Consider the following 576,716-nt stretch of genomic DNA (forward strand, 5'->3'; position numbering starts at 1 on the left):
TCCATTCGGCTGACTGGCTGAAAAGTCACCCCTTTGCTTGTTGTGATAGAAAGTTAGAGCAGAATAAATTCAACATTTATAAATCTTAAGCTATCCGATAAATCACAAAACCGGTTGTTTGTCAAAAGTGTTATGCAATTAATCATCATCTTTTGGCTGAAGGTTTTGATTAATCCGTTTTGATGCCGGAATCAACATCGATATATCATAACTTTTGATCCATCGGGCACCAAATTTTCAAAACTAGGACTGAGTGTTAGAAGATGTGGAAGTGTTGTTTATGAAAAAAGTTTGGTTACATGTTTTTTTTTTTTTCGATGAGCTGCATTTTTCAAAATATTTGTTATTATACAGAAAAGTCATACTCACTGACACCTTATTTGATACAGATACGATTTTTTTGTAAAAAAGAAATAAAGAAGAAATTTGTTCGTTTCAAACTTCTGCAAGAAAATTTGGTTCAAACCGTTAGGAAATTACAAATTGCAGATGACTTTCGCTTTTATCAAGATAACGACCCTAAGTACAAGTCACAGACAATAAAAACATGGTTAATATATCAATGCACCCCCTATTGTTGAAACTCCTGCACAATCAGCGCATTTGAACGTCATAGAAAATGTGTGGCCGGCACACATAAAGACAAATAGTTATAAGAAAATTTGACATCCATAACAAATTTGATCATAAAGAGGCGTTACTTGAAGAGTGGAACCAAATTAGTTCAGAATACACAAAAAACTGATTGACTCCGTGCCACGTAGACTTCAAACTATAATTGAGGCTCTTATGAAGCGCAGGATTGGTCTAATCCCCGCGCTAGTTCGGTAAGAGAATTGAAAAAGTGTTTACCTAGAAAACCGGCTCTGATTTTAGCTAGGGCTGGATAATTGCAAAGGAAGTACTCAACTGTTTCTTCCTCTTCCTCATCTCTACAACTTTTACAATATTCATGGGAGAAAAGTCCTAGTCTCCAGGAATGCCTGCCAAATAGCCAAAGACCGGTGACACAAGCCACGACCTTCGAGATATCATCTCTTGAGAGACTAAGCAATTTCTTGGTATTTTTATTGTTGATTTGTGGCCATAGTAGCCTAGCTGTTAGACACGTATCTTCATCTTCCCATGACCTATTGACCTCTTGGATAATTTCGTTTTTTATTATTAGTTTACTCGTGGCCATAGGTATCCCAATGATACTTTTATCACTGAACAGTACCTTTCCACGCTAGCTCATCAGCTCTATAGTTTCCCTCAACATCTCCGTGTCCCGGAACCCAAATAAGGCTGACCTTGAATACGACGCTAATATAATTTAGGGCTGCCCGGCATTGCTGTGCAGTTTATCCGCATTCATTGATTTAATGGCCGCTTGGCTATCCAAGAATATATTTATAGTTGTTTTTGTTATGGCATGCGTATTTAGATATGTAGCCACTTCTTTTATAGCTAGAACCTCTGTCTGATAGACGCTGCAGTAGTCTGGTAGTCGAACGGATAGTTTCAGTCCTAGTTCTTTCGAAAATACTCCATAGCCAACTTTATCGTCTAGCTTAGAACCATCTGTATAAAAATTTTATTCCAGCCTTCTCCATGGCCTTGGTGTCTGTCACTCTTTTCTTAACGGTATACTTGTCTTGAAGAGCTTCTCGAAGGTAAGTCTAGGAATAGAATATTCTATTTCTTCTTTGTGACTATTCAGAGTATGCAAAATACAGGCGTGGCCAAACCGTCGTCCTTCCATAGCGCCATACTTTTGAATCTAAGCGCCGAGGCGGTGGCCACGTTTTTCTCTACGAAATTTAGTGCAGGCAAATTGATTAGCACTTCTAGCGCTTTGTTTGGGGTAGTCCTTAAAGCACCAGAGATGCATAAAATAGCTGTTCTCTGAACTTACTCATGATTTTAGCGTAACTCACCTTTAGAGCAGATGGCCACCATACAAGTACTCCATATATTAAGATTGGTCTAACTACCGAAGTATATAGCCAATGAATAACGCGAGGTGTTTACCCCCATTTAATACCGACCGCTCTTTTGCAAGTATGTAATGCAACGTTGGCCTTTTTTACTCTTTCCTCAATAATAGGTTTCCATGTGAGTTTCCTATCTAATATGAGTCCTAAGTACTTGCCATTCTCTCTCAAAGGAATCTCCAAACCCTTAAAAACCAGCGGGGAGATTAAAGGAAGCCTATGTTTCCTTGTGAAGAGAATTATTTCCTTTTTTTGCGGGATTTGTAGCGAGTCCCCTTCTATCAGTCCAGCTCCTAAGCGTGGCCATGTTAAAGCGCAGAATGTCCAAAAAAATTAGAAATAAATAGTTGCTCTTTTTTAACTGCATCATTTAAGCTGCGGCGTGAATTCTCTGTATATTTTTGTTTCTTTTTCATTACAATGAAATAAGTGGACACTTTTTGGTATTTTATGTTGAGAAATGAAGTAAAACAAATTAAATTATCTTATTATTTTTTTTATTTATTATTATCTGGATACTCTGTTTTTTTTTCATTTTCGCGAAGTATTATGAAATATAGAACCCTTTATAAAAAAAGAGGTTGTCTGTAAAGTCGGTTCACTGACAATAGTTTAACGTGACAACGTCATAAAAAAATATTGATGGAATGGTTGCAATTTTCAAAACAAAATTTTAATTTTATTTGTTTGATAGATATTTTGTATGGATATAGAGGAGGAGGTAAATGGAATTGCAATGGAATAGGTCAAATTACATTTACACAAAGTGAAAAATGACGAAACATTTATCAAATTCATGAAAGATATCTTCAATTTCGATTGTGCATCAGACGTTAATAAGTCAACTACACTAAGAGGCATCATCAGCGATTTGCCTTTTTCAAGACACTTTACACTCGAAACACTCCCTTTCATTTCCTACTTTTTCTATCATCGTCCTATTCTCAACAGAGAAATGGTTCATTACCATGCACACAGGAAGAAGGCATATGCAAATACAAGTATGTGAATTTATATGCCTACATATGCGCATATACATACATACATATATATGCTCACTCAAGTAGGACAAAGCCAGATGTCGAACGTTGCCGAACGCGGGGGCCGATTGTGCTCTTTGTCGTTCGTTCCGCGCTCTCGCTTGCAGTTCAAGCACATTAGCTTACATTTGCTTGCATACGGAATAGATTCGTATATTTGATATGTCCATATGATTTGTATGCATCTTTACATATAGATTTGTTCTTTTTGAAAATTGCGCGAAATTGTATATGTATATGCATGTTTATATACATATATTATAATAGTATACAACATATCTTATAAGGTATGTGGTAAATATTACCATACAGTTTTTCCTTCATATATAATAAAAAAATTAATAATAATAACATTAAAACAATAGGTATTATTAACAAACTTGGTTTTATTTTAAATTCTTCAAGTAAATCAAATTAATAATAATCAATAAGAAGGCATATGCAAATACAAATACGTGAATTTATATATGTACATATGCGCATATACATACATATATATGCTCACTTAAGTAGGAGAGAGCAAGATGTTGAACGTTGCCGTTCGTTTGCTTTGTTTGCTTTGTCGTTCGTTCCGCGCTTTCGCTTGCAGTTCATTCAAGGTAACGGCAATGAGCAAGGTAACGACAAATGAGCAAGGTAACGACACATTTTTTCGTGCGTGCAGCTGGCTAAATCGAATTATAAGACGTTATCACGTCAAAAAAATCGTATCTGTATCAAATAAGGTCTATTCTTGTTGAAGTGGTTGAGTTTTTCTACTGAAATAATCCTAATTAGCGGCCAGCATCGTTTTACTACCACTGTCCTCGTGTGATGATGTCTTATTTTTTTTTTTTGCTTCTAAGTCAGATCTATCTTGTGTAGAATCTATCTATCCAAGTATGGCAGCAAATTCTTTATCTCGATGTCTGAGATGTCATTAATTCGCTGAAGGAAAGGCTTACCGAGAGAGCGAAGCCGTGCCCTAGGTAGCCCTGGACATTCACATAAGTTGTGGAAAAGACTTTCTTTCACCGCTTGGCGGCTTCTGCCGATGGGATCCCCTACTTTCCAATGAGCAGTAAGGATTGTAGTCATGCGTGAAATGTTTGATCGAGAGCATCCTAACAGGTGATTCGTCCTTTGGATTTTGTACGACGGCCATTTTTTTATTGTAATACATGTAAAATTTAATTATCTTAAACCTCCGCCCTCATAAAATCACTAGCAACCAGTTATGGCCTATGTGAAATCGCAGTGGATCAAACAAGTTAACCAAACTTAATTGTGTCCGCAATTACTACAACAATTTCGCTAATGAGCAGTACCAATTCTATTTGTGAAGATTAACTGTGGCGTTAGAAATACTTATGAATGCCTTTGCAACAGAACTAGGCGTAATACGGAAATCTGTTATTATTATTATTAATTAAAAATGTTATCCACTAATTTGCTGCAGTTGAAAAATTTATTTTGGAAGCACTTTATTGGGAGAATAAGTTCATTAATTCTCTCCTAGCCATAAACTCCGAACTAAGCATTCCATATATTCACAAATATGCACTCGCCTTGCATTCTACTTACAATTTCCATTTTTCAAGTTTATCACACACACAGCGACATCTGTGGCTATGGAAATAGAGAATAAGTAGACAATTTTGGATTGTCGATATTTGACGTATTGCCAATTTTCATTTTATTGTGTGGGTGCTGAATGCGAATGCAATTGAATTCCAAAGCAGATAATTTCTTGCATTAGCATATTAAATTTGCATAATTATAAATGTGAAATATGTACGTGCAATAAGTATGTAAGTGTGCATGTAAAATTAAAAAAACATAATCGCCAATTACAAATCTCGCTTGATTAATAAACGACTGGGGCGCGTCCACATGGGCGTCATTATAGATACCTCTCCTAGCGTACGGTTGCGTACATATGTACAACTATCCTGCAGGAAAAACCTGAGCTAGTGAAACAAACTTCTGGCTCAGTTACGCCAGTCCTCTACTCACGTTTCAAGTAGCGGCATCTGTCCTCAGAACTTAGCAATAGCGGCTTTCGATTCATTACTTCTATGGCCGCCAGAGAATTCTGCAGGTTGCTTAACAAAAAAATTGTATGTGAAAACAACAACAATTTAGGGATGTTTGGGCCACTTTGTTTTTAACCGTTTCGCTTACAAGCGACGTGCTTTGGAAAGTACTCCCCAGTATAAATAAGTGGAGATATTTTTTTAATTATTTTTATTCGCATACATTAATATTATTTTTAATATTTTCTAGTAAGCTGCTTTGAAAACCAATGTAATTATTTTATTTCTTATTTTTAGCCGAATGAGTTGGTGCGTGATTACCATTCGGAATTCACAGAGAGGTCGTTGGTTCGAACCTCGGTGAAAGCAAAATTAATAAAAACATTTTTCTAATAGCGGTCGCCCCTCGGCAGGCAACGGCAAACCTCTGAGTGTATTTCTGCCATGAAAAAGCTCCTCATAAAAATATCTGCCGTTCGGAGTCGGCTTGAAACTGTAGGTCCCTCCATTTGTGGAACAACATCAAGACGCACACCACAAATAGGAGGAGGAGCTCGGCCAAACACCTAACAGAAGTGTACGCGCCAATTATTTATTTTTATTTTATTCTATTTTTTATTGAAATATAAATTTAGCCTCTGTTCGTAACAATCGAAAAAGTATTCAGCGCGAGAAAACTGACACCTCCTAGGAAGATTCTGCGGAAGATTTTTACACGTTGGTGACGGCGAGTAGACGACGGAACAATGAGCTGTATGAAGATCCAGCGGCTGCGCTGGCTGGGTCATGTCGTTCGAATAGATATAAACGCTCCGGCTCTGAAAGTATTCGATGCGGTACCAGCTGATATTAGCAGGGAAAGAAGAAGGCCTCCTCTGCGTTGGAAATATAAGATGGGCAAGTACTTGGCTTCACTTGGTGTTTCCAACTGGCACAGAAAGAAACGACTGGCGCGCTTTGTTGAACTCGGCTAAAATCGCGCAGGCAGTTATCGCGCCAATGAACAAGAAGAATATCTTGAATATCTAAGAAATATTTATAACTAATTATAAAAATCAGATATTTATTTTAATTTTTATTATTGAAATGAACATCTTTTTTCCACGTTTTGTTAGAGTTTTACAAACGGAAATGCACAAAAATTTGAATTTTTACACTTAGCGTAAAATAGCAAATAATTCGTCCACACTGACTAACGCCAGCCACTTCAATTGGTTACAATTTTTGGCTGTTATGGCTATCTCCGTTTCTAAGGCTCTTCTCCAGGTTAAAGATGGTCTGCCCCTGCTTTGGGTTCCTTCCGTGCTCCAATCGATTGAATTCTTGGTGATATCGTTCGAATCTTTTTCTAAAATCTCGTAAACTGTGGAATTAACGGTGAACAAAGTAATTACTGCCACAGAGGCGGCAAAATTTCATCTTTCGCAGCCATATACTACAGTAGACGTGACGTTCGAGTTGAAGATTTTAATTTTGGTGTTACGAGTTTTATTTATGCGACTTGTTATAACTTCTTTTGAGCCTTCGCTTGAAAATATAATGCTATCCAAGTAGCAAGAGAAGCTGACTTCCTCAAGCTTCATTATTATAAATTCCTAGAGTTTCAGTGGTGGACGTGGGTTGCAACGAATTGCTTCCATTTGGGTCTATTTTACGCCAGTCTCTTAACTTCATTCCACCTACGTTGCATGGCGCGGGTTTCTGACTTCAGCAGTCGTCTGGAATTCCCAGGTATTCGCTGGCCTTCTGCGTCTGCGGCTTGCTTAGCGATTCAAGTCAATGGCGGCCCTTGTTGAGTCACCATTTTCTTAGCGTAGAACATGACCAATCCACCACCATTTTTTCTTCCGGGTCTCTAATTGTATATCTTCGTGATCGATACCATTGGTTGAACATTTTTTCGTATTTCCTACGTTTGAACGCATGACTTCGGTTTTTGGGATATTGATCTTCAGTCCTGGTTTCTCAACCTTAGTACCATCGATTCAAAATGCATTGCCGACATTTTTTTCGAAGTGTACTTTCGCTGTTCTCTCTTCTCTTTTACCAGCGTTAATTTTTGTGGACGAACTTTTATGCGATTTTGGCCGAGTTTAACCAAGCCATAACAAAGCGTTACCATAAACGTGTAGCAAATACTGCAAAAAGTATCGGCCCCGAGTACCAAACTCGAAAAATGTAGCGCGTACAGAACGACTTGCTTTCAGAAAAAAAGTGTCGACTATTTAATCGGGGGCGGCATAACGGCATGTACGTTCCTCGATTTGCGCAAAAAAGTCGGAACGCAAAGCAAAAATAGGGGAGGAGTTCGCCAAAGACCCAACAAATGGTGAAAGCGCCAATTATTTATTGTTATTAATTCTATTATGTTCAAGGTGTCGAGAAATCACTAGCCATGGTGCGAACCACTTGGTACTCGAGGTTTTCCCAGCGGGGTATTTAAATGTATGAATACGTCGGTGTAAACTAAGAGTATTTTGCATTCAACTATTTTTATGTGTTTTGTTTTACATTTTTTTCTTTTTAGTTACGTTGTGCAAATTCTCTAAACTGGAACTGACGACACCCATAAACATAGCCATGGGCACAGTGCCCAATAATATATGCTTGTTCAAGTACAAAATACATTACAGATACCTATAATAAAGCAATCATAAAGTATTTGGTATTTGCCCACCCACAAATTGCTTGCTTTGACAATTAAAAATCGTGTTCGATATTTTGCATTATCAAACAAAGTTTTGATCGATTGACGGAAATGGGTCATCAGCGAAATTTGTGTAGAGTGCAGAGTCTGGTAGAGTTCAGTGAGGTGTTTGATGTTAATCAATCGACTGAATGGAGGTGAAGAAAGCTTTGCTGCTACTAATGAAAAAAAAACGATAAAAAGTTTGCAAAAAGGGGCGAGAATTTGTTTACATTTTATGCGGTGACCTACTATAATGATTGATTGGACTTTGAGTTTTTGAGGTTTTGTGGATTTCATTTAATTGCTTTTGTTTGTTTGTGGTAATTTTGCATGCATTCATTTTCGTATCTCATATGAAAGTATATTAATTTTATATATGTATAGGGTGGCCAGATGAAAATCATAGGAAACGAGATTTAAATAAAACATCAATGGTTTGAGACACCAATGGTCATGAGAAATCATTTCGAAATTAAATTCCTGCCATTGCGTATTAAACACCGTCAGCTTTGAAGGCAGTGCTTCAAAAGGTAGGCACAATTTTTGATAAATGCGGTCCAATATGTGCGGCGTTATAACGACGATAGCATCGCAAATGTTGTCCTATAGCCCGCCCAAAGTTAGTTAAAGGTTCCGCCCTCATAAAAGAGGTGTCGCTGCTGATACTATATTTGTGTTCGCTCTAGTAATACACAGGTAATTTGAAGGTGTATATGTGAAGTCTCGATCGCAGTAGTTGACATTCGTTTGAAGCGTAAGGATCCTTTTTTATTTGACGTCAAAAATGTCTAAGTACGTCCCGAAAAAGCAACATTTGCATGCTTCACTATTACCTTTTAACAAAAAGTGCAGCTGAAACGTGTCGTATATTCATCAATATTTACGGTAATCACGCTCCATCAAATCCCACTTGTAAATAGTGATGTCAATGCTTCCAAAGTGGTAATTTCGACGTGAGTGATAAAGATCGCCGAAAAGGGGCATCGGAATCATTGAAATTTTGATACTCCACTACAACAATTATTGGCTGAAGATGCATGTCGACAGATCAACTGTCGGTAAAAGTTTGCACGCTTTGGAAATGGTCCAAAAAGCAGGTAACTGGGTGCCACATCAATTGAAGGAGAGTGATATCGAGAGACAATTGGTGACGTGTAAGATGCTTTTTGAACGGCAGAATGAAATTTGAATTGGTCGAGCCAAGGAGCACCAAGAGATTTGGAGGCTCCTAAAACATTTAGGCTAAAAAGCCCATTGTATTTAAAGTTCTGGAAAGGGGGTAGATAGTCAAGGAGGGAACGAGAAAAGTATCAAAAAAGAGATAGGAAAGAATAGAGACAGAGACATAGACAAAGACAGAGGTAGTTAGTCCTGTGAGAATTTTCCAGATTCTTTGGCAATTGTGTAAATATCCTCCAGTTTTACAGAACAAATATTACTCATTCTCATGACATCGGAAACCAAAATTCGTAGCTGTGGTCTAGGAAAGGCAGGGCACTCACAGAGAAAGTGTTCAGTGATATCCGCCTCCTCTAAGCATGACAGGCACACTGGGTCCTCAATGATTCCATTGGTGGTCATATACTGACCCCATGGGTTGTGTCCTGTAATAATACCGACCATCAACCGAACGTCTTTCCTTCCAAGTTTTAGTAGAGAGTTTGACAGTATTCTGTTCGGACTTGTCACAAAACACTTTGCAGTTCTGCAGCGTTTTAAACCGGACCATCGCTCTTTATGTAGATTGCCTACATAATCGCTGATCCAATTCATGATTCCTGTAGAACTGATTCCGATTATTGGCGCTGGCCCTTGTAGGGGCACCACTGATCCACGGTTGGCCATTCCTTCGTCAGGAATTTCGTTTCCTTCAACACCGGAGTGTCCCAAAATCTACATATATAAGTACAAGCCTGTTTTGTCTTGCGACAGAATTAAGCCTCTTCTTACATTCTTGAACAATCTTTGAGGTTTGCTTCGCGTTCCCCAGGGCCTTCAGTGCAGCCTGACTGTCACTGAAAATCCCAATCTGTTTGCCGCTCCATCTCCTCTCGATTACCCATTCGGCTAATTTCAGGATGGTAAAAACTTCTGTTTGAAAAACAGTTGCCATTTCCCCCATAGCATAGTGATACTTAATACTATTGTTTAAGTACCATCCGGCTCCAGACCCTATTTCATTCTTGGGCCCGTTGGTAAAGAAAATATCCGTCAAACCTCCCTGCATGCATTCTGGATTGCTCGATTGCTCACGCAATGGAAATCTGACATCAAATTTCTTTCCAAATGAAACTGTGGGTATCAGGTCGTCTTTGGGTGCCAAAAACAATGGATACTGCTCAGATAGCAACTTAAAGATTTCTCTATGTCCCGTCTTCGTGCAGAAAAGAAAAGGTTTTCTGCATCGCATCGTCGATGGCGATGAAAAATGGATCTATTATGATAACCCTAAGCGTCAAAAATGTTGAAGTCTGCCAGTCTGAACCAGGTCTATCGACAGCGAAAAAAATTATTCATGCTTCAAAGGTTATGTTGTGCATCTGGTGGGATCAGGAGGGTGTCATCTATTATGAACTCCTTAAACCATCGAACCCATCACTGGTGATCGCTACCGACTATACAGCTAATGCGTTTGAATCGAGCTCTCAAAGAAAATCCGCCGGAATGGTACGGCGGACATGACAAACTGTTTTTGCTGCATGACAACGCCAGGCCACACATTGTTAATTCGGTCCACAAATATTTAGAGGGACTGAATAGGGGGAATCTGCTCTACCCGCCGTATTCACCAGATATGGCATCTTAAGATTACCATCTATTTCGATCAGTGCAGTCAGCCCTTATTGGAGAGCGGTTCACTTCTTACGCGAGCATTGCAAACTGGCTCAATGAATGGATCAAGGCAAAAGAACTCGAATTTTTCGTCAGAGGAATCCGTATGCTGCCTGAAAGATGGAGTAAAGTTGTAGCTTCCAATGGCATTGTTTAAATAATTCGTAACTTTGTCTGAGAAAAAACGGAAACTTATTCCCATACCAAATACTATAGTTGATTTGTTAGCTTAGACTAAGAACTTGACAGACAGGGTTTGATTGAAAAGTAATGAGCCGTTTTATTAAACCTTTTGGCTTAAACAACTAATATTCTTCAAAATAGAACCCTTAAGCGTCAATACACTGCTAGTAGCGGTCCTTCCACTGCAGGAACTATTTTTTAAACTCATCCGCCGGAATCGCGTTCAATTCGGCTGTCACAGTTTTTTGGATCGCCTCGATGGAGTCGAAATGCCTCCCCTTCAGCTTTCTTTTCAGGCGCGGGCACAAGAAAAAGTCCGGAGGGGACAGGTCTGGGCTGTAGGGAGGGTGGGGAAGCACCGGAACCCCCATCTTGGCCAATGCAGAGGTGTAGAGGAAGGCGGTGTGCGCCGGCGCATTGTCGTGATGAAGGGTCCAATTGTTGACGAGGTCGGGCCGAACCCAGGCGACGCGGTTTTTCAGCCGAAGGAGCACTTCTTTGTAAAATGCCGCGTTTACAGTGCTTCCTGGAGGTACAAACTGTTTAGCTTTACGCAAAATTTGATCGAGTAACGTTGTTCCAACGATCGCTGCATTTTCGCCACTGCAAAATCCTAATACACTTTTAAAACAGCTTTCATGCGCGGAGCGATGTTGACTGCACCGCTGTTGCTAGCGAACTGGGACCGGTTTCTAGTGGAAAGGGAAGGTCCAACGATCATTTTAACCCACCAGCCGATTCGGTTGATCGCTTGGCAGACGCTCCACGCGGGAAGGCTCATTACTTTTCAATCAAACCCTGTATGCCTGAAGAAAATAATCGAGCGTGCCAAGTAGTATAATCAAGGCGGCTAATTGATAACCGCTTGCCGTCATTTAGTCATCAAATCTCTCTATCAACTTAGAGCATTGCGTCGCTTGTGTTGCTTACAGCACCTCCTTACAGCGTACCCTTTCGGAAGATAAATATTCAATTAATTATCTATATACCTACATAAAAATTCAGCCATTTTTAGCGTTGTGATGAACTTTACGGAGAATGGCTCAACCAATTTTAACCAAACTTTGCCAAATTGAAGAGACACATGTGGAGAAGGTTTGTGTTTTGAAATTTTAAGAATCGGATACCAGGGTCTCGAGAAATAGGCCAAAACGTGGACCCGGGTAACCCTAGGATGTGTTTGTACAATATGGATATCAAATGGAAGCTGTTGGTGAATGCTTTAGTACAGAGTATTTTTCATGCCGCTCCGTGACTGGAGTCTCGAGATATAGGTCAAAACGTGGACCCGGGTAACCTTTGGTTGTGTATATACAATATGGGTATCAAATGAAAGCTGTTGAAAAATGCTTTAATACGGGGTATTTTCATACCTATTGATGACTAGGGTCTCGAAATATATGCCAAAACGTGGACCCGCCGTATCTTTGCACCGAATTAAACCAAACTTACGCACATTGTTAAGTAAGTATTGAAAATGGGTTTCGTAAAGTTTGGTTGTAATTTGGAACACCGCCAACGCGTACAGCGTTCTTTTGAACCAGCTATAATGTCGTTTACTTTTTTAAAGCTTGGGGCGGAACTGAACTGTCAAATTGACAGTGTGAGTTACAATGTGTCAATATTTCTTTCTGATTTGGACGCCATAAGGGGAATACGTAAGTGCAAAGTGTAAACATTTTTTGTGAATTTTTTTGGAGTGGATTTTGAAACAGTGAATAATTTCTTACGAAATTTGAGAATTTAATGTGAAATCCGAAAGTTCAAATGAAATTATGTTTTGTGGATTTATTTTTTTGGTTCATATACGATAAGCTACGATACACCATGAGTGAAAAAAATGATAAAAAAAAAATGAAAAAACAAAAGAAATTGTTAAGGGATGCAAAAGAAGAGCACGAAAAATGCGTAACTTTGATGAAAAAATTAATAGTTATCATGCAAATTGTCAGAAATTGCCATTTGAATTCAAGCGTTTGCAACTGCCCATTCGTTTAGCATTTGCAATTACTATCAATAAATCACAAGGGCAAACTTTAGAAATATGCGGGATGAATTTAGAAGAACCAGTATTCACCCATGGTCAACTATACGTTGGCTGTTCACTTGTTGGGAAGCCAACAGCATTATATATTTACTCAAGAACAAATAGAAAAACAAAAAATATTGTTTATACCAAAGCGCTTGAATAAAGAATAAAGAAATAAATAATATGAAAATCATATATTTTCTGTTCTAAACCATATCCATTCTATTTAAGTGTGCCCAGCGAAGCGGGCCGGGTTTGCTAGTAATTTATAAATTTTTTCCTCCAATATTCAAGTGTGTTTAATGTCTTCTCATACTGGTTTTTTACACAGCTTTCTCGCTCTTTTCCCACAACGCAACGTTAGTTCTCTAAATAGATTTTGCGAAAATTTGGAAACTAAATTTATTTTGTTTTGTTGTGTCACCTTAGAAGCAGACGAAGATAACTGTGAGGCACAATTGGTTTGTGCGTTTGAGAGAGGACAATATCGACCATTTTAATAATCAGTAGGCCAATTTACTTAAAATTTAGAGAAACTGGTTGTTTTTCAGTTTTGGTCGCCCCTTAGCAGGCAATCATCGAGCCCCGAGCTCCAATACTGGCATAAAAATACGATCAAAAGCCCCGGCAATATTGAGGGACGAGCAGCTGTAAGGCCATTGTTTTTAGAGAAAATTGAAGATGCAAACACAAATCGATGCATAGGTATGATGGACCTAAGAACGACAACATTTCTGAATCAAAATCTGGAGAAAAGCGTATTAAATGTGCGACTGCATGACGAAACGACTGCATAGTCACGAGCGACTTTGTGATTTATATCCACTTCATTAGGACAGCTAAAACATGCCACCATGTAATTTAAATTACTACATAACTCATGCCGAATGAAACATTTTCAAGAATTTAAATTTCTATTATATTTTGTTTTATTTGCTTGTATTAAAATTCATTAACACTACGCATTAAATTACAATAAAGAAACGGTTATTTTCCTCTTAAAATAACACGATTTACAAGTAATTTGAGAAATTTATGGTCTGCTTTAATACATCGGCATTTCTTTGCCGATACAAAGGTTCCACTCTATTGCCCATAAGCTTCTTTAAGCTGTAAATGTTGTTGTCAAATATCCAAACATTCTGTTCGCAGCGATTCGCACGTCACAAGTGGTCGATGTGCTTTGCATTCATAATCACTTGGGTGAATGGTGAACCTTCATGTAGAAATTTGAAGGCACCAATAAAATTTTGTGAATGCCATGGATTACCAGTACAATTGAAATTATTTCAATTCAAATCCTTTAAGTGGCATAATGATTAGCTTTGCAAGTGTAGAAGCGAATGCAAGAAAATGAAGGCAGAAACAGATATAAAATAAATAATTAAAGGGCCTGACTATTAGCATTCCCAGCAATGCATAGGTGTTGGTAAAAATATTCACTCTAATGCATTGGCGTATTCTGAGTTACCTCAAGCCAGAATTTGTATGCAGAACAGTGTCTGCGTGATAGTTAGTTAAATATTTATTTTACTTGAATTTTTGAAATAGAATTATGGAATTGCCTGGTGAAAAGCCAGTGCCAGGGTTGGTTGAAAATAAAATTTAATTTAAATCAAATCGAGACAATCGTAAAAGTCTCTCATCACGTAAGATGGCAACTTCACTCTTGAAATGTTCCAGTGGCTCCACTAAACTCGACTAGGCTACTTACTGCCTCTTTATTTAAATAGGCTTCATGTTTGGCTGAAAATAATTAAGTGAAATAGATTTCATTTAGGAGTCAATTAGCGCATAGAGGACAACACATGGATAATACCTCAAAAGTCTTTCGGGTGTCAAGCCTTGTTTTGTTTTATAAAATTGCTCACATAAATAAAATTAAATAATTGGCGCAAGGTGTTTGGCCGAACTCCTCCTCCTATTTGCGCCCTGCGACCTGATGTTGTTCCGCAAATAGAGGGACCTACAGTTTTAAACCAAATCCGAACGGCAAATGGTTTTTTATGATAAGCTTTTTCATGGCATAAATACACTCCGGCGGCTTGCTGTTGCCTGCCGAGGGGCGACCGTTGTTAGAAAAAACTTTTTTTTCAATTTGCTGTTTCTCATCGTCGTCTATTGAAAAATCCCAAGAGTTTTATTTGTCGTACCACAAACATCACGAGCATCGTTTCCGCGCTATCATTTAGAGGACAGTTGCGGCAGGTTTACTGAAAATTAAGCGAAACAGAGTATTTGGCCTTCATCCGATCTCTCATTTACCTTTAGCCCTAGTTAGTATAAAAGAGATGACCATCGGCAGAGGCGCTGACTGTTATTTCCAATTTGCATTTCCATAACCAATTTATAGTGCCGTGCCACTTGGGAAATGCGCATTCATCAACTGTGGATCCATAGATATTGACGTCGCTGCTCGAACGAAAGATTGCTCCAGACCCTCCAAATTTCTGTGAGACCTTCGACACGCCATGTTCTCCAATTCTCTCCAGAAACTGTAATCCAATGGATTCAGATCTGGACTTATAGACAGCCAAACTTTTGCGGGTATGAACCCAGAAATATTGTTTTCTAGCCACTGCTGGGTAGTTTTTGCATTGGGTCTAGAGCGGAATCTTGCTGGCAGATCCAACGCTTTCCATTGCTGAGAGACTGCTTTACTATGCCTTCTAAGACATCAACCTGATACACTTTTGCCCCGGTCTTAACCCATTTTTCGCAGAAATGAAGAGATATAACGCCTTTACAGAACACTCCCCGCTAAACCAACCATTAAGGAGGCTGGATGGTGGCCAAGCTGAAACCTTGGAGCAACATTTTTCGCGTCTTTAGAAGTTTTAGCATACATTTTGTCGTTTTGTTTATTAAAAACTTATTCAGCAGTGAAAATTTACTCATCTGTGAAAAGAATATTCCATTTGCCGTTGATTGCATGCCATCGAAAAACCTGCTTGCAGCTGAGGAGTCAAATTTTCTTCAAGAGCGTTGTCAAAAGATGAGCAACTGAGCGACGGAGATCGCCTCTAATTAGTCTTGACATAGAGCTAGTTGCTACATTCATTTCCCTGGGCATAATTTTCTGCTTTCTAAGGGGATTTCAGCGAATTCTTTCCCGAACGGCTTTTATGGTTGCACTGATTCGAACCACGCGCGGACAACCACTTCTTTTTCTGTCTGCCTCTTCAGACGTTTGGGAAAACGATTGATCGAAATATTAAGTTCTTCAGCAATTCCTCAATCTCACTTGCACTTTTACCACACTTTTGTAATGCAATCACTGCCATGCGATTTTCCTTAGTTCCCCCTTCATTGTTAACAAGCGAAATTTGATACGAAACTAAGTACATATATTTTATGAGTAGACAATGCATACGAACAAAAGTAAAAATAACGGAATTTTTTTTATTTCCCTTTTTAAATTACAATATGTTAAATTTAAACAATAAGTAATTATTTTTAAAGGAGTATTGGAGTTCTTTGTTCTCTAACCAATGCTAGATAAAATACATTATATTATTTTCTTAGTGTTATAATAATAATTATTATTATTATAATATTATTAATTTTTTTTTCTTTATTGTTTTGTTAAATTATGAGTTCTGTTGGAATTAATCGTTTTAATCTTCGTTTTCCCGCTTTCTCCGGTTGTGGTAGTTTGAGCATTTTCATTTTGATGATTTGTTAGTCGTTGTATTATATATGCTTGATGCTGTATTTTCTAATTGTGTCATCTATTGTGTCGATATTGAGGTCGCTGTGGATCACGTCGTTTGGTATATACCAGCCTGCTTTTGTTATTGTTCGAAGTATTTTAAAATGGGTCCTTTGAATTATTTTGATAATGGATTTTTTTGCTGTGCCCCAGATTTCTAACCCATATTTCCAAATGGGTGAGATTATAGATTTATATATCACTACTTTGTTGTTAAGGCTTAGTTTTGAATTTTTAGCCAACAGCCAGTATAGTTGTCTGAACTTGTGTTTGAATTCATTTCGCTTGTTTTCTATATATCGTTTCCAATTTAGTTTTTCATCTATAGTTATGCCAAGGTACTTTGCACTAGGGTGGATTTTTATTTCATTGATTTTTATTGTTAGTTGGTGTTTCTTAGGCTTTCTATTTGTATAAATTACTTGTACCGTTTTATCTTTGTTGACCTCTATTCCCCATTTATCGAGCCATGATACAGTGTCGTTTATTGTTTGTTGAAGAATGTCAGTAGCTTTTTTTCTATTTTGTCTGACGCCATTAAAACCGTGTCATCCGCGAATGTGGCTATCATGCAGTTTTTTGTTGGTGGGATCGGATATCTGCTGTAAGTATCAGGTACAATGGAGGGCCTAGGACACTACCTTGAGCATTCGTCTTCAAACTTTATAAAAAAATGTCGGTTTTTCAGATAACTTTTGAGAATGGTGAAATGATTCCGTGGCAATATTTCGCTTAGCTTGTGCAGTAGTCCTTTATGCCTAACCCTGTCAAAAGCTTTTGCAATATCTAGGTAGACAGCTATGCAGAACCTTTTATTATCCATATCTTCTAATATTTTGTTTATAACTCTGTGGACTTGTTGCACAGTTGAATGCTGTCGTCTAAATCCAAATTGATGGCTTCGTATTATATTTTTTTCTATCAGAATTTCGTCTAATCTGGCAAAGAATATTTTTTCAAATTTGAAAGCATGGGCAAGAGACTGATGGGGCGATATGATGTCGTTTCTGATGCATTTTTACCTTATAAACTGTTGATTATTTGTCGTATATATGTGATTGCTACATTAGGTAGTTCTTTTAGTATTTTACCATTTATTAGATCGTTTTTTTTCTGCGAATTCGTTCTCGTCGTATGCCTTGTAAAATTTGTTATAGAATTTATGGCAAGACTGAGTAAATATATAAAAAAATGTATAAAATTAATTAAAAATAAATATAATTTACACCCTAAAAAAATTTGTGAACCAATATAATTAATTGCTTGTGGGTGTTCGATATTCTTACAACTATTCAAACCTTGCAATACATATGTACGAATGTATGTATGTATGTATCAATATTAATTACTTACATACACTTGTATGTTAAGAACTTTTATGGAATGCGCAGCTAATGAATCCAACCACATTTTTTTTTTTAATTATTCTCTCGAAGATGCGACACACCTGGCGTTGCGATCATCAATAACGCCCGCGAAAAAGAGGAGGTTGTGAGTTTAGAAAGAGTATTGTTATTGGCAAATATAAGTTCATCCATGCTCTACATAAGTAAAAACTGTAGTTAGCAAATTCTTACATTTGTATAAAAAATACCAAAATGATTTAATTTATGAGTATTCTAGAACCTACGTGCAATGTTTGTACTTAAATATTTTAGCAACTAATATAATATTCTAGAAAAAAGTCTTAGGAAATATTTAATTATTTATTGCCATCTACCATCGACTCATACCATACCAGCCGCTATTGGTACAGATCTTAAAACAAAAACAGAAAATATGAGGAGCTATAATAGATCGCCTTACATAATTGAAATGCGATCCACATGTAGGCGCAGAATGATCGTGTGGATTTAGTGTAGCGAGAATCACTTGCATTCATTAGGTTACTACAAACTCTACTACCCGAAGCTTACATACATTTTAAATTTACCATTTGAGGTATCAAATCAGGAACAAAAGAACTTTTATTTCCTACTTTGACTGTAAAAATTTTAGGAATGAAATATGCGCTTGTATGTGAAGATGGCTAAATATTATGCTTGCCGCTATTTTCTTTATTATTTATTTAATCCTATTCGTACGATTTCTATTTTTTAATGAAAATATAACAACCAAGAACCATATAATACATACATAATTTGAAGCTTTTTTAAAAAATTTTTCAAATATTTACGAAATTTCAACTTTTTGACTAGAATTTCTATAACTTTTCTGAGTAAGCAGTTTTATAGCCAATTTAATTTTGGTACAACAGAGTATAAGGTTTAACTGAACACAAAATACTGTTGATTTTTAACAATTTTTTTTAGCTGAGGTGTCACGCCATTTCTTTCATACAAAGTAGATACTCGAATGTTTTATATGGAGGAAAAACCCTGGCAACGTAAACAAAAAAAAACTTGCCAAAAATCAAATGTATTTTGTAGTTCCTTGAAATTTGGCTATAAAATTGTATACTCAGAAAAATTCTAGAAATGTGGTCAGGGGTAGTATGGGGTCAGGGGTAGTAAGAATTAAAAAAAAAATGGATTTTATCGCATTTTCTTAAAGTAAAATATCTTTAAAATATTGTGTGAAAATTTGAAGTGAATCCCACAAATTCATTATTCGCTATTCAACAATTATCAAAGGGCGCCCGGGCGCTCCGGAGCTCGATAGCAAGACTTTAACTTTCTCTCAAAACTTTTCTCAAAACTATTTTTTTTGAACTGGTGATCACTGTTACTTAAAATCCGCTTGGTAGATTTCAATAAAATTTATATTGCTACTGAAAAACATAAAAAACTCGTATCTGATTGAAATGTTTTTTTTTTTTTTTTTTCGATTTAATTGTCGTTTTATTCTCGAAAATTTGAAAAATATTTCCTGAGGCCACCCTACTGTAACTTTTGGAAATAAAAAAGCTTTGATCAGGCAGAAGATTATCTATTAATACAATTAATTTCTCTTGTCCGATCGATTTTAGATGAATCTCCAAGGAATAGTGATGATCACCACAAACAGCGATACCTTTAACAATTACTTTTCTTTTTGTTGAATTTTTGCTAAAGCCAAGTCGAAACATGATGTATTAATGCTATGTTTTATTTTTGTCAAATAAAGCAACTGACCAGCAAAAAAAAAAGATTGAATATCATCATTTTTTCGGGCCTCTGACCACCCCTAACCAAGTAAACAAAGAAAAAAAATTATGAAAAATAATAAAAAATTGTACAGTTCCTTGGCTGTAAAATTGTATACTTAGAAAAATTCTAGAAATTCTTGCTAAAAGTTTAAAGTTCTGATGAAATTTTGAAAATTTTTTTACAGAATTTGGAACATTGGGTTGTCTGGTGTTTGTTGTTGTATGAAAAATACTATTTCCATATTCGACGTGCCTTCTACCGTGGCAGGCGGATTTTCCACATTTCCGATTACATCCATAAGTTACAAGCCTAAAAAAGAGCTGATAAGCTCCTCGGGTAAGATGACCACATACTCAAAACCATGACAAGTCTGAAGCACAGACGCCTTTTGCAGCCGCTCGTTCCGAGACAGATGCTGCGAACTTCGGGAAGCCTTTCATTTGTATATGCCAGAGCAGCCCCCCAGAAGCTTCCCCTCTCGTTAGCCCTGACCATGCCTCCCACGTGGATACCTCGTTGTTGTAACAGTTCAATAGGCTCTGTCAGTGCGCGGTAGTCAGCGATAGGCATTGCTCAACTCATCTAACGGTAAACCCAGGAAACATGCTGTTTCGTCAGGTTGGGTGCAAAAGAAAAGAGGGCGCTTCTGGTTAAGTATTAGTTTAGCCTGCTACAGTATCTAGAACATACGAGGTATGTTCAAAAAGTATCGCGAGTTTTGAATTTTCGCAGGTTATGTATATTCGATTCTTTTGTGGTGAGTTCGGCCTTTTTGAATGTTCAGTTAATTATTGACAGCTGCTTTGCTTGCACGTGTTTCGGCTGGTCTTCGATTTTTACCTTTTCAAAAAAATTGCATCAAAGAACCTGTATCAAATTTTGTGTGAAAAACGAAATTAAGTACGCGGATGCACTCCGAATGTTGACTGTGTCATACGGAGAAGCTACTTTGGACCAAAGCAACGTTTCTCGGTGGTACAAAATGTTCTCAGAAGGCCGAGAGGCCTCAGAGGCTCGACCACTTCAACAACCACTTCAACAACTGAAAAAATTTATGAAGTGAAGAAAATGGTATTGGCCTATCGTCGAATCACCGTTAGAGAAGTTGCTGAGGACCTAAACATATCGATTGTCTCGTGCCATTCGATTTTTTTAATGATTTGGGTATGAGACGGGTCGCCGCAAAATTCGTACCAAAACCGCTTAATTTCGACCAAAAGCAGCATCGCATGAACATTGCCAATGAGACGTTGGACTCTGTCCGTGACGACCCAAATTTGCTCCAGAGGGTCATAACTTATGACGAATCGTGGGTTTACGGTTCTGACGTTTATGGCGTGGAAACCAAAGCTCAATCATCTCCATGGAAGCTGCCGCACGAACCAAGACCGAAAAAAGTTGGCGCGCTTTCGGTCGAATGTAAAAGTTTTGCTTACCGTTTTCTTCGATTGCAGGGGAGCTGTGCATCATGAGTTCTTGCCAAAGGTTTAAACGGTCAATAAGGAATATTGCCAGCAAGTTATGCGCAATTTGCGGTAAGCAATCCGATGCGCGAAGCATCACGATAACGCCCCTGCTGAAATATCGTTGCTTGTGCGTGACTTTTTGGCCAAAAACAACACACTAATGATGCCACAGCCTCCGTATTCCCCAGATCTGGCCCCCCTGTGACTTTTTCTTGTTGCCGAAACTGAAGAGGCCAATGAAAGGACGACGCTACGCTACGATTGACGAGATAAAGGCGGCATCGAAGGAGGAGCTGAACAAGGTAAAAAAAATGACTTTTTGAAGTGCTTCCAAGATTGGAAAAAACGTTGGCACAAGTCTCATGGGGATTACTTTGAAAGGGACCAAATAGATTCTAATGAATAAACAAATAATTTTTGAAAAAACACAAAATTCGCGATACTTTCTGAACACACCTCGTATGGGAGTTAATGTTAGGTGGGTCTCACGAGGCAGCTGAAGATCTGCAGTGGGTGGTGGTTGGACTCCGATAACGGCTTTCGTTGGTCGGGAGCCTAGGAAGGTGGTTAGGGTCTCCCGATGAATTTCGTTTAATGTTTGTCTATATACTCGTACTGTCCGGTCCAGTAGTTGCCGATACGTTTGGTCATAGATTCCGTCGGTGTAGTCGAAGAGATGAAGAAGTCCTCTCTCGACGAATAAAACTAACACTCTACAAGGCTCTCATTATGCCCTTCCTAACGTATGGCGCAGAAGCTTGGACGATGACAACATCCGATGAAGTGACGCTGGGAGTGTTTGAGAGAAAGATTCTGCGTAAGATTTTTGGACCTTTGCACGTTGGCCACGGCGAATACCGCAGACGATGGAACGATGAGCTGTATGAGCTTTACGGCAACATAGACATAGTCCAGCGAATAAAGATCCAGCGGCTACGTTGGCTGGGTCATATCGTCCGAATGGATGCAAACGCACCGGCTTTGAAAGTATTCGATGCGGTGCCAGTTGGTGGTAGTAGAGGAAGAGGAAGGCCTCCTCTGGGTTGGAAAGATCAGGTGGAGAAGGACTTGGCTTCCCTTGGTGTGTCCAATAGACGCCCGTTAGCATGAGAAAGAAACGACTGGCGCGCTTTATTGAACTCGGCCAAAATCGCGTAAGCGGTTATCGCGCCAATTAAGAAGAAGAAGTCTGCAGTTGCGTTTCGTCGGTGTAGTCGAAGAGCTGTCTCCTGGTTCGCCTGAGAGGTGGCTCAGGCTCTAGCATATGTCTGCAAGATGATTCCTCACTGTACTCACTGTTCATACCTAGAAACAAATTCTGTTCCACCTACAACTTTAAGATACTAGCAGAAATCCATTTTTCATCACTGAAAACGAGGAGCCAAAACACAACAAGATATTGTGACTGACAGTAATTATACAAGCAATGAAAGACTGTAACGCCTCAGCGAATGTGCGCTGACCCGGCAACATTTAATGACAAATTCTGACTTACAATCATTGCAGTAAAAAAAGAAAAAGTAATGGTTGCGTATTCAAGCGTTAAAATGTGCAACTCTCAACTATTGGCTGAAAAATTACTGAAAATCTTTGTCTGCTGTTGAATAATAAGATTTCAGATAAGCTTCGAAAAGTACAAAGAAATGGAAATAACTATAATGGTGAGCTTAAATTTTATTTTTCCAATAAATGCTGTATGTTTTACTAGATAAATTTGTTAACTAGTAATTAAATTAGTCAGCATTTATGGCGCATCATTAATTATTATAAAAAGCAAGCAACAATTTATGTGGCATAAGCAAAAGATGAAGTGAAGCGCAAATAAAAATACTCTGAACAGTTCTCATTTTGCATCATTAATTTTGCAATTCTTATTTCCCTTACTCGCATACTTACATATGTAGGTGTACAAAATGTAGTTTTAAAGAAAAGAACATAATTAGATCGCGAATTATGCTTGTGCTCACAAACTACTTAACGCGCAGTTGAAATCTTTTGGGTGCGCCAAGAGGCCACTTAGGTGACTATATCAAGCCTTGGTTTCGCCTAGCGTAAAAACAAAAAAAAAACAAAAATAATTTGTACTTTTTTAAATTTTCAGTTGCTGATCTCTGAACGCTCAAATGTTAGTGCTTTCACTAGAATTAGTCCAATGTCTGCCATTAGTTGAACTCGTGAAGCTTTTGCAAGGCGAAGAAGAAGAAGGGTGAAATGTCGACTAGTTAGAATGGAGATTTATGGTGGGATTTGGCACAAAAGACTCAAAACATTAGCAATAAAAGACAGCTTACAAAGAGTGGACTATTAAATTATGATGCTGTCACTGGCTAAGAAGCACAAATATTTTGATTCAATGTTTGGTTTTATCAAGCAAAGACATAATAATGAAGAGGAAAAAAATTCAAATTTAACAGAGGAACAATAAAGATTTTAACAATGGCTGGGCGATGTCATTGACTTGCCGAAAAAGCAACTATTCATGAGATTTACAACAACACAAAAATATTCTTTCAGTCAATTTTTTTCATTTAAAAGGCAAGGGTCACTGTAGAAATTTCGAAATGTCCATTGCTTTTGCTTAGAAGTGCTATTGCGGTCGCCGTAGACGAATGAGTTGGAAACCTGCTGATTTTGAAACGAAGTGGTAAGCAAAATAGTCGACACACTCTTCCCAACACACTGTTTCGAGAGGGAAGAACTCGAGTATGAAGCAACGGAACCTGCCCCATTCACAGAAGAAGAACTTATGGATGCTGCAAAAGCAATGGAATGCAATAAAGCGCCAGGACCTGATGGCATAGTTGCGAAAATATTGAAACTATTGGCAATCGAACGCCCTCTTTTGCTAGACAAATACAACGCAATGCCTAAAAGAAGGAATTTTTCCAGAAATATGAAACAAACCAAAACTAGTAAGGGAAAGGGAGACCTATCATTAGCAGCCGCTTATATATCGCTATGTATGCTGGATAGCGCAGGAAAACTCATGGTTTTAGAAGTGGCAGATCTACCTTAGGAGCCATCTCAGGCAGGTAATCGATGCTCTACCTCGAACCAATGCGGAAGCAGTCCCGGGGTGGAGGGAAAAATCCAAGAGAAGAGGAGCAATATTTTTAGTGGAATCACCACACACGTAGGAGGGATGGTTACTACAGGGTAGGCCATTTAAAGCGGGCCCATCGGGCAACCCTATAACTTTTGACAGGAACGTCAGATCGACTAATGACATAGCGCGTTGGAAGCGTCAGTCCAAGACAATTTTTACCATGGAGCAGTACACTCCAAAAGAACGCGCTGAAATAATTCAGCTTTACATCCAAAATAACTTCTCAATTGTGAAAACTCAACGTGCGTTTAAAAAAAAAAATAAAGTTAAAAGTGCGCCATCCAAAAGCACTTTACAGCGTTTATACGCAAAATTTATTAACCACGGTAGTCTCAGCAATACCAGCCACGCATCCAGACAACGTACACGACGTTCTGCTGAAAATATCGAGGCTGTACGAGCCAGTGTTGAGGAGGCTCCGCGAACATCGAGTTATCGTCGTTCTCAGGAATTAGGCATCGCCAGGACAACACTCAGGCGCATAATTCGCATCGATTTGAAAATGTTTCCGTACAAAATTCAAATGGCACAAAAATTAAAAATTAAATTTGAAGCCATTGTTCAATGGAAGGTTGATTTCGAAAAATGGTGATTTTCCGTGGCCACCGAGATCACCAGATTTGACGCCACCGGACTTTTATTTGTGGGGTTATCTGAAATCCAAGGTATACATCAACAAACCAAGGACTCTAACTCAACTTAAAAACAATATCCGACGCGAAATCGCCGCCATACCGGCCGAAATATTGGCCAAAACGATGGAAAACGCCGAAAAAAGGACACATTTGGCCATCAAGGCCAGAGGCAAACATTTGAAGGATATCATTTTCAAAAACTAGCTGGAACAAATCTCCTTGAATCAAAATAAATGATTTTTCATATCAACACAAAAAAAAATGTTTTTTTCAATGTTTTTTTTCAGAAACAAATGGGCCCGCTTTAAATGGCCTACCCTGTATGTGGTGCGAAGGCATCGCTGAAAAAAAAATACTAAAAATAAAAATTAGTTGGTGTGTGGCTGCCATTAGGGAGTGCGAAGGTTTGAGCCTTCGTGCATGAAACAGCAAAGTGATAGAAAATCCTCCGAGTGTATTTCAGTCATGAAAAAAGCTCCTCATAAAAATCATCAGAGGCGGCTTAAAACTGTGGGTCCCTCCATTTGTGAAACAACATCAAGACGCACAACACAAATAGGAAGAGGAGGAGCTCGGCCAAAAGTTGACGCCATAATTATTTAGTTATTTATTTATTTTATTTTATTTATTTATTTTTTTAAGTATTTTATTTTTAAATATTAAATTTTAATTTAAAAATAATAAGTCAATTTTTTTCAAAAATGCAAAGTTTTTTTTTAATTTTAAATTATTTTTTGTTTATTTAATATAATATTTTATTTAACAAGCCATTTAAAAAAAAAATTATTTTTTTACATATGTTTTTACAAAATTGGAGCTTATATATATATTTTTTATTTAATATTTTATTTAGCAAGTCATTTTTGAAAAAAATGATTTTTTTAAATAGTTTCTTTTTTACAAAATTGGAAATGGTTGTTTTTTAGTTTTAATAAATTATTTCACAAGCCATTTTGAAAAAAATTGATTTTTTTTAAATAGTTTTTTTTTTTTAATTGGAAAAGATTTTTTTCTTTCATTTATTATTTTTTTATTTACTATTTTTAATGCATTTTATCAAACAATGGGTTGTTACATTGTTTGATAAAATGGATTTTTTCATAGTTTTTTTTTTACAAAATTGGAAATGTTTTTTTTTGTTTTTTATTTTAATGTTTTATTTAACAAGTCCTTTTTTCAAAAATGCTTTTAGCTTTTCTTTATTGCCGGAGATGTATTTTTTTTCTTTTTGTTGTTTTGTGTTTTTGTTTTGTATTTGGAACTTATTTCCGTACGTAGTAGGAGGTGTATCCCATCTATCTATGTGCAGAGATCAACTTAGACAGGAATTTCCGTAATGAGCGAACTGCCATTCTGTGCGATAGTCAGGCGACACCCAAGACTGCGTCATCCTTAAGATTAAGTCCTCACTGGTCCTTAAGTGTATCGAGAAACTGAGTCTTTTAGGCATGCACATTTACATCCGCCTAATTTGGGCCCCCGGACAGGGGGGTATAACGGGGAACGAAGTAGCGTACGCATTTGCAAGAGCGGCTGCGGTCTCGTTATTAATAGGACAAGAGACCTTCCTTGCTATGGGACAACACAACATCAAGAAGAAGTTTAAGAGTGAAGAGCTAAGGCTAAGGAAGGCTAGCCGGTGCCAAATTATGGCGAAATCCTTACTGGGTGTGATACAATTAAAAGAGGTGTGGAAAACTTATAACCCCCGCTAAGGACAAACTGAGAATGCTCACGGGCATTATATTAGGCCATTCCAGGCTTCGTAGTCAGCTACACATAATTTTATGAGGTCCACTGATTGTTTTCGTTTCTGTGACCAACTCCAAGAGACTTCAATTTGCCTTCTTCTTGAATGCAGCGCTAAAGCGTGGAGACGGTTGAGACATCTAGGCCAATAGTAGCCAGCAGAAAGGCTCATACGCTCAGCCCAACGCGGTTCTACCTTAAGTTTAATAAGGGAACTGGGTCTGGATGAGGTACTGTGATGATGTACACAAAAGACCTGAGGCCGTAGTGCAAACTTCAAATCAATCTAATCGAATCTATATTCAAAGTACATTTTCTATTCTAATTTTTTTTTATTTAATTGAATTTTTTTTATAAAATCGCTGCCCAATTCAGATTTATTCGAAGAAGTATTCCAAATTGGGCTGATGGAATGGACCAACTCGTACATCCAAGGAATCATCTTCAAGAAATAAATGCCAAAAAATTGTCTACCAGAATAAAATATACAAAAATTCATTCTAAAAGCATTTCTGTTTTGTAAAATTATTTTAAGTGGGCTGGTCATGCTCTGAAGATGGTCCCAAGCGAAGTTTCAAAACAGGTATCCAATAGTAAGCTGCATGTACCTTATAAAGGGGTCGCCCAAGAAAAGCCTGAACTGATACAGTTAATGTCACCGTCACGATCTTTGGACTGTAAAACTAGAGGATGTTTTCAAAGGATCGAGATTCTTGGTCGAAGTTATTGAGCCAAAGTTCAACTCAGACCGTCACTCCAACAATGATGATGATGATTATCATTTTAAGTTCTCAAGCTCTTAAAAAAACAACCAAAATCACTTTGGTATATTTATTAACTTATAGCATGATCACAAAAGATTTTTTTTTTTTTGACAATTTTGATTCATTGCTTAGTCCTGCTGAAAAAAATCACAAATTCATTTAGTGACCATCGAAATGTCTGAATTGAAAAATATTTTCGTGTATTAAAAATTCCCATAATTCACTTGCTTTACTTATTAGGGAACTACTCTTATGCGCTTTTGCACTAACAGTACCCTAATAAGTACAGCTAGTATGTATTATCAAAATATTGACTTAGGCTATTATGAGCCAGCTTCATATTAATTATAAAAAATATACATATTATCGGAAATTCTGCTAAATTTGATAGTGAGAAAACTACTGAGTGTCATAAGTATACGCGCCTTTGTGGACAGTAGAAAAAGTAAAAAAATATTTTAGGAAACAATTTTTCTTATTTTTAACTAATTTAACGACATTAAATTTATAAAATAAATAGTATAATTATTTTTTAAATCACACCAATTAACAAATATTTAACAGATTTTATTTATAAATTTATACTTCTGACGGCATTTTCTGGTGATCTTTTTTGCGGACGCGCGGTCATTGTACTTCATTCATGAATAGCACACTTAATACTATTTAAGTTTTTCCACCTCATAATTCAAAAAATTCTCAACGCATATCAGCTTATTCAAATTAAACACCTCCAGTTTACAGACGTATCCTATTTCAAATGTGCACTTGCCAATCATTCATATTTACTCGTACTACAAGAAACACTAAATCAAAAAAATTTACGACACACACACAAACATTCATTCTCTTGCACATTTCAACTTTTCTCATTTATGGGTTTTCGGAAAAAAATGCATGACAATTGAATGAGTTTTCTGTAGCTCCCTCCTCATCTATTATTGCACACAAGCACGGACATAAATTTATGCTATGTGCGTAAAGTAGGGGATGTGGGAGTGCTAAAACCCCTTAAATTAGCAGATTTGAAATTGTTCGTACTTCATAATGCAATAAACGCTTCATTTGTGATCTAATAGAGTTCAAAGTGCTTGCAATTGCTTTACCGAACAAAAGTTGGTCTATGACACTTTTCAAGTGATCAGGATTCGAAATTTGAAATAATGAATAAATGAAATTAACAAATAAATAAATAATTCATTTCACTTTTTTTAATTTAATTGTTAATTCCTATCCTCTTCACCCTCAGAAAAAAATGCTTGACTGCGACGCTGCCTCTCATAATTTCAGTTCTGTGACACATTCGTCTGCATGACATCAGCTATAAATACAACTTTTGGTTGATTAAGTAATGCAACATTGTTGCCAATAAGTACGGTAGACCGAAATCCAAAAAAGCTGGCCAAAAATGCACAAAAAAATACATTTTTGAACTCTTTCCACTCGGAATCATTTAATGATGTAGGTCGGAGTTCTTCCCTATAATAAAGGATTTTCTAATGAGGACGTTTGAAGTTTAAAGGCTGTAGTGTTTTGACTGTCAAATCTGTTGTTTAGTATTTAGTCACTGATGCCAAATCACCATGAAGGTGCACGTACATGTTTGAGCAGCATGACAGCAATGATACAACTTTATTATGAGAGATTTAAGGGTACGACTAGGTTTTGTGATTTGGTCACATTATAATTTTGCTTGAGGGGTTTTCTAAATGTCAATGCGATAAATCGATACTTGCATGGTCAACATATCCTAGTTCATTTCTCAAATTTAGTCGGATGTATGAGACATTTCTTTTAGAAATATTTTAATTTTTTTATAGTTTCTGAGCTCGCTGTGCGTATTTGAGTATAACTGGAAAAGTTATGTGAATGTCACTTTAAAACTTTGAATTAATACTGAGCAAAGTTTTAGCTTTTAATGATAAATAGGAAAAAATCAGAAGGGAGTGCATTTTAAACAAGTGATAAAAAAAAATTTCTCAAAAGTTTTGGGGGAAAATAATATTGTTTTTGTACAAATTTTTTTTTTTAAACTTCATATATTTTTTATCAAAAAATAAAAAAGAATGTAATAATAAAAAAAATCAAATAAAATATAGTTATTAAAAAGTTTTTTTTAGAACGATTTTAGGTTTTTATAGTTTCGCTGTACGTATGATAAAAAAATTCCCAAAAATTTTGAGGAAAAAAAATTTAATACAAAAACTATAATATGTAGTTTCAAAATTAAAAAAAATTTTTTTTTTTTCAAAATTTAAAAAACAAAATATTTTTTTTCTTAATTTTTTTTTTTATGTTTTTCTTCAAAATTTTTTTTTAAACTACATATATTTTCTATTAAAAAGTAGAGAAAATGTTAATAATTACTAAAAATATTTCACTTTAAAAAACTCAATGCCAAAGTTGGTTTCATTAAATGAATTTGAGAGTCATTTATTATTATTTTTATCAAAATTTTTCCGGTTTACTTCTTCTCAAGCCTGCAAATAAGCAAATTTTCAGAAAAATTTACGATAGTGTTCAAAATACTAGAATCTCTTGACATGGCTTCACCTATCAGTAACAGAAATAATTATTTTTAATACACAGAGTTTTAAAAAGATTGGAAAACGTTTCGCTCCACCTTTGCTAAAAGTTGGATTCAAAGACATAAAAACGAAATGGGTTAACGATTTAAACAAAAAAGGGCCAAGCTCTCACTGATCAAATATATTTACTAATAAAAAAAATCAAATCAAAACTTCAAAAATTCGAATTCAATATCGCCATCAGCGACCTTTAATCCACCATTTTGAAACCAACAATTCAAATTTTGAAACTCTGATGCCCGATTTTACCAATCAGCTTAAAAAATTATCAGGCTGTACAACTTAAAGTTATATAATTTCTCTACGAAGCTTTCCTATTTCAATTTTAACAGTCTGATAAATTTATTCAGAGTACAAATATGCCGATTTTCAAAAAGATTGAAAAGCCTATTTAGGAATAGACATTTATCTTGAAACTGTCAGAGCCAATTTTGAAAATCTAACTTCAGAGTCATAAGTAAACTGAGTTGAGTAGTGAATTTAAAAACGATTGTTCGAGTGTTAGTCGCCAATTTGAAGATCTGCACTCATCATCGTAATAAATTACCACCCATTTACAAACTAAAAATCAACGCATTTCGCCATTCATTTTTCTTCCATATTTCGACTACTCGTTCTTCCCTGGTGCACCATTGCTTCATTCACAACCTTGCGCCATCTGTCTCTATCTAAGGCTACCTCCTTCCACCGCCGCACATTTAGCTTTTCAAGTTCAACTCCCACGTCTGCGAACCATCTCTTTCTGGGGGGTCCTCTTCTTCGGCCTCCAACAGGGCGTAATTCAACTGCCTTTCGAGTTGTTCTCTCCTTGTTCCTCTCCTCACGTGTCTGAGCCATCTTATCTTCGTGGATTTTATAAATCTATTCAAAATTTCGTTTTTTGCGAATAGTTCAAGCTCATGATTATATCTAATTCGATAGGTACCGTCTTGCAGTTTTACAGGTTCATATATTTTTCCCAATATTTTTCTTTCAAATACCATGAGCTGATTAATGTCCAGCGTCCATAGCTCGGAACCATAGGTAAGCACAAGGCAAATCAAAGTTTTGTATATCCTTAACTTTTGGTCGCGAGATAATAATTTAGACTTAAGCAGGATAATAGATACCAGGTTTCCTCGTTAGGTATGGTGAAAAAAAAATTTGAGGGTGAACTTTGGTTTCTACGACTTTTGTTTTCTTTTTCACAAAATTTAGCTTTAGCTTAGTGAAATTTAGCTTTAGCTTAGTGAAACACAAAACGAATGGCGTCGGCATATCAGTGAAATTCTCTCAGAGCCGAATAACGGTCTGCTAGGTAGTACACCTCTATTGTCAATGATGTATCCTTAATGACTAATATTTTGATACCCATATTTTGACTAGTTTTTTTTCTAATTTTTATTACTGTGCCGCGGCAACAAAAAACTGCCAAAAGATTTAAGCAAAAAGCGAAAAGACGTGTGAAAATGTGTTTGGTGCTTTGCACGTAATCGCGTGGCGACGACGTCAAAATACAATGTGACTACTTTTTCTAGGACTTCAAAACGTAGTTGCTGCACTTTGCATTTGTGGGTTTTGGGGATTATAAAGAAAAAAGTGCATAAACAAAAACACAAATGCCTGCTTATTGGGTCGCAAATGTTGGTGTTTAAACACAATGTGTATATGTATGTATATATGTATGTGGGTATATATAAATATCTACAAATAAATATATGCCTATCAATACATACAAACATGCATTTTTACCACGGAATATGCTCTACTTGCCAAGCGAGGCAGTCAATTTGTCACACATGGCCGGTACTCGTAATAAAATTTTGTGCGAACTCATTTGCCGATTGTCTACGTAATTAAAAGCAAAACTTGTAAAACTGCATTAAATGGCTCATTAAAAAACTAAGAATTACAATTATGAGTATTTACTAGTGCACAACGTTTTGAACTTGTCAAACCATTCATTATGCACAGACGAGTTATGTATTAGTATAACTGGTTCACTTATGGGGCTCAATATTTTGTAACTACCTGTAAAGATCGCCTTGAGATTTATAAAAAAAAGCCATACCTTAATAAAAACATATTTTAAAAATTGGAATTTTTATTTATGCTTCGAAAATGAGCAATGGCAAAAAATGCAATTTTCTCTCCTTAAGAGTATCTTTCACTTATCACTTTGCATGCATCTCCCAGGCAGCGGGTCGTGCCCATGGGGTGTTTGGCAAGATTTGCAAAAGATACGGCTTACAAAGGCTCTATTCGTTGGCATCGAAAAGAAAAAATTAAGCAATATTCATGAATTGCAAGTCTATGTTGAGCTCGATGACCGAATTAATAGTATTGGAGTAATTAAGAAACAACTACATTTGATATTCACACAAATGACTGATTCAAAGTAGAACAAAGAACAGATTTGGCTCCCTTATGACCACTCAAAATTAAAATACCTAAACAGGCAGCTGCCGAAGCTGAATGCATCGATATGTGGATACCACTCGGAAGTGCATAGGCTCAAAATCCCGTGCACAAAACGCCAGTTGCTAGAAAAAATGTTTTCTAATAGTGGTCGCTCTTCAGCAGATGATGGCAAACCTCCGAGTGTATCCCTGCTATTTTTTCATAAAAAACACCCTCTCATAGGGTTTCTTTCCCGGGATTTCCCGTTCCCGATATCCCGGGTAATCCGCAAAAATATCTATTCCCGATTTCCCGAAAAAAAACGTAAATTCCCGGGATTATTTAACATTTATTATCATTTAAAATGAAAAATTCAAATTACTTTTTTTATTTAAAAATATTCAAAAACAAAGTAAGCTAAGCAAGCATTGACTTTCTTGTTTTCGTGATTATACAGCTGTGCAACACAAATATTTGAAAAGTCATAGGTTTGGGTGTCTTTACTTTTTTTATTTTAAAAAGTTATATATTAAAAGTGGTTAAAAGATTTTTTTGTGAATTAAAGTAAGTTTAATTGAATTTTAATAACAATTAGTTATTATTCCACTGATATTTTAAATATTAAAATTAAAGGGTTATTAAAAAATACGAATGTCGTCAGAAAGAAATTGGAGATTTTATTTTACCATTGATTCTACTAATAAGGACAAAGCAAAATGCAATAAATGTAATCAAGTGATTATGAGAAAGGGAGGTCCCACAAGTGGAATAAATCGTCATATGCAAATCCAACATGGAACAGATTTGGTTACCAAGAACAATAAATTCGACGCTCCAAGTACTTCATCGCCGGACAAATCTGATAAATCAATTTCAGGAAATCAAAATTCCATTTTAAAATATGTAAAGAAACAATCATTGGAAGAAATTCTTGCAAAACTAGCAGCTGTAGATGGAATTTCCATCAATGTTATTTCGTTCATTCGTGAATCTATTTGTGCGAAAGGATATTTTCTTCCTAAAAATCCTTCACTCATAATGAATCTTATATTCAACTATTATGCCGAAGTTAAATCAAAACTTAAATATAGATTTTCAACTATTCTAAATGCAAATCAAAAATTTTGCTTAACTGTAGATGAGTGGGATATTTGAAAATTTGGGATTAATAAGAATTGAAGGAAGTTGTGGAGCTGAAAAAACATTAGATTTAGTTAATGAGCGGTTAAAGGAATTTAACTTCAATTTATCTACAGATATTATTGCAATCATAACTGATGGCCGTTATGGTGAAATTTGGAAAGTTAGCTCCTGCCTTCCATTTACAATGCTACACACATGGGATTCATTTGGCTGTTCTGGATACCCTTTTTGGTTCTACTAAGACAGAATTATTATTGCAAAAAAATCAGCAGCACCAAGTAGACCAATTATTAGATTCAGATGACGATAGCGACATTGATAATTATGATTGTCTTGACAAAGACGAAAATACAACATTTGAAGGGATGTCATATGAACATGATACAAATATAAGTGACCTTAAATTCAAAGATCTAAAACCTCATATCCAGGATGCAATAAAACAAATCCGCAAGATAGCATCATTTTTCAGAAAATCGCCAGTACGTAACACAATTCTTCAGCAAAATGTCAAATTAGAATATGGTAAAGAATTAAACCTATCATTAGACTGTACGACAAGGTGGAATAGCTTATTAGATATGTTGGAAAGATTTGAGCAAATAAGAATTCCGATTAAAAAAGTCTATGCGAAGTTAATGCTACACATCTACTTGAAAAGGAAGATCAGCTGTTCCAAATTGTAAGCACATTAATTACTTGTTTACGTCCAGTAAAATTAGCGTCCGATGCATTATGTCGACGTGATATGGATTTAATAAAGAGTGAGGGAATACTATCGTTCCTAATAGAAACGTTAAATGCGTTAGATAATTCAATATCTCGAGAATTATTACAAAATTTTAAATTCCGTATGACAACTCGAAGATCCAAAATTTTAATTTCATTGGTAAAGTACCTAAATAATTCAAGTTTATTGTACTCCAATCAAGATGATATGTTTTTTGAAATGTCGTCGAAGTCTGAAATGGTTAAATTATCTAAAGAATTGTTACACCGCCTATTTCCAGTTAATATCCTTGAAGACACCACTGTACTTGAAAATGAAGAAAGCGTATTGATTTCCGAAACGGAAAACAATATAGAAGCAGAAATGCCCGCGAATGTTTTGAAACGAAAGCTTGAAAGTGCTATAAATAGTATGAGCGCCAAAAAACAAAGTACTGGAGATACAGAATATAAGACTATATTAAAAGGATTTAATTTATTTGAAGCTAGTGGAAAGTTAACCAAAAATTTTAAAATGCTCTTAGATGCTCTTCTTTGCATTAAACCAACTTCAGTGGAAAGTGAAAGAGTATTTTCGACTGCTGGCCTTTTTGTCACCAAAATTAGGACAAGACTCAACGACAATTCAGTTAATGCGCTAGTTTGTCTCAGAACTCATTTTAAAAACTCTTCTAATAAATAACTTTTTTTTTGTTTTATGAATTTGAATAAATATGAATTTTTTTGTTTTGTGAATATGCATAAAATATGTGAAAATGAATTTTTTAATTGTTTTTAAATTAATGAATTTATTTTAATTAGTAAATATAAAAACTCGATTTTCCCGGGAATCCCGGGAATATTTTCGAAATATTCTCGTTTCCCGGGAATCATTATGTGACGGGAAATGAGAAACCCTACCCTCTCATCGGCCAAACTGCCAATAGAGGGTGTAAGCGCAAATTACAGGGTTTGATTGAAAAGTAATGAGCCTTATTTTTTTAAGCAGTTTTATTAAACCTTTTGGCTTATACAACTAATATTTTTCAAAATAGGACCCTTGAGCGTCAATACACCGCTGGTAGCGGTCCTTCCACTGCAGAAAACATTTTTTAAACTCATCCGCCGGAATCGCGTTCAATTCGGGTGTCACAGTTTTTTGGATCGCCTCGATGGAGTCGAAACGCCTCTCCTTCAGCTTTCTTTTCAGGCGCGAGAACAAGAAGAAGTCCGGATGGGACAGATCTGGGCTGTAGGGAGGGTGGGGAAGCACTGGAACTCCCATCTTGGCCAATGCAGAGGTGCAGAGGAAGGCGGTGTACGCCGGAGCATTGTCGTGATGAAGGGTCCAATTGTTGACGAGGTCGGGCCGAACCCAGGCGACGCGGTTTTTCAGCTAAAGGAGCACTTTTTTGTAAAATGCCGCATTTCCAGTGCTTCCTGGAGGAACAAACACCTTGTGGACGATGCCTCGAGAGTCGAAAAAGATGATCAGCTGAATCAGCAGATGTTGACTGCACCGCTGTTGCCAGCGAACTGGGACCGGTTTCTTGTGGAAGGGGAACGTCCAGCGATCATTTTCCCCCACCAGCCGATGCGGTTGATCGTTTGGCAGACGCTCCGCGCGGGAAGGCTCATTACTTTCCAATCGAACCCTGTATACAAGGTGGCACAAAATTAATCATCTCAGTGAAGGATGGGATCGATAAGCCGCATATATTTAAAAGCATGTGTCTTGTTGATAAACCATTTTTAGCAAATTTTTAGGAAAATCAAATTGTACGTAGAATGTTACATTTATTTTATGTGTCTCATATCTTTGACCGAGTAAAAAAGTGGAAAATCCAATCCATCAGGGTCAGTTAAGTGCGTTTCATGAACACTTTCGGAAAAGTTCTTCCGCATTTTAACGAAGTTTATGGCCGCAATCAATATTACTTGAGTTTCCTATGAGTTTCCCTTATGAGTTTTCTAAAATTAGCCATGGCATCGTAAAAACAGTTTTTTAAATGTCATCGAATGAATGAAGCTTTCAAGCCCAAGAAGATGGTGGAAATCTACTTATTTGTAGCATAGGTAGCCATAATCAATGAAGCAGCTGGTTGGCTACTCACTACCGATAGCCAAGCGGCAATTAGGGCTCAATGACAGTTCAATCAAAACTGGTCAGAGAATGCCTAGTTTTACTTTAGATTGCATCCGAATTCTTTGACATAAAGCTCATCTGGCTGCCTGGATGATCTGGCCAGACAAGGAGCCTGTGAGATATTTTCCACGCAAAACGAAAGTATTGGGATCTCCTTAACCAGTTCCAGTATACTTTTGGAAAGATGGGATTCGCGTCGACTCAATGAGCGCTGGGTAAGTACACAAACTTGTAAGGTCGCGAAATCCTTCTGGCCACGTGTGCATCGGAGGCATTGGAGGGATCTTCTGAGCTTGACGAAATCCCAACTCTCGAATTTCGTGCGTGTCCTCACAGGACACTGTCCATGAGGTATGCATACTGTAAGACTTGGAATTACTTCGAATCCTCTTTACGTCAGCTGTATGGAGGAGGAGGTGGAATCATCTCATCACCCTCTACTTGGCAGCTCTGCTCTCGGGCGGCTAAGATTTAGGCATCGTCGTTCTCACTTCTTTGCTACGCCTGCTAATATAGAGGACCTTAATACTAAAAATAGGATGAACTTCATCAGCAGGATAAAGCGATTAACACAACTGTAACTTAGTCATCGTTCGTAATCGCAAACACTATTCTCTCTCCTTCCGTCCTATCGGTAGCCTTCACTTTATTTCCTTTGCAGTTATCACAAAGGATGGATTTGATATCTTTGTCCAAATGTGCCCACTCTTTGGGCAATCATTTCAACCCAACCTAACTTATTTGTCTAAGAATTTCTCCAACTTCTATGTAGCGGCATAATGGAGTCCCACCGCTCATTTAATATCCTATCCAGGCCATGAAAGTTAGTTGTTTAAGCGAAAAACTCGGTGGCCCGTTGGGATTGCAGCTTCTCGATATCAAGCTGAGAGCATTTTCTCTTTTTACACAGGGGCACATTCGTAAATAAAGTGCTACCAGTTATTGCTACAGGTCGATATTGGGTCCGCGCAACAAGCGCACGTCCAACATAGCTGAAGCATAACTTTTGCCTATCAGTTAAGTTATAATACCCAAATAGTTTTTAGATGAAGAGATGCTTGTGTCTAGTGCTATTCACTTTAGTCTTACGTGTCAGGGCAAAATCGCCAAGGCTCTCTTTGTTTTCAGCGGCATTACCATAAGTGCTGGTTTCCCATTCTGCTATAGAAATATGCAGCACTGAAGGCGAGAATTCGAATCGGAATAAAGTGGGGAGAGTGCCGCTTAAAAACTTACTCTAGGCGCTCACATAACCGATTTTGGTTTCATCTTTTTCTTCTCTTTAGAGGTGCTCATACAAACTAGGTTCATGTGGTTAAATCTAGCTATGATATTCATTTTGATGTATCGTTCAGGCAGATGTAACTTCGAGCCTAGTTGCCGGAGTAACCTCATAACCACGAGTTCCGTTTGATAAACGTCACATATCGCATACTGCTTAAAGCCATATTCCAATGCCTCGAGACTGTTTCAAGCAAACGGCGCATAGCCTAGAAGGATATCTGTTTTTTAGTGAGCTAAAGTTTGCCCTCGTTGGAGTTACTTGTGTATATTTCGCTTAAGGGCTCATCGGAGGCGTTGAAGACTCAGACCACCAAAAACTGCGACAACCAGTGGGAGTCTGTCTTGAAGCAAGGAGCTTTTCATATAATCGCGTTTCATTTCAAACCATCAGAACAGCGTTATGTGCTGGGCTGGGCAGGTGCTACATAAAAACCGGCGTAATGATTTCCATTATTTGCATTCGCATGCAAGTTTTGTGAGTATAGAAATGGATTTTTACTATATTAATTAAAGAAATTATTGGAGGCTCAAAGCGAAAAAAACCTAGTTGTGTTTTGGTCGAAAATGTTAACACTTTTAGATAAGAAAGGTTCAATACATAATTGTTCTTAAATTTAATTGAAACGCATTTGAGAAATATTATATATACCTACGTCATATAACCGGAAAAATGTGCCCCATATGGTAGAGTGAAAAATTGAAATGTTAATGATGTTGAATGTTGAATGTTGAATGAATGTCGCCAGTATTCAATTTACTCGTAAAGCAAGCGCCACAGGAGATATCCGCTTTTAGAAGAGTTTCATAAAAGAAATAGCACCAACAAAAGAAAACGCATTTCTCTTTCTAACAGTTGTTTTGTGGAGAAAGGACACCATGTGGCTGATGTGTTAATGTGCGCATGGGGTGAAAGGGATAATCTAAGGTTCAATGATTAGAGCGCCGAAGTAGGGCAACATAAAAGGAATCAAACATCTGTTTTCATGAAAATGCTCCCACCAGGCGAAACAATGAAGAAGGAAATAAAATGAAAAGCGACAAAATTCTTTCCATGTCTTGCTATGTGACTACTGAAATGCATATGCGCACTTATGTATAATTAAGTGCATACTTTTTATGCTTAACTAAATGCTTTAAACCGCTAAATCCTAAATACGATTAGGTTAAAAATATGCCGATTTTCGCAATTATTGTCGATTAAATTCACCAAAATGCGCTTACTGACAGCTCAAATGTAGAAATCCGCACAATAATAAATCGCTTTAATACCCTTAAAAATCGCAGTAGCCCATCAGCTTTGCTTTATTTAGTGTGAAATGGCATTAGCAAAAACAAAAAAACAAAAAATACAAAAAACAACGCAAAAAATAGCTCACAAGCGGCAATAAGTATCTCTAAGCAGTACTTAGCTGCATGTTGCATGCAACAAACTGCGCGTGCGTGTGTGTATCTGGATATAAGCCACACCGCTTAACAAATCAAATGCTTGACAATTCGTCAAAGTGACAATCGTGCCGTTGACATCTGTGCGGTGCGCGGCTACAAAACGGTAAGAAAGGTATGTGGCACGTATGTTTGTATGTAGATACTCCGCCGCTGGCGTCAGTTTGACAGCCAGTCATGCCAAAAAAGGGAGAATAATGAATGGGAAATCATTACAATAACGAAGTGCGGCGCAAAAAATGCATGACTGAGGGAAAAAGAGTTCATTGCGTCAGCTGATGCGTAATAATTGCTTGCAGTCTTCGATAATGCAGCACAAAAAGGCAGGAAAGCACGAAAATGAAAATGAAAGTGAAAATAGTAAAGAGCAAAAAAATGTTAATTAAAATGAGGAAAGTATTCACGTGTGCGCACGCGCCTTACAATGCTGCAGTATCACACACACACACTTGCAAAACAGTAGCCCGGCGGCAAGAAAAATTAATTGAAGCCCATGAAAATTTCAACAACAACAGATGTTGAAAGATACGTAATATTGCTTTTGTTTTGCCTATTAATGCAACGGAACGCAAACAATGGACAGATTTCACACGGAAGAACGCACTTAATTGCGAACAGCCCAGCGACTTGTCCAAAATACTTGCATAAAATGTATGTAGAGGCGTAGTGTAGCGGCACAGTGCTTGAGAAGTGAGCAAAAATGTATGCTAATCTCTTTAATAATATACTATTTTTGAACATATTTAGTAACTCATATACAAGTTAGAGTGGGGCGAGTGAACGAAGTTATTGGGTTGGGGAATACGAAAATGAAAATGAAAGTGAAGTAAAAGTAAGGTGAATTTATTTGTCAACTTCGCGGGATTAAAATTTCGCTCTAGTTATTTTTTCATGAGTTGGCAGCACTGTTAATAACATCTGGGCCAACTTTCGTGTGAATGTCATTATCAGCAATATATTTACGCTTGGGTTTACCAAACGACCAAGAGTGCATTTTTCGATTTTTGCAATGTCTGATTTGATTGAGCAGAAAAGTGTCATCAAATTTTGTTTGCGGAATGAAAATTCGGCTGTGGAAACGTTTAGCATGTTGCAGAAGGCATTTGGTGATTCGACCATGTCGCAGAAAAATGTTTATAAGTGGTACCAAGACTTCAAAGAGGGTCGAGAACGTGTTGATGACTTGGAGCGCTCCGGACGACCATCGACGTCAACAGATGGCCAACACGTCAATAAAGTGAAGGAGTTAGTGCTCAAAAATCGTCGGTTGACTGTTAAAGACCTTACTGATATGATCGGAATATCAGAAGGATCTGTTAAAACCATTTTGAAAGACCACTTGGGCCTACGAAAAGTCAAATCTCGTTTGGTACCGAAAACTCTCAATTTCTTGGAAAAAAGTCGTCGCGTTGATGTGTGTGAAACAATGCTTTCAGACTATCAGGACAAGCTCAAATGCATCATTACGGGAGATGAGACTTGGATTTATGCTTACGACCCTGAAAGAACCGATCAATCAAGCGAATATCGTGCTAAAGGCGAGGCCAGACGGAAAAGAGCACGTCAAAGTCGTTCAAAAATAAAGGTCATGATGATAACAGTTTTTTTCGATTTTCGTGGTGTGGTGCACTATGAATTCCTTCCACCTGGCCAAACTGTTAATAAGGAATATTATTTGAGCGTTATGCGTCGTTTACGTGAAGCAATTCGTCTAAAAAGACCAGAATTATGGGCTAACAACTCTTGGTTTTTGCATCACGATAATGCACCCTCTCACACTGCACTCGTTCTTCGTGACCATTTCGCCAAAAATTCCACGCATATCGATCCGCAACCACCGTATTCGTCTGATTTGGCTCCGTGGGACTTCTGGCTATTCCCAAAACTCAAGAGACCACTCCGGGGAACGCGTTTCGAGGCGATTGAGGAGATAAAAGCTGAATCAAAGAAGGTGCTGATGGCTATACCGGAAATGGACTATTTGGCATGTTTCGGGGATTGGAAAAATCGTTGGCATAAGTGTATTTCATCGAGAGGGGATTATTTTGAAGGCGATAAAATTGATTTACAAGAATAAATAAAGATTTTTCATTTTACAACCAAATTCACCTTACTTTTTGCCCACAGTACTAACGATTTATGCAATAAAAAAAATCGATTTTTTGATCGATCTAAACCGGTTTCCCCCCTTAAGCTCTGTTTTCTTGTTTCTGCAGTTCCGTTTTTAACTTTTTAACTTTTCATGAACATTTTTGAACTGCCTTTATTATTTGGGTACCAGATTTTACAATTATTTCAAATAAACTCCGAGTGACAATGGATTTTTGACACCATTTATTATATATTCGCCCACTGTGCGAACGGAAAACATAAATGGACTAACAGCAGCAGCAGCGGACTATCTCGAGAAGCGACATAATCGAGCGGGTGGCGTACACAAAGGCAGTCAGGTTGGCAGCTGTCAGTTATGTGAGTGCAGCCACGCAATACAAATGAAAGTGCCACAAATGGGAAGAATCCGCGTTTTCACACAATATATGTTGCAATATAAATGCACAGTAACAATAACAATAAAAATAACAACAATACCAATACTCTATTTTAATACCTGCGTATATGGAATATTTTTCTACTTTTGTGCAATTCATAAACTTTAGGTAAACAAACCTGCATTAAATTAGAAATCTTCACGCAAACGCAACAGTTTCTGCTCTAACCCCCAACTCATGCCTAGTTTAACTCGCAAATGTGCCAAGTATTTGTACTTCAAGCGCCGTTTTTGCATTGAAATTCGTGCAATGGGCTCACTTTTATACGCCTGACTGCGCTTTCACGCATTCGCACAGGCACACGAACATGCACACACACACACATACACATGTAAATGCATTTGGTTTATTTATTTTTGTATTCAAATATTCATTGTACACATTCGAGTGTTTACGAATAACAATGCAATATTATGCAGTTTTGCAATTTCCGTTGAATTAACTTCCGTTTTGGAGGGAGGGTTAAATGGTAAAATGCAAATTCGCAATGCAGCCTTTTGCCCACTTCAATTGTTTCCGGTCAATTTTCAACTAAATGCGCTTAACTGCTTAACACTGGGGTTCGATTTTGATCTACATAGCTACACATATACATACATACATACCCATATTTGTTTGTACACTACGCTTTTCATGCGCCTCACATTGAGTGCCACAACGAATGCATGCAGCGGCAGTGATTATGGTTTTCAGATACTTCAGACATTGAAAATTAAATCGTATTTACGCTTGCAATGTATAACCGATAATTTGACTGCATTTGTAATTAAATTGTTGGTCAATGTGTTTGCCTCCGATTATAGTCGTCGAATAGCTGCGCAGTAGACAAAAGACTTTGAATGCGAACGCGAATCCAATTGAGTGAATGAGATATGCATGGGAAATATACGAGTGCACACATAAAGCATGAATAGGAAAACGCAATTTCGAAATGAAAATAGTAATTTTACTTACAATGCAATGGAGGGGTATTGTAAATTGAGAAGCGGTCGAAAAAAATTCATCTGTAAGAAAAATTCGAAAATATCTAAGCACTAATTTGAATTATTTGACAAAACGTAAGTTCATGTGTGCTTAGATTACTTTCTTGCATTGCATTATATTCTTTGTAAAGCTTCTTTTTTTTAACTAATAGCAAAAAACTGCTTAATGGAATTGACCGGTCGGATCTGTGAGTCGGACCAATTACACAGTGCAAAAACGCTCTGTCAACAGGGCAACCCCTCAGGGAGGGTTCCTATCCCCTCTGCTGTGGTTACTAATTGTCAAAAATATCCTTATCAAATTCAACCGAAAGGGAATTAAAGTAGTGGCGTACGCGGATGACATAGTGCTCATGGTTTCAGGAATGTTTCCAACCATGTACAGTGAGATTATAGAAGGAGCTCTGGTCTTACTCAGCAATTGGGCCACAGACTGTGGCTTAAGTGTAAACCTGAGCAAAACTGAACTGATGCTATTCACTAAGAAAACCGAGATACCAAACTTTAATCCCCCAAAACTAAACGGCGTTAGTCTTACGCTAACCCAACAGGCAAAATACCTAGGTGCTATCTCAGATCCCAAACTCAGCTGGAGGTCCAACGTAGAGTACAGGGCAAAGAAAGCGAATATAGCACTTTACATGTGTACGAGAACGTGGGGTAAAAAATGGGGTATCGAACCAAAACTATCCAATTGGTCCTACACAGCCATTGTAAGGCCAATACTAACATATGCGGCACTAGTCTGGAGGGTGGCCCGCAACAGAAAAGAGATACAACAAAACTAAGCTGAGCAAGCTACAAAGAACAGCGTGTATCTTAACTACAGGAGCGCTTAGCACCAGTCCTACTGAAGAGCTCAATGTACAAACTCATCTATTACCATTAGACTTACATATAATATAAAGGCAATCGCTACTTCAGGTGCGGTGAGACTCAAAGACATAAGAAGGTCGTACGGACAACCAGGTGGTACGGTCACACCAAAATGCTCCTATAGGGACCCTCGCTGCTCAAAAACAGATCAGACTACACAGTCCCCGACCTTAACTTCAAGAAAGACTTTACGGTACGTTTTCCACCGAGAGCCGAATGGAGCAAAGGGAAGGTGATTGGAAGATACGATATTGAAATCTATATTGACGGTGCTAAGATGAACTGTGGTGTGGGAGCTGGCTTCCATTCGGAGCCACTCAACCTATCTCAGTCAATTCGACTTGCTGACTATGCCAGCGTGTTCCAGGCAGAACTTTTAGCAATCAGGGAAGCATGCAAATCAATAAAACTGTACAAGGAAGAAGGAAAAAAAAGACATCATCACACGAGGACAGTGATAGTAAAACGGTGCTGGTCACCAATTAGGATTATTTCAGTGGAAATACTCAACCACTTCAACAACAACAACAACAACAACAACGCAGTGCAATATCGTTTTTAGCTACGGAATACTTCCTACTCCGAAGGAATGGCCTAAACTCATTTGGTAGAACCTCCAAATCCTCTTGCATTCTCATTGTTTGCCTATATTAAGTTTCCATTTTTTTTTGCTGAGTATTTTTAGCATAAGGGGAACAAAAGGGTTAAACATCGTTTCGCAGCGAATTCGTAGTTTGGGTAGATGTAATAAAATTGAACAAGAAATAGAGCACTACGAACTATTTCCCTCGAAAGGGTCGTTTAGACCCCTTATTTGGAAAATCTAAAAAATGGCATTGGAGGTCGTTAGAGGGCTAAAATATCTAGAAAATTATATTTAAAAAATAGAGTTTTAAAAAGTTCTAAAAAACTAATTGGGTCACTTAGACCCTTTATTTGGAAAATCAAAAAAAAATGGCAATTTGGAGTTCGCTAGAGGGCTTAAATATCTAGAAAATTAGATTTTTCAAAATAGAGTTTTAAAATGTTCTAAAACAGTAATTGGGTCGTTTATACCCCTTATTTTGAAAATCTAAAAGAGTGGCAATTTGGATTGGAGTTCGCTAGCGGGCTTAAATATCTAGAAAATTAGATTTTTAAAAAAGCTTTTAAAATGTTTTAAAAAACTAATTGGGTCGTTTAGACCCCTTATTTGGAAAATCTAAAAAATAGCATTGGAGGTCGCTAGAGGACTAAAATGTCCAGAAAACTAGATTTTTAAAAATAGAGTTTTAAAATGTTCTAAAAAACGAATTGGGTCGTTTAGACCTCATATTTGGAAAATCTACAAAAATGGCAATTTGGAGGTCGGGAGAGGGCTAAAATATCTAGAAAATTTGATTTTTAAAAATAGAGTTTTAAAATGTTCTAAAAACTAATTGGGTCGTTTGGACCCCTTATTTGGAAAATCTAAAAAACGGCATTGGAGGTCGCTAGAGGGCTGAAATATCTAAAAAATTTTATTTTTAAAAATAGAGTTTTAAAATGTTCAAAAAACTAATTGGGTCGTTTAGACCTCTTCTTTGGAAAATTTAAAAAAAATGGCAGTTTGGAGGTCGCTAGAGGGCTAAAATATCTAGAAATTCAGATTTTTAAAAATATATTGTAGTTTTAAAATGTTCTACAAAACTAGTTGGGTCGTTTAGACCCCTTATTTGGAAAAGCTAAATAAATGGCAATTTGGAGGTCGCTAGAGGGCTAAAATATCTCAAAAATTAGATTAAAAAAAAAAGTTTTAAAATATTCTAAAAAACGAATTGGGTCGTTTAGACCCGTTTTTTGGAAAATTAAAGAAATGGCAATTTGGAGGTCGCTACTGGGCCAAAATATCCAGAAAAAAAAAGAAAGTGTGTGGTAGTTCACGGAACCCGCACGATTGAAGTGAAACTTCTTTTATCAACAAATCAATAATTTAACTATTATTTCAATATAATGCATGCAGAAGTCATGGAAAGCATGGAATGGAATTTTATTAAACAGAATTATTTATTTATTTTAATATAAAAAGAAATGAATTTATTGTACTCAATTACATTTGGTTCTCGGCATTGTCATTATCATTATTGGATTCGTTTTCCAAAAATGAAACAAGGGCTTTATGGTAACTGAAATACGTAAAAAATGATCTACATTCTAATCTATCAAGGTATCGATGAAATACTGCATCAATGGTAGTTCCGCATCTTGTTGTTGGTACTACAAATTATCACTTATCGTACAACCGGAGGATTCACTGTCACGGTGTTCAACAGTAGCTCTTAATTTTTTACGCTCCAAATACTCACGTTGCCGTTCAGCACCTGTTTTCGGTTTCCGTTTTTGTTGATTTGATGCCATATTTAACAGAAATCAATCAACAAAACAAAATATGTTTGTAAGATTTGCTCAAAACTACACACACACTCTATGACGAGTCTCGCGTTACTAATATAATATTGTGTTTGGGATAACTGTCAACTGTTTCCACCGAAATGCGTTCGCAAAGTGTATGGTCTTTGGTATGGTAAACAGATTTATGATACATTATTTTGCGGCGACAGCACAGCGCGATAGCCCAGCGGCTAGCAATGTGAGCTTCCGATCCGAAATCCTTGGTTCGAATCACAAGAAAATTTTTTTTTTTTTTTTTTTATGCATTTATTTCATTTTGTTTTATGATATGTTTAAGAGCAGATTTTTTTCATGGCAGAAATACACTCGGAGGTTTGCCATTGCCTGCCGAGGGGCGACCGCTATTAGAAAAATGTTTTCATTAATTTTGCTTTCACCGAGATTCGAACCAACGACCTCTCTGTGAATTCCGAATGGTGATCACGCACCAACCCACTCGGCTACGGCGGCCGTCAATCAAATGTCATATTTACAAATTACATTCGATAAGAATGCAATAATAAACGACCGCATTACATTCACGACGACACGCCACGCCAGTCTTTTAACAGATGGCGCTGGCATAGCGTGAGTTTTACGTAGTTTAGCGTAGTTTTACTCCTCACAGCGTTTCATCCACGCCACGCTTTTAACAGATGGCGCTGGCGTGCGTCACATATCGATGAAACGCTATGGTTTTACTCCTCACAGCGTTTCATCCTTCGAGACAAAAGAAGTTTCACTTCAATTAGATTTTTAAAAATAGAGTTTTGAAATGCTGTAAAAAACTAAATGGGTCGTTAAGACCCCTTATTTGGAAACGCTAAAAAAATGGCAAATTGGAGGCCGCTGGAAGGCTTAAATATCTAGAAAATTCGATTTTTAAAAAAGCTTTTAAAATGTTCTAAAAAACTGATTGGGTCTTTTATACCCCTTATTTGGAAAATCTAAAAAAATGGTAATTCGGAGGCCGCTGGAAGGGTAAATTGTTCTAGAAAATTATTCGACGCAGAGTCTCACTTTGGCTATTCTGAGACAAAGAATTTATCCAAAATGTACAAAAATTCAAAAAAAAAAAAATACCAGTCTAACGGTTAGACGCGATAGAAGTGAAACCTTCCGTAAAACAAACTGAGAGAGAATAAGACGAAAGCAGCATTAAAGTTCATATTTTATTTTCTTCATTTTATTATTATTCATCCTCAATGTTTTCAATTTCAACAAATGATACGAGTGGCTTATGATAGCTAAAATATGATACAAATGCTATGTTGTCAACATATCTTTGAAATACCGCGTCAATTGCTGTTTTTGATCGTGTTGTCGATTCAGTGCGATTGTTACACATTTTTAAATTGAATGTTGTATTGAGAACGTCAATTAAAGGAACCGCTGTGTCCAATGCAAAATTTACGTTAAAATCGCCACTTAAAATCATTAGAACTTTATTGTAATCTTTTCTAAGTATCCGCGATACTTCTGGTGTATACTTTATTAAATTTTCGTGAATGAATTCCGTGATGCTATTTATTGATTTTTTTTTCTGTCGATACTCACGACACTTTTCTGTATTATTTTTCGGCATAATTGCGGTAAATATTTAAAAATGAAAATATTTACGAATATAAAAATACACACGCGGTTGCTATTATGAGCGTCCCCAGCAAAACCTGCGTGACCGAAACTCTAACACAATTACACATATGCACTCGTATTTGTTTGAAAATCGACTTTTTTTTTGGTTCTCCGTCACCTTTGGAAAATGTGTAAACAGTAAGCAAACTTTATTCATATATTTTTCCTCATTTTTGCATCAGTAAAATTAAACAAACGCCGTAGCCTAGGGACGGGCAGCAGAGTGGCACGCTCGCAGCAGAGCGTGCTAGCAAAGTGCTAGATGAGGGGGCGACAAACTTACTTTAGAAGGGTAAGCAATAGGCGTGTACGTATATTAATCACTTCTGAGCAACGCATATGTGTTTGTAAAAAAGAGAGTGAAGCTTTGCCAATAGCAAAGTTACCAGATAAGGGTACTTCATTCCATGTTAGGGGATTTCGAAGTGTTGATCGTTCATATTAAATAATAAAATTCTTTTGGTTTTTTTTATTGGAAACGCTTTTTTGAATATTAACATCATCTTTGCAAATATCTATTTTATTTACTTTTATAATTTTTGTAATCAAGAAGCATAGGCGACTTTACAATCAAGAAGTTTGAGCATTCGCATGTCAAAGTTTCATAGTTGCTAAACTCTGTGGAGAAAAATTTGTACTGACAATCGGTGTATATTTTTCTGAATGAAAAAATTGTCTTCGTTTACATATAAGTATGTACATATGTATATCGTATGTTTTTATGTTAGTGCATTTTTTTAAAGAATGCTGGTCACAACAGCGAACAGTAATCTCAACCAGCCATGTTTTATTCAAACAATGCATGTTATACATTTTATTTTGTTAAAAAGGACAATTCATACATGTTTCCATTAAAAAAATAGAGGATTTTTTCAAAAAACATTGAGGAAATTATCATAGCAGAGTGGGTATTCTTGGTGAGTACTTAGTTGCTCTCAAATTCAAATCACACGCATATGGCAATGCGCACAGTATGACAAAATACACAAAAATTATTAGAGAAATTTGTTTGCATCCGCTCATGGATTTCGCACCATCGGTGGCAACGCAAACCACTTTTCGCCATGATACACCCATGCGTTCAGTACATTCATTAACACATTGAAATAAATCTTCACCTTTAGTCGTCCCTTTCATTGGAATAATGTCCAAAGGTTCTTCACATATATTTAGGTGGGCATCAACTCCTCGGATAAAAATCGCTAATTGGGCTATGTCGGATATATCTGTACTTTTGTCAAATACATAATATACAAGACTTCACCAATTCGCCATCCGAAAATGCACGATTCTCAAAAGAAAGGTTTAACGCGATTTCATAAGTTGCACGCTTTGCATCTACAACGTAATCTTCGCTTTCCTAAGAAATTAAAAAAATTTTTTCATAATTTGAATTATTCCGACCTTCTGTAATTTGGCACATCGAATTGGGCTCTTCGTTTAGACTTAAGGATTTGTATATAATTTTCCTTTCTTCTCCTACATATTCATCATATTCACTCCTGTGCAGCTCATAATGTCTCTTTATGTTAAAAACCTTACACACCACACGCTTTTCACATACAAGGCATTGTGATTCTCCGTCTACATATTTGCATAAAAAAGTTACACTCCACTTCGGATTCAAATTAAACAATGTTCTTTTATTTGAGGTCATGCTGAACCAAATGTTTTATATTTAATATTTTATTTAACTTTGCTTATCTAAATTAAAAGTTAAAACAGAATAATATATTACACATTAGAAATTTATTTATGTTTTTGTCGGCAGTTGAACACTGTGCACTTTGTTTTGACGTTCGCCGTTTCAAATTTTTAAATAGAATTTTCAGCACTTTCACTGCATCCACACCATACAAATACACTTAATATTAGTGGTTTTTTATGCGACAATAGTATGTAACTTACGGTCTCAAAAAATATCGTCGAAAAATGAAGAAATCACGAAAAAACTGATTTTATTTATGAAATGTCAAAACTTATGAGTAAGAGTTGCCGCAGTTGTTAAATGTGGGAATCAATTTTGGAAATTGTTGATTTTATTATTCATGATTTGTATACATATGTAAGTACATATATACTATTGGTTGTTTATTTTTATTTGCAGTTGTGCATTTCAGAGTGTATTGGATTTAAATGGGCGAAATTAGTTTTCAATCACGTCCACTTTTTATGAAAAATATAAGAAAAAATGGTATCATATAGTAGCTAAAAATTCTGAAACATTTGACAAACTTCGGTAGCTGAAGAGAGTTTGCAATTTTATAAAGTAATTTGCTAAAAAATTTGATTTTCTGGATTTCTTAGCTCAATTTAAAAAACATCAATTTAAAAAAATATAACCGATCTCAAAAAACATTTAAGTAATCATAAGATAAGTGTGAATAATTTACAGATTCGTCAGTATATGCAGTGATCAATATTATTGAAGATTTAACTGTCATTGCTTTCCAATATGTAAGATTTTAATTTAATCTCAAATTGAATATTTTCAGAGGTCTTAATATTCTTTACATCTAGCAATTAAAAAACAGTATTACGGGAACTTTTGAAATGTTTAATTGCTTGTTTATTGTTCTTCATTATCTTAATTCATTATTATAATAGAAAGTTTAATATGTATATTATTAAATTTAGTTATTGAAGAAAAATCTACCAAAAAAACCTATTTTTTTAGAAATTTGTTGATATGAAGTTAAAAGTTGGCATCCCTGGTAAGAATTCATGAATAATTGCTCTCTCATTCAGGGTACAATCACAGACACAACTCGCTCAATTTTTCCGTTTCTTCCCTGTGCTTTGTTATCCCCCTTCACCTAGCACTTTTAAGCACGCAGAAGCACACGCTGCCGCACAGTGCAAATGTGCTGAGTTTGCCCATCACTACCGTAGCCGAATGGGTTGGTGCGTGACTACTATTCAGAATTCACAAAGAGAACGTCAGTTCGAATCTCGGTGAAAACACCAAAATTAAGGAAAACTATTTTTCTAATAGCGCTCACCCCTCAGCAGGCAATGGCAAAACACCGAGTGTATTTCTGCCATGAAAAAAAGCTCCTCATAAACATATCATAAAATAAAATAAAATAACTGTATAAAAAAATTTTTTTTCTTGTGATTCGAACCAAGAATTTTGGATCGGAAGCTCACATTGCTAGCCGCTCGGCTATCGCGCCATGCTGTCGGCGCTGGCCTAAAAGTTATTTAGTTCGTCGCTACGTTTATATGTAATATTCGTAGCCAAGAGTGTCGCTTTTTTCGTTTCACTTTTTCTCAAATCACTCCCAACGATTCTAAAGAAGTTTTCACTTCAAAATAATAATTTGCCCCTGAAAGAACATAGTTGCTACACTATTTTTGTCTAATAACCCCCGAAAAGATCTGGAGATTATGAAAAATATATAAAAGAAAACGTAAAGAAGTGGTGGTATATCTCAATAACCTATTTGTTGTTTTTTTTTTTTTTGTACTTTCTATGGACATTCCTTGCATACAAATTTTGTCTAAGAATATTCATAGTGAGACTTTGCGTCGAACAATTTTTTAAAACATTTTAATCTTCTAGCGACCTCTCAATTGCTATTTCATTTAGACTTTCCAGAACGTTACAAAAATATTTCTAGTGAAATTTTATTATAGATTTTTAGCCAAACTACATATATTTGGGTGTTCTAAAATTATATAGGGGTATAGGTTTTTCATCCTGAGTTCGAATCATTCCGGCCCCAGACAGTGAGCCTGAAATTCTTGATCCAAAGATCTTTTTATTCAAACTTCTGCTGCGTGAAGTCTTTATTATCTTATAACATTCATAAAGAGAAACTTCCTATACTTAGTTAGCAATGGTCGCTGACTGTGGCTTATTTCTGAATGCTCTCAAGATCTAGCTCACCTTATTTACGATTAAACAAAAGATACGCAAATCCCAATTCTCCTCAATAAAGAGTATTCTGTTAGTGTTTTCTGATGTCATGAAGCACCTTGGTCTATATTCGGTTTAAAGATAGCATAGAAACTCTATATTAAGAAAAGTATCAATAAGTTGTCAATTGCCTTGGATGGTAGTCCCTCGCCAAGCCAATTATGTTGTAAGAAGTCCCATCTGAGGAACTCGCTAAAGAAGATGGCATTGGTTGATCAGCTGGAGACAATTCAAAGTTCAGACCTCATTGGACTCCGCAAGAAGCTTCGGCTCCCTCTTACTCTAGCATTTAAATCAATACCAAATATAGTGGCCGCGAATATCCCAAGCGCAAGTGCTGCTGCTCGCACCTCAATCAGATATTCAGAAATTTCGAGTTCACCTTCGTCATGACAGATCAGTACACATCATCGCTGGGCTCACTCGAGGATGGAGTGGCGTGCAATATTTTAAGACGGAGCTCAGTGAACCTGTTCACAGATGCCTCGAAATTGAACAGTAAGCCTGGTGGAGAAGTCTCCCGCGAGCAACAGGAGTTGTAGTAGTGTTCGTAGCCATGTTAAGAGTGAGATCCTCGTTTAGTGATTTGTTGCCACATTCGCATTCCCATAGCTATTTCCATCCACATCCACATCCGTTTCCATTTCCGATGCTGCTGTTGCCGTCCCCGTCACCGTCCCCTTCGGCGCTTCATCTCACGCAAAGTTCCCGTTCCTCACAAATTTCCAACGTTGTGTCTCTAGCGCAGAATTACAACGATGAGCGGTGACGCCATGCTCGTGCTGATCACGTGAGTCCAGACATACGTTGAGCTTATTGTGACGCAGGAAGCCACCTTCACGTAATGTCCAGCGCTGATTCTCGGAGCTGTCGCACTCATATATCACCACTTCGGAGCCGCATGCGAACTGTACCAGCTTAACTAGCTTAAGTTTAGACTACCGCATCACTGCGATGTGCTACAAGAGGAGGTTGATTGACTGCTCATTAGTGTAAAAGTTTTCAAGGAGATAAACATCGACTCTAAAAGATGAGTGACAACCAGAACGCTGGACTTGCTGGGGGTGCGCTCGAAACTACTGGGCGAATGCTTGACTTCCCTTTCGGTCTCATACGAATACTTTGATATGAAGCTTATGTGGGCATCTAGTCACAGGGAGATATGCAGAAAATTGCCTGCCTGATGAGCTCACTACAACTGGGAGATGGGCTTACCGCGCAAAAAGAGTATTGCTGTTCCGTTGGGTCTGCTACTGCAAACTTGGGCGTGCCCTGAACAAAAACACTAACTTTTATTGTAGTGAAAGTAAGCATTGCTTCAAGTCTACTTTGCGGTAGATGTATGAAAGAAATCATCTCAAGCAGCTGAGCTTTGGTTGATCTGTTTTCGTGGGACTAAAATGCCGGCATTTTTGTTGTAAATAGGTAATCACAAACCTGTGGAAATAGCAGCACGAAGCGTTTACCACATCTGTGAATAGTCATCGTTGAGCTATTCATGCTTACATCTCGCTCCTCACCTAACTATACCCGATCTGATTTTGCGCTATTTTATTATATCCTCTTTTGAGCTTCTTATCTCTTTACCTATCCGCTTACCAATACTTTCGTATCCTTCACTTTGCTAAAATCTTATCTGTGCTATCTTCCATTATCTCCTCCCATCTTATCCTTTCCTATTCTAAATAAGCTATTAACTTTTAACAAAAAGGCGCTACTCAAAGCTGGTGATGAGATAAAATCACGTTTTGTCATATTTGTAGAGATGACGAGCGCATTGCACATCATAAATTTCATTATGAAATCATCATTCACCCATTTATTGACTCACCGGTGGCGGCAGTTCGAACCTCATCAATGCCACCAACAATGGGCGCAACTGCTCAAGTACCACAATCAAAAACACCATCAATAAGAGCACCGTCCCCGAGTTAGGCACTTCAACAGCAACTACAAAAATGGGTTAAAGGGTTACCCTTCCGATTTTTCCACTTAAATGTATTAATGCATTTACAACAACAATAACAACAATAAACTCAAAGTGTAACAAAAATGTGTCGTACTGAAGTGAACAGACAAAAATTACATAAATCAAAATCGGGTGATAGAGGAAAAAAGCGTAAATGCATACACAACTAAAATTACAATGAAAAAGAGCGGAAGAGCGGGTTCATCATTCGAAATTAGGAATTAGGGTTGATGTGTAGCACATGTGCGCAACGGTTAAGGGTTGTAGGGTAACACTCAATAATCGACACATTGCGTTCTGAAGTGCTGCGGGTGATGCAAATTTATTGCTGTATTCCATACAATGGTAGTGGTGGTGGTGGTGGTGGTGTTGGTGATAATGTGTGATGCGTGCCTCAGACAATATTTCTCAAAACTAGGCGATGCCACAGAGGAAGTGCACATTTGTTTGCTTTTGTTATTGCATTGCTCCAATTTTAATTAGTATTCACAGCAAAACAGCTTGAAAATTAATGAAAAAAAAACTTAAAAAAAAAAAATTAAAAAAAAAAATAAAAACCCTGAAAAGGTTTGCCTCATTTGGTTTGTTTTGATTCTTGGTTGACTCACTTCAGCTGGGTAATAAATTCTATTCATAAACAGAAAATATAAAATCAAAAAAATTGAATTCATTAATTTTAAAACAAGTTTCTACAGTTGTGCCTTTTTGCAAATTCTCATTACCGCTGGCTCATCCCATGGAAACAAAAACAAAAGTTATACAAATATGGAACTGTATTGTGTTCTGCTGATTTTGTGAGTGTGCAACGGTAAAGTATTCTTTTGTGTAGGGGGAGTTCCTATTACGCGAGTCATATATTCATACACTTGTGTTCACAATAATAGCAGCGCAATGTTTTGAGTATTTATTTATTTTTTATAATTTTTTATTTATTTCTTTATGCGAATGTCGAGTGACAGTAGAATAGATTCTTGTCGATTGAATCAGTTTCATTCTATTTTGGTTTTGTGTAACTTGATCGAGAAAAATTTAGTCTATTGTGAATGGTCATCTAAATTGTAAACTGCCTGTGTCACTTTGTTAACATTTTTACGGAATTTAATGTACTTTTTATAACTTTGAAATAAAATTTGTTTTTTTAAAACAACCAAATAAGTGGATAGTATGGAGTGGGTACTTCGAACAAATCACTCTGCCAAGCTTCCTGCTCACCAGTGCTTCTTCCCAATTCACCTTGCAAGTCGCTGATTGCAATATCATTTCCCAGTGGATCGAAGCCAACAGCGTATTTTAAGAAGCAGTGAGCTGAGTGAGTGGGTTTTTTTCAGAGATGTTTTTTGCCCCTTGTTCACTTGTCTCGAGAGCATAGGCCCTCGACAAGACTCAGTCTTGCGTTGGACTTATTAATCTGTTTTTGATTTCTGACAGGGTAGGTGATTAGCCTGCCGCTACCAGTCATAAAAAGTGGGAATGAATGCTCACCTGTCCTTGCTTAGGAACAACGTCTTCTGACTGCTTGAAGCGCCATCTGTGTCTCACATTTTTGTGCCAGAAAGAGCGCACAGAAGGTTGAGGACTTCGTTAAATTTCGTGTGTCTGCGCTATTACCGCGGTCGCCCGCTTCCTCTTGCTGGCGCCACTGATGCAATGCGTAACTGTGTGTTTTTCTTTGTTTTTTTGTTGTTTTAGCAGCCACAATGCAAATAATGCGCAGACTATTGTGCGGAAGGAAGAATGCACAATAATAGCGCCTAGGGCCCTAATTGCCGCTTGGCTATCGGAGTAAATATTTACCTTCTTAACAGTTATTACGCAAGTAAGTAGGCAGTCAGCTGCTTCTTTGATTGCGGCCACCTCTGCTTGGAACACACTCAATTTGTGTTTGATGGGGAGCTCTTTGCAGAATACTCCTCCTCCAATCCTACCGTCCAACTTCGAGGGGTCATCAATGAACAGGTTAACCAGGCCTTGTCCTGAAGTGTTGCCCCCGGTCCACTCTTCCCTTGATGGAATAGGCATGGAGAAAGTTCCGCTTGGACTAAGCGAGGGCACACACTGATCCGTTGACAAGGGGATGAATTCAAAGTTTCTGAGGATGTTTGAATGCCCATAAGTGAGGTTGAGCTTATAGCCCAAGCCGCTCAGTCTGATTGCGGTACGTGCAGTGGCAACTCTGCCGGCGATGTCTATATGTACCACATTTAACATTACATTAAGCGCTAGAGTAGGAGTAGTTCGAAGCGCCCCACTGATTCCAATGAGTGTAGACCTCTGAACCCTCTCTAGCTTTTTAACTGATGTCGTCCTCTCCAGTGAGTTCCACCAGACAACTACTCCATGAAACAAGATTGGCTTTATTATGGTATTATAGAGCCGAAATACAACTCTAGGCGAGAGGCCTCATCTTTTGCCAATTGCGCTCTTGCATCCATACAAGGCGATTGTTGCCTTCCTTACTCTCTCTTCAATGTTGGGCTTCCATTAAATTTATTTAATTTAATTTCATTAATTTTTTATAATTTTAAATACAAATAGCTCACTTTTTTAATTATTTTATTACTTCCTTTGCGCATTTACTTTTAACGCCTAAGAAATTTTTGTAAAGGGTGGTTAAGTTTCAAGGGCCGGTGTTGATTTTGAATAAAATACAATTTTTTTAAGAAATTATTGTCATTTTTCTGTATTATGATAATATTGGTATGGCTCAATTACGTATAGAACAAAATATCGGCCAAATGGCCGCCACAGCCTCGGCGGCACACCTCCATCCGATGGTCCAAAGAAAGAAGTCCAACGGTGTAGTTGACGTTTAGTAGTGGTTCACATTCAAAATCGGCCCTTGAAATTTAATCACCCTTTAGAACAATGAGCGATCGAAAACTGTTCACAGTCGCCGTTGTATCGAGCGATAGATAGTCACAATTGCAGCGATAATCACTCAATAGTCGCTTCAAACCTTGTACAAAATTTAAAAAAATTCTCTACAAAATTTCAACATTTTTAGAGAAGTTCTAGGTATGCAGTTTAAGGTTCATTTAGTTTGGTTAAAGTGCAAGTAGCTCCAAATTTGCGTTAAAATTTTAAATTTTTTTTTATCGGCGGTTTTAATCATTTTCTCCATATAAACCAAATTTCAAGCGTTCGCTATATGGAAGAAAATGCATAGCACTGTCAAGATAAAAAATTGTCAAAAATCAACCCAAATTTTGAGCTACTTGAAACTTGCACAATTTTATGTTAAAATTCAATGAGCTATAAATCTGCAATTATTCTTTCTAAAAAGCTTGACATTTTGTCGATTTTTTTTTAAATTTTTTTCTTTACTTTTCTACAAGCTTTGAAATTCTAAGTTAAATGTTTTTTTGTTGTAATACAAACTTTTTTTATTAAAAAACAAAAATCAAAAAAAAAAAAAAGTAGTCAAAACTTTGCTTTAGCTCGCGCTGCTATTATTGTGCACACAGGTGTATGTGAGAGCATATATGCCGATACACACATAGATATGTACATAAGTAATTGCACGTAAGAGCTCATTAAAATTTCTTTCAGCCTTTTAAGGAGTTCAAAAAAAGTTAGATAAAAGCATTTTTAATGAGGATGCAATTTTTTGATTTGCTAAATTTATGTACTTACCGCGTTCTCGGCACTTATTCGTTTATGGAAGTATTGCGTTGGAAATCACTGCCAAATTTAACCATTTTCAAATATTATGCGAACTCGTTATGTCTTTCTTCGTTTAGAAGATCTGTAAAATAAAAAAAAACATAAGCAAGTAATTTTTGGTATTCTGCGTCACTAAGTGAAAAGTAAAAACGAAATCTTGAGAGATTATGCTTCAATCTATCATCTTCCGAAAAAATATGTGAGATTATTTAGTGAAAAATTTAACTATAAACTATCAAGGTCAAATTCAGCTTTCATACACCTCAGCTCTTCATATACCCAGCTAACCAGCGGAGTTCGCAGGATGCGAAATTATTACTACCTATGCGGTGCGTTGACTCTCCTAAAGAGACTTCGAAAAGGAATCAAAAAAGCATATCCGGCGGAAATGAGGGGTTTTTTAATATATTAATATACATAAAAAAGTGTGCTTGGGTTCCCTAATGCGCAATTTCGGCATGTCAAAAAGCTCACTCAGATGACCCGCAAAGACTCTGTGCGTACTTCTCTACTCACCTGTTATTTTTTAAGGCACCTATCTGGTCTAGAGGCGTGAAAACTGAAGGCGTAGAAAATTGACGAAAAAATCGGTATCAATTGAAACCCATTTTATATTCATTAGCTTAATTCTTTATTTACAAAAACCAAAAAATATTTTTTTCAAAAAACAATAATAAAAAAAATTGCTTCCCCTGGCGTAACTGATTGGGCTGCTCAGGTACGTCTGTAAAAAAAAAATTCGGTCGATTATTCATCAGGAGATATGTTGCTATGGTGGGTAGCAGATTTACAAAAAAAAATGTTTTTTCTAGATATTTTATCTGTTAGTTGAGAAAACAGAAAAAACGATTTTTTTCGCGTTCTTGTTCTTAAAAAAAAAAAATTGATTATAAAATTTTAATTCTGCTACCCGCGAGAGCCACAAGTGTGCTTAAAAACATATGAAAAATTCAAATCAATCGGTTCAATACTTTTTGAGAAGTTACCAACGCCAACTCGGAAAAAATAGTTTCGAGAAAAACACGGTTAACCCTTTCGGTACGGAAAGCCGCTAACGGAAATACAAATTATTTTATATGTTTAATAGTTGCAATGGGTGAAATAAAAGTCTTTTGTCCCATCAAAATTGTAGGTATCTTCAAACATTGCCGGGACATATAAGTCCCGTTCGGACCGAAAGGGTTAAACGATCTTGCGCGATATCGCACTCGTAGTGATTGATAAGCACATAGACAGATAGCAACATGTATGTAATGATGCCATAACAAGAATACAAAGGTGGTTGCATAACGCCAGCCTGGAACTAGCTGCCCAAAAAACAGAACTGGTGCTGATCAGCAGGAGCAAGGAGAAAGAAAAGCTGCCAATATCAGTTGGCGGCCACGATATATCATAAAATCCCTGAAGTGTATAAAACATCTTGGCATAGATGGCAGACTAACATCCAGGGAACACCTTACAAGGTGAAGGCGACAAAGGTTAACAACGTACGCACATAGGACGACCACAGGACGCGAGGAGAAAAATTATTTCCACTGTGACAGACTGTATAATGCTGTACGCCTCTCCAATCTGGGCTGAGCAAAAAAGTGCCACTTGTACTAAAGAAGTACTGCAGGTAAGTAAAACAATTGCGCTGAGGACCGCCTGTGCTTATAGAACGGTGTCGGACGATGCAATCTGCGTCATAGCTAACAAAATGCTTATAAACATCCGGGCAAACTCACAGTAGAGGTTCAAGGTACGAAACCGACAGAGGAACTCAAACAAGCAGAACGTTCTACCTCGATGGCTGAATGGCCAAAACGGGACCAGTCATCAAAAGGCCGGTGGACGCATAGGTTGATCCCACGGATTAACGAGTGGATCTGTCGATAACACAGAGACGTTGATTTCTTCCTAACGCAGCTATTAAGTGGACACGGATGCTTCCAAAAATATCTGCGCCGCCTAGACTTGGCTGGTACTCTTTATTGTCCAGAATGCTTGGACGAAGAGGAGACGGTCCAATATGTAGCTTTTTATTGCAGCAGGTTCGTAAAGGAACGCGATGACCTAGCAAGAACAACTGGTGTGTTTCTGTCGCCCAATAACCTAGTTCCACAAAAGCTTGAAAGAATGAAAAATGGAGGGCGGTACAAACTTTTGCATACACGAATCATACACTTCGCAACATTCATAGAAGGCGAAGGATTGATGCGAGACGAGCGCGGTAGAAACCACAACTGCCGCTTTGATAAAATGCAGCAAGACAAACAGCAGAATAATATAACTGACGATTGAGCTTATTGCTCACAACGGCCTCCAGACGTAATTACCGAAACGGTATCCCTCCCTATAGGATGAACCGTCGGACTTGAAGTGCTTTTTGTGGCGTTAAAGTCCCCACACTGACTAAGGCTTTCGATTGCTTTTACACCTCTTTAAAAAAACAAAAACACAAAAAAAAAAAAGATGTCGTAAACTACGGCGAAGTATTGAGGAAGCATCGCCATTTCTCTCGTGTTTGAGAGTCTTTGAAATAGACATACGCTTAAGTTTTCGTGAAAATAGGAAAATAGGGCAAAAGCTGCACATCTCCCTCTCACCTCTCCCTGTGCCCAGGGTCGTCAGCATCATACTGTCAACTCATGCCTTCGTTAAATAGGTGTGATAAGGTTAGCATGTCGGGTAAGCAACTCTGTCCAAGTCAAATTTTTTAACGCGCAAGATGGACGCTCAATTGACGTTCCATTAAGTTGCGAACTTAAAATTCCCATGCATCGCCTGCTTCCGATGGGACCTCCGATGTTAGCTATTAACCTTACTCTTAGTCGGAGTAGGGGTTTCTCTAAATTAGCCAATTTATCTTTTTTATTAAGGGGGTATTCTAGTGTAAGGGCATGAATTTCGCCCGGGTTTTTGAAGCGCTGTACATAGGAAACAACACAAATTTTTAGTATCCATTTTTTTATCATTTATTTTTTATTTATTAATTTTTACATTGAAAAGTAACTCAAAAAAATAAAAAATTCCAACTCTCCTGGTCATCTGAAAAATATAAACCAAACGGATTCTTATGATGCCGCTATCGAATGAGCCTTGGACAAGTAAAAAAAAACTTTTTTCACAATATGGCAGCTGTTTGAAAAAAAAATTTTTTTTTACATATTTTTTTAACACTTCCTATTTTTTTTTTTTTTTTTGAAAATGAAAAGTTACAGTCTCGAGGTAGGGTCATCCGATGAAGGACTGTATAAAGAACATCCTTCCCAAATTTCAAGTAAATCAGTTCACTAGAACTCGAGACATCCTAACAGCCAGCTCGAGAAAAATTGTGTTGAGGAAAACGCGTACAAATTTTTCGGACAAGACGGATTGGCTATGAAATAATAGAAATTAAAATTCTCTTAATAACAAGTTCTTACAAGTCTAAACTTTGAAAATATGCAAAAAAAAATTTCGATTTTTTTCACAATTCTACACTATGTACAGGGCCATATAGCATTTGCTTTTTGAACCACCTATTTTTTTGAGAATGGTAACACAAATGACATGTCAAATGCGTTCATAATTTACTTAAAGGTTTAACATTTACGAAATGGGACGCCACACGCTTGAACAAAATTGGGAAATATTGAAAACCTAAAGAGGTGAGTCTTCTTCTTCTTCCGTGGTTACAGTAAATGGCGAGCGTTACCGTGACATGCTCAACGAGTTGTTTCCAAAAATTGAAGAGGGTGACATGGACGACATTTGGTTTCAACAGGACGGTGCAGTAACACTCGAACTTTTGGCTACCGTTTTTGAAAACCGAATAATCAGCCGAAATTCCGATATCAATTGACCGCCTCGGAGCTGTGATTTAAGCCCGTTGGGCTATTTTTTGTGAGGAGCCGTTAAGGATAAATGATATGCGAACCATCCGGAGACGATTGATGCTTTAGAACACGAAATCGAAGTTGCCATTCATGAAATTGGAGCCCAAACAATCGAAATGTGCTTAAAAATTGGGTTGATGGAATGGCCTACAGTAAAGCCAGTCGTGACAGTCATTTGAACGATATTATTTTTCATTCATAAATGGCAATGTTCAATCTTCAAAACAAAAAAAAAGTTTGAAAAAATATTGATTAGTTTTTTCTTTATAGCCGATTCAAAAAGCAATTTTTACCTCGCTCACCCTATATTTCTTGAGAGAATAGCGATGTCATCTGCATAAGCACATATTTGGGTTGTTTTAGTTATCAGGGTACTACCTTTGTTGACTTCCCTTACGACAAAGTGCAGCATCAAATTGTGTGCTTCCCTTGAATGATCACTTTTGCTCGTGTATTTGTGAGCGTTGCGCTAACGAGCGTTACCCAAACTAGGCAGGTATTCCAAGCATAAGCAATATGTTCTGGATCCTATCTCTTTTAACACTGTCGAAGGCTTGTTTGAAATCAATGAACAGGCAATGAACATCTAGCCCGTAATCATAGGGTTTTTCAAACATTTGGCTGAGAACAAAACATTGGTCGATTGTGGACTTGCCTCTACGAAATCCGCATTGGTAGTCTTCAGTACCGTTAGCATTTAAGTACCTTACACACATTTTATTTACGGTATTTTATCTGTGCGCAAAGTTATGTAATAAATACACTGCAGCCTATAAAACTGTCACATTACTTTGTCTAGCAGCTTTGCTTTACTTTTTTTTAGTCAAAAACTATACGAAATGTATCGAGTTTCCAGCTTAAATGAACGACCTACACAACAACTGCATAATAAAAGCGCGCAAAAATGGAGCAAAATGCATAAAACTGCATGACTCGGGTATATCTTTAAATGTTCATTGCAATGTTTCTTTAGAAGACCTGTGTATGTGCGTGTATGTATATCTCACTGATGCTCAAAGAGCACATTTTTTGCGCTATAGACATTCGTAGACGCATAAAGTAAATGCAAACACGCATGAAATCGATTTGCAGCGAGGCAAATACACTTCAATTGTTGACAAGTGCACCGACGCATGCGCACTCGACTACAAGGCACGCACACCCACACGCACGCATGCACTCGTAAGCAAAGAATGAAAGAATATTTCTTACATTTTACACTTTTGTACTATTTATTTTTATATTTAGTTACAAAACCATTTTTTGATGCGTCAGTGCGTAGTTCTGTGGAAATATCGGCCAAGCGGCAATAATTGCAGCCTTTACCTGTCGTAGGCAGTTATGGGGAAACCTTAGAAGGCAAAAACGAAAGAAAAAAGAAACACTTGAAGTGGGTGCCACTTTTATGCTGCCCCGTATACATATGGATGTGTGAATGAAAAATAATGACAGACAACAAATTATGAATGGAACAGCAAAGCATATACATGCATACAAGTACATATGTATGTATGTCTGTAATTATGGAAAACATCTTCAAAATATTTTCACTTTTAAATTTTAGTCGCTTGTTGTGTCATTCTTTTAGTTGCGTTGAGTATTTTCAGTAGTAATTTTCTATTCATATTTTGACAATAATTAATTACGCACCATCTTTGTTTAAATTCGTAGCTTAGCGTCGTAATGTCACCGCAGCGGTTCAAATCGATAAATGAACAATACCTATTAGGTGTTTAAAACAAATTAATTTAGAAAAAATATTTGTGGGTGTCTGTCTGATTTTGGTTTTTGAAAACAACACCAGCCGCATTTATATGTTTCGCTAATCAGCTAAAAGTTTTTTTTTTCTTAGTTGCCTTTTTATACACGTAAACAAATATGCCCATATAGAAGAGGGCGAGTAGTTGGCAACGCCACGAAACGATCAAACTGTTGGTTGTATGCGCGCGAGTTGCATTCAAACAGCTTCGAACTTGTGTTATTTTGAAACGCTACACTCGTACTTGGGCTGTTTAGTGAGTGGCATGAAGCATTTAGTATTTTCGTTTTTTGAGATTTTGCGGTATAGATGCACAAATTTTCAGCCATGCTAGGCTGTCATGCAGCCTGACGTCTAACGAAAACAGATATACTAATAAATTTCGCTGAAGTTTTAAGGTCATAACAAATTTTTTTTTATGTAAGACGCCTTCTACTTGTCACTTCGCTGCTCGCTATGTTTGGGATCTGCTCGCTTGATGAAAAATTTTCATGTGAAAGCAACAACAAAGTTAACGCGCAAGATTCGCCGCAAATGAGAATGGTAAGAAATTCGCTGTCGAATAGAAGTAGCTAGAACGACCTGGTACAACTACAGGGAGGTTCTCTGTAACAGGAACTTATGTATGCAATCTACATAAAGAACGATGATCCGATCTAGAACGCTACAGAACTGCAAAGTGTTTTGTGACAAGTTCGAACAGAAAACTGTCAAACTTTCTACTAAAACTTGGAAGGAAAGACGTTCGGTTGATGGTCGGTATTATTACAGAACACAACCCATGGGGTCAGTATATGACCACCAATGGAATCATTGAGAACCCAATGTGCCTGCCATGCTTGGAGGAGGCGGATAGCACTGAGCACTTTCTCTGTGAGTGTCCTGCCTTTGCTAGAGCAGGGCTACAAGTTTTGGGTTCCGATGTAGTGAGAATGAGTATTATTCGTTCTCTAAAACTGGAAGATCTGGAAAATTCTCACAGGACTAACTATCTCTGTCTCTATTCTTTCCTATCTCTTTCTCTGATACTTTTCTCCTTCCTCCTTGACTATCTACCCTCTTTCCAGAGCTCTAAATACAATGGGGTTTTTAGCCTGGGGTTTTAGGACCAACTCTCCTGGTGCTCCTTGGCTCCGCCTTTTCAAATTTCAACAGGAACTCAAACTTAAAATTGCGTCTGCGGTATCTTAAACGTCTGTTTCGCTATATGGTGCTGAGTCTGGGACACTGAAAGCTACGTCTATGAATAAATTAGAGGTTTTTGAAATGTAGTTCTATCGAAGAAAGTTAAAACTATCTTGGACACAAACGATTAGCAACGCAGAAGTTTTAGGTAAACTTAATAAGGAAAGAGCGATAGAAAACGATTCCTGTTAGACTCTGCAAAAAGGCACAAGAAACAGCAGAGCATATTCTATGCCGACTAAATTACCTGGGAAATGGAGTTGTAGATCCAAACCTTCTGCTAGGAATTAAGCCTACAGCAGTTTTAGGATTTATTAACAGCCTAAAACTGTTTGAGTAGGCTACATGGCTGCACAATAGATCTCTTCCGGTCGCGGTGCACAAACAGCCAATCAGTAATAATAATAATAAGGAAAGAGAGCTTTTAACACCAATAAAGCGTCGAAAGGTCGCATATTATGGGCATATCACGGATGGACGCGAATACGAATTGTTGCAACTCATTGGGCAAGGCAAAATTGAGGGTAAACGTGGCATAGGAAGGAAACAAATGTCTTGGTTAAGGAACATAAGAGAATGGACTGGACTTCAAATAATTGAACAACTCGTAAACGCAGCGCGAAATCATGAAGATCATTGTGATGTAGTATCAAGAATACATTAAAGTAAATTAATAGTTATGGACTTCCAATTTTTTAGAAATTTTGGCTAAAACTATAGTGTTGTGTTCGCTAACATTCTGTAAGTGGAAAAGGCCAATAAAGAAGAAGGAAAAAATGGTTATACCCCAAATGACTGGTATAACTCACTATTTTCAAGGTTGATAAATCTTTTTTCTGATATAAGGCAAGTTTCATTAGACCTCGTTCATACAAAGAAACTTTATTTGCTTTAATTTTGTGAATTCACTTATGGTGTTCCCATTGGCATATCTTCCAATTGTTAGCTTTTATTCTACACAACAATACAAGGTGAAGTCAAAAATAAATCAGACCGGCGTCATAAAAATGTTCTTGTCTATCTCGTGCCAAAGTTCATGAGTGGTTTACACGTTTCAGAGATGGTTGTGAGGACATAAATAACAATGAACATGCGGGCCACCCAAAATCAGTAATCACCGAAAACTCCATCAAAATTGTTTGTAAATTTATCAAAAATGAACCGAAATCATCGTTGAAATTCATGGAATCGGAGTTGAATATCTCTAAAACATCGATTTAGCGCATTTTAACTGATCATTTTAGCATACGAAAGGTTGCACGTTTCATTCCGCACAAGTTAACTCAGAACCAAAAATTGCTCAGAATTCAACATTCGAAATACCTCATTAAAGAGGCGAGAGAAGACGAGAACTTCCTTTACAACATTGTAACTAGTGATGAAACGTGGTGTTCTCAAAATGAACCTAAAATTAAGCATCAAAGTGCCGGATGGAAGGCCCCAGACGAGCCACCACCCAAAAAATCGCGTTTGGACTAGTCAAAAATCAAGTCGATGCTCATTTGTTTTTACGATTCCAAAATAATTGTCCACAAGGAGTTCGTGCCAACGGGTCAAACCGTCAATGCAATTTTCTATATTGGCGTTTTGAAGCGTTTGTTGCATCGCATTCGTCGAATTCGTCCTGAATTCCGCGAAGGTTGAATCTAGCGCTTATTACATGATAATGCACCATCTCATCGATCCACTCTTAAGACTGATTTTTTGACTAAAAGTCGCATTTTATCCATCAATCACTCACCGTATTCGCCTGACATGGCTCCCTGTGACTTCTACCTATTCGGAAAATTGCACTTGGCCATGAAAGGAAAACGTTTTGCGTCCGTAGAGGCCATCTAAAAGGCTTGTACCGACATCCTGAAGGACATTCTGATCAATGACCTGAAACACTCTTTCGAAAAGCTTTTAGATCACGCAAAATAGTATATCGAGACCAGAGGGGACTATTTTGAATAAATATACTCGAAGTTATTAGAACAAAACTTTGGACTTCACCTTGTACGTAACGCAAAGGGTATTGATAGAGTACGATCATCACAAACAATGAGTTGAAGCAATCAAAGTTGCCCTGTATAAACACAGTCTTACTAATTAAGTTTTTCCAAACAAATGTAATTATTGGCGGTTCTTTTCCAGTGCTCCCACATATGACTGAATAATAGAAAAAATCCCCTGCCAACAACTGATCAAATTAGCTGTCAGCCAGTTCAGAGGTTTACATCTTCTTCGTCACAGCCTTTAATGTTGACAAAATTTTTGGGGAAATATTTGTCCTTTGGAGCAAATTCGCGGAATAATTCTGTGTTTGTTTTTAAAATGTCGTAGAACCCTACACCCGAATATCTAATGACCATTAGTAAGACCGCGACCAAGCAACCAGACATTGTTTTGTCAAGTCATTATTTGTGATGTTCGCGCTCTGTCAAAGGATTTCGTGTTCTCGTTCTATTCCATGTTGTTGTTCACTGTAGGCTAAAAACTAACAACTGCAAGGTTTGTGAACATAATGGGCAACACCAAAAGAGAATTCGTAATGTTGAAGGGACAAAATTCTCTTTGTATAAACTTAGTCTAATGAAACCCTCTTGAAAGATAGGTGGCAGCATTGAAAATAGTGAGTTATACCAGTTTTACGAGGTATAACCATAGTATTGCTCGGCGAGTATTGCTCGATAACTTTGTTTTTGCTTCCATATGCAAATTTTTCATCAAGTGAGCAGAGCCCCCACATAGTGAGCAGAGAAGTGTTGAATAGAAGGCGCCTAATATTCACTTGTTTAGTTAGGCCATGGCAGCAGTAGATCTCAATATACCCACCAAAAAAGTATGTGGAACCGTCTCCTTGGAATTTATTATTCTTAAAATGGTTTATATAAGAAAAAATATTTATATGGTAAAAAACAGGATTTATGGAGTATAATTTTCACGGTATAGGCTAAGGTTAGTTAAAACACACATACTTCATTCAAATAACAGTTAGATGGAAAGCTTATTCATACATGTTAGAAAAATTAAAAAATACTGATTGTGCTTAAAAATTACTTATTTAATCAGTATCAACTGCCTTTTCATGCGATATTAAGATGGAATTTAGTTAAATGAAGTTGTGTAATGATATTCTTAATATTCCAGCCTTAATTTTCCTGAACAAATCGATGGTTTTCGAGGAAAGTGACATGATTCAAGAATACAAAATACTGAGTTGGGCCAGTTTTCTAGATAAGTGATGCGCCAATTCGATCACCTGACAAAACGACACTAACGCCATCTCTCAGAATTGCTTCAAGATTCGCTTGTGACGCTTTTCCAGATAAAAATATATAAACTCTGTAGTTGATTTTTGTTTTTTAAGTAAACTCGCAACTCTTAGTTATAAGTAAATGTATTTTAATCTTAATAATACTCTTCAGTACTAAAAAAAACGTAACAATAAGTCTTCGGCGGCCGCCGTAGTCGAATGGATTGGTGCGTGACTACGATTCGGAATTCACAGAGAGAACGTCGGCTCGAATCTCGGTGAAACCCCAAAATTAAGAAAAAGTTTTTTCTAATAGCGGTTGCCCCTCGGCAGCCAATGGCAAACCTCCGAGTGTATTTCTGCCATGAAAAAGCTCCTCTTAAAAAAGAAAATGTCTGCCGTTCGAAGTCGGCTTGAAACTGTAGGTACCTCTATTTGTGGAACAACATCAAGACTCATGCCACAAATAGGAGCAGGAGCTCGGCCAAACACACAAAACGGGTGTACGCGCCAATTATATCTTTCACTAGCAAACCCGGCCCCCTTCGCTGGGCATACTAAAATAGAATAGATATGGTTTAGAACAGAAAATATATGGTTTTCATATTATTTATTTCTTTATTCTTTATTCAAGCGCTTTGGCATAAACAATATTTTTTGTTTTTCTATTTGTTTTTGAGTAAATATAAAATATAAATTGAAAATCAGGAAAAAAGAAGATTGTTTTTAAATTTCAAATCAACGCATATGAGTAAACAATCGTCTTTTTTCCTGATCATCCATGAATTTTTCGTTTCAATTTATATGTTTTATTAAGCATTGGAGCTTTTTTAACCATTATCCATTTATATTAAAAAAAAAAAAACGAAAACAATTTTTTTTTCCACGAACACATAATTTCATTCGGATTTCACATTAAATTCTCAAATTTCGTAAGAAATTATTCACTGTTCCAAAATCCACTCCAAAAAAATTCACAAACAATTTTTACATGTTGCACTTACGTTTTTTCCTTATGGCATCCAAATCAGAAAGAAATATTGACACATTGTTTGTTGTAAGTTTGGTTTAATTCGGTGCAAAGACACGGCGGATCCACGTTTTGGCATATATTTCGAGACCCTAGTCATCAATAGGTATGAAAATTACCCCGTATTAAAGCACTTATCAACAGCTTTCATTTGATACCCATATTGTACATACACAACCAAAGGTTACCCGGGTCCACGTTTTGACCTATATCTCGAGACCACAGTCACGTAGCGGCATGAAAAATACTCTGTACTAAGGCATTCACCAACAGCTTCAATTTGATATCCATATTGTACAAACACATTCTAGGCTCCACGTTTTGGTCTCTATCTCGAGACCCTAGTCACGGAGCGGCATGAAAAATACTCTGAACTAAAGCATTCACCAACAGCTTCCATTTGATACCCATATTGTACATACACGTCCGAAGGTTACCCGGGTCCACGTTTTGACCTATATCTTGAGACCCTATCTACCAATAGGTATTCAAACTATACGGAAATCATCTTCAATACCTACTTAACAATGTGTGTAAGTTTGGTTTAATTCGGTGCAAAGACACGGCGGGTCCACGTTTTGGCATATATTTCGAGACCCTAGTCATCAATAGGTATGAAAATTACCCCGTATTAAAGCACTTATCAACAGCTTTCATTTGATATCCATATTGTACAAACACACGGCGGGTCCACGTTTTGGCATATATTTCGAGACCCTAGTCATCAATAGGTATGAAAATTACCCCGTATTAAAGCACTTATCAACAGCTTTCATTTGATATCCATATTGTACAAACACATTCTAGGGTCCACGTTTTGGTCTCTATCTCGAGACCCTAGTCACGGAGCGGATGGAAATACTCTGAACTAAAGCATTCACCAACAGCTTCCATTTGATACCCATATTGTACATATACATCCGAAGGTTACCCGGGTCCACGTTTTGACCTATATCTCGAGACCCTATCTACCAATAGGTATTCAAACTATACGGAAATCATCTTCAATACCTACTTAACAATGTGTGTAAGTTTGGTTTAATTCGGTGCAAAGACACGGCGGGTCCACGTTTTGGCATATATTTCCAGACCCTAGTCATCAATAGGTATGAAAATTACCCCGTATTAAAGCACTTATCAACAGCTTTCATTTGATATCCATATTGTACAAACACATTCTAGGGTCCACGTTTTGGTCTCTATCTCGAGACCCTAGTCACGGAGCGGATGGAAATACTCTGTACTAAAGCATTCACCAACAGCTTCAATTTGATACCCATTTTGTACATACACATCCGAAGGTTACCCGGGTCCACGTTTTGACCTATATCTCGAGCCCTATCCACCAATAGGTATCCAAACTATACGGAAACCATCTTCAATACCTTCTTAACAATGTGTGTAAGTTTGGTTTAATTCGGTACAGACACGGCCGGTTAGCGAACACACACAAAAAGTTGACTTTATTTTATATATAAGATTTTTTTCAGTTTGTGTCCGAAAAATCCAAATATCTTACGGAACCCTATTTTTTTCCAAAATAAAATGTAATCCATGTTACTCGTGGATAATGTAGTTTTCGAATGCTGAAAGAATTTTTAAAATCGGTCCAGTAGTTTTTGAGCCTATTCGTTACAAACAAGCAAACAAACAAACAAACAAACAAAGTTTTCCTCTTTATAATATTAGTATAGATATATAAAGATCTTGTAAAAATTGCACTACTAACCTACTAATAAATATTACAAAATTTCTCAGAACCCACCACTGCCGACTATAGCTCGCCAAAACATATTCATTAGTTCGTTGCGTGTTGTAAGCACAAAGCCGACTACAGTGTTAATCTTCGGTTTCAAAGCAGCCACTATCACCACTAGGCCCACCACCACCAGCAACACCATCATCAGCGAACGACTACGCAGCCTACCCAGCCAATAACCGGTGGTGACGCGCAGCAACACAAGTGCCGAGAAACAACCAACTGCAGCATAATTTCTAGCGCTGCTATTCAGTACGATTTAAGCCGCCAACCGAATTGAATCGTTCGAAACGACGTCACGCAGCATACCTGTGAACGTTTACGAGTTATTACAACGTCATCCTATAGTCGAACTGCTGCATATCACAGCCAAAAGTGCAAGCGCAAACCCTCCTCGTGCGATATTATTTCGGAGTGCGAGTGTGTTTTTTTTCACTGCTTTGAAAGACGAATGTGAAAAACGAAGCAAGGAAGAAAAGGGTGCAATCAAATTTGTGCGCATGTTCAACTGATGATAACGAGAAAAAAAAAAACAAAAACAAACACAAACGAAATAAAAACGAAATCGAATAAGTCAACGAAGTGAAACAATAATAGTCGCCCATAAAATACCAACAAAGCAAAATAAACCCGAGAGAATTTATTTCCTTTTCAGCACGCACACCGCACACCGCAAATTACACACACAAGTGATGCGGGCTTGTTTACATTTTTCGGTTACTCAAGTGCAGATTTCCTGTTTGTTTTTGTGCCGTATCGGAAGTGAATTAGAACGTAAAGAATAGTAAAATAGATTGAGAAAAAATTCCAGCAGATCAAAGCTGAAGCCGGCTTCGAAAGTGGGAAAACGACTGTAGAAATTTGAAAATAATTTGCTATGCGCAATTTTGTCGCAGTGTAGCTGGAACGAAAACAGTCTTGCGGTTGTGAAAATAAGAGAAAAACAAAAGAAAAATTTAAAAAAATACTGACAGCGAGAATTTTGCAAGTAAATTTTCGAAACGTTAACGGCAATTAGCTGTAACGGTATTGCGAAATATTTTAAACGGTTGTTGTTTTGACGGGTTACGCCACTTTTAAAGAGTCAACAATTTTCGTCAAGCATCACTTCGTTGCTTTTGTTGTTGCGTTTTTTCGAATTCACAACCACCCGATGGTACGCGAAATGGCAGGTGCTTAGCGGTGACAAGTGATTTGATGCGTTGAATGTGCGCAATTGAAAGTGATTTACCGAATTTTGAATGGTTATTGGCAAATCATTAACTGATTATTGGATTTCGCAATTTGAAAGGTGCACAAAAGTAGGAAAAGCAGTGAGCAAATTAAAAGCTTATATGATTTGGTAAAGTGCGCATAAAAAGATTTTGAAAATAGGAAACAAATTGGAGTGATCAAAGAAGTTTTCGACTTGAATTGCTTTGTTTTTTGGTGAGTAATAAAAAAATCTTATAAATTTGCTCATATTTCTTTTGTTGCTTTGTATAAGTTTCTGGGTGAATGGTAGGTAGTTGAAATGCTTGAAGTACCACTCTGGCACTAAGGCACTAGTAGTAGTAAGGCGTCGTTTTGGTACCATTAGAAGGCCTCTAAGGGGCAGATATCTACTGCCAGTCGGAGCTGTTTATGTAATGGAGAAGATTGATGCGATTTAGGTTGGCGCACTGTCCCAGGCTGTCGAAGAAAAGAGCACCCAGTGGCGTTAGTCGTCTAGCTGCCAAGCCCGGACATTTGCAGAGAAAGTGCTCAATAGTCTTCTTCGCTGAATAGTCCCCACAGCATCTGTGTAAATATTAGATTCAGATTTTTTTAAGGAGTAGGTTCCGAATGTGTTTCCAAAAAAGTTGTAATGCTCTAAATTGCATATACAAGTAAAGTACTAAATTATTGGATATTGCAGAAAATTGGAAATTGCAGGAAATATAAATTTGCAAGAAATATAAGCATTATAACCACATTAGGATAGCTCAAAACCATTTTTTTCTCTATACTACACTCCAAATTTATCCTATGGCCAAAAAAATGGGGTATCAATTTTAAATTTTTTTTAATACGCTAGTTAAGGAATGATTTCATTCAAAAATAATAAATAAAAATACTTAAGGAAATTCTAAGTATGTATAATCTTGCAGGATTGAACAAATCCAAACATATTTTAAGAATACCAAAAGACAAACATGTTTTTCCTAAACAGCAAACAAAGAAACTAATATACAAGTCGTGTACCTGTAACAGTGAGATGAGATATAAGTCAAATGTGTTGGCAGTCAGTCCAGTATTAACATAGTGTTAAGAACTACCCGAAAATTAAGTTCACAAAAAATAATTTTTATATTTTTCCAAAGACAAGCAAGTCTTTAACTATCTTCCAAGTCTTTAACTCGCTTCGAAATTTACCATTAAAGTCTCTTAGAAAAATTTTATAGATCGATTTTATTTAATTTCTTTCTAACTTTTTCTTCTCAAATGCTCCACAAATGAAACCCTTTGCTTTATCCGAATGTATTTCTGCTATGTAAGACGCACAGCACAAATAGGAGGAAGAGCTTGGTCAAACACCCAAGGCTATACGCGCCAATTATGTTATTTAAAAAAAATATTTATTGCTTAAATTATATTTATTATTATTATTTAAACCGAAGGCCCAAGCAGCTAGTGTGCTCTTTTTTTTTGTTTTTAAGTTAGTGTAATATTTTATTGTATATTATTCTAATATTGTAAATAGTAATAATATTATCTAAAAATTAAAATTTTCTAGAAAACCCTAAATTTTTAAATTTTTGATGGCTTACAAGATGCCTATAGTTTCATAATTTTTTTTTTTTATAAAATTTTTTTTTATAAATTTTTTTTGTCATATTTTTTTATAAATATTGTTTTATTACATTTTTTTTATAAAATTTTTTTTGTGTAATTTTTATAATCTACCAGGCGTAACTACGCAACCTCTTTCAAAAATCGAGTAAAAATGCCGCCGTTTTCAAAACTTGTCAAACAGCATAACTCAAAACCTATTCAACCAAGTTTAGGGAACGTGAATTCATTTTAGTTGTTATCAAGGCCTTTGCGTGCCCCTTAACCCTTTACTACATGAATTATTAAAGCGTTGAAAACAAAAAATTGTAGCACGGTGAAAATAACTTATAAAAAATTATAAAAGTTATATATTTTAAATTATAAAAGTTATATATTTCTCCATGAAAATATTTTATTTTTGTCAAAAAGTGCGCACGTTTCACTCTGTTATCGTTTTTTTGAAAATTCATCACTCGCATGTAAATTCTGCTTTTTCACCCTTCTGTGCTGGGTGAGGTTATTTCGAAATGGCATATATCCATGAATAATTTTTTCAATTTTAGTTCTACTTTTGCACCTACTTGCACAAAAGTGAGGTCATTTCGACAAGGTACAAGCGCTATCAGGCTACCTTTTATTTTATTTTTTTTATATTTTTTTATTTTATTTTATTTTTTAATTTTGGAGAGAATGGAGAGTCAAATTTCAAGACCATGCGACGTTTAGGCTATTTTTCCTGAGTTTTTCCTTGTGGTTGCTAATTTCTAGTGAGAAATAACAATGCTTACTTTTTGACGCTTGTTTGTTGGTGCAAACTTGTAGGAAATATATTTTTGGCGTTATATTTCCTTGATGCCTACTGTTTGGGGCGTTTTTTGGTCGCAATTTTTTTGGCGCCTACTTTTTGGCGCTTATATCCGTTTCCTGGCTAGTGCTTGTGCGTACTATAAAGTGCTATCCATTCCGGCGTCGGATTTATTGGTATTGCCTTACGGTAATTTGTGCCGTTGCTGCGGTCCTGTAATTGCTGCGTTTATGTGGGTGATAAACGCTCGGAGTAGTGCGCGTTGTTGCCACAGTTTGTGTCTGGCGTTTACCTACACCGGTCGACCCTTCTCCGTTGTTTGTAAATTTTGTCTATTTGTATTCTCTGCAAATGTTGTGCATTTATTTAGATATATATTCTTTCTTTCTCTCTCTCTCATTATCTCTCGGGTTTCTCCCTCTTTCTTTGTTTGCCTTGAAAGTTTCAATTCTGTTATGTGTACTACGCTATATGCACTTTTTTTTGTAATCTTCAAAAGTTTCCTAATTTTACATTTTTTTCCAATTTCATTAACCGAGAGCAAAATCCAGGAGTAGTAGTTTTGGTCCTTTGCCGATGGTCCTTTGCTGACTGCAACTCTGTAGGTGCCATTCACTAAGCAGCCTACGCACGGCTAATCACACACAAAATTTATGCTTCAGGGATTGTGGATTATTTGCAAAGTGGTAAAACAATAAATTTTGAATGTTATTGTAAGCTTTCAGACCAGCTGAATGAAAAAAATTGCGAAAAAAGACCCAGTTTGCTACAGAAAAAAATTATTTCCATCACGACAGGGAGACTACTACTATACCTTTTCAATTTTAAACGTTTATTAACAAAAAATGGTTACAAATTTAATCTTCAAAATAATAGACATAGCCAGCGGCACATTTTTCCTATCTCTCAGGCAATTTGTGGATGCCGCGCCAAAAAAATTGGCCGCCTTTGGCCGCAAACCAATCATCGAGCTCTTTTTTTGGCTTTTTCGTGAGAATTGAAGCGCTGCTCGGAAAGTGCGTGGCCCATCGATGCAAACAAATGATAAACGGAAGGCGCCAAGTCTGGTGAGTAAGCCAGTATGCACTAGCGGTTCCCAATCGTACGTCACGGGTCACTCCCAACTGCTCTGCCATCATTTCTTGCGTTTGATCAGCATCTTTATCCAACAAGGCTTGCAATTCGGCGTCCTCAAACTTTTTCGGTGGCCGGCCACGGTTATAAGCATTTGATGAGCGTTTTTCTTCAATTCATAACAGAAAATCAACGATGTCCGCAAATCGTAGTTTGAAGGCACGAAGCTCGACATTTTTAAGAGCGACAAAAATTCATTGATTTATGAAACGTAACAAACAATGAACTGAATATTGTTGACGATGACAGACGAAAAAACAAGACATTTGGGAAGGTTTAAAAATAGTTCTAACGACATCTATGGACTAATAGCTGAAAGTCTCATTTCATAGGTATGTGCCAAGGACTGTCACTTCATATATGGGGAATATTTATGCTGATACAACAGCAAAAACAACAAAACGTCCGCACTTCTGGGGTAAAACGATTTTGCCCAGCAGACCAATGCAGCGGCGTAAGAGTCTGCTCTCGCATGCAAGATATCTTCCAGATTTAATCCCGCATCTACTTCCTGTTTCCAAGTTTTATTAAGCCGATAACTAGTGTGTCTTAAGCCCTGGTAGCTAGTGCGTAATTTTAATTATATTTTAATAAATAATAATAATAATATTAAGTTTGAGTAAATGGCTCGGCAGTAAGGGATTACTATAGTTGACCTCTTAACGCAATTCAAACTCAACTTACCGCTAAACCACTCTTTCATATTTGCGAGTCTCAAGAAATCATGTTACTTGGAGAACACCAACAAATTAGAGAAATGTCGAGCAAAGTGTATTGAAAAATTTAACTTACCGCATACAGCGTTCCCTATTAAATTCTCAGCTAGCAGCACTCTGTACTCAATTTTCCACACTCAGTTCTCGCTATAATCATTTCTCCAGTCGTAGACAACTCTAAATAGCGCACTTCCCCCCTACTCACATGTAATATGGCATAACAACAAAACGGAAATCCCGAAATTTACTCAATCATAAAAGTATACCGTTGTCAAACTGGTATCAAACGATCTTTACCGCTTACAAGCCATTCGCAAGCAACTTATCAATGCATTCAAATCATTCATTCATTCTTACAACGATATTCTAGTAGGATTTCTTTGAATTTCGAATCAATTGTTATGCCATACCCATACCACTAATGAGATTTCGTAACGAATCAACGGCATACGTAATGCCAACAAAGATTCTTATAAGTTTGAATAAGATAATGTCGTCTTCATTGGCATTCGACAATTACCATAACAAAAGCTAAGGTGTGTATTTGTGTTTTTGTTATGGTCTTAATCACTAAATTTATAACAAATGGAAGAGTATTAGAATTTCGGCATTTCGTTGGCGAGTTGAAAGACACTTCAAGTTTGTGGTGGAAAGAAAGAAATGCTCAAATTTGTTCGACTTCAATGAAGTTCCATAGCAAATCAACGTGTTTCTAGTGTCGAAAGAATCTAAGTTTTCATGAATGTAGTAGTTGCACATACAGCAGCATTCATATACGTAAGTTATATATTATAAGTAACTTTCCCCTTTCGCTCTCGCTCTCTTCATTATCTAACTGGAATAATTATTATAGCTATGTAAGTTATATATTTAATTGTTGTAATTGTTGTAATAGTAAATGGGGAACTCTTTCTCTCTTCATTTTAAGTATAAATCTAACTGTTAAAATAAATTGAATAAGTATAGTTTTTAATGTTAAAAGTAGTCTTCAAAGTCACCTTGAAGAGTAAAGAACAAATTATTTTGAAGTGTAATCAAACTTGTTCCATTTTAATAAAAATAAAACTAATAAAAATAAAACTTTAACAAATTTATTTTATTTTCAAAAATAAATTTAACTGGCGACGAGGATGGGATATGTTAGTTAAAACATATCCAGTGATAATCGGCAAAAGAAAAGGTTAAAATTTTCAACAAACCGATGTGAACCGCAAATAATTCAAGTGGACATTACTAAAGTGTGGCAAAAAGCGAAATTTTTGTAAACTTAAAAACTAAAAACTAAACCAAAAAAAAAAAAAAAAAAAAAAAAAAAAAAAAAATATTTCGTGTAATAACTAATCCGAAAGAATAGTTCTAACAAATTTATGATCGTTGAAAATAATTTGAACTTAGCGCAGTTGAGTGCAAAACGGCAAATTTGTGCATAATTTGTGAGCAATTTTACTGCCCAAATTGATATGACTACTGTACATATATATATTTAAAGCGGACAAAATCTTTGACAAACAAGAAAAAAGATTGGCTTCGTAAAAAAACAAAAAAAAAAAAAAGGAAAAGAAATTACTAGAAGTTAAAAGTTAACGGAAAAAGAGAAGAAAGTGTACGGTGTGCATTCCAGTGCTAACGGCGTGAAAGACGAAAGAGAAAGCAAGCCAGCTATCATTAGAGAAAGAAGCAGAGCAGCGTTTGCTTAGAACAAACAACAACACCCACAATGGCTTTGACGCTAGCTGAGAGCTTGCGTGAAGCGAGGAGCTTGCCTGCATTTAACGGGAGCAGTGAATATATGCTCAGCAACTACCTGAGGGACGTCGCAACTGTGTTGCAGCTAACGCCAGCAGAACATGTACAGACAATAAAAACAGTATTAAGCAACAGACTGCAAGGTAAGGCGTTAAAGGCGGTTGAAACCTTATTTAACCCTACATGGGAGGGTATAATAGTTAAGCTTAAGGAGGAATTTGGAGTAAAAAGAAGTTTTTTTTAATTTAAGAAGTGACGCTCTAAACGAAGAAGCTAGAAACATTGAGGAATTACATTATAAATTAAGTAAAATTTTAAGTTTAATGAACACAAAGTATAGCTTAGAACCTGACATTTTGTATACACCTGAAAATAATGAAAAATTAATTTTTGATATTTATGTAAACTACTTACCTATTAGTATTAAATCTCTTTTGCTACAAAATAATATTAGATCTATTAACATAGCTTATACATTTTATTTAGAAAATAATTTATTAAAAGATATAAAACTAGTAAATAATAAACAAGCGAATAGTTTTGCGTATAAAAGTTTTCAAAACAATAATGATTTTCGAAATAACAATACCTTTCCAAATAATAACTTTCAAAATGCAAATAATTCATTAAATAGGAATGGTTTTCAAAGATTTCAAAATTCAAGCACCTTTCCTAATTATAGTAGCCGTAATAACAGAAATAATAGTGGTGGTTTTAATAATTGTAACAGAAATTTCAGAAATTTTCAAACGCAAACTTTTAACACTTTTAACAGAAATAATCAGCAACAACAAACCCAAAATTATGACTTAGAAAATTTTAGTAATTTACGACAAAATCAACAAAATTCATATAATAGACATTTAAGTAATAATGAAGAACCAATGGAAATTGATGCAATTCACGTTACAGAAAATTTTCCTGTGCAGCCTCGAAATTATCATTACCCATAGTAATATTAACTATAAATAATACAAAAACAAGATGCCTAATCGATAGTGGTGCTGCTACTACCCTCGGAGATTATAATTTTTTTTCCAATATAAGAATAAAGAAAAGTTTAATAAAACCAATTTTATTAAATACCCTGGTCGGTAATAACATTATTAAAGATGAAGTGATAGTAAATGTGCCGGATGAATTTAAAGAAAAAAATAGCACCATGTCTGTTAAATTAATTAATTTTATTGATAAAAAATTCGATTGCATAATAGGAATAAATATTTTACAGCCCTTTGGAGCTATAATAGATTTTCAAAATAATACTCTTAAAGTAAATAATAACGAAATAAAACTAATTGACTATAAATTTAACATTTCTTATGAGGAAATTAATTATATAGAAAAATTTGAGCTGGATAAATTCAAAGATTTAATGCCTACAAACTTAAATAAGGAAGAAAATAAGTTATTAGAAAATTTTTTACATAAAAATAAAAAGACGTTTTATATTAAAAACCAAAATTTAACTACAACTACCTGTGTAAAACATAAAATAATAACTACTTCTAATAAAATAGTATACTGCAAGAATTATAGGCATCCACAGATTTTAGAAAATGAAATAGAAAAGCAAATAAATGAAATGTTAAAAGAAAATATAATACGCCCCAGCAAATCGCCTTATAATTCCCCTTTGTGGATTGTTAAAAAGAAGTCCGATAATTCGAACCAGCAGAAATGGCGATTAGTTATAGACTTTAGGAAGCTAAATGAAATAACTGTGGATGACAAATTTCCTCTGCCAAATATAGAGTCATTATTTGACAAGTTAGGTAAGGCGCAATATTTCTCGTCCTTGGACCTTGCGAAAGGCTTTCATCAGGTTTTGATGGAGGAAAGCGACATTGAGAAAACGGCTTTTTCAACGCCCCGTGGTCACTTCGAGTTCATTCGAATGCCCTTCGGTCTCAAAAACGCGCCCGCTACATTTCAGCGAATGCTAAACTACATTTTGGCTGATTATATAAATAAAATTTGTATAATTTATATGGATGATATACTAGTCTTTTCAACCTCGCTAACCGAACACTTAGAAAGCTTGCAAAAAGTATTTAATAAACTGAATGACTACAATTTAAAGGTTCAAATAGATAAGTGTAGATTCTTATCGAAAGAAACAAACTTTCTTGGTCATATCATAACAAATAATGGGATAAAGCCCAACCCCGAGAAAATTAATATAATACAAAACTTGGAGCTACCAAAGTCAGTAAAAGAAATTAAATCGTTTTTAGGTTTAACCGGATATTACCGGAAATTCATTAGAAACTATTCCTTTGTTGCTAGCCCTATAATAAAATATTTAAAAAAAAATAGTAAAATTGATATTAATGACAAATCTTATATTGACGCTTTCGAAAAATTGAAGAAAATTTTAACAAATCCACCAATATTATGCTATCCAGACTTTAATAAAAAATTTGTATTGACCACGGATGCAAGCAATGCTGCTATTGGCGCGGTGTTGAGCCAGGATGGCAAACCAGTAAGTTATGCCAGTAGGACTTTAAATGGACATGAAAAAAACTACTCAACGCTAGAAAAAGAATTATTAGCCATTGTATGGTCAGTGAAATATTACCGTCCATACCTTTTTGGTCGAAAGTTTCTAGTTCAAACTGATCATCAGCCTTTGAAATGGCTTTATTCACTTAAAGAGCCCAATTCTAGAATCATCCGATGGAAAATATTATTAGATGAATTTGATCTCGATATTGAATATATTAAGGGAAAGGAGAATAAGGTAGCTGATTTTTTGAGCAGAGTTGAAGTAAATCATAGTACGGAAGAAAATGTAAATATTAATTTCTTTAGAATAAATAAAATTGTTAATAAATATAGGACGCAAATAAGAATAGTTAAAAATAAAAATAAAGAAACCGAAATACTTTTTAAAAAATATAAAATAATATATGTGTCTGAGAATGACTTAAATAATACTCATTATTTGAATGATTTATTTAGACGTGAAATAAAAAGAGGAAAAATTGGGGTATACTCGGAGCTTGACAATAATAAATATAATATAATACAGAACAAATTAATTGAATTATTTTCTAATAACAATAAAATAAATTTCATAAATTGTACTAAAGTTGCAAGTGATATTGAATCCGAGGAATCTTTATTGAATATCATTGATGATATTCATATTAAAGGTAACCATAGAGGAATCCAGGAGAATTTCGAAGAATTAAAAGATAATTATTATAATCCTAAATTATTAAAATTTATAAATAGATATTGTAATAACTGCAGAATATGTAATGAAAACAAATATGACAGAAAACCAATAAATAAAATATTTCAACATACTCCAACACCAGAAAAACCAAATGAAATAGTACATATCGATATTTTTCAGATACAAAAGACTAGTTTTTTGACAACAATAGACAAATTTACGAAATTAGGAACGGCACATAAACTAAATGACAAAAATATGGTAACAATTAAAACTAAAATCGAAGAGCGAATCGCATTTTTAGGAAAACCTGATAAAATTATTATGGATAATGAATTTAATAATGCACTTATAAAGCTGTTCTGTCAAGAAAATAATATAGAAACTCATTTTACAACACCGAATTCGCACACAGGAAATTCAGATGTAGAAAGAATGCATTCGACTCTCTTAGAGCATATAAGAATATTAAAAAACGCTGAAAATATTAATGACTCTGAAGAATTAGTACTAAAAGCAGTTAATTTCTATAATAATACAATTCACAGCACGACTAAATTAAAACCAATTGATTTTATAAATAAGTTACACATAAATTTAAAAGAGGTTAAGGTAAGATCTGAAGCAATTAAAAAGAAAACCATTGATAGAGAAAATATTAAAAGAGAAAATATTACACTTAATTTACAAAAATCTAATTTATATATTAAAAATCCTACTGCAATTAGACAAAAAACTGCTAAAAGATTTAACAGATACCACCACAGCAACCCTAATAAAGTAGACACTGCACAATTTAGACGCCCATTAAAGTCTATAAAATAAAATAAAAATAAATAAAAAAAATAATAATAATAAAAAAAATGAAATGGATTTGTAGAGCAAAACATGGAAAACTATTCGTTAATATTTTTTTTATATTAAATCACACTATATTTATTTTTTTAAAATGTAAACTATAGAATAAGAAATGAATATTTATGGCTAATATAGTTTAATATTTATCTTGGAAAAAAAACCGCTAAACAACTTAAATATATTTCAAGTTATTAGTTAAGTGTGATTTAAATCTGTATCACTATAAGAAACTATTAAATTTTCGGATTGTATATTATATTTGTAAAAGATTCGACGAGACTCGAATTCTTTAAGGAGAGGCGAGTTATATATTATAAGTAACTTTCCCCTTTCGCTCTCGCTCTCTTCATTATCTAACTGGAATAATTATTATAGCTATGTAAGTTATATATTTAATTGTTGTAATTGTTGTAATAGTAAATGGGGAACTCTTTCTCTCTTCATTTTAAGTATAAATCTAACTGTTAAAATAAATTGAATAAGTATAGTTTTTAATGTTAAAAGTAGTCTTCAAAGTCACCTTGAAGAGTAAAGAACAAATTATTTTGAAGTGTAATCAAACTTGTTCCATTTTAATAAAAATAAAACTAATAAAAATAAAACTTTAACAAATTTATTTTATTTTCAAAAATAAATTTAACTCGTACATGTGTGTGTGTATGCATGCGCCCTTCCTTGGCTTCCTGTTTCTCATCGGTTTACGTGACTTGCTTGCAAGAATGGAGTTATGACATTCTACTTTTATATGGATGACATGGAACGATCACGTCTATTTGCGCAAATGTGACTGCTAAGTATGACGAGTAGCTGTTGAATAAATTTGTTGTACTCGCATATGAAGGCATGTATAGGTATGTGTAGTGTGTTGTTGTATGTCAGCACTAATTGCAAGAAAGGTTGCGCGGCTTGGAAGCGAGCTGCTGTCGTTAATCGAATGAGCATTTCATTCATTGGAAATAAAACGACAGATGATGAGATAGAAAAATGATTAATTTTCATACTTATGCAGGTATGGTGTAAGAATGCAGTATGTGCCAAAAAAAATAATACCAGACATTAGACGTAGATATAGAAATATTATTTTATTATATTTGTTTTATTATTATATTTATTTTTTTGCATTTGCTTTTGAGTCAAATAAAATGTTAATAAAAGGTGTGGAGTAAATTCATTGGCCATCATCCAAATCTCATATATTCATAATGTGTGCAATCATTACATAAATTATCGACTTTATATATTCGTACATATTTTCTTGTCGCCCACTGTACATACTCACGTACGTAAATGACTTATTTGGATTGATACTGGAAAGGCGCGGAGAAAATGCAATAATTTATATGAGAATTCTGAGTGGAATATTGAAAGTCTGCTAGCGTCATAATAGGGGAAGCATTGGAACACCTGGCTATGAGTGGCTGCGCCACCTGATGTGATGCTAATAAGATCATCAATACGCCAATATATGTATGTACATATTGAAATACAGATAAACGCTTAATAATTGCAATTGCATTAGCAGATCTTGCGGTGGCATATTTTTATTGTTTCTTTTGTGCGTTTTTTTGTTTTGTTTTTTTAATAATTTCAGACACAAAACGCGCTCTTTCGGCGCACTTATAAATTTTATAGGAAAAAACGAGTATTTACTGTAGTTGTATGATTACTCATCTGTATAGGTGACAGACCACCACTCAACGAATGCTATTGACAGCGCAGCTTAGTAGGTTTTGCAAGGGCTCAAGTAGCTGGGAATGACATTGGAGAGCATAAGTTCTAAGTTGTTAAAGATAATAAAAATTTTAATGACATTTAAAAGTATAAGAGTTAAAGCAAAGCGATTGCTTCTTCTTCTTCATTATAGGATTAAATCCTGTTCTTAAACAATTTTTCTACAAGAAATACAATTTGTTTACCATAGATTACATTTTATGTAGAAAAATTTTATTAAACGATATTTCAGGATATCCAACACCATTTCCAGCGTTTGCGCGAGTGTCCGGGTGGCCTTGTAATCATCAGCTTTCCCGTCATTACTGGTTTAAGGGGGTATTCTGGTCTAGAGCCCTACTTTTTGGGTATTTTTCAAACTAGGATAAAAGAAAAATTAAAAACATTTTTACTATCCATTTTTTTATATAATATTTATTGATGTTTAAGGTATATAAAAAAAATTTAAAAAAAAAAAGTCAAAAATTCATCCAGTGACAGGTCGGTGAAGTAGGGGTTGCTAGTCAAACAGTGCTCCCTGGTTGACATGATTCCAACCCTTGTAGTGATCTAAATCGAACAAACAAAGAAAATTCTTAATTAGTAAAGATGTCGCTACATCTTGAGCCTCGGCCGAAAAAAAAAATAAAAATTCACAAAATGGCGCCTACTTGAAAAAAAAAATTTTTTTTTTACCCCTGTTTTTTGACCTTTACGAATTTTTTAAAAATACTTCAAATTAAAATTTTTCAAAATCCAATGCTCCAGTGATAAAGAGATGTATGAAAAAGATTCTCACCAAATTTCAAAGGGATCGGTCAGATAGAACTTCAGATATCGTGTCAACCACCTCAGCAAAAGGAGTTTTGAGAAACACGCGTTTAAAGTTACGGGCGTCCCCTCAAACCAGTTTAGCTGCCACGTCACTAAAATAGTTGTAGCTTCGAAAATAATTCGAATTTTGAAAAATCCTTTTAGGGAGATATTTTTGAATAGTTAAACTATCAAATTTTGAAAAAAAAATTTTTTCGACTTTTTCAAATTTCTAGACTAGAATACCCCCTTAACCAACCTTTTGTTGGGCATGCTCAGGACGTAATTTTTCCATACCCTTCTTCATTTTTGTTGTTGTAGCAGCATAAACATTCCCCATACTTACATACGGGCAATGCTGCTGGAGTGACAGTATTTGGCCGGATATAAATCCGGGTCGTTTCGGCAGAATCCCTTCTTCGTCTTCGGCTCCACCTAACAAAGCCTTGCGTTTCGCACATCCCTCTAATATATTCATTTCGCATAAGAACTCTGCGACTATGTCCTGTGATTGATCGCAATGTTGCCATCTCAACTTTATTCATTGCTTCCTGTGTTGCAGTTGTATCCAACTGTGGATCAGCGGTTACCCTACAGGGACCAGAGCCAATAATCAGAATCAGTTCTGCAGGAATCATGAATTGGATCAGCGATTATGTGTGCAATTTATATAAAAAATGATGGTCCGGTCTAGAACGCTGCAGAACCACAAAGTGTTTTGTGACAAGCCCGAACAGAATACTGTCGAGCTTTCTTCTGAAACTTGGGAGAAACGACGTACGGTTTATGTTTGGTTTTATTACAGGACACTGCTCATGGGGTCAGCATATGACCGCCATTGGAATCTTTTGGGACCGAATTTGCCTATCTTGCTTGGAGGAGGCGAATAGCACTGAGCATTTTCTCTGTGAGTGTCCTGCCTTTGCTAGAGCAAGACTATGAATTTTGGGTTGCGATGTCTTGAGAATGAGTAAAATTCGTTATCTTAAACTGGAGGATATTTTCAGATGTACCAAAGAATCTGGAAAATTCTTACAGGTCTAACTACCTCTATTTCGCTAATCTGTTCTATCTTTTTCCTTCTGTTTCTTTACTCCGTTCTTCTTTGACTATCTACCCTTGAGTGTTATAGAAATTAACAAATCTCTCGGGGCTTCTTGGCTCGACTTTTCAAGTTTATTTTATATATTCGGACTTTTCCTTTTATGATTAAGGTATATACCTATGAAATGAGACTTTCAGCTATTAGTCCATAGATGTCGCTAGTAGTATTTTTAAAGCTCCCCAAATGTCTTGTTTTTTTTCGTCTGTCATCTGTCAACAATATTCAGTTCATTGTTTGTTACGTTCCATACAACAATGCATTTTTGCAAAAATGTCGAATTTCGTGCCTTCAAACTACGATTTGTGGACATCGTGAAACCACTTGTGAAATGCTGCTCTTCCGGTTCAAAAGGAAGTCTCTTTTGCATCGAATCGTTACGGGTGATGAAAAATTGGTGTATTTCTCCAATCCCAAGCGTAAACGATCGTATGGTCCGCCCGGCCACAAGCCAAAAACAACGGCCAAACCAAATCGCTTCGGCCGCAAGGCAATGCTGTGTGTTTTCTGGGATCAGCGTGGTATGATTTGGTACGAGCTATTAAAGCCAGGTGCAACAGTTGACGGTGCACTCTACCAACGACAATTGCTCGATATGAACAGCGCTATACACCGAGATACACGCCCAGAATATGCCGATCGGCCTCACAAAGTCATTTTTCTTGATGACAATGCACCGCCACATCGAACAAGAGCGACACGGGAATTGCTGGAGACGTACCATTGGGTACCGCTGGTGCATGCGGCTTACTCACCAGACTTGGTGCCTTCCGATTATAATTTGTTTGCATCGATGGGTCACGCACTTTCCAGGCAGCGCTTCAATTCTCATGAAGAAGCCAAAAAATGGCTCGATGATTGGCTTGCGATGAAGTTTTTCGTCGTTTGATGTACTTGATTAGTTTTGTCTGTCGCCGTGAACTCTTCGCAACACTTCTTCATTAGAAACGTGGGCGGTCCATGGTATCTTGAGCAATCTCCGGAGAAGCCACATTTCAAATGCTTTCAGCCTATTCATGTTTGTGTTATTTATTATGAACTGTTAAAACCAAGCGGAACCATCACTGCGGATCGGTATCGACTTCAATTGATGCGATTGAGTCGAGCAATACGTGGAGAGGCATGAAAAAGTGATTCTACAGCATGACAAAGTTCGGCCTCACCTTGTCAAACCCGTTAGAACCCACCTGGAAGCACTTAAATGGGAAATCCTACCCCATCTGGCTTATTCTCCAGATATTGCTCCGTCCGATCGATGGCACATGGGCTAGCTGACCAGCAGCTCCATTCATATGAAGACGTCAAAAAATGGCTTGATCCGTGGATAGCCTCAAAAGATGAACAGTTTTACCGCGACGGTATACGAGATCTACCAGAAAGATGGAAAAAGTAGTAACCAGTGATGGGCAATAGCTTCAATGATTCACTTGTAACCATTTTTTCAGAAAACAGTTGTATTTTCATCAAAAAAAAGCAGCGAGAATTTAGTTGCGCACCAATAATTAACAAGCAAGTCAAGTCTGTACTAAATTTTCATACGAAAAGGCAACAGTAAATAATAAAAAAGTTAGTAAAAAGGTATCACTAAAAAGATACTAATAACAAAATATCAATACGAAAAAAATTATAAATAAAAAAATATTAATACAAAAAATTTAATTTGGAGCATTTCACCGAAATCTCAAATTATTTCATTTAATTCGAGCAAAAATTTTAGCAAACTTTCACAACTACGGTACAATTGATTGGAAAGCGCTTAACCGTTTCACAGAGCAAAACCAAACAAAATAAAAATAAAAAGAAAAAAAAAAACGAAATCAGCGCAACAAAACATGAATGCGCGCGCATGCGCAGAAAAACTTAAAACTCATGTGGCGCTAAAAAATAGATGAAATGGTTTAAAGCAACAAATGGGGGAAATGGCATAAAATACAAATATTATGAACTAAGAAAAAAAGAAATTTTTAATGACAATAATAAAATGTGAAAAAACTTAAACCATAACTAACGCTTTGAAAATTGAGGAGCTGATTATAGCTGTGTAAAAAAATGTAAATTTAAAAGAAAATGCCAATTTAAAAGGAATTTCTTACAACCAATAGGTGAATTTACTGTTAGTTCGGCATTTTTTTTAAGATTTTTAAACGAAATTCAAATGGAGGGCAGGCTCTGTAGAGGCTACAAAATTGTTTTAATATTTCCACTGCTGGAAATATGTACGTATGCATACATATATGTATATTCGCATAAGTTGCGCTAACTCTAACTCAAATTACTAAATGCGCTGCCTTTATAAGTTTTTTATTAAATTTTTTTAACAGATATTCTTTTCACAAAAAAAAAATTGTTTTGCCCTACAGTCAAGGTTACTATAAATTATAAAAAAATAGCTTAATTTCACACCTCTAACATTTCTACATATATACCACATATACATACACATAAACCATGTAAATAATTTAAGAATTTAATAAACAACAGATAATCTACAGATTTTGATAAAAACCTTCACTTGAGCTCTCAAAAATTCAGTTGTATGATTAATCATTTATTTATTTAAATAATAAAATCTGTAAGCTGCTAAACAATATTGATCAAGAATATTTTTGAAAACTATCGAAGCATCATTTAAGCCCTGAAGCAAGTATTCGCTGGCTTTTGAATATTAATAAGTCTTCTTCTTCATTGTCTTGATTGGCGCGCAACCGCCCAGCCGATTTTGGTTGAATTCGACAAAGCGCGCCAGGCGTTGTGCTAATTGAATAGTAATATTTATATCCAGCATGTTCATACATACATACACACCCATATAGGTACTATGCCTGACACAAAGACCGCATTTTCCGCTTTGTTGCTTGAAAACTGACACAAAAAAGCAGCTGAGTGAGCGCATCTTCTTTCTGGCTTCTGGCTGAATGACAGCACAAAACTCGTAAGAATCTAGTTGACACGCGATTCTCTCAGACAATTGACGGCATTGCTTACAGATGTGCATATACACACACACTCATACATACCTTCTTGTGTGTACTATATTCAAGTATCTGCAGAATGACTTGCCAAAGCGTTGGAATGATGAAGGTAATGAGCGATTCAAAAATAATAATACTCGTACAAGATTTTCATGAACTTGCAGGCCAAAAACATTGAAAGAAAAATCCAAAAAAAAATTAATATTTATTTAAAATTTAAAAATAACTTAACACTTTAAGAGCTGTGGCACATATTTATCCCACCTACAAAAGTAAGCATAATTTTATTAAATCAGGTTGCATTTTATTCAGCTTTCGTCTATGATTTTGTAGAAGGCTGTGGCAAATCAGGAAATTTTTTAAATGGATATTAATTGTGTATTATAAATTTTTACATAGTAGGAGAGAGAACTTTTTTCCAAATCTGAAGGGAATGAATCAATTTCAAATATAATGGCAGTCTGTCCAATAATACAATATTTTTATTTCGCTGAAAATTTAAACTTTAACTTCATTACAGGCCTGCGGCTGCAATAAGCCTTAAATAAATTGGCAGTCTTCTAATAGTATGGGGATATTGGCTCCCAGTGTAGCGAAAACAAATAATCAAAATTCGAGGTTACCAGGTGGGTAGGTAGGTAAGATGGCAAGAGTACCCCAGGCATACTTCAATTAGCACTAACGTGCCGTTTTGATACCATAATGTGGACCACTACCTGTGAAAAGATTTAGGGAGGAGAGAAACCCGTCTACAGCCATCCAGTGCTGTTAATGTAGTGGAGGAGAGAAAAGGGATCTGGGCGAGGCTACCAAGTGTGTAAAGATTTCTGTAGCCGCTGATGTCGAGTACGGATCAATTTTCCAAACCTAAAATTAGGTTTATAAAAATCTCATTATATATTATATATTTTTTTTAAGAAGTAAAAAATTTCAAAATAATTGTGAACATTTTGAATAAACCTTAACAAATATTTAATATTTTTTCCGATTTCTTGTTAGTTGATTAGTTGAAAAAAATTTGATTTCGCAGTAAAGCACATTAAATTTTTGTATCACAACGAGCAAATTTGAAGTGGTTTGAAAATTTCATTGATATTTGATAATTTTCCGCCTGACGGTGTTCCATATTTTTGCATACAAAAAAAATCGTGAAAGTTCTGATTAAGAAGTTAGAAATTTTTATGAAAATTTGAAGTGGCTTGAAAGTCTCATTAACTTTTTCCCCTGACGGTGTTGCGTATTTTCTCCATATAAATAAAAATCATCAAAATTCTGATTAAGAAGTTAGAAAATTTTATGAAAATTTGAAGTGGCTTGAAATTCTCATTGACTTTTTACTACTTTTTGCCCCTGGCAGCGTTGCGTATTTTCTGCATTTAAAAAAAATCGTGGAAATTCTGATTAAAGACTTGAAAAATTTTATGAAAATTTGTAAACATTTTTTAATTTTTGTATAAATTTGAAGTGGCTTGGAATTCTCATTGATTTTTTACTACTTTTTTCCCCTGACAGTGTTGCGTATTTTCTCCATATAAAAAAATATCGTGGAAATTCTGATTAAAGACTTCAAAAATTTTATGAAAATTTGTAAACATTTTTTAATTTTTGTATAAATTTGAAGTGGCTTGAAATTCTCATTGATTTTTTATTACTTTTTCCCCCGTACGGTGTTGCGTATTTTCTCCGAATATAGAAAATTCGTTAAAATTCTGATTAAAAAATTGGAACTTGGTATGAAAATTTGAGCTGGCTGGAAAAATTTGTAAATTTTTTTTAATTTTTGTATGGAGTTGAAGTGGTTCGAAATTGTCATTGATTTTTTATTACTTTTTTCGCCTGACAGTGTTGTGAATTTTCTTCGTATAAAAAAAATCTTTGAAACTGTGATTAAAAAGTTGAAAATTTGTATGGAAATTTTAAGTGGCTTAATGCTCATTGATTTTTAATTACTTTTTTCTCCTGACGGTGTTAAGTATTTTATCCGTATAGAAAAACTTGTGGAAGTTCTGACTAAAAACTCTTGATTTTTGTATAAAATAGCTTGAAGTGGCTTGAAATTCTCATTGATTCTGACTAAAAACTTCGAAATTTTTATGAAAATTTGTAAAATTTTTTTTAATTTTTGTATAAAGTTGCTTGGAACTCTCATTGATTTTGTATTACTTTTTTCAACTGACGGTGTTGCCTATTTTCTCCATATAAAAAAAAAATCGTGGAAATTCTGATTAAAAAGTGTCACATTTTTGTAAATATTTCTAAAATTTTTGTATAAACCTTGAAATGTAAATGTGTATGGCAATGTGTTTTGTTAGGCAATGAGCTATACTTTTGCAAAAATAAAAATAGTGAACATTAAAATAAAAATTGTCGAAACTGGTCAAAATGTTAGGAGCTACATATACTTTTTTCGCGGGCTGTTTTTTCGGCAGTGAAAGCCGAAAAGTGTGAGACTTGTCTTTCGACTCACCCACTAAAACCCCATCCCAGCTCCATTTCGCTCCCTCGGGACGACTGTTCAGAAATATTTCACGGGAGGGGCAGCGGCCTATATATGCATATATGTATTGCACATCTATGCTTCTCATTGCTCTCACATGACTGCTAACAAGCAACAACACAGTACAGATTCCAGAAAACTTCGCTAAATTCAAAATAGCCAGTCCGCATGGAACACCCATTAAAAATGTAAGGCCTTAATTCTCTCAATTATCTAAAAGTTATTACACTTTTAATCTTTATAAATATTTTAAAAAATATTTCTGCCGTAGAAAGTTTTATTTGTGCAATTTTTTTTATTTTTTTAAACGAATGTGTGTGTGCGTGTGAGTTTTTGTATTTTTCTGTACTGTAGTAATTTGTTCAATACAACAACGATAAATCAAGTACAAATATGGTTAACATTAATCACTCGTTAAGTTCCACAGGCGTAAATATTTTTTGTAACGCCGGCAGTCATTTCTCATGAGCTTCTAAAGCGAATGGCAATTAGAGCGCCACTTATGTTGTCAAATGGGCCCACAAAATGTACATACATGCATACACACACATGTATATACAGATTTGTATGGGAGTACGTATGTATGTATGTATGTATGTATGTATGTATGTATGTATGTATGGCAGTAGACAATGTGAGGCTATTGTGCTTACTTGGCCGCCTTAGCGACAGACTGACTATTTATCTGTTCAACTAACAGACCCACTAAATAACCGCTAGTCGGCTACTGCCGACCCAGCTATGCTCCCATAACTATCTAACTAATAGCATATCTGAACTAAAGCAAATGAATGACTTCTTGATATCACTCCGGCTGGGATTGTGCATGCACTCAGCAGCACTGAACAATTGCTTTTAGTCAATTTTAACTGTGACTTTTTGTGTGCGCTGCACTTTGGTACTTAAACTTTATTTTATCTTTTTTTTTTGTGTTTTGTTTTCCTAATTCTAAGTATGTATTTTCTTTGTCACTACTTTCCGGTGCACTAATTATAGTTGTGCATTGCGTTAGCGACACAGTTTATTGCAATGAACCGTTGACACAGTGCGCACTGGATAACGTTAACCAATCGACGAAAAATTGTAGTGCAGTTAAACAGGCAGAGCGAAAATTGGATGTATTAGAAAGGAGTATAATTTATGAAGGATAGAAGGAGAGAAAATGATTTTTCAAGGCGAATTTATACAGGGGGAAGTCACTCGAGCAACAACAACATTTACATATGCAAGGGAATCGAGACAGCTGGATAGCTCGATAAGTGGAAAATTGCCATAAATTGTAACAAAGTCACGACTCAGGGAGATTTCGCACAAAATATAAATTCGTAATTTCGTTTCCTCTATAATGCGTATTTCGATCTCAGCCGACTTGTTAAATTTTTTCTAGTCTTTTCGTGTCTGATAAATATAACCTACAAACCATATTTAAAGGGTGGTTAAATTTCAAGGGCCGATGTTGAATGTGAACCACACCTAAACGTCAACGAAACTATTGGACTTCTTTCTTTGGGGTTATTTGAAAGAAAAGGTGTACGTCGATAAGCCAGCAACAATTCAAGAGGTAAAGGATGAGATAGTTCGGCACATTAACGGCATAGAACCTCAATTATGCCTCAGCGTCAACGAAAATTTGGACCATCGGATGGCCGATATTTGGTTTATGCATAATTGAGCCATACCAATATTATCACAATGAAAAGAAATGACAATAATTTTCTCAAAAAATTTTATTTTATTCATGTGTATTTATGTGTAATGTGTAAATGGCCAAATAGTTAAAAATCTTACGTCGCTGTACGTTACTTTTGCTTTCGGTCTTGCAAAAATGGAAAATAGTTGATAGCATCTTATAATTCGTAGTGTCGCTAGCCCGAAAATCGAGATATAAATATAATTGGCGCTTACAACTTTTTGGTTATTTGGCCCAGCCTCTTCCTATTCGTGGTGTGCGTCTTGATATTGAGGGAGGAACCTGCAGTGTAAGCCGACTCCGAACGGCAGGTATTTTTTTGTGAGGAGCTTTTCCATTGCAGAAATACACTCGGTGAAATAGATCTGTTACTGCCTGCAGAGGGGCGACCGCCATCAGAAAAAGCTTTTTCTATAATTTTGGTGTTTCATGCACGGATATCCGAATCTACGAAGTTCCGAGTCGTAGTGAGACACCAACCTATTCGGCTAAGGTGGATCGCTTTGATTACAGTTATCGCGATTCCGCTGTATTTTGTTGTTTAAATGCCAATATTATAATCAGCATGTAAAGGCAATGAGAAAAAAGCAGATCACTTTGACATTCAAGCCATCAAATCGCAAGAAATAAGCAAATCGGATATTCTATAATAGTAACAAAATCTGTGCGGATCCTCCCAAGAATTGTATGTACCAGCAATACAGGATGTTTAAAGTTCGATTTTTTTTCTTAGCTGTATTTTGTTTTGACAGTCGTTAGACTTGTTAAAATTTTTGTTGGCAGGTATATGGTAAAAAAATCTGTATTTCTCTAAAATATGTTGACATTCGTATAAAAATAATTAAAATCCAATGCGAAAGTGGTGAATATTTTCAGTCGTTCTAATCATCCAACAAATCACAGAATCAAAACAAAGTACCTGTATCGAAAAGTTTCAGTCAACTGGTTGGGCACAAGATATCAGAGCATACTCGTCCCCACTATTCGATTGAAAATATCGTTAAATACGTAAATAGGTAATAAATAAATAAATAAATAATAAATAAATGAATATTGAATAGAAAAATAATACTTTTTTCGAGCCTACTCTCTTCCGAATGGTAGTCACGTACCAACCCATTCGGCTACGGCGACCGAAACTATCGTTACTGTGACGAAAAACATTGAAGAGGATCAACATTTGAGAGATAAATTTCGTTCATGAGCCCATCTACAACCACTACATGGGACGTTATTTTCTAAGGAGTTAGCCCATAAGGCTTTCAAGGCAGTCGGTGTGAGAATTGAAGCTATGTGACCATCGGTGTTCGTTAACAGCTCGCTAATTTCATGCAAGATCAACTAAATGGTTTTATAGAAAATATCCCTTTCTTAGATGAACCTCATTTTGATTTGAAAGAGTGCGTAAATAAAAAAATAATACCATAGGCGGGCATTGAGAAATTCGCTGCATTATGTTGACCCGTCTTTTCATTCCATTCCTTACGTTCCTTTCGAACTGGTGACAACTGTACTCTTAATTGCCCCAATGGCAAGCACACAGTACAAAATTCTCACCATCGGCTACATCAGCGAAATCAGTGCATGCGTCGTGAATGGAACGCTGATGCTTTTATTCAACAAATCACAATAGCTTTTTCATTTGTAGGGAGCGAAACATGCACAGTATCACAGTTATTATTATGACTATTCCTTTTTTGTTGTTTTTTGTTTGTTTGTATATTTAGTTAATTATTAGCTACTCAATTTGAAGTCATTATTGTGTAATAATGCATTTTCTATACACGCATACACACATCGGCATACGTGAGCACACATTTGAGAGTAGGCTAATTCACTGAGTTTCCAGTGTTAGAAATTTATAACAACAATGCAAATCAGAGAATATGAAAGCATACAGAGAAAATAAGAAAATAACTTAAATAATAAATTCATTTCTACTTATAAGAATATGAAGAAAATATTAAAATACAGTTGATTCAAATAAACATAGTAAAAGTTTTACATTTAGCTGTTAAATTATTAGCTTAACAAGAAAGTATTTTCGGTTTTCACAAATATTTGTTTATCGAATGTTACCGCTATGAGTAATTTTGAATCTTAAGCGATTAAATTTCATTTTGTCTAGAGACAAATGAATAAGACAATAACAATGTGACAAAGCCGCGGAGACACTTTTACTCTCAAGCACCGAATTTACATACATACATACATACATGAAAAAGAAGAAAGTGTTTACGGAAGAAAAGAAAGATATTGAAAATAGGCAACAGAAAGTTTGGGCAGTCAAAATGCAAAGATCAATCAAATGTAAAGCAAAAGTATTGTAAAATATTTTTTACTGCTTAACGGAGTTGTAGATTAAGGAAGATTAAAAACAAAAAGTTGTGAATAATGGAAAAAAATTGTCGAATAATCGGCGGGCGCTCATAATTGGCAAGCCTCTGAGTGGATTTTTGCTAAGAAAAAGTTACATGTAAAAACTATTTGCTATACGCAGGCGGTATAGAGCTTTAGGGTTCTCTGTAAAAGTCAACCTGAAAAAACAGCTAAACAAATTGAGTAGAAATTCGGCCAAAACAAACTGAAAGCGTAAAAGTTGTTTTCATATTTGATAAAAAAATATAAAATTAACTTCCAGATATGAAATAAATACACGCATAGGCAGTAGAGCGGACGTGATATGCGTGTTATTTGCCAAAGTGTTTTTGTGTTCGCTCTCCGTGAATGTTCGGACAGTTTGAAAATGAAAAATTTGAACCGTGAAAAAATCTGGACATCTGTAGTGGGAAAAGGCCATTCGATTTTGACTTAATTTTCAAAAATTTATAAAAAAATTCATGCGTGGATTTATGGAAAAATATCAATATAAGCACTTTTATGTAAAATTAAACTGGTAATATTTTTCTCATATAAAGTTCTGATCTACAAGTGTTGGTTCTTTGGGTTTTAAGTGGTCAGAGGAAAGTTTTGTTTGGAAATGAAACTTCTTAGGCGTCGATGGACGTTTCGTTCCGCGAGAGAGAAAAAAAATATAACGTAGAGGAAAATGAGAGAGAGAGCTATACCTTATATACTTATATATATCTTAGATACACTTTAAGCTATTTTTCCTGAGTTATTCCTTATGGTTGCTAATTTCTTGTGAGAAATAACACTGCCTACTTTTTGGCGCTTGTTTGGTGCAAACTTGTATGAAACATATTTTTGGTGCCTACTTTTTAGCGTTATATTTCCTTGGTACCTACTGTTCGGGGCGTTTTTTGGTCCCAATTTTTTTGGCTTTTGCTGTTCTGGCCGTTGCTGCGGTCCTGGAATCGATGCGTTATCTACAATTAGTATTACCGTCTGCTGATCCACCAATTTCTTACTAGATCGAAGTGAGATTTTCAGTAACTTGTAGATTTTTCACTCAACAGCTATCAAATCGATATGCGATAGCTGTTAAAATAGAAAAAGCACAAACAACGAAAAAAAAGGTCAAACTTGAAGGACCCTATGTGTGTAAAAGAGAGACTGGCTCATTAAAATTCTATCTGTGGTTCCGTTACTAACAATTCCAATTTCAATTCCAGCGAACGTCGCGAGAGAATCAGCAGCAGTCCCGAGAGGTCAAAGTTAGTCGTCAGTTATCAGTTGAGGTTTGTCGCTACTAATCGATTCGTGTCGTAGTATTTTCGCGCATTTAGTTAAACTTCAAATAAAAAATGGAACTTCTTTTGAACTTAATTAATAAATATTTTGTATTTTACATGTAGACGCTAGTATATACGTAAAATCTCAACACTCATGAAGCGGTGATTTGTATGATTCCACAACTTCGCGACACTCAAAGCCAGCTTAAATGGAATTTTATGTGATTGTCAATCGATTAAAACTGGCAACAGAAAATCGACTAAAAGTAGCAGCAGTTAATCTCAGACTTTTATTGGCTCAAACGCATGCGATGAACCCTTCTTCAATGCGGCCGCTAAGAAAAGCGGTGCGTTTGAGGCTCACATGCATACATACATATGGAATTTATTTACTGTGAATGAGCAGTAACACCGCCGCACTTGCAGTTATACGAGTAGAACGTAAATCCTACAGACTAAACGAGTGGAGCGCAATCCAGTGACAATGAATGACAAAAGAACAAATCTCCATACAAACTTCCACACAAGAGACTTTGTAAAGTATTTTGTTAAGCCACATACATGCATACACATATACATATATATACGAGCATGTGCGTTTATAAGTGCGTCAATGCCTTTATAAGTCCTCGCATACTCAAATGTACGTTTTGGCTCTGGGCGCATGCATCGAATTTCAATTAATTTCCAAAACAAACCTTGAATTAGAAAAAACTCTACTCACACTAGCACAATTTTAAAGTACGCGCACACTAGGGGTGGCAGTCCCGGCATTCCGGGATCTCGGATTTCTTAAGCCCCGTAAAATTATTATTTCCCAACAATCACGGAGTTAATGGAATTTTGCACTTTCTTAAAAAGCATATGAAATGGACTCAAATAAATCCCCTTTTATAGCAAAAAAAAAAACAACCTTCGAGTGTATTTCTGCCCTGAAAAAGCTCCTCTTAAAAATCATTTTCCGGTCGCAGTCGTCTTAAAACTGTTGATTCCTACATTTGTGGAAAAACATCAAGACGCACACCGCAAATAGGAGGAAAGGCTCGACCAAACACCTTACAGAAGTATAAGGCCGGGAGGACGTCAAAGACGAACAGCGATCTGGAAGGCCTTTGACGACGCAAACAGACGAAGATGTAAACCGGGTTCGTGAATTTTTGAACATGTCGAAATCCAAGGTCAAAACCATGCTGATCATCTTTTTCGACTCTCGAGGCATCGTCCACAATGAGTTTGTACCTCCAGGAAGCACTGTAAACGCGGCATTTTCGTCACTGCAAAATCCTAACACACTTTTAAAACAGCTTTCATGCCAGGAGCGATGTTGACTGCACCGCTGTTGCCAGCGAACTGGGACCGGTTTCTAGAGGAAGGGGAAGGTCCAACGATCATTTTCCCCCATCAGCCCATTCGGTTGATCGCTTGGCAGACGCTCCGCGCGGGAAATCTCATTACTTTTCAATCAAACCCTGTACGCGCCAATTATTTATTTATTTATGTAACAAACAGGACACAAACGGAAGGCCAGACTACGTTGTTCCTCCTAGTAAACTTTGACAACAGGTCTGGTTTTGTAATAGAGCAGAATGGCTGGCAGAAAGGTTTGGAATCCGACCACCACGCATACAATTTCTTTACAGATGGATCCAAAAAGACCGAATAGGGGCGTCTGTCTTTTGCCCGCAGTTTGAACTCCAAAAGTCTTTCAGGTTTCCTAATCACTGTAGCATATTTCAAGCTGAGATCTATGCTGTAACCAAAGTAGTTAAATTAGCGTTGGACTTTACTCGCCTCGTCTCTCGCGCAAACATCTTTATCGATAGTTAAGCTGCTATTAAAGCAATAATGACTATAAAGGCCAGCTCGGAATGCGTACACTGTAGAATTAAAATGGACGAGCTCTGCGAGAATAGACAGGTCACAATTTGTTGTGGCCCAAGGCACAAGTGAATAGAGGGAAATGAGGGAAATGATGTAGTTGCTAAGGCAGGTACCCGCTTGCCTAGGATGACTACATTGAACATACTCGTGTAGAGTGAGAGACTCTCAATTTTGAGGACGGAACTAGAGGAACAACTAACTCTGGAATCATAGTCCATATGGGAAACCTCGACCTACCACAGGATTGCCGAAAATAATGCTACGAACCTTTAACACGAAAGCAATCAACTTTATTCAGGAATGTAAAATATTGGTTGGAGTACTGACACCATCAGTAACGACGCACTGTGGAGATTAACGAACGAGAAACCCATCCTTAGGCAAATCACAGGCAGAAAGTGGCGATACATAGGTCATACATTGAGAAAACCACCGGATAGCATCACGAGAATGGCACTGGACTGGAACCCGCAAGGAAGCAGAGGTCGCGGTCGACCAAAAAACACTTGGGGAAGGGGGAATGTTGCGCGAACTAGCAGATGCCGACATCTCATGGGATGGTGCAAAAACACAACAGCACAGAACAGTGTACGATGCAAGAGTTTTGTCGAGACCCTATGCTCCCGAGAGGAGTGAATAAGGAAAAAAGAAAATAAAATACATTGTCTCGCAGCCAAAATGGGATTGGTCCAGAACGACGTATGTAACTTATGCGCAGAAGAAAGTAGTAGAACACCTAACTTCTTTGTCACTACTCTGCTCCAGGCAGAACTCGTTGCAACTGCCTCGGATCGGTAAACTTTTCATCTCTTACGGATATTTCTGGCAAAAGTTTAAACTGTTCATTAAAACTCGCCATGGCAAGTATCACGAACTATGTTAAACACAACTCCAACAACACTGATAACACTACTGCCAGAACTAAAAGGTTTTCAAATCAGCGGTGTTATTTTGATATTCAAAGAAAAATGCTACTTTTGTAATATAAATGATCGGATGTTTATTTCATTATAAAGAGGAAGGTGTGTCGTTAATAGTGGAAAATAACATCAAGCAAATGACCACCACGACCACCCTTACAGGACGATATCCTTTTCATGAAATTTTCCATAACCGAATTGCAAAGTGGCTGGCTTATGTCCTCCATAGCCTCACGAATTCCATCTTTGAGGTCTTGAATTGACTCTGGGCTGTTGGCGTAGACCTTCTCTTTCACGTGGCCCAAAAGAAAAAAGTCACAAGGTGTAAAATCACAAGGTGTGATCACCTCTTCGAGAGTTAACATGGTCCGGAAACTTTTCCCGTAAAAGATCAACGGTTTCGTTACTTGTGTGGCACGTAGCGCCCCGTCTATGTATGTTTCTTCTTCTTCTTACTATTAAAATAATATCTAATATTCTAGTAATGACATCCCGAAATTTGCGGGATCGTAAGAATCGTAAAAGTTAACACCCCTAGTACACACATTACACATACATACATATACTCGTATATCCATACATACATATGCATGTAAATGCTTACAGCTACACAGGCGCAATCTCTATATGAAAAAGGACGCGCACACGTTGCCACTCTTCGATGGGCGCCCTCTTCTCTTCCCTTTTATAGTTCACGCCTAACCTTTGTATTCAAATAGTCTGCCGTTGCCATAGCCAACAAATAGTTGATAATTGAAATTAATTACCAATAAAGTGATCGAGTTGCAAGCACTAAAGTTGTTGTTGCTCTTACCTTTGCCAGTAGCCGACAGTGAATCGAACCTGGAATAATGAAGTGTAAAGTAGTGCATTAAAATTCAGTAATTTATGCGAGAGTATACAGCAGCGTAAGTCTTCGAAAGGTACATCAATGGTTGTGTTCTTGCTGCATTTGTAACTTGAGAAGATGAGCTATGTAAATGAGGTTTTACGCTTCACTTTTTTGATGCTTTTAAAATGCATGCAAATTTGACTTATCGCCGATATTGCGCAAGATTAATGGACATCGATGTTTTATTTGGAGCAGACGTGCACAAAAATATTGATGAAATATGAGATTGACGCTTGCAAGATTATAGATTTGTCATAATGCAAAAAATGCTAGAGTGACGCACGGAATTATTGCAGATTTGGCACGAGCTTTTTTTATGTTGTGTGTAACACAATCGTAGGTTTTTATGTCAGCTGTCGGCAGCCTTCGCTAAAATTCATTTCCGCCTGCAAGTTTGCAGCGGTTTGCGGCTTTTTTATCATTTCATTTGCCTAGCAGATCGCATGCCTTTGAGAGATGGGCTTATAAAGTTGTACTCTGCATCCATATTGCAGGAAGGACGACTGCTCAACGGCATAACATGACCCTTTCAATAAGACTCCTCTCAATAAGATACACAACCTTGTGGTTCGGGTCAGTTCTTTTATAACTCAATCTCTGTTTCTCCCATTTTCCCTAAGACTAATGATGATATCTAGGAATGATATGTGTTTTCAGTGAGAACTTCTTTTCTGAAAATGTAAGATTTTTCTTGGAAAAAAATCCATTAAAAACTGATGGATACTTCTCCTAAGCACATAGTTCAATCGTACAACTATGATTTCTTTTCACATACACCCCGTTTAAAAATTATAAAGACATTACTAATATTTTAGAAATACATAGCTCTTCTCCTTCATTGACGCGATAATCACTTACGCGATTTTAGCCGAGTTTAACAAAGCCCGCCAGTTGTTTATTTCTTGTGCTAACCGGCGTCAGTTAGTGAAGCCAAGTCCTTCTCCACCTGATCTTTCCAACGCAGAGGAGGCCTTTTTCTTTGAAAATACCCAGGAATGAGAATCGACACACACCATTTTTTGTTGCTTTTAAAGCTGCATTCAACAACACGAAAAGGAGTTGCCTATATGCCACGATGTCGGAATTTGGTATCCCCGCAAAACTAATACGGCTTTGCAAAACGACGTTACTCAATACCACCAGCGCCGTCAGAATTGGGAAGGACCTCTCCGAGCCGTTCTTTAACTTGATGATGAAAAAATCGTGCGAGCAGCAGAAATTAATCGCCCAAACACAGTTTTTTATAAGAGCGTACAATTTTTGGCGTATCCGACGATATTGACAGCATCGGCCTTAGCACCCTAACAACGTGCGTTTTCCAAACTGGGTAAAGAGGCAAGGCGAATGGGACTGGCGGTGAATGAGAGCAAAACGAAGTACCTCCTGTCATCAAAGAAACAGTCGGCGCACTTGCGTATCGGCACGCCCGTCACTGTTGACAGTTATAATTTCGAGGTTGTGAGATATTTCGTTTACCTAGGAACCAGCATTAATACCGATAACAATGTCAGCCTTTAAATCCAGCGCAGAATGTATCTTGGCCACAAGTACTACTTTGGACTAAGTAGGCAGTTGAGTCGTAAAGTCCTCTCTCGTCGAACAAATCGCGGAGAAGCTTGGACGATGACAATATGTCGTTGAGGCGTCTCCTAGAGTGTTTAAGAGAAAGATTCTGCCGAAGATTTTTGGACCTTTGCACGTTAGTGACGGCAAATATCGTAGGCGATGGAGCAAATCTATATCGCTCACACCACAAAAATTATTTAATGCAAAATTTCAAACTTTGTACAAAATTTTTAAATAAAAGTTTTGAACCAGAATTTGTATAATGCTTCGGCGTCTGCAGTTACATAGCCTATAGAATTTTAATAAACGTTAAATGGCTGGTGCACTGCTGGTCCCACTGCTGGTCCCGATGCGTAAGTACGAGCAAGAAATTTGGCAACTTTTTCATAGATAATTGTCATCTTCATCACTAACATTATGAGCTGAGCAATTTGTAGCGCGTCTGCACTTCCGCTGCTTTCTCGAAATCTCTAGTAACGCCTTCATTTGAACGTTCGGATTCCTCCATCTATACAACACAGTCTGGGTTTCCTGCTGAGATACTTACTCACTAAAATTCACTTCGACAGATAGTTTTCTTTTGCTCTTATATATAACGACCTAGCCTAAGTCTGTTCACTTCAAAAATAGTGTCGGGCATTTCATTAACTTCTTGGAAGCAACCCTATAAATTTGTCTAAATTCGATTTTAGAAGATCTCATCCCTAATTTCTTTCTAGTCCTTTCTGCAAGAAACGGCTTTAATCACTCCAAAAAGTTCCTGAACTTTAATACCAACAAAGACTTTGAATACCCCCAGACAAGTGCTCCCTCCTAAGCAGCTGGCTCGATTCCTCACAATACTAAATAATTAAAATTGAGCACAATAGTTCAGTATGGCCGCAGTGCACAAAGGCCTTAGTCTAACCCGTACAATCATTATCATTAAACCATCATGCCAAATAAGAGTTTTGCATTAAATTATTTTTATAAAAAGTAATATTTTTGTAGTAGGCAAAGTAAATTAAAAAAGGCAGTTCTGCTACCCTTGCCTCCTGTGAGGATTGAACTCACGACCCCTGGTTTACAAGACCAGTGCTCTGCCACTGAGCTAAAGAGGCGCCTGAAGAAACATCTTCACATTTATAGCAAAAGAATTGCAAAAGGTGGCGAAGAATTGAGGCAATAAAGCAATCTTGAAAGTTATCAGTTAAGAAGAAAAAAGTTGTGATACAAAAATGTACGATAAAAAGTGGTTACAAGCAAGAGAGGCATAAAACGACTCAAAAAGTTATTAAATATGCTGCCCTATTTTGCTACCAAAACAATATACTTCGTATGAGTGAAGTTGTCTTAGTTATTAATAAAAGCAATTTCAACTTAAGCGATTTTTGACTGCAGAAATCTGCAAATTCAGGCCCAACTGAACTTCATTTGATTATCTTAAAAATTGATAGCACAATTATTGTCTATCATTCTAATATTTTTAAGATATGGCCAGCCATCCAGTGAAAGTGGGGGTACAACAGAAGAAGTCAAGAAAGTTTGGTTCAGTCTGATCAGAGTATAGAAGCTTTGCCTATCCAAAAGAGACTGCACCTTCTGCCGGCAGATATCACAAATATTTAAATATTGTCTAAATACAGGGTGATAGAAAATAATTGCGCGCAATACTTATAAATAAAAACAAAACTTCATTACACTACAGAACAACATCCAATTTCGCTGAAAAAAAAATAGTGCCTCGCCTCTAGAATATATTCAAGGCATTCATATACATAAGTTCCTCCAGTTGGAGCGTAGGGCCAGGAATAAGTTGTATCAATCCTGCCACGTTTCTAAAATTGACGGCTGAATTTTTTTTGCAGTGGCTGAATTTTCATCTCTTCTTGGGATGAAATGGCATACAAAATCACAAGTCCCTTACATTTGAGGTGTGAAATATGTGCAACAAATTTGTGTGAAATGCTTCCAGAATAATTTTTTGGAAAAAATTAATCCTCTAACTCCGTTAATTATGTGTTGTTTTGTGCTTTACCGGCTAAATAAAAAAAATAAAAAATTTTGGAACAAATTAACCCTCTAACTACTTTACTTATGTGTTTTGTTTTTTGTGCTTTTCCGGCTAAATATGTAGTTAGAATGATAATATTTTGGAACAAATTAGACCTCTCACTCCTTTACGAAAGTTTTTTTTTTGTTTCCTTTCAGCTAAATAGAAAGAATAACAACTGTTTGGAACAAATTGACCCTACAACTCCATTACTTATATGTTATTTTTTTTGTTTTACTCGCTCCCGGCTAAATAGAAGAAAGCCTCATATAGCAGGCGCACAACGGCTAAAATATTGTACGTAAATGTAAGTTATAAAATTTCTTTTAAACGAGCGATTTTACCTTTTTTTTAGTCCAAAAAAAATTGTACATTTTTTTTAGCTAGATTTTGTCCTTCAAACTAGAAATGAAATTTTATGAAATTCCGAAAAAGAACTGAATTTAACATTTGAATGCCATTAAATTATCTCACAATTATTAACTTTTTTCAACATTTTTTCAATTTAGGTCTTATCATATTTTCGCCTACGTTGTCCAAACGACCCGGTTTTCTATATAAGGTCTAGAACTGCAGCTTCAATAGCATTCTTAAACATTTATGGAGAATATTTATGCTGTTGCCACAACAACAATAAAGAAACATTAATAAACGAAGTACAATTAATAAATAAAAATTATTCAGACATTCAGTATAAATACAATTAGAGAAAAAATAAAGAAAGTCATGCTAAAATCAACTTTTTTCCCCTAATAAATATTCGCATCAGCATCAGCTGAGATCATCACAAAGCATATTAAATAATGAGAAACGATAATTAATAAACAAAAAGAAAACAAAAAAATGTTAATGCAGTAAATCAATGTTTCATTTCACTTAATTTTTCAATGCATGCAAAGCAGCAGCAATGCACATAAACAACAATAAAAAGGAAAAGAAAAAACATCACGCCTGTGTAAACAAATAATGAATTGAAATTCAAACAAACCATTCGACACGGCCAACGAAAATCACCGGAATTAAACAGCAAACGGCAAACGGCAACCGTCAAGCGTGTGGGTTGTTCTCAGAGGTGTAATTTTCTTGCTACATACTCAATATTTTGTGTTTGCTTGTTGCGCAGTTGTCATTGTCATTACAACACCTGTTGCTGGTGTTGTTGGTACAGTTGTAAATCTATGTTATTCAAAAATGACGCAGCCCATTCAAAATGCATTCGACACGGGCACAGTGACATTTCCAAGTGTCTGCTATGGAGTAAATAATGTAAACAGCTGTAAAATGAATGCATTTCGTTGGCGGTGGAAGAGGTGGCTTTGGTAAAAAATGAAGAAATTTTCCTATATCTCTTCTCCTATAACTGGCAAAGCATTATTTATGCATTTGTTGTTGCGCTCATTTGCTTGTGTTTCTGCTTTACTCTTTTTTTGTTTTTGGTTACTTGGTTTTTATCACCACTTCGTGCATCTCTCTTTTTTCGACGTCTCGCAACCATCTCCCACTCAACCTCTTTAAGGTTGCGCTTGAGTGATGATTTTCCCCTATTCACTCCACTGCGATTGCGGCAGATAACTGGAGCAGAAAATGTTTGTCGTTATTGAGATTTCTTTAAAATTTGTTCGGTTTTTTGCTTTGCATTTCGTTTCATAATGTCTTGATGGAGTTTTATAGCTGTTGAGAGTGTGTAATTACAAGCGCAATTTAGAAAAGCTTGAAATACATATCGGAATAATGAAAGCATCAAATTTAAGTATAAATTGTGTTTTTGGAGACGAAACCTTTTATTCTGAATGAATGAATGAATCTAAAAGCCAAAGATGAGAAGGAGACTGTTGAGCACTTTCTGTGTAAATATCCGGGTTTGGCAGCTAGATGATTAAGATTACTGGGCGCTCCTTTATTCAACAGCCTGGGGCAGTGCACCAACCTAAATCCAATCAATCTCCTGCCTGTTGGAGGTCTCATAAAGGTATCAAAACGGCGCTTCTTTCATTTGATGGCATTTTTTACCAGGGATTATTATGAACAATTCCTTTTTAAATTCTCTTGGCATTCTTTTTCATTTTGGTACCCTTACGTCTTATAGAAATAGGACAATTTTTTATATGCGGGGTCCTAGCTAAAACTTTGAAGTACTTAAGGGAACAGATACCTGTAAACAGCCATATTTTCCCTGATTTTCATTAAAATTATTTAAAATGAAGAAGTCAATATATTTTTTTCAAAATTGGCATACAGTTTATTTATACATTAAAATAACATACAATTTTTTTTTTAATCATTTAAAATGGCGGATGTACACCCAATTCTTCCAGGAAGGTCGCAGCGGGGATTCTCAATCGGCGGGCATTGTAGCATCGGCGTCAGTGACCTGAATACAAAAAACTAAAATTTTTTTTGGTTTATTAATGTCATAATTTCTATATGAGTTAAAAAAATGGAAAAAAATATTCCCGGAATAAAATGGTTCAAAAAAGAAAGGAATTTTGGGTCAAATTATCCTACTATTTTTGCTTCGAAAAAATTATTTTTTCGAAAAATTTGCGAAAACTTAAAACACATAGAAAGCTATATCATAAAAAAGATTTGTGCAAAATTTCAGGGAGATCGGTGAATAACTTTTCGAGTTATCTGTACTCCAATTCGAAAAATATAGTTTTGAGAAAAACGCGACTAAAGTTTGAATACATGAAAATTCAATCTCTCCCAGCGCTCGAACGCAAAGAATAGAGTCGTCACGGTTGACGATCTATAATATAAGAAATACTTAAATTTACGTTCTAAAAATTTTTTTTTACATATTCTTAAAGGATTACATTAACATTTTATGAAAAAAAAATTTTTTTTCGAACTGAGATTTTTTGAAATCGAATTATGATTATTTAGAAAAAGTGATTTCGACCTTTCAATGCAATTTTTCCCAATACTTTATTAAAAATAAAAACAACAAAAACTGAGTTTCACAGACTTTTTGGCATATAATTCTGATTATTTAGAAAACACGGGAATTTGACCTTTTCTCAAAATTTTCATTCAAAAAACAACAAAAACTGATGCTCACAGCATTTTTTGAAATCGAATTCTGATTATTCAGAAAAAAAGTAAATTCGACAATTTCTCCAAATATTTATTTAAAAACAAAATTTAGGCGTACAGATTTTTTTGTAATCGAATTCTGACTACTCAAAAATCATAAATTCCACTTTTTCCCGAACCTAGTAATTAGAGAGTAAACGAAGAGTATTTTCTTAAACAGAATAAAATGTCTAGAAGAACAGGAGTGGATAAAAACACATTTATTACAGTTGTTTTTGTTCGGCAAACGTAAAAGTAAAAACCAACAAGTAAGGAAGGCTACATTCAGTCTAGACTGAGTTTTATATACGCGCGCACATTTCATTAAAATTTTATTTGGGCTGGCTGATAATATTCGGAATCAAACGAACTCATAGACAATGAAGGTTTTAACTTGCAACATCACACGAACGGACGGAAATTTAGTCTTAATACATAAAAAGAGCCTAAGACTAAAAATAATAACTAAATTCTCAGTTTATATTATAAATCAAAGTACCAGACTTTGTACAAAATTCACAGAAATTTAACAAAGGATGACAAAAAAATGTCAACAGAACTCTCATTTTTCTAAGCTCCAGACTTTGTAAAAAATTCACAGAAATTTAACAAATGATGACAAAAAAACGTCGTCAAAAATCCAAATTTTCGAATCTTTAGAAAATTTCTAAGTATGCAGTTTCATTTTTGTAAGTTTAAATTTTGCTCAAAAATCGCCTAGATTTAAATTTTTTTTTTTTGCATGAGGTCGAGCATTTTCTTCCATAGAAAAGGCATTCGAATATGAACCAAATAAAATTCCTATTACTCAAATATTCTAAATACACTCAGTTCCGTTATTTAAAGTAAACAGGAATTACGATTTCATTCAAAAAGCACTTGTAGGTAGGCAAGGAAATAAACCTACAAAGACTGGGAAATTATACAATTAAAAAGAGAGCCGAATGCATGTCAACAGCTAAGCTCCAGTATGAGTATTCTGAAAATATGTACGAGTACAAAGCACTTCTATTATGCCTACATACATACATACATACACACATGCTTACATTCATGTATTGTATTTGTAATATACATAAACAATACATTTCTCTCTTTTTATCATTATTAGTGTGGATTATGGGCCACTAACATAATTACACCACCGACCAATGCCGGCTGACTAACTGACATACTTGAGTAAGTAGAATAGACAAAACCGGTGTACAGCTATAACCTAAAAGCTATTAAATGACATCTGTCAATGAGGTCACTGAGTGGTGGCGGCGGCGGCGGTGGCAAGAATTTCAAGAGCAGATTCAAATATTCTTGCCAGAAAACATTACTTGATTTTTGTTCGCCGAAAATATCATTAGTGCCGCGAGAGAAAAACAACAAAAAGGAAGCCTTCGGCCAGACCACGCTTCAGGGGACAATGCTGGCTCTCCAAAATTTTCTAACAGTATTTGCGCAATATCGAATGAATCAGATGAACGGCTAAATGATTAAAGAGAAAATATGTAATATTAAAAATGAGCGAAAACAACAGCAATCCAGAGAAAGCAACAATAAGCGCACAGCAGCAAATGAGGATGGGTTGAACAACCCAAATGCGTAAATGCAAACGAGTTCGACTAGAATTGTGTAGCTATTGCGAATATCTTGATTTGTTGTTGATATTTTTATTTTCGCTTTTTGGTGTTATTTGTGGAATACAAAAAAATGTACGCACTTTCTGGTTTCTCCCAATTTTCATTTATTGGAATTTGCCATTTGCCACAAATTTGCCATTCCTACAATGTTTAGGCGTCCGCTTGGCTGATCGGCCAATTAAGATATCCGGAGCAAGTGGAAATTCCTATGTCAGGCTGTACAGGAAATAACTATTGCAAGTTATTAAAAAAATACTTCTCACATTTTAAACATTTTTACTAGGCAATAATCTTTTACTGGCTTTGTTGGGACAGGCTGAGTTTTCTACATCACGCAACTAAATATTTAATATCATTCGTTTCTTTAGCGCCCTTCGAAGAATTATCAAGCCGTACTCACTTTACATTTTATTTATTTATTTATTTTTTTTTTTTTCAAATCACTTTTTGCTTTCCCTTCTCCCTACTACCATAAGCACTCTAATGAAAAGTCCATTTGTATTAATTGCAGCGAAAAAAACGTCGGATATGCATGTATTAAATTAATCTACACATATGTGCATATGTATAAGTGTTTTTTTTTTTTTTGTTTTTGTGTTTTTACAAATATAGGTACTTTTCGTATACTAACATACACAGTTTTATTTGTCCTCTGTACCTGTGCTCACATGCGAAACACTCAAGCGAAAATTGGTGCCACTGAAATCACCAACACTTTAGTGGTTGCGGTTCAGTGGCTCAGAACAATCAACAAGCCAACTACTTACATGCGTACATACAGGCATAGAAAACATTGAAATATAGTCACACAACATTTACAAACATTAGCATATACAAGAAATCGGAGATAAAATAGAGCCGTGTCGAAATCAGCCAGCCAGGCCACAGCGCGACACTCGCATAGATAGGGACTTAAATATGGAAATGAAAGAGAATTTTACACCAAAAAAATGTAGGAAATGTTCAAATAAATTGCTTTAACAAATCTTCACCCTTTACATGCGAATGTATGTAAATGTGTCTAAAAGTTGTATTAGACAAAAGAGTTCGCTCTCAAGCTTGGAGCTTAGTTCAGTTAAAGAAACTGAAGAAAGTTAAAGCACAATTCTGTAAACATCTATTTATTATGAAATGAAGCTCAACAAAGCGACTGCCGACCCGCAAATATCAGCGGAAATTCTTCAACCCCACATCACCGCAGTCTGGACCAATAAAAACCTGCCTCCGTCCTGGGCAAAAGGCATCGTAGTGAAGCTACCCAAGAAAGGAGACCTGCGTGACTGCGGCAACTGGCGAGGAATAACTCGACTTAACACCATCTACAAAATTGTAGCAGGCTCAAAGATATCGAGCAAGCTGGTTTTCGCCCTCACCGAAGCTGTGTTGACCAAATCAACACACTTCGGATTTTTTCAAAAAAACACACGTAAAATTCAGAAAAATGCATGAAATTTTTATTTAAATCGATAGTACAGTCCATATAATTTAATATTTGAAGATCATTTCATGCAAATGTGACCGCGACTGCGCTTCAAATGGTCCATCCGCTTAGTCCAATTTTGGCATTCTCTTTCCAATGTTTCGGCCGGTATCTCACATATAAATGCTTTAATGCTGTCTTTCAATGCGTTAATTGAAGCAGAATTTTCTGAATAGACATGAGCTTTAACATAGCCCCACAAAAAATAATCTAAAGGCATTGTATCGCTCGATCTGGGTGGCCAATTGACAGGTCCCGAACGTGAAATAAAATGCTCACCGAACTCGCCTCTCAACAAGTCCGTTGTTAGGCGTGCTGTGTGGCATGTGGCACCGTCTTGCTGAAACCACATGTAATGCAAGTCAAGATCTTGCATTTTGGGCAAAAAAAAAAGTTGGATATCATTTCACGGTAGCGCTCACCATTCACAGTTACGTTACGGTTCGCAGCAACTTTGAAGAAGTACGGTCCAATGATACCTCCAGCCCATCAACCGCACCAAAGTGTGACCTGGATACATTGGTAGCTCTTGCAATTCTTTTGGCTGAGCTTCACTCCAAAATCGACAATTCTGCTTATTTACGTACCCATTGATCCAAAAATGAGCTTCGTCGCTAAACACAATTTTTCGGCTTTAAACTTTCTTAACAGAACACGCATTTTTATAACAAAATTCAATGATTTGCAAGCGTTGTTCGTTTGTAAGACGATTCATGGTTAAATTATAGACTAAACTGAAGATGTTTGACAGTGAAACAAAACACGAAACCTGCGACAGCTGTTTAAACCAACTGTTTAAAAAGATAATAGCTAAAAAATCACCCGTTAGTAGAACAATCATGCTGTTCGTAGACTATAAGAAGACGTTCGACACTATCCAACGAGGCGCAATATGGCTGGCACTGAGTAGGAAGGGAGTTCCCGCCAAGATAATCCGACTCATCACAGCCTTCTACGAGAATTCCGAGGTGGCAGTGCTTCATAAAGGCAATATCAGCTATCCATTCACTACCAACGCAGGCGTAAGGCAAGGTTGTCCCTTGTCGTCCCTTCTCTTCGCCACCGTTCTTGATGACGTCAAGGGCAACTGACCCTGCACAAAAAGGGTATCGTATGGAGTTTCACCAGACATCTTGAGGACCTGGACTTCACCAATGACATCTGCCTCTTCTCTCACAAACTCTCTGACATTCAAGCGAAGGCGGACAATCTAGTTGCGGCGGACTGGAGGTAAACTACGCCAAGACCAAGGCCATGAAAGTTAACCATGAAAATTTTGCGATTTTTCATAAGCCTTTTGCAAAGTTTCATTTATGCGATATTTGCTGTTGAATGGACTTTATTTTTTAAAAAAAATTAATAAAAATTGAAAAAACTAAAGAAAGTTATTCAAAACTGGTCAAAATGTTGTGGGACCATAGTTATTTCGCCGGCTGTTGGTAAGGTACGTTTCATAATCCACTATCCACTATCACTATTAATTCAAATGTATATCAAGAGTTGCTTTCGTTGTGATTGCACCCCAAACCATAACAGAACCACCACCGAGCTGCGCTTGAAAAATAAGAGGGGGGCTTTTGCGCAAAGCTCTCCAATAATTTAAAAAAACCGTCGGGTTAAGGTTCAATTTTTTTCAACCGAAAATATAGCCTTTTTAAAAGAAAAAGTGAAATTAGACAACATTAAAAATATTCCAAACATCTTACTGTGTCCCAGTTGGTGTCTATGTATTTTTCTGCAAACTGAAGATGCGCCAGCTTGTGCCGTGGCAAAAGATGGGGTCCTCTTCTTATTTTTGATAATTTTAAATGATTGCATCTCTGTAATGTGCGCCAAACTGTTGCTTTTGAAACCTTATTTTGAACAACAACGGCCAAGTTGGCGCGATACTTAGACAAGCTTTTCTTATGATTGCTCACTGTTCTCGACTTGATAGAGTGATCATTTTCTTCCAACGGGCTTCAAAATGTTCTAATTCTTAGGCCTCCGTAAAACATTCCGGATAGCACAACTACTTCTGCCTGTTTTTGTTTTTTGCAATTAATTTGATTGACAAGCCTGAATCCTTGTAGGCCTAAATTTTTCCACGCTCCTCTTGTGGTAATATTGAATCCCTCGCCATTTTAGGTTAAATTGAATAAAATTATAATTAAAGTCATCCAAAACAACAATCAGCACCTTCTATCTCTTCAGAAGCTTATTTTCGAATAGTGTCTTAGCATAATGAAACGCCAAAAAGACTAGCAAAAATGCAGTTTCTGGAAAAAAGATAAGGGTTCTACAAAATAGAGTGAGTTTCCGCCCCAGAAACAATTGATGGAAGTCTTAAGTCAATAGCTTTTAAAATGACGCCAAATAAAACCTACTCTGGAAAGTAAAAGCGAGTTTATAGTAGTTCCAAAATTGTATACCAAAGGTGTCTTATGATTATGAAACGCACCCTATATATATGCACTCGTGCATCTGCTATCAATGAATTGCATAAAGTAAATGAATTTTAAAAGTAACATCAGAAATATATCTCAAATCAAATTGAAACATAAACTCACTTTCAAATGCAGCCAGGCATAAATATGATTTATTGGTCAAGTAAAAAAATGCTATATTACAAAAACAAAATTGATATCAATATTGAACTAGCCGCACGCTATCAGTTTCAATTTCAAATTCGATTTCAGTTTCATTATATTTTCTTCATATTCTTATTTTTCATACTGCTATGCGCAAACACTTTTATTTTTATGTGTAACAATTTTCACGTTTTTTTCTCTTTGGAGGCAGCAGTGCGTGCAAAATAGATCAATGATCTTTATGGTCCAAAACTGTTGCGCAGTTGCCTAGCAATCGGCCAAATCTCCAAGTGGCGGCACTAACGAAGGCAACTTTTCAAAACACTAAAAAAATTAAAAAAAAAAACGGTAAAAAAACAAAAAAAAAATTTTAGTCAGAAAAAACACAAAAAATTTAAATCAGAAACAAAGTTATAACTCAGCGTCTCATTACATGGAGTGCTAAAAGCATTCATAAGCCCCTTTGGTATGAGCAAACCAAGTAACTGAGTCACAAGTGCATTTATACATACAGTACGTGGCCACTGAATTATGACCGATGATAAAAATTACATACTTATGGCTTTGAGAGCGAATAAAAAGCAAACGGTTTTAAAGCATTTAAAAAAATGTACATGTTTTTTTTTATTAAAAGCTTCTTGACATTTTTTCATTTAAAATAGTTATTTTAAACTATTATTTCGTGGCTCCTCCGCTTGCTGTTAAGACGGTCGCAATTCGTTAAGGCATACTGGCTATGCACTGTGTTATCTTCGTCCTAAGATTTTGGTCATTATACCACACATCTTCGATGTTTTCCTTAAGCTGCTGTATTGTGGTATTATTCCGCTGCTATACTGCCGATTTGAGGTATGCCCAACAATTTTCAATGTGGTTAAGGTCCGGTAAATTGCCAGGCTATGGCAAAACCATTATTTCGATTGAATTCAGACAATTCATGCTCATCCTGGATGTGTGCCATGGAGCTCCATCGTGCATAAAGGTGTATTCGTCTCTCGGACACTTTAGGGTTTCTAAATATTACATCAAAACGTTTTCCAGCACCTCCACATACTGGACAGAGCGCATTGCTGCCTCAACAAAATATAGTGGACTTGGTCCCTCTGAGGTTATACAGCCCCAAACCATAACACTGGGGGGGGGGACGTTTGACCCTTGGAAGCACACAATCTTCTGAATATCGTTCTCCGGCTCTTCTGCGAAGAAAATTTGCTGTTTTTGTGATCGCCTCCAATCGGCATTCATCGCTGAAGATGATCTGTAAGAAGCAAAAAACACAACCACAAAAAAGTGTGAATATTCACATCTTCTTACTACTGCTACTTGCGAAACACATGGTTTTTTAAACTTACTTTTTTCCAATATTCCGCGCCAAAGTCCCTGTGAAGTTGTGCCCGAAGTTTCCGCCGATTTCGCATGCAGGGTGTCCATTTTCGTATATGCGTCGTCGTAACGGTCTTTCCGAAATATTTACTCTAGATTCCTGAACCTCTCTTAAAATCATCCGACTTGAAGCATTTCTGTTCCAGAGAACTGTTTGGACGATTTTGCGATCCTGCCTGGTTGAGGTGATGCCTTCTCGGCGACAATTTTGGCGATTGTTTGAAGTTACCGCTAAAACGTTGTTGGTATTTTTCAACTTTTTGGCAACATTTACCACAAACGCCTTGGATATTCCAACGTTTCTTGCTTTGTATGCAAAACTCAGGTTCTTGGCTTTCAAAAGAACTGCAATTTGTTGCTTTTGTCCCGATGTCAAATCCGACTTTCGGCCCACTTTCTAAAAAAAACTGGTTAAATTGAAAAATCAAGGATTGACAAATTCAAAAGATATGTATATTTTGTACTTACTGTGGTTATATTTTAGATATATGAATATTCACTATTAAATTCTTTCACTTTTCAGACGATCTCAATTAGTTTTTTGATGCTCCTCACACAAGATCGAATTAATTCGCACTGGCACTTGCACACTTAACTTTTCACTTATAAGCAAAAAAACTGTTCCTTTCATAATCGTCGTAGGCTAATTTACCGGAAATTCTTAAAAACATCTAAGTACAGGTTAAAAACCCCGTAATAGCCTTTTTTATTTGGAAAACCCCAAATTAGATTGAAAATTTTACCTGATATTTGCAGTTTTCAGAAAAACTGCCATCGGTCATAATTCAATGGCCAGGTACTGTATATGCCTACACCCCTACCTATGTGTGTATTTGTACGTACGTTCATACACTGGCGCTGATTTCTCTGACACGCATCGTTTGAGCAGCAACTGTCAGTAACTCAGAAATATAGAAGTTCAAGTGATTTTCTACTAAGCTGAACTAAGTATGTAAAACATGAACTAAAACCTACTAAATTGTCTGCGGTATAAGTGACCGGTATACACACAGATATCAATATATACATACATACATACATGTTCACATACTCACATACAGCTTCATAAAATTGTGCCTCATTTAAGTCATTTCCTATGAAGATCGTCGTATTTCGCTTTGCGGCTCATAGCTTAATGGATATTTAAAATGTTGTAGAATTAGATTAATGGCTGCGCATACCGAGAAATGTATGTATATACGCGTACATTCATAACTATTCATATGTTATATATTCTCTATATACGCATATAATTTTCATAATTTGTGTACTATTTGTGTTGCTGCCAGAACAAAGTCCCATTGCTTGAATGCCCACAACAATTATATCTATTATGACTTGTGCTGAAAATGAGCTTGACCAGTTGATCTTTTAATTATTGTGCTACTTTTGAAAACCCATTAAGTCGCTGACAGTTGATGGAGAATCACAATTATAAGAAATTAAGTCAGATATAGAACGCGTGCATATATAATTGCGCTACATATAGGCACACACATACATACATACATACGTCACACATATTAAAAAAAATATTAAAATAACTACATATGGAAATAGATAATTTTCATTGTTTAATTTCTTCAGCAAAATGCATGGCGATTGACACAGCCCGAGCAGCACAAAAGACTTTAGACACAAACTTGCCAAGCAAATATATAATTAATAAAACCAGAAAAAAAGCGAAACTTTAGTAATTTTAGATTTACAATTTTTTAAATTTATATTGTAAATTATTTTTTACTTCAATCAAAGCAAATAATAAATAATGTGATAAAAAAGTAATCATAATTTTTTTTATGAAAATACCACTTTATTCTGAAAAAATGGTTACAAGTGAATCATTGAAAGTATTGCCCATCGCTGGCTACTACTTTTTCCAATCTTTCTGGTAGATCTCGCATACCGTCGCAGTAAAACTGTTCATCTTTTGCGGCTCTCCACGGATCAACACATTTTTTGATGTCTTCATATGAATGGAACTGCTGGTCAGCTAGCCATCGGTCGGAACAGGTGATAATCGGACGGCGCAATATCTGGAGAATATGGCGGGTAGGGTAAGATTGCACATTTCAGTGTTTCTGGGTAGGTTTTAACGGGTTTGGCAACGTGAGGACGAGCGTTGTCATGCTGTAGAATCACTTTTTCAAGCCTCTCCGCGTAGCTTCTCGCGCAGTGCTAGGCTCAATCCCAACAACTGAAGTCGATACCGATCCCCAGTGATGGTTTCGCTTGGTTCTAACAGTTTGTTATAAATAAAACCAACTTGGTTCCACCATAGCATAACCTTCGCAGCGTGAATATTCGGCCGAGGCGACGACGTAGAAGCATGACCGGGCAGTCCCCATGACTTTATTTTCTTTGGATTGCTGTAATGAATCCATTTTCATCCATTGTTCACTGGCGAAATGTCGAAAAAACGACGCCCAACATCCCTTGGTTTTAACTCATAAGGAACCCAAGTCCCCTGCTTCTGAATCATTCTCAAAGCAAGCAATCACCTGGAAATGGATTGGCGGGTATCTCCTAATACTTAAGCAAGCTCTTCTTCGATTGACACGGATCCTCATTGAGCAATGCCTCCAATTCAGCGTCTTCGAAGGTTCTTGGACTGCCTTCAGGCGGCGCGCGGACGGTGGTCAACATTAAAACCACCGTCTTTGAAGCGACGGAACCAATCTCGGTACGTTTTTTCACTTAAAGCAGCATCTACATAAACTTTTTGTAGCTCTCGATGTTCTTCAGCCGGCGTTGTTTTCGAATGTAAGAGGAAAATCAACACTTCCCGCAAATGACAATTATTCGGCAAAAATCAGACACATACACAAAACCAAAAGTATATGATACCAAAACAAAATCACTAATGTGTCGAAGCAGTTTGTTAACCATATATCTAAGCTTGGTTTATAACGTTTAGGTTATGTTAGAATCGTCCAGCACACACTGCTAGCGGCATTTATTGACAAACAGCGAGAACTTAGTTGCGCACTTAATAATTTAATTGGAAAGCATTTGCTTTGCCTCAAAGTGGAGAAGAGTCTTACGAAACAGAGAAAAAAATTCAATAAACTTTATTTTATTTGAACACTTTCAAAACTTTTATAAAAATAAATAATTGGCATACACACTTCTGTTAAATATTTGGCCGAGCTCCTCCTTCTATTTGTGGCGTGCGTCTTGGTGGTGTTCCACAAATGTAGGAACCTACAGTTTTAAGCCGACTCCGAACGGCAGACATTTTTCATGAGGAGCTTTTTCATGGCAGAAATCCACTCGGAGGGTTGTCATAGGCGACTGCTATTAGAAAATACTTTGTCTTCATTTTGGTATTTCACCGAGATTCGAACTTGCGCTCTTTCTGAATTTCGAATAGTAGTCACGGACCAACAAACATCTATTTAAAACAACCGATTGGTGCGACCTATGGGCTGGAGGAATCATCGGCCCATATTTCTTCAAAGACGAGGCTGGCGCCAATGTAACAGGCGAACGCTAGCGCACCATGATAAACGCCTTTTGGATGCCGGAAATTGAAGCCAGAAAAATCCACAACATTCGGTGCCAACAAAAAAATAAATATCAGGAATGGCTCTACACAAAAATAATAAATATTGCCCAATGAATTTGAAATTTCGTGGTTTTATTTCAATTTAAAATCCGATACCACTAAAATGATCACCCTTTACTATATAATTTTGTATAATTTTAAACAATTTTTTGCCCTTAATTATAAAGCACTTCTAAATAAAATTATGACTTTAGAAATAAATTATTGGAATTTTTTTAATTATTTCGCTGTAGTCATTAAATGCAATTTTTTCCAAGCAAATATGAGCGAGAACAAATACTCAACATACGAGTTTATGGGTATTCCATCACGGCTAAGACACTCCCAACATGTCATCGGCATTCATTCATTCCTCATCATCTGAGTTGTGTGTAGTAATAAACAAAATGTCTGTATGTGAATGCCAACTCCCCCACTAAACGTGGGATTGAAGAATGGAAATTTGTAAGAATAAGAATGAGAACTCTTGCAAACTGAACATGCCGCTAGTGCGTATTGTGTGTGTGTATGTGTGTCGATAGGAACATTTATACATAATTAACCGGCTGACAGGCAAGCAGGGATCAGCGGAGAGGTGGCAGACAGGCTGTAAAAGCGCAGGCGTATGGGACAAACCACAACATGGCATGGCTAGAAATTGCGCTGTGCAAGTGGAGGAAAGAATCACACGAACAGAATTGTTGGATTCCAAGCGTAATTGTTCTCATTCAACAGACCGTGAAGAAGAAAATGAGACCCACGTCCGTTTTATGTAGCTTCTTATATGTATACACTTACACACTTACCTAATTGCACCAACAAATCCACATACAAATTTTCACCAAGTGCGCGGTGGTATTTAATATTTAATATGGCTGCTATAGCGCAAGCGGGCTTCTGGAAGAATGTGCCTACGACAAGATGACGTTCAGTAGAGGAATTTCTTGTAAATGCTAGCTGCTGGTTAATGGCAGTCATACGCCCAGATTGAGAAGCTGAAGGAAGTCGACTGTCAAGTCCAATGGGTTGATAGATATTTATTTATCTATGGGAAATAATTAAACTCGAAATTAAAATCGTCGAGCAACAACAAATGTTGCAAATTTATAAGTAATGTGAGTAAGCGGCGGTGATGCATTTCACGAATGCATTGTTAACAGCTGCCAGGTTCAGAGGCCATGAGTCGTCGGTGGCGGTAGGAAGTGCTGTGGGTGCAGTAGGCTTGCGCTGCCGACAAGCAGACAAACAGACGCACAACACATACACACAATTCAAGACATTTTGCGAACTACTCATTCCCACTATTGCAATTGTCTACTTTGCATTTGCAATTTGTTGCTGGGGCGCAACTTTGTTGTTATCTGCTCACTTAAGCGTATCTGTTGAGAAAGATCGTAGCAACGCTTGGTAGTGATGCGTGGTAGTTCCGGCGCATGAATGGGTGTGCGTGTGTATAATTTGTACTGATGAGCGCAATTGTAAAAGCTATGCGACGATGATATAGTTATTTCACGATGATATCAAACAACTTTCTTGCGCAGAATAAAAAAAATTATAAACCAACAGTTCGTTCGACAAGATTCGAAACGCTTTTGGGACTGTTACCGGGACGACCGGGGTTTATATTCCGTTGAGGAGCGTTAGCTTAGCAGCTATAGTTACATGGGGAGAGTCATATCTCGAAGCAAGTCTTGGTTGGTTGGTTTAAGTGGTTTAACCGGTATGTGCGATTGTGAAGCCTTATAAGGTTGTTTATATTTGTACCAGCCGAGGTTCTCAAAAAGCGGTTTGTCAAGGGTTAACAACCTCGAGTTCCATAGGGTAGAACATTCACATAGGAAATGGGAGATAGTTCCCTTTTCTCCTGTTGATTACAGCTATGACAGTGTAAATTGTAAGGGATACCCATTTTGGCTGCTTGCTCACCTATAAATCAGAAAACAATTATCACCGCCGTGAGTCTACAGGCATCCCTTCGTTTCATATTTAGCAATTTTGATGTTTATTTGTGGTTGTAGTTGTTTGTGGTTGTTGTTCGTCTACTACAATCCGCGATTCGTAGATACTTTAAGACTGCATTCTTAATTGCACCCAGTGGTGTGAAAACCAATTCTGGTAGATCCCCTTCTTGCCAGTTGATCTGCTTTTTCATTACCTTCAATGCTCCGATGTCCCGGAACCCAGATTAAGGTAACTGTATGGTTTACACTCAAGGTGGTAAGGCTATTCCTGCTTTGTTCCACCAGTTTAAAGTTGTTATAACTGATTGCAACTCGGTTATGTGAAAGAATAGAGCTTAAAAGATAAGCCTGCGATTAGTAGTCTACCAGCTTCCCCTATTGCCAGTATTTCCGCCTGGAGGAGACTTCAAGTATTAGGAAGACGCACAGATTTTTCAATTCTAAATCCATGAGAATATACCTTCTGCTCAAATATGAACGAGACGGTATCAATAAAACGGTCTGCGGATGACATATGGCAAAAATAAATTTTTTGTTTTTTGGTAGGACTGTTATAAGCTTACACGCCAAATTTCAGCGTGATATGTCACATAATTTGTTTTCTGTGCTACTGTAAACAAGTCAAGCTCGAGTGTGTGCTTCGAATTCTCTTTTATGACTTCAATTATTTCAAAATGTTTTCCACGGAGCGGCAACTTGAGTTTGGGAAACAGCAAAAAGTCACATGGAGCCATATCAGGCGAATACGGTGCTTGCGGAACGATATTAACATTATTTTTGTTCGAATAATCGCGAACAAGACGTGATGTGTGAGCTGGTGCATTATCGTAATGCAAGAACCATGACTTGTTGTCCCACAATTCCTTCCTTTTAAGACGAATGTTCTCGCGCAAACGCCTTAAAACGTCTAAATAATATTCAGCGTTAACCGATTTTACGACTTGTGCGATTTTCAAGCACAATTTCCTTTACTTTTCCTATGTTTTCGTCGTTTACTGATGTTGCTGGACGACGTTCATGAGGCAAGTTTTCAACCGATGTACGGCCCTCTTTGAACGATTTGTACCACTGGAAAACACGTGCACGCGATAGAGCAGAGTCCCCATAGGTTGTCTGCAACATTCTTAAGGCGTCTGAAGCCAAAATTTTGTTGGAATAACAAAATTTCAAACAAATTCTTTGTTCAACTTGAATTTCCATCGTTAAATTCGGAAAACACACTCGAGCTTGACTTGTTTACAGTAGCACAGAAAACAAACTATGTGACATATCACGCTGAAATTTGCCATGTAAGCTTATAGCAGTCCTACCAAAAAACAAAAAATTTTTTTTTGCCATATGTCATCCGCAGACCGTTTTATTGATAACGTCTCGTTCATATTTGAGCAGAAGGTATACCAGCTCCAACACCATTATCCATTTTTGAACCATCTATGTAGAGTATACATAGTGTCGAAGTTGTTTAGGAAACTGGAATAGGCCAGGCCATAAGTTTTTTCCTTCCACCGAGCCGCTTCATTTAACCTTAATGCTTCTTGATATGGAGATATTCCAGAATAACGTGTGTTAGTACATTAAGAGGCTCTGCAACATAATTTGATAATTTGATATTGTAACACCTTTCTAGGACTTTTCACAAAACTACCAATCCGTATGAAAAAATTGGTCTATAACCGCCTTATACAACCATAAAGTGTACTAGAGTTGAAGGCGGCTTCTCTTTCAAAGCAAACATTTACAGGTATACAGAGCTATTTCCGATTTCCTCACCCGTTCTTAATTTGGGAGTCGAAAATTACCCCTAAGTACTTTGCGCTGGGTGAATTTGAAAGAGTACTTCAGTAATTCAAAACTCGAACACCACCTAAGCCACATGCGTCTTTATATTTCCTTAGTTTTATGGCCAAAAGTTTTACAAAATATTTTCATACTAAAATCTCACCTACAGAGTCATCACATAGCGGCACCAGAGACCTTTTAAGGCTTACACTTTTTCTTAGTTATATGTAGTTGACAGGACACATGAATTCCTTGCAAGGTTTAAACCGAACTTCACCTCAAAGCGCCGTACATAGACTCTGGACAAAGGCCTCGTATGACATGCCCACACCTTCTAGGTAGGTAGGTAGTGAGTTAGCCAAATAGTGTTCTTTGAGGTCCTAGCTAAAACATATCACTTACCAAGTTAAGAAAGTTATGCGCGTGGAGACCAAAAAAGGGGATTTTTAAGAATTTTCTGGAAATGATATGTACATTTTTCAAAAGACCCTATACGCTTGCACAAAATTGGGAAATATTGAAAACCATTATTCCAAAGTGGTGAGTCTTCTTCTTCTTTTCTGATCATCACATCGGTGGCTACGTCAATAAGCAAAATTGTCGGATTTGGGGCTCAGAAAATCCACACGTTACTGTATAGAAGCAAATGCATCCACAACGAGTCACTGTTTGGTGCAGTTTTTGGTCTGGCGGCATCATCGGGTCATTTTTTTCGAAAATGAGAGAGGAGCCGCGGTTACAGTAAATGGCGAGCGTAACCGTGACATGCTCAACGAGTTGTTTCCAAAAATTGAAGAGGATGACATGGACGACATTTGGTTTCAACAGGATGCTGCAACTTGTCACTGCCAAAGTTACACTCGAACTTTTGGCTACCGTTTTTGAAAACCGAATAATCAGCCGAAATTCCGATGTCAATAGACCGCCTCGGAGCTGTGATTTAAGCCCGTTGGACTATTTTTTGTGGGGAGCCGTTAAGGACAAATGCTATGCGAACCATCCAGAGATGATTGAAGCTTTAAAACACGAAATCGAAGTTGATCGAATGGCCTACTGTAAAGCCAGTCGTGGCAGTCATTTGAACGATATTATTTTTCATTCATAAATGACAATGTTCAATCTTCAAAATAAAAAAAAAAAGTTTGAAAAAATATTGATTAGTTTTTTTATAGCCGATTCAAAAAGCAAATTTTACGTGGCCAACCCTATACTTTGAAATTTGTATGGAAATTTTGTTATTGTGTTTTTAAATTTGCACAAATTTTCAATCTTGGTTTTTTATGGTTTTTGTAGGAGAATGAATTATATTTTCATAAAGAAATTATTAAAATTAAATAAGAAACAAATAACTTGGCACAAGTTGTCACTATGTCCCTGCGCTATAGCTATTGAACCCACTGTATGCCAGTAAAAGGTGGCGCAAAATTAATTAACCTATCGGAAGAACGGCTGTGGTACACAAACAGACAAGCAACAGCAAAGACAAACAAGCTCATAAAGGCCGAAATAAAGATTTCTTTCACTCAAAATAATTTTCTTTCGTTTAGTAAAAAAGTTGCTCGAAAACGAAATAAATAAAAAAAAATAAATAATTGGCGCGTACACTTCTGTTAGGTGTTTGGCCGAGCTCCTCCTCCTATTTGTGGTGTGCGTTTTGATGTTGTTCCACAAATGGAGGGACTTACAGTTTCAAGCCGACTCCGAACGGCAGATATTTTTATGAGGAGCTTTTTCATGGCAGAAATACACTCGGAGGTTTGCCATTGCCTGCCGAGGGGCGACCGCTATTAGAAAAATGTTTTTATTAATTTTGCTTTCACCGAGATTAGAACCAACGATCTCTCTTTGAATTCCGAATGGTACTCACGCACCAACCCATTCGGCTACGGCGGCGGCGAAAACGAAATGGGATGATTAATTTTACGCCACCTTATAAAGGGTTTTCCAATAACAGGTGTTATTTTGAATAGCCCGCTATTTCGGTAGATGTTACTTTTCAAGCTTTCATTTTTTGATATTTGGCAAGTAGAACCTACGCCATTAATAAAAAGGGAACGATACACGCTTAAACAACGCATTGAAATTATTACAATTCCCTATAAAAATGGTGAAAATTGGCAGAGACTGTTCGAACATTTTTGGGTCATCGTGAAGCACCTTGTCGGGCCGCAATACAGAAATTGGTGAAAAAATTCGAGCTGTTGGGAGAAGTTAGTGATGTGAAGAATAAAACCCGTACCCGTCGCTCAAGAACAGACGAAAATATTCCTGTTGTAGCCGAAAGTGTTGAAGAAATCCCAGGTTTGTCCATTTCTCGTCGTTCTTTGGAATTAGGCATTCCACAAACGTCATTACATTTTGCATAGAGATTTGGGTCTTAAGGCTCATAAAGTCCAGTTAACACAAGAACTCGAGCCGGCCGATCATCAACAACGTCGTGTCTTTGCTGATTAGGTCGTTGAAATGCATGAAAATGATCCGGAATTCCATCGAAAAATCATCCATTTCCACCTCAGTGGCTTCGTCAACAAGCAAAATTGTCGAATCTGGGCTCAGAAAATCCAAGAGTTAGTGTTGAAGAGTAATATTGGGTAGTCAAAAAAGTCTTTTCGTATTTTGTCAATAGATCTCGTTGGAGTCATCTATCTCCAGTGCTACCAATCACATTGTGTCATATCATATGGTGTTAGAAAGGTGACATTTTATACTTCATTTAACCAAAAAAAAATAAATTCGGAGAAGTTGAAAAAAGTTATTGAAAAAATTAGTGAAAATAATGAAGAAATTCGCTATATTTTGAAATTTTTGTATAAAAAAGGGAAGAATGCCAGGCAAGCCACCAATGAAATTTGTGAAGTTTACGGAGACGATGCTGCATCAGTTCGTGTAGCACAACAATGGTTCGCTCGCTTCCGTTCTGGAAATTTCGATGTGAAAGATGCACCTCGTTCCGGTCGACCTATCGTTGAAAAAGTCGATGAAATTATGGAAAAGATTGACCAGGACCGTCACATAAGCTGCCATGACATCGCCAAGGTACTAATCATTCATCATCAAACGGTTTTGAACCATTTAAAAAGGTTGGTTACAAAAAGAAGCTCGATGTTTAATGGACCGAATTAACATCTGCGATTCGTTGCTGAAACGAAATGAAATCGAACCATTTCTGAAGCGAATGGTAACGGGAGGCGAAAAGTGAATCAAATACGACAATAATGTGCGAAAAAGATCATTATGTAAGGGTGGTGAAGCTCAACAAATCGCCGCAAAGCCAGGATTGACGCCTCGAAAGGTTATGCTGTGTGTTTGGTGTGATTGGAAAGGAATCATCCACTATGAGCTGCTCCAGCCTGCTCGAACGATTGATTCTACACTTTACTGTCAACAACTGATGATATTGAAGCAATCAATCGAAAAAAAACGGCCAGAACTGATCAGCAGAAAGGGCGTCGTCTTCCATAAGGACAACGCTAGGCCACACACATCTTTGATGGCTCGGCAAAAACTGGGAGAGCTTGGCTGGGAAGTTTTGATGCATCCACCAAATAGCCCTGACCTTGCACCATCGGACTACCAATTGTTTCGGTCAATGCAGAACTCCCTTAATGAAGTAAAGTTGGCTTCTAGAGCTTGTGAAAATTAGTTGTCGCAGTTTTTCGCCGAGAAACCACAAAAGTTTTACACTGATGGAATAATGTCTCTAGAAGAAATATGGCAAAAGATGGACGACCAAAATGTTACATATTTGGTTTAATAAATTTCATTAAAAATATAAAAAAAAATGAGTTGAAGTTTGATTAGAAATACGAAAAGACTTTTTCGACTACCAATATTTCCATCACCGAAAATAATCTTTTCTATTTATTAAAAAAGGTACGCAAAATGAAATTGGATGATTAATTTTCCGCCACCTAATATTACATGAATAAATTTCATTTTATTAGGCATTCGTTTTCGGAATTACGTTTTGCATAGAATTAAGTTTTTGTTGTTTTGAGTCGTGAGAACGAATATTCTCTGTAAAAAATGTATGGGTTATTCAACCAGGTTTTTACAAAATTGTGTGTATACGAGTATATGTATGTATACACATTTTTCTAAATGCATTTCTATGCGTTTTTTGTTTTTTTTTCTTTATAAAAATGTTTAGTGGTATAGTAAAAGATGTCTCATATTTTTTTCGATTTTTGTATTCTATACTAAATTCCAAAAGTTATATTATTAAAACTACCGAAAAAGTCAGTAAGTACGCACATAAGCCCCGTAAGTCATAGGTAAATATTTTAATTTGTCGTTTTCGGCGTTCACAAATATCTCTTAAAGATAACATTTATTTGAACCCGCCTTATTTACACAATTTTTCTTTACCTTGAGCCGCAGCCTTACGCCGCTTTGAACTTGCCATCCTCGGCGCATCCAGCGCCCAACGCACTATACTATGCCACTATTGCTGGCTGTATTGGTGTAAACAGCACCACCACCACCACCCGCACTTACAACAACACCACCGCCACCGCCACTAGCGCTAGCGAGAGACAAACAAGCAACCAGAAACATCTTCTTTGCGGGCAGTCGGCAGTCAGCAGCCAGCAAACAACAACCAGCAGGTGAAAGATAATCCGCACAATTGTTTCGTAGCTTTGTGTGTTGCCGCAAGCAGCGACACTCATTCGCACATTTGTGTCTTGGCATTTGTACACTTTTAATGAGCCGGTGTTGCATTACCTAATGCATGTTTTGCCTTCCCCCTTTCGCTGTCGCGCACCGTGCCTTCTGTGCCAGTAATCTTTATGGTTATTTAGCCATGCTCATGTACAAACTTTTTTCTTACTTTTCTGTGCTTTTGTTTTTTTCGCCACATTTAAATTTTATGGCATAACATGCCGGCCAATGTAACTGTCTCGAAGACAAAGAAGTTCATTTATTGCCAGTGTCGTTTGAGTTGGGAGTTTTTTATGTTGCAACTCAAAGTAACTATGAAATAATTTGTTTGCTTCGCCTTGTGACATGTCACCAACGGCAGTAGTGAAGCGTAAATGTACACACATTCATACAAATGGATTTGGCCACTAAACTGTGTGCATTTATGAAGCCTCTGTCGGTACATAATCATAAAAATATAAAAATTGCGCAATTTTATTTCGGTTAATTGCTCATGTGCACTTTATACTGGTGCTGATTTGAAGCTATGAAGACACCGTCTGTTCCACAAAAGACCAAAATATTTTATGATTGTAAAGAGCTAAGGCGCCTCTTTTGGAAGATTTCAGAGTTCTATACACTGGTACTGTGAAAATGTATGACTTTTGGATGTAGTTCCTGCGTTATATTTCTTAGTGTGTCTAATCTTGCGGTCGAAAAATGATTCTCCAACAAAGAGCGGCATTTAACTTTTGTGTTAAATTTGGCAAATATTTTACCGAAGCGCGGGAAATGCTTCAAAAAGTATTAGGTGGCGTACGAAAATGTATCCGGTACAAAAATGTATGAGCAGCGATTTAAAATTTGTAGATCTTCCCCAAAATGAATTACCTACAGAGCAAAAGCCAAGTAAAAGCCAAGTAGCACAATTTTATAAAAAATAACAAGAAATCGTCTTTGAAAGTAATTGAAATGGAGTTGAGGATTCATCAGGCAATTATTTAGTATCGCATTTTGAACGCGTATTTAGGTCCTTTTAAGCTCAGTTTAAGATCTATGGGCGATCGCACGTCAAGTGATCAAAGTATTTTAGATATTGCCATGATTTTTTTGGAGATGAGTGATTTTCAGATTTATTCAATATTGAAAATTTCGGGATAGAGCTCTTAAAGTGAAATGCCTTCGTTTATTTTTCATATAGGTACTGAAAACTTTTTTTTTTACTTTTTTAGACTATAATGTACTTTTTAAAAAAATGTTTAACCAAATGTAAACTATATTTTTCATTTTCTTTTTAAACAGAATTTAAGGGGTTATATACAGTTGGAAGGCAGAAAAAAGCGAATTTTCCAGACATTTTTCTGAGAAAAATTTTAAATTTATTTATCTAAAAGTTGGTACACATACCTATAATGATATCTTTTAATTGTGTTTTAAGACTTAGTATTAGTAAAAATATTTATTTGGATCAGCTGATCTTCGGGAGCTTCTCTCAAAAAAGACGTATTGCGGTGACCACTATATCTCCGAACTGGCTTCTCTGAAATTAAAAAAACCAAGCAGATTTCGTTAAGGTAATGTTAAATCTAGTAATTAATCGACGGAATAAGCAAAAGAAATTTTTTTGGGCAAAATGGCGGTTTCTCACAAAAAAATTTATTTTTGACCAAAATTTCGGCAATAAATTATTTATAAAAAAAATTTTTATCGGTGAGTAAACATCTTCTATTAATTACTACAAAATATATGTGTTTAAGAAGCTCGTGTTACAATTTGCGACTAATCAGATTAGCTGTATATAACCCTTTAAAAAAATGCGCAGTTTTTTAGCCCATTCAATTCTATTACAATAAAGTGCCAGCTTGCAGTAGTTGAATATTCTCGTTGATTTTTGGTAGCATTTGCTCTTACAGTGTGCGCATTTTCTTCATATAAATGCACGACATTTTGATTTTTACCAAAATATGATGAACTATAAAAATTATAATGGGCTATGCGGCCTCGGTAGTCTAGCGTAAGTGTACTAGCCCAGAGGTTGTGGGTTTGAATCCCACGTAAAGCACAGTCTTCGCACTTTTCCTAATTTACCTTCTTTCCTGTTTCTAAGAAAACACAAAAAAAAAAACAAAAAAATCCTCCACTTCCATTCCTCAACCCCAAAAGGTTATCCTTTCCATACTTACTCCCACACAATATTCAGGGCATTGTGGTAGCTAAAACAAGCAAAAATTAAGAAGAACACACAGTTACACATTGCATGATTGGCGCCAGCAAGGGGAAGCGGGCGACCGCAGTAATACCGCAGACACACGAAATTTAGCGAAATCCACAACCATCTGTGCGATCCTTCTGCCAGAAAAATGTGAAACACAGATGGCGCTCCATGTAGTAAAAAAGGCGTTGTTCCTAAGCAACGACAGGTGGTCATTCCCATTACTTAGGGCTGGTAGCGGCAGGCTAATCATCTATCCTGTCAGAAATCAAAAACAGATTAACGAAACCAACGCAAGAATGAGTCTTGTCGAGGCTCCGGAGAGGAGTGAGCAAGGAAAAAAAAACAAATACCATCATCAGTCAGCGCTTACCCTGGGGTGAGTTCTGGCTTGCCCCACTATTCTCTTCCAGGCCAGTTTCACACGTTAATTAGTTTCAAATCATCTTCGACGCAGTCTAGCCATCTTTTGCGCGGTCTTCCCCTTTTTCTCTCCGCTATTGGCGTATAGTCCAAAATGGGTTTTTTTGAGCGATTGCTTGCCATTCTTATGACGTGTTCCAGCCAGCTTATCCTCTGTCATTTAATGAATGTGACTATATGTTCTTCGTTCATTAGACTGAGCTGTTCCGAGTTGCTTGGCAGCATGTGCTCGCCTCTCTCATTCCGCTTCGGGCCAAAGATTTTGCATAGTATTTTCCTTTCAAATACTTGTAGTAACTCTTCTACTAAATTCGTCATGCACCATACTTCGGAGCCATATTTTCCACTTGGCCGGACTATTGTTCTGTACATCTGCATCTTACTTGCTCTGGATAAAAGTTTTGATTTAAACAATTCCAAATTACAAGAGCATAATAGCCTTTGTTTGCTGTAAGGAGACGCTCTTGTATGCATTCCATTTTACTCTGGTCGCTTGCCACTAGGACGACTAGGTGTTTAAATTTATATAGTCGGTTTTATTGTCGGTTGACACACCTAGGCCTGCTATAGGCTCATTATGATACCACCGGGGCTGTCCCCTCTATGGGCTATATTTTCTTAAAAAAAATTATTAAAAGTAATTTGAAAAAATATATAAATTATCACAACTTATCAATGGCATAATGATGAGGCCACCGCATTTATTATGTCACTCACTTTACACAGACCGTCTCTTTTTTTACTTCTAAAATGTTCGGGGTTTTTATGATTAGAGTGTGCAAGTAAAGGTTGCCATGGTAATAAACGATTAGCTCAACTTTTATACTGAAAATATTTTATGTACTCAATATCGTATACCTTTCGCTGATATAAGGGGTTAGGGGTAGTCAGAGGCCCGAAAAAATGATGATTTTCAATATTTTTTTTTTTGTTATAAATATAAATAAAAATATAAAATTAATCGGGCAAGAGAAATTAGTTTATTGTTGTGCCTGATCGAGCTTTTTTTCAAAATTAACAATATAGCGGTCTCAGGAAATATTTTTCAGATTTTCAAGAAAAAAAACGACAATTAATTGTTTAAAACAAGTCGAAATTTTTGAAAAAAATACTTCGATCGGGCACGAGTTTTTTATGTTTTTCAAAAGCAGCATAAATTTTATTGAAATCCACTAAGTGGATTTTTAAGTTATCATGATCACCAGTTCAAAAAACATAGTTTTGAGAAAAACGAATTTAAAGTTTTGCTATCGAGCTCCGGAGCGCCCGAGCACCCTTTGTTAATTCTTGAATAACTCGAAAAGTATTTGTCTGCTTCACTTGAAATTTTCACACAATATTTTTAAGATATTAGACTTTAAGAAAATGCAAAAAATATCTAATTTTTTGAAAATTCTGACTATTCCTAACCGCATAATAATATAATTGCTGTTATTAAAACCATTGATGCACGAACATGAGGAGTGTTTTGGGTCATCGAAATGGCGTATTCTCCTCAGAAAATGGTAGCATTACTCCTTGAAGTGTGTCCTTCAAATTTGTCCTTTATATGATGAGAACTCTTCTCCTTTAGGACGCCTGACAGTTCGCCCAGCCTTATTTACAAATAAAATTATTTTTGCTTCATCGCTCTAAAGTATGTTATACCATTTTTTTATACCTTCTGGTCCACACCAAGACTTGTGCTTTTGAGCAAACATTTCCTCTTCCTTAAATTTAGTACCTTCAGCAGAGGAACTTTATAAGCTATTCTGCCTGGTAGGTTCATGTTGTATTTTACAATTGACGTCTTCAGTTCCAGCTGATACTACGTAGTTGATTTCATTTACAATGGCCGTTGATGGCTTAAAAGCAAGCCTCTTGGCAAGAGTCACAATTAACCCCTTGCCGTGCTTTAACGAATCTAGCTAAACATGAATATGACGAGCCAGGCTCGTGAATAGATCGTCGGGCGAAACGTAAATATCACGAGGAGAAATCGTGTACAGATAGTCGGATCAAACATAAACAATAAACATCATGAGCCTGGGTCGTTATTGAATGCTAGTTTCTATCTGTATGCCACCAGAATTAGTCACGAGTCTCATAATTGCTGTTACATCATCTCGCGCATCAGTCTGATCTGTTAACCACGCGTTGATGCTCAACACTTGGGCCCGAGTTTTGTCGAGCTAAGTGTCACGGCAAGGGGTTCAATTAACTGTAGTGGAAGTCGTTTTGTGTTTGTCCCCATGTGGTTCTGTGGATTTTTTGGCCTTTAGGTTATTTACAACAAAATTTTGGACCGTCCAATTGACACAGCGATAAATTTGTAAAGCTTTTTTTCGAAGATTGACAACAAACCTGAGCTTCCCGACTATGCAGTGCTGCGCTCGAACCTTCTTTGAGAGGAATTCATATCTTTTAAATTCTCAACGAAGGAATGATGCCATTTTTAAAAAAGCGAAATTTCAATACTAGCTTTATGTATTTTTATTTTTCCGAGCGGCACCAGGAAATCGATAGATAAAGGCAGCGTACCTATTTTGGTGGCCATATGTGTATATCAAAGAGGTATGAAATGATATTGCGTTAGCTTTTGAAATTTAAAAACGGCTTTGTTTCACTAATATCCACTTATCAACTAATGACTAAGCTTGCAATGCGAAATTCCAGAGGTAACATTTTTGAGAAGTATTTACTGCCGTCTGTGCGCTCCATTTGTAAACTCAGCAATTTTTTAAGCAGCGTTCGTTTCTTTATTAATGGCTATCAACTGAAAACTGTAAGGGACTGCAGAAGCAAATTTGTATTTCTTCTTTAGATATTCGGCCGTTTGGTGCTTTAGCCAACCAAATACAGCGCAACGGATCTTTCCGCTAGGAAGTAAAAGAGAAGTGGAAGATATGCAAATGGATATGCCGGGCACTGCTTTGTATTGTAGTGAATGAAAAATTTGAATTCATATTTCTAAATCCAAAAAAATTAACTACACACATACATATATACAAATGTAACACCTTATATGTATTCCCCTCAGTCACTCAACCGTAGACATGCCTCATTTAATGCCACATCTTTAACAGTCCATTACGCACACTCCAAGTTGCAATTAACACTCAGCGCTAATAATACCGAAGACCCAAAGATACATTTACAATTTCACTTTTTAAGATGCGCATATATTCGTATACTTACAATTTGCTTTTTATGCAAATTACTAGTTACGTTTTTTTTGAATCAAGCAATAGAATCGACCGCACAATGGGAATTCATATTAAGTATCAGCCGAAAAGCACCCCACTGTGCCTAGCGTTGTAAGTGCAAATGCAATGTGAGCATGCTAGCCGTGCTTGTGGTTGTGCTGCGACTGAAATGCAATGTATGATATGTATGTATGTATTTTGATCGGATTTCATGCGCTGGTAATCGAAGCACGTCTTTACGAGCGTGTAGTAAGACGCTTGTAACTCGACGAGGGTAGCAATGCATACATATTGGCAAGGGGCATAGCTGCAGTTACTGTGCAAACATTCTGTTTGTAGCTGATAAACTGATAAGTGATGAAAGAAGTTAAACTGGGTTTAGAGTGACTAGTTGTGTACTAGTTGCAAAATAACCAGTTCGAGGTGCATATAAAATAAGTATTCTTCTATTAAAAAATAATGCATCAAACGTTAAGACTGCACGCATGGAATTAATCGTCTGCGGATAAACTGGTTTGGGAGTGACTAGTTTTGTACTAGTTACAAAATGACCGTATACAAAATAAATATTCCTCTATTGCAAAATGGAAAGCCTAAAACGTTAAGACTGCACGTAATGCGGATTAGAGCAGCCTAAATGTTGATGGAGTTAATCTTCAGCGATTAAACTAGTTTCAGAGTGACTAGTTTTGCACTAGTTGCGAAATGACCAGTTGGAGATGTATGCAAAATAAATATTCTTCTATTAAAAAAAAGTCCTCAACGTTAAGACTGCTCGCAATGAGGGATAGACCAGCATAGATGTTGATGGAGGTTGATGTTGTTTTACCCTAGTTGCAAAATGACCAATTGGAGGTGTATGCAAAATAAATACTATTATTTTATTTATTAAAACAAGACCTTAAACATTATTGAGGACTAGAACAATTGATATGTTGATGGAGTTAATACTAAAAGTTGACCTTATTATTACTTCAAAAATTTTTCATGAAATCACTCGAGACTAAACTATAAGATAAGGGATTAAATTGTAATTTATTGACATTTGAAATTTTGAAAAATGAAATCTTATTAAATCGGAAAGAAGTTTAAAAACAAGAAAAGGCTTTGTGTAACGCACAATGAAATATTTTTAAGACTTTCATTTATCAATTTTCCATTCATTCAAAACTGGTAATTTTGGACACAATTTGAACCAGAATTTTTTGGCTCTATTGAGATTTAGATCTTTCTTTCTAGTTAAGATTTAGTTCTTTTTTTCTTTATAAATTTTTATTTACTTTTTTCACTAATCCAATTGAACTAGAAATTTTTGATTTTTCTTTTCCAACTCATCCAAAACTGGTGATTTTCGATACAATTTGCCCCAGAATTTTTTGTTTCTATTGAGATTTAGTTCTTTCTGTCTAGTTCAGATTTAGTTCTTTGTTTTAGTTTTTCTGTCTTTATAAATTTTTATTTACTTTTTCAACCAATCCAATTTAACTAGAAATTTTAGGATCTATCATTTATCAAATTTTATTTACTCTTCCAACTCATCCAAAAGTGATGATTTTCAACACAAATTGAACTAAGTTTTTTGGATCTATCGTTTATCAATTTTTATTTTCTTTTCCAACTCATCCAAAACTGGTGATTTTCGGCATAATTTGAACAAGATTTTTTTGGGTCTATTGAGATTTAGTTCTTTCTCCCCAGTTCAGATTTAGTTCTTTGATTTATATCTTTCTTTCTTTATAAATTTTTAATTATTTTTTCAACTCATCCAAAACTGGTCTTTTTTGACACAAATTAAATCAGAATTTTTGGGTTTTTCGTTTATCAATTTTTATTTACTCTTCAAACTCATCCACATGTTGAACTAGTATTTTTTGGATCTATTACTCATAAATTTGTATTTACTTTTTCAACTCATCCAAAACTGGTGATTTTTTACACATAATTTAACTAGATTTTTTTGGGTCTATGCAGAGTCTAAGTAGTTCGTTTACTCATATAAATACACTTCTAGCCACTCGTGGACTGGTTCATGACCTGGCATGTTTTTCTGCTTTTCACTGCAGGGTGCATATAGACATAAACGCATGGGCAATAACATTTTTTGGTTTTTGTTTTTTTTTTAATTTTTATTTAGGGTAATAAGCACGTTTTTATGTTTATTAAAATATTGTAATAATTGTATTTGATTTAATTATAGGGCTTCCTATGGTGCATCTTGCTCTCCAGTGGTTTGCACGTTCGTTAATTTTTTTATCACTTTTTTTGCTTTGTACTTCTATATCAGTATATCTGCATATGAAAATTTTACTAACCATTTTTTTCTGTTTTCTTTTTTTTTATAATTTTCAGTTATGTTTAAAACCATTGCCACTTGCGAACATTGACGACTGTACTCCAAAATCACAATGAATACTGGCAGTGTTATTAGTGAACCGATTTCGGCGCATCATCGCGCATTTGCCAAACAAAAATCGGCATCAATGGTGAGTAAATCAAATGAAAACAAAAAAGATAAGCAAAAACTACATAATTATGTTGTAAAGTGTGTAATATAGTTAACCCTTTTGCATCACCGCTCGAAATGCGCGATATGCTCAAAAATACGATGCGCTCAACTGCTCGCCTGTCCATAATACTTTGCATCGACAAGACTTTCACTGTTTGTTCTAATGAAAAAGAAATGTTACAGGTTTACCAAAATTATTATTTTTCCTTGAACAAAAACGTATGTAATTTGATTCCAAAATAATAAAATTTTCAAACGATATAACTTTGAGACGCTTTGCTGTGTATCACATATAAGTAGAAAATTATGTATCTCATTTCCATGTTGTGACCTAAGGAATCATGCCTATGGAAGACCTCCTCAATGCCTTGCTGCTTAATCAAGGTGCTCTTAATATTCACCGCGCCTTTTCATTTCATTCGCGTAGAACAAATCTATACATCTCAACTGGCTCATGAAATTACACTATATGGCAAAATCAACTATTTTTCTGGGTATTGAACCAAACGGCCGCGGTAGTCTAGCGTAAGTGTAGTAGCCTGCCATCCCAGAGGTTGTGGGTTCGAATCCCACGTAAAGCACGGTCCTCACACTTTTCCAAATTTATCTACTTTCCCTTTTTCTAAAACAAAAACAAAAAAACTCTCATTCCTCTACCCCTAAAACAAGCAAAAACAAACACACAGTTACACATTGCATCAGTGGTGGCAGCAAGAGCAAGCGGGAAACCGCGGTAATAGCGCAGACACCTGAAATTTAGCGTAGTTCCCAACCATCTGTGCGATCCTGCTGGCATAAAAATGTGAAGCACAGATGGCGCTCTAAGCAGTATAAAAGGCATTATTCCTTAGCAAAGACAGGTGTGCATTCATTCTCACTATTTAGGACTGGTAGCGACAGGCTAATCACCTACCATGTCAGAAATCAAAATAGATTAACGAAGCCAACGCAAGAGAGAGTCTTTCGAAATTCGAAACAGAGACTTAAGTAAAAAATTATTTAGAAATAATATGTGTAAATGGCTAAAAAAGGAAAAATATGGTCGTTATCTGCTTGTTTCACCTATTTGAACACATCTTCGAAAAATTAAAATCCTTATATCTAAAAAAATTTCACCGATTTTTAAAAAAATGTTGCTGTTGTAAAGGGTGATTAAACGCTCCACAATATATGTTAGGTGCTCCATAATAATAGAATTTTTTCAAAGAAAACCCCGAGCCACAAGATTCATTCATATTCAGACGCCAGGAGATTTGGTGGCTCCTAAAACACTCAAGCTAAAAAGCCCATTGCCTTCAAAGCTCTGAAAAGTAAAAGGGCAGATAGTCAAGGAGGAAAGGAGAAAAGTGACAGAGAGAAAGAGATAAATAAAATAGAGACAAAGGCAGAGATGATTTCCTTCCAAGTTTCAGAAGAAAGTTCCACAGTTTTCTGTTCGGGCTTGTCATAGAACACTTTGCAGTTCTACAGCGTTGTAGACTGGACCATCGTTCTTTATGTAAATTGCATGCATAATCGCTGATCCAATTCATGATTCCCGTAATACTGATTCCGATTATTGGCTATGGCTCTTGAGGGGGGAACCGCTGATCCACGGTTCGCTAATTCATCGGCAGTTTCGTTTCCTCGAACACCGGAGTGTCCTCGAACCCATATAAGTATAAGCCTGTTTTGTCTTGCGACAGAATTAAGCTTCTTCTTACATTCTTGAACAATGTTTAAGGTTTGCTTCGCGTTCCCCAGGGACCTTCAGAGCAGCCTGACTGTCACTCATCAAACTCCAACCTCTTTCCCGATCCATCTCCTCTTAATTATCCATTCGGCTACTTTCAGGATGGCAAAAATTTCCGTTTGGAAAACAGGTGCCATTTCTCCCATAGCATAGTGATACTTATTACTATCGTTTAAGTACCATCCGGCTCCAGACCCTATTTCATTCTTGGACCCATCGGTAAATAAAATATCCGTCAAGCCTCCTAGAATGCATTCTCAAATCTGTCATCAAATTTCCTTCCCAATGAAACTGTGGGTATCAGGTCGTCCTTAGGTGCCAAAAACAGTGGATATTGGTCAGATAGCAACTTAAAGATTTCTCTGTGTCCTGAATTTCCGTCTTCGTGCCAGAAATCATATTTATGGAGTCTACACATTGCTTTATTGTTTCCTGTTGTATCTTAAGATCCAGGGGGAGCAAATTAAGCATAGCATTTAGGGCATCACCAGAGGTTGTACTCATGGCACCCGTGATGCATAAACATACACTTCTTTGCAGCCTGTATAGATCCCGGCATGTGGACTTAACCATGCTCCGTCGCCACCAGACCATAGAGACGTAAGTGCTGATTGGTCTGATAAGTGCTGTGTATATCCATAGGACCACAGCAGGTTTCAGACCCCAGGTTTTACCAAAAGATCCGCGGCATTGCTAAAAAATCCTTAATGTGCGATTCACCTTCAGTGAAACGTGTGTCTCCCAAGTCAGCTTCTTATTCAAGATTAATCCTAGATATTCAACTTCGCCCGAGATCACTTGCGGGTGCCCGTAATTATCCATTTTGTGTTTCTTTCGTCAGTTCTTGGGCTGTTTTCTTTTTCTTTACTATACACAATCGATTTCAGTGGAGAATCTGCGCTAGTTTCAAGACTGACATTTTTAAGGTTGTAATTGCGGGCCTATTCTCAGAATAAAAAAAACAGCGCCACTTTTGAATTATTTGGTATGAAAATCGCATTAGGAAATTAGTTCTGCAGCTGGAATGCAATAATTTAAAACCAACAACTCCACTTCTGGTAATAAGGCAAAGGCAAGAAGCAAATTACCAATCGATTATAATCCAATTTTTTTACTCCTAATCTACTTACATATACGTGCATTTATCTTCATTACCAAATGTCCATTTCTATTTCCGCTCAACAAAAAGTGGCAGTGCAAAGCCCTTTGATGTCGCACAAGTAACAGCTGTTTGCCTTCCGCCTCGCTTTGAGCCAACTTCCCAGCGCTTAATTAGTCTTAAATTTTTTTGACTTTGCCTCAAATGAGGTGCGGTCACTGAACCTTTAACACATACATAAACAGCACATATCGATAAAAATATATAAATTACCTATAACTGAAGCATTGCTGCTGCTCATTAATTTTTTGTTTGCACAACTGCATGAAGGTAAAGAAAGTTTTTTGATACTTTAAGTTTTATATTGATTTCGCTTTCGATTCGGAATTTCATGTTCGAGTCACACAAAAACAAATACTTTCATTTATTCACGTTTTCTTGCATGCAACAGCAGCCACATGCAACAATTTGCTGCTCGAGCGATGAAATGAATAAATGTAATAAAATACTTAATAGCTAATAAATGGCTGGAATGTTTGTATGAATTAGTGGCCAACTCATTGAATAGATGACTGAATGCAAAGCAAAATTATATTGTGGAAAAATATAATGCAGAGGCGTTTGTGTGTGTGTGCGTGGGAGGCAGGGAAATTTGATGGGTAGTGAAGCTAAATAATTTTGATGCGGAAAATAATGTAATTTTGTTGTCGTTTTATCTTCTTTCTCTGTGACAAAAACCAAAAAGAAACATTAAAATGTATACAAATTGAAAAAATTTTATTTTCCTTATTGGCAAAGTTGTTAGAAATCAAATATATGCAGCGCATTTCATAATTGAAGCACATACGCTTATTGCCAATTTTTTTGTTCCTTATTTAAGGGGCCAAATACCTGCAAACGGCTATATTTTCACTGATTTTCATTGAAATTATTTAAAATGATGAAGTCAATATATTTTTTTCGAAATTGGCATACAGTTTATTTATACATTAAAATAATATAACTTTTTTTTTATTTTAATCATATAAAATGGCGGATGTACACTCATTTCTTCCAGGAAGGTCGTAGCGGGGCTTTTTAATCGGCGGGCATTGTAGCATCGGCATGAGTGACCTGAACACAAAACACCAACAATTTTTTTCGTTTATTAATGTCATAATTTCTATATGAATTTAACAAAAATGGAAAAAAAAATCGCGGAATAGCTTAAAAAAAAGAATTTTGGAGCCAATTTTCCTACTATCTTTGCTTCGAAAAAATTATTTTTTCGAAAAATTTTCCAAAACTTCAAAATTCACATAGAAAGTGATATCATAAAAAAGATGTGTGCAAAATTTCAGGGAGATCGGTCAATAACTTTTCGGGTTATCGTGTACGCTAAATCGAAAAATATAGTTTTGAGAAAAACGCGTCCAAGTTTTGAATACAACGTAACTTTACCTCTCCCAGCGCTCGAACGCAAAGAACAGAGTCGCCATGGTTGACGATCTATAATCTAAGAAATACTCAAATTTACGTCCTAAAATTTTTTTTTACATATTCTTAAAGGATTATATTAACATTTTAAGAAAAAAAATTTTTTTTTTCGAAATTTTACAGCCATTTTAATTTTAAAACCATAAAAAAAAAATAAATAATTGTCGCGTACACTTCTGTTAGATGTTTGGCCGAGCTCCTCCTCCTATTTGAGGTGTGCGTCTTGGTGTTGTTCCACAAATGGAGGGACCTACAGTTTCAAGCCGACTCCGAACGGCAGATATTTTTATGAGGAGCTTTTTCATGGCAGAAATACACTCGGAGGTTTGCCATTGCCTGCCGAGGGGCGACCGCTATTAGAAAAATGTTTTTATTAATTTTGCTTTCACCGAGATTCGAACCAACGACCTCTCAGTGAATTCCGAATGGTGATCACGCACCAACCCATTCGGCTACGGCGGCCGCCGGATAGTTTTAAAACCATATAAATAATATACAAAATTCCCACTTTGTGAAACTTAAAACAAAGTCAAGAAATGTTCATAAAAATTTCGATTATGCAGTTTAAAACCAAGTCCTTTAAAATGGTGTTTTTCGGGTGTTTCTTTAAAAGCGTGTAAAAGAAAAATGAATGAAGATTTTTTATTTTTGTTTTGAGCATTTTATTTTTTGATCGATTATTAAAAAATAAAAATTTTGTTTGGCCACACGAGGTTTGGTGGTTTTGCAGGTTTTGACATTTAGGACTGGCAGGTGTCGGAAATAAAAAAAAAAAACAAAGAGGTTATTTTTCAGTATAAATGGCGTTACCGTGTGAACTACGAACTTACAAAAAAAATTGACAAAATGGCGGACCTTCAAAGATACAAACCCGTTTTTTGACTATTTGGTTTTACTGAAAGGCCCGAAAAAAATACTAAACACAATAGTTTTGTCTGTCAAGAAAACAAAAAGATTAATTTTCAGTATGAATGTCGCTATCTTGTGAACTACGGACTTGCAAAAAAAGAAATTTACAAAATGGCTGACGTACAAAGATGAAAATCCGTTTGTTGACCATTTTTTTAACTTTAAAGGTCCGAAAAAAATACTACAAAATTTGTTTCCAAATAATCCTAGTTTACACGATAATCATCTTAATTTTATTTCATCACAATCGGTTCAGTAGAACTGACTATATCCGTGTCCATTGACCATGTGAAGACCATTCTTTGAAGGCTGCCAAATTTTTTTAATAGACCTCGTATCTCCAACAAAAACATGTTGGTTTTTAACAATGAATCAGAAAATAAAATACTCAAAATAAAAATAAAAAAAAAATTTCGTTTCCATTTTACACGCTTTTAAGGGGTTACATACGTCCAGCAGCGCCAAAAATGTGTTAAAAGAAAAACCGTTTTTAGAAGGGATAACAATAGAAATAAATATAAAAAAATTGTATACCTTGTTTATAAGTAATTAAACTTTACAAAAAAAAACGTGCGTGTAGCGTTGTACACATAACAGAAGTGAAACTTTCAAGGCAGACAAAGAAAGAGTGAGAGACCCGAGAGAGAATGAGAGAGAGAGAGAGAGAAAGAGAGAGAGAGAGAGAAAGAGAGAAAATATATATATCTAAATAAATGCACAACATTTGCAGAGAATACAAATAGACAAAATTTCCAAAAAACGGAGAAGGGCGACCGGTGTAGGTAAATGCCGGACACAAACCGTGGCAACAACGCGCACTACTCCGAGCGTTTAGCGCTCGCACAAACGTAGTGATTCCAGAACCGCAGCAACGGCACAAATCACCGCAAGACAATACCAATAAATCCGACGGCAAAAAGTGGGCACAAAAAAACACGCCAAAAAAATTGGGAGCAAAAGGCGCCCCAAAAAGTAAGCACCAAGGAAATATAACGCCAAAAAGTAGGCACCAAAAATATATTTCCTACAACAAACAAGCGCCAAAAAGTAGGCAGTGTTATTTCTTACTAGAAATTAGCAACCACAAGGAAAAGCTCAGGAAAAATAGCGTAAAGTGTATCTAAGATATGTATTAGGTATAGCTCTCTCTCTCTCCTTTTCCTCTACGTAATATCTTTTTTCTCCCTCGCGGAACGAAATTGCCCAAAACGTACATGGCCTTGAAAGTTTAGTCTCCATTCTCGTTTCACTTCAAACATTTCTTTTAATTTTTCTTTACAAAAATTAGTATATAAAAAATCACGTGACCCAAAGTACAATGAAAAAAAGTTGCTTCACGATCTGCATCGTTTCTCCTTGAAATTTTGATGGATCTGTAAAAAGTAAAAAAATTCTTGTAAAATAAAGTTGTGGTTATAGTCTGTCGAGGCGGGTTTTTAAATTCCGAAAAATTTTGCGATTTACGGCATTCTAAAAAAAAGTATGCTTTTACTTCATAAATGTCACACTTAAATTATGTTTATAAAAATATCAAAAATCCGGCTCGACTGACTATAGAGAAAACACTTTAGAATTAAAAAAAAAACCGCATCGAAAAATATTAAAAACTATATAAAACTTTAACTCTGCCGGAAAAAGTAGTTTCGAGGAAAAAAAGTTCCAACTTTTAAGTGTGCATCAAGCTCTCGTCGGGCAGTTACATTTTCTACCATAACTTTGTATCTATGGAGAATTTTTACAAGCGACTTCCGCAGAAATACGCCTAAAACTATAAAGAATAATAATTAGTAACAAAAAACAATCGATTTTTTTTAAGTTCTGGACGTATGCAACTCCTTTAATAAACACCCAAAAAACACCATTTCAAATGAGGGCAGGGCCTTAAGTGGCCCAAAAATATTTAACAATTTAAATAAGTAACTCAAGGAGACAGGATTGGAATAAGGAAAAAATCTGTGCCGCTGCTTGTATCTCTGCCTTCACTGACGGCTTCAAGCTGGAATCGTAAGTCGAGCTGGAGGTTTCTCTAAATCGGACAATTTTTCTATTTCTACTTGTATACATAAACTTTTTTTTTTAACTAAAATTGTCTATTATGAAGATACGTTTGCTTGCAATTGAAACCTCCATGATCTCAGACCAATTAAAAGCTAAACATGATGAACTAAACGCTAGCTATTTTAGCTGTCGATTACGACACTCCCGGCTGGGTAGACAATTACATGAAATCATCGAAGTGTAGCGCTTTAAATTTACAGCTTTTTGCCGAACAGAAATTACACAAAATTAAATAAATACCTGCGCGTGTATTATTCCATGTATTTGTCTCTAACCAACTTTTGCTATTATTTCAACAATACGCATGTGTGTATGTGTAGCACACCGGTGTGAGGCGCATGCGTATGAATTTGAGGGTAATTTCCTTTATTTTACATTGAAGACGCAGCAGGCTGTCATGCGTGAAGAAACTTGGTTAGTTTATTTTTTATTGCGTCTTATATTATTCTTGTTTATTATTATTATTTTTTTTTCTTTTTTGATTAAAAAAAAACACACAAAAACAAGCAACAAGAAAACTGTCTGTTATGTAATGGGGTTCACTGTACATTTTTTGACTCATTGCAAAAGTATTACCAAGTGGCAATGTGGCTATCAGTAGATAAGTCGTACTTTTTAAATGGAAGCAAATGCGACGAGGCTCGTTCGAAAAAAAGTTCATGCAAGAAAAAAAAAACGTTGGGGGTAAACGTTTGGGGTAAACCTTTTTTATATTTCAACATTGTCTTCTTTTAAGCTGATACACTTCGTTTGACACTGCACTGGTTTATTGATCCCTTCCAAATAATAGAATTTACCCTATTTTGCTCTTAAAAATAGCCATTCGTTTCTGCAATCCCCTCCTCGTTTGCATAAAATCTTTTTCCCGCCAGCTATTTCTACAAATTGAGGAAGAAATAGTAGTCCCAGAAATCCAAGGGCGCCAAATTTGGAGAGTAGGAGCGACATGAATCGAGCTAAATCTCAATTTCCATTAATTTTGCGACCACAACTGCTGAGGTTTAAGCGGTGCATTGTCATGACGGAAAAGGAAAATCACTCGACTTCCTCGATTCAAATGAATGCCAAAGACAAAGAAACAGATCAATCTGGCTAAAACTTGGCGTGTGGTCTTCCAAGAGATGCTATTAACTAACCATAACCTCGATATGCGCCAGTAATGCCATCTCTCTGACATTGCACGGACTTTTCAAACTAGCCTCGTATTACAAACCTACAGTCAAACCTACTAAAAGTAGTTCTGAGCTGCCTTCCAGCCAGTTTACTTTACAGCTGAAATACCATAGTTCGTTGTCTATCGACTTTTAATGCTTTCAATGGTAGCAAGTGGTGCTTTAACATGGCGATGTCCTAAAAAATGTTAGTTTTCAGCCCTCAGCATCAGAACAATACCAGTTAATGAACTTGTTCGAATAAATAATAAATCCTAGTGTAATTCGTGACGAAAATCACCAGTTTTGGGTGAGTAGAAAAAAAAATATAAAGTGTTAACACTAAGAGGACGTTAGAGGGGCTAAAGTTACTAGATTCGTTAACAGGGCACGCCGCAGTGGTGTCCTTTAGCCCCTACTATGGCTGGTTGTTATTGACGAAGTTGTGATAAGACGTTGACGTGGTCCTAATGATATCGGGACCGTTTCCCTCAGTCATGGCTGAGATTTTGGAAAGGTACTCAGTCGCTGGGCTGCCACTTGCAGCCTACGAGTCAACTCTGACAAAACGGAGTTGCTGCGATTTACCAGAAAATATAAACCTCCACCCTTTCGACCTCCCAAATTAAACAATCACGTTCTCCCGCTCTCATCGGAAGTTAGGTATCTTGGAATGATACTTAACTCTAAGCTCCATTGGAAGCTACACATCGAAAATCGGGTAAAGAAGGTCAGTATAGCCTTCTACTCCTGCAAATCTATGTTCGGTAAAAAATGGGTACTCAGCTGGGTACTGTGCTATTTCGAAAACCCTTTGGCCCCAGTACAATATACGGAGGACTCAGAAAGTCCTTTAGACTCCTCGCCATTCAATTTCCCAACTCGTAGCTGTGTTTACCGGTCATTGGGCGATCGGCACACACGCGGAAAAGCTAGGGCTACCATTTAACCCCCATTGCAGAAGCTGTGGGGACCTTTCAGAGAAGGAGACTCTTGAGCACTTTCTCTATAAATGTCCGTGCTTGGCCAGCCTGGGCCAGTTCGCCAACCTAAATCCCATTAATATTCTCCATTATATCAACCGCCCTGGGTGGCTGTAGATATCTGCCAGTTGGAGGTCTCATAATGGTATCAAAACGGTGCTTCAGTGCTACTTGAGGAGTGCCAGACTGGCACTTCAACTATTTCACCTACCTACCTAAGAAGACGTTAAAATTACATATAAAAAAACTGAGCAACGTAAATTTCATTTTCGATCGCTGAATGAATCTGTGCTCTGTTTTTCGAGATTAGGTAATTTTTTTCAAAATATTTCGATTCAAGTTTTTATTGTGTCTCAAGCGATTTATCGATTAGGTAGGTAGGTAAGATGGCAAGAGTACCACAGGTACACTACAAGTAGCACTTAAGTGCCGTTTTGATACCATAATGTGGACCACTACCTGTGAAAAATTAGGGAAGAGAAACCATCTACAGTCATCCAGCGCTGTTGATATAGTGGAGGAGAGAAAAGAGATCTAGGATGGAAAATTTCCTCAGGGCATCTCCAAAGGGCACGCTAAGGAATCTCAAGCGCCTAGTCCCCAGAGCCGGACAGAGAAAGTGTTCCACAGTTTCTTTCTCTGCGGGATCCCGACAGCTTCTGCAATAGAGGTTGTACGGGAGTCCAAGCTTCTCCGCATAAGTTCCGATCACGCAGTGACCAGTGAACATCGCAATTATTTATTATTTTTCGTTATTATCGATTATTTGAAATAAAAAAAAAATAAAAATATCTTTAAAGTTGATGACTTTACAAAATTCGACACTAACATAGCTAGAAGGCTACACATTTTCAGGGGATTACAATTCATTTTTTGACCTTTTTCGACAACATTTTTTTTTAATAAATAATTTGAATTTTGCATTTCTTTTTTTTCCAATTAACACAATTTTTTAGATTGGCTGCCAATTTTATGTTTTTTTTGTGTTATATCGACTAACTGAAATCCGTCGCCTTGATCTTGAGCGACAAAATAATCTTAAAATCGAACTACTTTTAGGAAATAGTTTGCTCCGGAAAAATGAAAGACAGATTCGTAGTCTACGAGCCAAAAGTAAGTTTACGAGTCTCCGCGTCTGTTTTTGTGTCATTTCAGAAGTTCACATTTTACCTCCATTTTCCTAATATGATTCAAAAATATCTTATTATGAATTCAAATATTTCACAAAATTGTTTCTTATCTTTAAATTTGTTCTAAGAACTAATAAAATTCTTAAAATTAAATATTATTAAAAAAAAATAATTAACTAAATATTTCATATTTTTTTTTAGTCTTAAATTAATACTATTTAGTTGTGTAAATATATATGTATAATAAATAAATATTAAATATTGTTATTTAAAAACGCAATAACAATACAAACACAAACATAATAGCATAATACTTGTTTTGCACACACCTCCAATTGATCATTTTGCAACTGGTACAACTGTAGTCATTCTCGTACTAGTGTCAGTTCTTCCATCACCTACCAGTGTTGATTTAAGCTTGCGAGTAGTTTGGCTTACATTTACATATACATATGTATAAACCATAGACTTATATTCGTAAATATATGCGCATACCGAATTCAAGCATCAGTAAGCCGCTCCAGCCGTTGCATGCTTACTTGCACATGAACTTGGAATTGATAATTTGCGAGCACCTAACTAAATGCAATAATTTTATGAGTCACGTACAGTTTGAACTTCAATTAAAGTAAACCGTCGTTTTTATAGTTTCGTTGTAACACATTTTGGTAATTTAATTTAAAAGTCATACCCAACGGCATTAAAAGTGTATGGATTTTTGGATATATGAGTTTTTTGACTCCAGCCTTAATGAAATTGTGATTAAGGTAATTTTCTTTATTTGTAAAACCATCGTTTAAATATATTTGCTGCTAGAAATATGGAATAATACATACAAATATTGAGAGTTGTAGCATCAAAATTATGCGATTTTAGCACTGATTGGGCGATATTAGTCTGAGAATGCCTCATTTGTACTTCAGTCTGAACTGAATTTAACAGCCATAGTAACTGCGACTGTACAGACAACTGTAGAGCTCATAATTCACAGTTTTAGCTGTAAATTATAGTTTTTTTTTACATTACCTGTACTATGAGTTGCAGTGTTTCCGAAATTTCAGATTCGAACCAATAAATCCAAGTATCTTTCATTGATAGTACAAAACACCATAACTTTTTTGGGTGAAATTAATTTTTATTGATTTCAAAGACAAACTTGTTCAAAAATGATTACAATTTTAAAATATATTCACTTTAGCTCGATATGACCACCTTTTGCCTTGACTATAGCCTTCAAACGGTCAAAAAATGAGTTGCATGGTGCAGGAATGTGATCTTGAGTTATTTTGGCCCATTCTCGTATAATCGCTTTTTTCAGCGCATCCATACTCGCATATTTTTTAGTCCTCACCTTGCTCTCCAAAATGGACCAGATGGAATAGTCCATCGGATTTTCGTCCGGCGAATGCGAAAGCCCTTGTGTGGACGAAATGAAGTGTGGAACGTGATTTTTTAACCATTCTTGGTTCACTCGAGTTTTGTGAGACGGTGCCGAGTCCTGTTGGAACGTCCATGGCCTACGACCGAGATGTTTGCGTGTCCACGGCTCTAAAGCAGCTTCTAAAACATTTTCCCGATAATAAGTCGCGTTCACTTTGACACCAGGTTCGATAAAAACGATTGGAGAGCGTCCACCAGCGGTCAACCATTACTTGCGATGGGAAATTGCTTCGAGTGGCCATACGTAGGCTCAAATTCTCGTATGAGCGTTCAATCAAGTAAACACGATCGTTTTGAGTGTTTATGAACTGCTCAATTGGGAAATTTTTTTCATCAGAGAACACAATGTTAGGAAATTCGCCACGTTCGTGCAGGCGCAACAACTCCTTTGCTTTTTCGCACCGAACTTTTTTTGCTGGGGTGAAAGATCGTGTGCTTTTTGGAACTTGGAAGGCTTGACTTCCAGCTCATTTTTCAATATGCGTCGAATGTTGTCTTGCGATATTTTCAGTTCTTTGGCCATTTTTCTTCCACTTCGACTTGGATTTCGTTCAAGTCGAGCGTTCACTTTTCGAACCATTTCTGGCGTTGTTGCGGTTTTTTTGGTCCAAAGCGTTTTGCAATGCTACCAGTATCCTTTGAGCGTTTTATAGTGCGATACACAAACATTTTATTCACTTTGAGGTGACTGAGCTCACGAACAATGGCTGGTTGTGATTTTCCAGCCAAATATTATATAACGCAATCACACTATTACGTTTGAATTCCATCACAGAAAAAAAAAAATTCAACAAAACTGAGACGCTAATGCTTTTGATGGCTTATAAACCATATATTGAACTGTCATTAGAACAATTTTGAAGTTGATGTCATGAGCTCTTTTACAGATACAAGCAGTGTGAAGTTGGTAACACTTCATATCGTTCACCCTGTAAGTAAGTGGCATACATAAGCTTCAATCTGATATTGATAATTTGCATCTCTAGTGTACTATTAATCACTTTTGCTGAACATTAAGAAATGCTCCAAAATCACTTTTGCAAAAATTCATAAAGCTTTGTTGCCTCGGTACAGCATATCCAATGCTCTGTTAGAATCTGTTGATGAAACAAGAAATATTGGCATTATTTTTTCATCGAATTTGAATTTTAATAGTCATATTGATCATATTATTAGGAAATCTTATTCAACACTAGGCTTTGTTAGGCGGAACTGTGCACAGTTCTCTGATCCATATACACGTCTTTCGGACGTTCCAAATTAGAATATGCTTCGCTCGTTTGGAGGCAATATCACTGCAATTCTATTAATCGTAGCGAGAGTGTTCAGAAAGTATTTCGTAAATTTGATTTGCGATCTTTGAATTCTTCTGAGCCTACACCTTTTTATAACTCTCTCTTGCTCTAATAAGCCTTAAGACCTTAGAAGCTTAGAGAAGTGAACTCTCGCTGTCTCTTATGTTTAATATTGTTTATAGCTCTTTAGATTATTCTTCTTCATTCGTATCGTATAGTATAAATTTTAATATTCCTAAAAAAGCCTACGTGTGTTACTTCCTTTTTATGTTGCTAAATGGGAGGCTGAGTATGCACGTAATGCCCCATTGCGCTTGGACTTAGTCAATTAAGGAAGAACTCGATTTCTACGAGTATATCAACTGATTTTTCTTAAGCGTAATATGAATTTGATAAAATTTTGAGCTCTTATTTTTAATTTTTAGATTTCTTAAGTTTTTTTTAATTTGTAATTTTTAGGTCTTTAAATAATAAACTTCAATCTGATATTTACCTAAAGTCTGTATGAAAGTGTATTTTCATAGACTAAATTTATATATATGAATAAATGTATACATTTTTTTTTATTATTTATATTTCAATTTACTTTTTTAATTATATCACATTCTCTCTTTCCTTTACCTTAGAGAAAAATACCTTCCATATGTAATTAACATATACTCATACACATATACATGTGTTTGTACCGCAAATTATTACACAATTTTGCTACCCATCCACACCACACAACACTTTCACACCTTTGAAGCAATATTTCTTACGACAAAATTAATGAGCCATAAAATTATCTGACCCCGCAATTAGTGCCGCCACTAAAGATCCTGAAAAACAGGACGTACGAAAACAAATGTTGCACAAAATGTAAAGAAAGTTGTCTTCAAAAGTGTAACGAATTCATTTAATCGACTTCCTGTATATTTTTTTCTCATTTCCTTCAGCCAAATGCAAATATTAATTGCTTAAAAGAAAAATGTGAGCTGACGAAAGGAGTCAGTAATAATTCTTTTTCCTTTCAAATGGGCAGGTATGTAAGAATGCAGCTGTTGGAAAAAAGGGTTGCTGGGGTAGCTGAACTTAAGAAGCGCACCCAGCGACATTTGTAAATTTGGGAAATTATGGAAAACTTTATTGTATGTTATAGAAAACAGGTTTCTTTGTAAAAAGTTGCCAAGAAGAATAGAAGAATAGAAAAAGTAAGTTTGCATATCTACTTTTGTTTTGGGGAGGCAAGAAAGCATACACTTTATTGACGGCAGCGTTGCTAAATTCGTTGATAGAAACATTTGATGATAAAGAAACTGTATTTGTTGAAAAGCGAATTGGAAAAGGGTAAAAATTGCCAAGAATTCTTTGTGGAACATTAAAGCTTATCCGCTCCAATAGATCTGGACAGTCGACGATGCCATTAACAATACTGAAAATATGCGAAAGAGTAAGGACTGTCCTTCTCTTTTCTAAACATTCTAAATTAATTAGCTTTAGTCAAGCATTAAAGGGTGGAAATTCCAATTTGAAAAGGTCAAGCAAAGGAGCGCCACGAGATTTGGTGGCTCCTAAAACATCAAGCTTAAAGCTCTGGTAAGGGGGTAGATAGTCAAGAAGGAAAGGAGAGATGTGACAGAGAAAAAAATAAGAAAGAATAGAGGCGGAGATAGAGATAGCTTATCCCGTGAGAATTTTCTAAATTCTTTGGCAAATCTGTAAACCTCCTCCAGTTCTAGAGAATAAAAATCACTCATTCTCAAGACATCCGAACTCAAAATTCGTAGCCTTGCTATAGCAAAAGCAGGAAACTCACAGCGAAAGTGCTCAGTACTTTCCGCCTCCCTCAATGATTCCAAAGGTGGTCATATACTGACCCCATGGGTTGTGCCCTGTAATAATACCGACCATCAACTGAACACCTGTCCTTCCAAGTTTTAGTAGAAAGTTTGGCAGTTTTCTGTTCGGACTTGTCACAAAACACTTTGCAGTTCTGCAGCGTTCTAAACCGGACCATCACTCTTTATGTAGATTGCCTACATAATCGCTGATCATCATGATTCCTAATCATGATTCCAGCGGAACTGAATCCGATTATTAGCTGTGGTCACTATGGGGGAACCGCTGATCCACGGTTGGCCAATTCATCGGCAATTTCGTTTCCTTGAACACCGGAGTGTCCTGGAACCCATATAAGTACAAGCCTGTTTTGTCTTGCGACAGAACAAAGCTTCTTCTTACATTCTTGAACAATCTTTGAGGTTTGCTTCGCGTTCTCCAGGGACCTTCAGAGCAGCCTGACTGTCACTCATCAAACTCCAACCTCTTTCCCGATCCATCTCCTTTTGATTATCCATTCGGCTACTTTCAGGATGGCAAAAATTTCCGTTTGGAAAACAGTTGCCATTTCTTCTATAGCATAGTGATACTTAATACTATCGTTTAAGTGCCAACCGGCTCCAGACCCTGTTTCATTCTTGGATCTAGCGGTAAAGAAAATATTCGTCAAACCTCCCTGCATGCATTCTGGATTGCTCCAATACTCACGCAATAGAAATCTGACATCAAATTTCCTTCCAAATGAAACTATGGGTATTAGGTCGTCTTTAGGTGGCAAAAACAGTGGATACTGCTCAGAGAAAGAACACCGCCTTGGGGGCATCCTTGCTGAGCTCTGACGGTGATTAGTTCGTCACTGTTCTCACCAGTGGTTAACAGCCTCTCAAAGAGCAGGGTGGAAAGCGGACTCAAATCGTTCCCACCAGCAGCTTATAGGTATACGGATGAGAAAAATTCAGATGCATTGCGACGAACGGAGCAGAGAACCGAATACGATTTTGAAAGAATAAAATTGATGATCACTGAAGGAAAATTTCGTAGCGAATAAAACTCCAAGATCCTTAAAGGCTGTTACACTTTATGGTATATTATTCGAATAATATAGAATGTATTAAATATGTATTAACGCCGCGAAAATGTTAAATGAAAATGGTTTTTTAATATTCAAAGACAGAAGTGACTTCATGCACCATTGGTGGAGATTGTTCAAGTCGAGTTGAAGCTGCATCCATTGAGTCGTTAACAGATGAGAAAATTTTTAAATTTTAAAATCCCCCATTGTTTCATATTTTTTTATTACTTTTTTATGTTTTGTTTAAAAAATTTGCTTAAATTCTATCTTTTGTGCAGACAACTCCCTCAGCTATAAATCTAGTTGCTAAAATTTTGCAGAGGACTGTTTTACGTATATCAGCTCAAGTATTCCTGAAAATCAGCAAGAGCGGACACTTTTAAACACGTAATCATCCAATTTTTTTTACCAAATTAAAAAAAAACTATTTTGAGTTATAGAAATCTCCATTTTGACCTCTATCGATGGTCTGTTTCATTACTGCAGCTGTCTACTTCGCAGCTCAAGTGTCAAATATGATTGAGGTATGACGCCATTTGCAAAAATTATAAATCTTCTGACAAGGTGATTAATTTTGTGCCACCTTGTATAATATAAAGTTGTCTCTAAATGAGCTGTCGGTGGTTCTATGCCCATTTTCGACGATCGTTATCTTGAAAACTGGGGCAAATCTAACAAAACGGAGGACGTCATTGAATTTAGAAGGGCAGTAAGATTTTAATATAGTAATCTTAAGTAGGATTACCCCCAAAAAAAACTTGAAATTTGGAGCATAGTGTACCACATGCATATTTGCGTGTTGAACTACATCAAATATAAACACCAAATATGCTATCAGCTGGCAGCTGATTCAGTAAAATTCTCATTTTATCAATCATAACTACTGAGCAATAAAGTTTATTCAACTAATCGATCGGATATTACTTTTGATGTAAGGTAGTTTTCAGTTGTAATAATAGGGCAAAGACCCATTAGGAATTTCCGTTTCGAAGCATATAATGGCTTTTTTATGACACCTATGTGACAGTGATATGACACCTTTATGCGAGAGACGAATTGGTTTCATCACATAGGAAATTAGAGAGGGAGAGGGAGTCCAAAGAAGTGGTATCCCAATGCGTCTCTAGGCCTAAGTGAGCGACATCTACACGCTTAGGGAAAGTAGCAAGCACCGTAGCCTTTTTCTTGTTTTTGTTTTTTTTTTTTGTGGAGGAGGGGAAGCATCAAAAGCCTATGGCCGAAGCCGTGGTGTGGAACTTTAACCCAACTAAACCCCCCCTCATGTCCTACGGTATGGCCTCCTGGAACTTCACCGTTAAGTAGTACGCCAGGAGGCCGTTGTTAGTATATTATTATTCATTCGTCTGTTATTGTCATTCTGTTCTGTACATTGTGTTAAGGAGCTCTTTCTAGCGGCCTATGCGCATTTTCCGCATATTGAAGGTTCTTCATGCGGTCACTACACAAGTAATTTTCCAGTTTTCTTCGTTTTCGCACATATTGGGGATAAGATTTGTCTCACTTATGTTTTCACCAAACGCTATCTCAAGCATATTTCGCTCATTAATGAACCGCGGGCATTGAAACAAAATATGCCTCGCCGTTCCTTGTTCTTCGGGGCACTGCGGGCAGTACGGGTCGTTCTCAAGATGGAACCTGTTTAGGTATGCTTTGAAGAAACAGTGTCCAGTCAGCAACTGTGTGATACAAAAATTAATTTCTCCGTGTTTTTGCTCAATCCACCTCGCAATGTTTGGAATCAGTTCAAAGGTCAACCTACCTTTTTCGGATTGATCCCACCGTACCTGCCATTCTTCAATTGTTCGCACCTTTTCTTCTTTTTTAGCCACGTTCGACGGTTTCTGCCCAATGGTAGTATGTAACCTACACATCTCAAGGGCGAGAAGGTCGATAGGCACCATTCCCGTTATATCATGGATTGCGTCATTTGAGACAGTGCGATAGGCACTGGCTACTCGCAGGCGCCAAGTCTGAATGTGGCTCGTATTTGTTGGAGGTACGATGGCTTCGTGTTTGCCCAGATTGGTGCTGCGTTCAGAATCGCTCAGCTCGTGACTGTTAACAGGAGTCTCCGTATACTTGCGCGAGGGCTGCCAATATTACGCATTAGTCTAGTCAACGCGTTATTTATTCTTACTGACTGACTGTAAAGGATGCTTAAAGGTCATTCTCGAGTCACTGAGTACTCCCAGTTATTTGATATATGGCTGCGACCTTATGTCATGGTCAGCTACCGTAATCACTAACTCTTCAAGTACCCGCCGTGTTGTCAGTAATACGACTTCAGTTTTTTGAGCTGCAAGTTCTAACTTCACATTTTTAAGCCATCTTCTAATTCTTACAATTGCATCGTTGCATAACGCTTGCAACACGTCCAGATGCTTTCCCACTACCACCAACGCAATGTCTGCGTCTGCGTATCCAATGAGGATAGCATCTTCAAGAAGCTCAAGCTTGACGATACCGTCAGCCATAGCATTCGAAAGTGTTGGGCCAAGCACCGAGTCTTGTGGGACACCACCAGTTACTTTAAATGTGCCTATTCCGTTGACAGTATTATAAAGCAAGAGCCTGTTTTCAAAGTAGCTTGATATGATTTGGTGGTGCTCTCATAATCTGGGGCCAGCTTGCGGAGTTGAACGCAATTTTTATGTCTAAGGTAACAACACCGCAGTATTTCTTCGTGCCACTTTCCATTTCCTGCCGCTAGTGGCTTGACGAGCAATACTCATTATAGCTTCTATTGCGTCCACGGTTGAACGGCCTTTTCTAAAGCCGTATTGGTTTGGGCAAAGCCCTGTTGGTTTCTCTAGAAACTCTTGCATTTTGTTACATATGATACGTTCTAGTATTTTGCCGAGTGTATCTAGCATACAGAGTGGACGATATGACGATGGATGTTGCGGCGGCTTTCGTGGTTTGAGTAGCATTACCAACCTCTGTTACTTCCACACTTTTGGAAAAACGCCTTCGTTGAGACGTGTGTTTGTTGTACAATTTACCAAAAACCTCGGGTGTTGATTTAATTGCTGCTTTCACAGCTACATTTGGCAAGCCATCTAAGCCCGGAGCTTTGTTATCAGCAATGCGCTGTACTGTGGAAAACACTTCTTGTGTGGTGACTTCTGCACCGCAACCTAACCTTGCACAAGTTGTATGTGTAGTAAGACCAAGAAAAATGTAATGGGTGAAATGTTCGATTTCGATTAATATGAACGACAGCTCACAACTTCGTCTAAGTACGTTTGCACTAACAACCACTACACACGCGCAACTGCCAGCGATGGTTATTTTTACGATTTTTCATTTCATTCAATTCTACTTAGATTCAGATAAGATTTGCACCCAGCAGGCACACTTCAAAGATTGTAAAACTTTGAGGTTTATGAGCCGATAAATTGTGATAAGATTAGATTTACTATTTCGCGAGTATGCCCACAAAATATAAACAAATTCGAGCAAAGGGCGAGCTCATGAATATCTGCAGGTGGTTATGAATTTGAGTTTATCATTATTGAGTAAGTACAATTAGGAATGCAATTTTCGTTTACTAATAAATAATCAATTTCACAATTGTGTATGACAGTTTGGTGAGGCAATAATTTTTATGAAAGATATTTATTATTAAAGCAACCGTATTTGATTTAGTAATCCAAGGTTTTCTGGGAATTCCATTGAAGACTGTACTTTGCTCGAAAATAAACATGCATCAAAATATTATTCCATCTAACACTATTTCGCAGCAGTTGTAGTACTATGCTTGATTTAAATACGGTTGCTTTAATAAACATTTTATTCCCTAAAAATTATTTCCCTCAATCAAGTGAACCAGACTGTACATGCACTTGAGCAAACATAATTCAGCTGAAATATCTTTCTACAATATTTTTCGTGCAAAATTTTGTTCGTAAATTTTTTATGAAAATCTATATAGATTTGCATAACAAAAGCCATAGAAGTCAAAGTTCCACACTTTGTAGAAAATTCACAAAAATTCAAAACAGTACCGTCAAAATATTGTTGATGAAGCTATGGTCCACCACAGACTGTGAAGCTAAGAGAGAGAGAGAGAGAGAGAGACATTAAAATACTAAGTTATTTAATCAAAATGTTTATAAAACTCCTGAGTTTGTAGCTTTATAGCCCATTCAATTTTATTTCAATAAAGTGTAAATTTTAAGTCATTCAAAAGCCGCGGTGCTATTTTTTAACACTACGTTTAGCATTTTCTTCCACATAAAAGACTTCGAAAATGTGCTTTACGCTTTAGCACGAATATATATATATTTAATTGAACTAAGCTCCTTAAAGGTAGTTCCCGTCCGAGGCTTCGTATATATTTATTTGGGGGGATTTGTAAGTGGTGGGTCCCAAACCCAGCGCACGACCTGCTATCCTGGAATGCTTCGCCTTCTCACGTTAGCTCACTCCCGAACGGGCGTACGGAAGCTATCCAAAGGATACGTGAGTTAATCCCCGCAAGCGAATGGGTCTGGTGGTGAACGAGGACAAAATGAAGTACCCCCTGTCATCAAACAAACAGTCGGCGCCCTCGCGTATCGGCACCCACGTCACTGTTGACAGTTATGATTTCGAGGTTGTAAAGGACTTCGTATACTTAGGAACCAGCATTAACACCGATAACAATGTCAGCCTTGAAATCCAACGTAGAATCTCTCTTGCCAACAAGTACTACTTTGGACTAAGTAGGCAACTGAGCAGTAAAGTCCTCTCGACGAACAAAACTAACATTCCACAAGACTCTCATCATACCCGTCATAATGTATGGCGCAGAAACGTGGACGATGACAACATCCGATGAAGCGACGCTTGGAGTGTTTGAGAGAAAGATTCTGCGCAAGATTTTTGGACCCTTGCACGTTGGCAACAGCGAATATCGCAGGTGATGGAACGATGAGCTGTATGAGCTTTACGACGACATAGAAATAGCGCAGCGAATAAAGATCCAGCGGCCACGTTGGCTGGGTCATCTCATCCGAATGGATACAAACGCTCCGGCTTTGAAAGTATTCGATGCGGTACCAGAGGAAGAGGAAGGCCTCCTCTGCGTTGGAAAGATCAGGTGGAAAAAGACTTGGCTTCATTTGGTGTGTCCAATTGGCGCCGGTTAGCACGAGAAAGAAACGACTGGCGCGCTTTGTTAAACTCGGCCAAAATCGCGTAAGCGGTTATCGCGCCAACTAAGAAAAAGAGAAGCCCCTTAAAGAGTTAGGCGAACTTAATTATCTATTGTTCATTTTCTTTTGAACTTTTTTAATATTTTAGAGTATATGTTTTCCTTCTCCTAACTAAGTTGTTTAAGCCACTTAGATCTTTTTAAGAAGGTAACTAGTCCCTCCAGTAAGACATTGTGCAAATTTTTCAGGTTCTCAAAGACCTTCTACTTCTTCTTTGAAGTGCAGGACATTCACAGAGGAGGGTTTGTACCGACTCAATTTCTACTGCAGAACGCATTGTGAGGTACACCCATTCTACTGGCTAGGGGGCCAATAGTGTAATGACCCGTTATAACACCTGTGAGGACATTTTACCCTTTTAAGATTCAATTTTTGCCAGAGGTCTTTGAAGACCCTGCAGTTAATATTCAGAGACCACCTTCGATTGGTTTCCGTAATTACGCTCAAGTCAAGTCGATTACGCTCGCAGTATACAGCTCGTTTAGAAGAATGCTAATGCCTTCTACCACTCGCAGAAGGTCAAGTTCAGTGCCTATCCTTGCACAATCATCCGCCTTTTTCATTTCCGTCCACTCCTGAGTGGCTGAAAACCTAACAAAGTATGGTGTTGTGTTGTTGGATGAGAGAGAGCGACCTCCTGCATTCTTTAAGACATCTTGAATTGAAGCCTCGATCGCTGCTGACCTATCAACAAAAATGGTAGGATTTGCTCATTCAGTCTTACCGTTTTTGTTGCTTGGTCTACAGCGTAGATCTCAGCTTGGAAGACGTTGCACCAGTCTGGGAGTCGAAATGAGCAATTTAAAGATAATTGTTCTGAGTAAACTCCTGATCCAGTGCCATTATCCATCTTTGAGCCATCAGTATAAATATGGTTACCTCTATCGTCTGATATAACTCTGGTCTGTTAATCCTTTCTATCGGCTAATCGTATTTTATAGTCCCTTTTCAGATCTATCTTGGGAACCAGATGGTATGCTTTCGATACGTCTTGGAAGTTTTCCACTGATAGTAGGACTGATGCATAACCGTGCGTGTTTTCTTTTAGTATGCCTGCTACTTTAATCCTGAAAGCAGATTTGGTCGCTATCCCTTTAACATATTTATCAATGGGTGGAATATGTAGAATCACTTCTAGCGCCACCAGATGCGTCGATCGGAGTACACCTCCACCTTATTCCTACACAAGCTAATCGTTGTACTTTTATGAGCGTCTTTAGGTAGGATTTTGTTTGCACCGCCTCCCATCACACGAAAGCTCCATAAGTCAAAACGGATCTGATGATCGTTTTGTGTGCCCAGTGGTTGATATACGCCCATTTCTTGCCAAATGTCCTCTTACATATAAAGAGGGCATCACAAGCTGATAACTGAAAACTCGGTATCTTATATCTTCTAGTGAACAGAACTAGTTCGGTCTTGGCTGGATTAAGCATTAGACCGTTTGAGGTCGCACACTTAGAGAGTTCTCTAAACGTCGATTGCATGAGCCCGCCGATAGGCGAGAGAAACTTCTCTGACAACAGGATGACTACATCGTCCGCATAAGCTACTATGATGATCCTTTCATGCTCATGGTAATAAGCAATTCATTTAAGACTAGGTTCCACAGCAAGGGCGAGATAACACCTCCCTGTGGGGTGCCTCTGGTAACTGTTTTTCCTAGACAAGTGATGCCGAAGATCGCGATGATTACTGTGTTAGATAGCATATTGCCAATCCATCGAATAATCTTTTCGTTCGTACGCTGAATTTACCGATTTCGCATCAACATTGTTGAAGGCTCCTTCGATATTCAGAAAAGCTGCTATAATAATTTCCTTATTTTTAAGAGATTTCTCTATTGTTCCAATAACTTCATGTCGTGTTGTTTCTACATAAAGCTTCCTAGGTTTTGTGGAATTATTTTGACTTTGCAATTCGATTCTTCGTAATTGTAACTGATGGGTCATCTTTGCATAAATAAGAACAAAAGCACGTATTCCCATTATTTCACGTGATTGATTTCATTTATGTAGTAACTTCGATTGGCTTCGCTATAGCGCATTCTATTCCAAGGCTTTGCTGACAGCTTCTGGCTCTATTTCACGAATGGCTGAATAGTGATTCGATTAAAGGACTAGATGACCTCTGCTTATGTGATAGTCAACGGCTCTTTCTGAGAGAATGGAAGAGGCTCCAGCCCAACTAATAGGCCGCCATATTGTGAGGAAGCACAGCCTATGCAGCCATATTCTCGTAGGCATGAATTGTCACTACAGAAGCCATGAGTGTTCACCGGCAGCCAGTCTCACACATTATCTCCGATAATCATGCTCTTGCGTTCCTGACTGACACAGTAAGCTACTACTTAAACAATCTCCTAGTTGGCAAGCTTATAAAAGGTGAGAACAAAGCGCAGTTAACCACATTTCATGGCAGAAAATGAGTAGTCTCTGAAAAGACATGACATATCTATTGCCATCGGAGTGCCCACTGAACACTACTTGTTAGAAAAGCATGCAGAAAGCCAAGCAAATGCCGTTCCAATGACAGTCGACAACCCTACGTTACTGGAAGACCCGAATTTATATCAGGCCAAGGGCTGTTACTCCAGCAGCATTCCCCGTACATGCATTGGGAATGCCTATGCTGCTACTACAACAACAAGAACAAGAACTGAACAATACATTATCGCAGTTGCTCTAGAAGTTGCAGAAATCATGAGGAAGAAGAAATGATTTCATATTTACTCTGTTACTGTCGTGCACTGTACCGAATCGGATTTCACCAAATTGGATCTCCATTTTCAGTAACTTAAAATCAAATAACGTATATGGACTTAAAAGAACTGATGAGGCTCATCAGTATTACTTGATGGTTCAAGGCCGTATAGCTTAGCCAAATGGTGTATCACAGCGTGCCTCCCTGTCTTTAACCTAAATGTGGCCCCAGATTTAACGGCTGTCACCTGAAATTAGCATAACACAAAGAACGAATGGCTACAAGTAGTGAACGCGCATGCAAACCACAAAGATCTCAAGCCCGAACTCCGCCTTTTAGTTGTTGTGGCTTACAACTACGAGACTGCAAAGCGTCGACCTTCAGCGCAAGATTGGCGGTAGAGTCAACGAGCTAACTGACACAAATACTGACTCAACGCACACAAAGCACACGTAAAAAATATGAAAAATTACATCTCCTCTTTTAACATTGTCACCTTATTTTTAGATCGAGCAGCTTCTCTAACCTTAACATAATTAATCAGTGTATTATTAAATAGCAGTGAGTTGCCTTTAACTTAAATAATGGATAACAGCAATACACTTAGTTTTACGCACAGCAAAGGCTATAATTATACCTTAGGTCAAGTTATGCATACATGCCAGTATAAGGTGTTCCATTAAGAGCACTTGTTTTGAAACTTCCAACAAAACGTAGTGCTCTAATAGGGATAGGGAATAGAGATTATAGGTGAAGTTATATTTCTTATTAATGACCGCCTTGTGACTGCACTGGCACTCGAGTGCCCCTTTGACAAAGTTTTCTGTTAAATTTGCCACAGCGCATGTGCAACTTTAGTATGGGAGGTGGGTAGGTTAAGTGGCCAGAGTACCACGGGTACACTACAAGTAGCACTTGAAGGCTGTTTTGCTATCATACCTGCGTAAAATTACAAAATTTAAAGGAAGAAAAAACCATCTACGCCATCCAGGAGTGTAGAGAAGTACAAGCTGCTCCGCATGAGTTCCGAACACCCAGTGACCACCGCTGTGAGTTTAGAAATTGAATGGCGGGAGATCACCAGCCCTTTAAGCGTTCTGCTTCTATCTTACCAAGTGTTTTCGAGATAGCACACGATAAGATAGAACTTCATCTGTCTCAATAGAAGTTCATCTGTCCAGATGTCTGGGATGGGGACAACTTAAACCGGTTATGTCGACCCCTTTTGGCAGCTCTTTCGCATTTTTAAAGAAGAGCCAGTGCTCTATGACATTCGCGAACAGATGTATATATATATATTTTTTTTTCCAACAAATCTTCCTCAATTAGAAAGTGTGATGACTTGCCAAACCTTACTGAACAGAAATGTCAACACAGTTTGGCATTCTCAGCTCTCAAACCCAAGTTATCGATATCGATAGTTCTCATTCAGCTAAAAAAAACACCCGATACATGCATACTAGGGCGCGTCGATTTAAAAATCGCTCATTGCTCTGTTAAAATCGTATTCTTGGGATCAAAATAAGAAACTTTGCCGAAGGAACCATACCTCTAAAACGAATTCTGATGTCCCCCAATTTGGGTCGAACGAAAAATCCCACTTTGACCCATTTAGAGTGCTCCAATCGAGTCCAAATGTATGACCGACCCCCACTAACTTTGGACGGCCGATCCACCCATGCCAGTGGCACACCTCCTGGAACTCCCCTGGGAGGTTCCCCATACAATCATTTCAAAATATCACCATTTCTGGCCTTTACTTGAGAAAAAAAACTAAAAAGTTCGACCCAAATTGGGGAACATCAGAATTCGTTTTACAGGTATGGTTCCTTCGGCAAAGTTTCTTATTTTGATCCCTAGAATATGATTTTCACAGAGCAATGGGCGATTTTTTTGCCTGCCCACAAATCAACCCGGCCTAATGCATACACTATGAAAATTAATTGAAAGGCTAAAGCATAAAACTTTTTATTACGTAAAATGGCTTTATTACTTAAATGCATGTCATTAATTGATTACAAAAATGTCATAAGACTACACAGCAACATACATACATACATACATACGTACACTGAATATAGCAAAAAATATTGCACCTTGTTATACACACAACACATAGGCGTCCTGATAAAAACACCTACACATGTATGCATTTATAAAAAGCTCGCAAAACTGTGAATACTCGTATATAAATATTCAACTTGTTTGCAAAAAATTTGTTATCACTTCCGTTTCTTTTATCACTCAAAAGCACCGCGATTATGCAGCCATGGTAAGACTGCCTCGGCGTGTTTGCGATATCGGTCATTCGTATACATCAGTTTTTTTAATTCCATACCACCTGGTGTGTTGCCAAATAAGTTATCAGCATTAGCCACATCGGTGGGATCGAGCAGCACTATGCCCATGTGACCCGAAACCACAGCAGGACCTGTAAAAGGAAAAAATGATTTAAAAAGGTTTATGGAATATAAGAATGTATTAGGTCCACAATAAAAATAGCGGTTAGTCATTCAAAAATAACAAACATCAAGAATTTTCATTAAAGCTCCACACCTTTTATCGGAAATTTGAAAAAAATGTGTGTGCAGTTTTATAGCCAGCTGAATTTTGTGCAATAAAATGCTAGTTTTAAGTGGCTCCAAAGTCGCATAATCCTTTAATTTTGAGCAATAAAATATATTAACAGAAATAAAACCAATTTTTTTGTTTGAAATCATATTTTATCCTCAAAATTGTAAAAAAAAAAATTTAATTTTAAATTTTTAATTTTTTTTTGTTAATTTTAAATTTTAAAATATTTTTATATTGTTATTTCTAATAAAATTCATTAAATTTTAATAAAAACATACGAATGTTTTTTTCAAAAATTACAAAAAATCCCTAAATTTTGAGCAATAAAATATTTTTATAGAAATAAAATAAAAATTTTGTTTGAAATCATATTTTATCTTAAAAACTTATAAAGAAACGTAATTGTAATTTATTAAAAAAGATTCATAAGAATACAATAAAAAACATAATTCCTAAATTTTTAATAATAATATTTAATATTATTAATAAAATAATTTAAAACATAAAATTTTTTGAAATCATATTTTATCCTGAAAAACTTTAGAAGAAATTTTTTTATGTAATTTTTTTTTCAATTTTTTAATGAAACTCATTAAAATAAAATAAAAATATAAGATTTTTTTTTTCAAAAATTACAAAACAATAAACCCTAAATTTTTGAGCAATCAAATATTTTTAAAGAAATTAAATAAACATTTTTTTTGAAATCATATTTTATCCTAAAATACAATATTAAAAAAAAAATTTTTTATATGTTAATTTTTTAAGAAAATTCATTAAGATACGATAAAAAACATATTGGTATTTTAAACAATGAAAAAAAGACAAAAAAAAAATCAATTAAGCAATAAAATATGTTTAAAGAAATAATATATATATTTTTAAATTATATTTTATTCTAAAAAATTATAAAACATTTTTTTCATGTAAATTTTTTGTTTTTGTAATTTTTTAATAACATTCATTGAAATAGAACAAACACAAATGGGTGTTTTTCAAAAATTACAAAAACAAATAATCCCTAACTTTTGAGCAATAAAATATTTTTGAAGAAATAAAGTTAAAATTTGTTTCAAAACATATTTTATCCGAAAACATTATAAAATTATTTTTTGTATTACGAAGAACCTAAGATATTTCACTTTAACTCTGTACCGAAATTTTTAAGCTTTGACTAATCTCAAAATTATAAATTTTGTTCTCAAAATGTTTAAATTTGCTTGTTATTCTACACAAGCTAAACCAACTTTCAGTGAAATTTCCCACAAAGTCGAAAATTCTTGAACCACTTGACTGTTACTTGACTGATTGTCACTCGCGTCTCATACACATCTTCACCACCCTCCTGTCATACTCACCCCAAAAGTCATATTTGTACAACGCTATGTGTAGATCTTTCAAGGCGGGCAATTTTTTGGGATAGTTCAGCAATTTCAAATTCTCAATCAGATGGTTGTGGTAATACATGATGAAATATTCAAAATATTTCAACTTGATTTCATATTGTGTCGAAGAGAGCAGCACATTGTACAGGTCATGCACCGGTGGTCCATAACGCGACAGCTGAAAATCAACGAAACATGTTTCCCTAATTTTACCGAACGCGTCATATTGGAACATGATATTGTTGGCCCAAAAATCGCCATGATTCAAAACATTAAATTCATTTGGATCGATATGTAGCATCGAACGAAAGTTGTCGAACCTCTTATCTTGGCTCCTTTCCTACAAACAAAAACCAAAAATATATAATAAATTCACGTTTGTATGTATTTGTATATAAATGCGCAACTTAGTTAAGTGATTGATATCGCCTATGATATGCGCAGCTTTTCTAGCGAAAGCTCATTCGCACTGCACTTTTGCACTCACGCACGTACTCACCATGCTTTCTATGTACTCTTCATGCCCCTTATATGTGCGCACACACTCGTTAAACAATTTTGTACTCGATTCATTCATAGCTTTAAAAATCTCTAAAAATTGCTCGGTGAGAATTCCGGTAGCGATAAGTTTTGGATATGGGCCCTTGCTTTCAACGCGCACCGCTGAGGCGGCATGCCATTGTGCTAGCTTTTTTAAAACACATTTAATATGCTCCATATCGAAACCTTCCAAGCGATTGGCATTCTTGAAGCTGCGCTGACGCAAATCTTCCAGGAGTATAGCACCGAATTCGGATGGCGTCTGTAGCTCATAGTATTGTGGCGCGAATTTCACTTTAACACCAACGTCATTATACAGCTGTTCCAATTCGGGTATCACATCACGGTACATGGTGCTTTCGGTGTCGAATATATTGTGACCCATCATCATCTTTTGCACCGAGTCAATTGGCAGTTTCAACATATAGGATAGCTGTTTCGTTTTTCCAGCTAGAATTTCGAGAATAAGTTTAAAATATTCACTTTTTTCATTTTTTATTTATTTTTGTTATTTATTTATTTTTATTATTTATTTATTTTTATTATTTATTTATTTGTTGCTTTATTTTTATTATTTATTTACTTTTATTATTTCTTTATTTGTATTATTTATTTATTTTTATTATTTATTTATTTTTATTATTCATTTATTTTTATTATTAATTTATTTTTATTATTCATTTATTTTTATTATTTATTTATTTTTATAATTTATTTATTTATTTATTTTTATTAATCTTTAAATTTTTAATCAAAACATACTTTCAAGCTCCACTTCCATTTGCACCAAAGCCATTAGTGTGGCATAATTTTCGCCTGCATTTTGAGCTGGCTTGGCGCTGAAACTTTTAATCGCCTTAAAATCCGGCACGTTCTTCTTGAGCAGATCCACGAATAATTCTCCCTTCAGCCAGTCGGGCATTTGGCGCGCAGCAGCCATAGCGGCGGGTGGTGGTACATTAGGTGCTGTTGCAGCTTAATCTCCCGCTTCGGGCGCGCTCTTCACCGCCTCCGATTCTCTTTTTTTACTTGAATTCGCTGACATCTTATTGCTATGCACTCACTCACGCTTTATTACTCTCTTTTCTTTTTCTTTTTATATTTATTTTTTCTCACTTAACAAACTTCTTTAAATGATATACGGTGTGCAGAGCACATCTACCTCGATCAGCGTCCAACGAAATACTATTCTGAAAAAAGCTTTGCTCTTGAATTAATAAACAATGTAATTTATCGGACGACACTTCATAGTTGCCAGCATTAGCTACGTACAAGCAAGCAAAAAGGTTTAGAATAGAGAAGAGCTTTTTGTGTCGACGGTAGATTGCTAAGTTTCGTAAATATTTACTACTTGCCAATTAGTATAATAACTTTTAGACACATAAAAATTTAAGTATTTCGATAGAAATTTACGTGTGTGTGCATATATCAGAAGTTAAAGCTGCATGTCATGTCAAAAATTATGGTTCCACAACATGTTGGCCAGTCTTGACTACTTCTATTCTATACTTTTTATAATTAAAATTAAGGGGGAACGCCACTGTGGGGGGTCAAAAAATAGGCGATTTTTGGGAATTTTTTTTTGTAAGTAGGAATGATTATTCGAGAATCAGACAAAAGGCAATTTATTGTATACTAGCAAACCCGGCCCCCTTCGCTGGGCACACTAGAATAGAATAGATATGGTTTAGAACAGAAAATATATGGTTTTCATATTATTTATTTCTTTATTCTTTATTCAACCGCTTTGGCATAAACAATATTTTTTGTTTTTTCAATTTGTTTTTGAGTAAATATAAAATATATATTGAAAATCAGGAAAGAAGAAGATTCTTTTTTAATTTCAAATCAACGCAAATGAATAACTTAGAAACAATCGTCTTTTTTCCTAATCATCCATGAATTTTTCGTTTCAATTTATATGTTTTATTAAGCATTGGAGCTTTTTTAACCATTATCCATTTATATTTTTCAAAAAAAAAAAAACGAAAAAAATTTTTTTTTCCACGAACACATAATTTCATTCGCATTTCACATTAAATTCTCAAATTTCGTAAGAAATTATTCACTGTTCCAAAATCCACTGCAAAAAAATTCACAAACAATTTTTACATGTTGCACTTACGTTTTTTCCTTATGGGGTTATACGCAGTTATGAAGCAAATAAAAGACGTGTTGTCAAGGATTTATCCTGAAGAAACTTCAGAATATTTTAATTTGAAAATTTTTGGCGGTTATAAAAGCATCCTTCAAGAACGTAACAAAATTTTTTATTTATGAAAATGTTGATTATAGAGCGCGCTGCAGGCGATTTCTGGAACCTCCTTTAAAAAAAGACGATTTACGGTGTACATCGTAACTCAGGATTGGATTATCTGAAATCAAAAAACCAAACAAATTTTGTTAATATATTAGATTATCTAGTAATTAATCGTTCGGCTAATCAAAATAGTGAATTTTCACAAAATGGCAGCTTTTAAAAGAAATGATTTCGATTTTTACGTTAAAATTTGGCCGTAAATTGATTATAAAATGGAAAATAAGTATCAGATTTACAAAAGGAACGATTAATTACTAGAAAATGTATCTTTAAAGATTGAGTTAAAACGGTTGACCGATCAAACAATCCGTTTTCGAGATATCGTGTACACCGACTTGAAAAATGCCGTTTTGAAAAAAACACGTTTAAAGTTTCAATACCTACCTTAAAACGTGCCGAGGCATCTCTACATATTTAAGTATAACTCCGAAAGTATTGCTTAGATCTACTTCAAATTTCGTGCGTATACTTTTGAATATATGTACATTACAAAAATGCAATAAAAAATCGATTTTTTTGAAAGTCATAACTGCGTATAACCCCTTATGGCATCCAAATCAGAAAGAAATATTGACACATTGTAACTCACACTGTCAATTTGACAGTTCAGTTCCGCCCCAAGCGTTAAAAAGTAAGCGATATTATGGCTGGTTTAAAAGAACGCTGTACCCGTTGCCAGTGCTCCGAATTACAACCAAACTTTACGAAACCCATTTTCAATACTTACTTAACAATGTGCGTAAGTTTGGTTTAATTCGATGCAAAGACACGGCGGGTCCACGTTTTGGCATATATTTCGAGACCCTAGTCATCAATAGGTATGAAAATTACCCCGTATTAAAGCACTTATCAACAGCTTTCATTTGATACCCAAATTGTACATACACAACCAAAGGTTACCCGGGTCCACGTTCTGACCTATATCTCGAGACCCCAGTCACGGAGCGGCATGAAAAATACTCTGTACCAAAGCATTCACCAACAGCTTCAATTTGATATCCATATTGTGCAAACACATTCTAGGGTCCTCGTTTTGGTCTCTATCTCGAGACCCTAGTCACGGAGCGGCATGAAAAATACTCTGAACTAAAGCATTCACCAACAGCTTCCATTTGATACCCATATTGTACATACACATCCGAAGGTTACCCGGGTCCACGTTTTGACCTATATCTCGAGAACCTATCTACCAATAGGTATTCAACCTATACGGAAACCATCTTCAATATCTTCTTAACAATGTGTGTAAGTTTGGTTTAATTCGGTGCAAAGACACGGCCGGTTAGCGAACACACACAAAAAGTTGACTTTATTTTATATTACAACTAGCATTTCCCAGTGGGCTTCGCACCACCATACATAAAATGTTTTTTTTTATATCGCAAGAAATTTTTCATATTAAGTTTTCTTTATAGAACTCGTAAAATGTTTAAACAGTTGAATTAGTTAATTTTTTTCATTCAACATACTTTCTAAAGATGTCACAATAGCCTTTTCTGTACTTTTTTAAGATTTGATTGTGGTGGTCACCTATATACAGGTAAGGTGAAAGAGCCGATAAAAACTTGTAATTAAACTTTGATTCTTTAATTTCCATTTCAATTTTTTACGCTAAATAAATTATGCTAAAATAAATAAAGTTAAAAATGTTTTCCAGTTCCTTGAATTCTTCAGTTTTTATTATATTTTCGTCCAAAATTAATATTATTGTAACATAATACACTTACAACCACAACAGTACAACAGAAACGCTCATAAGCGGCTGTGTAGGTATTTGTTGTTGTTTTTCCCATACAGGTATTTCGTATGAAAGGAAACCATTACTCGCATAAAATGTCATAACTCAGGAACGGCTGCACCGATTTCAATCAAACTTCACACAAACCACCTCCTCAAAGATAGAAAAGAACTCTAAAACTTTTGTGTCAATCGGTTTGGCGGTTCTTGAGTTATAAGATTACCAAGGAAATGTAACTTCTTTTTATATATATAGATATAAGATTTTTTTCAGTTTGTGTCCGAAAAATCCAAATATCTTACGGAACCCTATTTTTTTCCAAAATAAAATATAATCTATGTTACTCGTGGATAATGTAGCTTTCGAATGGTGAAAGAATTTTTAAAATCGGTCCAGTAGTTTTTGAGCCTATTCATTACAACCAAACAAACAAACAAAGTTTTCCTCTTTATAATATAAGTGTAGATGTATATGTATTAAATATATATATATTATATATAATTGGCACGTACACCCTTTTTGGGTGTTTGGCCGAGCTCCTCCTCCTATTTGTGGTGTGTGTCTTGATGTTGTTCCACAAAAGGAGGGACCTAGAGTTTCAGCCGACTCCGAACGGCAGATATTTTTATGAGGCGCTTTTCATGGCAGAAATACACTCGGAGGTTTGCCATTGCCTGCCGAGAAGCGACCGCTATTAGAAAAAACTTCGAACCGACGTTCTCTCTGTGAATTCCAAATGGTAGTCACGCACCAACCCATTCGGCTACGGCGGCCGCATATTTATTAAATATATGTATTAAATAAAAACTATTGAAAATTGGCAAATTTATGTAAATAAACGTAACGAGTTAAAAAAAAATTACGTCATCTGGTGGCAGCGATACAGCAATGAATAATCATCTGAAATCAAAAAACCAAAAATTGTATTAACCTACACAATAGTGGCTATCGTTGTACGAGTACGCAGCCAGTTTATTTTATTTATTATTATTATTATTTTTTTTTTTTTTTTTGACAAAATGAGTTTGAGTTTCCATGTGTGTTTTTCACCATTTTTTTTGATTTTCAACAGGCACAAAAAAATAGTTATTTTCAACATTTTGAAAATCGGCTACGTACAACGATAGCCAATGCGATATCAAAAATTAAAAAAAAAAGAAAATTAAAATCGGTTCATTAGTCTTCGAGAAATCGTTGCCACTGCATCAAAAAAAATCGTTTTGAGACATAAGCGTTTAAGGGTACCCTGTGGTCTAAAGCACGAAAATTTCACCTATTTTCACCTATTTTTTTTTTGCCGAAAAAAGTTCGTAAAATCGGGTTTTTTTTTCACTAGTTTTTTAGTTTAAAAAATAGGAAATTATTTAAATAAAATTATGATTCTAGATCCGACGATAGCGATACATGTTGTGAACAACATATCCAAATTTCAAGTGATTTGGTTGAATAGTTTTTTTGTTTTCATCCCCGCCGTGCCGAAAAAAGTCGTTTCGAGATAAATGAGTTTAAAGTTTGAGGTACAGGAGCGCGCGGACCGCTCTCTACCTAGTGAATGTGCTGTAGAAGCTATAATATTGATAATTTCGGCATGAAAAGTTAACTGTATATCCTTAAGACACTATACTTTCAAAATATCGAAAATACAAAAAATCGATTTTTCGAAATTTCTAGACCACCAGGTCCGCTTAAAGTTTTTATTGCATATTCAACAGTTTTGCATGCAGTTACATCTACCTCGTATATCTTAGTAAATTTTTAAGATTTTAAGTTAATAATTTTTTTTACATATTTTTGAATATTTATACTTTCAGAAAATGCAAAAAACAAAATTGATTTTTTTGAATTTTCACAGTGGCGTTTCCCCTTAAATAAAAGATTTATATTATTTTTACAAAAACATATAATAGTTCATTCTGTAAGTTGGGTTAAGTAGTGCTGGCTGATCTGTAAGAAGAACTCACTTTGAGACAGCATCGTCTCCGTAACCTCACAAATTGCATTGGTGGCTTGCGTGGCATTCTTCCCTTTTTTATATAAAAATTTCAAAATATAGCGAATTTCTTCATTATTTTCACTCGTTTTTGAACAGCTATAACTTTTTTTCGACTTCCCGAATTTAATTTTTGAAGTGAAAACTTCTTTAGAATCGTTGGGAGTGATTTCAGACTCGATGAAACGAAAAAAGCGACACTCTTGGCTACGAAGCGTTATATTATATGTTGATATAAACGTAGCGACGAACTAAATAACTTTTAGGCCAGCGCCGACAGCATGGCGCGATAGCCGAGTGGCTAGCAATGTGAGCTTCCGATCCAAAATTCTTGGTTCGAATCACAAGAAAAAAATTTTTTTATACAGTTATTTTATTTTATTTTATGATATGTTTATGAAGAGCTTTTTTTCATGGCAGAAATACACTCGGTGTTTTGCCATTGCCTGCTGAGGGGTGAGCGCTATTAGAAAAATAGTTTTCCTTAATTTTGGTGTTTTCACCGAGATTCGAACTGACGTTCTCTCTGTGAATTCTGAATAGTAGTCACGCACCAACCCATTCGGCTACGGCGTTTGTTTAATTTTACTGATGCAAAAATGAGGAAAATTATATGAATAAAGTTTGCTTACTGTTTACACATTTTCCAAAGGTGACGGAGAACCAAAAAAAAAGTCGATTTTCAAACAAATACGAGTGCATATGTGTAATTGTGTTACAGTTTCGATCACGCCCCAGCAAAACCTGCGTGCATATGTGTTTGTAACATTCAAAAAAATGTAATTGTGTTAGAGTTTCGGTCACGCAGGTTTTGCTGGGGACGCTCATAATAGCAACCGCGTGTGTATTTTTATATTCGTAAATATTTTCATTTTTAAATATTTACCCCAATTAAAATTTAATAAAGTATACACCAGAAGTATCGCGGATACTTAGAAAAGATTACAATAAAGTTCCAATGATTTTAAGTGGCGATTTTAACGTAAATTTTGCATTGGACACAGCGGTTCCTTTAATTGACGTTCTCAATACAACATTCAATTAAAAAATGTGTAACAATCGCACTGAATCGACAACACGATCAAAAACAACCATTGACGCGGTATTTCAAAGATATGTTGACAACATCAAAACCAAAGCATTTGTATCATATTTTAGCTATCATAAGCCACTCGTATCATTTGTTGAAATTGAAAACATTGAGGATGAATAATAATAAAATGAAGAAAATAAAATATGAACTTTATAGCAATATTATAATGAACCTATAATTATCCCGCTCCTAATGCTGCTTTCGTCTCATTCTCTCTCAGTTTGTTTTACGGAAGGTTTCACTTCTATCGCGTCTAACCGTTAGACTGGTATTTTTTTTTTTTTTGGTTAAATGAAGCTTAAAATGCCACCTTTCTAACACCATATGATATGACGCAATGTGATTGGTAGCACTGGAGATAGATGACTCCAACGACATCTATTGACAAAATACGAAAAGACTTTTTCGACTACCCAATATATTTTTTTTTGTTAGAGAAAATTTCCACAATTTGAAAGCGTGATGACTTTCCAAACATTACTGAACAGAAATGTGAGCACAGTTTGGCATTCTCAGCTCTGACACCCAAGTTATCGATATCGATAGTTCTCATGCAACTAAGAAAAACACCCGATACATGCATACACTATGAAAATTAATTGAAAGGCTAAAGCACAAAACTTTGTATTACGTAAAATGGCTTTATTACTTAAATGCATGTCATTAATTGATTACAAAAATGTCATAAGACTACACAGCAACATACATACATACATACATACGTACACTGAATATAGCAAAAAATATTGCACCTTGTTATACACACAACACATAGGCGTCCTGATAAAAACACCTACACATGTATGCATTTATAAAAAGCTCGCAAAACTGTGAATACTCGTATATAAATATTCAACTTGTTTGCAAAAAATTTGTTATCACTTCCGTTTCTTTTATCACTCAAAAGCACCGCGATTATGCAGCCATGGTAAGACTGCCTCGGCGTGTTTGCGATATCGGTCATTCGTATACATCAGTTTTTTGAATTCTATACCACCTGGAGTGTTGCCAAGTAAGTTATCAGCATTAGCCCCATCGGTGGGATCGAGCAGCACTATGCCCATGTGACCCGAAACCACAGCAGGACCTGTAAAAGGATAAAATGATGTAAAAAGGTTTATGGAATATACGAATGTATGAGGTCCACAATCAAAATAGTGGTTAGTCATTCAAAAATAACAAAACTCAAGAATTTTCATTAAAGCTCCACACCTTTTATCGGAATTTTGCCGAATTTTGTGCAATAAAATGCTAGTTTTAAGTGGCTCAGGTATATTGTAGACAATTTTTTTTTTTTGCGAACGATGTTGAGTGTTTTTCCATATAAAAAAAATTATTCTTTAATTTCGAGCAATAAAATATATTAATAGAAATAAAATTATTTTTTTTTTTTTGAATTCATACTTTATCCTCAAAATTGTAAAAAAAAAATTTTTTAATTTTATTTTTCAAAAAAATTTAATTTAAAAAAAATTTTTTTTAATTTTAAATTTAAATTTTTTTTATTTTAAATTTTAAAACTTTTTTTTTAATTTTAAATTTTAAAATTTTTTTTATATTTTAAATTACAAATTTTTTTTTTATTGTAATTTTCTATAAAATTCATTAAATTTCAATAAAAAACATATGAGCGTTTTTTTTTAATTACAAAAAATCCCTAAATTTTGAGCAATAAAATATTTTTATAGAAATAAAATAAAAATTTTGTTTGAAATCATATTTTATTCTAAAAAATTAGAGAGAATTGTTGAAAATTAGAGAAATATTTTGTATTAATTGTTTGTTTGTAATTAACAAACAATCAATAACAACCAATAAAAAATACATAGGTGTTTTTCAAATATGTATAACAAAAAAAAATAATCCCTAAACTTTGAGCAATCAACGAAATAACGTAAATATTTTTTTAAATGATATTTTATCCTAAAAAATTATAAAAGAAATTTTTTTACCTAAAATTCTTTTTTTTTTAATTTTTGAATAAAATTCTTTGAAATACAAAAAAAATGCATGGGTGTTTTTTCAAAAGTTACAAAAAAAATAAATCCCAAATATTTGATTAATCAAACATTTTTAAAAAAATTAAATAAACATTTTTTTTAAATCATATTTTATCCTAAAAACTTATAAAAGAATTTTGTTTAGTAATTTTTAAATAAAATTCATTAATTTCGATGTTTTTCGAAAATTACAAAAAAAAAATTAATCATTGATATAAATATAATATATTAGAAGAAATTTTTTTAGCAATTATTAAATAAAATTAATTGTTATAGATGTTTTTCGAAAAAAAAAAAAAAAAAAAAATTATTCATTGATATAAAAGAAATTTTTTATGTTAATTTTTTTTATGTAACTTTTTAATAAAATTCTTTGAAATACAATAAAAACATATGAGTGTTTTTCAAAAATTACAAAAAATAAATAAAGCCCAAATTTTTGAGGAATCAAATAATTTAAAAGAAATAAAATAAACATTTTTTTTAATGATATTTTATCCTAAAATATTTTAAAAGAAATTTTTTTATGTTAATTTTTCTTCGTAATTTTTTAAGAAAATTCATTAAAATACGATAAAAAACATATTTGTATTTTAAAGAATAAAAAAACTCCCTTAAGCAATAAAATATTTTTAAAGAACTAAAATATTTTTTTTTAAATCATATTTTACCCTAAAAAATTATAAATGAATTTTTTTTATGTTAATTTTTTTGTGGTAATTTTTGAATAAAATTCTTTGAAATACAAAAAATGCATATGGGTATTTTTTTTTTTAAATTACAAAAAACCCCCTAAAATTTAGGGCAATCAAATATTTTAAAAGAAATAAAATAAGTATTTTTTTTTAATGATATTTTATCCTAAAATATTATAAAAGAAAAAAATATTTTTTTTAAATCATATTTTATCCTAAAAGCTTATAAAAGAATTTTTTTATGTTAATTTTCTTTTTTTGTAATTTTTGAATAAAATTCTTTGAAATACAATAAAAACATATTGGTGTTTTTTTTAAATTACAAAAAAACCCTAAAATTTTGAGCAATCAAATATTTTAAAAGAAATAAAATAAACATTTGTTTTTAATCATATTTTATCCTAAGCAATTATAAAACATTTTTTTCATGTATATAACATTTTTTTTTTTTTTGTAATTTTTAATAACATTCATTGAAATAGAACAAGCACAAATGGGTGTTTTTCAAAAATTACAAAAACAATAATCACTAAATTTTGCGCAATAAAATATTTTTGAAGAAATAAAGTAAAAATGTGTTTCAAATCATACTTTATCCGAAAACATTATAAAATATCTTTTTATTATATATTAAAAAGATAAGATATTTTACTTTAACTTTGTACCGAAAATTTCAACATTGACAAAATCACAAAATTATGAATTTTGTTTTCAAAATGTTTAAATTTTCTTCTTATTCTACACAAGCTAAACCAACTTTCAGTGAAATTTCCCACAAAGTCGAAAATTCTTGAACCACTTGACTGTTACTTGACTGATTGTCACTCGCGTCTCATACACATCTTCACCACCCTCCTGTCATACTCACCCCAAAAGTCATATTTGTACAACGCTATGTGTAGATCTTTCAAGGCGGGCAATTTTTTGGGATAGTTCAGCAATTTCAAATTCTCAATCAGATGGTTGTGGTAATACATGATGAAATATTCAAAATATTTCAACTTGATTTCATATTGTGTCGAAGAGAGCAGCACATTGTACAAGTCTTGCACCGGTGGTCCATAACGCGGCATCTGAAAATCAACGAAATATGTTTCCCTAATTTTACCGAACGCGTCATATTGGAACATGATATTGTTGGCCCAAAAATCGCCATGATTCAAAACATTAAATTCATTTGGATCGATTTGCATCATCGCACGAAAGTTGTCGAACATCTTATCTTGGCTCCTTTCCTACAAAAAAAAAACCAAAAATATATAATAAATTCACGTATGTATGTATTTGTAAATAAATGCGCAACTTAGTTAAGTGATTGATATCGCCTATGATATGCGCAGCTTTTCTAGCGAAAGCTCATTCGCACTGCACTTTTGCACTCACGCACGTACTCACCATGCTTTCTATGTACTCTTCATGCCCCTTATATGTGCGCACACATTCGCTAAACAATTTTGAACTCGCTTCATTCATAGCTTTCAAAATCTCTGCAAATTGCTCAGTGAAAAGTCCGGTAGCGATAAGTTTTGGATATGGGCCCTTGCTTTCAACGCGCACCGCTGAGGCGGCATGCCATTGTGCTAGCTTTTTTAAAGCGCATTGAATATGCTCCATATCGAAACCTTCCAAGCGATTGGCATTCTTGAAGCTGCGCTGACGCAAATCTTCCAGGAGTATAGCACCGAATTCGGATGGCGTCTGTAGCTCATAGTATTGTGGCGCGAATTTCACTTTAACACCAACGTCACTATACAGCTGTTCCAATTCGGGTATCACATCACGGTACATGGTGCTTTCGATGTCGAATATATTGTGACCCATCATCATCTTTTGCACCGACTCAATTGGCAGTTTCAACATATAGGATAGCTGCTTCGTTTTTCCAGCTAGAATTTTGAGAATAAGTTTGAAATATACGCTTTTTCCATTTTTCATTTTTTATTTTATTATATTATTTCTTTATTTTTATTATTTATTTATTTTTATTATTTATTTATTTGTTGCTTTATTTTTATTATTTATTTACTTTTATTATTTCTTTATTTTTATTATTTATTTACTTTTATTATTTCTTTATTTTTATTATTTATTTATGTTTATTATTTCTTTATTTTTATTATTCATTTATTTTTATTATTTATTTATTTTTATTATTCATTTATTTTTATTATTCATTTATTTTTATTATTTATTTATTTTTATTAATTAATTTTTTTAATTATTAATTAATTTAATTTATTTATTTATTTTAAACTTTAAATTTTTAATCTAAACCTACTTTCAAATTCCACTTCCATTTGCACCAAAGCCATTAGTGTGGCATAATTTTCGCCTGCATTTTGAGCTGGCTTGGCGCTGAAACTTTTAATCGCCTTAAAATCCGGCACGTTCTTGTTGAGCAGATCCACGAATAATTCTCCCTTCAGCCAGTCGGGCATTTGGCGCGCAGCAGCCATAGCGGCGGGTGGTGGTACATTAGCTGCTGTTGCAGCTTCATCTCCCGCTTCGGGCGCTCTCTTCACCGCCTCCGATTCTCTTTTTTTACTTGAATTCGCTGACATCTTATTGCTATGCACTCACTCACGCTTTATTACTCTCTTTTCTTTTTCTTTTTATATTTATTTTTTCTCACTTAACAAACTTCTTTAAATGATATACGGTGTGCAGAGCACATCTACCTCGATCAGCGTCCAACGAAATACTATTCTGAAAAAAGCTTTGCTCTTGAATTAATAAACAATGTAATTTATCGGACGACACTTCATAGTTGCCAGCATTAGCTACGTACAAGCAAGCAAAAAGGTTTAGAATAGAGAAGAGCTTTTTGTGTCGACGGTAGATTGCTAAGTTTCGTAAATATTTACTACTTGCCAATTAGTATAATAACTTTTAGACACATAAAAATTTAAGTATTTCGATAGAAATTTACGTGTATGTGCATATATCAGAAGTTAAAGCTGCATGTCATGTCAAAAATTATGGTTCCACAACATGTTGGCCAGTCTTGACTACTTCTATTCTATATTTTTTATAATTAAAATTAAGGGGGAACGCCACTGTGGGGGGTCAAAAAATAGTCGATTTTTGGGAATTTTTTTTTGTAAGTAGGAATGGTTATTCGAGAATCAGACAAAAGGCAATTTATTATATATGTATATGTATTAAATATATATATATTATATATAATTGGCACGTACACCCTTTTTGGGTGTTTGGCCGAGCTCCTCCTCCTATTTGTGGTGTGTGTCTTGATGTTGTTGCACAAAAGGAGGGACCTACAGTTTCAGCCGACTCCGAACGGCAGATATTTTTATGAGGCGCTTTTCATGGCAGAAATACACTCGGAGGTTTGCCATTGCCTGCCGAGAAGCGACCGCTATTAGAAAAAACTTCGAACCGACGTTCTCTCTGTGAATTCCAAATGGTAGTCACGCACCAACCCATTCGGCTACGGCGGCCGCATATTTATTAAAAATATGTATTAAATAAAAACTATTGAAAATTGACAAATTTATGTAAATAAACGTAACGAGTTAAAAAAAAATTACGTCATCTGGTGGCAGCGATACAGCAATGAATAATCATCTGAAATCAAAAAACCAAAATTTGTATTAATCTACACAATAGTGGCTATCGTTGTACGTAGCCTTTTTTTTGTTTTTTTTTTTTTGTTTTGACAAAATGCTGGTGGTTTGAGTTTCCATGTGTGTTTTTCACCATTTTTTTTTGATTTTCAACAGGCACAAAAAATAGTTATTTTCAAAATTTTGAGAATCGGCTAGGTACAACGATAGCCAATGCGATAACAAAAATAAAAAAAAATAAAATTAAAATCGGTTCATTAGTCTTCGAGAAATCGTTGCCACCGTATCAAAAAAAGTCGCTTTGAGAAATAAGCGTTTAAGGGTACCCGGTGGTCTAGACCACGAAATTTTTTTTTTTGCCAAAAAAAGTTCGTAAAATCGGGTTTTTGTAATGTATTGTTCCCACTTCCTCGTTACCAACTTGTTAAACGGTGACGACTATATCCTGTCTGCGCGCTTCAGGAACCTTATAAGGTTGTTGACATCTAAGCCAGACAGTTGTTCGGGACTCTCGAAGAACGGCTTGCTCAGGGTTAACATTCTGTCCTTCCATAAAGCAGGGCATTCACAGAGGAAATGGAAGAAACACTAATTTTTTATTAAAAATTAATCAAAACTATTGTAAAAAAACAGAAGAAAAGTAGTCGAAAATGTTCAAAATCTTGCGGCGCTATCGATTTTTCGCGTACTGTATTCACAGATCTACAGTCACCCACACCTTATTTGATACAGATACGACTATTTTCTAAAGCGTTCTCTATTTCATAATATTTTGCGAAAATGAAAAAAAAACGAGAGTATGCAGATATTTTATTTATTTTGTTTTATTTCATTTCTCCACATAAAACACAAAAAAGTGTTCACTCATTTCATTGTAATGCAAAGAAAAAAACCATACAGCGAATTCATGCCGCAGCTTAAATGATGCAGTTAAAAATTAGCGACTATTTTTAAATTTTAAGGTATTGAATAATTTGTTTTTGTCTTTTAGCCACTTTTATCAGTTACAGCTTGAAATGTACGGGGCATGGAGTCAATCCATTTTTTGTGCATTCTGAACTAATTTGGCTCCGCTCTTCAAGTAACGCCTTTATAAGATTAAATTTTTTATGGATGTCAAATCTTCTTATAACTTTCGTATCTGTATCGAATAAGGTGTGAGTAACTGTATATATGTATGCTTTCGTTTGCATGTATGGTACACGCGCCACTCTACGTATACCCTGCAGGGAAAGGCCAACACTGTACAGAAACATTCTAGTGCAGACACTAATATTTAGCAGAAGGAATCATACGAGTTCGTCACTGATTAGAATAATATTTGTATATATATAAGTATATATAGAGGCCACTTACACCCTTTATTTGGTATTTGGTCGAGTTACTCCTCCTATTTGTGGTGCGCGTCTTGATCTTTTTCCACAAATGGACGGGCCTACAGTTTTACGTCGCTTCCGAAAGGCAAAAAGTTTTTTATGAGGAGCTTTTTCAGGGCAGAAATACACTCGGAGGTTTACCAATGCCTGCCGACGGGCGATCGTTATTAGAAAAAACTTTTTCTATCATTTTGCTGTTTCATGCACGAAGATTCGAACCTGTGCACTTCCGAAGTACTCTAAAGTAATACCAGTCAGCAATGATCAATTTATCTACAAATTACTTGATTTTTTTAAGAGAAGAAAGTTTAAGTAACGTAACAACCCGTTCACGAGTTACAGCATGCCGAATAATCTCTTACCAGGTTTCTCTGTTTTCCGCACACCTTTTCAAGCTTCTTCTATTTGGTCTTTCCACCAGACACGAGGACGTCCTTTTCGCCGTCGACCGGCAATTACCGTTTCAAACAGCTTCTTCGCCGGAGCGGTGCCTTCCATATGGACGATATGATCCAACCACATTAGTCGCTGCAAGGTGGCCCGTTTAAATTATGTCAATATCTCTCATAAAGCTCATACAGATCGTGGTGGTTCATTCGAATGCGGTAACCATACGGTACACTAAACAGAGGCGGTAGCCCTTGGCCGGGATAAACCCGAAACATTCTGGTAACGTAGAACCGGCTGCCATTCCCATCTACGCGAGCAGGCCTCAAAATCTTGCGAAGTTCTTTCCTCTCGGAAACTCCAAAAGCGGCTGCATTTCATTGTTTGACTGTCTAGGCCTCAGCGCCACAGAGAGAATGCTTTCGTGTGTAGAAATCCACGCAAGTGAGGAAAGTCTCTGATCGCAATTCACTTGGGAGTAGTCAAAACGATTTTCTGCATACGGCAAAAGCAACTTACAATTTTCCCATCCTCTGGGTAGCTTCCGAACATCCGTTTGAGAGCGAGCTAATGTGAGAAAGCGAAACAGCGCAGGATATTTGTTTGTGTGCTGTACGAAATTAAATTAGCATTAATTTTATTAAATGTTCCTAAAGTGAATACCATACATTTTATTTCTTTATTAGTTTTTTTTAAGAAGCTGCTTTCCCTTTTTGTAAACCAATATTTCAATGTTTAACCAATTACTGCACCAGAAAGAAGTTGCATTTAATTTAAAGAATTTAAAGGTCAATTACATTCTGTATACACTTTTAATGTGCAAGAAAATATTTTAAAACGGTGGAATAGAATACAATAGATGTTTTTTTTTATATTATATTTTAACTGGTCTTAAACTGGTTACTTTAGAAATATATTGGCCCAGAAAGTTTCGGCTGCTATGAATTTTTTTTTTACTAATATTTTGCTCATGCATGACCGGGCAATTGTCATTATCCAGATCAAAGCTGTGTTAAAAATACCGCTCCCTAGCATGGAGAAAAAATAGAGCACCAACTGGTTGAACTGAAAAGAGAACTGGTAGTGTTCTAGTTCACAACTAGTATTTTTTCTCGGAGGATACTCGTATACACATACATACATAAGTAATGTGGCAGTTATACGAAGAGATGTCGTACATCTCATTGGCTACGTGCACTTCCGAAATGAAAGTTTAAAGTCCACTATGAAATCAATTGAGCTGAGCTCATCAATTTTCACACAATGGAAAATATTTGTATGCGCGCACATACATACATGTATACATACATACTTACAATGATTGCAAGCACTGATAGCGACAATGTAATTTGCATTCTCAGTACAGCTGCACTCAGTTGTGCACAGGAAAAGAAGATCGTAAGAGCAGAAATGTCTTCAATGTCCGCTAAAAAGACTGAGTGATGGTTTGATTATACTTTACACTGTGTTCAATAACTATGGCACCTGGATTTGTTGATAAGTTTTGACAATTTACGTATTTGTTTGGTATTTAATTTTATTGTTTTTACAAAGAATAAATCCAACGGATGGATGGATTTAAATCCAACGATCAAACTTTGTGCAAATTAAACAAAAAAAAATTATTAAATTTTCATCAAAATTTACACACTTTTTAATCAGCATTTCCAGAAAAACCTCCAGTATGCAGTTTTTTATTTTGTAAAAAATAAAATGAAAGTTTCAAGTGGCTGAAAATCGCTTTGATTTCCAAAAAAAAAATTTGTTTTTTTTGCGGCGCTCTAGTGCATTTTTTCCATATAACGAAAGTTTGATATTTTTTTTATGAAATAAAACAACGCGAGGACTGTTGAAGATTTAGGTGGCATCTTTCTCATTTCGAGGGAAATGAGATCCAATTGTACCGCCATTCCAAAACCAGTCAATCTTTAAGGATGCATTCATGCTTGGTGGAACACTTGTCGGTTGTGATCGGAACAGAATTGCAGCGAGACGGCAGAACAGCGGGAGAGCAGGTAATGGGTTAACGGCTAGTGATAAGCTGATGCAATTCGGCTGGTAAGTCGGAAACTTGGGTTTGTTTAATACAATTGCGACGGGGATGAAAAACGCCATGCGAAGGAACGATTTTCAGCCGACACTTTTTGGTTACAATAAAATTAATTTTGTAGTGAAATCTTTTCGCTTGCTAAATTTGGAAAGCAACTCGTTGAAGCTCATTGTTACAAAAAAAAACAACTTCTTACTAAATTATTGAATTTAATTAATTTCTTTATTGATTACTCGAATAATATTTGCTTGTTATTTGCCTGCTGTTGCTTGTAAACTAACAAATTGTGACCAAGTAAACAGAAATGCAGCCTTGAGTCTTGAACTCGTTGGAGAAAATAGAAATGAATCTAATTATTTTGCCGCCATAAAAATAACCCACGGCAAGAAATCCGTCTCCATCACAGCAAGCACCCGCTACCCGCTGCAATTCTGTTCAAGGGGTAACATAGCCACTGATCAAAAATAGGAAAATAAAATGTTTCAAGGCCATTTTCATAAAGTACGTATTTTGCACCATCTAAAAGGTGAAGTCCAATAAACAAGTTGGCGTCATAAAAATGTTTTTTATGGCTCCATATTTTGAATGAGTTAGTGCGTTGGAAGTTACATCCCCAGGTGATTTCCAGTGAAAGCTTGGGGGCATTCGGTTCTGTGGAAGCGAAGTAATTGCGTCTAAAGTGTCAGTATGTTTGTGTCATCGGTACAAAAATGAGTTTCGAACGAAGAGCTAATATCAAATTTTGTTAAAAAATCGGTAAAACGGTTACCAAAACATTTGAATTGATGAAAAAAGTTCATGGCGATGATTGTCTATTTCAAGCCAGAGTTCATGAGTGGTTTACGAGTCAGTAATCACCGAAAACTCCATCGAAATTGTTCGTAAATTTATCAAAAATCATCGTTGAAATTCATGGAATCGGAGTTAAATATCTCCAAAACATCGACTTATTGCATTTGAACTGATCATTTGGGCTTACGAAAGGTTTGTTGCCTTAATTTAACTGAGGACCCAAAATTGCTTAGAATCCAACATTCGAAAAACCTCAGTAAAGAGGCGAGAAAAGACGATAACTTCCTTTACAACTTTGTAACTGGTGATGAAACGAGATGTTTCCAACACGAATCTGAAACTAAGCGTCAAAGTGCCGAATGGAAGGCCCCAGACGAGCCACCACCCAAAAAATCGCGTTTGAAGAAGTCAAAAATCAAGTCGATGCTCATTTGTTTTTGCGATTCCAAGGGAATAATCCACAAGTAGTTCGTGCCAATGGGCCAAACCGTCAATGCAATTTTCTATCTTGGCTTTTTGAAGCGTTTGTTGCATCGCATTCGTCGAATTCGCTCTGAATAACGCGATGGAGGAAGCTGACGCTTATTGCATGATGATGCACCATCTCATCGATCCACTTTTGTGACTGATTGTTTGACTAGAAATCGCATTTTAACCATCAATCACTCACCGTATTCGCGTGATATGGCTCCCTGTGACCTCTACCTATTGGCCGATCACTATTAAACAAACTTTTTCTATCACTTTGCTTTATTTCATTTTTCATCACTTACTTACTTGAAATATATTATACTTATAAATTAGCATACAACAAAGTCAAGGCGACTAGCAGCAGAGGCAATCAGGCTGCCATTCATTTTATTTATTTTCTCTTACTTACTTGCATTAAAGTAGATGTTTCTAGAAAAACCGCATTTAGCAATTTTTTTCACTCTAGCCTAGCGATATTCTTATTTGCAACTGAGTAGGAGTTTCGATAACATTTTTTTATAGTTTACACGCGTTCAGAAAGCGTAAAACGACACACGATGAAATGGCAAACCTTACTGAATATTTTGATTGCCGATTAGCATTGGTTACTTCGGCGGTTGCTGAAAAATAAGAATTGCAAGAATTATCATTGCACTCTGGTCATCTTTTAGTAGAAATTTAGCTGCTTGTGTAATGGTTGATATGAGTTTTAAATAACTATACAAAAAATATGGAATTTACTGACTCTTTACTTAACAAATTTTATTTTGTTTTTATCCATATTGGAGGTACATACAGAATTGACCTTCAAATTAATTCGAAAATTAAGAATTCCTCTTTATATTGTGAAAACTGTAATCCTCAAACCAGTCTCAAATCATTTTCAAACGCTTGACGTTTGAGAAAAGGCTGTGATGTCAATTCAGTCGCTTACGTACATACAAATATTACGAGACCAATATAAAAAAAGTAAATTGTGAAAATAAATAATCGCTAATGAGTAGTTACTTACACTTAAAAATGCATAAAGTTACGCAATGCATGAGGAAAAGCTCAGCATTTATTCAAGTATTACATACGAAGGTTGCCTCTTATATTTTGTGCCTTTGCAACACTAAGTGTGATGAGCGCTAATTCGATATTTTCATCAGAAAGTTTGGTATTTTTTAGCATAAACTTTGCATATGACATTTTCACGCACGAGCTTTATTTATGCTTTTTTCAGTGAGCCGAAAAATTAATTTCGATGGAATTAACTGGTGAAAATTTTCGTGCGATGATTTATTACGATTTTCGACGTGGAGTATCGAGGCAGGAGTGCATTGATCAATTTACTTCGACTTTTAGTATTGAAGTATCACACTTAGCCCCTGTGAAACGCAGGTACAACCAGTTCTAAGGTGGCTGTCGATCCTTGCCCGCCATGTCTGTCGTTCTGAGCGATAAGATACGCATGGGTAAAGGAGTCACATTTTCATTCAAAAACATTAGGGGCCATTAGCGATGAAGGCTTATCGTCCTTATAATGTAAAGTTACGATGTGAGACAACGGTAGAGTCAGAACGAATTTCAGTTCTTCGATTCAGTCTCTCAGTTTCACTATTAGAGGAACCAGCAGACTTTTTATATATTTTATCCTACGCACGATGACTAAGCGATCTAGAGATGATACGTCAGATAGTGACAGTTCTGACGAATATTACTTTGAATCGGATAAGACGGAAGGTGATGGCATTACTTGGGAAGTGAAATCCGTGCAATAAGGAATCCACTCAGGCATTTCAACATTAACAGTGATAGCAGTTTGATTAAAATTATTTTTTAATTTTATGAAAATTTTTTCTTGTGTTAAATAAAGCCTTATGTTTTTATAACGTTCAACGTATTTATTTTCTTTACTGCGCACTCCAATACCTCTCGTCTTCAGCAACTCTCGCCCGTCGAGCGGCTCCGTCTCCAAAGGGATAAACAGTTGCAAAAGTGGCAAAAGTGCTTTTAAAATTGGTTTAAGCGAATGCTGAATTGCATTCACTTTCAAGGAGAATATCTTAAAAAACAATAGAGCTTTTTTCATTACTATTTTACTGTGTTCTTGATATTGGGCACAAAATATAAAAGTCAACCCTTGTAAGAGAAAAATGCATGTATACGTATAAAAGTATGTATCTACGTATATTCACAAATACCCATGCACTTGGCCTATTAAATATTCTCCAACTATCAGCTTCTTAATTCAATAGAGGGAGTGTGTGTTTGGAATCGCTTAATAATATCTTATCTCGAGATACGAGTGCATTCATGTGCATACGCAGTCCTATGTATGTATGTTAAGTACTATGCAGTAAATACCGGGCAAGAGACGAAGAGACCCCTGCAGTAAATCGAACTAGCGCAGAACTAACTCATGCGGAGGTTATACTGGGTTTCACTCAAAAATTATAGTAAACAATATTACGCAGTCTGAAGTGGAAAAATAAGCGCAACTTCGTCCATCTTCATCGTGAGATATTGTAGATGCGAGCGGGTGAGTGAGCTAAGAAGAGCGTCAAAATATTCAGCTTTTGAAAAAACAAAAATAAAAGTTAGGTTAATAAACCAAAAAAAAAAAGAAATACAAAAGAGAATGGAAAGAATGGTTTGTACAAAAGAAACCTAAAGAAAACTCTACAATCCAGTCAACTCAACAGCTTTTTTGTTTCTTGATTGACGCGATAACCGCTTATGCGATTTTTACCGAGTTGATCAAAAAACGCGCCAGTCGTTTGCTTCTCGCGCCAGTTGAGCACACCAAGTGAAGCCAAATCCTTTTCCACCTGATCTTTCCAACGCACAGGAGGTGCTCCTCTTCCTCTGCTGCCAGCAGCTGGTACAGCATCGAATATTTTCAGTGCCGGAACGTTTGTATCCATTAAGACGACATGGCCCTTCCAACGAAGTGGCTGGATCTTTATTCGAGGTACTATTTCTATGTCGCCGCCAAGGTGCAAAGGTCCAAAAAACTTCCGCAGAATCTTTCTCTCAAACATTCCAAGGAACGCCTCATCGGATATTGTCATCGTCCAAGCTTCTGCGCCATTTGTTCGTCGAGAGAGGACTTTACCACTCAGTTGCCTACTTAGTCCAAAATAGCACTTGTGGGCAAGAGGGATTCTCCGTTGGATTTCAAGGCTGACGTTGTTATCGGCGTTAATGCTGGTTCCTAGGTAAACGAAGTCTCTGTGACATGTCAACAGTGACTTGGGTGCCGATACGTAAGTTTGTCGGTTGCCGGTGTGTTTGTTTGATGACAGGAGGTACTCCGTTTTGCCTTCGTTCACCACCGAACCCATTCGCTGCTTTTTTAACCCGTTTGGAAAATGCAGAACTATCAGCGCGGTTGTTAAGGTCTTATTAAAAAAAATGTGCCTGAACAATTAAGTTCTGCGGCTCGTACGATATTTTCCAGCATCACATTAAAGAAGGCACGCGACGGCGAGGAACCCTAGCTGATTTTATAAAATTCACTGAGAACCGAGTAGCGGTACCCGAATGCTCGGAATGGGCTAATTTAACACTATTTTGAGATATCTAACTTTTTCATATACTGTATGTACTCGTGTCTTTAAGTTCTTGATCCAATAATTATCTAAAATCCAAAGAAACGAAAAATATTAAGACTTAAAATGGACAATTCCTTCAGAGCATACATTGTCAACGGAGTACAAGAATATGTGGGTTAGATTTCGTTTTTTTTGGAATGTGACATAACAATCGGACTGCTCTTCTGGGCACAGGAAATTATGTGGACAATTGTCAGAGGGATATCCCTGGCTTCTAATCTCAAATGATGTACTTGTACCAGAAGTCTCCTTTTGGAGGTAAACAGCGCCAACCTGACTATAGCGCAACACAGAAATTCTTTTAGGAGATTTGGCAAAACATTTTTGCACGGATGGCTCCGAGACCGAAAAAGGAATTGGTATTGAATCCCATCTGCATGACAATTTCTCTTACTCACCGTCTCTCTACTAGGGTTTTCTGCAATACTTCGTACAGCGGAATGGACAATTGAGAGGAGATGGCGCGAATACCAAATCAAAGTTCTCAGCAATAGTTAGTATGCCCTGAAAGGAATAAAAAATTAAAATGCTAGCATCTTCTCAAAAACTATCCAGGAATGTAAATTGGTGCGAACTGTTGATCTGCAACTCTTCCATTGGAATCTGTGCCAGCTGTCGACTCAGGTTTTGCAGAAATCGATAAATGAATGCCTTACCTAGTGCACTAAGGGAGCATTGGGGCAGCCTCAACACCTGCGTAGCACAACAAAGCTGGACAGAATACAAGCGGAATTCCTTATCAAGCTGAGAAGAAATGAATTAAGTATGACTGCTAGTTGGGCTGACCACAGCACACAATTCGCTGGACCAACCTATAACTACCATAGGTATCGACTGTTGGATCACTGGGTCAGTTTCTTTGTTCCTGTTGGGCGTTTTCGGTTAGATATATTGAGAAAATTTATTGCATAAACAGTCAGGAAAGTTTGAAGTTGAACTTAACCTTGTGATGTGCACCACTCTAGCCGTCTTGCATCCATTCTTTCTGTTATCCCATTGTACTTTGGGTTTTCAATCATATTGGGAATTGGGAAGGAATTAGAACCATTCGATTTATCTAGTTTTAAGGGGTTCATATTTTAGGCATAGCTGAATGGGTTGGTGCGTAACTACCATTCGGAAATGTATGGCATGGCAAACAATGGTAAACCTTCGAGTGTATTTCTTTCCAGTTCATTTGTGAAAAACACACAGATGCACGCCACACATAGGAGGAGGAACTCGGTCATATATATTTCTTAAAAAAATTTTGCACACCACATTCAATTGGAATCACCCTAGTAATGTGCTAAATAAATATTAAATTTTATACTGCGAAACGAGTAGGGAATGGTCATAATTCACGTGCATTTATCTCAAACCAAAATATATTCTCACACAAATTTCAGTATCCCTTGATTGATTTATATATTCTGTCAAAAAAGTACCGGAAATTGTTCAATAAAACGCAAAATAATTGTTGAAGCATCGAAATTTATTTTGTCGCCTTCAACATAAGCTCCATTCGAAGCAATACACATATGCCTACGATTAGTCCAGTCATCAAAGCACCTTTTAAACGCGTTTCAAAAGATCTTCTTCAGCTCCTTCATCAAATTCTCCTTAGACCATTATCGTCTCAAAGAGGTGTGCGCGGCGTGGAAGTTTAAGTTTTGGGAAAAGGAAGAAGTCACAGGGGGGTAAATCCGGTGAATACGGTGGTTGTTCGATGATATCTGTCGAGTTTTTGCTCGAAAAAGTGTTATGAGCCTTGTGAGACGTTGTTGCGTTATCATGGTGCAAGATCCATGAGTTTTCTTTCTACAAATTGGGCCGTTTCCTACGCACATTCTCTATCAAACGTCGCATAACTTCCAAATAATATTCTTTATTTACCGTAGAATTATTTGGAACGAATTCCTAGTGCACAAAACCATGATAATCAAAGGAAACGAGTAGCATGACTTTCACTTTTGACCGACTCTGACGTGGTTCTTTGGGTTTGGGCTCATGTCGATAGCGCCATTTAGCCGCCTGTTGACTGGTTTGCATGTCAAACTCATACACCCACGTCTCATCACCTGTTATGATGTGCTGGATAAACGTTGGGTCCGAATTCACTTGCTCAAGCATGTCTTCAGCCACCTTCTTCCGATGATTTTTTTCAAAGAAATTCAACTCGCTTGGAACGAGTCGAGCAGCCACGCGTCTCATGCCCAATTGATGGTGTAAAATGTTACGAATCGATTTGAGGGACACGCTAAGGGCACGAGCTACCTCCCTCAGATTTAAATTATGGTTTTCCAGCACCATTTCCTTGACTTTGTCGACGTTTTCATCCGTTGAAAACGTTGATAAGCGACCAGATCGGAACAAATCTTCCACGACTTCTCGTCCCTCTGCAAAAGCCTCGTAGACCCGTGTTTTTGATAAAGCACACTCTCCATTTAGGTGAGCTGGACCGAGTTGTAAATAAATAAAATTACTTTAAAAAAAAAAGTAATTTTATTTAAAAAAAACCACCCCAGTTTATAAAAGTATTTTAGCTTATTTAAAAATTTGATCAACGGTAACAAATTAATGGCAAATTCGGAGGTACTTCCAAATCGGTCCAGTTCATATAAATCGTAATATTTTCACAAAATTTGTAAGTGGGAGTTTTAAAATTTAACCAATTTTGTAATTGCTTTGAAAAAAACAGTACCGATTTCTTTTTTATGGAGAATGAATCACCTTAATGTACATATATCTACATACATCTAAATCAATCAAGGGATACTGAAATTTGTTTGGGAATCTATTTTGTGTCCGAGACATCTTTGAAGAAAATTCTTTTGACATGCGAGAATTCGTATTTGGTTTCAATGGAATCGTATAAGTGTTAACATTTTGAACAACACTGAATTATTGTCAATCAAAACGCAGTTTATCTCAAAACGACATTCAAGGGCATCTATGAGTGACTTGTATGAAATAATGCATATAAAATTAGATTTTTCCCCGTAATTATTCATCATTAACCATATATTAAAAATGTTGTCATTGTAAGTGTTTTTAATTGTAACAATACAAATATTTGTAGTAATTATAGAATCAGACATGCGGATGTGTGTGTTTACATAGTTTAATGGGAATTTAATGAATGAGAATTGGTGTAGAGTTCATCAAATTGACTGTAAGATGACGGTGCATTTGTGTACAGGTTATGTAAAATTTGTTCATTGTATCCAGTTATGCTATCGACTATATAAAATTATTACGTTTAACTAAAATTTAAATACTGGCTCGGCCATCTGGCGTTTGGAATTTGAACTATCGATTTCTTCGCCTGTGATGAGCGAACTGAAAATTAGACAGAGTACTCGGCTGAGCGATTCCACGTCAAGTGATCCAAGTAATTTGGACAATGCCGCAGATTTTTCTGAAAATATCGTCTATCTGCTTACTAATGCACGTAGCGACGCTGCGATTGATATGCAAAGGGGCGTAATATACAATATGTTGCGTACGAGCACGTAAGCTAGCGCTTCGCTAGATCAGTATTTTGCAAGGATTTTTCGCTGTTGGCTGTACGTAGTTGAATATGACTCGAATAGATATGAGAATCCCATTATGAAGCTTTCAAGAATTGCTTTGCTTAGTCACAGTTATTAACGACAGAAATAAAAAAAACATCTGAAGGGCCCTTTTTCACAAATGACAAGAGAAAAGCAGAAATTTGCTTCCCAAAAATGTTAAAGAAGTAAAACTTTTTCCAAACCAAATATTAAAAAAAATATATTTTATCGTTAAAAAAAATTAAACAAAAATTTATAAAAATATCCGAAGATATTTCACTTTAAAAAATCTATACTAAAACGTTCCACATTGAACAAATTTCAATGTTACGAATTTATTTTTTAATTTTTTCAGTTTACTTTTGGTTATACTCAAGCCTACAAATAAACCAATTTTCAGAAAAATCGATAACAGCGTCTAAAATATTTGGACCACTTCAGATGAATTCGCTTTACCGTAAAGTCAGCCATGGAAGTTATTTGAATAGAATTGTATTCCATGCTTGAATGAATGAATAGAATTTGGGGCTTGCACTTCGACCGCAGTGTCTTTTGTAGCCTCTACTCATCACAGTACCTGATACAAACCCAGATCCCTCCTCAAACTTAAGACAGAGCTGGTTTGAGCTGAACGAATATGCCTGTACCCTGGCTGCATCTGGCCGAGATGTCTCAATCTTCTCCACGCTATAGCGTCACATTCAAAAGAAGGTTTGTCAGAGTCTACGGGGATTAGTTGCAGAAATGGCAGGAATCAGTGGATCATATCCCGATCCTGTGACTACGCAATCTGCAATAGCCTGTGAGAATGACCGTGAGCTTTCCCAGTTTAACTTTAGGGAGGGTTATGCGTTGTCCAATCCTCATTGGGGCCATTTATTCCAGCGTCTTTGCCTTTTGGTCAAGCGCTTTGCATTATGCCACCAAGAAAGTTCTCGAACTTTCCTCTTCTTATAATTACAACGTCATTCGCGTATCCTTAACAGGCGATGCCGCAGTTTATCATCAAGTGAAGAAAGTCTTGAATTACGAGGTGGTAATATCCTCCTTCCCCCTGCGGGTACCCTTTACTTATTTCTAGTTGGTTAGTACTGTCTGCCATTACGGTTTCAGCTGCCCCTGTATGTAGCAGGAAAACCATTTGCATATAAATCTCTGCAAGTTCCTTTTCCTGTCAGAGAGAAGCGTTGCCGAAAACTCCCTAAATATCAAAGAACTGACTCCTCACAGTCCGAAGCCCCCTGGATCTTCGTAGATACCCGTTACAGCGTAGTGTCCGTAGACCTTTCTGCCCTGTACGTATACTGATTCGAATGGAGAGTGTTTGTTCGCAGAGTGCTTAGGTTTGGTTAGGTTGAAGCGGTTGTCCACTGTGGATCTACCCCTTATGCCTCCTAAAACCAATGTGTACTTTTCAAAAATTTTGTAAGGTCCTTATTTTGGCAGAGCCGAGAGCTTCCAATTCATTAAAGGATTGTCTACCCAAAATAGCGAGACAGTAACACAAAAGGTGCGAGATCGTCTCTTCCTCGTTGCACACCAGAGTGCAGAGGGCTTGATCTGATTTTATTATCAATAGTCTTCTGCATTGATTTCACTATAAAAGAGGTAAGACTAATCGGTCTGAAGGACTTGGCCACTGAGTAGTCTTTTTCCCCATTTTTGACATGAAAGCCACTTGAGCTTTTCTTCACATTTTTGATATGTACTATATGTATGTGTTTTCACGTGGTTCCTAGATGGAGGAAAGGGTCTCAATAAACAAGTTAAAATTATATTTATTTCATGCTAAGAATTTTATTTGTCACCAAGTGCTTCTGCTTCCACTAGTCGTCGTCTCCACGTGTTAAAACTTGAAAACTGATAAAGTTATCTTCGCACTCACATCAGCTAATCCCGTTTTTTCGATACTCAAAAGACACCCAAATCCCGTAACTACAGAATTTCGGGATTGCCAGCCCTAAAAAAATATGATTTTAAACTCTGAGTTGAATCATTCAAAACCCTGCTGGCATATGAAGTTTATCGAATATTTGCCGCGACAGTTGATTTCTTTGCCTTAATTTTTATAAAAAATTGTACTTTTAAATACCTACGCTGGTACCGACGATGTTAAAAAACAAAAGTTGCGATAGTGCGCCAATGGTTTTTATATTTGCTTAAATAAAAATATAAGCACACTGTATATTTCCCCACATACAAATGTACATATGCACATACATAGCAGTGTAGCTTTCGTTCAGTGCGGGCGTGCGAGAAAGTTGAATGTTTGAGGAGGCCGAAATGCAACAAAAAATAATATAATACGAAAATGAGAAACACCAAAAAGCAGTTGTGTGAGCGCACGCTTTGCAAACTTTTATGGGAGCTTTTAGTTACCATAAGAACGTATGACTGTTACTCGTTGCGACATACCTCGATAAGTTGTCGACATTTGGCACTATGCTGGTCGAGAGCACAGCTGTTTTCTTAGAGGAACGTCAATGTTTACTTGCATGCAGACATATTTTGAATTGTGATATATGATTTTTCGTAGTTTTCGAGTAATAAAGTGCAAAGTTTTAGTGAAAAAATATCATAAAGAAATATTAAATATTATAAAAAAAAACCCTAAGCGCATAATTTTGTGAAATCCTGCGTAACCGTATTAGTTTTTTGTGTGTGTGCGGTTGTGGCGAAAGTCTACCACAAGTTGCTTATCAGTGAGTGAATCAATTGGTATGGAAAAGAGGCAGCCATATGTTCCTACAATAAATATATAAATATTTAAATACATAATACGTAATTCATTGAATTTCTCCGACTATTGGAATGCAATTAAAAATATCTCCTAATCATCAATAAACAATTAGTACAAATTGAAAACAAAAACAAAAACCCGCCACGCGTAGGTAAAAACTTGATGTATTAACATATTTATGAGTGTACATATGTATGTGCATATGTGTGATGTGTGTAAATACACCCAACTCTCTTTTTGCACGGTATTTTTTTACTCGATTTTGAAATAACCAATTTACTAATAAATTTTTTTACACGAAATTTTCGTTATTGCACAGGAATCTCAAAACAATAAATGTTTTGCTAAACAATTCGTAATTCCCTAAAGGATATTTTATTAACCCTTTACTGCATGAATTAATAAAACATTGAACAAAAAATTGTTCCACGGTGGAAATGACTTTACTTAATTATAAATAAGACATATTAAAGAAAAATAATGAAAAAGTTGTATATTTGGGATTTTTTTTCTTACGGAGCCATAAATAAAAACTAGTCGTAAGGTATAGAAAACAGTTTAAAAGCGGAAAAATTATTATCTGCCGATAAAGATGAATGTATCGACTCCATGAATTTTTTTTTTTTTTTTTTGTCAAAAAGTACTTACGTTTTACTCGGTTAACGTTTTTTGAAAATGAATCACTCGCACCTCAATTCTGCTTTTTCAACCACCCCACCAAATTCGTTTGCGTTTTATTGATAAATATATTTTTATTGAGGAATTAAAATATTTAGTTTGAACTAATTTGGAAATGAAATTGAATGAAAACTGAAATACCATATTAGGGCTCATATACAGGGGTTAAGGGTTAAGCAAAAAATGTTCGTGTAAGGGCAATAAGTAGATTTTTGAACTAACCAAGTCCAAAATTGCTATGTAATCTTTAAGGTGTTATATACAGTTAGAAGGCCGAAGGCCTCTGAAATTAAAAAACCGAAGAGATGTCGTTAAAGTAATGTTAAATCTAGTAACTAATCGAAGAAATAAACAAAATAAATTTGTTTGACAAAATGGCAGTTTTATCGACTTTTGACCAAAATTTTAGCCTTAAATTGCTTATAAAAAAATATTTATCGGTGAGAAAAAGCTTCAATAAATTACTAAAAGACATATTTAAGAAGCTCGTGTTAAAATTTGAGACTAATCGGTTTAGCCGTTTTCGAGTAATGTTGGTCACCAACTTTGAAAACCTCATTTTGAGAAAAACGCGTTTAAAGTTTACCTTGTACTTTCAAGCACTCTGAAACACTTTTTCAAATTTACGTGTAACTTCGAAAATATTCACCGGAATTTTCTGTGTATATTTCCAAATATATGTAAAAATAAAAAATAAAAAAAATCGATTTTTTGAAAATTCTAACTGTGTATAACTCCTTGAGTCGCATCCAACTAAATAACAAGTGGTGTACAAGGTGGCACAAATTTAATCATTCAGTTTTGTTTTTGATTAATTTTTTTGCTAAAAATTTAGAGTGATGGAATCTTCATTTGACCTTTACGCGCTCTATTGGTTGTCTGCTTGCATATTGCAGCTGTCACATTCACAAGTGCCTAATATGACCAGCAGACGACGTTATTTGCAAAAATTATAAACTTCCCCATTGCTTGATTAATTTTGCGCCACCTTATATAAGCAACACCATCAGCGGCCTGAAAAATGATGATTCTCAACCATTTTTTTTGCTAGTCAATTGCTTTATTTTACAAAAATAAAAACATAGCATTAATACATAATTTTTCTGCTTGTCCTAGTAAAATTAAAAAAAAATTAATAATTGCAAAAGTTATCGCTGTTTGTGTGGAGCCCGTTTCTCCAGAAGTCTCTTGCGGTGATCATCACAAATCCTTGGAGATTCATCTAAAACAATCGGACAACAGAAATTAGTTTTATTAATAGATAATCTTGTGCCTGATCGAAACTTTTATTTTTCAAAATGAACAATATGGCGGTCTCAGGAAATATTTTTCATATTTCCAGAAAAAAACCGACAATTAATTGTTAAAAAAATCGAAATTTTTCAAAAAACAAAAACCCCGCCACAAGTTTTTTAAGTTTTTCAAAAGCAGTATAAATTTTATTGAAATCTCCCAAGCGGTTACAAGTTACAGTGATCACCAGTTCAAAAAACATAGTTTTGAGAAAACCGCATTTAAAGTTTTGCGAACGCTCCGAGCGTATTTTTAAGATAGTTTTGTTTAAGAAAATGCAAAAAACAAAATCCAATTTTATGAAAATTCTGACTATCCCTAATCCCATAATAACTCGAGAAAGCAAAAAACAATGACTAGATGACAGATGGGCTGGACATATCTGACATATGGTATCTACTGACGATAGCATTTTTAGTCCAGTCCAAAAATAAATTTACCCGGTTGTTATCGAGTAGCGAAATTGATTTTTTCCTCGAAATTTGAATTTACTATAAATTCTTATACGTTTTGTACTAATGGATTGAATTTTCACTGTACATTAATTTCAATTTTTTTTAACAAAAATAATATATTTTTGTTTTATAACTACTTATGTAACATGGATTTCATTAATTCTTCTTTTGAACGGGTTTTTTCGCAAAATATTTAGAGTTTTTTTTTTCATCTTACACGATTTTTAAAGCTGTGGAACTTATTCCTAAATTTACCATATGTCGCATGTATTTTTTTTATACAATTCATTTGTTGCACGCATTTCTAAGCAACGTATCTACCGTGTAAAATCAGTGTTGGGTGTATATACAAATTTAAAATTCACTCCACGAAGCGATAATAGTTGGTAGACGTGCATGAGAACATGTGCGCTCCATCTTGATGGCTCTCAAAAACTATTCGTATGTTATATATGTGTATGTACAGCGTTTCCGGAATGCACTAATTGTAATATTCAGTCGCCCTTCCACAGCAAAGTGGAATGAAATTAAAAAACAGCACTGATAAAGAGTAAACTATTCGACCGGCAGCACAAACAATTGGAGAAGAGTCAACTACTCGCACCTACTCATACAAATATAATCGTACATACATATACGAAAATAACAGAGAGCATATGAGTGAGCGTCTGCAACGAAACAAATATATTTGTATTTTTAATTTTAGTTATCATTGCCTACTACGTCGCCCACTTTGCTTATTTATTTACTCGTACGTCGATCATCTCTACACTAGCCGACGACAACTGTTGGCGCTCTGAGTGCACTCACTTATTTACTAACAAAAACAAAATCTTCCTCAACAAGTGTCGACTGGTTAAAAAATAAGCGCCTACGAGAGTAATTGTTTGCTCTCGAATAAAAACTCAACGTTATGCGGTTACCAACACTCAGTACACTAGCGGCCGTCCGCCAAACACTATTACAACAAGTTGAAAAGAGTAAAGTCACACCTCTGCTGCTCCAAGCATATCGCCTAAAACATAGTAATACAAATAGTAAAATGGTTTCGCCGGCGCCCTTCACAAGCGATTTTTTCTTTCGTCAGGTGCGTCAAATAGTATAAGAAGAAAATTTAATAACTGATTAAGTTTTATTTGTTAAATTTGCAAACACCAGCTCTTCGATGAGTCCACCTGGACCTACACATACCTCTTGGCCGATTTGAATACGAAAGAGGCGGTAATTATCGATCCAGTGCTTGAAAAGGCCAAACGTGATGCGAATCTTGTTAAGGAACTGGGATTTACGCTTAAATATGCGAGTGAGTATTGAGTGATATTTGGACATACGAAAGAAAACTGTTTTGTTTTGGTGTGTTTTTGTTGCCATAAAAATGATGTGATAACGACGAAACTTCTAAGCAATGTGATGAAATCTAGCACGAATCGTGTGCTGATGTGTATGTATTAGTGAACTTCTGACAAAACAACTCATGTCGATTTGAAAATTTTTAAATGGCAAGCAATCCATTGCTGGATTTTTAGGCTATGGTTAAAATTTTATTATTCTCAGCCTTAACTTAAAAAAATCAGACTTATGACATCCTGAATAAAAATATAAAAATTTTCTGTGAAAGCTCAGATGTTTATTAATCTTAAAGTAAAATCTGCTCAAGTCTGCTATATTAATTTTCCTAGATATGTGCATAGGTATGTAAGTCTCATTGTTAATATATTTGAACAGTATTTGAGTGCAGGAAGTAGATATCACAAATTTAGCTGAAGAATATTTACATAAACTACGAGTATACTTACACAGTTTACGCAAGTTTACTTGAATTTAAGCTTTCAATAGCAAATAGAGACAAACAAGTCTTGCCATTCTGTTATCTGTAGAGGTGACTTTACATTCTTCTCGAAAAATATTTATTGGCTATGCAATAATATCTATTCTATACCCTTCAAAGCAATGTTCCATATCGTGCCTTTTAAGGCTTATCTATTCTGCAGATCAACAGGTGATTTGTCTTACATGCCTGAGCTAATAAATTTAGGCGCTTTAGGAAGATTATCGATTACCCTTGAATTTCTTCAGTGGCCTTTTTCCTGATATTACGCATTTCATTGCGCTTCCTTATTGAGATGCTGGCTCATATTACAATATTCATCATATGAATTTAATCGCGCTTCGCCACCTCTGAATGTCGTAATGGGGCTATCAATAATAATACAAAGCGTGAACACTAAATTCCTAAGACTGCGAACTTATTAGGCGCCCTTCGTATGCGGCGTAATTGTTATCATTCTACTATTGTTATTAATTGTAATGCAATCAGATACTTGCAGTACCTCGAATTCATGCATGCACGCATACATATCTTGTGAGGCCGATTACGTTTCAACCAGACAACACATTTCAACAAAGCCACGAATTCAATGAAGATTTTGGTTGATCTTTAATGCAGGCCAGGGAGACGCACAGATTTTTCACTTCCAAGTCTATGAGAATATGTATATACCAACTCCAACACCACAATGAAATTTTCTGCCATCTGTATAGACTGTAGTGCCGAAGTTGTTTAGAGAGAATCCCTTATTCCATTCTTCCTTAGATGAAAAAAAGAGAGTGGCAAAATTCCTATGTTACCGTCGGGACGATGTAGTCATAACTCACCGAGATTAACTGAGTTCGCCGCAATAATAGACTAGCATGACCATAAGTTTTTTCTCTCCAGCGACCCGCTTCATTTAACCTAAATCACTCAAGGTTGCCGTCTTCTTGGAATATTGGAATAACGTGTGTTAGTGCATTGAGAGCCTCTCTAGGACATGATCTGATTGCACCGATCGTTATTGCACAGGCTGATCTTTGTATTCTGCCGAGTAGTTTGGTATTATACTCTCTCCCTAGAGCCTTCCACCAAACTACCGAACCATACGATAAAATAGGTCGTATGATCGTCTTAAACAGCCATAATGTATGCTTAGGTTGAAGACCCCATCTTCTTCCAAGCATACGTTTACAGGCATATAAAGCAATTTCTACCTTCCCTACCCGGTCTTCAACATTTAATTTCCAGCTTAGTTTGGAGTCCAGAATTACTTCTAAGTACTTTGCGCTGGGTGATAGTGAGAGAGTTTGTCGGTTAATGTTTGGTAGGGTAAAAGTTGGTACCTTATATCTGGTGGCCTAAGAGTTAAGCTCGCCTAACGCGCTTTGGATGATCCCACTGATCACCTTCCCCTACTTTGCAAGTTTTTTGTATACTCGTATGTAAACAGTAAAACTTGATAATTTGTAAGAAATTATATGCTTCGTGGAGAGACCTATTGTCCGCTTGTAATTTGAAGTAAATTATTTTAATATTAAAAAAAATCATCCCTTGAATTTGATTGATTTTATTTGCGTGCATTTAAAAGTCGTATGAAATAATCAATAGTCAATTACGTGCCATTCAATTAACAAATCATGCAGGTAATAAGAGGTTATTAATAATTTATTATACACAGCTCTTAGAAGGTATTCGATTGAAATGAATAAATAAAGAGTTTGATATTAAATATCCCATGCGCGCTTATAACTCAAGGGAAATAAGAAAAAATCAACTACTCCTGCAATAAAGGCTTTAAAAAGCCTTCTACCACTCTTGATATGATCAAATCATAAATACTCTATCTAATTGAAAAACATTAACAAATTACTAACCGCAATGCAGCTTATGTGGCTAACAATAGTTTGAGAAACCCTACCAATCACCTATCACCTATTCGACCAACATCACCAACGGCAACAAACTCTCCAAAACAAAACAGTTAACAATCGCGAAGAATACAAAATAATAAACACTCACTCACAAATCTACTACACATTTATTATCTCCCAACTGTAAAAACATAGTGAACACCCACATGCACGCAGATCATATCACCGGCAGTGGCTGGCTCAAGCAATTGCTGCCCGGCAGCAAATCGGTAATTGCCAAGGCGAGCGGTGCCAAAGCAGACATCCACCTGACCGAAGGCGATCCGGTTATCTTCGGACGTCATCGTATCGATTCTCTGGCCACACCGGGTCACACCAATGGCTGTATGTCGTATGTGATACATGAGCAGGGCTGCATTTTCACCGGCGATACGGTGTTGATACGCGGGTGTGGACGCACCGATTTCCAAGAAGGTGATGCTGGTCATCTCTACGATAATGTGCATACTAAAATATTTACATTGCCTGAGAGTTTTCGCATTTATCCAGCGCATGATTACAAGTGAGTAAAGGCACACAAAAAAAAAACAAAAAAATGAGAGAGTATAAATCAAAATTTTACGCAATTCAATGCGAAATGTTTTTCAGAGGTACTATGGAGAGCAGCGTTTGGGAAGAGAAAACCTACAATCCACGCTTGACCAAAACGAGGGCGCAATTCGTTGAAATCATGAACAACCTCAATTTGCCTTATCCCAAGAAGATCGGTAATTTTTGTGTTTATTATTATTTGTTTTTTAATTTTATTGTATTTTTGCAGATGTTTCTCTTCCCGCTAATCGCGAATGCGGCGTCTATGATATCCCAAAGGAATAAATATTTGTTGTTTTACGAGAAATTGTGTATGAAAATGTCGCTCAAATGTGGTTCAACTCTTGCTGAAAGCACCAAACCACCGAGTCATGGCGGGCTCAAGTATTCTGAAGGGTACTGCTGTTAGCTGTACAGCAAGCTTTATAAAGATTTCTTCAAAAAATAAATAAAAACTACATTTCAAGACTTACTTTTTTTAATAAAATTGGAAAAATTAAATTGGATTTATGTGATTTTTATAAACTGCGGTGCATACCTGGAGCTATGGACAGAGAAATAGCGCACTTACACTGCCCAATATACGAATTGTTATTTCTTAGAAGTCTAACTGATATTCGCCCATATTTTTATGCTAGTGTTAAGCTGTGTTCCAAGGAAAGGGTGTAGGATCTTTAATAGCAGTTACTGCTTCTGGCTAGAGCCGAGCATGTGCAAAAAAGGTGTTATATTGTTTCCAACTCCTCCTCATTTCTGCAGCTACAACAGGAATTATGCATGTAAACGCCTAATCTCCTTGCGTGATTTCCTATGAGACAATGTCCTGAGAGGGGCCCCTACTAAGGTCCTAATTTGAAGTCTGCTCAATTTTATAATATTCTTGAATAGACGTAAATATAGAGGGAAAATTGTAAGGCTGATGAGCTAGCCAGAAAAGATACTGCTTTTCAATTGCTCAGTGATAAAAGTATCATTGGAATACCTATGGCCACGAGTAAACTAATAATGAAAAACAAAATTATCCAAGAGGCCAATAGGTCATGGGAAGATGAAGATGAAAATACATGCGTAACAGCTAGGCTACTATGGCCGCAAATAAACAAGAAAAGGACAATGGAATTGCTTAGCCTCTTAAGAGAAGATATCTCGAAGGTCGTGGCTTGTGCCTCCAGCATTACACGAGACTACGAGTTTTCTCCCATGAATATTGTAGAAGTTGTAGAGCTGAAGAAGAGGAAGAAACAGTTGAGCACTTCCTTTGTAATTGTCCAGCCTTAGCTAAAATCAGAGCAGCTTGTCTAGGTAAATACTTTTTCAATTCTCTTACAGAGCTGTCGGGCTTGGGGTTGGGGTCAATTCTACGTTTCATAAGAGCCACAAAATGGTTCCATGAAGAAAAGTAAATGGGGTTCCCGTGCAGCACAGCGGTATCACAACGGGCCTGTAAGGTCTAAGTGAGTTGTTCGTGCAGACCGACTATCACCATAGCCTAACCTGGATAGACGTAAGCTTAGCCTTGGACATGTTTGCCTAGCAATTTCACAGGTATTGGCACTAATCCATCTTTGATTTACAGAATTGATTAGTGCGGTCCTATCAAGAAGCTTACAAGTTGCGAGAGGTATGCCCATAAAATTGTTTAAGTTTGGCATACAGGTACCTTCTCTTGCAAGTTGGTCAGTCCTACAGTTCCCTGATAAATCTCTGTGGCCTGGAACCCACCATAAGATAATACGATACTGTTTAGCCATCTTATAATTAGAGATTGGCGACAATAAGACTATTCATGATGTTATTCGGAAGGAATCCAGAGTCCGTAGGCAAGCTTGGCTGTCTGATCTTCTGATGTTATTCTGTTTATATCTAACCATCTTAAGGCTTCATGAGTAGCGTTTATTTCCGCTTAAAAACACTACAGTGATTCGGTAGTTTAAAGGAGTCACTGATGAAAAGCTATTCGCAAGCGCGCCGTATACTACACCGGTATCCATTTTAGATCCGTCCCATAGATCTTAACGGGTGTGTTGTGTGATGGATTTTCTTCCAGCCATTCCAGTCTAGAAGAGACTTTCACTGAGAATTTCCTTTCGAAGCAGAGAATGGGAAGGTAATAATCACAGTCACTGGGTATATCTGTATAGGTCTAGAGTCTAAAATGGTTGAATGTCCATGTGTGACAGCCTTCTGTTGTGAGATCGCTCTGAGCCTTAAAGCGGAACAGGCCGCTGAGTATTTGCAGAAGAGATCTAGGGGTGACAGATGTGACACCAAAGCTATGGATGGCGTGGTTTTATGACGCCACATATTGCTAATTCCGCTCATCTCTGCACCTTCAATAATTTAGAATAGGTCTTTTTCTGCATAGTACGCAACCAGACAACATTTCCATATAGAAGAATGGGTCCGACAACTGTAGTGTAAAGTCAATAAGCAACCTTAGGTTTAATTCTTCAGGTCTTACCTAAAGCTCTCTTCCGGGCATAGAAAGCTAGGCCCGCTTCCCTAACTCTTTCTAAGATGTTTGACTTCCAAGTCAATTTCCTATCTATGGTTAGTCCAAAGTACTTGGCTTCTTCCGAAATCACAGAGTTTCCCCCTTGGGCATAATTGGCCTTAACTGTTTCGTAGTGAACAATATGAGTTGTTCGATCGCGCCATAGTAAGATATTATTCCCTATACCATAACACCACCTTCACGGCTGTGACGTCGACTAAAGTACCTTACCTCCTTTCTTAAATCAGATTGAACATCTTTTCGTCACTAAATAATATTTTTTCCATTCATTGGGATAGGTATTTTTAATAGAACTCCAAGCCATGTGATCCCTTGCAAAATCAAGGCGGCGTTCTTTGTGAAATTTATTGAAAGGTGTTTTTTATTTTGTAATTTTTTAAGCTTCAGAGGTGGCGCTTTTAGAATAGCTCTTCGAACAATATATTTGCTGGCTGCAACATTTGCTATTTCTTTAACTTTTGCTATTGAAAGAGCGAAATTTGATGCAAACCTAAATATTTTGGGGATTTCCTTCGGTGCTAAAGCCATCGCAGGCCTGCCTTTGTGTACATACATACACCCATAAGCAATTGCATTTTATTTATATTTTTTGCAGATGAAATATCTGTTGCTTATACCGTTTCACATAATTCAGTTATATATACAGACACACATTTTAATCTCATTTTATTTATTTTCTATACTTTCAGACCATTCTAAACCCACGATCAAACCGATGCCATTTACACAGCGATCATAAAAATGTCGATACGAAAATGTCCGATGCCGAAGCAAATCTTATCAATAGCGCGCAATCACAATGCGCTACGACCGGACGACGTCGCAAGGTCTCCTCTTTGGCCGGCACACTCTCCGCGCGCTCATGTCGCAGTGAAACGAAGGAACTGCGCTCGGCGTTGCAAGATCGCGAAGCAGTCATACAAAATTTACGCATACAACTGTGCTTGGGCAAGTTGCCACGCCCCACGGGACCACCACTCAACGAGAACGAGAAGCCGGCGGCCGAGCAAAAATTGCAAAGGCTGAAAGCCGAAGCGGAGAATAAGAAAATCAAGATCAAAAACTTGAAAACTGCGCTGGAGAAGCTCGATATAACAGAGTGAGTTGTTGGCGTTGCTGCACTAACTGAAATACGATTTTCAAAACTATTCTTTATATGCATTCATTTGCTTGCTTTTAGTAACATTGACACGCGCATACGTCAAGCAGAATTGGAATATGCACTTGGACGCGAGGAGCTGCAGATGCTGTCGATTGTGGAGGAGGCGCGTGCACTGCAAGCGCGTTTGGAGAAGTCAAAACCTGAATTGCAGACCATTTACAAGTAAGAATTCCCTACCCATTTGAGTTAACACTATTTGAATACTGTTTCTAACACTCTGCTTCGGTTAATAGCATTCTCAACTCAGGCGACGTGCTAAGCTTGCATGCCGTTCACGCGACTACCGGCCGCTGGGCGGCGCACACCAAGTCCGATCAACCCGGTTTCTTTGTCGAATGGGCGCTCGATGGCGACGGTCTGTATAAGGGTGATCGTATACTCGAGATTAATGGCAAGATGATCGCCTGTCGCACCAAAGAAGAACTCCAAAAGATTATAGGTAATTCAGGAAAATGCCAAATAGTGGTGCTGCGTAAGAAGTGTGCGCCCATACCACAGAAAGTCATAGATCAGGAGAAGGAGAACAGCATGCGACTACAGCATCGCATTTCCTATCTCGAGGAACAGGTGCGAGAGTTGCAGACTGCGAAGGAACAACAGCAGCAATCGCATCAGACACAACTCTTGCCGCAGACACCACAAGCACACACGACTGCCGCGCACATAAATAACACCGCCAACAGTCATGTGACCAGCATCAGCATCTCTTCGCCACCTTCCTCGCCGCCCGACAACAAACCATTGGTTTTCCAGCGCGGCAACTACATTACCACTTTAGTTGGGGGCAAGCCAATTGAATTGCTCGGCGAGAATACCGCTGCTGACCAAAATGCATTGAGTAAAAGCAACTCTGTGGCGCATGTTACCAAAACGCTGATCAAAGAGAATACACAAATCGATTTGCACCCACCACGCACACCGCGCGTCTGCGCAACGCCCACCTATCCCTCTATGCCACCCAAATCACTGTCCGCCTCAAAGATTTCAATCAACAGCGATTCGGCGTACATGCAACCCACGCACTATCGACGCAGCGAAAAGGAGCGACTAGCGCGCGAACGTTACGAACGTTCGGCGACTAAAACCAACGCACTACAGCACCGCGCCAATATGCATGCGCGCAGCGTAGAGCATTTGAACCATTACAACGGGTAAGTTGGACAACTTGCGATTTCCCACTTCCCTAATTGAACGCATACTAATTTCCTTCTCTTCACGCACAGCATGGAACGTCGACGCGACTGCTCGCTCGCGGCAGATACGCATGCGCGCATGCTCGCTGATATGCGTAGCGTCAAATCGCTGGACTTTGATAGCGAAAATGAGGTGAAACCCATCAGCGATACGGTGTCGGAAGTGCGCGCTGTACGACCGACGCCACCAAAGAAGCCGCTACGTTTATCGCTGCAACGCGCTCAGAGTCTGCAAACGGTTGAGTTGTTACCCAACTGCGATACGACGGCAGAGAAGAAGCGGCCCATGAAGCGCGCGCACATCAACGATAAGCCGTCCGGCGAGCGTGAGGGTGCGATACTCATTGAGAATTGCAAGCCCTTACAAACGGCGTCGCTGGGCAGGCCGCGTGCGAACATATGAAAATTGCTGAATGTTCTCTTTAAGCGCAACGAAGAGACACATTACTAGTAAAGGGGGTTGGGAGGTAGTGCAGTGGGATGCACATACATACATACATATGCGCGTATGCAATTTGTATGCAGTTTGTCATACTTTAAGATGAAATTAATTTAATAAGCAAAATATTTATACCAAATTAAAATACATCGGGCTGATGTGTGAGGAAGATTTTTGTTAGTTAGGAAAGTTAATTGTGCACCAAATAGTTATTTACATTTCTACATTATAACGGTTAAAAGTTTTAATTCTAGAGATTAAGGCATGCAAGTGTGTGTAAGTGGTTAACATACCTATGTATGTATGTATGGATATATGTACATATATTTATTTACTCCATTTCTATAATTGTATAATTTTTAGCAATATGTTTTCATGGTAATTAAATTAAATTGTACAAACAATGTTTTTAGCACAATTCTGTAATAAAAAAGAAAAATATTGTTCATGTAAATACACAGTTACATAAATCACAACACAAACCGAAACCTGTTTTTTGTTACATTGGGTTGGGGCAAAAGTGATGTCGTGTTTTGTCAATTGAGCGTGACATTTAAACATATTTTGCTTTGTACCTATTGCATCGGGTCACACTAAACGGCGATTTGAAGACGACAATCTGTACTAAAGGGTGTTTTTTTAGAGGTTAGGTTTTCAAGTTGGCACTACTTTTTTCGTAGATGGTCTTTTTGACAGCTGTCACTTGATTTATGCTCAGTTTGGTTTGCCATTTCATAATGAATAGACTTACACCTGAACAACGTTTGCAAATCGTGCAAATTTATTACGAAAATAATGGTTCGGTTCGCGCGGTTCGAAAATAATGGTTTTTGTTCAGCGATGAAGCTCACTTTTGGGTGAATGGATATGCCAATAAGCAAAATTGTCGCATTTGGAGTGAACATAATCCACAAGCCATTGCTGAGACGCCGTTACATCCTCAAAAAGTCACTGTTTGGTGTTCTCTATGGGCAGAGGGAATCATTGGTCCATATTTCTTTAAAAATGAAGCCGGCCATAATGTTACAGTCAATGGAGAGCGCAATAGAGCCATGATTAATGACTTTTTCGTGCCTGAATTGGGCGATGTTGATGTGGACGACCTTTGGTTCCAACAAGACGGCGCTACATGCCATACAGCCAACGCAACAATCGATTTATTGAAGGAAACTTTTGGTGAGCGCATTATCTCGCGCCGTGGACCTGTGGCGTAGCCTCCAAGATCGTGCGATATAACACCGCTGGACTATTTCTTGTGGGGCTATGTGAAGTCGCTTGTCTACGCAGATAAGCCCGAGACGATTGACGTCTTGGAAGAGAATATTCGGCGCGTTATTGCTGACATACGGCCCCAATTTCTGCAAAAAGTGGTCGAAAATTGGGCCTCTCGGCTGGAATTTATTCGAGCCAGCCGCGGCGGCCACTTGCCCGAAATCATTTTTAAAACATAATGGCAAACCCTTATCTTTATAATAAAGCTAAATTCTTGGCCATAACATTAAATTATATACGTTTAATTTCATCTTGAAAACCTAACCTCTAAAAAAAACACCCTTTACAAGTGTCTCCTTGACAGTGTTGTGATCGTACGTTTTAGTCTTAAGTTATAGCGCGTCAAAGATGGAGTCCACCAAGCAAGAAATTCGTCATATTTTATGTTTTTACTACGAGTACCTTAGAGGTAAAAATGCAACGAAGGTGGCGACAAAAATTTGTGCAGTTTATGGGCCTGATACTGTAACGATTCGCACAGCACAGCGTTGGTGCGATCGATTTCATTCTGGTGTAGTAGATGTCGAAGATGCACCCCATACTGGTAGGCCAATCGTCGTAGAGACTGATAAAATCGTTGAAATTATCCAAAGAGACCGGCATGTGAGCATTCGCTCGATTATTAAAGAACTAGGTGTAGACCACAAAACAATTTGGAACCATTGCAGAAGATTGGATTCCCAAAAAAAGGTGTCACACGTGTTGACGCAAAAAAAAATCTCTTGGACCGAATCCACGCTTGCGATTCTCTGCCCAAACGGAACGAACTTGACCCATTTTTGAAGCGGATGGTGACTGGCGATGAAAAGTGGATCACGTACGACAACGCCAAGCGAAAAAGATCGTGATCGAGAAGTGGCGAGCCGGTCCAAACCATCGCCAAGCCCGGATTGACTACCAGGAAAGTTTAGCTGTGTGTTTGGTGGGATTGGAAGGGAATTATCCACTATGAGCTACTCAACTATGGCCAGACCCTTAATTCGGTCCTCGACTGTGAGCAACTTGACCGCTTGAAGCAAGCGATTGACCAGAAGCGGCCAGAATTGGTCAATAGGAATGGTGTTGTGTTCCACCAGGACAACGCTCGTCCTCACACATCTTTGATTACCCGCCAGAAGCTACGGCAGTTTGGATGGGATGTCCTATCGCACCCACCATATAGCCCGGACCTGGCACCAAGTGACTATCATCTCTTCCGGTCCATGCAAAACGCCCTTGGTGACACCAAGTTGGCCTCAAAAGAGCCTTGCGAAAACTGGTTGTCTGAGTTTCTTGCAAATAAGGAGGGGGGTTTTATAAAGGGGGATAATGAAGTTGCCTTCTAAATGGCAACAAGTTTGCGAACAAAACGGGGCATATTTGACTTGACTCGGATAATTCTAAGTACGTTAAATAAAGCGTCAAATTTCGATCACAAATACGACAACCCAATCTTTTTTTTTCAATTTGTTGTGCCAATTTTTCTAAGTAAACTGGAAAAGGGCAGCCTATACTACTTGCGGTAATTCAATTTAACTTTTTTTTTTGCTTTTTCATTGAACTTGAATGCAATTTTGCAAACTCTCTGAAATATGCGATAAACTCCGTAGGTAAATGAGCATTTAACGGCCAATTTGCACGTCGTACAGTTTTTGCACTGGTCGCAGCCGTACGCGCGTGACTTTATATTTACATTTCGTATGTGTACGAATGTTGGTATACGGTTTTGCACTATGCATATTGGAACACGTTGTTTACTAAAATATATGCATACATACAAAAACAATCGCAGGTAAATAAAAAATTTGCACGCTCATTTACCCCTGATTATGTAGTCATTCACTTGCGTGTGCTTCCCTATTCAAGTTTACATAATTTTAACATTGCGTCGCATGAGCACATACTCTGCTATTTATGTAAATGCATACATATACACATACAGGGTTTGATTGAAAAGTAATGAGCCTTATTTTTTTTAAGCAGTTTTATTAAACCTTATTAAACAAGGTGGCGCAAAAGTAACCTTGCGATGTTTTTTGGCTGTAATTAAAAAAAAAATGAAAAACTTTGATTCTTCTTGTGGATTATTTTTATTTGATCTTTTAATTTTTTTACATCAAGTCGAGAATATGATGTCATGTAATGACCGCCGCCACAGTTGATTGCCATTTGAGCCCTTTTTATGGCATTTTCCATCACTTTGGCCAAAACTTCCGGCGATAGGTCATCACATTCTTGACGGATATTGTCTTTAAGAGCTGCAAGAGTCTGAGGCTTGTTGACATAAACCCGCGACTTCAAAAAGCCCCACAAAAAGAAGTCTGGAGCGGTCAAATCAGGCGATCTTGCTGGCCAGTGCAAATCGCCAAAACTAGAGATTAGGCGCCCGGAAAATGCATCCTTCGGCATATCGGTTGTGGCACGTGCAGTGTGTGCCGTTGCACCGTCCTGTTGGAACCACATGTTTTCCAATCCCAATTCATCAAGTTGCGGCAAAAAAAACTCGTTGATCATTGCTCTGTAGCGCTCACCATTCACAGTAACCGTTTGGCCCGCGACGTCTTCGAAGAAAAAAGGTCCGATGACTCCTCCAGCAAAAGCAGCGCACCATACAGTGACTTTGAGCGGGTGTAATGGCTCTTCGTGAGTTATACGCGGATTTTCAGTGCCCCAGAAGCGTAAATTTTGCTTATTTACATACCCGATAAGAAGGAAATGGGCCTCATCACTTATAATTATTTTTGATGAAAAATCATCTTCCTCTTGGTGGTAATTAAGGATGGTTTGAGCGTATGTTAGACGCGATTGGCGGTTAGCAGCCAACAGCTGATGCACCGTCTAGACTTTGTACGGAAACATCTTCAATTCTTGTACCAAAATTCGCTGTAAAGACCGTCGACTGATACCCATTTGCGTGGCACGTCGTCTGGTCGATGTCGACGGCGCTTCCATGACATCCTCGGCTACAGCAGCAATATTCTCTGCAGAACGGCTACTCCGGGGTCTGCCACGCCTGGCAGCATCTCGTGTTGTGCCAGTCTCTTCGAGGCGAGTGACTAAACGTCGCAGTGTTTCACTATTAGGCGTTGGACGGCGAGGAAATCTGCCACGAAATTCACGTTGTGCCAAAGTCCCCGACCGATTATTGGTCAAATAAATAGTCAGCAATATTCCGCGTTCTGGAGCAGTGTAGCGTAACATTGTTTATTAACGTGTATTTCGCATGTGTTTACTACACAAATGTCAAAACAGAACTGACATTAGAGGCCAATCGCAAAATTTATAGCATTTTCTGATAGGAGGATTACTTTAGCGCCACCTGTTACAACTAATATTCTTCAAAGTAGGACCCTTGAGCGTCATTTTTTGAACTCAATCGCCGGAATCGCGGTCAATTCGGTTGTCACAGTTTTTTGGATCGCCTCGATGGAGTCGAAACGCCCCTCCCTTCAGCTTTCTTTTCAGGCGCGGGAGCAAGAAGAAGTCCGGAGGGGACAGGTCTGGGCTGTAGGGAGGGTGGGGAAGCACCGGAATCCCCATCTTGGCCAATGCAGAGGTGCACACTTTGCGCATTTCAAGTTTTCCGGTCACGATTTCCCGCACATTGTAATAAGTTAAATTTAACTCTTCACTGATCTCACGTAGACTAGCACGACGGTCAATGTTCAAAAATTCACGAACCCGGTTCACATTTTCGTCTGTTTGCGTCGTCGAAGGTCTTCCAGATCGCTGTTCGTCTTCGACGTCCTCCCGGCTTTCCTTGAACGACTTGTGCCACCGTTTTACCTGGGCACTGGACAGAGATTGGTCCCCGTAAGCCTCCTTGAGTAGCCCAATGGTTTCGGTACTCGTTTTGTTTAGCTTTAGTATTTCTTTCCTCTTCTTATGTGTTGCTTTGCTAATATTGATTTTAGTTCCAATTTGAATACTTAAGTATCTACAATGACTCCTCGAAAAGAAATATCAGTTGAATTTAGAAATTTAGTTATACAGCACAGAAGGGGAAAAAAATCATATGACGAAATTTCAAAAATCTTAAACTTAAGTCGTGCAACAGTCCAGACCATTGTAAAAAACTTTAAAAATAGTAGTTCCACCGAAAATAAGCCGTGCAGTGACCGCCCGAGCAAATTATCTCGCAGAGACGTCAGCTTGATCCTAAAAGAAGTGAACAAAAATCCAAAAGTTTCTGCTCCGAAATTGGCCGAGGATATATGTAGCAAGCCCATCCAACAAGTGGGTTCATCCAAGAACAATTCAAAGAGCTCTGAACAAAAACGGCTTTCATAGTAGAACACCACGAAAAAAGCCTCTTATTTCTGAAAAAAAACTTAAACTGGAGTTCGCCAAAGCACACAGGGAAAAGGGGATGGATTTTTGACAAAAAATTTTGTTTATAGATGAGTCGAAGTTTAATATATTCGGTAGCGATGGAAGAGCAAAAGTGTGGAGGAAAAAAAATACTGCACTGAGTCCGAAGAATTTGGTATCAACAGTAAAGCATGATGGCAGCAATGTAATGGTTTGGGGAGCTGTTGCTGTATCTGGAGTTGGAAGATTAGTATTTATGGAAGGTAATACGGATTGTTATAAATACAATTCAGTATTGAAAGTCAATCTGATATCTTCGGTGGGGTCTTTCAACAGGATAACGATCCAAAGCACACAGCACTCATTGTGAAGGATTGGCTGCTTTACCATGTTCCAAAGCAATTAAATACACCACCGCAAAGCCCCGATTTGAATATTATTGAACATGTCTGGGAAATTTGAGATCGAAAAATTATAAAACATCCGATTGCAAGCGCTTCAGTACAGGGTTGCCCATATTCGACGGACCCATGTGTTTTTTTTTAATCAAAGAAAAACACAATTCTTTTGATGTTGACGATAATAATCATTTTATTTGGTTCAAGTAGATTTGTTGACATCACTTTTAGAATATGATATCTCTCAAATGGCCGCCTTATTGTGCCCGTTTTGCAGCATTTTCCATAGTTTTAGCTAACATTTCGGCTGGAATAGCGGCTATTTCCTCACGGATGTTGTTCTTGAGCTCTTCTATGATCTTTGGCTTATTAATATAAACCTTTGATTTTAAATATCCCCACAAGAAGAAGTCAGGTGGCGTTAAATCGGGCGAACGCGGTGGCCAGTCAAAATCGCGATTTTTCGACATCAAACGACGAGGAAACAATTTCTTCAAAAAATCGATTGTGGTGCGAGCTGTGTGTGGTGGAGCGCCGTCTTGTTGAAACCAGAACTGCCTCATACGCTTTCGACGAATAATTGGCATTACAAAAGTGGTTATCATATCGCGATAACGCTCCTGATTGACGGTAACAGCTTGACCATCTTCATTTTCGAAGAAAAACGGCCCTATAATCGTTTTCACACTAACGCCGCACCAAACAGGGAATTTTTTAGTCGTAAAGAGATACCTCTTGCATTTCGAGAGGATTTTCAGTGGCGTAAATACGGCAATTTTGCTTGTTTACCGTCCCATTCCCAAAAATAAAGGAGTAATCCGTATTAATCAGGTGTACACCTATGAAACAGAAATTCGCACTTAGAAGTTGCCAGCTACAAATATATGAATTTTCGCACTGCAACAACTACGTTTTATTAGGTCTGTTCATGAAACAAATAATTTGTAACAAGTTTTGGTGTTCATGTTTCTAAAAAAAACGTACAAAGTAGGGGAAAGTGAGAGAGCAAAATCAAATTTAATTTTGAGGGGAAGTTGCAAGATTTTTGGGATTATTATTATTGATTGGGTGTTTGTGCACTGCGACACAGTTTTAGGCTGTTAAGGGGACTGATCCCTGTAAACAACCATATTTTCCCTGATTATCATTAAAATTATTTAAAATGAAGAAGTCAATACATTTTTTTCAAAATTGGCATACAGTTTATATGTACATTAAAATAATATACGATTTTATTTTTATTTTACTCATTTAAAATGGCGGATGTACACTCAATTCCAGGAAGGTCGCAGCGGGGCTTCTCAATCGGCGGGCATTGTGGCATCGGTGTCAGTGACCCGAATTATTATTAATGTCATAATTTCTATATGAATTAAACAAAAATGAAAAAAAAAAATAGTTCGCCGAATAAAATGCTTAAAAACAAATGAATTTCGGGTCGAATTTTCCTACTATTTTTGCTTCGAAAAAATTATTTTTTCGAAAATTTGTAAATTCACATAGAAAGTAATATCATAAAAAAAATGTGTGCAAAGTTTCAGGGAGATCGGTCAATAACTTTTCGAGTTATCGTGTACGCCAATTCGAAAACGCGTCTAAAGTTTGAATACAACGTAACTATACCTCTCCCAGCGCTCGAACGCAAAGAATAAAGTCCTCACGGTTGACGATCTATAATAAAGGGTGGTTAAATTTCAAGGGCCGATGTTGAATGTGAACCACACCTAAACGTCAAGTTTTTTCTGCATTTCATTTGACATTTTTCAATTTCAGATTAACTCAATTTGAACCATGGAAAGATTTATAATCGACCAACGCGTTAAAGTTATTCAGACTTATTATGAAACAGTGAATGACCAATTTTCGGAGAAAATCATCTCCAGTGATGGGGCACATTTTCACCTCAGTGGATTCGTCAATAAGTAGAATTGCCACATTTGGGCAAATGATAATCCAAGAGTGATTGCCGAAAAACCAATGCACCCACAAAGAGTGACTGTTTGGTGCGGTTTATGGGCCGGCGGCATCATTGGGCCGTATTTTTTCCAAAATGAGGCAGTTACTGGGAATAGTGTTCGCTATCGTGAGATGATAACGAACTTTTTATGACCTGAATTGGAAGATACGGATGTGGACGATATGTGGTTTCAACAGGACGGTGCCACTTGTCACACAGCTAACAAAACAATGGTGGTCGCCGCGGCCTCGGGGGCACACCTCCATCCGATGGTCCAAATTTTCGATGACGCTGAGGCATAATTGAGGTTCTATGCCGTTAATGTGCCGAATTATCTGATCCTTTAGCTCTTGAATTGTTGCTGGCTTATCGACGTACACCTTTTCTTTCAAATAACCCCAAAGAAAGAAGTCCAGCGGTGTCGTTGGCGTTTAGGTGTGGTTCACATTCAACATCGGCCCTTGAAATTTAACCACCCTTTATTTTTCTACATTTGACAAAAAAAATAATTATAATGTCATACCAATATTCAAATCTACATTAACTTACAAATTCACACCCCAATGAGAGCTGAGCACCAAACAAGGTTAAATCAATTTCCATTTCACGCCAGTAACGCTTTGCTCAGCGAGTGATGAATTTCTTCAAAACAAATTTTACTCGCTATTTATTGGCATTACAGATTACAACAATGCCTAGTCGAGCTTCCTATTCAAGCTGTAAATTAATTTGTTATCGAAATGCAGGTGCTTCAAATTAATCAGTTAAACATTACTCAAAAGCACTGCACAGCATTGAAAGCTTACTTACTCTTTGCACTGCTCGCACTCTCAGCGCTGCTCAGTTTCACTCACACAAAACAAACTAATCTCACGCATCTCGTTGACCACTTCTTGATGAATAAGTACGATACGGGCATGTTTTTATTACAATTCTTTTATTACAACAACTTTAAGCTCATTTCAGATTAGCACCGAAAGCGTTCGCAAACGAGAGCACGTTTGCACCAGCACCTGAGTGGTTTGCGGGTACTCCCACGAACATATACGAGTACTTGTTTGTACACCTAGAATGCAAGCCAGCGAATTCTCGCGTTACATCATACAGACAGGTCGGTGGTAATAACGGACAAACAGTGCGGTGGGCGGCTGCTCATGATCGCCACCAGATCGAGCGAAAACAGTTTATAAACAGTTTGCATTCCGCAGTCGTGCAGTTCAGTTTTGTGTTGTACCTCGCCAGAGTAGTTGATCTCTACTCGCGTTAAAAACAATTAAAATTGCAAAAGCAAATCTCAAACAACAGCTCGCGCAATAAATAAACAAAAAAAACGAAAAGCTACGGTTTTGAAGTGGAACTAAAAATTTATTGGGTGCCAAGAAGGTGAGGCAATAGGAAATGCAATATTACATACATATGTACATAGGTACCACCGTTACTTGGCGAAACAAAAACAAAATCGCGCGAAAGCCTAGCTGTAACCACCGCGCCCTGCAGCGCTTCAACAGAAGATTTCTGTATTTTTATTTTGATATTAGTAACGTTTTTTTGATTTTGAATTTTATTTTTAAAATTTGCATACCAGAGAATGCTCATGCAAAGTCGTTAAGCCAGTATTTCGTGACTGAAAGTACGCGCATACAAAAATGTATAATACTTTGAAGTGGTTCATGAAATGGTTGAAGTGCCAGTCTGGCACTCCTGAAGTAACGCTAAAGCGCCGTTTTGATAAAAGTAGCTCATAGTCCTTACAAAAAGAAAAAGAACAACAAAATAAAAAAAAAACGGTTCTGCTTTTCCAAGCCAATTGTAAAACTCGACACATTAGCGATTCTCCATGTCAAGTGATCCAAGTATTTAAGCATTGCCGTTAATTTTTTTTTAATTATTGTAGTTTATTAGTAGGCTTGAGTTTATTGAGTATTCAAAATATTCAAAAGACAAATTATTTTGTAATTTTGAGTTTATTCAATGCCGAAAATACAGTATTTTTTTTTTTTTTGTTTTTGAAAAATACATTTTTTTGTTTTTTTTTTTCTGAAAAATAAATTATTTTGATTTTTTTCTTGTTTTTGAAAAATAAATTATTATTTTTTTTTTTTTGTTTTTTTTTTTTTTTGTTTTTTTGACATGGAATCGCTCATATTTTATGGCATCCACCCAAATATCTGTGACAACATAGGGTTATTTGAGAGCTACCATAGGTCTCTTCTGTTCGCCAATTCTCCTTCGGTTCGACTCGGCTCACTGGACGAAAAATTTGCATGCGAAAGCAATAACAAAGTTATCGAGCAAGATTCGCCACTAGCGAGTTTGTGTATACCTCATAAAATCGTATAACTCACTGTTTTACAAACGAATGCAATTTCAGGCAGCGCTGCCAAGATATGTTTATTTACACCAGTTGCTCCATCTATTCGCCACTTGCTAAGGCTTGGCGAAAAGACCAGGCCTCACATTAAAAACAGTCTAAAAATTATATTGACAAACTTTTTTTTACTTTGAATAAAATCGCGCATACATAAACATTCAATTTAAGAGAAAAAAATCTGCTACCTGAGTGTATGTAGTTCATAGAAATAGGGGAATAGGGGTGGTGATCAAAAATTATTTCCCCTCTGCAGATAGGAAAATGTACACCTAACAGATGTGCGTCAAGGTTTTTAGGAAATCTGCCGATATATTTAAAATATTGAGATTTTTAGAGATACTAAGATATTGAGATTTTCCAACACGTTTAAGTACACAAATAAGCCTCTGTTGAGCAAAAGTGTTTATGACTATCACACAAATTATATCAAATTGTTTGATTCCCTTGGCCAGCAGCAACCGTTTCAGGTGAGGCACCTTAATATGCATACATACATGCATACATACACATGTACTTAAGTATGTAATAAATGCAGCGAAAGCTTGTATTTCGAGTGTTTGCTTTGTTGGAAAAAAAGTATAATTGCGTATTTTCAGATCCAGTTGTAAAGACGTTCGGCTTTAAAGGCCTTCGAAAATTGATTGCTTTCAAGCGGCTCGCAGCTTAACCCTATAATGCACGAACTCAAGCTGCTCTAAATTATTAAAAGCTCATAATTTTGTGTTTTGGATAATTTTGGCATGAGAAATACTAATCTGAAGAATTTGTGATATACTTTATATGTAGGCCTGTGCACATACTTTTAGAAAAGGGGGTGTAAAAGTTAAGGGGACAGATACCTGTAAGGGCCAATTTTCCCTGATTTTCATTAAAATTATTTAAAATTAAGAAGTCAATATATTTTTTTCAAAATTGGCATACAGTTTATTTATACATTAAAATAATATAAATACATTTTTTTTAATAATTTAAAATGGCAGATGTACTCAATTCTTCCAGGAAGGTCGCAGCGGGGCTTCTCAATCGGCGGGCATTATAAAGGGTGATTTTTTAAGAGCTATAGGAAAGTTTTTGAAAAAAACACACGTGAAATTCTGAAAAGTGCATGAAATTTTTATTTAAATCGATAGTACAGTCGATATAATTTAATGTTTGAAGATTATTTCATGCAAATGTTGACGACTGCGCTTTAAATGGCCCATCCGCTTAGTCCACTTTTGGCATACTCTTTCCAATGTTTCGGCCGGTATCTCACATATAAATGCTTGAATGTTGTCTTCCAATGCATTAATTGAAGCAGACTTGTCTGAATAGACATGAGCTTTAACACAGCCCCACAAAAAATAATCTAAAGGCGTTATATCGCACGATTTGGGTGGCCAATTGGCAGGTCCCGAACTAAAATAAAATGTTCACCGAACTCGCCTCTGAACAAGTCCATTGTTACGCGTACTGTGTGGCATGTGGCACCGTCTTGCTGAAACCACTTGTCATGCAAGTCAGTTGGATATCATTTCACGGTAGCGCTCACCATTTACAGTTACGTTACGATTCGCAGCATCTTTGAAGAAGTATGGTCCAATGATACCTCCAGCCCATAAACTGCACCAAACTGTGACCTTTTCTGGATACATTTGTACCTCTTGCAATTCTTCTGGCTGATATTCACTCCAAAATCGACAATTCTGCTTATTTACGTACCCATTGGTCCAAAAATGAGCTTCGTCGCTGAACACAATTTTTCGACTTTAAACTTTCTTAACAGAACACGCATTTTTATAATAAAATTCAATGATTTGTAAGCGTTGTTCGTTTGTAAGACGATTCATGGTTAAATTATAGACCAAACTGAAGATGTTTGACAGTGAAACAAAACACGAAACGTGCGTCAGTTGTTTAAACCAACTGTTTAAAAAGATAATAGCTAAAAAATCAACCTTTAGCATCGGCGTCAGTGACCTGAATACAAGAACCAAAAATGTGTTTGTTTATTAATGTCATAATTTATATATGGATTAAAAAAAAATGGAAAAAAAATTCGCGGAATAAAATGCTTAAAAAAATGAAGTTTGGGGCGAATTTTCTTACTATTTTTCTTCGAAAAAATGATTTTTTTCGAAAAATTTTCGAAAACTTGTAAATTCATAAAAAATATGTGTGCAAAATTTCAGGGAGATCGGTCACAAACTTGAGCCGACTCATACGTACGCCCGATTCACATGCGATATTCCCGGGCTCTTTTTGAACTAAGTTTCGTTGTGCCTGCGAATTAAACCACCCCATCGCCTCGCCTCCCTATTCTGCTTCTTTCCCCTCGGTAATGCCAATTAAGATATTCCTTCGAGGGGCAGGATGTGTTTATTCACTCATTTGTCTGCGTTCATCATCATCGTGTCTCAAGCCTTCGCATAGTTCTACGTTTCTTCAGATTCTAGCATATATTGTACTAGGCTGGCAGCTGTCATGCTCTCGCCGATATTTGAGCGCCGCATGCTTCGTTCCCCATCAAATCTAGAGCATTCTAACAGGGCATGCTCAGGCGTTTCATATTTTTCTTGGAAGTATAGGCAAAATGAGGAGTCTGTGGGCTTGTATTTGTACAAATACTGCCTGAAACAGCCATGCCCAGTTAAAAACTGTGTCAGCATGAAGGCAACGTTTCCATGGATCCATTTCTGTATGTCGGAGATCATAGTGGTTTCAAAGTGGTTCTTCCCTTCCTACTATCGTTCCATTTGGTCCGCCAATTTTGCAGAGCGGTATCATCGATCCACTGTAGGGCGTCTCTCAGTGAGGCTTTGTCACCAGATACCCACCCGTTTTTTGCAGGCTGGTATTTTTGTTTCATGCATTTTACCTTTATATCGAGGGGGATTCTGCCTGCTATTACCCCTGCTGCTTCGTCAGATATGCTTCTATAGCCTCTGATGATTCTGACATTGCATAATCTGTACACCCGTTTAGCCTGCCTCAAGTAGCTGGGATATTTCACTACGTCGCCCCACACTTCCACAGCGTAAAACAGGATCGAGTTGCAGACGCTTGCTAACAGTACTCTCATTTGTTGTCTTGGTCCACCCTGCTTTTTATAACTGAGTTTTCTGTCGATCATCACCCCTTAATATTTTATGGTAACTGTTGATTTTATATTGTGACCACCAACCTTTATTTGAAGGTTTTCAACTTTTCGTCTAGAACTTATGAGAACAAGTTCGGTTGTTGTTGTTGTAGCAGCATAAACATTCCCCGTGCACATACGAGGAATGCTGCTGAAGTGACAGTCCTTGGGGACTGGGTCGTTCCGGTTACGTAGAACCGACTGTCGGGGGAACGTTCGGTCGGTACAAGTTCGATCTTTTGGTCTGCTAGTCTTAGCCCAGACGATTCTAGCCATTGCTTAATTTATTAATGGTGTCCTTACCCTTCGTGAGACCTCTTCTAGCGTTTTTCCTACGACTACCACAGCTAGGTCAGCTGCATACCCAACAATGCTTGCACGAACGAGCTGTTCAGCGCGTAGCACTCACTCCATCATGATACTCCACAGAGCCGGGCCTAGTACAGGAAGTTAAAAGAGTGATGATCAGCTGATCCAGTTCCGTCGGAAAATTCGGCCGGTTAAATACAATTGCGACGGAGACGGAAAACACTAATGCGACGGGCCAGTTTTCAGCTGACATTTTGTGGTTACAATAAAATTAATTTTGTAGTGAAATCTTTTCGTTTGCTATATTTGGGAAGCAACTCGTTGAAACTCATTGTTGCAAGAAAACAACTTCTTTCTAAATTATTAAATTTAATTATTTTCTTTATCGATTTCTCGAATAATATTTGCTTGCTGTTGCTTGTAAACAAGCAAATTGTCATCAAATAATCCAAAATGCAGCCTTGAGTCTTCAACTCGTCAGAGAAAAAAGAAATGAATCTAATTATATTGCAGCCGCAAAAATATTTGACGGCAGGGAATTCGTCCCCACCGCAATTCTGTGAAATTTCGTGCTTTTACGGGGTTGTATACAACTACAGGGTTGCCCATATTCGACGGACCCGACGGATTCCGAAGACTCTTGGGACCCATTCCAATCGACGAGGCTTGTCCGCAGGCAACAAACTTTGCGTCAATTGAATTTTATACGGGAATAAATGCAAGTCAATGCGGATAATTCATTGTAAAGTGGTCCGGGCAATGCCGAACTTCTGAGAACGGAGATTTTGGAATGTCCTTGGCGACGTCTCAACACTGGCCCGTACAAGAGCAATATTCTCATCCGATCGCCTTGGTCGCATCACCAGTCGAAAACCTTTCGTACAAACGTTTAATGGTTTTCTTAGAAGGCGCACTTTTCACATTATTTAATTTTTTATACGCACGTAGAGTTTTCACAATTGACTTCTTTTGTTGAATGTAAATTTCAACAATTTGAGAGCGCTCGCCTGGCGTGTACTGTTCCATGGTAAAAATCTGCTTGGACTGACGCTTCCAACACGGTATGTCATTGAGCGATCTAACGTCTCTGTCAAAATATACAGGGTTGCCAGATCGATCCGTCGAATATTGGCAACCCTGTAGAAAGTAAAAAAAACGAATTTTCCAGAATTTTTTCTTAGAAAACTTTTAAATTTGTTGATCTAAAAATTTATGCACATCTTATTTTATCTTTTAGCTGTATTTTAAGACCTAGTATTAGTAAAAATATTTATTTGGACAGGAACTACAGCTGATCTCCCTCTTAAAAAAGTCGTTTTGCGGTGCCCACTATATCTCTGAACTGGATCCTCTGAAATTAAAAAACCAAACAGATTTCGTTAAAGTAATGTTAAATCTAATAACAAATCGAAGGAATTAGCAAAATAATTTTTTTTCACAAAATGGCGGTTTCTAAAAAAAATCGATTTTTGATCAAAATTTCGGCATTAAATTGTTTATAAAAAAAAATATTTATCGCTGAAAAAAATCTTCGATTAATTACTACAAAATATATTTAAGAAGCTCGTATTCAAATTTGAGACTAATTGGTTTAGCCGTTTTCGAGTAATGTTGGTCACTGACTTTGAAAAAAAAACGCGTTTAAAGTTTACCTTGTACTTTCAAGTACTCTGAAAGGCCTTTTCAAATTTGCGTGTAACTTCGAAAATATTCACCGGAACGATATTATGTTTTCTCTGTGTTTTCTTAAATATTAAAAAATCATTTTTTTTTTAATTCTAACTGTATATAACCACTTAAATGTGTTCTAATTTTGACAACGGGTGTCCATCAACCCGTTACCCGCTGTCAGCTACAATTCTGTGCAAGGGCTTAGAAATCTGTCTTTGAGTTTCATTAATTCAAAATTTTCGCTGCTGTTTTCGATGACTTTTCGCTTTATACTGACAATAATTTGGACACCATCAGCTATATTTAGTTGAAATTGTGTCTCATTTTATTGGAAAAAATGGTCTTTTGTACTACCAAAAAAAATTTAATAGTGATAATATAATGGAAGATTTGCATAAATGCCCGTATGCAACCTCGTGCCTCATAGGGTTAACTTGTTTTGGCTTCTACACAAAAATATACATATTTCATTTATTTAATAAACATATGTACGTATGTGTGCGTGTCTGCATGTAATTTTGTTTAGATTCATTAAATGGCGTATTTGTTTACAGGTATTTTACTAAGTAAACAAGTTTGGCGCATTGAATTCTGGCATCAGGCAAAATGAAAAATTTAAGCAAAGAGAGATATTTCAGGCTTTAGAAGAGTATTCTTCGAATATACATTTACGCAGGTGCGGAAAATAAAAGCAGGTTTATTTATAAAGTAATAAAGTAACCAAAGAGGCGACACCCGTTACGGTTGTTTTATTGTAATTCGCTAAATGCGAAACACTGGAAAAATAGGCTAAATGTGGAAATATTTTATTACAACGAAACAATAAGTCGGTGAATCCTAAATGGCTCATTGTAAAAATTAAGCATAATTTCCAATTAAGAGAATTTTAAATGTTTAAAAATTCTTAAGAAATACTTTCGGACTAAATCGAACGATAGATACTTTATGAGGTTTGCACTTCGACCGCATGGCCTTTTGTGCAATCTGCTCATCACAGTACCTCATCGCGGTCCAGCTCTCTTATTAAACTCAGTTTAGAGCTGGGTTGGATTGAGCGTATGTGCCGCTCTGCTGGCTGCAGTTGGCCAAGTTGTCTGAACCTTCTCCGAACTATAGCGCTGCATTCCAAGACAAGGTGCATTGGAGTCTCCTGAGATTTGTTGCAGTCTGCAATGGTCTATGAAATTGCCCGTAAGCATTCTCAGTTTATCCTTGGGGATGGTTATGAATTTATTAAACCTCTTTTGGTTGTACCCTCCCAGTAAGGATTTCGTCATAGTTTGGTGCCAGCAAACCTCACTTAGCCTTAGCTCTTTACTTCTAAGCTTCTCCCTGATGGTGTGCTGTCCCACAGCAAGGAAGGCTGTTAAAGGCGAAGCTGCAGCCTCTCTCATCAATGCGTCCGCTATTTCGTTCCCAGTTATATCCCTGCGTCCTGGGACCCATTAAATTTCTCGTTATACTAAAGCACCAGTGAGGACTTGATCTCACAGAAGGCCATAAGAGGGCAATGAGTGCCGCCTGACTGTCGCTCAGAATGGAAATTCGCTCATCCCGAAAATTTCTGTCTCGACACATGACAGATGGCATATATCTCCGCTTGGGAGATGATTCGAAAACTATCCTTTGGCACAGAGCGCATGGTTCTAGGACAGTAGATTTCAGCAGCTATGCCTTCTTTTCCAATGCAGGTCCACTGCAGGTTAACTTATTCAATTATGAACTTTTTTCGACTAGAACAGAGTGATTCAATGCAGAAAAGCTATAGGAAATCCAACAAACGTATCAGCAAAAAGCTTTCACAAACACTTTTTAGACAAAGGCAATATTCTAGAATCTAAAAGCTAGAGGTAACCTTATCTACCCACTTATGAGGGAAGAAGTCTTGCTTCCGGTGGAATATGGGACACCGAATATCTAAAGAAATCTAAGGCGGAAGGTGGTATAATCTCAACTTCGTTGAATCTTCACTGTTAACACAAATCAGTTGAATGATAATATTACTTTCTGGTAATAATTTGGTAATACCTTGGGGGGAAGGAGTGCCGAAGAAATTTGCGTCTTCGGTATCAATAACCCTGGCAGGAACAACATCCAAGGTGCTGATATAAGGAAAAACTTTAGACTCATTTCATGTTGTAACAGCTGTGAAACAAGGAGACACAGTCTCTACCGTCATGTTTAACCTAGTTTTAAATTTTGTTCTCAGCGATAACGACCCTGGAGCTTTTAATTTTACGAAAATCGTCTAGATCTGCGACTATGCTGATGATCTTGCTACCGTTGCGAGAAACCAAGGCACACTTGCTGACTGTATGCTGAAGCAGATAACTAAAGGAAAGCTAGTCGGTCTTGAAGTTAATGTCGATGAGACAAAATACCTCGTTAGGTCTTTAAGCGCCACACGCAATGCCTACCTGGAGGTGGGTCCATGTATTTTTCACAAAGTGGAGTGCTTTAAATACCTGAGTGTAAACCCTTGCATCGCTGCAGACCACCTAATAAGATCAGTAGCACCTGTGAACTACCTTCCTTTTACTCCTAAGAAGAATATTTGGACCAGTAAGGGTAGCTGATGGGTCTTACAGAATAAGAAACAATGATGAGATCGGACAGCTGATATCAGGTCAAAATATTGTGCATCTTGCAGTGCAAGCTCAGTGGTTGAGACGATTTGGACACCTCCTCAGGGTGGACTATAGCAGGATTACGAAAAAGATCTTCGACTCTCTTATTATGGGCAGTAAAAAGCGTGGAAGACCGCCAAGAAGATGAGCAGACGATGTTCATGCAGATTTATGACCGCACAGAAACTCCAGAAAAGACTTGATAAAATAACTCTCTAGTTGAAAAAGTATCGCATTAAGCCAAAGGACACCAGTCTTCCCAAGTCAATTTTACACTAAATCGAAAAACATGCCCACGCCCTAAGCTCAATGATATAATCATTCCCCAAATTAACGTCACAAATATCTCGGATAGCAAATTCACATGGAAAACCCATATTTTCACCAAAAGGAAAGCTCTAGGAATAAAACTTAGAAGCCTAAGTTGGTTACTACATCGAAATTCCCATGTTTCTCTCGAAAGTAAGCCCTCACTTGAAACCGATATGGACATATGGCATTCAACTTTGGGGCACTGCAGGTAAATCCAACACCGAAATACTTCAAAAAATGATCTCAAATCCCCCTTATTATATCATAAATGCCCAAATTCATCGTGATCTCAAAGTACAAAGTAAATACAATAATTGAAGAAATGCGAGAATGTGCTACATCGCACAACACACGACTCCAATCGCACTCAAAGCCTCTTGTCACAGGAAAAATTGCAAATTCCATAACCGTCACCAGACTCAAAAGAAAATCTACAAAAGACCTCAAATGTTAATAAATTGCAGAGTCCGGCACTCGAAGTGTAACTAATCAAAAAGGTTATAAATTTAGTTTGGACAATTACTTTTATTCAATTCAAAGAAAAAAATTTGTGAAAATAATACAAAATTAAGAATCAATTTACTTTTCCTCGATATGACCACCTTTTGCCTTGACTATGACCTTGAGACGTTCCAGCAAGGAATCGCATGCTGCCCGAATGTGACTTGCAGGTATTTTGGCCTACTTGCGGACAATGACTTTTTTCAGCGCCTTGAGACTGGTGAATCTTTTAGTTCGGACCTTGCTCTCCAAAATGGCTGAAAGAGAATAATTCATTGTATGGACGTTATGAAATTCGGAACGTTGTTTTTTAGCCATTCTTGGTTCACTCGAGCTTTGTGAGACGGTGCCGAGTTCCGTTGAAACGTCCATGGTCTGCCACAAAATGTTTGTCTGCCCACGGCTTCAACGCAACTTCCAGAATACTTGCCCAATAATATTTTGCATTTATTTTGACGCCAGGCTCGATGATTGGGCGATTGGAGAGCGCCCATCTGCGGTTATAGCGGGACAAGCCATTACCTATAGCGGCTGTTGCCTCCTGGTGGCCTCTCGGTGACTCAAATTCTCGTATGAACGGTCGGTCAAATAAATATTATCGTTTTCGGAGTTTAGGAATTGCTCAATTTAAAAAATTTTCTCATCAAAGAGCACAATGTTCGGAAATTGACCGCTTTCGAACAAACTTTCGAAGAAACTTCCTCGCTCTCTCAAGTCTGACTTGTTGCTGCTTTGTGAGATCATGCGCCTTTTGGATCTTGTAAGGCCTGACTTTGAGATCATTTTTCAGTATGGGGCGGATGCTACGGTCAGATATTTTCAGTTCTTTTACCATTTGATTAGCACTTCGTCGGGGGTTTCGCTCAAGTCGCTTCTTCACTGTTTGAACCATTTCACGTGACGTTGCAGTCTTTTGATGATTACCTCCATGACGTTTAGCGATGCTACCAGTTTCGTTGTAACGAATAATGGTGCGATAAACAAAAACTTTAAGATGCTCGAGCTCACAAACAATCGCTGATTGTCATTTTCCTGTCAGATGTAATGTAATCACAAGTTTGAATGCAATTACGTTTGAAATCCATTACTGATTTTCTTTTTTCGCGTTTACTCTCGGCAAAACGCTTCGACGCGCTTGTAAACAACTAGACTGTCATTTAGCCAACTAACAGACAGCTGATACCCGTGCATCAGCTGCGCGAACGGTCTGAAGTTGGTTACACTTCGGGTGCCGAACCCTGTAGTCTAAATTATTATTTATCATAAAATTAGTAAATGGTTACACCACTGGGTACATTTCACAAATGTTTTTTTTCTCTGAAATGAAGTTAACAGCTTTAAGTAAAAATATTGCTTAATGTTTAAAACACAGATCGCAATAAAGAAATGGATTAAAAAAAAGTATCGAGTTTCTACTGTATATATTTATGTCATGAAAGCAAATATTTCTGCAAAAAGAGTGAGTCCAGTGAAATCGGGTTTGGAAAGAAGCCTTTTTTTTTTTTTGCCAAGTCTTTTCCATGGTTCGATGTAATATAAATAGTTGAGCGATGGCAGATTTTTCACGTTTAAAACCTCACTGATAACCTCCAATGGGCGTTCAAAAAAAGTACTTGATAAAACCGAAGATAAGAATTTCTATCAAATTTAGTACACAAATTTTTTTTCATCTTCAAAAAACTTTGAATATTTATCGCCGACCATTGACCACTTTTTAATAGATGTGTGCTTCTGAAACAACACATTATAACACAAAAACAACATTATAAGGCGTATGTCATTTGGTCTAATCTAATCTGATCATGATTTGAAATTGATCAGCAGAAACGATCATCTACAAGTAATCTGTATAACCCGCATTTACAAGAGAAAAAAGATAGTACATATTTGACTCTCCATACCTTTCGTTCAAAATATTAACCGGACACACGCACGTATGTAGTTGAAGTTCGTTTCCGAGCGCGCTTTCTAACCTTCTTCCTTGAACGTGATAATCTCACCCTCTTCAACTATTAATAAAATTTCTAAAGAATCATAAATTCAATACAGAATGGCACTGATGGTGCGATAATCCATATGTGTGGCAGTGCTAAATATTCACGATAACAGCCGCATATTTATTACCGCTTTAATTTGAAATTTGCTGAAAAAGAGAAAATAATTAAAAAAAAACGTGACCCCATAATTGATATGGATGAAGTGAGCAATTAAAAGAATTTGAGCGCCAAGCACATGGAGAGTCGGCGACAATTGGAATACCCTCTTCGTGAATTGCGCTCATCACTATGTGAATGTGAAGGTTTGTTGTTGCAATTCGATGCAATGCAATTTGAGTTGTGAGTTGATTTGCGCGTGGCTGGGAAAATTTAATAGTTTTTTCAGGTGTGATGAATGGCGCGGTGTTCGTATTTATTATACTCATAGAAATTTTTTTTTTTTTTATTTAATTTTTTTTTTTATTTTATTTTATTCTATTTTATTTTATTTTTAATTATATTATTTTATTTTATTTATTTTTTTTTTTATTGCATCCCAAGAAAGGAGTGATTTACATTAATTGGCGACAGCTTTGCTGCAAGCCAATAATTTATAACAGGTAAAAAGATTACAATTAAATAAATGACTATAAATATTATATAAACTAGTTAACAATTTTACAAATAAGAAAAACGTTTACTGTAAAAAGTTTCGAACTATATGACAAGAATTGAGTAAAGCTGCTTTCTGCATGTCGAAAATTAAATATTCTGGGAGTTGAAAAGTTTTCACGTTGCCTGCTAAGTTTTTATGCACTAGTCCGTGGGCTGAGATGATAATTGGTAGTATGTGCACCTTCCTTAGCTTCCACTGGCGTTTGTCATCAATGCCTTAGACAGAATATTTGGATATTTTTTCCGCATATGTTTTTTGCATGTTTTTGTTTAGAGGAACAGCAATATCAACTATATAACCAGTCGTTTGAGATTTATCAATCAAGAAAGTATCTGGCCTATTGTGGTCTCTTGTGGCATTTGTTAAAATTGTTCGGTCATAATATAGAAGGTAGTTCGAGTCTTCTTGAACAGGTTCTGGGGTATATCTGAAGTACGGAATTTTGCTTGGATTGAAGTTGTACATCTGCGTCAGTTTTAGATGGATTATTTTCACGATGTCATTGTGTCTCTTCAGGTACATAGAGTTTGCCAGTGTGGTGCATCCCGTGCTAGCCGTGGTCGAATGTCTCACTCCGACTATTGCATCTTCGACATCTGTCTGCAGTGGCATTTGGATCTCGCATTACATATTTAATGTAATTCCTAGTTGGAATCACACCATCTTGTATGGCGAAAATGGTACCCTCCGTTTCGGCAAATATCGACCTGTTGGTAAGTCATAAGTGCGACAATTTTTGGTCGACTTGTGGGCTCAGCAAGTCTTTTCGATATACGCCGTGGACAGCCATTTCAGACCATCTTTGGATTTTTTCATCTATTGTGGTTGCGTTCCTGATTTCGTAGGATTGATTCATCCGAAGTGGGGTGTAATTATCATCTGCAGCACTTGCAGCCTTGTCCAGATCGGATTGGGTGCACTTATGTTGGAAGTATGCTCTCATGTTTAAGATAAGTTTGTCATGCAGTGCTCCAACATCAATCTGTCCCCTGCCGCCCGCTTTTCTAGGTAGCATCATTCGAACGACAGAGCTTATTTTATTTTATTTTATTTTATTTTTGAGTTTAAACCATCTCGGCTATTGCCGGAGATTACCCATCCCGGATCAAATTTTCAAGGGATTGTGCTCTGGTGGAGCGTAGTCCAAGTTCTACGCCCATGCGACTATTATTGCATATGTGTCCAGTATGGTCGATTTCTGCATGTCTTCTAAAAGGTGTTGGCAGTCATGCTTCTTCAAATTTTTGATTAGATGCTTAGCCACTAATCCAGTGGACGATATAATTATTGGAATTATATTCACTTCCCTCGCTTTGTACATCCCTTTAAGTTCTATGGCCAAAGCTGCATACTTTGATATTTTGGTGGAGTATTTGCTTTGGATGTTGCGATTAAGAGGTACCGCTATCTCAATTACTTCAATTGTTTTATATATCTTGTCGAACAAGATGATGTCAGGTTTGTTGGCAGCTGCTGTTTGATCTGTAGATATAAATCTGTCCCAGTACAGTTTAAAATTTGTGTACGCTACAAGTACGCTACATCCAGCAATTACATACATGGTCAATTGTTTCACCATAAATGCCGCACCTTCGGCAACTATCTTCTATTGCCCCGCCATGTATCGACCTTCGAAAATTTCTTGTTGGAATAACTCGGTCCTGGTTAGCGATTGCGAAGTCTTCTGTTTCAGAAAATAGCTTTCCCCTTTTCAACCATAGATTGGATGATTGTGCGTCTATCCATTCCATTTCGAGGTCATGGAAATGTGTACCGTATATTGTTTTTGCCTTCCATGCTGCCATCATTTCTGCTGGGGATTTAACCCCCTCAGGTAGTAAGAAGTCCTGCTCCATCAAACTGAGCGGGGTAAAGCCATTATCTGCCATAGCGATAGCTTTAAATAGATGAGACTCGCTGCTAAGAAAATATGTACCTCGTTTCGGCGTTTACGAAAAAGTAGACGCGCTATATTAATGATGCCTCTCCCACCAACGTTTCGAGGAAGCGATATTCTTTCAACAGCGCTTTGAGGGTAATGGCTTTGGCACTTAGTAAAAGTGGTGCGTATCAGCGTTTCAATCCGAAGGATATCTGTCTGAGACCATTTTATTACTCCAAACGAGTAAGTCAAAAGAGATATGGCCCAGGTATTAATTGCTTTGCATTTATTTCCACTGTTCAAACTCGTTTTTAATACAGCTTTCAGCCGTACCTCAAATTTGTTAATGAGGTTTTGCTTTACTAGCGTTTGGTTGATTCCTTTAAGTTGCAGAAATCCGAAATATTTATAAGATTCGCTGCTATGCAAGTTGTCTATAATAATATTTTGATCTACTGAGTAGTTTTCTTCGGATTCATCAAGCTGACCTCTAATCAGGTGTATTATTTTACACTTATCTGGTCCGAATTCTATTCGCACGTCATCACTAAAAGCTTTAGTGGCATCTGTCAGCTCATAAATCTTATGCTTTTGGTTTGCGTAAAGTCAAGTCGTCAACAAACAGAAGATGGTTGAAAATGTGCTCTCTTATTTCCGTTCTTATTTTATGTAATTTTATTTATTATTTTCATTGAAACATTAAAAATGTTATTTATGGTGCGATGGATATTTTGACTGCCTGGAATAAACACTTGTGTGCAAAAAAAATAGTAGCGTGGAAAAAAATTTAGTTAAAAAAATTTTTTTTTGGTTTTTTTTTTGTTTTGTACTCAATTTTTTTTTTTGTTTTTGTAAGACAATTAGAGAAAAAACTTAAATTTCACAGAAATTTAACAAACATTTAAGAGTTATCATCAAAACTTTCAATTTTTTATATAGATTCTTTAGCGAACTTCAAGGTATGCAGTTTTATAACCCATTTACTTTAAGTGCAAAAAGTTAGAGGTTAAAGTGGCTAAAATTTCTCATTGATTCTTGACAATTTTTTTTTTTTTTGGTAGGCACCAATTTTCAGCCATATGTATACAAATTCCAAACTTGTTCTTCAAATCAGTGTTCTTGGAAAAATTTCGTGTGTGCAGTTTCTATGGCCCAGTGTTGGTATGTTGGTCTAAAATCGCGTTAATTTGTGACAATTTTTTTAACATGCGATATTGATAATTTTCTTCCATATAAAGGATATGTTGGGAGGCCTTTTATATGGAAGAAATGTTCAACATCTCAGCGTAAAAAAAAATTCAAAAATCAACGAGAATTTTGAGCCACTTAAAACTTGCACTTTCTTATGCTTATATTGAAAGGGCTGCACATTCAGAATTTTTAGCAGAAAACGTTGAAAATTTTGAAGTTTTTTTTTTTTTTTTATTTTTTTAATATATTAAATTTTTTTGAATTTCGTACAAATTTTGAAGCTTCGAATTATAAGGTTTTAACTGTAAAATACACCACACTTTTATAAAAGCAAAAAATAATGACATACCAAAAAACAAAAAAATATAAAAATAGTTGAAACTTGATAATTTGTCACGCTTCTATTATTTTGAGCATAGGTGTATACTTTAACTTTATAAATAGCAGGGCGTTTGCGAAAAATGTGTCTCCTAGGTAGCCTTGAGATCGATATATTCCACAAAATAGTATTTATAGTTCGACTAAGGTCATAATCGGTGTATATTTCAACTATCTAAGAATAAATTTTTTTTGTTTTGGAAAAAATAGTCCCGCGATTTGTACTTATGCCTGACTTGGTGGTATTTATATTAGTATAAACATAATTTAATCATATAATAAGATCTATTTTTCCGAAGATGGCCCTATGATGAAGACATTGTGAAAAAACGTAGGTAAAGGGTTTTCCAATAACAGGTATTATCTAACGCTATCGAAAGATGATTAACGATTTATTATGGCCGGAATTGGATGGTATTGGTCTGGACAACGTTTATTTTCAACAAGACGGCGCTACGTGCCACACAAGCAACGAAACCATTGATTTTTTAACGGGAAAAGTTTCCGGACTGTGTTATCTATCGAAGAGGTGATCACAATTGGCCACCGAGATCTTTAACACCTTGTGACTTTTTTCTTTCGGGCCACGTTAAAGAGATGGTCTACGCCAACAGCCCAGGGTCGGTTCAAGTCCTCAAAGATGGAATTCGTGAGACTATCAAGGACATAGGGCAGCCACTTTGCAATTCGGTTATGGACAATTTCATGAAAAGGATATCGCCTTGTAAGGGTGATCGTGGTGGTCATTTTCCTGATGTTATTTTCCACTATTAACGGCATACCTTCCTCTTTATAATGAAATAAACATCCGATCACTTATATTGAAAAATAGAATTTTTCTTTGAATATCAAAATAACACCCCTTATTGGAAAACCCATTACTTAACCAAAAAGTTGGCCCGGATCCGTTTGCATTGAGGCTTTGGCGTCCTGAAGTACTTTTAGTCAGGAAGTTCAGTGTGCTATCTCAGGCAAAATTATGCAGGATGGGATAGGTTTAATGGTTGCCCAAATGAGGGCCATTTGGACAAACACAGGCGAAAAACACAGGCCAAGAAACCGGTGGAAAAAACGAATCAGGGGCTTCGGATTAGAGGATGATGGCCAACAGTGGCAAATTAAATTTGTATTAACTGCTTCAAGCTATTGATGAAATTCACCTGGTGTTGATATGTACTATAAATCTACAATATCCGCAGGTGTAAAAAAATTGAGAGCTCAGATGTCTAAATATTTGCCGAAAGCTGCGGCTTTGTTAGCCTTAGAAGTTCCCTCGAGCTACCCGTGGCCAGAAGGGTATCTCGCGACTTTTCACGCTTGTGCACTAGCACAGCGCTGGCTGAGTTGACGCAATGATTATTATAATGTTTTTTTTTTTAAACGTAATGTTGTTTTTTTTTTTTGTTCAAATATCATTCGCCCATTCGCCAATCAACATATAAATGCAGAACTTCTGAATGTTTTTTGCGATACGCACCATTTAATTTTTGGAGACATCGTAAAACTGTAAAGCGTATCATTCGAAGAAGAAGTTCAGCCGTTACTTGTCAAATATTATATATACCTATATATACATACGTCGAAAGTTTTCTTGTGATGAGCATTTAATCTTGGCTTGAATTTTATACCCTCGGAAATGTGTCGTTATTCTAAAAAGTAACTTTTTATAATTTGTTAGGAAATATTTATTATGTAAATAGTAAAGAGCATTGGGTATACCTATATATAGGTGTGTACTCGTATATACGTAAGTAAATATTGCTCGCATTATAGCCAATTGCGACAAAAAGCACCTCTTATCAGAGATTAATTGAAGCATCGAAGAAGTCACTTGATAAGAAAATCTTATTTACAATGCAGTTGGATTTTTTATACCCAATGCTCTTTACTATTTACGGAATATTTTCTAACAAATTATAAAAAGGTATTTTGTAGAATAATGACACATTTCCGTGGCTAAAAAACTCAAGCCAAGATTTAAATGCTCATTACAGGAAAACTTTCGACGAGCGTTTTTTAGGCTGCGCCTATTAGTATTGAATACCATCGCTTCAATAGTTCACAAAATACAAAAATGTCGCCAGGAAAGCTTTCGTTATTTACACAGCAGATCGCTTACATCCCATTCGGATCGCCTTTGCCCATTTTTTATATGCAATTATGTATCTCAAGAAAATTCAACTGATTTACTAATATAAGTTAATAGGCCTCTTCTATTCGTCACTTCCCCACATGGTATCTCTATGCTCGATTAACTTGCGATATGTTTATAGCGAGTATGGCTAAAGCACAATAGGCCGCACTGCCTTACCATCACCTGTAATTTAAGGCAGCTCTCTTACCGCGTTGCCGACATATGTTCATTTATACCAGTTGCTTCATCTATTCGCCACTTGCTAAGTATTCGCGAAAAAAAAACAAACCTAATATTGCATAAGTTATTCCAACTGCAGACACACAGGCACCCACTCGCCAGGCAAGCAAACATGCGGTGTTCATATTATTCTCATTATTTAATCACCCTGTTCATTTTAGAGAATTACGACAAACAATAAGTGCATATGTGCTTATGCCTATGAATGTGAATATCTTTCTTCTGGCTATTCACCGGGTATAAATACCGCATTTCAAGTTTCCTTTTCTTGCTTTGTTTGCTGTTGTTTGAAAAATGATGCAGCAAATTTTGTTATCTTCAATTACCAATGCGAATGTATCGGTAAAAGGGAAATTCAATAAGTACGGTAACTGCATAAAATCTTTTAAGATATCTGTAGCATTCAAGACTTCAGTTGTACCCGTTCATGGAAAATTCAAAATAGGCACAGGAACAAAGAAACGTTTTTTCTAGACTATAAGGCTGCCCCACATGGACAAGTAGAGAATAACTATCCAGTGGTGTACCACACCAAGGAGTGCAGAAATAATACATTGAACATTGAACATTGACTATAGGTAGGCAAGTCGGTTAAGTTAAGGGGGTATCCTAGTCTAGAAATTTGAAAACATCGAAAATATTTTTTTTTTTTTTCAAAATTCGATAGTTTAAGTATTCAAAAATATCTCCCTAAAAGGATTTTTCAAAATTCGAATTATTTTCAAAGTTACAACTATTTTAGTGACGCGACAGCTGGACTGGTTTGAGCGGACGGCGAACTTCAAACGTGTTTTTCTCGAAACTACTTCTTTTGATACGGTCGGCACGATATCTCAAGTTCTAATCAACCGATTTGCTTGAAGTTTTTCATGAATATTCTTTAAATATTGTATATCTCTATCGCATGACGCACGAAAAACTTGAAATTTTTTTTAATAAAAAAAAATGTTCCCCTTTTTTTCTGCGTCATACGATAATGACATTCATATTAATTAAGAATTTTTCATCTTTTTTTTTCAAATGACCACAAAGGTAGAAATCGTGACGACGAGGACACTGGCTTTTGTTTTCCCCCGCTACTTCAAGGACGCATAATTCCATGAAATTTTTTTTTTTAATTCATTTTGTGTGCTCTTAATATATAAATAAATAAATGAGTTCGGGCCTCTAGACTAGAATACCACCTTAAGACGCTAAATGCTGTGGCTATATATTTAAGCTTCAGAAGTTCCTAAAAACATTTGCTCTGGCATGGGTGGGTAAGACATACAAGGTTCGAGGCAATGTCCAAAATTTATATAGAATTTATTGGTTATTGTTATTGTAGCAGCTAAAACATTCCCAATACATGTACGGAGAATGCTGCTGGAGTGACAATGCTTGGCGAGATATAAATCCAGGGTGTTCTAGTAGAACCGACTGTCGTGCGAAAGCGAATTTATTGGTCTAAAATTTTGGTTTCCCTTGACTGTTATCAATTACATAAGAGCCCGCCTCCAAAGGGTAAATGGTTTTTCTGAAATAAATAAAATTGTACCCGAATGTTTACTTTTGCCTGTTGAAAAGCGAGCGCTATTAAGTGAAGTCTTTTTTATATATTTTCATCTGCTTATCCCTGGTGACAGAAGCATTTAGATGCTATTAAATAAGCAAGGCAAGCAATACTCTTTCTTCTTCTTCTTCTTCTTCCGTTCCGCGCTCTCGCTTACAGTTCAAGCAAGGTAACGTCGCATGAGCAATAACGCCACATTTTTTTGTGCATGCAGCTGGCTACATCGAATTATAAGACGTTATCACGTCAAAAAATTAAACAAGAAATAAGAAAAAAAGTCAAAACAAAGCAATATGTCCCGTTGTGCACACAGGAGTATATATGCATAGGTTTATTTCATCTCTGTATTTTGCATATTACTGTAATTTTCGTTCAATATTCATTCCACTTAAAAAAGTATATGAAAGTTATAAAAACATTGATTTTTACTCAAATCGAACTCAAGAAGAAGCAAACCAAATTAAAGCAGCACTTTAAAAGTAATCGCACTTATCAAACTGCCCTCGTACAACTAGATTATAATTCGCAGAACAAGGTCATTAATAAACTAAACGTGAATCTGAAAAATAGGTCTACTAATATTCAAACTTGTGGCTGTTGTAGGTCACTTCAATGGAGTGAAAGTGAAACACCTCATGGATACGGAAACACATAAATGCGCGTGCACTACTCCTACGTTAAGTAATTCTGTACGCACATACATACATACGTAAATATAATTGTAGATATGTGCAACAAAAAAAACAACAAGAGCCACACAATTGAAAAAGTCGTATTCAAGTGGACGTAACCCTGTACACACACACACACACTTGTACGAGTATACCTATCAATTTTGCACAGAACAAGTGCTTCAGCACTAGCACACTTGTGAAATTGTTTCATACAAACAGACGCAGGTAGATATGTAGCTGTGCTCATATTTTGCATAAAGAGTGAATTCACCTTTGAAATAATTTCAGTTTATTGGATAAATCTCACTTCAGTGAGCGACTGACCCACAAAAAATTTAAAAATTAAGGTTACTGCTATCTCGGCAGTAAATTATGCATCAAAAAAGGGGCGAATTTCGAGTGTTTGTATTTTACCGTTGGAGGGGTGTTTGTGTGCCTGTTTGTATGAATGTATGCGAATGTGGTTAAATTTTCACGACTACAAATGACATATTGTAACTGCTTCCCGATTTTATACACACTCGTGTGCATAGGCTCACGCTCGCTCACTCGTGTATCATATGTATGTACACACATACATACATATATAGGCTTGTGTAATTTTCAACAGCTGTGTTTTACGGAATGTTGATGGCATTCGTTTACGTCTAGTCAAGTAGTCAAGTTTGTAATAAAAAAATGTAACTATTGGCACTTCGGCAATCGCATGTTACAGAATTAAATAAAAACAAAAAGAAACAAATAAGTTTTTAACACCTATTACATTTCACAGTGAATATATGCGAAGTGTGGCTATTAAATAACAAAACCGACGCTGCAAAATATTTTATTTAGATTTCATACATAAAATGTGTTTCATAACAGGGATTTATCGACAAGTTTTGATAATTTATTTATTTCTTATTTAATTTTGATTATTTTTTCAGTTCACTTTACTAAAAAAACCATAAAAATTCAAGTTTCAAACTTTGTACAGATCAGAAAAAATGCAACTAACTTAAATCAAAACCAGATTTCAAAGTTTATAAAAATTAAACAAGAAAGCCTTCAACAAATTTTTATCGAAATTTCAAAAATTTTAATCAGAGTTGTAGCCCATTGAATTTGGTATATTAAAGCACAAGTTTTAAATGGTTCAAAAGTTGCACTGATTTGTGAATATTTATTTTTACTGACTGCGTTGGGTGTTTTCTTCCACATAAACAATGAAAAAACACAAGAGAGCCATATATCTTTTGGAAATTTAATTTTCCTTAAAAATTTCTACCAGAGGTATTGTGTGACTATATGTACTTTGCCTTTAATTATATACAATCTTGCATAGCTAAACCAAACCAAAATAAATTGAAAAGATTTTGCTGTTTGGAATAAAATGAGGTTAAAGCACACAAGAAAATTTAAAAGAAATTTCTTTCAATTTTTTAATAAATCTTCATTATCCCACGGTCATTGCAGCAGAAAGTTTCCGAACCTGTTTCGAAAATTATTTGCCGAATTATTACTATATTAATGCTCTCTGACCTCTAATGTGATCTATGGTACCAGACCGCAAGCCTATAATTGGAGGCTTCTGATGAATCACAAGAGAAGGATGACGCAGCAGAACTTTTTATAACGCTGTCGTTTTTTTCTGACTTTGATCTGATGCTCATAAAAGGCACTGAAGGGTCCAAGTGTAGAGTGGACCCTTTTTTTGTGTCATTGTTGATTAGCATACCTTGTGCGATGGTAGAAAACCTTGTGCTATACTAAAGGATGAAAAGTTTAGAGTAAGTACGAAAATTCAAATTGATTGGGCAATCTTTATTTTTTATGTGTTGTACTATTCAGACATTTACTTTTTAAAGATAATCCCTTTCAAATATTGGCAGCAACTGCGCCGTAATTCGGCTATCCATAAACACCAATTTGGAATGACTCGCTAGAGGACTTCGGTCGGTATCTCGTGAGTAATGCTGGCGACCATTGCCTCAATCTAAGCTTTTTTATCCACAAAGCATTTAGACTTTTCATATACCACAAATAAAAGTCCAAAGGCGTTATATCACACCATCTTCGTGGCCAATCCACTGGTCCGAGACGAGAGATAATTTGCTGATCGAAACAACGACGCAGGTAATCCATTGTTTCCGGGCTTTATGGAAAGTAGCGCAATTTTGTGGAGATCAATTTCCGCCACCAAAAAGTGGTTTATCTTGGCTTGGTAGTGTTCGCCATTCACTGTTACCTTTGTTTTTAGAAAATCTAGAGAATCCAGTGAACATTGAACGGTGTAATGGAATCAAAGCTCATTTAAAGATAATAAGAGATTATTTGTCGTCGATTTACGACTTCATACCGGGACTATTAAATGGTTTAAACCAAGCCAGCATCACTAGGTGCTCGGTTGTCGAACCTAAAAATAATTAATTTACTGAAATAATGGATGGGATGGACAGTAGGGCGGGTCAATTTAAAAATCGCTCATTGCTCTATGAAAATCGTACTCTAGGGTTCAAAATAAGAAACTTTGCCGAAGGAACCATACCTCTAAAACGAATTCTGATGTCCCCCAATTTGGGTCGAACGAAAAATCCCACTTTGACCCATTTAGAGTGCTCCGATCGAGTCCAAATGTATGACCGACCCCCACTAACTTTGGACGGCCGATCCACCCATGCCAGTGGCACACCCCCTGGAACTCCCCTGGGGGATTCCCCATACAATCATTTCAAAATATCACCATTTTTGGCCTTTACATGAGAAAAGAAACTAAAAAATTCGACCCAAATTGGGGGAGGTGGCTACGTCAATAAGCAAAATTGTCAGATTTGGGGCTCAGAAAATCCACACGTTACTGTACAAATGCATCCACAACGAGTTACTGTTTGGTGCGGGTTTTGGTCTAGCGGCATCATCGGGCCATTTTTTTTGAAAATGAGCGAGGAGCCACGGTTACAGTAAATGGCGAGCGTTACCGTGACATGCTCAACGAGTTATTTCCAAAAATTGAAGAGGATGACATGGACGACATTTGGTTGTCACACTGCCAAAGTTACACTCGAACTTTTGGCTACCGTTTTTGAAAACCGAATAATCAGTCGAAATTCCGATATCAATTGGCCGCCTTGGAGCTGTTTTTGTGGGGAGCCGTTAAGGACAAATGCTATGCGAACCATCCAGAGACGATTGATGCTTTAAAACACGAAATCGAAGTTGCCATTCATGAAATTGACGAACAACGCTGCATTTGTGATCTGGTTTCTGCACCGGCCAAGCATAAATAACAGAGGAAAAAGTAGCGGTGGTTAATTGGACAGTTTCTCGATGAATTTACGTTACTTCAATAAGAGTAGTTTAACGGTACTCAAAGAGAAAATTCCCAACTATGGCTATGCCAACGAGGCTCCTCCAAACCTAACCTATAGTATATACACGTAATACCACATTCCGTTCTCAATTACTTAGGCCAGCTTTGAAACCTTTCCGCATTTAAATAAACCAAAAAGCTCTTCATATATTACACTATACATAGATTTATACATACATTTGAGCGCATTTTAATAAACCAATTTTTATTCTCATTTCAGAAAATCGCCGAAAAATGCACTCTCATTATGCCCTATTAGCCACACTGGCCTTGTGTGCGGTCGGCGCACTAGCAGACGTACGTGCTCTTCCTCTCTTCATCTACAATATACAATATTTGTTTGCATACCTTAATTTTTTATATTACTCAATTCAATTTTCCATCTTCGCCAGCAGAAAAGTGCCACTATGGAAGCTATTGCTTATATGGAGGGTCCCACCGTGAAGGGCAATGTTACCTTCATGCAGAATGGCTGCTCGGAGAATGTTCATGTGCACGTCTATTTGACTGGATTAGCACCGGGCAAGCACGGTTTCCACGTGCATGAGAAAGGTGACTTGACCAATGGCTGCACCAGCACTGGCGGACACTTTAATCCCGATAAGGTATTTGAATTTTTATCAATATTATATTTGGAGAAATCCGAAGCAATTCGGTTTTTATATAGCATAATTTAATCTTAGAAAATTTTGGAAAGTTCCAAGTTAAAATTAACTTAGCTTAGGCTTTAGTATGTAATACTCATGAGGCTGACATGATTCACTTTAGGAGGGTGTTCTAGTGGTTTTAAATATCAAAAAACCGTTTCAGTCATCTAACTTTCTAGCTGTTATGTTATGTTCTGTTATGTTATATGTCCATTCTCGCTGCTTTTCATGCACCGAGACGGAAGTTTGGACAAGAAATATGTGGCTCATCCTAGCGTAACTCTTTATAGCTAGAAATTTTATAGCTAGATGCCCCAGCTATAGATATTGGTCTTCTCTTCCTTGTCGTTTTATGTTATCTGTAGGCACCCCGAAATGATACCACAGTCGTCGAAAGAAAAGTATTAATGAAATATTCGTATCAGCTTGTGATCTCGACAAGCTCTGGTTTTTTTTTTTTTGCATAGTGAAAATATTTTAACAATGGGCTTTTTAACAGACTGTTCTTCGGCTCTGAGCGAATTTAACAGCTGATAGGCTGACGTCACTTGGGATGAATTTACAAACAAACTGAGATTGTGTTGGTTATATATGAAAGAATCAGCCAATGACACTTCGTTGCCGTTTGAACAACGACTGATTGGACAAGTACGTGAGTATGTGTGAAATTATCGTGCAGATTGCGGAAGCCAATAACGTTATGTTGGAGACATACGAAAACAAATCCACACAACCCTCACTCATGTTGCTTTGTTGCTATCACCGCACCGGTTGATTGGACGACTGTATGCATATGAAATGATCGTGCAGAATTCGATTGCCGAATCCCCAAGTGACGTGGCAGCCAACGTTCCCCTCACAATTTTCTTTTTCACCATAGTTAAAGAGCAAACCTTGAAATCTATCATTCTTGGATTTCTTAAGCTTCGCAATTTCGGTGGTGTGCAGAATTCGACTACCGAATCCCCAAGTGACGCAGCAGCCAAAGTTCCCCTCACAATTTTCTTCTTCACCATAGTTAAAGAGCAAACCTTGAAATCTATAATTCTTGGGTTTTTTGCGCTTCACGATTTCGGTGGCGTAATTCAGCTGATAATCATTCGGTGCTTACAAAATATTTCCCTCTAGAAACCGAAGTCGATTCACTAGCTTAAAAACTATTTGATATGAAAGGTGATAGGATAGCAGCAATGTTTGGTGAAAAGATCAAGTTAAAAAACGCAAAACCATTTCCCTATCTCAAAATCAACCGCGCCCTAAAGGCACTTAGGTGATTCAATGTATAAAAAATTAAAACATTAAATAAAAAATAAAAAATAGTTAAAACTTTGCAATATTTCACGCTACTATTATTTTGCCCGCCACTGCATATAACTATACTTATTTTATTTATAAATACAATATAAAACAGGAAATTTCGCGCATGTTATTGGCTTTATTAAGGGAATGATATATTCATTGTACTGTCGAAACCAAGAAGGCGGAAAGAAAAAATAATAATCAAATGAGAAAACCATTTTTGAATTGCCCATAACACCGAAGTGACTTCTAAATGAAAATACTGTGGATGGCATAATCGAAGTTGGATATGAGGACGTTCACACCATTCTCAATGGGCCACAACAAAACGAAAATAAAGTTCTTAGTTATTTTTGTGGCTTGGCAAGGAAAATAGCGGTCACGGGTGTGATTTCCTCACTTGAATGGAATGTTGTTGTTGTTGAAGTGGTTGAATATTTCCACTGAAATAATCCTAATTAGTGTCCAGCACCGTTTTACTACCACTGCCCTCGTGTGATGATGTTTTTTTTTTCCTTCCAAGTCGATGTCTGAGATCTCATTAATTTGCTGTAAGAAAGGCTTACCGAAGGAGCGGAGTCGTGCCCTAGCTAGCCCTGGGTATTCACATAAGTAGTGGAAAAGACTATCCTTCACCCCTTCCACTTGACAGCTTCTGCAGATGAGATTGAAGGGGAGGTTGAGTCTGGCTGCATGATCCCCTACTTTCCAATGACCTGTAAGGGTTACAGTGATGCGTGAGATGTTTCGTTGAGAACATCCTAACAGGTGATTCGTCCTTTGGATTTTGTACGACGGCCACGTGTTTTTTGTTGTAATACATGTAGTTAGTTGCTTCCATCTTCTTTCGACTAAAGCATGATAGTGTGAAGCAATGGATGCTTTTATTTTCTTGAGTGGGGTGGAGACTGCCAGCGCCTCTGCTAAGTCTAGTGTCGAACATTTTCTTGCTAGCTCATCCGCTACCTCAATGCCCCGTACGTTTCTATGACCGGGAACCCATATCGGAGTAATTTCAAGCCAATGACTAAGCAATTCCAGTGCCTCTCTACACTGTAAGACTAGTTTGGATGAAATGCAGTTGGAGTCTAAAGCCTTGATAGCTGCTTGACTGTCTGAGAAGATAGCTACTCTTGCACCAAGTTCCTTGTAGAGTTTTAGTGATTTGCATGCTTCCCTGATCGCTAAAAGTTCTGCCTGGAACACGCTGGCATAGTCAGGAAGTCGAATTGACTGAGATAGGTTGAGTGGCTCCGAATGGAAGCCAGCTTCCACACCACAGTTCATCTTAGACCTGTCAGTATAACATAGATTTCGATATCGTACTTTCCAATCACCTTCCCTTTGCTCCATCTCGGTGGAAAACGTACCGTAAAGTCTTTCTTGAAGTTAAGGTCGGGGACTGTGTAGTCTGATCTGTTTTTGAGCAGCGAGTGTCCCTGTAGAAGGATCTTACTCACCGCGCTGCAAGTAGCGATTGTTTTAATATGTAAATCTAATGGTAGCAGATGAGTTAATACATTAAGCGCTCCTGTAGTTAAGATACATGCTGTGCTTTGTATCTTGTTCAGCTTGGTTTGGAATGAAGGCCCATAGGCTTCTTTCCGCGCTAATCATTTCGCTCTACTGGCTATTAACTGGCCAAGAGTCAGCGCTTTTTGAAGAGACTTTTCACTATTTAATGTAGAGACCTTATTAAATTTTACAAAGCAAACCATATTTAATCTGTAAAAATAAGCAAATATTTGATTAATTAATTTTATTTGTCACTCCACACAGATGGATCATGGTGCGCCTGGCGATGAAGTGCGTCACGTTGGCGATCTGGGCAATGTGGAAGCCGCTGCGAATGGTATTGTCGACACCACTTTCACCGACCACCTAATCAGCTTAACTGGCAAGCGCACCATCATCGGACGCGGTCTGGTTGTGCACGAATTGACCGATGACTTGGGCAAGGGCAACCATCCCGATTCGAAGAAGACAGGCAATGCAGGCGGACGTTTGGCTTGCGGTGTCATCGGTGTTAAGTAAATATCCTAAACAAAAAACAAAAAAGCAAACACTCTCTCACCACTCGTACACGCACATACAGTGAAAGCTTCAACCAAACCACATCATGAGTAGTACGGCTAGTCTACTAAGCAATAATTGTGTTTATATGTAATTGTTGTTATTAACTGTTGTACAATTGTTGTAATGTCAATCATTTGCTTAAGCAGCGTCGTCTCAGTGCAGCAAATTAATGTATTATCCACTTGTTTCACTTATACTGCTAATTTTATCATTTGATTTCTATTTTCTGGCTTTTTCTTGCACTTTCTTTTATTTCTGTATCCACTTAATTTCTAATTTTATATTTTTCGGCCTTATTTTCACTTTCTCTGTATTACTTTCAATGTTAACACTGTATCCTTTCTTCGCTAATTACCGCTTTTAAAAATCTGCAATAATCTGTGTTTTCATCATCGCTTTGTGGTCGAATAACTTGAATAAATTGAAAACCTGTGTTTGATCAAATCTATTAAATTTATGCAAAATCTTTTTTCGCTTCTTCAATTATGTGTGTATGTACATATATGTGTTTAATTACAGCAATTATTTAATGTCTTTTTATATGTAAATAAGGTTATGTTTTTATACACACAGCTGTAATGAGTCACTGCACTTGTGAATACTAGGGATGCCAATATTAGCGGTGACTGTTTATAACGCGATTTCGGGATTTTTTTTCATATGTTCACTCCGCTCGGGAGCTTAGGACTTCGACAAGACTCTTCCATCGGCCACGCTTCTGGGCTGCTTGTTGTTTTCGGGATACTTTTTTTTTAATTTAAAACACCGGTATCGCGGAATTTTGTGCGAGAAACAACTTTCTTAACAACAGAAAATTTTAAAAAGCTTCTTTGTGAAAAAAATAGATTTTTTATTTCACAACAGCCCAAACATATACAAGGTGAAGTCCAAAATAAACAAGACTGAGCTAAAATAGAAACGACAGGAGGTTAATGGTTAAAATGCGGTTTCTAGTCAAAATATCAGTCATAAGAGTGGATCGATGAGAGGGTGCATTATCATGCAATAAGCGCCAGCTTCCGTCTTCACGGTATTCAGGACGAATTTGACGAATGCGATGCAACAAACGCGACGCTTCAAAACGCCAAGATAGAAAATTGCATTGACGGTTTCGCCCATTGGCACGAACTCCTTGTGGACAATTCCCTTGGAATCGTAAAATAAAAGAGCTTTGACTTGATTTTTGACTTCTACAAACGCAATATTTTGGATGGTGGCCTGTCTGGGGCCTTCCATTCGGCACTTTGACGCTTAGTTCCGGGCCCATGTTGGAAACACTACGTTTCGGCACAAGTAACAATGTTGTAATGAAGTCTTTCGAATGTTGAATTCGGAGCAATTTTTGGTCCTCAGTTAACTTGTGCGGAATGAAACTTGCACAGACCTTTCGTAAGCCCAACTGATCAGTTCAAATGCGATAAATCGATGTTTTGGTGATATTCAACTCCGATTCCATGAATTTCAACAATGACTTCGGAGAATGTTTGATAAATTTACGAACAATTTCGATGGAGTTTTCGGTGATTATTGATTTTGGGCGGCCCTCACAACCGACTCTGAAACGTGCAAACCACTCATGAACTCTGGCACGAGATAGACAATCATCGACATAAGCTTTTTTCAATAATTCAAATATTTCGGTAAAAGTTTTACCGATTTTAAGACAAAATTTGATATTACACAAACATAGTGACACTTTAGACGCAATAACTCCGCTTCCGCCGCAACCGAATGTCATCAAGCTTTCACTGGAAGTGAGCTAGGGATGTAACTTCCAACGCACTAACTCATTAAAAAGATGGTGCCATCGAAAACATTTTTATGACGCCAGACTTCACCTTGTAGTTCCTACTTAATAGGTTGAAATGAAATTGAAATTTGAAAATGCGTGCCAAGAAACATCATTACATTCAAAGCGCTGGAAAGTAAAAGGGCTGACTGTCTGAAGAAGAAGTGACAGAGAGAAAGAGGTAGGATAGAATAGAGACAGAGATAGAGATATCTAGTCCTGTGAGAATTTTCCAGATTTTTCTTTGGTAAATCTGAAAATATCCTGTTTAGAGAACGAATTTTACTCGACGAGGGAGACGTATCCCCCTCCCGTAGCTACACTGAGAACATCGTATCAGGCACGTGATGATTTTTTCTGGCCTAAAATGAGAACCTCGTATCGTTTTGAAGCACGAGAAACATTTTCATCGAAAGTGGAACGCAAGCGGTTAAACGTAGAAAATTACAATATAAAGGAAAAAACTAAAAAAGAACGGGATATTTCAGCAGCCACAAACTTGCACTTTATCATATGAAAATTCAATAGGCTATAAAGTTGCTTACCAACAGTCTAACTAGAAATTCTAGTCTAGTATCAGTATAAAAACCCTTGAATTGCGTGAATGAAAAGTAATGCAACTTTTCAAGAGAAGAGCGAGAAAGACTGGAGTAATGCTAGCTTGCACTAACACTTTCGAATTTTTTTAAATAAATATTTTTTTAGTATCAGGGCAGCTAATACCTAATTGTAGAGTTTAGCCTGCATGTTACGTTTTTTTTTTGTCTACGAAAAACTTTTTCCTGCTACCCTCTTTTATTTGTTTGCATTAACCTGACCTAACTTTTCATGTTTGTCCACAACTCTCTCTGTTCACACTTTCTTCCTATTTCTCTCTCATACACCTCATCGACTATTATGTCACAACAAAGTTACGCTTATTTTTTCCACTTCAATCTGCCTAATCTTGCATTGTATTGTACCATCCTTGACTCTGCAAATAAAAGTTGCAGATGTTGTTGGACTGTCTAAGTTGCATGCCTAACATTTTTTTTTGACGCCATCTACTAAGTCGTCACATCTATTAGTTCCGGAGTATTTTCTGCTTAAAACACATCGCGATCCCGATATTTCGATCTACATATTTTTTCAAGTGATTGGCATCTCTAGTAGATTGGCACTTTCATCGTACGCAGTCGAATCTACTCGCACAAAAACCAAACTATGCACATGATTTAACGGTAGGTATGGGTAAATGTAAAATAATAATCCCCTGGGAAATTTTTATGTGACAAAATGACGTAGTCAATCGGGCATATATGCCTTATTCATTTTCACGGTCCTATAATTTTTCACAAATCTACCGAAAATTATCACTTAAACCCAGTAAAAACTATTCATCGACTCCGTTAATTTAAAAAAACATAAACTTGAGAAAGCTCAAGAACTCGCTCGCCCTTTTCACGAAGACTAGCGTGAGATAAAAGTATACTTCAAATAATTGAAAGAAATATTTACACCGAGCACCTCGCTCCAAACTCTTGGGTCAAAGATGTAGTACAGATAGTAGAACAAAGGGTGGACCAATTACATAAACATCCCTTGTTAGGCATTTGGCGGAGCTTCTCCTCCAAATGGTGCTTATTGATGTTCTTCCACAAATGGAGGAACCTACAGTTTCAACCATTCTTCGAACCGTTCATGATTTTTATGGGGAGCTTTTTCATGACAGAAATACATTTGGAGATTTAATCATTGCCTGCCGAGGAGTGATCGCTATTAGAAAAGAACTTTTCTATTAATTTTGGTGTATCGTTTCCACGATAGGTTCCGAATCCGGGGATACCGAATGGGAGATCAATTAGTTTCTAAAAATTGGAATAGATAGAAAAATATAAATGGAAAAATGTGAAATTCATGAGTTCGTCATACGCCGACCATCTTTTGATTGAAGCCGAAGGAAGCTGGTTAAGTATTACAAAGACTCTTCACCGTTGATTGGAAACATCCAATCATTCAATTTTTATTCAATTCCGTGTAGTCGCACACATATCAACATTCTTGCGATAAAATATATTGTAATATATTGGGCCATCGGCGTGTGAATTGGCAGCAAACGCAGTCGTTGGAAAACCTTTAGCTCTTGAATTGTTGCTGGCTTATTGACGTACACCTTTTCTTTCAAATAACCCCAAAGAAAGAAGTCGAACGGTGTCGTTCCTTAGGCTTCCATCGTCGCTGAAAACACCAAAGCTGCCAGCTCCCATGCCTTCTCAGATTTTCGAGCCATTTGTGTACGGATTTCTTACTGTAAATGTTTCATGTCAAATAGCCAGTTTAGGAAAGAGCAAAATTAATTGCTTGCTCATCATAGGCACTACTCGTTTTTTTAACGCAACTGTACATATAAAACAACCAGTTCCATACAGGGATACATTTTTACACAAAACTCTATTCTGTTTCCTCAATGTCTTACATACATAAATCAGTTTTTTTAAATATAATTTCAGGCATATTCCAGCCTCTGCCCCACGGAAGTGTCCATTATTCCATTAATTTAAAAAAATAAAATTTCGGCACCAGCAGCATGTAAAGAACACATAACGGTTACTTTTTACAACATACAACATTTTTTTACTAGTTTAGTTTTCTAATTTGAATGACATCATTGGAAACTGATATTGAGCGACGAGGTTTTCAAACAGAAATTAAAAGCTTTCATGAGTAGAAATTGACTTTTATCTATGGGATGGCAATAATATATTTTAATCGATTAATTAATCCTATGAATAATCGGGAGACAAAAATAGTAATCCACATTGATCGCGATTAATGTCAAACAATCGATTATTAATCAATTAATTTCATCCTTTTTTAATGATTATTAAATTGTATAATGACTATTTTCGAAAACTTCCTTGCATACAACTCATTTTTTTAAACTCCTTTCATATTCACATCTGTAAAATTGGCGTCAACTAACATGAAACTAGAATCAAGGCGCATTCATTAAGAGTGGTGGCACTACACCAACAACAATGTTCTGTACGTTTGAATGTCAAAGCAAAGTATTGGGAAACTAGAAGACAAATAATGAATTCGCCTTGTTTCATTCTGAGTTGACAGCCACATGGGCACGGCGAAAGAAAAAAATACAAATCAGCTGATTTACCACCTTTAATAGATTTGCCTTGAGTAGAATTGTCAATGTCAATAATAATTATTTATTGTTCAACCACGTTTGCAGAAACAGTAACTTTGGTAACCGTTTTTTTGTTAAGTGGTTGTGTTTTTCAGTAGCTGTTGCACCTGCTTTTGAAAAAAGTCGTTCGGCTGGTACTGATATCCATTAAATGGCAATATTTTTTTGAAAGCTCGTTAAGTTTTGGGTAAATAATTTGCATTTTTTCCTGAACGACAATAATGTTGCGATTTAGTTTTACGACTTCACAATTTAAATAAAAACTCAAAAACTAATATTTACATTCAGGGCAGACTTTCGTCCTAGTGCTACTAGTTCCTTTCGCAATGTGGCATAAATATTCGTAATTATATTCTTAATAAATAAATAAAAACTCATCTCATTTTGCGGACGTGCAAGACCATCATCCTTCCTTCTTCCTTCTTCCTTTGTGCACTAACATTGTGTGTGAAGCCCTAAGGTTAAACTGATTCTCCAAAGATTCCACTGACTAATCCGATTCCAATTTTCATATCATCTGCAACTGTTATTTCGGTACGCAGTAACTTCATAACCGAGGTCAACGATAATGGATCTTTGCAATGAATCTTGTTTGTTGTTGCAGCTACAAAAATAATTGCTCGTCAAACCCAAATCTATCTTCACTCTCTTTTCAAACTTTTGAGCGGTTGACGGTTTAGCTGTTATTCTAAATGTAATATTTGTGGGCGACCACAGTGCACTGGTGGAATTAGCTGACTTAACGTTACGGGTTTATTAATTGCCTCTCAAGGCATTAATACATTCATTATGTCCATTGTCATCTTTCTCCTTTGATGTTATCATTAACGGAGCGTCAGAATAGTTAAGCAATATTTGGCTTATATGAACATAGTTTGGCAAAAAAGTGCCGGACCTTACAAAGAAAACACGTCTTTTTTTGTTCAAAATTAGCGTTATCCCCAACGTAATTCCATCACGAACTACGCCCAACATGCCAGCGCCGCTCTAGCATTACAATACCACTTTTGGATAACGAAAATAAAATATGTTAGACCTCAATTTCAGCGATAAATTTCATCATCATTTCATCATTTGAGCGAAATTTCTTACCGGCGAGCATTTTTTTTAGGTTTGTGAACAGCCAGTAGTCGCTGGCAGCCAAATATGGCGAATACGGTGGATATGGCAGCAATTCGAAGTTTAATTCATGTAGTTTTGCCATGGCTCAGAATCATCAACAAGTTTCTTAATTTTGGTGAACAGTGAGCAAACGCGGCACCCATTTTGAGCAGAGCTTTCTCATAGTCAAATACTCTTGCTATATAAATCCAATACTTCTTTCGATATCTTTACGATGTCAGCTAACTCACGCAACTTCACTTTTCGATCATTCAAAACGGTTTTGAAGATTTTTTTTTATATTTTATGGTTTTACCGCCTCATTTGAACGTCCACTGCGTTGTGATTTATCGATGTCTCGAGGACCACAATTGAAGTCAGCAAACCAGTGTTTTATTGTTGCTTCTGATGGAACACTTTCTAAGCTCTTGCTTTGCTTGAACGATATTTTTCCCCATCAAGAAGCAGAGTAGAATCAAAACACGAAATTCTTTTTGATCTTTGTTTTGAAAATACCAAAATTAGCGTCACTCACGATAACTCACGAACTAATGAATAGAATATCACGAAATTTTAGCAGCTGTCTCTTTAAGGTTAGCACTAACTGAAAAAGGGGTGATGCAATAAAACTAGTACCATCCATATGTTAGACCTGGGACTTTTCAGCCTATGTGTTAGTTCGTAGAAAAATATCGGCACCGTTTCTGTTCGAAGAATTCAAAATAAACCGCTGTTTCACCTAAGTGTGTATGCAATGCTGCTAAGCACTCTCTCTCTCTCTCTCTCTCTCTTAGCTTCACGGTCTGTGGTGGACCATAGCTTCATCAACACTCCTCTTGCCAAGCACTCAGTAACTATTACTCTTTAACCCTCCGATGTTCGGTGCCTTATGATGCGGTAAGTGCATCATAAGGGTCTGCCCAGACCCATAAAAATAATGTGAGAAATACGGTTTTAAAAATAATTTTATTTATTTATTATATTTGAACGGATTAGTATTAATTACGAAGAGCAATTGGGTTTACAACTATATAGTTGCATGGAATGTTCATTAAGACATATGGGACGACATTTGCTGCAGTTATAACGAGTTTTACGTCGCTTTTTCGAAGAAGAAGCAGCACAATGGTAGCGCAATGACCGTGTTGAAGCAACTTGTGCATATGATTGTTGCTGTGCTGCATCTGATGTCGATGGACAAGATTCCGGTACCTAAAAGTAGCGAAATAATTTATTTTAAATTAGTAAATATGAATACATGCATAAACATATCTTTCTACGCGGAGATATATGTAGGTGTGTATGTAATTCATACTCACCTTGATATTGAAAAGATTCATTGCTTGTCTTATATGAGCAAACCTCCATACTAATGGGTTAGTCGCCTGTTTCGTCATATGTGGGATAATTAGCTGCCGTGCCAATTCAATGATAAATGAACGCCTCTTATCACTCTGCTTTGCCGGATTCAGCTCGTCATAGATGATGAATGAGGTCAAACCGGCAATATCAAGCATATTATAAAACATTGCCAGTGGCCAACGGTTTGTCGAGCGTGTACACGAATAGCCCGTTAACATTTGATACATTGTATCTACCCCCGCTTTAAATTTATTGTAGTCCAAAATTTGATCTGGCTTGAATCCTTTCAATGGATCGGTGCTTTGACGATAATGGGCAGTGGATAACATAATTATTAGCTTTTTCGGCTTTGCCATATACGAGCAAAGAGCGATATTATTATTGTGATAGCAAAATAAATTGCTTTTAACATCGCGCTTCGGGTTAAGCAACTCATGCGGAATAAAGGTCTTATTTTTTCTTACGGTACCGACGAAAGCCAATCTACGATCCATCAATTTTCTGCCAAGTTGTATGTTGAAAAAAAATTGTCAGTATAAACAGTCCTACCGCTGTCCATATAATTTTCCATCAATTTCATTACGACCCATTCACCTTGATTCGTTTCTCGCTGGCCACCTGGTGGTTTTCCGGTATAAATTATACCTTTCAAAGGGTAGTTTGAAACAGAGTCACAAATCCACCACACTTTCATGCCATATTTTGCCGGCTTACTCGGAATATATTGGGTGAATCGAGTGCGCCCACGATATGGAAATAACTGTTCATCGACGGTTACATGACAATCCGGAGTGTATGCTTTCTCTAAATTGGCCATCAGCATGAGCCATACATCGTCCAGGGCAGCAGATTTTCTTTGCTTCAACCTCTCAGCACGAGTACCACTGTTATCGAAACGGATTAAAGTAGTTAAGCTCTTGAACCGATTCAATGACATAGTGGCCTTATAAATTGGCATATTGTAACTGGCCCACAATTCTTTCGCTGGCTGAGAATTCGAGTGGAATACACCAGCAATAAGTAGCATCCCAAAAAAAGCATACATTTCGTCTTCTAGTCACTACCCAAGAACGCTGTTTATTACTGGGATGCTTTTCATTCCATAGACGAAACGCTTCAACGGCTGGTTGGTTTCCCGCAAAATGATACTTACGATTTCAGGAGACAGCAATAGCTTGAAAAGAGTTTTATGACTCGGTGACGCTCCTCGTAGTGGCCCTTTACGAGTAAAAGTTGTAACATTGTGACAACGAGGCCTTCCAGGTGGTGGAGGATTTGAATTCCACATCTTACCATCTTTCGACTTGTATATAAGGCCCTGGGTAATAGATGTGCTGCATGATTCCATTGTGGTTGAAGCCTGAAGGGTGATAGCTTCTCTATACAAATCCTCAATATCATCATGGTTTTCATCCAGAACAGCCTCTAACTCGATTTCCTGTTCTATATCTGATGCTTCACCGAAGTCATCTTCATCTGGAAAATACTCATCATCTTCTACGTCGCCACTTGTTTCAAATGGATCGGACTCCTGTCCCATAATTTCTTCAATATGTGCCTGAAGTTCTTCCGGACTCACATTTTCTGCACTTAGCTTACGAAGCAAACACGTCATCACATCAACTTCACCCATATTTACTTGTTCCATTTTATTTAAAAAAAAATACTTCCCACTAATTAAAAAACACGTGTTCACTTTAATTTTCAAATGTCAACTAAAAAATTATCTCTGCCGCTGCCTCCGCTAACAGTTTAGTTGTTTACACCTAACGGTTAACCAATTTACATGAGAAGCTTATATGGGTCTGCACAGACCCATGGATATAAGGATAAGGATACAATTAAATCGTCAAATGGATGAAAGTAATTGATTAATTAAATCAAATGATTAAACGTTGCCATCTCTACCGACAACTAACAACTGCTTTGACAAAAGGAAGTTATATCTAACCTAACTCTAAAACAAAACCCTTTATCAGCATAATTTTAGGTACTAGCATAGTTTTTTCTCTTATAAAATTGCAAAAAAACAAATCTTTTTCCATCCGAGACCGATAATATTTATTCACATGTACTTATAATAAAATAATTAAAGCACTAAACTTTGCTTAAAGTAGATTCTTATTTATTTATACTATATACCGTTACGCCCACTAAAAAACAGTTTTAATATAAATGCACCTGGAACTGAGAGTAGAAATGCAAAAATAATAAAAAATAATATCAAATAATTATACAAAAATATGAGCATACATTACAAAAAAAGAAGAGGAAGCAGCAGATATCAGTGTGTCATTGAAAAGTTTTGAAAACATATGTATGTATTTTTCAGCGCTTACACATCTCATCAAGCACCTGACATAGCTTGTGAACCAACATTTTATGTGCCACATCAACAGCCGCAAGATCATGTTGTCTATCCTATTCTATCTTCGAGCCTACCATATCCATATGCTTCACCATATTTTTATTAGAAATCGAGCATTTGCAAATGCAGAGCATCGTTTAGAGGAGTCATAACTAACATCTTATTACATACATACACGCATATAATATATTTTTTTATACAAATATTAGTTTGAAGAAAAATAAATCCTTTATTTTTGCGTAAAATTCCCTTTAACTTTATTTAAGATGTTTCGGATTGTCCGATTTGGATCAAATATGCATCGTTTTGTTATATAATTTCCCGCCATTTTAAAGGTAGCTTCATAATGCCTCTCTCATAGAAGACTTGGTCGTTTTTGGTGTAAAACTCTAGTAATAGATTTTCTTATCTTGATACCAATTTCTTATCACTTAGGAAGTTTTGCAATTAGAGAAAATGCTAGTAATCGCTTGGTGCCAGTACCGGACTGTATAGTGGATACATTAAAATTTCCAAACGGAGTTTTGGTGGGCCACTACAGACGCAACACCTCTTCTGTTGGCCACTTCTGTCCGTTTCTTGTCAATCGCTAGCTTCGAACGGTCCTCTAGTGGACAGTAGAGATCTGAATTTAGTGTTTGACCATACAGAAGTAACTCATATAAAAAATTATTCCTTTCAAGTGCCACCAAATACCCAGTAGAATCGTCCTGGCAGTTGTTGTTGTTGTTGTACCAGTTACTTTGCCCTGTCAGTGCAGTGTAAATCACCGGCCGTCTTCGTCTAGCTCATCTAATGGTAGGCCCAGGAAACTTGCTGTTTCGACAAGTTGGGTCCAGAGGGAGAGAGGTGTTAGATGAGCGGTTTTGATGAGGCGTGTGAAAAGGTGGTTAGTGTCACATGCCGGGGTGCCTTCACATCCCGGACATTTATTAAGTATGTCGAGGTCAATTGTGGATAGGTAAGAGTTTAAGCTACAATATACAGAACGTAATTGGGCCAAGGTTACGCAGGACTCTCGGGGAAGTTGGAGCTCTCATCTGCAATGGGTGGACTCCGATGACGGCATTCGTGGGTCGGGAGCTTAAGAAGGTGGTAAGAGTCTCCTGATGAATGTCGTTAATTGTCTGCCTGCACACTGTCCGATCCAGTAATTGTCGGTCTGTTTTATCCTGGATCTCGTCCGCGTAATTCAGGAGCTGCCTCCTGACGTACCTGGGAGGCGGCTAAGGCTCAAGCAGGTGTCTGTAATAAATATTATCGGTAACACCCTAACAGGAACTGCTTTCTGAGCAGTTTATCATGCTCGTTTACAGGGAGCGTCTGTGCCTCATTGGGAAGGTGTTGAAGTGGGGACATCAAGAGACATCCTGTCGCAGTCTTAGTCGCAGTGCTTTGACAAGTCTGTAGCTTCGTCCACTGCGAATCACTCGTTCCAAGCGACGAGCTAGGCGCATCATAGTTTAAAACCGACCGGCCTATTGCCTTAAATGTCGATAGCAACATTTCCTTGTTTTTGCTCCAAGTGCTGCCGGCAAGCGATTTGAGGACCTTGTTGCGGTTTTGGACTTTAGTGGCAATAGCGCTTGTATGCGCTGAGAAAGAGAGTAAACTGTCGAAGGTAACTCCCAAGATCTTAGGGTTGTTAACAGTCGGAATTGGTGTGTCGTCGACTTTTACCTTGAGTTGCAATTTGACCTCCTTTGTCCAGGTGGTGAAAGAGAGTCGCCGTAGACTTCGTGGGGGAAAGTTGTAGGTTCCTCGCAGTGAAGAAGCGTGAAAAGCAGGCGTAGTAATCGTTTGCCTTGGCGCACAAACCATCAATCTGCCTGGCCGTTAGTCCTGGTGCGGTCACCGTTTGAGCTATCACGCTTTTACCACGATCGTTTTCCCACAATATTGTCGTGTGTAGTCCATTTCTTCTCACCAGTCACCATCCGTTTAAGAAATAGATCGATTTCATTCCGTTTGGCCAAGGCTTCGCAGATGGAAATTCGACACATCAGTTTTTTTGGTATTAATTGGTGTGGTACCCAAACATTCAGCTTATTTTTGAATTCAGCTTTGCACAAATGATTTAAAACTGTTTCATGGTCGATCTTTCGCTCTTGCGTCAACTTCGTTTATTTTGTGCTCGACATTTTCTATATTTTCTTTAACATCAAAAATGCCTCAACGGAGTCGACGATACCAAAATTGCACGCAATTAGCTGTCAAAGTCTCGGCACCCTAAACACCATTCACAATTTCAGCGGCTTGGTTCGCATTATCAAAGAAAAACTGTAAAATGTGCCGAATTTTCTCTATGTCAACTTCCATTGTTAACACCCTGTAACTGACAACTGAATAGAAGAAACCAAAAGCAGCAAGAGATTTTTTAAGTGTGAAATGTCCACTTGACAACAAGCATAAATTTCATATTAGGACTCTTCTATTCGTCATTTCCCCGCTCGCTTTATCTATGCTCGATTAACTTGTCAAAAAATTTGCATGCTAAAGCAACAAAAAAGTTATCGAGTAGGATTCGGCACTAGCGAGTATTGCTATAGCTCATTAGACGCCCTGCCTTTACCAGCACATGTAATTTAAGGCAGCTCTCTTCTCGCTTTACCGACATTTGTTCATTTATACCAGTTGCTTCATCTATTCGCCACTTGCTAAATCTTGACGAAAAGAAGAGGCCCATTGTTTGACCGATACTTTACGAATTTAGAAGTTAAGGATCACTGCAGTCACCTACCGAGAAAATAATGGATTTCTTTTTCCACAAAATAAAATCTATAGCAAAAATGTATTTCATTTCAAATTGTCTCTTTAATGTAGTTACTATATTTAGTTATGTAGTTACGTAACCTGTGTCTCAATGTTTTGCTTAAGTTTTCATAAGTGTATCTATGTATTTTTCATACCTACTATATATTTTAAATTTATAATTATTTTCAAAACATATCGCCTTACACAATTCTAACCATACACATTTTTAGCATGGATGTTGATGAATTGCCCTGTACCGGCAATTCGAGCCCTACAATATCAGTAGCTTCCATTTCGGCCATGGTCCTGACAATATTGGCCAGTCGCATTGTCTCTTAGAAGCCCCAAAATGGAAGACAAGGGGTTACAAAGTGGAAAAATCAGCGGCAGAATGGTTGAACGTTTTTCCAGCTGAATTGTGCTATTATTTAAGTATTAACTTTTCTTACCAAATGTATTTAAAGTTTTTCGAAAATTTATTTTAAGTCAAGTATGCATTAGTTTACTAACCAGTTGCATAGAAAAATAAATAAAGCCAACTGGCATAAATAATATGCGTTTTACTGCATTACAGCTAAAAAATTGAGGATATGTATGAAGAAAATGCAACTTCTAGTAAATCAATATCCAGATAATTTGTATTTGATTAAAGGCAAATTAGACCTTTACCTGTGCGTATCCACATATTCAATTAATAAGACCACTAAACTTTTTCTAAAACAATTTATTAGGGTAAGTATGTGTACGTATGCGATAACGTATGTCCAAAGGGTACGTATGTCCTTCCTGAAACCCCTTAAAAAAATTAAAATAACAGCATAAAAAATCAACCCTTCGAAAGCAATTTGGGTATTTTATTATTAGCAAGCAATCGATTAGTAGGCTGGAAAAAATTCATATGAATAGGTACATAATGCCCAGCAAACGTCACATTCTTAAAATAAATACTCTTGTTCAAAAGCCATTAGCCTTTCGCTCTAAGTTTGCTTTTAGCTTCCCTGCAGGAAACACTTCAACAAGTGAAATACCAGTTTCCCCCATGAGACTAAAAGAAACGTTTTTTTATCTTTTATAAACGTTTTTATATGTATGTGGAACTATTTTTTATAGGAAGAAATTTAAACTATTTATTTTACCTTTTTGTGAAACAGTTGAAAAGTAAACTATGCTTTTTTATCTCATTTCCAATAATTTAAAATGTAGTAATGAATTTGATTTTTTGATAGTTTCTTGCTTTTGAATCTGTCTTAAGGGGGGCGGGGCCTGGTCCCCCCAGCTCAATTTTTTGTTTTTTGCATAAATGTCTTCCCAAACTATCCAAGAATGTGTCCTCAAAATTTCAGAAGCAAATTCAAAATATTTTCGGAGTTACAGAAAAAATTGTGAGCAATCGTCGAGCAGGTATACGAACGGCCGGATCGCTCGAAGTGCGATTTCTCGGTATTTTTTTTTTTACGATTTTTCCTAATTGGCGGGAAAGATAGGGGGAAAAGTTAAACGTGCTATCGAAACGAGATAACATTGATTGTATTCGGAAAAAAATTATCTTCTAGTTGAACCTAAATAACCTTAAGAAAGTTTTGATTAACCCACTTTTTAAACAATCTAAAGTGAATTTGTTTTTCCAAAAAAATGATTCTTTTTTTTAATTAGCGAAAAATTGTTGAATTTCTCACTTTTTGTTTAATTTTCTTGGTTTAGCTAGAAGCTGTACTATACTAAAATAAAAATTTTGTTGGCTTTTTGGTTTCAGATGAAAATTGCGACCTGCATCTTTCCCGAGGCACCACGGCAAAATGCTTGTACCAGGCATAATATGACATATATTTTAATGAAAAAATTTCAGAAGACTGTTAAAATATATAACAATAAAACCTGAAAGCTTCGTTACAATCAAATATTTCTGTCCTTCCCAAAAAAATCCACAAAAAAATCGATTTTTCGAGCCTCTAAAGCAGGCTCCCCCTTAATAATATTTTAAATAAATTTAATATAATCTTAGGTCTTATATTTATGTATATGAATAAGAACGGTAAAATAAACTATTGACCCACTGAATGTCTTATGAGCTATCACCACGTTCCCATTTTTCTTAAAATTGAATTCTTTGAGTCCTCTCCGACTAAAAAAATGGGGGTGTTAGGTGAATGCGTTTAAGAGGTCATGTAAATAAGTAGTGACTATAGTGCGGTGGTTGGATTTCAATTCGGGGAGTTTAGGAAGGTCTTAAGATACTCTCGATGAATATCGTTTAATGTCTGTCTATATACAAGGTGAAGTCCAAAATAAGCAAGACTGAGCTAAATTAGAAATGACAGGAGCTTTGTTCTGATAACTTCGAGTTTATTGATTCAGTATAGTCCCCTCTGGTCTCGATACACTGTTTTGCGTGATCGAAAAGGTTTCGAAAGAGTGTTTCAGGTCATTGACTGGAATGTCCTTCAGGATGTCGGCACAAGCCTTTTGGATGGCCTCTACGGACGCTAAACGTGTTCCTTTCATGGACAAATGCAATTTTCCGAATAGGTAGAAGTCACAGGGAGCCATATCAGGCAAATACGCTGAGTGATGAATGGTTAAAATGCGATTTCTAGTTAAAAAATCAGTCATAAGAGTGGATTGATGAGAGGGTGCATTATCATGCAATAAGCGCCAGCTTCTTCCTTCGTGGTATTAAGGGCGAATTCGACGAATGCGATGCAACAAACACTTCAAAACCGAAGATAGAAAACTGCATCGACGGTTTGGCCCATTGGCACGAACTCCTTGTGGACAATTCCCTTGGAATCGTAAAAACAAATGAGCATCGAATTGATTTTTGATTTCCTCAAATACGATTTTTTGGGTGGTGGCTCGTCTGAGGCCTTCGATTCAGCACTTTGACGCTTAGTTTCGGATTCATGTTGGAAACACCACGTTTCGTCACCAGTTATAATTTTATAAAGGAAGTTCTCGTCTTTTTTCGCCTCTTCAATGAGGTTTTTCTAATGTTGCATTCTGTGCAATTTTTGGTCCTCAGTTAAGTTTTGCGGAATGAAACTAGCACAGACCTTTTGTAAGCCCAAATGATCAGTTAAAATGAGATAAATCGATGTTTTGGAGATATTCAAACCTCGATTCCATGAATTTCAACGATTATTTCGGTTCATTTTTGATAAATTTACGAAAAATTTCTATGGAGTTTTCGGTGATTACTGATTTTGGGCGGCCCGTATATTCATTGCCATTTATGTCCTCACAACCATCTCTGAAACGTGTAAACCACTCATGAACTCTGCCGCGAGATAGACAATCATCGCCATAAACTTTTTTCATCAATTAAAATGTTGCGGTAAACGTTTTACCGATTTTAAGACAAAATGGGTATTAGCTCTTCGTTCGAAACTAATTTTTGTACCGATGACACAAAAATACTGACACTTTAGACGCTATAGCTTCGCTTCCACTGGGATGTCACCAAGCTTTCACTGAAAATCAGCTAGGAATTTTTTATGACGCCAGTCTTGTTTATTTTGGACTTCACCTTGTATCATCCGATACAGTAGTTGCACTCGTGTTTGGTCCTGGATCTTGTCGATGTAGTCGACCTGATAGCTGTATTTTGACAGTTCTGGAGCTTTGGCCACGGCAAATCACTAGGACCAACGTAATTTAGTATCGACCGGCCAATTGCTTTAAAAGTCGCCAGCAACATTTCTTCGTATTTGTCCCATGTGCTGCCGGTTCAAGATTTGAGGCACTTGTTATGGTTTTGGACCTTAGGGGCAATTGCGGTTGTATGTGCTGAGAAGGGGAATAAGCTATAGAAGGCGACACACAGAATTTTGGGATTGAATATCGTTTGATTGTTTTAGTTTTCGTATCAAAATTAATGCGAAGGTAAGCGAAATAGCCAAACTGTTCTCCTTGCAGTCCCATACCGCGCAGTAAAAGTGGGGAAACAAAATGGGTCGTAAATGGCCCAAATAATAGTAACTTATATATTTACTAAGAATTTAAGAAATTTTAAGGAAATAAACTGTAATATATAAGTGATCGATTTCCATTTATTTCTGATGGGTAACTACATCCAGTTTGATAAATCAACCGAGACTAAAATTTGTCATATTGGCATATGTGATGCGTCATACCTATGATCTGAAAGTACCGGGAATGTTTGAATAAAACAAAACGGAGTAAAATTTCAGGCAAATTTATTTTATCTCCTTCAAATATGATCCGTCTGAAACAGCACACAACGTTAAACCCAGTCCTCCATGCACCTCTGGCAGGCCAACGAAGGTATGGCCTTCAGCTCCTTCGTCGCATTCTCTTTGATCTCCTCTATCGACTGAAATCTCTTTCGACTAAATGGTAACTTCAACTTGGGACACAAAAGGAAGTCGCACGGGGCCATATCAGGTGAAAACGGTCCTTGCACGAAGGTATTTACTTGATGTTTGGTCAAATAATCCAGCACAATTTGGGCTCGGTGCGATGACGCGTTATCATCATGCAAAATCCAAGAATTGTTTGCCCACATTTACGGCCGGCCAAGCAGACACTAAAGATCCGATGGCGCTAAAAAGTGGCAGATGTGTGTTTTACAGTCCTACCAACTTAAGAAAAAAATATGGGCGGGTTCTTACGTGCTCGGTTCGTTTAAATTAAACATTCTCGATACTTTCTGATCATGGGGTATACATTTTTTAAATGTAAAAAAAGCCATATAGTTTATTTTGCCCTAGATTATCATCCACTTCTTGTAGATAGGTTCGAAAATATATTTTCTACAGGCAGTTACAGACAGTAAGAAATGAATTTTCCTGCAGGGTGCATAAACTCCGATGCATATCTCTTATAGTAATTATATTGTAAAAGCACTCTTCCATTCAAGACGATTGTCACCTATGTCAGCCCAAAGTAAATAATTTCGTATGTTTGGCCTTTTTAGATTTAGTATCCTTTTCTTCCTTGTTCTCCTATGCCACCATTAAGGGCTGTTAACCAAGTTTTAGTGGTTGATAGAATACGCAAATGCATATATGCAATGCCCAAATTACATATGCATATGCACTCATACATACATATACAGGCCGGCAAGTGTACTCTAATTGGCCATCTCCCGATGTGCGCTAATGCATGCAAGATTAATTGTGTGATTTTACTTGCGCTCAAAATGTGTCAAAAAAACAAAGAAAATAAAAACGAAGTCAATACACAAACAACAGTCCCGCAATACTTTTACGATTATAGTGACCAAACAAATAAAGGAGTGGAAAGGGGCTGATGTCGAGCTCTGACATAGGTATTTATGATAGAAAACTTAGCTTATTGCCAAAATGTCCGGAAACCGTTCATGCGCTTTGTTTGAATTGAAGTTTGCTACAGGATTTGGAATATTGAGCGCATTTGTAAGGTTTCTTGAAAGAAAGTATAAAATAGTATTAGAAAATAGTTTTCGTTTAAAGAACAAAAGTAACTGGAGGGCTTATCAATCGATTCATCGACAAATTGATTGATGGCTCATAAAGCAAAGTAGAGAAAAAATTAACTGTATTATTGTTTAGCCTCTTTTGCCTACCATAGTAAATTCCGTCAAAAAAGTACTGGGCATTGATCGCTTAAAACGGCTGTTTGAAGGGATTGTGAAAATTTAAAAAACCGGGCTAGGCGATAACTAAAGATTATTATTTAGGCGTTACGACAAAAAGTCAGGTTTGTGAGAAAAAACATGTGTACAGGGTGACGCAAAATTAATCTTCCAGTTTTGTTTTTGGATAGTTATTTCTCTAAATAAAAACTTGATTTTGAGTGCTTGTCTGACAGACATACGTCGCCATTAAAGGAAATTATATATATCTTATGGTCGGGTGATTAATTTTGCGCCTCCTTGTATATTGCACCAGAATAAAACCCGATCTGAAAAGGCTATCATTGTGAATGAATTTCTGTGCAAGAACTTAACAAAAATTAGGGAGGAATCAACAAACGCACCTGATAGAGCCTGATCGTATGGTTCTGTAGGTTTTTTGCTACTTCCAAAGCTCAAACTCTCACTTCACTATCACAACTATCACAATATCAGCGATTTCTTTATTTATTTGTTAACAAGCACGTAGGATGCTTACTGACTGCAAGATACTGACTATATGTAGATACAAACAAAAACCTTATGAAAAGAGTCTTATAAGTAACTTCTTAAAAGTAGACTAAGAGTAAGAAAAATTAAAGTCTAAGGAAGAAGAGTCAGAATTAAATTGAGCACCCACAAAAACAATTAACCACAACGGAAAATGACAGAGAGAGCATTAAAAAGACTTTTATTGAGCAGATATGGGTAATCAATGGAGCCCACAATAATATCAAAGACAAAACACATCGACAAATGAACACAGCTAAACTCTAAGGACAAGAGATTTATAAGTAAGCAACGAGCGCAATAGGACGGAATAGGATCAGCGGATTTCATCGAGCGCAAAGCAAAGCGCACTAAAGCTCTCTAAACAGACTCTAATGCATTAATATACGAGTATAAGTAGACTACATGAAACGGTCTCCAATCGAATACCGCGTATTCTAACCTGAACCGAACTAAGGACGTGTACAATAGTTAAAGCGTTTGAAGTAAGCAATCGCCCAGTGATTCATCAGGTTAACGCCAAGTCACACACATCCATAGTAACTCCAGCAGATGCTTTAGCATTCAGCTTATAGTCCACCCCTGACATAAAGTGGCTACATTCCTGTCTATAGCGATTGACAATCGACTGTGTCAGTTTTTTGCAATTTGGGACATGGGTTGTTATGAAAGTGGTGAAAGTTATTCACCAAAATTTAAATCTTTTAATCAGAACTCAAAGATTGGGTATGCAGTTGATGATGAGAATGTGCCAATTTTTTATAACTCTTGTATAAACTCTGAAGCTGAGATGAATATGGCCTTTAGTATAGAATCATCGGCCGCCTTCTATGTGCTGCAAATGCTTACATGTTTTATTTTAAAACAACATCTAGGCGCGTCTTTGGAAAGTCCCTTTTTTTACTAAAACTTAATAAACTTTTCAGTCGCGTTCCCAAGTCAGAAATATGCTTTCAATTTTATATAAAAAAAGTTGTATATATATTTTTATTTTAGTTACAAAGTTACAGTTATTCGCACTCAAACAATACATACACTCATGATATTTTGACCCCTTCAGACTACTTTTCTATACTTTTTTTTAAATTTTCATTATTTTTAATAAATGTACAGCTCATTGACTAACAAAATCCATCCAAAATAAAATTCATTCAATTACACAAAAATTCGAAAAATTCCGCTGTGTGAAAGCTCAACTATTTTAGTTAGAATTTCTAGAAGAAAATTTGTATAGAATTTTAGTATAAGTGCAGGTTTAAAGTTGCTCGAAAATCTTGATGATTTTTTATTTTTTCCCCTGACGGTAATGCCTATTTTCTCCATATAACAAATACATGACCTTGTATATTCAAGAAAATGCGCAACATCTCAGCGGAACAAATGATCAAAAAACACATATTATCAAAAAATGGGGAACTTAGAAGTTTCACTTAAATTTAAGGGTCTTTAAAACTGGGTACCAAGTTTTTATCTAAAATCTGATTAAAAAGTTTGAAACTTTGTTAAACATTTGTTGAATTTTTATAAATTTTGTACAAAGTTGATTATTTGATATTTGTTGCAGAATGAACTATATATTTATGAAAAAATCTATGAAATTAAAATATAAAAAAAAAGTATCAAAACTATGCAAAATATAGCGTATCTGTTATTTTGATAGTGGGTGTATATAAGGTAGGTAGGTGAAAAGGTTGAAGTACCACCTGGCTCTCCCCAAATAGCACAAAAGCGCCGTTATGATACCATTGTGAGACCTCCAACAGGCAGATATCTACAGCCAGCCAGAGCTGTTGATGTAATGAAGAATGGGATGGGATTTAGGTTGGCGCACTGCCGCAGACTGTCGGAGAAAGGAGCAGCCAGTGACCTTCACCGGCTAACTGCCAAAGTTGGACATTTACAGAGAAAGTGGTCAACAGGCTCCTTCCCTGAAAGGTCCCTACAGTTTCTGTAATGGGGATTAAATGGTAAACCGGTGTGGAGTCCTCAGGACTTTCTGAGCCCTCCGTATATTGTACTGGGAGTAAAGGGTTTTTGAAATAGCACACGAAGAAATGAAGCTCCATCTTTTATGCGCTTTCCTGAGAAATACCATAAGTTGTGCAATTCCCCTTTTTTAGAGGGCTCAACCGCCATTACCCGCACCGCATCCCCGTCCTGGCAACGCTTGATGTACGAAACGCCTTTAACATCTGATAATGGATAGACATTATAAAGGCACTACGAGAAAGGTTTCGAATACCTGCATACCTGATAAGGGCTACCTGAGTGAGCGTGAACTGCTGTACGACACACCAGATTATCAGAAAACAAAAGCGATAACGTCTGGCGCAGCTCAAAGATCTATTCTCGGCCCCGATCTCTGGAATCTGAGCTACGAAGAGATATTGAGTATAGAAATTCCAGAAGATACATATCTAGTGGAATACGCGAACGAAATAGCGGCGGTCACACCAGCTCGGGACACTGAGAACGCTAGAAGGAAGCTGAACCATGTCATGATAAGGACGCAAATATGGCTTGAGGACCACTCGGCCTGGAACTCGCCAAACATAAAACCGAAGTCATTCTTATAACACGAGGTCACATGCCACTCGAGGTCAGCATGCAAATAAACGACACGTCCTTAGTGACCCAAGAAGTAATGAAATACTTAGGTATTCAACTTGACAGCAGGCTAACTTTCTGCGCCCAGATACGGTATGCGGCTACCAAAGCAGCAAAGGTCACGAGTATGCTAAGTAGATTAATGGCAAATATCGGTGGGCCAACACAGAGCAAAATAATGCTAATTATGGCGGTTACAAGCTCAATTCTCCTGTACGGCAGCGAAGTATGGGGAATTGTGCTAAACTGCAGAGCCAAGCGCAAAGCACTGGAGGCTGTGCAACGAACACTGCCTCAGTCGCAGCAATTTTCGTGATCAACGGGCAGATACCCGTCGACCTCATGGTCCGGGAACGGATGGATGCGTGGGACTCAGAGAAGAAACACGTCATCACTAGCTTCTCAGAACGGAGATGCCAAACCATGATGCGGTGGCAAAGCCGATGGGATACTGAACCGAGTGGCAGATGGACGGCGAAACTTATTCCATTAATTGACTAATGGGTCGAAATGAACTTCGGGGAAGTGTACTACTTCTTAATTCAGTTCCTCTCGGGCCACGGATACTTCCGTAGATACCTATGCCGCATCGGCAAGGTAACCGATTTCAAGTGCATATACTACGTAGCGCTGAGCGATGACGCTGAACACACTTTTTTAGTTGTAACAGATGACTCATGGAAAGAACTGCTCTGAGAGAGCAGATTGGCGACATCGCACCGAGCAACATAATCAGCAAAATGCTCGAACGCGAGTGCAGCTGGAACGCAGTGAAGAAATATATCGGGAACGTACGGCGGAAAAAAAAGATTGACCTGGACACAGGGCAACAAAGTGAAGCCGCACAGATAGAGACACAAGAAGACGAGCCTATAGCATGAAAGATGGCTACAAATATTATGAACCCAGACGTGGGTGAATAGAATTGGTCCTCTATGGATGCTGTTCTGGGTCCTCCCGAAGTATAGAAAGCAGTTTCGAAAATGGTGACTCCCCAGAAGGAGAGGAGGGATCGTTTTAGTGGCCACACCACACGATGCAGTAGACGACGGTCGCTGTAAGTGCGAAGGCATTTTGAACCCTACCTCACCCACCAAAAAAAAACAGAATTTACCCTTTAACAACAGTCAAGAAGATGCCGATGGCCAGGTAGGGCTCTGAGACAAATTCAGTCCTCTTCATGGCAAGGTCATCAGCAATTTCATTTCCCTCTAGGTTCCTATATCTGGGAGCCCAGATCAAGGAGATGTTACCTATACATGCAAAATATCCGATCTCTTCCTAACAGGAGTTGACTACTTTAGATCTACTCCATAGCGTCGTCAGTGCCTTGATCACAGCTTGACTATCGAAAAGAATGTTAATACCTCCCTCGCTCCCGCGTTCCCCAAGCATTTTACATGCCTGTAGGGTCGCAAAGACTTCTGCCCGAAAAACACTAGCAGTATTAGGCGGCCGCCGTAGCCAAATGGGTTGGTGCGTTACTACCATTCGAAATTCAGAGGGAACGTAAGTTCGTAACTTGGTGAAAGACAAAATTGAGAAAAAGTTGTTTTTCTAATAGCGGTCGCCCCTTAGCAGGCAATGGCAAACCTCCAAGTGTATTTCTGCCATGAAAAAGCTCCCCATAAAAAACAATATCTGCCGTTCGAAGTCGGCTTAAAGCTGTCGATCCCTCCATTTGTGAAACAACATCAAGACGCAGGCGACAAATAGGAGGCGGAGCTCGATCAAATACTCAAAAAGGGTGTAAAGGTAGTTAGAAAAGCCAGGAACAGAACTAAAAATAACTGTTAACATTAACAGCCAATACCTGTAATCCGAATTTTCCTTGACCTGCATATATTCTAGGAAAATAAAAGCTTTTAAAAAATTCTCAGGCAAAAGCATTTACTCCGAATGAACGCATGCACCGCAATTTTAAAAATAAAAACAATCAATACACTTACATATTTACGTACATTTGTGTGCCATACATAAACCTTAATAAATAGGTCAGTAGCTTCACTGAATTGAATAGATTCCAACTAAACAGTTTTGTGTTCTTAAATATTCTCCATAATTTCCTCCCAACCCTCAAGAAAAGTTTTCCCAGTACTTTCCATAAATATTGATTTTCTGTACAGCCTTACTTCGTGATTATACCTCTATTTATTGCGTGATTTCAGTGGTCATTTAAAGCGTCAAGAAAATTGTGGTCAATGTGGCGCAATTCACGCAGCACTGGCCGCTTTCCCACCGTTCCGTCTTTACTTGCGCCGCCAATCAAGATTCAAATGCAAATTTTCTTCAACTCTGGACAATTTATGCCAGTAATTAAGGTTATATGTTTTGGCATTTCACGTCGCCAAAGTTATTGCCAGGAGCAACGAGAACTCGTCCAAAAAATGTACACCTAATTGTAGGCGCATACTCAAACTTATAAGTGTTGAGGTAAGTTAACTTAACTAATTTACATAACTTTAGTTTTACCAAAAATAAATTATATTTCGCAAGAGAACGAAATGTCGTGAGGCAAAACAGTTCTTTCCGACTAATTAATAAAATGAGTTCCAGCAGAAAGGTGTAGAATTTAATGAAATTGCGACAGATTTATTTAAATAATGAACAGTGAGGACTTATGTACGCTTGTCTATGTATGTAAATCTGAAACGCATCTTATTTTTTGGGAAAAGGTGACTAAAAGTAATTAATTCAGGTTTTTATTAATAGAGATACATAAAAGAACTGGAGCGCAGTGACAAGTATAACTTCCTTTGCATCATTACTCACTACTCATGTTTTTATTTAAGCTCTACCGTAATGGCAGTGACGTCATATCCTTACAAAGGGTTCTTTAATAGGTGCGCTCGAACTTTGATAGTACATATTATATATGGCGGCGATCTTGGTAAAGCTACAGTTGTAAAATTTAACCAGAATACTTAGATTAGATTAGATTTGTGGGGGATTGAACAAGTCCAAGCACTCAGTCAAGAGATCATTGTACTACACCCGGATAGATTTCAGTAGAAAGAATAGATATAAGAAAGGTAAAATGTGGGTGGTAAGACGGAAAAATTAGTTTGAGGTCAATCTTCCACAAATATCTTGGATTTATTGATGAATCTTAAGAGATCCGGAAGAGGAACAGTATGAACTTAATCCATACTCAGTATAACGCAACCCAATATCCCAAGTCTGATTCTGGAAAACGCCGGACAGCTACAGAGAAAATGCTCTGTCGTTACCCTCAAGGCAGGGTAGGCATATCGGGTTGTCGACGACCCCCATGGCAGCCATATGCTGACCAGAGGCGTTGTGCCCTGTGATTACACCCACCAGAACTCTCAGGTTCTTTCTGCTGAGTTTTAGGAGAAAGGCCGCTCTCTTCCTGTTTGTTTTTTTCACAAAGCACTTGCCTACTCTGCACGAGTTCAACCCAGACCAACGTCTTCTATGAGCAGAGCTCATGAAGTCATTGAATCGATGCAGAGTTGATACCAAGAAAGAGTTCAGGGCCAACTACTTACTCAGTATTCCGTAACCGAATGGGCTGTTGCGTGACTATCAGTCGGAAATGCGTAGGCTCGAATCTCCGTGCATGAAATAGCAAATAAGTTTTTTTTCTAATAATAATAAATAAAAATTTCCCGCCTATCTCAAGGCATGTTACCATCATCCCTTTTTGACCCTTTTAGTATTATGATGATCGATCCTCTGCTCACCACCATAAACGACTTGGGAGTCTACGCACAAGCATATGCAGACGACGTTGCCTGCTTCGTAACAGGCCCTTCGCTTATGGACATCTGTAGGAAAGTGCAGAAAACTCAGGATATGATTGACACTTGGTGCTGTGCGAATGGGCTATCGGCAAATTTCACCAAAACTGGTATTGTCCCCTTCACCAGAAGGAGAACACTTTATGAATTCCTTCTGCCTAAGCTAAAAGGAGTCACAATCCGGCTATCCAAGGAAATTAAATATTTTGGAGTAATTATCGATAGTAAGCTCCTCTGGAAATCACGCGTTGACATAAACACATCCAAAGCACGTGGGGTCTTTCTCCTAGCAAAATCCCATGAATCTACACGGCTACGATAAGACCTATTATAACCTATGCATAAATGATCTGGATAAGTAGACTTGCTATCGTGAGAGTCAGGAGGGCCTTATCGAGACTACAACGCTCTGTGGCCATCTGTTGCGTCGGAGCTTTTCCGACTACTTCAGGCTCGGCATTAGATGCTCTGATTAGTCTACCACCACTTGATGTTTTCATCCAAGGAGAGGCCTTGAAGGCCATCTGCAGGCTGAAACACAATGGGAATTGGTACGGCATTGGATATCAGAGTAGGCATGGACTTCGATCCAACGATCCTCGCCATACCCCTTGACTCTATGCCATCCAGAGTCGTCCTTGAGAAGAGATACAGTGTGGTGCTGCCAGAGGCTCAACTGTGGTCAAACTCTGAAAATGAGCCCGGCAAACACATTTCAGTTTTCGCATTTTCACGGTTGGGTCCAGGACCGAGCACGACTCCGGCTCTGGGGTCTACGTGGAATCCAGCAAGATAAAACTGCACTTTGCTCTTGGAATGCATGCATCTGTGTTTCAAGCGGAGGTGTATGCTGTTCAAAAAGCGATGAACTTTGTTGTAGAAAACAGATGGGCAGGCAGATCAACATGTCTGCAGCGAGAGCCAAGCTGCGCTCAAGGCCTTAAACAGCCCCCAACCACTTCAAGGTAGTCGAGTTCTGTAAATCCAGACTGAACCATGTCGGTAGACATAATAGCCTAATGCTAACATGGGTCCCGGGACACGTGGGTATCGCGGGTAACGAGATCTCTGACTCTTTAGCCAGACTGGGCTCTGAGGCCAACTTTCTTGGCCCGGACCTCGTTCTGCCACTCCCTTCTGCAGTCATCAAAGCCACGGTTAGCAAACGGGTTACCCTAAGCGGGTTACCCGCAAGCGAGCTTGGCAGGCTGAGAGGCTGCAGATGGACTAAATTGATGTTACCTGTCATATGCGACCGACAGTCGCACTTTCCCCTGTAAGTAAGCAGAGGGGACTGTAGGAGGTTGGTTGGACTGATGACGGGCCTCTTGCTATGGACGAAGCCTCTTTCTATGAAGAAGATAGACATCTCACACAGTGTACTGTGCCCAGCTTGTGAAGAGGAGGTTGAGACGGCGGACCACTTTATGTGCGTCTGACCCGCCTTCGCTCGAATCAGGCTTGAGGTTTTTGGCACTGATGTGTTAAGAAGCAACCACCTTGGCTCCTTGGCACCACAAGATCTACTCAGATTTCTTCGAAGGTCGAGTAGAGTTAAAGAAAATTAAAAAGGGAATTCGAGTGCAGTACAATGGACTTAATTGTGTCTGAGTGCTGCACTTGCTAGTTGTTCCGACAAAAAAAGGGTTAATATGCGCATCCTGTGTTGCCAGAAAAGGCGTAGTGGGCATTTAACGGATGTTGTGTTTTATACAATTCAATGTGCGGACTTATTGAATCACCCTGTAGCTATGTGATTTAACTTCCAAAATAATTTGGGTATTTTTTTCTTTATTTCTATTGTTGCGATGTTAATTACCAGATTGGAAAATAATATTCCATATGTAAATAAAATATGTGTACCTCATTCATTCCAATATAATTATGTGCAATAGGTATCCAGCCATTTATTATTGATACCCTGTACGAGGAGTGCGATGACTTGTGGACAATAGACAAAAAATAGTGCAGCTATGCCTGTTTAAAGTGCGAGTTAAGGCAAACATAAACCTTACGCCTAAGCAACAAATTTCCAGAAGCTCTGCATGCTCCCAACAACCAAATGAACGTTGCACGCAACAGCGTTGGACGCGAGAAGTCAAACTGTCGATTAAAATAGGCAATGGTGTTCCAACAGTTAGAGGGTTGCGGTTGTTTAACACCCATACACATACACATACACATACACATTTACAGGGAATAGGGAGTAACATGTGGACAATGGCGCAATGAGAAAATTGGAGCAGCGTGGGACCTACACCACCGGAAACAAGTGCCCGTTGAACTCTGTCGTGAAACGCTCAACTTTGAATCACCGATGGTGACGATAACTGGTATGCAAAGTCGATATGCGCCTTCGGAGGCAAAGCAATTTGGCATAACGACGTTTTGAAAATTCAAAATGAAGTGAAAAAAACTAAGCACGAAAGTAGAATGCAAAATCGGGGGCAGCCAGCATAAGTCTTCGACTTAGCCTGAAACTTTAAGTGTTAAATGACCTCGATAGGAGCACTGCGACTTTCAGCATACAGAAACTACAGTTATGCATATATGCATACATGCACACATACATACAAGGGAATAATAATAGTTCCACATAAAAAGTACAGTACACTTCTCTGGATCACTTTTACTTTCATTGCGCCTACATACACAGCGATTAGGGTGAGCTCAATCAAGGCGAATGGCAGTGTATGAGGGTGTAGGGAGAGCGAAGTTTACATGAAATCAAATAACAAATGAAATAGTAAATATTTAATAGTAATAGTAACAGTGTGCGCCATCAATCCACTCCACACTTTCTCAACAGCGCATTCCTCGAATGTAGGCGTCCAGCAACAAAATATCGCCACCCGTATGGCAGCCCGTCGAACGGGAACATGTACTCAATTCATGCGCTAGTGTTTTGGCCACTGCGCCACTTTGCGCCTAAAAGCATTACAGTCTTGTTAATAAAGTGCGCGTCAAAGCAGTGGTCAGTTCACTTTGAACCGCCATATTGAACGGACGTGTTTGTGCAAGCTCGTTTTGGTAGCTGGACAACGACCTTTAACGGTTAAAGGTTGCTTACGAGGAGTGTGCGTTTGAAATAAAATATCGAAAAACAAATTACAAATTACTCGTGCGCTGAGATTAAAAAAAATCGTATTTAAAAACGTTTGTGTGCAAGTGAAAGGTTTAGAAAACTTTCGTCTGCTGCTAAGTTTTGGAAACTTGATTTCTTGCTTTCCTTCTACCCCTTGTGGCATTTCAAACAGTAAATGAATTTCAAAATGCGTACATGTGGCATGAGTCTCATCAAGTATATACTATTCGGCTTCAATATCGTATTTGCGGTAAGTAAATATTCTTAATTGACTAATTCACATGCAAACTTTGCTGCTGATTATGCGCTCTCGCGTAAATTTGTTAGGATGTTTGTTCACTACTTCATTAATAATTGTCAGTAAATCTAAATGGTCAAAATGAAAATAATACAGAAATTAGTATTTTGCATGTATATCGCATGACTTTTTGTAGTAGCGCAGATCTCAAATTGATAACCTTTGCTCAAAAATAGTTTCAAAGTGGTTCTACTCAAATATGAGATTAATTTAATAAGGCAATTATTATTATTATTCTTATTAATTTTTTAAGGAGGTTAAAATCAAAATGTCAAAAACATCATCAAAGGTGCCGTTGATCCAGTGGTATGTCGGGCATGCTCCCACTAACACTATAACAAGCCTCCTTATCGGCTGAATTCCACCCTGAGACCGTGATAACATTCCGTCAAGGTGGAGTCCCATTTGTGTCTATTGGCATAACAGGTACCTGCGTCTAGGTTCCTCTCACATGGGGGTATGCAGGTTATACGCTATCGATAGTATCCATTGGTTGCACTTCATATGTGGTTCTGCAGCAAATGGAACATCGTAAAAGCTGTCGTAAGTAAAGGGTTTTCCAATAACAAGTGTTATTTTGAATACGATTGCTCTATCGAGAGATGATTAACGATTTTTTATGACGGGAATTGGATGGTATTGATCTGGACAGTGTTTATTTTCAACAAGACGGCGCCACACGAGCAACGAAACCATTGATTCTTTTAGGAGAAAAGTTTCCGAACCGTGTTATCTCTCGAAGAGGTGATCACAATTGACCACCGAGATCTTGTGATTTAACACCTTGTGACTTTTTTCTTTGGGGCCACGTGAAAGAGAAAGTCTACGCCAACAGCCAAGGGTCGATTCAAGACCTCAAAGATGGAATTCGTGTGGCTATCGAGGACATAGGGCAACCACTTTGCAATTCGGTCATGGAAAATTTCATGAAAAGGATATTGTCCTGTAAGCGTGGTCGTGGTGGTCATTTGCCTGATGTTATTTTTCTCTTTTAACGGCATACGTTCCTCTTTATATGAGATAAACATCCGATCATTTATATTAAAAAATAACATTTTTCTTTGAATATCAAAATAACATCTCTTATTGGAAAACCCTTTATTACCGACATGTCGGCGTCTGATACGGTCGTGAATACTAGGCTCAGGCGTCTGCGATTTGTCGTCAGATCGTAGGCAGTCCACCTCCAGTCAAAAGCTGATGTTGATTTCTTCGCTGCATGTTGCGTTGGCACTTTGCGCGTTGAAGATATAGCCCTATCATTGTTGCAAAATTTTTTAGTATTTGATGCGATCATCTTGGTGACTAGATTTTCCGGGCACAGCTGTCCACCCAGAAATGCTTCCACACTTTCTATCGCGTTGTTGCAGTTTGGGCAGAACGGAGTGTTCTATAGATTAAATCGATGGAGGTACTCAAAAAAACAACCGTTGCCACTTAGTATTTGAGTGAGATAGTAGTCCAACGTCCGTTAGTTAACGAATCCCATCTGCTTTGCCATTCTTCTATCGAATGCAGACTCTCTTCAGCTTTTTCTTCTAATGATGGCTTAGCCCGTTGCCTGCCATAGAGGCGGCTCAATTCCTTCGCCTGAATGTCAGCTGGTAGTTTGCTCCCGATAACGCCTATTGCTTCTCTTGAGATCATTCTGTAGCCACAAGCCACTCTAATTGCACTTCGGTGAAGGGCCTGTGCTGCATATTGTATACTGGACGTTTTAGCTACGACCCATATCGGGGCAGCGTAAAAGGCTCCAGAGTCTACAACTGTCGATAAGAAATGTCTTCTGCTGCCTTGCGGGCCGCCAATATTAGGCAACATTCGTGTTAGCGCTCCATTGATAGCATCAGCTCTTGCGCTTACCGCAGATAGGTGCTGTTTGTAGCTAAGTCACCTGTCTACTATCACGCCAAGATACTTCATCGACTCCTTAGAGAGTATTTCATGGGTGCCGATACGTAGTTTTATTTCCTCATTTTTTCTCCGCCCACTGATAAGTACCGGCTCGGTTTTTTGGGCTACCAATTCCAATCCGGATTTTGCCAATCATAGCCTTACCCTTGCTGCTGCGTCATTGCTTTCTGCTTCCAGCTGGTCTATGTATCTGTCCGTAACTACAAGAGCAATATCATCTGCATAGCCTACACTAGTATGTAGCACCGTCTGTTGGTTTTAGTTTGAGAGCCCCGTCGTACATGACATTGGACCAAGGGCCGATCCTTGGGGAACCCCGCCAGTGATTTGGTATGTTGTTTGGCCACGGTCTGTATCGTATTGCAAAATTCTGTTGGTGAAGTAACTACGAATTATGCGCAGTAGATAACGCGGTGCACGTAGTTCTCAAGTACACTTAGTCCTAAGGCAATTATTACCTGCATGGCTTGTTAACATGATATACTCGTACAGATACCAGATTTATGTATAAATTTAAAATATCGAAAAAACGGACTCTTATTAATATTTGTTTGACCGGAAATCAAATCTGACAAATTTTACATGGCTGATGAGGCAATGCTTCAAAAGTGATATCTATTTTTTTTTTAATGAGAAATTATAATTTTCTGTTTTATATTAATTTAAAGATATTCCCAAATGTTTTCAAACAGGTTAAACCACTTTGCAAAAATTGATGTTTAGGGTCACTAGGTTAATAAAACACCACCAAGGCTTAGGTATTCTGCCTAATATCAAATTTTTTCGATTTCTTTATCCGTTTATTGTTTGAATGGCTTTTTCAGGTATTTTATAATTTTTTTCAACCTCTTTTAATTATCTGAGGGGTAAAGAATAGCTGATACCTTTCTATGAAAATCTATAATTTTATTGAGAAAAAAATTACGAGCTATGTGCTTTTTGGTCCCTATAAACTGTGAATTTTTTCATATGTTTTCGATAACTTCTGATACTCTATTGCCAATAATCACATTTTTCCAACATAATTAGTTCAATACAGGGATCCAACCGGTGAGGTTAGGTGAGGATAAATGGCTGCCCAAAGAGGCGCCCATTTGACCAAAGAATAAAACTCGCCAATTGACGTGCCATACAGAGGAAGAACAAAGAATGAATAACAAAGAATGAGAAAAACCGAACAGGGGAGAAAAATGAAGAACGCGCTTTGTATTGGAGGATGACGACCACACAGTAGCTAATTACATTACGTTAACCGGTGCAAGCTACTGATGAAATTTAGCAGGTGTGTAATGTTTAAACCTGCAATACCCGCAGGTGTAGCAAAAGTGTGAGATCCAAATTTCTAAATTTAGACCGACGAGAGTAGGGCAGCTGAGGAGAACGTTCTGAGATGATTCCACCTCATCTTCCAAATAGTTTCTGTAGAAACGACTTGCGGAAATCCCAAGTCTCGCCACATGGATACCTAAGGACAATGCCCAATAAGGGCACCCACCAAATTCGAGAACTGCAGCTTTGTTAGCCTCAGAAGTTCTCTCGAGTGCCGCCGATCTACCGATGGCCAGTAAGATCTCGCAACTTTGCGCGTTTGCACACTAACTCAACGCTCGCTGAGTTGAAAAAAGGCAGCCCATCTTTCCAGAAGCAGACCAGAGGTTCAAAGGAGCCCCAACCCTCTAATTTCACGGTGAAACCGTCTCTAGGGTCCCCTTTCTAGTCAGCTCATGAGCTCAACAGTTTCCCGCTTTTCCACTGTGACCGGAAACCCAAATGAGCCTAATATCGAAGTATTCGGATGCAGTCGCATTCCCCAATTAATTTCGAACGAGCCCAGGGTCCTAATTGCCGGCTGGCTGTCGGAGGAGATTTTTACCTCCCTTACAGTAATTGCAGCAGTAAGCAATCAATCCACTGTTTCTCAACACAAGCGGTTATGATTTTTATATTTACTGAAAGTTTCGAGAAAAAAGTGGTTGTTTTTAAAAAAAAAATTGTTAAAAGTTGACCTTTTTTGTTTTAGTCGAATAATAACGTCTAAAATGTGATTTATTTTATCGGCAAATATAAAAGGATTGAATAAATAACAAAAAAATCCTACGACCAAGTTTATTTAAATTTGGCACCAACCGATTAATCTTGGATTCCATTTTTTGTTCCCATAGTTGAGTAAGTTTGAAATCTATATTAGAACATTTATATTGGAATTTATTCCAAAAAGTTGGAAAAATTCAGTATTCTTATAAAGAACCTCAAGGGCATCGAAAATTTCTGTACACAACAATATTTTTAGTTGGCCTTTTTTTATTTTTGAAAAATGTGATAACTGTCATTTTATTCCAAATGGTTGTTGAAAGTGGTCTGATTTTCTTCGGAATAAGATGCCTGAGGACTACCCGCAACCATTTCCACTACAGGCTGTTCTACGTTACCAAAACGACCCAGATTTAAATCTATTCATGGACTGTCACTCCAGCAGCATTCTTCAAACATTTCTGGATATATTTATGCTGTTATAACAACAACAAAAATATGAATGTCCTGAGCGAACAAAAATGAATGTCCTGAGCTAACCTTGTGCATTAAGGGATTCGGGGTAGTCAGAGGCCCGAAGAAATTATGATTTTCAAAAATTTTTTTTTGTTGCTAATCAATTGCTTCATTTTGCAAAAATAAAAACATAGCATTAGTACATCATGTTTCGACATGACTTTAGCAAAAAATTAATAATTGTAAAAGTTATCGCTGTTTGTGTGCAGCCAGTTTATCCAGAAGTCCCTTGCGGAGATCATCACAAGTCCTTGGAGATTCATCTAAAATCAATCGGACAAGAGAAATTAGTTTTATTAAAGATAGTCCTGTGCCTGATAGAAACTTTTTTTAAAATTAACAATATGGCGGCCTCTGGAAATATGTTTCAGATTTTCGAGGAAAAAACCGGCAATTAATTGTTTAAAAAAATCGACATTTTTGAAAACAAAAAAAATCCTTCGGTCAGGCACGAGTTTTTTATGTTTTTCAAAAGCAGTATAAATTTTATTGAAATCTACCAACCGGTTTTTAAGTTACAGTGATCGCCAGCTCAAAAAACATAGTTTTGAGGAAAACGCATTCCACGCTTTGCGAATGCTACGGAGCGCCCGAGCGCCCTTCGTTAATTGTTGAATAACTCGAAAAGTGTTTGTTGGATTCACTTGATTTTCACACAATATTTTTAAGGTATTATACTTTAAGAAAATGCAAAAAAATCCAATTTTTTTTTTGTTAATTCTGACTACCCTAACCCCTTAAAGGGTAAAATTTCGTGCAATTTCTCTATAATGAGTTCCACAACGTCCTTTTAAAATGTTATTGGTTATTTCTTCAAAAGTAAGTTTACTATAAGTAACGATTTTTTTCACATATTAAAGAAACTTATTATTGTAATATTTATTGAAGAATAAGACATCTTTCAGTAACTGAAAATTACATAACCTCAGAACATACCTAAATCGAAAAAGCCAGTTGTTCTCCTGGATCTCCTCTCAAAAAAGACGTTAAAAAGATGTTAAAAAACCAAAGAGATTTCGTTAAAGTTATGTTAAATCTAGTAATTAATCGAAGGAATAAGCAAAATAAATTTTTTTGACAAAATGGCGGTTTCTCAAAAACAAATCGATTTTTGACCAAAATTTCGGTCTTAAATTGTTTTAAAAAAAATATATTTATTGGTGAGAAAATATCTTCCATTAAATTACTAAAACATATACTTAAAAGCTCGTGTTAAAATTTGAGACCAATCGGTTTAACCGGCCTCGAATAATGTTAGTCACCGACTTTGAAAACACCATTTTGAGAAAAAGGCGTTTTAAGTTCGAAGAGCACTTTCAAGCACTCTGAAACGCCTTTTAAAATTTGCGTGTAACTTCGAAAAAATTCACCGGACCGATATTAAATTTTCAGTGTGTATTCTTAAATAAATGTACATTAAGAAAAAAAAATAAAAAAAAATCGATGTTTTGAAAATTCTAACTGTGTATAACCTCTTAATTCATTAGGCATACATTTTTAATCTTCCTGAAGTGAAGTTGTTATTAAAAACGTTAACTGTTCGAGGATCTGAATGAGTGGCAAGCCGACTGCTGTATCGCTGACTGATTCTGCTAATTTCTTCGTAATTTTCCAAAGATTTAGATATCTGTGCAGTTTCGTGCAAACCATGGCAAACATGTAAAGAGCAGAAACATTCATGTTACTGGCACACCACGTCACAGTGCTTGACGGAATTCTGCGGCAATTATTTCTCATTTAGCAAGTCGAAAGTGCATGCAATTCTGATTACATGATGATTTAGCTTTGACATTACTCGGCAAACTGCGTCTTACATTCCGAAATTTATTGTTATAAATATTTGGATTTAAGATAAACACGAACAATAAAGCACACAATAGTCAATTGTTGTTAGCCATTGGCTCACAGCCAACGTAAAGTTGGTTGGTTAGTTGTACCTTCATGTGGAATATTACATGAGCTTTCATTGCGCATTTATCGCAAATTACAATCTGACATTGAACTGACCTTTCAAGTTTAGCTGGTTAGTGGGTAATACGAATTGTTAGATTTAAATATTTATGCCTGAAATATATTTGTCCACCGAGTATTTGCCATCTACGTACAACGAATCTACTTTTACTGCCTATGCTTAACTAATCCATATTCGCTACTGCGCCATACATTTCAATAAATTGAATGAAATTATTTTTATATCCATTTTCAGATATCGGGTCTCGGTATTTTGATAGCAGGCGCAGTTGTGCTGGCCGATGTTAACCAATTTAGTCACTTTATTGAGGGCAGAGTGACGGCACCACCCATTGTGCTGATTGTAACTGGCTTAGTTATATTTTTGATTGCATCTTTGGGCTGCTTTGGCGCAATCAAAGAATCACCAACTCTGCTGCTGACGGTGAGTACCAGTGATTTGTCATTTAAATTATTGGTTTACTCATTTCGCATTTCCGCTCATTACGCATTTTCTAGTATGCTGTGCTGCTCGCCATCATATTTATTGTCGAGCTAGCCGTTGGCATTGCAGCTGCTGTCTTCAAATCAGATCTCGAAATGATGTTAAAGAACTCGCTGCAAGAGTCTATAAAACGTTCGAATCATGAAGATATGATGGCTTGGGATAATGTACAGCGAAAACTGATGTGCTGCGGTGTTGACAACCCGGCCGATTGGCGCACACTCAGCGCGAACAAGACATTGCCTGCTAGTTGCTGTCGCGAGAAATACATTGATGAGGCTGTCGGACACTGCACAGAATCGCCGGCACTGGGACGTGATAAGTACTTTCAGGTTAGTAGTTTGGAAACGTTATTATGAATCAAAAGTAACAGTAAAATTATATTATATTTATCAACAATTTTTCAGGATGGCTGCGTAGGTAAATTGAGGGAACGCATCGACAAGAACGCCGTCATTTTGATTGGTGTAGGCATTGGCATTGCGTTCATACAAATATTGGGCATTGTATTGGCATGTTACCTGGCTTCCACAATACGTCACGAGCGCATGAAATAAATATGAGGCAAATGAGGTAATCAATTTTGTACACACGCATAAAGCGCAGCCACGTGTGCAGAAGTGCATAGGTGTATAGGTTAAGCTTTTACTTAAAATACCAATTGGCCCGAATTGGGGCCAATCTGCCAGCCAGCGTGGCGAGTAGGCGGCGCATACAAAATGCGTTGAATAAATGATTGATTTGTTTATATGTACTTACCTCCTATCCTGGAACAGCTATATCCGTTTGTCCTAAATTTAACAACACATTCATGTGCAAAATTTCACTTTTCTATAACTTTCTTAATTCTACTTTTGCAGTTACTCTCTAATGTTAAGAAGGTAGTATCATAAACTCAAACATCAAAAGCATTGAAATGATGACGCAGCAACTTTTCATAAGCAATATTCAACTTTTCCGAAACTCAACGATTGTTCAGCTGACTGCGGTCATTTGGAGTAGTATTTGATTAAACGCAACGAAATCATAGTACTCAGACGACGAACATCAAACAAGAACCGCCCTTCCATGCAGGGCTCCATTATGCGAAGCCATCATTCACACTTTCACAAATTCACAAATCACCCTCCTCCACTATTACTCTAAATGTTACTTAATATACAATAAACTTATTAAAAACGTGCTTTTATGTGTATTGTTGCTTTTTATATTATAAATAAATAAATTTCTGAAAGAAAACTTCACACGAAATAAAATTATGCTTGACGCGCAAAATTACCGTTTTAAAATAGAGACGCTGCGAATTAACAAGAGTTGCTTTGTTGGCATACGGATGAGGAAGTACAGGAAAGGAATGCACGAACAGTTAGGAATTGAAACGGATGGTTGTTATAACCAAGCAATTTAATTCACTTTGATTATTTCTTATCTCAAAAAGAAAGCGATGCATAAAATTTAATGTAATTAGAAATATTCACTGACACTTTTTATTTCGAAAATAATCATATAAAGAGCTATTTACAAAAAAAAATCTCAATTTACCTATTAAATTGGAATTTCTGTGCCGTTTCCACAACGTTTCTAGTCAATTGTGACTGCAGCGGCATCTAGTGCCCTTTATGACAGCTACCCCTTGGGCATGTTCAGTGGCTGCTACGCATGCCAGTGCAAACAGCTGTTTACGCAAAATAAACAATTGAAAATAGCAAAATAAAACTGAGTTGACTGAGTTGCAGAACGTGCTCGATTATACAATTTTCGGCCTGGAATGAATACAGAAAATATAGTAAAGCACTATTGGGATTGTGCAGCGGCGCTTAAGCCCGAGACGCACACACATAAATTACTTAAATCGTACTACATGACATTATGCTGCAGGCGGGCGAAAGCGAGCATAAATTTGCCGCGGGAGAAGTTCTCCCGCCACACAATGTGTCCACGTTGCTCCAGCAAATGGGACGAGACAAATTTCCAGATGAAACTTAAACCTCAGCAAGTCGCACTTACCACCAAAGTTAAAAAACAATTGGAAAAGTTATACGAGGCCAACAAGAGCACGGAAAGTCGAAGAACTATAACCAAGAAGCAGCGTAAAAGGGCTAAATGGCTACGTAAACGTGTATTAAGCAATGTGGTGAGTAGCTCCTGCAACATTTCTTATCGTTCGAGCATCATTTAATGCGTTTCCATTTCAGGAAATGCAATGCGAACTGTGCCAACATAAAACTTTACTAACATTGCACAAACCGAGCAGAGGCGAGCGTGAGTCGAGAACGCTGGAAACCGCAGAGTTGGAGGAAAGCACTATCGTTGAAACTGTACCTGCACCTACACCAGTTAAAACGAAAAAGAAAAAGAACAAAAGTAAGGATAAGACAGCAGGTCTGAAACTTGACAATGTACAAACACACGCAGCTAAAAAAGTAACACCTAACAAGGATGTCAATCAAAGGAGGAGCAACCAAAAGACAGCAGCTGTAATAGTTAAACCACAAGCAAATAATAAAAGTGTCAGCAAAACAGCAGCTGCTCCAAAGCAGCAAACCAAACACGCCGCCAATCTAACGCAGCCACTCAAAGCGAAAAAGAAGAAACAGCATACCAAAGTGGTTGCTGCACCTGTAGCACAGAATGTAAAATCAAAAACGCAAAAACAAAATTCATTGCTGCAATTGGCAGCTCTACTCAAGGCGCAGACGACCAGTAAAGCTGGTGCGAATGTGGCGCAAAAGAAATTGGAATCGCTACTAAAATAGGTACCTGAAATAGTATGTAGTTAATTTTAATTTAATTCAATAATATCAGTATATTTTCGTCTAATTCGTCTTGCATTGTGTTTTTATAAGCAAATTTTCGAAAATTATAAAAATTAATTGAAACGATTAGTTTTTTCTCACCCTTAAGCTGACATTTACAGGATTGGCCATTGATATATGTGGCCCTTTGTTCTCCCGCAGAACCGTAGGAACTTATACAGGGTACACGATATTAAGTGTTACCAACTTCACACTGCTTGTATCTGTAAAACGGCTCATGACATCAACGTCAAAATTGTACTAATGACAGTTCAATATATTATTTATAAGCTATCAAAAGCATTTGCGTCTCAGTTTTGTTGATTTTTTTTTCTGTGATGGAATTCAAACGCAATGGTGTGATTGCGTTATATTTGGCTGGAAAATCACAACCAGCCATTGTTCGTGAGCTCAGTCACCTCAAAGTGAATAAAATGTTTGTGTATCGCACTATAAAACGTTACAATGACACTGGTAGCATTGCAAAACGCAATGGAGGTGGACCAAAAAAAACTGCAACAACGCCAGAAATGGGTCGGAAAGTGAAGGCTCGACTTGAACGAAATCCACGTCGAAGTGGAAGAAAAATGGCCAAAGAACTGAAAATATCGCAAGACAGCATACGACGCATATGGAGAAATGAGCTCAAGGTCAAGGCTTACAAGTTCCTAACAGCACACGATCTTTCACCCCAGCAAAAAAAAAGTTCGGTGCGAAAGAGCAAAGGAGTTTTTGCGCTTGCATGAACGTGGCGAATTTCCTAACATTGTGTTTTCTGATGAAAAAAATTTCCCAATTGAGCAGTTCATAAACACTCAAAACGATCGTGTTTACTTGACCGAACGCTCATATGAGAATTTGAGCCTACGTATGGCCACTCGCTGATGGACGCTCTCCAATCGTTTTTATCGAGCCTGGTGTCCAAGTGAATGCGACTTATTATCGGGAAAATGTTTTAGAAGCTTCTCTAGAGCCGTGGACACGCAAACATTTCGGTCGTAGACCATGGACGTTCCAACAGGACTCGGCACCGTCTCACAAAGCTCGAGTGAACCAAGAATGGTTAAAAAATCACGTTCCACACTTCATTTCGTCCACACAAGGGCTTTCGCATTCGCCGGACGAAAATCCGATGGACTATTCCATCTGGTCCATTTTGGAGAGCAAGGTGAGGACTAAAAAATATGCGAGTATGGATGCGCTGAAAAAAGCGATTATACGAGAATGGGCCAAAATACCTCAAGATCACATTCCTGCACCATGGAACTCATTTTTTGACCGTTTGAAGGCTATAGTCAAGGCAAAAGGTGGTCATATCGAGCTAAAGTGAATATATGTTAAAATTGTAATCATGTTTGAACAATTTTGTCTTTGAAATCAATAAAAATTAATTTCACACAAAAAAGTTATGGTGTTTTGAATAGGTAACACTTCAGCCTGTATATAGGTGAAATGGTGGAAGCGCCGGTCTGGTACTCTTCAAGTAGCACTAAAGCGCCTTTTTGACTCCATTATGAGACCTCCAACAGGCAGATATCTACAGCCAGCCAGAGCTGTTGATATAATGGAGGAGATCGATTGGACTTAGGTTGCCGCACTGTCCCAGGCTGTCGAAGAAAGGAGCTCCCAGTGACCAACTTATATATATATTTTTAAATAATTTTTTTCTAAATCTAAACAAAAACAAAACTTCGACATTAGGTCTGTTCATGAAGCAAATAATTTGTAGCAATTGTTACAAATCAAATCAATTGCTATCAAGTTTTGATGTGCATGTATCCAAAAGACTTGCAAGGTAGGGGAAAGTGAGAGAGCCAATTGGCATTTGATTTTGAGGGGAAGTTGCAAGTTTTTACTGCATAAAATTAAGAATTAAGAATTTGCAAGGGAGAATATCAGCTGAGCGCAAAGTAAAAATAAATACGAATTCAAATTTGCGAATTTTGTCAAAGTTCTGTACTTAAATAAAAATGGTGATTTAAATGGAGAATGAAGGTAAATATATTTTAGACAAAATTTATAAAGTTTATTTGAAGTCAAATACGGAATAGGAATCAGCCAATGATATGCAGGTATGCACTTCTGAACCACAGCCTCCTGTCACCGCTGCTGCAGTTTCCGAAATGCAAATCGAAAGCATTGAAGGCATCTTTTGTGTTTTTTATTTGTACTTCCTGGTTATTAACTAATTTGGCAATATTTAGACTTACATGCATAGACGGAAGCAAGGAAAATATCATATGAAGAGAGCTCTGATTGCCACAACAACACAATTGCGAATGAAATGTTCTTCAACTGACAGCGAGGATGAAATGGAACAAATTATTGTGGACAAATTAAAATCATGTGCAGCTAAGCTCGTTATTTTGCATTTTATTTACTTAATCCTTCTTTAACACGTTGACTGCCGAGCGAAATTTGCTGGTTATCACACAGCGCCGCAAGTGTGCATCACCACCACACCAAAAACAATGCGCCGGCACCCATTGCCCGGCGCGGCAGTCAACGTGTTAAATGTAATACGAAGTAGGTTAGGTTAGGTTGAAGCGGTTGTCCACTGTGGGACACACTCAGGCTCATGGCCTATTGTGATGCCGCGTGGGGAACTAGCCCTTATCCCTCCTAAAACCAATGTGTACTTTTCGAAAATTTTGTAAGATCCTTAATTTCGACAATGCCGGAATCTTCCAATTCAGTAAAGGATTGTCCAACCAAAATGGCGAGTCTACGTCTAGATAGAGCAGGGCAGTGACACAAAAGGTGCCGGATCGTTTCTTCCTCGTCTAGACAACTTCTGCAGAAGTCATGTGTTTGCACACCCATTCTCTGGGTGTGCCTACCGATTAAGCAGTGCTCCGTAATAACTGAAATTATTGTGTTAAGACTGTGCTAATCTCTTCTTAGTAGAAGTTCCGTGCGTTTAGCATTAAGAGTCGGTCACAGCTGTCGTGCGATTCTGCAAGTGGCTTCATTACGCCATCTTTCATTCGCTACTCTTACAAATCATTAAGTGAAATGACTCAGCCATCTCGTTAAAAGATGCGCGGCGTTTCTTGACTACCTTGGAGGTTGTCGACTGTTTTGTGAGGGATTTTATCGCCGCCTGGCTATCAGTGAAAAAGTAGATATCATCTATAGGGATCGCATCACATCGCACCAGTGTCACAGCTTTAATTATTGCCATCAGTTCAGCCTGAAATACACTACAGTAGTCGGGAAGCCGAAAACTGAAGGAGATCCCCAGATGCTCGAAATATACCCCTTCGCCCACCCTGCCTTCGAGTCTTAAGCCATCTGTGTATACCGGAACTGTATAGTCCATCAGTCTGTCCCCAACGTGCCATCCACGATTTTACCAAAGTAGCTTAACTGATTTTTTTTTTTTTAATTTTTGTGATTTACAATTTAATCAGCTGTTCATAAGACTTGCAAATTGTTACTGATTTTGCGTTCAGGTACTTTTTTTTTTTTTTTGATATTTTTCTCTTGAACAAATTCTCGAAAATTAAGTTACTAGAAAATTTTTACATGAACAGACCTAATATTGAATATAATATTTATGAACATGTGAACGTTAACACTCCCGATAATATCTTTCACTTCGTGCTTGAAAAATGCTTAGCATTCGCTTTTGTTTCGACTTACTGGAGCGTATTGCTACCTCAATTACTTTTGCTTGGCACGAACTTTACTCACCCATATTAGTTTGTTTCAGTTTTGTATATTTATTGCGTAAACTGCTGAAGGCTAATTCTTTGTATTGAATGGATTAAATAATTCGTTACAGTTGTACAGTGGGCACACAATTTATTCGGGCACTCTGCGTAGTACGTAAAAAAGTGCGTGTAGCATAGTATATATAACAGAAGTGAAACTTTCAAGGCAGACAAAGAAAGAGGGAGAGACCCGAGAGAGAAAGAATATATATGTATCTAAATAAATTCGCAACATTTGCAGAGAATACAAATCGGCACAATTTAAAAAAAACGGAGACGGGTCGACCGGTGTAGATAAACGCCGGACACAAACCGAAGCAACAACGCACACTACTCCGAGCGTTTATCACCGCATTGCATAGCCTAAAAATTTTACTCTCCATTCTCATTCGACACACGGAAGGGTTCCATCGAAAACAGGCAGAGGAAGCGAAATGCTGCAAAACATTTATTCGTACACTTTCAGATCATGATATTGTTGCTGTAAGGTTGGTTTTTCTTAGTTTTTATCGCCTATTCAGTTTAAGTTGCACGTAATATCTCGATTGAACGCGACAAAATGGGACGAAATGCGGATTTACCATTAGAAATGCGTAAAATTATACTTGGAAAAGAGGTCTCTGCGCGAAATCAGCAAAACAATTGGCAAATTGCATTCTACGGTGCAAAGTGTTAATGCAACTTACGTTAATACTGGTAAATTAGAAGTTAATCACCACCAATCCGGAAGACGAAAAATATTGACTCCACGTCAGGAACGCAACATAGTAGCATCACCCCGCGAGCTGTAATTCCACAATTTTTTTTATTTTTATTTTTTTATTAATTTTTTTTTATACTTTTCCAATATTAATAAAAACCATAAAAAAATGGATAGTAAAAATGTTTTTCACTTCTTTTAACTTAGGTTCAAAAATACCTAAAATTAAGTCGTCTAGACCAGAATACCCCCTTAAGTTCTCTAATCCCAGAAATGAATTTCGAAGTTTTTGTTCCTTAAATATTGAATAAAAATGTTATTTTTTACGAATGTATTAAAATTTTGTGCTTTTGTATAGATCATGCAGTATCAGGTGTAAGTATCAGGTGTATATAAACTGTGAGTGTACGAATAAATTGTGTGACCACTGTATATTATTTTACCATAAAATGGTGATTTGCTGCGAATGCAAGAAGCCTTTAATCGCATATTTCATCCTATTGCTAATATTTTCTGCGTAAATGAGGTTAAGTCAGCCTCTTACCGATAATCATTTATTATAAAAATTAAACAATCAGGTGTTAATATAGATTTTCATAATGGCATTATAATAAAACAATTATTCATACGAATATTATTTAAAAGCATCTACTAAACGCCAATGCGGATTAGCGTTAATGAGGTTCTACAACATTATTTTAAGCATACCTACATTCTGTCAAAAAAGTACCGGGAATTGTTGAATAAAACGCAAAATAAATATGCAATCATAAAATTTTATTTTGTCGCCTTCAAAATAGGCTCCATTCGAAGCAATACACGTATGCCAACGACTATTCCAGTCATCAAAGCACCTTTTAAACGCATTTGAGGAGATCTTCTTCAGCTCCTTCAGCGAATTCTCCTTAATGGCCTCTATCGATTCAAAGCCGCGTCCGCAGAGTGGCAATTTAAGTTTTGGGAAGAGGAAAAAGTCACAGGGGGCTAAGTCCGGCCAATACGGTGGTTGTTCGATGGCATTTGTCGAGTTCTTGGTCAAAAAAGTGTTCACAATATGAGCCTTGTAAATCAGTGCGTTATCATGGTGCAAGATCCAGGAGTTTTCTTTCCACCAAATGGGCCGTTTCCTACGCACATTCTCTCTCAAACGTCGCTAACTTCCAAATAATATTCTTTATTTACCGTAGAACCATTTGGTATGAATTCCTAGTGCACAACGCCATGATATTCAAAGAAAACGAGTAGCATGACTTTCACTTTTTACCGACTCTGACGCGGTTCTTTGGGTTTCGGCTCATGTGGATAGCGCCACTTGCTCGACTGGTTGACTGCTTTGCATGTCAAACTCATATACCCACATCTCAAAACCTGTTAGGATGCGCTTAAATAAATTCTTTTTCACAGTATTTCCTTCCAAAGAGGAAGGGGATAACGGGCTTATTGTTAAGAAAAATGATTTAAACATCTACACAGATGGCTCAAAACTAGACAACAAAGTGGGTGTTGGGGGTTTACTCCGATAAACTCGAAGTATGCCAATCATTTCACCTACCTGATCATGGCAGCGTATTTCAGGCGGAAGTCACTGCCATAAAAGAGGAACTTACGGTAATAAAAACGAGCGTATTATCCATAAATGAAGTTTTCATTTACTCGGACAGTCTAGCGGCAATAAAAGCGCTTGAATCTAAAACACACTCGCTAAAAATAGTCTTAGAATGTTTTAAACTACTAAATGACGTCTCCAAGTGCTACAAGTGCACCTTATCTGGGTGCCAGGCCACAGGAATATAGCAGGAAACTGAACTTGCTCGAACCGGAACAACGCTCGATCTCACACCGGATAAGGCGCTGCTACCCATGCCTATAGCCACTTGTAAATTACTTATAGACAGGGAAACCATCAAAAGGTAAATACAATCTGGCAAAACCTCACAACTTGCGAACTAAGCAGACAGACATGGCCGAACTGGAACAGCGGTCGATCGAAGATCTTGCTAAGATTCAACAGGGAATCTATAAGAAAAATGATAGGTGTTTTAACAGGTCATTGTTTAATAGGCAGCCACGCTAGAAGGTTAGGACTACCTTACTTCGATTTCTGTAGAAGCTGTCTAAATACAGAAGAAGAGGAAACAGTCAGACACCTTTTATGTGAGTGTGAAAGCCTAGCTAGGAGAAGGCTGCGCACCCTCGATACAGCATTTTTAACCGATGTAGCGGATATAGCCCATCTAAAGCTAACGAAGCTCTGCTCGTTTATTAAAGTTACCGGATGGTGTGAAAAGGAACACGTAGGGTAAGGATAAGCTCCAGTGGTATCACAATGGGCCTGCGAAAGGTCTAAGTGTGTCTTTACGACAACCACCCTACCTACCTACCTACCTAGGTTGCGCTGGATAAACATTGGGTCCGAATTCACTTGCTCAAGCATGACTTCAGCCACCTTCCCCCGATGAATTTTTTGAAGGAAATTCATTTCTCTTGGAAGGAGTCGAGCAGTCACGCGTCTCATGACCCATTGATGGTGTAAAATGTTACGAATTAATTTGTGAGCCACGGTAAGGTCACAAGCTATCCCCCTCAAACTTAAATGATGGTTTTCCACCACCATTTCCTTGACTTTGTTGACGTTTTCATCCGTTGAAGACGTTGATGAGCGACCAGATCGGGACAAATTTTCCACGACCTTTCGGCCCTCTGCAAAAGCTGGTATAAGGCTCGTAGACCCGTGTTTTTGATAAGGCACACTCGCCATAGGTTTTCTGCAACATTTTCAACGATTCAGCACACGAAATCCCGTTCAAAACAAAATTTAAGATTCTTTGTTCGATATTTTTATCCATAGTGAAAATCGCAGAGCACACCTGCGGTTGAGTGATATAATTACATAAATGCCAAAAAATGCTAATTGACAGATCTCGCTCAAACTCTGCGACACTGTAGAGGACAGTTGGGCCAACATTCCAGCAAAAAAAATGTAGACATATCTGAAACGCGCGCTTTTTAAATGAACAATTTCCGATATTTTTTTGACAGAATGTATACATGCATACATACATACAAGCATTAAAGGCTAACAATCAATTCCTCTGCTGATTGTTCGATTACAAAAATAAAAGAACGCGAATGCTAAGTAAACAAAAACAAAACACGAAGTTATATTGAAGAGTAGCGTGGACACGCAAAGAACCTGTTGTTGGCCAACAATTATTGACAACAGAAACATAACAGACATTCACATAGGTGTGTATGTGTGCAGCGGATTCGGGGGGAGCATAGACCATTCGGGCTTTGGCCATTAAACCACGCAGCTGCAGTCAACACATACGATCGCATACGTACATACATGCAAACATATACATAGCCCCGTATATTTATATGTTGCAGACAATCGCTGGTCAATGCAATCAATGAGCCAAAGTCAAGGCTGCGGAACCAGAACTTTGCAAGTCAAGAAGCACAACAACAAGGTCCAATGAAAACTAAAAAATAAGTACATGTTTATATTTACGATCTGTGTGCACACACGCCTAAGTTTTAGTTACTTTGCGTTTGCTTGGAATGCGACGGCAGTTTCTACGAGTATATTAACTACTTTTGTGTATTTAATGTGCATAGTAGCTGCTGTTCTTTGAAACCGACTACTGACCATATTTCGCAATCAAAGCCATCAAACTAGGCTATAATTTTCTGAGGAAATTGTGTCCACTGGCCAGCCATCCAGCCAGCCAGCCATCCATCTATCGTATCTAACAGACCAATTTAGCTTTTGCGTGAAAGTTACGCCACGCACACGATTAAGAGTAGTTTTATGCAGTCTGCTTTGTCCATTTCACTGATATTTTTGTATTTCCATGTGTATGGATGTATGCGTAACATATCTAGTAAAGGAATTTTAAAAAAGTGCTAAAAGCTTGGGAGGTCGTAGGGTAGCAGAATTTGATAGTTGAAATTGAAATTCGAAAAGGTCGAGCCAAGGAGCACCAGGAGATTTGGTGGCACTCAGGCTAAAAAGCCCATTGTATTTAGAGCTCTGGAAAGAGGGTAGATAGTCAAGGAGGGAAGGAAAAAAGTATCAGAGAAAGAGATAGGAAAAAATAGAGATAGAGATAGTTTGGCCTGTGAGAATTTTCAAGATTCTTTGGCAAATCTGTAGATATCCTCCAGTATTAGAGAACGAATATTACTCACATTCTCATGACATCGAAACCAAAAATTCGTAGGCGTGCTCTAGCAAAGGCAGAACACTCACAGAGGAAGTGCTCAGTGCTATCCGCCTCCTCCAAGCACGGCATGCACATTTGGTCCGCAATGATTCCAATGGTGGTCATATGCTGACCGCATGGGTAGTGTCCTATAATGATACCCACCATCAACTGAACGTCTTTTCTTCCAAGTTTTAGTAGAAAGTTTGATAGTACTGGAGTAATTGAGTCTAGTTGATTTGGCAAAAAGCCTGGAAACCCACTTCGAGGCCACAGTCGAAACTGGGACAGAATTGTGGAAGAGCCCACTTGCCTAACAGCCTCCGGATCACCCGAAAGCGGATTCATTTCTCAACATTGGTTGTTATGAGGGGATTTAGTACTACAATCTGAAATATCTATTGCCCCCGGAATCTCTCAGCAAAGTAGAAGACGAATTTCAGAAATGTCGTTCAGCTAGGGAAATTATTTAAGTTTGGGCCAATGATTTTCAAGGCAGAAATACACTCGGAAATATTAGAAAAATGTTTTTCTTAATTTGGTGTTTCATGAAGATTCGAACCTACGTTCTCTCTGTGAATTCCGAATGGTAGTCACGCACCAACCCATTCGGCTACAGCGGCCGCCTCAATATTCCCAATATTCTCACGAAATTCGAGTCCGGAACAACCCAGCTTCGAACCCAGAGAACCACTCTTTCTTACTCCATCGGCATTTTACCAAAAATGTAAGCGTTTTTATTTTTATAAATGTTCCATGGAACTTGTATGAGAATTGTACCATCCAAAATTTGATCATAAATACCAGCACAGCCAGTTGCATAGAAATTTACGCAAGGCGTTTTCACATAGTCTGACTTAAACCTCTACCTGCGATTATTGCACCATCTTAACTAAAATTTACTGCTATACGCACACATACATGTGTAAGTATTCATTCATTTAAGCACACACACACATATGCATGGATGTATGTGTGTGTGTGTGGTAGCACTGTGCTTAACCGTCATTTCATAATTTGCGCGCTTCAGTGCCTCAAAGAATGAACAAAAAATTAAATGAAACAAAAAAATTAAACCGGGACTTTTGGTAATTATTAACGCAATTCCTGTTTATGTCATGACTGGTGGTTTATAGCACTCTTCCAAACTTCTCTTATCTCTTTCTGGCTATATTCTTATTTTGTCTGCTTGTTAGTTGATTTTTAATTTCATTCTTTTACTTTCTACTTTGTGGTCAGTGATTTATCTGGGAGCTGTCTACGCCGTTTGGTATATTCTGACCAACTGTGCTTCACCGAGTAAGTGTGTATGTGTGGTCATATGTATTTAAGTTCTGTCAACACGAAAGTATTCACTTGAATGTGTGTGCATATATACATACATACATACACATGTTGCGACAGCTGTCAAAGCCCGGACATGCCTTTTTATAAGATTAGCGGCACGTCATTACTGCATAAATTACTGAGATTAGGTGTTCTATTAATGCATCTCACATAAAAGCAGTTATATATTTACACACAGTACAATTAAATGCATTAAGTATGAACGAGGGGAGCACAAAAAGATCGCCTAATAGAGAGGTTGCAGTTTGTTTCTTAGCACTCTGTACTTAATAACTTAAGAGAAGCGCAAATCAATAAATAATAAAGTTGCAATGTCACTCAAGTCGGTTCATTGACATTTGAGATATCGTAAAATAAGCAAATCAATCGGAAATAAATTATCAACTATAGAGAAATTTAGGGTCCGCGCAGTCATCTGTATATGGCGGTCTTACCCAGAAAAACAATGATTTATAAAAGGAATAGGTAGGTAGATGAAATGGTTGAAGTACCACACTGGCACTCCCCAAGTAGAAATAAAGCGCCGTTTTGATACCAGTATGAAAACTCCAACAGGCAATATGACTCCTATGACAAAACTCCTACAGCCAGCCAGAGCTATGAATTTGGTGAAAAAATTGATGGGATTTAGGTTGGTCCACTGCCCCAGGCTGTCGAAGAGAGGAGCGCCCAGTGGCCTTAATCGTCTAGCGGCCAAACGTGGACATTTATAGAGAAAGTGCTCAACAATCTTCTTCTCTGAAAGGTCTCCACAGCTTCTGCAATTCGGGTTAAATGGTAAACCTACCTTTACGGCCTGTAAGCTGATCGTCCAATGACCGGTAAACACAGTCACGAGTTTGGAAATTTAATGGCGTGGAGTCCTCAGGACTTTCTGAGTCCTCCTTCTATTGGACTGAGCCCCAAATGGAGCTTCATCTTTTCTACGCTTGCCTAAAAAATAAGTTGTGCAACTCCCCTTTACCTATAGTCAGGAGAATGCTATGGACCGGATAGGAGATCTCTGAGACCAATTCAGTCGAGCCTTTCCTAACAAGCTCATCAGCAATTTTATTTCCCTCTATGTTCTTATGTCTTGGGTCATGCTCAGATCAGGGAGATGTTACCTGTACACTCAAGATATTTGATCTCTTCCTTACAGGAGTTGATCAGTTTGGATCTGCTCCATGGCGTTGGCAAAGCCTTAATTGCGGCTTGGCTATCGGAAAAAAGTTAATATCTCCCTCGCGCCCACGTTGCTTAAGCATTTTGCATGCCTGCAAGATCGCAAAGACTTTTGCCTGAAAAACACTAGCAGTATGCGGCAATTTTAAGGAAACAAATACATTGGCTGATTTAGAGAAAAATCCTGCGTCAGATTCCATCTTGGAACCGTCAGTGAAGACAGAGATACTAACTTCGGTACACATTTTCCCCTCGTTCCAATCGTGCCTACTTGGAAAGATTGCCGTGGCACAACCCTCAAACTCCAACTTTTGGATAGTGAGATTTGTCCGAAGTTCAGAGAAATACTAAGTTGACTGCCCAAAAATGCTGCCATTAAAATCGATGTTAAGTAAGTGCAAAACGACGTTCAGGACGGCACTGGGGCAAATTCTATATGTTCCGGTGATGCCGATGCATGCAGCCCTTTGCTTTCTCCTCAGTGTAGTAATGTTTTATCGATTCCGAAGGCAATTCAAGCAAGGTGGATATTCATTTGAAGACGATCAACGTCCAAGCAGGTCGAGGATGTCAACGCCCTCAGCCAATATTGGAAAAAAAACGGAGAGTTTTTGCTGGGAAAGGCAGAACTAATAATTTCGGTGTACTCGTAAAATGGATGTCGAATATGCTCACAGCACTTCAGACGCAACAGAATGGGGAGTGCTCGCGCGAGTTTTTAGATCTGTGATCGAAAACATGGCTGAAGTTATTAACTATTTTTTAATATAAATGATCGGATGTTTATTTCATTATAAAGAGGAAGATATGCCGTTAATAGTGGAAAATAACATCAGACAAATGACCACCACGACCACGCTTACAGGGCAATATCCTTTTCATGAAAATTTCCATACCCGAATTGTAAAGTGGCTGCCCTATGTCCTCGATAGCCTCACGAATTCCATCTTTGAGGTCTTGAATCGACCCTGGGCTGTTGGCGTAGACCTTCTCTTTCACATCCAGGCATAAAAAATCGTTAATCATCTCTCGATAGCAATAGATAACACCTGTTATTGGAAAACCCTTTACACTAGAGGTGTCGTTAAGCAAAATATGGGCTCGAGTTGTTCCTTTTTTGCACAATTATGAGCCCACTAAGAAGAGTTTCGTACATATGCGAAGGTGGCCTTTTACATTTTGGTATTTTTTAGCATAAACTTACTTACTTGAAAAACCGAGCTCGCCCAAAAGATGGAATTAACTCATGAAAATTTTCGTGCTATGATTTATCACGATTTTCAAAGTGGATTATTGAGACAGGAGTGCACTGATAAACTTACTTCAACTTTTATCTTATTTTTTAACATTTCAATATTATACGAGTATTATATATGTTCCCAAAATTATAAGCCGATCTGAGCAAAACTTTTGGAGTTATTGTCCAATTAGTCTCGCGTCTTAGCTCTGACAGGTGCGAGCGTTCGGGAAGGCAGCGCGACTCTCAAACTTTTAAACGCGTTTTTCTCAAAACTACTTTTTGAGAGTCGGTGATCACTGCCATTTAAAAACTACTTGACCGATTCATTCCAAACTTGGCACACATTTTCTTCATATAAAATGCCTCCCCCGAACGTTTAGTTTATTTTTTTTTTTGACATGAAGGGGGTTCCCGCCCACAAAATGGCGGAAATTTTCGTTGAAAGTAGAAGTTTTCACTTTAGACCGCCACCAAACATTTTTAAACGAAGAAAAAAATAAGCGGACAACGTTGTGGGGAAGATTTAATGATACTTTGACTAAATTTGAATTGGTTTTGGTTTCAGATAATTTCCGACCGAGATACAGTGATTACTGCAAAATGTTTTTTTTTTAAGACGTTCCCGGACATGGTTTGTTACCGGCTTATTTTTAAAGTTAATTATAGCACGTAAAATTAGTGAAAATATTGAAGTGCACGGCTCCTGCAGACGATCTCCCAAGCGTCCTCCAAAAAAAAAACGTTCAGCGGTGGACAAAATATCTCCGGTTTGGATTATCTGAAATCGAAAAACCAATTAGATTATTCTTGCGGATAGATAAATCTGACTATTAATCGAAGGAATAGTCAAAATTTTAATTTTTGATTCAATCGCAGAACTTTCTACAAAACTTTTCGCGAAAAATCGCCTAAAAAAAATCATCAGAATTCGTATTCCTTCGATTAATACCTGGAGAATAAGTCTGAGAAGGTTGTGTTAAAATTTCAAGACGATCGGTTCAGCCGTTTTTGAAAAATCCTGTCCACTGACTTCGAAAACACGGTTTTGAGAAAAACGCGTTTAAAGTTTGCAAAGCACTTTACATAGGGTAAAAATTCTCTGAAACGCCTTTTCAAATTGGCGTGTAACCTCGAAAATATTCACCGGAACAATATTAAATTTTTTGTGTGTATTCTTAAATATATTTACATTAGGAAAATAAAATAAAAACAGAATCGATTTTTTGAAAATTCTAACTGTATATAACCTCTTAGTGCGTCATTAGAGTACGACATCTATGTTCTTTTTGTTCCCGAGCATCAAAAAAATTAAATGCGTGGTCAACGTTTTTCAACAACCAAAAAAGCGGTCGCCAAATCCATTTTCAATATTATTTTACTGTGTTTTCATAATAGGGCGCAAAATATAAAAGGCGATGACTGCTCTACACAGCTGCCCAAAAATGTATCGAAAGGGAAAAATAAATCCATATTTAATTTCACGCCGCTTCCTCCTCATGCGGTGAACTTTTTGAACTCTCTCGTATGTAACCGTTTACATTATGCAGTAAGCGTGTAAATATTCATGTAAAATGTAACATTGCTCGATCTGCTTACTGCATTGCTGATTTACATAGGTGCCCGCTAAAATGAATATATGCTCGTATGTATATGTACATATTATATCCCTCCAACTTTCAAACTCCTCACAATAACTTCACTTTACGGAGGCTTAAGAGATTAGCATTCATTTCGATACACCTGAAAAACAACAATGTTTGTATCTCCGCATGCTATAGAGCGTAACCATGCAGGTAAATAAATAAGGGATTTTAACTCCGCATATTTGTATCTGTATATATATGTATGTATGTATGTATGTATGTGCCCACAATGAGCATCCTTGATATGCACTTGACGACGACCTTCTTGTCTGCGTTTCTTTTTGTCCTATTGTCCTCCTTCGATCTACCTTTTACCACCTCTTTACTGCCCTCAAAGCGTTCAAAATCGCAAGTCGGTGCTCATCAAATCGGTTAGTCTACCTTTCTACACCATTAATGCTCTTATTATTGTACCTATTAAAAGGGGAAAAAAGTTTAAGTTGAATTTCCACAAAGCAGAAGAAGTGCCTGCCGTTTTTCTGTATCTCCAACAAGAAATGTAACTCTGTCCGTCTTTGTATTCGATTAATTCGTTGCGTTTCAATACTGATGAGGTTGTTTTGCTGAGTTGGTTGATTGGGTTCTTCAAGTAGTGGTGCTTGAATTAATATTTTCCTACTTTTATTTATTTATTTATTAAATTATATTTTCCAAATAAGAAATTAATAAAGAAATATCGCCTATTTTCATTCTTTAAAAATAACATAAATCTCTTGAAATCCAAACATTTGAACCTAGTTATTGTTGCTGTTGTACCAGCTGTTGTACTTGAGCCGAGTATCAGTTGAAATGAAAGAAAAAGAAATTGCCGAAAAATTGGCCAACTGCGGAACAGCGTTTACCCCACAGTGACCAGACGCAACAATCAGAATCAGTTCTATAGGAATCATGACAATTCTGATGGCGCTGCTGGTATTGAGCAACATCATCTTGTATGGCTGTATTATCATAGTTTTGTGGGGATACTACATTCAGACGTCACGGCATATAGTCAACTCCTTTTCGTACTGTCGATTGCAGCTTTGAAATCGACGAAAAGATGGTGTGTGTCGATTCTACTTTCATAGGTATTTTCCAAGATTTGGTGTATTGTGAATATTTGGTTGATGCTAGACTTTCCAGGTCTAAAGCCACACTCATAAGGTCCAATCAGTTAGTTGATAGTGGGCTTCAACCTTTCCCACAATATGCTCGCTAAAACCTTATAGGCGATATTTAGAAGATTAATCCACACATCACATTCTCTGTGACATGAGCAGCTATGACTGTTTAACAGGTTCGAGAAATGTTCCCTCCATAATTTAAGTATGCTCTGGATGTCAGTCACCAGATCGCCATCTTTGTTCTTACAGGAAAACGCCCCGGTCTTGAAACCTGCAAGCCGCGGCAGCATGACATTCCTCGTCGTACCAATTGTTTTTTCGGGCTCGCCGGAATCCGATTTTTTCTTCGGCGGCGATACGTAGAGAACGAGAAATGCTGCTCCGTTGCTCGTGCATTCAGGTTTGTTGGGCAGTACTCTGAGAAAAGGAGTGAGAGTCGAGTGGCAAATCTTCTGGCTGTCTGTTTCCGATTGCAGCTTTTCGATATTGAACATTCTTTGCGTAGGTAGATGTACGTTTTTTGCTGCACAGTAGCGTGTGCAACAAGGTAATGATCCGAGTCGATGTTGGGCCCTCGGATCGTACGTATGCCTAATACACTAGAAGCGTGTCTTCCATCTATCACAACATGATCGATCTGGTTTCGTGTTTTTCGATCAGGAGATCGCCAGACGCCGGAATCGAGTGCGGCAGACTATCATGTTTTGGGCCCCGGCGAAGTCTATCAGCCTCTGTCCGTTACCGTATGTTTCGTTGTGCAGGCTGAATTTTCCGACTGTGGAACCAAAAATTACCTCCCAGCCCACCCTGGCGTTGAAGTCGCCAAGCAGCGGGGGCAGCGCTCATAAGAACGTTCCAGGCGCTCATAGAAGAAATCTTTGGTCGCACCGTCCTTCTCTTCCGTCGGGATGTGGGCGCAAATGAGCGAGATGTTAAAAAGTCGCACTTTAATCCGGATTATTCCAAGACACTCGTCCACTGGAGTGAATGACAGTGCTTGGCGACGAAGTCTCTCTCCCACAACAAATCTGATCGAATTTATGCTCCTTTACATAGCAGCTGTAGTAGACGTCGCAAGGTCCTATGCTTTTCTTGCCATGGCAAATGATGTCAGCTTTTACTCTCACGAGGACATCAAACAGAGGCACCTTCCCCATTAAGGGTCCGAACATTCCAGTTGCAGTTGCCCTCAAATCGTAGTCCTTAGATCGTTGGCAGAGGCCGTCATCAGTATAGGAAGTTCTTATCCGAGGCTTTTGTACACCTTTCATTCATTGGGGGTAATTTTAAAGTGGCGAGTCCCAAATCCAGCGCACAACCAGCTACCTTGGAATACTTCGCTTTCTCACGTTAGCTCACTCCCGAACGGGTGTTCGAAAACTACCCAGAGGGTACTTCAGCTAATCCCGGAGTGAGCTGCTTGTGGTGCTGCCTGAACCATATGCAGAAGAATCGTCCTAGCCACTCCCAAGTGAATGGCGATCAGTAACTTTCCCCACTTGCGTGGACTTCTACTCGTACATATGGAACCATCCTTCTAAAATCATACTTGTCAAATAGAATCTCATTTGTTGAAATTGGAAATACTAAATCCCATACATTTGTGTCAACTTCTTGAGTTGCAAAAGGTAGCATTCTACGCCCTATCTTATTTATACTTTTCATTAATGACGTTGGTCGCTGTTTCAAGTATTTGAAATACTTAACCTGTGCAGTAAGTATTGTTACGAGTACATGACGTTTTCCAAGTCCATGAGTCCCCTTTCGCTGACTGAATATGTTTCAAATGTAACTCTTATCTCAGTCAATGAAATGCGTGATGATGGTTTTATTTGTGATTCGTCTTTTACGTTGATTGCCCATACTAACTCTATTATTCCGAACTCGTACCCTAGAAAAATTTTACTAATGCTTTAGTCCGTTCGAAGTTGAACTTTGCCTCCGTGCGAGGAATCCAATGTAGTCCAAGTTTGTACGTTTTGCTCTTCAACCTCTTCACTTTGATACTCCCTTGCCACCCTACAGTGCTAAGTGTATGCTTATCAATGTTCTATCACTCGAGATCCGAGGACTCGTTCAAAACTTAATGTTTATATTCGATATATGGAAATATTTGGTGCCATTGACTGCTAAATAAGATTCAATGTTCCTAATAGAACACTTCGCTCTTAAAATCCTTTTTATGTTGAAGTTCCCAGATCTAATTGCCTTCATTTCGCCACTCTTACAAGAGGACTTGAAGAGCTTAATCGGCTTTCTAGAAGTCTTGGCCTTGCGACGCCAAGGCCTCTGTTTAAATCACTTGTTGAGTCTTATTATTTGTCAAATAAATTATCTACTTAATTTTAGTTTCTAAGTGAGTGAGAGGGATTTAACCCATAACTTCCGGACTGAGTAAAGATATTACAAGCACAAAATCATTGGGTTGTGGCTGCCTCAGTATTCATATGTCCAAAAAAAAAGCTGTGTAAAGCTGTCAAGTTATTTATTTACTTATTGTATTTTTTGTTTCATAACCATTAAATAAGTTATAACTTACTTTTTAGGATTCGCACTGTATTGGACGCCACAACGAAACAAAAACTGCCTGCGTAAATGCGCAACACTCCAACCTCTGGCGAACTGAATAAGAAACACGTAAATTTACCCTATAATCGGCTTGATGCATTGAAGTGCAAGGAGGATAATTTTTTAACGATCAAATATTTTCCAATAAAATAAAAAAAAAAACTATTTAATCATATCAAAAATTGTAAATTATACCACGCGCACCACGCCTACTAAATGCAATATCGTTCCCTATGTATGGGCCTTTCTTAAATGCAGTTACAGGCTAAGGCATTTGTACATCTTTTCTTGTTGTTGCTGATAATATATATGTATAAAGGATTCCAACTCGTTTCACATCCCCCCTGTTCTCCAGGCTTTGCTCCCTTAGATCTCTTAGACTACTATTTGCTCCTCAATTTGAGGAAATGACTGACGGGAAAAATATTTTATTTATACGAGGCGGTGATTACAGAAACGAATGATTTTTCAGACTTGCAAAAATTCTATTATCTGGAAGTGATCAACAGACTAGAACAGCGTTGGACGAAGTGTATAAGTCTAAGAAGAGACTATGTCGAAATATAAAAAATGAATTTTTTTTAAGTAGTTTTTTTTTGGCATGGACTTTTCATATAAGTACATGATTTTTCGTATTTTAAAACTTCTGGTGTATCTCGGTTAGTCCCTATCATCTCGGGCATCGCAACAGAAACTATTTGCAGAATATACGTTATAGGGAGCACGAGGGCCTAACCACGGTGACTATGTTCGGGCATCATCAGAAGATACCCCATGTCTGTGCTTAGTGGGTTTTTTGACAAGTCTCTAAATTCGCCCATGGAAATACTACGTAGTTTGGCAAAAATTCTGTGACAAATTTTATTATGCACACGGCGAGAACAAAACATTCACAAAAAAAAGTTCCGTTAATTTTGTTTTCGTACGTAAATTAGTTCCAAAAAGAATTCGCAGACATCCTCTTAGAAAGCAGAAAATCTTGTGTAGGGAATTGAATGTATCGACCAGATCCATGTCAAGACTAATTAAAGATGATCTCCACAGGAAAGTCTTCCGTCGCTCAACTGGCCATCTTCACAGATGCAAGCAGCTTTTTCTGTGGCGTACGGTCAACGACCATGAAAATATTTTTTCCACAGATGAGAAAATTTTCACTGCTGAAGAAGTTTTTAATAAGCAAAACGACAAAATCTATGCTAGTAATCCAAGAGATCCTCAATTTGAGGAAATGACTGACGAGAAAAATATTTTATTCATACGAGGCGGTGATTGCAGAAACGAATGATTTTTCAGACTTGGACAAATCCTATTATTTGGAAGTGATCAACAGACTAGAACAGCATTGGACGAAGTGTATAAGCCTAAGAGGAAACTATGTCGAAATATAAAAAAAATGTGTTCCAAGGGTTCAGCGTGGCCACCAACCAGCCTCCGCAATGATTTGGTGTAGGCTGTCTTGTAAAGTCGTTACATCTCTTTATTTCTGCGTAAAAGGGGTTAAGACCGCGGCAAAAGTGTACCAGGAAGATGTCTTAGAAGGCGTGGTGAGGCAGTTAAGCAGTACTCTCTTCAATGGAGAGCATTGGATCTTCCAGGAAGATTCCGCTCCAGATCATAAGACAAACAAGGTCGATGGTAAGCGCTAAATTTATCTTCAGTATGTGTAGCCGAACGGGTGGGTGCGTGACTACCATTCGGAATTCAGAGAGAACGTAGGTTCGAATCTCGGTGAAACACCAAAATTAAGAAAAACATTTTTCTAATAGCGGTCGCCTCTCGGCAGGCAATAGCAAACCTCCGAGTGTATTTCTGCCATGAAAAAGCTCCTCATAAAAAATATATCTGCCGTTCGGAGTTGGCTTGAAACTGTAGGCCCCTCCATTTGTAGAACAACATCAAGACGCACACCACAAATAGGAGGAGGAGCTTGGCCAAACACCGAGCAAGGGTGTTCGCGCCAATTATATACATATTTTTTGTGTACCATTGGCATGACCTCTGACATTCGAATTGTAGTAAAGAAGCGAGTAAATTCAGAGTTGTAATCGTTTACTTTCGAACTCGAATCTTCAATGTCACGGACGACATTATAGAACAGTTCTGTCTAAACGATTTAGAGCGAATTAATCCAGAATGTCGATTTTGAAAGCAGACGGCGATTGGACACTTTTCTTCGTTATTTTTTTCGCTAATGTTCAAAGCTAATTTGCTAGATTCGTAACATAAATTTTATGAGGTTGGTAGCCTGAAGCCCAGCGCCCTTTCGGAAGACGTGGAGGCGAATTTTAATGGAAGCAATGATTCACTCCGAACTGTGATGCTATGATGATGATGATAAATGTTCAAAGCTCCGTTTTGCTTCGAGGCGTATTTTCCTCAAGGGCTACCTTAATTACATTATTGCATTATTTTGTCTTCCATGACAAAAAGCAAGAAAAAGTACCCAAATATGCGTCAAAAGTTTCAATAACACCTTGCAGATGGGGATAATTGTTTTTTTTTTGTGATGTTTCTCCATATTACCTGATTTAAAAAAAATCTTCATAGTTCAGTTGTCTCACAGGTAACCGTACTTCTTCTTGAATCTTATCAATTTTCTGAGTTCTCTCAGTCAGATCCGAATTTTACTAAAATATTACTCGCTAAGTATTCGATTTAAACTCTGAGAGCCTTAATTTTCAATACTATACTTTTTTTCATACTACTTTTTTTTTAGAATATTTTAATAACAGAACTAATGGAGGCTTACTCGCCTGTAGTAGCGCATTACTGATTTCATGCACTACCTACTTTGACAGCCAGCACTAACAACAACAAAGTTAGCGTCAGTTGAGCGCCAAGCTGTGGCTATGTGTATTATGTTCGATTTTCGATCGAAATTGCCACTGCTGCACCTCCGTTTGCTGGTTGTGCCTTGCTTGTGGTGGCCTTTATTGAGGTGACTATTTATGCATTTGTGCTGATATTCGTTCTTTATGTTGTTGCTGTTTTGTTTCTGTCTTTCGCAACTTTGCGCTATCCTCATCGACATGATCGGTGGCCGTGCGCCAGCCTCATCCATTCAGGCAGTCAACCAGTCAACCAGCCAACCGACCAAACAAACAACCGACCAGCCAATCACTTATGCCGCCATCCGCGCATTTGTTCCACTTCTTCCTCGAGCCCAGCACTTCATCCTCTCCTCAGTGAAAACCACGATCGTAGCCGTACTCGTACGTTGTTGTGGTTACGCGCAGTGCGGCTTATAACTTTTTCATTTATTGCTCATCTTTCATGTGGAGTTTTTGGTTATATGTTTTGTGTTTTTTCTTTCTCTTTTTTTTCTTTTTTTGCGTATTTACTTATTTATTTGTTATTTATTTTATTCTGCTTAAGTTTTTGCTTTGGTTTTTGCCGTTTTGCCGACACTGAGCCGAATGATTCACACAACATGAAATGAATAGAGCATCGAAGCGAATCATTTCATCATTCTACTGCAAGCTCTCTTCGTTCTTTGTTGACCATTCTCGATTAGGCGCACTGTGGCTCAAATTCCATTTAGATGTGTGTTAAAATTATTTAGTAGAATAAATGTTCTTTGCTTTAAAAGCAAAAGCAGGGTACTTAACATAACAGATATCACCCAAGAAATAGTATTACTTGATTTCTAGTAATACTGGTAGTTTTTGGATTTGATTTCATTTTCACTCTCTCCATATTTAGAGAAGGTTCATCTCACAACACCATTTTTTCTTTCTTTCAAATCGGAAATGTACTTGAAAGTTTTTCATAGCCATCTGATGAAATCGAAAATACAATCCGTGACAAATATTTTCATAAAACTATTCTGATCAAATTTCATTATTTTTCTTTTCGTGTTTGTTTTCGTTTGACTACGCATTTTTTTTTTTTTTTAATAAATAGATAGCTCATTATCTAACAAATACTATATAAATCCAAGTAACAAACTTTATACGAAAACTGTAAAAATTACTCCAACTCTTCATTCCACTTGCTCAAAATTGGAAATCGAAAAGAAATTTTTGCAGAAGTGCCTCGAGCGCTTCAAAAAACACTTCTTCGAAGAAAACTGTGCAGTCGCCATTTTCTGTCATATTACTTTGGCAAATATAATTTATTCAGTATATGAGATATAAAATAAAGAACCTCTCTCAGAATTTTTTACCCCGCTAGTAGCGGATCTGGATGGTACTTAGACGAAGGCACTAAGTACTCCTATGACACAGGACAGATGGCATTCTTTACGGAAGTCTATGCCATGTTAAACGTGGCATACTGGATAATTGAGAAAAAGTGGCGGAGTAACAGTATTAGAATTTGTAGTGACAGTCAAGCTGCACTGAAAGCCCTTGGTAACCCACGCTGTTCTTCGATATTAGTCGGTGAATGTAAGAAAAAACTGAACAGTGTTGCAAAACACAACAAAGTTAGTCCTATTTGGGTGCCTGGACATTGTGGTATTACAGGGAACGAGTTAGCTGATAAACTGGCTAATAAAGGCGCTACAAGCGTACCACTAGGCCCTGAACACTTTCTATCATTTCTGCACCGATTCAACTATGGATTGACGACTTCATGAGGTGTACACATAGAGGACGTTGGTCTGGATTGAACTCGTGCAGAGTAACCAAGTGCTTTGTGAAAGAACCAAACAGGAAAATAGCGACCTTTCTCCTAGTGGGTGTAATCTCCTGGTGGGTGTAATCACACGGCACAACTCCTGTGGTCAGCATATGGCTGCCATGGGAGTCGTCGAAAGCCCGATATATCTATCCTGTCTTGAGGATGACGATACTGCAGAGCATTTTTTTTTTTAGCTGTCCAGCGTTTACCGCAATCAGGCTTAGGATAATGGGTTGCGATATACTGAGTGTGGATAAGGTTCATACTCTTCCTTTTCCGGATCTCTAACGATTCATCAATGAATCCAAGAGATTTGTGGAAGAGTGACATCAAACTAATTTTTCCGTTTTACCACCCACTTTTTATCTTTCCTATCTCTATTCTTTCTACTGAATTCTAGACGGGTGTAGTACAATGGTCTCATGACTGAGTACTTGGACTTGTCCAACCCTCCACAAATCTATTCTAATCAAATCTCTACCCCGCTGGAAAAAATTTCCAAAATATGTTCACTACTCTTTGTCAACTTTTCGAAGGAGTTGCCTTGAATCTCGAAATTTATACCAGCTCATCTCGAGTTAAGCTGCCATAAAATCTCTGCAATGCCCAAATACCAAATACTTCATCTAAAGCAGCAATTCAGTGTAATGCTATTCTAAATATACTTGCTCAGCGGTACACCACGACGAGGTTTGGGTCCCTGGATACTGTGACATTCCTGCAAACAGCATCTTGGATAAGTTAGCTGGGAGAGAAACTGATCTTAAAGTTGACTACTCTGCCCATTAAGTATTCATCGCTTTATTCCCAAGCAAGCTCTGAATCAGGTTGGTCTACAGTGCACAGGGCAACAGTGAATGCATTATGGAGCGCTCACTTTTGAGGTAACTAGATGGGTCTAGCCTAACAGAAATGAGCACAGAGCTAGGTTCCTCATCAATCTAGATCAGCCTTGCATTAGTGCAGTAGTTTGTATCATCACCAAGCACTACCTAATGAGAACACATGGAACTTCCCTCCCACGACTTCTGCGGCATCACTGCCTAAACTTTTACTTCTTCGTATATCTGACAGACTTTGAGTCCACAGTCATCCACAATATTTCGTTGTTTATTAGAGAGGCGAAGTGATTGTAACACATTGGGTCTTAGTGGGAGAACTTAAGCCCAAACTAGTGGTTTCACAGTGGCCACCAGGTCAAGGTGGGTTCCTCTACTCCCTAATGGGGAGTGGCAGCCACCCTAATCTAGCCTATCCCGAATTAAGCAACCTGCTAGTGATCTTACGAGAACGTTTACACGTTGCTACTGGTCTGTCTACTTTCATTTTTTCCTTCATAACAATATTCCTTTTTTCATGCTCTTTCTTTACCGTCATCAAAGCTGGAGTTTAAGTGTTAACACCCCATATAAAAAGATCATCTCTTGTGCTGAGCAGTGCGCTAAAAGAATTTTATAGACAATTTCTACCGCTCTATATATCCAACTTGACCCTCTGTGCAGCTAAGCTCAGCACTCTTTACTCACTCCGCTCGTTCGCCTTGTTGGCGCTGATCGGTAGCTTTTAAGCGACCACTAACTAGATAGCTGGTCTGGCGGCAACGGCAACGGCAACGCTGAATTGGTTGCATGCAGCGCATACGCGTTTAAGACTCGAAACGGTGAAGTACGCATGCGCGACGCTGCAAGAAACCCCGTGTACCTATAAAATTGGCGATTATGTGGATAACAAATGTGTATAACTAGAAATAGTTGGTGCATTAAAATTAAATAACAAAATAAAATAAATGGTAAATCGAGAAATACAAATTTTAATTAATAAATAAAAATATAAAAGAGTTGAGTGCAAAAAGAAACAAAACAACGATTAATGCGAACATACGACGACGGACCAAAGAACAAAACGGGTTGGACATTGGCAAAACGGATGGGCGGTGTTGGTGGACAGTGGCGACGGTGTGTGTAGATACTTAAAAAAAAAACAGTGACCGCGTTGGCGACTATCGGTGCACCGGATGCAAATATGTACATAAAAAGTGACCGTAGATACCAATAACTAAATGCATACACACATACATACAGAAATGTTGCCTTGATCGCCCCAACAGAACGGTCTTTCAGCTGTGTGCTAATGGGCTGTGTTATCGAAGTTGAATTTGTTATTGTTGTTTTTTTTATTTACCATTCTATATATGTTTGTAACGCTGCATTTATGTATTGTGCATGCACGCATACACATGCACATACATACCTGCGTACAATTTCATGTTTGCATTGAAGTGTAAAAGTTTGTCGCGCGTCTAATGGCAGAGGAAATCGGCGTAAATTGGCTGGAAACGAAATCGGTCCAAAGCTATACCGAGAATTGCTCATGGTGTATGCAGGAAATGCAACCAGGGTCTGGCTGGTATCGTCGGAAATGACCATCAAGCGTACAAACTCGTCAACGAAGACACAGTCACGCACACACACACACACACCCGCGTCAGAGCAGGTAATGCAAAGCAGAAAAGGTGGAAGTCTGCAGAAAAAAGTGCGACATTGTCTTTGCTCCACTGCAACGAATGACTTTGAGTGCATTTTGTCCATTTTTTTTTTTATTATGCCCTTTAGTGGTCATTTTGACGGGCACGTATTAGTGTTGCAAAAGTATGCGGCATACCACTTCTTTGCTTTGCTTACATCTGGAAGTTATCTCGAGGAGAAAGCGATGCAATTATATGGAAATATAATTATTTTTTGTTCTAAGAGCCGTTTTCTCAACTGCACTCTAGCAGAGAGGGGCTCGCGAGCCATATGCGGCTCTTGGACGGACTATTTGAGGCGCTCGATAAATTTAACCGAGTTCGCTTTTCATTATACTTTTCTTTATATGTTTTTAATAAATATAATTTCTGTAAATTTTTTTAATGCATTTTTTGCATACCTTTTAAATACGTATTTAATATTTAATTTAGGCTCGCGAAAAAATTCAAATTTTGAAAAATGGCTCAGACTATCAAAGAGCTTGGCCACCCCTGCTCTAGCACTTTAGCTCACCTTACCATGCCGATAGAAATGTTGGCTGGTGCGAGCTTTAATATTTGTTAGTATTTGTAGTTGGGTTTAAAGTAAAGTTAAATTATGTAAGGGGATCCTAATAAATAACAGCTCACCGATATTCTTCTTCTTCTTAATTGACGCGATAACCGCTTACGCGATTTTGGCCGAGTTTAGCAAAGCGCGCCAGTCGTTTCTTTCTCGTGCTAACCGGCACCAGTTGGACACACCAAGTGAAGCCAAGTCCTTCTCCACCTGATATTTCCAAAGCAGAGGAGGACTTCCTCTTCCTCTGCTACCACCAGCTGGTGCCGCATCGAAACTTTCAGAGCATATCCATTCGGACGGCATGACCCAGCCAACGTAGCCGCAGGATCTTTATTCGCTGAGCTATGTCTATGTCGTCGTAAAGCTCATACAGCTCCTCGTTCCATCGCCTGCGATATTCGCCGTTGCCAAAGTGCAAAGGACCAGAATCTCGTCTCATCGGATATTGTCATTGTCCACGCTTCTGCGCCATATGTTAGGACGGGCATAATGAGAGCCTTGTAGAGTGTTAGTTTTGTTCGACGAGAGAGGAGTAGTAATTGCCTATTTAGTCCAAAATAGCACTTGTTGGCAAGAGAGATTCTACGTTGGACTTCTCACCGACATTACCTGCCTTGAAAAAAAAAAACTGAACGCAATGGTGGATCTAACCACCGCTCGGCTAGTTCTACCTTATCCAAACTGGATAAAGAGGTAAAGCGAAGGGGTCTGGTGGTAAATGAGGACAAAATGAAGTACCTCCTGTCATCAAACAAACAGAAAAAAACGACTGGCGCGCTTTGTTAAACTCGGCCAAAATCGTGTGAGCGGTTATCGCGCCAATTAAGAAGAAGAGAAGGTTTGGTTAGTTATATCTGGCTGATCTAAATAGATCTCACATAAACCACAAGGGTCCATATTGTTACCAGTGTTATTGGAGTCGTGTAAGACATAGTTCGTGTTAGGAGTCTTGTCGAGTTTTACTAAACATTTTAAGCTTTTGTGATCAATATCCTGCAGAGATGAAAAGTATACCTATCCCAGGCAGTTGTAACGAATTCTGCTTAGAGCAGGGTAGTGACAAAGAAGGTGCTCTAACGTACCCCTTTCTTCTTCGCATAAGTTACACGCGTCGTTCTGCACTAATCCTCTTTTAGCTGCGTGATAGGGAGTGAGACAATTCGCCGTCAATACTCTAACCAATATTTTGTATTCGGTCATTGGGAGTGGCAGGATAAAGTTGGTTATTTTTCTCGTTCGTAGCAATATTTTGGTAATCCCTACCCATACAGATTGTGCTTCCAGAGTTAGTTCCTCGTCTAGTTCCATTTTCAAAACTCAGAGTGAGAGATATACGAGTATGTTCAACGTCATGTCCTGTATGTCAACAACCTGTCATGTCCGTTCGAGTGTCGCAAATCCTCCTGTCATTAAGCAAAAGGGACTGCGGACAGCTGGATGGACTGATGACGGGCCACTTTCTGTGGGCGAAGCACATGGAAAAGGTAGGCATCTCAGCAAATGCACTCTGCCCAGCTTGTAGCTTGTGAAGAGGAGGATAAGACGGCGGACCACTTCCTGTGCATCTGCCCCGCCCTCACTCGAATCAGGTTTGAGGTCTTTGGCACTGATGTGTTAAGAAGCGACTACCTTGGCTCCTTGGCACCACAAGATCTACTCAGATTTCTTCGGAGGTCGGGTAGATTTAAACAAAATTAAAAGGGAATCCAAGTGTAGTACGATGGACTTAATTTATACCTGAGTGCTGCACTTGCTAGTTGTCCCGACAAAAAAAATGTTCAACGTACTCATTCTAGGCAAACGAGTGCCTGCCTTAGCAAGCTCGTCAACTCTCTCATTTCTCTTGTGCTCTGATACCCAGTAAATTGTGAACTGTCTCTTCTCGCACAGCTCTTCCATTTTAGATCTACAGTGTTGCACGCATTCCGAGCTAGTCTTTATAGCCATTATTGCTTTAATAGCAGCTTGACTATCGCTGAAGATGCTTGTGCGAGTGTCGAGGGGAGTAAATTCCAACGCTAATTTAGCTACTTTGGTTACAGCATAGATCTCGGCTTGAAATATGCTACAGTGATTAGGAAACCTGAAAGACTTTTCGAGACAATCGCTTCTACTCTTTCCGCCGTTTTGAATCTATCTGTAAATAAATTGTGTGAGTGGTGATCGCATTATAAACTCTTCTGCCAGGCTTCTTGTTCTATTACAAAACCAAGCTTTTTGCCAAATTTTACTCATAGAATGACGTAGAGTGACCTTTCGTTTATGTCGTACATGTTCTTCTTCTTCCTAGCATCACAGTCTTTGGTGAGCCATTGCTTCATTCACAACCTTTCACCACCCGTCTTTATCTAAGGCTGCTTCCTGCCACCGCCGCACGTTCAGCTTTTCAAGCTCCTCTTCAACGTCTTCGAGCCATCTCTGTCTGGGGCGACCCTTCTTCGGCCTCCAACAGGGCGCAATTCAACTGCCTTTCAAGTTGGTCTCTCCTTGGGTTTTCTAAACAACTGTCTGAGCCATCTTATCCCCTGAGATTTTATAAATCTTATCACATTTCGTTTTTTGCTAATAGTTATAGCTCATGATTATTGTATATCTAATTCGATAGGTACCGTTTTACAATCTTACAGGTCAATCTATTTTTCGCAATATGTGTCTTTCAAATACCATTAGCTGAAATACCAGTAGTTTTCAGCGTCCATAGTTTGCAACCATAGGTAAGCATGGGGTGGATCAAGGTTTTGTATATCCTTAACTTTTGGTCGCGAGATTATAATTTCGACTTACGCAGCTTCAAATTAGAAAAGTAAGACTTATATGCTGCTAAAACTCTATCATTTATTGTGAATGATGTATCCTTATTGGCTGATATTTTGATACCCAGATAGGTAAATTTTTTCACATTCTCGAATGCATAGTCTCCGGTCAGCAGGGCATCATGTCTCAAACCGGAGCTGGACCGGACTATAAACCTCGTTTTTTCTGTATTAATTCTTAGCCCGGTAGTTCGTACTTTTCTTTCTTGTTTTTTAAACGCACTCTGTAATTCACTCCTGCCTTTCGGCATAATAAGTCTATCATCTTCTTATGCACAAAGCAGGAACGGCTTGTTGTATAATATATAGTCCCATTTGGATTCAGTTCGGTAATTGCTGCGTGGAGGACCAAGTTGAATAACAATTTTTATAAAGGTTTTCCCTGTTTAGCTCCCGATATAATGGGAAATGATTCAGAACACTTTCCTTGCGCAATGACCTTCGTCGTGGTATTTGCAAGCGTCATAATAGAAAGCTCAATGGGATTTAGCGGGATGCCTATGGACTGCAGCAATAATTTAGTATGACTTCTGGACAGCATAGAGTCCAATGCTTGTATAAAGTGCACAAATAAGCAGTATACGTCAATGTCATACTCGTATAGCTTCTCGAAAGTTTATGCGCCATGTCGTGTATGTTACTGTGACCAAAGATCCTTTTTGAAAATTGTGCAGTCATCCCCAGTCTTAGTGCAGATCTTTTGGTAAGTTTCTTACTACTAATTTGATTGGAGACAGTAAAGTGTTAATCCAACTCCTCAAAATATCGGTGGAGACCAGTTGGGAATCGTGCACTTTCTTGTGAATAGTACTAAATCCGCCTTATCTGGATTTACTTGCAGTCCGACCAATTCCGTCTTTTTGTTGATTTCTCTGAGCGTTCTTGTGAGTAATTCACATCATCATAACTGCCAAGTCGTCAGCACATGCCGTCACTTTTGGTCCGCCATCCCGGCGGTCAACAAGAATCTGATTCATTCCTGTGGAGTCCCTCTGTTTGTCTCTTTTGAAATTGTACTGGAGCCCCATTCGGCCATTAAATGCAATAATCTCTTGTTACGAACTTGTCTGGCTATGCACTTGTTGTTATAGTTGTTTTGATAGTAACTTGAAACGTTTTTTTTATTATTAATTGAATATGAACAACCTCCACAGTAATGGTTTTTAATGTAACTCTTTTTAATAGCGTGTCAATGATCTACAAGATTTATGTTAGGACTGTGAAGAGCTCAGTTGTGTGTACATTTGTATATGTACGTGTACAGGTATGTGTAAACATGTAAACAAATTTCTGAGACATTATTTGATTTCAATTTCATTCATTCGAATTTATGTTTATACCGCCAATACAAAAAAATTGTTCGTGATAACTGCACTTAGTTTTTTTATCAATTAAACGAAGTAAAGGGTATTTCGGTATAAAACGTGTACAAATTTTGATGCTTTCAGGTTTCGCTATTTTTATTAAAAATATGACTCATAGTAATTATATTATATATGAAACATGGCACCATGCAGAGTTCCATTCTGTAGGTGAAATCCGCCAAACCGCCGGTGTATGAATGCCTAATTGTTAAGAACGTCAAGATATCGATGTTGAAAGTTATTCAGCAATGATTTGCATTCCAGCAGCAATATTCTCAACTGGATGTCCAATTTTTGGTCACTCAGTCCTTTTTCTACCCTCGACAGAACCATTTTCTTGAAATTGTTTCACCAATCTTTAGATTGTCGTCTCATTAGGACGATTACTTCCACTAAAAAAGTTACGAATTTTTCGATATGTTGTCCTTCAATATCGGCTATTTTCATAATAACTTTTAATAAGATCAACGCGTTGTTCTATCGTGTAAAATTGTCCATCTGTTTGCTTGACAAATGTAAAAATTAACATAAAAAAAGCAGTTATTCACTACTGACATCTATGCGTCACTTTTGAGAGACCCTTTAGGTTAGATTAAGTTATGGTGATAGTCGGTCCGTATGACCAACTTACTTAGACCTTACAGGTTCGATGTGATATCACTGTGCGACACGGGAACCTTGTATATTTATCTTCATGAAACCATTTTGAGGCTCTTTGTTTTTTTTTTTTGTCGGGACAACTACCAAGTGCAGCACTCAGACATTAATTAAGTGTAATTGTACTACACTTGGATTCCCTTTTAATTTTCTTTAAATCTACCCGATCTCCGAAGAAATCTGAGTAGATCTTTTGGTGCCAAGGAGTCAAGGTGGTCGCTTCTTAATAAATCAGTGCCAAAGACCTCAAACCTGATTCGAGCGAAGGCGGGGCAGACACACAGGAAGTGGTCCGCCGTCTCATTCTCCTCTTCACAAGCTGGGCAGAGTACACTGTCTGAGATGCCCAACCTTTCCATGTGCTTCGCCCACAGAAAGTGGCCCGTCATCAGTCCATTCAGCTGTCTGCAGTCCCTTCTGCTTAATGGCAGGAGGATTTGCGGCAGTCGATCGGACATGACAGGTAACATCAGTTTAGTCCATCTGCAGCCTCTCTCAGCCTGCCCAGCTCGCTTGTGGGTGGTAGTTATCCATTAGCTAACCGTGGCTGTGATGGTCGCAGAAGGGAGTGGCAAAACGGGCTCTGGGCCAAAGAAGTTGGCCTTGAGGCTCTTATGAAGCGCAGGATTGGTCTAATCCCCACGCCAGACAGTTCTGTAAGAGAATTGAAAAAGTGTTTACATAGACAACCTGCTTTGATTTTAGCTAAGGCTGGACAATTGCAAAGGAAGTGCTCAACTGTTTCTTCCTCTTCCTCAGCTCTACAACTTCTACAATATTCATGGGAGAATACTCCTAGTCTCAAGGAATGCCTGCCAAATAGTCAATGACACAAGCCACGACCTTCGAGATAACATCTCTTGTGAGGCTAAGCCATTTCTTTGTCTTTTTCTTGTTTATTTGCGGCCATAGTAGCCTAGCTGTTACGCATGTATCTTCATTTCTCCATGACCTATTGGCCTCTTAGATAATTTTGTTTTTTATTATAAGTTTACTCGTGGCCATAGGTATCCCAATGATACTTTTGTCACTGAGCAGTTGTAGAGCAGTACCTTTCCTCGCTAGCTCATCAGCTCTACAGTTTCCCTCAATATCTCTGTGTCCCGCAACCCAAATAAGGCTGACCTTGAATACGACGCTAATATCATTTAGGGCTGCCCGGCATTCCTGTGCAACCTTTGATCTTAGTATAGCCGCATTCATTGATTTAATGGCCGCCTGGCTATCCAAGAATATATTTATTGTTGTTTTTGTTACGGCGTGCGTATTTAGATATGTGGCCCCTTATTTTATAGCTAGAACCTCTGCCTGATAGACGCTGCAGTAGGCTGGTAGTCGAACGGATAGTTCCAGTCCTAATTCCTTTTCGTCTAGCTTGGAACCATCTGTATAAAAATTTAATTCCCCCCTTCTCCATGGCCTTGGTGTCTGCCACTCCCTTCTTGACGGTATACTCGTTTTGCAGAGCTTATCGAAGGTGAGTCTAAGAATAGAATAGTCTATTGTTTGTTTGTGACTGTTCAGAGTGTGCAAAATACAAACGTGGCCAAACCACCATTCTTTCCATAGCGCCATACTTTTGAGGCTAGGCGCCGAGGCGGCGGCCACGTATTTCCCTACGAGATTTAGTGCAGTCAAATTGATTAGCACTTCCAGTGCTTTGTTTGAGGTACTCCTTAAAGCACCTGAAAGACCCTTTAGTTAGTATAAAGCTTGAGTACTACAATTAAAAAAATTCTTCATTTATATGTAAAATGTTTGCTCAAATGGCTTAACATTTTTTTATGGTCGATCTTTAGCGCCTGGGTGATACTACGACTACAGACTTGCCGGTCAACTTCGATTACTTCGACATTTTCTTTAACATCAGTAATGCCTGAATGGAATCGAAGAAACCAAAATTGCACGAAATCAGCTGTTAAAGTCTCGGCACCATCAACACCATTCACAGCTTCAGCGGTCTGGCTTGCATTTTCGCTTTTATCAAAGAAAAACTTAAAATGTAACAAATTTTCTCCTTTTTGACTTCCATTGCTAACACCCTGTAACTGGCAACTGAATGGAACTAACAAAAAACAGCAAACGAATTTTTTTAGTGTGAAACGTCACCTTGACAACGAGCATAAACTTGTTTGATCGAACCATTACGAGGCATCGATCACTGCAGCTATCTACCGAAAAAAAGGATTTATTTTTCCACAAACTAATACTCATGCGGCCTCGGTAGTCTAGCGTAAGTGCACTAGCCTGCCATCCTAGAGGTTTGTGGGTTCGAATGCCACGTAAAGCACGGTCCTCGCACTTTTCCAAACTTACCTACTTTCCCTGTCAAAAAACAAAAAAAAATCAATCCTCAACCCCAAAAACTTAACCTTTCCATCCTTATTCCCGCACAATAGTCAGCGCATTATTTGCATTGTGACTGCTAAAACAAGCAAAGTCAGTAGTAGCATTGCATCAGTGATGCCAGCAAGAGGAAGCGGGCGATCCCGGTAATAGCGCAGACACACGAAATTTAGCGAAGTCCTCTACCATTTGTGCGATCCTTCTGCCAGAAAAATGTGAAACACAGATGGCGCCACTAGCAATAAGAAAGTGTTGTTCCTAAGCAACGACAGGTAGGTATTCCCACTATTTAGAACTGGTAGCGGCAGTCTAATGACTTACCCTTCAAAATAGATTAACGAAACCAACACAAGATTGACTCTTGTCGAGACCCTATGCTCCCGAGAGGAGTGAACAAGGAAAAAAAAATACTCAGACGCAGTTTACTACAAGGGTGAAAAAATATTCCAACTTCGATTGGGTTAGAAATTAATTTATTATGTTAGAATTCACTCGGTAGGAGTAGACGCCGATTGTAGTGGCCAGCAAAAGTTTGACCAATCCTATCCTTACTTTTCATTAAACCCGGGATGGTTCATGTGACAAATAAAATTGGTATCACGAGCAAATCTGAGCCTAACTTGTCTACGTACTCCAAGAAATATTTTCCCAAACATCTAAAACGCATTTTCGAGGTGTGAGGCTTTCGCAAAGGAAGTTCTAAATGGACTACCACTTTGAGGAATGGAATAAATAGACTCCCACCTCTTCTTTATCTCTACTGCTACTACAGATATCGTTAACCAGTGTTCCAACCCGGCCAGTCATGTAACCCATAATCCAGTGCGAATAATGCAAATTCGTTATTAAGAGTCTCAATAAGTTTCGTGTTCTTTGTTCTTCAAGTGATGGTGGTAGTGCGATCACTAGTATCCAATTTAAGTCTTCTAGCTAACCTAGCCTTCCCGCAATCTGTGAAAATAGGAAATCCACGGAATTTTGTATATCTCAACGCTTTCATTCAACTCTTGTCTGAGACCTTTTTCTCGCACAAACGTCAGATTGAATTCAATACAGATGAAATCCAGTCTCAAATTCAAGTTGCCATTGAGGTTAGATAAATTGCCAATGGTCCAATTTTCTTCAGCACCCAATGCTTATCCACAGACTCTTTAAATGAGTTATACATTAAAATTCAGCTGGCAACCGCTGCACGTCTCTGTAATTCTCGAATAGTTGTTCGATTCTAAGTCCCGCAATGGTGTCGAATAAGCGGCATATGTTGCCTGAAATCAGTACCGGTTTCCAAATAAATCTGGAACAATTTGAATTTTATCACTTGCACGGCTGATAAGTCTGTTCTTATTTGCATACATGCGCAAATTCTATGCACACATACATGTCTACGTACGTAGAAACTTTCGGCCCCTCAAAGTGAAATCTTCGCTTGCATGTGGACAGTTTTATTACCGTTAAATGCGATTTGTTCCCGCTTGCTGCAAATTTGCAAGTATCTCCATTTTCTTTCTTCGCTAATCTGTGCCATTTGCAAAACTTTACATTTTTCCATTAATTTCATTGTTTCCCGAAAAGGAATAACAGAAAATGTTCTTGCATATTTCGTTCGTTTCAGTTTACGTTCACTCATTTGTTTATGTGTAAATTTATGCAAAATTTCTAAAAGCCATTAAATTTTTTATTTTCTCTCAATAAACTGGCAGGTGTTTTATTTGCTCGTATCTGCATGTTTGGACGTGTGTATGTATGTAAAAATGTTTGTACGCTTGTATGAATTTGTATATGCGGGTGCCTTCCTGTTTATGGCGGTATGAGTAATATTTTTTTGACGCTATTGTGACAAAACAAAAGCGGCCGAACAACGTCATCAAACTTAATATTCCAACGATGAATGCTTGTGCTGAGTTGCGTATTTCTCACCGGCACACTTATACGAGTAGAATCACGTCAAAGTCGGACTTTGTAAGAAAATAAAGTAAATAATGACAGCGCTTAGCTCAAGTTTTATGTTGCGACGTTTTTTGTATTCTATCGGTTTTATAGGGTAATAATCAATTATTGGTTGATAAACAGTATGAGAAGCCGAAGCTTTCAATGCTTCCCTTGTAGTAGTAGTAGCAGTAGAAATAGTAATAGTAGTATTGGAAATAGTAGTAGAAGCAGTAGTAGTAGCATCCGCAAAGGATGCAAGGCGGCACAAATAACAGCAGGTGCGGCCCAAGGATCAATACTCCGACCTGAACATTGGAATACAAGCTACGATGAAATCCTTCGAATGAAGATGCCTGAGGACGTGCATCTACAGTCTGTGACAGAAAAATGGAAGCATTCATGAAGCATAAAAGATTTATATTTAAAATTGTGAAATGAAAGTATGTACAAAACTACGAATCGCAATTACTCAATAAGCCGTGTAGTCTCCATTGTTGTCGAGTATAGACTGGCATCTTCTTTAAACCGGTGTTTCTGTGTAGCTCGCCGACAAACTTGACGCACGAGTTGCTTTAAGCCATGAACTGGCCTTCCGGCAAGATGCGTTTTCATAGTTTCCCACACATTTTCAATGGGGTTGGCGTCTGGGGACTGGGAAGGCCAGTCCAATACTGTGACGCCATTTCCTTGTTTTGTTGCTTCTCAAAGTGTTTTTCTGAGAGCAGTGGTTTTCATGATGTGGGACGTTAGGATATATTCACCTCCTTCAGTCGACGTTCGATGGTGTTGATACTCACATCTATTCCCTTTTTAGCCAGAACTGATCGGCGTAGTCACAAAGAAGGGTCCCATTTAAAAAGTTGGACGATCGCTTTATCCTTCTTTTTTGTCGTCGTGCTTCAAGCCGCGCTCGGAAAAGTCATCAACATTTATGTACACTTTATACCGCTAATTCCACATCACAACAAACTTTTTTGATTTTTCAAACACTTTTGCAGCCGCGGCGTAAGAATGCGTGCATAAAAATACCGCCTCAAAACGCTTCGCGTACTTCTCACTCATTTTTGTTTGGTTGCATTTACGGAGAAGTTTCGAACGACACTAACCTGAGTTAGCACTGGCGTCGTAGCCCTTGAGTGGGACTATTATGCAACAAAAAGCAGAACGAAATATATCTTGAAGTTACAAGAAAAAAAAGATTATTTTCTTCTGACACAAACTGTAGTTGGATACCCAGACAGCATTGCAGTTATAATAATCGCTCGAGACTGACGAAGCCAAAAAGAAGTTAAATCAGGTGATGATCCGAGTACAGACATGGCTAGAGGACCGCGGATTAAGACTAATCACAGGGCAAACAGAGCTAATCCTTCTAACCAACAGGCGTGTCACATTAGAAGCTGATATGAAAGTACTCGTGCCATAAAAAGAGTGTTGAAATACCTAGGAGTGCAACTAGACTCAAGATTAACTTACTGGACGCACATACCTGTAAATCAAGTTGGCACAGAAGCTGCGGCATGTTAAGTAAGCTCATGGCAAATTCAGAGCATGCGGAAACTTTTAATAGACTCGATGAACTCGATTCTTCTAAACCGATGTGAAATTTGAGCAGATTGGTTAAGGGTGAAATGCCGGCAAAAAACTCTACAGCTTCCTCAAAGTGGCTTCTTCATACATCCTTTTTTTTATTTTATTTATTTTTTTTTTTTTTTGGTAAGGAGGTAGAGCTAAAAATGCCTTTGGCACCATATATCGTCCCCTTAGTATTAAAATAGCCTATACATTTTTTGATGTTTTGAGAAAATGAATTTCAAACTTTTTGTCGAAAGTAGCTCTCACTCAAATCTCGTTATGTCTGTAAATATTTATTATTTTTTGACTGACGTTTTGACCCACTTTGTGGAACTAGAATTTGACAAAATTTTGACCACATATAAAATCGACGATGAAGAATCTAAAAATTCAATAAAAAAATAATAGCCTATGAGCACATAGGCTATTGTTATACTAAGGGGACGATATAAGTAGTAACAGTCGTTACTTACACTAAAAACATCCCTCCTCTTCTCTTGAATTTTTTCTTCAGTGCTTCCGCATTGCTTCGAGATGGAGGCACAAGACGGTGTCCTAAGATGGGCATATTCGCTTAGCCATACAGCACCCAGGGTCGCGGCTACTCTTCAATATAAGTTTCGATTTCACGCCCCAACGTGATAATATCCTCAACGAAATTTGCGACGGAGTTCCATTTTTCTTCGCCTATCAGCATTTTCTCGATTATTTCTTCTGGTGTACATACACCAATAGTTCATTACATAGCTGTTTCCTCTGTGTTCAACATCTTGCATTTGAAGAAGGTAATGAAGGTACTGAATATATCTCCATAAATGCAATTTGGTAGCTTCACCTTTCCCATTCGCCGCAAATACTTGCGAATGGTCCTGTGTGTGGACAAAAACTGTGAGAGGTAATAGTTAACCTTATCGTGCTTTCTTTCCAATAACTTTTTTATATCGGGCTTTAATTCGCTGTTCATCTACCCCATTGTTCAGAGTTCCATCTTGGTTGGCAAAGTGAGTGCGTTAGATGTCGGAATGTCGGAGAAACATGGTCTGGGAATACCTGAGACGAATGGATTGGCAATGGCAAGGCTCGAAGTGTATATCTGCCATGGGAAGATCCTCATAAAAATCATCTGCCGTTCGGAGTTGGATTAAAACCGTAGGTCCCTCCATTTGTGGAACAACATCAAGACGCACGTCACAAAAAGAGTGGGAGGAGCTCGGACACTCTTTTTGACCCCTTGGTCAAACCACATTCAATTTTGCTAATTTATTTCTTGAGCTTAACTTTCATCTCTGTATCCAGATTGTTTACAATGGGTATCCAATTATAAGGCCAATTTTTGTATGAAAAATGGAAGTGAAGATTCAAACCACTACAAAATAAAGTTAGTTTTTCCGCTATTTTTTGTTGGTTGTTGGTGGTGCTACACTTTTTCTTCCATATAAAAAGTGTGGAGCATGTAGATAGGTGAAATGGTTGGAGTACCACTTTGGCACTCCCCAAGTAGCACCAAAGCGCCGTTTTGATATATTTATGAGACCGCGAACAGGCAGATATGTAAAGCCAGCCAGAGCTATTGATGTAATGGAGAAGATTGTTAGGATTTAGGGTGGAGTTCTGCCCCAGGCTGTCGAAAAAATAAGCACCCAGTCACCTTAATCGTATAATTACCAAACCTGGACATTTACAGAGAAAGTGCTCAACAGTATCCTTCTCTGAAAGGTTCCCACAGCTTTGCAATGTGTGTTAAATGGTTAACTTTTCTGCATGTGTACCGATCGTCCAATGACCGGTAAACACAAGTATGAGTTTCGAAATTGAATGGCGGCGAGTCCTGCATCTATTGTACTGGGGTCAAAGGGTTTAGCATACAGAAAAAGGGAGCTCCATCTCTGCTGCGCTGTGCTAAGTTGTGCACTTCCCTTTTAACCACAGTCAGGGTACTGTTGACCGGCTAGGGGATCTCTGAGACCAATTCGGTCGACCCCTTCCTGACAAGCTCATCAGTAATTCCATTTCCCTCTATTTTCCAGATCAGGGAAATGTTCCTCGCACATCCAAGAGAGTTTATTTTCTCCTTAGAGGAGTTTACTAGTTTCGTTCTGCACCATAGCGTCGTCAAAGCCTTGATCCCGGCTTGACTAACGGAAAAAATGTTAATATCATCCTCGCTCCCACGATCGCTAAGCATTTTGCATTGCTGTAGGATTGCAAAGACTTCGGTCTAGCAGTTTTAACGGGGAAAAAAAAGGGTTTGGTGATTTTATAATGAACGGTGTAAGTTTGGCCTCCAAACATTTACGTATTTCAAAATACTGAATGAATAAAAATGTATAGATTTTAAAAATAAAAAAATAGCACAAAAAGAAAAAAATTATAGGTACCAAATTGCCGCTTAAGACTTTCGCTTAGTGGTGCAATTTACCTTAAAATAATATAATAACACATCATATTTTATAACATCGTTTTTATTTACATACAGACACATATTTATAAGTTCGAGTATAATTACAGCTAAAAAGTGAAATCTCATCCATTTTGTATACTCATTCATACCCACGTTATTGATCAGGCGCAAGATGTGACTTTGTTTAACGACTGACTGACTGCACATCCACACATGAAGTGCAAAATTTTAAAACGAAAATATTTACTTGTTGTGTGATGCACATAAGTGTATAGATATGTATGGCTGTATTATACATTAGGGGGGCTTTGGAGCATATGCAAAAAAAACAGTTGCATAAATTTTATATCATAGAAACTCCTTAATTTGAGCTGGATCTAATTGAAATCAGCTCTTAAAGTAAAATCAAAATGATTAATTATGCATAATTTTGTAGTGGAAATTTTAGCAAAACCGTTAATTAGCCATTTGGAAACCTTATTTTTTTTAAACTAGAGAAAAAGCCATTTTTTAATAGACACTATAGTGACTCTTTCTTCCTCTTCTTGCCCTACTTACAGTCGCTTGTTTCAGCCAAGATCACAAACGTTCGCCAATTGCCGTTCTTCTTTGTAAAAGTTTTTTATAGCGACTGCAGACAGGTCCCTGTAAATTGGTACTTCCGTTGTATTCGCGAACGCCTGTCGAACCACGGATGCCGTATTGAGTAATCTTTGCATAGGACCCTGCCGTCCATATTTATGGTATTGACACTCGTTTTGCATGCTATATCGACGTCATTGTAAAGCTCATACAGTTCATCTCTCCAGCTTCTTCGATGTCCAACACTCGTGAAGACAGAAGCCACAAATCTTGTCCCAATTATTTTTCTCGCTTCTCCGCATAGTGAAAAGATTTTTAGAGGTGTGCTACGTAGCAGACCGTTATTTGGCTCTGAGCGAATTCGACAGAATCAGCTGATTGGCTGGCGTCAATAGGGTCACGAAGTTGTTTGTTTACGAAAAAACTGAGATTGTGTTAGTGATATACGAAAAAATGAACCAATGACAATACTTCATTACCATCTGAGCAATGCCCGACTGGAGGAGTGTTTGAAATTACGGTGAAATTATCATGCAGAATTCGGCTGTAGAATCTCCCAAGTGACATGGCAGCCAAAGTTTCCCTCACCTTTTTTTTTACTCTTGCTATCCTTGTTTGACATTCTTGACGTTTGTGAGTCCATACCATACATACTCGTACCAGTGCATAGAAGAACGGGCAAAATAAGAGGTTTCCCAAGTCTAGTTTGTATGCGTAACTGATTTTTACCTGCCGATCTGGAAATAGTCCCTCTTGGCAAGAGATATCTTTCGTTTCATTTTAAGGCTAACATATTTTTGGCGCTTATGTTAGCTTCTCTTAGAGTTATTGATTGTTGCTAGGGGTTTAACTACTCGTTCATCTACTTCTCTTGCTGGACAGAGCCCGCTAAGTGTGGCTTGAGCTGGCTCGAAAAGGTTCTTATCAATTTATTCGTAGCTGTTGGTCATGTTCAATGCCTTTCTACATAGCCAAGTGATTCTTGCAAGCTACCAAATTTAGACATAGCGTCTGATAGGTAACTTTTCTTCATTATCTTAAAATTTGTGTCGAAGTCCACAATAAGAGTGTGAATGGCGATGAATTCCTAAAAAAATCTTTTCCAGCATGTGGAAATCTGGTCCAGGCATTTATCCAGTTATCATTACCATTTACTCACCTTAAACGATATATGTATATTATATTTCTAATATAATACCATGTACTTAAAAAAATGATGACTTTTGTGGACTTAATCATCATCATCATTTGGCGCTACAGCTCTGTGTGAGCTTTAGACTACTGCACAAAATGTCTCCATTTGACCCGATCCTTGGTTGTTTCGCTCCAATTGGTGACCTTGAGTTTCCTCATGTCGTCTTCTAGTTCGTCAATCCATCTTGGTCTTGGTCTGCCTCTGCTTTCATTGCAAATGTTTTATCGTCAATTACTTTTCGTTGAGCTCTCGTGGGGTCCATTCTCATGATATGGTCTAGCCATCTTAGTCTTTGGGCTTTGATGAACCGCACACCATTTCCCCCTCTTATAAGTTGGTACAGTTCATGGTTCCATCTTATACGCCACTCGCCGTTGCCTTTGACTGCACCGAAGATTTGCCTCAAAATTTTTCTCTCGAGTACTTGGAGCTTGTTTTTGTCTTTTTCACTTATTGTCCAAGACTCCGATCCGTAGTAAAGAACTGGTCGGACTATAGACTTATACAGCGAAGTTTTGCAAGGTCTGTTCAGCAGCTTCGATTTAAAGAGTTTAATAAGTGAGTAGAGTGCTCTATTTGCTGCTTGTATTCTCTCTTCGATTGTAATGCTCATTGCGTTGTCGTGGTTTAGTTTATACCCCAGATACGTGACAGTTTTCACCGCTTCAAACTCATATGTCGCGGTTTTGATTTGTGGACTTGAGGGTTCTCTTAATTCTAAATTACTAATTGTAAATCGTTGGTGCACGCAGGGTTATGGACCACAACTTTGATCTTTACCTTGGCTAAACGTCATTGGCCTTTGCGGTTAGGTTCGCTTTTGCATATTCTATGCAATTTCTTTTCACCTTAACTGCTGACGGAGAACGTCGCATAACTCTGCGAGCGCAAGCAAATGAAAGTATACCTGTGGGCAAAAAGTAAGGTGAATTTATTTGTTAAACTTCGCGGGATTAAAATTTCGCTCTAGTTATTTTTTTCATGAGTTGGCAGCACTGATAATAACATCTGGGCCAACTTTCATGTGAATGTCATTATCAGCAATATATTTACGCTTGTGTTTACCAAACGACCAAGAGTGCATTTTTCGATTTTTACAATGTCTGATTTGATTGAGCAGAGAAGTGCCATCAAATTTCGTTTGCGGAATGAAATTTCGGCTGCGGAAACGTTTAGCATGTTGCAGAAGGCATTTAGTGATTCGACCATGTCGCAGAGAAATGTTTGTAAGTGGTACAAACACTTCAAATAGGGTCGAGAACGTGTTGATGACTTGGAGCGCTCCGGACGACCATCGATGTCAACAGATGACCAACACGTCAATAAAGTGAAGGAGTTAGTGCTCAAAAATCGTCGGTTGACTGTTAAAGACCTTACCCTTACCCCAGAAGGATCTGTGAAAGCCATTTTGAAAGACCATTTGGGCCTACGAAAAGTCAAATCTCGTTTGGTACCGAAAACTCTCAATTTCTTGGAAAAAGTCGTCGCGTTGATGTGTGTGAAACAATGCTTTCAGACTATCAGGACAAGCTTACGACCCTGAAACAACCGACCAATCAAGCGAATATAGTGCTAAAGGCGAGGCCAGACCGAAAAGAGCACGTCAAAGTCGTTCAAAAATAAAGGTCATGATGACAGTTTTTTTCGATTTTCGTGGTGTGGTACACTATGAATTCCTTCCACCTGGCCAAACTGTTAATAAGGAATATTATTTGAGCGTTAAGCATCGTTTACGTCAAACAATTCGTCTAAAAAGACCAGAATTATGGGCCAACAACTCTTGATTTTTGCATCACGATAATGCACCGTCTCACACTGCACTCGTTCTTCGTGACCATTTCGCCAAAAATTCCACGCATATCGTTCCGCAACCACCGTATTCGCCTGATTTGGCTCCGTGCGACTTCTGGCTATTCCCAAAACTCAAGAGACCACTCCGGGGAACGCCTTTCGAGTCGATTGAGGAGATAAAAGCTGAATCGAAGAAGGTGCTAATAGCTATCCGGAAATGGACTATTTGGCAGGTTTCGGGGATTGGAAAAATCGTTGGCATAAGTGTACGAGTATTTCATCGAGAGGGGATTATTTTGAAGGGATGAAATTGATTTACAAGAATAAATAAAGATTTTTCATTTTACAACCAAATTCACCTTACTTTTTGCCCACAGAGTTATATCATTAAATTATATGTTGTAAATTTTATGATTAATTTGAAAATTCCGAAGTATTTTTAGTACGAAATTGAATAAAGCTAAAAAGTGCAGACTGACCGCCGTTTTTCTTCACCAGTCAACAAGCTTAATGAACAATTTCGTTTCCTATTCCAAGATTTTAATTTTCATTCCAGCAGTTTGATATATCAGACTTGCTTTTTACTTTTTATTATAATTTTTACCAATTTTATACCTACAAATTTTTATTCGGCTGATGAATCTTTTCTGTAGCTGCTCATTTTTGACGCTCGACGCTTCACAAACTCTTGTCTTTCTTGAGCCAGTGCCAAAATAAAAATGATCCGTCATGCAGACTGCGTCAGTTGTGTGGTCAGACGAGAATCGTTTATTCTATTATAAATCAGCCTTATCGTCAATTCCACGGGAACAAATCGTTCGTGCAAATTTCAATACAAAGCAGAAGGAAATTTTGCTCCTGTAAGTTATAGGAATATTTGTTCATATGGAATTCACGATAAGGCTGAAGTTCTCGTCTTACCAGCCAACTAATGCAAACGGCGCAGGAGGAGGCTCATTCACGTAAAAAAAGAGATCAGTCTTCCTATAAATTGTGCTTAAGTTCCTAATTATTTGATTCCAGGGGCGACCAGCGCACTTATCTAATTGTGCATGCGTCTTACAAACTTTTCGCCTCCGATTTTGGACAGCTTCGACTATTGGCTTCAGTGAAATGGTTGTTTTGAAGCTCGATTTATTGCTATTTTCGTTTGTTGTTGCAGAATACACATTCCCCTACATGTACGAAGAATGCTGCTGGGGTGACAGCCTCGTCGTCCAGATATAAGTCCGGGTCATTCTGGTAACGCACCTTTTCTTGGTCGAGAAGGGACCTCATCCCTTAATATTGGTTTTAATGCTTTATAGTCACAATCTTTACTATGCATTCTGAAGGTTTACTCTGAATTTCTATACCAAACTTCCAACCTTTTCTCTTTTCTGCAGGAACTTGGCACGGTGCTGAAACCATTTTAGGTATGTACCTTATTTTTGAAAACAATTTTCAGGCAGCATTCCTGTCAGCCAACATATGCATCAAACCCTTCTCGTTCACGTTTTTTCCTCTCTTTTGCGCAATATAAAAGGGCATTCGTTGTTTTAAGATGCATCTGCTTCTTGTTGCCTCTTTTCTGTTACTCTGTTTTCGTTTTTAATTAAAAAAACTGCTAACTGCCACAAGTCCCATCTAAATCGATCCAGCTCGCGACTGATAGATGATAAAACCGAAATTTCTATGTTCATCTTAAAATTAAGTCAAATTAAATTTTCTGTTCTAGCAATTGCAACTCTTGTTATGTATGCCATAACGCACATACAGGCACGACTAGACATGCATACTTTATTTACAACTTTGCCTATTTTCTCATTTATTTCGCTTCGAACTATTGTTGCACAATAATTTATTGTAGCCGTATAACTGAAGGAATACACTGACTCATACAAATTTAGGGGACAATTGGATGTGAGAAAAAATTTTCTACGGTTTTTTTTTTGTTTTGTTGAGAAAAATTGCTTGAAAACTGTATTACGCTGATATGACAAAGTGTTTCCTTTCTCACGCGCAATGAATCAAAGTCATTTACAGCTAAAATTAGTAAGACAGCTTAAAATTGACAATGATATACATTTTTTGCTACATAATTTAATATTTCTGCTAAAAATATACTTCACGTGGCTCGAAACTTCAAACACACATTGAAGAAAATATTTCATATACACTGCGTTAAATAACTATAGCACAGGCACTTACGAGTATTGGCAAGTTTTGACAATTTATTGGTTTCCCATTTTAATGGTAACAAAAACCATAAAAATACAAGTTTCTAAATTTAATTTAAAAAAATTAGAAATATTTTGATCGAAATTTCACATTTTTTAACCAGTCTTCTTGATTGGCGCGATAACCGCTTAAGCGATTTTAGCCGAGTTTCACAAAGAGTGCCCGTCATTTCTTTTTCGTGTTAACCGGCGCCATTTGGACACACTAAGTGAAGCTAAATCCTCCACTGGATCTGCTACCACTTGTATCCATTCAGACGACATGACCCGGCCATCCATCGTCTATGATACTCGCCGTCACCAAGGTGCAAGGGTCCAAAAATCTTCCGCAGAACCTTTCTCTCAAATATATCCAAAAGACACTTCATCGGATATTGTTATCGTGTGTCGATTCTCCTTTCATGGGTATTTTCCTCTTTTCCAAGATTTAGCGTATAGTGAATATTTGGTCGATGGTAGACTTTCCAGGTCTGAAGCCACACTAATAACGTCCAATCAGTTGGTTGACGGTGGGCTTCAGCCTTTCACACAATACGCTCGCTAGAGCCCTATAGGTGATATTTAGAAGACCAATCCCGCGGTAATTGGCACAAATTGCAGGATCGCCCTTCTTATGGATTGGGCAGAGCACTTTTAAATTCCAATTGGCAGGCATGCTTTCTTCCGACCATATTTTGCATAGGAGCTGATGCTTTGCCAGCTCCTCCCCACTATCTTTGAATAGCTCATCCAGCAGTTCGTTAGCTCCCGCTGCTATGCTGTTCTTTAGTTTCTTTAGTTATTGCTATTTTCACCTCGTTATAGTCGTGTAACGGACGAACAGTATTGTCCGCAATGATGGGAGTATCGGGATTTTCACATTCTCTGTGACATGAGCAGTTGACACTATTTAACAAGTTCACAGGTGTTCCCTCCATCATTTAAGTCTGGTCTCGAAAATTTCTGTTAGCTGCCAAATTTTCGGGAGTTTGTCCCATTGGCCAGCATGTCAAGTTGCTCGCACTCTTTTATTTCGGCCTCTTGTTTTTTTTAATTCTGGTAATACGTCTCTCCTCTCGCTATAAAATTGCAACCCTTACATTTTCTAAAATTAAATTTGTCGAATATTTTTTAATTTGTGCAAAGTTTAGAAATCGGTTTTCGTTGGAGAATCAGAAATTCGAAATATGAAATTTTTTTCAAAAAGCATTTTTTTTTTTCAAAATTTTTTTTCAAATTTTTTTTGTCCAAATTTCTCATTTTTTTTTAATTATATAATTTTTTTAATTTGCACAAAGCTTGAAATTTGGATTTTAATAGTGTTTGTAGGCGAATAAATTATATTTTCATAAAAAATTAATAAAATAAAACTTGTTTTTCGTTGTGTCAAAAATTGTCCTTAAGTCCCTGTGCTTTAGTCCTCTGTTTGGTACCACCAAGCTATTACCAGCTATTACTCTTGTCACATTTTCCAATGAAAGCTAAAATTTCCTCGCGCCTGTAGTAGTCATCAATTCCATGATTCCAATGTAAACATTTAGCCTGAAAGTGCGGCGAAGTCCGTGGCAATGGCATATGTAATTATATTATTAACCACAATTTCCACTCATCTCCTAAATCATCTTCCATGCCGCATGCCATTTGCCGCTCATACATATCATATACACTCGCACGGGTGCACTTATGGATAATACATAAACACACACATACATACTTACACAAACTTATGAAGACCATATGGCTGGCCATCATCCATCGCATCCGTATGCAATAAACCTTAATTATGGCTTAATCCATGCGTCGTGCGGATATGTGCCCCTACATACACAAATACATACATCCATACACACATTCAAATATGGGTACATATAGACGTAGTTTTTTATTATCATTCCATACATGAGCACCAGCTCAATATTCAATACTTCATTTGTCATGAGCCAGTCAACTTTTCAACAATTGCAGAAAAATGCCGCTTTACAAGTGGTCGATCGGGGTCGGTTGGTTGGTTGGATGGCTGGTGGCCGGTGGCTGGTGGCATTCAACATGAGTCATGCATCAAATTCAAGTAGCACATAAATTGCTTTCATAGTTCACAATTTTCTTCTACACTTTTTGAACGACGGCAATGAGCTCAGCTTTAATAAGAAACAAAATTACATTAATTAACTCGAAGCAAGAAAGGCGATCAATCGACGCTGTTGGCGATTTTTTTTTGTGTTTTTTTTTGTATATGATATTGCTTTAGAGTAGTTGCGCACATTTTGCCAGTTGAAAAATTAATGCCAGCGGTCGCCTGTAAGTTCCAGCTTCGTAAGTGGAAAGGTTAAAGTTAGCCTTTTATTTCTTATTTCCAGAATTGGAAAAAAAATTGTATGCGTGAAACTTAACTTTTTGCATCCAAATATATACTGCGACTTATTACTTTAGCTCGTCTATTAGGTTTAAAAACAGTGTTAAAATTAAAAATGTTATTTCTTAATTGAAATCGTTGCTAGAGAGTGTAATTTTGCCTCATTTTTTGCCGCATATTGACAGCAAACCAGATATCCTGAGGACAAACTGAAACTCAACCAAACAACAAAAAAACTACATCAGCAAATCCATTATCATATTGGCATTACAGTCCGGGGTGGACCATTGCCTCCTCTACAATAGACAGTCATTATTCTCGATAGCCCGCTCGACTTCCGCTCATTCTTAGGTCGTGTCCATACCACCGTATTCTAAGCGACTTTATAAACCGCATTACATTTCGTTCCGCGATTAAAACATTTAGCTCCTGGTTATACCGTATAAGGTATGTATCACCTTCTAATCGTATAGGGCCGAATATTTTTCTGAGAATTTTTCTTTCAAATCGCATCAGTAAATTCACGTCATTAACTTTAAGGACCCATCTTTCAAAGCCGTAGGTGCGAATCGGTCATATTATTAGTTTTCTACATCTGGAGCTTTTGTTCCTTTGATATCAAGGAAGGCTTCATAAGTGTGATATGAGAGTATTCTCTGCTAGTTGGCTGAATACGGTCTTGTATTGATAAGGACGAATCCTTATTTATGCTGAACACTACGCTTAAGCATTTAAGCTCTTACCTGAGCTCAATAATATAACTTTCAGCAAATTCAGACATTCACAAATTATGATTTCAATCGATTTCTTAGTGGTCTAACATCTACTAAATCTACTGACTCCAAAACCAAATCAGCAAAAAACAAATTGCAGAAAATCTTCGTAAAACCTTCTCTGCCAATGATGGACCTGAAGAAATAGTCACTGCATCAAATTGAATTGAGAGTGATATCAGCATTGAGCCTCTTAATAGTGAAGAAGTAATGAGCGACATTTTCAAAATGAAAGCCAAAAAACTCAACTGATTGTGAGCGCACAACTGCGAAAATACTTCAGAGATTGCCCAATAGTTATGTTACTTATTTGTCTGAATTAATTAATTTGTGTTTTTTTTTTTCTGTTAAAAGATGTTCCTGTGGACTGGAAGCTCTCTCATCCGAGGCTTTGTACATCTGTTCATTGGAGAGGGTTTTCTGGGGTTCGGAAGCTCCCTAGAGGATACTTGGGTTAATCTCGCAAGTTGTGAGCTGCTTGAACCATATATATAATGGAAGAATCGTTCTGGGAAGTCCTCCATCCTCCTGGGTCATGTCGTCCGAATGGATACAAACGCTCCGGCTCTGAAAGTATTCGATTCGGTACCAGTAGTTGGTAGCATAGACAGAGGAAGGCCTTCTCTGCGTTGGAAAGATCAGGTGGAGAAGGACTTGGCTTCACTTGGTGTGTCCATCTGGCGCCGGTTAGCACGAGAAAGAAACGACTGGCGCGCTTTGTTAAACTCGTACCAATTAAGTGTACTGGAAGACACCAGAAGTAATTATGAGTCTGAAAGCCGGAAAATCGCCAAATAATGTGTCTTCATACCGACCTATAGCTCTGCTATCAATGCTGTGCAAACTCTTTGAACCACTGCTGTTAATTCGAATGCTGCCGATTATAGAAAAAAAGAATCCAACTCATGAATATAGCTTTCGCAATGATCACTCAGCAGTCGACCAAGCTCAAGTTATTGAAACCATAGGGTCTGCAATGGAGGAAAGCAAATTATGCGTAGCGTTGCTCTTTGACGTCCCGCAGGCGTTTGACAAAGTTTGGGATACGACTCTTCTCCACAAGTTAAAATTGCTTTTGCCTAGGGAATATTGCGAAATCCTTTCTTCGTACCTGGATGGCAGATACTTTTGTGTCACGCTCGACAACGCCTGCTCTTCATTGCACAAAGTAAGAGCGGGGGGCCTCAATGAAGGTTCTCTCCTACATTTTTTACATACGCCTGACGTCGCAGTCCATGAACATGTTTGTGGTCATAACCAACAGTTCGCAGCCATAAGTTGATATTGGTATTTTTTAGGGTCTTATAGATTTGCAGCTTACTATACACCACCATGAGAACAGTTTGTTTTTAAGCCGTTTAAGATGTCAAAAGTAACTTCAGTTGGCAGCTTGGATTCTATTGCTTACGCAGATACGCGCTAAAGTTTATGCCCAGGTATTTAAAGGTTTCCACTTTTTGAAAAGTATGTGACGAACTTCCAGGTTGCTGTAGCGGATGGTATTATTTGATTTTAGGATCAATTTTTTTCGCAAATCTCCATTCTTAGACAAATCAAACGCAAAAAGTGGCGATCGATAGATCACACATTGAGAAAATCACCAGATAGCATCACCAGAATGGCACTGGACTGGAACCCGCGAGGGAGCAAAGGTCGCGGTCGACCGAAAAACACTTGGAGAAGGTCGATGCTGCGCGACAGCTCATGAGACGGTGCAAAAACAACAGCACAGAACTGTGTACGATGGAAGAGTCCTGTCGAGGCCTTATGATCCCGAGAGGAGTGAACAGGGAAAACAAAAAAAAAATGAGTTTTAACGCGCAGTCAGCAAGTGCGCATAGATTTCGTAAGCATAGCTAGAGATCCGAATGCTCTTTGTGAAGAAAGTTACACCAGGGTCGATTTCGTAGATGACAATGACTAAAATCCAACTAAACATCATAGTATAAATAGATATCATATCTTCTTTCTTGATACGAGTTGTAACATCGGAAGAATCCGCAGTTTTTCCTGTTATCAGATACCGTTCCTACCAAGGTCATAGATACCAAAGACGCGAGTTTCATTGGTTCACCTTGGAATTTTCTTTCTGTCGATGCTGTTGAAAGTTTTTTTAAAGTCTACAAATAGACAATGGATGTCAAACTCATGTTAATAAAACTTTTCGAAGAGTTGGTACTTGCGAAAAACTGATCTGTTGTTGATCCATTGGCTCGAAATCCACATTGATCATCATCACCATCGTAGCATCACAGTTCGGGGTTAACCATTGCTTCCGTTACCATTCGACTCCACGTAATTCGGTCATCAGCTTTTCGTATGATATCAAATATGCCTATAGCTCCGAAGTCGCCCTCAATGCCAACTCTCCATTGTTTGCCCGACCGGCCACTTCTTCCGTCGCCCTGTGGATTTGTTTCAAAAATCCACATTGATACTCGCCCAGAATGTCCGCTGCCACAGGATTAATTCTCTCGACGAGTATATTAGTGAAAATCTTGTATGCAGAGCTTCAAAAAACTATACTTCTGAAGTTTTTGCAGTCGCGTTTGTTTTCTTTCTTATGAATCAGAATAACCACACCTCGTAAATTCCAAAGTCGTTCACTTTTCACGACTCCGAGCCTTTACTGCCCAGCATCACATGCATATAATACATAAGTATTGGTACGAGCATCCGTCTTAAAAGTGGTCGGTCGGTCATCATGCAAACAAAATCACGCTATTTCTTCAAGCGAAACCCTTGTTCCATTCCCTTTAGTTTATATTTCGACGCTTTGTCCCATAGAAAAATATAAATTCCATTCCGTGCAGTAGTAATTCATAAATTGAAGTATTAAGCGCACCACGCCTACTTGTTTGCGTGAACGACTATATACATACATATGCACATATACACATGCACAGCTTGATTTGTTAAATAATTGCTGGCTAATTAATTGCTGGGAGCAATAGCGCCGGTCTTCCACTTGCACCATTTTCCACATGAAATGCAGTTTCGCTGTCGTTTGAGCTTCATACAAATAATGATTACTAAATAACAGAAACAAATAAATGATCTAATGAACGTAATTTTTTGTTTGTTTTGTTTTTGTTATTTATTTATTTTTTTTTTTTTGTTTTTTTTTTTTGTACCATTCATGATTCATAATACTGGCTCATATACCTAATATGTTTGTATGTACATGCCAACATTCAGAGGTTTTAATTTTAAGATAATTTGAATTCCAGATTTTCAGCACAATTTGTCTTGTCCCACTTTGTATAAATACCCTGCAGAGAAATGCCAAGCTACTCAGCAAACATTCTAGTTCATGAACTGGTATTTGATGGAAGCAGTCACATTCGAATGTGACTAGAATTTCACCAGTTGCAAAATCACAAATCAGAAGTGTATGCACAACAAATACCATCTTGAGCAAGAAATTCCCGAATATATTCAGAAAATTCAAAATACAAGTTTATTCCTCAAAACTGATATTATGACCTTCAAAGTACTACCCATCAACTGTAACTCATTTCGACCAGTGTTTGATTCAGCTGCCGGTAAATTTATGGTACGCTATTTTCGATATAGCCATCAGAGCAATCTTTGATTTTTCCATTACTTCCTTCCGGCTGTTGAAACGCGACACGTTCCCCGTAGTGGTTTTTTAACTCGATCAAACAGAAAAAAATCGCAGGGAGCCATATCAGGTGAACTCGATGACTATTGGATGGTATTCAGTTCGTTTTTGGCACGGTGCATTAGCATGGTGCAACATCCACGAGTTCTGTTTCCACAAATATTTTCTTTTTTGCCGACGTCTCAAAACGCCCACATAACAGCCTTTATTCACTGTCTGATCTTCTGATAAAAATTAATGGTGTACAATACCATTGTAATCCCTAAAAACCGTGAGCATCACTTTCTTCTTTGACTGCAAACGATGTGGTTTTTTTTGGCCTTGTTTCATTCGCAGCTCGCCACTCACTGGCCTGATGTCTGGTTGGCGTATCGTACTCATAAATCCACGTCTCGTTGCCAGTAATGAGGCGTTTGATGAATGTTGGGTCGGATTCAGCCTCGGAAATCATATCTCTGGCGATATAAACGCGGTTCTTTGTTTGCATGAAATTCAGGTTCACGGGAACCAACTTTGGAGCAACACGGCACAAACCCAAACGTCTGTCAGCTCTTGATGGCTAATTTGCGGTTATTGATCAATTTTTCTTTCACTTGCCACTACGTTCGTCATCCTCGTTAGGAGCGTTCATGCCACTCGTAAGCCTTCGTTACTGCTTACGTTAGAGCGTCACCTGGCGGTTATTTCTGAAACTTTTTCATCAAGGTGGCATTATTCTATTATTCTTTTATTCTACAGTTAAATAGGAGGGCTTCAGGTGTTAAGAAATCATAAGAATTGGACAAATGTTGATGGGCTCAATCATTTGTTTTTCTGTCTATAATAAACTAGTAAGTTAACTGGTTCAATTCTGTTACATAGACTGACAACTGGAGTTTCGTAGGTCAATACTAATAAAATACATTTTTGCCAACTTCTCACTGATTGTTTTTAAAGTTTATTTTATTAATTTAGTCAAAAGTTTGAAGTAGCAAATCTATGTTTACTTAAAAATATGGAAAATGAGATGCTTGAGTTGAAGAGTTTAACATCGAAATGCTTCAAATTCTGATCGATTGAGGTTCTCGGCTAGTACGTACCTATATTACCAAGCCTTTGACCGGTTAAATTAATATGTGAGTAACACTATGCGATTATTTAGTGGCTACTGAACCAGACTTTGATAATATTCTCGGAAAGTATAGCTATCCAGTAATAAAACACTCGATAGATATCCAAAAATTAACTATATTTTGTTTTACAACCTACTAAAGTTTGCATGAACTGTGGGAAAGAAAAGAGGCGATTGAAATATGAAAAAAACTTGTTGACTCAATGCAACGCCGTTGTGCTGCAAAACCAAAGAATAAGGGTCATGCAAAAAAATACTAATTGAAATACCAAACAAAATCCCATGTAAAAATAAAAATTAAATCACCATCATATAAAAGTTTGGTCAAAATTTTTCATACAATTTGTTACACTACTAAGTTTTTGACCGCTCAAAATTCGATGTAGTTTTTCTAAATATAATTTTACCTTACTGAAATAGGTTAATCGTTGAATTTTTTTGGGATTTGTTTTGTTTGACATTTGGGCTATAAGAGGGAAAAAATAAAATTTTTTATAAAAGCGATTACACGCACTTTTTTTAACTCATTCCATTTTACATATGTGCACTACTAAGATTTTGACCGCAGCTGTATATCAAACTTTTAAGATTTTTACAAAATTCAGATAAGTGCAACAAATTTTCATCAAAATCTCATACTTTTCAATCAAACAATTCTTACCAAAATTTCGAGCCGGCAATTTTATAACCTATTGAATAATAATAATGAAAGATAATAATCTAAGGATCTATATCTATATCTATAAGGATCAAATTTACATAAAAATCTCAAACTTTTTAATCAGAATTAATAAAAAAATTTCGAGCGGGATAGAAAAGTGCAAATTTTAAGTGGCAGAAATATCTCGTTGATTTAAAAAAATGTTTTCGGTGACTGCTATTTTCATTCACACAACAAGTGCAATTTATAAATATTTTTTTTATTTTTATTTTTTTTTTCAAACGGTCCTGCGCACAATAATTTATATATGGAATAAAATCAAGGCGTATTCATTGAAGGTGGTGGTACTAGACCAACAACAATGTTTTGTAAGTTTGATTGTCTCGGCAAGATATTGGTAAAGTAGAAAACAAAAAATTAATTCACATTGTTTTATTCTGTGCTGACAGCTACATGGACACAGCGAAAGAAAAACAACAAATCAGCTGATTTACCAACACCACCTTTAATAGATACGCCTTGAATAAAATGCTAACGCTGTCAGAAAAAAATACTAAAAATCCAAATCAAATTTTTACAAATCGGAAAAATAGCTCATTATTATTTCTTTATTTTCATTGTACATTTTTATTGTATAAAGTCTTTTCCCTACAAATAATAGTAATAATGATTATTTTATTTTCATTATTTAATAAAGGGTGGTTAAATTTCAAGGGCCGATGTTGAATGTGAACCACACCTAAACGTCAACGACACCGTTGGACTTCTTTCTTTGGGGTTATTTGAAAGAAAAGGTGTACGTCGATAAGCTAGCAACAATTCAAAAGCTAAAGGATGAGATAATTCGACATATTAACAGCATAGAATGTGAAGAGTTGTCTATTACAGAGTTAAAATATTAACAATTTCACTCTCTGACTGACCTTATTGTCTTACAAATGCTTTTCTGCAAAAAATAGTAGAGATTTCGCTGAACCATATAATAATGTGGAATGCATAGTAATGAAAAATTAACAAAAAAATATATATCGGCAAAAATTAAATCCACTAAGACTCTTTAGAACTTGAAGTTCATGCTAGCATTTCACAAATAACGTCATCGCGACGACACAATTTCAATGAACCACAAATGGAGTGAAGCAGTAAACGGTCATAAAACCAACATAAAACAAACACACTTAAACTAACTTTTAAATAAGCGGGCAGACAAATAGCTAGTCAACAAGACATACTCACATACACACGCCGCTGAACGTACAGACCAAGTGACTATAAAACCACAGCAAGCATGAGGAGGGGCGCGAGCGTAGGAAAAAAGAAATGGTTTGTTGAAAGAGTTCGAAGACCACAAGGAACGCGATGGATTCTACTCGCAGCAATGAGAATAAAATATAAATAACTTTAGCAGCATAAGATGTACATATGTATGTATGTATGTATGCACAAGTATGTATATGCCGATAGGCGCTTTTAGTTACATACACACGGATAATAAATAGCAACAGCAGCAATATAAGGCTTTTATAGCGCAAAGATATTAAACACCAAAAACAACAAACACATTAACCAATTGAATTCTAGCAACAGGCCACATCAGTTGCAGCAGCAGCAGTGATAGTTCCAGCCACAGCATCGCCAGCAGCAGCAACAGCAACAGCAGCAGCGGCAGTGAGGTGGTGCCGCTGTGGGAGGCAAAAAGTAACATAGTGAATACCGCTGACTGCTTACAGAATTCCATTATGTGGGTACTGATGATATGCAGGTTTGTGTGTGTGCGTGTGCATTGTTGTGCTGTGATACTGTTTGGCGTGTGGATTGGAGAACGGCATGTGACCGCTAGATCGATTGCTTCGTTAACTTAGCGCACTTTGCATGGCGCTTTTGAGTAGAGATTCAGCAATACCAAACGCGATCAGCGCTCGATCACACGGCGGGCTATCACACGCGTATGTCGTTATCAAAAATTATTAAACAAATCATATTGGAAGTTGAGATGAGCAAGAAATTCACCACAAAACAATCTAAAAAGTAAAAAACAAAAAAGAACAAGAGGAAAAATTATTATAAGAAAATTATTCTTCTTATTTTTTATTTTATTTTTAGCTTAGCAGTGATGTGTCTGCATTCACTTATCCGGTTCTGTTGCTCAACTCCAAATGGTGTGAACTAGTAGAAATTAAATTTAAAAAATTCGCAAGACGTGTCGCAATAAACGCAGTGAATCAAAACAACAAATCGATCTAAGCGATCAATAAACAAACAAAACCGAAATCGAAAATCAAAAAAATTATCTACCATTCCCTCCAGCTGTGTGAATCGTGATCGCAAGCATTGTATCGATGAGTTACTTTTAACACTAAATTGTTAATATTTTTCATTAGCAACATCAAATGGATTTTCGATGGAAATAAAATAATAAAATATGTGAGATAATAAAACATTAAGTGAAAAAACGAAATCATAATACAAGTTTGCACAAATCAACAATTGCGTAAAATTCAACAACAAAATTTTATAGAAAAAAAAGAAACATAAAAGAGCAAAATAAGTAAGAGCGAATTAATCGTAGACACTCCTCACCCCCTACAGTGCGCGATTGCAATCTATGGCTCTACAATAAAGTGAAAAGTGTACTATATTAAAAATAAATAGCAGAATCAGCACAAAATAAAGGTGAAGCACAAAGCCGAAAATGGATTGGAAAGAGCAACCGGCCGTTAATGATATCGAGCAATTTCTACGCGGTAAGCCGTTTTGCTTGACTTATTTCACTAATGTTCTCTCATTTCCCCCACTTATTTCCCCACGCTATTGTGCGACAAGCTTACCTATGTAAATATTTACTAACATTCCATTGCGATGCAATGGCAATTTTAATAGTTTATTCATTGCTGTTACGTATTGATGGATGGATTGTCTGTATGTGTTATAACGTTTTCACACATATGTGTTAGTTCTACTCAACTAAGAGACGGCCTAAATTTCTATTAATGTTAATGGCTTTGCTTAGTCATGCGGTTCTGAAAACTTTTTCCTGCTCGTAAATGTTAGACTGCGTTAAAGAAAATGAATTTCCATTTTAATTTTGTCATTTTTCTTTTTTTGGTTTATTTTCGATGTCGATAGAATGAGTTCAACAAGGAAACGCAAAGCAAAGCTTCCATAAAATCTGAATAAATAAACGCTTTGGACAGCTGTTCGTTAGCTTTATTTGTGGGAATGTTGATAAATATGTTGTGGAAAATCAATAAAATACTTTTTATTTCTTTCTGTGGCGCTCCTAGGGAAATGAAATGCCCATTTTTGATATTAAAGGAAATGTCGATAATGTCAAAAATGCCGCTAACATCACAGAAGTAATCGAAGTTGACTGGCATGTTAGTAGTCATAGCATCGCCCAGGCGCTAAATATCGACCATAAAAGAGTTTTAAACCATTTGCGCAGAAATTTTTCACAAAAATAATGGATTTATTTTTCCTTTAAGGAGTTAAGAGTAGTCAGAGGCCCGAAAAAATTATGATTTTCAACCATTTTTTTTTTTTGTTTGCTAGTCAATTGCTTTATTTTACAAAATTTAAAACATAGCATTAATAAAGGGTTTTCCAATAAGAGGTGTTATTGCCGTAAAAGATCAATGGTTTTGTTGCTTGTGTGGCACGTAGCGCCGTAACTTTGTTGATGATCGGCCGGCTTGAGTTCTTGTGTTAACTGGACTTTATAAGCCTTCAGACCCAAATCTTTATGCAAAATACGGTGTAATGACGTTTGACGCTCGAATTTTTCACCAATTTCTGTATTGCGGTCCGTCAAGGTGTTTCACGATGACCCAAAAGTGTTCGAGTTTTACGAACTGTCTCTGCCAAATTTTCACCATTTTTATAGTGAATTTTAATCATTTCAATGCGTTGTTTACGCGTATATCGTTCCATTTTTATTATGGGCGTAGTTTCTGCTTGTCAAATATCAAAAAATGACAGCTTCAACAGTGACATCTACCGAAATAGCGGACTATTCAATATAACACCTGTTATTGGAAAACCCTGTACTTTTGAAAATTCCGACTACCCCTAACCCCTTAATATAACATTATATTAGGTCGCTTAGAATGTTCGACTGCTGTGGCCGAATGATCCAAAACCTCGAGCACGAAACGCCAATGGATAGAAAAAAATTGAAGTTAAGTTATTAAGTTATTTTTTAGGTAGTAATAGGAATATTGAAAAATTAAAAATAAGTTTCCTAAATAATCTCTAAAATATACCAGTAGACACTTGTGTGAACTCAGTATTTTGGGTCTGCTTGTCAAGTATTCTAACAATTAGTTAGTCGTGATTGAAAAATTTTGAAAATTATGAAATCTTCAAAAATTATGAAATCAAGTGAAATTCTATAATATTTATTTACTTATTTCATTTTTATTTTTAATATTTTTCTTCCTAATTGGACATGATACCCCCACACAATAGAAACAGTTTTTTCTATAGTGGTCACCCCTCGGCAGACAATAGCAAACTTGCGAGTGTATTTCTACCTTGAAAAAGCTCCTCAGAAAAAACCATAAATGTGCAAGTCTCTCTGTAGGTAGGCATAAAACTGTAGGTCTCTCTATTTTTGGAACACCATCAAATCGGGAGTAAGCGTCAGTACAACTCACCTTTGTATTTTTGAAAAGCAAGGAATGACTTTCTCATATAGAGATTTATGTTTCTCATTAGTGCGGATCTAGGTATGATATTAAAATGGTGGGAAATAGCAATTTAACTCGTGTATAGAGTTTGGTTATCTTTCCGTCTAGGGAAGAGTAGAACACTAATCCAACATGGATAAATGATGACTCACAAAAATGATACACAGATAGTTCCAAAATGCTCCAAGGCGTAGGACCAGGAATAGTGGGGCCTAGTGCACACAAATCCCTAACACTAAGTACAGATACCACAATTTTCCATGCGGAGGTCTTCGCCATAATGGAAATCATATCCAAAAGACGGTTCGAGAAAGTAAAAATGAAAATACTTTCGGACAGCCAATCGGTTCTCAAAGCCTTGCATAGCTTCACATTCAAGTCAAATGTCCAATGCACTCAATAAACTGGCCACTCATAGTCATGTCTCACTGATTTGGGTACCAGAACATGAGGACACGAAGGAAACGAGAAGGCCTGTTGTGCCAAAAAAGGGGCGGAAGGGCTATTTATTGTACCAACTCCATTTTACGGCTTTAACAAAAATAATATAAAACAGGAAACCAAAAATCGGATCCAAACAAAAATCAGGGAACACTGGAACGGCACAAGCGGCCTTAATCACTCCAAAAAGTCGTTGAACTTCAATGCCAACAGAGCAAAATCTGCTCTAACCCTAGATAAGATTACTCTGTGGAGCACTTACAAGTCACTTTATCCCTAATAAACACTTTAACACAATGGGGTTATCTAGTACAAGATTATGCAGGTTCTGCTGTGATGAAGCGGAGTCTATAGAACACTGAATAACCAACTTTGAGGCATTAGGCCACAGAAGCAACACAGAATCCTGGGCTCGTACCTACTAGAGGAGGAACATCTACAATTGCTCCCTCCTAAGAAGCTGATTCGATTCCTCGGTATACTAAATACCATTATAATTAAGTAATTAGGGGCGCATAATAGATCAATCTGGTCATAGTGCATAAAGGCCTTACCCTAACCCATACAACCATTACCATTACCATAGAATTTGGCGTGAGCTGTAGTAGAGTGAATGGTGCATAACTACCGTTCAATTGGTGTCGCGTGCGTTACTGGTCACGGTCATGAAACATTAAACGTCAAGCCTAGGTCACGAACAAAGTACAGCTGGGGTTGAGTCACGAATCCAGTTGAAATACCTTTCAACCCAGCCAGCTTTTATCAGCCAAGGATAGCAGCTGCATGCGAATGCCTGAACAAATAAAATAAAGGGTGGTTAAGTTTCAAGGGCTGGTGTTGATTTTGAACAAAATACAATTTTTTTAGGAAATTATTGTTATTTCTCTTTATTATGATAATACTGGTATGGCTCAATTACAAATTGAACAAAATATCGGCCAAATGGCCGCCGCGACCTCGGCGACACACCTCCATCCGGTGGTCCAAATTTTCGATGGCGCTGAGACATAATTGAGGTTCTATGCTGTTAATGTACCGAATTATCTCATCCTTTAGCTCTTGAATTGTTGCTGGCTTATCGACGTACACCTTTTCTTTCAAATAAACCCAAAGAAAGAACTCCAATGGTGTTAAATCACATGATCTTGGCGGAAAATTGACATCGCCGCGACGTGAGATTATTCGGGCATCAAATTTTTCGCGCAAAAGAGCTATTGTTTCGTTAGCTGTGTGACAAGTGGCACCGTCCTGTTGAAACCACATATCGTCCACATCCATATCCATCCAATTCGGGCCATAAAAAGTTCGTTATCATCTCACGATAGTAACAGTAACTGCCTGATCGGCCTCATTTTGGAAAAAATACGACCCAATGATGCCGCCGGCTCATAAACCGCACCAAACAGTCACTCTTTGTGGGTGCATTGGTTTTTCGGCAATCACTCTTGGATTATCATTCGCCCAAATGCGGCAATTCTGCTTATTGACGATTCCACTGAGGTAAAAATGTGCCTCATCACTGAAGATGATTTTCTTTACGAAGTGCGCGATGTGCATTTTGATTTGAACGCCCGTTTTCATAATAAGCCTGTATAACTTTAACGCGATGCTCGATTATGTATCTTTCCATGGCGCAAATTGAGTTAGTGTGAAATTGAAAAATGTCAAATGAAATGCAGAAAAAAACTTGACGTTTAGGTGTGGTTCACATTCAACATCGGCCCTTGAAATTTAACCACCATTTATTTGAAATAACTCTAATAACCCACTTACGATAAAATACATATTTTACTTATTGGAAAAGCCGTGGAGTTAAAAATGGTGGCACATTTATTGTGGCAGAAAATTAGAGCGCAGGCTTCTAAATTTTCGGAGCATAAAAGTTGTGGAGTCTTAAATACTGGGATACTTCATGGAGAAGAAGTCTCTTCTATGCAGTGGGTGAACTTTTCAAAAAATTATAAAGGTGATAGCACTACACCAACAACAATGTTTTGTACGTTTGATTGTCAAAGCAAAGTATTGGCAAAGTAGAAAACAAAGAATGAATTCGCCTTGTTTCATTGCGGGGCTGACAGCCACATGAACACGGCGAAAGAAAAAAAAAGTCAGCTGATGTACCGATACCACCTTGAATAGATTCACCTTGTTTTGTTCATGCTTTATAAAAACACAAAAAAAAGTGACCCAAAAAAATTCGAATATTATTTTTGTTTTTTTTTTTTTTTTGTGTGTGCCACTGAAATTATTTCCATAGCTACTATCATCACAATGGAAGTTTTCAAAAACAAAAACAACGAAAAATATTGCTTTCTTAAAAATCTAAAAATTCCCCACTTGTATGAGCGTTGTTTTAAAGCAATAATTCGAGTAAGAAGTCAATGCTTCTGAGCTCATTCGTTTCGCAATTATAAAAAAATATATAGCACAGAATCGCATTACAGCGCACGCTTGCAACTACATAATTGCTTGGCAACCTACTTCTGGCAAGAAAAGACTTTCTACCACAATTCGCACAGTTTGGTTGGGCCAACTTCAAGTGCCTTGAAAGTATTGGCGCTGACTAATTCTCTTGGACGTACACTTAATTACATATAAAGCAAACATTTATTTATAATACCTAAAATTTAAATAGTACTAACCACACCTCTTCGGCATCAACTAAATTAATACCACACCGCCAAGCCCTGCCCACAAAAGTTTCTCAAAGAATTGTTTACGCATTCAACTTTTTCTTCTAACAACTCGCACCAACTACGAGTACGTACTTACTTAGATCACTGTATTAGTTTACTTTGACTTGACTCACTTAACCGCCATCAGTGGTCTAGCACCTAGGATTTGTTAATTTTTTTCTTCTTGGTTTAGTAATAGTGGTAATATCATACAAGTACCGGGTGTCCCACTACGGCAACTTATTTTGAGCTTAACCACATTTTTGTGCCGAGCATTCAATTTTGTTATTTAGCAGCTGGCCTGTGCGGATATTGAGCTTAAGTTGAGGAATATTACACGAATGCAAAAGGCATAAGAGTTTCGAAAATTTACAACCGAAGTGCTGGGAATCTGCAAGAAACGGTTTGAAACCGAACCTCACCGCTGTACAATAATCCAGTAAATCGAGAAATTTAAAGCGAGCCTAGAAGAGAAATGTTTGAGTTCGGATATTGCATGTATTGTTGAGAGTATTGACTAGAATCCTTCTATATCCATTCCCCGTAGTAGTACTCGGGAGTTTTACGAAGCAGTTTAGGGACGGTTTTGATTAAGAAACCGCATTTGATTGCTTACAGACATCATGATTCCATGAAAATATTTTTTTAATAAGGCACATTATGAGCTTTGTGCACAGGGGGACATCGCAGGGTGGTGTCTTTTCGGTCCTACTTTGGCTAGTTGCTATTGGCGAAATTCTGACAATGTTAAATAAGGTTAAGGTAGTAGCATACGCTGATGACGTGGTTCTAAAGATTTTTGAAAGGTTACTGGCTGTACTCAGTCGCTGGCGTCAGAATCAACTCTGACAAACTGGAGCTAGTGCTATTTACCAGAAAATATAAGCTTGGAGGTCAAACGGAAAATCACTCTTGCTAATTGGTGTTACTATGGGCTAAGTAAGCAATTGAGTAGTCGAGCCCTCTCTCGCATAACCAAACTGACACTTTACAAGACGCTTATCATACCCGTGTTGCTTTATGGCGCAGAGGCATGGATAGTGTCACAAAGCGATGCAGCCGCTCTTGGGGTTTTCGAGAGAAAAGTTCCTCGTAAGATCTTCGGTCTTGTGCGCGTTGGCGAAGACTACCGTTCAAGAATGAACCACGAGCTGTATGAGCTCTACGCCGACATTGACGTAGTTCAACGCATCGCCATCCAACGCCTGCGTTGGCTAGGGCATGTCGTGCGTATGAATGAAAAAGCTCCAGCAAAGAAGGTGTTCGAGGGCGAAGTCCAAGGCAGCCGACGCAGAGGAAGACCATTGCTCCGGTGGAAAGACCAGGTGGAGGAAACCCCATGCTCGCTTGGTGTACAGAATTGGAGAAGACGCGCGCGGAGCAGAGGCACCTGGAGAGAGCTAGTGAGGTCGGCCGTAACTAGGTAACGGCTTGTTATGGCCACCTAAGTAAGTAAGTAAGTAAGTAAGTATAAGCCTCCACACTTTCGATTTCCCAAATTGAATAACCACCTTCTCCCGCTGTTATCGGAAGTTAGTAATCTTGAAGCCACACTAGACTCCAAATTCCATTGGAAGCTACATATTGAAAATCGGGTAAAGAAGGCCAGTATAGCATTCAACTCCTGCAAATCTATGCTCGGCCAAAAGTGGAGGCTCAAGCCACAGGTTATTCTTTGGATGTACAACGTCTTCTCGCTCCGGCAGGCATGTTTAGCGAACACAGGAGCGAGGGAGATATCAACATTTGGTGCAGATTCAAATCGGTCAACTCCTGTAAAGAGGAGATCAAATGTCTTCCGTGTGCAGGTAACATTTCTCTGATTTTGGTTCCAGAACATAGGAACATAGAGAGAAATGAAATCGCTGATGAGCTTGCAAGGAAAGAGTTAAACAAATTGGTCTCAGAGGTTTCGCACCCGGTCATCGGCATTCCCTGACTGTTGCTGAAGAGGAATTGCACAACTTATTTCTCAGAAAAGCGCAGAACAGATCAGATGGAGCTCCATTTATTCCTATGAATTGTTGCATTCGGTTGCTGGAAATTCAAGAGTGATAACTCAACGTCCCAATTGAACGTTTTTTTTTTTTTTTGTTTTTTTGCAAGATGAGGTGCTTCCTGCCGTATTGTATTTGCGTCTTTTTGTGGTCACAGAAACTATTCTATTTGATTTTTCTATATGGACTTTTTACTATCGTTGGAATTCAAGTTGCATTATAACAACATTTCCTCGATTTTTTTTCATTTTTTGATAGCCTATACCTTCAAAATTTTTAATAAAATTTTAAATAGATATTTACAATAATGAAAAGCTTCAAGTGCATTTTTTCAAAGCAAATTTTTTCACATTCACTGCGTTTCTAACTTGAAAGCAAATGATCCGATCGACCTGAATCTTTTTAACTTGTTTGGTATTTCTTTCTCGAGACAATGAAATTCTAGTTTTTTAGGTGGAAAAAAATGTGAAATTGGCTTGCAAAAAACCCAACCAAAAAGCCGATTTTCAAGCGTAATATGGAACTGTTCTGCCAAACTCCACCATTTTGTTAAATTTAGAGTTTTTTTTTCATAATCGTGGTGCATCTAAGTGTAAGTATTGCCATCTAAGTGTTAGGGCCGTGACTTTTCAGCCCATGTGTTTTTATTGGCTCAACAGTGCGATCTAAAATGATTTTATTAAGGGGTTAGGGGTAGTCAGAATTAGATTTTTTTGCATTTTCATAAAGTATAATATCTTAAAAAAATGTTGTCTGAAAATTTTAAATGAGTCCAGCAAATACTTTTCGAGTTATTCAACAGTTAACGAAGGGCGCTCGGGCGCTCCGTAGCATTCGCAAAACTTTAAATGCGTTTTTCTCAAAACTATGTTTTTTGAACTGGTGATCACTGTAACTTAAAAACCGATTTGAATAAAATTTATACTGCTTTTGAAAAACAAAAAAGCCTCGTGCCTGATCGAAGGATTTCTTTTTTCCAAAAAAATTAATTTTTTTTCTCGAAAATCTGAAACATATTTCCTGAGGCTGCCATATTGTTAATTTTGAAAATAAAAATTCGATCAGGCACAAGATTATCTATACTAATATTATAAAGAGGAAAACTTTGTTTGTTTGTTTGTTTGTAACGAATAGGCTCAAAAACTACTGGACCGATTTTAAAAATTCTTTCACCATTCGAAAACTACATTATCCACGAGTGACATGGAGTACATTTTATTTTGGAAAAAGATAGGGTTCCGTAAGATATTTGGATTTTTCGGACACAAACTGAAAAAAAATCTTATATATAAAGTAAAGTCAACTTTTTGTGTGTGTTCGCTAACCGGCCGTGTCTGCACCGAATTAAACCAAACTTACACACATTGGTAAGAAGGTATTGAAGATGGTTTCCGTATAGTTTGGATACCTATTGGTGGATACGGCTGGAGATATAGGTCAAAACGTGGACCCGGGTAACCTTCGGATGTGTATGTACAATATGGATATCAAATGGAAGCTGTTGGTGAATGCTTTAGTACAGAGTATTTTTCATGTCGCTCCATGACTGGGGTCTCGAGATATAGGTCAAAACGTGGACCCGGGTAACCTTTGGTTGTGTATGTACAATATCGATATCAAATGAAAGCTGTTGACAAGTGCTTTAATACGGGGTAATTTTCATACCTATTGATGACTAGGGTCTGGAAATATATGCCAAAACGTGGACCCGCCGTGTCTTTGCACCGAATTAAACCAAACTTACACACATTGTTAAGAAGGTATTGAAGATGGTTTCCGTATAGTTTGGATACCTATTGGTAGATAGGGTCTCGAGATATAGGTCAAAACGTGGACCCGGGAAACCTTCGGATGTGTATGTACAATATGGGTATCAAATGGAAGCTGTTGATGAATGCTTTAGTTCAGAGTATTTCCATCCGCTCCGTGACTAGGGTCTCGAGATAGAGACCAAAACGTGGACCCGGGTAACCTTTGGTTGTGTATGTACAATATGGGTATCAAATGGAAGCTGTTGATAAGTGCTTTAATACGGGGTCATTTTCATACCTATTGATGACTAGGGTCTCGAAATATATGTCAAAACGTGGACCCGCCGTGTCTTTGCACTGAATTAAACCAAACTTATGCACATTATTAAGTAAGTATTGAAAATGGGTTTCGTAAAGTTTGGTTGTAATTCGGAGCAGTGGCAACGGGTACAGCGTTCTTTTGAGCCAGCCACTTTAACGCTTGGGGCGGAACTGAACTGTCAAATTGACAGTGTGAGTTACAATGTGTCAATATTTCTTTCTGATTTGGATGCCATGAGGAAAAAACGTAAGTGCAACATGTAAAAATTGTTTGTGAATTTTTTTGGAGTGGATTTTGGAACAGTGCATAATTTCTTACGAAATTTGAGAATTTAATGTGAAATCCGAATGAAATTATGTGTTCGTGGAAAAAACAATTTTTTTCGTTTTTTTTTTTTTTGAAAAATATAAATGGATAATGGTTAAAAAAGCTCCAATGCTTAATAAAACATATAAATTGAAACGAAAAATTCATGGATGATCAGGAAAAAAGACGATTGTTTATTCATATGCCTTGATTTGAAATTTAAAAACAATCTTCTTTTTTCCTGATTTTCAATTTATATTTTATATATATTTTATATTTACTCAAAAACAAATAGAAAAACAAAAAATATTGTTTATGCCAAAGCGCTTGAATAAAGAATAAAGAAATAAATAATATGAAAACCAAATATTTTCTGTTCTAAACCATATCTATTCTATTTTAGTGTGCCCAGCGAAGGGGGCCGGGTTTGCTAGTCTATTAATAAACATAATTTCTCTTGTCCGATTGATTTTAGATGAATCTCCAAAGACTTGTGATGATCATCGCAAGAGACTTCTGGAGAAACGGATTCCACACAAGCAGCGATAACTTTTACAATTATTAATTTTTTTTTTTTTGAAATTTTGTTAAAGTCAAGTCGAAACATGATGTTGAAAATCATCATATTTTCGAGCCTCGCCTTCAATACTTTGGAGGCAGTGCAATACCCCTCCAGTTGTTGCAATCAGACAAGTTAACCTTTTTGAGCAACTTTCCTTCCATTCCGATGTGATTATTTCCGAAATCCCAAAAATGCCATATAACCCCAAATTTCAAAACATTTGATGTTTGATGCTTTTAGAGTATGTACTTTGACCTATTCCTTTATGAGCTGTAAGGTAAATAGTGTTCCATACATAACCTGCATATCTGTACTGTTTATTATAATAAAAATATTTACGCCTTTAAAAAAAATGTATTTTCCAAATTTAAAAACCGACAATCTTAGTGGGACACCCTTTAGATAGTTTACTTTGTGCTAACGTATTTTCATTTGGTTTGCCACAATGCCTCGATTTGTAACAACGTTTGCGGTTTTTGTCTACTGCGCATTATTGTTGTTGTTGATTTTTTATTTGCCATTTTTTATTTCTTATTTCATTCGCGTATTTCATTTTTGTGGCTGCCAATGTAGCATTTTTTTGCGTTATGCATTGTCTTTGGTCTGAGGTTAATACTACTCTGTGTATATGCGCTGTTAGCATTTTTTATTTAGTTTTCATTATTTATTTGTTTTTTCATAATTTCGGTTTTTCTTTTGTTAAATGCTGTTACCGTTATTCTGCCGGCTTTTACTTTTCATGTCGCAACATCAACACATTCGCACTACTTATGAATTCATCATCGTTTAACAGCCAGTAGGTTTTTTACACTTGTTTTTTGTAAGTCATTTAAGTTTCAGGGCAAAACCGGTGACTGAGTGGTTCATGACTCCAGTCAGCATACATACCTACGTATATATGTACATACAGTTAATTAGTTGCACAGCTCTAGGGCCTCGTTAACTCTTTCACTTGGCTTTGATTAACCTATGTTTTCATTAGACAAACACACACAACTACATAATACATACATACAACCATTAAAAAGAAAAGTTTTACAAGTTTAAGCAACCAAAACACTCGAATTTTCTTGTATTTTGGAAACCAAAAAAATTGCTGCTCCGCTCGCTTCATCTTGCGGCATTCACAATTTCATTTTATTTTTTAATAGCGGAAATTTTGTATAATTTCACGTACCTGTCTATGTGTTAAAGGAGTGTTAGTTGACATTATTTTCATAAAAGGGTTAATCAAATTGGTGTTTATGGTGCCAGTAACCCGAGACCAAGGTGATGAGGTATTTAAAAAGTCATTACATCATTAGGTAGTGCAACTCGTTTTTATTACGGCTTACAATTTTGGTTGCAATTATTTTGTCGATTAGGCACTCGCATACGGGTACGAGTGTATGCTTTCGGAAACATTCAGAGCCATAAAAGTGTGCCGCGTTCAACACTGGAAGGTGTAGGCCGAACTTCTCCGCCAGTATGTTGTGCGCGCCTTAAAATTTTCTCTTAAATAGAAGCACTTCCAAATAGCAGAAGGTTTTTATGATTAGCTTTCCGTGTTAAAAATTTACTTCTTGGAAAGGTGTATCCAAGCAGCCAGCCTAAGGCTTGCTTTTGCGTTTCGGCTTAGCCACAATCGCATTCTGCATAAATTTTGGCCCTGACTGAGTAGTCCACCACTTTATGCAGCGACGCCAAATGAACCATCAAACACTTCAATTTTCATTCATTTGGCATCGATGAGAGTCGCGAAATATGTGGCACGAAACTGGACCTCTTATGAGTTTCGTCCCTTAAACAGATGCAGACTCGCTATCAAATGGGGAAAAAAATTGTCAAAATTTACGTGCAATTTTTGAGACCACTTGAAACTTGCACTTCATTTTCTTTTTCCTTTTTATTCCAGCTATACGGCGGCCACCGTAGCCGAATGGGTTGGTGCGTGACTACCATTCGGAATTCAGAGAGAACGTAAGTTCGAATCTGGGTAAAAGACTAGGAGTCGGCTTGAAACTGTAGGTCCCTCCATTTGTGGAACAACATGAAGACGCACACCACAAATAGGAGGAGGAGCTCGGCCAAACACCCAAAGAATGGTGTACGCGCCAATTATATATTCCTTTTTCTTTCTCTTTCTCCCACAATACACGATCCCTTATGTGCCTAAGTATGTCGCTAATTCAACCTACTTTTTGTAGACCTAGCAGGCGTTTAAAGAGCGAAGTTGAGAGAACGGCCTAAGCCAGTCTCTCGCTCCTTGATTCTACATACATGTCACCTTGATCAAAACTTGCCGGAACAACCGCCAGTTGATATTCTGCTATACGTCAACTAATTTGAGTTCTGTTTTCTTTTGTTAGGTTGCTCTATCTGCGATTAACATTTCTACTAAAATTTTCGCGTTATTGCTTGACATTTGTAAAAGACACTTGTAAAGTTAGCCCGTTTTGAGCAAATCTACTTCTGTTTACAGTTTTAGAAATTAATTTTGAATTGCAACAACGAGATTGTATTAAATTTTTCGCGGATTCAATGGTAAGAAATCCTTAGAAATGTTGGGAAGCTGTTTCAGTAATGATACGATTTTTGAGAGGCAAGAACGCTTCAGAAGAGATCGTGAATCTATCGAGGATGACGAACGTAGTGGCAGGACATGGGCATCGAAAACTGATGAAAAGATCAATAAAGTAAAAGAAAAGTTGATCAATAACCGGAAACTGACCAAAGTGGGCGCCCTAGCCGAATGGGTTGGTGCGTGACTACCATTGTGAATTCAGAGAGAATGTAGGTTCGAATCTCGGTGAAACACCAAAATGAAGAAAAAGTTTTTTCTAATAGCGGTCGCCCCTCGGCAGGCAATGGCAAACCTCCGAGTGTATTTCTGCCTCGAAAAAGCTCCTCATAAAAAATATCTGCCGTTCGGAATCGGCTTGAAACTGTAGGTCAGTGCTAGGCGACATTTTGAAAGTTGATTATTCTCCACCTAAGAACTCATAAATTTCGATAGGAACAACGCTCTCAGAAATTCAGAACTTAGATTGGGCTACCCCCTGGAAGCGCAGATGAGCTGCCAATGAAAGGAACTTATCTTAAATCAGTCAACTCTGTCCGTTATGTGGCATCGCTTTATTCTCTGGGTCATCTCGGTGTACATCGCACTGACCAACACTAAATGGATGATAGAGCTTACTTACTTACTAAACAGTTACATATGAACTGGAAGGAATGAACTCAGAACTTGGTCTCGCATCAATCCAGACCGTCCTTCCATTAGTGCAGTAGTGGGTATCATCACTTAATGGAAACACATGGAGAGCGTAAGGGACTCTCTCTAATGACGAGGAGGAGGTGGAGCGCATTGAACACTACCTCTGTCAGTATCCCGGTGTTGCTACGACGTGACTTACCTACTTAGCTGACAACTACAACCGATGGTCGGTCTTGACCGCTACCAAAATGTTGCGACAATCGCCTTTGCAGCGTTGACGCCAGTTTTCGGCTTGATCTGTCCAACGTAGTATAGATGAAGACGTCCTTTTCTGTGAGTTCCACCAGCGCATTTCAAAAATAGTACCTTCTTTGCCGGAGCGTTATTGTCCATTCGCTCAACGTGATCTAGCCAGCACAGCTGCTGAATTTTTCTGCGCTTCATTACATACAACAAGACCGGGAGGATGAGTGATTGCTAGATCATTTTTTTCGTGCATCGCGATAGGGAACTGCTTTGCAATTGCTTACCTAGCTCAAAGTAGCACCTGCTGACAAGAGTTATTCTTTGCTGGATCTCTTGGTAGACGTTGATGTTGGTGTTAGTGCTGGATCCTAGGTAGACAAAGTCCTTGACTACGACGAACTCTTAATTGTCAACCGCAACCTGCTGTCCAATAAGCGTAGACTTCTATATATTATCCTTTTATTCCTATATGGAACATAGGGCCTCGCCTTCTTAACTCCTACGTCATTGAATGTGTGTCAGACTAGGATGTTCGCTTGCATCCACAATATTTCTTCGTATATCAAAGAGACGAATGATTTTGGCAGCCCGAACTAGTGCTATCACAATGTGTTTTCAAGCCTAAGTGGGTTCCTCTAATTCCTCATGGAGAGTGGCAACCACCGCAACCTAACCAATCCTAGGCTGCTCTTTAATCAAGAGTTCACTTGAATTGTTCAATACCTGTGCTTACATATCCTTACATCATCTCAATTTTTTTGGCGAATCCAATAAGTTACTTCAAAGAAGCAAAGCCTAAACTACTTAAGTCTTCGAAGAAATAGTCTAACGGAAATCTAATGCTCATTCCTCGAAATGTGAGGCATTCACAAAGAAGTTAGATTAGATTAGATTAGATTTGTGGGGGGTTGGACAAGTCCAAGCACTCAGTCAGGAGAACATTGTACTACACCCGGATAGATTTCAGTAGAAATAATAGAGATAGGAAAGATAAAAAGTGGGTGGTAAGACGGATAAATTAGTTTGAGGTCACTCTTCCACAAATCTCTTGGATTCATTGATGAATCTTAAGAGATCCGGAAAAGGAAGATTAAGAACTTTATCCATACTCAGTATATCGCAACTCAATATCCTAAGTCTGAGTCTGGAAAACGCAGGACAGCTACAGAGAAAATGCTCTGCAGTGTCGTCATTTTCAAGGCAGAATAGGCATATCGGGCTGCCACAAAGAAGTACTGAATGAGCTCTACCTTTTTCTCATATCTACAGTACCTACAGAAATCATTGCGCTTAGCTCCGAGCCTGGTGGTTATGCGGTCATAAAACTAGTGCACCGTGAAAAGCCGTATGTTCGGTTTAAATAGCTCAGCAAGCACAGTCTTCTTCCTTCGTCGCACCATTCGCGAAGTGTACGTGTAGTTCTCAAGTCTCCAATATCTCAAGTGTCCCTATATCGTCCAAATTGCTCCACCTTTTGTTAGTGGCTATTCAATCCTTGTTCTCTTCTACTTGTGAGAGCAAAAATCCTTGGAGTTTAATAATAACTTTTCCTGCATATCGCTAAAATTTATCGTTTCATAGCTTTGAGCTAATAATTATTTTATCCATTAAGGGGGGCCTCTACTGTAAAACTAAAAAAAAATCGATTTTTTACTTTTTGTTGAAACATACTCAGAAACAACTCCAGAATGTTCCATGAAAATCTTAAAAAGAAATCTTGAATAGTTTTCAAGTTATAAAAGTTTTAGCAAAGCAGGTATAAACTGAGCGCTCGAGCGGTTTACGGTCATATGCGCTTGATCAAGAGATAAGACGTTCCCTACTCCAACCTTCTACTTGGTTACCCATGTCAGAATATCTATAGATTCTTTTGACCTTGAAAATGCTCATTGGATATTATTTCGGATAAAAGAATAAAGCATTAAGAGAGGGGAGCAATATTGTGGATTATGCAAGAATTAAAAATCGAAATTGGCGAGCGCAGCTATGAATATGCGATTTTCGTCCACAATCGTCGTGAGAAGAAAAAGGTTAAACGTCGCTCTGAATCCACCCACGAAGTCCGAAAAGCTCGTACAGAGGCTCTTCTTGAAGAGGATAATGGAATATTAAGAGCAGACGAAATGTTATATGGGGCAGGAATAGCTGATTAAGCTGTAAGTATGAAAAATTGTTTAAGCGTGTTTTTCTCGAAACCACGTTTTCAAAATTGCCCACATCACAGCTCCGTGAAAAATTAACATATCAAGCTCAAACTTTGATAGTATATTTTTAACAATATTTACTAGTTTTTAAAGCTATGGTGGGAAAAAATTTATTATTTATAACCCCTTTTTTAATAACAAAATGACAACAAAAAAATGTCGATTTTTTAAAAAACTTCAAAAATTTTACAAAAAAAATTTTTTTTTGCAAGTAATAGGCTTAGCAATTAAAAATAATGATATATAATAAAAAAAATTTGGTTTTTTTCATTTCAGATTTTTTTTAAATGCGCGACAGTGTGGGCAGATTTCAAAAGGCGTTTCGGGGGAGCGGCTGTACAGCTGCCATTTTGAAATGAAAATAAATTTAAAAAATTTTTTTGTACACTCAAGACCTGTGTTTATGTAACCCTAAACTTTTTTTTACTAATTAAATTAATTCAAGTATGAAAACAAAATCCATGAAAATTTGATTTTTACAGTAGAATCCCCCCTTAAATAACTGGAAGCTGTTTGAAAAGCTTGTTTTGAAATATAACCCATATAAAACATTACAGCTATCCAAACTTACGAATATTTTTCTTCAGCGCCAATTCTTTTCTGCAATAATTTACATTCCTATGTAAATACAACGGTATTGTAATCACATTTTTTTATTTCCAACAATTTTAGATGTACGCGAGCATTTTAGAGCCTCACTGGAGACCTCCGAATATGAGAACACGTCAAATATGTTTCATGCCACTGAGGCGGAGTCAACGCTAAATCTTTTGTTACGCTGCGAGCTACTCTTGGCGAACTATTCAAAGGAAGATGCAAGTAAAACAACAACACCGCTTAATAACAGTCAATTTATTGTCAACGGAAAAGTGAAGTCAAACGAAGTCAATGAAGGCATCAATGGCGGTAATGGCGGTAATGGGGTCAACGGCCTGCCAATGCAAACGAGGACAAGTGATGTGGGCACTCAATGCAATAATGCAACAAAGAACGTCTCTAAACAGACACAACAGCAGCATGAAGACGCCTCTTATTTGGACATGAGCGGGGGCGGCAAAACTTGTGGCAAAAAATGTAAGTAAACGCTTGACCTCTGCCCACAATGCTTACAGCATGTAACCGCGTGTATGTAGGTATGTGTGCGTATATAAATGATTGTCATGAGTTAATTAAAGTCAAATAGCTTTCAATTAATATTTAATTCTACCCATTTTGCTTTTGTATTCCTACATTTAGCGTCCAGTTGGTATGGTGACTGGAATAATGAGACGAAAAGCGATAAAACTTTCCGGTGCTCGGCACGACTTAGCAACAAAACCAACAGTCTAGCGTACAGTGATGATGATTTCGATGACGACGAAGATAATGATGACGACAGCGAGGGCGATGAGAATGACAATGGCTCCCAAAATTACGATATTTGCCAAGTATCAAGCCACGATAGAGATGAGACACAGAAGGCCATAACACCTGAACTCGAGCCGATGCAAGCGGTGGATTGTCCCTATATGGATTTACCGGCTGGTCACCTCTCCATCGAGCATGCCACCAAATATGGACAGCTGCAACGTGTCGAAAAACGTTTATTCTTCGATCAGTGTAAAAAGTATTACTGTGGTGTGCTCAACGATTGGCTGCTGTGCTATGCCGATGGGCCTACTGCAGCACATCCAACGATTACATTGTATTTAAAGCACAGTGGCATCGAAATCGAGCACTACGGCGAGGGCAAGCGACGTGAGGTATGCTTCCAGATCACCACTGCCGATCCCAATAAGAAATTCCTTTTCCAAGCCAATAGCGAAGTAGATGCCAAAGAATGGATCATCGCAGTAGAAGCGGCTATACGTGGTGACACATCACCCGCTAGCAACATGAAGAGCAGCGCTAGAAAACTACCAACACCGCCCATTGTCAAGAAGATGACATTCATGGGTCACATGAATCACGCGCCAATTCATGACAGCATATACGAAGAACCTTCACCGCTCTTTCAAACCGACAAACCACACAACAGACCAGCTAATTTGCCAATGAAGAAGGAAGCATTCTCTGCGCTCGATATGGCCAACTGCTTTGAATACGACGTGCCGAAGTGTCCACCCCAGCCCATCAAAACGGTCAGCATTAATCACACCGAAGCGGAAACCGCAGAGCTATTAAATTTAAGTGAGCACAGCGCACTTAGCGCCGAGAAAATCGAGTTCCAATCCATTGTGAAGGATGTACACAGCAAGTTGTCTAGTCAGCTGTCGGCCTGCCCAACGCCGGAACGCTTAAAAAAGGCCGCTAAAAAGACTTACTCCGGCAGCAGCGCTAGCGATGTAGAAGCTGTGGCGCTAACACCCACCTCTCCGGCTACGTTTAAGGAGCACAAGAAGCAACGTAAATCGACCACGCCAAATGGCAGTCCACAGAAGAGCAGCAATGGTGGCATTAACAATCAAAGCAACGCGAACCCCAACACCAACAACAATAATGCGTGTGGCAACGAGCGTACAGCGGTTAAAAGTTGGTTTTTTAATCGGCTGAATAAGACAACCTCGTCGGGTCGCAGTACCAGCTCATCGAACTCCAATTCATCGTCGCCAGCCAAATGCAAACAAAGTGAAAAGGAAAATCTACTTCAGAGCCTCGAATTGAATGACATGATCGATGGTAGTGGCGGCAGTGACTCTCTAAACAACACTGGCAGCAATCCCGCTTCACCAATACTAAAGAATCCATCGTCGGGCGTTAGTGCGGGCGTCGACAGCACCATGAAGAGTAAGGTCGATCTGATAATCAAAGAGTTCGAGACAAGTGCGCACATGGGCATACTCACCATGGAAACATTGGCGGGCAGTGCGGTGGCTTCGCTCAGTTCCTTCTGCGACAATGACTGCAATAATTATGAGCCTATTATGACTGTCACAACACCGCCCAACAGTTTTTTGAAGAAAATTTAATTGGCGGCAGGCGGCCACAGTAAGTTGGTGTGAACAATGTAAGAACAAGGCTGGATGGTGCATGGCGTGATAGGCACTCGAATGATTTCTATTATTAATTTTCTAACTCGATAATATTTGGTTAGAGTAGCGCACTTGTAAAATCCCAGTCAAGCGCGTGAACAATAAGAGTATTCATTATTTTTATTAAAGAACTGTTCTTTGGAATAAACTATTTTTGTTAGTATTAAATTATAAAGTTTTGTTTTTATATCGACGAAGCAGAGGTTTGTATAAAAAAATAATAATTACGTGCACAGGAAAGGGCACTCGTATTTTTTGAAGGAATAATAACAGCGTTTCAATCTATTGCGGATAGGGAGTATGGCGTCATAAACCGGGAATTGAGCTCTTATGAGGAAGAAATTCAACCAGCATCAACCTTCAAACAATTTTAATAAAAGTGATGGCCAAGCGCTTCTCCAACTTGTGGCGTATGTCTTACCTCCTTCGCCCTAATAGCAAGTGGGTTTTTGGCGAAAGCTCTTTTGTGTTAGAAATACCCTCGCAAATTCTTCTCCAGATACCTCTTATTAATCGGAAATAAATTTTGCTATCACTTATGCTTCATATCCCATGGATAAACAAGTCGGTAAGGTAAGCTCAAACATCTTTTATTAAGCTTTCGCCCAGCATCTAGTACGTCAAGCCTCCATTGAACACCCAGGTCTGGCCAGACTGACCTTTTCAACTTTGGACGTGAATTTAATATATTTCTGTTATAACTAACGACTTGAGCTTCCAGGGACCTTCCTAAAATTTAATTTTTTAACGATTTATGGATATAACCTTTTAAAAAGGGCGCTCGAACAGGACGAAAAAAAGGCCAGATCCAGGTGTCCAACCGAAAGTTTTAAAAAAGGTGTCCAACGGAGGGTTAAGGGAATGAGTCCGATTTATGATATTTATACCAGGCGAGCAGGGAAGGTATGATGATTCCACCTCATCCTCCAAACAGCACAGAAAAGAAACAGACAATACCCGGAAGGAGCGCCAGCAAAACTCCACAGCTGCGCCTTTGTTAGCCTTAGAAGTTCCCTAGAGTGCTTTTGATCTACTCGTGGTCAGTAGGATCACGCAACTTTAGACGTCTGAGTGCTTACCCAGCACTCGCTCAGTTTAGGCAAAGCCCATCTTTCCAAGAGCTGGCCAAAGGTTTTAAAAGGTACCCCAATCCTCTAATTACACTTCGAGTGTCCCATATCTAGCTTGCTCATCTGGCTTGCAGCTTCCCAAATGTCTTTGTGACCAGAAAACCAAATAAGCCAAATGGCGAAGCATTCAAATGCGGTAGAGAGGGAAATCAAGCATAGCCCGACTAATTTCGAGCGCTTGAAAAACGTGCCCAGCAGCCTAATTGCTGCTTGGCTGTCGTAAACATTTACACTTCCCTGACAACAGTTTAGCGGCAGGCTAATCACATACCCTATCAGAAATCAAATAGATTAGCGAAACCAACGCAAGACAAGTCTAGTCGAGGCCCTATGCTCCCGAGAGCAGTGAACAAGAAAAAAAAACAGTTATGCAACTAAGCAACCAATCAACTGCTTATTTAATTGTGCCTACCTCCGCTTAGAAGACACTACAGTAGTCCTGTAGCCTAAATTTGAGCTTGACGTGGAGCTCATCGCAACATAAACTTCCATCTATCCTTCCATCCAACTTCGAGCCATTCATGAATATGTTTACGATGCTCTGTCTCCAAATGCCCCGCCCACTCTTCATTTGAGAGAATATGAATGAAAAAAAACCCGCTCGAATCCAGCGATGGTGTACTTTAATCATTCGTCATGCTGATAAACTCAAAGTTTCTAAAGGCACTGGAGTGTCGCTAGCTTGAGTGGAGCTTGTAGCCCGAACACTTCAATCTGATTGCAGGATGTGTTGCGGCAGTTTTGCGATGCCCACGGGTACCAAATTCAGCATTGCGTTAGGCGCTAGGGTTGGCGTGGTCCGAAGCGCACTACTGATTCCAATTAGAGTAGACCTTTGGACTCTCTCCAGCTTCCTCTTAATACCGCAATATTAAAATGTAAGTTCTTTCAAATCATATTTTTAGTAAATGCTCCGTTCAATTGTGTGCTGATAACAAATTTGCTTTAAAAAATTTGAAAATATCTTGTTAAATCAAATTTGCCAATATACCAGCCTTCAGCCGAGCGATTCTAAACTGTGATCAATATGGTCCCATCTAGAGCGTTTTAGAAAGGGTTAAGTGGATTTTGTACGTCGATTCGTTACTATGGATGAGACTTGGGTCTGTCATCATGATCCTAAGCCAAAGCAAGAGGCTAAAGAGTGGGGTGAACCTGGTTCTTCGGCTGTGAAACCAATTAGTGTCCAGAAATCGGCCGAGAAGATGTTAGAATCAGTTCTTTGGGAGGCGAAAGTATTTCTGTTGGTGGATTACTTGCAAACTGGTAAAAAAATGAATTCCGAATATTATTGTAACCTTTTAGATCAACTGAAGGAAAAATTTCTTTAAAACAGACCTAGTTTGCAAAGGAAAAAGAAAAAAAATATTTTTCATCAGGACAAAAGAATTATTTTTCATCAGGACAAAAAAATTATTTTTCATCATTCACAAGAGCATTTTGACAATTGCTAAAATCCATTAATTAAATTTCGAAACGTTTTTGGTATTCACCAGATTGGGCCCCTAGCGAGTTCCATCTGTTTCCAGACCTAAAAAAAATGCATGCGTGGAAAGCATTTTTCATTGAATTATGAGGCCATAAAAGCTGTGGAAGCGTATTTTGGAGCCCTTCCAGATTCTTCCTTCAGTGATGGAATTCATGAATTGGAATCTCGTTGGAACAAGTGTATTTAAAGGAGACTACTTATAATGAATAATAAAGCGTACGAAGAGGGTTTAATAAGTACCCGTGTTAAAAATGAAGACACCATTTAATCTAATTTTTAGTTTTCAACATAGTCCCCTTTTAGAAAGATACACCTCTCCCAACATTCCGGCCATTTTTTTAACGCCTCTAACAAATAGGATTTGTCGAACCTTCCAAAATACGGCTCTGTCTCGGCGACGACTTCGTCGTTTAAACTAAATTTTTTTCTCGCGAGCCATTTCTTCATGTTAGGGAACAAGAAAAAGTCGCAGGGAGCCAGATGGTGTGAATTCGGCGGCAATTCATAACACATTTCATGCAGTTTGGCGGCGGTACAACTCCCGATGAAAGTGCTGGTGCGTTATCGTGGTGAAACAGCACCTTCTTTTTCGCCAAATGCGACCGTGTCCCCTTCAATTTTTTGTAAAAGCGGTCCAATATCTCACTGTAGTATTGCCCAGTGATTGTGATTCCTTTTTCTAAAAAATCCATGAGGATGATGCCGTTCGCATCCCAGAAATTGTCGCCATGACCTTTCCGGCCGATGGAACTGTGTTCGCGTTCTTTGAAGCAGATTCACTGGGAGAAATCCATTGTTTTGATTGTTGCTTACTTTCTGGTGTGTAATGATGAATCCAGCTTTCATCAACGGTGACAACTCGACACGAAAATCCCTTCGGATCTTGTTTAAATTGCTCTTAACACTGCTTCCATGTTAACAGCCGCATCCGCTTGGTGTCCACCGTGAGCAATCGCGGCACCCATCGTGCCGACAATTTTTTCATCGCCAACTTGTCATGGTACTCGTAAAATATTAATTGCCATTCCGGTCGACACACCTATGGCCTCTGTTAATTCGCGCACTTTCGTTTGTCGATCAGCGAGAATCATGTCCTCGGTTGTTGTTGTAGCAGTAAAACAAGCCCTGTCAGTGTAGTGCATATCACCGGTTGTCTTCATCTAACTCATCTAAGGGTAGGCTCAGGAAACATGCTGTAACAACAGGTTGGGTCCAGAGGGAGAGGGTCCTCGGTAACCACATCTGCCGGGCGGTCTGGTCGTTCCTCATCAAAAATGGATGTTCGCTTACGTTTAAATTTGTTGAACCAATATATAACTGTGTGCATAGAAGGCGAAGCGTCACCGTAGACAGCATTCAACTTTGCTTTTATCTCCTCGCATATTTTCCCATCCAAAAATAAAAAGCGAATTGCTGAGCGATGCTGCTCCTTTTCCATCTTAGCGAAAATCACGAAACAAGCCTTACGCGAATAGCTGCCAAATCCAAACTAACATATTAATCAGTCTGCAATTTGTTTTGCCGTCGTTTGATAGATGGCAGCACACGATGCTAACACTAACTTCGCCCAGGAATGCCCTTTGTCATCAAACACGGGTACCTATTGAACCGCCCTCGTATTTCAAACCATAAAATTCTGTTTTTTCTTATCGAACCGCAGTAGTAAATAAAATTCTGTTAATACTGGAATCGGTGGGCTGTAAGGTGGTAGCTTACGCCGATGATGTTGTTATTGCTGTCTCTGGTGAATTTGTATCTATCATACATTAAGAGACCTAATACAAAATGCTCTAGATATACTTTCTAGGTGGGCAGAAAAGTGTGGTCTAGGAGTCAACCCAGACAATACACAACTCATATTGTTCACTAGGAAACATAGAATCCCTCAGCTAAGTCCAATTATGCTCAAGGGGGAAGCTCTTGTGATTTCAGAAGAAACCGAGTACCTGGGACTAAACATAGATAGCAAATTGACTTGGAAGTCAAACATCTTAGAAAGAGTCAGGAAAGCGAACCTAGCTTTTTAGGCCTCTAAGAGAGCTTTAGGTAAGACCCGGGGAATTAAACCTAAGGATGCTCATTGGCTTTACACTGCTGTCGTCAGACCCATTCTTGTATATGGAAATGTTGTGGTAGTGTGCTGGTGTTGTGCTATGCAGAAAAAAACCTATTATAATTTATTGAATAAGGTGCAGAGATCAGCGGAATTAGCAATATGTGGCGTCATGAAAACCACGCCATCCATGGCTGTGGATATCATATTACTTCTGCCACCCCTATATCTCTTTTGCAAATACTCAGCGGCCTGTACCGCTTTAAGGCTCAAAGCGAGCTCATAATGGAGAACTGTCACACATGGACATTCAACCATCTTAGACTCCTACACGGATATACTCAGTGACTGTGATTATCACCCTCCCATTCTTTGCTTCGAAAGGAATTTCCTAATGAAAATCTCTTCTAGAATGGAATGGCTTGAAGAAGATCCAACACTCAACACACCCGTTAAGATCTACACGGACGGATCTAAAATGGACACCGGTGTAGGATCAGGGTTATTTTGCGAAGAACTTTCTATTAGTGAATCCTTTAAACTACCGGATCACTGCAGCATTTTTCAACCGGAAATAAACGCTATTCATGAAGCCTTAAAATGGCTAAAGATAAACAGAATATCGTCAACGAATATATCGTCCCCTTAGTATAACAATAGCCTATGTGCTCATAGGCTATTATTTTTTTATTGAATTTTTGGATTCTCCATCGTCGATTTTATATGTGGTCAAAATTTTATCAAATTCTAGTGCCACAAAGTGGGTCAAAACGTCAGTCAAAAATAATAAATATTTACAGACATAATGAGATTTCAGTGAGAGCTACTTTCGACAAAAAGTTTGAAATTCATTTTCTCAAAACATCAAAAAATTTATAGGCTATTTTAATACTAAGGGGACGATATGTAGGTATCAAGATACCGGTATGCCAGACATAAGTAATTTTATGGAGATACCTCTCGAAACTTGTAAGCTTTTCATTAAGTTCCACAAATCAAAGATGGATTAGCGTTAACACCTGTGAAATTGCAAGGCAAACATGGCCAAGGCTAAATTTACGTCTGTATTATAAAACTGAGTAGACTTCAAATCAGGACCTTAGTAGGGGCGCTCACAGGACATTGTCTCATAGGAAATCCTGCAAGGAGATTAGGCGTTTACGCGCACGATTTCTGTCGTAGCTACAGAAATGAGGAGGAGTTGGGAACAATTCAGCATCTTTTTTGCACATGCCCGGCTTTAGCCAGAAGCAGGAACCGATATTTAAAATCGATGATCCACGACAGCCAGTTCTACGTTACCGAAACGACCCGAGTTTATAACCGGCCAAGGACTGTGACTCCAGCAGCAATCCCCGTATGTAAGTATGGGAAATTTTATGCTGTAACAACAACAACAACATCGATGATCTGTACACTTTAGGTAGCAACAGCCTCTTACGCTTTGCCCAAAACTCAGGATGGTTCAATCGGGAAGTGGAAATGTAGCCCAGCCCCTGCGGCTCACAACGGACCCATTTCGTGGTCTAAGTGGCATCGTTGCCACTATGTGCGATGCGGCTGTCAAACCTAACCTAACCTAACCTACAAATAATATGAAATTTTATCACCCAAATCAAAAGTAATAAAAAGTTGCCATTTTTATACATTTTTTTGCACATTTATTTCAAATAACACTTATATGCTTGTAAATATGTGTGTAAAAATCGTCTGTTAACATTAAATAGTACATTGAAATGTTGTGAATTCAATAAATCGTTCATTATTGTTTCGTGTATTCAATTATCGCAGCGAAAAAAGATTTCTTTCAAGGCCATATTTCCAAAAATCAGATAATCCGCCAAAAAGCACAGTTAAGTAAATTTAACGAAGAAATGTAGATTATCACTTCTTACAATGAGACTACTTTTATGTTGAAAATCGGCCCATCCTTTCTAGGCTACCTTTTCTTCATAAGTTTGATTTTTATTTTATTTCATTTTTTCGATAGCAACTGCTAACAATGATAAAGTGTACAAATATCAATATTTTACTACAACAATAATATCTTTTATTTATAAAACTTCGTAACAAAATTATATAAACTTTCGCTAACTATTTCAGTGAATGTATTTTTTTGGAATATTAAGTATAAAAACACAAAAAAAAAACAAAAAACTCAACTCAGAAAAAATGATCGTTGTTTTTTTGTTTTTGTAGCAGTAACGAGGTAGTCTCGCGCGATATAAAGCAGTACATATTTCTGTGACTATTTGACAATTTGCAAATATGTTCGTATTTGTGGAAGTATGAAAATAGTTTGCATTCTATGCATTATAGTACGTGTAAACCCCTACATGCATACCGGCGTTTCAGGAGAATAGAAAATAACAAAATAATATATAAATATAAATTCATGTTAAAAAAGCTTACAGTTAGAGATTAAAAGTACGTAGCGCTTGAGTTATTTTTAGCACAAAGCCACGTGCTTTGTTGTGGTATTAAAAATATCAATAATCCTCAGCTTCAATTGTTTCAAATTTTAGCAAAATTTATTGGTACGCAATCAATCGATGTTCTTGAATGTTTGTCTGTTGTCGTCTGGTTTCTTCAAATGTTACGTTTTCAGCTTGTGAGCGCTTGAGTGTGCTTGTGCAAGTTGTTGTTGCCATGTTATTTTGAAACAAATTTCTTCTTTTGAGTACTTATTCGCTGCTTCGCGACTGTGGCGGCCGTGTTGGCGACATTTTATGCGAAAAACGCTGTTACACTTTCTTGTGATGAGATTCCAAAATTTCAATTAATCGATCACGCCGCTTCGAATCCTTTATAAAGACTTGCTTGCGAACCACTTCGTTAGTGGAAAACATGCCCATTACTTTTTTATTTTGCTTTTTCAGTCTGATCTCAAGTCCCTTGTCGGTTGGTGTAAATGCGTCGATATTTTCAAATCGATATTTCCATTGTACCTTTAAAAATTCAAGATATTAAAATCATATAGGAGAACAAAGCAATATTAAACATCGAAAATTAGGCGCGAAAGAGCTATTTTAAGCTACAGGGTGGGCCATATAGCGTTTGCTTTTTGAACCACCTATTTTTTTGAGAATGGTAACACAAATTACATGTCAAATGTGTTCATAATTTACTTAAAGGTTTGACATTTACGAAATGGGACGCTATACGCTTGAACAAAATTGGGAAATATTGAAAACCTATTTCCAAAGTGGTGAGTCTTCTTCTTCTTTTCTGATTTTCACATCGGTGGATACGTCAATAAGCAAAATTGTCGGATTTGGGGCTCAGAAAATCCACACGTTACTGTAGAGAAGCAAATGCATCCACAATGAGTCACTGTTTGGTGCGGTTTTTGGTCTGGCAGCATCATCGGGCCATTATTTTTCGAAAATGAGCGAGGAGCCGCGGTTACAGTAAATGGCGAGCGTTACCGTGACATGCTCAACGAGTTGTTTACAAAGATGATGACTTGGACGACATTTGGTTTCAACAGGACGGTGCAACTTGTCACACTGCCAAAGTTACACTCGAACTTTTGGCTACCGTTTTTGAAAACCAAATAATCAGCCGAAATTCCGATATCAATTGGCCGCCTCGGAGCTGTGATCTAAGCCCGTTGGACTGTTTTTTGTGGCGAGCCGTTAAGGGCAAATGCTATGCGAACCATCCAGAGACGATTGATGCTTTAAAACACGAAATCGAAGTTGCCATTCATGAAATTGGAGCCCAAACAATCGAAAAAGTGTTTAAAAATTGGGTTGATCGAATGGCCTACTGTAAAGCCAGTCGCGGCAGTCATTTGAACGATATTATTTTTCATTCATAAATGACAATGTTCAATCTTTAAAACAAAAAAAAAGTTTGAAAAAATATTGATTAGTTTTTTTTATAGCCGATTCAAGAAGCAAATTTTACATGGCCCACCCTATACCTACCTGCTTGCCTACCTACGGCTACTCATTCACAAATGAACTTCTGTTTAAAAGCTACATACAACAGCATCGAATTACGCCCCTTTTCGCTATTAACTAATTAAAAATATTTCTAATGTTTAACTCACCGTATATGTCCCGAAAAGATCATTTTTGGTGGCATGTATGACGCGATGATTCGAGACGACCAGGAACTCATGCTTTGGCACTATCTCTTCGCAGTGTATGAATATATCGGTGCCTGCATATTTACCCTTTTCGATTTCCCTGCAAATAATTTTGTCAAATGCCAACTTGTCCTTTCAGTTCTATGATAATCTAACTTACTTAAATACACGATTGCCCTCGGCTTCGGCACGACAATATGGTCGCACCACATTGTCTTGGTGCACGTAACGGGGTGCACGCAAACGCGACACTTCCGTTTGTCCTTCAGCAGCGCGACGCACTGCACCAAAGCTGCCACTAGCAAAATCAACCACACCAGCTGTCGGCTGAGCCACGAAGCCAATCAAACCCTTGCCAACACCCTTGAAGAAGCCCTCAACACCTTCCTCGCGCGCACCAGCCACCGGTTTGGTAACCACGCCCGAAACGCCATCAACAAAGCCCTATAAAGAAGATAAGTAGGTATAGCATTAAAATAAGTTAAAAGTGTAATATGAATTGCATTTGAAAACACACCATAGCCAGACTTTTGCCGCTGCGCGCTATACCTTCGGAGAATGTTTGCGGTTTCTTATTCATGTGCAGACGTCGTTTCTTCTGATACTCTTCATCGAATGTCAGTGCAGCCAGTCCTTTGCCCATAGCGCCGGTAATTCTTTAAAAAAAAAAATTTTGAAAAATGTTCAACTATTTATTAAGGGGTAGGAGGTAGTCAGAATTCTCAAAAAATTTGATTTTTTTTGAATTTTCTTCGAATAGTGAAGTGAATCTGACAAATACTTTGCGAGTTATTCAACAATTAACAAAGGGCGCTACGGAGCGTTCGAGAGCAAGCAGCAAAACTTTAAATGTGTTTTTCTCATAACTATGTTTTTTGAACTGGTGCTCACTGTAACTTAAAAACCGCTTGGTAGATTTCAATAAAATTTTTGCTGATTTTGAAACACCTAAAAAACTCGTGCCTGATCGAAGGATTTTTTTTTAAAAACTTCGATTTTTTTTAACAGTTAATTGTCGGTGTTTTTCTCGAAAATCTGAAAAATATTTCCTGAGGCTGCCATATTGTTAATTTTGAAATAAACAGCTTCGATCAGGCACAAGCCGTTCCCACGACAGTCGGTTCTACGTTACCGGAACGACCCGGATTTATGTCCCGATAAGGATTGTCTCTTCAGCTACAACAACATCAGGCACAAGATTATCATTAATAAAACTAATTTCTCTTGTCCGATTGATTTTAAATGAATCTCCAAGCACTTGTGATGATCACCGCAAGGCACTTCTGGATAAACTGGTTCCACACAAACAGCGATAACTTTTACAATTATTATTATTTTTTGTTATATATACTGTTATTTTATATATATTTATTATTATTTTCAATTTTGCTAAGGGCAAGTCGAAAATGATGTATTAATGCTACGTTTTTATTTTTGTAAATAAAGCAACTGACTAGCAAAAAAAAATTTTTGAAAATCATCATTTTTTCGGGCCTCTGACTACTCCTAACCTCTTAAAAGTCAACAAATCTTTCTAAGCATAGAACTTACTTCGATACGGCACCAGCTGCACCTCCAACTGTGTGGCCAAATAGTGATTTGACACCGAGCGCCAGACCTTCAGCAAATTCTCCTGGTCCTTGTATAGCACCCTGTAATATTAGCATGCATTAGCAACACTTTCATGTCACACTCTCCCACTCTGCTCAAATATTTACCTGGAATGGTTCATAGAACAAATCTTCCACGCCCTTCTTCAAACCCACAACTAAACCATACGGGTTGCCAAGCACATCCAAGCCCAATACAAGCACATACAACTGTTTCAACGCTTGTCCCGCATAATGTGATGTGATCTCTGAAGTTAACTGCTGCTGCGTGAAGAACCGGTATTCACGCTCGAAGAAAGCCAAACGGAAAACTACATCGTTCACATCGGTCAGTGTAACACCGACGCCTTGCACCAGAGTAGACAGAATAGCCGGCAAAGCTGTGGTATCAGAACCAGCCATGGAGAAACTGACGTGTATTTTAATCGGTCCCAAATGCAAATTATCATAGAAATTCTTTTGTTCTTGCGCAGAGTGCGTCTCTACTAGGTCTGATAGTGGCTTTTCAATAGATTCGACATTCAAATTGAAGAGTTTTGCCGCTTGCTCGTCACTTACGTTCGCAGCAAACATATCGGCCAGCGCTGTGAGGAACATTAGATCAACTTTGAAATGGAATTCCTGTATAAGCATGGTGGCATATTTGTATTGCTTAACTGTGGAGTTGGGTACCACCCACTGTACCACGCTGACTTCGATGAACGGCTTCAAAACCGTCGTGGTGGCAACGCTCTTAGGCGGTGGTATTGGTGCGAGCACAACAGGGAAAATGTAATCGTTTAGCTGATTGTCGATTTGAATTTTATTGATTTTTGCATGCAGCTGCATTTGATAAGGTGATGTATTCATTTTGAACCAAACACCCGGATAAAAGGTGCGATGTAGTTCACGCTCTCGGGTCTTTTTCAAAATCATGCTTGTAAAGTCAATCTAAAATATATTTTAATAATAAAACAAATATTTGTGGGAGTTATTAAAACTCATGTGGATTTCATATAAAATCTTGCCATACCTCATGCTTGCAGTCCAGGTAGTACTTCTTTACTTGATTCACACTTCGATCGACCAAATACTGCTGGTATTGCTCTTCAACCTCCGCAGTTTCGTGGATATTCATCTGCTTGAAGTTCTTTGAACCCTTCTTTTGCTCCCAAATTACGCCTACAAATAAGGAGGTAATAATTTTCTTTTAAGTAATTTTCTTATAATTAATTTGCTTATAATAATTTCTTATAAATAATTTTCTTATAATAGTAAATAAAGCATTGGAAAGAGCTAAAGACAAACATTACTCCCACCCGTATTTAGCGAGAGAGTTTTTTCTTTCATATACCGGCCGCCGTAGCCGAATGGGTTGGTGCGAGACTACCATTTGGAATTCAGAGAGAACGTAGGTTCGAAGTTTTTTCTAATAGCGGTCGTTTCTGTCATGAAAAAGATCCTCATAAAAAATAGCTGCCGTTCGGAAACTGTAGGTCCCTCCATTTGTGGAAGAACACCAAGATGCACGCCAAAAATAGGAGAAGTAGCTCGGCCAAGCACCCAAAAAGGGTGTAAGCGCCAATTATTTATTTATATACCCATTTTTTCGCGAATCCACTCACCTGAGCTCGCTATACCCATATACAAAATGGTCGTGCCTATCGCATTGTTTATCAGTGAAAAGCCAATGCCGTGGAGGCGCAATTCGACTGATTGTGTTATCTTCTGTATTGTCGCGCTAGCTTCAAGTTTTTGTGCAATGCCAACATCCTCGGTAAATAGTAATACTCGTTGCAAGCCATCCAAAAACGTTACCCAGTAAGCAATCGAGCCATCTGCTAATCTGTGAAGAAAAAATTGTGTAATTTATGTAAAAAGAAGATTATGTAGAAAAATTCTAAATATAATATAAGGCCTCTTCATTTCGCCAAGCGTTAGCAAGTGGCGAAAGACGAAACAACTGACATAATTAAACTCATCTTGGCAGCGCTGAAACAGAACTGCCTAAAATAACAATTGTTGGTAAAATAGTGAATTTTACTAGTTTTAAGCTGCAATTAGTAGTGCCGTACCGTAGCCATAACCGTAACCACAGCAATCATCTGTTCTTGTCAAACATATTTTTTATTTATTTATTTTTATTTATTTTGTCTTTGAATGGATACATTCTTAGAGACTATGCTAAGCTAGTGTACAAGAGTTTAGTAATTACTAAGAAAAAAAAAACGATTTAAGAAGGTTGACTAAGATGCCATACGGCCGTGTAAAATCCGCACCAGAAGTGTTGAAAAACATATTTAAATCTGTACATGCCCTAGGAATCGGAGCATTCACCCCGTAGTTGGTTCTCGAGAAACCAATTTTAAAGGTTTCGTATTGTCGGAGTTTATTATTAGGAATATTGAATTGAATTTTACTTAAAAAGGAAGGACAATCAATATGTAGATCCAGATATGATACGAATAATATATTAAATGAGCACGAATTATAATAAATGAGCACGAAATTTTAACACAACCTTCTCAGATATATTCTCCAGGTATTAATCGAAGCAATAAGAATTCTGAAGATTTTTTTTTCTTTGTTTAGACAATTTTTCGCGAAAATTTTTGTAGAAAATTCGATTTTTTTCCTATAGCCGCCATTTTGTCAAAAATTTAAATTTTGACTATTCCTTCGATTAATACTCAGCTTTATCTATCCACAAAAAGAATCTAATTGGTTTTTCGATTTCAGATAATCCAAACCGGAGATATTTTGTCCACCGCCGAACGTTTTTTTTTGGAGGACGCTTGGGAGATCATCTGGAGGAGCCGTGCACTTCAATATGTTCAATAACCTTATAATTCACTTTAAAGTAGACATTATTTGAATAATTAAAAATTGTATTTGTTTAATAAAATCATTCTTTGTAAAAAATTCAGAAAAGAACGTGATTTTCCAGTCTTACAAGTGTATATAACCCCTTAAAGATCGGAGCGCAAAACGAAGAAAAACTTTCTGAACTCTCTCAATCTCCAAATAACAGCGGCATACTCTAATCTTAACCCTTTGCGCTCGAGTGGCGACTCTCACTCACCACGATGTTTCATGCAGCAACTTGAACGGCGAGTGAGAGACGACAGTGTTTGTTTAGACTAGATTTCTTTATATCCAGTTCATAGAAGCTATTGAAGAAGAATTCTTTTTTTAACATAAATATAAAAAGATATAATTTTATAAGTTTTCGTTTTCTGTTCCTGTATGGAATAGCTCTCTATATTGCAGTCCAATTTCCTTCTATTGTATTTGTGTAAACACCTGTAGCAAGTGCCGCACCATAACGCCGTAACTATAACCATAGGCGTATGTATGTATCTATTGAATTTTGGGTTTTCCCCGTAACCGTAAACAGCTGTGAAATACTTTACATTCCTTTTGATATTTGCGATAAAAATTTGAATATTGGAAATGAACGACAAAAAATGAATTGACTTAGTTGAAAATTATACGCATTTTTATTACAAAATGCAAATGTTGTTTTCATTAACTCTATTTCAATATCAGCTGTTTCTGATAACGGAATATCTAATCACCAAATGCTGTTGCGGCTATGGTTATGGTTACGGCTATGGCGCTATGGCTACGGCACCACTAAATGCAGCTTTATGAGGTATCGCTAGCAGCTCGATACCTTTGTGTTACTTTCACATGCAACTGTTTCGTCAAGCGAGCCGAGCATGGAAGTGACGAATAGAAGTGGCTTATAAGTTTAGTTCAACTTTTCAATTAACACTTACTTCAATTCACCAATTTGATCACGCCTCAAGTCTGTTTCCGCTTTAGTTTTGCTCTTTTCGCTAATCTTTTCGCCCCAGTCGAAAACAATGCTATTTTCACCCGACGGATGCGACCAGGCATGCAACAGTTTTCTACGCGGTTTCAGCACCACATTTTCTTTTACATCCTTCTCTTGATACACAATCGGAACATTTGTGTGGTTAATTATTAAGCCCGGCGCATCGCCTGGATTAAACTCAGAAAATATGATATAAACACCGCCTTCCGTAGCTTGTACGTCCACGTTGATACCACCGTACTAAAAGTGAAAGTAAAAAAAAAAGACGCAACATATTTTATTAGCCATTTGGTACTCTAATATTCCTCAAATTACCTTATTGCCTGGCAGTTTTAAGAGTGTGCACTGTGCTTCCGAGTACTTAAACGCCGGCGTGCATTGACCCAGTACGCGCGCGATAAGCATCATATCGGAATCGTCCTTGGGCCAAAGTGGTGTGCAGGAATTGGGCAATACCTTAAAGGGCACATTGAAAAATAATTAGTATTAAGCGGGGTATGTCTTGCATAAAAGCCAAACAGACCGTCATCCATGGATCTCCAGGTCTACTTTGCTCTTGCAGATCTATCGTGAAGTAACATTTATTGCTTGCAATATAAAATGGTATAAAAGTGATCATTTTTGTGAGCGAATTGTAGGTTATGTGATTGTGTACGCCTATCTGGAAAAAAACGAAAACAAAAAAGTTTATTTATCTTTCTTCTGAATTAATCAACAATTATTAGTGGTAAGCGCGCTAACCTGATATGGCGTTTCTTTGGATTTGCATGTTACGGCACCCATCGAACCGGCAACGTCTAATGGAATTTTATTACTCCAATCGCCATTGTCTACGCGTATCGTTGCCGCTTTCTTGTCAAAGAAGAATTTCTCACGGAAAGAGAACAAGATCGGTCCATTGTATTCCGGTGGATGATAAAGCACATCAACAGTTTCTGCATCGGTTTTATAACTAAGCATTAAGCCAGTTTTGTTGATCATCCAGAATGGACTGTATAGCGAAATCTGCAAGGCACCTTGACGATTGTCAAAACTAGTATGGAAACAAGTAAGTGAGTTTAACAATTTGTTTTTGTAGAGTATCGGTTGAAGTTTTACCGCACACATAAATCCATATCCATTTTAGCCTCTGAATCATAGGAGCTAAAGCGCCAGGTAGCCATATCATTATGGCTCTCAGATATCTCGGTAGTGCATGACCAATCTTTCTCCAAGTATTGAATCAGCTGTAAAGAGGGAAAATAAAAGTAAAATAAATCCAAGCTTCATTCCTCCAATTTTCCCAGCAACAACCACAAGGCGACACACGATTATTTATACCCGTTTTCGGCTTGGACATTAAATTAAAATAAAGCAAAAAAGAATAAATTAAAATGAAGCAAAAAAAAAAAAATAAGTTTAGAAAAACATAAAAAACAAAGTTTACAAAATAAAAAAAAAGTTTCGAAAATTAAAAAAAAATATATATAAACAAAAAAAAATAAAGCACAGTGAAATAAAAGAATTGATAAGAAATTCAACAAATTTTATAAAAAAAGTGCGCATTTTTTTTCTTCAGTTTCGATAGAATCCACCGTATTTTTGCGTAGAACTCCTTTGGTTTGGTGCGTGACTACCATTCGGACATCAGAGAGAACATATCAAAGTGGGGATTTTTTGATAAATTTTGTTCAAAAATGACTACAGGATCCAATTTTTCGGTGAATATTCCGTGTTTGTCCTTCAGCTGGCGTTCAATTTTACTCCATAAGGACAAATAGATTGACATTCAGACTCAGCAACCCCATTTGAAATTTTTCTGGTGAATATACTAGCTTTGTCTTTGAAAAAAAAAAAATTAGTTTTTAAGGTTTAAGGTAGTTGGGAGATCATTTCAAGGGGGGCCGGAATTCGCGTACTTGCCGGAATGTATTACCGTTGAGTAGAACTACAATAAAAACATGTCAAACCGAATTTGAATACATACAATTTTTTATTTTTAACGTTTTTTCGAATTTTTCACAAAGATGGCCCTATTTAAGGGTGTGTTGTGACATAATAAAAAAAAATTTAAATTCGGGTCTAGGCAATCTCTTCCAAAAATTATTAAAATCGGTCAATTCTTCTTGTAGGATTTATGAACAATATTTGTCGAAGAAAAAAAATTCAATTCATAAAAATTTAACAAATTTCAAAAAATTATCATCAAAAGCTTCACCTCTTTATTCAGAATTTTTAGCAAACTTCTAGGTATGTAGGATTAGTTCATTCCGTTTCAGTTCAAGGTCTTTCATACGGACGAAAATATTCAACATAGTATGCAAAAAATGGTAAAAAATCAATGCTCAATTTTTTTTATGTGAAGAAAATGCATCATCAGAAAAAAAATATCAAAATTCAATGAGAAGTGAATACCAAATATCTATGGTCTACCGTTTCAATATTATTAATTAATGCTACATTAATGTTACGATTTGTGCCTGAACAAGCATGTCTGTAAGCTGTTACGTGTTTTTGAGTAGTTATATTCCCCATATGGCGCAACTAAGTTCTCGCTGTTTTTTTTTTTTTTTTGATGAAAATACAACTTTATTCTGAAAAAAATGGTTACAAGTGAATCATTGAAAGTATTGGCCATCGCTGGCTACTACTTTTTCCTATCCTTCTGGTAGATCTCGTATACCGTCGCAGTAAAACTGTTAATCTTTTGAGGCTATCCACGGATCAAGCCATTTTTTGATGTCTTCACATGAATGGAACTGCTGGTCAGCTAGAACATGTGCCATCGATCGGAAGAGGTGATAATCGGACGACGCAACATCTGGAGAATATGGCGGGTGATGGTTTCGCTTGGTTTTAACAGTTCATAATAAACAACACCAACTTGGTCCCACCAAATACATAGCATAACATTCGACATAGAAGCATGACCGGGCAGTCAGCATAACTTTCTTTTCTTTGGATTGCTGTAATCAATACATTTTTCATCACCCGTCACGATGCGATGAAGAAAACCCTTCCTTTTTTGCCGCTGGAGCAGTTGTTCACAGACGAAAAAACGACGTTCAACATCCCTTGGTTTTAACTCATAATGAACCCAAGTCCCTTGTTTCTGAATAATTCCCAAAGCATGCAACCGCTTGGAAATGGATTGGCAGGTAACTTCCTAATACTGAAGCAAGCTCTTCTTGCGTTTGACACGGATTATCATTGAGCAATGCCTCCAATTGAGCGTCTTCGAAGGTTTTTGGCCTTCCTTCACGCGGACGTCGTCAACATTAAAATCGCTGTCTTTGAAGCGATGGAACCAATCACGGCACGTTGTTTCACTTAAAGCAGCATCTATATATATATATAAATGGCGCGTACACCCTTTTTGGGTGTTTGGCCGAGCTCCACCTCCTATTTGTGGTGTGCGTCTTGATGTTGTTCCACAAATGGAGGGGCCTACAGTTTCAAGCCGACTCCGAACGGCAAATATGAGGAGCTTTTTCATGGCAGAAATACACTCGGAGGTTTGCCATTGCCTGCCGAGGGGCGACCGCTATTAGAAAAATGTTTTTCTTAATTTTGGTGTTTCATCGAGATTCGAACCAAAGTTCTCTCTGTGAATTCCGAATGGTCTACATAAACTTTTTATAGCTCTCGATGCGCTTCAGCCACCGTTTTTTCGAATGCAAGAGGAAAATCAACACTTCCCGCAAATGACGATTATTCGGCACAAAATCAGACATTTTCACAAAGCCAAAACCAAATCACTAATTTGTCGAAGCAGTTTGTTTACCATTTGTCTAAGCTTGGTTTATGACGTTTAGGTTATGTTAGAATCGACTAGCACACACTGCTGGCGGCATCTATTGACAGCGGGAACTTGGTTGCGCACCTAATATAACCTCAAATTTAGCAAAAATCGAGTATTTTGCACTTCTAAGCCGGAGTATCTAGAAAACGTGGCATGCTGGGGCTATTCGGATTCGGTTTCGGTATGTCAAAAACTTTCAGAAAATGAAGTCCAGTTCTTGATTCCGAAAGCCAATCTAATTTTGTCGGCCTTGTGATTTACCTTAACGACCCAAATTTATATCCGGCCAAGGACGTTCCCCGTACATGTACAACAAAAACAAAGCAAACACACATGGTTGATAAAGTCCGTCTATCGAAAACTTACCCGCACAACCAGAAAACTAGGATTCTCGCGCGATTTGCTGCTTAATTTAACTGTCGGCAAATGTAGCACATCGCCCGGCGCCACTTCTTTTTCGCCATAATCCAACATATCTTCCTTTATCACATCCTTAATATTTTTTTCTAAATTCTCACTTTCAGCACTTCGTACACTGCATCCGGCCACAGATACACTTATACTTATCGGCAATGCATTGCAAAGATAAACCGGCGGGCGGAGGTGCAAAGTGTAAAAGGCGCTTAAAATGGTATACTTGTCGCTGTGTTCATGGAAAATCTCAGTTTTTACGCGCTTCGCATTTATATAGAAGGTCTCGAAGGTATTCACCGGATCGCACTGCAAATGCCGCGAGTATTCGAGATCAGTTGGGCAATCGTTCCACTTAATGCCCTGCACAGATATGTTGTAGCCCTGTAAATGCAAGCGAGCACATTTGAGCATAAGGATGTGTAGATAATCATAAATGTTTGTAGGACGAATGTCAACTTACTTCCAAGCAGAAGTGCAAATCTTTAATATCCGCATAAATGGCATGTAGCGGTACATGGAAAATTTGTCCTGGCAGCACTTTGCCAACCAAAATGTTCTCTCTTGCTAATCCCTGTTTATACCGGTAGATATGCAGTGTTGTTGTGAAGTGATTATGTACCTAAAAGAGATTTCCAAACAGTTGTTAATCGTTAATGCTTATTTTCTTATAACTAAATTGCTGATACGCACTTTGACCACTCCGTGTATATTGACTTTTGTCGTGCCAAACTCTGAGCGCACTTCCGACACTATGCCCCATGGATCTTGATTCGAGCCGCGATATAATGGGAAGTAGCGTTGATCTGATTTAGATACAGGCAAAACTACTTCCTTGTCTATGCCACCCACCTGCAAATAAAATGGCAAACATTAACATTTCAAATTCACCTGCGAGTTCTTGCCTTCATCTTCAACTTACTTTCACATACAAATTGTATTGCTCATCTTCTTCGGTTGTAATTGTTGATAAATCTTTTGTTTGCAAATATGCACGACCCCCAGGCGAAATCGTGCAATCCCTTACTTGCTCGGGCGAAAAGTTAGCATCGGCGTCTTCAACGGCGAATACCAATGAACTATTCAAGTGATTTGTCAGTGTCGCTTTTGGCGAATGACATTCGTGCAAAGTGAATATGCCGCGCCTAAAGTTTATAGAAATATCAAAGCCGGTATCGTTTTCAACTACATAAGGTGCTATCACTTCGGGCTTGGCAAGACCGTCAACATTGATGGCCTGCGAGAATGCCTCACCCAAGACACCCAACAGATCTAAGCACGACTTAGTAACGGTGAACTGCAAATCTTCATCCGAATGAATCGCGATTTGGGTAACTTTCTCCGACTGCTCTTCCTGTTCGTCGTCGTTGTCGTTTTCCACTTTCTGGTTAATTATATCCACCTTGTAGGTTAATTCCCACGGCAGATACTCGTGCTCGCCATTACGATTGATGTGCTCATTCATTTCAATTATCGGCTCCCACACTGCCAAAGACTCATTGTAATAGTTGGTGCTTAACGTAAGCGAACCACGTATTTTCAGATCACTACTCCAATCGCTAACCACCGCATTCAGGCGTGTATCAAGCGCTATAAGTGGTTTCGTATAATAGCCAATGCCTGTTTCAATGACAAGCGTAATATTGGGTATTTCAATGATGCATCTTTCTGTTTTTCGTTTCTGTGCTTCGTCTACTAGCGGGGTGTCAATGTATTCCAGCGCGTCAACTGCACGATCTGCGACAAAAAAAATATACAAAAAATTAAAAAATAAAAAAAAATGCGAATATAGCAAAGTAAAACATTAAGCTCGTTATATAGTAGGCTTACCGGCTTTTAGGAACCAATAACGACGCTCTTTAAATGATTCTTCCGCCCATAATTGGGTATGATCGGCCTCAAGTCTCAGATTCGTCTGCTCCTGTGCGTTGTCGGCGCTTATAGTGCGCATTGCCTTATTCAACAACTCTATGGTTGCTGGTGATACGTTCAACATAATTTCACTCAATTTCAAACTGACATGCAGACCTTCCTCTTCGGGTGTGGAGCCTTGCAAGCTGATCATGCATGGATGCAAAATGTAATGCCGCGTAGCTTCACGACGTTCTGGCATAAATGAGCACATATACATTTTCAATGAATCAATTTGTCCATTGATAATTTGTTTTTCGCCAATGGCGCGATAATTCAACTGGGCCTGTACATTGAAAATGATGGCATTCGAATTCATGTCATCCAAATTTTCCACCAATATAATGTCAGGTTCCTCGATATGCAGAATTAAATTCATTTTTTTATTATTCGCATCAGATTGAGGGGCGGCAGCAGCACCCACTTGCGCTCCGCTTGCAGGTGGTTTTGCGCTTTGCTTTGGAGCTGCAGAGAATTAGATGAGATGAGTTAGGAATGCATAAATATGTCAAAATTTTGCTTCTATGTACCTGCACTGGGGCTGCCTGGAGATTTAAGTTCTTTATTTTTTTGTGGAGTTAAGGCTCCAGATTCTTCGGGCAGTTTGAAAAAGTCAGCCAGTTTCAAGAGATAATCAACGCACAAAATCAAATCGAAACTCGAAACGCGCACCTCCGCTGTTGAGAAAAGAAATATATTTTTTTTAACTGCTTTACATATTTTATTTTATTAAGGGGGAACGCCACTGCGAAGGGTAAAAAAATAGTAGATTTTTGGGAATTTTTTTGTAAGTAGCCTTTTTTTTTTGTTTTTTGACAAAATGGTGGTGATTTAAATTTCGATGTGTGCTTTTCACCATTTTTTTGATTTTCAACAGGACCAAAAAACTAGTTATTTTCAAAATTTTAAAAATCGGCTGTACAACGATAGCCAATACGATAACAAAAAATTTGAAAAAAAGAAAATTAAAATCGGTTTATTAGTCTTCGAGAAATCGTTGCCACCGTATCAAAAAAAAGTCGTTTCGAGAAAAACGCGTTTGAAATAAAGCATCGTATCGTAAGCGCTACGGGGCCGAACCGACGGGCGCTCACTTAAGTGCACATAGAATCGTGAACAAAGCGAATTTCGCTTTAAAATTTTTACCACATTTTCTGGAGTAGTTATACTAACAATTTAAGAAAAAAAAAATCGATGTTTTTGAATTTTCACACTGGCGTTCCGCCTGCTGCTTTGTAGTTAAATTTTACAAATATGATCGTTTAAAATTTCTTAAAACTAATTCCGTTGAAAGAGCACAACCGATTCTCATATATGCATTGCAAAAATCGCACGTCTCTTACATACCGAAAACATCATCCTCCTTAATGCTAGCTGTTAAATCCAACATGTAATTAGCCTCCGCCTTGCAAGCATCCACCACATCCGCTCGCTGTTCATTTTGTCCATGCAATTGCATTTCGTTCCAATCTTTGCGACACAGATATTTTTTAATTGGACTTTTATTTGATGTTCGTGTGTCATCGATCTGAATATTACACAACACAATGGAGGTGTTTAGTGTGCCATCGATTAACTTATTACCCTTCAATGATAGCAGGTACAAGCCGAAACGCGCTAACCCTTCTTCGTTGTCTGCGCAAAAGATGACGAGCTGTTATTTATATTGTCGCATTTATTGTTAAAAAATATACTCACTCAAAAGCAAATTAATAACCACACCGTCGAATAGAAAACTAAATTTCATTTGTTCATGAATTTTATTCTTTCGTGGAGAGTCAAAAGCATTTACCGCTGCCAACACTTTGCGTTTAGCAGCAAGAGCCCCTGTGGTTTCTACATCAACCCTGGACACCTGTGGTCGTAATTCCGGCGCTGGTTTGGGTGATGGTGGCAGATCGGGCTCCTCAACCGGCGGAAATTCATCGGCGCCTTCACTCAAATTGCGATTCAATATAGCCATTATAACGGCATAATCTTCCATAAATAGATTGAACTGGGTGCGTGGATAAAAAAAAAATCAATTAAACATCAACTTCAACCTCAATTGCATTAGAAAGTTGTACCTCAATCGATTTCAAGTGACCAGAAATGTCCATTTCAGGCACCTCTTTGTACCAGGTGCTAGATAAATTGCGTTTCACTATCAATGCGCAACTAACTGGATCCAAAATATTTAGATGCGACTTGATGCCGTATGCCATATCAACAGCTGAAATCAGCAAAGCCAATGGTTACAATTTGTATAAACAAAATTTGTTGCTTCGCTAACACTTACTATCGACCGAGGATCTACGACTCTGTTCCAGCAAAATAGCGGCTTTTGCTAATCTCATATTTTTCAATTCAAGTTTGATTTCGTCGAGCACCGCACGTCGGCTATCGCGCGGTACATCCACTTCACTAGTGAGGTTATTCAACGAGAGAAAGCCAAGATCCAGAACGATCGCATTGAAACTTTGTGAGTCCATCGGCACAATAATTACGGGTGCTTTGACTTTGATATCGAGCTTCATACGAGTTGCATTTTCATAGGCAACCATAGCATTTTGTTTAGCCGCATCAGCTGCAGCAGCACTCGCCTGCGCAAGAGCCGCTTGAGCTGCTTGGAAGTTGTTAAGGAAACTCTGGGGTAATTATGGAAAAAGTGATTTGAGTATATTTTAGTAAAAAACAACTTTTAGCAAAACATACCAAAACGCCTGTAACGAACCAGTTGAGGAAAACTATTTTCATGCCTCCAATCGATACCGTTATACGCATGTCATCTGAATTGTAATTGGAAGTCTCATCCATATTGAATTTGATGACTTGGCACTCGAGCGCATTGTCGCCAACAATTGAAAGTATCTGCGGAATTGAAAGGATCAGTTATTGATTGTAACGAAAGAAACTCTTAGAGGTTATGAAAATTATTTATTATTTATGATGAATTTAATGAAAAAAAAAATTATATTGAATATGAATGAATATGAATATGAATGTGAATGAATATGAATATGAATGAATATGAATATGAATGAATATGAATATGAATGAATATGAATATGAATGAATATGAATATAAATGAATATGAATATGAATATGAATGTGAATAAATATGAATATGAATGAATATGAATGTGAATGAATATGAATGTGAATGAATATGAATTTGAATGAATATGAATATGAATGAATATGAATATGAATGAATATGAATATGAATAAATATGAATAAGAGAAAGTTAAATAAATGCAAATAAATCTCATGCAACACAAATCGAAGTAAGTATCGTAAGACAGAAATTGTCACAAAACACTCACACCACTATGCTTCGTCAATGGATTCAAGTCTGTAACCACGATGTCCTTCAAACGCACATTCAACTCCGTGTAAGACGATTTCAAAATTACATTCGCATCAAAATGTTGTACGTCCAGCGTAGCCAAAGGACGTTTTGCAGTTGTCAGCAGCAACGAAACTTGCTCCAATTTCGCCTTCACGTGCACCTGTATGCTGTTGACCACTTTTCCTTGCCGTTGCGCACGACTCCTCGTGGGAGCTATGATACCTTCCTCTTCGCCCTCCTCTGCTATGGCGGTAAGTTTGCTAAAGATGCCTGTATCTCCAGCATTGCCTTCGCGATCTTTGGGTTGTTGATTAGTTGGCGTTGACGGTTTGATAACTTTATCCAATTTGCGTTGTATGGAATCGGCCAGTTCGAGCAATTGCAACAGCACCTCTTGATGCAATGTAATATTCAAAGTAGAGAAATTAATGTTGATCAATTGCTCGGTGGCATTATATTTGGTGAAAAATTCGGGAGAAGTGCGTTGTGCCATCACATAAGAAACGGTTAGCAGATATTTGAGTTCTTCTGAAAATCGTGGAGTGTCGATGATATCCAGCTGGTGTTCAGAGTGCTCAGAAGAGCCATGACGTTTTAGATTTACAGCTCCCAGGCTACAAAAAAAAGGTGCAACAGTTATTATACACGTTTGAGAGGATATTGAATGTTGCACATATTGCGGTACCGCTACTCGGTTCTCAGTGAATTTTAGAAGAGGTCATTTAAGATGTTTTTTTATACACAACCAAAGCACATTCAACAGGTAGCATAGCAGTAGAGCAAAAACAACGAGAGCAATGTGCAAGGTGAAATCCAAAATAAACAAGACTGAGCTAGAATAGAAACGGCAGGTGCTTTGTTCTAATAACTTCGAGTTTATTTATTCAAAATAGTCTCCTCTGGCCTCGATACACTGTTTTATGCGATCTAAAAGCTTTTCGAAAGAGTGTTTCAGGTCATTGACCGGAATGTCCTTCAGGATGTCGGTACAAGCCATTTGGATGGCCTCTATGGACGCAAAACGTTTTTGCTTTTATGGCCAAACGCAATTTTCTGAATAGTTAGAAGTCACAGGGAGCCATATCAGGCGAATATGGTGAGTGATTGAAGGTTAAAATGTGATTTCTAGTCAAAAAATCAGTCACAATAGTGGATCGATGAGATGGTGCATTATCATGCAATAGCGCCAGCTTTCTCCTTCGCGGTCTTCAAGGCGAATTCGACGAATGTGATGCAACAAACGCTTCAAAACGCCAAGATAGAAAATTGCATTGACTGTTGGGCCCGTTGGCACGAGCTCTTTGTGGACAATTCCCTTAGAATCGTAAAAACAATAGAGCATCGACTTGATTTTTGACTTCTCCAAAAGCATTTTTTGGGTGGTGGCTCGTCTGGGGCCTTCCATTCGGCACTTTGACGCTTAGTTTCATGTTCACGTTGGAAACACTACGTTTCGTCACCAGTCAGAATGTTGTAAAGAAAGTTCTCGTCTTTTCTCGCCCCTTTTATGCGGTCTTTTGAATGTTGAATTCTGAGCAATTTTTGGTCCTCAGTTAACTTGTGCGGAATGAAATGCGCACAGACCTTTTGTAAGCCCAAATGATCAGTTAAAATGCGATAAATCTATGTTTTGGAGATATTCAACTCCGATTCCATGAATTTCAACGATGATTTCGGTTAATTTTTGATAAATTTACGAACAATTTCGATGGATTTTTTGGTGATTACTGATTTTGGTCGGTCCGTATGTTCATTGTCATTTATGTCCTCACAATCAGCTCTGAAACGTGTAAACCTCTTATGAACTCTGGCACGAGACAGGCAATCATCGCCATCAACTTTTTTCATCAATAAAACGTTTACCGATTTTAAAACAAAATTTCATATTAGCTCTTTGCTCGAAACTCATTTTTGTACCGATGACACAGACATACTGACACTTTAGACCCAATAACTTCGCTTCCACTGAACCGAATGTCACCAAGCTTTCACTGGAAGTCAGCTAGGCGTGTAACTTCCAACGCACTAACTCATTAAAAAGATGGCGCCATCAAAAACATTTTTATGACGCCAGTCCCAATTAACTTTTATGTTTCCATTAATCTAACCTAACTTTTAATTTTTCTTTACAAAGGTTTTCAATTTTGACATTTGGAAGAGGAAAGTATATTTGCCTTTCCGAACACCCATAGCAAGCACTGGTTAGATTATATTAACAGCAAACTAGAACTAACTAGAACTAGTTCTAGTGACTGAAAGACCAAAAATGGTAGAAAAAATATTTTTCTAATAGCGGTCGCTCCTCAGCAGGCAATGCCTAACCGAGTGTATTTCCACCACGAAAACCATCTGTCGTTTACAGGCGACATAAAATTGTAGCTCCTCAATTTGTGGAAAAACGTCAGAACGCATACTAAAAAATTTGATGAAGAGCTCGGCCAAACAACCAACAAAGGGTGTAAGCACCAATTAATCAATATATATGAGTTCTCCGGAAAGTAATGGCCGATTTTACATATAGACGGCGTTGATAATTGTTTTGAACAGCTTGTGGCTATTTATTTTCATTTTTTCTTTTGACAGTTATTAGCTGTCCTTTTAGCTTGCTTTAGAAAAAAAGTGTGCGTAATTTTGTTTGTATTTGTTTGTTTGGCGTCAATTTTAATATGGAGCTCACAAAAGTGCATTTTCGTCATATTTTACTTTATTATTTCCATAAAGGAAAAAGCGCAGAGAAGGTTGCTAAAAAGTTGCGTGACTTGTATGGTGATAAAGCCTTAAAAGATAGACAGTGTCGAAATTGGTTTATCAAATTCCGTTCTAGAGATTTTTCACTTAAAGATGAGCCCCGTTCAGGTCGGCCAAGTGATGTCGATGAAGACGTTATTAAGGCTTTAATCGAGTTGGATCGTCATGTAACTTTGCGTGAGATTGGAGAGAAGTTAAATGTACCAAAATCAACCGTTCATGAGCATATAAAGAATCTTGGATTGGTAAAAAAGCTTGAGATTTGGGTACCACATGAATTGCAATAAATTCATTTAACAAACCGAATCAACGCTTGTGACTTGCATCTTAAACGCAATGAAATCGATCCGTTTTTGAAGCGGATTATCACTGGTAATGAAAACTGGATTGTTTGCAATAACGTCAATCGAAAACGATCATGGTGCAAGCATGATGAAGCGCCACAAACCGACTCAAAGGCCGATATTCACCAAAAGAAGATTATGCTGTCAGTTTGGTAGGACAGGAAGGGTGTGGTTATTTTGAGCTGCTTCAGAGGGACCAAACGATTAATTCGGCTATTTACTGCCAACAATTGGACAAATTGAATACAGCCATTAACGAGAAGTGACCAGAATTGATCAGTCGTAAAGGTGTCATATTTCATCAGGACAACGCTAGACTGCATAGTCTGTGGTCACTCGCCAAAAACTGAGAATGCCTGGCTGGGGAGCTTTTGATGCATCCACACTATAGATCTGACCTTGCACCGTCAGACTACTATTTGTTTCGGTGTTTGCAGAACTCCTTAAATGGCAAGACTTTCGGCAATGACGAGGCTATAAAATCGCACTTGGTTCAGTTTTTTGCAAACAAAGGCCAGAAGTTCTATGAGCGCGGAATAATGAATTTGCACGAAAGATGGCAAAAGGTTATCGAACAAAATGGAAAATATATAATTGATTAAAGTTCATTGTAAGTTTTAATAAAAATGTATTAACTTTCTTTTAAAAAATTGGCACTTTCTTTCCGGACAACCCAATAGAAACTAAACAAATACCTGCCAGCCATCGGTAATTGACTTACTTTGCTTCCACTACCATTTCGTATGTACGCTGATACATTTTCACACCCAGCTCCAGCACATGCAGCGATAGAATAGTTTCAACAGCGCTGGATGCAGATTGATAGCTTACAATTTCTTCCAGCAACTCATCAGTGGGCATTTCTTCAACAGGTGTACCGAAAGCGTTAGAATCCTGTGGAGATTCGATTGGCGTTACCAAAGGCTCCGTGGGTGATGCTATTGCTTTATTCTTATTCTCTCCCGCTTTCGGTGTATCTTTTACAGGCACCGATTTATTTAATGCAACGGTGAACTCTTTTAAGGTGAAAATCAATTCTAAATTGGTATATTGTACAATTTCCGTAGAGAGATCGAGGTTTTCCACACGTTTCTTAGCTTTTTTCTCTTGCGTTAGAAAACTAGCTAATGACAATTTCGATGAAGCTGTGCTTAACGCCTTGGTAAGTGGTGAAGGTTGAGCGGCGTCACCCTCCGGTAACGGTATGCTTGTGACTACACGTAGCGCTTCAAACATGCGATCTTCCGTTATATTTAACGCAATCGAAGGTAATTCAATTTCGATTTTCATCTTCGGCAAACGTGGATCATCGTCGACGGCACATAAGGATACATTGCATAAAACAGAGGTGGGACGTAGTATGTGCATATCCGATTGCACGGCAGAAGCAAGCGTGTGTTCCCATTCTTCCCCAGGTCTAGCAACCACCATCTGCAAACCCATGCACATTACAATCATTCAAAGTTGGCATTTATCTACACATACTAACCTGTATATCAGCTATGCTGACTTGAATTTGGTCATATGCACGCTCCAATACCTTAGACAGCTCGATTTTGTCTGCTTGTAGCATGCCCAGCAGGTCATTCGACGACACGTTATGGGGTTTCGATGATACAAGAAATTTACCCAATGTTATAACAATCAGCGAATTATTATTGCTATCAGGACAATATTTCCCCGCACTGGGTATGATAATAATGTTCGGCATAAATTGGATATCAATTTCCAATGCAGATTTCGAGTCGATCATATATTGCATGCCCGTGGCTGAGCGTTCTTTGAAATTGGCCATGCGTTCAGTGGCGGCGAACTCCAATTCGGATAAATTGGCTTTGGGTGGTGTGAATACCTTCACCAGTCGTATTATCGTATCAGCATCATACACCACTTGCAAGGGGCGTGCCGATACTTTAATGCGTTGATCGCATTTTTTGTCGAGAGGATTGGTTTCGAAGAATATATCCAGTAGATTTAATTCGTCGGTCGTTTTAGATTCGATTAAGATGGGCGCTGTTTTATCCTGATGCAAACCCAGAAGTTTCATTTCATGCATGCCAACCGTAACACTACAAAAACGAAAACATATCATTTGGTTGCTTGCAAAAATCAGAGTAGTTTTACCTGATAGCATTACCGCCCGGTCGTTGTGATATATTGCAAGTGGTCATAGAGAAATTCAACAGCATAAGCGTTTTTAATTGGTCCAGAGAGATACTTTCTCTTCCTACCACACTGCTATCATCGTACAAGCCAACTTCCAAGGCTAGCAATTTGAATTGCATTTTTATAGCCTCAAATTGCACTGGCATATCTGGTGGCGGCGTGCCCTCTTGATAGCCAATGGCGTCGTAAAGCTTCGCCTTCTCATCTGCGGTCATGGCGGCCTCGAATTGTTTGACTGCAATTAAATTGAGTTAAATAAATTTGAAAAATGTGTATACTTAAGTAAGTTAAGTTAAAAGTGCATTAATCAACAATTACCAATGTCGCTCGATCCTTCATCTTCAGCTTTCTTGCCACCACCGAACCAGCCACCAAACCAACCACCCTTTTGTGATTGCCTCGTTTCTTCATCCTTGCGGATTTTATCCACCTCAATTTGGACACGTTTACGTATTAAGACCAAATTAAATAGATCCAGCTTCTGTTCGAGCAATGTGCAGGTTTCTACGAGGCTGGCAGGAGGCTTTTTAGACAATTCCTTTTCTTTGAAGCTCTAAAAAGAAAGAAAGAGTAAAAATGAATTCGGGATGATTGCGGCTAAAAGAAAAGGTCAGCCATGCCGAGTTGTTAAAGAAAGAGTTAAAATATAATATTTTTTCCGAAATTGAAATAACAAAATTGGTGTCACACAAATATTTCTGTGGGCGCATACATAGTAACTTAAGTGGACTTACAGCCTGTCTAATAAAAGCGTGACCGGCAGCGTCATAACTTAGAAACTATTTAACCAAATTGATTCTAGCAAAACTGCACTGTATGGGCTTCAAATATTTATTAGGCACAATACGAGTATATTTAATCACATGTGTAGTTATTGCAGCAGCAAAAACATTCCCCATAATACACGGGATGGAATGTTGCTGAAGTGACAGTCCTTAGCCGGATGTAAGTCCGGGTCGTTCTCGTTACGTAAAACCGACAGACCTGGGAACGATCAAAAAACGTGTAGTCACAACTCTCGCTGCTTGGGAACGTTTTCTTCTTATAAAATCCGGTGTTGGCTAGTACTTGCAGCGAACTACGCAGCTGACGGTAATAATGCGTTTTGATAAATTTTATTCACCAAAACTGCCATCAAACTGACGGAAAACACAAATAGACAGCCAAATTATTTTTCGAAGAAGCAGGCCAAAACATGAACCTTAAGTGGATGCTTAACAAAAGGAAGGTTCATCCGTGGATATTTCGCTTGCCCAATTAGGCCAAGAAAAATACAAAGGAACTGCTTAGCCTCTCAAGAGAGGATATCTCGAAGGTCATGGCTTGTATAAAACCAGTCATTGGCAGGCATTCCTTGAGACTAGGATAGAACTGTCTGCCGTGGGGATTGGACCAATCCTGCGCTTCATAAGAGCCATAAAATGATTTCATGAAGATAAATAATTATGATTCCCGTATCGCACAGACCGACCAACGGACCTGTAAGGTCTAAATGAGTTGGTCGTACGGACCGACTACAACCATACCCTAACCTAACCTTGCCTTAGCCCATGCAACTCTTTTTTCAATGTGCCCCGGAATTCGAGGTTTTCTGCCCGTAAACGTTCGCGAATCGTGTCTTTGGATACATTAAAATGACTTTTCCTTAAAACTGCTTCGACTTCACGCAACGATAATTTTTTTTTATTTTTTATTTGTTTTTGGCTTCATCCGGGGAAGTCGTCAACGTTTTTAACTTCAGTATACTGTTACACCCGAGGTTGTAAAATACTTCGATTATTTAGGAACCAGCATTAACACCGATAACAATGTCAGCCTTGAAATCCAACGCAGAATCTCTCTTGCCAACAAGTACTACTTTGGACTAAGTAGGCAACTGAGCAGTAAAGTCCGCTCTCGACGAACAAAACTAACACTCTACAAGGCTCTCATCATGCCCGTCCTAACGTATGGCGCAGAAGCGTGGACGATGACAACATCCGATGAATCGACGGTTGGAGTGATTTTTGGACTTTTGCACGTTGGCAACGGCGAATATCGCAGGCGATGGAACGATGAGCTGTATGAGCTTTACGACGACATAGACATAGCGCAGCGAATAAAGATCCAGCCAGTCATGTCGACCGAATGGATACAAACGCTCCGGCTCTGAAAGTATTCGATGCGGTACCAGCTGACGGTAGCAGAGGAAGAGGAAGGCCTCCTTTGTGTAGGAAAGATCAGACGGAGAAGGACTAGGCTTCACTCGGTGTGTCCAATTGGCGCCGGTTACTACGAGAAAGAAACGACTGGCACGCTTTGTTTAACTCAGCCAAAATCGCGTAAGCGGTTATCGCGCCAATTAAGAGAAAGGTACTGTTGTACCCATTAATTTATGAACATGTTCGACTTCTTCAAATGCAGCTGCAAGTGACATTTTTGAACCTTTAGGGGTGTACACAGGAACTCCGCTTCAAGTCGTTTTTCATACGCGGCACTCATTTTGCAAAAACAACATATGCCTACTAAATTTTTCACAGAACTAACAAATTGCACAATGATTATTGCGAAAGGAATACCTCTATTTAGCTGCATTTAAATTTTTTTTTATAACGGCACTCTAAGTTTGAATTTTGCCGGCCAGACTTCTATCAAATTAAGGTTAAGATTGTTACTGAAACAACCCAGCACATAAATGTCATACGACCACAAGTTCGTTTCTTACTTCTGCGTATGTGTTACAAAGCTGACGATGCTCCTTAATATGCTGCCATGTCCATGCTCTATTACGCTTTTTGATATCTTCCTCCAAAATGGAATTGATGGCAAAGTGCCACCACTCGCGGTAGTGTTTTTTGTAGGCTGCAAGAGGAGAAGCAAAATGGCAGTAGTAAACAATGAAGCACATAATTATTTTTGAAAGAAATTCGCATAATACTTACGTATATTATAGGGGCGATATTTTCTGTAACGTGTGCCCAGTTGCATGCGATTCATGGATTCACCCAGTTTTATAGCATTCTGAAATTGTGTGCTCGTCAAGCCCACGCGCAACTTTTGCATTTCCAATGCCAAATCGATTTTGGGTATCACAAATGCTGGAGTATCGTATTCGGGATTCATATTTAGCTGTAGTTTTCCCATTACAGAAATCGGGCCGATAACTGTCAGATAGTAAAGTTTCTTAAAAAATACTTTGGAAAATATTAATTGCTCACTTCTTACCATAATTATAGTCTTTCGGCACGCAATCTTTTTGTGCAATATTTTTTCGAAAAGCCTCTGCCAACTCTTCTTTCGGCAGAGCCGTGTACATGCTTGTTCTACAATTCATATAAGCTGACAAGGAGTCGAGGTTGGCGATTTTGAAGACACGGCTGACTTGCTGCGTCAGATAACACTTCTCCCAATTCTCATCAGTGGTATATAATTCGAGATCGTGCAGCGTAACGCCAAAAGCGAAACTTTCGCCTGTTGTGGAAGCGTCTTCGTAACGAATGTGAATATTCGATATTTTTACTTGCAAGTTATTAACAATTTGCGCTGTTAGTTTCTCGGAAAAAGTGGCATCCGGCTTGGTTTCGTCTATGAGAAAGAGCATTTTTAAACTCACTTTCTTTACAAAACTTACAAAACTATATACTTTTCATTAATTCTCTCTTATGTGCCTCCTCAAGCGCTTTAAGCGCGGCCTGCTTGGTCTGTAGCTCATAGGTTTCTTCCTTCTCAGCATCATATTGCACCGATTGCTTCGGCGACACGAGCATATACAGGTCTTCGATTTGTGCAACCACTGGCTGACTGTAGAGATTCTTCCATGGAATTTTTAAGACCAGCTTGCCTGTTAAAGGAAATAAATAAAAAAATGCTAAAGAATCTGCGCTGTAAGTGAATTTGACAGATGTTTATTTTTTACCCATGGGTCCAAAAATGAAATAGGTTCTGGAGTCGGATGGTACGATAGTATTAAGAATTAGGAATGGCAACTGTTTTCCAAACGGAAATTTTTGCCATTCTGAAAGTAGTAAAATGGATAATTGGGGGGAGATGGAGCGGAAAACAGATTGGAGTCTTCAGTGACTGTCATGCTGCACTGAAGGCCCTGGAGAATGCAAAGCAAACCTGAAAGATTATTCAAGAATGTAAGAAGAAGCTTAATTCTGTTGCAAGACGAAATAAGCTTGAACTTATATGGGTTCCAGGGCACAGAGAACTAGAGCCAATAATCGGAATGAGTTCTACAGGAATCATGAATTGGATCAGCGGTCTAGAACGCTGCAGAACTGCAAATTGTTTTGTGGCAAGCCCGAACAAAAAACTGTCCCACTTTCTTCTGAAACTTGGAAGGAAATACGTTCGGTTGATGGTCGGTATTATTACAGGACACAACCCTTGGGGTCCATATATGGCCACTATTGGAACCATTGAGTACCCGATTTGCCAATTTTGCTTAGAGGAGCGGGATAGCACTGAACATTTCTCTGTGAGTGTCCTGCCTTTGCTAGAGCAAGGCTATGAAGTTTGGAATTCCGATGAGAATAAGTAGATAATATTCGTTCTCTCAAAATGGAGGATATTTTCAGATTTACCAAAGCATCTATAAAATTCTCAAAGGACTAGCAATTTCTGTCTATTCTTTATTCTATACTATTTCTATGTTACTTCTCTTCTTTCCTCCCTGACTATCTGCCCTTTTACTTTCTAGAGCTTTGAATACAAAAGGCTCTGTGGCCTTAGTGTTTTAGGAGTTACCAATCTCCTAACATATGGCGCAGAAGCGTGGACGATGACAACATCCGATGAAGCAACGCTTGGAGTGTTCGAGAGAAAGATTCTGCGTAAGATTTTTGGACCTTTGCACGTTGGCAACGGCAAATATCGCAGACGATGGAACGATGAGCTGTATGAGCTTTACGACGACATAGGCATAGCGCTGCGAATAAAGATCCAGCGGCTACGTTGGCTGGGTCATGTCGTCCGAATGGATGAAAGTATTCAATGCGGTACCAGCTGGTGGTAGTAGAGGAAGGGGAACGCCTCCTCTGCGTTGGAAAGATCAGGTGGAGAAGGACTTGGCTTCACTTGGTGTGTCCAATTGGCGCCGGTTAGCACGAGAAAGAAGCGACTGGCGCGCTTTGTTAAACTCGGCCAAAATCGCGTAAGCGGTTATCGTACTTGACTCGCCTTTTTCAAATTTTCAATTTCAAGTAAATAAGGGCAATCAAAGTTTATAGATAGAAGTTTTTATAGATGTATATTTTTTTGTAATCATTTCTTCAACATTCTTTAGTTATTTCTTTCAGAGCTCGGACCAAAAAAACAATAATTTGTATTAAAATTCAAAATTAAAAAGAAATGGACTTCAAATTTGAAAATTTGGATAAGCACATTCCTTTGCTCTTCCAAACTCATGAGCCTTGACACTTCTCCATCATTAAAAATTGTGATTTGGCATGAAAAGTTCGACTTTGATGTCTAGCAGACAAATTTTAAGATGATTTTATCATTTCAACCTGATCCAATGATTTTAAATGATACCTTTCTTTTGATGTCATCCGCTGCGACACCCACTACGAACAGACAAGTCCGTAAATTATACGTATACATACTAATATAACGGCGGGATTGTGAAATATATTAAGACTTTGGTTTTGAAATGTATTAAGGCTTTATCATAACCAGAAAAATTACGATTCTCTCTGATTTAACTTTAACCTATTCCACCTCTATTAATTTCGTAGAGATTGGATCCCTCAAATATGTATCATATTTTCCTAAAGAATAGAAGTAAGAGGCTCGGATAAACGTGTCAGGGTTTAGAACACTTCCAGCAGCAAAACGCATCTTCCAAGAAGATTGCGAACCCACACTTTTCGTTCAAAAACCCAATAAAACATCGGTCTGTAAACGGATTAGTGTTATAAAATATGGTCATAGAAGCAGTGGAGAAAATTTCATCTACTCTGTGCGTTTATTTGAAAAAAAAAATGAAATTGAAGACGACACTGCTTTGCCGGATAATCGTAGGCGGCCGGAAAACCTTACAGAGACGGCTGTTCTTTGGTGCGAGCAAAGGCGCCTAAATCATATTATGAGGGAGGGAAGTAATGGAAAGGCATTTGTGGCTCTAAAGAATACAGGAGTACTCTTCTGAGTGATTTCTCAAGTGTGTGGTAAGTTATAACTGTATTAAAAAACAAAAAAAGGTATAATAATATAAAAAATATAAAACACATATTAAACACATAAAAAAATATATATAGAAAAAATATAAAAAAGTATAAAAAATATTTAATATAGAAAAAAAAATTAAAAAAGTATATAAAATCAAATAAAAATATATAAAAAATAAAAAGCAAATACAAATCACACCCTAATATTTATCTTTAGAATATGCCGTAGGCAATCATGTAAAAATAAATTCAAGTACTCACCTAGAAACCCATAGACAAGCTGCAACGGCAAGTCTAACTCATCAAGGGCATTTTCTTTAACTTTTAAGTTATTTAACACTACATCACCTGCAAAAAGAGAAAAAATTTAATTTTATAGATATAGTAGAAATAAATTATATCGTAAATGTTGTATTAATGTATGTAACTATATATTAAAATAGTAAATAGTTTAATTGTACTTTCTTTTTTTTTATTGCCCATTAACCTTAAAATATGTCCACTTAGCCTATAAGAATCTATTATCTTCATTGGTTTAATAAAAAAATAAAATCAGTTTCTATTTCTATATTTCGTACTTATATTATGGGACTGAAGTAACTATTCATGGCCGGGTGCAAGTCCGGATCGATCCGGTAACTAACATCCACCATCTACCATAAAATTCTAGTAGCTGGAGTTTTTTAAGGGGTTGAGAATTTAAAATGCTAATACAAAACAGAAATATTGTTGGAATGGATTTTTTTTATTAACATCTGGTAGATAATTTCATGGCCCTTTTTTTTTAATTTGATATGCGGCATATCGTCCCCTTTCTGTGTTAACCTCGTATCTACAAAATCATAATTTTCAGTAAATCGATAAAAATGTTTAGAGTTACTTAACTTCTATGAAAAGTTATAACTTATTTGATATACATAGATAGACAGTAGATGCGAGGTTTTTGAATTCGAACATGTAGATACGAGAAAAATCGAAACGAAAAAAATTCTATAATCATTATGAACATTGTATGTTTTGTTTTACGTAACAGGAGTACTAAGGAGTGTTTTTCACTAAAAATCTCAATTTCGAAAAAATGAAGTTACGAGGTTAACACCGAAAGGGGACGATATGTCCGCCGCAGCTACGAGTTACATGGTCCATTCAATCAGCCCAATTTTTTACTACTTTTTCCTTTAAATCTGGCCGTATGGCGTCAATGGTGGCTTGAACATTGCAATGAATTGATTGTTAAGCGCGCTGTGTGGCAAGTTGCGCCACCTTGTTGGAACCAAATGTCGGCAATGTTTAGCTGGTTAATTTTTGGAAACAAAAATTCAGTCAGCATGACTTAATAGCACTCGCCATTCACCGTAACGGCAGCTCTTTCTTTATTTTAAATAAATTAGGTACGATGATGCCGCCAGTGCTCTATGAACTTCGCGAACAAATATTTTTTTTCGTTTGTTTCAAAATAAATTTCCACAATTGGAAGCCTTGTCCTGGTGTTAAGCCTCGTGATGTCTTGACGAACCTTACTGAACGGAAATGTCAACACAACCATTCTCATTGCATTTCAATCTCATAGTCTTCTGTGCCCAGATGAATAAGTCATACGATGTATGATATCATACTTCGAAGTACAGGTACTTTTGCGTTTCCAACTCAGCACCGCCTTTACGTTATTTCCTCCGAACTTTTAATTTGAATACGGAATTTTTCTAGCGATTCTAATTGTAGTAATGCGGGTTAATTCAGTTTCATAGTAGTTGGCTTTTTTTTAGCCAAACTTTTTGGAACTAACAACTTTATAAAATGCAAAATTTATATCCGGTCAAGATATGTCACTTCAGCAGTATTCTCCAAGTTTTCTACTATTCAAAGTTAAGCCGAAATTATAAATGAAAATGAATTACTGTCGAGTAGTATCAATAATAGGGAAATAATTAATTGAAATGAACTTTATTTACTGGGAATACAAAAGTGCTGTAATACTTTAATCAAATAATTAATGGGTTTATAATATAAAAAATTCGATTGCACTATGCATGCATTTCATATCTATGGGTTCAGTTGGTTAATTAAAATTAATTCCTTAACAAGAATTTTTTTTCAAAAACGCATACAGAAGTGATTAAAATATTAGCAGTTATCATAGAAATGCAAATGACTGATAAGTTGCATCGAACGAGGGTTTCTACTACATAAAGGTTACTCAATCAGTGACATGTTCGCTAAATTTAGCTAAAAATGTAATTTCCAGCTCAACTATACAGCACTAATGACCACTATTACACCACAATTGAAGGGAAGATTGCCCTAACACGCTTCAAATACGTAGGCGTAAGTGGGTTACTATTTTAATAATGAGAATACACAGTGTGCGTGGCACGCAATTAGCATTCTTATGTCCAAAACGCACGCAATACTTTTAATTGTATGCAAAACATAAGTATTTATGCAAATGTATGCATGTACAGTTGCGGACGTATATATCTGGACAGGCGTGCTTGCTTTCAAGGAGTCATGTCTAAGTTACTTCGTGAGAGAAAGTTAACTTACGCCGTATTTGAAGAAAATTACGAAAAGTTGCAAGAACAAATTTTTGGGTAATTTAGAAAGAAAAATGTAATATTCAATAAATAAGTAAAGAAAGGAGAGCAGGTTTGGGATGCATCAGAGGGAAAACCCGATGGACAATCAGTGTCTGAAACGCTTGCACTTTGCAAATTAAGTTATTCAAAACTGTCAGAAGAGATTTCATAGAATATGGCGGCATTAAAATTTGTATTAGAAAATTTTTGTTGCATATTTTCAAGATAACAGAAAAAAAAGGAATTTTGACAACGACAACGACTTTAACTCTTAGCTGTTATCTTCGTCGATTCGGTGAACTCTGTTGGTAGTTTGCTATTTCTCGCCATTCGTTTGTTATTTTGGGCTCTATATTCTTTCTTGTTCAGGTTTGTTATTAGGCGTCTTCGTTTCGCCAAGCGTTAGCAAGTCGCGAATAGATGAAGCAACTGATATAAATAAAAAAACATATCTTGGCAGCGCTGGAAAAAAGCTACCTAAAATGACTTTTGCTTCTATACCAGTTTTACGAGAACAGCCCTACTCTAGAGATGTGGCGAATAGAAGAGTCCTATTAAAAGTAATGTGATAAATTTGTACGCTGCATTTTTCAAATAAAAAATTTAAAAAAGGTCTACGTCGATACGACGAAGATTACAATAAAGAGTTAAGCGAGAGAAAATTCAACTGCTTCACAGCGACGAGAAACCGTAAGTAATCGAATGATCTTGGGAAGCTTTTCCTTCAGTATTAGGCATCTGATTTTACTAGATAGAATACTAAACTATTGGCTACTTGAGAAAAGTTTAATCACAGAATATTTTTGAGTGAGGAACACTATACGCAGACAAAAAATGTCTTATCTTTCAAGACAATTGTGTGCCCTGTCAACGGGATAAACAATTTTTGAGGGTGATCGTCGTCTACTGCGTTGATTGGTGTGGACACTGCATCAACCACTAAAACAATCCCTCCTCTCCTTCTGGCGAGACACCCTTCTCGGGACTACTTTCTGCATTACTTCGGGAAGGCCCAGAATGGCATCCATAAAGGATCGATTCTATTCATCCTCGTCTGGGTCCATCGTATTTGTAGCTGGCTTTCATCCTATCGGCTCGTCTTCTTGTGTCTCTGTCTGCGAGACTTCACTTTGTAGCACTGCGTCGAAGTATATCTTTTTTTTCGTAGTACGTCCGCGATATATCTCTTTACCACATTCCAGTGGTCCTCGCGTTCAAGCATTTTGCTGATTATGTTGCTCGGCGCAATGTCATCAATCTGATTCCTCAGAGCATCTTTTTCCAGGAGCCATCTGTCACAGCTAAAAAACGTGTGTTCATCGCTCGGCGCTTCGCAGTATATGCCTATGCGGTATAGGTATATCCGGAAGTATCCGTGGATCCCCAAAGTTCCTTTGGACCCATTTGCCTATTGATGGAATGAGCTTCCGCTTTGCTACCGCAGCATGTTTTGGCATCTCCGTTCCACGATGTGTTTCTTCTTGGTGTCCCACGCATCCATTCATTCCCGGGTCATAAGGTCGATGGGTATCTCCCCGCTGATCACAAAGAATGCAGCGCCAGAGACAGTGCGTTAGGCTAAGGCAACTCTGAGTGCCGCTGTTCGTTGCACAGTCTCCAGTGCTTTGCGCTTGGCTTTGCAGTTTAGCGCATCTCCCCATACTTCACTGCCGTACAGAAGACTTGAGTTTATGGCGATATAATTCGCCTTATTTTACTCTCTGTTGGTCCACCGATGTTTGCCATTAATCTGCTTAGCATTCCCGTGACCTTTGTTGCTTTAGTTGCCGCATGCCGTATCTGGGTCCAGAAAGTAAGCCTTCACTTCTTTTTAGGTCTCTAAGGGCATGTTACTTATTTGTATGCTGACATTGAGTGGCATATGACCCCGTGTCATCAGGCTTCTAAGAACAGGCCAAACTGATAGGTGTCAGATATAATCTCATGGTTGCTATACAGTCCAACTTTTTTAGAAATTTCATTATTAATCCGCACTTTTTGTTAGCAAATTATTTTTGAAAAATAAAGATTTCTACAATAAGTATTCTACCGTTAACCTCTTAAGAATATTTGAAGATGCATTTACCAAATATGGAACTAAAAACTTTATCTGAGCTGAACCGGATCCTTAAGAAAGTTTTGTATAATGGATTTGCAGAAGAAAAACTGCAAAATTTAATTAAAGAGTAATGCAGGAAAAACTGCAATTTTTATAATGTCCATACTCCTATGTACGCTACTGTACGCTTACAAAAAAACATTTTAAATGGGTAACAACGATAATTGCGGATGCATAATTGCCGCATAATGAGAGTCATGTGTAATCCACGCCACGCCTGCGAGATTAACCTGCCAACCACAGTGGAGCACACATTTCCATACACATATTCAGATAGAGATATGCTTGTGTATGTGTACACACGCAGAGAAGGCAGGCCTAAAAAGCAGTCAAGGATTGTCAATGAAGATGTCACCGCGCCTTCAGCTGTTGTGAAATACATGAATTGTTTTGTAATAAATTATATTTTTTCTGAAAAAAAGTTTAATTGAAATTAAAATGTATTGTACAATATTATAATATAATTACGAAATTTTAATTTAAATGAAAATTTTTTGACGTTATTATAATAAATTCTATTTTTGCTGGCAGAAATTTGGTCAGTGTCATTGACGCTGGCGATAACCAAATTGAGACAACCGAATTGTGACTTAAGATGCGGTTCAATGCCATAGGAAATAAATAGACAACGAGCCAATTTAATCGTTTAGTAGAGGGCCGTGAGTGTTCTACAAACAGAAATCAAGTCAACTATGTAGAAACTTGCTTTTCACCCTCATACCATTGACATTATTACACTTTAAAAATTTCGTTTAGAGAAATTTGGCAACAAGTTTCCGCCAAATATGTCAAATTAGTAACACCTATGGAATTTTAATTAGAACAACTGCATATACGTTGGAAATTCGAAAAAGTCAACAATACGAAATTCCCTTTGAGTACACCATGCGACAAAATTATTCGCTAGCGGCTTTGCTTGAGGGAGGTGACCACATTAGAAGGTTCAAAAAATTGATTTTCGTTTATTGCATAAATAGTTAGCATAAATGTGCCTCATTGTTGGTCTCCTTGCCGCGGGGATACGACTTAAGTGGTGGTTTTAAGAGGCAAGCTCCACATGGGGATTGGCTAGCCATCCATCTGCTTTACGGCGTATTTGGTGGCCATCCAATCACCATGCGAAGATTACTGTACCGAGGAAGATCATTTGTTATCTCTAAACCCCTACACCTGTCATCTCATTATTTCCTATCTTTGCCCACCCCCTAATTCAGGGTGTTATGCGACATTGGACGGTTTGCAGCCAGTGGGTTTACCAGATCGACTGTATTTCAACGGCGTCTTCCTAACACCTTGCCGCCCTAGGGAGCAACTGTTGCCTTGCCACGACATGGGGCACTGCCGTAGGGGACCGTTTGAATTCCCATTTATATCCATAGACCACGCCTTGTCGAGCAGGTGGCCGTACGAAAAAGATGAACTCGAATACTCACATAAGCGTCAAAACTTACAGTGAAACGGGAGCAGGTTACAGTGGTCGCAATGCTACTGCCAAACATACGCATAACGCTCTTCATCGCGGAGGTGCCGTTGTCCACGAAGACTCGGACCATGAAAGCGTCGGGAGCACAAATACGGCTGAGGAAGAGGCTCTTCTGCGTTCTCCGGCTGGATCGAATGGTGCTGCTTCGGATAGCAAGGACAGGCCAAGGATCAACCTCGATAAGGAGAAGCTGAAGGCTAAAGCTCGGTACAAGGCCGCGGTCAAAGTTTTGAGACCGATTTGGCAGCAAGTCCAGCCTGACGAAGCCAGAAAAGAAATGGTTGGCTTGGGTCAGAGAGGAGATAAAAAATGGCCGGGCCTTGTACGCTCCAAAACCACAGTTCGCAGCCTCCAATTCGAAGTATGCGAACAAAATTGAATAAGAACTAGCCATCAAGGGACACGGAGACGAGGAAATACCTACGATGCCGAAAGCAGCGGCAGCAGCCAGTAAAATTGCCAAGAAACACCTTATAGTGGCACTCACTGACCGTAATGACAAGCTGGGGGGAATGTCGCAGGAACGGTCGAAGGTAGTGGAAATGAAGCTACTAGAAACCCTATTTACCAGTAGCAAGGTAAGTACTCACTCTGTTAGTAAGACTATGTTAGTCTAGAATTTCTAGTAATCGATACAATTTTTCCATACGCTTTTTTCTCAAAAAATATGTTCAAATTGCTTGCAGATTTCAAAAAACTTTTTGTCGTAATTTTATCTTAAGTTCTTACACTCACTTAAAAAGTTATAAAAATTAACAAAATTAAATGGAAAAATAAAAAAATGTAAGTTTTTTTCCAAGTTATAAAAAAAGTAAATTCTAAATGTTTTTGTCCACGCTCTCTGTAATATCTTATGTTTCTTTTATAGCGTTACAACGCGAGGTGCGTCAAAGCTTCCTTCAAAATACTCCTCCAAAGTGGTCTATCTTGAGCTGTTGCTTCGTAGTTACGTATTCCCAACTTCTTAAGATCGTGTTCCACTGCGTCTAACGGTCTGCCTTTGGCCTTCATGCCCATTAGCTTTCCTGCCAAGGCTCTCTTCACGGTACAGTCAGCAGGCATACTAATCACATGACCTAGCCCTCTTATGCACTGCGCTTTAATAAAACGTAAAGCTGTCTCGTTCTGAGTTGGATCGTTCAGTTCAGAGTACAATCGAATTCTGTACGTACCATCATCCATTCTTATTGGGACAAAGATGTTTCTTAAAATTTTTCTTTCCATGCTAGCCATCTCCGCGCAGTCATCAACCTTAAGAGTCTATACCTCACAACCATACGTTAGGATTGGTCGAATAAGGGTCTTGTACATAGTGAACTTTGTAGCTTTAGGCAAAAGCTCGGGACTTGAACAAGTTAAGGTTGGTGTAATACGCTTTGTTGGCGGCGTTGATGCGATCCCTGACTGTGGAAGCTGAATCACCGCTACATGCGAACATAACCCTTAGGTACTTAAACTGCTGCCCTGTTTCAAAAGTATAGGCTGCCACATAGAAATTTTGCATCTGTGCAGGCCGCCTACCGTTCGCAATTTTGTTAATTTTTATGAAAATTAGTTTTTTCTTAAAACGCTGAAAAAATAGGTTGACAATTCGAACTTTTGCTTTCAAACTAATCATCAATTTTTTCAAATAACTGTTGTGGCAGCTACGTAGCTTGTTTTTTATTTGACACGAACAAGCAGATACGCTGACCTATTGAGAGCTTGAATTTTTTTTTTGTTTTTTTGTGCTCTATAAACAGTGATGGGTTAGGTTAGGTTGAAATGGTTGCCCATAGAAAGGGCACACTTGGACAAAAATCAAAAATTCGTCCTTTGTGGCACCATTCTATAGGAGATAAAAAGACTATGAAGAAATAAGGATGATGATGAAAAGTTCAGTGAGTTTTATTTTTTTAGATCTCTCAAAAAATTCCAAAAAAAGCAATAACAACAAGTCTTTACACAGGATGCCTCCTTAGGTAGGTAGGTAGGTATAGTGGTTGTCGGTTGACACACCTAGGCCTGCTGTAGGTCCATTGTGATACCACCAGGGCTGTCCCCTCTCCTCACTCTAAATTGCAGTCATTGAACCAACCTGTGGTTTTAATATATCTAACAAGGCTTGTTATTTTTTTATATGGGCTACTTCTGCCAAGTTATTCAGGGAACTTTTTCATAAAATATTGAACCTTCTTCTATCCAGAGCCATGCATTCGCATAGAAAGTGTTCTTAAGTCTCTTCTTCTTCAATGTCGTTACAGCTTCTGCAATAGTCGTTATAGGGTGCTCCCAGTCTACTGGCATGCCTGCCAAGATTTCTCACGTTCTTCCTGTTCCGTTTCAACAGTCGGTTGGGGCGTCCCATGTTCCATTCTGGCCACGTCATTCTATTTGTTGCACAGGTCAGGGACTGAGTCTATAGCCTGTTGGCAGCTGTGATAGTGTGTTTGTATATAAGCATTTTACAAGGTGCTAAAGGTATATAGGTATGTTCACTTTATCTGGTTGGATCGGTAATGTGGTACCCAATCTCGCTAATTCATCTGTTTTGTAGTTGCCTTCTATGTCTCTATGACCCGGCACCCAGAGCAGGTTTATTACAAAGTACTGTGATTGTTCTGTCAAAGCTTCGATACATTCTTTTACTGTCTTCGAGTTAATATTAGGCGATTTTAAAGCTTTCAGGGCCGATTGGCTATCTAAATATATGTTTATATCTCTTATGGTGAGGACACTTTTTTTTAGGGATAGCAGGCCTTCCCTGATAGCTAGCATTTTAGCTTGAAATAAAGTACAGTGAACCGGTAACCGGAATGAAATGTTGGCATTCATTCCTTCAGAATGAAGGCCTCCGCCTACTTCTTCATTTAGCTTGGAACCTTCAGTATACATACTGACTCCGCTTCTATTGTCCATTACCCCATTGTCTCAATCTTCTCTCGTTGGAAAAGTTGTGGTAAAGGATGTGTTTACAAGCACCTCTACTGTGTTACAAACACCTGTTGTTTAGTGTAAGAAGGGGTATTCGTCTAGTATTTTTGCGTGACCCCTTCTGTTAGTGGCTAAGTTAGAAGATTCTCTTAACCTAAGTGCCAATTTCGCCGCCAGCTGTTTGCTGTACGCCTCAATCGGTAAAAAGTGCAACATGACATTTATCGCTGCCGTGGGCGTAGTCTTTAGTGCCGCGCTTATGCAGAGACTAGAACCCCTTTGAATACTTTCTAAGCCTTTTACTGTTGTTCTTTTCCCAAGTGTTGGCCACAAACTAAGGCACCGCATGTCATAATAGGCCTTACCACTGCTGTACATAGCCCGTGTACTATTTTTGGGGTTAGGCCCCATTTTGCGCCCACAATTCTTTTGCATGTATAGAGTGTTGTGGCTGCTTTTTTACTCTATCATTAATCGTTTGTTTCCACGAGAGCTTTCTAGTCCTAGATAGCTTGCCTCTTCCCCAATTGGCAATGTGATTCCCTCAAGGGTGGGGGGTTTAGAACAGGTATCCTGTGTTTTCTGGTTAACATGATTAGTTCTGTTTTGTTGGGATTTACCCCAAGACCACTCGATACAGCCCACCTGCTTACTTCGTTCAAAGCATTTTGCATTATATTGCAGAGGGTATCTGGGAATTTTCCTCTTATTAATATTGCAAAATCATCTGCGTAGGTCACTACGTGTATCCTCCTTACCTCTGGATTCTTTAACAATTGAGATTACATTAATTCCTGATCAATTTATCATTGCAGAACACGCACTCCAACCTATTTCCTGTACTAACTAGCGCAAGTTTAAAAAAAGAAGCTTTCAGTAGGTTCTTAGTACTTGAATATTTCTATATAGTACATATTTTTGTTACATAGTGTACATAAGAATTCATAAACCCAATTTGGTTGTTCAATAAATTTCTAGCGGAATGCGCTCATAATGGCGTCAGAGGTTAATTGGCGGCATACGATGTCTGAAGTTATTGGGAGTGTCTGAGCTAGAAATTCAATTAGTTTGAAGAGGTTAACAGATGTACATATAAATTGACAACAGTATTTTTAGTGTAAGCACATACCATACATCATCGTTATAATAATAGCAATAATTTAATTTTTTCGAGTTTCATTTACTAAATGAGATAGGAACGCTACCCTGCTTGTGCTCAATTAATTAAACCAGCAGCATTTTAAACAGTTTTAGCTACTTTTTATTGTTTATTTATTTTTATTTTTTGGTATAAAAGTCTAGTCCATGTAAATATATGGCAACCTTATACATACAAGTTTCGAATGTTGTGCAAAAATTATAAAATTCAAACAATTTTCCCCAAAAGTTCAACCCTTTTGTTCAGAATTTAAAAAAAAGTTGGGTAATTAGTTTTATAGTCTATTCAAATGCTTACCATTGCTGCATATTTTCTGTATATAACGAATACATGAAAGTTTTTTTATATGGAAAAAAATCGCAACAGCATCAGGGAAAAATATGATTAAAAATTAACGAAAATTTGAGGACATTTAAAACTTGCACTTTATTATACCAAAATGTAGTGGGGATATAAAACTGCTCACCCATTTTTATTTTTTTGTTTTTATTCTGAACAAAAGGCTGATATTTTCAATTGAAATTTTATATCGTACTCATGATTTCCTCAACAACGGACTACCTATTGATCTTTTAATTGTTTAAACCTTGCCCTAAAATATCGTTCAATGCCTTTGATTTTCATAGAGACGACTAATCTAGCAACTAAGTAGATTCCGCATCTACTTTGTATGCTCTTCTAGATAGAAGCTCAAGGCGTAAAACTAGTGGCGAAACAAAGACTTAATTTTGACGGTTTATCTTGGATGTAAAGAAGAAAGTCTGGGCACTATACGAGTATTCGGAGTATTTATTTAATCTGAAAAAAGTTTAAATATTCTTATGTAAAATATCGGCAACTAAGAGCATTTTCGATACGGTCTCTTTTTATAACTACTTCCCGGACAAACAGACTTATTTTACCTAAATAAAAATAAATAAACAAACATTTCTATAATCCGCATTATTGCCTGTGGAAGTAAATAATGGTTATTTTATTGCCGATAATAAAATTTATCGCTAATGTTCATAATAGAGCTTATATTGGATTAAAAAATCTGCGTGCCCACTTAAACAAATAAATTTAACAAGAACGTAATTACCTACTAATAAACTAAAATGCTTTCACACCAGGTTTCCAGCAATAATTATTTATGAACGCGATTAGAAAAACTCATAACTATTAATGTTAGTCACACTTCTGACAAAGTAATATAACCGAGATGTATCTTAAGTAGAAAGATGAATATTGAAAAGTTAAAAATAAACTTCATAAATAACCTCTAAAATGTACCTTCACACCATTACCTGAATTCAGTCAATTGACACCTGCGCGATCTCAGTATTTCGGGCCTGCTTGTCAATTAATCTCAAAATTGTTCGCTTGGTATTGTATGTCATAAGTAAACAAGACTTTTTTTTTTAATTTTGCAAATTATGATACAGATACTTTTTAAGTGAAATTTTATTTATTTACTTATTTCATTTTTATTTTTAATATTTTTCTTTCTCATTGGGTATGAAACACCAAATGATAGAAAACGTTTTTTTTTTTAATAGCGGTCGCCACTCGGCAGGCAATGGCGAACATCCGAGTGTATTTTTGCCATGAAAAATCATCTCATATAAACTATCTAGCGTTTGGAGTCGGCTTAAAACTGTAGGTCCCTCCATTTGTGGAACAACATCAACACGCACACCGCAAATAGGAGGAGGAGCTCGAATAAACACCCGACAAAGAATGTAAGCGCCAATTCTTAATTTATTTATTTATTTATTTAGTAATTTGATCCTAACACAGCAAGGTTACATCTCATAACTATTAGTGCTAGTCACAATAGGTCACAAGATCAAAGATGTTTTAAGTTACGTAGAACAACAAATCAAGTTAACATCACTAATGAATTACTTTTGAATTAAAATTATCTCTCTCAGTGCTAATATATATCTAAAGTTCGCGTCTAAATGTGTTCATGCTACTTATAGATACTCAATTTTGGAGAAGATAAATCCAAAGTTTTGTGTTTTGTATCACGCAATGAGAAGTTTTAAGTGCCTTACTGACTTCGTGGCTGTTATTTTGAGGGCGAGGTACCCAGGTACTTTCGAGTAGTCGATTTTGTGCAAAAGTAAGACGGATCAGAACTGAAGAAGCTTATTCATGAGGCATAGAGTAGATTGTGTCAGAAAGATGAGCAACATGGTTTCTTGCCTTGATCCTGAACAAATAACGAGTAAAATTAGTAAACAATCATTAAACTTTTGCTTAAACGCGTAACCACAATTTGCAAAGATTGCACAACCATACAATAACGATGGCATAACATAACATGTTTTAACAATTAGAATAGGAATGCGTAGAGCAGTAAAGTGTTGGAAAAAGTATATTAAACCAAAAAAATATATATATTCGGGCGAAAATATTCGATTAAAATTTAAAAACAATCATTATTTTTAAAATATACTTCTGCTCAGATTATTTTCAATTTTGGTTTTTTTTGGTAATAGCTTTGATTATGGTACACGGACGGGCTACAATTTTAAAAAAAATTATAATAATTTTCGGAAACTATTCCTAAACGCAAAGCAATAAAATAGCGACAAAATCTGAAGTTATACATGTAGTTAATTACATAGATAACTTCCCATATTTGGAGTGCAATTAAAAGAATTTTTTTTTTTTGGCTACCAAAAAAAGTTATGAAATCACTAATTAGCTTATCGGGCGCAAGTCAATAACTTGTTAACTAAGTATAAATCAGTCCGTTAAATATATTATGGATATGTATGTTCACAACAGTAAACAATTTCTTATCAAAGACTGAGGTAAGGAGTGGGTTGTCATACTTAAGTACGTATAAGCAGATGTACAGAAGTTCACAATAATAGTAGCGCGACATATTGTAAAGTGTTGGGTATTTATTTATTTTTTATTTTATTTGTTTAGTATTTTTTATTTTTTTTTAATTTTTTTATTAATCTATTTCTATAATTTTATATACTAATATTATATACTAATATTAGAACAAAGCATTCATCAACAAATGCCTCCGCATCACCTGCAGAGCATTCTGACCAAACACAGTAACAACGCACTGTGGAGATTAACGAGGAACCCATCCTTAGGCAAATCAAACGCAGAAAGTGGCGATGGATAGGTCACACATTGAGAAAACCACCAGATAGCATCACGAGAATGGCACTGGACCCGCAAGGGACAGGGTCGACATCTCATGGGACGGTGCAAAAACAACAGCATAGAACCGGGTACGATGGAAGAGTCTTGTCGAGGACCTATGCTCCCGAAAGAAGTGAACAAGGAAAAAAAAGAACAAAACATAACTTCTGCTCAAATATGAACGAGACGATATCAATAAAACGGTCCGCGGATGACATATGGCAAAAATAAATTTTTTGTTTTTTGGTAGGACTGTTATAAGCTTACATGGCAATTTTCAGCGTGATATGTCACATAGTTTGTTTTCTGTGCTACTGTAAACAAGTCAAGCTCGAGTGTGTTCTTCGAATTCTCTTTTATGACTTCAATTGTCTCAAAATAGGGTAGGGTCACAAAATCGAAATTTTTTTTCTTCACTCATCTTATAGTAAATCATTTCAAGAATGTTGTGTCAAAATTATGAGCAGAAGGTATATAACTTAAAGTTTTAAACTTTGTTTAAAATTAAAAAAATCTATCAAATGTCCATCAAAAGTTCAAACTTTTTAATCAGAAATTTAGAAAATTTTCGAGCATTCGTTATATGGAAGAAAATGCGTAACCCTGTCAACAAAAAAAATTACCAAAAATCAACGTGAACTGTGAGCCACTTTAAAACAGCACAATATTGCATCAAAATTGAATGAGAAAATTGAATTATAAAACACAAAACTAGTTTTTATAAAAAATTTTTTCTAGAAACTCTGTAAATAGTTTGAAATATTGATGCAACATTATTAAAATTAAAAATTAAAAAAAAATTAATAAAAAACTAATAACTTTTATAAAAAAAAATCTAAAATTCAGAGTAAAAAGTTTGAAATTTTGATAAAACTCTATTAATTTTTTTTTAATTTTTTACAAAGTCTAAAACTTTGAGTTATATGGTTTTTGATGTATTATAAACTATTATTCCATGAAAAAAGGTTTTATGAAAAAAACCAAAATAATGTTTATCAAAAAAAAAATGTTATAAAAAAAACACTTTTATACAAAAACCATTTGTTAAAAAAAATTTATAAAAAGAAAATAATTTTTATAAAAAAAAACCATTTTTATAAAAAAAAAATTAATAATCAACATTTTTTAATACATCGCACTGTTATTATTGTGAACGAAGTTGTGCGTATTATATGATAAGTGGTGCAAAATGCAAGTATACTTGATAAATATTTACATTTATTTAAGAATTTTTAAGAGATAATGAACAAGTAATTGAGTGGAATCTTTTATAAGTGAAACTGTGCATATTTAATAACAGCTTATGCATGGCGTTATCATACGCATACATATGTACCTATGTACTATGTATGTACATTTGCAGGTCTTTTCTGTATCGGTAGCAGACCCTGTATGCCCATCAAATAATAACTATGGCTAATTTTGCATCCTTTTAGAGAGAGCACTCCGTAATCTCGACCTTAAAACCACCAACATTTTTTTAAAATCCACACAATAAACAACAACAGACTAAAACAGATATAACGAAATCCCAACTAGACAAAATACAGATAACAAAATATTCAGAGCCTAACACAAAATTAAAAAATTAAAGAAAAATATATTTATCTCTTTTTTTTAATTTGTGACCTAAGAAATTTTTCGTATTTTATAGGGGGACACCCTTTGATTGTAGCAGTAATGAATTACAATTCACATGCAGTATACCCACACACACACGTATTTAAAACTCCAGCCAAGAATCTGTTTCAAATAATTTTTATGTACCACAATTACTTCTTGCTAGTTTCCATAGGCACTTACAGACATGTAAAAAAAGCACAGTAATTCAATATAATTATTGAATAATTTTCAACTGCCATGGATTCGTAAGAATCTGGCATTCAAGTAGCAGCTTTATGCGGCTGCCCAAACTTAATATTTACGTTGTATACTCTGTGCTGTGTTATCGGCACCGAGCACGTCTACGAGAATGAGACATTTGAGTACTTGTTCGGGTCAATCATAATGGCGAAAGAGTTGGCTGCCGCCGGAAGTATAACCAAAAAACTAGTAAATTGTACTATAAATTATTGAGTGAGGTAACTAAGTGCATGCCTCGCTCTGGCAATTCAAATAATCATAATTAGGGAAGACAAAAAATACAACAATTAATACGCACATTAGACTGGGACGGTTTTTAAAACTTACGCGCGCCGTATTTGAATGTTTGTATATGTGACATAACGGCACTAGGTACTGAGTTAGATCGTTAGTATGGACGTTAAGCATTTGAATGATGGAAAAAGTTGCTCGATTTGCAGCCATTCGGCCGGCAGTGGTAAGCCATGGAAAATAATTTTCTCATTAAAACCATCCATCGTTCGGAGACAGCAAAAAGTGGGTGTAGCTCTCCATTTGTGTGAATATAAAGATGTACACCATAAATTGGTAAAGAAGCAAGGCCTAGACACCAAATAAAGGATGTTTACGACATATTATTATTACTATACAAGAACCATGCCCATGATTCAATGACAAAAGGTTTGGTCAATAAGCAGCTTTCTCGTTCTCTCTTGACAAATCGGCTCCCTTAGCAAGACACTGGGTTGCTAGCTCTAGAAATTTTGAGTCAGAGTGGAGGAAAAGTAATATTTGTAGAAAAAACATTTCATTTTCAAAATGGTCTGCTTACGAACAACAACTCGCTCAAGAGTTTTCATCGGAATGATCAGCACTATGGTAGTATGACATGGAATACCTACCGCTTAAGTCAGGACATGATAGAGTATTTGACGTAATCCAAGATCGATGAGTGGAAAATTTACAAAGCTTTATTTCTTGTGATGTGTTGATTTAGAAGGAATTCATGTTTTGTAAAGGGCTAGTATTTCCCAAAGAGTTACGACAGGGAGAATAATGGGATAGTGCCGACGCAATCGATTACATTGCAGACCTCATTATAAGAAAGTTGTGATTGACGAAACTTGTTTCCAATGAGCCCACTTTACCATGGATGGATGAAGTGTCCAGAGGAGGCTTAGCAAAACACAGTACCAGCATGAAAAATCTCCTCGTAAAAAACCATCTGCCAGAATCGGCTTAAAACTGTAGGTCCTTCCATTTTTTGAACAACATCAAGATACGCGCTACAAATAGGAGGAGGATCTCGGCCAAACAACTAACAGAATTGTACGTGCCAATTATTTATTTATTTTTAAGAATATTGTTCATATTGGCGAAGCTTCGCAACTTCACGATCGATTTGAAATTTAATAACTAATTCACAAAATAAAATCTTGCATTAAGTGAAATAATTTCTTGTTTTAATATTAGACTTGGCAATTTCCGCTAATAACTTCTATTTGTACCATTATTTAAGTTCAAATATTAATTAACAGAATTGTACGTGCCAATTATTTATTTATTTTTAAGAATATTGTTCATATTGGCGAAGCTTCGCAACTTCACGATCGATTTGAAATTTAATAACTAATTCACAAAATAAAATCTTGCATTAAGTGAAATAATTTCTTGTTTTAATATTAGACTTGGCAATTTCCGCTAATAACTTCTATTTGTACCATTATTTAAGTTCAAATATTAATTAAAATTTATTTTTCAAACCGTTCGTAGTTTGCTTCCATTTAAGGGGGTCTTCTACCGTCGCGCCTTAATCTCGGGCCTATTTTTGGGAATTAATTACAAAGCAACCACTTGAGATAATGAAATCAGATTTTTTTTATTTAATTTGCACAAGTTTGCACTATTTAAAAATATATTTTTCAAATCGAATTCTTTGGCCCTGTGTCCTTGAACCGTCCTCGAGGTTGCCCTTGTAAAAATGTCCTAGGCGACTTTGTGGCACGCGATCGACCATTTTACTTATCTGAAATCAAAAAAATTTTTTTTTTTATCATAAAGTGTAGCGTTGGCTATGTTTTCCCAGTGGCGATTTTAAATATTTTGAAATTTGTAAAAAATGCGTGATTTTAAAAAAAAAGTTTGAAAATTTCCTCTTTTTTTTACACTTTAGAGGCCCGCAAAATTAAACTAATCAAAAATTGAAAAAAGTGGTCTGGGAAAACATAGCGAGATGTTCACTGAATAACTGGAAAAAAGATGGAATGAATTCGACAAATATTTATAGTAGATGTGTGACCAGAAAGTTGAAAAAAGTCAACTTTCGGGAAAAGGCGTTTAAAGATAAAGTCACGCCACAGAAACGCTCGAAAATGCCACGCGCATGCATGTATTCTCCCCGAAATGCTCATGAAGGAACATGTTTTTCATAAAACCCTCTTTATAGCATACTCTTAACATTAGTAGCTTTTAAAAAATCTAAAAAAAAAAAAATCGATTTTTTCAAACCGTGACGGTAGAAGACCCCCTTAAGTAAGAAAATATTGGGAGGTTGAATTAGTTTTAAAGGTTTTTTTCGAAGATTTGGGGCTTTATTGTGAAAAAACGGTACAAAATATTTTATTCGAAGTATTGGCCATCGCTAGCTACAACTTTCGCCCATCTTTTGGACAATTTCCGAATGCCGTTTCTCCAAAATTCTGACCGCTGCTTGGCTATCCATGACTCAACCCATATTTTGGTAGCCTCGTACGAGGAGAACCGCTGGTCCGCCAAATCGAGACTCATATGCCGGAACAAATGATAATCGGAGGGAGCTATGTCTGGACTATACGGCGGGTGGGGTAACACTTCCCAGCCAAGCGTTCCAAGGTATTTTTTGACAGGTTGAGCAACATGCGGCCGAGCGTTGTCATGTTGCAAAATAACCTTGTCGTGCCTTTTTACCGTTTCCGGCCGTTTTTCTTTCAATGCCCGGCTTAAACGCATCAATTGCAGTCGGTAACGATCCCCCGTGATTGTTTCGCCCGGTTGGAGCAGCTCAAAATATACGACGCCGACCTGATCCCACCAAATGCAGAGCATGATTTTCTTGCCGTGAATATTCTGCTTGGCCGTCGACGTTGATGCGTGGCCGGGCAAACCCCATGATTTTTTGCGTTTTGGGTTATCGTAGTGGATCCATTTTTCGTCGCCAGTCACCACCCGATGCAAAAAACCCTTCCGATTTTGTCGCTCGATCAGCAATTCGCACGTAAAAAATCGCCGTTCGACGTCGCGCAGCTTCAACTCGTACGGGACCCAATGTCCTTGCTTTTGGATCATTCCCATCGCTTTTAGACGCTTGCAAACGGTTGATTTATCAACGCCCAATGATTCAGCAAGCTCTTCTTGGGTTTGACACGAGTCCTCGTTTACCAATTCCCCCAATTCCGCGTCCTCGAACTTTTTGGGCTGGCCAAGACGCTCCTTGTCTTCGGTGTTAAAATCACCACTTTTGAATCGTCGAAACCAGTACTCACATGTTGAAATCGACGGAGTATGGTCTGGGTAGGCCTTCTGCAGCAATTCACGGGCTTGAGCTGTATTTTTTTCAAATTGAAGCAGAAAAGCAAAGCTTCCCGCAAATTGCGTTTCGACGGCACGAAAGTTGACATACTCGGAGCACGAAAACACTGCGTTGTTTATACTTCAGCGAAATGACAGATACTGATGAACAAAGCCTAGGGATGAGGCTTTGTCATGAATATATATTCAGTGTTGCCAACGCGATAAAGTGATAAATAGCGCCATCTGTGTGTCACCTTTAAAACTAATTCAACCTCCCAATACTTTTTTGCTACCATTTTTACTAAAATATTTTTAATTTAATATTTTCCACATTATTCACCTTCTCAAATACAACCTTTTGTAAGAGAGTGTCAAAAATCGAATGTCACTAGTGAGCAAACCTTTAATAATTGTATCATGAACCATGCCATGAAATTGTGGGCCAAAAATTACTTACGGACCAAAGTATGCCTGTGTTTAAGAATTCAAAACAGCGAAATTCAAAACTGAAATTTTTAACTCCATACATACATACATACGGTGTATGTATTTCATTTCAATATAATTTTGAACTATTGCCAAAAATGTTGAATAAAGTTCTTTCTATTTAATTTCAGGCATGCCTAAGTACTTGAAAATAATTGATATCGTAATTGGCCAATAAAAAGCTGAAAATAATTTTAATATACATACATAACTGGAGTATTTTAAACCAAAATTGCCTTTAGTTATACAGGGCTGTCTATGAAGGGGTTTATTTTTAAATATTCAAAAAATAAAAAAAAATTTGTTTTCGCTTATTGGTTTGTTCGAAAGAGCAAACATTGCCATTACTTATGGAAGACGATTTCATTCATGTATCTGCCTCGGATGGCTTCGCAGCAACGCATCCTGTTCTTCCAGTGTTCCAAGAGTTTGGTGACGGTTTGTGGCTCTATTTCACGAATTCCTTGCTTGATACTCGCCTTAAGGTCCTGAATCGTTAATGGATTCTTCACACAAAGTCGGTCCTTTACAGCACTTCACAAAAAAGTCTAACGGCGCCAACTTGCAACTCCGAAATGACCAATGGGCATCGTGCAGACGGCTGAGGACACAACTACCAAACTTGGCGCGCTGAAGATCGATTGCGGCATAGGCTGCGTGGCATGATGTGCCACCCTGCTGAAAACAAAAAGCGTCCAAGTGATTGTCCTCAATCTTCTGCCTCAAAAATGGTTAAGAGGCCTCTGCAGCTTACCGTTGACCAAAATGAAGTTTCTAGCAGCATTTTCAAAGAAAAAATGGGTAAATGATGTCATCGCACTAAATTTACACCAAACTGTTACTCTCTGAGGATGCAATGGCTTTTTGACACACACGTGCGTATTTCCGATCTCCATATGTGGCAGTTTTGCTTGTTAGCATTGACCCCAAGATGAAAATGCGCTTCGTCAAAATACGCCTTTTCAATCAAATAAGTTTTCAATATTTCTCCTAACATTGCTCAAGCTGAAGCGATTCATTTCATGATTCATGATTAAAAAAGCAAATATTTTTTATATGTACCAACCTGTATAGGGTTTCCCAATAAAGACGTTTCGAATTGTAATAAATCTAACTGTGTGTACGATATTTTTTGTTTCCTTGTTCACTCCTCTCGGGAGCATAGGGCCTCGACAAGACTCTTCCTACGTGCACGGTTCTGTGCTGTTGTTTTTGCACCGTCCTATGAGATGTCGGCATCTGCTAGTTCGCGCAGCATCGACCTTCTTTCTCCAAGTGTTTTTTGGTCGACCGCGACCTCTGTACGATATTAGGAAGTACTTTTTTATTTAAAGTGCCTAAGTATGCTATTATGTGTGGAATATAACAAAGATTCGAATGTTTGCCGCGCCTTCGGACGGCAGCACGGATTCGAGAGGTCCAATTTTCAATAGCACTGCTACTTAGATCCAGCTGAATTTAAGCAATGGATTATGTTGACTTTAAAGGCATGGGTTGACTGCGGCTTATTACCGGAGGCCTGCAACTTCAGAACACCTCCGAAGAAAAAGTTTATAGGATGACTGAATGCATCTCTATTGATGATATAACTCTTGAAACCCTGCAACCGCTTAATAAGTTTCTCACATACATACATACGGAAATTGCAGCTCTCAGATTTGCCTGCAATAGCTTTTGTGTTACATTACGGGCTTATGAAAGTTAGAGTATGGCTTGCAAGTGGTGTTTAAAAAAATAAGAATAACAAAAATGTTAAATTAGTTGGTTTTCGCCTACGACTAGCGTATCATTTCGGCATTTTTTGGCGTATAAAATTCCGTCATTAAATTGTGTGTTTCTTCAAATTTTAATTTTTTTATCAGCTTTAGCAATACACAAATTCCATCAAAATAATATTCCATTTGCGGTCACTTAAAAAAAAAAATTAGTTTATTTGGATATACAGTGAAACCTCTCCTAACCGACACCTTTTCAGACAGGCATATCCGTTGGGCCGGCATTTTTTCTTTTAAGCGGACACTCCCCTGGAGGACGCACATTTTTTTACATAAAAAAATTTTTCAGTATGCGACGATGCTACGGTCAGATATTTTCAGTTCTTTCGCCATTTGATTGTCACTTCGTTGTTGTTGCTGTTGTTGTTGTAGCAGCAGCATAAACATTGCCCATACACACATATATGGAAAATACTGCTGAAGTGACAGTCCTTGCCCGGATATAAATCCGGGTCGTTCCGGTACGTACGCACATTTCACGTGACGTTGCAGTTTGGTTTGCGCAGTGATTTGTGTTTAGCTATAGCAGATATACATACGTAATATGATGGGGAGATCAAACCTTGTAATTAGTTAAGTACATTTGTCATCACTGTATAATGCCGACGAGACAGACCTTTTGCTCCGAGCATTGCCGAACAAAGCTTTAAAAAATTAGCTATGCCGTGGAAGCAAATTATCAAAAGAAAGGCTTACTCTTCTACTTTGTGCAAATCTGGCAGAAGAAAAAGAAAAACCACTTGCTATTGGCCTCGTGGCCACTTGGCCTTGGGGAATCTAATTCAAACTCTGATGAATTTATAACAATAGATAATAATACATAATGAATAGAGAATAATACATGGAAAACCTAGATTTTGTGATGGATTTTCTTACTGATGAAAACATGGAAACTATTGACCATAAAAGTACTGCCACTGAGAGTATTACCCAAGAATCGAATGTAATTTTCTCAAACGAAGTGGCTTCGAATGCAGTTTCAAACTTAAAGCGATTTTGCAGCGAGAACTTCAGTGCTTACGAATTGTTAAAAAAGGAGGAAAACAAAGGTGAGTGTTCGCCCAAAGGGGGTTTCACTGTACATATGTATGTACTTTGATATAAAATACATATATAATAGTATGTTTATGTTTTTTGGGCCCCCACTTAGTTTTGAAAATGAATTTTATTCTCTATAAATTCAAGATGTATACTTATAAGTACGTGCATATGTACATATGTATGTATAAATGAATGTGAGCGATGAACAGACGGATGCTTGTGGTATGACTTCATACTTTTTCAGGCTCTACAAACATAATTTCATTCATTTGTATGTGCGTGTTTGCGTGCGCTATAAATTAGTATCCCAATATTTGTATTTTTAATTTTGCTCAACAAATTTTTACACTTTTCTTTGCTTTGTATGTACACAAATTTTTTCTCGGTTTCATGGACCAAGGTCAATGCTCTTTTTTATACTTTTTGTGTCGTGTTAATTTACATATATTTATCATCTCGCTCAGAGTTTTGGTAAGCATACATACGGGTACATACATACATACATTGTAAAATAGATTCTGCTGTCTTTCGTTTACCTTACCTACAACACCTAACTCACACAGACACGCACACGTATGTAAAATAGGCTTGTGAAAGACACTAGTAGGGGTCAAAGTGGCAGGTATGAATAGGTTGTACGACCAGCTTTTTATTATACTCTGATTCCAGACAAGAATTTAAAAGTGATTTGATTTTGTTAGTCTTCTGGGCTCCGTTTTATAACCAGTTTTTTTATGAGCTCATTTAGTCTAAACTTGATTTAGATAACTTTAGTTAACTTAATATTTTGCTTAACCAATTCTAAAGTAAGCGGTTAGTTCAAAATGAACTTTACTTAAGAAACTTAAGAACTTTTAGATTTTTGAGGTGAGAGAATCAGACTGGTCATACCTTCGATTTTATAATTCTTAAAAACAAAAGTTTATATAAAATATTTTTGAAAAAAAATGTAATTGAAAGGAGGCAAACTGCCAAAAAGATGTGTAGAAGATATAAAAAGAAAATATTTCGAAAGTTAGATTGTGCACTGTAGATGATGGGAAGTTGATCCTGCTTGTATCCAGTAATAAAGAGCAATATATATTTGTGCATTAGGGTGGTCAATTCATATGGAACGATTTTTTTTAGTAATATATATGTATATATATAAAATTCTAAAAAAAAATTTTTTAAAAGTCAAATGAAATTATGGCTGTGTTGAAAGTAAAAAGGATCTAAAACCATAATTTTAAATATAGTTTTAATTGTAAAAAAATTTTATGATTAAAATAAATTTTATGATTATAAAATTTTTTTTTTACTGTTTCAAATATTGTAAAATAATTTTTTTTTTTTTTTTTTGTTTTTTACAAGTTTTAGTTAGATGTGCACATATATAAAAATTTTTTTATTCGTTCAAAGATAGTTAAATTTATTTTTCTTTTTGGTTTTTAAAAGTTTTAGTAAGATGCACACACATATAAATACAAAAATACATAGTCACTTTTCCTATTAGCAGATATCAAATGCATAAAAGCACTCAAGAAAATTCGAACGTCAGCACTAAGTTGAAATTTTGAGTAATCGTTGCCAATTTTTTAAGTTAAATTAAGTTAAGGTAAGTTAAATTAAGTCAAGTTAAACTTAATTAAGTCAAATTAAGTTAAGCTAAGTGATGTTAAGTTAAATTAAGTCATGTTAAGTTAAGTTAAAGTAAGTGAAGTTAAGTTAAGTCTATACTAACTTGCCATTAAGTCTAGATTAATGGCGGTATTCAAACAGTAGTCAATAGTCACTATTAGTGACTCTTGAGGCCGATTTTTTTGTACTAGTTTAACTGTGGTTTGTGGAAGGAAACTGTTAGCGCACAAAAATTGTGTAAAATCAACGAGTATTTTGAGCATTTAAAGCTTTTATCACCAGGCACTGCCTAATGGGAACACATGAGAACCTTGGAATCGCCATCCATCCACAGTATTTTAGCGTTCTAACGTATTGCCAAAGTGTTCATTCTTGATCATCCACACTGCAAAGCGACTAACTTTGCTGCCATGTTATATTTAACATAAGTATGCAGATGGCCCATAATGTAAAACAATAATGTAATGTAAATGAATAAAATGTGTCGAGCATTTATGTATATGGGTATGTAAGTATGTATATATATATGTACATATATGCTTTTCCTATGTTTTATGATGCAAATGAAAAGGCAAATTGCGGTTTTATACTAACAGATCTGGTTATGCAATTAAATCAGGGCAATGAACCTACTTGTTGCGTTGAAATCGAATAGATGCTGTCGGGGACAGCCAGTCAATGTGCAATATGTAGCAAAAAACGAAGTTAGAAAAAATTGTTACGCACTCAGTCATATAAAGCGGTGAACAATAATATTTTCATATAAGTACACTGGTATGCCAGGTGCCGGATGAAAAATGCCGTAAGGGGTACAGATAAAAAAAAATTGCGGCATTTGAAGTACAACTGAAAAAGATAATGTGGTATTTTTCGGGGACTATTCATTCATTTATTGCACAAAAAAAGTTTCAGAAATAAAGTTCCATATCATTTGAACAAAACAAAGTTATTTAAAAAATGCAGCCTTAAATATGGAACACAAATATTTTCAAATAAAAATTCTATTTGATTTCAAAAACAAAATTAAGTAAAGATGCATATGTTTCTTAAACATTTCAAAATAATTTTGCACATTTCATCGTAGTTAAAAAAATTTTAAAAGTCAAGTGCGTCAAGAAGCATCGATAAAAGCATCCCTATCTCTAATCACAAAGACATTACTTTAAAAATTTAAATTTTTTCACCGAATAGAGTCGAAATGGGGTATGGTCCCCCCAATGAGATACATCTGGCAACCCTATCATCAAACCCGGCCACGCTTCGCTGCAGCTCAGTGTTATGTGAAATCAATGGAAAAGTAAATAAAAGCATTCTAGTACGTGTAAGCCAATATTTAGTACTAAAATTTAAATTAAAAAAAATGTTAATCCAAAGTATGACAATTATTTTTACTTGAACAATGCGCACGTACATATGTATGTATAGCCGAGTATTTCAAATTTGAGCCAAATCGGCCCATAAATACGATATTTAGAAATATGTCAACTCTAGCGCCACCATCAATTTTTTTGATAAAATATTTACTTCTATCTAACTAAAATATTTTTCGAATTTGAGTAAAAAAGGAACATAAATACGCTAGTTAGAAATATCTCGAGCACAGCTATCAGAATTTTCTGCTACTTTCTGCTTGCAGACTAACTTACGCTGTGAGTCTGATCTACCGGCTGGCTACTTTTTCCGGTTTACCGGTCATAAGTAGAGTTGTGATAGTCATGCAAATGCTTGATGCATGCATATTTTGCATGTTTCGTCCCTAAAAGCATATTTCGATTTAAAATGCATGTTTGCATATTTTAAAATTTATGTCATTCTTCTAACCAAAACATAAAGAAAAACAATTCGCAGCTAAACTTTCGTTTAAAGAACAGATTTATAACATTTCAATATTGAATTTTTTCTTTGCGTTTCTTCTGTGTTGAAGGAATTCAATATGAAAATGTTATGCTCGTTACTACCGATGCTGCTGCATATATGATTTTGGCAATGAAGTTTCTTCAAGTTTTATTCCCAAAAATGCTACATGTTACATGTTTTGCCCATGGATTGCATCGATTTGTAGAATTTATTCGTTCAGAGTTCCATGAAGTAAATTTGTTGATATCAAAAGTAAAGGCTACCTTCGTCAAAGTACCTACGTATTGCTATTTTTATCTATAGTTTAAATTCTTATATTGAAAGAACCATTAAATTCCTTCACAGTCAGCAGCTCGACGACAGCTGTTTAAGCAAGCAAATCCGAACCTTCCACTGCCACCCGAACCAATTGTCACTAGATGGGGAACTTGGCTACAAGCATGTGATTACTATGCTGACAAATTTGATGCTCTAAAATCGGTTGTTGATTATTTGAATGATGCAGGTCCGGAATGTATTCGAAAGTTTAGAGCGTCAAATATTCGACAAGATTTGGCATTCAGAATATTAGAATCGAAAGGACTTGAATTGAAAAAGTGTATAGAGCTGTATGAAGAAGTTCATTCTATCTTAGGCACAATGACCGACGACCATTTTTTGAAGAAGTTCAAAGAAGTGTTATCTCGAAATGTTGGATATAGTTCTCTGCTTGAAATTAATGATATTTTGAATGGAGATTCACGAGCTAGCGCTTCGAATGAATATATAACAGCATTGACACCATGTGAAATAACATTTTTTAAATTTTCTGTTGCTACATCGGTGGATGTAGAACGTTCCTTCTCAACCTACAAGTCAATTTTAAAGTCAATAAAAATGTTTACCAGCCCAGGAGAAAAAACTACCTTGTTCATTTTCAGTATTTTTTGAGAGATTTTCGAAAATTATTTTGGGCATTTTTTGCATGCTTTCATACATTTTTTCTTGCATATTTTGTATTTTTTTGCATTTTTTCGTGCATATTCCAGAGTTTTTCATGCATTTTTGCATGCATTTTTTGGCCTAAATTTTTGTAGAGGAAATGCAGACTAGGCTTTCTTGCATGTAACAACCAAATAGGAACGAGATATACAGGTTCAGGTTCTATAATTCACTTCCGAGTAAATTTCAATCAGTTGCTAGAAAGTTTCTAAAATGAGGCAAGCTCTATAGCCCGAAAGCAAACATTCAAGTTTTTCAGAATGATGAGTTCAATCGATTTGACGATGTTTCCGTCCTCATGATAAGTCTAGGCAAAATTAAGATAAACAGATAAATGTTTCTTTCTGCATAAGATTGGAAGCTATTTAACCCTTTGTAGTAGTATTAAATTTGGGCATGGATATCGTACTGGTCGAAATTAATTTCCGTTGAAAGAGCAGTGATACATAAAAAATAAGGAAAAACAAAGAAGATTTATTAATTATATAAATAAGAAAAGACATACGACCGGAATGGTAAAACAACTTTGGTGGCTGAGAGTAGGCACACCGAGTAAACAAAGGGTTAAATTAAGCAATATGGGCCGCCTTCAACCCTGCGAATCACACATACAGACATTCAAATATTGAATAAGTATAAATTTTTTCTTAGGTGTAAGGAATGACTCTTAAGAAAACAAAAATTATATACAATACATAAATCACTTCAGCAGCATTCCCCAAAAACTCAAAGTAAATGTTTTATGCTCTTAGAGTAACAAAAAGAATGGGCTCGAAATTTCAGCAGCATTCCCCAAAAATCTCAAGGAAAATGTTTTGTGTTCTTACAGTAACAAAAAGAATGGGTTGGAAAAAACTACAGCAACAGTAAAAATATTACATTTCACTCAGCTGGTGGCAGCAGAGCAGGCTTTCTCCTCATGAGTTTTCTATACTGTTCGCGTTACTGTCTCTATAGAGAGAATGAAAAGGCCTAAGTGAGAGCTTCAAATTTACAGCCATGTGTAAGTAAAATCACGATGGTGACTCTTGGTAGTTGTCTATATGTGGCTGTGTGCACGTTTATATTAATAATTTATTTGCCGGTTTGATTTTCATTAATTTTTCAAAGCTCTTTTCCTCGGCTTTTCATGTTCATGTCTAATTTACATTCCACCTACATGCGAAGGCAAATGGGGAGTTTGCTGCTACTGAAGTAATAAACGTAAATTAATATACATATGTATGTACTGTATTACTTGATAAGGCAAGTAAACCAAGCAAGAAACAGCTGGGAAAACAGCCAGTTTACTCTTAAAAAATGTGTTTTTAGAATTCAGCGTTGAAGCTGATTGAAGGCACTCTCAATATGTGCATGCTTGTATGTATTTTACAAGCAAAAGTGTTGGGTGAGAAAAAATTAGAAATACAAAACTCATTGACTTATCAAGTGCTTCAAAATAATGTGCAAGGCGGCACGAAATTTGTAATGAAGCACACACAGAATTATGACAAATTAATAAAGTAAATAAATGCTTGGAATTATGAATAATGTAGCTATTATTGGTGTTTCTGATGCAATTTATATGGAGAACTGCTTTTATTTCTTATATTTTTTTATTGTTAAATAACATGTTTTATTTAATAACAAAAAATGTTTCTTTTTAAGAAAGATATGTCAAATTAAAATAATTCAGTTACAGTTTTGAGATTTAAGCTGAAATGCTGCACTAAATTTAAAGTGTACAAAAAACATGAACACATTAAAATTTCGATTTCACGATTACGGCTAATACTTAGCGGGGTATCCCTTTTGATTCAGAACAGCTTTTATCGGGAATTCATAGATTCTACAAGTTTTGCTGTATAATCGGAACTAATTTTATCCCATTATTCTCAATAGCGTTGAGATCTGGGCTCTGTGCAGGTGTCTGTACTACATGTGGGCAGTTCCAGATAAACCAAGTTTTTACAATACCAGACGTATACTTCATTCGTTAAATTTGGAGCGCTTAAATCGGAGTTTTCTTTAACTTTGCGAATAATCCACCTCTTATCTACATCATTAAATATTTTATTTGGCGCAGATCTGCCCTTATCTTCTATCCTGTTTTCGTGGGGCGAAACCTTTCTATTTATAATGTGCTGGACAGTTGAGGAACCATTTCTGCAATTTTTCGTTGGCTTTTGCCCTCTTTATAATGACGATTAACGTCTTCACCTTTTTCAAGTGAGGTCCGTTTTCCCCATCAACTTAAGACGCTAAGCTAAACAGAAAAAAATACATTTCACCGTTATTGCATTCTCAGAGAAAATATAAAATACACTGTATGTATGTGTTTGTTTATAGAAATGTAACAATTACTCATTGCAATAATTCATAGATTGTATGCTAGAATGACAGAATTCAGATTGTATGTACACACATACATACAAGTGTCTATATGCAAATAGGAATGTAACGGTTACTCATTGTAATAAAACGTAGATGAATGCAAAATGCATACAGCACTATGCATATTTATGTATGTACACACATTAGGGTGGCTCAGCAAAAAAGTTGCAATTTTTCTACGGGGCTATTTTTTATATGGGGAGTGATGCACCCTAATGCATATATACCATGTGGGTATTTACACGTTTTTTTAATTACAAATCATGTTATTGCATACTTTATGCGATTAGAAAATCAAAACTTTGCATAACCTCTCACCGACAATAAGAACAGTGAACATTAAGTAATCAACTCGAGCAAAATCAGCGAAGAAATTTTTGTTTACAAATTTAAAATTTATTCTGAGAATGAAATAAATATTTTATTTTGTATTTTCATTTTTTTAATTCAAAGTGGAATATGAACATATTTTAAAACATATTATTTTATAAATGTTTACTACATTTTGTTTATTTGTACTTTTTTTTTTGTCTACCTGAGGTATCAGGCTTTACATATGTATGTATATTAGTACAGTAGGTTCTGTTTTTATGCGGTAGATACGTTCCGCAAGAAACAGCATAAAAAAAAAACAGCATAAAAAAAGCTACTAGTTCTATAGTAAAACTATAGATACGTTTCAAATGCTAAAACCGCATAAATCTGAAATAATGTAATAAAATCGCATAAAAAAGGGCACTAGTCCCATATTATTACTATAGATACGTTCCATAGACCGCATGAATCTGAAATAATTAAATAAAATCGCATAAACAAAATATTGTATCTTTGAAAACTATATCTTTATATATCTTCCATACTTGTAGGGTTAGCATTTCTGATGTAATCTGTGATGAGTTTTTGCTTAGCTGGTTTAGAATCTTGTTTATATGTACAATTCCTGATAGGTCGACATGCATTTTGTAATTTAAAAAAAAACCGCACTATTTCAAAACCGCATAAAAAAAAGCCGCATAAAAACAGAACCTACTGTATTGTAAAATAGAGATAAACAATCCATTCTCAACGTTGTAAACATTTCAACAAGTGTTCGCCATTTATTTTTTAATTTTTTTTTTAATATTTTTTTTTAATTTCAACTTTTTTTGTTTAATTGAACTATTTTTCAATTAAAAATAAATAAATATTTGGCGCATACACTTCTGTTAGGTATTTGTTTTACAAAGGAAGGTTTTAAGTTTCCATGGCTCAAATACACTCGGAGGTTTGCCAGGCCTGTCGACGGGCGACCGCTAGTAGAAAACACTTTTTTTATCATTTCGGTGTTTCATGCACGGATATTCGCATACCTACGCACTTCCGAATGGCAGTCACGCACGAAGCCATTTGTCTCAAATTTAATCAAAATTAAATTCATTTATTGCTCAAGCTAATAATAAAAGGAATCAAGAACAGAATTAAATATAAATTATGCCGAGGAAAAATCAATTTCTCATAGATATCTTTGAAATATTATTAAGATCTCTACGAGATCTAAAGTTTGTAGCGCATGAAAAGCAATTCGTTTTTGCAACATTAACATGAAATGGAGAATGAAAGGGCAAAGTTCTATGAGGAACATAGAAACCTATCTGCTCGAGATGATCAGGACAATCAAGGCCACCAAAGATAAGATCAAAGACGAACATTAAAAACTGGGCAGCTCTTCTATTGTCCAGCTATGTGAGACTAATAAACTTGCAGTGTGCACTAGATATAAGAAGATAGGAAGTGGGTCAGAGAAATTAAAAATGTGAAAAGAAAAAGGAATGACTTTTTTTGTCTCTCTTTTGAATGGCTGCTATAAAATGGGCTCGAAATAATCCTTCTCAACTTTTGAATTAAAATAAACTTTCCTAGTATAAGGGTCCCTAACATCCTTTGCACGTATTTGTACGAAAAAGTTTAAGGTCATCCACATACATTAAGAAATCGAAATATTTGAAACAGGTCCCCATATCATTGATAAATAGAACAAACAGAAGAGAGTCAAAGATGCTTCCCTGAGGAACAGCAGAAGTTGCAAAAAATGGTTAAGTGTGAAAATGTGCAATTTCTGCAAATAAAAGTCTATTAAGAGAAGTAAAATTTTAGTCAAGTTAGGAAAACTGAGTGAATACCAATATGATCTAGTTTGCGCACTAAGAATGGAAAACTTTAAGAAACCTTAAATCCATTTTTAAACGCTGAAACAAAGCATTCCGAAAAGTTCGCCAAGTTGGCAACTGTGGAACGACCACTAACGAACCGATGTTGATTCATCATCATCAACATCAATTCTTTATCTCCCATTAAAGCATAGGGTCTCAATAAAACATTACCATCTGGTCTTGTTTTTGGATAGCAATTCAATCTAAACATTCAAATACAGCGAGACAAATAGGCGAAACAGCAATATCAGCATCCAGAGAACGTAAATTCATTTTACGAGAGAGAGAGAGAATTTACATTCTCTGCATCAACATCTACAGAGTGAGATTTGAAAGTTTCTGCAAAAAAAATCAACAGTATTATAGCCTAGACAGACGGTGACGTTAATCGTTATTCCGGAATTATTCCTGGAATTAAGTGCAACTAATGCGGATCTACAACTAGACTTAATTCTCATAATTTAAGTGGATTAGGCGAATTATTGATGGTAGCATTACCGAAAAATTACAGTAATAGCTTTAGTGAATGAAAAATAAGGAAACTTTTAAAAATAAGAGCAAGAAAGACTGGATGCCATGCTAGTTTGCACAAGCGTGTCGAAATTACTTTAATTGTTTTGATATATGGGAGCAGTTTAAGGGTGGAAACCGGTTTAGGAGGCGAAAATTTTGGTGTTTTTCGAGAATTTTTTGAACAAAGAAGGAATAATCAGAAATTGTTTAAGTTTAGAGGATATTTTATTTATATTTTTAGGTACACTTTTAAATTTTTTGAAGCTATTTCCGCGGGAGATAGTGGCGTTAGAGCGTGCTCTCCATGGACGATCGCCATTCGAGTTTCTTGCTGGTGGGAATTCCTGAAGTTGCAATTTTTCTATGAAATCAACAGCAATTTTTTTTTATTAACAAAATATTTCCTAAGGATATGAACCGAATTGTGGTAAAAAAATATTGAAAATTGCATGCTTTTGAGGCGCTTGAACACAAAGTAGTTTTTTATACCATATTTTTTCATCTATTTTACTTAAAAAACCATATTTTAAATAATCCCATAATTAGGTTCATATAGATTAGAACTGAATAAAGAAAGAATCCCGAAAAATTTTAGAACGATTGGTCGAAAACTTTTTAAGCTAGAATGTCCACCAGTTGAAAAAAAGTAGTTTCGAGAAAAACGTCGTTCTACGGTGGGAACTGCCCGTCGTCGCGCGAGTTATGGTTTCTGCTTGTATTTGAAACCTTGAGTTGCGGCCAATATCCCTGTTAGGTCCTTCTCCTAGTAAATAATACTCTTCTTCATGATATTAAAAGAAACTTTTATTATTATACAGGAGTTTTCTGCGACTTTTACCAGTCGCCCTTCGCGGTTCAGCCACAACTGGCTTTTCTTAGATCTTTAGGTCTTAAATATAGCCTTAGTATATACATATTTAGATTGTAAATATGTGTGTTTGTGATGCTACTCAGCACCATCCAAATAGTCTACTTTTTGTTTAGACTTGCAGCAATTGTTTTACTGTGTCCTCTTATTTCACTCAAGTATGTTTTGCATACTTGAGTGTTGACACCAGTATGTTTGTTATCTGCATATACGTATGACTTCACGTCATTCGTATATGCAATGAACGGATTATACTTAAGCATATACATACATATGTATATTTATATTTCTAACTCTAAAGTGCTGAGTGGCATTCCTAAGGTTCATTTTACAATCATAAATTTTATTGGAATATGATTGTTTTCTTTTTCACTAATACTCATTTTACAATTAAAATATGGTTCTTTTCTTTTTGATAATTTTATGTGTGGGAGCGGGGCCATTCCACATAACTCCCCCACCGTTAGAGTTAGAACTCTCCTGAGTTCTTTCATTAATAAGTACATTTTGTTTGGGGTTGGTTTCCATTAACATAATTCCCCCTTCATTATAATTCTTTTTATTAACAACTTTTACTTTTATATTCTTCCTTTTCCAATATACAATTATTATAATCAATAAGAGCAATAAACATATTGCTACTGTTACATTCATACCATATGAAACATTTTTATGGTGTTTTAATTCTTTAATTTCTTTAATGTTTTCCATATTTTTTTTTTCTTCAATCATTTCTATACTATCATTACAATGATTATTTATTGCTATTTGCTTATTAACAGTTTCAATAATATTATGGTCATTTTCTTTTTGTACTTCTAAAAAAAAATTAATCAGTATCTCCATTATGGACTATGATACTAAACCTATCATCATTGTAATTATTTTCTGTGTCCAAATTAGGTATGTTCGCAAATTTTTGTGGTCTTTTTATATTAGACGGATGGACGTTTTGCAACGGATTAATTCGGAAATATGGTTGGTCCTTATGTCTTACTCTTTTGTAATTTTTTATGGGTCCTGATTGTCTGTATTCTGTATACTCTTCTCTATTGCTATTATGTTTTGCTATCACTTTTTCTTTTGCCAAATTAATTCTATCTTGTAATATGGATGGGCAAATGCTATCTTTGGCGAACCTTGGAGAACATTTGATGGTTGAGTGATATCGATCATTATAGTTCGCTATAACGATCTGCATCCTCATTTCCGTTGAAAGACTTGTATCATCAATTCCTGTTAATTTCTCCAACAGGGTTGAGTGAAGTCTCTCAATGTCTGCGTTACCAGTGTGATTATTGGGTTTTGTTAAATGGACATATTGAGGTCCAATATATCAATATGGATAATTTCGTTTTTATCCGTAGGGGTTTCCGTCAAATTGAACTTAGGTTTTATAGGTTTTCTATCATATTTTATTTGTGTGCATTTTTCACAGTTATTTATTATTAACTGAATATGCTCCCTGAATTTAGGATTATTTTTCTACCATGCAATATCTTAATTTCAGCTTCAGGGCTATATGTTATTATAATTTGTGTCTTATATTTATTAACAATCTCTTCTTTTATAGCCAAATGTTCCAATAACTCTTCCTCTGCGGAATGTATCGTATCGGAAATTTCAAAATTCGATTTTTTTATCATTATTTTCGTTTATATCCTTAGATGCCATTAAAATTTGGTAACCTTTTGCAAGATCAATAGGGCTAAAGTACTGTGCTTTGCCCAGCTTGTCTAAAATTCCATGAATATTTGGCAAGGGATACTTATCGTCAATGGTTATTTGATTAAGCCTACGATAATCAACCACTAAACGAAACTTTTTATTTCTTGATTTATCTTCTTTTTTTTTTTTTTAACACTGTTATAATAGGAGAGCTATACCTACTCCTGCTTTTTTGAATTATTTCATGGACCACTGATTTTGTATTACTCAGTGTGTCCCCATCTTTAAAAAATTATTTTTTCATATTTTTTTTTAGCAATTTTTCAACTCCTTTACGATCATCTGATTTTTAGATGATCGAGTTGAATATTTTGCAATTTCCCAGACTCCAATGCATAAACTTGCTCTTGGATCGTCTTTGAGATGAATGGTATTTTTACACCATTAAGGAGTTCAATTTCCTCCTTTTCTATAAATTTAATTTTTCATATTTTTTTTAGCAATTTTTCAACTCCTTTACGATCATCTGATTTTTAGATGATCGAGTTGAATATTTTGCAATTTCTAGACTCCAATGCATAAACCTGCTCTTGGATCGTCTTTGAGAGGAATGGTATTTTTACACCATTAAGGAGTTCAATTTCCTCCTTTTCTATATTTATCTTCTTTTTTTACACTGTTATAATAGCAGAGCTATACCTACTCCTGCTTTTTTTTTTTTTTTATTATACCTTGTTTTTCCAATTCTTTAATTTGCCAGTTATGTGTGGGACAGTAACGTCTGATCCAGTTATTTTGGGTCAGTAACGTCTGAGCCAGTTATTTTGGGTCAGTAACGTCTGAGCCAGTTATTTTGGGTCAGTAACGCCTGAGCCAGTTATGTTTGGGTCAGTAACGTCTGAGCCAGTTATGTTTCTTATGGTGCAAGCAAACGTACCTGCCTGAATTATTTTATTCTTTGAATAGGGCAACTTCTTTGTGTTGCCTTCAAAAAGATGTAGATATTTTAAGTCTTTCTCCACCTCTTGTCTTAAGGTGGTTCTTTGATATATAGCATTTTGCTGTAATAGTTGCGTTATCGCTACTAAACAAGCCTCCATATTTTGGGCCATTTACTTTTCGAATCAACAAAGGAGTAGAAAAAATATATATTTTATAATTCAATTTTTTTTTTTATTATTATTGATTTGCTTTTACCGAGCTGGCATACGTCACATGCCTGATTATTAGTTTTTTGCTTACTTGCTTCGAGAAAATTTCTTAATTGAGCTCTTAGGCTAATAACTTCATAACGTATGATTATTAGTTTTTGCTTACTTGCTTCGATAAAATTTTTTAATTGATTTAACGTGCCCAAGCATTAAGTACGCTTGCTCTATTTTTTTCCTGCACTGGGGCTCTTTCCACAATATTAAACATATTAAACCTGTTTCTATTAGTGCGAAGATTATTGCCCGCAAATCGATTAACCATCCTCCTGAATCTTGTGGCACTAGGATCTACTTCCGTGAGGGTTGGCCATTCAATCATATTCTTATCCTGGCGTAAATTACTGTACGTCATTTTTTTTTTTAACTAATTATAAACCTCTTTATATTTGACACATTTTCTATATTTTTTTTTTTGTTTCTTTTCCTTTTACTTCGTATTTCTTCTATGTTTCATATTTTCTCTTTGCATTAACAATTTTTCACAAACAAAAAAAAAATTTTGTTGTTTTTTTTTTCTTCACTGTCATTTTCAAGTATCATAACTTTTCGCAAAATGTTAAAAAAAAATATATGTATCACTAGCTACTTACATAGACTCCTTTCGTCAATGGATGGATCAAAATTTTCAGGATCTCTACTCTGCTTGGTCTTCACTTAATGTTTCCGGAGTGTTCACTGGTACTTGTTATTCTGCTGCTGTTATTTTGCTGCTGTTGTTTTGCTGCTGATGTTGCTGCTGTTGTTTTGCTGCTGATGTTGCTGCTGTTGTTTTGCTGCTGATGTTGCTGCTGTTGTTTTGCTGCTGATGTTGCTGCTGTTGTTTTGCTGCTGATGTTGCTGCTGTAGTTTTGCTGCTGATGTTGCTGCTGTAGTTTTGCTGCTGATGTTGCTGCTGTAGTTTTGCTGCTGATGTTGCTGCTGATGTTGCCTTTGCGTTTGATAGCGATCAAGGAAACAAGCGACCTCTTCGATGACAGTGCGATTAGAAACTCTTGGATCGAGATATCTGTTGCTGCTGCTTCTTTCACTGCTATTTACAGTGCAGTTTTTAAATGTGTAATTATAAAATCCTATCCTTCTTTAAAATCCATTAATAGGCAACCACCGTAGCCGAATGGGGTGGTGCCAGTTTGCCGACTGCGCCAGTTATGGTTTCTCCGAGGCTAGTTATGCTGGCTACCGACTGCGCCAGTTATGGTTTCTGCTTGTATTTGAAACCTTGAGTTGCGGCCAATATCCCTGTTAGGTCCTTCTCCTAGTAAATAATACTCTTCTTCATGATATTAAAAGAAACTTTTATTATTATACAGGAGTTTTCTGCGACTTTTACCAGTCGCCCTTCGCGGTTCAGCCACAACTGGCTTTTCTTAGATCTTTAGGTCTTAAATATAGCCTTAGTATATACATATTTAGATTGTAAATATGTGTGTTTGTGATGCTACTCAGCACCATCCAAATAGTCTACTTTTTGTTTAGACTTGCAGCAATTGTTTTACTGTGTCCTCTTATTTCACTCAAGTATGTTTTGCATACTTGAGTGTTGACACCAGTATGTTTGTTATCTGCATATACGTATGACTTCACGTCATTCGTATATGCAATGAACGGATTATACTTAAGCATATACATACATATGTATATTTATATTTCTAACTCTAAAGTGCTGAGTGGCATTCCTAAGGTTCATTTTACAATCATAAATTTTATTGGAATATGATTGTTTTCTTTTTCACTAATACTCATTTTACAATTAAAATATGGTTCTTTTCTTTTTGATAATTTTATGTGTGGGAGCGGGGCCATTCCACATAACTCGCGCTACGGTGCGAAACCGACGGGCAGTCACTTAAGTGCTCATAGAATCGGGAATAATGGGAATTTCGCTTTAAAATTTTTACCACATATTCTAGAGTAGTTTACTAACGATTTACATATGTAATAAAAAAAATCTATTTTTTGATCGAACTAAACCGGTTTCCCTCCTTATCAGGTTTCCCCCCGTATCAGGGAAAATAATAACCGTGTTTTATGCCAGCGTTCTACTGACAAAAGTATCCAATAAACAAATCAGCTGTTCACTAATCCGCATAAGAAGTGTCTGTCACACTATAATCTTAATCCGAATTAACTGCGCCGATAATCCCGATTAACGCCGCCGCTTATACCATTAAGGTTCATACAGGTTGCTATATTAGAACAGCCCTTTTTAGAACGTATGAAGTTCCAAATGGCTTATAGTATTCTTTCAATTCAAATTCAAATCGATTGATGTATTTATTGTAAAGAAATTTGTCGAGTGTGTTAAATTTTTTTATGAAATGCAAGGCAATAAGCCTGTGTGGCCAATTCTCCATTGGTAAACGGCAAGCAACAGTTGAGTGTTTTGAAAGGAATTATATAAGCAGCAGGTTGTTCCTAAATTGCTGCCGAACACAGCGTCCACCCTCATACTGAGAGGATGGCAAATGTTGAGAACACAATAAATCGCGAAATCATAAAAACAAACAATGGGGAAAATGTGAAGGAAAAATTTGGGTCAACACTACGCACGCACGAAGAGACTTTGTTGTTGTTGGCGTCGTACACACTAATGGTGATAGGCACTGAAATAGCTTTATTTGCCAATGTAAATATAGTGCATGTGTGTGTGTATACATAAATTCTACATAAATGACACGCACACGGTGTTGTACGCTGTACTGATTTTGAAGGATAAGGTCGCTGTAGCAGTCATCAAGATGTGCAAAGAAGAATACATCTCATTTGGGGACGCCTCGAAATGAAAAATTATGAAAATGTTGTAGTGTCCGTGAAAGTTGCAAGTAAATGTTTGAAAATCACAACAATACTGAGGTTATTTACGTACTCTAAGCGCATGGACAGTTTTATATGAAGCACCCTAGCTACGTAAAATAAATAAATACAAATGTGGTTATTTATTATATTTATAACGAAAGCTCGCACTTACCGCCCCAAATGCCGATTTTCAGCTGATTCTTATCCAAATTTTCAACATAGTCACCGAGCACCTTATTCAGTACATCGGTGACGACAGATTCGAAAACCATATTGTTGCCGCCTCAAGGCTTGACAAGAGGCCAGCCCGTTCGCAAGTTCACTGGGATGAGCAGATTATATGCAGTAACCGTTAGACTTTTCACAACAGCTTGAAACACAATTCAATATATGCCTTCAAGAAATATTGCAATTGAATACAAATTTATTTTCTTATTGATTTTTTTTCCAACTAGGCAGAGTACACAGCTTGATCACAGACGGCTTCAAAACAATGGGCAAAAAAACCAATCAGAAAATATGGCTTAAATTTTTTAATTATATATTCGCACGTAACAATTTTTCTGCTTATGTTGTTTTGTTGTTAGCAGGCAGCCGAAACGCGAGTTATGGAGAAAATAAATATTATGACATCATCAAACCCGAATTGATGTCAGTATCAAATGGTTCACTGCACTTCACAATGCCGCACTCAATTTAATTAGGTCATACGTATAACATATGATTTTAAATATATTTTTGCTTGATTTGAGAGATAAACGAATATTATTTCGTTCGCCATTAATAACACATTTTATATTTATTTTTCACGAATTCTAAGGAAGAAAATGAAAATCGTGTACCAATGATGTTCTACGAAAAATCCAATCTGACCAATTCAGAAGTAAATGTCAAAAGACAGAAAAGTAACCAAAAGGAATAACCAATAACAGCTGTTTATTATTGTGAATAGCTAATTACCGGAGTTGCATTTGTGTTTTGAAAACCATTCTGGCTGTGATAAATAACAAGTGGAATTGGAACCGAAATACAGTGTACAATTTAAAAAGTTGAAATACTTTAATGCAAATTCATAATAATATCGGGAAAAATGTGGATTCTTATATAAATAATAATATAATAACAATAAAAGAAAATAATAATAAAAAAAGTGCGTGTAGCGTAGTACAGTAACAGAAGTGAAACATTCAAGGCAGACAGAGAAAGAGGGAGAGACCCGAGAGAGAATGAGAGGGAGATAGAGAGAGAGAGAAAGAATATATATCTAAATAAATTCACAGCATTTGCAAAGAATACAAATAGACTAAATTTACAAAAAACCGAGAAGGGTCAACCGGTGTAGGTCACACGCCGGACACAAACCGCGGCAACAACGCGCACTACTCCGAGCGAGTATCACCCGCACAAACGCAGCGATTCCAGGACCGCAGCAACGGCACAAATTACCGCAAGGCAATATCAATTAATCCGACCCTGGAATGGATAGCACTTTATAGTACGCACAAGCACTCGCCAGGAAATGGAAATAAGCGCCAAAAAGTAGGCACCAAACAATCGGGACCAAAAACCGCCCCAAACACTAGGCACCAAGGATATATAACGCCAAAAAGTAGGCACCAAAAATATATTTTCTACAAGTTTGCACCAAGAAACAAGCGCCAAAAAGTAGGCAGTGTTATTTCTCGCTATAAATTAGCAACCATTAGGAAAACTAGGGAAAAATAGCCTAAAGTATAAGGTATAGCTCTCTCTCTCCGTTTCCTCTACGTTATATCTTTTTTCTCTCTCGCGGAACGAAAATGCCCAAAACGTTGCATGGCCTTGAAATTTTACTCTCCATTCTCGCTCGTCCATCGACGCCTAAGAAGTTTCACTTCAATATTAAAATTCAGGGCATTTACTCTGCAATGCGATATGAATAGTTATTCCAATGCGAAAGAAAATTGTATTACTAAAACATGTTGTTGTCTGCATTCGAATAAAACGTTAATAATGAAGTTAAGTTTGATTTGCCCTATATTTCCAAGATGCCGGATATATAAACATATTTAAATGCGATATTGATATGCCCAGGTATTAAATTTGCTTTCGTATTGCAAGAACAATTCACATCGCATAACAGAGTAGATTTCCAGAAATATATTTCATATAATTGTTCCTACAGTAGTTAGTATTCGAAATATTTTAACAAAGGTCATTTGTAATTAAAATTTTCATTCATACGTGCCGATAATGCAAAAAAAAAAAAAAACTAACACATAAATCATTATGTTTTTCTCTAAATAATTCTTTCTCGACTATAGCGCAATATTTCAAATCTCATCATGTTCCCCATGAAGCTTTTACACGCTATTAAATGTTTCACGTCATTCCATCATTGCAAATACTCGAACTTGCTTTTCTTCAGAATTGATTCGTGTTGTTTGCCTATTTTCGGCGGTGAACTAAATTTATTTATTCCCTTTAATTCTTTAAAATCTTGAATAGAAATGGCTGATGTGCTAGATATTGATAACGCCGAGGAGTTTGAGGTGGATGAGGATGGTGATCGTAAGTATAAATACATTATTTAGTCCAGTGGAACGTCATGTCGGCTTTTAGTTAGCACGCTAGAAAAATTCTTTACATGCATTTCCTCTCTCTTTCAGAGGGCATTGTTCGCCTAAAGGAGAAAGTCAAGCACCGCAAAGGTCGCGGATTTGGTAGCGAAAGCAATTCCCGCGAGCCAATACAGAGCTATGAACGCGTCCGCCATGAAGACGACGACGAATTGGAGCCGGGTCCACAACGTTCCGTTGAGGGTTGGATTTTATTTGTTACCTCAATACATGAGGAAGCGCAAGAGGATGATATCCAAGAGAAATTTTGCGAGTTTGGCGACATTAAGAACATACACTTGAATTTGGATCGTCGCACTGGTTTCTCAAAGGGTTATGCGCTAGTAGAATACGAAACTCACAAACAAGCACTCGCTGCAAAAGAAGCACTCCATGGCACGGAAATTATGGGGCAAGTAATACAGGTGGACTGGTGTTTCGTAAAAGGACCGAAACGGATGAAGAAATCTGAAAAGCGCAGGAGATAAATACTGCAGAAAAAAAAACAAAATGCGTGCAAGTATGCTTGACGAAATGTGCGGGGAAGTCTCAATGAAATGTAAATAACATTTAAATTGACATTTGCATACAGAGAGTTGAATTTGTACTAATTTAATTGAATTACGCTGTAGTAGGCATTTAATAACAAGTGAATTAAATTTTTTATAAACGCAAAAATCAGCAAATTCGCTTACAATTAACTATCTAGTTTATTCAAACTATATATGTAATATACACGAAATAAAAGGAAAAGATGAACGATCAACCCAGTCTCACTTCATCTTCTTTTGATGCAGCAGATGTTTTCTCATTGCCCTCTGTTTGTCGCGGAAGCTTTTCTTCACCTTTGAACGCGCCTTGTGTCGCATCATAACGAAGTTCTTTCGTTTACGCTTTTCACTGTTCGTTTTGGAGCTGTGCTCGTTTTTACGTCCGTCCTTCCACCCAAATTTCTCTCTATCTTCTCGACCAGCTTTCACCGTTTCCAAGCGAGACTCTTTGTCGTGTTTACGTTTTTTGTATATCATCTCAATACTGTTCAATTTTACAAATTCAGCACGATCTTTTTCGAGCGGTCTTTTACGCGCATTTGTAACCGTCTTTTTAAGTTGCGCAGCATTGATTCGTCTGAAGTCCTCATCAGTGAAGATGCGCGTCATAGCCAACTCCTGAGCAGCTTCTTTGGCATCCAAAACTTGTACACCGATTAGTTTATCATCATTCGCTTTCTTCTTTTTTAGATTTTCTTTGACACAACTTTCCGACTTCTCATCAGTTTCTACTTCCTCATCCTCTTCACCAGCATCACTTTCATCGTCCTCATTTTCTGTATTTTCTTCTTCATCGTCGTCGTCGTCGTCTTCATCTTCATTTTCTTCTTCACCATCTTCCTCGTCATCATCTTCTTCGCCACTCTCCATATTTCCGCCCTCATCTTCGCTATGCGATACATTTACCCATTGTCCGTCATTAGAATCACTATCATCATCACTGCCCAAATCAATCTCCTTGGAGTCTTTAAGCAAAGCTTCGGCACCCGGTATCGTCTCATGAACCTCAACCTCACCGTATGCACGTATTTTACGCTCGGCTTGTGCTTCGGTGAGACGTCCGCGATCTTTCTTATGCAGCAACGCTGGCAACTGTTCGCGATACAACATAATTAATGAGCGTGCAGCCATCATGACGGATTTCTCTTTATACGTTTTATACATAGCCAAGTCACGTAAGAGTTCCTCTCCCATTGCCAAAGGACAACGCATGCAAATCTCACGCGTGGCATTGAGACCGATCGCCATTACATCGCTGGAATTGCGTTCGGTGATGAAATTATTAGCAATTGTTTTTAGCACTGGTTCAATAATATCCCCAGGGACCAATTCGTGTGAAGCTTGCGCCGCAAATTGCATGATACGTGTCACTTGGCGTTGATGTGGTTGCAGGAAACGTGTAATGTAGGGGTAGTAACCAAATAGGAACAACTGATGTATGCCAATCAAACGTGAGATAACATCTAAGTGCATCAGTTTAACTTCAAACCGTTCATTCGTTGACTGCAGCTGTTTGAAGAGTCCCTCGGCCATGCCTTGAGGATTATGCACCAGATGTATCCCAGAAAAATTAAAAGCTGGAGCATTCTTCTTCTTCTTTTGAGCTTTAATCGCTTGCTTTTTGATTTGTTCCAATTGCTTCTTACGCTTCTTAGTTTTTTTATTGACACGATTTTGCATGAGCGCACCTTTAAGGTCTACTTCGTTGTCACTGTCCGAATCATCGGAACCTTTTTCCTCATCGTCGTGGCCCAGAAAGAATTTCAAAGAAGCAACAAGTACCTTTGGGAATAATAAAAATAAATATTTTAATGGTGTGCAGCCTTCATTTTAGCTATCGTTTAACAAACCTTCATAATTTTTGAAAAGCAACCTACTGTCGCTATAACGTTAACTGTTTTCGCATCATTCCAAATATTCTTCTTGTACAATTCAATCATTATGTCTACGGACATCTTTGCCGCTTTTGGATTGGCATCTTTTAACATGGAATACATGAAGTTTTGCAATGTCTATTGAAAATGGAATGTTTAGTTTAGTTTAAATGCTTCCCTTTTAATGGTGATAAGCCTTACCGAGTTCAGTTTCATATCCTTGTGTTTGGCATTCATGTTCTTTATATCTGTAATAATATGAGTTTGCAGGAAAGAACGCAAATTTTTATCAGGGCAGGTCAATAGCTGGAAGAACAGTTCTAGCAAATCAATGGCCGGTATCAAATTTTTATTCCGCATCAATATTAACGCCTTGACAAAGCAATTACGCATTATAGGATCTAATGTTGTTGCGTGGTTTTTCAGCAAATCCACCAGGTGTTGCGGGAACTTGACACACTCTTCTGGATAGCATTGCGCGACCTGAATATGGGCATAATAAATAACTATAAATTTAAATTGATTACAAAATATTCACATCGTATGTACTGACCTGCGCAATGAACATGACTAGCTCATCCAAAGATTGGTTTTCTTCGCCTGGGTTGAGCGCAAACACTTCCAAGCTACTAAGAAAATGTTGATATTGTTGACGGAAGTCATCTCGATATGAATCGGGATCGCGTTTTATCAGATTTTGCAGCTGTGGCAGATTATCTGGCAATTGGTTGTTATGACGAACCATCGTGGTTTGTATGAAAAACAACGACGAATCGCTGGATTTCGGTAGGTATTTTTGTTGAAAATAACAAAAATACAAACTACCTAACTGCGCTAATAGCCAAACACGTTGTTGGCACGTACGCAGCTTCTTGAAAAAGAACCCATTCACAATTCAAACTTGTTGACATTTGTATTGTTTTTTCATATATTTGACAAGATGACAAATGAGAATGGGCCGTGAAGGTTGATATTTTTTAAGAGTTAGGGATAGTCAAAATTTTCAAAAAATTTGATTTTTTTTTGCATTTTCTTAAAGTATAATATCTTAAACATATTGTGTGAAAATTTGAAGTAAATTCGAAAAATACTTTTCGAGTTATTCAACAAAGGGCGCTCCGGAGCGTTCGCAAAACTTAAAATGCGTTTTTCTCAAAACTATGTTTTTCAAACTGGTGAACACTGTAACTTAAAAACCGCTACGTAGATTTCAATAAAATTTATACAGCTTTTGAAAAACATAAACAACTTGTGCTGTGATCGAAGGATTTTTTTTTTTGCAAAAATTTCGATTTTTTTTAACAGTTAACTGTTGGTTTTTTTTCTAAAATCTGGAAAAAATTTTCTGAGGCCGCCATTTTGTTCATTTTGAAAAAAAAAAGCTTCGATCAGGCACAAGATTATCTATTAATAAAACTAATTTTTCTTGTCCGATTGGTTTTAGATGAATCTGCAAGGACTTGTGATGTTCACCGCAAGGGACTTCTGGAGAAACGGGCTTCACACAAACAGCGATAACTTTTGCAATTATTAATTTTTTTTTTGAAATTTTGGTGAAGTCAAGTTAAAACATGATGTTTTTATGCTATGTTTTTATTTTTGTTAAATAAATTAATTAAGTAGCAAAAAAAAATTCGTGAAAATCATCATTTTTTCGGGCCTCTGACTACCCCTAACCCCTTAAACGAGTATAGCTGCATGACACAAAACCGCTACTCAAGTTGTAAGAAGTGGTAAGTAAATATGAACGCGCATATGAATAGAAAAAATATAAATTCATTTGGAATTTTTGTATGTACTTTACAAAAAGAGTGCTTGTGACATTGGGCACACCAGAAAACGGTAAAATCTTCAAAATTTAGAGGAGATTAACAAAAGTAAATAATAAATTTTTTTTAAATCTAATTTTCTTAATTTTGTTATACCTAAAGCTGGATAAATAAAAAACAAGACCTAGAAGTACGTTTAATCGATAAGAAATATCTAACTGCAGCTAAGCGAAAATAGTTGTAATACTGACCACCTTACATGTACATATGTGTACACATTCAATTGTACTTACATATCTTGTTGCTTTTGTTGTTTTAACAGCATAAAACATATTCCGTAAATTGTTGGTATGGTAAAACATTTACCATAAATCCGGTAACCTTGAGCCCATACCCTGATAAATAAATATAAGTTAAATGGTAGCAATGCCAATTAATTTAATTTAACAAATTTTCAGGCACTGATTGCACTCACGGTCCTATAGAAAGGTAAGTTATTGATTAGCTAAGCAGCTCAGTGCCATAGAAAAAGAGAGAACGATATTTTTCTATTTCTCTGATTGTGTTTTAAAAGTAAAAACAACTAAAATAAAGAGTAATTTACTCACGCTTGCAGCCACTATCAACCAAATACATATATTCCAGTAAGCAATGCTGAATCCGTTAATGTTGATTGATCACCTGTTCTCTCTAATTTGTGCTCTCTTCGCTACGCTTATCTATTAGTTTTTCACGTGATAACCCTAAATTGCGCTCTCAGGTAAAACTTGTTAATTGTTATTTGGTTTGTGTGGGGTAATAACTTTTCTCTTATGTCAGTCGTTTAAATGTTTTCTCATATTAAATTGTGTTACCTATTTGGCTGCGACTTAAATAAATGATAAACAGAAGTGAATTTCATATACGAACCGATGTTTTGATCTATGGTTATAAATAGTTGATTGCTAGCAAAATGCAAATACGAGTACGGAAACAATTTTTCCCCCGGCGCCTTGGTGATATATTCTGTTTTCTATTGATTACAGTCTTTTTCCCAATAGTTGCAGTTTTCGATGTTGTTGTTGTTGTGCCGGCTATTCACACGCCGGGTGAATTTATGCATAGCTTGATATTTACAATAGCTATGTTTTTGATTTTCAATATCCAGGGAAATATGCTTGCTGCGATGATGGTGGACACCAGCATTGATGGTGAGTGAAGTGAATGTGGTATAAATACAGTTGTGTCTTATTAATAACAGTGCGGCCTCTAAAGTGGAGGGGGGGGGGGGGAAAAACACGACTTCATCCAAAATAAACGACTTTATAAAAAAATAAAATTTTAAAAGAAATGCTCTTACTTTTTATTTGCATGATGAATGCAAATATAATAAAGATGTGTTCTTTGCATTATCTTTGGATAAAAGGAAACAAATTCTTAAGGAGTCAAAAAATTCCGTTCACAAAAATAGCCTTAAAAATGAAAATGAAGCGAAATTCAACAGGAGTACAAAATAATACAACTTTATATAAAAAACAATACATGCACAACTTCTTTATTTACTCGTATAGCTCTTTCAACGGGATATTTCCCCATGCAGAGCGTACAACTACTCAGAATGCATTTGCATTGGTCGGATTTCGTCGTTTTGTGTACCGCTATAAGTTTTCGATGGGACTCGGATCTGGTGATTGTGATGGCCACTCCTTCACTTTGAGTGTTGTTGTCCCGAAAGAAGTGCCCCGCTCTCTTGCTTTTATGTTTTGGGTCGTTATCCTGTTGGAAGCCCCATTTCCCCTTCTTGATTTAGCAGCATAACTCTTAGGATTCTAGCATACGTGTGCTGGTTCATGATGTCATCTATTCTAGATGTGGGTCCGCATATTATTATTTTAATCCCTCCATGCTTAGCTTGGTTGACGGTGTCTTGTGATTGAGTACCAGCTGTATTCTCAACAAATATACTGGCACTGACCTTTTGAGCCAATGAAACTATTTCACTCTTGTTCATCCACACAACATTTCGATATTTAAAAAGGGCAGTACTGCTATTAAGAACTTGATCCTCCGTCCGACTTTTCTTCTAACTTAGTTCATGCCCTGAACTTTGGAGGTCTTTGCCTCTCTCCTGAGGATATTAGTAAAGCTTTAGTTAAATTAAAATCATCCTCTCAAACTGATGCTGATGGACTTTCAGCAGTTTTGATAAAAAATTGTCCGGCCTTGGTCTATCCCCTGAAAATTATTTTCAACAAATCTTTATCGTCCGGGTGTTTCATTGACGCATGGAAGCTCTCTTTCATTACGCCCTTCTTTAAGAGTGGCAATAAAAATGACGTTGGAAGTTATAGACCTATTTCAAAGCTGTCAACTATTTCCAAATTTTTGAGTACGCGGTCTATGCAAAGCTGAGCTTTGCGGTTAAATCTTTAATTTGCCCTAATCAGCATAGGTTTATTGCTAACAGATCTACAGTATCTAATCTGTCTGTTTTTAGTGAATACTGCATTGATTCTTTCGCGGCTGGCTTCCAGGTCGATTGTATTTACACCGACATTTCGAAAGCCTTCGACAAAGTTTCTCATAGAACCTTAGTTAGAATTTTAGCTTGTTTTGGCTTTCATTCTGCATTTCTGCAATGGATAAACTTTTATTTGAGCAATAGACGTTGTGTTGTAACAATTGATGGTATGTCATCTACCTGTTTTGCTGGCACCTCTGGTGCTCCGCAAGGAAGTATCTTGGGACCGCTTTTATTTGTGTTATTTTTTAATGACATTAAAAGTTGTTTCTCATTTGCTAAATTTTTGCTTTATGTTGATGACCTTAAGATATTCTCAGCGATCAAGACTCAAGAGGATGCCATTAAACTTCAAGCCGATATGAATAGGCTTTACTTGTGGTGCCAGAATTCACGACTTTCGCTGAACTTATCCAAGTGCTTTCAAATATCTTATACGAAAACATTTTATGCACTAAGTACAGTATCTCGACATGTGCCCTGCAGTGTGTTAGCGATTTTAAGGGGTTAGGTGGGTTTGAAAATTTCAAAAAATCGAATTTTGTTTTTTTGTCTCATTAAATAGTACAGTATGTTTAAAATACTCTCCTAAAATTTTAAGTCAATCCGAGTAAAATTCTAAGAGATAGACCCTTCAGAAGTTCCGCCCATTAGGCCACGTCAGTTGAGCGCTTAGCTCGTATACGTGTTTATCTCAAAACTCCATTTTTTAAGTCGGTGGACACGATACCACGAAAAGTTATTAAGCGATTTAGTTCAAATTTTGTACAAATCTTTGAAATAACATTATCTAGTTATTGAACGAAGGATTTTTTTTTGTTAATTACAACAATTTTTTTTAGCCAATGTATGTCGAAAATTTCACTAAAAAATGTGTTTTTTGGTTGAAAGCCTGTCATAAATTCAAATTTTGATTTTTTTTTCCTTCGTACAACAACGAGATTTATCTATGTACTAACGAAATCCGTTTGGTTTTCTGATTTTAGATGAACCAATAATGAGCTATGCTGTCCACGGCAAGAGCATTTTTTTTTTGAGACGTCAAGGAAGATGAGGTACCAACGGCTGAGTTTTCGAAATTTTTAAATAAAAATTTCACAAAATACTGTTTATATATGTATCTTAGATACAGTGAATTGCTTAAATAAAATATAAGATTTTATATACTAAAAAAAAAAAAAAATAGTCAAAATCTTCTTTTTTTCAACCTCTGAAACCCACCTAACCCCTTAAGGCCCTTGGCGTTATCTTTGATAACAAATTCTCTTTTAATAACCATATCAATTATATTATTTCAAAATCTTTTTCGATGTTGGGCTTCGTCAAAGGGAACGTCACTAAGTTCTCTGATCCCTACACTATTAAGTTACTCTATACATCTTTTGTTAGATTTCATTTAGAATATGCTGTGTATTTGGAGACCTTGTAGTCAGCAGACTATCAATAGAATCGAATGTGTGCAAAAAATATTTCTCAAATATGCCCTTCGGTCTCTGAATTTTATTGATCCCATGCCGTCATATTCTGCTCGTCTCATGCTTTTAAGTCTCAAGTCCTTATAAATTCATAGGTCTATACTGTGTCTGTCTTTTGCTCATAATATTATTACTGAAGTAATTGAGTGTCCCTACTTGTTAGAAAGGATTCGATTTAATGTTCCCCAGCGATCTCTTAGGAACTTCTACACTTTTTATGGGGGAAACTTTAAAACTAATTATGCCAGTAATCCTCCCATTACTCGTGCTTTACGGAAATAAATTCCGTTCATAATGATGTTGTTCTCGATTTTTCGCTTTCAAGAGTAGCATTTTTAAATCTCCTGTATTCTATATTATAGTTGTTTTTAAATACATGTATATCTGTAGTTTAGTCTAAGCAACTTTTGTATCATAGTCTGTAAGGATTGTAATTCATAGACTTAAATAAATAAATAAATAAATAATGAAGAAGTCAAATTTAATGATTAAAGTGAAATACGCCCAGCACTAAATACTATGCCAACTTCGATTGAACCAAAATTCATACTCATTTACTATACCCAAGAATGATAAAATACAATTGTATGCTATACCGTTGCCTTAAGCCGAATACTCAGTTTAAACAAGGCTCTTTTAAGCAGACCGTTACTTTCGGGTATATCGCAGCTGGCACTGAAATTACTATCAACATAATTGTATATGTACATATGTAGATCAAAATGAATAACATCTGTAAATTTTTATAGCCTTAGATCCTAGTTTAGCAGTTCCAGGAAATGCTTGCACCAAGGGGTGGTTTAATTGTGTGCACTGTATGAAGCTGGCACCACCGAGATCACATCATTGCAAAGGTAAATAATGCATTTTTTATGATAAGTACATCAGCTCATGAATACTTAAAAGTAGTAATTATAAAACTATGATGAAGTTAAAGTTTAAATGGGGTACTAAGCAAACGGATACTATTGTTATTATTTTAGAAATTATTGTTGCACTAATAGTCTTTGGCCTAATATATGTATTTTTCGGATTGTTCTAAAAACATAGAACCGGCTGTCTTGGTAGCAGGTACTGTGAACTAGTATTTTTCTCATATATGCCAACAGTAGATCCTGTGTTCAAAATTGAGTTAATAATAGTGGCTGTTGTTGTTGTTTTAGCAGCATAAACATTCGTCATACATGTACGGGGAATGCTGCTGAAGTGACAGTCCTTGGCTGAATATAAAGTATTTACACTCACCAACGTAGACGTTTGCCCGTATCAGCTGGCACGATGAAACGAAATGATCTACGATACTACGCAACAGAACGGTGGTAAGAATTCACTCACATGGGACTCTCATTAGTTTCATCGTGTCAGCTGATGCGGGCATACGTTTACGTTGGTGAGTGTGAGCACTTTAAATCCGCGTGGTACCGTTAACTTAACCGACTTATAATAGTGGTCGACACTGAGAGTGGAATGGCAAATGTACATGACATAACATAACATAACATAACACAACACAACATAACATAACATAACATAACATAACATAACATAACATAACATAACATAACATAACATAACATAACATAACATAACATAACATAACATAACATAACATAACATAACATAACATAACATAACATAACATAACATAACATAACATAACATAACATAACATAACATAACATAACATAACATAACATAACATAACATAACATAACATAACATAACATAACATAACATAACATAACATAACATAACATAACATAACATAACATAACATAACATAACATAACATAACATAACATAACATAACATAACATAACATAACATAACATAACATAACATAACATAACATAACCTAACATAACATAACATAACATAACATAACATAACATAACATAACATAAGATAACATAACATAACATAACATAACAACATAACATAACATAACATAACATAACATAATATAACATTCACTAAAGCATTCACCAACAGCTTCCATTTGATACCCATATTGTACATACACATCCGAAGGTTACCCGGGTCCACGTTTTGACCTATATCTCGAGCCCTATTTCCAAAATCAAATATAATCCATGTTACTCGTGGATGATGTAGCTTTCGAATGGTGAAAGAATTTTTAAAATCGGTCCAGTAGTTTTTGAGCCTATTCATTACAAACAAACAAAGTTTTCCTCTTTATAATATTAGTATAGACAACATATCTTATAAGGTATATGGTAAATATTACCATACATTTTTTCCTTCATATATAATAAAAAAATTAATAATACATTAACATTAACATTAACATTAAAACAACAGGTATTATTAACAAACTTGGTTTTATTTTAAATTCTTCAAGTGAATCAAATTAATAATAATCAATAAGAAGGCATATGCAAATACAAATACTTGAATTTATATATGTACATATGCGCATATACATACATATATACGCTCACTTAAGTAGGAGAGAGCAAGATGTCGAACGTTGCCGTTCGTTTGCTTTGTCGATCGTTCCGCGCTTTTGATTGCAGTTCATTCAAGGTAACGGCAATGAGCAAGGTAACACTAATGAGCAAGGTAACGACACATTTTTTCGTGCGTGCAGCCTGTTAAATCGAATTATAAGACGTTATCACGTCAATAAATAAAAAAATAATTGAAAATAATAAATAACAAATAACAAATAATTTACATTATTATTTTGTAAAATTGCACTTAAGATTTCGTAAACTAATCTTTCCTTTTATTTCAGTTTGCAGGAAATGCATTCTAAAATGTGATCATCACTGTGTCTTCACTGGCTGTTGCATTGGACACTACAACGTCCGCTACTTTGCCCTGTTTCTTGTCTACATGTTTTTTGGCTCGCTGCTCTCTTTTCTCTATCTCAGCTTTTACCTATTTTGGATTCATGCTAATACTTTTCGTCACATACTGAGCCTTTATAAAATGCTGTGTCCGGTGCTCATGTTGGTATCTGGTAGTAGATTGGATAATTTTTCACTTGTATTCTACAATTTGAATATCATTGCATTGGTCATATCTTCCATATTGATGGTCTATCATGGAATACCGCTGATTAAGGGAGGCACTTCGTATGAAAGGCGATGCAACTATCCCTACAGGAAGGATTTGCGCAGCAATTTGTGTGCTATTTTTGGTAAACGCATGTATTTGGTGTGGATTTCACCATTCATAAGTAGTGAATTGTTGGATGATGGCGTCAATTGGGAAGAGTCGTCAGAGAATGCGCCATTATTGGGGGATGCAAAAATAAAATATATGTAAATAGAAAATAGAAGGCAATCCCGTTAAAAGTTTAGGTTGAGGAGTAATGGTTAAATTTGTGTAATTAAAATAAATTAAGGTAGCTATTAAATAAAAAAAAATTGTAATGTATGTTTCCTAGCATTCTTGGGTTGATGTTTTAAGTTTTTGCTTATAAAGTGGCGTGAGGGAATATATAAAACCAAACTATAGAATTTTCCAGGAGCTGACCATGGACTCATATATGAAAACATATTTGCCTGAAGCAATTTTACTATAAACGGAAGTGCTGGCATAAAACATGGGCAGAAATAGTAATTTTAGCATAACCCTTGGCGTTCGTATTGGCTTTAAGTAGTCCCTTATACATAGCATAGACAGACGGTGGTGTTAATCAGGTTTAAGGACTTAATTCGGAATTATCTCAGGAATTAAGTGTAACTAATGCAGATTGGCGGCCGCCGTAGCCAAATGGGTTGGTGCGTGACTACTATTCGGAATTCGCAGAGAGAACGTAGGTTCGAATCTCGGTGAAACACCAAAATTAAAAAAAACATTTTTCTAATAGCGGTCGCCCCTCGGCAGGCAATGACAAACCTCCGAGTGTATTTCTGCCATGACAAAAGCTCGTCATAAAATACATCTGCCGTTCGGAGTCGGCTTGAAACTGTAGGTCCCTCCATTTGTGGAACAACATCAAGAGCCAATTATATAATATATATATATATAATGCAGATTGACAAGTAGATTTTTTTTGTTTTTTATTTTATTTTTATTTATACAGTTAGATTTAATTTTCATAATTTAATTTGATTAAGGAAATTTTCGATGGCAGCATTGCCGAAAAAGAACAGTTCACATCTATTGTGAATAAAAATTATCTATCTTTTAAACAGTACAACAAGAAAGTTTGAATGCAATGCTAGTTGGCTCTAACACGTTCGAAGTTACATTACTTGTAATAAATAATTATTTTTTATGGTGTCAGCACTCATCGACGTAAACGCAGTCCCCAGTCAGCTGTTACGATCAAACTAATGAGAGCCCCATGAAAATGTAAAATTACCACCCTTCCGTTCCGTAGTATCGTAGATTTTATCGCAGGATTTTGGAAATTTCCGTAGAATCGTGTTAGCTGATTGCTCTCTCACCACATAGTGTTGCCAGACAGTACATTTCGAAATTATTTGCAAAATAAACTTAGAAAAATTATAATTTTTATTAAAATAACTTAAAAACAATGTTGAATATTGTTAATTATAGATAAATGAACTATTTGCATTTGGTGGTTTTTGGCTTTGGTTTATTAAACAAGGAAAAATTGTAACTGATAACGCGGATGTGTGTAAAAGTGTGTATGCAAATATATCAATGGCAACGTTGTGTAGGTACAACCAAACACAAACACACACAAACCCGTTGTTTTCTACGGGAAACGTTTTGCTCAATTTTGTATATCCTACGGGCTTGGGAAAGGGACTACGGTAGAATAATGGGAATACGTTACTCAGTGCGCGCATCATTAGTATCAAGGCAGCTACTATTCAAGAATTATACATTATTAAGGGGGGGGGTAAGGGATAAAAATCGATTTTTTTTGCATGTTATTGTAGTAAAACATTTCAAAAATACCGTGTTAAAATTTTAAGTCAATCCGAGCAAAACTTTTTAAGTTATAGAGCATAAAGCCGAGCCGCCTCAAACATCTGCCGAGACGCAGCAGTTGCGCGCGTAGTCCGTTACAAACGTATACCTTCGGTTTTCTCGAACCTTTTTTTTTTAAGTGCGTAGTCATTGGCATTTGAAAACTACTCAACCGATCCTTTTGAAATTTTGCACACATATTTTACATATAAAAAACCTCCCCCCAACGTTTTTGTTTCGACATTTTTTTTTTATATTAAGGTGGTTTTACACCTACAAAATGGCGGCATTTTTTCGTCAAAAATCACTTTTTACTTCAAACGACTACCAAATGGCTGAAAATGAAAATAAATCGTCAAAATAAACGTTGGGGGGAAGTTTAACTCATAATTTAACTAAATTATTCGATTTTTTTGATTTCGGATGATTCTACGCTGAGATATGCTGACTACTGCAAAATGTATTTTTGAAAATACGTCTACGTAAATGTGCTCTCATTCGCTCATTTTGCAATATTTTTACATGAAAATTTTATCAAATATTCTTGAAATGTTACTTTATAATATGCAACAACTTTTAATAAACTGACTTGAACCGTTTCGCTACAATAAATTCATGAAAAAAGTGGTTTTTTTTTAACGTTTATCCCTTAACCCCCCCTTAAAGAACAAGTTTTGGTATAATATGCAAGTGAACCTTGAGTCGTTAGAAAATTTCCCAATGAGTTTGACTTATTCTCTTGGTTACTCTGTTTTTGTTTATATTTGATGGAATACCGTTTAGTACTCAAAAAAGAAGAAGCAATGTTTGCTTGGAATTTTCACCGGGGATCGTGCGAAGAAATTGTTTATACCACAAAAGAGGCGTAGCTTTCACATTGATACGATAAATTGTACTTTTATAAAACCGTGCGAGCTAAACTTGTCGATATGCGTCTGCGGCGCAAATTCTTTCCTCGCTCCTTGCGTGATATCGGCTGTTTCTTGATGATGTTCATCTTCATACCAATTACATTTGTGTTTGAGATAACCGTGGTGCTACCCGATTTCCATGATCAAAGCAGCGCGATTTACATACTTACATGTTTATTGGGCCTGTTTTTGCTATTCAATTTGCAGGCGAATATGCTGGCGTGCATGTTGGTAGACACAAGCGCTCGCAGTAAGTCGATGCATGTCAAGATATTTATAAAATTTCATATCTTTAAATGGCAGTCACTCCTCTTTTGCAGCAGTGCTACTGACACCACCGTCAAATGAACGCCAACGCCAGTATTGGCGTTACTGTTCCGTCTGCGAGATGTTGGCTCCCCCACGTTCTTGGCATTGCAGCATTTGTGATACCTGCATTCTCAAACGAGATCACCACTGCAGCTTCACAGGATCGTGTATTGGGCACAAAAATCATCGTTATTTTGTGTTCTTCTTGCTGTACTTGGTAATTGGCGCTACTTATGCTACTATTTACAATAGCATCTACTTTTGGTGGTTGCATGCAGCCACCTATGTTAATTGGCTAACCTTGGTAAAAATCGTGTTTCCCATGTTCATGCTTTGTTTTGATGTATCGTGGCAAAATTTTTACTTGCTTATCTACATGCTAAATGTCATTGCGAGTGCTTATTCCATGGTGCTCATCGCCTATCATACGCCTTATATAATGCGCGGGGCTAAGGATTGCGAAAAGCATGCACAACGTTACGATCAGGGCGTACGACGAAATTTGGTGACGGTGTTAGGCAAACGTATGAAATTGGCATGGCTGTCGCCGTTTGTTGAGAGTGAGTTACCGCATGACGGCGTGCATTGGGAAAATGTAATGGACGATACGGAAAAGCACCGTTAATTTTGATGTGCTTTGGCACTTGTATTTGAATATAAGTTATGCATCTCTAGTCTAGTTTCGTATTTTTACACGCATTTATTTTATGTTACATGCATTTTTACTTGTCATGCGATCGAATCGAATTTATTTAAGCCATTATTAAACTTATTATGAAAATTAGTATTTTTTTCTAAGTATGGAATAATATATACATATGTATATATACATACATATATTATAATTGGCGCGTACACCCTTTTTGGTTGTTTGGCCGAGCTCCCCCTCCTATTTATGGTGTGCATCTTGATGTTATTCCACAAATGGCGGGACCTACAGGTTCAAGCCGACTACGAACGGCAGATATTTTTGAAATGAAACTTCGTCGATGGACGAGCGAGAATGGAGAGTAAAATTTCAAGGCCATGCAACGTTTTGGGCATTTTCGTTCCGCGAGAGAGAAAAAAGATATAACGTAGAGGAAAAGGAGAGGGAGAGAGCTATACCTTATATATAACTTAGATACACTTTAGGCTATTTTTCTTTGTGGTTGCTAATTTGTAATGAGAAATAACACTGCCTACTTTTTGGCGCTTGTTTGTTGATGCAAACTTGTAGGAAATATATTTTTGGTGCCAACTTTTTGGCGTTATATTTCCTTGGTGCCTACTGTATGGGGCGTTTTTTGGTCCCAATTTTTTTGGTGTCTACTTTTTGGCGCTTATTTCCGTTTCCTGGCTAGTGCTCGTGCGTACTATAAAGTGCTATCCCTTCCGGCGTCGCATTTATTGGTATAGCTTTGCGGTAATTTATGCCGTTGCTGCGGTCCTGGAATCGCTGCGTTTGTGCGAGTGATAAACGCACGGAGTAGTGCGCGTTGTTGCCACGGTTTGTGTCCGGCGTTTACCTACACCGGTCGACCCTTCCCCGTTTTTTGTAAATTTTGTCTATTTGTATTCTCTGCAAATGCTGTGAATTTATTTAGATATATATTCTTTCTCTCTCATTCTATCTCGGGTCTCTCCCACTTTCTTTGTCTGCCTTGAAAGTTTCACTTCTGTTATGTGTACTACGCTACACGCATTTTTTTTTATGAAGAGCTTTTTCCTGGCTGCAATACATTGGGAGGTTTGCCATTGCCTGCCGTGGTGCGACCGCTATTAAAACAAACTTTTTGTTTTTGGTCTTTCACCGAGATTCGCACCTACGTTCTCTTTGTGAATTCCGAATGGTAGTCACGCACCAATCCAATCGGCTACGGCGGCCTTGAGCTACAAATCCAATCACATCCTTTGTTCTTAAAAAATCAACTTTATGGCTACAACAAAAATTGTTCAATAATTACGTAACTAATTTATATATTACACAAAAAAATATATAACTTTTATTCACTTCTTCACTTGCTCTTAAAATGTTCGCCAACCAGTGCTTTCAATTTCGATGAGTGCACTTCGTCCAGCGTGAAACCAGCGTCGATTCTTTCGGCCATGACCTGAGTTTCCATGTTGTTCTCCACAGCGTACTGCAAGCAAACTAACGCCTGTGAAGGTGCCTTATTTTCTATGCAGCCATCGATATACTCCTGTAGGCATTTTTCAGACGGTGTTCCCGGTATGCGATGTTGGTTCTTGTCAATATGGACAAACACTTCGCTGGCCTTTTCGAAGTTACCACCACGCACCAGTAGCGCTAGTATATCGCCAATCATTTTGCCTGTGAATTGCAAATCTTTTGGGCGTCGTCCTTCGGGGTCGGCAATTTTTTCATAAATATCCCAAGCGATTTTAGCCACTTGATCGGGTAGAGATTGATGGGCAGGCAGCTCTTTGATGGGAGGATTATCGATTAAGATTTGTAAGGTGCGGGTGAGTAGACTCTCACGATTGGTGTGATCAAATATAACCATATCGGACCAAAAGCGCGGCATTAGTTCGACTGCCCCATCGATTTCAACAGCTTTCAAAATTTCTTCCATAATGCCAGGTTCTGGAATGTATACGTTCGGCACGAGCAGATCGTAGGTTTTCATGAACTCATCGATCGGTTCAGTCTGACAGAGCAACGCAAAGTAGTGACGATAATATACCGACTCCTTGTAAGTATCACCAATCAAGTCGTAATTATTGCCGGTATGCAAAAGTTCATCGACCTTCTTTGCTAGCGATTTATCGTGCAAGTGATTGCGACACACATCCATAGCTGTTGCGAAGAAAAAAGTGTCTCTAGGGTGTTGTATGGTGAATTCGCGTCCTTTAATCTGATGCAGAATATCGACTATAATATGCGAAACTGGTGCACGATCACGGCAGAAAATAATCAGCAGGTAGTAATAAGTGCCCAAACTCGGCTCGATGCCTACTTGTTTGAATTCCGCGAGTATTTTTAGTGCTGAGCTACGGGCGAACTTGAAGTTGCCAAACGTACTAACAACTCCTAAGGTTCCATTTAGGGTGTACAAATTTGGTTTTAACTGCTGGTGTGCCATTTGTTGTAGTAACTCTTGGCATAACTCAAGTCGTTGATCTGCTGTCTCTTTTAAGAAATTCGATACACTGATCACAGCGTTGAACGTTTGGGTGTCTAACTCAAATTGTTTCTGGGTCGCCTCTTGTAGAAGTGCATAGGCACGTTCAGCCTGTAAAAAGGTATTTAAGCAATTACATAATATCTAATGCCCTTTAAGGCCGCATACGACTCACTTGATAGTACTTAGCCATGCCTCTAATGAGTGCTGCATACGATTGCGGTGTTTTCGGTTCCAATTCGCCAAACAGCTTTTCTGCCAAATCGCCATCTTTCCACATTTTACGATTACGTTCACGTGCGTCTGCGTTTGCCTTAAACCAACGTTCCTCAATGAACTCCTCCGGCAACGGTTCCTCGTTGTTGTAAAAACAAAGGAGTTCTAGCAATTGCTGCTTCGATTCGTTGGGTATCTCCATACCCTTCTGTTTCATCAAATTGTATACTGCTATGGCGTCTGTTATTTGTGAGTGCCGAATAAGCTCCTGCAGTGTATGGACATCCACTTCAGATTCTTCTGTATAGATTGGTTTAGGTGCAAAAGCTGCGATAGGCGGTTGCGCCTCTTGGTGCTATAAAAAAAAATTCTCAAAAGTGTTCTAATAAAATGTTTGCTTTATGTTTACCTGAAACACGTCACGGTGCTCCTCTCTTATGAACCTAGCCGCCTTGCGCCCAGCCTCTTGGGTCAAAGCAAATGTTCGCTTGCCCACGTTAGACACTGGAATTAGGTACGGATCATCATGGTATTTATAATGCGGTGCCGTTGGATCACGTCCTACAGTGCTGGCCAGCGCATTCAGTATATCAGTTGGGGACCGTTGTATGCGGTTGGGTATTTTTATACGATCCTCTGCTGCGCTTATGTTGCTGCTGTTGGAGCGACTGCTGCTACTGACCAAATACTGGGCAGTACCTGTGTACAAACGTGGGAACCGGCGCGCTAAATACATCGCTTGTTATGGTGCCTCTGATTTTATTTTATTTATCTAATAAATATACGAAAATCAATGTCGTTACGAATAAATATGCGCGCAAGCTGAGCAGGTAACCATATTCTTAGGTTATGTCATACCTTTCAAGTCGTCTGACAGTTAATCAGCTGTGCAGCTTTTAAGGTGCGTGTGCATCGACGAAATACTTTTAAACTTGTTTGCTTAAGATTTATATCCATATATAATTTTTAATTATAATTTCATAACGAAATATGATGCTCGTAAATTTAGAAATACATTTTTGAGTTCGACTATTCCATTCAGTGAACAATTGCACAGTTTATGAATAAATAAATAAATAAATGATTAGAAATAAATATTGTCGTTAATTACTAATATTAGTTATATTCATTCAAAAATTTAAATTTAAGAAACGCCCATTTATGGTTATATGTTAGGTTGGGGAAGAAGAAATCCATTATTTTTTTCACCAAAATAGGGGTCAGCGTTTTAAGGGGTTATATACAGATAGAAATTTCAAAATATCAATTAATAGAATAAATAAATAAATAAATATAGAATAAACAAATAAATAAATAAATAATTTTTAATTATAATTTCATACTGAAATATGATAAATTTAGAAATAAATTTTTGAGTTTGACTATTCCATTTAGTGAAGAAAATAGGGGTCAGCGTTTTAAGGGGTTATATACAGATAGAAATTTCAAAATATCAATTAATAGAATAAATAAATAAATAATTATAGAATAAATAAATAAATAATTTTTAATTATTATTTCATACTAAAATGTGATAAATTTACAAATAAATTTTTGAGTTCAACTATACCATTCAGTGAAAAACTGTACAGTTTATGATTAGAAATAAATTTTGTTCTTGATTATTAGTATTATTGGCATTCATACAAAAATTTAAATTTTCGAAACGCCGATTTTAAGTGTTATATAATAGGTTCGCTAAAAAAAATTCATTATTTTTTTCATAAAAATAGGGGTTAGCGTTTTAAGGGGTTAGAATTAAAAAAAAATCAATTTTTTTTATTTTGTTTTTTCTTAATGCATATAATTATATTATACATATATATATATTTAAGAATACATACAGAAAATTTAATATCGTCCGGTGAATATTTTCGAAGTTATACTCAAATTTGAAAAAATAGGGGTCAGCGTTTTAAGGGGTTAGAATTTTGAAAAAATAAATTTCTTTATTTTGTTTTTTCTTAATGCACATATATTTAAGAATACACACAGAAAATTTAATATCGTTCCGGTGAATATTTTCGAAGTTACATGCAAATTTGAGAAGTCGTTTCAGGCATTTTTATCCTATGTAAAGTGCTTTTCAAACTTTAAACGCGTTTTTCTCAAAATGGTGCTTTCAAAGTCGGTGGTGACCAACATTACTCGAAAACGGCTTAACCGATTAGTCACAAATTTTAACACGAGCTTCTTGAATATATTTTTAAATATTTATTGGAAGATTTTTTCTCAGCGATAAATATTTTTTTATAAACAATTTAAGGCAGAAATTTTGGTCAAATATCGATTTTTTTTTTGAGAAAACGCCGTTTTGTCAAAAACTTTTATTTTGCTTATTCCTTTGATTAATTACTAGATTTAACGTTACTTTAACGAAATCTGTTTGTTTTTTTACTTTCAGCGGCTCCTGTTTAGAGATATAGTGGTCACCCCAAAATGTCTTTTTTGAGAGGAGCTCCCAGAGATCAGCTGTAGCTCCTTTTCAAATAAATATTTTTACTAATACTAAGGCTTAAAATACAGTTAAAAGATAACAATCAATTGAATTAGATCAATAAATTTAAAAGTTTTCTCAGAAAAAATTGTGGAAAATTCGCTTTCTTAGACCTTCTAACTGTATATAACTCCTCTTAAAGAGTTGCCTTGATCTATACAGTTTCTCCTTGCATGATAATTCTATGCATCTGTAGATTATTATAAATATCTTTCTCTTTTATCGCAAACTAGGTGGGCCTAACTCGCATAGGGGCACGTCACAATGGTTCCGCTGCGTCGCTTACGGCAACGAATTTGACTGACAGTTAAATAGATTATGAGTTTTTGAGTCGAAAGCGCCACAGACGCTGGAATATGCAAAATCTGGCAGCTGTCCACTTTTGCCGTGCAATAAGTCCGGCGCAAATGACAGCCGTTTAGCACAAATTTTTATCAGTGGTGGTTTTTACGAGTATTATATTAAGGGGTAGGGGTAGTCAGAATTTTCGGAAAATTTCTTTTTTTTTGCATTTCTAAAGTACAATCTTAAAAATATTGTGTGAAAATTTGAACTGAATCCGACAAATACTTTTCGAGTTATTCAACAAGTAATAGGGGCGCTCGGGCGCCCCTAAATCGATAGCAAAACTTTAAATGCGTTTTTCTCAAAACTATGTTTCTTGAACTGGTGATCACTGTAACTTAAAAACTGCTTGGTAGATTTCAATAAAATTTATACTGCTTTTGAAAAACATAAAAAAGGATTTTTTGTTTTCAAAAATTTCGATTTTTTTTTAACAATTAATTGTCGGTTTTTTTTCTCGAAAATCTGAAATTTTTTTCCTGAGGCCTGAAGAAAAAACTTCGATCAGGCACAAGATTATCTATTAATAAAACTAATTTCTCTTGTCCGATTAATGTTAGATGAATCTCCAAGGACTTGTGTTGATCACCGCAAGGGATTTATGGAGAAACCGGCTCCACACAAACAGCGATAACTTTTACAATTATTACTTTTATTTTTTAAATTTTGCTAAAGTCAAGTAAAATAAAGCAATTGACTAACAAACAAAAATTATTGAAAATCATAATTTTTTCGGATCTCTGACTACCACTAACTAATAGAGTTTCATTTACCTATTTGAGTCAATTCAAATGCATCTTTATCTTTTCGAAAAAAGCTAAAAAGAGTACAGGAAAGGCCAGGTTTAACTAAGTTGTATTGAAAAAAATTTGCGTCCCGATCTCGAAGTTGTTGTCGCACCCACAATAAATTCTATTAAAACCCTCTTCTGCTGCAATGCTGAAATCTAGGAAGCCTTTGGCGGGATTGTGCATGCAAAAAATGCCAAGGCATATAAAATTAAATTTTTTTTAATATTTTCGCCTCCCCTAAATAGTTTGGGGTAAATTCCATTCTTCAAGTTTAGCATCATTTTCGAACTGCAGAAAGAGCCTTGTAGTGGGACAACATTGACACTTCCTTAGCCATCTACGTTCAAAATGTACCAAGGATGCACAGAAAGTCGCCATGGATGTGGGCAAATATCAAACGCAACACAAAAATGAAATAACAAAAAAAAAAAAAAAAAAAATCGCCAGAGTTCCGCCTGTTATATATACTTGCATATATTTATAACAAGATTCACCGCGCGTATGTGTGGTTGACACTTGGATTGGATAGGCTATGTACATATGTATTGCGCTTCACAACCCCTTGAACCTCAGACAATTTATTTTATAAAATATTTTACAGCCAACAAAAACCTCTTTATACGCAACGTAACCCAATATTTGATTTCACAACAAGAACATCTGCTTTTTGTTTATATGCGGCAATACTTCCATTGTGGCACCTCAGTACATTTTACAAATCTCGTCAGACAAATGCGTTGCCGGAACGTTCACAACGTACCGATTGTGGCAGGCCCATTTAGCGGTTTTGTTTGAATATGATGCTGATTGTTAACTTTATTAAATAAATATTACATATTTTAGACACCATTTTAGAATGAGCTTGCGAAAGTTTAATTGTGAACGACTAAAAATCCAGTCCAATCCAAAAAATCCAAATATTATCTTAAAACACAGAAACGTTCTGCTTAACAGTCAGAAAGCCGTATGTCGATTCGTATGGGATTCAAAATTTGAAATACTTTTGTATGTATGTATGAATGTGGAATATAACACCAAACATTCATTTGTAAGTAAACTGGCGAATCAGGCACAAATTCATGACTTCAAAGGTTCCAATTACGTTTGCAAATTTATGCACACCCTGCAGGTAAAATCTAGTGAGAAACTACATATATATGTTTACAGATGTGACTGAGAAAGCTGAAAAGTAAAAGTGAAAAAACGATTTTTTCTTTCATATTGTATTATATTACAAGATGACGACATGCGCCAAATATCGAGGCCGTTTTCGAGTAATGTATGTCACCCACTTTGAAAACACCATTTTGAGAAAAACGCGTTTAAAGTTTGAAAAGCACTAAGTCTAAGTCTGCAACGCCTTTTCAAATTTGCGTGTAATTTCGAAAATATTCACCGGAACGATATTACATTTTCTGTGTGAATTCTATTTGAACATTAAGAAAAAAAAAAATAAAATCTAACTGTCTATAACTCCGTAAAGCTGACCACATTTGTTTCGTTACGTATATATTATACATTTATGGACCGTCAAATCTTCCAACTTGCTTTCCAACTCAGTAAATTTTTCACTCGATGAAGCTTTTCTTTTTAAATCGTTCAATTGCATTTTTAGAAATCCAGTATCAATTCCAATTTGTGTTGAGAGGACTTAATATGAACGCTGGAGTGGTTATGTGGCTCAAAGCTGAAGTAATTTGCGTCAAGAGTTGCACTGGATATATCGCGCTATTGCTTTAGAAATTGAAAATGAGGTAAATTTTTTTCTTTTCTTAAAGTAATTTACTCTTCTGAATATCTTCTGCAAAAAGAATTAATTTTTCCTCAAAACAAACCAATTCTTCTACCAAAACATAGGCTGGTCTTCCTTTTCCTTGCAGTTTTAGCTTAAGCTGATTTAATTTCGCTGTGATATCCATCATAAAGGAAAATTTTTGCAACCATTTGTCGCTCCCTAATTCAGGGTGATTAATGCCTTTTCATTTACGAATATATTTATATTATTCAAGCACCTTCAACCAAAACCATTCGACACCTTACCTTTAGCAAGCCATGCCAGTTTATTGTGAAGAAGGAGGTCGGAATACCGAGTCTCTATTTTGTTTAAGAATTCTTTACAGTAAGCGAAAACAAGTGGCTGAGAGATAGAATCGGTACCGAGGATTAAACGATTTAAAACGATTTTTAATTTTTTTTGTTTATTGTTAAAATAAAAAATCTTTGCGTATGAAAATAAAAAGCCGCAGGCTCATATCCAAAAAGTCGCATGTGGCACGCGAGTTACAGGTTGTCGACCTCTCGCAAAAGTCCTCGGCGTTGTCCCCACACCAGATAATCGAGTAACGCAAATACTGAACTCGAAAGAGAAATGGGAAGCAGTAGAACAGTTTGCAGCAAGGATATTAATAAAACTGAGAAACTTAGAATGGGAGCGCAAAGCGAATGCGACCGATAGAGAATACCCAATAGATGCCCAGTTGCGTCGCCCTCAAACAAGCAATTTTGAAACAGATCTCCTGTGGGGGTGACTGCATTCACGAATAGCGTGCTTGTACGCGTGAAGCCTTAAGAGGAACCTAAACAGATGACTAGTCGATATTATATTTTCCTATGCCCCATTTGTGACAAATCAATGGATGCTACCGATAGTCGACCTCTCCTTTACCCTATTAACTATTGCAACAACGACAGTAGCAGGAACTAGGTTACACTTTGTTTTACCATATAATCCATCACTGCCTTGAAACTGATGAAAAAGCGATGCACAGCGTATTAAATACCATTCTTCGAGTTTAGCATCATTTTCCAACTGCAGAAAAAGCCTTGTAGTGGGACAACATTGACACTTCCTAAGCTATGTATCTACATTTAAAATGTACCAAGGAGCAACAGAAAGTCACTATGGAGGTGGGCAGATATCAAAAGCAACACGAAAATGAAATAACAAAAACAAAAAAAATCGGAAAATCGAAAAAAAATTTAAATCGAGTAGTGAATACTAAATTTAGTTAAATTTCAACGTTAAGCTGATCACAAATGTAACATTTTTTAGAGGCATAAATAACAATTCTGATAGTGAAGCTGGAAGCAAGAACTCAGGCTAACCGATGGTGCGATCGAAACTAATCGGGAATGTCTGACATACTTTTCGGTGGCATCCAAATACTTAAACCTTTTGCATCGTTCGATGGAATAATCGGAATAAAAATTTTGGGATTTTGAGTACATCGCGCAACTCGAGCGCAATAAAGCTTAAGGTTAGGTTGTAGCAATTGTCCACATGGGACACACTCAGGCTCATAGCCCATTGTGACCGGTTAAGTTAGGTTGCCACTTTTACGGATGTAAAGGGGTCCACTTAGCCCTGGAGCCCATTGAGATCACACTAGTTTGGACTTAAGTTCCCCCTCTAGTGTTAGGTTAGGTTAGGTTGGTATGGTTGCCCAGGGAGTGAGCACACTTGGACGAATAAAGATTCGTCCTTTGTGATACCATTGTGAAGGAGGTGAGGTGAAAGGGAAAGACCGATGGGATGCAGGGAGAGGTGGTGATGGGATAGTTAGGAGCGTGCGGATTACGAACGATGACTATGTTTGCGTCAACCGCTTTGTGCTGCTGATGAAATTCAACAGATTTTTAATGTCAGAGCCAGCTATATCAGCAGGCGTGGCAAAGTAGTAAGAGCCAAGATGCCTGGATCTTAGCCCCGGCAGAGCAGGGCAGCTAAGGAGAAGATGCTGAGATGATTCCACCTCATCCTCCATATATCCAGCGCAAAAAGGACTCGAGGTGATTCCAAGTCTCACAGCATGCATTCCTCGCGCATTGTGTCCTATGAGAGAACCCACTAGATTGGAGAGCTGATATTTTGTCAGCCTCAAAAGCTCGCCCGAGCGCCTCCGATCCACACGGGGCCAGAAGGATTTCGCGACCTTACACGTTTGTGTATTTGCCCAGCGCTCGCTGAGTTGGCGCGACACCCATCTTTCCAGGAGCAGACCGCAGGTAGTCAGGGGGATCCCAATTATCTCCATTCTCGGGGAAATCACCTCACATGTCCCTTGTCTGGCCAGCTCATCCGCCTCACAGTTTCCCTCAATGTCGCTGTGACCGGGAACGCAGATAAGGCTGATGCCAAAGAATTCGGACGCAGTTGAAAGTGAGGTCAAGCATTCCTTGACCAATTCCAAATGCGTCGTCATAGACCCGAGGGCCCTTATTGCCGCTTGGCTGTCGGAGTAAATATTTACTTTCTTGACTGTTAGTATGCATTTGAGCAGCCAATCAGCTGCCTCTAGTGTGCACTGTAGTGAAATCCCTTCGTCTCTTGGACAGACGATCAAATACTGTGGATGACTGCCGATTGCACGCTTGTTAGACATCCAAAGAAGTAAGAGTTCAGATAGGATATTGCTTTCTGGCAAAAGCGGGACAGTGGTAGTGTCAGAGGAAGCAGCAGAGGAAGTATTCAACTCTTCCTCGCTCCTGCAGCTGCGACAGGAGTCACTTGAGGAAAGCCGCATACGTGTCCCATGTGTTCCCATTAGCCAGTGCCCGGGGATGTTACCAACCGCTGTATTAATGGAAAGTCGGTATAGACTGATGAGGAACCTAGTTGTGTGCTCATTACTTATAGACAAAAGTTGCCTAGTTATCTCACAAGTGGGCTCCGTAGTTCATCTACTGTTTACATGCGTGAGGGAAATCGACCCGATCCAGAGTTTGCTTGAATATAAACGGATGCTCAGATATTGGGCGGAGTTTACTGATTTAAGATCAGCTCCCGTCCTAGTCAGCTCATTTGCAATGCAATTTTCAGGAATGTCTCTGTGTCCAGAAACTCACGCATCGTTTACGGTGCGCCGCTTAGACAAAAGTTGTCTAGTTATCTTACAAGTGGGCTCCTTAGTCCATCTACTGTTTGTGTGCGCGACGTAGACCGACCTGATCTAGAGTTTGCTTGAGTATAAACGGATGCTCAGATATTGGGCGGAGTTTACTGATTTAAGATCAGCTCCCGTCCTATTCAGCTCATCTGTGGTGCAATTTTCAGGAATGGCTCTGTGTTCGGAAACTCACGCATCGTTTGCGGTGCGCCGCTTAGCCAGCCCATTGAGAATAGCTTTACATTCAATTGCTACTTTGCAAGGAGTATTATTTCACTATAGAGGTTTTATGGCAGCTTGACTGATAGCCTTTGTGATGTGGTGTGATGTAGAATTTGTCCTGATCTTCCTAAAACCAATGTGAGCTCTTCAGGAACTTTAGAAGACGCCTGATTTCAAGAATGCTGAGATATATGTGAACTCCTGTTTTGCTGACGTAGTAACATAATATTTGCATTCATTTTATTGTTGGTGTGTTTTTAATTTCACTACAATGCGGTTCTTTCTCAGAATTAATCTCACGGTTGTCGTAATCTGGTAATTTATCACTCTTGGCACGAAGTGGTCAGGTTTCTAAATATACCTTATGGTGCTCACACTCACCAACGTAAATGTACGCTAGTACGCCCGTATCAGCTGACACGATGAAACAACGATCTACGATACGGTGGGGAGAATTCATTTACATGGGGCTCTCATTAGTTCTTATCGTGTCAGCTGATACGGGCGTACGTTTACATTGGTGAGTGTGAGCACCATTAAGCACACCAGTTGAGTACACGTGGATTTCCTGCAGGGTAATAGTAGGATGTACTCGTAATGCATACATATGTATGTGCAAGAAGATATGCGCAGTTACAGATATTTATCGCACCTTCAAGCGGGGCTTAAAAGAGCATCTCAACGATCCATTTCAGTTAGTCTTCGTCGCGCTTAAAACGTAAAAGCATTACAATTCTGTTGATTACTGACTGCATTCACATACCACAACAACAAGGCACCTACACACATACCAATATATATTTACGTCTGCACATAGGCTGAGCTCGTTTGCTACATATTCAATCCTCACACTACTTTTCAGCAAATATGTCGAAATTATTGTTGTATTACGACGATGTTAGTCCTCCGGTACGTAGTTGTATGCTGCTTATCGAATTGTTGGGCCTGGATGTGGAGTACAAATATTTAGATTTGTTCAAAGGTGACCAATTGGATAAGGCCTTCTTAGAGGTGATGACTACATTACTGTTCGCTGAAGAACGGAAAGTGATTTTGTTTTTTATTAATTTTCGAATTATTCTTTGTCAAAACGCAGCTAAATCCAAATCATACAGTGCCCACTTTGGTCCACAATGACCTGGCCATTACCGATAGCCATCCGATTCTTATGCATCTTTGTGAGAAATTCGAAAAGTCGAATGAAGGCGAGGAATTGTGGCCACGAAACTATGAGGAGCGCATTCGAGTGCTAAATATGCTCTTTTTCGAATGCTCTGTGCTTTTTCGAAGAGACAGTGAGTTTTTGGTGAGTGTAAAATGATATTTCAATGTTGTGGGTAATTATTTTTTTGCATCGGTCTCAGTTCAAGCATGACAGTTTCAGCATGACACAGTGATGAAGCATTTAATTTATAGTAGTAAACTTATTTAGTGAATCTAAATTTTGAAACTAGCACACTCAATAATTGGTTAGCGAGTATAAAAGCTATTGTGGTCGATCTCTGCCTCGTTAAATGTCGAGAGGTGAATATCCGCTTACCACGAAAAAATGCAGAAGGTGTAGTCAATGTCAGACCTTTAACCGACTCTCAGCGAATTTGAACGAATCAGCAGATTGGCTGACGTAACAGGGGTAATGACAGCGGTTGGTCAACGAAAAATCTGAGACTGTGTTGGTGATATACGAAAAACATCAACACTCAATTTCGTTTTTCCCCATAGCTGAAGGTCAAACGTGGTAACCTATCATTCTTGCACTGATATCATTCACAAAGTGTTCCACATTCCAATCAATATCAGCATCTCACCATATATGAAGCTGAGATGTGGAAAGCATCATATTTTTGAAGATATTTTGTCCCATAACTATTGATAAACGAATTTTTCAATCTCTCCATTTACTTAGTAAAGGACTGTACTTAGACGATAATACGAAGTCGTCTGTAGAGTGGATTGCTCAAGAAAGGCGATGAGCCGTACCAGCGCTCTGAGCTGCTGCCTCAGTGCGGGCGTTTCCAGTTAACAAGTTGAGAAAAATTGGAGAATTCTATTTGAGATCAAGTGGGCAGCTTTTTCTCAAGTTGAAAAACATAATTTTTGCCAGGAAAAAAACGATGCTTTTATTAGGAATAAAAGCAATAAAATTCCTCAATAGCAGGGATTGTTGGGAAATATCGTACGAGAATTGAGAAGTAAAAGGTCTTTCAAAATACACGCCTAGATGTTGTTTAGATTCTTTCAGGCTTCACTATTTTTATTCAACATACAGCTCTGAGCAGTTAAATGTGAAAAATTACTTCATTGAAATGTCCACCATTAGATCGTCTGCAGGTAAAATCCAGCTGCAATTCGATATGAAAAAAAATGAAATTTATTATATATTATATTTATGAAATTATTTTCAAAATTTTTATCTCCTATTTTGATCATTTTTAATCCGAGAAATCATTGTCCACAAAGTACATACAGACATTCGTACTGAGTTTCATTATAAAATTTTCGTTAATTACTAGAACTGCCCGTATTTTCGGAAGTAAAAAAAAATATATATAATATAAATTGGATAAATTCACTTAATTCTTCATGATTATAAAATAGTTGGGTTTATTGCAATTGAACGAGGGCAAAATTCTGCAAACATACATATTTACTTACTTACTTAGGTGGCGCTACAATTGTATGACGGTTTTGGCCGAATCCAAAATAGTCCTACGCTCGCTGATGCCAGTTAGAAATCCCGAGCGCTGATTGGTTCTGCAGCACTTGGTCCTTCCAACGTCTTTCTTGAAGTTAAGATTGGGGACTGTGTAGTCTAATCTGTTTTTGAGCAGCGACGGTCCCTGTGGGGGGATCTTACTGTGACTGTACGACCTTGTTGTCTAGCCCTCTATGTCTCTGAGTCTCACCGCGCTGAAAGTAGTACGGTTATACCTCATTAAACTGGTATAACTCACTATTCTATAAACAAATATGATTTTAGGCAGCTCTATTCCAGGTTTACCAAGATTTGTTCATTTATACCAGTTGCGTAATCTATTCTCCACTTGCTAATGCTTGGCGAAAAGAAGTGACCTTAAATATCAAATAATTCAAGACTACTACTATTTTGGCTACTAAAAGTTTGCTGTAGAGGGCAAATGTCAGACGAGCAGATATATAAATTGATACCTTTCTTGCCCTAAGTGGATGCTTGCCCACGGTTTGAGATGGTTTTTTTTTTATTTTGTTGCCTAGTAAAATTAGAACAAAAGACACCTAAGTACGAGGTGGCGCAAAGTTAATCATCCGATTTTATTTTTGAATAACCTCGGTAAATGAAAAAAAAAAATTATTTGAGTATTGGAAATCTTTATATTGTCCTGCTGCATTGGCTGTTTGTTTACAACTGCATATATGATGCAAATATAATATTATAAATCTTCGGATAGGGTGATTAATTTTGCGCCATTATGTATGTATGTATTAAATATTTATACTTATTTCATAATATTATAATTCTTATATTTGTTTTATATTTATTTATTACATATTTATATTTATGTGGATTAAACAAAAAATTCGTTTTTAGACAAAATTTAATAAAATATTATAGAATTAAAAAAAAAATTGTATGTAAAAATTTTACTAAAATAAAAAATACATTTATTAATTTAAACTTCTTTAAAAAAATTTATTTTAGTAAAAAATTTTATATTAAAATTTTATTTAAGTAAAATTTTTACATTTACAATTTTTTATTAAAATAAAATTTTTTACTAAAATAAATTTTACTAAAATTAAATTTTGTAAAGAAGAAGTTTAAATTTATAAATCTACTTCCAAATATGTATATTTCTATATTTTCAAAATATATCTTTTCAGTCCGCTATTGTTCGCGGTGGCTTTGACAGTGTCAATTTTCCTTTGCACGAACGTAAATTACTGGAGGCCTACAATATGCTGGAATCATATTTACGCCGGCACAAATATATGGCTTGTGATCGTGTAAGTTCAATAAATATAACCAACACCCGCAAGTATTTATGTGTTTGTAGTCACATTTCCTAACAACCAGCCCAGTTTTGAAAACTTTTTATTCATTTCCACGCTTTTTTGCATTTATTACGAAATGCCAATCAGGTTAACCGCAATTTATTCAATTTAGTATCAGTTACCGAAATTCAAATGAAATTCATGCCATACATGAATGTATGTATGTATGTATGTATGTATGTATGTATGTATGTGTACAAGTAAATATTTCCCCTGCAGATGACGATTGCCGATATCTCCATCGTGACCACATTGAGTACGGTGAATCTAATGTTTCCGATTGCTGCTGGCGCCGCAGATAAATGGCCTCTGTTGAATGATTGGTTCGAGCGCATGCGAGCATTGCCTGTGTATCACATCAATCAGACGGGACTGGAGAAGCTACGCGTTGTTATTGAACGAATTGGTAAATTTAAATTTCCAACAAGCAAAATTGAAACAAGCGAGTGCGATAAGAAGCAGGAAATTACGAAAGAACAAGGAAGTGATGTGAAGCAAGAAAATGTTGACGAAAATAAGCAAACCGATATTCCGAACGATGATTAAATTGCACTGATTGCGGAGGACTTGAGTGAAGAGAAATTTTTATATTCTATGTTGTGAAATTTTAATTAAAATATTTGATGCATAATAAATACTTATTTATATATTGACCTTCGTTGACCTAATGATAATGATGCTACTATTTCTGCAGCCAGTAAATTTTTTCTTCAGAAATCACAGCCATAGACACATGAGCCATTCCATGTCATGTGAGCCAAGTAGGTATTTTGGACATTGTCGGCCATTCTTATTTTTATAAGCAATTTTTATCGGTGCATTGTAGGCTTGATTATAAAAAGGAATAAACTGAAAAAAAATGGAAAAGAATTGTATAACTTTGAGATTTATTCAATGCTGCAAGTTTTATAAAGTGAAATATCGGCAGTTTTTTTAGCATTTTTATAAATTTATTTAATTTTTTCGTATGAAATAATTTTTCCAAAAAAATTCGGGTAAGGAATAAATTATTTTTTAGAAAAAATTATTATTTTTAATATTTTTTTTTTTAATTATTTTTTTTTTAACATTTTAGACACATTTCACATATTTGACATTTTAGACATTTAGAAGTAAACCGAAAAAATTTTGGAAAAAATTTTAGAATTTGGTATTTATTCAATACTGAAAGTTTTATAAAGTGAAATATCTGCAGTTTTTCTTTTAATTTTTACAAATTTATTTAATTTTTTCGTATGAAATAATTTTTCCAAAAAAATTTTGTTAAGAAAAAAAAAATATATTAATAATTTTTGGAAAAAACATTTTTTTTTAAGATTTGGTAGATAGATAAGAAGTAAACCGAAAAAATTTTGAAAAGTAATTTATAAAATTTGAGATTTATTCAAAGTTGAAAATGTTGCTATAAAATTTTGTAAAATTAAATATTTTCGATTTTTTTTTTTAATTTTTACGTTTTGTTTTAGAATAAAATATACAAAAAAAGAAAAATTTTGAGAGAAAAATTATAATTTTTTGTTCAAAATCTTTGGGAACATTTTTGTTTTTTCCAGAGATATAAACCAAGGAATATTAATCCAGCATTATTTCCAGCAATTTAATATAATATAAAATCTTCCTGTAGCCCATCAGCGCCAACATCGAGAGTTTAGTCAGTTAGTTTCACGATCCTGTTCTATGGGCCCACTGCAGATCTAATGTTTTCAACCTTGACGTGTAGATGAGGCTTAAGCTGCAATTATGGTGCCGTAGCCATAACGCCATAGCCGTAACCATATCCATAGGCGCAACATTACTGCATTTTTCGATTAGTCATGCCGTAACCATAAACAGCTGATATTGAAGTAGAATTAATGACAACTTTGCGGCATCTATAGTCGTTTACAGTGATGTCCATATGTGAAAAATCTTCACTATTTTGTGAAAATATTTAACTTGTTTAAAAAAAACTTAATAAGGGTAGAAGCGCGAACTAAAATGATATTGCCTGTAACGCCGCGTAATTAAAAAAGAAAACACCGTGCACGTCCGATTACAATTTCAATAGTGGAGTTTATTACACATGTACTGTCCTTATATTAGGCCTAAAACTAAGATACGAGAAATAGCGGAAATGGAAGAACAGTAAGTGGAGAGTTAGAGAGAGTTTGCAGTTAAGTAAATAGAAATAGGAAGAACGGAAAGTAGGTATAGTTGTAGAATAAAGTCAATGTTCGGAAGTAAATAGAAATAGCGACAGCGAGAAACAGTAAAGTATACTACATACCTACTTATAAATAAACAATATAAAATAACTTAATATTAAACTTTAATACAATTTCAATTTTTGAGCAATTTTTAAACAAAATAAAATAACTTAATATTAAGCGTTAATACAATTTCAATTTTTTTAAATTCAATATTATTTAATTTATTTTATTCTAATTTACATTATATTATTGGTTTGCCAGAATCTGGCTTAACAGATCATCGGATTTATGGTTACCGTTATGGCTAAGGTACGGCACCACTAATAGCAGCCTTAAGTGTGAATCTGTGACATATCCATGCTGAACAAATTATATAATATATATATGTATTTTTATTACACCCTAAAATGGGTGTTTGGCCGAGCTCCTCCTCTTATTTGTGCTTAACTGATTACTGCCCGATAAATTACTGTCTTTTCTTTTCTAACTTCTCTGCCTTCCCGGTCTCCCAGTCACATGCTCTTCCCATTCCCACTTGTAGACACTTGTCGTGGGTCATGTTGCATGAACCAATTAATTTTAGTTTGCAGCTGTGAAAGTTAATTTCGCTGCTATACTTTTACGTCGGTGCTGTTTTGGACAATGGAGTGGACTTTTTGCGACATCTTATCTTTATGAGGCATGAATGTGAATCCATTTACAAAAGCGCAGACTAGATTGAGTGAAGACGTTGTGGAGATGCCATATTCCATTTGGGCCGAAAGGAAATGAAGGAGACAATGGGTAGGTAAAGGGTGATCAGATTGGAGCTACTTTTTCCAATAGGGTTTTTTTGCCAGATCACGCGTGAGTACTGTCAAACTTAATGCAAATTTTTTTTAGTATTCATTGGCATTTCATAATGGAAAGATTTCAGCTTCAACAACGTTTACAAATCGTACAGTTACATTACGACAATGGACGCTCTGTGAAAAGTGATTATCGCGCGCTCCGGCCAACTTATGGTGTACACAACAGTTCTACGTTTTTGGCTTAATGGCTACGTCAATGAGTAAAATTTTCGTATTTGGACCGAAGCGCAACCCGAAGCCCGAAGAGATTCATAGACAGCCATTAAAAATAACATTGAAGACAACCGGGGGGCCTATGGACTGGAAGAATCATTAGCTCATATTTCTTCAATGTCGAGGCTGGCGCCAATGTAACAGTGAATGGCGAACGCTATCCACCATCATAAACGACTTTTATGCCGAAAATTGAAGCCCGTGATCTTCACAACATTTGGTTCCAACAAGACGACGGACGGAGCGACTTGCCATACAGCCGGTGGAACAATAGATTTACTGCGTCGTCGTTTCAGTGAACTATTTATCTCTCGTCTCGGATTAGTGGATTGGCCATCGAGATCGTATGATGTCAGATCTTTGGACTTTTATTTGTCGAGGTATGCAAAGTTTAAATGCTTTGTGGATGAACCAGCTTCGGTTGAGGAATTGCAAGCCAACATCACTTAAGTTATTCACGAAATACCGACCGAAGTCCTTCAGCGAGTCAGTATTTATGGATGGCCGAATTAAGGCACAGTTACGGCCAACATTTGAAAGGGATTATCTTTAAATGGGCATTCCTTACATTATATACTGCTTTCCTCTGTGAATGCACTGGCATTTGGAAGGTAAGGATGTTAACCCTTGGCAAACCGCTTTTTGAAAATCTCGAGGAGCTGGTGAAGAATAAAACCCGTGCACGTCGCTCAGGAACAGCCGAAAATATTGCTGATGTAGCCGCGTCGTTCTCTGGAATTAGGCATTCCACAAACGTCATTACACCGTATTTTGCATAAAGATTTGGGTCTTAAGGCTTATTAAGTCCAGTTAACACAAGAACTCAAGCTGGCCGCTCCTCAAATACGTCGTGTCTTTGCTGATTACGTCGTTGAAATGCATGAAAACGATTCGGAATTCCATCGAATAATCATCTTGAGTGATGAGGCCCATTTCCATCTCGGTGGCTTCGTCAACAAGCAAAATTGTGGGATCTGCGGCTCAGAAAATCCAAGAGTTATTGTTGAAAAGCCTCTCTATCCTCAACGTGTGACTGTTTGGTGCGGTTTATGGTCCGGCGGAGTCATTGGACCTTACTTTTTCGAAAATGAAGCTGAGATCGAAAAACAAGTTAATAGCAATTTTACTCTAGATAATACTTTCTACTAATAAAGGTTAGCTAAAAATAAGCTAAGGAAAGTTATTTTTTAAATGGTATGCTTTTTTCTTTTTGAACACGCATAAGTACGTACATAAGTAATCTACTTGAACCAAATAAAATGTTTATTATCGCCAACATCAAAAAAATTGTGCTTTTCTTTGATTTAAAAAAAAAAACACATGGGTCAGTCGAATATGGGCAACCCAGTATGGGTAACTCCGAAATTTCTCTCATTCAAACTGTTCCCAAATTTCAATGCTTTTTACTCACTGGCAGTATAATCAAATTGTCAACTCAACAACCAGCCTCTTTTTACAAATCAATTTAAAAGTCATACACCTATAAAATTTCATTTTAATTTCCAAATTGAAGCATTCGGAAATGACTTCTATAAAATTCCTATAAATTTTCTACAAAATCAAATTATCAGTGTTTTTTTCCAAGTGATTCTCTAATTTTCTAAACATATTATAATTATATTTTAATTGTTGCATTATAAATAAAAAATCAAGTTCCGTTATGTTTGCCAATAACAACACAAATCATATGCGTCCAGTTCTGTATTACGATGACATCAATCCGCATTCGCGTGCAGTGTTAATGATTCTGAATATGTTGGACGTCGACATTGAGCTGAGAGCAATCGATATGATCAGAGGCGAACATATGATGCCTGCATATGCGAAAATCAATCCGGCACACACCGTCCCCACCATGGTGCACAATGATCTTGTCATCACCGACAATGCGATATTCTCTTACGTCTGTCAAAATCATGACAACGAGAAGGCAAAAGAACTGATTGCCTTTAGTTGCTCCAAAGGACACTGTCATGTCTTGTCCAGACTATTCTTTGAGAGCCAGGTATTGCATCGCATCCATGGGCAATTGATGGTAAGATATTAGAGTATACTTGCGTAGGTATCCTGGCATCAAATATTGTAGAATGTGGAACGAGTTTGTTGTATTGGTTGTATTGCAGACTGATTTAGTGCGAAAAACTATTTACGAAACGGATGTTGATTATCATCGGAAGAAAGTCGAACAGGCGTATGATGTGATGGAGCGATATTTGACGGATGGTCCGTATATGGCAGGATGTATGGTGAGTACACCGAAGTGGTCCGTAAAGTGGGCAAAAAGGTATTAGTTGTAAACTCAGACTCAGACTACTTTTACATTAGCGCTGCCTTCGATTCACCAATCATCTAGCGAGTAGTAAATAAAACAAAGAATTTCCCCTAAATCCAACGCTGGCAGCACTGTGTTAGTTTCGTTTCGACACACTGTTATGCTATAGCATTGCTTTTTAAAATCTCACATTCGCTACCTAAACATGACGGATGGACTGTGGTTAGTACGAGTAATTGTTAGAAAATGAATTAATTTTAAATTAAAATTTAATAACTGCTAATTTGTTTCCTTTTAGCAATATTTTTTTCCACTTCACTCCTCTTGGGAGCATAGGGCCTCGACAAGACTCAGTCTTGCGTTGGTTTCGATTATCTATTTTGATTTCTGACAAAGTAGGTGATTAACCCGCTACTACCAGTCCTAAGTAGTGAGAATGCCCAACTGTCGTTGCTTAGGAACAACGCCTTCTTACTGCTTGGAGCATCATCTGTCTTTCACATTTTTCTGCCAGAAGCATCGCACAGATGGTTGAAGACTTTGCTAAATTTGGTGTATCTGCGCTATTACCTACTTCCTCTTGCTGGCGCCACTGATGCAATGTGTACCCGTGTGTTTTTCTTTGTTTTTGCTTGTTTTAGCAGAAGGGAAAGTAGGTAAATTTGGAAAAGTGCAAGGACAGTGTTTTACGTGAGATTCGAACCCACAACCTCTGAAATGGCAGGCACTTGCGCTAGATTATCGAGGCCGCCTTTCACTAATATTTCCGCTGTTAAAGTTGGAGTGCACCTATTGAACATTTAGCTTCAAGACGGATAGGTTTGCATCTAAGTTCTGCGATGAAATATTTTAGAGATAAGTTAGCCAGGATGCTTGTCTAAGACAAGAAACTTGTTGGCTTTAAGGCACATTATGATACCTGCATTTGATTGGCATCCCCTAACTAAACTGGTTAAATCACTTAGATCTTTTTGAGATGGTAAATAGTCCTTCCAGTGAGACATTTTGCAAACATCCCAGGCCTTCAAAGAAATAATCGCCAAGATATTTTTTACGGCTTCATTGAAATGCAGGACATTTATAGAGGAAGTCTTGTACCGACTCAATTTCTTCTTCATCTCCACAACTTCTGCAGAAGCCATTGTGAGGTACACCCATTCTACTGGCTAGAGTGTCAATAGTGAGTGGAATTACCCGTTATAACACTTGTGAGGGCGCTGGCAGTTGATCTATTGAATCCAAGCAGACATTTTGTCCTTCTAAGATTTTGTTTTGCCCAGCGTTTTTGAGGCCTTAGAGTTAGTAGTCAGAGACCACTTTCTATTGGTTTCCATGATTATGCTCAAGTCATTCGCATTATAGAGTTCGTTTAGAGAAATGTTTATGCCCTCCACCACTCGCTGAAGGTCAAGCTCAGAGTCGTTCCTCGCACACTCATCCGCTCTTTCATTTCCCTCTACTTGAAAGTGGTTGGGTGCCCATCAAAGTGTGGTGTTGTGCTGCTGGATGAGCAAGAGCGACCTCCTGCCCTCTTTAACATATTTTGAATTGATGCGTACTGAGGCCAGTGCTTTGATCGCTGCTTGGCTATCAACAAAATGGTAAGATTTCACAGAGGTAAGTCCATTAGGCTTCTCGTTTTCTTTGCTTTGTCTATAGCATAGACTTCAGCTTGGAAGACGCTGTACCGGCTTGGGAGCAATTTAGGTATGATTGTTCCGAGTACATCCCGATCCAGTGTCATTGTCCATCTTTGAGTCCGTCCGTATAAATAGGGTGACCTCTATCAACTGATTTGACTCTGGTCTGCCAATCCTTTCTGTCGGGTATTCGTATTTTATACTCTCTTTTCAGATATATCTTGAGAAACAGATAATCTGTGTTCGATGCGTTTTGCAAGGGTTCCAGAGATAGTAGAACTGATGTATGGCCGTGTGCGTTTTCTTTTAGCATGCCTGCTGCTTTAATCTGGAAGCAGATATGGCCGCTATTTCTTTAAAATATTTATCAATGGGTGGAATATGTAGGATCACTTCTAGCGCCATCTAAAGTGTCGATCGGAGCGCAATTGTTATTCCTACACAAAGTAATCGTTTAATTTTTTAAGAGATTCTTGAGGTAAAATTTTGTCTGCACTGCCTCCCACCACACGAAAGCTCCATAAGGGAAAATGGGTCTGATGATCGTATTGTATGCCCAGTGGTTTGTATACGGTTTCACACCCCATTTCTTGTCAAATGTCCTCTTACAGATAAAGAGTAGTTTTCTTCATCCTTTCCTCGGGCTTCCTTTTTCAGGAAAGCTTTGAGTCCAGAAGTATGCCAAAGTATTTGACTTCGATCGATAGGCTTAGTGTTACTCCAACCATGGATGGTAACTGGAAACTCGGTATTTTATATCCTCTAGTGAACAGAACTAGTTCAGTTTTGGCTGGGTTAGACAATAAAGAATCGACAGCCTTCTGGCAGTGCAAGGGTGTTTTTGGAAAAACATGGGGCTTTCTCCTAGGAAGGTCCTATGGATCTACACGGCTCAGATAAGATCTATTATCACCCATGCATCAGTGGTCTGGATGAGTAGACTCCCTCTCGTGGGAGTCAGGAAGACCTTATCGAGGCTACAACGCACTCTGGCCATCTGTTGCGTCGGAGCTTTTCCGACTACTTCAGGCCCGGCATAACGACCCCTGTTCGGCATTGGACAACAGAGTAGGGAAGGACTTCGATCCAATGATTCTCGCCATGCCCCTTGAATCCATGCCATCCAGAGTCGTGCTTGACAAGAGAAACAGTGTGGTGCTGCCCGAGGCTCAACTGTGGTCAAACATACCCGGCAAACACTGCTTTCGCATTTTCACTGATGGCTTCAGGACCAAGCACGGCTCCGGCTCTGGGGTCTTCGTGGAATCCAGTATGACAAAACTGCACTTTGCTCTTGGAATACATGCATTTGTATTTCAAGCGGAGGTGTATGCTGTTCAAGAAGCGATGATCTTTGTTGTGGAAATCAGATGGGCAGCGAGAGCCAAGCTGCGTTCATTGTCTTAAACAGCCCCACAAACCACTTCAAGGGTAGTCGAGTCCTGTAAATCTAGGCTGAACTATGTCGGTGGACATAATAGCCCGTTGCTAACATGGGTAACGGGACACGTGGGTATCGCGGGCAATGAGATCTCTGACTCTTTAGCCAGACTGGGCTCTAAGGCTAACTTTTTTGGCCTGGAGCCCGTTCTGCCACTCCCTTCTGCAGCCAACAAAGCCACGGTTAGCAAACGGGTTACTCTAACCCACAAGCGAGCTAAGCAGGCTGATAGAGGCTGCAGATGGACAAAACTTGAAAACATTGAAAAGGTGGCATCTCAGACAGTGTACTCTGCCTAAGTATGTGGAGAGAAGGATGAGACGGCGGAGCACTTTCTAAGCGTCTGCCCCGATTTCGCTACTAAAATTTGTTTCTAGGTCGAGTAAATTTAAATAAAATTAAAAAGGGAATCCGAATGCATTGCAATAGATTTAATTGTGTCTGAGTGCTGTACTTGCTAGTCTGTCCCGATAAAAAAAAATAAACAATTTTCGTATAGTTCTGGGTAGTTTGCGGCTTCAAAATTCTGCTAGGACTCCCAAAGGACCTTCAACCAGTGCAAAATATACTACAAATTAACCAAAATACATCCCATCAAATGGTATTAAAACTTCATCTCCTCTTTCTAGTTAACTGCTGCTGATATTTCATTTGTCGCTTGCCTTGGTGCCTTGGACATAGTCTTTCCCATCGACGCAGATCGCAATAGGTGGGTTAAATTGAATGACTGGTTCGGCCGCATGCGCGCACTGTCAGTACAAAGAATTAATACAAATGGAATTGAGAAGCAACGTCAGATAGTAGAATTTTTCGCCAAATATCAATTCACATCAGGTCTAAGGCGTTTCACGACTGGAGTACGCGAGTCGCTTAGTCCACAATTCCCTTTAAGGCACTTGCGTTGCAATATTGGTGTACAAACAATCGTGGGACAGCAAATCGAGTCAGTAGACGAAGACACCTTAGAAGCAGATGTCGCTGTTGTAAAGAGCGCAGGTGATAATACAACAACAAATGATCTGCTATTACAGCGAATTCCTTACCAGACGGGCGTCTTAATAGAAACAAACTCGCCGCCAGATGTGGTAGTTGAAAGTAAAGACAGTGACACTCCCCAAGATGCACCGTTACAAGCTTCCGCGACGCTACCTAAAGCGCAATTAGTAGACAACTACTTCGTGTCACAATCAATTGCCAATGCTCCACTACAAGTTGAAAAATCGAGTAATTTGGCACACAAGGAGAAACCGCCAGTGCCGCCAAAGAAGAAGAGAGATATGGCAATTTTTATGACATCAATAGAATCAGTAAACCCGCAGCACGCGGACAATATGACAATCGATCAAAAATATATACAGCAATCTTGCGCGTGTGAAGAAAGAGGCGGTGAAGGGAAACTGAAAAATTCAAACACCAAAGACAAATGCGGCGTTATTTCTAAAACAAGCAATTTGAGCCGTTTAGATGGTGGCATCGACCCCACAGTTGTTTCAGAAATGCTGCCAGAAAATGAGATTCCAGTACCACCTGTTAAAGCTTATCTACCAATACCAGTAAATAATTCAGCGGAAATAAGCAAAGATCCCAGAACAACTCCAGCCAAATCAACAACTGCGCCAGATTCATTGAAAACGAGCACCGAAAGCCAGGCCCAACCATCAAAAATACCTTTGTTACCACCACGTTTGCTAATTAATTGTCCACAAGTGGCTTTGCAATATGCGCGCAGTTCAAATGCGCCTGCTGTACCGGTGACTGCACCGCCACCGAGCCCCGAGAACTCCTCACAAGATGAACAAATCGACTTTGAATTTCCACAGCCACCATCTGAGGTGCTAATACAGCACCCATGCACACGTGGCAAAGTGGCGCGAGCACCGAAGCTGGCCGACACTAACAAAGTCAGTGCTGTGGGTAAACCTTTAAATGGTGTACAATCAGCATTAGGCAACTCGAAGTCCACAAAGCAATCGGTGGCAAGGATTATCGAACAAAACCCGAGTATGTTAAAGTCTCCAAAAGCAAGAAAAGTAGTCGGCAGCGAGCCAAAAGAGCCCAAATTAGTTAGAAAAACGAATAAGGGTTTGCTGTTAGCTAGCGGCACGAGATCGACCTGTTCTAATTTCTCGCAGTCATCACTGCAAAGGGATAAGGCCAGAAAAGTGCAAAAACCCTTGAATGAGTCAAACCCAATGCAAAAGTTGATTACAGCCATAGCGAACAGTTCGCTTACAAAAGCTCAAGCCATGAAAAAACGGAAACTGGAAAGATGTTCAGGCGTAAAAATAGTTGAAAGTTTGGCTTCTACTAAGGATGCGGTTCAAAAAGCAAGCGGCCGCTGGCTTACCTGCAGTGTCACAAAGGTAATAAATGCAAAGGGTGCGGGAAAAAAGCGCAAAGCTGAAGGGGGTGGGCAGTGGATTTCTGAAGAAAAAGAACCATCAACAGCAAAAGTTGTTGATACAAAGACGAAATTTTTGGATCCTAAATCAAAGGAGTCTACAAGTGCTGATGTGAAGTCTAAAACTGTTACTATAAGTAAGGTAAACCATACAACTGAAGTGGCAAGTGCTAAGCATCTGGGGCTTAGCACATCAACAACAGAGAACACGAGCCCCAAAATCTTAGTGAAATCTGTTAAAAAAGACGTGAAGCCTGCAAATCTACGGTTGAACACGAAAAATAAATCGAAGATCTACCCGACTAAGTTTTTAGCGCCGAATCAAACGAGTTCCCACAAAAACCAGTCCAAGATGGAAGTAGGAAAGAGGCCAAACGCGAAAAATAAGAATAAAAGCGGTTCGAGAGCAACTAGCGAAGAACTTCTAAGCAGCGCACAACCTCCATTACTTGAAACCACTTGCGCCTCCTCGGTTCCAGAGCTCGAATGTGTTGCAGAACAGAGAACATTGGAGCAAAATAGGGAAACTGATATGTCTATGCTGGTAAACGTCACACCAGCTACTGCGGCCGAAAAAACACTATCATCACCGCCAGTAAGCACAGATAGCTCCATATTGCCAGCGATAATTGAAACACCAAATACCTACGAAACTGCAATAATGGCACGGACGAGCAGTTCAAAACACGCGAATTCCTTCACTGCCAAAGAAGCGCCAGTGGCAGTAGGATTGGTGGCCAAGCCAGCGGAGACACTGGCGGTTAATAATATTATACAAATATCACCGCCACAGCCTCCTCCACTTCCGCCACCGCCTGTGCCTTTCTATTACAAACTAAAAACGCCAACAGCGCCGCCAAACATAGCAACAAACAACGCCCTACCACAGGCGGGTACTGTCGCAAAGGTGCTGCAGTCTTTAAGCACAGTGGGCACGGAAGAAGTGAATTCCATTGGCAGTGCGACTAAACCAGTCAAGAAAGCTGGACTTAAGATGAAAAATGTAGAAGAGGCAACAATACCCAAGATGAAGAATGCAGTACACAAAGAAAATATTACCCGCAACATCGGGGAAACAGTTGTTGCACGGCCGTTGGCTGAAATACTGACGGCGATAGCACAGCTTAAGAATAGAAAGATGGTAGAGCGCACAAATCCAACTGAATTGATAAACGAAACTCAGCAATCGTTCGCAAATACAAAAGATTTGTCAGATAAGCGGGGAAATATGGCGCAAGCGGCAGGGGAGCAGTCAAAAGCAACCATTACAAAGGAAACGACAGACACAGACGAGCTGGATTGCAAAGCAACAGCGGTGGCAGCGTTAAACGAGTTAAATAAGCCAGCAGAGAAAAAGCGGGTGCGCCTGGAAGAGGATAAAAAGTTAGCTGAAATAGAGGCTGAGCACATTTCCAGAGCTGATACTCAGTCACCGTTGACAGAAGTAGAGCCGACCGAAGTATTGGTCGTGAGAGCTGAGTCCATCCCAGTATTAGAGCCAGCAAAGAGATTCCCAAATTCATTCATATCAGAGACGCATGCATTGAAAAAGCGCTCAATGTTGGACGCTTGCCCCATCAATACCGCCACAAATTTATCTGAAAGTGCAGCTAAATCAACACAAGCAGCCCACAATAGTCCAGCTAAAGCAACACACATGAACCGCAATATTACACAGAAGAGAAACTTGGTAAGTGAAGACAGTGTGACTTTGCCACCAACACCACTAGCAACGCAACCAAATATAATAAGTACTGGGTATGCACGCGCCGAGACGTATACCGTTGCACCATTGTTTGCCCGCACAGGACATGCGCTCGGTAATATTATTGCGCCCAATCAACGCAGACATTCGACTGCACCATGTTCTCATGGTCCTTCGGCAAATGTGCCTATGCCAGATTTGTACTCTGCTCCAGAGCAGCTAATGCCTGTTGAACGAAAATGTTTTGTTCCTCCACCGCCACCACCACCGCCACCAATGCCCCGACCATTGTTGCAGTCATCGACAAAAATGGCAGCCACGACGCATAAGTTGAGACCACAGCTTAAATCTGGATTTGTGATGTCAGTACGTGTGCTTAATCCGCGCATGCGTGAGGAGAGACCCTATCCGACAACGCATGGAAGTCGTAGCCAGCGTGGGGATGAGCGAAAATCAAAGGCAGGGGACGAGTTATATGATTAGCGGCGTGGACGTTCTAATAGTATTGCTGATAGTAACACATTTTTATGTACTCACAAACATAAATTTAGTAAAAAAGGTATTAAATTTTTGCTTTACAGTTTTTTACTTTAGTATTTGTTTATTGATGGCAAACGTTTATGGCGATGATTGTCTATCTCGTGCCAGAGTTCATGCGCGGCTTACACGTTTCAGAGATAGTTGTGAGGACACAAATGACAATGAAAAATCAATCATCAAAGCCTAAAATGAGTAATCACCTAAAGCTCTATCGAAACTGTCCGTAAATTTACCAAAAATGTCCCGAAATCATCGTTGAAATTCATGGAATCGGAGTTGAATATCTCCATAACATCGATTTATCGCAGTTTAACTGATCATTAGGGTTTACGAAAGATCTATGCACGTTTCGTTCCGCACAAATTAACTGAGGACCAAAAATTGCTCGGAATTCAACATTCGAAAGACCTCATTAAAGAGGCGAGAAAAGACAAGAACTTCCTTTACAACATTGTAACTGGTGATGAAACGTGGTGTTTCCAGGTTAGGTTAGGTTAGGTTATGGTGGTAGTCGGTCCGTATGACCAACTCACTTAGACTTTACAGGTCCGTTGTGATACCATTGTGCGACACCGAAACCTGGTTTATTTATCTTCATGAAACCATTTTGAGGGTCTTATGAAGCGCAGGATTGGTCCAATCCCCACACCAGACAGCTCTGTAAGAGAATTGAAAGAGTGTTTACCTAGACAACCTGCTTTGATTTTAGCTAAGGCTGGCCAATTGCAAAGGAAGTGCTCAACTGTTTCTTCCTCTTCCTCAACTCTACAACTTCTACAATATTCATGAGAGAAAACTCCTAGTCTCAAGGAACGCCTACCAAATAGCCAATGGCCGGTGGCACAAGCCACGACCTTCGAGATATCATCTGTTTAAAGGCTAAGCAATTCCTTTGTCCTTTTCTTGTTTATTTGCGTCCAAAGTAGCCTAGCTGTTACACATGTATCTTGATCTTCCCATGACCTATTGGCCCCTTGGATAATTTTGTTTTTTATTATTAATTTACTCGTGGCCAAAGGTATTCTAATGGTACTTTTGTCACGGAACAGGCGGAGAGCAGTACCTTTTCTGGCGATTTCATCAGCTCTACAGTGCCCCTCAATATCTCTGTGTCTCGTAACTTAAATAAGCAGGTGCCAACCCCCGTCCCATGAAAGAGGTTGAGGTAAAATGGGTATTGCTCACCCTAAGCGGAGTTGGTCCCGAAACTCCTGGTATTGATCGCTTGGAGACCGGTTTTCCCAAGCCTCGTCCCCCGCTGCCTCTTGCAATACTCGTGCTGGTACCAGACCTATTGCTCAAGCCCCCTCTATCGCCTATTAACGGCTCGCAGCTGTAGAGGCAGTCGGGTGCACCTTCGTCGGTTTTTTGGGAGGACCGTCCTCCTTGCTAGATATATATTTCTTTCATCTCCATTTTGGTCCCACGAAAGTCGGGCAAGGGAAGTCCGCCTGCACAGAGGTCCGTGTACACAGGTAAGGCTAGATGGAATCGGATGCCACCAGGTATCCTGAGCACTCCGTGACTCCGCGACTGGGCTATTTTTGATCTGGGTCCCCAACTAGGCTGAACCTCAGCACGGGTCGTATTACTCCTTGTTCCAACCCAGAGGTTTGCTCCTCCGGTTGGCAGAACTTGGTCATCGTTCAAAAAGGCAGTCCGAACCATAGGAATGGATAAGGCCTGATTGATGGTTCGACAAAGCCCCCGCCCCACGGCAAAGTGCTTACCTCGCAAAGGGTGTTTCCAACATGAACCTGAAACTAAACGTCAAAGTGCCGAAGGGAAGACTCCAGACGAGCCAACACACAAAAATTCGCGTTTGGGGAAGTCAGAAGTCAAGTCGATGCTCACAATCCCTAACACTAAGTACCGACATCACGATTTTCCATGCGGAGCTTCTCGCCATAATGGAAATAGTGGAAATCATATTCAAAAGAGGGTTCGAGAAAGTAAAAGTTAAAATACTTTCGGACAGCCAATCGGTTCTCAAAGCCAATCGATTCTCACAGCCAATCGGTCCTAATAGAGTATAACAATTCACTCAATAAATTGGCCACTCATAATCAGGTTTCTCTGATTTCGGTACCAAGATATGACTGGCACGAAAGAAATGAGAAGGCAGACTTTTATGCCAAAAGAGGGGCAGAAGGGCTATTTATAGGACCAACCCCATTTTCCGGCTTTAACAAAAATAATATAAAACAGGAAACCAAAAAATGGATCCAAACAAAAATCAGGGAACACTGGAATAGCACAAGTGGCCTTAATCACTCCAAAAAGTTTTTGAACTTCAATGCCAACAGAGCAAAATCTGCTCTAACCCTAGATAAAAAAGGCCTCAGATTACTTTGTGGAGTACTTACAGGTCACTTTGCCTGCAATAAACACAATAGGGTTATCTACTTCAAGATCATGCAGGTTGTGCTGTGAAGAAGCGAAGTCTATGGAACACTTAATAACCAACTGTGAGGCATTAGGCCACAGGAGGGACACAGACTCCTGGGTTCGTACCTACTAGAGAAGAGATACCTACAATTGCTCCCTCCTAAGGAGCTGGTTCGATTCCTCGGTATACTAAATAATTATAATTAGATCAATCTGATCGCAGTGAATAAAGGCCTTATCCTAACCCGTATAACAATTACCATTACCAAAGCTCATACACATCCTTGTTCCATCGCTTGCGATACTCGCCGTCACCAACGGGTAAAGGTGACACCTGGAATGCATGACCTTTATGGTAGTAAAAGAGTTAAATAAAACTCCACCATTTAGAGACAAAAAACAAATAAAATCAGCTGCTTTCCTGACACTATCTGTTCAATGCGCCTCGGATCTCTGCCGGGTTTAACAGTTTCTAGGGCAAAATCTGTTATTCATTTGATTTTCTTTATAGCAACGTTGCTTTATTTGGTAAGTAAATAAAAATATATGTATATCTATTCCTCATAAATACACCGCGCGACAAAATGATGGCCCATCAATATTTTTATCAGTTTTTATCACTTCACTTTTGTTATTTGAATGCTCTTTATTTTTGTGAAAAAGTATAGCTGCTTCCCTAACAAAAACCATATATAGGGTTTTCCAATAAGAGGTGTTATTCTGATATTCAAAGAAAAATGCTATTTTTTAATATAAATGATCGGATTTCATTGAAATTTTCCATAACCGAATTGCAGAGTGGCTGCCCAAAGTCCTCGATAGCCTCGCGAATTCCATCATTGAAGTCTGGAATCGACCCTGGCCTGTTGGCGTAGTCCTTCTCTTTCACGTGGCCTCGAAGAAAAAAGTCACAAGGTGTTAAATCACAAGATCTCGGTGGCCAATTGTGATCACCTCTTCGAGAGATAACATGGTCCGGAAACTTATCCCGTAAAAGATCAATGGTTTCGTTGCTTGTGTGGCACGTAGCGCCATCTTGTTGAAAATAAACGTTGTCCAGATCAATACCATCCAATTCCGGCCATAAAAAATCGTTAATCATCTCTCGACAGCGCAATCCATTCACATGTAAGACCTATTATTGGAAAACTCTTTATATCTAATTTTAACGTTTTATAAAAAAATTACAATAAATCCACAAACTTTTCATCCTAATTCCACAGTTTTAAGAAGAGAGATTTTTTTTGCAGTTTAATAGCTTATCAATTTTCTTTTTCAATAAAGTGTAACTTTGAAGTTGCTAAAAAATTTGGTAGATTTTATATAATTTTTGGCTGCATTGCACGTTTTCTTCATATAACAAAAAAAGGTAGTGAACGAAATTGTTTTCCGACTTTCCCCTTCCTGTGCCATTTACAAAATGCGCCGTATTGGCCTCGGTATTGGCAAAGCTAATGATGAGCCACTGAAAAATGAATAAATTTCTGTACTTTATCAACTGCCTTCTTCTTTATTCTTTTAACACTATGCAGTGGCGATACCGTTGTGATATGCGATATGAGATTCTAGGGTTCTAAGCACATTTCCCAATTTTTATGACAGAAATTTAACAACTTTTATCGATGTGGATAGCAAAATGTTTTGCAAAGGACATGCACATCTTTATCCCATTGGAAAATATCTTCATTTGACATTCAAACTCTTCACATTACATATTCAGTGACAACCCACGTTTCCTCTCAGGTTGCGCTCGATGATGTCACCCCTGCTTTGCATACAAGTTTTCAGTAGCACTTCATCGTATTAACGGTTTGTCAAAATCATTGAACCTACATGTGTGTGTATATACGTGCCTTCATTATTTATGTGTGTATGTAGATATAAGGGTGGCCCTCACATTGATAAACGCTTTTTGTAAAATGTATAACATTGCCATTTTGCTGAACTCAAAAAAAAAAAAAAAAAATTATCGCATTAATTTAGTTTAAAGCTCTACTTATTCAAATACATTGCAGGCAAATAAATAATTAATCCTAATAATAAGCAAACTTTTTATCTTCAGCAACTCAATAAGTTTTACAACAACTATAATGAGCCGGGTACACGAGAAACTTTGGAGCATCTCCTATGCGACTGTCCGTCTCTCTCGACTATAGAGAGTTGGACTATGCTATCCGGTGCTCTCAGTTTTGAAAAGCTAGAATGTATCCCTGAGCAGGAGTGAGAGTCGAGTGGCGAATCTTCTGGCTGTCTGTTGTGATTGCAACTTTTCGATGTCGAACATGCTTTGTGTAGTTAGATGTACGCTTTTTGCTGCACAGAGGCGTGTGTGCAGTTTGGCTGTATCAAGGTAGTGATCCGAGTCGATGTTGGGTCCTTGGATCGCACGTACATCTAATACACTAGAAGCGTGTCTTCCATCTATCACAACATGATGGATCTGGTTTCGTGTTTTTCGATCAAAAGACAGCCAGGTGGCTTAGTGAATCTTCTTATGCTGGAATCTGGTGCTGCAGACTACTATGTTTCGGGCCCCGGCGAAGTCGATCAGCCTCTGTCCGTTAACGGATGTTTCGCTGTGCAGGCTGAATTTTCCGACTGTGGGATCAAAAATTCCCTCCTTGCCCACTGTGGCGTTGAAGTCGCCAAGCACGATTTTACTTTCCACTAGTAGCTCAATTTATTTGGTATATCGCGCGATTTTTTAGTTCAAATTTTCACTACTCATGAAAATATTGTTTGATCGAAAACCAAAGGCCAACTTCAGTCATTCTAAAAACCAGAAAAGTTGTACCGAATTTCAATTTATGATATTTTCCTGTGAAAAGGGGTCTGCTCTTTACTTACATATACCTTAAAATTTTAGCATTTAGGCAGAGTTTTTTTAATTATAATAGGTAAAAAAAGTATGCGGCCGCCGTAGCCAAATGGGCTGGTGCGTGACTACCATTCGAGAGAGCCTAGGTCCGGGCATGAAATATCAAAATTATGGAACAAGTTTTTTCTAATAGCAGTCACTCTTCGGTAGGCCATGGCAAACCTCCGAGTGTACTTCCGCCATGAAAATGTCAGGAGTCAGTTTAAAACTGTAGGTCTTTCCATTTGAGCAACAATATAAAGGAGGAGGAGCTCGGCCAAACACCTTACAGAAGTGTACGCGCCAATGATTTATTTCATTTATTTATTAAAAAAGGTATATTTTGAACCTTTTGAAAAAAGTATAGAATAGAGCGACTCTTCATCTCTGAAAAAAATTAAAAAGTTGGCGTGGCTGGTCCGCGTGGGAGCGTTGGCGTCCGTTAGCCTTCGCGAAATGAACATGCTCAGGATCATAAGCCCTCCATTCATAGACTTTTTCTTTTTCTTTCTCTTTCTTTTCTTTCTCTTATCGTAGTATTAAGGGCGGATATTCCCTGCCGATTTCATACCGATTTAGTTTTTATTTTTATTTTAAATAATATATAAAAATTGTCCACTTTTGGTTGATTGAGTTTTTTTGGTTTTTGTTTCGTTTATTCTTTCCTCATTATCGTTTCTTTCACAGTTCGTCCCGCAGGGTAATTTATAAAAAGTACTATAAATCAAAGGGTCGATATATTGGCTACATTTGAGTGGAATAGTTTTTAAATTAGGTTTACGCACTTAGACATTACAAGTAAACCTTTCGCGGTAGTAACGGAAAGTTAACCCACTTTATACAATGAATAAAATAAGTGGGTGCTCCTTAAAAAAATGTAATGCAAATTTTTTTGGACCACCTTATTTATTTTTATTCGATTAATTTCATGCATTACAATAATGAATTATTGAATTACGCGCCCAGGGCAACTAGTAACAGGAAAACCATTCGTGGACCACCCTAACGTACAAGTATATGTATGTACATATATTTATACCTACGCACGCAAATGAATAAACGATGTGCGAGAAACACATAAAAGCTGATAACAAAAGCTTTGAAAATATGCACATACATACATATACGTATTTCTGAGCAAAACACAACGGACACAAAACAAACATAATTCGGGATTGAATTGCATTCGTGGACTGATGTGAGCGATTGTAATTCAGATGTTGGTAAAATCATCAATACGAAACCGGATGCTCGAATTCATGCGAGACAAATATTTACCAGTAAAAGCAGGCAACATTATGACAGATGCCTTTGGGGACCACAAACACATACACATACCTATAAAAGGAAACATGCTTATATATGCACAGACATACACACATATGTGCATAATTTCATGTATCTGTGTTTAGTAGAAGGTCAAACAAAGAGAGGACAAGTGTCATTAGCAGTAAAACAAAAGGAAAAAAGTACTGTAAATAATATGAGAGCGGGCGGAAAGCAAAGAAGCGCCCAGCAACAATGAAAAAAAAAACTAAAACCAAATGACTACACAAACAACTGGAAGGGGAATAATATCCTGTTAAGGTAATGGGTTGCGTATAAAAACGTGTACCTACAGAAGTGTGATGGTTGGGTATTAAGCATAAATCATTTGAGTTTAGGTTTATTTCTATATGAGTAATAGTTTGTACGGGTATTAGAGATACCAATTTCGGAATACCGATATTTTTTCGAGATAATGCAAGCTATTATCGGGATCCTGAAAAATTTTAAATATCGTATAGAAAGAAGTAAAAATTGTATTACAAATTTTGATTGCAATAAAAGTTTTCAATTTTTAAGAAACTGGTTTTAATTTATTTATACAATATGGTAATTTATACAATATGGTACATAAATTAAAAGCTTCATCATTAATATTTACATATAAATCAACTCTTTCAGTGGCACCGAGCAAGCTTTTGTAGTTTAAAACTTTTTACAAATCAGATTGAAAAAGCATTTACTATATGTTCACACACGTTCACACATATACGAGTAGTATACGCATACTTCGTGTATTTCAAAGCAGCCTTCAACAGGGTGCCCAGGAAATCATTAATTTATAAACTCCGACAGATGGGAATATCAAACCAAATAACAAATCTGATCGAAACTATATATTTGTATATGAGAAAAGAAGTTTTAAGACGACTCCGAACGGCACATATATTGTTACGAGGAGATTTTTCATTCCAGAAATCCACTGAGAGGTTTGCCACTGCTTGCCGAGGTTTTATTAGGTATTAGAGCGGGTCAATTTTTTCATAAAATATATTGTATAATCGAGTCGGTTTCGGCGACTGAAGTTATCTAGAGGCAATTCTTAACAAAAAATTTTCTAGTGGAGCCAAACTCTAAAATGGATTTCGAGCCTCCTTATTTTTAATTTCATTTAACAGTCCCAATCAATTTTTGAAGTGAAACTTCTTAGGCGTCGATGGACGAGCGAGAATGGAGAGTAAATTTTAAAGCCATGCAACGTTTTGGTGCCTACTTTTTGGCGTTATATTTCCTTGGTGCCTACTGTTTGGGGGGTTTTTTGTTCCCAATTTTTTGGCTTTTTTTGTGCCTACTTTTTGACGCTTATTTCCGTTTCCTTGCGAGTGCTTGTGCGTACTATAAAGAGCTGTCCATTTCGGCGTCGGATTTATTGGTATTGCCTTGCGGTAATTTGTGCCGTTTCTGCGGTCCTGGAATCGCTGCGTTTGTGCGGGCGATAAACGCTCGGCGTAGTGCGCGTTGTTGCCACGTGTTGTGTCCGGCGTTTACCTTCACCGGTTGACCCTTCTCCCTTTTTTGTAAATTTTGTCTATTTGTATTCTCTGCAAATGTTGTGAATTTATTTTGATATATATTCTTTCTCTCTCTCTCTCATTCTCTCCCGGGTTTCTCCCTCTTTCTTTGTCTGCCTTGAAAGTTTCACTTCTGTTATGTGTACCACGCTACACGCGCTTTTTTTTTGCGATTTATTTTTCGAAATATTTTTTTTTAATTCTTATTTTTTATATGAAATCCGATAACTTTTAAAATTATTAATTTTTTTTTTGAAATTTTGCCAAATTCAAGTCGAAATTTGATGTATTAATGCTGTGTTTTTGTTTTGTAAAATAAAGCAATTGACTAGCAAAAAAAAAAAAATATTGAAAATCGTAATTTTTTCGGGCCTCTGATTACCCCTAACCCCTTAATGAAAAATTTCAGGTTGTAACTGACTGATGCTCTCACAAAAAATAAATTTCAATGTATGCATTATACATACATATATTTTCTTAAAAAAAAACTTTCAAAATAAAAAAAATTTAATTGACTTGCAATTTTAGAGCTATTCTTCCCTGGAATTCAGAATTGTCTGGAGAATACTTCAGTCCCCGTAGACCAAAGTAGAGAAAAATGTAACCCACCCAAATGGACATATTGGAAACACGAATCACTTATTTGGTGAAACTGATTAAATGGAAAGAAAATACATTTTTTTCTAACATTCTGCTCTCCCAACAAATTTTCTTCTTTGCCCCTGATGCAAGAGCATGCGCTCCTTTTATGCTTATGCTACATTTATGCCCGGCTGTATGTCCGGTAACGAAGCGCCATAAAAATGTATAACACGCCATAAACCTACTAACATGGAAATGTGTGATTCATAAAGAATTGCGCTAGAAAGTACTCATGAAAAGTTATGAAAATGTGCTTTACTAAATTTAAATTCTTACCTCTGCAGAAATTAAATCCAACCAATATTTCACCTCGCCACATCGCCTCTTTTGAGCCCGTTAGTGCTCTTAATTTAATTAGTCTACTGGTCCGAAAATGAAAAGAGCCCAAAGCGACTTCTGCACTGTTGTTTACATTGTTGTTTTTTGCGGTTGTTGTCACTGTTATTGTTTTCCTTTTGGCTGAAACTAATTACAAAATTACATTGAATTAAAATGCCATCTTGTTGGGTTGGCGTATCAAATGTCCTGTTTACGTTACCGTCGAATTTGTTCCTCAAACCAAAAGGATTTCAAAATTATTTTCGCATTTTCACTTTTCAAATTAAAATTAATGTTATTGTGTGCGTCAATTAACGGTATTTCTCTTCGTAATTTGAGATTATAATTATGTGGCATTAAAATTGGTTCTCGTTGGGCTCGACTTTAAAAAGCGCCTAATTAGTGTAACTCTTTCGGGAGTGATAATGCAAATATGTGGCTTAACATGCTTACATATCGTCCCCTTAGTATTAAAATAGCCTATACATTTTTTGATGTTTTGAGAAAATGAATTTCAAACTCTTTGTCGAAAGTAATATAGCTCTCCCTCAAATCTCGTTATGTCTGTAAATATTTATTATTTTTTGACTGACGTTTTGAACCACTTTGTGGAACTAGAATTTGACAAAATTTTGACCACATATAAAATCGACGATGGAGAATCCAAAAATTCAATAAAAAAATAATAGCCTATGAGCACATAGGCTATTGTTATACTAAGGGGACGATATGTAGGTATGTACATACACACGTTAATAAGACATATATACTTGGACTTGACAGAGACAACATTAATCGACGTGAGTAATAAAGAAGTATATATGAAACCTTGAATGACAGCTTATGAATTCCTTTGAATACATTTGATTTAATTATCATTACGCATTTCCGCGACAGTCAAAGCGCAAATTCTGTTATACGTACATAAATTATTTATATGGCCAATCTTTAAAAATAAGTAAACACCAGTAATGGAAAAGTCGGCAAAACTGATCTTCCGGAAGCATATCGCGTTGAGACGTGTCCAAAACACGGTTTTTCGCAAGCAGCCCCCAAGCCGCCGTTTGCGGGTTCGTGCGTGTCGCGGAGCGCCCGAGTTCCTATCTCCGCATCTCCAAGTCGGAGCGCGCATCCTGGCACAAAAAAATTAATTGTAATTAATCCTTTTCGAATTGCACGCATTTTCTTTCATACATAAATGCACAGATGCTTATTGCGTAAATATCCTCAAAAATTTTTCATCCCAGAGGCGCAGAAATTAGTTAAATTGTAAATTGTTTATTAAAAAAATTATTTACAACAACAAAACATCAAGTTTCGGAGCAAAAATAACGTATTTGGAATATATTATCCTTTATCAATCTGCGGTTGAAAAATCGTTGTAATCGGATACTTACTTTACGAGAAATGTGATAATTATTCAATCGCTGCAAAAAACTTCGATAGTTAATAAAACAAAAACTATTTATATTAGAATTTTGCAACAAAATTTTCTGAGTGTGCTTCTGGATGATAGACTTGGTGCTGGCTGAATTTCATCGCAAAATAATCACTTTGGTAATTTTGTGGCCCACTTGAGAAAGCCTTACCCAAAGAAATTAAATAAAAAGCTTAAAAAATTTAAATATAGTTTTTCATTTTTTCATTGTAAAAAAAATTCTTGACAATACCCCAAATTTTCGAGAGGATACGAGTATTACTTATTACTATAAAGTACTAAAGGCTTATTTCACACAGCTTCACGTGAATTTCTGCACATGCACACATACACACATGCATACGTGCGTGCACACATATCTATATTCAAAAAATGTCTAGGATTTTTGGTTAGTAGCAATCCCGTTATTAAATACTAATAAATACTAAATACTAATAAATAAATAATATGTAAGCATATGTGTATGTATATCCAAAGCATGAGCCATGATAAAGTGTGAATTAGTCTAGACATAAGCCATCATTAAGAAAAATAGCACACAAATTGGCAAATAAAAAAGCTACAGTTAAGCCACTAAAGTGTTAAACAGGGTTGTCCATTTCGAGTTGCAACGAAGGAGTGATAGTTTTTAGCAAAGTTAGGTATTTTCAGAGCGATTTCTGAGTTGAATTCAATTGAACTGAGCGCCTCATTGCCAGCTAAAAGCCTTCAAATAAGCTAAAACCCAAAATACGTAGCATGCAGAAACACTGTGTGACGAATCGAAAGCCAAGGCGTGAAATGAAATGAAATGAAATAAACTATACTGTAGAACAGTAAACATAGATATGAAAAAATATTTGTTACATTTTCGAATTTTTTGAGGGCTTTTATTAATCACATGAAGGTTTCGTGAGAGGAGACCCATAAAACTGTAGTTCCGTCCATTTGAGGTACAACATAAAAAAATACGCCACAAATAGGAGGAGGAGCTCGACCAAACACCCAAAAGGGGGTATAAGCACTGGTCGCCGAATAACTTAATTTCAAGAAAGCTTTTCGTAGAATGGCGCGCTTCTGAATTGATTACATATTAAATTTTAAAAAAGGTGATTTTTTTCTTTTTAGTTTTTGGTCATACATGTAAATAGCTATAGATGTGGAGTATATTTTTTCAACTACCAAGTTTCGCAAAAATGGCGCAACTTCAAAAAACAAGTTACCAAAAAAAAATTGAAACAAAGTCGGAAAATTGTTTATAACAAAAACAAACTTTCGCTTCCTTCGAAATGTAATTGTGAATTAATAGTTAAAATTTTAGCTCAATTGGTCAATATTTGTTCGGTGTTATGAGTTTGAACAACTTGAAAATGGTCGTTTCGAGATTAACGCTTTTGAAATTTTCGGTACTCACGGAGCGAATTTGCGCAAAAAATCCAAATAGAAATACAAGGTGGCGCAAAATTATTCACCCATCGGAAGATTAATAATTTTTGCAAATGACGTCATAGACAGCTGCATCTTAAAGGCTGCTGTAGTACACAAACAGACAAGCAATGGAACGCGTAAAGATTAAAATAAAGATTTTCGCCACTCAAAATAATTATATATTTAGTAAAATAGTTATTCAAAAACAAAATTGGATGACTAATTTTTCTTCACCTTGTACTTAGATACGTTTTTAACCATAATCATACTCAAAGCATCTTTTTTAAGGTATTAAAGGTATAAGGTTAGGGTAAATCGCTGCGCTAGCTTAGGGCACACTTGGACAAATATTGAAAATCCGTCCGTTGTGATGCCATACATGGGAGAGGAGAGAGGAGAAGGGAAGGAAGAAGGAGCCTTGGGATTAGATACGATGATGACCATACATTTTACGACGGCGCCGACGGGGGCTGATTTGCGTTCGTAGTTAGCTGCAACAAGCTATTGATGAACTTCACCAAATTTATGATATTTACACCGACTATATCTGCAGGCGTAGCGCAAAAATGAGTGCCCAGATGTCTAAATCTGTGCCAGATGAGAGCAGGGCAGCTGAGAAGAAGATGTTGAGATGATTCCACCTCGTCCGCAAGACAGTTTCTGCAGAACGGACTTGAGGCAATTCCAAGTCTCAACGCATGAACACCCAACTGGCAATTCTCTCATTTCGCGACGAAACCGTCTCCAAAGTTCCCTGTTTAGCCAGTTTATCATCCCAGCAGTTTCCTTCTATGCCGCAGTGACCGGGTACCCAAATGAGCTTGATGTCGAAGTATTCGGATGCAATCGAGAGAGAAGCCAGACATTCCCCGACCAATCTCGAACGCACAAACAACGAGCCCAAGGCCCTAATTGCTGCTTGGCTATCGGAGTAAATATGTACTTCCTTAACGGTAATTACCGAGGTCAGCAAGCAGTCCACTGCTTCCTTAATTGCGAATACCTCCGCTTGGAAAACACTTCAGTGGTCCGGAAGCCAAAATTTAAGTTTGATGGGAAGCTCCTTACAGAATACTCCCCCACCAACCCTCCCGTCCAACTTCGAGCCATCCGTGAACATGTTTGGCATGCCTTGCCGCCGAATGTTGCACCCCGCCCACTCATCCCTTGAGGGAATATGAGTAGAAAACGGTTCGCTCGGACCTACGTGGGTGCACAGTGATCCAGCACCATGGCGATGAACTCACAATTTTTAAGGATGCTAGAGTGTCCGTAACTTAAGTCTAGCCTATGGCCCGAACACCTTAGTCTGATTGCGGCGCGTGCAGCGGTAGTTCTTCCTACAATGTCCACGGGTGCCACATTCAGCATAGCGTTAAGCGCAAAACCACAGTGGCCTATCCTCCTAAAATGACTCTAACATTTCAGTTTTTGCTATTGCCGTTTTATGTTGCCGGCTTTCGTTTAGCTGTTAAAGGCTTTGTTCAAAGATATATTGCAAAATTTATATAAAAAAAGTAATCACGTGTACCAGCTGATCTAACTGCGAGTACTCTAGCATTAATTTTACAAAGGAGGCTGCAATGACTATTTTTAACTCCGACATTTACTAATCATAAAATCACAAAATGAGTAACCCTTTTGTAGTACGAAAGCTGAAACGAAAATACATATCTACATGCCAGCTGCAAACAACAATAAATAAAATCTTCAAAGAAAAAGTCTCTCCAAGTATGAGGATTTGTTGCCACAAGTGGGCGTTCATTTGTGTTTGTAGGCGCAACTATGAATGAGTGCAGGTTTTGTACGCGCGTACGTGAGCGCTTTTGGCCAAAATTATTGCATGCCTCATTTCGTGGCAAATGAAAATGATGAGTATGTCACTTCAATTATTGCGAGATGCTAACACATAACAGAAGTACTCTTACAGTCCTTGTTGCCTTTTTTTATTTCTTTGGTTTTTTTTTTACATGTTTCCCTGGCTTGTTTACTGTTATTTAGGTTTTTATTATTACCGTCACTATAAGTAAAGCGGGATAAGTACAAAATGAGCCTCTGAACAGCCGACTATGGAATATAAATGAGATTGTCTGCACATGAGCTATATGAATAAACGTTTCGATGTATGTATGTATATATATTTTCACATCTTACTGGTATATTTCTGCGTGTGAGGATAAAAAACACAACCGAGTTTTATATTACATACACACACAAATACAATAAAGACCTGCTTGTGATTGTGCCACAAAATGAAAATGTAAATGTTAATCTGTGCATGCGTACGTATGTATGTAAATACATTTCTTTGTCAACAATGTGTAATAAAGCAGGCATTAGCCAACCGCCCGGCGCAAGGATATCCGATATTCAGTTGCTATGACAGGCGCGCTGACATTTTTATTTCCTTTATTTTGTCAATGATAATGAAAGATAAAGTAAGACCTACGCACACGCGTGTATCCGTCGAACGCATGCATGTTCACATATTCCCTAGTATGGCCCTTCCCAAGCTGCAGCAAACGTGGCGCACCAGTGGTGAATGAGCCATCCGAAGGTGAGACGCTAGCGGATGGTATGCAGCAAACAAAATAAACGATGGCTGGAGTTGATTGTGAACTAAAATTTTTGACAATTTCAATATTTTACAATGCGTTTTAGCTTTTAGCAAAGCTTCCTTGCGTACGCCTATTAGCCCTTACGAGGTTTCCGTATTTGGTAGCCTGCTGTAAATGTGTCTGCTTCAAACGATTAGGCCATTCAGCTATGGATTTTCACGTCGCTGCTCGAGCCAAAGATTGTTTGAGACTCTCCAAATTTCTGCAAGCTCTTCGACAGGCCATGTTCATCAATACTGACCACAAACAGTAGTACAATGGATTCAGATCTGGACTTCCAGATTACCAATCTTATTATTATTATTTATTTAAGTCTATGAATTACAATCCTTACAGATTATGATACAAAAGTTGCCTAGATGAAACTACTGATCTTCTGCGGTTATGAACCCAAAAATATTGTTGCTTAGCAACTGCTGGGTGGTTTTTGCCTTCTGGGCTGGAACGGAATCTAGCAACGCTCTCCATTGAAGAGAGTACTACTCAACTGTTTTCCCACGCCTTCTAAGACATCCTCCTGGTACACTGTTGCCCAGGCCTTAACATCTTTTTCGCAGAAATTAAGAGATGTAACGCCTTTACAAGACACTCCCCACCAAACCATTGCGGAGGCTCGGTGGTGTCGGCGCTGAACCTTTGGAATAACATTTTTTGCGTCTTTGGAAGTTTTAGCATAGATTTTGTCGTTTTGCTTATTGAAAACTTCTTCAACAGTGAACAGTTTCTCATCTGTAAAAGGAATATTTTCATGGCCGTTGACCGCGCGCCACCGAAGAAGCTGCTTGCATCTGTCGAGTTTAATTTTCTTCAAGCGGGTTGTCAAAGGATGACCGGATCTCATCTCTAATTAGTCTTGACATGGATCTGGTCGTTACATTCATTTCCCTGGATATGATTTTCTGCTTTCTAAGAGGATTTCTGCGAATTCTTTTTCGGACGGCTTTTAAGGCTGCACTGGTTCGAACTACGCGAAGGCGACCACTTCTTTTTCTATCTGTCACTTCAGACATTTGGAAAAATCGATTGATCGTGTGAAAATATTAGGTTTTTTTTAGTAATCACTGCAATGCGATTGTTCTTAACTCCCCACTCCATTGATAACAAGCGAGATTGGCATCGAAACTCAGTATAATTTACGAGTAGACAATTCATACGAACAAAAGGAAGAAAAACGGAACTTTTTTCTGCGAATTCGTTCTCGCCTCTGCATTTTAAAATGTGTCACAGAATTTATGGCAAGACTAAGTATTATAAAGGGTGGTTAAATTTCAAAGGCCGATGTTGAATGTGAACCACACCTAAACATCAATTTTTTTTCTGCATTTTATTTGACATTTTTCAATATCAGACTAACTCAATTAGAACCATGGAAACATACACAATCGAGCAACGTGTTAAAGTTATTCAGGCTTATTATGAAAACGCATATCGCGCACTTTGTGATTTCAGTGATGAGGCACACTTTCACCTCAGTGGATTCATCAATAAGCAGGTAAACTGCTCACATGGTCAATTTTTAGACAATTGTCTAAGACCTTTTCCGGCACATAGAAATCTGAACCATACTTTTACACCTTAATCTCAATAGGGTCATATACTGTATATATTTTTAAAACAGTGTTAAGCAGATGATCTTAATTAATTCATCCCATCAATCCCTATCTCAAAATTTTTACTCTCATTCCAGCACTTTTTATATACTGAACTCGCTACTTACCGCTAAGAAATGAATAGATGATTGTGGTATACCTCGAAAGTTTCATTCAGCCGGTGAGTTTTTTTTTCTGAAACAGAACAGTTTTTGATCTCCAAAAGCCATGTAGGCAATGTCTAAAAGACCTGGTATGCATAAATAAGCTGCATACCTTCCATACCCTCAACAAACACATTACTAAGAAATCGACAATCTAGTGACAAAAACCTTGAAAATATTTCCAAAAATCGAGTTTTTTATAAATGATATAATTCTTCAAAGGTGGCCGCCGTAGCCGAATGGGTTGGTGCGTGATTACCATTCGGAATTCACAAAGCGAACGTTGGTTCGAATCTCGGTGAAACCAAAATTAAGAAAAACATTTTTTTAATAGCGGTCGCCCCTCGACAGGTAATGGCAAACCTCCGAGTGTATTTCTGCCATGGAAAAGCTCCTCATAAAAAAAATATCAGCCGTTCGGAATCGGCTTGAAACTGTAGATCCCTCCATTTGTGGAACAACATCAAGACGAACACCACAAATAGGAGGAGGAGCTCGGACAAACACCCAAAAAGGGTGTACGCGTCAATTATATATATACATATATATATATATGTATATATAATTCTTCAAAAATATTTTTCGAAAAAAACACTTAAAATTATAAAAAGTTTAATTTTGAAAGGTGTGCATGGAATTGTTTAGAAATTTTATCAAAGGAATCTTTTCGAAGATAGGTTTAAGGAAAACTTTAATAACTTACCAAATTTTGCTCGATGTAAGCTTCTAAGGTGTGGTTGGGAAGATATTTTCTAACCCCATTTATTCATGAAGAATTCACTACTTCTAGTTCCAATTGCTTTTTACAAATTTCAAAACACCTCCTGTTACGAACAGTCGGGCAGCGCAGTCAAAGTAAATCCCGCTATTGCTCAATTGCAATCCTGCAATACGTGTCGATCGCTGTTCATCTTTTGAGGCTATCTTTTGAGGCCATGCTAGACTATGTGCCATCGATCGGAACAGGTGATAATCGGACGGCGCAATATCTGGAGAATATTGCGGGTGGGGTAGGATTTTCCATTTCAGTGTTTCCAGGTAGGTTTTAACGGGTTTGGCAACGTGAGGCCGAGCGTTGTCATGCCTCTCCGCGTATTGCGACCGTTTCTCGCGCAGAGCTCTTCTCAATCGCAACAGCTGAAGTCGATACCGATCCCCAGTGATGGTTTGGTTTTAACAGTCCGTAATAAATAACACCAACTTGGTCCCATCAAATAAATAGGATAACCTTCGCAGCGTGAATATTTGGCCGAGGTGACGACGTAGAAGCATGACCGGGCAGTCCCCATGACTTTCTTGTCTTTGGATTGCTGTAATGAATCCATTTTTCATCTCTCGTCACGATGTGATGAAGAAAACCCTTCCTTTTTTGCCGCTGGAGCAGTTGTTCACAGGCAAAAAAACGACGCTAAACAACCTTTGGTTTTAACTCGTAAGAAACCCAAATCTCCTATTTCTGAATCATTCCTAAAGCATGCAATCGGTTGGAAATGGATTGGCAGGTAACTCCTAATACTGAGGCAAGCTCTGCTTGCGTTCGACACGGATCCTCATTGAGCAATGCCTTCAATTCAGCGTCTTCGAAGATCTTTGGCCTTCCTTCACGCGGACGGCCGTCAACATTAAAATCAACGTCTTTGAAGCGACGGAACCAATCTCGGCGCGTTGTTTCATTTAAAGCAGCATCTCCATAAACTTTTTGTAGCTCTTGATGCGCTTCAGCCGGCGTTTCTTTTTTTGGAATGAAAGAGGAAAATCAACACTTCCGCAAATGACGATTATTTGGGACAAAATCAGACATTTTCACAAAACCAAAGGCATATGACACCAAAAGAAAATCACTAATGTGTCGAAGCAGTTTGCTTACCATATGTCTAAGCTTGGTTTATGACGTTTAGGTTATGTTAGAATCGACTAGCACACACTGCTGGGGGCATTTATTGACAAACAGCGGGAACTTAGTTGCACACCTAATAAATAATTTTTTTCTGGATTGCAAATAATTTTAAAATTAAATTAAAAACAAAAATCGATTTCTTTAAGCTTAAACTCAACTATCATATGATTTTTTGAAAAAAAATTTTTTTTTTCGAAAATGAGCGAGGAGCCGCGGTTACAGTAAACGGCGAGCTTTGTTTCCAAAAATTGAAGAGGATGACATGGACGACATTTGGTTTCAACAGGACGGTGCAACTTGTCACACTGCCAAAGTTACACTCGAACTTTTGGCTACCGTTTTTGAATTCCGATATCAATTGGCCGCCTCGGAGCTGTGATTTAAGCCCGGTGGACTATTTTTTGCGGGGAGCCGTTAAGGACAAATGCTATGCGAACCATCCAGAGACGATTGATGCTTTAAAACACGAAATCGAAGTCGCCATTCATGAAATTGGAGCCCAGACAATCGAAAATGTGCTTAAAAATTGGATTGATCGAATGGCCTACTGTAAAGCCAGTCGTGGAAGTCATTTGAACGATATTATATTATTTTTCATTCACAAATGACAATGTTCAATCTTCAAAATAAAAAAAAAAGTTTGAAAAAATATTGATTAGTTTTGTTTTATAGCCGATTCAAAGAGCAAATTTTACATGGCCCACCCTATACAAATGTATTTATGCGAAACATATTGGCAGCAAGTGCTGGGTTCGATGCCCTCTGCAGACATTAAAAAAGTATTTTTCTAACAGCGGTCGACCCTCGGCAGGCAATGTCAAAAATCTGAGTGAATTGCCGCCATAAATATAATTTCGTATAAAGTAGGCAGATGTTGAAGAGGCATAAAACTGAGTGGCCTTCATCAGGCTTACACCACAAATTAGAAGAGAAGCTCGGTCAGACAACTTACAAGGGCCAGGTTATTATTTTTACAGGAAAATAAACCAACAAAAAAAAAACGTTCGGCCTAAACGAATGTGAAGAATCTTTGGTGGATATTTGTTTTCTTATCAAACTAAACGTTTTTGGTGCCAAATAGTTGTAAGTATTTCAGAGTATTAATTAATACACACACATACGAGTATGTGCATATGTGTGTGTTGGCGCGCGGGTTACTAAACTTTCCACTTTTTATGCTCTTGAGATGGTTTTCTGTTTTTGTCACACAAATATTTTGAAGTACTTGTAGACATCTATACGTGCGCACATACATACATACACACATTTTAATGGCCTTACGTGAGGTAAATTTTTCCGCAATGATTTCCCGAGCTTCTAAAATAAATATGATAGCTCGCATTGGTCATTCATATTTAGAAAGGACTGACCAAATGTCATTGCGTTTTTCGTCGCTCATTATGATTCGGTTTAAATTAGAAATAGCAGCCGTCAATGGCGTAATTTTCACAAACTCATACAAGTGCGCGCATACATGAGCATAACTGGCGTGTAAAAAATAAAATACAGTGAAACCTGGATAAGTGAGAGTTCTTGTCTTCTTCATTTACAGAGGTTTCCGCTTTTCTTTACTGCCAGAGATGGCCAAGCAGGTTATTTCACATGCAGTGGTAAATTATTGAATACTTTCAAAGCCGGAGCGTTTGTATCCATTCGGACGACATGATCCAGCCAATGCAGCCATTAGATCTTTATTTGCTGCGCTATGTCTATGTCGTAGTAAAGCTCATACAGCTCATTGTTCCATCCGATACATGCCGTTCGCTTCTTTGGATGTTGTCATCGTCCAAGCTTTTGCGCCATACGTTAGGACGGGCATGATCAGAGCTTTATAGAGTGTTAGTTGTGTTCGTCGAGAAAAAACTGTACAAGGTTGCTGATTACGCATCCAAATTCAGATTTAAAAAATCCAAAAGGGCGAAAGATTTTTTTTTAAATTACCATCAGAGTTTTAAGGGATCTTTAAAAGTTTTAAAACATTTTATTCACCAGCTTGAATTTGTAAAATTGACATCGTTTTTCACCCCAGATCAAAGGATTCTAAAGAACAAATGTAAGTAAATTTGTTGTTGTTGTTGTAGCAGTATACTTAACCCTGTCATTGTGGTGTTAATTACCAGTCGTTTTCGTTGAATGACCCAGGAAACTTGCTGCTTCAACTGGTTGGGTCCAGAGGGAGAGGTGTGTTGGATGAGTGGGTTTGAAGGGCATGTGAAAACGTGGTAAGTGTCGTGCGGGGTGCCTTCACTTGCCGGACATATGTCTAGTATGTCCGGGTCAATTCTGTATAAGTAGGAGTTTAACCTGCTGCAGTATCCAGAACGTAATTATGCCAAAGTTACGCGGGACTCTCGAAGTAGTTGGAGCTCTTCGTCTGCAATGGGTGGTGGCTGGACTCCGATGACGGCATTCTCTGGACTGGAGCTTAAGAAGGTGGTGACGGTTTCCCGGTGAACGTCGTTTATTGACTGTCTGTACACTGTCCGATCCAGTAATTGTCGGTCTGTTTTGTCCTAGATCTCGTCCACGTAGTTGAGGAGGTGCCTCCAGGCATGCCTGGGAGCCGGCTCAGGCTCAAGCAGATGATTGCATGGGTGGGACCTGCGATAACAACCGAACAGGAACTGCTTGCTGAGCAGTTTATTATGCTCCTTTACAGAGAGCATATGGGCCTCGTCATGCAGATGTTGAAGTGGATACAATCAATCGCAATTCTAATGACAGTGCTTTGACAAGTCTTTAGCTTCGTCCACACTTTGTCCCAAGTGCTGAAGGCAAGCGATTTGAGGACTTTGTTGCGATTTTGGACTTTAGTGGCAATAGCGGTTGTATGCGCTGAGAAGGAGAGTAAACTGTCGAAGGTAACTCCCAAGATTTTGGGATTGTTAACAGTCGGAATTGGTGTGCCATCGACTTTTACCTTGAGTTGCAGTTTGACCTCCTTTGTCCAGGTGGTAAAGAGGGTCGCCGTGGACTTCGTGGGGGAAAGTTGTAGATTCCTCGTAGTGACGAAGTGAGAATGGCAGGTGAGGTAGTCGTTCACTTTGGCGCACAGGCCATGAATGGCGTTGCCCGATGCCGTTATCATACAGTCGTCGGTGTAGGAGACCAGGGAGACTCCCTCTCGTGGCTGAGGGAGTTTCGAGATGTAGAAGTTGAAAAGCAAGGGTGAAAGGGCAAAACCCTGCGGAATTCCTTGCTTTATCTTCGTCTGTTTGTATATTGTATTTGAAACTGTTCATTACTCTAAGACTGCCCATTTGTTTATGCCTGCAACTATTTACAAAAACTACTATACCTATATTAATTTGGAGAAAAAGAAATCCATTATTTTTGCGTAAAAAACTTGATTTAAGATGTTTCGGATTGTCCGATTTGAGTCAAATATGCACCGTTTTGTTATATAATTTGTTGTCATTTTAAAGATAGCTTTATAATGCCTATTGTTCTATATTGGCGAAAACTTTAGTAATCGATTTTCACTTGAGACGAGTCGCTATAGACGTGTGTGGCCTTACGTTGCCCTGTTAGAGCACAATACCTCTTCTGTTGGCTAATTCTGGCCGTTTCTGGTCAATTCTTAGCTTCAAACAGTCCAGTTGTTGTCGATGGAGATCTGAATTTACTGTTTGGCCATATAGAAGCAACTCGTAATAAATGATTCCGTTTTAGTCTCACCAAATACACACTTTCTTGGCCGTTAGTCCTGGTTTGCCCACGATCGTTTTCGCACAATACTTGTATTGCCGTATGTGACCCATTTCTCATCCCCAGCCGCTATCCGTTTAAGAAATGTCTCGTTTTGATTGCGTTTGGTCAAAGCTTCGAAGCTGGAAATTCGATCCATCATGTTTTTTGGAGTTAATTGGTGTGGTACCCAAATATCGAGCTTCTTTTTAAATCGAGCTTTGTGTAAATGTTTAAAAACTGTTGACCGATCTTTAGCGCCTGAGCGATGCTACGACTACTAACATGCCAGCCAACTTCGATTATTTCTGTGATTTGATAGATATTTTCGACATTATCTTTAAAATCAAAAATGCCTGAACGGAATTGACGAAACCAGAATTGCACATAATTAGCTGTTGCAGTATCGGCTCCTTTCATAATTTCAGTGGCAAATTTAATAGTACTTCTCATACGATGCTTTGAACATTTTGAAGCAACTAGCAACATTGCTCTTGCATTGTATACCTAGCTTTGAAGTGGGCAGCACAACAACAACTAGCAATGAAATAAAAACATCCTGCCCCAGCCTAGCGGATTAAGAAGCTTGCAATTAAGAAGCTGAAGCTCAACAAAGCGGCGGGCGAAGATGGCATACAGCCTAAACTAATACAAAGCAGGCTCAAAGATATCGAACACTCCTTAAGAGACAACCTAGCTGGTTTTCGTCCTCACTGAAGCTGTGTTGACCAAGCCAACACACTTCGGATTATAGTAGAACAATCAGTTGAATCAGTTGAGTGGCGCTCGCCGCTCTACATGCCGTTCGACACTATCAAACGAGACACAATATGTCTGGCACTGAGTAGAAAGGGAGTTCCCGCCAAGATAATCCGCCCTTTCAAAGCCCTCTTCGAGAAATCCGAACTGACAGTACTTCACAAAGGCCATATCACCGATCCATTCACTACCAATGCAGGCGTTGATGACCTGGACTTCGCCGATGACATCTGCCTTCTCTCTTACAAATTCTCTGATATGTAAGCGAAGGTGGACAAACAAGTCGCGCTGCCACGCACTGTCGGACTTCGGGTCAACATCGCCACGACCAAGGCCATGAGAGTTAACCACAATAACGCAAGGCAGATATTGGCTGACGAATGCCCGGTGGACATGGAAAGCTTCTGCTACCTCGGCCTCATCATCACGGCAGGTGGTGGAGCAGATGAAGATGTCAACTGCAGGCTAAACAAGGCAAGGGCGGCATTCGGGCGAATGCATACAATATGGTGGAGTTCACAAATCTCGAGGCGCACTATGCTCATGCGTATGTATGCAGTATTGTTGTACGGAAGAGAAACATGGGGAAGGTCGATGTAGCGCGAGCTAGCAGATGCCGACATCTCATGGGACGGTGCAAAAACAACAGCACAGAACCGTGTACAATGGAAGAGTTTTGTCGAGGCTTTATGCTCCCGAGAGGAGTGAACAAGAAAAAAAAATCATACGAGACAGCGCAATTGCTGAATAACATTCAATTGAAAATGTCTCGAAAAACTGCATAAAAACAAATTAACTCGATTTGCGAAATAAGCGAACAATTTTATATAGGAATTGGAGAACGAACGGCATCCGATGCGCATTTTTGTTGTAAACCAGTGCTATTACACTCACCACTAAAGTCTTTCCACCGCTTCAGTTCTCGCTCATCGAGGTTTAGCTGTATCGAAGTACAATCAAAAACATATGGCCAAAAGTAAAATCTACATCAAAGCGGCTGGACGAAAAAGTAATCAACGCCGTGGCCACATGTGGCTCATTCGTGAGTTTATACGCACATACATACATACATTCATATGTATGTATTTATTTATATGTACCTAAGTAAATATGTGAGTACGAATTTCTCCGATTCGAGACACTTCCAAAAGGCAATAAAGGCGAGTGTGCCAAAAATTCATATTAACACACATGAAATTGTATTTGTTTATGTGTGTGTGTGTGTGTGTGAGCCCTCGCCTTGATACGTAGGCGTATTTTCATGTGTATATATATTTTGAGAACTGTATTCACGATGAAAATGACAACAAAGTCAAAATGATTTTTTGTTTACACATCGCGTTGTCACATTCGGCTAAAAATAGACAGGTGATTGGCTCGAAAGACATTTACTAAAATAAAAAAAATAAAAAAACTTTTGGCTTTGAACCATAAAGTGTTTTGTCCTAAGCATTTTTATGGCTGTTGCTGTTACAAACATAAATCGCTGATGAAATGGAGGTAAGCACTTCAATGTAAATAATGGCCGCAAGACTCCCAGCAGGCTGGGTTATAGCAAAAACAAACTTGCACCTGTACACCCAGCCGTAAAGCGAAGTATAGCGAGAATGAACTATATTAATATAGCAAAAAAAAAAATGAAAATACACTTCACCCTCCTCATTTAAGCACTGTACAAATTTTAATAAATAATAATAAATTTAACCAGAATATTTAAAAAAATTGTAGGTATGCAATTTAATAGCCTATTGAATTCTGTGCAAAGTGCAAGTTTCAATTCCCTCAAAAATCACATTGATTTTTGAAAATTCTTTTTTTCTGCGTCTAATGCATTTTCTCGATTTAAGGGGTTATATACCTTGTGTTGGACTAAAAAATCGAAAAATTTTTTACGGCATATTCTAAAAGTATATCATCTTAAAAATATAAATTCAAAAAATCATAAAGATCGGAGCACTAGAACGAAAGTTACAGACCGTGGAAGCGCGCGACCTTTCTTGGAAATGAAGTGCACGCAAAACTTTAGACGCGATTATCTCGAAGTCGTGTTTTTTGAAAATTACCGTCGCGGTGATCATTATTTATCAAAAACTATTTGACCGATTTGCATGAACTTTTTCTTTTATTATTCGAAGTTACAACCTCTTGAATCTGAACGGTTCACTTTTTATAAATATTTGCATAGTTCGCTGGAATTAATTTTTTTTTTTAATTTTTCAACCCCTCACAAATCTTTGTTTTGGTGCAAAGCGGTTTTCATATCGAGAAAATATTTTTTTGGGGAAATAAACTGTTTAGATTCACTAAAAAACATTTTTCTACAATGATCATTTAATTTTTTTGATTTCAATTGAGCTGCTCATGCGCTATCGTGATCCCCGCAAGCCTCGTCTAAAAAACGGAGTTTCGGGGGAGGGGCGATATCAACAAAAAATAATAACATTTTTTTAAATAAAAACACCAAAATGTATTCTTCGAGGGTTACCCTTCGGTATGATATATGCCTCCTTTGAATAAAAATTCTAAAACATATTTAAAAAAAATGAAGACAAACGTCCATTTTTTCGGGCTCACGGTATATAACCTTTTAACGAATGCTGAAGCTTCATGAACTGCTACTAATGATCGATTAATGCATTCTCCGTATTAGAAATGTCTATGATAAAAAATATTTCGAAAAATAATTCGCAGAAAAAACAAAACTTATGTGGATTTTCGAACCCAGTGGCTGACTTTACATACGAATTGGATGCTCTGCATTTACGGCTTTTTGGCTGAAGGAGTGCATTTATTTGAGGCACTTAGTTCAAAGATGTGCCAGTCTCTGCTCATAAATTTAATCTCTTTTTGTTGCATTTAGCATTCGATATTTCCTACCGGCACTGTACGCACATATCTCAAAGCACACTTTTGTAAATTGCTGACCTTGTCCTTGTCAACGTAAGACAAAGAGAAATTCAATTAGCGCTATAAGTTTGATTGCCAACTTTTCAGCGTTCTTAAATAGTGGGATTGATTTATTTGAAAAAAAAAAAATGCTGAATGCTTTCAGATCGTTACAGAGTTGTCAGCCATTAAAAAGTGTTAAATAAAACCAAATAGCTTTATAAAATAAGGAGAGAGAGAGACTGATACTATTACAAACTTTTTATTCTGCTGATGAGATTTTTCGGTAGCTGAGCATTTTTTGACCTCGACGCTTAACAAATTCTTAATTTTTATGTAAGTATTGCTGTCAAACCTAAAAAATAAAAAAAACGGGCGGATCGTCATGATAGCTGTATTTAATGATCATTCAATCACACTTTGGTACGTTTCGGTACGTTTACTTGTTTTTGGTATCGGTACAAAATTTGGGTTACTTAATATTGGGTATGGGAATAAGTTTCCTCCCTCGTAAAAGAGGTGTCGCTGCTGATACTATTTTTGGGTTCGCTATAGTAATGTACTGGTGATTTGAAGGTATATATGTGAGGTCTCGAACGCAGTAGTTGACATTCGTTTGAAGCGTAAAGATCCTTTTTGACGTCCAAACTGTTTACGTTCGTCCCGAAAAAAACAGAAGAAAGAAGGAAAAGTGCAGCTAAAACGTGTCGTATATTGATCAATATTTGCGGTAATTAGGCTCCATCAAAACCAACTTAGAAAGCTTGGATTCGACGCTTCCAAAGTGGCAATTTCGACGTGAGCGATAAAGATCGCGAAGGGCACCGAACAACTTCGAAGGTACTCAGCTACAGCAATTATTGGATGAAGACGCATGTCGAACTCTTCATGATATGTCTAAAGAGTCGGATGTTGACAGATCAATCGTCGGTAAACGCTTGGGCGAGATGTAAATGGTCCAGAAAGCAGCTAACTATGTGTCACATCAATTGAAGGAGAGGGATAACGAGAGACGTTTGGAGACGAAAAGAAAAGACTTTCTGCATCGCAACGTTAATGGCTATGAAAAATCTATCTATTATGTATGGCAACTCTAAGCGTCGAAAATGTTGGAGCCTGCCAGGTGAACCAGGTCCATGGACAGCAAAAAAAAAGTATTCATGCTTCGAAGGTTATGTTGTAGGGTGTCATCGATTATGAACTCCTTAAACCATCTGAAACCATCACTGGCGATCGTTACCGACTACAGCTAATGCGTTTGTATTGAGCTTTCAAAGGAAAGCGGACGGTAGTAATGACAAACTGATTTTATTGCATGGCAACGCCAGGCTACACGTTGGTATATCAGTTCAGAAATATTTAGATTTGGATCGATGCTCTCATGCTCAATGAATGGATTAAGTCAAAAGAAATTGAATTTTTCGTCAGAGGAATGCGTATGCCGCCTGAAAGATGGAGTAAAGTTATAGCTTCCGGTGGCACATACTTCACATAATATCATGTATTATCATGGATTGTTTAAATAATTCGTAACTTTGGCTAAGAAAGGACGGAAACTTATACCATACCCAATAAATTTCGATAAAAATTATCGCGTGTACTCAAATATCGTGTAAAAAATGCAAATTACATATAAAGAGCACACATTTTTATTTTTTTTAATTTTTATTATTAAACAGCCTTTTTGGGTGTTTAGCCGAGTTCCTCCTCCTATTTATGGTGCGCGTCTTGATGTTATTCTTGACCGGATTGGAGGCAACATCTTGGAAGTTTTTCATGCGGAAGATATTTTAGACATTCGAAAATAAATAATAAATAACATTCAGAAGTTACAAGAAAATTAAACATGAAAAAATAACGGCAAATTGTATTTTACTTGGCCTATTTTGACATGATAGAATTTATGATGAATGATAATGGTAGCAATATCCAGTACCAAACTGGAGAAAAGCGTCGTGTAGAACAATAAACTACATATTGGCTTCGAGCGAAAAGTATCGAATATTTACTTCTAAGTGAGGAGGAATTAGCTGTGCTATGTCGATCGACCGAGATGAGCACAGCAGTTGAGTTTATTACTATCTAAAGCTAAAATATAATATCTCTTACCAGCAAGTGCTATTTTGAAATAAGTGGGCGATTGAGTAATAAAATCCTCTCTCGACAAGCAAAACTAACACTCAACAAGGCTCTCATCATGCCCATCCTAACGTAAGGCGCAGAAGCTTGAACGATGAGACGGCACTTGAGCTTTACTGGGTGAGCTTTACTACGACATAGACATAGCGCAGCGAATAAAGATCTAAAGGCTGCATTGGCTGGATCATGTCGTCCGAATGGATACAAGCGCTCCGGCTCTGAAAGTATTCAATAATTTACCACTGCATGTGAAATAACCTGCTTGGCCATCTCTGGCAGTCAAGAAAAGCGGAAACCTCTGTAAATGAAGAAGACAAGAACTCTCACTTATCCAGGTGAAAGTATTCGATGCGATGATAGATCAGAAGAAGAAGAAGAAGAAGAAGGAAGAAGAAGGCCTCCTCTGCGTTGGAAAGATGTGGTGAAAGGAAAAACGAGAAAGAAACGACAGGCGCGCGTTATCTCACCAATCAATAAGAAGAAGAAGAGGAGTATATAAATATGGATCATAATAAAATGATATGATCTGCTAATTGAAGCTCAATGGTTCTAGCTACTGCCAAGCTCTGCTTTCGCATTTGCAGCTCGCTTCCTTTTTCTGGGTTGAAATGCCAAGGCATTCGCATAATCAATGTAAAATTGCCTATGTTGATGATTTTTGTGTTTTTTTTGCATGCCGGCATTAACCACTCCTGTTCTGGCCAACTGAATAATGATCAAATTAGTTTCGAAACTCTGTTAGTATTTAATGAGATACTAAAACGGCGGGGCGAAAAATGTATCACCTATTTACTTATAAATTTTGACTATAGGGAAGCACTTAATTTGCAATAACAATCGTCTCCTTTGGCCGTTTAATGAAGTGCACAGTTTAGGTGCCTGAGTGCATAAGCCGCTCCAGGGCAATGTAAAATAATTAATAAACAACAGATGCGTTGCAAGTTTACATGCACTCACACACACGTATAAATATGTTTATGTACGTACATGCGTAACGGCTGATGAACTGCAAAATGGCGCGCTGCTGCATGTAAAGCGCCAGCGGCTGTCATGTCAAATCTGCTGGTGAAAATGTGTTGCAACATAAGCAGGCACAAATATTGTATGTTTGCTTTCCAATATGTGTGTATGTATTATGTAAATATATATGCACTTTATTCAGAGTTCACATGGCACTTTGCACCACATGTCGGCAACCGACAGCAGCAGCTGACACAAATGGCAGCATCACGCAGGACACACAAGCAACATTTCAGCCATTCAGTCTATTAATTATTTTAATTGCAATTATAATTGAATACGGCAACAGAAATGAAATTTAAAATATTTGCAAGCAAAATATGTAAAGCATAGTTTCAGACTCCCACCTGACACTTGTGGGTAAAACAAATTTTATTGGCTCGGCCCTGGGGGAGGTGCAATAAGAGAAATAGCGGGTAGAATCGCGCATCACTCGATTAGCTGAGGAATTTTTTTGGCTATTTGTTTGACTATATTTTAAACTCGAATGTGAGAATACTCATCAAAAGTGCGTTTCATAAGTATAGCACAAGGACTTATTGACAAGTTTTGACAATTTATTTGTTTCTTACTAAAATTTTATTCATTTATTTATTTATATGTAAGAGTAATAGTTATAAATAACCAATACACTAAAATTTAACAAGAACTCTGGCTACTAAGGCCTTCGGCTCGAGATTTATACTTATAAGTCTATTTTAGATCCGGGAGATACTGATAAATCTGGTCTATTGCAGTATGAGCATAGCGGCTTCAAGGCTCCATTTAGTAAATGGCTACGAGTGGGAATTGAATGTCCGATTCGTAGACGCACAAAAGCTCTGATACCTCTGCAAGGAGAGTCAGATGGGAATATCGATTTAGTGCCTCGAGGTTTATCTAATTTGTAGTAGTGTTGATATGTGGCCCAATAATGCGTGAGTTTTCCAGCTAAGTAATTTGACGCATACATCCGTAGGTCTTTAGGAGTGGGGTGGTTAAAGAAATCTAATGGCTGCATCCGGGCTTTATTTGCACGTTCATCAGCAACTTCGTTGCCTTTGATTCCAGCATGTCCAGGAACCCACATAATTTTTATTGCGTCATTCTTTTCATATATAATATTTCTTATCATATTGATGAGTAACTGATCGTTTTTTGGGTTCTGCAAGGCTTCAATGACCGATTTGCTGTCGCTGCATACGAGTATTAGATGTTTTTTGCTCATTTGGGAGGCAAACATTACTGCTTCATGCAGTGCAGCTGCTTCTGCTGTGAAAGCTGAGCAGTATGTAGGCAGTGCACCGACAGAAATTGTGGCACCGTCGCTATTTGTCACAGCAAATGTTGAGCTGGTGTCCGATTTGGATCCGTCAGTGAATATAAAATTCCATTCTGCTCGAAAAGGTTCAGTAGCTTCGCTGTAGTGCTGTATGTATTCGACCGATGCTGTTTCAATTTTTTTAAGGCAGAATAATTTATTATAGAAACAGAATGTAAGGGAAACCCACAGAGGGTATGTTGATGTTCTCATAAGAATCGAAGTCGATATGATGTTCAATTCTTTGGCGAGTGTGATGCATCGCGACAGGACCGGCGGTTGTTTGCTTTGCATTGTAAGCTGTGATGACCTTTCGACTATATTGCATAGAAGTTTGCTCTTGCAGTGCATAATTTTTGGTATTAACATCAGCGTCTTGCTCAGTACTCTGGATGCGATATCTGATGGTCCTGCTTCCGTTAAGACAGCTTTGGTTGGGGATGTGGGGAAAGCCCGGATACATCTTCTAGCGGCTGTGTGATATTGTGCTTGCAGTAGTTTTAGATGATTTTTGGCACAGTGCCCGTATATAGACAGGGCGAAATCAGATTTTGATAATATTAACGCTTTCGTTATATTTATTAGGGTTAAAGTATGCACTAAAAAGTGTTTAGACGAAAGATATTTTATAATATTTAATCGAGATAACAAGCTTATTCTAATATATTTACAATGGTCTTTAAATGTAAGTTTTTTGTCAAAAACAACGCCGAGTATCTTAAGAGTGTTAGTGTGGGGGATTATAGTGTTAGAAATGGAAAGGGAAGGGAAGATACACTTATGTTTACGGCAGATGTGGAATGTTGCACACTTGTTAGCTCCTGATGATTTAGACCATTCAGAGATCTGACTTGAAATATTTAGAAAATGAGTTTTTATCTGGGAAAGGTCGTTTAGGTCAGAGAAAATTACTAGATCATCAGCGTAAACAAAATGACTACTAGATGGGAGTGGGAGCTTACTAAATTTAAAAGTAACTTTTTATGATATATGTGTACGTATTAAGTGGCTAAAAAATCGCACTGATTTTTGACAAAATATTTTGCTGGCGGTCTAATGCATTTTCTCTAGGACACAAAGTTGATTTTTTTGGGGTTCTTGAATATGGAAACTATCTTTTTGAAGTTATCAATGCACGGAGCAGGTGGTAATTTTTGATAAATATATTTTCTATGAATTACCTTCTAAAGATCCCAGAAGTTGTGAAACGAGCCACTTCAACCGATACTATCATCGTCATCAAACAGCGTTGCAGCTCGAGGAGAGCTTTAGTTTCATGAACTAGCCTTGTCCAAGTTATACAATTCAAGCAGGCAGTCCACCTGCTATTTATTCTCCATTGCATTTGGAGCTCTGGAAAGTGGGTAGATAGTCAAGGAGGGAAGGAGAAAATTTTCAGAGAAAGAGATAGGCAAGAATAGAGACAGAGATAAAGGTAGTTAGTCCTGTGAAAATTTTTCAGATTCTTTGGCAAATCTGTAAATATCCTACAGTTTTAGAGAACAAACGCAACCCACGACATCGGAACCCAAAGCTTGTAGCCTTGCTCTAGCAAAGGCAGGACACTCACAGGGAAAGTGATCAGTGCTATCCGCCTCCTTCAAGCAAGACTGGCACATTGGGTTCTCTGACCCCATGGGTTGTGTCCTGTAATGATACCGACCATCAACCGAACGTCTTTCCTTCCAAGCTTTAGTAGAAAGTTTGACAGTTTACTGTTTGGTCACAAAACACTTTGCAGTTCTGCAGCGTTCTAGACCGGACCAATGCTGCACGAGAGTAGTCTGGTTTTTAGTGGCTTCAGGTTGGCGTAGCTCTGTTTGCTGCAACAAGTCGATCTTGGATGCAGTCCTGAACACTACTGTCATTTTTTAGTAGTATCCCCAGTTAACTGTAACGTTCTACTCCCTCAAAATGGTACTGTCCAATAGTTATATATTTTCAGGCTTCCACCTTTCAATATCGCGTCATGCATTTCATGTATTTGGTCCGTGGATGTGGTGCCCGACAGTTTTTGCTTCTATTTCGATGTTGGAGGAAAGCTCATCCATGTACCTTCGATTTCGAGCGTGTTTTGCTATGTCATTAGCATACGCGTTTGTTAGGTCTGAGCGGCTGAATAGATGATGAGATTTCTCATCGTCCTTGATTGCGTAGTGCAAAAGCAAATTGAACACAGTTGATTGATAAGTTGTCGACTTGTTTGACACCACTTTCGATGGTAAAGTGTTCTGAGGTTGACTGTTGCACAAGGACTTTTCCTTTAGAGTTGTTAAAAGTGGCCATTGTTAAGCGTAACAGTTTTTGTTTAGGCCGAGCTTCGTGAATACTTGAGGGATTTTGATTTTGAGGACGCTATCAAAAGCTTGTTTGCAATCAATGAAGAGCATATGTACTACATTGTTGTTGTATTCGTAACACCTTTCAAGGTTTTGCATTAGATCAAACACCTGATTAGTTATTGAAAGATCAGGGCGAAAACCTCGCTGATACTCTTCCAGTATATTCTCCCCCGCACTTCTGAGACGGTTTAAGAACAGTTTCTTTTTTTTGCCATTTTTACCAGGTGCTTTTTTGTTTTTCATACAGTTGATAATCTTTAGTAGTTCATTTAGCTTTGGCTCTGTTTCACTGTAGTCATCTCCAGCATAATTTTTCATACCTGCATGTTCTTCTATTGTATTGGGAAAACAGCTCATATCTGATTCTCCTTCGCAATCACCTCACCAACTTTATTTCTATAAAAATTTATCCTGGGTAGGAAACCTTCTGTTAGCTATTTTCGTTTCCTACAGAAAGTTCTGCTGTGGTTATGGCTGTGCTCGGCAGCTAACTATTTTATTTCCTTCTTAAGCGAATCTCTCTTCTTTTCACAACAGAGTTTGATGGCCCTTTTTCTTTCTTCAGAGTAGGCTTCTAGTCATTCCTTGGCATGATTTTTAGCCGCATTTTGCTTGCACTCGCCATTAAACCAGTCTGCATCTGCATTCTATTCAGATTTCATCGCTCCTAGATGCTCCGTTGTAATCGTGGTAATCACAGCATGAATTTGAGTTCATTCATTCAAGAAGAAACTACTCTGAAAATTCTTTGCTAAAGCGTCATCTTTAGGAATTACTGTATTCCATCAGCTGATGCTATACCCCCGCGAAATTATTTGAAAGACGAATGTTTATAAATTTTCTACACAATTTGAAACTTCGATTACTGTGGTACAAATGAAATTCAAAAATAAATAAGCAAATAGTCAAAACTTGACAAAATTAGCAGATTTTATAATAATTTCGGCGGAGTATAGAAGAGAACTATCAGCAGATAAAGATTCGGCGGTAGCTATTAAGGACAGAATCCAAGCTACAAATAACGCCTATTATGTTAACGTAAAACTATTTTAATCCAAAGATTTGTCCAGAGCACAGAAAATAAGAATGTACAAAGCACTGATACGACCCGTCCTTACATATGGCGCAGAAATATGGACGCTGAAAACAAATGATATTCATCAGCTGATGTGCTTCGAAAGACGTATCATAAGGAAAATATATGGTCCGGTTGCAACAATAGATGGCAGCTACCGCATTCGCTACAACAATGAAATCGAAGAAATCGTTCAAAGACAAATTGTAATACGTTTTATCAAAGTCCAACGAATTAGATGGATTGGGCACGTACTGTGCATGCCGAAAGAGCGAAATGTTAGGAAAGCTTTTATTTTAACACCCATTGGAGGAAGAAAAAGAGGACGCCCACGAAAGCAATGGTTAGATGACGTCGAATCAGACCTTAAGCAAATGAACGTACACAACTAGAGAGATGTAGCCATGGATAGAATAAAGTGGAGAAAAATTGTTAAAGAAGCTATGGTCCACCACGGATTGTGAAGCCAAAAGAAGAAGATAGAAGAGTTGAAAGTGAGATAAATGAGAGTAGCTCCAAAATTTCTCCCTTCTCCCCTTGAACTCCCTATCCATCGATGAATTTTGGACATCACATCAATTAATTTAAATACATACACACGTTTCACATTCAAAGCAACCTACATAAATTACAAAAATATGCGCACACATTTAACTGCACTAAGCCAACTTTGCAATAAAATTTTAAAACGCACTGCCTTACGTAGTGTGAATGAGTTCTCCAATCGTCCTCAACACATATAAAACGAATAATGCTTGCCGTGACCTTTTGCTGGGTAAAAGAGCAGACAACTCACCACGTAATAGCAATTCGTATATGCGTATATGCGTCACACTTGTTCGACATGTTCGTTATTTGTTTGATATAATGAGACAACCAGCAGTCACAACATACTTACGCACATTCATCTACACATAATTAGGACATTCAACCTTTCTAGTTGTACGGCCGAATTTTCACTCCAACTTTTGATCTGTCATTCGGATGTTGTATGAGGCACCTGGGAGGCAGATGGTTTTTATGTTTACCATTACCAGCCGAGGGACAATCGCCATAAAAACAACTTTTCCTAACATTTAGTGCTTCATGTTCACAGTGGGCAGCAAAACCGGGTCGAGCCATAAACACCATTACAATACAAGTTTATATAACAGGTATACAGTTATGGGTAAAATAATAAATACGTTATATTATGATGTACTATATGATGAGATACTAACTACATCAATCGGCAATGCAGGAAAAAGAGGAATGCTATGGCCATCGTTTGCAATGGAACATCTCAAAGACCTAGATTTTGCTGCTGGCATCGGTATATTTTCTCAACGCAAATCAGATATGCGAAGCAAGTTGAATGATCTCGTAAAACATTCTAGTGCTGCTGGACTTAAAATCAATGCAAAGAAAACCAAACATTCGGCAGTACACACGAACGATGGATTCTACAATATCGGAGAGGAAAATATTGATAACGAAAACGTTTTTCAATACCTTGGAAGCCAATTCACTGCGGAACGCAGGTGCAAAAAGGATGTGTCTACAAGATTGCAAAACGCAAGAGATGCATTTGCAAATCTTCGTCCAGTGTGGCAGTCCAAGCAAATGCACATTACAACAGAAATACGGATTTTTAACTCCAATGTTAAAACAGATCAGCTCTACGCCTATGAAACATGATGCCTGTCTGCGGAAATTGTACAGAAGTACAAGTGTACAAGTGCTCATGAACCGCTGCTTGAGACGCATTCTACGTGTCTGGTGGGCAGACAACTGAATATCTAATACCGAATTGCATCGATAATGCCATCAGAAACCAATTGCAACTGAAATAAGAGAACGTAAATGGAGATGGCTTGGCTATACCCTACGGAAAGGTGGCACTAAAATCAGCAGACAAGCGCTGGACTGGAAACCCCAAGGACAGCGCAGAAAAGGCAGACCCAGGAATCTTGGCGACGCTGCATCGAAGGCGAAAACAAATCAGTGGACAAAACAATGACCTGGGAGCAAATGAAAAATATATCCGGAAATCGTGCAAAATGGAAAAATTTTACTTTGGCCGCATGCTCCGCAACAGAGACGAAGGAATGATGATGCTGATGATGATTTGTGATTAAGTTTTTATAGATGTGTAACGTATTTGTCCATATAAAAAAAATCTGTGTATTCGCTATATGGAGAATTCGACGAAATCTTTAGGACTCGGTGGATTTACACCTTGACAGGCATTATACGATCAAACTTCCATCTTGAGAAAATTGAAAATATGGATTAGTATTTTATGAATATGAAGTTAGTATATACACCGACGGTTCTAAACTCAAAGATCAAGTGGGAGGCGGTGTCTATTCGGTACTACCGCTTGTCCGATCATTGCAGCGTCCCAACTAGAAATTTTGGTAAGGTGGTGATCAGGCACAAATAAGGCAGATCGTATTCCAGATTTGCGTCTCATAAGGCAGCCAAACTAGGCCCAAGTCCCGAAAGTAACGCAGTTGACTATTCGTGCCTAATTCTCCCTAATTAGGCGCAAGTTTGAAAAACAGAACTTCGATAATACTCCGGATGCCATTCAACAAACCAGTTAGAAAGTCGAAACTTTCGCCTAAGTACGGTATCGCCGCATATCTGCCTCATTAGGCGTAGGTTCGAAAAACCGAACTTCGGTAATACTCCGGATGCCCTTCTACAAATCAGTTAGGGATTCCAATTTAGACATGCCACAAATTTTCGTAACCACAACCAAATTTGGTATTGTTCTGGCATGCCAATCTTTGCCTTGCCTAACGTGGGCCTGGTAAGGTAATAGCGAGGCGTGACTCAGTAAGGCCTGCTTAATTCGGGCCTAACTGATTCTTCGGCATGCCTCACTGTAATTCTAGTCGGGGTATTCCAAGCTGAAGTTTTGGCGATTAAAGAAGGCCTTTTAGCGCTTAATAAAGGCGCAATTACAGTTAGAAAAATCTATATATATATTTCTAAAGTCAGGCAGTTCAGAAATCGCTTCAATCATGAAAACACTTTTCGAAAACAGTGGTGGAGTAGTGAACAATTAAGAATACTTGCCACGGGACACAGCAAGATAAAGGGTAACTGTAAGGCGGAAAAGGGCTCTACGCTCCAAATTACTCAAGACAAAACTCATATACCTATGCCCTTTGCCACCAGATAGATACACCTTAAGTACAAACTTCACTTATATTAATTTTATCTTCGCGGTATAAAGGCAGCTTACTGTGCGCTTCGGGTATGCTCCGCCTTCAAAACTGTGTCGGAAGTAGTCGCGCTAGTTATCGCTGAAATGCATCCAGTGCAGATACTGGCACACGAAGCTGCAATGTTCGGTGGAAGTGAAACGCAACGTCTCATTCTACGGGAAACAAGTACCAAAACTTGGCAACATAGATGGAACAACACATTGAAGGCCCGCTGAACACATCGCTGCATTCCAGATTTGCGAAGCTGGTTAGCAAGAAAACACGGATAAGTGGATTTTTATCTAACTCAGTTTATAACCTGGCATTGAGGCTGTAAAGCATACCTGCATCGATTCAACCACGAATCGGATCCCAGTTATGAATACTGTGGGAAAACGCGGTAAAAAATGTCCACCACGCAGATTGAAGCTTCGCAGCATATTTGGCGGAAATTACGACCCAGAATCTATCGTGCAATCTATGCCCCAAAGCTAGGAAAAATGGACGGCAGCATGTGACGCCATTGCAGAGACGATGAAGAAGTTGATTAGCCTCGAAAGACTACGACGTAGGAGCGGTGACTAATTTGCCCTTCTCCCCACCATGTGATGCTTAGCGACAGTCCGGTGGGGTGAGGATTTCGGCGAAACAAGAGGCTTGTCCTGGTTTCAAAGGGCCGCTTGCGGGTAGCACCCCAACGCCTGTAGCATTAGTAGGCCAGAATGGAGTATGAGTCGCACCAACAGTTACTGAAATTAAATAGGAAAGACTTAAGAATATTAGTAGGACTCCTATCTGGGCACTGTCTTAAAGGAAAAAAGAGAAGGAAGAGACAGCTGAACACCTTCTATACAGGTGCATGGCTCTCTGTAGAAGAAGGCGGAATTTGATGGGATAAGATGGGATAGTTCCGGAGATATAACATGGGGCCTCTATTTGCTTAAGTCCGTCGTCAGGCAGCCAGTTTGCCAGAAACTTTCATTTACGAGGTGTGTTTAAAAAGTATCGCGAATTTTGAATTTTCGCAGGTTACGTATATTCGAATTTCGATTTTTTTGTGGCGACATGTTGATACCCGTGTCTCTCATTCATGCCGACGAGTTTGGCCATCCATTTCATGGATCAAAGAACCTGTATAAAATTTTGTGTGAAAAACGAAATTAAGTGTGCGCATGCATTCCGAATGTGGACTGTGTTATACGGAGAAGCTACTTTGGACCAAAGCAACGTTTATCGGTGGTACAAAATGTTCTCGGAAGGCCGAGAAGATGTGAACGACGAAAAGCGTGCCGGACGCCCGAGCACTTCAACAACAGAGGCTCCAGAAACTCATGACGGGTGACGAATCGTGGGTTCATGGCTATGACGTGGAAACCAAAGCTCAATCATCTTAACGGAAGCTACCGCACGAACCGAGACCGAAAAAAGCACGTTAAGTTTGGTCGAATGTAAAAGTTTTACTCACCGATTTCTTCAATTGCAGGGGCGTTGTGCAGCATGAGTTCTTGCCACAGGGTAAAACGGTCAATAAGGAATATTACCTGCAAGTTATTCGCAATTTGCGCGAAGCAATCCGCCAGAAACCCTCCTATTTGTGGAAGAACAAAAATTGGTTCTTGCATCACGATAGCGCCCCTGCTCACACATCGTGGCTTGTGCGCGACTTCTTGACCAAAAACAACACACTAATGATGCCCCAGCCAACGTATTCCCCAGATCTGGATCCCTGTAACTTTTTCTTTTTTCCGAAACTGTAGAGGCCCATGAAAGGACGACGCTACGCTATGATTGACGAGATAAAGACGACATCCAAGGAGGAGCTGAACAAGAAAAAAAAAAAACGTTTTTTTGAAGTGCTTCGAAGATTGGAAAAAACGTTGGCACAACTGCATAATATCTCATGGGGACTACTGTGAAGGGGACAAAATAGATATTAATGAATAAATAAGTAATTTTTGAAAAAAACACAAAATTCGCGATCTTGCTTGAACACATCTCGTATATATATCTGTTGTAGAATGCGTTATATTTTTACAAAAATTTAATGAATATTCGAAAAAGCAAACGAAAATGTATTTATTATTTTGACCGTGAGTGCATATGGATGTGTATGTGCGCCTGTAAGCTGGTATGCATGTTTGCGCTTTTTCTTGTATTTCTCTCAGCCTTCAGCGGGCATCGAAATATTTGCACTTCTTTATTTTCAAAATTAGCGTGTTTTTCCTGTTTTTCTCTTCTTTTTTTTTTGATTATTCATGGCCTTTAAATTTATTGTTAAAATATGACAATTGTTTGTTCTTAATTGGCTCATAAATAAACGTTTAAATAACAGATGTAAGATATAAAATGATGTCGAATGGCCGGCAAGTGTCCAATAAAATGAAATAAAATAAAACTTGAATTTAATTTTGTAATAAAATCATTTTATTTTATAAACATTCTAGTAGTCGATCAGGGTTAGAGGCACAGACTGCTACTAAAGGCACACCCAGCAACTCAGCAATTTCGATTTCATCTCCGCGTTTGCTAACCAGTCCACGCCACGCAAGGTCCAAGCCGAAATTTCGCCATTTCATATGCACGCCAGAGAGTAATAGGTGATGCGCAGCAACTGAAGCCAGGACTCTGTTAAGTTTTCGAAGTTAGGCGGCAAGTTTGGTGAAAGAGTCTTTTGCGAGTAGCTTTCCATCAAACTTATATTTAGACTACCGGACTAGTGTGGTGTGTTCCAAGCGAAAGTAGCTGTTCGCAACGAAACAGTTGACATAGAATCATCTTAACTCAGATGCTACTTAAAAATGCAACTAAAAACTGAAAACTATTTCAAAAATTTATTTGTCGATTTTTTAATTAAATTTAGTCAAAGCTGAAATTGTTAGTTCAAGCAAACAAAAATTCTTGCACATCTGCTTTATGCTAAAAATACAAAAGAAATCAAAAAAATTAAAAATTTAAAAATAACTTAAAGAACACGATGTATGTATGCCTGTATATTCAGAAATAAAATGAAAAATAAAAGTTTGGCATATCGATCCAATAAATGCTTTCAACACCTAACCAAAGGCATCCTTTTTCACGTAGCGAAAAAAAATTTAAAATAAGCACACAAAAACTTGGAGTTTGCCGCGTCAACTGAACATTTCTTTTGACATTGGCTGGCATTTGTTTTTTCTTTTTTTAATTTTTCTGGCTTCACCTGCCTCGTGACAGCCAATATTGGCAGCCAGGTGTTGCTGCAAGCAAAATTTAATAAACCAGCACAGCGAATTTCATTCGTGGAAAATGTAATACAATTTTTGTACTTGTAGACGGAATGGAGTAAAAACTGATGTGCAGCATTCAAGAGCTGCTAAAAATAACCAAATGTTCAAGTGCGTCAATTACTTAGTTTATTATAATAATCCAGATTAAGTCACGTATTCATTCAACGGAAAAGGTCTTACTAAGTCGCATTGAAATACGAATATCCATATAAAATTTGGATATGCACATATGTACAGGGTTTGATTGAAAAGTAATGAGCCTTCCCGCGCGGAGCGTCTGCCAAGCGATCAACCGAATCGGCTGGTGAGGGAAAATCATTGCTGGACCTTTCCCTTCCACTAGAAACCGGTCCCAGTTCGCTGGCAACAGTGGAGAAGTCAACATCGCTTGGCTCGTTTTAAAAGTGTGTTAGGATTTTTCAGTGGCGAAAATGCAGCGATCGTTGGAGCAACGTTACTCGATCAAATTTTGCGTAAAGCTAAACAAAACGAGTACCGAAACCATTGGGCTACTCAAGGAGGCTTACAGGGACCAATCTCTGTCCAGTGCGCAGGTAAAACGGCGGCATAAGTCGTTCAAGGAAGGCCGGGAGGACGTCGCAGACGAATAGCGATCTGTTTTTCATAAAATCTCATTTATCGCAGTTTACGTTAATCTGCGTTACAAAATTTTCCATTTTTACGTAATGAGTTGGTTGAGTCATTTCTCTCAAAAGTATGATGGATTCCATTTCAAATCCGATATGGAGCGCAACTGTAGGATGTAACTGTAAGATGTCGTTAAGCGTTGCTGACCTGCTTAATCTAGATGCAGGTATACCATTGACAAGTTTCCCATCAGTTGGAAGATCTCAGATCGGTGAAAATCAAGGGTCTTCTAAAATTTCCGAACGATTCCCATTGATTTTAAAAGAAATAAGGACCACTTTTCCATGCGGCACTACAATGGGCTACGAGTCTGAGTGTGTCCCGCAGTGAACAAACCGCCATAACTTAATCTAACAAATATCACTCTCTGGCAAAACAAATATGATTTATGAGTTATTTTGAACTATAAAAATGTATTCAATTTTCAGCAAAGTATATTTAATAACATATAAGAGTTTGGTAAAATGATTTTTTCCTTTTAAAGACAATTTTTTTCTTTGTTCACTCCGCTCGGAAACACACTCCGCTTGTTCACTTTATCGTACTTGGTTATTGGGCTATTGTTTTTGCGCCATCCCATGTGATGGTGGCATCTGCTAGCTCCGCACAATATCGATCTTCTTCAAGTATTTTTTGACCAACCAGTTCAGTGCCATTCTCAGATTGCTATCTGGTGGTTTTCTAATCGTGCGACTTGTCCGTGATGAATATCGGATCACTGGATAACATTTAAAATTTCCCGAAGTCTCTGGATCAAAATTTAAAGTATTGGCATCTCTATTATATTATATAACGGTTTTAAGAATCACTTAAGTAAGAAGTAAATAAGTGTTGGTTTGGTAGAATCAATACATTGTTTGAATTTATTTACAAATACCTATATATACAATTTTCGAAAATCAAGTCAAAAATTTTCAAATAAGACTAGGCAAATAACACTGTGCAACAATTTGGGAGTCATTGTCTTGGGGTGGAATGATTCTAACTCTGGATGAAAGACTAAGAACCATATAGTAAAACCACAAAATCGTTTTGCATTCTTTGAGCAAATTTCTTTGCTAATGCCATTTTAAATTTGCAATATTACTATTGGACAGAAAGATGTTGTTAAACTCCATATAGTATAATTTTATAAGAAAAAATTTTGTAGAGTATTTCAACCAACTATCTCTCTCTCGAAAGGTCGTTTTGTGTCCTTTTTTTAATATAAAATGGAATTTGGAAGGCCACTAGAGGGTTAAAATGTTCTGGAAAATTATTTTCCATAAACATTCATTAGGGTTCCCCTCGGCCAAATCTTTGTAATATACAAAGGATATGTAAGTCAACATAAAATAAAAAACATATATCCCTTGCAAAGGTGCAAAAAAATTCTTAGTCTGTAATTATATTTTTATTTTTAATTATTATTAAGTAATTTATTAATTTTTTTTAAACCGAAATATTCTACTGCCTAAAGAGAAAATATCATTATTATTATAATTATTGTATTGTATATAAAGATAAACTACATAAATTAGCTTAAGTAAAGAGACAGTAATGAATGCAATCTTTTGTTGGGTAAAATATTTAAGTATAAACTAGCAAACCCCGCCCGCTTCGCTGGGCACACTAAAATAGAATAGATATGGTTTAGAACAGAAAAGATATGGTTTTCATATTATTTATTTCTTTATTCTTTATTCCAGCGCTTTGGCATACACAATATTTTTTGTTTTTCTATTTGTTTTTGAGTAAATATATAATGCTGTTGGCTTCCCAACACGTGAACAGCCAACGTATAGTTGACCATGGGTGAATACTGGTTCTTCTAAATTCATCCCGCATATTTCTAAAGTTCGCCCTTGTGATTTATTGATAGTTATTGCAAATGTTAATCGAATGGGTAGTTGCAAACGCTTGAATTCAAATGGCAATTCAGGTGGAATCATTGGAATTCTCGGTATTAGAACGTCTTCATTTGATGCCCATATTGTACATACACAACCAAAGGTTACCCGGGTCCACGTTTTGACCTATATCTCGAGATCCCAGTCACGGAGCGGCATGAAAAATACTCAGAACTAAAGCATTCACCAACAGCTTCCATTTGATACCCATATTGTACATACACATTCTAGGCTCCACGTTTTGGTCTCTATCTCGGGACCCTAGTCACGGAGCGGCATGAAAAATACTCTGAACTAAAGCATTCACCAACAGCTTCCATTTGATACCCATATTGTACAAACACATTCTAGGGTCCACGTGTTGGTCTCTATCTCGGGACCCTAGTCACGGAGCGGCATGAAAAATACTCTGAACTAAAGCATTCACCAACAGCTTCCATTTGATACCCATATTGTACAAACACATTCTATGGTCCACGTGTTGGTCTCTATCTCGGGACCCTAGTCACGGAGCGGCATGAAAAATACTCTGAACTAAAGCATTCACCAACAGCTTCCATTTGATACCCATATTGTACAAACACATTCTAGGGTCCACGTGTTGGTCTCTATCTCGGGACCCTAGTCACGGAGCGGCATGAAAAATACTCTGAACTAAAGCATTCACCAACAGCTTCCATTTGATACCCATATTGTACAAACACATTCTAGGGTCCACGTGTTGGTCTCTATCTCGGGACCCTAGTCACGGAGCGGCATGAAAAATACTCTGAACTAAAGCATTCACCAACAGCTTCCATTTGATACCCATATTGTACAAACACATTCTAGGGTCCACGTGTTGGTCTCTATCTCGGGACCCTAGTCACGGAGCGGCATGAAAAATACTCTGAACTAAAGCATTCACCAACAGCTTCCATTTGATACCCATATTGTACAAACACATTCTAGGGTCCACGTGTTGGTCTCTATCTCGGGACCCTAGTCACGGAGCGGCATGAAAAATACTCTGTACTAAAGCATTCACCAACAGCTTCCAATTGATATCCATATTGTACAAACACATTCTAGGGTCCACGTGTTGGTCTCTATCTCGGGACCCTAGTCACGGAGCGGCATGAAAAATACTCTGAACTAAAGCATTCACCAACAGCTTCCATTTGATACCCATATTGTATATACACATCCGAAGGTTACCCGGGCCCACGTTTTGACCTATATCTCGAGACCCCAGTCTCACCAAATTGTGAATCTAAACCATTCTCGAATCCCATTGAACACACACACAAAATTTCATCAAAATCGGTTCAGTCGTTTAGGAGGAGTTCAGTGACAAACACACGGACATAAGAAATATATATATAAAGATATATTTTATAATACTCGTATATGGGGTACATGGCGTATACGCAACATGCATCAAATGTGCCTCATATCAATTAAACACGCTTTACCGCTGTAAATCCGCTCTTAATAGTCAAATGGAATAACTTTTACATTTATCACAGCAAAATAAGTGCTGCTTTTCGTCCATTCAGAAGGCAGCTATTAGAGAAAATAACATAATAACTTGAAATGGCAAATAAAAGAGCACGAACACACACAGTCAAGCTTCTCTGTTACGAAGCTCTCTCTACTCAAATCCAAAGTAACAAAAAAAAAAAAATTACTGACAGCTACAAAAACAGCGATTACTCAATAAATGTTACTTACTTTCTTTCTGGAGAGGAAACATATGCATGTTGAGGAAGTAATACACAATTAATCTATGTATAATGATGGTAGCTTTATTAATGATTTCCAAGGTTACACAATTCTGACAACTAAGTTAACAAATATGAGCTTAAAAACTATTAGTAAAAAACAAAATGTAAATTGTTGCTGCTTTTGTGCTGCTTTGGCTTAGATTATGTTATTAAAGAAGAGATTAGTTAGTAAGGGAGCAAATTAAGAAACGTGAAGAAGAGATGGGAGAGCATAAGTAGGAGTGGTAAGGAGAGAATGAGTAAGGAAGTGTGTGTTGTTGGCAGTGGGAGCATAGACATGTGACTATATATTAAAACCAAATACAAAACACGTACCTCACTACAATACGTGCCGTTAAGTGATTGTCCCTCTGCTACAAGCCTTTTTTCCAAAATTGCTCAAACACGCTGAAAATTTCTGAAAAAGTTACTGTAATGAACAGCATATTTTTGACAAAAATTAACCTTTAATTATAATAAAGGCTGATGAATTTAGAGCTATATATATATGTAATTGGCGCGTACACCCTTTTTGGGTGTTTGGCCGAGCTCCTCTTCCTATTTGTGGTGCGTCATGATGTTGTTCCACAAATGGAGGGACCTGCAGTTTCAAGCCGACTCCGAACGGCAGATAATTTTATGAGGAGCGTTTTCATGGCAGAAATACACTCGGAGGTTTACTATTGCCTGCAGAGGGGCGACCGCTATTAGAAAAATGGATTGAATGAATTGAATGAATTTAGAAGTATCGGATTTTAAATTGAAATAAAACAACGAAAATTCTAATTGATTGGGCAATCTTTATTATTTTTGTGTATAACCATGCATCACATTTATTTTTTAAAGATATTCCCTTTTAAATGTTGGCCGCAACTGCGTGGTAATTCGGCCATCAAAACACACCAATTTTGAATAACTCGCTAGAGGACTTCGGTCGGTATCTCGTGAATACTTTAGTAATGTTGGCTTCCAGTGCCTCAATCGAAACTGGGTTATTCACAAAGCTTTTAGATGTTGGGCATCTGTTCTATTTGACAAAATTCTCAGCATTGAATAAAAGTTAAATTTTTTGATAACGATGCCAAGCTTTTTCTTTTATACATATAAAATAATATTTTGTTCTATTCTATAATTCTGGCATTATTTTGTATGGAAGAAAATTTATTATAGCACAGCGAAGAAAAGTTTTCAAAACTCAAAGAAAATTTTAAGGCACTTCAAACTCGTACTTTAGTTTGTAATATTAAAATTTAATGAACTATAAAACTGCGTCCCCAATTTGTTTTTTTTTTTTTAATTCTGATCAACAATTTTGAAAATTTGATGAACATTTGGCGAGTTTTTATAAATTTTGTACAAAGTTTGTAATTAGATTATATTGTTTTTGTTGCAATATGAACTATATTTTTATGAAAAAATAGCAGTGAGCTCATACTTTTGCAGTGGAGTGTATATGATTAGAAATCGAATTAATAGCGATTAGAGTGATATATCTTTTTTTAAAATTTAGCAAAAAAATGTTTGTCAAACAATTTTTAACAAAATTTTTTTTAATTTTTATTTTTTAGTAAATATATTTGATCCCAAAAAATTTAAAAAAAATTGTTTTTACGACAGGCACCGAAGTTATTTCACACCGAAGTTATTTTCAGCACTTAAATTTTTTTTCTTTATATTAAAAAAAGTTTATCCTAAAAAATTAAAAAAAAAATTAGTATAAATTTTTTATAAAACAAGCGCTAAAGTTATTCACTTAAAAAAAGCTTGTATAGGCAACAACAATTTTTAACAATTAAATTTTTTTTTTTAATTTTTTTTAGTAAATATATTTTATTCTAAAAATTAAAAAGAAAGTTTAAATCAATTTTTTGTTTTTCATTTTAAAAACGCGTATTCCAGTATTTTCAACACTTAAATTTTTTTTGTACTTTTTAATAAATATATTTTATCGCAAAAATTAAAACAAGCAACGAAGTTATTTCACTTTAAAAATGTCTGTACCAGTACTTTCAACAATTAATTTTGTTTTTTTACTTTTTAATAAATATATTTTATGCTCAAAAAAAAATAAATGTTTATAAAAAATTTTTATAAAACAAGCACCGAAGTGATTTCACTTTAAAAACGCCCTCACCGGTATTTTGAACAATAATTTTTTATTTAATTTTTTATTAAATATATTCTATCCTAACTTTTTATATTATATAAAAAAGGCTATACCAATATTTAAAACATTGAAAAAGTCTCAGAATTGTTAAATTTAAAATTTCTTTTAATTTACTTCTTATTGTGTCGGGCTTAAGATTAAAGCAATTTTTATAAGAATTCGCGGCAATCCAAATTACCTCCACCACTTCACATGGAGCCCCTCAAATACAATTGAAATGTTACCTTAAGTACTTTTCACCAATAAACTGTTACTTCTTTTAAGTAACTACATCTAATTTTCTCTGAAAAATCTCTAACCCAATTTTGTGTGAAATTAATCTAAATATTTACTACACACAATTTTTCACAAAAGTCATCACAGTTTTTTCACACTCGCTTATACTTTGAGTACCGGCATTTTAATTATAATTTTTAAGCTTTGTAAATGTCAGTTAAATTAACTTCTGAATCACTTCTCCCGTTTCACTTTTTTGCTCGTTAAATTGCTGCAGACAGCAGCAGGGCCAAACGTAAAGCAACACACTTTCGAACGCACCCTCGCACAGATAGTTCCACCGGTTTCAACAAGCCATATGCAGTTGTGTGAAGCTATGCATATATTAGCAATGGCATATTTTTATATTTTGTTTATTCAAACACCGTCGGGATGTCTATACACTCATCCATGCACTCAGCTACAAATAATTGTGTGTACGTACAATTTTTAATTAGAAAAACAAAAAAATTAGTGTTTTTATGACACTTAAAATCTCATTAGCTGAACTTTTATCATTAAAATTAAGAGGGAAGGATAAATTTAACAGTTAATTTGAAAACTTAGAGCCAAATGTACTGGCAATGGTACAAAAAAAAAATTGAGCGCAGAAATGCTTGGCTGCTTGGTGAGTCTGCCTGTGGCAGGTTTAGCAGATGCCGCCGCTATCGATGCAGGTGCGCTTGATTGTTTTGCCCGCAACTGCGCTATCGCTAGCAAGAAATGTTGAGGCACCAATGCTGCTGGGTGCTGAATGGATGGATGTGATTTCGGTCTATTACGAACGAAGTGAAAGAGGCGGCTGCTGGTGGCCGTCAATCAAGCGGATATCAAAAGCCAGTCTGCTCTAACATCGATTCATACATACAAGCCTGCATATGTGTATTTTATTTTCTTACACACATAAATACACACACATACATATGCACATACACATATTTAGTATGCGCTAGATTTTGAAGTGTCTTACACACACTTTGTTTTGCATTCGAAATACTTTTCCAATGATTCGTTCAACTTTCTAGTTTTTCTACTGTTTGGTTTCTTTTCTGAATTCCGAATTAGGCTTTTTTGAAAATAATTGTACTTCTGGAAAATAACAGCAAATGACGAAACCCATGCATATATTTTTGGCGAAAAACAATACAGCCAATAAACAGTCGATCACGTCAAATGCTATTTGTAGTTGTACACCTGTTTTACGTCTTAACAGCAACACGAATTTTCTTGTTTTTCACGTTTGAATTTTACTTTATTTTTTTCCCATGCAAGCAGCTAGACACACACACATACATATACGCACATATATACACACTTATTTATTTATTTGATCTAATAGCACTAGCGTCGGACGTTTCTCTTGTTGACCGCACTGGATGTGTTTATTACGATTTTCTTTTTCGAATTCCCATTTTTTGTTTTTTATTTTCCTGGTACACCGCAAACACAGCAGAGCAAAAATAAAGCTGATGAATACGATTTGGAAATATGCAAATAAAATAAAACTAAATAAATTCTAGCAAATAATTTGCGTTTTATTCGTGTCACGCACTAGTTTTGATATTTAAAATTTATTTTGTGATAACTTTTTTAAAGTCTAATATCGCCATATGCGCGTGATTTTATTTCTAACTGATCCACAATGAATACTGTGTTGCAGCTGAGGATTTTCAGATCGATTGTTTGTACACGTAGCTTGGAGCGAAGTTGAAGAAGAAGAACAGGGAATGAAGTAAAACAGTTGATCCCGCGTTTTGCGCTACCTGCTCCATTATCACTGCAGTATCAAGAGGAAAAATAAAATCTAAGAAATAGCGGAGCAAAGTATGCCATTCGATCTTAGCAAGTTAAGAAATTTTGTGTCCTAGCCGAATGGGTTGGGGTGTGACTACCATTCGAGGTACGACACACCAATTAATAAATTTTTTTTTTAATGGCGGTCGCTCCTCGACACACAATGGCAAATCACCGAGTGTATTTCTGCCATGAAAAATCTTCTCATAAAAAACAACTTAAAACACCCCATTTGTGGAAAACAGCAAAACACACCATTCACAGATGCAGTGATTGGCAATAAATCCACAAAAATTAATCCACCCGTCCCCATATGACAGCTTAGCTGCAAAATTGACAATCAGCTGCCAAGACTGTTTTGAAAGGTTTTTCTTCACATCAATTTTGATGGAATATTTTAGTGCTTTAGGTTTGTTGAATTATTATTAACGATATGAGTAATAACAGGCCAAAACGTCTATGGGCACACACTTTTTTCTGTAATGTGAATGCATAATTAATCTGACTAATAGTCCAATAAAAATTCGTCCGTATATCTTCGGAACCTTTCATTGCCTCTATTCGATCAATTCAAGGGAGTATTTTTGGTCCTCTACTTTTCGTTTTACTTACTTATTTTTCTGTTATAAAAAACACAAGTGACGTGGTTAGGCTTCAAGAAGAAATTAACCATCTTAAACTTTGATGCATTATTAAACAGTTCTTTGACGTTACTCATGAGAAAGTGCACAACGTCTCATAGACGCATTACGATAGTTCCAATTCAGCACTAGGAAATGTTGATGGGATGAAAGATCTTAGCGTTCTTTTTTCATCGTATTTTGCTTTTAGTACTCAAATCTATGACATGGCAGTCAAATTCTACTTTAGGCTTAGTTTCTGATCCCTATACTTTTAAATTATTATATATGAACATCTTTTGTACACGCCATTTTAGAATACGCGACATTTATTTACCAGGTACTACTTTCGTTTCTTTTCAGCCCTCACTTTCCATACTACAATTTGATTTCCACCCGAAAAACATACCTTTTTTTCAAAAGTCCGCCATTTTTTTATTTTTCACAAAAATTTTCCTATTGTACCTGCCAGAATGACAAGCCTATAGAATAATAGTCAGTTTAACTTTTTAGTTTCAGATGTCGTGAAGAGCCAAAATCGTGTTGCAAAGCCACCTATCTTATTTTTAAGACGCTTACTTTGGTGCCATATTACTACAAAAAAATGTGTCGAAAAAAAAAAATGTTTTTGTATACTATTTGATGTCAATAATAACATACTATAAAATCAAAATGGTCGCATTTTATTTTCTTAAAAAAACATTCCAAAAAAATATCTATAAAAAATGAGTATTTGACCAGACTACTACCTTAACCTCAAGTCATTTGAAGCTAGAAATTCTGTGCTCCCTTTGTATTTTATTTTTAACACTGTTTATTGAATTAGAAGAAATTAATTTCAATGTCCTTTAAAGATATCTTCTTTTATTTTTCCCATTCTATGTGGGATTTCGTAAGACTGATTTTCATGCCCCCACTGCTCGTGTTTTGAATGAGTTTAATTTAATCTCGAATTCTATGTATCCTGCTTGAAATTGCAATCACGAAATACCACCATTATTATACAAAAAGCCGCAAAGCTTGAAAAAATTTTATTTTTTTTCGCTCTTTTTTTTCAAGATAGACAGCAACGAGTATAGAGAATAACACTTATACTACTTATTCTGCTGTTGAGTACTCGTTTTGTGTTTCTTTTAATCTGCTTTTCCCCATTTTTCGTATGAATTAGAGTAGTTGTCAAATATTAGAGAGCTTAGCTGTGCTTGCCTCAACAAAGTTTCCTCATAAGCAGCTCAGATACAAAAAATGTGTTCTGTTGCCTTATCCTTCCCTAAGCAGGTAGAGAAAATGGAATATTAAATGATTATTACCAGGTGTTCAGGTGTTCAAGCCAAAAGCGCTTAGCAGGCAGCAATCATATAATTTGTGTACTCTTCCACTTGATTGGAGAAACTGAAATCAAAGCTAAATTTTGGACATTGGAGTGGCACCCTCATTGGACCATCTCACCTCTATGTATCGTCACTGAGTAACAAAAAACTTTTTCAATTATTAGATTTTTTGGAAGTAGTATTTTCTATAAAATGAGTAAGATTTTTTTAAGTAATACTTTTCTATAAAATAAGTTCTATAAAATATAGCACAAAAGGCTTCTTTTAAAACTCAATTTTAATTTAAAGATAAATGGTTAACCTTCTCCTCAGTCAAAGACATCATCAGCCTCGCGCTTTTAGGTTCTTTTTTTGTTAATTTTTTGTTTTAATTTTTCTGTTATTTTATTTTTTTAGCGACTGTCCAATTTTTTAGCAGCAAATAATTCAAATTAATTGCTGTAATAATTCTTTATTATTTTCATGTAAAAATTAAAAAAAAAACCCACCCCATTTATGCCTTCATATATTAAGATAATTTACTGCCATGAGCATTTTGCTCTTAGCGAAGGTAAAAAAATATGCTCATATGTATGTATGTATATCTTATTTAGAAATATATCTCTTTGTACATGCTCGACTGCATATACAAGCGATTTCATAAAAAATTGTATTTAGCAAACAAATATGTATGGTATCAAATCTGAAGCTTTTAGGCTTTGTGAATTTTGAGATCCAGTATAGGCGGCCACCGTAGCTGAATGCGTTGGTGCCTGACTACCATTCGGAAGTGCATAGGCTCGAATCTCCGTACGTAAAGCATTGCCCTCGGCAGACAATGGCAAACCTTCGAGAGTATTTCTATCTTGAAAAAAGTTTTCATAAAAAATATCTTAAAAGTGTTGGCCGCTCCATTTGCGGGACAACATCACGGCGCATATCACAAATAGAAAGAGGAACTCGGCCAAGCACCCAAAAAGGATACGGTATGGTGGCAATTCGTTCTGTTTCTTGAAGGGCCGTACTGTTTTTCACACGTCTTGATGTGTTCCAGATATAGAGAAACCTATAGTTTTATGTCGCCTCCGTATGGCAGATGGCTTCTTTTTTATGAGGAACTTTTTCATGGCAGAAATATACTCGAAGATTTGCCATTGCCTGCCAAGGAGTCATCGCTTTTATTGTAGAAAGAACTTTTTTCTGTCAATTGGTATTTTGTGCCCATGTTTCCGCATGTTTCCTTGATATTGACAGTTATTTTGCACTCGAGAAAGTGGCACAAACTCGAGCGTCATACAGCCGCAGTACGAAATGACTCACTTTTTGGATCACTGTGTTCGGTGAAGATGTTAGCAGCAATCTTGGGCTACCACTCAGTTCCATTAAACTCTTAAGTTTTGTTAATCATAATACTTATATACTATAAAGAATAACCTATCAAGGAATTTAGCTTAAAACTTATGTGAAAAAATTAACAAAAAAAATTAAATTATTTATTGCTTTTTGCCAATCAAATTTATCAATACAACTCAAAATTTATTTACCAAAAGTTAAATTTAAAAATATTTTGTTTTTTATTTTTCAGCATTCAGCTCAAAATTTTCTCAAAACTAATTTTTTTTAATATTTTTCTAATTTTCCTATTAATTTACTTCTTAATATCAATAAATAATTTAGCTAAAATTTTCATTTAAAAGATGTTTCTCATAAGTTTTGTATTAATTTACGTTTTGCCATCAAATGTATCTGTAGAAGCTATCTAACAAAAATTAAAAAAAAAAAACAAATTAATTTTTTTTTCAAATTTCTAGTTGATTTACTTTTTATTATTGACAGAGAATTTCGCTAAAAATCTTCTTAAAAACAAAATTAATTAAAAAAAATAAAATTCAAAAATGTTTCATTAATTGCTTTTTGGCATCAAATATACCAATACAACTCAACTCTAAAAAAAATTTTTTTGACCTAAGATCGATCAGGACCTGTAAGATATTATTGACCCTTAAGGGGGGAAACCAGTTTAGACTTTATTTTTTATTGCATAAATTGTTAGTATAACTACTCAAGAAGATGTGGTAAAAATTTTAAAGCGAAATTCGCATTATTCCCGATTCTATGAGCACTTAAGTGACTGCCAGTCGGCTCCGCACCGTATCGCGCGTTAGTTAGAGCGACGTTTTTCTCGAAACTACTTTTTTTCAACTGGTGGGCACTCTAGCTCAAAAAGTTATCGACCAATAGTTATAAATTTTTTTCGGAGTATTCTTTATTCAATCCTAATTCATATGAACCTAATCCTACGATTTTATTATCCTTAAAAATATTTTTTTAAGCAAAATAGATGAAAAAATATGGTATGAAAAAATTCCATTGTGTTCAAGCGCTTCACACATATGCAATTTTCAATATTATTCGAACGGAAAAAAAATTGTTGTTGATTACGGAGAAATATTGCAACTTCAGGAATGCCCACCAGCAAAATACTCGGATGGCGATCGTCCACGGACAACACGCTGTAACGCCACTATTTCCGGCGGAAATGGCTTGAAAGAATTTTAAAATGCACTTAAAAATATGAGTAAAATACCCTCCATGTTTAAAAAATTTCTGATTTTTCCTTCCTTGTTCAAAAAATTCTCGAGAAACATCAAAATTTCGGCCTCCTAAACCGGTTTCCCCCCTTAAGAAATCATTGAAAAATTATGTTTTTCTAAAGCACTGATTTTTCATAAAAATGATGGTGTTTGAAAATTGGCCTAACAAGCGTTTTTAAAAATAAACTAGCCTCTGGACCACCCTTTATTTCTTATGCCACACCCTTTTTGCACAAATTTTTGTGTTTTAAAACTAGTCTGGCCAAGCGAGAAATTTTAAAAATAAGCTTGCCGTTGGACCACCCTTTATTTCTTATCCTGTTTGAAAATTAGTATGTCTAATTACTGGCAATTCTAAAACGGGGTTCTTTCAAAATTATTGAAAACTGAAATGAAAATGGTTTATACCCTGGTTGTATCTTATGATGAAGTAATACAATTGCAATTGTCAAAAAAAATTTCAATTATTGAATTTTTTCTTTGATTTTGTCCGTAAAAGAAAAATATAAGCTATGCTACAGACTCTCAACCTTTCCTGCTAACCTTAGGCCAAAGCAGAAAAAACTTTGCCAAGGAAAAATATATCTGTATCTGTCAAACAATAAATTATTGTTTAAATAAAAAAAATAAAAAAAAACTTTTTTCTCAGTATTTTAAATTTCCTACAGACTGAATTCACAACCAGTATCCACTTATAAAATTCCCCAATATGCTCAATAGCGCCTTAAGCTCGCGCAATAATCTACGCAATATTCAACGTGAAACTAAAATATTTACTTCGCACCAAAATATGTGCACACCCAGTTTAAATCTTTCCTGCTTACACCTCGCTCATGCTCAGTAAACATCATTCTCTCCATCGCATGATTCTAAAAATAAATACAACATCTAGAACAAACACTGCTGGTTGCAGACAAAATTAGAGATTTCTCATCGCGATATCTCGAAAATCCCAAAAACATACAAAACTAAAAAAATGTCTCATACTTTTTTCAAATTATTTCACACCTTAATAAAATAAGAATAGATTTTTCATCGGCATGACATCTCGAAAATGACTCAGCTGCGTAAAAGTATCATGAAATAAATTAACACAAAAATATATTTGTGATCAGCATATAAAAATAGATTTCCAACGCCGTGGTATCTCGAAAATTAAGTAGCTCGAAAAAAATATGAGGTGTGCCAGCAAAAATAGATTTTCAACGAGATGATATCTCGAAAATTATACAATTCAACGCAGTTGAGAGCAAAACATATCGAAAACGTATTCAATGTTAGAGAGTCTAAGAAAAAAACTTGTTGAGTTTGTATCTCGAGAGTGTTATGAAATCTAGGCAACCATATTAGGATAGGAAAATATTATTTCATGCTCATGTGAATTCAATTAAACATAGAAAGAAATGTCGAAGAATAAGTAAAGCAATAAAAGGAAAGGAAGTGTGAATGAGGGATGTGAATACTATCATTAATCACACAACGAAACTCAAACATTCATACATATGTACATATGTATAAACTTAATTTGATGAGTAGGGAAAATGTCCTTAAAGTGCTATTTTTGTAGCTGTAGAATTCTCGTAGGAAAAAATCATGAAAATCAATTAAAGTTTTCTGTAGTACTTCGAAAATCTTATGGCACTTAGAGTTTATTATAATTAAGAATTTCTAAGTTATCGAAATGGTTTCTGAAGTAAAATAAAGCTAAGGAAACTATGAGGATCTTCAGACCGAATTCGGTGCTCGGTAAACTTTCTAAGTCCGCTTCTCGATAACTTGACAAATGCGTGGACTTAGAAGAAAGAGCGAAAAACCAGAAACAAATTCAATTAATTTTATATTCATTGCTTCAAAGGCCTCGTAAAGTTGCCAGAAAATAATAAGTAGATTACATTACGAATTGATTTCCTTGTAACTTCATCAAACTTACCAGCTCAGTAACTCAGTATTCGATTTATTCGGTATTCGGCATATTTTACTTTGTAATTCTGACCAGCTCGATCTGAATACCCCTTACACTAATTTGAATTTTCTTGGTCATAAACATAAATTTATACAGGTGTACGTACATACATACGAATAGGCATGCACATCTGCATACATATAAATAAAATTTTAACGAAATCGGAATTTTCCAATGATGTCAGCCTTATCCGCCAATCAAGTATTTTCGCTTAATTGCATTTTAATGCAATAAAACTGTGACCCAACTTGAAAAGTATTTGCCGCACACATACAGCCTCCAAATATAAAACAAGAACACGCATATATTACAAATCCAAAAACACACCCAAACCGAGCCATGAAGGAAAATATTTACAGACTTACACATGCGAATAGAAAATACAGAAAAAATGCACTTTGTTTACACGAATTAATGAGAGAGAAAATCAAATATTTCTTGTATATACAATGTACTTTTTTTCAACTAAAAAAAAATTGAAAAAAAAAACATATATGTAAATATTTAATGGAGCTACAGTGGTGTGGAAAATTTTTGCAGTCAGAATGTATTGCTGATTGATTTCCATTGGAAATCAGGTTTACGGTAATTTTCTGAAAATAAAAATTTTAAGCTTTTATTGCAAATACAGTGATGTGAAAAATATTTGTGGACAAATATTTCTTGTATATATACTGTTTTTTTATTAACTATATTAAAACAAAATTGAACAAATACAATATAAACAGTTAATGGAATTACAGTGGTGTGGAAAAAATGCAGTCAGAATGAATGGCTTGGAAATCAAGTTTATGAGGATTTTTAGAAAATCAAAAATTTAAACTCTTATTGAAAATACAGTGATGTGAAATATATTTGTAGACAAATATTTCTTGTATATATACTTTTTTTTAACTAAAACAAAACTGAAAAAATACATACATATATTATATGTAAATAGCTAATGGAACTACAGTGGGGTAAAAAATTTGTACAGTCAGAATAAATTGCTGATTTATAGCTATTGGGAATCAAATATACGCTGATTTTGTTAGAAAATCAAATATGTAATTTTTTTTTAAATACAGTGATGTGAAAAATAACAACAGGCAGAAGTGGATTGCTGATTTACAGCATGAATTGCAGATTTATTTTTATTGGGAATCAGATTTAGGCTTCTTGTGAAACAATCAAGAATGTTAATATATAATATTATAGAACTACAGTGTTGTGAAAAAAGTATGCAGACAAAAGTTACTGCTTACAGATATAGGCTCGTTGTCTTATAAAATTAGACATTTTAATATATGTATAATGGGACTACAGTGTTGTGAAAAATGTATATAGGCAGAAGTGTTTCTATTGGAAATCGAATTTACGCTCAAAAATGTAATTCTTTTTAATACAGTGATGTGTAATTTATTTTTATTGGGTATTAAATTTGCACTAATTTTATAGAAACTTAAAAATAGTTAAAAAAATAAAAGACCATATCAAAGACCAGTCAACCACTTGAAGGCCTCCACAATTTTTTTAAGGTTTAGGTTGATCTGCTGCTATATTTTCTAGTGGATTATATTATTTTTTACTTAAAATAAGACACCTACTCCCTTGAAATGCTCCAAACGCATAAGCGGTTTGCATGGCCGAACTGCATACACTTGAAGCTTTGCTTTCTATATACCGACATAAATAACTATAGCACTAAAACTTGTTGACAAGTCTCCACAACTTAATAGTTTCCGATTTCATGTTTTTTCTAAAAGTATAGTTTATTCTCCTACCAAAGCATATAAATCTAAATTTCAAGCTGCGTGCAAAATTTAGAAAAATTCGAAAAATTATCTTCGAAATTTCACCTTTTTTTAATTTGTAGACAAATTTCGGGTATGCAATTTTATATTGAATTTTGATATATTAAAATGCCAATATGAAGTGACGCAAAAATCACATTGATTTTTGAAATTTTTCTTTTTGCTGGCGATTTTGCGCATTTCCTCTAAATAACCAGAACACGAAATTTTTTTGTATGAAAAAAAAAACACCCAACACCAACAGCAAAAGCAAATTGTCACATTGTTGATCCTCAACCAGCGGTGTAAAATATTTCTATGTTTTTAGTTTTGTATATCTGGAGGATTTATGCATTTTGAAATTTCAACTCGTCAGCGATTCATTAGAAATCTTCCCAAAAAAACGGAAAACTGATAGAAAACTTTCAATAAAAGAAGAAGACTCATAGTTTATTCATTTTGTACTCAGCGTGTCCATTTGTTTTTTATAGGTTATCCCAGCTATGATTGGTTGGAAAAGATGTAATTAAAAATACTTCACTTAGTGCCTTCAGACGACTACTGCGGTGCCCAGCAAATATGTATTATTTTCATTTTCCTCCTACTTGTCCCCACAACCATCATTTTTTTTAACACCAACCACAATATTTTATAAAAAATTATATAAAATATTTTTATTTAAAATATCTTAGTTGTCTTTTTTTGGACTGCTTACTGATACTGCCTATTGGGCTATTCGGTAAGTAAGTAGCTGCCAAATCTCTTGGATTAAGGGAAATGAACCCAATCAGAACGAGCCATAAAGGTCATTCGACGGTATTAGAGTAACACTCCTATATTTCTTGTACTAAAGATTTTTTGTAATAGCAAGGGCATTAATTTTAGTAAATACTTAATCACAACGTCTGATCCGAAAGAAGATAGGCATAACGGTCTTATTGAAAATAAAAATGAAGTAAATGTTGACACAGGTGGCTCAAAATTAGATAACAAAGTAGATGGAGGCGTCTACTCCGAAAAACTGGAGATAAAGCAATCATTCCGCCAACTCGTTCGGTGTAGTGTATTTCAAGCGGCTATTAACGAAGGGCTTACAGCGATAAATAAAAATAAAAAATAAATAATTGACACGTGTTTGGCAGAGCTCCTCCCCCATTTTGTGGCGTGCGTCTTGATGTTTAATGGTTTTTTATGATGAGCTCTTTGATAGCAGAAATACACTCGGAGGTTTGCCATTGTCTGCCGAGGAGCGACGGCTATTAGAAACAAGTTTTTCTATCATTTTGTTTCATGCACAGAAATTCGAATCTACACACTTCTGAATGGTAGTCAAGCACCAGCCCATTCGGCTAAACGATAAATACGAGATTATTAATCACCAGGAAAGCCGGGATATTTATTCAGACAGCCAGTCAGTAATAAAAGCGCCCGAGTCCGAAACAGACTCACTTCTAAACGACTTATCCCAGTATTTCAATGTAAGCCTTATTTAGGTGCCAGATCATTGAAATATAGCAGGAAACTGTGAAGCAGCTGAGCTTGTCAGAAAAGGGTGCGAATAAAGCCTTGATAACCATGCTCATAGTCACTTGCAAATTACTGGTGGATAGGGAAACTATTTGAACAGTAAAAGTAAAAGCTAACAACAGGCGAATTAAGCAAATTGACATGGCTGAAACTCAACAGTGGTCGTTCTCCAATCTTGAGTCCAAGGAAGAGTCCTTTGAATTCGGGGTGTATCTGCTAAAACTCAACAGAGAGAATACCAGAAATTTGATATTTTATCAGGCCATTGTCTAATAGGTGTTAGAAGCCTGGGAGTTCATACTATGATTATTATAGAAGCTGCCATATCACATAAGAAGAGGAAACTATTAGACACCTCCTAGTGAGTGTGAAAGATTAGCTTGAAGCGGACTTTACACGCTTGGTAGTGCATTTTTAACAGATGCAGCGGATATAGCGCATCTTACACCAACGAAGCTAAGCTCGTTTATAAAAGCCGCATGAAGGTTTAAAAGGGATCTGATACTGTAAGGGAAAAGTTCCAGTGGTATCGCAAAGGACAGGTCTAAGTTGGTCATATTGACAGCCTACCTACCATTTTTTTTGTCGGGACAACTAGCAAGTACAGCACTCAGACACAATTAAGTCCCTTGTACTGCACTCGGATTCCCGTTTAATTTTCTTTAAATCTAACCGACCTACGAAGAAATCTGAGTAGATCTTGTGGTGCCAAGGAGCCAAGGAGCCAAGGAGGTCGCTTCTTAGCACATCAGTGCCACCGACATCAAACCTGATTCGAGCGAAGGCGGGGCAGATGCACAGGAAGTGGTCCTCCGTCTCATCCTCCTCTTCACAAATTGGGCAGAGTACGTTGTCTAAGATGCCTACCTTTTCCATATGCTTGCTTCTCCCACAGAAAGTGAATCGCCATCAGTACAACCAGCCTCCTACAGTCCCCTCCGCTTAATTATAGGAGGATTTGTGACAGTCGGTCGGACGTGGCAGGTAACATCAGTTTTGTCCATCTGCAGCCTCTCTCGGCCTGCCAAGCTCGCTTGTGGGTTAGAATAACCGGTTTGCTAACCGTGGCTTTGATGGCTGTAGAAGGGAGTGGCAGAACGGGCTCGGGGCCAAAGAAGTTGGCCTTAGAGCCCAATCTAGATGAGGAGTCAGAGGTCTCGCTACACACGATATCCACGTGGCCCGGAACCCATGTTAGCATAAGGCTATTATGTCTACCGACATAGTACAGACTGGATTTACAGGACTCGACTACCCCGGATGTGGTTGGGGGACTGTCTAAGGCCATGAGCGCAGCTTGGCTGTCACTGCAGACTCATATAGATCGACCTCTCCATCTGTTGTCCACAACAAAGTCCATCGCTTTTTAAACTGCATACACCTCCGTGTAGTCCGCGTTGTGCCAGGATTCCACGTAGACCCCATAGCCAGAGACATGCTCGGTCCTGGAGCCATCCGTGAAAATGCGAAAATAGTGTTTGCCGGACTCATTTTCAGAGTTTTACCCCAATTGAGTCTCTAGCACCACCACACTGTATCTCTTTTCAAATACGACTCTTGATGGCATGGAGTCAGAGGGCATGGAAAGAATAGTTGGATCGAAGTCCATGCCTCCTCTGTTTTCCAATGCCGAATAGATGGCCGTACCAGTTCCCATTGTGTTTCGGCCTACAGATGGCCTTCAAGGCCTCTCCTTGGATGAGAGTGGTGGTAGACCAATAACTTATCTACCAGCCTACTAATAATTTTTCTTTTTTATATATTATTTATACTTGCATGTATTTTATTTATTTTAATGCTCCTTTTTACTTATTTTTTCTTTTAATCGGCACCCTAATCCCAGAAATCCTACCACTGGCGCATCCATCGCATCCAAGACCCCAAATTGTTTCAGTTGCCAATTACGTTCTACCAGATAGTGCTTTACTTTCCAACTCTACTGTAACTTCAATATTCAGTTCAAAGTATGTAAATATTTTTTCCAAATGATTCGTAAAATTTTTCCGCATTTTCAACGAATTCAATTAAAATTTTTGATTTATGGTGTTAAAACAATGAGGAATTTTACAAATAAACACTAACAAAATTTTTCGAATATTCAAGCCTTTTCTGGCACAATAATTATTTATAATAAAGTACTACGCTAAATTTCGCATTCGAAATAAACCACAACTAATTGAAAATTTTCCAATTTATTTAGGACAATCAAATTTGGCTTTTGGGTAAGTTCCTTAAACATTCGCTGTGAGCAGTAAATGCCTACCAAATTATTAAGAACTCGAGAAATTCATAAAAACATTCAAATGCTTGCCACTGCTAGTGATGGCTAGCAGAGGGACGGGAGAGCTGAAGTCATTAAGCAAAGTGGCTATTTTCGAAAAGTTGTGTGAATTTGTTGCGCTAAATTTAAATAGGAACACTCATCGTAATAACAACAACAACAGCAATAATAATAAGATCAACTATACAGTGGCAGCAACGTTCTACAACAACGCCGCCCACGCAATTTTCTTTGCAGGCAGCCAAGTCCGACGCCAGTCGTAGCTGAGCAACGGGAAAATTTCTCATCGGCGGTATTTTTGGAAAAATGTTTCACGTATAGAAATTTCATGCTCATCATGTTTTTTTTGTTGTATTTTTGAGATTTTTTCCTAAATTATTCCGCATATTTGTTATTGAAATTTTGAGCGAATACGAAACGGCTCTCCGGTCACTTTATAAGCGGCCAGCACACCGAGCTAAGGCATCAGTAACAGGCTATATTCCTACCAGCGAGGATCACAAGCAAAAGCTTCAAACTTTTCCAAAAGCAAACAAAAACAAAACACACACACACAAAATGTCTCTTGAGCGTGCTATTCGTGCTAAGGTGAATATCAAAAGAAAATCAATTTTGGAAATTTAACAAAAGGATATCTTAAATACGAAACGAAGTGGTGTAGAGAAAAATTTTAAAAAGTGAAATGTTATGGTGAAATATATGCATGGCATTGGATGAAAGCTAATTTGCTGGTGCAGTGTACAGTTGAAGAGTTTTAAATGCAGTTCGAAGTTATGAAGTAGATTTTAGAGTATTTTTGCCATAGCTGGCATCTGGCAAGTTTATCGCAGACAAACTATTTAACAAATAATAATTTTTGTAAGACTTACTCAAATATTACAAAATTTTGCGGAGCTACAAGAATTTTTCGGAGCATGTTTTGCGAATACTATAAATGAAGTAAATGAAGAAATGAATTTGTAACTCTTGAGCTGGCGATCCATCAAATTATTTTACAATTTTTGCCAAAACTTTTTCTCAAACTTTACATATAACTTCCAGCATTTTTGGACAATTGAAAATGCATTAAAAATAAACGCAAGCACATAATAAAAATAGTCAATAGAAGAGAAAATAATCAGCATAAAACAAAAATGTTCAGACTTCTATCACTAAAGGAGTCCTGCAACTAAAGAATTCTCGTCACTAAAGAATTCCCCTCACTAAAGAATTTCCTTTAAAAAATATCTACACGTACTCCATTTCCATTCCACGATTATGAATTACAATACTTTTCTCTCTCCTATTATAGATTGCTGGCAAGCGCAATCCCGAGATGGACCAACAAGCCCAGGAATGGATTGAAGCTATTCTTGGTTCCAAATTCCCCGCCGGTGTTGCGTATGAGGATCATCTTAAGGACGGTCAAGTGTTGTGCACTCTGATCAACAAACTTTCCCCCAACGCCGTGCCCAAGATCAACTCATCCGGTGGTCAATTCAAAATGATGGAAAACATCAACAACTTCCAGAAAGCATTGATCGAATACGGTGTGCCCGATTTGGATGTCTTCCAAACAGTTGACCTGTGGGAAAAGAAGGATATTGCACAAGTGACCAACACCATCTTCGCCATTGGACGTGCCGCCTACAAACACCCCGAATTCAAAGGACCCTTCCTTGGACCCAAGCCTGCCGATGAATGCAAGCGTGACTTCTCGGAAGAAACACTGCGCGCTGGTCAAGGTATCATTGGTCTGCAAGCCGGTTCCAACAAGGGTGCCACACAAGCTGGTCAAAACATGGGCGCTAGCCGCAAAATCTTGCTCGGCAAGTAAACAGTTTTCCAGAGGAAAAAAGCCAAATTGGAACCCAATCAATAATTGGCCTTTGAACCAACTGCTTATAAACAACAACCTCATTAACTGGTTGGTTTAGTCCGATTTTTTGTACTATTTAATCTTTATTATTTATGTCATTATTTTCTTATATTTATGAAAACTATATTTTATGCATAAGTTAAAGTAAAAATTCCTGAAACAAAAAAACAATCAAAAATACACACACAAACAGACTCAAACAAGCACATAACTTCAAAACCACACAAAACCAAAAAGAACCAAAGTTAGAAAAAAGGAGATTGATGTAAAAAAAAGTAACAAAAAAATGTAACGATAATGCAAAAGAAAGAATGATGGTGCAGATTTGTATTTTATACAAAAGTTAATGCAAGTTTTAGAATCTTAAGTTTATACTTAAGCTATTTTATATATGAAAATAACTCGTTGAAATGTATCTCATAACTCACATTTGTAATGAAAGAGTCGCTAATCAGGGAAAACAGTCAGCTGCAGTGATTGAAATACAATAAAATGAAGTGAAGAAGTTGAGGCGGTACTGATCAAAACAACAAATGCCACAACGTAATTTCGGAACTGAAAACAAAAATGTCTTTTCTTACTAACGAGGGCTGGGCATTGTGGGAGTGAATATTGAAATAAAAAAAGGTTATTAAAAACTACATTAGAACAAGATTTCTAATAAAAAGCAATACTAAAGTTAGTGGGTGTGACTGGCACAGAATAAAAATCATTCACGTTATAACCATTCAAATAATAAAACTCATCAAACTCGGCGGTTTTCTTACTTCTCCTGGTAGTCAAAAATTGCATGCCATGGTTGGTATGTCTGATGCAGAGTACGCGACGAGAAATAGCACATCAAGATTAAATAAATATTTATGTTTTTTATGTTCCTTATTTATTATTATTATTTTTCTTATAAAAGTATAACTCATTTCATAGCAAACACCATATAAATGTAATTGCCACTTTATACAAAAGCTAGAAAAATTGCACAAACTTTTCATCACAGTTCCAGAGCTTTTTTACTCGAATTTCTAGAAAGATTTTTGGTACGCAGTTTTAAAGCTCATTAAATTTTAACATAATAAAGTGCACACTATATGTTGCTTAAAAATTGCGTTGATTTTTCAGATTTTTTTTGCCTGACGCTGTTGCGCATTTTCTCCTCATAAAAATAATGGCAAATATGTCAATATGGAGTAAGCGCGCAACACCGTCAGGAGAAAAAATTCTCAAAAATCAAGGAGAATTTTCAGACACTTCATACTTGCACTTTATTGTATTAAAATTTAATGAGCTTTAAAACTGCGTACTCAAATTTATTTTAGAAATTTTAGTAAAAAGTCCTGAAATTGCGATGAAGAGTTGAGTGAAATGTTGATTAAAATGTATCGAATTTTTATACAAAGTTAAACTTTAATTGCAATGCTGCTTATTATAGGCACTATATATTTACAAAAAATTAATGAAAATAAAAAAACTAAAAATAAAAGTAATCAAAACTGGTAAAAATATCGCGTTTCTAATCTGCTTATCACGGCTATGGTCCCAAACCAACTGCAAAAAACAACCCAACTCAGCAATTAATTCAAAGTGAAGAGCAAAATGTATGTATAAATTATTTAAAACATTTGTGTTTTTCACAAACTTTCATAAATAATTCACGAAAATACCCATATATGGTTTGTTAAGCAAGAGGAAGCCGCATAGACAGCATAGATAATTTCCTCAACCGTCTTCTGCGAGTCACAAAATGGTACATTTCATTAAACAACTTATTTAAGATGCTTCTCGAAAGAAAAACAAAATTTCGAGATTCAAAAAGAAAAAATGTACGTCAAAAACATTTTTTTTCCAACTTTCTAAATTAATGAGCCTTGCGTGGGTGCGAATTTATGATACACACACATAGATATGCATATATGTATATGGGATAGATATGGGTGTGTGTGTGTATGCATACACATTTCAGTTTATGAGAATTGTTTAACACATGCAAACAAAAAACACGAAAAAAACAACAAAAAGTCAGTCGCGCGAATTCTTTTCGCTGTAAATGGGGAGTGCGCCCCTTTCCCTGGCCGTTCGCTACTAAATGCCAAAGTCAAACAAGCGAATGTTAGTTTATTCCACACCTCCGCATGTTAAAATTTGTACATGGCGATATATATGCATACAGCTGTGTGCGCAATAATAGCAGCGCGGCATGTGGGAAGGTTTTGAATATTTATTTGTTTTTTATTAATTTTTTTATAAAACTGTAACAAAGCTCACACTGCAACGAAAACCTTGCACAATTTGAAAAAAAAAAATTCAATATATTTTCTTTAAAATATGAAGCTTTTTACTTAGAGTTTTTAAAAAAAAATTTGGGTGCAGTTTTGTAGATTTTTTTATTTAATTTTTTTTTTTTTGTTGAGAGTATTCTGCATAATTCAAAAAAAGACAGGCAAAAGCTTTCCAACCAAGAACCAACGTTTGTAAGGACAAAAATGGAAATATTGTTACTGACAAGCAACAAGTAATAGAAAGATGGAAGCAACATTTCACCGAGCTCCTCAACGAAAGTCATAGGAATGATAATGATAATAACAATGACAGAGAGGAGACCCATACAGCTGAAATATTGATTGACGGACCTAGCATAATTGAAGTAACCACGCAAATTAAATTAAAAAACAATAAAACAGGTGGTGAAGACGGAATCCCGGCAGAGCTCATAAACTATGGAGAACAAGCCTTGCACAAGCAAATACACTGGCCCCTATTATGAGCAACATTCGATCTTCGACTGTAGTCGAAAGTGCTGCTCGAACGAATTTTCATTTGGTATTATAGTGCTCATTCGTTGAAGAATAGGACTATTGTGAATTTCGATCGCTCGACGCATTTACAATAGATAATTTTTTCTCAGCTGATACAGCAAATTAAAATAAAAGAAAAACCGATTGTGTTGAAATTCTTTGCTAACATTATTTTTAAAATAATGGCTTCCACTGGCCTAGAAATGGCTTCCACTGAGTAAATTTAGAATTTTCAAAATGTGTTGACGTACTTAATATTACAGAAATTTCCTTACAGATTTTTAAAGAACTTTAGATTATCTAAAGAGGCGTTTGTGAACCTACTGTCCAGTACAGAAAACCAGTTACAGCAGTGCACCCGAGCCAAATTGATTCCAAATATTTTAAAGCTAGCCACAGTTCTGCGATTTTGTGCTCAGGGATCGTACCAATTAAGTATTCGTAATGAAGGTATGCTAGGACTTGCTCAACCCACTGTGTACGATGATGCTGAAGATATTGAAGTGGAGTCAAATAACGGAGAACTAGAAAACATAAGAAATGAAATTTTGAGAATATTATAGAAAAATCTAAAAAGTATTAAATAGAAACCTTTACGCCACAGTTTCTGTTTTATTTTTGTTATAAATTTTCTTTATTCAATTATTTGTCATTCGAAAAAAATATGTATTTCAGTTCCTCTACGTACTTCAGCCCATACCTGCCAAGGGAAAATAAAAATGTATTTCTATAAACATCACAAAAAAAAACATTATTAAGCTTAGTCCATTTTGCTGCCGTTCTCACTGGTGGTCCCAAGCAATTCAGCTCCGTTGTAAATTCCTCCCATTTTTTTGCTGCTTGAACTTTGGTGCAAATCCCTTTTGCGAATTGTGGATTCCCCTTTCTAATTGTTGTTTGGTACTCACGACTTTCGACCTGCACAAAATTAACAAAATTAGTATATATTTATTATTTGGTTACTATAAAACCATAAATAATCGCAAACAACTTACACTTTAACAAGTTTTCCCTCAATACGCTACACAATCGAAAGCAAAATTGCATTCGACTCTAAATTCGGTAAACAACGAAAATTTCGATAGGGTTGCACCGCTCATAATACCAAATTGACATTCGATTTTCGATCTTCGACAACCAGCGAATATCGAAAATCGAATGTAACTCATAATAGGGGCCACTATCTTGTAAAAACCATTTGGGAAAATAATAGAATACCAAATGAATGGCTAATAGGTGTAATAGTGCCAATACATAAGAAGGGCAATAAGACTGAATGTTGAAATTATCGAGGAATATTGCTATTGAACGTTGGTTACAAAGTGTTCACAAATATTGTGTGCGAGCGTATCAAAGTTTATGCTGATGATATACCAGAGTGGTTTTGAAAGCAATCGATCAACAATTGATCAAGGTTTCCTGGTAAACCAAATTTTTGAAAAAATTGTCGAGCATAACTTTGATATATTTTGCCGATTTATTGATTTCAAACAAGCGTTTGATAGTCTAGACTCTAGACAGAAAGCAAATCAAACACTGTTTCCAAAAACTTGGCGTTCCGTTGAAACTGATTGAACTGGTTCTTTGCACGTTAAAGAATACTACTAGTACGGTGCTAGTACAAGGCGAAATGTCTGAACCCCTCTATGGACTGTCTGAATGCAGAAAATCAAGATGTATAAAACTCTAATTTGTTGGGTTCTTGTGCTGAAATCTGGACACTGATATAAACCAGCTATTGCGATTTGAAAGATCCATTATGAGAAATATCTACGGTCCTATTCGGTTTGAAAATGGCACGTATCGCATTCGTTACAACAACAAATTTGAAAACCTTAACGCAGCGGATTAGATGGATCGGCCACATCATAAGAATACTCAACGAAAGAATCTAGGGTGTTTACTTTGCGTCCAATTGGAGGAAGATAGAGAGGCCGACCAAGAAAGATATGACTTGATGACGTAGAAGCAAACTTAAAAGCGATGAACGTTCGTAATTGGAGAAATGAGGCAAAAGAGAGACTAAATTGGAGGAGGATTGTTGATGAAGCTATGGTCCACCAGAGACTGTAAAGCTAAGAGAGAGAGACCATGCATAATGATTGCTCCAATTTTTTGTTTTTTACGGAGAAAATTCACAAAACCACCGGAAAAAATCTTTCAAAAATCTACGCGATTTTTGAGCCACTTCGAACTTGCACTTTATTATAGCGAAATTCAATGAGTCATAAAACTGCATACCTAAAAATTGTTTGAAGCTTCTGACTAAAAAGTGTGAAACTATGAAATATATTTTGGTATTGTTATTGTAGTATAAGCTATATTTTTATAAAAAAAATTAAATGTATTAAAAATTACATTAATAGTCAAAACTTTACGTATTACGTATGTTAATTTTTTTACGGAGCAAATGCAGCGCTCACACAAAAAATTATAAAAAATCAACGCGCTTTTTGAGCCACTTCGACCTTGCGTTTTATTAAAACAAAATTTGTCTGAAGCTTCTGACTAAAAAGTTCGCAACTATGAGTTAAATGATTTTATGGATAGCCTATATTTTTATAAAAAATGAAAAATAAAAAGAAAAAATAAAAAAAAAATTTAATAGTGAGAACCTTGAAATAAAGAGTTTTCCAATAACAGGTGTTATTGGTGAATGGATTGCACTATCGAGAGATGATAAACGATTTTTTATAGCCGGAATTGGATGGTATTGATCTGAACAACGTTTATTTTCAACAAGATGGCGCTACATGCCACACAAGCAACGAAACCATTGATCTTTGACGGGAAAAGTTTCCGGACCGTGTTGTCTCTCGAAGAGCGAAGAGGTGATCACAATTGGCCACCGAGATCTTGTAATTTAACACGTCGTGACTTTTTTCTTTGGGGCCATGTGAAAGAGAAGTTCTACGCCAACAGCCCAGGGTCGATTCAAGACCTCAAAGATGAAATTTGTGAGGCTATCGAGGACATAGGGCAGCCACTTTGCAATTCGGTTATGGACAATTTCATGAAAAGGATATCGCCTTGTAAGGGTGGTCGTGGTGGTCATTTGCCTAATGTTATTTTCCACTATTAACGGCATACCTTCCTCTTTATAATGAAATAATCATCCGATAATTTATATTAAAAAATAAAATTTTTCTTCGAATATCAAAATAACACCTCTTGTTGGAGAACCCATACGTCACACGGCTATTATTGTGAACACAACTGTATGTATGTGTGTATGTGGGTCTTCACGAACAATTTATTTTATTTTTTTTTTGCTAAATGCATAAATTATAGACAAATTTTCTATAGACAAAGTTTGTAAATACGTGGCAAGGTCAAAAGGCTCATTCTACCGATGCCAATCAGAAATTTGTTTACCTTAGTCTGCGTTGTACGGTTATAAGGTATGCATGCACTCTACGGAAATTTTATTATATTTTTTACCTTTTGTTTTTTGCAAAAAACGAACGCAAACAAATATTTTTCTATATTAAACAAACTAAGTTAGAAATGCACTCTGGCTTCAGCAGTAATTTGAATTGCTTGAAACTTCGTAGAAACCTTCGACGAGTTTGTTTTGTTGACCATCGAAAAAGTTTCGACAAAAAATGTTAAATAAATAAACTAGGAAAATTAAGTTTGCAGCTAAAACGAAATGCAAATTTATTTTAAAATTTATGGCCTCGAACACATGAATTATTTTGCAAAACTCGAAGAATAATTCATTTCAAACGCTGAAATCGGATTGAACTCTGATGCCCAGGTGCTTTGTCATTTCTGTGAAGCAATTTTTTTTGCTACACTGTGTACAATGTTTACTGCATACGTATATGTACAGGGTGAACGATATGAAGTGTTACCAACTTCACACTGCTTGTATCTGTAAAACAGTTCATGACATCAACGTAAAAATTGTTCTAATGACAGTTCAATATATTGTTTATAAGCCATCAAAAGCATTTGCGTCTCAGTTTTGTTGAATTTTTTTTTCTGTGATGGAATTCAAACGTAATAGTGTGATTGCGTTATATTTGGCTGGAAAATCACAACCAGCCATTGTTCGTGAGCTAAGTCACCTCAAATATTTGTGTATCGTGCTCTAAAACGTTACAATGATACTGGTAGCATGGCAAAACGCTATGGAAGTGGACCAAAAAAAACCGCAACAACGCCAGAAATGGTTCGGAAAGTGAAGGCTCGAGAAAAATGGCCAAAGAACTGAAAATATCGGAAGACAGCATTCGACGCATATTGAAAAATGAGCTCAAGGTCAAGGCTTACAAGTTCCAAAAAGCACACGATCTTTCACCCCACCAAAAAAAAGTTCGATGCGAAAGAGCAAAGGAGTTGTTGCGCTTGCACGAACGTGGCGAATTTCCTAACATTGTGTTTTCTGATGAAAAAAATTTCCCAATCGAGCAGTTCATAAACACTCAAAACGATCGTGTTTACTTGACCGAACGCTCATACGAGAATTTGAGCCCACGTATGGCCACTCGAAGCAAATTCCGATCGCAAGTAATGATTTGGGCCGCAGTGACCGCTGATGGACGCTCTCCAATCGTTTTTATCGAGCTTGGTGTCAAAGTGAATGCGATTTATTATCGGGAAAATGTTTTAGAAGCTGCTTTAGAGTCGTGGACACGCAAACATTTCGGTCGTAGACCATGGACGTTCCCACAGGACTCGGCACCGTCTCATAAAGCTCGTGTGAACCAGGAATGGTTAAAAAATCATGTTTCACACTTCATTTCGTCCACACAATGGCTTCGAATTCGCCAGACGCAAATCCGATGGACTATTCCATCTGGTCCATTTTGGAGAGCAAGGTGAGGACAAAAAAATATGCTAGTATGGATGCACTGAAAAAAGCGATTATACGAGAATGGGCCATATCGAGCTAAAGGGAATATATTTTAAAATTATAATCATTTTTGAACAATCTTGTCTTTGAAATCAATAAAAACTAATTTCACACAAAAAAGTTATGGTGCTTTGAATAGGTAACACTTCATATCGTGCACCCTGTATATGTATATACGAGTTAATAAGCCATCACTTAGTACCTTGGGACGCGAACTTATCAGTCAGTTTAGCTTATATAGGAAAATTCATACCAAAACTCAGTGCTTTAAATATATGAAGAAAATTATGAATTATTAAAAAATGGCACATGCGAACGCTGATGATTAATAAAATGCCACATTTCGGAAATATAAAAAAATTTAAAAAAATATAAAAACTAAATTAATTTGATTATTTCAAACGGCCTTTTTTTTACTGCTCTATTCCGCTCTAGTAGTAACGGTTGATTGTTTCAAAGGTCCAAAGATTTGACTGCCACTATTTGCTTATTGCGGACTGAATTTGAAATCAGAGTGATATATGTATGTATGTAAGTTTCTGTAGTAAACAGATTTTTAGGATTTATAAGTCAACTGCGCAATTCAACATGTGGCGCATAAATAGCGAATGAAAAACATCAACAACAACTCATTCTTTAGTTATCATAATATTATCGCTCCTCCCGTAGGAATTTTCAAACAAAAATAAACAAATAAAAAGGTAGAAAAACAAGCAGAAACTAAAAAATCATGCTAGTATTTAAAATAATTTTCAGAATACTTTTCATACAAGATGTGAAGCAAGAAACTTCCTAACTTCAAAACTTTATCAAGCAGCCATTTTTAACTATGAGGGCTGGGCACAAATTTGACTGATCATTTTTATTAATTGACATACCCTTTAAGTGAAAGCATAAAAATGTGTATCCTTGAAATAGCATTAAAAAATGGCCAAAGCGAAAAAAATATAATTTTTTTAAATACTCGCTAAAATCAAATATCTCCATAAACCTCATTAATCAGAGATGACCTAACCAATAATGACCTCAACTATGTAGATCTTGTGCAGTATTTGATTTCTGCATACGTCAGCTGATGATCAGGCCACAGTTTTGCAATCACAGCCACAGATCGTGGGCCAGCAGCATGAGCCTTGCCCGCCGCTTTCTTCTTTTCTTCCCTGCCACGCTCTTCGATTTCCCGGTTCCTTTTTTCTAATGGTCTTACGAATTTCAAATTCCGCTCGAACAAACTGTGTGTGCTATAGTGGATAAGTTCGAGTCAAGATCTTTACTGTTGAATACCTCCAAAACGTTGGTCGTAGTAACGTAAACATCGCAGATGTAAGAGCATCAGTTCAAAATTGAAAAATCAGTCGACTGCGCGCGATTTACCGAAATTAGGAATTAGTCAGGCCTCATTGAGCAGAATATTTCTTCAAGACTCCACTTACATCCTTCTTCTTCTTCTTAATTGGCGCGATAACCGCTTACGCGATTTTGGCCGAGTTCAACAAAGCGCGTCCATCGTTTCTTTCTCGTGCTAACCGGGGCCAGTTGGAAACACCAAGTGAAGCCAAGTTCTTCTCCACCTGATCTTTCCAACGCAGAGGAGGCCGCCCTCTTCCTCTGCTACCACCAACAGGTACCGGATTGAATACTTTCAGAGCTGGAGCGTTTGTATCCATTCGGACGACATGACCTAGCCAATGCAGCCGCTGGCACTTTATTCGCTGCGCTATGTCTATGTCGTCGTAAAGCTCATACCTCCCTACATTACATATTTATCAATGTTGACGTTTGTTTGTGGTTGCAGGTTGCTTGATCGATCCATCTACAATCCGTGATTCGTAGATGTTTTGAGGAGATTGCATTCTTGATTGCACCCAGTGGTGTGAACACCGATTCTGCAATAATGATACTAATGGCGGATCTCCTTCTTGCCATTTCGTCCGCTTTTTCGTTTCCTTCAATATTCCGATGTCCCGGGCCCCAGATTAAGGTAACTTAATGGTTTTCGCTCAAGGTTAGTGTAAGGCTAGTGCTGCTTTGTTCCACCAGTTTAGAGGCTCTTGTCGCCGAATCAAGGGCCTGGATTGCAGTTTGACCATCCGAAATAACAGCGATATTGCCCTTTAAAGAGAAGTATGCGCTTAGTAACCAACAAGCTTCGCCTATTGCCAGTACTTCCGCCTGGAAGGCACTGCAGGCATTAGGAATACGCACAGAGTTTTCAATTTTAACTGCGCCAAAACCACAATCCATTTTGGAACCATCTTTATACTCGTAGAGTATAGTTGTCGAAGTAGTCTAGTGAGAGTCTCTTACTCCATTCCTTTTGAGTTGCGAGGAGAGTGGCTAAATTTCTATTAAATGTCACCTTTGGACCGATGTAACTAGTCCTCCCCGAGGTGTACTGAGTTTGTCGTAATAATAGACTATGAGTTTCACATGTACAAATAAAAAAAGTTTTTATTCACTCCAATTTATAAGCATACGGCGTAATTGGCCCGACGACCGCTTCGTCAGAGGAAAGCTGAGCAGCCTCCATTTTCATTTACATGTAATACTTTGGGGAAAAAAGAAATAATTTATACAGTTTATGGCATATGCGTTAAAAAACGTTTTTCAGAATTTTGATGAATTTCATTGCTTTTTCCAAAATATGGTTATTCTTCCGCCACCACAATAGCCGGAATCCACTGGATGAAATGCATTTTAATTAAAAAATAAAAAAAATTTTTACTCTATCCACTGAAATTACAGAATGTGGAAGATTACATATGTAAATATAAACGGAAAAAATTAATTTGACATGAACCCTGCCACTATTACATATTGCTTCCCTCCCTGCTTTCCCTCCCTTCTATCACTTGAAATAACCCCTCTTTTCTAACTAAAGGTAGTTTGCCTTTCTATTGACTGTAAAAAAATTCTTAAAATTGTAATAATTTTGAATGGCAGATTTCACCTCGAAGTTGGTGTGACCTCATCAACATTTATATTCGGCTAATGCCCATGAAATGCATATTTAACGTGTAGAGTTTAGTGCCACATATCAAATATACGAATTTTTGCTTTTTGTGGAGAACTTTAATTGGTCCCTTTGCAACTGATATACTTCCAATCACTCTCAAACTATAGGGTGAGCCATGTAAAATTTGCTTTTTGAATCGGCTGTAAAAAAAAAATAATCAATATTTTTTTTATTTTTTTATTTTGAAGATTGAACATTGTCATTTATGAATTAAAAATAATATCGTTCAAATGACTGCCACGACTGGCTTTACAGTAGGCCATTCGATCAACCCAATTTTTAAGCACATTTTCGATTGCTTGGGCTCCAATTTCATGAATGGCAACTTCGATTGCGTGTTTTAAAGCATCAATCGTCTCTGGATGGTTCGCATAGCATTTGTTCTTAACGGCTCCCCACAAAAAATAGTCCAACGGGCTTAAATCACAGCTCCGAGGCGGCCAATTGATATCAGAATTGCGGCTGATTATTCGGTTTTCAAAAACGGTAGCCAAAAGTTCGAGTGTAACTTCGGCAGTGTGACAAGTTGCACCGTCCTGTTGAAACCAAATGTCTTCCATGTCATCCTCTTCAATTTTTGGAAACAAAAACTCGTTGAGCACGGTAACGTTCGCCATTTACTGTAACCGCGGCTCCTTGCTCATTTTCGAAAAAAAAAAATGATCCGTTGATGCCGCCAGACCAAACACCGTACCAAACAGTGACTCGTTGTGGATGCATTTGCTTCTCTACAGTAACGTGTGGATTTTCTGAGCCCCAAATCCGACAATTTTGCTTATTGACGTAGCCACCGATGTGGAAATCAGAAAAGAAGAAGAAGACTCACCTCTTTGGAAATAGGTTTTCAATATTTCCCAATTTTGTTCAAGCGTATAGCGTCCCATTTCGTAAATGTCAAACCTTTAAGTGAATTATGAATACATTTGACATGTCATTTGTGTTACCATTCTCAAAAAAATAGGTGGTTCAAAAAGCAAACGCTTTTTCCGTCAAATACCAGTTCATGATCCATAAACATATGGAAATTGGCTTTTTGCTGCACAGTTAACGCAAGTGTGGTAGAGTCGGACGCAAGTAATTTTGAAAGAAGTTTGAAATTGAAAAAAAAAGATATTTTGAATAGAACAACTAATTTTTGAAGCAATGAACCATCGGCATTTGCCATGCGTAAGCTAAGATAGAGAATAATAAAAAAATCACCAAATGCCAAAATCATAAATTAAGGCAAATAAAAATGCCCCAAAGAAATATTTAAATTAAATGCGCAATTTAAAACTATCGGCATTTTGCTTTTGTCTTTGCATCTGTTTGCAATTTTCGCAACAATGTTCCCGCAGCCAGCTCCTATGTAGTGGGCGACGATTATATGTTGTTCATAATTTTTATGAGAAAATAATGGAATTAAAATATGTACAAAGCGTGGATAAAATAAAGTAAATATTTTACTAGCCGCACGTGTTTGCTCACACATGTATATGTATATATATTTGTATGTATATACATATGTATAATATATATATATATATATATAATATATATTATATATATATAATTTTTAATGTAATCAAAGAGTAATAACAAATAATCAAACAATTTTAAAAAGAGTAAATATTTACTACTAAATAACGGTACATGAAACGTTTATTTGTAAAAGATTTATTTAAATGTAAATGTAAATGTAAATATACATGGAATTTATTGCAAATAAAGGATAATTTTTGTTTTTTTTTTATGTATTTGTTTTTTACCACGTAACCGCTTACTAACGACGCTTCGATCGATTTGCAAACGGACGCATGATACGAGTGCGTATGGTAGAGCATCGCTAGTGCAGGTTTTTGCACTGACTTTTCACGGGGTCGCTGTTCCTATTTGAGTATAACTCGAAAAGTTTTGTGTATGCAATTATGAAACTTACAGAGATTTCTGAGCTATTGAAAAAAAACTATAATTGGGGGGTTTGTTTTTGAAAAATGGCAAAACTAAATTTACCACAAAAATTGTTAAAAAAATTTATTTTTTTCCGAAATTTTTTTGTTTTAATCTATGTATATTTTGTAACATACATATATTTTGCACTAAAGTTAAAAAAAAAAATTTAGTCCATATTTTGTACTAAAGTTAAAAAACAATTTGAATCCATATTTTTTACTTAAGTTAAAAAAATAGCACACACGTATATTTTGTACTAAAATAAAAAAGCAATCTTCATGCATATTTGAAAAAAAATCTGAATCTATATTTTGTACTAAAGTCAAAAAATTGTATCCATATTTTGTACTAAAGTCAAAAAAATTGTATTCATATTTTGAACTAAAGTTTAAAAAACAATTTGAATCTATATTTTGTACTAAAGTTCAAGAACAATCTTAATGCATATTTTGTACTAAAGTTAATAAAAAGTGTGGCACAAATATATTTTGTACTAAAGTTAAAAAAAAAAAATCTGAATCTATATTTTGTACTAAAGTGAAAAAACTATAACATACATATATTTGGTACCAAACTTTAAAAAAATATATGCATATTTTGTACTAAAGTTAAAAAACTGAATTTGACATACGTATCTTTTGTACTAATATTAAAAAAATATAAGAAAAAAATCTGTAATGTTAAAATTAATAGAACATGTTTTGCTTTGAAAGCCCTATACCAAAATTTTGAACATTGCATAAATCTCAAAATTATTAATTTTATTTTCAAATTTGTTCACTTTACTTCTTATTCAACTCAAGCCTACAAACAAATCAATTTTCAAAATTTTCAAAAAAATTTACGACAATGTCCAAAATACTTGGATCACCGCACATGGCAGCGCTCCATTCTGAAGTTGTGTGTCACAGAGGAACTGTGTTGAAAGTTTTAAGTTCTCTGAGGAAAGTTCTCTAAAAGTGACACCCCTTTACTACTTAATTCATAAACTATTGAATTGAGTTGAAAGCAAAAAATTTCTGGTTGTATGGAGAAATTTTATGATGTGGGTTGTGGTACACAAAGAAAAGTCTTAAATAAATACTACTATATCTATGTGTACATTTTGTATAAATTTATTGTGTAGTCGATTCCAAATTTTATTTTCCCGATTAAATCAAAAATTGTGCTTTACTATTGTATATTCGATAGAAAGTTCTTAAATATTTCAAAAACCACAAAATAAACAAATAAAATTAATTGTAAGCATCTTTGGCAGAGACAAATTTATATAGAAAGAAATCTTTAACATTTCAACAATTTTGAAATTTCAAACTTACTTACTTGAGGGTGGACTAAAAATTTGAAAAAATCGATTTTTTGTTTTCTCAATATTTCAAAAGTACCGTCTCTTAAGAATATACCGCGAAATTTTAATGCGGAAACTCCCAATATTATAGCTTCTACATCCCCTTAACTAGGTAGAGAGCGGTCCGTGCGAGTTATGTATAAGAGTCTGTTAATAACAGAGCTAGAGTTATTAACATAACAATAACACAATAGAAATGTTAAACAAATGTTATATAATATAAACGATGTTAAATGTTAAGAAGTTAAATGTTAAGAACTGTTAATGGAAAAACAATGTTTGCGAACCTAAATTAAACAGTTCTAGTAACAACAAATAAACAAATAGTAAAAAGGAATGTTGGATGGAAAAATACCACTGCAACTAAGCTTTTAGGTGGCGTGATGCTTTTTGGTTAACTGTTCATAAAATGCAGCTTTGTTTTAGGTAATAAGTAATTTATTTTAGAATGTACAGATGAGTCTAAAGTTGACGTTGAAGATTAAAGTCATGTTTTCTGCAAACTACTCACTGTTTCATTTAAAATTTATAATTCGCTCTCCAGCACCTCAAACTTTAAACTCATTTAGAGGGCGTCCATAAATTACGTGAGGTGTTTTTTCAATTTTCTGTACCTCCCTCCCCCCCTGATGAGATGTCGTGAGATTTTATTCAACCCCCTCCCCATCCCCCAATCTCAGGTGAGATTTTTCAAAATGTGGGTTTCTTATGGGGCGTTCCATGAAAGTAGTACCAGTTGGTCCTTCAATTTTCTTTATACTTTGGAATTTTGTTGTGTTTGTGACTCTTTGAAAGCATGCCAAAGGGTTTTGCAAAATTTCAATTATTTTGCAAGTTATTGTTTATTGAATTTTTATGCTAAATTTTTTTCGATAATTTTTATCTTGAAATATATTAGTGATATAAAAAAAAGTTGTTAATAAAAATTATAGGGAAAAGTGGAATTTTCATAATATATTTTTTAAAAAATAAAAAAAAAAAATTTTAGCTAATTTATTTAAACAATAATTTTTTATTGTTGGGTTTTTACTCGAAGTACACTGTGGAATTTTGTAAAAAAAAATTTTTATCAAAGTTTGAACCCTTCTTAAAAGATACTGCAAATTATAGAGATGGGTTTTTTTTGTTCTCGAGAAATTAATTTTTGAATTTTACACTGCATGGCTCGGCCTAGTAGCCGCGCGCGGCAGCTCCCGCATGCTTTATTCTTTACCAATGCAGTATAAAGAACACAGCCCACTATGAATAAGTTTTTAAAATTGTCATTCCGCACTGTGTTAATGAGCTTTTAACGATAATTACATTTTTCTTTGTGAAGCGAGTGACTGTGTTTCAAATTCAGTTAGATTGAATTTTACTTTTGAGTGAACAACGTCTCTTAGATTTTGTTAGTGCTCCAAGTTTAAAATTTAATTTTGCAAAGTAATCATCATGCCGAAAAAAGTTTGTTGCAATCCTTTCAAGTTACCCAATCATTCTTGGATCGAAAAGAATGTTGCTAAATCGTCTGCATCACTGAAAGAAAAACATCCAGGAGCCGTCGGAAAATAGTTTCGTAAGCATTGATTCTAATGATAATATTAATAATATGCTCTTAGTGAAGTTTCTGAAACTGCAAGTAGCCTAGGTTCTGTTTCGGGTAGATCTGACATCGAATTTGTAGAAGGTGATGTTAGAATAGAAATGATGAATTTAATTAAACTAAAAGTAAAATCTGCATCTAATTTTAAAGAAAAAATTCATTGGCTGACTGTTACACCTTTAAGTTGGAACCTAAGTACTTTAAAACGTGAATTTAATCTTAATTATAGTACAGCAAAGTATGCAAAAAAAATACAGAATCTTTACGGTTTCGGATCATATCCCCCCGCTCCAAGTACCCGTAGAACTTTTTCTTCTGAAAATATTGAAAAAATAATAAATTTTTATACTTCCGATGAAATAAGCCGTGTCATGCCAGGGCAAAAGGATTGCCTTTCAGTTCAACAAGAAGACGGGAAAAAATTAAGTTACAAAAACATCTTATTTTATGTAATTTGAAAGAAGCATATGTAGCATTTAAATCTTAATAAAATTAATGTTAAACGGTTTAAAAAGTATTTTTGAAGATATATCTGTAATTACTTATGAAGAAATAATAGAATGCATGATTTGTAGTAAGCCTAAAAATGAATGTTATATGAAACAATGTGATCTTTGCCCTGGCTTTTATGAAATTGTTACTGAAATAGAAGAAGCTCTCAAAAAGAGAAATATTATTAATATAACTTATCAACTGTGGACTAACACCGATCGTTCTTCTCTAGAAACAATTACGGAGGAGGCGAAAATATTCCTCAAAAAAATTAGCAAAGAAGCTGATATCCTTTTATTCCAGTTGAAAATGAAAAAATTAAATGTAAAAAAATTTCTAACTTCAATGATAGTTTATCTTCCGTATTTAATATTTCATAATAATTCTTATCAATTCTAAAATTCTAAATAGAACACAAAAAATTTTTTTGATTATATTGAAAAAATGTATACAACTTATGTTATGTATTATTCTATTTTATAATATAGAGAAAGGGAATGGTGGATTAGGCCTACTGGGGATACCACCTTTTTTTTACATTTTTTTTTAAAAACGCACTTGACGTACTGTACCTCCAGGGTGGTGTGGAAAACGGATTTTATTTAATAAAAAAAGTTAATTTAGTAAGTTGGAATAATATTAAAAAAAAATATGATGTAAAACTGTGTTCTATATACTGTATTGGGAAAGAATAAAGCATATTAAAAAATATATTATGAAAATTCAACTTTTTCCCTATAATTTTTATTAACAATTTTTTTTGTATCACTAATATATTTCAAGATAAAAATTATCGAAAAAAATTTAGCATAAAAATTCAATAAACAATAACTTGCAAAATAATTGAAATTTTGCAAAACCCTTTGGCGTGCTTCCAAAGAGCCACAAACACAACAAAATTCCAAAGTATAAAGAAAATTGAAGGACCAACTGGTACTACTTTCATGGAACGCCCCTTATGTAAACGCGTTAGATTGTTATTGTAAAAAGAAAAAAAAAATGCTTCGTGCTTTTATTTACGACTAGTTAAGACTAGTAATCAATATTGCTGAGAGTTATAAGTGTAATAAAAATTTAACAATACTCGTAGAAGACTTAAATCGTAACTACTGCTATTAAAAAAAGAATATCTACCCTAATTCAGTCATGTTCATGGAGAATCATGCGCGGTTTCAAGAGAGACTATTGGGACCAACATGTCCATATGATTTTCAGTAAAATCATCTGCTCCTTCAACTTCGGTCTGATCTATCCACTCTAAGCCGTTGATGCTTGCGCACAGTAACTCATTAGCTCGTCTTTCGACAATCCGTGAGGGTCGCACTTTGCGGTACATACACGCTTGCTTAGCTGGTGCAATGTGAGCTGCTTGCCTGTGCTCTGCAGCTCTTGTGATAGATGCGAAGTAAATACCGCATGTACTGCAGCATATTTTCTCTAAATCATCACGTATACTTGGGCAATAGAGATCAAAAGGCGTGCTGATAAAGGCATTCAGCGGTTGAATCGGTAGGCGTATTAGAAACGGAGCAAATGACTTTGCGTCATGCTCTTTAAAGTCCGGAATTATCAAACGTCAATCAACCTAAGTGATGGGGTATGGAGGTGACAGAAAACGGTCGTGAAGAATCATATGCAGATTACTCCGGCGTGGGCTGCAGCAGTTCTGATCATCGCATTTCACAACCTAAAAAAAAATTAAAAACAATTTCCCTTTGTAACTCTTAATAAAAATTTGTTGACATTCGCGCTCGTTAAAAAACTAAAAAAAAAAAAAAAAGCAGGCACGCATAAAAATTTGATATGAATCAACTGCAATGTACCTGGAGTAAATATTGGCTCTCTCTAAACAAAGAAGGTTGGAACCTGTCCGTGTGTCGCTGCCACTTAGCTCGTACGCTCTCGTTTATTGAGTCGCACGTTCGGCTGATAGTGGCGCGAAAACAAACGACGGGCTACACTGTACAGTATATTCAGATTAAATTGAGCTATTTGGTAAATATAAAACAAATATGGTGGTTTGACAGTAGTAATGTACATATAACGTCGAAGTATGAATGAAATTATTTTCTTTCGACCGAATTAGTGAATGATCTTAATCATACTACGATTACGCTTAAGATTAAATCTTAAGCATGTACAATCTGGATAATATACCAAAATAGTATAATTTTTTTTTGTTTCAATCAGAAAAAAAAATTGCGCGATATTTGCCGAGACCGCCCCCTCTCTCCAACGTAAGATTAGATGAGATTTGACTCGACCCCCTCCCCCCTTAAATATCTCACGTGATTTATGGACGCCCCCTCACCTCGAAACGACGTTTTAAAACCTAGCGTGGTCAAAAAAAAAAAACAGCTATTCAACGGAATCGTCTGAAATTTTAATATATCAATGGCTATCGCTATCGTAGAATCATATTATTATTTCAATTTTTTCGTATTTTTTTATTAAAAACTGAAATAAAACCCGATTTTTAGAGTGTCGAATTCAAAACCGCGCCATTTTGAAAAAAGTTTTTTTTTTATTCTAGTACGGGACATAGCTACAGTCATACGATTAATCATTTTTTGGTTTTTTGTTTTTTGTTTCAGATAAATAGAAGAGCCAAAATGGACAACGTCCACGTCCAACTTTTCGGAAGGGTAATTTCAGCTGCCGTAAGCCCTGGGAGCTAGTGCTCCTTTCTTTGTAAAATAATAATTTATTCTTATTTTCCATATATTAAATAAATAAATAAAATAAAAGTCTAAAAAAAATTCCTGAAAGTACCCTAAACTTTCTAGCTCTAGACTACCGGGACCCCTTAAATTTGAAGCTAAAAAAAAATAGTTACTTTAATATTGAAAGGCTCGTATTTTTTTACTTGGTGAAGAAAAAAAAGATGAGAATGCAAATTTAATCAAAATTGCGATAAGTTTGGTAAGGCTTTTGCTGCAATGCCTGTACTCATTTATACGTACCATATACCGTTAGCTTCCAGAGTGTTGCAAATATTTTATTAAGTGATGCTGTATTTAGAGCTTAAATGCACATCTAAATCTGTTAAAAACACGATTTGGGAAAATATAAAAATGGACTTATCTGTATTGGGGTGACTTTACATGGTTACTTCAGGAGTAGTCATATTATATAAACTTAAGTGCATTATTATTTAGGTAATTTCTGATGAATTTGGTTAGATATAACCTTTTCAGAAGGATCCTCAAACAGGACGAAAGAAGTTCAAACCCGGGTGCCCAACTGAAGGTTTTAAAAAAGTGTTCAACGGAGGGTTAAAAAAATATTTCTTTATTTTTGCTATTAGTTTTTTCTGTCTTTAATTTAGTTTAGTTAATTAATAAAAATCTTCAATAAAATTTGATGTGAACAGTTAAAAATGGCTGCTTGTTAAAGTTTCAAATTCACGATTTTTCATATTATATCGGGTGTTTTTGTAAGTGTTTGAGAACTTTAAATTATAATATAAAACAGAAGTATTTTTGGAATGATTTTTTTATCATAATCTTGTAGATAATTTCAAGGTATCTATTTTTTGAATATGATATCCTACATATATTAAGTCCGCCGCGGCTATGAGTTACATGGTCCATTCGATCAGTTCGAAGGGTAGTTTCAATGCTTCAAGAATTGCAGGTTTGCCGGTATAAACCAATGACTTCACGAAGCACCATAAAAAGTATTTCAGAGGTGTTATATCGCTGCTCGAACAAGAGGGCCACTACTGAAAAAAAAAAATTGTCACCACATTGACTTTGCAGTGAATCGATTGCCAAGCGCATCATAGAACAAGTAGCGCCGTCTTGTGGAACCCAAATGTCATCGATGTTTCACTGATTCAATTTTCGAAACAAAAATTCAGTCAGCATGGCTTGATAGTGCTCGCCATTCTCCGTAACGGTAGCTCCTTCCTCATTTCGAAAGAAATAAGGACCGATGGCGGCATCAGCGCTCTATGAACTTGGATTTATTTATTTTTCTAAGTATATTTGCACAATTTGCAGGCGCTGTTCTGGCATAAAACGATTCATGGTGGCTTTCCAAACCTCAATGGACAGAAATGTTAACACAGTTGGCCATTCTTAGCTGTCCAACCTTCTGCAGTTAAAAAAAAACACCCGACACGAAATAAAAATAACAAAATTTTGTATTGAAACTATTCTGCAAATTAATATAAGCATTAGTGTTTCGGATTAGCTGATATTACACAGGCTGCCCACTACTTTCTTAAACAATCACAATCGACTGCGTTTTCACATGCCCCGGTTAGGTCTGCCGACAGAGGCACTTTTTGAACAAAATAACTCCTTCTTAAATCTGTCACTGCTGCATGCAATATCCCACTCTTATTACTATGTTTCGTACTAAAATTCATTACTTTGAAAAATTTATAGAGATATTTCCTGTACTTCTTGCTTGTTGGAATATTTATGATGATTATTTTTTTTCGCCTTTATTACCCTATAACTTGCAGCGGTAAAAATTCCAAAGCATGTTTTGAGAGAAATAAGTTGCTTGTTGTTGGAAAGTGAGGTGAAGTCAGTGATAAATTTAATAATATTTCTGAGAAGGCGAACGCTGTGGTAAACAAAATATGTGATAAAAGAAAAACAGTTTCCACAAGTAAGCTAAGATAAGCAGAAATTGGAAAAGTTTGTGCGTTACCGCATATGTATTCACATAAATTATTTATTAATTCAAACAACTTTGGGTAAATCCTTTTTCCCTGTTGTTATGTAGAAGTGTCAATATTTGCATGCATTCAATGCAACAAAAACGAAAGTATTTGCTAGTATTCGTAAGTATGTTTTTGGTATTATACACAGGCGCCTAAAAGCACTCCAAATGTTAAAGCCTCTTAACAGGCAATAACTCAGTGAAAATAACAACAAATTCTTAAAACGGGAGTATAGTTTGGTCAAATACAAGTAGATGCTATGAGTTTTTGTGCAAAAGTAAATAAAATGAGAAAGAAAATCCCATTTGAAGTAATAATGAATAAACACAAAATTGAGGAAAGTTTGCAAGTATTTGGAAGATGATTTGACATCATCATGAAATTATAGGCACCTGTTTCTTGGAGCTTAACCCTGAACACTTGAAGTTCAATCAGAAAGCAAAAAAATTTATGAAACGAAGTAACTAAAATAAATACAGGGTGATTCAAGTAGTATACTTATGCATACATATGTGACTCGTATATCCTTGTTAAGCTTTTGGCCAAGCCCCTCCTCCAATTTGCGGTGTGCCTTGTGTTGCTGTTCGACAAATGGAGAGACTTAGCCTTATGCCGCCCAACGGATGATGGTTTTTAATGAGAAGCTTTTTCGTGGCAAAAATACACTCGGAGATTTGCTGTTGTATCCCGAGATGCGACTGCTATTAGAAAAAAAAATTGATTTCAATGCTGCTCATTCGCTTGTGACCGCTCATTGTTTAATTCCGGTCATCGGCATTCCCTTGTCTGTTGTTTAAAGCGAGTTTCACAGCATCTTTCTTAGGAAAGCGCAGATGAGAGAAGCTTCATTTCTTTGTGTGCTATTTCGAAGCCCCTTGGACCACAGTGCAATATACATAGGACGCAGAAAGTCACTTCATTCAATTTCCAAACTCGTAGTTGTGTTTACCAGTCATTGCACGATCGGCACATACGCAGAAAAGCTAGGTTTGACATTTAATCCTCATTGCAGAAGCTGTGGGAACCTTTCAGAAAAGAAGACTGTCGAGCGCTTTCTCTGTAAATGTCCTGGTTGGGCAGCTAGACGATGGGTGTTCGTGTCTTCGACAGCCTGGAGCAGTGCGCCAACCTAAATCCCATCAGACTTCTCCGTTACATCTACAGCTCTGGTTGGCTATAGTTATCTGCCCGTTGGAGGTCTCAAAATGGTATCAACACGTCGCTTTGGTGCTACTTCGGGAGTGCCAGACTGGTACTTTAACCATTTCACCTAATCAATTCAGATATAAATAAAATACACATACATTTTTTTAAGGGTTTTTTCTATTGAAAAGTGTAAATCTCGCCAATAAATGAAATCTCGCCATGAAACACTATTTTATTAAAAATATTTCCCTGTCTGACTTTAAGCCATTCTAAGCCAATTTTTCAGTATATTTTCGCATATTTCTCCACTTATAAATATAACGAATGGCAGCTTCGGCTACGTGTTTAAACTCTTAAATCGACCCTGTGGGGTTGGCATAACATTTGCCTTCAACAGCGCCTTCGGCTGATTGTTAAATTTTCGATATCCGATATTCCATTTTAATATTTCTTTATTTTTTTATTTTACTTTACTGAATCGAAAACCGAGATATTTTTTAAATGTCTAACCATAAACTAAATGTTTGATATATCGCGGCTGTTATGTTAGTAGTCAAAGTAAACCAAAATCGGTAGTTGAAATTCCTAACGATAAATAGTCGACCCTGTAAAATAGTTTTCACAGAGTCCTCTTTTTCGCCTTTTGCGTTTTTATTTTGCATTGAATTTTTATTTTTATTTGTTTTTTTTTTTTTTTTGTTTTTTCATTCTTAGTGCCAAATTTTTTTATTAATCTTTAAAATTTATTTTATAAATAAGCATTGAATAATGATAAAAAATATTTTTTTTCGTGATTCGGGAGACAAAGATCAGTACTGTCATAATTTTTACGTGTCTCTTTGCAAATTTATGCTATTTATTTATATCAACGCAATGACGCAAGCAAATCATGGAATAAAAAATTTTAACAAATCAGCTTAGAATAGCTTGGCAGGTGGATGGAACTGACTTTAGCATAGAAGAATACGCAGACGAATCTATACACGATTCTGCGTTTGATTTTTTCGAATGGTGGAGTATACATTTTTAATGAATTTTGTTCTAGAATAAGTTGAAAAATATTACAAAACCATCGGTGTCGCAAATGCACAAGTCTTAAATCAAGAAAAAGGTGTGCAATGCCCAAATTCAAATTTTTTCGCATGAACTAAAAAAAAATTTTTATTGTTTTTCGCATTGATTTTCTAACAGTCCACATTTCAAATAACCAAAAAATTATAAATAAACCAATTTGTCTTTTAGAACTAACAACCGACAGTTCTCATTTCACACTTGATTTATCTTTAGACGGCGACGATGGTGCCTGCGATTCAGAGACTTGCAAAGTAAGAAATTCTTTGGAATTTAGTGTGAACAATTCTTAATAATAAAAAAATTATATGTTTTTTTATTTATTGTTGTGACTTAAGATTTATTTGTATAAACTCTCGACAATCTCTTTTATTTTAGCGCAGATCTTACGGAGGTACTCAGCGACGTTGTCGATACATCCTGGAAAGGCTCATATGAAGGCTTGTGAAGGACGTGGTCGGACTGACTCAATTTTTTTCCATTTTTGTTGTATCCCATGAAGGTTAAGTGTGCTAACTTTCAAGGCTGTATTAGCATTTTTCGAATTCATGTCAAATATTTTAATGCTTGCCTCGTAACAATGATTCTGCACCCACTTTAGCGTTGTTGCCTTTGGGCGATTGGCTTTCAATTAGAAATTCAAATTTCTAAAAAGGGAAATTTAAGCAAACTTAAACAAATAAGTTAATTAGTTTTATATAACTTCAAGTTTTATACAATTTGTTATTTTTCGAAAATTTAGGATAGACTAAAGAATTATTTACAAAACTTCTAAGCCAGTTTCAGTATGCGAGTAAATTAAAATGCATTTTTTAGTAATTTTGTTAATTGCAAATGTTTTTCTATGAAACTATTCTTTTTTTTTGTTTTTTTAACCCTAACTTTCTTAACCCTCTATTGCACAAGGTTAAGTTAATTATCTCAAGTGTACGCATTATTTCATAGCGCTTGGTGGGCCTCAAAGGGAAAAGAAGGAAAACAATCAAACAGGTAGAAAAAAGAAGAAAAGGCGTTTAATTAGAGGATGATGACCAATAGTGGCTAATTACGTTAACCGCTTCAAGCTACTGATGAATTTCACGAATTTCACGAGGGGTGCGATATTTAAACCCGCAATATCCGCGGGCGTAGCAGAAAAGTGTCTAAATCTTTGCTCGATGAGCGCAGGGCGGCTGAGAAGAAGGTGCTGAGATGATTCCACCCACAGCTTCTGCAGAAAGAACTTGAAGCCGCACCGCGTGGACACCTAACGGACAGTGTCCGGTAGGGATGCCTACCAAATTCGAGAGTTGCAGCTTAGTTAGTCTTAGAAGTTCCCTTGACCCCCTCCGATCTATCAGAAGGTAGATCAGGTTGGAAGGATCTCGCGACTTTGCACGTTTACGTAGTAGCTAAGCACTCGCTGAGTTGATGCAAGGCTTATCTTTCCAGGAGCAGACCACAAGTTCAAGGGAACCGCATTCCTCACATTTCTCGAGTGCCCCCTGCCTAGCCAACTCATCGGCCCAGCAGTTTCCCTCTATGCCGCGCGACCGGGAACCCAAATAAGCCTATTCGGATGCAATCGAAAGAGAAGTCAGGTATTCCCCGATTAATTTCATTTGCACAAACAACGAGGCCAAGACCCAATTGCCATTTGGATGGCTGTCGGAGTAGATATTAACGCCCCTTACAGTAATTCCAGAAGCAAGCAAAGCACTTGCTATGCCCTTGTCCATATGTTGCACACCGCCCCCTCCTACCTTGAGGGAATATGAATGGAAAAAGTACCGCTCGGACCCAGCGAGGGTGTACAATGATCCAGCACTATGGGGATGAACTCAAAGTTTTTAAGAATACTAGAGCGTCCGTAACTTAAGTCCCGAACACCTCAATCTAATAGCAGCGCGTGCTGCGGCAGTTTTCCCTGCGATGGCCACGGGGACCGCATTCAGCAATAGACTAGGAGTGGTCCGAAGCGCCCAACTGATTTCAATGAGGACAGTCCTTTGGCCCCCTCTCAGGCTTCTTAACTGATGTCGTCTATGTATTTATTTATTATTGAAAATTTAAGTTCCTCGGAAAAAGAAAACTAAAAATGCAGATTCGCTATATTTGACGCGTAGTTTCGCGAGCATACTGAGTTTTTTATGTGCGCTAAAAAAATATCAAATTATAAGGCACACTGATACATGTACCCCTATATATCCTGAAGTTTTGAAGGTAGGGGAATGAAATTGGGGGTGGTGATATAATAATTTTTTTTCAAAGCATTTGCATAAAAATTATTAAGGATATTCGAGGATAAAAACCTTAAAGGAAATTTTCGACTTGTTTCATCTCAGGATAACTATGAGAAAAAAACTTCCCAGAACTCTGAGCAGTGGATTCTTTCATTTGATACCCATATTTCCATATTCTGTTTAATTTTAGATTTATACGATTTTTACGAAACCGCTATCCTTGTGGAAACTTTAAGGTTCTTAAAAAAAGTAAACAACTAAAAACGCAAATTTATCATATTCGAGCTCTAGTTTCGCGCGTATGCCGATTACTTCATATGTGAAAAAAAAATTTTTAAATTTTGTAGCACAGTGTAAAAAATTTTTAAAACCCAAGATACGAAAATGTTTACTTTTTCCATCATAGGAAGCTTAGATGTTGTAATGAATAAAATATATTACCTTCTCAAGCAGTTTTCAGAATGTCTTAAATGTCGCCTAAGCTGCAAATATAATTCCAGATTTAAGTTTCTTGAACAAGAAATTCACAGAAAATTTTATGCACTTTCAATTTGCAGAATTTTAGATTTGTGAATTAGGGGTGGTCACGCTTCCACCAAAAAGTATATTCAGCGACGCTCTTGTTTTTGTACCTGCTCATATTTTTATTTGCAAAACGCAACTGTCTACGAACCCATCTCTCAACAATATCTCTCCCATTAACCGTTGTCTTCGCGGCTAGTCATTTCACAATCGAAACAAAAACAAAGGCCTTTACGCATTGCATTCTATGCTCACACTAGAAATGCTCTCACCACCAAAAACACCACCCGCATTGTTTTAGTCATCGTCGCTACTTGCATAGTTGTAATGAGAGCAGCTTAAGAAAAACACATTCGGTCATTTTAAGGCATCTGCAGTACACGCATTGCTTCGTGCTTTTTTTCACTTGATTTACCTTCCGCACATATAGTTGAATTAAATGAAGTCTATTTAAAATATAAATTGCATAGTGTTTTTTATAAATAAAATAACGGAAATAACGGAGCTCCGATTTCTATAACAAGGGGGTTTCCATGTGTTTCTTCAGCTATGCTATCACAAATAAATTTTGCCTACGACCCACTTTATTAAGTATGTAACTCAATTATAAAACTATAGCTAACTTTATCTTCCAGGAATATTAAATTATTTTATCCAGGAACATCAAAACTGACTGAACTTAGGTCTCTCAAAACTTGTTATTTTACACATTCTTATCTTTCTATTTTATGTGCGTCTTCCATGCATATACCTTTTTTTTTTGAATGTTTGTTCTGAGTGAGTCCTCAATTTTCGCTAATATGTTCTTTGTTGGAATATTCTGCATAGAAAATACACAAAAAGTGGTGTGATTAAAGCAAAGTCACCTTGTGATAAAAGTTTAAGTGCAGTTAATCTTCATTACTCTTTCACCAGCCACGTTCGTTTACTTCTCATTCCTGCTATTTGCATACTCAGCGCATCGTAATTTTATTATATCCTTGCATATGCACAAAAACAGTAAACACGCTTGATGAGCGTAAAAGCAAAAAATGCCAATTATTGCAATTGACTGGGAGGTATAATCCTTGAACATTTTTTATTTTACCACTTTTCTCACACACACCAACACTCAGCCAACAACTTTACTCATTTCTTACGACTATTTCGTATATGCGAGGCACCCTTAGCTTACTTTATCTTTTCAATTCAAGGCAACTGCTTCCCTCCTAATTATAATTAGCCCCCATCGAGAATATTTATGGTCTCGTTGATGTGTCTGCGGCTAATTAAGCCTTCGAGAGTCACTTAAGCATTTGGCTAACGCGTACAACTGGCATTCACCACATCCGGTCAAAGCTACTTCAACCACTTGCTTTGGGTATCTACTCACAACAACTGTGCTCATCTTGCCAATATAGAGAACGGCAGTTTGCAAAAGGAAGAAAATGAACTCTAAAGAGCTGTCAACGTCAGGGTGATTGATCATGACTAGGAGGAATGAAGGCCGCCCGCATTTGAGGAGTTGAGCTGTTGTTGAGATGCTGCTGACAGCCTTTTGAGCCTTTTTGTGTATTTTCTGTATAAGTAGTGCAAAATATCCAAAGGCAATTTGTGTTTTTTTGGTAAATGAATATCAGAAATGGCCTTCAGTTTTATGTGTGTTTGTTGTTGATATCATTGATTCAGTTGGGCGATAAAACTGCATACCCAGAAAAATTTCAAAAATTCTAGTGAAAAAGTTGAGGGTTTTGATAAAATTTTGAAAAGTTCGTTGAACATTTGAAACTTTGCATTAGGTATATGGTTTTTGTTGTAGTATGAAGAATATTAAAAAAAAGGTGATGTATTTATATAAGGAACAATTGTAGGAGGATGAATTAATAGTGGTTATGGCAAGCAAAAAAATTATATTTTTGAAGTTCGTGTACGCCATAACTCACTGGACCAAAATCGAATAAATTGAAATTTAACACAGTTGTTCTTTACACAATTTGCCAGGTTTCTCTGTGTGTATAAGAATACAAATTATATATGTTTTTAAAGTTATTGACTTAGAATAATAAAATAGCCGTTTTTTCGGTTTGTTTTTTGGCTGCCCGAAAAATTTAAGGATTGGAAAAAAGCCTCCAAGGGATATCTCGGAAACATGTCTTTTAATAATATGGTTTTGATGTTTTTGTTGCAAATAGTTCTGTTGTGAGTTATTGTGAACACCACCCACCAACTTTTTTTCGAAATGCCTTTGGAGATTCACTGTCAAACAAATTCCAATATTTTGCAATTAAAGTTTTATAAAATATTGCTCATAATTATGTCATTATGTATATAATAAAGAAGTCAAACGTCTTCTTGTGTCAAAGAACTTTATTAAACTCTACATTTTACAAAGACTTCTTAGCTTAAAGTTTAACTAATATTAGATAATACATTTAATGAGAGTGGGAGAGAGTAAAACTAGCAATAAATGTAAGAATGTATGTGTATATGTTGAGTGCGTGAGTGGGTGTAGAGTGTGAGAAAGTATATTATGTAAAGCAGTTGTTGGTTTAAATAAGAGTTAGCATAAGTAATTAAATATAAGTGTAAGATTAAGTTAGAATTAGAGTAGGTATAATATAGGAATAGGTATGTATATAGGTATATAGGGTGATCATGTAACTACATATATGGAAAATTACTACATAAACTAGCAGTATCTGTATTCTAAAAAAAAATCTAAAAAAAGCAAAGAAAACACAGAATACGTTTGGAACGAAATAAATAAAGCCCCAATTGGCGAGTTCGGCATAGCAGCTGATTTATGTCTTTTTTGTTGCGATTTGAGGGATTGAATATCAAAGTGTTTTGCTTCTTTGTTGCTACCTTATCATTCAAACCCTCTCTCTCTCTCTCTCTCTTATCTTCACAGTCTGTAGTGGACCATAGCTTCATCAAAAATCCTCTTCCAATTCAATCTCTCTCTTACCTCGTTTCTCCAATTACAAACGTTCATCGCTTTTAAGTCTGCTTCTACGTCATCAAGCCATCTCTTTTTTTGTCTCTATCAAACCCTTTTTTGGATTCTTTCGTTGAGCATTCTTATGATGTGTCCAATCCATCTAATCCGCTGCGTTAAGGTTTTCAAATTCGTTGTTGTAACGAATGCGACACGTTCCGTTTTCAAGCCGAATAGGACCGTACATTTTTCTCATTATGGATCTTGCAAATCGCAATATCATTAGCTTTCAGTGTCCAGATTTCAGCACCATAAGTAAGAACCGAACGAATCAAAGTTTTATACATCTTGATTTTCTGCATTCGTGAGAAAACCTTTGATCTGAACAATTTTATATTTACATATATAATTTTATATTTGCATTTATATTCGTCGTTCAACCCCCCAAATTGCAAAAACAATATGCACACTTTGAATAAAATGTATTTATTGTTTTCAACCAACAAACTGATTTTGGAGGTGTCATACAAAATTTTTTTCTTATTAATTTACAATGGGTATTTTTAAGGCCTTTTTACACCATGAAAAAATTCCGATATTACAAAAGTAACTCAGCATTTTTAATCATTCGCTTTTTGAGTGTTTAGAAATTGTGCAAATTTATTTGCAAAATCAGTGATTATTTATGGTGCTGAGTCATAAGGCTGACTTATGTTAGGTGATATGATTCGATTTGATTTGATATGATATTATGTATATAAAGTGATGTGAGATATAATTTGAAATTAGTTGATATGATGATATAATGTCATGTGATGTGAAGCTATTTGATATAATTTGATATGGTATTGTTTGATGATGCGATGGGATGTGATTTTATATGATATGATATTACATAAAGCGATGTAATGTGAAGCGATCTGATATAATTTGATGAGATGTGGTATTATTTGATATGATACCATATGATATATGATGAAATGATGTGATTTGATATCAGGTGGTGCGATGTTATGAGATTTGAGATGATTTTTTTTTTTTATGTGAAGTGATGCGAGACGAGGAGATATGATATGATATCATGTGATGTGAAGCGATGTGATATGATTTTATGTGATGTGGTATTATTTGATATGATACGATATAATACCTACATGATCAAATGATGTGATTTGATATCAGGTGATGCAGTGGGATGTGATTTTATATGATATGATATTATTTTTTTATATGAAGTGCAGTGAAATTATGTGATATAATTTAATATGAATTGATGTGTTATTATTAGATATAATACAATATATCAAATAAAATCTTGTAATGTGAAATCATATGGTTTGCTATGATATGAAATGAAATGAATTATCATAATTTTATGTGATATCAGGGGATGCGGTGTGATGTGATATCAGATGATGCGACGTGATGTGATTTGATATGAATAATATCATGTAATGTGAGCAATGCAATATGATGTGATGTGTTATTATTTGATATGATACGATGAAATAAAATCTTGTCATATGTTATAAAATCATGTGGTGCGATGTGATTTCACATGCTTTGATGTGATATGATATCAAATGCAATGAAATGGTGTACATATTTTATGTGATGTGATATGATTTCATATTAAATTTTATAATATTATTCAAGTGATGTAATGTAAGACACAAAAAATATTCTACAAATTTTTCAATCTACGTACTATATGCACACCCCTAATATAGCAAAAGTTCAACTGCAAGTTCTTATTCTGTTTGTAAGTTTGACGTCAAGAGTAATCAGAACTAACTTATTTTTAAGAGAACATAATTTTATCCATTTTGCTGTGAACATTAAAAAAAATTCGAAAGAAGTCACTTGCTTAGTGCTGCAATGAGAATTTATGTCTGATAGTAAGTTTGCTACTTTGGTGGTGTAACTACGGGGTCAAACAAAATTTAATTTTAAATAAAAATGTAGCCTAACTATAAACGTGTCGGGTATCGATACAGCCCAGTGACATATGTCAAAAGCTATATCCGCTCTGCAGCAGCCTTAAGGCAGTGTCTGTATGGTGGTAAATGAAATGTAATTTGTTTGAAGGGAATATATTTATATATATGTATGGACATTAGGGTATGTCAACTTGTATGGAACGATTTTCCTCGACGTCTTTTCTAGCGGATTCGGATTCTACATAAAATTGTAAGAAAAAAAGTCCACTAGAGCATTGCTCAAAAGTCAATTTTGAGAATTCGGAATTCAGAGAGAACGTAGGTGCGAATCTCGGTGAAACATAAAAATGAAGAAAAAGTTTTTTCCAATAGCGGTCGCCCCTCGGCAGGCTATGCCAAACGTCCGAGTGTATTTCTGCAATGAAAAAGCTCCTCATAAAAATATCTGCCGTTCGGAGTCGGCTTGAAACTGTAGATCCCTCCACTTGTGGAGGAGGAGCTCGGCCAAACACTCAGAAAGGGTGTACGGGACATGAATATCATTTTTTTTTATTACCAAATTATACTTGGAGATTTTTTAGTACGCATTTCTTTTTGATTTCTATTATTTACTTTAAGAACGCCATGACGCACAGTGCGGCCGATTCCCAAAAAGCTGGCCAAAAGTCGAAAAAAAAGTTTCTAGATAGAGTTCTTTTGTCTTTGGGTTGGCTACAGTAATGCCTTGAGTAGTGAAAACCGTTCATAACAACGTCCTGTACCCTAAGTATTTTCAGTCGCAACGTGGCCTTCGTTTGAGCATCGTATTACTGTCGATGAATAGTGAAAGTTGTACACATTTGAAAGATTTTGTAATGGAGTAAATTGAACAAAACCAAATGGAATCATCTTCGGAAGGTTAGTAAAATACGAGAAATCTTTAGTACATATCAATACCTCGACACAAAATTTTTAGCTGCAGCAATACGTAGATACATTTTTTGCAATTTTTTTTATAAAATTTGAGTTTTCAAACTGTATAGTAATACAACGCCGTCATATGCTGCTTTGAAACCTGTTAAAGGTTACTCAAAAAAGTAATGGTTACTGAATAAAACAAGATTCAGCTGCTACCACTTGCTACCTTGCGACCCCGAAAACATATAAATTTACATGCATCTTGATTATGTTCTTGAATATACGCTATTTCACGTGAGGGGGTGGCCAATAGGGGTGGAAGGGGGTGGATTTTCAAAATTTTAAGATCAAATTCGTAATCAGCGACCCCGACAACCCCCGAGTAAGTAATTTTGAATCAATTACTTAATTTTTTGAGTTTTGGCCAGCTTTTCGGGAATTGGCCGCACTGTGTGACGGCATAAAACTATATAATTATTCTTGTATGTAAATCAAATCAAAAGTATAAAGAGAAAGAAAATTAAATTTTCAAATATTTACAAGTTAATTTCAGTATATTTTTGTTTTTCTAATTATTAGCTTTTTTTGTACAATTAACAACATTTTTACAAAAATTATTTTGATTTCAGATCTATATTTTTGTATCCTCATTGTCTTAACCCCCTTTCAATTTTCGTATTAATCAAAAACAGATTCATTCAAATTAGAAATTGACTTTAGAGCTATGCTCTAGCTGATTTTTTTTTCTTAGAATTCAATGTAGAATCCAAATCTGCTAGAAACAATATCGAACAAAATTTGTACATACAAATTGGCCCACCCTAATGCACATATGCATATCATTTATCGTATACACCCAAAGCCGGAGGCATTTTTTATATTTCTTTATACGCACACGCTTAATTTTGCCGTCCTTATTAATTCTGTTATATCGTATTTTGCAAGTTTTCTCACCCGTTCTACTACCCTGTCCCTGCAGGATGCTCTTATTTAATAATATTACCAAACAGAATATACATTTGCATTATATTACGAAAGTCTTTGCCCCCATTTCTAAAATTCCTGGAATATGTCCTAGCCTTTCAGCCTTTTAGCGTTTTAGCATCTTTCTTTCGTCACCGACACCGAGCAAATGAGCTCAGTCATGCACAGCCTTCGCACGTAAAAATCATTTATCAGTGGTCGTGTTGTTGTCGTGTTCACATCACTCAGCTGCTGGAAGGAATGGTCTTAAGTGCCGGTGAACAACATTTTCAGCCTTCTTTTAATGTTCTACATAGACGCCCGACAACAACTTGACGATGTTAACTCATTTCGCTTCATTTGACTATTTTGTACTGCTGGTAAAAATAACTGCCATTTTTACTTCTCAACGTAGTTGTGTGCTGCATACTTACTTGATAAATATGTATATATGCGTACGAGTGTATGTAGGTATGTGTTTTTTCTTATATTTCAAAGTTGTAGACAGCCCATTTCCTTCGTCAGCCTCTTACTTTTGCTTCCGTCTTGCTTTACATTCATGCTTTGACCAACATTCCAAAGCTATCAAGAACATGCCCAACAACAGCAAGAACAACAGCAACAGGTAGCACTGTCACTGGCAGCAGCAAACATATTTTTCGTATTTAATTTATCAGCAATTAAATTGATTTACGTCATTTAGGCGTCTGGCGGAATACTACAGTCAAGCGCTTCACTCATTTGAAGGCGTTTCAAGTAGGAAATCGAATTAAGTGAATTGTAAAGAAAACGAAATGTAAATTTTCTTTAGCTGCATACATAGCAATTCGCTACTTGAGGTGCCGTTGGATAGAAGATAAATGTTCGCTTAATGTGCTGTTAAGTATCGTAAGTTCTTTAACCTTGAGGCAAGGTGAAAAATGTGCACAACTTAAAATATTTTTTAATCGAAAATTGTGCACAAATTATTCTGTCAATTTATTAAAAAAAAAAAATCATGGCAGTCATACACTCAGATGGATGCCATTAACCTCCGATTGGCGACCGTTTTTAGAAAACTTTTTTAAATTATTATTTCTTATTCACAGTCAGTTTCAAGCCCGGAGTCAAAAGACGCATAAGCCCAGAAATTGAAGGCAAATGATCATCTGCCTCAATTTCGCTTCTTTGCATACGCTTTAGAGCTGCTTTAACACTCCGTTCGGCACCCGGATCTGGCCAGACTGGCTTTTTCGACGCGAATTGACAAATTTCTATTATAGCTAACGACTTGAGCATCCAGGTAGCTTCCTAAAATTTAATTTTCGACCGATTTATGAATCTAACCTTTTAAAAAGAATTCTCGAACAGGACGAAAAAAGGCCAGACGCGGCCGAAGGTTTTAAAAAAAGTATCCAACGGAGGGTTAAGCTGACGTGCATGCATACATTTGCTCAAAACATTAACTGCTGACGAGCTGGCCAGACAAGCTACCTGTGAGGTAGTGTGCCCGCGAAAGGAGAGGATCGGGATCCCCTTGACAACTCGCGTTCTAGTCCTGGAAGGATGGGCTTTGCACCAACTCAGCGAGCGCTGGTCAAGTACACGAACTGGTAAGGTAGCGAGATCCTTCTGCCCACGTTTGGATAGGAGGCGTTCGGGGGATATTCTGAGGATGACAAAATCTCATCTCACAAATTTTGTGGGCATCCTCACGGGACACTGTCCGCGGGGTATACATGCCGTGAGACTCGGAATTACTTCGAGTCCTTTTAGCGTCTGCTGTATGGAGGATGAGGAGGAATCATCTCAGCACCTGCTCCTCAGCTGCCCAGCTCTCGCGGGACTAAGATTCAAGCATCTTGGTTCTAACTTCTTTGCTGCGCCTGCTAGCAGGTCTTGAAAACAAAAATCTGATTAACTTCATCAGCAGCATAAAGAGGTTAACATAACTGCAGACTAGTCACCGTTCGTAGTCCACAAACACTCAGCCTTCCTCGTCCCTTTCCCTTTCGTTCTTTTTTCCTTCACCTCTTTTCCCTTCTTGCAATGGTATCACAAAGGATGAACCAAACTTCTTTCGTCCAAGTGGGCCCACTCTCTGGGCAACCATCACTACCTAACTTACCTAACCTAACCCAGTGCCAATCTCTGAAGTAAATTGTACCGTGAAGTAAATTGTTGTAAGGCGCTTTGAGCACTGAGCTCAACGTCTGCTTTTATTGCAGTTCACCGAAAGTAGGTTGTCGTAAGACACACTTAGACCTTCGGCAGGTCCATTGTGATCACCGAAAGTTATACGCACTTGGTTCTTCCCGCTGAACACCACCGCATCAGGCCCAACAACATTTTTCTCGTTTTTTTCTAGCGCCCGTTTCTATGTAGATCTGGTCCGCTTACCTCGTATCCGCATTTCGTCTTTCACTTCTGATTACCCTCTAGCCTCAACTGATCCTTTGAGGATGCTGCTATTCCACGACTATTACCCGGGTATCGTCTTCGTTTTCCTGGAATTTGGAGCAGAGAATCTGACAATGCAAAGCGGTGTGGATTAACTGGAAGTTTAGTTCACTATTTCTTCGTTTTTGCCTTCCAGCAACATTTTGGATTAAGGTATATTTCCACCTTCCTCTTGTGGAGTTGCACCAAAGTTCCTGCTATTTTCGCAGAAAAGTACCGTCTTTAACTCGGTAGTTGCAGCTAAATTAGAGTTGGGCTGGTTTTATTGCTGGTGGACATTCTTGATCTCTTCAGAAGTGGGCTCTCGTTATTTCTTTTCGTATCGCCCTCGGTGCACAAAGTCTATGCAAATTACTGTATTATCATCTGTAGAATTTTACTCCCAATGATCTAGTCAATTTTGGAGCTGCATAGAGCAGAGCCGAGACAACGACAATGGTTAGCAGCACTCGTTTTCTACTTTTCGATCTCCCAATATTTCGAAGCATTCGAAAGAGTGCGCCATACATTTTGGACGCTTTTTGTGTGACATATTCCGTAGGTGCATCGAAACTGAGTCGGGCGTCTATTAATACTCGCAGATACCTAAACTGATGCGAGGACTTCAATTTGTGATTCCCCACTATAAAGGAGGCGGCTACCTCAGGTTTCTTATGTGCACTTTAAAAACTGCTTCCGTTTTATCTGCAGTAGTGGATACCCCTAAGCTATCCTACGAATTTTTTACCCTTAAAACATGCGAAAACTTGCCTGTTTGGTGGGGTTTTTGGAGCGGCGGCACGAAATTTTTTTAACGCCAACGCCAACAACGCTACGGTCAACGGATAATGCTACGGAGCCATAGATATAATATTTATCAGGCTGAAAATGTTCCAATAAGATTCAATTGTTTATTGCCTGCTTAGCGTAGATACGCCACTTTCAGTATTAGTCCACTTTACTGCCAGGGTATTGATAAGTTAAAACCTTAAAGAAGCCGGGGTCGAAATCCACCATTGGGCGGCTCGATTGTGCCATTTGCTCACCCTTTTTTCAATTTATCAAATAATGATTTTTTGTTTGTTTGAATTTCTGATTTTGTTAGGTTAGGTTAGGTTGAACTGGTTGTCCTCCAGTCTCGCATAGACCGGTTCGGTCCATAGCGTTACCAGATGGAGTTCATTAGTTATGCGTTTTGAAATAGTCCACCCACATGGGTCCTGTTGCTATTGCGGATTTAAGGACGCATTTTCAACCCACTGCTGAGGTATATTCCAATCCATCAAACTGTTGTGCCCGCAGATATTAAAAGCGTGTTTTAAATAAGGCAGGATATCCGTAAAGGAGATCCTCTACAGAGCTGCTCTGATTTTGTTGCTACTTTGTAATTTTTTCTAGGTAAAGGGGTTATGGGTAGTCAGAGACCCGAAAAAACGATGATTTTCAATAATTTCTTTTTTGCTAGTCAATTGTTTTATTTTACGAAAATAAAAACATAGCATTAATGCATTTTATTTCCACTTGACTTTGGCAAAATTAAAAAAAAAAACTAATAATTGTAAAAGTTATCGTTTGAAAAAAAATCCTTCGATTAGGCACGAATTTTTTATGTTTTTCAAAAGCAGTATAAATTTTATTGAAATCTACCAAGCGGTTTTTAAGTTACAGTCATCACCAGTTCAAAAACATAGTTTTGAGAAAAACGCATTTAAAGTTTTGCTATCGATATCCGGAGCGCCCGAGCGCCCTTTGTTAATTGTTGAATAACTCGAAAAGTATTTGTCGGCTTCACTTCAATATTTTTAAGAGCATAAGAAAATGTAAAAAAATACAATTTTTTGAAAATTCTGACTACCCCTAACCCCTTAATGTTTCTGCAAATGATTGCTTATAAACCCTTCAGGAACTTTTATCTCGAAATCTGTTGATCCTAGAAAATAATTTATTAACAAGAATTGTAGAGAGTAAATTGAAGTTTAATATGTATTTTTTTAAACGGCTAAGCTTAGTTTAAAGAAAAAAAAATCGAATAACATTTTTTGCTGTTTTTCTATCCCAAGAGAAGAATCAAAAGTTGAAAAAATCATATTTTTTATTAAAGTTGGAAGTGACCTTTATACATTTTATAAATACAAAAAAAGGTTTTTTTTTTATTTCCTCGAGAAATTAATTTTTTAATTTTTAGCTATATGGCTAGGTCAACATGGCTTGCGTGGTAGTGGCCGCAGGCTCTTGAAACTGTTTAACAAAACACTTTGGTACCCAAGCAACTGATTTTCAGATGATATTTACAATTTTAATGTATAAATTAAAGCAAAATAAATTTTTTACATAAATAAATTATTACATATTAAATAAACATTTGCGCACCACCGAAAAGGTGCGACATCTTCGTGTGATTTATTTGTTGGCGTGATAGTCCCATTGGGCCTATATAGCCCACGTCTGCTAAACCTAAAAAGGAATAATAATTTACGTTCAAAATTGTTACAATATCTGAAATAAGTAGTAGCACTCTATTAATTTCAAAAATAATAAAAAAAATTAAATGTAAGTCTACCATCCATTTTTTCACACATTTTGCTTGAATTGCTTTTATTTTGCTCTCTTCATCAATGAAACAAAAGTCCACCGGGATACAATTTTTTTTCCACTAAATCGAAAAATGCTTTGGAGACCAATGATAAAGCCAGATTCATAAATTTATTTAAACCAAGAAAACAAAAAATTGAACCCCCAAAAGCGAACTGGATGTGAAGTAAATAAAATTTAATGCGCTGACGTTGCCGTTAATGCTTACTTTTCCTCCCGTTATTATAATTAATCGAGTTAACGAAATTCAACTGACTCGCATATGAGTATTCCTTTTCTCGTTCGAGTAAACTAAATAAGAAAAGTTACCCCTTTGGGGGTAGCAATGGAGGAAACCGAAAGGAGCAAGCTCAGCTCAGATTTTTTCAAGAGTTTTCGCTACTTACGTATGTCTGCATGCTTGTCACGTAAAGTGGAAGTGTGAGTGTAGAGCATTGGATGCAATAAATGCTCACATATAACGGAATACTCAGCAGCTGAGCTTTCATGGAAAAGAGGTTGAAAGCACACACTCGTGCACACATAAGTAGGTAAACAAAATTAAATCAGTGAAGTATTGAGCTAAAAGCCAAGTAAGTTAATTTTTGGTACGTTAAACTGCCACTGAAAATGAGCAACTCAGTGATAAATATAAGATTTTTCAGCACATCTCAACCACAGCGCGCCACCTGCTTGCATATTCTGAATAGGAACCCAGTAGGCCTGTGAATACGTAACAACTTGAGCTCAGCGCCAAAGAGCGAAAAATATATAATATATTTTTAACTAGAGGGCGCTTTCACTCTGAATATGAACCAAATCGAATTACAAATAGAATTTTTGGAAATATCTCTTCCTAGTAGGTAATTTTTTTTAACAAACGCTTATTTTTGATTAGTTAAGACTTATTTCGACTTCAAATCGCATTATAAATAATTATAAATTATTTTTGTAAATATCTTTACATCAGCATTATCTCTTAAGCCCTATCAGATTAGTCCATAACTACTGAACAAAAATTCAAAGTAATCTAAGGTCTCTAAACTACGAGTACAAGCAAACTAACTTTCACATTTATATGTATTGGTGTGAGAAAGTCATTATTTTCTCGGTAGATGGACGTAGAGATCGATATCACGTAAAGTATAGATCAAACAATTTAAAGTTTATGCTCGTTTCACACTGAAAAAAAATCGTTTGCTGTTTTGAACACACTTTTATTAGCTCGGGTTGTATGTATGTATGTATGTAACGGAATCTTTGAGCTTAATTTTCACTGGCTTCTAAAAATCTGATCGACTTGGAATTTTGCACACCTATCAAGGACAATGCAATAATTTGATAAAAGTTTTCCATTATCCTTATTAGGATTGCCAGGATTAATATTTTCTTTTTTTAGATCTTCTGTAGAAGAGTAAGAAAGACAGAGCGAACGCGCGGTCTGCGCATGCCTGCACTCTCCGAGTTACTCTTACAGATTTCGGGAGTCTACGACTTACTCTTTCGAATTCGAACTTGCTCGGGCACGCGGAACTGCAGTACGAATAGAAGGCTAAAACGTTTTCAGGGTAGTTGCATTCTGACTTTGTATAGTCTTTACACATGCGTAGATACTATAAGTCTCATACATGCAAATTTTTTTTTTTTTTTTTTGTTTTTTTTTGTCCGGACAACTAGCAAGTGCAGCACTCAGACATTAATTGAGTCCCTTGTACTACACTTGGATTCCCTTTAAATCTACCCGACCTCCGAAGAAATCTGAGTAGATCTTGTGGTGCCAAGGAGCCAAGATGGTCGCTTCTTAACACATCAGTGCCAAAGACCTCAAACCTGATTCGAGCGAAGGCGGGGCAGACTCACAGGAGGTGGTCCGCCGTCTCATCCTCCTCTTCACAAGCTGGGCAGAGTACACTGTCTGAGATGCTCAACCTTTCCATGTGCTTTGCCTATAGAAAGTGGCCCGTCATCAGTCCAACCAGCCGTCTACACTCCCCTCTGCCTAATGACAGAAGGGCTTGCGACAATCGATCGGACATGACAGGTAACATCAGTTTTGTCCATCTGCAGCCTCTCTCAGCCTGCCAAGCTCGCTTGTGGGTGGTAATTACCCATTTGCTAACCGTGGCCGTGATGGCCGCAGAAGGGAGTGGCAAAACGGGCTCTGAGGCCAACTTCTTTGGCCCAGAGCCCATCTTAGCTAAGGAGTCAGAGGTCTCGTTACCCGCGATACCCACGTGTCCCGGGACCCATGTTAGCATCAGGCTATTATGTCTACCGACATAGTTCAGCCTGGATTTACAGGACTTGACTACCCCTGATGTGGTTGGAGGGCTGTCTAAGGCCATAAGCGCAGCTTTGCTGTCGCTACAGACACATACAGATCTGCCTCTCCATCTGTTTTCCACAACAAAGTTCATCGCTTCTTGAACAGCATACACCTCCGCTTGAAACTCAGATGCATGCATTCCAAGAGCAAAGTGCAGTTTTGTCCCGCTGGATTCCACGTAGACCCCAGAGCCGGAGCCATGCTCGGTCCTGGAGCTATCCGTAAAAATGCAAAAACAAATTTACTCTATTCAATGTTCATATAAGATGAAATAATTTTCATATAAGATGTAATTTTGTTAATTACAAAAAATTAATCAAAACGTAAATTTTGAAATTATTTTACGGAAGAAAATTTTGGCAAACAAATTTCATTTATAAAATTTTATCGATTAAAGTACAATTCATAACAAAAATGAACTAAAAAAAACCAAACTGGAACTTTACATCTCGTTTTGATTGTGTCAATATAATCCACGGTCTCCTTTTTCTGTGCTGAGAGTATCTATTCTGTGTCAAGGCCAATGCTGGCCTTTCTTTGGACATATAGTCGGTAAAGAAGAAATTAAATATAACACAATCAAATCGGACAATAAATCACTGGCTAAATGAAAACAATAATTTTCATTCAGAAAAACCAAGCTCTACCTTCAATCAATGATCTATATGGGAAAAAGTATGTAACATATTGGTTATGTCAGTATATTATATTTTGTTGTTACATTTTATAAAAAAAGAAATTTTTTTTCGAAATTTTACAGGTAAATGTCCCTTTAAAAAATTATTGAAAAGTCTGAGCAGCAGCAATGTGCTTCGAAGAAACCCCGTATAAATGAGTTCTTTTCAAAGATTAATTAATTCACATTATGAATATGTAAAACATTAGCAGTTAAATAAAAACACTGATAATTCGAAGTTTTATTTATTTTTTCTCAAAAATTTTGAACCATTTAATATTTCAAACACTCGATTATTCGTAATATTTCAAGAGTCACTCGAATTTCGAATTAACGAGAGCCGACTGTATATAATATATGAATTTTTGTACTTGAAAAAAAAAAAAAAAAATTAATTAAAAATACTTCATTTATAAATAATTAACTTGAAATTAACTTGAGTATTTAGAAATGGGATATCTAGAATTCAACAAACAAACTTTTTAAATTATACCCTTAACTTTTTAAATTATATATATACTTTACTAGCAAAAATAGTCCTGCATTTCCCAAGCAGCGTTCGGATGTTTGTCATCGTTGATTTCTGCCGAAAGCCAAAAAATAACTCAAAACTTTCTCCCACAAGAAAAGAAAACAAATGAAGCAACTGTCAAAAATTGCTTTAAGATTGGAAATACGAATAAAAAGCGCAAAGTGTGTCACCAGTATGGGAGACAAATTCCCTCCTCTCTTCCGCGGCTGTCCTTCTCTCCCGAACAAAATGTTTCCCTTCCAAATGTTTCCCTGTGTAAAGGGGCACCAAGGCAGGCCGCTGAAATTTTGAATGGTGTTTGTGATGCCGATACTATAACAGCAAATTGCGTGCAATTTTGGCTTCTTCGATTCCGTTCAGGCATTTTGGATGTTAAAGAAAATGTCTATATTTCTATGATTTTATAGAAGTTGCCGGGTATATTAGTAGTCGTAGCATCACCCAGAAGCTAAAAATCGACCATAAAGCAATTTTAAACTATTTATGCGAAAATTTTACGCAAAAATATACGAAGTTATGGATGTCACATCAAAATTTTGCTTCTAATTAATTCTTATGTTATTATTTTATTATTTTTATTTCTAATTTTTTTTTTCAAATTATACATCAGCTCATTGAAAACCTTGCGGCTATTCAACCGAATTTAATTTCAATTCTCAAAGCTTCACACTACATCAAAAACTGCTAACAGAACTTCACATGTGTCAATTTGTATAGGAAACAACTAAATAAAGTTTAAGTTTCAATGCTTGCGTGTGCAAATAATACAGACAATTGAATAAACTCAACTATGTTGTCTTTTAATCAACCACAAACTCAACAGATAAACTGAAATTATTCATTCATTAAACGCAAATCAACTGAATTCCTGAACTTCCACTCCCCGATACACTCGCATTTGGCAACAAAAGTCTACGTTAATCACCTATAAATTCCTAGAGATACACAAGTAAGGAATTAAGGCTAATTACAAACAATATCCTTTCACACACAATCTACCCACTTATCTCAAAATGGAATTGTTTCCTTTTATAAATACAAACGTCCACATATGTATTGCACTCTCGCCTGTTGTTGCTTGTATGTTTTTGTACGACGGCAAGTAACACTTGGTCAAATCCCCACTTAACGAATCATTTCAAATATCCCTTTTTATTTTCAATACAAAAGCAAAGTTAATTAAGTTGTTAGTGTTTGGGTTGAGTTGTGAAAGCGTTGTGGTCGATTAAGGAGCAAAATGGAATCGATGAAACCCGTATTTAGATACTTAAGAACGTGTGAGTGTGCGTGCAATGAAGTGGAAGGCATAAATTGTAGGTGGACGTGTGTGTTAACGAGTTGAGCGAAAGGTTGGTAACTGAAAGGTAAGCCGGATTGGTCTAATGACAATTACAAAGAAACGTAAAGCCAATACTGTTAGATTGAAAGGGTGCTTGGTGCAAATATTTGGAAAAGGTTGAGATAACTACTCACACGCCCACTTACATACATATGGACATATGTATACTATACAACGTTGAATCCAAAGCAAACACAGCTATCGCAATCGAGCCAAACTGGCTGGATAGTGTAGGTAAGAAAACGGAAGCGGTCCTCATAAGTGCTCGTAAGAAACCAGAGATAGCCTCTTTCAGCAAAGGCACACGTGAAGGTAAATCGTCACCTCAGATAAAATGTCTGGTTGTAATATTTGATGACCGGCTCAGTTTTGCACCACTTGCGGAATATGTAACGCGCAAAGCGTCAAGAATGTACGGTGCGCACTCTTGAATGCTTCCGAACATGGGTGGGCAGCAAGCGCAGGCTATTAAGCAGCGTCATCATATCCACTATGCTGTAAGAAGCCCCAGTATGAGCGAAATGCCTGATGGTAAAAGCACATAGAAAACCAAACGAAGCCTAGTACAGACTTTGCGCACTGAGGGTGAGAAGCGCTTACAAAACCACCTCGTAAGAAGCTGCAATGGTGATTCCAGGATTAACGCCCTTTGATACATATATATTTATATTTGTGCATTGGCGGAAGAACGAGCGAACGAGTACGTGCAAAAAAAAAAAAAAAAAACAACAGGGTCACACTAACATAACAGGGATTACACTTACAGATAAAGAGAAGGCTGCATATTTACTAAAATGGCTGGAGCGTTGGGAAAACTCGACGAAAGGAAGATAGAACTAACTATACGCTAGTCCCAAACTTCTGATGACCGAGAAGATTTTCTTCAGGACTGCTGTCACGGACTCTGCGCCTTCCTTCAGCATGGCAGGATATATGCCATCTGGTCCGGGCGACTTGTAGCCGCCAAAAGATTTGATGGCAAATCGAATGGCGGCCTCATTCACCACAGATCTGGTAACGAACCAGCCATGCCGAGAAGGTGTAACGGCTCTGACAACTGCCTCTATCAATAAGTGCTGTTACCGGCTGACGCTTATCTAATTACCACGAAAGTGAGATTCCATCAGCAAGCTGAGTGTCTCACTTTGCCGCTCCCTGAAGGAGCCATCATATTTCCTAACTGACCCCAGCTTTGCAGTTGTGTCCCTTTTCAGGATCTTAACCAATTCCCCCATGTCACTCAGAGATTCAATACCGCTGCAGAATTCCCTATATGAGGCTCTTTTCGATTCCCGAATAAGCCTCTTGTAGTTCTTTTGAACATCACGGTATCGCTCCCAGTCCTCAGCAAGGTTAGTCTTGAGGGCCCG

At 37.1% G+C, this 576,716-nt stretch overlaps 16 protein-coding genes and 1 non-coding gene across 25 annotated transcripts; 11 read left to right on the forward strand and 6 right to left on the reverse strand.

The window, feature by feature from the left end:
- Positions 1-70,117: 70,117 nt before the first annotated feature.
- Positions 70,118-202,629, forward strand: LOC129243428 (uncharacterized). 4 transcript variants are annotated; one of them, XM_054880428.1, is made up of 6 exons: positions 70,118-71,280; positions 133,038-133,171; positions 200,058-200,467; positions 200,549-200,692; positions 200,764-201,681; positions 201,754-202,629. In XM_054880428.1, the coding sequence occupies exons 2-6, from the start codon at positions 133,094-133,096 to the stop codon at positions 202,124-202,126; spliced, it is 1,923 nt and encodes a 640-aa protein (XP_054736403.1). In that variant the 5' UTR covers positions 70,118-71,280; positions 133,038-133,093; the 3' UTR covers positions 202,127-202,629. The 4 variants fall into 4 exon arrangements, with proteins under 4 accessions (XP_054736403.1, XP_054736404.1, XP_054736406.1 ...); XM_054880429.1 differs by lacking the exon at positions 70,118-71,280 and adding an exon at positions 94,305-94,393; XM_054880431.1 differs by lacking the exons at positions 70,118-71,280; positions 133,038-133,171 and adding an exon at positions 189,824-190,130.
- On the reverse strand, positions 101,798-101,869 carry Trnat-ugu (transfer RNA threonine (anticodon UGU)). Its single transcript has one exon. It is a non-coding gene; the product is annotated as a tRNA-Thr (tRNA).
- Positions 159,226-162,979, reverse strand: LOC129243430 (uncharacterized). Its single transcript, XM_054880433.1, has 4 exons — positions 162,544-162,979; positions 161,741-162,231; positions 161,215-161,581; positions 159,226-159,713 (listed from the first exon to the last, which is right to left on the reverse strand). The coding sequence occupies exons 1-4, from the start codon at positions 162,719-162,721 to the stop codon at positions 159,523-159,525; spliced, it is 1,227 nt and encodes a 408-aa protein (XP_054736408.1). The 5' UTR covers positions 162,722-162,979; the 3' UTR covers positions 159,226-159,522.
- Positions 169,559-174,310, reverse strand: LOC129243429 (uncharacterized). Its single transcript, XM_054880432.1, has 4 exons — positions 173,896-174,310; positions 173,013-173,503; positions 172,486-172,852; positions 169,559-170,009 (listed from the first exon to the last, which is right to left on the reverse strand). Exons 1-4 carry the CDS (start codon positions 174,176-174,178, stop codon positions 169,819-169,821), a joined length of 1,332 nt encoding a protein of 443 aa, XP_054736407.1. The 5' UTR covers positions 174,179-174,310; the 3' UTR covers positions 169,559-169,818.
- Positions 190,211-197,359, forward strand: LOC129243431 (persulfide dioxygenase ETHE1, mitochondrial). Its single transcript, XM_054880434.1, has 6 exons — positions 190,211-190,303; positions 193,285-193,665; positions 193,737-193,881; positions 196,458-196,824; positions 196,911-197,029; positions 197,083-197,359. The coding sequence occupies exons 2-6, from the start codon at positions 193,492-193,494 to the stop codon at positions 197,136-197,138; spliced, it is 861 nt and encodes a 286-aa protein (XP_054736409.1). The 5' UTR covers positions 190,211-190,303; positions 193,285-193,491; the 3' UTR covers positions 197,139-197,359.
- An 8,628-nt stretch (positions 202,630-211,257) lies between the features above and the next one.
- Positions 211,258-252,169, forward strand: LOC129243714 (extracellular superoxide dismutase [Cu-Zn]). 3 transcript variants are annotated; one of them, XM_054880953.1, is made up of 5 exons: positions 211,258-211,462; positions 235,261-235,337; positions 235,433-235,645; positions 238,766-239,016; positions 243,341-244,287. In XM_054880953.1, the coding sequence occupies exons 2-5, from the start codon at positions 235,275-235,277 to the stop codon at positions 243,384-243,386; spliced, it is 573 nt and encodes a 190-aa protein (XP_054736928.1). In that variant the 5' UTR covers positions 211,258-211,462; positions 235,261-235,274; the 3' UTR covers positions 243,387-244,287. The 3 variants fall into 3 exon arrangements, with proteins under 3 accessions (XP_054736928.1, XP_054736926.1, XP_054736927.1); XM_054880951.1 differs by lacking the exon at positions 243,341-244,287 and adding an exon at positions 251,848-252,169 and having other exon boundaries at positions 211,260-211,462; XM_054880952.1 differs by lacking the exon at positions 243,341-244,287 and adding an exon at positions 251,848-252,169 and having other exon boundaries at positions 211,261-211,462; positions 235,436-235,645.
- Positions 252,170-267,083: 14,914 nt separating this feature from the next.
- LOC129244952 (CD151 antigen) lies at positions 267,084-275,603 on the forward strand. The gene is made up of 5 exons (XM_054882879.1): positions 267,084-267,444; positions 274,160-274,348; positions 274,423-274,740; positions 274,816-274,981; positions 275,269-275,603. The coding sequence occupies exons 1-4, from the start codon at positions 267,370-267,372 to the stop codon at positions 274,963-274,965; spliced, it is 732 nt and encodes a 243-aa protein (XP_054738854.1). The 5' UTR covers positions 267,084-267,369; the 3' UTR covers positions 274,966-274,981; positions 275,269-275,603.
- Positions 275,604-275,921: 318 nt separating this feature from the next.
- On the forward strand, positions 275,922-332,611 carry LOC129244964 (uncharacterized). Of its 2 annotated transcripts, none has more exons than XM_054882895.1 (3): positions 275,922-276,542; positions 276,604-277,164; positions 332,357-332,611. In XM_054882895.1, exons 1-2 carry the CDS (start codon positions 276,177-276,179, stop codon positions 277,162-277,164), a joined length of 927 nt encoding a protein of 308 aa, XP_054738870.1. In that variant the 5' UTR covers positions 275,922-276,176; the 3' UTR covers positions 332,357-332,611. The 2 variants fall into 2 exon arrangements, with proteins under 2 accessions (XP_054738870.1, XP_054738869.1); XM_054882894.1 differs by lacking the exon at positions 332,357-332,611 and adding an exon at positions 294,871-294,983.
- On the forward strand, positions 332,612-351,536 carry LOC129244963 (uncharacterized). The gene is made up of 3 exons (XM_054882893.1): positions 332,612-332,719; positions 349,036-349,437; positions 349,600-351,536. The coding sequence occupies exons 1-3, from the start codon at positions 332,668-332,670 to the stop codon at positions 351,309-351,311; spliced, it is 2,166 nt and encodes a 721-aa protein (XP_054738868.1). The 5' UTR covers positions 332,612-332,667; the 3' UTR covers positions 351,312-351,536.
- A 6,699-nt stretch (positions 351,537-358,235) lies between these two features.
- On the reverse strand, positions 358,236-425,460 carry LOC129246164 (intermembrane lipid transfer protein Vps13). The gene is made up of 35 exons (XM_054884736.1): positions 424,766-425,460; positions 386,680-386,766; positions 383,889-384,086; positions 383,471-383,830; positions 383,188-383,409; positions 382,971-383,107; positions 380,585-380,819; positions 380,225-380,501; positions 379,590-380,169; positions 378,822-379,531; positions 374,983-375,622; positions 374,370-374,525; positions 373,954-374,302; positions 373,742-373,887; positions 373,374-373,671; positions 373,023-373,310; positions 372,206-372,352; positions 371,595-372,140; positions 370,687-371,501; positions 370,458-370,616; positions 370,228-370,386; positions 369,720-370,148; positions 366,671-366,798; positions 366,314-366,605; positions 366,096-366,233; positions 365,888-366,028; positions 365,514-365,812; positions 363,357-363,577; positions 362,765-362,913; positions 361,861-362,682; positions 361,694-361,794; positions 360,660-360,798; positions 360,303-360,586; positions 360,104-360,242; positions 358,236-358,994 (listed from the first exon to the last, which is right to left on the reverse strand). The coding sequence occupies exons 1-35, from the start codon at positions 424,863-424,865 to the stop codon at positions 358,791-358,793; spliced, it is 10,095 nt and encodes a 3,364-aa protein (XP_054740711.1). The 5' UTR covers positions 424,866-425,460; the 3' UTR covers positions 358,236-358,790.
- Positions 425,461-426,986: 1,526 nt separating this feature from the next.
- On the forward strand, positions 426,987-427,956 carry LOC129244560 (RNA-binding protein 8A). Its single transcript, XM_054882256.1, has 2 exons — positions 426,987-427,143; positions 427,242-427,956. The coding sequence occupies exons 1-2, from the start codon at positions 427,083-427,085 to the stop codon at positions 427,676-427,678; spliced, it is 498 nt and encodes a 165-aa protein (XP_054738231.1). The 5' UTR covers positions 426,987-427,082; the 3' UTR covers positions 427,679-427,956.
- On the reverse strand, positions 427,877-430,501 carry LOC129244559 (protein SDA1 homolog). The gene is made up of 4 exons (XM_054882255.1): positions 430,169-430,501; positions 429,817-430,098; positions 429,592-429,753; positions 427,877-429,523 (listed from the first exon to the last, which is right to left on the reverse strand). The coding sequence occupies exons 1-4, from the start codon at positions 430,358-430,360 to the stop codon at positions 427,964-427,966; spliced, it is 2,196 nt and encodes a 731-aa protein (XP_054738230.1). The 5' UTR covers positions 430,361-430,501; the 3' UTR covers positions 427,877-427,963.
- Positions 430,502-432,014: 1,513 nt separating this feature from the next.
- On the forward strand, positions 432,015-438,748 carry LOC129244697 (probable palmitoyltransferase ZDHHC24). Of its 2 annotated transcripts, XM_054882482.1 has the most exons (3): positions 432,021-432,574; positions 436,109-436,213; positions 438,118-438,748. In XM_054882482.1, the coding sequence occupies exons 1-3, from the start codon at positions 432,337-432,339 to the stop codon at positions 438,651-438,653; spliced, it is 879 nt and encodes a 292-aa protein (XP_054738457.1). In that variant the 5' UTR covers positions 432,021-432,336; the 3' UTR covers positions 438,654-438,748. The 2 variants fall into 2 exon arrangements, with proteins under 2 accessions (XP_054738458.1, XP_054738457.1); XM_054882483.1 differs by lacking the exon at positions 436,109-436,213 and having other exon boundaries at positions 432,015-432,574.
- A 2,312-nt stretch (positions 438,749-441,060) lies between these two features.
- LOC129244689 (probable palmitoyltransferase ZDHHC24) lies at positions 441,061-442,280 on the forward strand. Of its 2 annotated transcripts, none has more exons than XM_054882465.1 (2): positions 441,061-441,437; positions 441,508-442,280. In XM_054882465.1, exons 1-2 carry the CDS (start codon positions 441,206-441,208, stop codon positions 442,119-442,121), a joined length of 846 nt encoding a protein of 281 aa, XP_054738440.1. In that variant the 5' UTR covers positions 441,061-441,205; the 3' UTR covers positions 442,122-442,280. The 2 variants fall into 2 exon arrangements, with proteins under 2 accessions (XP_054738440.1, XP_054738441.1); XM_054882466.1 differs by having other exon boundaries at positions 441,511-442,280.
- Positions 442,281-443,388: 1,108 nt separating this feature from the next.
- LOC129245629 (protein PTCD3 homolog, mitochondrial) lies at positions 443,389-445,682 on the reverse strand. The gene is made up of 3 exons (XM_054883916.1): positions 445,247-445,682; positions 444,797-445,192; positions 443,389-444,732 (listed from the first exon to the last, which is right to left on the reverse strand). The coding sequence occupies exons 1-3, from the start codon at positions 445,571-445,573 to the stop codon at positions 443,494-443,496; spliced, it is 1,962 nt and encodes a 653-aa protein (XP_054739891.1). The 5' UTR covers positions 445,574-445,682; the 3' UTR covers positions 443,389-443,493.
- An 8,622-nt stretch (positions 445,683-454,304) lies between these two features.
- On the forward strand, positions 454,305-458,264 carry LOC129244823 (glutathione S-transferase E14). Its single transcript, XM_054882694.1, has 5 exons — positions 454,305-454,353; positions 454,441-454,589; positions 454,675-454,884; positions 457,440-457,562; positions 457,830-458,264. The coding sequence occupies exons 2-5, from the start codon at positions 454,446-454,448 to the stop codon at positions 458,154-458,156; spliced, it is 804 nt and encodes a 267-aa protein (XP_054738669.1). The 5' UTR covers positions 454,305-454,353; positions 454,441-454,445; the 3' UTR covers positions 458,157-458,264.
- A 73,437-nt stretch (positions 458,265-531,701) lies between these two features.
- Positions 531,702-533,531, forward strand: LOC129245075 (muscle-specific protein 20). The gene is made up of 2 exons (XM_054883045.1): positions 531,702-531,838; positions 532,542-533,531. Exons 1-2 carry the CDS (start codon positions 531,809-531,811, stop codon positions 533,064-533,066), a joined length of 555 nt encoding a protein of 184 aa, XP_054739020.1. The 5' UTR covers positions 531,702-531,808; the 3' UTR covers positions 533,067-533,531.
- Positions 533,532-576,716: the final 43,185 nt, after the last annotated feature.

Source organism: Anastrepha obliqua, chromosome 4 (assembly GCF_027943255.1).
Source record: "Anastrepha obliqua isolate idAnaObli1 chromosome 4, idAnaObli1_1.0, whole genome shotgun sequence".
NCBI lineage: Eukaryota > Metazoa > Arthropoda > Insecta > Diptera > Tephritidae > Anastrepha > Anastrepha obliqua.

Bases quoted from the DNA above. Each gene is read 5' to 3' on its own strand.
- LOC129243431 (XM_054880434.1), top strand. From the start codon at position 193,492: ATGCGGTTACCAACACTCAGTACACTAGCGGCCGTCCGCCAAACACTA. The intron at 193,666-193,736 runs GTGCGTCAAATA...TGCAAACACCAG, and splicing joins GCGATTTTTTCTTTCGTCAG to CTCTTCGATGAGTCCACCTG. The intron at 197,030-197,082 runs GTAATTTTTGTG...GTATTTTTGCAG, and splicing joins GCCTTATCCCAAGAAGATCG to ATGTTTCTCTTCCCGCTAAT.
- LOC129243430 (XM_054880433.1), bottom strand. From the start codon at position 162,721: ATGGCTGCTGCGCGCCAAATGCCCGACTGGCTGAAGGGAGAATTATTC. The intron at 162,232-162,543 runs GTATGTTTTGAT...TCGAAATTCTAG, and splicing joins AATGGAAGTGGAGCTTGAAA to CTGGAAAAACGAAACAGCTA. The intron at 159,714-161,214 runs GTGAGTATGACA...TTCCTTTTACAG, and splicing joins GTACAAATATGACTTTTGGG to GTCCTGCTGTGGTTTCGGGT.
- LOC129243714 (XM_054880951.1), top strand. From the start codon at position 235,275: ATGCACTCTCATTATGCCCTATTAGCCACACTGGCCTTGTGTGCGGTC. The intron at 235,646-238,765 runs GTATTTGAATTT...CACTCCACACAG, and splicing joins GACACTTTAATCCCGATAAG to ATGGATCATGGTGCGCCTGG. The intron at 239,017-251,847 runs GTAAATATCCTA...ACACATTTTTAG, and splicing joins TGCGGTGTCATCGGTGTTAA to CATGGATGTTGATGAATTGC.
- LOC129244823 (XM_054882694.1), top strand. From the start codon at position 454,446: ATGTCGAAATTATTGTTGTATTACGACGATGTTAGTCCTCCGGTACGT. The intron at 454,590-454,674 runs GTGATGACTACA...GTCAAAACGCAG, and splicing joins TGGATAAGGCCTTCTTAGAG to CTAAATCCAAATCATACAGT. The intron at 457,563-457,829 runs GTAAGTTCAATA...TTTCCCCTGCAG, and splicing joins AATATATGGCTTGTGATCGT to ATGACGATTGCCGATATCTC.
- LOC129244689 (XM_054882465.1), top strand. From the start codon at position 441,206: ATGCGTCTGCGGCGCAAATTCTTTCCTCGCTCCTTGCGTGATATCGGC. The intron at 441,438-441,507 runs GTAAGTCGATGC...CCTCTTTTGCAG, and splicing joins GGTAGACACAAGCGCTCGCA to CAGTGCTACTGACACCACCG.
- LOC129246164 (XM_054884736.1), bottom strand. From the start codon at position 424,865: ATGGTTTTCGAATCTGTCGTCACCGATGTACTGAATAAGGTGCTCGGT. The intron at 360,587-360,659 runs GTGTGTTTTCAA...TCTTCTTTATAG, and splicing joins GCGGCAAAAGTCTGGCTATG to GGCTTTGTTGATGGCGTTTC. The intron at 360,243-360,302 runs GTAAGTTAGATT...AATTATTTGCAG, and splicing joins GAGGGCAATCGTGTATTTAA to GGAAATCGAAAAGGGTAAAT.
- LOC129244697 (XM_054882482.1), top strand. From the start codon at position 432,337: ATGCAAATACGAGTACGGAAACAATTTTTCCCCCGGCGCCTTGGTGAT. The intron at 432,575-436,108 runs GTGAGTGAAGTG...AAATTTTTATAG, and splicing joins GGTGGACACCAGCATTGATG to CCTTAGATCCTAGTTTAGCA. The intron at 436,214-438,117 runs GTAAATAATGCA...CTTTTATTTCAG, and splicing joins GAGATCACATCATTGCAAAG to TTTGCAGGAAATGCATTCTA.
- LOC129245629 (XM_054883916.1), bottom strand. From the start codon at position 445,573: ATGTATTTAGCGCGCCGGTTCCCACGTTTGTACACAGGTACTGCCCAG. The intron at 445,193-445,246 runs GTAAACATAAAG...TTTTTTTTATAG, and splicing joins AGCACCGTGACGTGTTTCAG to CACCAAGAGGCGCAACCGCC. The intron at 444,733-444,796 runs GTGAGTCGTATG...ACCTTTTTACAG, and splicing joins GCATGGCTAAGTACTATCAA to GCTGAACGTGCCTATGCACT.
- LOC129244952 (XM_054882879.1), top strand. From the start codon at position 267,370: ATGAATTTCAAAATGCGTACATGTGGCATGAGTCTCATCAAGTATATA. The intron at 274,349-274,422 runs GTGAGTACCAGT...CGCATTTTCTAG, and splicing joins CACCAACTCTGCTGCTGACG to TATGCTGTGCTGCTCGCCAT. The intron at 274,741-274,815 runs GTTAGTAGTTTG...ACAATTTTTCAG, and splicing joins GACGTGATAAGTACTTTCAG to GATGGCTGCGTAGGTAAATT.
- LOC129243429 (XM_054880432.1), bottom strand. From the start codon at position 174,178: ATGTCAGCGAATTCAAGTAAAAAAAGAGAATCGGAGGCGGTGAAGAGA. The intron at 173,504-173,895 runs GTAGGTTTAGAT...TCAAAATTCTAG, and splicing joins AATGGAAGTGGAATTTGAAA to CTGGAAAAACGAAGCAGCTA. The intron at 170,010-172,485 runs GTGAGTATGACA...ATCCTTTTACAG, and splicing joins GTACAAATATGACTTTTGGG to GTCCTGCTGTGGTTTCGGGT.
- LOC129244560 (XM_054882256.1), top strand. From the start codon at position 427,083: ATGGCTGATGTGCTAGATATTGATAACGCCGAGGAGTTTGAGGTGGAT. The intron at 427,144-427,241 runs GTAAGTATAAAT...TCTCTCTTTCAG, and splicing joins GGTGGATGAGGATGGTGATC to AGGGCATTGTTCGCCTAAAG.
- LOC129244559 (XM_054882255.1), bottom strand. From the start codon at position 430,360: ATGGTTCGTCATAACAACCAATTGCCAGATAATCTGCCACAGCTGCAA. The intron at 430,099-430,168 runs GTCAGTACATAC...GCCCATATTCAG, and splicing joins TAGTCATGTTCATTGCGCAG to GTCGCGCAATGCTATCCAGA. The intron at 429,524-429,591 runs GTTTGTTAAACG...TTATTCCCAAAG, and splicing joins GCTTTTCAAAAATTATGAAG to GTACTTGTTGCTTCTTTGAA.
- LOC129244963 (XM_054882893.1), top strand. From the start codon at position 332,668: ATGGATTGGAAAGAGCAACCGGCCGTTAATGATATCGAGCAATTTCTA. The intron at 332,720-349,035 runs GTAAGCCGTTTT...CAACAATTTTAG, and splicing joins TATCGAGCAATTTCTACGCG to ATGTACGCGAGCATTTTAGA. The intron at 349,438-349,599 runs GTAAGTAAACGC...TCCTACATTTAG, and splicing joins CAAAACTTGTGGCAAAAAAT to CGTCCAGTTGGTATGGTGAC.
- LOC129245075 (XM_054883045.1), top strand. From the start codon at position 531,809: ATGTCTCTTGAGCGTGCTATTCGTGCTAAG. The intron at 531,839-532,541 runs GTGAATATCAAA...CTCCTATTATAG, and splicing joins AGCGTGCTATTCGTGCTAAG to ATTGCTGGCAAGCGCAATCC.
- LOC129243428 (XM_054880428.1), top strand. From the start codon at position 133,094: ATGAATACTGGCAGTGTTATTAGTGAACCGATTTCGGCGCATCATCGC. The intron at 200,468-200,548 runs GTGAGTTGTTGG...GCTTGCTTTTAG, and splicing joins GAGAAGCTCGATATAACAGA to TAACATTGACACGCGCATAC. The intron at 200,693-200,763 runs GTAAGAATTCCC...TTCGGTTAATAG, and splicing joins GAATTGCAGACCATTTACAA to CATTCTCAACTCAGGCGACG.
- LOC129244964 (XM_054882895.1), top strand. From the start codon at position 276,177: ATGAATACAGAAAATATAGTAAAGCACTATTGGGATTGTGCAGCGGCG. The intron at 276,543-276,603 runs GTGAGTAGCTCC...TTTCCATTTCAG, and splicing joins AACGTGTATTAAGCAATGTG to GAAATGCAATGCGAACTGTG.